General features: G+C 44.0%; 6 protein-coding genes, 4 long non-coding RNA genes and 3 pseudogenes across 24 annotated transcripts; 3 read left to right on the top strand and 10 right to left on the bottom strand.

Moving 5' to 3' along the window:
- Positions 1-42,617: 42,617 nt before the first annotated feature.
- LOC738138 (putative spermatogenesis-associated protein 31C2) lies at positions 42,618-48,368 on the bottom strand. Of its 2 annotated transcripts, XM_024345722.3 has the most exons (4): positions 48,082-48,368; positions 46,906-46,981; positions 46,281-46,341; positions 42,618-46,025 (listed from the first exon to the last, which is right to left on the bottom strand). In XM_024345722.3, exons 1-4 carry the CDS (start codon positions 48,316-48,318, stop codon positions 42,839-42,841), a joined length of 3,561 nt encoding a protein of 1,186 aa, XP_024201490.2. In that variant the 5' UTR covers positions 48,319-48,368; the 3' UTR covers positions 42,618-42,838. The 2 variants fall into 2 exon arrangements, with proteins under 2 accessions (XP_024201490.2, XP_063643786.1); XM_063787716.1 differs by lacking the exons at positions 46,906-46,981; positions 48,082-48,368 and adding an exon at positions 46,663-46,762.
- A 4,232-nt stretch (positions 48,369-52,600) lies between these two features.
- Positions 52,601-87,352, top strand: LOC107976704 (uncharacterized). The gene is made up of 3 exons (XR_001720839.2): positions 52,601-53,107; positions 78,987-79,137; positions 81,550-87,352. It is a non-coding gene; the product is annotated as an uncharacterized LOC107976704 (long non-coding RNA).
- SPATA31E1 (SPATA31 subfamily E member 1) lies at positions 73,913-80,143 on the bottom strand. Its single transcript, XM_001138737.6, is given in 5 exon segments — positions 73,913-75,033; positions 75,035-77,887; positions 78,149-78,209; positions 78,754-78,808; positions 79,600-80,143. Coding segments are annotated over 5 exon segments (4,335 nt in total). The 5' UTR covers positions 79,909-80,143; the 3' UTR covers positions 73,913-73,976.
- An 8,484-nt stretch (positions 87,353-95,836) lies between the features above and the next one.
- On the bottom strand, positions 95,837-104,897 carry LOC107976703 (uncharacterized). The gene is made up of 3 exons (XR_010148666.1): positions 103,818-104,897; positions 98,797-98,938; positions 95,837-96,424 (listed from the first exon to the last, which is right to left on the bottom strand). It is a non-coding gene; the product is annotated as an uncharacterized LOC107976703 (long non-coding RNA).
- On the top strand, positions 104,411-108,679 carry LOC104007915 (uncharacterized). The gene is made up of 3 exons (XR_682288.4): positions 104,411-104,572; positions 107,426-107,577; positions 108,410-108,679. It is a non-coding gene; the product is annotated as an uncharacterized LOC104007915 (long non-coding RNA).
- A 2,544-nt stretch (positions 108,680-111,223) lies between these two features.
- Positions 111,224-112,706, bottom strand: LOC472976 (ETS-related transcription factor Elf-2-like; annotated as a pseudogene).
- A 5,712-nt stretch (positions 112,707-118,418) lies between these two features.
- Positions 118,419-131,668, top strand: LOC107976866 (uncharacterized). The gene is made up of 3 exons (XR_001721151.2): positions 118,419-118,564; positions 129,512-129,700; positions 131,093-131,668. It is a non-coding gene; the product is annotated as an uncharacterized LOC107976866 (long non-coding RNA).
- A 10,607-nt stretch (positions 131,669-142,275) lies between these two features.
- On the bottom strand, positions 142,276-160,497 carry LOC100614162 (putative inactive cathepsin L-like protein CTSL3P). The gene is made up of 5 exons (XM_016962306.3): positions 160,390-160,497; positions 160,143-160,289; positions 159,744-159,937; positions 147,970-148,063; positions 142,276-142,466 (listed from the first exon to the last, which is right to left on the bottom strand). Exons 1-5 carry the CDS (start codon positions 160,471-160,473, stop codon positions 142,308-142,310), a joined length of 678 nt encoding a protein of 225 aa, XP_016817795.1. The 5' UTR covers positions 160,474-160,497; the 3' UTR covers positions 142,276-142,307.
- Positions 160,498-188,822: 28,325 nt separating this feature from the next.
- On the bottom strand, positions 188,823-191,647 carry LOC100614644 (eukaryotic translation initiation factor 3 subunit J-like; annotated as a pseudogene).
- An 8,099-nt stretch (positions 191,648-199,746) lies between these two features.
- Positions 199,747-205,547, bottom strand: CTSL (cathepsin L). Of its 4 annotated transcripts, none has more exons than XM_003312149.6 (8): positions 204,734-205,547; positions 203,415-203,550; positions 202,995-203,117; positions 202,748-202,894; positions 202,334-202,558; positions 201,410-201,572; positions 200,646-200,763; positions 199,747-200,132 (listed from the first exon to the last, which is right to left on the bottom strand). In XM_003312149.6, exons 2-8 carry the CDS (start codon positions 203,538-203,540, stop codon positions 200,033-200,035), a joined length of 1,002 nt encoding a protein of 333 aa, XP_003312197.1. In that variant the 5' UTR covers positions 203,541-203,550; positions 204,734-205,547; the 3' UTR covers positions 199,747-200,032. The 4 variants fall into 4 exon arrangements, with proteins under 4 accessions (XP_003312197.1, XP_009455110.1, XP_003951515.1 ...); XM_009456835.3 differs by having other exon boundaries at positions 204,879-205,520; XM_003951466.4 differs by having other exon boundaries at positions 204,883-205,013.
- Positions 205,548-222,454: 16,907 nt separating this feature from the next.
- On the bottom strand, positions 222,455-429,988 carry DAPK1 (death associated protein kinase 1). Of its 11 annotated transcripts, none has more exons than XM_063787720.1 (28): positions 429,779-429,808; positions 428,440-428,609; positions 389,739-389,867; positions 322,394-322,615; positions 289,453-289,591; positions 288,212-288,341; positions 287,997-288,045; positions 287,880-287,906; positions 287,244-287,396; positions 286,847-286,892; positions 285,635-285,724; positions 284,229-284,321; positions 281,663-281,782; positions 281,118-281,216; positions 280,274-280,372; positions 278,798-278,896; positions 277,560-277,757; positions 275,960-276,157; positions 270,683-270,781; positions 260,123-260,200; positions 249,504-249,726; positions 244,395-244,583; positions 233,855-234,052; positions 232,282-232,420; positions 230,839-230,959; positions 227,861-228,049; positions 223,724-224,952; positions 222,455-223,248 (listed from the first exon to the last, which is right to left on the bottom strand). In XM_063787720.1, exons 6-28 carry the CDS (start codon positions 288,327-288,329, stop codon positions 223,215-223,217), a joined length of 3,888 nt encoding a protein of 1,295 aa, XP_063643790.1. In that variant the 5' UTR covers positions 288,330-288,341; positions 289,453-289,591; positions 322,394-322,615; positions 389,739-389,867; positions 428,440-428,609; positions 429,779-429,808; the 3' UTR covers positions 222,455-223,214. The 11 variants fall into 11 exon arrangements, 10 of the variants coding, with proteins under 10 accessions (XP_063643790.1, XP_063643789.1, XP_016816575.1 ...); XM_063787719.1 differs by lacking the exon at positions 429,779-429,808 and adding an exon at positions 429,444-429,672; XM_016961086.3 differs by lacking the exon at positions 389,739-389,867 and having other exon boundaries at positions 429,779-429,988.
- Positions 401,971-402,358, bottom strand: LOC129135959 (small ribosomal subunit protein uS14-like). Its single transcript, XM_054658212.2, has one exon. The coding sequence runs from the start codon at positions 402,253-402,255 to the stop codon at positions 402,082-402,084; it is 174 nt and encodes a 57-aa protein (XP_054514187.1). The 5' UTR covers positions 402,256-402,358; the 3' UTR covers positions 401,971-402,081.
- Positions 429,989-501,811: 71,823 nt separating the features above from the next.
- On the bottom strand, positions 501,812-521,179 carry LOC112204358 (cytochrome c oxidase subunit NDUFA4-like; annotated as a pseudogene).
- Between the last annotated feature and the right edge of the window lie 55,537 nt (positions 521,180-576,716).

The raw sequence follows: 576,716 nt of genomic DNA on the forward strand, positions 1-576,716 counted from the left end.
CAACATTAAGGCCACACAGACAATCATCACACTGGGGTCACTGTCCAAACCAAACATAACTGTCTCAATCCCAATCTGCAAAATAGAAATGTATTAAAAACCTAAATCATGAGCCGCTGGCTCACGCCTGTAATCCCAGCACTTTGGGAGGCGGAGGCGGGCGGATCACAAGGTCAGGAGATCGAGACCACGGCGAAACTCCATCTCTATTAAAAATACAAAAAATAATTAGCCGGGCATGGTGGCGGGCGCCTGTAGTCCCAGCTGCTCAGGAGGCTGAGTCAGAAGAATGGCGTGAACCCGGGAGGCGGAGCTTGCAGTGAGCTGAGATCGCGCCACTGCACTCCAGCCTGGGTGACAGAGCGAGACTCCGTCTCAAAAAAACAAAACAAAACAAAACAAAAACCAAAAACAAAAAAAACAACTAAATCATGATGTGCTACATTTTCTTCTCCTTAAGCATAAAATGCACTGTTTCCTGTTATATTGAATATTTGATCAGATTCTGCTTAAAGAAAGAAAATTTAAAAAGCTTTCTCAAGTCCAACAGAGCTTATAAAAATAAAAAGTAAAAATAAAAAGCTTTCATCAGACTCTACGTTCTCTCTTCTTAAAACCAAAGGTCTCAAAACACAGGCATGGCCCCTGGAGTTCCCAGTACATCAACATCAGCCTGGGGATCATGTCCTCATCAAAAGCTGGAAAGAGGAGAAACTCGAACCAGCCTGGGAAGGACCTTACCTGGTGCTCCTAACACTGAAACCGCAGTCCGGATAGCAGAAAAAGGATGGACCCATCACACCGGAGTCAAGAAAGCATCACCACCTCCGGAGTCATGGGCCGTTATCCCAGGGGAAAACCCTACCAAACTAACGCTAAGAAAAGTTTAACTCTCCTTCATCTATTCTATTACTCCTTCTTCTTTCCTCATTCTATGGCTGACCACCTCATTATTAATGTAACCAGGTCAAGCTCACCCCAAACTATTACCTTCGATGCATGTCTTGTCATACCCTGTGGAGATCTCCAAAGTTAAAAGCAACTCTCAGACTCAGAGAAGTATCTCTGCCCCTTTAGGATAAAAGGCTCCCCCTATCAAGACCCTTGTTCCTTAACGAATGCAGGAAAACAGGTCTGCCATAGCTGGAATGATGTTGTGTGGACAACTGAATATCAAGGCTGGACCTCGTCAACCGGTGGTTGTATGTCCTTAAAACCATACATTCACTTCACTAAAGAAAGTACCCCCCATAATTGCCAGTATAACCAATGTAATCCAGTGCAAATTTCTATATTATCTGTCTTTAGCTCTACAGCTGGGTGTGATGGCTCATGCCTGTAATCTCAACACTTTGGGAGGCCGAGGTGGGAGGACTGCTTAAGTCCAGGAGTTTGAGACCAGCTTCGGCAATATGGTAAGACCCCATCTCTACAAAAAAAATTAGCCAGGTGTGGTGGCATGCGCCTGTAGTGCCAGCTACCTGAGAGGCTGAGGTAGGAGGATCGCTTAAGACAGTAGTGAGCTGTGATCACACCACTGCACTCAGCTTGGGTGACGAAGAGTGAGACCATGCCTCCCCATAAGGGGTAGCCCCCACAAAACAGGAGTGTGGTCCTCCCTGACCCTTGCCTGGCCAGGCTCTTCCCAAGGCTGAGGCCCCTAGTGGTATGAGGGTCTCCAAAGAGCCTGGGGCCACAGGCCTTGCTCTGGGAGCCCCAGGAGCTCAGGGTCTGGCCAGCCTGTCCCCAGCCCAGGACAGACCACCAGTTGTTTGGTGGTTACTGCAATGGAATTCAGTCCCAAACCTCCCCGTAGACCCTGACGTCAGGGCCCCTGGTTCCCACAGTACTGCTTCGGGCAGGTATGCTGGGCCCCCATCCCTTCAGCATCTGCCCTGGCTACCTCCTGGACCATGGAGAGACTGGCCTGGCAACCCCACTGGGGCCCATCATCAACCCCTGCCTAGCTTTCTGAAGATCCACAGGAAGAGCCCAAGACACCTCCCCTTCACAGTGGCCCGTGTCCTATCCCTGTCAGTTTCACTGACCTGCATGGTCTGGAAGGAGCCAGGACAGCAGCCTACCCCGCAAGCTGCCCCCAAGCCCCGGATGGCCCCTCAGCCAGCTGAAACCACCATCCACTGGGAAGATGGCTACTTGGAGGCCTCTGGAGGGGAGGGGGTGTGGCATCCTCATAGCTCTGGCCAGCCAGCAGGATGCCTTGTGTCCTCATGCTGACCTCCTGTGGGACAGAACTCCCTAACACGGCACAAGGTCCAGATCCAGAGGGGTCTGATCTGGCCTCAACCCAAGCCTGGGGCCCCCAGAAGCCAAGGTGATCACCAAAGGGACTGAGCCACCTGTGGCTCTGACCAAGTACTAGAATCTAGCCCAAGGTAGGGCGAGCCCTCTCAGAGCAGTGCATGGCTACTTGGGACCTGTGCAAACCCCAAAAGGCCAAGTCAGTGACCTTAGGGGGCCTGAATAGCAACCAGTCACCTTGGCAATGAGGCTGCAGGAGTAGGCAGGCCGGCCACCACCCTCATTCATACAAGGAGGCAGGGATGGCAAGGCTCCAGGACCTGAGTGGTCACCTGGTCACCCATGAGAAAGAGCCCTGAGGCCAAGCGTGGTGCTGGGCCCTCCTGCTCCAGGTGGTAGGACTGGAGGAAACTGGGCAGGCCTGGGCCCAGGAAACTGTGTCCCTCTATCTGCCATCCTTGGCAGGTCACGGTCCCCAAAACTCATGAAATGTGGCCTTACTCAAAGCAAGGAGGTTTCAAGGTGGGGACCAGAGTCCCCAGTCTGGGTTCACCATTCAAAGCTTCCCTCCTGGGGACAAGGGATGCTCCCTTGGCCTCATGCCCACCCCTCCCCACCCCCCACATATTGGTTAAAAGACGATAAATTGTTTATCATTATGACTCATCTGTTCTTGGGGCACCCAGAGTTGTCTGCAAGAAGCATCAGACACCCTGGAACAGGTGGGAGAAGAGGGTGGCACAGCCCATGCTGCCTGACCTGCCTCCCCCTTGCAAAGGCTATAGTAGGGCCTAGGGCCATACAGAGCCAAGGTTCCCATATACTTCATGTAAGACCATCAGGAGGCCTCAGGAAATCTGAAGCAGGGAGGTCAAAATTCTCTGATTGCCCACTCAAATGTCCTAATCCCACATCTCAGGGTCTTACTCTTTCCCTATCTGGGCCTGACTTTTCAAAATTGCCATCGACCATGAGGCTGCTTCCCTTCCGCAAGCCAAACAAACCACCTACAACCATGCTCCTGCCAAGATGTACAAGAGAGGTTATACTAGAACCTAAGGGACAAGGGGGTCCCAAATTGGATGATCTCTGGGAAACCCGTGGGGCAGTTACAGTTCTTACTAGGGTCAGATTATGGTATCTCCTTCAAGCCATCCCCGCCTTCTGTGCCTGCCCCTGATCTCCACCAGTGGCAGGTACCCACCCTACACAGGGATTTGGTGATTGTGGAATCAGGTTCCCCTGAAAGACAATCACCCTTTTCCATTAACTGTGGTTTGGGCTCCAAAAGATAAACACCACAGCCTGGCTCTGTTGGATGTAGATGCTCAAATCTCCCTAACCCAGGAAGCACTCATGCTTTAAAGGGACACTTCAAGGGGGTGACAGGCTTGGAAGGAAGATTAATAAGCCACTTAACTATTAAAGTTAGTCCCTAGGGCCGGGCATGGTGTCTCACACCTGTAATCCCAACACTTTGGGAGGCCGAGGTGGGTCAATCACCTGAGGTCAGGAGTTTGAGACCAGCCTGGCCAACGTGGCAAAACCTTGTCTCTACTAAAAATACAAAAATTAGCTAGGTGTGGTGGCGTGTGCCTGTAATCCCAGCTACTCAGATGAGGCAGGAGAATTGCTTGAACTGGGAGGCAGAGGTTGCAGTGAGCTGAGATTGTGCCACTGCATTCCAGCCTGGGCGACAGAGCAAGACTCCGTCTCTAAATAAATAAATAAAGTTAGTTCCATTTTGCTAAGAAATACTTCTCTCTTGTTCCCACTACTGAATGGACCTCCTCAGTCAGCAGCAACAAGCCTAAGACTTTTACACTGTTGGTGGGTGGGTTCCCTGTGGGAATCGGTCAGCCTTCCTCTATCCAGTTAAGGTGGTAGATGCACCACTATGCTGGCTAAGACAAGACACTGAAGGGTGCCGGCCTGTCGGGACTGACTTGGGTAAGAAGGGGTGCTGATTCCTACCATCTCACCTTTCAGTTCCTTTAAGCCTGTGCTTAAAGCTGTTACTGATGACTGGACTTATTACAGATGATACAAAGCTAAACAATGCTGTTCTCTTCATTACAGCATCTCTACCAGATATTGTCACCTTAATGGATGACATTCAAAACAACATGGACAAATGGTTTAGAGTTACTGCACAGACTTGGCTAACAGGTTTTATTCACTAAAATTTTTTCATGACAGCCAACCACAATTTGACTTAACCTTTGAGAGTCAACAGCACAGCTTTACCTGACTGCCTGCACTGTGGTGAAAGGCCTTTACTTACATCTGGACTTTGCTAAGAGGACCCCGATACTTGCCCCACACTTCCCCCAAGAAACTTAGCTTTGGCATCATATCAGTGACATCCTCCTCACTGGTCCTGACCAAGACTTTGTTTCACAGGTCATCACAGCTGTGAGCAAGCACCCCACTGAGGGGATGGACAGTTGCCCCACATAAGGTGCAAGACCCCTCCTGACCTGTTAAAGTGTTGGGCTACACCTAGAACTCAGAGAGGTAAACTGTTCCCAATTTGGCAAAAGAGAATCTCCTAGCTCCCCAACCTCCCACATCAATAAAGGGATTCAATCAACACTGGGATTCTGGCACCAATACATCCCTTCCTCCCATATTTCTTCCTATCCAGTCACCCACAAATTTTCTGCTTTTCAGTTATCAAAATTGAAGCCCTTACTAGGGCAGAGCCCATTTACCCTATGAACCAAGATTCCTATTATGCCCTGGGTAATGGAAAAAGCTTACTGTAAAACTGGATCAGCAACAGAAACCTTCTTACTACAATGGAAATGGTATTTACAGAATCAACTCACATTTAGTCCTACTGGAGTGTAACATTCCATGAGAAAATAGCCACATACCCTGCCATTGAGGTCAACTTGCCAAAATCCTGAAAATGCCTCTGCCTCTTGCTTAGTGGGGACTGGAGGGAGGATGGTCAGCAATCTCAAAACAAGAGAACCAATGGCCTCTCATTACTGATGAGTGAGCACAGGGCATAAGGAATTCAGACCAAGGAGAGCTACAGCCTTTAACCCCATTCAGACACTCATTCCATATGTGCATTACTCTCAGCAATAGAGACGCCATTTTCCCAAGGTTTATATCTTCACGAACTCCTGGTTAATGGCTAATGAGCTAACTACTTGGTTGGGACTTTGGCAATATCAGAGCTGGAAAATACAAGGCCAAGATATTCAGGGTAAAAAGATGTAGAGAAAATAATCATTATGAGACAGTATAGGAAAGAGACTTGGTCTTTGTAGACCGAGGCTCATGGGGCTCACATGTCCGGGCATATTCCCTCCGCTACCTTCTTGCCTCCCTTAACAAGCTGACCTAAGTCACATAGCAGAAGGGAAGCCTCTCCTAACTTAGCTAATCAGGCTGAATTCTTAACCACAAATAGAAGAAACTGTTTATTGCCTTAAGTGATGTCTCCCAAGGTTGCTAAAAGCCGGACTCTTAGCATTCCTGATAAGAACCTGATCATATTCCAAGTTTACTAAAACAAAACTCTGGCATTCCCTATGAGAATTGGACCAGATCCAGTTGGCTGAAGACAAGATGGACTTCAGCACTGACCTTTCACTGGGTTTTCCTCATAATCTCACTGTAATATGAAAATCTCTGCCCAAATTGGGGCTTATCTGCCATTTTCTAATTATGCAATGTATGTTAGGGCATGACACCCCACTGTACAGGCACCAAGAAAACTGCCTAAACAGGCTTCTGACAGAGCAGGAACATCACCATCTTGGACAAGCACCACCATTTTAAAATTCCCCTTGATCAGAAACCACCTAAATCCAAAGGGCATCAGCTAAGGTCAGCATGACCATAAATCACAAATGACATCTCCAACCAGAAACATTCCGACCCCTAAGATAAACCCCTCCCCAACCAGAGACATGCCAGCCCCGAGATAACCTCCCCTCCAACTGGAGACATTCCAAACCCCGCAATAAACTTCTCCTCCACACAGAAACATTCCAAGCCTGTGATAAGCTATCTTGCCCTAAAACACTTAAATACTCTTAGTCTGTAAGAGAGAGTGCTCCTGACTGAAATCGGCCAGAAGCCCCTCTCAGGTTCATTCTCCAAAATAAACCTGTCTTTGACTGTTGAGCCACTTTTTGTGTTTCTTTCCTCTTTCTTTAACTCTCACAGCTTCTATGTCATTCCTCTCTCTGCCTCAGCTTCCTTAAAATGACAAGAGCTGAGCCCTTTTTGGCTGTAGCACTGGGGTCCTTTTCCTGGGCACTGCTCCCTTGCTTTGATTGAGCTCAAGCCCATTAAAACTTGCCTGAGAAAAATTACTGTTTGGCCTGTTATTAATTCATATTTACTTGAGAGCCAAGATGCTGCACTAACAGTTACAGTGGCTCCCATTCTGCCTACCTTGGTGCACCGTACCTTGGCTCATACCAGACAAGACATGGAAGAGGCATGACACAACACCAAAGCTGATGAACTAACCATAGCATACCAGCAGATAAGCCTCTTGAAGGAGGCAGAGTCCTAGAGCTTTGGGATGAGCTACCCTACCCCATGCAAGGGCATGCAAGAGGAGAGGTCAGGGCATTTGGGCATCATGGGGTTACAAAAATGAATTATTATTTTTTAATTTTTCTTTGAGATGGAGTCTTGAAGTGTCACCTAGGCTGAAGTGCAGTGGTGCAATATCGGCTCACTGCAACCTCTGCCTCCTGGGTTGAAGCAATTCTTGTGCCTCAGCCTGCCAAGTAGCTGGGACTACAGGCACGTGCCACCACACCTGGCTAATTTTAGTATTTTTAGTAGAGACGAGGGTTTCACCATGTTGGCCAGGCTGGTCTAGAACTCCTGACCTCAAGTGATCCACCCACCTCTGCCTCCCAAAGTGCTGGGATTACAGGCGTAAGTCACCATGTCCGGTCAAAAAGGAATTATTAACAGAGGAGTCAACCCAGCAGAGAGACATTTACGCAAGGTTATTAGGGATTGTACCATGCTAGAAATTTAGATACTGGGTTCACTGCCTGGGAGAAGAAATTCACAGGAAGGCCATTATCAGAACTGGCAAATCAACTTCAAAGGGCCTCCCCCTACAGTGACAGGAGCCAATGAATATGCTAATGAATATCTACACAGGCCATCCATTTGCTTACCCATGTGAGGCAGGAACCTCTACTAATGTCACAATGGGTTACCAAAACAGCTTTTACAGCCTTTGGGTGTGCCACAAGTTACACAGTCAGATCAAGGCTCTTCTTGTACCACAAAGCAAATGCAACGATGGGTATTACAAAGTAACATTACAAAATAACAGCAGTGGGTATCATAGAAAGATATAATGAGCTTTTAAAACAGGGGCTACTGAAACAATGTAGATGACAATGGTGACCTGAGTCATCAAAATGCTGCCTCTAGCCAGGGATGGTGGCTCATGCCTGTAATACTGGTGCTTTGGGAGGCCAAGGTGGGTGGATTGCTTGAGCTCATGAGTTCAAGACCTGCCTGGGCAACATGATGAAACCTCGTCTCTAGTAAACATACAAAAACTAGGCATGGTGGCATGAGTTCTAGTTACTCAGGAGGCTTAGGTGGGAGGATGGCTTGAGCCCAGGAGGCAGAGGTTGCATTGAGCTGAGATTGCACCACTGTACTCCAGCCTGGGTGACAGAGCATGACCCTGTCTCAAAAAACAAAAACAAAAAAACCCAAGATGGTGTCCCAAGTCCTAATTACATAATATGAACTCTGCATTCCCTAGGGCATAACTACACAATATTTAAATTCACAACCAATGAGGGACTATCAACAAGAGAGGCTGCGACCTCTGCCCGTGACCACACTGGCCACAACGTAATTACAGTTTTCAGGTACACAGAAGCACTGATATGGCTGCACATGGCCAAGAAACCACTCGACACTTTTACCTTCCCCTTCTCCCTCACAGAAAACCCACAGCCTAACCACATCCCCCTTGAACCTGCCGCCCACATACATATAATACATGTGTGTATACACATGTATATATGTATCTATTCATGGTGTGTGTGTGTGTGTGTGTGTGTGTGTGTAAAGGAGAGGCTGGGCTGGGCACAGTGGCTCACGCCTGTAATCCCAGCATTTTGGGAGGCCGAGGTGGGCAGATCATGAGGTCAGGAGATCGAGACCACCCTGGCTAATGCGGTGAAACCCTGTCTCTACTAAAAATACAAAAAATTAGGCAGGCATGGTGGCACGTGCCTGTAATCTCAGCTACTCGGGATGCTGAGGCAGGAGAATCACTTGAACCCAGGAGGCAGAGGTGCAGTGAGCTGAGATCGCACCACTGCACTCCAGCCTGGGTGACAGAGCAAGACTCCGTCTCAAAAAAAAAAAAAAAAAAAAAAATGAGGCCACTAAGATATTTTGTACTTGAATTACAAGTATATTTAAACATGAGGGTGGTAGATACGTCATGGTTAAGTAGGAATATACAAGCCTCTAGTCGCCTTGGTGTGTGCATTCTGATTGTTAGATTTTTTTTCTCTAGGATGCTGCAAACACATTTCAAAGTATAACCATGGAGTTATAGTATCAAAGAACTTAAGATTGAAAGGGCCTGTGGACATTATCTAGTCTGACTCTCATATTATAGCCTCAGAAAAAAATGAATGCCTACGAATGGAAACGGATTTGCCTAGCAATCCTGGAAAGAGCTGGGAACAGAACTTGAGCTCTATTACACAGTAATAAAAATATTAATGGAAGCAACAGTCATCACAAGAGCTAGTACCATTTTAGGGGTGGCTGCAATATGCCCTATATATATGTTATCTTATTTAATCCTTAAAAACAATATTTTAATATAGGTATTATTATCCTCATCTTGAATTTAAAAAATGAGTTTTTAAGTCTAGGAACATACAACTAGTACATGGGAAAACCTACATTTAAATTGAGTTTTCTTATAGATACAAAATTCCATGTATTTCCCACTATTATTTTCACCTTAATTTTAATATTTATTATTATTTACTCATGCTATTAAAACTGTAGAAAATAATTGAAAATGATATCAATGAGAAGAGAACAGGATTAAGGCAAATATAATATGTATTTCATGATCAGTATCTGAAAGATCTCTAAAATAGCTAACTAAGCTTTATTCTTGCCTCCCGGAGAATCTGTAAGAAAATAACACGTGCACTGCATATTACCACCTCAAGTTGTAAAGAAATAGAATCAGCTGGGAAAAAAATCAGCGCATTATTCTCTCTTTTGTAGGAGGTTTTGTTTATTATTTTAGAGGCAGTCCATTTGTGTCCTCAATTATCTAGTCCTTTTTTTTTCTTTTTTGGCTTGTCTCAGTAGCCACTTCTACTGCTTTCTTGGGTCACAGAGAGATACAGAAGGAGACCCAGGTGTGTTCTGTCTGTATTGGACGTTTCAGATGAACTCCTCCCCTATGGTGGCACAGCATCAGTCACCAGAATGGTTTTTGAGGAAAATAGCCAGTTGTCTTGTGAAGCTTTACCAAAAATCTCTTCAGGGCTGCTTTTTCTCTATCAATCTCCCTGATCTGGATGTCTAAAGCCTTCTGGATGCTTTGGATCTGAATCCTGGTTCTCCTTTCCTCTCCAAGGTTGTTCACGAAGGCCCTTCGCAGGTACAGGGAATCTCCTGCTTTGAAGGCGCTCTTATTTGTTACAAAGCCCATCCCACCTGTGTTCACAGTTTAGTGGAGCATGTTCAAGACAGGACAGTGAAGCTGCCTGTAAATGTCTCTGGAAAATGATTCTCCTGTGGTTTGGAATATTAGAACCACAGCACCATGGGAACAGAATCTTGGAGCTGAGTGGCATCAGAGATCCACTTAGCCCAAAACCCTTACATTTACTAGTGAGAAGATTTTAAGCTTGCAGCTTTTCTTAGTGTAAAAATATAGATGAGTGCATTGATAGACCAGAATGGCCATAAGGATGCTTACTGCCATCCTGGGCTTCTACTTAGGCTGAAAGGTAAATGCCTTTGGGTCCTCATAAATCAGGACCAGAATGTTTATGGAGAGAAAAAATTAGACAGTTGATTCAATAAATTTGTTTAGTTTTCAGAAGCAATTCTTTATTCCTTTATGTGTATGCATCCTTGAAGTTGTTAAATAATTAAGATTGTGCCATTTGTCTAGGTTTAGGGTTACACTTAAATTAGATAACTTTTTCATGAGGTATTTAGTTTTCATATAAGAAAGAACAGGAAACAGAAAAATATACATGTTATCTATTCTTTTGCTCAAAAAGGAAACAAGAAATCTAAATGAAAAACCAGTGAGATTAGAGAGACAGGAAGAGGCAGGGTAGATAGGATGGGGGAATGGGAGTAGAAAAGGAGGAATAGGAAGAGGGATACCTTTTTGAGTGTACCCTTTACCTGTTCTTATATTTAGAAACAAGCTAATTTTTCATGTGCTCAAAAATAATTAAACAAGGAGTGGGAGGGATGCTACCCTAAACTACTTTATGTGTATTCTAAGATTGTGCAAAGAAGTAAATACAATATGGATAATGAGGGCCAGGTTCTCTGTGTTGGAGAAGGAGCTATAAATAAGAAAGGAAGAAGGTTAAACTACACCTGTGGTGCTGAATTGGAATTGGAGATACCAGTATAAATTTATGATTCTACGAATCAGTATGAATCTGTAGCTATGTGAATCCATTATTACATGAACCAGTATGAATGAATGGTTCTATGAATCAGTATGAATTCTTGTGAAGAACGGCCCACTAGACCTTCTGGCCTTCAAAGGTACCTTAGAGTTGGGACTTTGTGACTCTTCCTCGCATGAATTGAGCCCCATTTATTCCCAGCTTCAGAATTATTTCTGAAAAATTCAGAAGACAGGTTTTATGTCTCCTCTTTGGGTTTTATCTCTGACTTTCACCTAAGTCTTGATTATGTTATTTTATTCCTTTAAAATTCATCATGAGCAGATACATGTCAAATTCTTCCTGCTGTCTTTAATCAGGAGCAGAAAATCGGAGCAATGTGTCCTTCATGTTTAGGAAGGGGCATTTTTCTTCTGACAGGATAATTTTATTAGTTTTCAACTTTCAACTATAGCCTTTGGAAAGCATCAAAAGACTTAGTATTCATATTCATGTCACTAACTAGAAATGAATGTACTTACTGAGAGCCCAATTAGGCCCACATACTTGGAAGTGACATCTCAAGAGACCTTTCCAGACAGGACACTCTGGCAGAGATGACCAAGCTGGCACGAGGTGTGGAAATGAATGTTTGGACAGAAAAGACTTGGGCAAGAAAACCCCTTCAAATCACTGAAAGGCTGGCCTGTGGAAAAGGAAGTAGACACTGTGCCCTGACCGCAAAACCAGGATCAGCAGATGGAAACAGCACATTACTGCTCAGGGCCAGGAGGAATTTCCCCAACTTCTAGAGGTGTCTACTGATAAAATAAAATCATTGTCACTGGCGATGTTCAAACTGAAACAGAAAGAGCATCACAGGGGTGTATACACAGCAAGAAGCTAGATGGGTGTCACCTCCTTTGGAAATATCCTTCACCGACCTGACATAGATGTGAACTATGCCCTGAGGTGGACTCCTCTGAGACACCCTGAGCACTGCCCAGCTTTGGAGGATGTTTGAACAGTGGCCATGGACTGGTAGGATCTGGGCTGCTCTCCCACAGGCTGTCAAGTCTAAAGTTTGCTAGTTTTCATGCAGGTGAATGTCAGTACATATATGCAGAAGACATAAACTTGAACATATAGCAATACAAACTGTCCAAAGTAAAATAAAAACAAAAGACTGAAAATAAAGAACAGATCATAAGTGACCTGTGGGAAAACTTCAAGCAGCCTAAATACAAATACTTGTAGTCCCTGAAGAAGAGGAGAATGGAAAAGAAAAATTATTTGATGCAATAATGGCCATAATTTTAAAAAATTGGATGAAAACTATAAACTCACAGATCCAAAGAATTCAATGAAACAGAAGAACAAGAACAAGAAGAAAATAAAACCAAAGCATATCATAATAAATTTTTCACTACTAGTGATAAAACAGCCAGAGAAATAATATTACATATAAAGGAGCAATAAGAATAACAGAAGAGGCCGGGCATGGTGGCTCATGCCTGTAATCCCAGCACTTTGGGAGGCTGAGGTGGGCCCATCACGAGGTCAGGAGTTTGAGACCAGCCTGGCCAACATGGTGAAACCCCATCTCTACTAAAAATACAAAAATTAGCCAGGCATGATGGTGCATGCCTGTAATCCTAGCTACTCAGGAGGCTGAGGCAGGAGAACTACTTGAACTCGGTAGGCGGAGGTTGCAGTGAGGCGAGATCGTGCCACTGCACTCCAGCCTGAGCAACAGAGCGAGACTCCACCTCGGAAAAAAAAAAAAAAAAAAAAGAATAACAGATTTCTCCTAAGAAACAAATTAAACTAGGAAAAAACAAAAGCACCATCTTTATAGTATTAAAATTAAAAACAAAACAAACTGTCAACCTAGAATTATATCCTCAACAAAAACTAATTTTAGAAATGAAAGACAGGGATAATCACTTTTTTTCAGAAAGGGAAAATCTGAATGAATTAATCACCAGCACATGTGCCCTATAAGAAATGTTACAAGAAGTCCTTCAGGCAGAAGGAAAAGGATACCATATGGATATATGCATCTTTACAAAGGAATAAAGAACACTAGAGGCCGGGCGCGATGGCTCATCCCTGTAATTCCAGCACTTTGGGAGGCCTAGGCGGGCGGATCAGGAGGTCAGGAGATCGAGACCATCCTGGATAACGTGGTGAAACCCCGTCTCTACTAAAAATACAAAAAATTAGCCGGGTGCGGTGGCGGGTGCCTGTAGTTCCAGCTACTCGGGAGGCTGAGGCAGGATAATGGCGTGAACCCAGAGGTGGAGCTTGCAGTGAGCCGAGATAGCGCCACTGCACTCCGGCCTGGGCGAAAGAGCGAGACTCCGTCTCAAAAAAAAAAAAAAAAAAAAATACTAGAGCCGGGCACAGTGGCTCACGCCTGTAATCCCAGCACTTTGGGAGGCTGAGGCAGGCAGATCACGAGGTCAAAAGATGAAGACCATCCTGGCCAACATGGTGAAACCCTGTCTCTACTAAAAAAATACAAAAATTAGCTGGGTGTGGTGGCATGCACCTGTAGTCCCAGCTACTATGGAGGCTGAGGCAGGAGAATCCCTTGAACCCAGGAGGTGGAGGTTGCAGTGAGCCGAGATTGTGCTACTTTACTCCAACCTGGTGACAGAGTGAGACTCCATTTCAAAAAAAAAAGAACACTAGAAATAGTAAGTATGTGGGTAAATATAAATGATATATGTTTTCTTATTTTACAATTCTCTTTGGAAGACATTCTAAAGCACAGTAATAATACATTGTGGGGTTTATGATATCTGTAGAAGTAACATGTATTGTAATAATAGCACAAAAGCCAATAGAGTAGAAATGGAACTATACTATTGTAAGGTCCTTATACTATCACACGAAGTAGTATAATATTACAGAAAGTTAGTGACGAAGAAGTATAAACAAACATAGGGCAACCACTACAAAAAATAAAAAAGACAGTTACAGCTAATAAGCCAACAAAAGAGATAAAAATAAAGCTATAACAATTACTCATTCCAGAAAGAAGGAGGAAGCTGAGAACCCTGCATAGAGTTGCCCAGCTCCTGGCCCTGAACAGGTCCTAAGGGAGGGTGAGTGAAGGAACTATGGGCAACACACTCCTGCCATGGGCTTCTGGGATCCTATAGCCACAAGAGATGCCATGGCCCCACAGTGGGGTCATGCCCGGGAAACTGCCAGAGAGTAACCAGAGGCAGAGCTCATGCCTGCGTGGAGCCAGAAGGTTTTGTGTTCAGGGCAGCTGCAGCAAAACACAATCATAGGTGCCCATCCTCCAAGGCACTCCATCTTGCGCCGAGTGGCTCTAGCCCCTGCTCAGTGCTGAGCAGGAGAGAGCAGGGCTGTCTTTCCTGTGGGACCAGGGTGCATCTGACCTCCCCCGACTCCCCCTGCCCCCTGCTCAGCATCTACTGGCCCCTCCTAAAGCCTTTGCCTGGCTGCTCCTGCAAGAGCATGCACAAAGCACAGCCTCCACTGCCTTGCCTGGGAACACTTTGGCTCCCCCAGCACGGCCAATGCTCAACTCAACAGGACAAAGCTGCAGGCCCAGTCCCAAACCCCCAGGGTGTGAGAATATAGCTCAGGAGTATTGAGCTGAGATCTGTGACTGGAGCTTGAGCAAGAGAGGAGCCTCCACTTTCAGAACACTGAGAAGAGTGAGGCACAGGTTCATGGGCCAGTGTGGGAGCTAGGCCTGCCTCCCCCTGTAACACTGGTCTAAAAAGGATGCAGCTTATTTGCCAGCTGCAGCCTCTGCCCAAGGGTGTCCCAAAGCCCAGAGCACCTAACAACCCAAAGATCTAGTGCAGAAGGCTTGGGACAAAACTAGCTGGCTAGACCAGCTCCAGGGCAGACACTAGGAGACCCAGTCTGGGTAGCACAAGCTGGGTGGTTCCCACAACCATCTGCTGGGCAAAAAACCCTGGGCCACAGGTGCCACACCAGCTGCACACCCACAGCAACACCACCCTCCCCAGGGATCCTCTACCCTTGATCCAGTGCATCCACAGACACCTGCAGACATAACCCACAGCCTGCTTGGACTCTGCCAAGCACAGAGGATCAGTGGGCCCTTGGGGAGCTGCAGGTCTCCTGGAGTCCTAACCTTCAGTTCAGGCTGCCCCTAAGGGAGGCAGGAGCGCAGCCTGCCAGAGCCCCCCTTGGGGCTAAGGAAACATGGGGGCAGTGCCAGTGATTGGAGGGGCTTCCCTAAGGCCTGGGAATGCACTTAGTGAGGGGGTCATCTCTCACTGCCCCCTCCTTAGTCTCCCCCACCCAAGAGTACTGCTGCAAACATGCTAAAATACAGAGGAGGCAGGTGGCTGAGAGCCCATCTGCTGACCCTTACACTTTAGCACCATCTACTGGATTATGGTTTTAATTACACCACCAAACGAAAATGCCTTCAGCGCACATCACCTGTGAAAGCCAATGCAGGTATCTAGCCACAAATAAAGATCCTGTAGGAAGCCTTGGCCCTCTGAAAGCACCTAGAAACTAAACCTATCAACTATACTCAACATACCCCACAGTCAAACCTTCAATGGAAATAAACATATAAAAACAAAAAGCCACATCCAATGACAGCAATTTCAAAAAGACAAAGGAACATAAGCCCTCTCAGATGAGGATCAGTACAAAACGCTGGCAATTCAAAAAGTCAGAGTGTCTATTTACCTCCAAAAGATCACACTAGCTCCCCAGATTGAAATGGCTGAAATGACAGAGAATTCAGAATCTAGGTGGCAAGGAAGCTCAACAAGCAGCCAACAAACCTATGAAAGAATGTGCATCATCACTAATCAGAGAATTCCAAATCAAAACCACCATGAGATACTATCTCACAACAGTCAGAATAGCTATTATTAAAAAGTCAAAAAACAACTGATGCTGGCAAGGCTGTGGGGAAAAGGGAATGCTTATATGCTACTGGTGGCAATGTAAATTAGTTCAGTCACTGTGGAGAGCAGTTTAGAGATTTTTCAAAGAAGTAAGAATTGAATACCATTTGACCTAGCAATCCCATTACTGGATATATACCCAAAGGAAAACAAACCATTCTACCAAAAAGACACATGCATGCGTATCTTCATTGCAGCATTATTCACAATAGTAAAGACATGGAATCAACCCAGGTGGCCATCAACAGTGGACTGGATGAAGAAAATGTGATACATATACACCATGAAATACTATGCAGCCATAAAAAAGAATGAAACTGTGTCCTTTGCAGCAACATGGAAGCAGCTGGAGGCCATTATCTTAAGTGAACTAATGCAGAAACAGAAAACCAAATACCACGTTTTCATTTACAAGTGGGAGTGAAACATTAGGTACACACGGACATAAAGGTAGGAACAATAGACACTGGGGAACACGAGATGAGGTATAGAGAGGAGAACAAGGGCTGAAAAACTAACTGTTGGATACTATGCTCACTTCCTGGGTAATAGTCAATCATACTCTGAACCTCAGCATCACGCTATATACTTTTGGAACAAATCTGCATATGTACACCCTGAATCTAAAATAAAAGTTGGAAAAAAAACCCCTACTCATTCCAAGAGCAGGCAGAAAAAGACAGAAATGGGAATGAACAGAAGATGGGACAAACAGGAAGCAAACTATTACAATGGTAGAATCAAGCTCAGTTATGTCAATAATATTAAATGTAAATGGCCCATCTAAACAGCCCCATTAAAAGGTAGATATTGTTAAATTAGATAAAGAATTAAGATTCATCTCTATGCTTCCTATAAGAAAAACACTTTAAATATAAAGATGCAAAGAGGTAAAAGTAAAAACACAGAAAATGATATACCATGGTAACACTGAGCAAAAGGAGCTATAGTGGCTAAATCAGTAACAAAGTAGACAACAGAGAAAAGACAATTACCAGGGTTACAGAGAGTCATTTCATAATGATAAGGGGTCAACTAATCAAAAGTTTATAACAACTGTATATATTTATGTACCTAATAATTTCAAAATACATGAAGCAAAAACATATAGGATTAGAAGAAAAAAATTAAAAAATCCAAAGTTATACTGGGGAGATTTCAATATCTTTTTCTCAATAACTGATAAAATAAAAATAGACAGAAAACCAGTGACAACATAGAAGACTGAAACATTATCGGCTGGGCGTGGTGACTCACACCTATAATCCCAGCACTTTGGGAGGCCGAGGCAGGTGGATCACCTGAGCTCAGAAGTTTCAGACCACCCAGGGCAACATGGTGAAACCCCATCTCTACTAAAAATACAAAAAAATTAGCCGGGTGTGGTGGCGCATGCCTGTAGTCCCAGATACTGGAGAGGCTGAGGCAGGAGAATTGTTTGAGCCCCTGAGGCAGAGGTTACAGTGAGCCAAGATGACACCACTGCAATCCAGCTTGGGCTACAGAGTGAGACTCCATCTCTCTCTCTCTCTCTCTCTCTCTCTCTCTCTCTATATATATATATGTATATGGGCCATTTACATTTGATATTATTGACGTAACTGAGCTTAATTCTACCATTCTAATAATTTGCTTCCTGTTACCATATACCATTGAAACACAATGTATCAATATGTGTATATATATAGTATCAATGTATATATGTGTGTATATATGTATCAATGTGTATATATATAGTTTATGTATATATAAACTATATATATCGTTTATGTATATATAAACTATATATATAAACTTGCTGTAATATTAATACTCCACCCAATAACATAATATATGTTCCTTTAAAATGCACTAATAAGATTTCCAAGATAGACTATATTCTTGGCCATAAAACAAGTCTTGATTAATTTTAAAAAGATTTAAATCATATATAGTAGACCACTGTGAAATCAAAGTAAAAATCAATAACATTAGTATCTCTAGAATATCTCCAAATACTTGGATATCAAACAGCACACTTCTAATTAAACCATGAATCAAAGATATCAAAGGGGAAATTAGAAAGGTTTTTTTTTTTTTTTTTCCTGAGACAGAGTCTCACTCTGTCACCCAGGCTGGAGTACAGTGGCATGATCTCAGCTCACTGCAACTGCCACTCCCAGGTTCAAGCGATTCTCCTGCCTCAGCCTCCTGAGTAGCTGGGACTACAGGCACCCGCCACCATGCCTGGTTAATTTTTGTATTTTTAGTCGAGACAAGGTTTCACCAGCTTGGCTAGGATGGTCTCAATCTCCTGACCTCGTGATCCACCTGCGTTGGCCTCCCAAAGTGCTGGGATTACAGTGACAATCAAAACACAATGTATCAAAATTTGTGGAGTGCAGACAAAAGGTCTGTATTAGAAAAGAAAGCTCTCAAATCAGTGATTTCAGCTTCCTACCTTAAAATACTTGAAAAAGATAAAAATGGATTAAGGACTTACATGTAAGACCTGAAACTGTAAAACTCCTGGGAAAATAGTAAAGAAAAAGCTTCATGAAATTAAATCTTGGCAATGATTTAATGGATTTGACACAAAAAGCAGAGGCAACAAAAGCAAAAACAAACAAGTGAGACTATATAAAACCAAAAATCTTCTGCACAGCAAAGGAAATAATCAACAGAGTGAAAAGGCAACCTACAGAACAGGAGAAAATACTTACGAACCGTACAACCAATAAGGGGTTAATTTCTAAAATATATAAGGAACTGCTATAACTCAATAGTGAAAACTCAAATAACTCAATTAAGAATGAGCAAAGAACTTGAACAGATATTTTGCCAATGAAGACATAAATGGCCAAGTGTCTGAAAAGGTGTTCAAAGTCATTAATCATTAGGGAAATGCAAATGAAAACCACAATGAGATATCATCTCTGTATTAGTCCATTTTCACACTGCTATGCAGAAATACTTAAGACTAGGTAATTTATAAAGAAAAAGAGGTTTAATGGACTCACAGTTCCACATGACTGGGGAGGCCTCACAATCATGGTGGAAGGCGAAGGAGGAGAAAGTCATGTCTTACATGGCAGCAGGCAAGAGAGCATGTGCAGGGAACTGCCCTTTATAAAACCATCAGATCTCATGAGAATTATTCACTATCACGAGAACAGCACGGGAAAAACCACCCCCAATGATTCCATTACCTCCCACCAGGTCCCTCCCACAACATGTGGAGTTTATGGGAACTACAATTCAAGATGAGATTTGGGTGAGGACACAGCCAAACCATATCAATCTCATACCTGTTAGGATGATTATTATTAAAAAAAAACAAAAGATAAAAGTGAGGTTGTGAAGAAATTGGAACTCTTGTACACTATTGGTGGGAATGTAAAATGGTACAGCCATGATGGAAAACTGCGGAGATTCTTCAGAAACTTAAAAATGGAATTACTATGTGATGCAGCAATTGCACTCCTGGTTATATATTCAAAGGAGTTAAAATCATGATCTCTAAGAGATATCTACACACCCATGTTCACTGCAACACTATTCACAATAACTAAGATACAAAAACAACCCAAATATCCACTGATATATGAATGGAAAAAGAAAATGTAGTATATATATATACAATGGGATACTATTCAGCCTTAAAAAAAACAAAATTCTACCATTTGTGACAATATGGATGGACATAGAAAACATTATGCTAAATGCATTAAGTCAGTCACAGAGAGACAAATACTCCATGATTCCACTTAAATGAGGTATCTAAAATAGTCAAACTTATAGAAGTAGAAAATAGAATAGTGGTTGCTAGGGGATAGGGGAGGGGGAAATGGGGAGTTGCTGAATGGGTGTATAAGGTTACAGTTAGACAAGATGAGTAAATTCTAGAGATCTGTTGTACAACATAGTGCCTACAGTCAACAATATGGTATTATGCACTTAAAATTTTAAGATCTCATGTTAAGTGTTCTTACCACATACACACAAAACAATAAACAAACAAATAAACAAAAAGCAACAAAAGGACACAAGAAAACATTTGTAGGGATAGTATCACGAGAATATGCATATGTTCAAACTCATTAAACTGTACACATTAAATATATATAGTTTTTAATATATCAATGGTATCTCAGCAAAGCTGTTAAAAAATTAAGCTGACATACACAATAAGCACAACAAATTGGAAGAGAATATGAAAGTTAAATAAGCCAAAGGGAAAGATAAAGAAAATAAGCCAAAGGGACAGATGAAGATTAGTAACCATGAAATAGAAAAGAGAAAAAATATAAAGAAAATAAATGAATTAAAAATGGTTCTTTGAGATTAATAAAGTCATAGATTCTACAGACATTCAAAGGATATAAGAGAATATTAACAACTTTATGTTAATATATTCAACAACTTAGATGAAATTCCTTGAAATAGATAAATTACCAAAGGGCACTCAAGAATAAATATATCTATTAAAAATTAAACATAGTTAAAAACATACCCACAAAGAAAACCCTAAACATATATGGCTTCACTGTCAAATAGCACTATATATTTAAGGAGTAAATAATGTTGATTATACACAAACTCTTCTAGAAAATTGAAGAGGAGGAGACATTTTCCAACTTACTCTATAAAGCCAGTGTCTCAATCCATTCAGGCTGCTATCACGAAATAACTTATACTGAGTAATCTATAAACACAAGAAAGTTATTGCTCACACTTTTGGAGTAAGGATAGACCAAGATCAATGTGCCAGCAGATTCAGCATCTGTCAATTCCTCATCGATGGCACCTGCTATGTGTCCTCACAAGGTGGAAGAGGTGAATGAACTCCCTTGTGCCTCTTTTATGAGAGCGCTAATCCCATTTATGAGGTCTCCACCCTAATGAAATAATCATCTCCTAAAGTTCCCACCTCTTAATACTATTGCATTGGTGGTTAGGTTTCAATGCAGTGAATTTTGGGGGAAACACAAACATTCAGACCACAGCAGCCAGCATTACTCTGAAACCTTTTTTGGTTTCAGAGCAGATATTACAGGAAAATAGATATTACAGGAAAATAAAACTGCAGATGATAATCCCCACCATGCACACAGACACAAGAATTATCCAGTTAATAAAAATGTAGCTAAATGAATCACACAATATATAAAACAGTTCATACATGATGACTAAATGGGGTTTATCCCAGAAATACAAGGTTGCTTTAATTTTGAAAATCAATTAATATAATGTGCCATATTAACAGAATAAAGATGAAAAATTCTATGACCATGTCCGCAGATGCAGAAAAAGCATTTTACAAAATCCAATATTAATTCCTGATTAAAAACTCTCTGGAAACTATGAATTGAAACAAACTTCCTCAACCTGATAAAGTATACTGACCAAAAACCTGCAACTAACATCATATTTAGTGATAAAATGCTCTTCTTCCCACGCCACAGGAGGACTTCCCAGCGCTCGGCGGCCCCCGCCCACCCCGGATGCCGCCGCCCCCAGGCTTCAGCGCTGTGGTGCTCCTGAAGGGCACGCCTCCCCCTCCCCCACCGGGCCTGGTGCCCCCAATCAGCAAGGCGCCCCCCGGCTTCGCCGGCCTTCTGCCTAGCCCCCAGCCCCGCCACCACCACCACCACCACAAAAGCACCCAGGCCGCCGCCTACCCCACGGGCCTACCTAGTCGCCGAGAACTTCCGGGAGAGGAAACTTCAGCTCATCCAGTCCATCAGGGACTTCCTGCAGAGCGACGAGGCCCGCTTCAGCGAGTTCAAGAGCCACTCAGGGGACTTCAGACAGGGCCTGATCTCCGCAGCCCAGTATTACAAGAGTTGCCGGGACCTGCTGGGAGAGAATTTCCAGAAGGTCTTTAATGAGCTGCTGGTCCTGCTGCCCGACACGGCCAAGCAGCAGGAGCTCCTGTCTGCACACACGGACTTCTGCAACCGCGAGAAGACTCTCAGCACCAAGTCCAAGAACAACAAGAAGAGCGCGTGGCAGGCCACCACCCAGCAGCGGGCCTGGACTGCCGTGTGTGCCCCACCTGCCAGCAGGTGCTCACGCATGGCGACGCCAGCAGCCACCAGGCGCTGCATGCTGCCCGGGACGACGACTTCCCCTCCCTGCAAGCCATCGCCAGGATCATCACGTAGCTCCCGCCAGCGTGGCCAGAGCTATTGCACCATGAGCGTCCTTCCTCCTTCCTCTGCGGGCTGCCAGGCAGCCAGGTCAGGCCCGGTGAGGCCACCTGGCCTCTTGGTTGGCCAGGCCCACCAGAAAGTCACCAGGACGGTCCACCCGCCCTGTTGGCACACTCAGGCGGGAGTCCACCCCTGCCTCAGTGGTGGGCCAGTCTCGGTTTGCATTCTTGTGCTTTTGGGAGGCGCCAGGGGAGGGAAGGGCTGGGATGCTGGGACTTGTTGTTGCTGGCAAAGCCAAAGGTCACAGTGGCCTGATCTGGGCCCTCCCGAAGCTGAGGGCTGCAGCCCCTGCGGCCTCACAGCTGAAAGCTGCGGCGCCACTGGTGCCAGAGTCAAGATGTCACAGATGTGTGTTGTGTAAACAGTTGGCTGTTTCGTGCTTCAAGAATATTCAGGATTAAAAGCAGACAAGAAATTGTGCTACTTGAAGTTGAATCTTTTTATGAGACAAGCTGAATCTGGGATCTCGAATTGCCTCTGACCTTTTATAAGACAGTATATCTTCAAATAAATTTATTTTGCAATCACACACACACACACACACACACACACACACACACACACACACACACACAAATGCTCTTCTTCTAATATCAGGACACAGCAAAAATGACCACCCTTCATTTCTATTCAACAATGTATTAGAGATCCTAGCCATTCTAGCCAATAAAAATAAGATATAGAAAGTGATCTTATTTAAATGGAAGAAGTAAAATTCTTTAATTTGAAGATTACATGATGTTTTATTTTTATGCAGAAAATTCTATAGATTCAACAACAAACTACCACAACTAATAACTGAGTTTAGGAAGATCACAAGACATAAGGTCACAAAAATCAATTGCATTTGTATTCATTAGCCAAAAAACTGAATTTAAAAATGTTTAAGTACAATTTATAAGGTACCAATAACATATAAAATATTAAGATGTAAAGCCAATTAAGTATATGCAGGAGATATATGTTGAAACTACAAAATAGTGATAAAAGGAACTAAAGAAGACCTAAATAAATGGAGAGACACATTATGTTCATGGTCAAAGACTCAATATTTTTAAGATATCAATTCTCCCCAAATTGATCTACAGATTCAAAACAATCTCAGTAAATCTTTTAGAAGGATTTTTTGTATGTATTGACAAGATTGACAAGATGATTCTAAAATTTATATAGGAAAGCAGGTAACCTAGAATCATCAAAACAACTTGAAAAAGCCAGTGTTTAGCAGCCCTGCCATATCCATTCTTTTGCCAAATTCTTTTCTTTTTTTTCTTTTTTTGAGACAGAGTCTCGCTTTGTCACCCAAGCTGGATGTGCAGTGGCGCAATCTTGGCTCACTGCAACCTCCGCCTCCCAGGTTCAAGCCATTCTCCTGCCTCAGCCTCCCAAGTAGCTGGGACTACAGGCACGTGCCACCACACCCAGCTAATTTTTGTATATTTTTAGTAGAGACAGGGTTTCACCATATTGGCCAGGCTTGTCTTGAACTCTTGACCTCAAGTGATCCACCTGCCTCAGCCTCCCAAAGAGCTGAGATTACAGGTGTGAGCCACTGCACCCAGCCCCAAATTATTTTCAATGCCACTTTGGTCATATATAAAATTTCCTTATGATTGTGATTCTGTTCCTTAGCCTGTATTCTCTTCTCTTATACAACCACTATCTTTGCTCTATTATCACCTATCAAATTTATTATAAACTTAAAACATGCCCTCTCTGTGCTAATTTTTGCCTTGTTCTCCTTCAAAATTGTCTTGGCTATGTTTGGCCCTCTTATCTTTCATATAAAATTTAAGATATTTTTGGAATTTCCATAAAAATCTGTCATTATTTTGACAGAAATTGTATTGCATATATGATCATATTTGAAAACCAAAATCTTTATGTTACTGTCTTCCCATCCATGATCATCTATCATAACGTTATTCAGTTTTTCTTTTAATACCTCTGACTAAAGTGTTATATATTTTGAACAGTCTAAATTTATCATGCCATGTATATAATAGATTGATCATGTGTTTGTTATTGTAAGTATCTTTTAAAAAATCTACTTAATGTAACTTTTTGCTGGTATATAAAAATGCAACTGATTATTCCTGGTATGTTTTCCTCTGACTACTTTTAAGATCCTCGTTGTCTTTAGTCCTCCCCATCTTATTATGTTTTTTTTTTGAGACTGAGTCTTGCTTTGTCACCCAGGCTGGGGTGCGGTGGCGTGATTTTGGGTCACTGCAACCTCTGCCTCCCAGGTTCAAGTGATTCTTGTGCCTCAGCCTCCTGAGTAGCTGGGATTACAGGTGTGTACCACCACGCCTGGCTAATTTTTGTATTTTTAGTAGAGATGGGGTTTCACCATGTTGGCCAGGCTGGTCTCGAGCTCCTCATCTCAAGTAATCAGCCTGCCTTGGCCTCCCAAAGTGTGAGATTATGGGCATGAGCCACCATGCCCGGCCTAAGATGTGTGCTTTTTATTTCACGTTTTTAATATGTTTTTGTGCCCTATGTTCTTAATACACTCTGAAACACTGTCAGTCTTCATCTCACACCTAGAGTTGCTCTGTTTTCCCAGGCTCCTCGTTTTTTCCCTCAAAGCTACTCCTTTTCCTTTGCTATCTATCATTTATATAATGTCCAGAGTGAGATTTTTAAAATGCAATTCAGATAACATCATGCCCCTGCTTAAAAGCCTGGGAATGATTTCCTTTGCATTTAGGATTCTTAAAAAAATCTTTCGAGTAGCTGACGAGGCCCAGCCAATGTCTCCACCCTTTCTTTGGCATCCTCCTTTGTTTTGTGATTTAGTCCCACTGACCTCCTTCAAATTCTTTCCAAAAAATTCCTGTCAGGCCATTCACTCTCTGGTCTGTTTGGGCCACTGCTCCTCACTCACCGTACCTGCCTCATTTGTCTTTATTCTTCATGTTGGAGCTAAAGTATAACTTTCTTAGATGACTTTCTCCATGGAACCTACTATCATAATTCACTGTCCTTGTTGAACTCCACATAGCACCCTGTTTTTCCTTTATAGAACCTACTGCATATTGTGATTATATGTATATTTGTGATTACTAATTTGTTTCTTTCTCCTTCCTTACCACAAATCTTAAGACAAAATTTAGCCTTTTAAGGCCAGGCATAATGGTTCATGCCCGTAATCCCAGCACTTTGGGAGGCTGAGGCGTGCCGATTATGAGGCCAGGAGATCGAGACCATCCTGGCTAACACGGTGAAACCCCGTCTCTACTAAAAATACAAAAACAGTGGCCGGGTGTGGTGGCAGGCGCCTGTAGTCCCAGCTACTCAGGAGGCCGAGGCAGGAAAATGGCGTGAACCCAGGAGGCAGAGCTTCCAGTGAGTCGAGACCGTGCCACTGCACTCCAACCTGGGCGACAGAGCGAGACTCCGTCTAAAAAAAATTAAATGAAATGAAAATTTTTTAAAAATGAAGAAACAATCCAGAGAATGGAAGCAAGTATTTGCAAACAACGGGTTCATCCGCAAAATATATAAAGAATTCAAACTACTCAAAAGAAAAAATACAAACGATCTTATTAAAAAAATCTACCCAAAACCTTTGTCCCCCACCATTATTTCCCTACACCTTCTTTTCCCGACCACCTTTGACCCCCTCCCTCTGGCCACCCTTTTTCTTCCTCCATCTGCCCCCAAACTTCTTCACCATTTTTCTCCACCATCATTTCACAAAGCCTTCTCTACTCTCCTGCTCAGCACCCTTTTCCCCATCCACCTACCCAAACCCTTTCCCCACTGTTTCTTCCCACCGTCTTTTCCTCTTATCCCTGGCCACCCTCTTTTTACCCCTCCCGCATCACACTCTTTTGCTCCTTCATCTAAGCAAAAACATTTTCCCCCGCCTTTTCCCAAAACCTTCTCCCCACTCCTGCTGCTCACCACCGTCTTTTCCCCCTTCATCCACCCAAAAACTGTGTTCTTCATCGTCTTTCCCCCCGTTCCTCCTTGCCATTTCTCTTTCCCTTCTCCATCTACCCAAAAACATTTCCCCCATCTTTTCACAAAGCCTTCTCCCCACTGCTGCTCATCTCCCTCTTTTCCCCCCTCCATCCACCCCCCAAAACTTTCCCCACCATCTTTTCAAAGTCTCCCCCCTTTACCACTCGTGCTCTTCTTTCCCCAATCCTGCTTGCCATCCTCTTTTTTGTCCTGTATCTACCCCAAACTATTTTCCCGTCGTTTTCCCAACCCTCTAATCCCTGCTCCCTCTCCCCACCCTCTTTCCTCCTCCTCGTCACTCTCTCCCCCCTCCATCTATCGAAACACTTTTTACCCACCGGCTTTCTGCAAAACCTTCCCTCCCTCCCGCTCCCCACCCTGTTTTTCCGCCTCCATGTACCCAAAAACTTTTTTCCCCACCATCTTTTTGCCGCCATCTTTTTGCAACGCCTTCTCCTGCTAAGCTATCCTTTTTTTCCCTTTGGCATTAACTACCCTCTTTACCCACCTCCAACTATCCCAAAACTGTTTTCCTTCTTCTACCTCTCCAGCCGCGCCATCTCCATCGCTGCCAACAACCGCAGCGAGGCAAGCCACGCTCCCGCGTCTCCAGCCTCCAGCATACGGCCAGTGACTCCCGATTCCTAGTCCTCTACGCCGGGATGCGACTACCTCGACAGGTCAGTACAGGAACCTGAAAACACCAGATTTCTTTTCAGCATCATTTATATACTGCGGTTATGTCCACAGAGGATCCTGGACTGCATGTTTTGATTGGATGAGAAAAAAAACCTCCAGGCTTACTCTGATTGGACTTCATGATCATGTTCTGACTGGATGAGAGCAAGTCTTAACAACCAATCACAGCATGAAAATAAAGTCCAATCAAAGTAGGCCTAGAGGTTTTTCTCTCGTCCAATCAGAACATGTAGTCCAGGAACGGGTTTTGCATAACCTCAGTAGATAAAGCATGCTGAGGTCATGTCAGGTCATTTCAAGCTCTTCTGTGTCAAGCTGAGGAACTGCTCTGTGCCCGGCTTACAGAACTGGAAGGGGTCGCCACCTTCCGCCTGATGGAGGCTGGAGAATGGATAGAACCTGGATCCCTGGAGCCTGGGACACTACCTCGCTGCGGTTGGTGGTGGCCACAGACCAGTAGGAGGGCGGCTGGCAGCGGGAGCTTCTTCTGCCAGGCTGGAGGACTAGGAGAAGGAAGAGGGACCGCCACATGCTGGAGGCTGGAGCCTGTGCCACCGTGGCTCACCTCGCTGTGGTTGGTGGCAGCTCGCCTTGCTGTGGTTGGTGGTGATGTCGGAGACTGCAGCTCAGCCACAGTGGTAGAAATGTGTTGGGGTAGGTGAGTGTTCCGGGGCTGCCCTGTACGTCTCTGGGGGCAAGGGTTGGGTGTCCTATTGGGGCTCACTGCTAGAGGCTACACTGCCTGTGGTAGTGGTCTGATTGGGGGCACTCTCCAGGGTTGCATTGCTGGTGGTGGGGCAGGTTGGCTGGCTATCTGGGGCTATGCTGCCCGCGGTGGCAGGAGTGGTGGGGGGAGGCAGGTTGTGTACACTAACGTGTACTGCTGGTGGCTGGGGAAGGGTTAGGCGCGCTATCTTCTGCTGCACTTCCTGCAGCAGGGGGTGGGTTGGGTGGAGTTACCCAGGGCTACAATGCTGGCAGTGGGGGGTGGTTTAGGGGCATTGTTGGGTGCTGCACTGCCTGTGACTGGGGGGTGCGCCATCAGGAGCTGAACTGCTGTGGTGGAGTGGGGGGAGGCGGGTTTGGGATGCTATCCAGTGCAGCAACACCTGTGGCTGGGTCAGATTGTGGGCACTATCAGATGGTACACTCCCTGCGGTGTGGGGGGAGTGCTTTGGGGGGGAGTATTGGGGTTACATTGCCTTAAACTGTAGGGTGTGTTGGATGTGCTATCTGGGGGCTACACTACTAGTGGCAGGGGGCAGATTAGGGGTGCTACGGGGGCTACACTGCCAGCGGTGTTGGCGAGCTGAGGAGGTGGCAAAGGCAGCGACAGCAATGGCCTCCTTCTTCCTTCTGGTGGCTTCCAAGTAAGGGATCGTTCTCCTCTTGCCGGACTCCAGACTCTAGAAGGAGATCTTCTCCTGCTTGAGCTAGATTGCACGGCAGGGCCCCCACACCCACTGTGGTTTCCCGTCCCGCCCTCATGCTGTGTGTTGCAGAGACCACCTGGGACTACTGGGCAGGGAGTAGTAGGCACCACGGGGGAAGTGGGGGACAGGGCACTGTGGGTGGAGGCATCAGGAATGGGAACCAGCCCTTGGGTGGGGAGGGCTGGCTGGGTCTGAGTTTCTCCTACTCAGGCTCCCCAAGAAGGCAGCCCTGGTGGGCCCAGTAATTCCTGGCCGGCTGGACCTGGCCAGGGGCTGGTTTCAGTGAAGGCACTCACTCCCACCCTAGGCCCCAGTTCCTGGCCAGCTCTTGCCAGAAGGAGAGGCTGGACTTTGGAAGGTGGGTGTGAGTGCCTTCAATGAAACTGATCCCTGCCACCCAGTCACCAGTGTGACAAGGTGAGGCTCTAACGGTTCCACTCCCTGAATCCTGTTTTGGGCTTTTCGGGCTTTGCCTGCCCAGCTGCTCCAAGCCAGGCTGAAGGAGGAGAAGGAGGAGTTGCCTGTGGTACGGTTTAGCCTGCAGATGACGTGGTTCTGCAGCTTGCCTCATGTGGTTGGTGGTGGTGATGGAGACTGCAGCTCGATCAGAGCGGTAGGAGGACACCCACGGGGGCCAGGTGGTAGGAGCCTGGTCGGGTGGGCTGGTACATTGAGGGCGATGGTGGTTGTATTGGCATCGGCGCTAGTGGTGGTAGCAGTAGGAAGTCTGGGGGCTGGGAAGGGGGAATAGGAGCACTGCAGGGCCCATCCCATTCTGGGGTGGGGAGGAACCTGTGGGTGCTGTAACGAAGGCCTCGGTGGCAGTGGTGGTGGTACACCTAGGGTCTTACTCTACTTGATTGTAGTTTGTCTGTGGTTCACATCACTTTTTTTTTTTTTTTTTTGAGACAGTCTCGCTCTGTTGCCTAGGCTAGAGTACAGTGGCACGATCTCGGCTCACTGCAACCTCCGCCTCCTGGGTTCAAGTGATTCTGCCTCAGCCTCTTGAGTAGCTGGGACTACAGGTGCCCACCACCACACCTGGCTAATTTTTGTATTTTTATTAGAGATGGGATTTCACCATATTTGCCAGGCTGGTCTCAATCTCCTGACCTTGTTATCCACCCGCCTCAGCCTCCCAAAGTGCTGGGATTACAGGGGTGAGCCTCCATGCCCAGCCTATACCACTTTTAAAGTTTCTTTGCATCATCTTAACTCTTTCCACCCATAATCACAAGTGAATGACAACCAAACACTTAATGACATATAGATATTTATTATTTAATAGAATCCAAAATAAGTGCATTTTATGAATTAAATAAACAAAACACTGAAAGGTTCATTTCCATTTTTCTGTTAAAAGCTTTGTGCTTGGCCAGGTGTGGTGGCTCATGCTTGTAATCCCAGCATTTTGGGAGGCCAAGGCAGGCAGATCACCTGAGGTCAGGAGTTTGAGACCAGCCTGGCCCACATGATGAAACCCTGTCTCTACTAAAACTACAGAAATTAGCCAGGAGTGGTGGCAGGCACATGTAATCCCACACACAGCAACCCCATTACTATACTAGGGGTATACCTCAAGGAAAATAACTCATTGTAACAAAAAGATGCATGCACATGTATGTTCATTGCAGCACTATTCATAATAGCAAAGACATGGAGTCAATCCCGGTGCACCAAAGATAGATTGAAAATCCAAAGTAGATTGGAAAATTCCATATATATACCATGGAATACTGTGCAGCCATGAAAAGAACAAAATCATTTCCTTCGCAGCAACATGGATACAACTGGAATCCACTATCCTAAGCAAACTAACGCAGAAAGAGAAACCAAGTATCTCGTTTTCACTCATATGTGGGAGCTACACATTAGGTGCACATTGGCATAAACATAGGAACAATAGACACCGGGAAATAAGAACGGGGAGGGACAGAGTGGGCCAGGTTGAAAAACTACTTCTTGGGTCCTATGCTCACTACCTGTGTGATGGGTTCAATTGTACTCCAAACCTCAGCATCCCTCGATATACCTTTGGAAGAAACTTACACAGGTACCACTTTAATTTAGAATACAAACTAGAAAAAAAAAAAGAAAAATTTACTATAAAAAATTTTCTGTAAGTAAATATAAATTTCTTTTTAAGAAAAAAATTACTGAAGTAAAAAAATGGATTAAACTTTTACAAAGGACAGAGTTTTGCTAAGAATTTCAAAGCAATGCATTCATTGCAAAATATGACTTTAATTGTTTAACTTTTCTTCTTTTTTTTGAGATGGAGTCTCGCTCTGTCACTAGGCTGGAGTGCAGTGGCACGAGCTCAGCTCACTGCAACCTCTGCCTCCTGGGTTCAAGCAATTTTCCTGCCTCAGCCTCCCGAGTGGCTGGGACTACAGACATGCACCACCACACCCAGCTAATTTTTGTATTTTTAGTAGAGTCGAGGTTTCACCATGTTAGCCAGGATGGTCTTGATCTCTTGACCTCATGATCTGCCCGCTTTGGCCTCCCAAAGTGCTAGGATTACAGGCATGAGCCACCGTGCCCGGCCATTATTTAACCTTTGTACTAATAAAACACCACCTTTCTATAATTATGTATATCCAATAGACCAATATTATCTATTTTTGTCAGATTACTCTAAACAGCATTGCACAGATACATCCTCTATTATCTAAACTTAAAATAAGTAGGAATTTTACTTTATTTATGTGATTACTTTTCTTTTTAAGCAAACTTCATGTTACGTCTAGTCCCTAAAAATACTAAAGGCCACATTTTGTAAGTGATATATTATTCTCATGATAATGTCTCTTGTTTAACTTAAACATTATTATTTTTTTACGTATTTTAGATGGAGCCGGACTGTGTGGAACAAATAATTACAGAAACAAAGAAAAGTATGTTTCCAAAATTTATTAATTAAATTTAGGTTTATTTTAGTAATAAAGTGTAAATAGCAAATGGCATTCCTTTTCATTATTGGGTTAGTAGATACTATGTTCAGTATCTTTTCCTTACACACATCTAGTGAAAGATGTGAAAACAAAAACTTTCACAGTGAAGAGTATACTCATGTACCGTTAATTCCTCATGTCCGATAGCTTAAAAAATTCCCAAGAAGTGTATCCATCTCTTTTTTACTGGCTCTACAATTTCTTCACTTTTGCCATCCTCATGGAACTGTCAGCCAGCATGTTGAAAGGATTCTCTGAAAACAAAGTCATCATCAAGTTATCTGGGTTTTGGTAGAGATTGAAGGCCAACAGACCTCAGACTCATTTAGAAATACTTAGTTGAGGAAAAACCCTTCATAAGCAGTCGCTTGACAGGTGACATTTTAAATCTCCTGTCATTTACTGTGCCATTGGCTTACATCTGTTCTCAGGAAAAGTTCCAAAATTTTCACCATGAAATAAAAACACCTGTGTCAATGTAATTCTTGTCAGGTTACTCAGCCTTATGTCTCGCCGCTTACCGCACTCTGCCCTTTGCTCTAGCACCAAAGTGGGCGGAGTAGAACTCTGTAGGGCTCTTCCTCACCTCAGGCTCTTTGCCTTCGCCTCGTCTATCTGGCAAGCTTTTCCTTGTCCTTCAAGTATCTACCCATTTATCTCCTCCACAAAGCCCATGATATTGACACAAAAGTGGGATAGATGTCTCTTCTGTGTTTTCCAGTAGTGCCCTGCTTTATACCTGTCATAGTGTCTATGACTCTATACGGACATTGCCTGCCTGTCTGTTGTTTTAGGTTATAGCATAGGACTGTTGAGAGGTGGACCATGCCATCTTCATATTGTAATTCCAGTACTGATTCTAGTGCCTTAGCACGTGGGTGTTGAGTACATGTATAAAGAATGGAAAAGCTGTGATATTTAACCACAATTAGAATTAATGCCATGCGTTAATTATTTAATAGTGATTTTGTATTGTAATTGTACGTACATATTTCTCATTCTTTTTAACTCTGATAACGTTCTCAACTCTTTAGATTTTAAACTCACACTTAGTTAACTGAAATGTTTTGGGTAAAGAACATAATCCTTTCTTTTTCTTTCCAGCTTTTGCTGTGTTGGGCGCTTGCTCCCATCTGCTTTCTTCTCTAGAATCCACTGGTAAGCCACATCTAATAAAGAGAATATTTAACCATAAAATCTTAAGGAAAAGTTGTGTGATTTAAAAGATCATAAAACTATTACTGGGCTATTTACATGAAATTTTAATTGCTTCTCATTACTAAAGTAGAATATTTTCATATCATATGTATGATGAAAATTTATTATGGTATTTTAAATGGTTTATTTTAGTACTAAAGTGTAAATAGCAAATGGCATTCCTTTTCATTACTGGGTTAGTAGATACTATGTTCAGTATCTACTAACATAAATTTTTAGCCCCCTTAAGTTTTAAGTGGATCTTGCAAATGAACACCAGTATTATGGAGTTTGACATACTCAAATTGCCCAAATGTCAGCTGTTTAAACAGCCAAACAATCAAATCATCCTTGATACTTTAGTAAAGGTCATCGAAGGCTTCTTTGCATTTTACAGGTTTTATTACTATATATAGTAGGAGACTTAAGGAGTACCTGCCAGGTTTGTCCATACTAATGTTATGAATTTCTTTTTGTAGTTCAACCGTATTTTGTGTGGAGATACTTTGAGGCTCTGTAAATATCTGGTTACTCCTAAAAACCCACTAGATTTAGTATTTCATTGATGTCTTGTCTTTGAACAAGTATTACTGTGATGGTTGCCAGATGATTATTTTCGTATTCTCTTGTTTGTTCTACATGGAGAAATAAAACCAATAAATAAAGGAGAAGGGAAAGCTCATGATTCTGGTGCTCCAATTCTCCAAGATTAGGCCAGTGGTAGACATTTCTTTATGTCTGACTTTATGTCTTTTTGATTTGTCTCTGTTACTCTTGTCAGCACTTTTTTACTTTCTGGCACAAGATGTTCCAAAATAATCTTGTATTTTCTCTGTTCCAGCCCTAGAATGAGTAATTTTTCTTAGAAGCAGAGTTGGAACCACTGAAGAAGCACAGGTGAGCCCTCCCCAGGACACACCCGCTAGTCCCCAACAGAAGAACTGTTGCTGCATCCACTGAGGTACCAAGAAATTAGCAAAGGGCCTTCTGGCTGTCTGGGGACAGTCCTCATGTGGTCCCTGGCTCAGACTCAAGGGTTCTGGATTAATTTGTCTGCAGCCTCTGTGCTGTGTCTCTAGATCGGGGCTCTGTGGGAAGGGCCCTGGGAGACCCAGCAGCACAGGGTGTCTCGTCTGCCAAATGTCCCTCCCTTCTCCCACTCTGACACTCAGGAATAGGGTAGATGGCATGTCCAGGCAGTGCCAGGCCACCTCATTGTCTCCTTTGAGATGGGCCCAGAGGGCCTTGGGGGGCGAGTGTGAAGCTGGGTACCTGGAGCCTGAGGCGGACTGTCCCTTCCTGTGTCTTGGAGGAGAGGCCTTGGGGCCCAAGAAACCCCCCAGGGCCTGATCTCTGGGCACACATGCAGGGAGGGAGGGTCTGTGGGCTGATTGGGGCATTATAATGAGACGTTGAGCACCGCTGCACAGGGGCCTCGTCAGTGGATCATGGTCAGAGATGACCTAGCCATCAGGACCTGGTCAGTTGGGACCAGATCAGCAGGGACCTGGCTAGGGGGTGGCCTCCTCAGTGAAGGCCTCACCAGTGGGGATCTGGTGACCTAGTCATTGGAAGCCCAGTCAGTGGGGACCTGGTCAGTGGTGGCCTTATTAGTGGGGTCTGATCGGTTGGAACACAAATAATAAAAAACTGGTCGGTGGGGTCTATTCAGTATATTAGGGGTCTGGTCAGTGTGGGGCCTTAGTGGCTTGGAGCCTGGTCAGTGAGGGCCTGGTCAGAGGGGGCTCAGTCAGCTGGGGACTGATCCATGGAGAATTGTTCAGTAGGGGTGAGGTGAGCGGCAACCTGGTAAATTGTGGTCTTGTCAGTGGGAACCCGGTCAGTGGGGTCTGGTCCGTGAGGCCTTATTAATAGGGGCCTCTTCCAGGTTATGGAGACATGGCCAGTGGGGACTTGGTCAGTGGGACCTGGTCAATGGAGGAGTGGTCATTAGGGGCCTTGTCAGTGGGGACCTGGTTTGGGGGGCGCCTGGTCAGTAGGAACCTGGCCAGTTGGCCGCTGTGTGACCTTAGGCAGGGGGTTTGTGGAGCCTCCTTGCTTCCATGTGTAGGAAGGTGAGTCAGGGCACCCTGGAGCGTTGCTGGAAAGAGAATGTGAGAAGATGTGTTGAATCCAGCACTGCTTGGCAGACCTCCAACTTTACACACAACCTGGGTTCCACCTAGAGAGGGTGCCAGCCCGCTCTACTCTGCTCGGCGCCCCTCCTCTGTCTGCATCCCCAGGACCACACTCGGTGGGGAGGGCAGAGATTGGGGATCACCTGTGGATTCTCTAATCCTGGCCCTGGGCCCTGGTGGTGATAGTGATGAGGACCTGGGTGCACCTGTGAGTGGAGCAGCTAGGCCAGGCCAGAGAAGCAAGACAAATACACCCATATGCACACAGACACATGCATGCACAAACACATTGCATGCACACATGTGAGTTCAGGGGATAGAGGACACTGATTCTGGGCCCTCTTGACCCAAGCAGGCTCCCGTTGTGGTGTGTTGTGTCACCCCACGATGTCACTGTTGCTGAGCCCCCATTGCCTATGTGTTGTGGAGCAGTTAGAGACACACAGCAGTGTCTGTGAGTGGCTGTGCATGAAGGGCCATTTTCTAGGTGAGAGGCACATCTCAGCACAGCTCACTGATCAGACTTAGGTGAGTGGAACCTGCTCTCTTCTCTTCCTCCTGGCTTAGGGACAGTTGCTATCAGGTGGATGGTTTTGGCCTCTGGGCAGCTACTGAGGGTAAACCCTGAGCACTCAGCAGGTGCCTGTTCTGTGTTGACAGTCATCTGATTCATCCTGGTAGCAATTCCATTCTGCATCTCCTCTGGACACCCACAGGACCACCAGAACAACCCCATCATGGCCCTGTCACCAGGCCCAGTTTGGCTCCATGATAACCAAGACGCAGGTCCAGAGACAACCACCCTGCTTGATGCCTGCATCTGACCTCCCTTGGTGGGTAGTGATGAGCACAACATGGAAGAAGCCAGGGCAGCTTGAGGCCAGCTGCCCTACAGCCCCAGATGGCTGGGGACAAGGATTCCAAAAGGATGATTTTGGAGCTGTAGGATTGAATGACTGACCTGCTGGGTTTTGGATGTTCATGTATCCTATGAGTCCCATCGGTGTTTGTTTTTCTTTCAGGCAATTTTTCTTCTATTGGCTGGGAATGCTTACCCATTGCCTGTACAATCCTTGTACCTTGGAAGTAGTTAACTTGCTTTATAATTCAGAGGCTCATGGGCAGAAGGGACTGTATCCTTGTCCCAGATAAAACTTTGGGCTTTGGACATTTGCTGGAATGAGTTAAGATTTGGGGGACTGTAGGGAAGTCATCATTGTATTTTGCAACGTGAGAAAGACATATGAGATTTGCATGGGCAGGGACAGAATAATATGACTTGGCTCTATGTCCCACTGATGTGAAATTGTAATGGGAAATGTTAAAGGTGGTGGGGGCTGGTGGAAGGTGATTTAATCATGGTGGAGAGTGGAGGTTGGAAGGTGGGGGTGGTGAGGAGAATTGGGGGGAATTATGGTGGGGTTGGGGGTGAAAGGCAGGGGGGGTGGGGGTAGATCCTTCAGAAGTAATTAAACACCATCTCCTTAATGCTGTCCTTCTGATAGTTCTCTTCATAATTTTGTAGCTGTGAGATTGAATACTGGTCTGCTGGGTTTTGGATGTGCATTGGGCCTGTGGTCCCATTTGTGTTATTTTTCTGGGAAATTTCTTCCCTTTGGATTAAGAAAGCTTACCCAATGCCTGTACCATCATTGTACCTTGAAAGAAAAGAACTCCATTTTAACTTCAGGGACTCATAGGTAGAAGATACTGTAGCCTTGTCTCAGATGAGACTTTGAACTTTTTATAGTTGAGTTAATGCTGGAATGAGTTAAGGCTTTTGGAAACTTTTGAAAAGGCATGATTGTGTTTTACCCTGTGAGAAGGACATGAGATTCGGAAGGGTCAAGGTCGGAATAATATGGTTTGGCTGTGTTTTGCTAGAAAAACTCATGTGGAATTGTAATCCTGAATTTTGGTTGTGAAGCCTGGTGGGAGGTGATTTAATCATGGATGGGAGGTGGGTGGGGGTGTAAGGAGAAGGGGGTGGGGAGGAGTAGGCTGGCTGTAGGGTGGTGGGAGGGTGGTGGGTAGTAGGAAGGGGGAGTAGCCTGCTGCACAGGTAGAGGCTCATGGAAAACCTCTACTAGGGCAGTGCACCTGTGGCTTTGCTGCTCTCATGGCTGGGCTGGTGTTGAGTGCCTGTAGCTTTTCCATGCAGAGGGTGGGAGCTGTTGGTGGGTCTATGACTGGGGTCTGGAGGATGATGGTATCCTGTGTGGGAGCTCCAAGCCCATATTTTCCTTCCGCACTTCCCTAGGAGAGGTTTTCCAAGAGGCTCTGCCTCTGCATCAGGCTTCTGCCTGGAAACAGTGGGAGTTGGGGGTGGGGGGCGAATCCTTCACCAATGGTTAAGCACCATCTTTCTGATGCTGAGCTTGTGATAGTGAGTTCCCATGAGATCTGGTTGTATAATAGGGTGTGGCACCTCTTTCCTCTCTCTGTCTTGCTCCTACTCCTGCCACATGAATCATCTCATTGCCCCTTGACATTCTGATATGATTGGGTGGCTTCCTGAGTCCTCCCAGATTCAGAAGCCACTCTGTTTCCTTACAGCCTGCAGAATCATGAGATTCTTTATGATCATAGAGAAAATTAGTACTGGAAAGTGGATGTATGAAATGTCTTCAAGGCCTTTTCCCTGTTGTCTTGGCAATCAGCACTCAGCTTCTTTTCATTCAAGTATCTGAAGCCTTGAATTTTCCCCCTGAAAATGGACTTGCCTTCCTTTACGACATTGCCAGGCTGCGACAAGATAGCTGATAAAGTAGAAGCAGGTTCAGAAGGGGGTAGCAGACAGAGGTTGGGAGAGTTTGAAGGGCTTTGAAGACAGGAAAATGAGGAAAAGTTTGGATCTTTGTAAAGAATTGTTAAATACTTGTGATCAGAAGGCTGACAGGAAAATGGTCAGTGAAAGCCAGACTTAGAAGGTCTCAGATAAAAATGAGGAACTTATTGGGAACAGAAGCCAAGGTTACCTTTGTTTTGCTGTAGCAAGGAATGTGGTGGCACGGTGACCCTGCCCTGGAGATCTGTGAAACTTTAAACTTGAGGGTGATGACTTAGTACATATTTGGTGGAATGAACTTCTAGGAAGCAAAGCTCAAGAGGTGTCCTGTCTGCATTGAACAGCCTGTGCTCTGATGTGTGACTGAGGAAATGACCTCTGGATGGGACTTACATTAAACAAGTCCCAACTCTTACATTAAATAAGAAACAGAACTCAGAAGTTTGGAAAATTTGCAGCCTGGCCAAGTGGTCAAAAAGAAAATCTGATTTTCAGGGAGAAAATTCAGGAAGGCTTCAGAAATTTGCATAAAAAGGAGCCCAGTGCTAATAGCCAAGACAATAGGGAAAAGGCCTTGAAGGCATTTCACAGAACTTTGCAGCAGCCCTTCCTGTCACAGGCCCTGGGGCCTAGGAGAGTAGAATGGTTTCCTGGGCCAGTCCCATGACCCCCCTCTATGTGTAGCCTCAGGGCACTGCTGCCTGCATCCCTGCAGCGCCAGCTCCAGCCATGGCTGAAAATGCACAGATGCAGCTTGGGTCACTGCTTCAGAGAGTGCAGGCTAGAAGCCTTGGTAACTTCCTCATAGTGTTAAGCCACTGGGTGGACGGATCTTGAGACTAGAGGTTTGGAAGCCTCTCTGTAGACTTTGGAAGCTGTATGGAAATGCCTGGGTGACCAGAAAAAAGCATCCCAAAAAGGCAGAGCCTCATAAGAAACCTCTACTAGGGCAGTGCAGAAGGAAAATATGGGGTTGGAGCCCCCACACTGGAGGCCACCATCATGCAGACCCCAGATTCGTAGACCGACCAATAGCTTGTACCATCAGTCGGGAAAAACTACAGGCACTCAAAACCCACCCAGCCCATGAGTGCAGCCGTGGGGCATAAACCCTGCAAAACCAAAGGTGCAGAGCAGCCCAGGGCCTTCAGAGCCCAGCCCTCATGTCCCTGTGCCCTGGATGTGGGACAAGGTTTCAGAAAGGATAATTTCGGAACTGTAGGATTGAATGACTAGCCTTCTGGGTTTGGAGTTTCATGGGGCCTGTAAGTCCTGTGTTTTGTTCTTTCTGGCAAAATTCTTCCTTTCGGCTGAGAATGCTTACGTAACATTGCCTGCACAAGCATTGTACCTTGGAAGTAGTTAACTTGCTGTATTGTTCAGAGGCTCATGCACCTAAGGGACTGTAGCCTTGTGTCAGATGAGACTTTAAGCTTTGGACATTTGTATAAATGCTGGAATGATATAAGATTTGGAGGGGCTGTAGAGAAGGCATCATTGTATTTTGCAATGTGAGAAGGACATGAGATTTGGGAGCCAGGGACAGAATAATAAAAGGTGGGGCCTGGTGGGGGGTGATTTAATCATGGTGGAGAGTGGGGGTTGGAAGGTGGGGGTAGGGAGAATGAGGGGATTATGGTGGGGGTGAGGGGTGAAAAGTGGTGGTCGGGGGTGGATCCTTCACAAATGATTAAACACCACCTCCTTATTGCTGTGCTTATGATAGTTTTCTTCATGATTTTGGAGCTGTGAGATTGAATGGATACTGGCCTCCTGGGTTTTGGACTTGCATTGGGCCTGTGGTCCTATTTGTGTTTTTTTCCTGGGAAATTTCTTCCTTTTCGGTTGGGAAAGCTTATCCAATGCCTTTACCATCATTGTACCCTGAAAGAAAAGAACATCCTTTTAAATTCAGGGACTCATAGGCAAAAGGGACTGTAGACTTGTCTCAGATGAGATGTTGAACTTTTTACTTTTGAGTTAATGCTGGAATGCGTTAAGACATTTGGAAAGAAACTTTTGAAAAGGCATGAATGTATTTTGCTCTGTGAGAAGGACATGAGATTCTGGGGTATCAGGGTCAGAATAATATGGTTTGGCTGTGTTTATTTACAAAACTCATGTGAATTGTACTTCTTAATGTTGGAGGTGGGACCTGGTGGGAGGTGATTTAATCATGGCAAGAGGGGGTTGGGGTTGGAAGGAAAAGGGGTGGGTAGGGTGGAGAGTAGGTTGGCAGTAGGGTGGTGGGAGGGTGGGGGGTAGTAGGAAGAGGGAGTAGTCTGCTGTAGAGGCAGAGGTTTGTGGAAAACCTCTACTAGGACAGTGAACCTGTGGCTTTGCAGGCTTCAGCCCCCATGGCTGCTCCCATGGGCTGGGCTGGTGTGGAGTGCCTGTAGCCTTTCCATACTGAGGGTGTGAGCTGTTGGTGGGCTTATGAATCTGGGGTCTGGAGGATGGTGGCCTCCTGTGTGTGGGCTCCAAGCCCATATTTTCCTTCTGCACTGCCATAGTGGAAGTTTCCCAAGAGGCTCTGCCTCTGCAGGAGGCTTCTGCCTGGAAACAGTGGGTGGTGGTATGGGCGGTGGTTCCTTCACCAATGGTTAATCTTCTTGAGATCTGGTTGTATAACAGGATGTAGCACCTCCTTCCTCTCTCTGTCTTGCTCCTACTCCTGCCATATGAAATATCTCATTGTCGCTTGGTCTTCTGGTATAGTTAGGAGGGCCCTGATGAGTGTGGGCCTCGTCAGTGGACCTAGTCAGTTGGGACTTGGTCAGTGAGGCCTATTTATTGGGGGCATGGTCAGCAGGGGTCTGCTTAGAGAGGGTCTCATTAGGGGGATCTAGTAGTGGGCGTCTTGGTGAGTGGGGACCTAGTGGCAGCCACTTGTTTGGTGTCTGGTCAGTGTAAAACTAGGCTGCAGGACTTTGTCAGTGGAGACCTGGTCAGCTGGGGCTTAGTGGTGGCCTTGTCAGCATGAGCTGGGTCACTGGTGACCAGGTCAATGGGTGTTATTCAGTGGAGGCCTGGTCACATGGGACCTAGTCAGCAGGGCCTGGTGGCCATGTCCTCATCAGTGAGGCCCTTGTCAGTGGGGCCCTGATCAGGGCAGCCTGGTCAGTGGAACCTAATCAGTGGGGGCCTGTTCAGAGAGAGCGTGGTCAGTGGTGGCTTTTGTAGCACTGGTCTGTGGGTGACCTGGTCAGCAGGGATCTGAGCAGTGGGTGCCCATTCAGTGGGGCCTACTCACTAGGGTCATAGTCAGAAGTATCTGGTCACCTTGGGCCTGCTTAATAGGGGCCTGGTCAGTGGCAGCCTGTTCCCCGGAGGCTTAGTCAGTAGGACCTCATCTGTGGGGCCAGGCAATGGGGTCATGATCGGTGGAACCTGATCAATGAGGCCTTGTCAGTAAGGACCTGGTCAGTGAGGCCCTGGTGTGTAAGGTCCTGGTCAGTCAGTAGGGTCCTGGTCACTGTGGGCCTGGCAGCAGGGCCTGGTTAGTGGGGCATGGTCATGGGGTTCTAATCAGTGAGGGTGTGGTCAGGGAGGACCTGATGTGCGGGATCTGGTCAGCAGGGACCTGGTGCGGGGGCTGCTGAGCACTGCTGGGAGATGCCAGGTGTAATGCACGTTATCAAAGGCCCTACGGACAGCTCGGATGGGCCAGTGGTGCCCAAAAGCCCAGTCAAAAGTGGACAAAGCAGGTGTTTGGATGGACCTGGGAGATCTTGCTCAGAGATTTTGACAGGACAAAGGCAAAGGAAGGACCAGAGTGGCCGGTGAGATGGTCACAGACTATGGGCTGCACGGGATGGAGGAAGCCAGGGAACAGGCAGGGTGGGCAGCTGGGGTGCAGGGAGAGGCAGGTACATGCTGGGAGGTCAGATCCTGTCAGTGCTGTGGGGGTGTCAGGTGGGGTGGGCTCCCGTTGCACCCTCAGTGCACTGGGCAGGTCTCAGCCCAGGCTCCCTGCACCCTGGCCGAGTGATGCGGTCACTCCCTGGGGGACTTCCGTCGGGCCCCAGCCACCCACCCTGGGCAGTGCTGTCCCATCTCAGGACTGGACTTTCTCAGATCCTGCAGAGGGCACAGCCTCCAGCCCAGGAGGGGCAGCCCCATGGTGCAGCCCGAGCTCTCCATGGGCCTGGAGCATCCCCTGCCAGCCCTGCGCTCCCTCTTCTTCCAGGTCCCGCGTTTCCAGTGTCAGCCAGCAGGGAGGCCCCGTCCTCCCTTCCCTATGTGTCTCCTGGGCAGAAACTTGCGGCGGATTGGGACAGGGATGGTGCTTCCCTCAGGCCCATTTAGGGAGGGGACTGACTCCCAGCCTGGCACAGGTCCTCAGCTCTGCCTTGGTTGCCTTAGAGTGAGAAGGATCATTCCTGAAGGTAAAGGTAAGAGACTGTCCGTGCTGTGTGGGAGGCTGGTCTAGAGATGGAGGACTTAACAGTTCCTCCCAGTCTGTCAGGCCTGAGCAGCACCGTCCTGTCTCAGGACTCAGAAAATCCAGTCCTGCGATGGGACGGTGCTGCCCAGGGTGGGTGGCCGGGGCCTGACAGCAGTCCCCCAGGGAGTGACCACATCACCCAGGTGGGGTCCAGAGAGCCTGGCCTGAGACCTGCCCAGTGCACTGAGGGTGTACCTGGAGCCCACTCCACCTGATACCCCCACAGCCCTTGCAGGCTCTGACTTCCTAGCAGGGTCATTCACTCATCTGGGGCAGGGGAGTTCGCCGCCCTCAGCAGCCTCCATGAAGGCCATCCCCCCAGCCCCCCGTCCCCCAGCTACACATGCACAGAGCTGGAAGGTCTATCCCCACCACCACTCCAGAGTGCGAGAAAGGGAGAGGCAGTGGGATGGGGACTCTGTGCTTCGCATGTTGGCTGAGCAAAGAGGGCCCATCTCCATCCCAGCCTTTGTCAGGGAGAGAAGGGGCTTCCCAGGGCAGACATTATCTATTCTTCACCAGGATACCCAGGGTCAAGACTTCTCCCACTTCTGAACTCAGGGTCCAGCACTCTCCCACCCAAACTTCCACTATTTTGTGAGACATGAAGTTATTCGGCTGTGGCACTTCCTGGAGCCTGCATGGAGATGTTCAGCCCTGTGACATCTCTGCAAACCTTCTCCCTATAGTTGCATAAAGTTTGAGGTGGACAGTAAGTAGTGGAAAGATGGGTTGAACCTTATTTCAGAGTGGGATCTTCATAGGTTTTTCTCATCTTGTTTTTAGAATTTTTTGTTGTTTGTGTAAAGATGGTATTACGGAAACATAAGGTTCAGTGAAGGAACTCAGGATGAAGGTGGGCTTACAGCACCGCTGTCAGCCTCCCTCCACGTCCTGTCGCTTCTAGAAACCAAGCCCACACCAAGCACAGCACAAATAAAAGCCATCACCCTCTTATGAATAAAAAACGATATATATTGTGGAATATTAAATGTTCTGCGTGTACTAACATGAGAGAAAATACTTTTTCTCTACATAGAGTGAATTTTTTCTTGGGGACTTGTTTTTCTCTAGGGAAGGCTAAAAAGGAATTTGTGACTGACCAAATTAGACACCTCCCTGAAAAAGACAGTGCCTTGGGCAGTGGTGATGGTGGCTGGAGGCACCGGGTGTCTTCAGCCGGTGCTGAGGGGGACTGACTGGGATACAGCTTTCTTGGGGAGCAAGAGTTGGGGATGTCGCAGGCCCCATTGCTCATTGTTGCACCGGACACTTTTCAAGGGCTGCTGATCTCTGATTTGTCTGTCTCTGTTGGGACGACTCTGGTTCTTGAGAGTGGCTTGTTGACTGCTGGCTGCATAGCTCAGCATTCTGCTGTGTTCTGAGTAGAACGGGTGTCTGTGGTTGCAGGGAAACCCACAGACTGGGGCTTGAAACTGCTGTCTTTGCTGATTTACCTTCGAGGCATGGCGCGCATGGCAAAGTGACATTTTCTCCTCCAGTATCTGTCCAACTGCTGTCGTGAGCCTCTCAGCTTCAGCACTGCTGCCGTACACGCATGATCTGTTTTTTACTGTTTTTTGGCTCTCAGCAGTGACTGGTGCTGGCTTCCTTTCTTTCTTTGAAAAAATCCTCTGAAAAAATTGCTTGATGTTTTCTCCAAAGTGGCTTATTGAAGGAGGCTGTTTCTTTGATGGCAGTAGCTGGACGCCTTCATTCTGACGGGTGTCTTCTGTTTTCCTGCCTGGGGTAAGTTGAGGACTCCTCAATCCTTGAAACATTTCTTCATGTTTTTCTAAGTTGGGCTTCCTAGAGTTCTCCCTCTTGTGAGTAGGGGGAAACATTGGGCTTTGGCTCTTGCATGAGCCTTGACAGTTTGGGTTCCTGGGCTCCTTGTGCCCCACGTTACTCCTTCTGGCTGACATGAGGTCACATAGCTCCTGGGAAGCCTGCATGTTCCCAGTAGGCATGCTCTGGAGATGGCCCTGGGGCACTTGAGAAGCCAAATTCTCTGAAGCATGGGGCACAACAGATGCTTGCCCATCTGGAAGGAGCACAACAGCGGCAGAAACTTGAGGCTGGGTCTCTGACTTCGTGGCCATTCCAGGCTCAAATTCACTAACAGGCTCCTCCATGAGACACAGCTTTCTTGGGTCTTGGGAGACAGACATTCTAGGGAGTAGAGAGCTTTTGCTGGTGCCTGGAGCTTTGAAACCACGCACATCCTCACTTGTGGCTTGGAGGTTTGCTCTCATACAGGTTCCCAAGGGGACTGTGGGTTGTGGCACTGCCTCCCTGGTCTCTCCAGCCCTTGAAGATTGGGCTCCTAAGCTCCTGCTCTGCTGGGTGCTGCCTGTGAGGCTGTATGTGAGGGGCTTAGATGGCCACCTGCCCTCCTGTCCAGCTGTAGGAGCCTTCAAGGACCCATGATCATTCCAAGATGGGATCCCTCGCGGGGCCCTCTGGAACTGCTTACATGCAGGTGAGGAGGCCTGAAGCCTCTCTGGCATGTGAACAGATGGTTTGGTCAGCACCTGCTTTCTCAGACTTGCCATTGGTGGCTCTCCAAGGAACGTGGCCACCTCAACTTTTGAGCCAGCCCCAGATTCGCAGGTGTCTGAGGAGGGACCAGCAAGCTGTATAAGGGACAAGGATGAAACCTTTTCCAGTTGAAAGCACTGAATGGGCTTGAGGACCCTGAGGGGTAGACCCCACCTGTGTTTGGCCCAAAACCTCACAATATGGGCTCCCAGCACCTGCTGAGTACACGGCTCAAGGAAGGAAAGCACCTGGGCTGTGTTCACACAGGCTTTCCTACTTTTCGGGACTGCTAGATTGCTGGTTTTCACGTGGGTGTTGGATACGGGAAAAGCCTGGTTGACAGCAAGCCAGGATCGACGCACACTCACGGGAATCAAGCCCTCGTTGGTCTGGCCCAACTTTCTGCCCAGGTGGGCTTTCAGGATGTTTTCTATATGATTCCTCTCTGTGCGTCTTAATAAATCACTTCCTGAGTCACTCCTCAAGGGCTTCCTCAGGTTCCTTTCTGACTCCTCAGAGGTCGCCCCCAGAACCTTCCCTGGGAAGCTTTCCATGCCCCTGGATAGATTTTGTGGGGTCTCACCCAGAATTTGCCCCAGATGTGGGCATGGGTCCCTCTCTAGCTGGAACTTCACCGTCTCTGCCTCCTTGCTGCTTTCACCTGTGGACGTGGAGGACTGCCAGGGCCTGGGTTTGCCCTTGGCCTGACTTGTCCCTGGCAATTCATCCTGAAGCTGCATCAGATCCAGAGACTCTTGGATCCTTCCACGTTGCCCCATGTGTTGCTCCAGTTGTCTCCAGAGTTCAGGACTGACTGGAAAGTTCTCAGGCAGAATGGATGTCAGTCTTTCCTGGGGAAGGTTAGGAGTGGAGACACTAAAGACATCCTGAGATTTTTGGACCCTAGAGGGTAAAGCCAACCCACCTTCTAGTTGTTTCCTCAACAAAGGCCTTTCAGGGTGCTGAGTTTCAGGTAGGGAGAGAGCTTGCCCTTTATTCTGCGACGCAGGGCAAGCTACTCCAGTGTTCTTCATCGGGGATGGAAAAGCAGGAGATAGGACTGGGAAAGAGGATTGAAGATGGGCCTGAGCCTCGGCCTGAGCCATAGGTGTGGGCCGGAATTGGGGTGTGGATGAAATAAAGGGTTGGGACTCAGGCCCCAGATGGGACAGGGGCTGGGCTTGGAAAAGCAGTGGGGACATTGTAGTGTCCCTTTGGCGGGAAAGATGATCTTGCTGGACTGACGAGTTGAAGACGCACCAGGTTTTGGTAGTCTCCTGCGACCCGGAGAAGGCAGAAACTTGACTGTTTGAGCCGCCAAGGCCTGAGATGGCTGGGACAGAAGCCGTCAAATCCTCACGTGGAGACAAGCTTTGAGGGACGGTGTCCAGTGGAAGTGCCACTGAGTCACAGTGAGATGGTGTTAACAGAGTGGAGTCCCACAGGGGAGGAGCAGTGAAGCCTTTCGGAGGAGGTGGAGAGCAGGCCAGAGGATCAGGGGTGTGTGGTGGGTGAGGGAAAAGTACAGGTGGCTCGGGTGAGGGGCGTTCTAGGAGAAGGGAAGGTTCTGGTGGCTGGGAGGCACTTAGGGAGGAGACTGAGGTGGTCATTGGGCCTGGTGGTGGGGTGGGGGCCAGATCCTGAGGATGCTTGGTTCGAGGATCTGGTGAAGCTAACGGGGAGACAATGGGAGCAGCATCTTCCATAGGCTCATGAGAGGACCGGGAGGCTCCATCAGGTGTTCTTTTGCCCACCTCACCTGGGGGGTCTGGACCAGAGAGCTGACCAAAGTCACCTTTTGCAAGGTGTGGCCCCAGGAGGCTGCAGGAGACAGGAGGCACAAGCTGCAGCCAGGAGCAGATGGGTTTGGAGGGCAGAGTGGGCGCTTGGGCCACAGCCCCTCCACCACGCCACACCCTGACCACCCAATTCTCCTGCTACCCCTCGCCCCAGGGCTTTACTCCCATCCTCTGTCCCCCTGGTCTCCCCTTCCCAGGTCAGCTCCAGGCTGCCTGTGGCCCTGGGGTCACGTCCCAGCCCTGGCAGGAAGGATGCAGGGAAGGGGAAGTGCCTCACCTCTGCAGTTGTGAAAGCAGGTCCCAAGTCTCCTCCAGGCCTCTCGGGCACTCTCTACAAGCTGGAAATCAGACCGGGTTAGGGCAGTGAGGGAGGGGCTTGGGATCTCACAGGAGGCTGAGTGTATGTTTCTTTAGGGAAGACCATGGGGAATTAGACCCTGGAACCCACCCATCTGTGTCCAAAGCCACATGGCCCCGACGGTAATAGCAAGGCATAGAGGACAGGGCTTTGTCATTCACAAAGGGCTTCCACACACGGACCCCCCACCCCCATAGTCCTCACAACTGCCTTGTGGGGGGAAAGGACTGGGGTGGTCTCAAAGAGGAATCAGCCTTAGCAGAGTTGAACAGCTGTTCCCAGGGAGCGGGAGGCCCCTCACCCCCCTCTGCATCCAGGCAGGCATTGGTCTCCCCAGGACACACACACTGCCCCCTGCTGGGTAACGCTCAGTCCGTGGCCCACCATGGCTTCATTCCGGCACGGAATCTGAGAAGGACCCAGGGTTCTGATTTCCTTCCTAGGAGCCCCTACCTCAGGTTTCTTCAACTGACTTCTTCAGAGTCAGTTCCCTCCCGGACAGATGAGATCAAATTAACTCTAGTGTGCCCTGGCAGAGCCTTACCTCTCAGACTGTGGTTTTTCATCCTGCCTCTGGGCCTCCCCCTCCGCCCTACTGGACACTGGGAGACAAGATGACGCTGGGAGACAAGAAATGGCGAGGAGCTAGGACCGGCTCTCCCTCTCTGCCCCCAGCCCAGCCGCAGCACGCTGCACTCATGAACTGCATGGCTCTGTCTGTCTTGCTCAGGGAGCTCTATGTGCTTCCTCCCACGCTTGTTTAAATGGATGATAAACTGCTTTTCTTAGAAAAACAGGAAGAGGGGGTCGGGTGCGGTGGCTCATGCCTATAATCCAAGCACTTTGGGAGGCCGAGGCAGGTGGATCACCTGAGGTCAAGAGTTTGAGACCAGCCTGGCCATGGTGAAACCCCATCTCTACTAAAAATACAAAAATTAGCCAGGCGTGGTGGCGGGCACCTGTAATCCCCAGCTACTCAGGATGCTAAGACAGGAGAATAGCTTGAACTCTGGAAGCAAAGGTGGCACTGAGCCAGTATCGCTCCATTTCACTGCAGCCTGCACAGAGAATAAAATAAATAAAAATAACACACAAACACACACGCACACACACAGGGATTTTCAATATGAGGTCCACCATGGACGCCATCAGTCCCTGTTCCTCTGCTCCAGGAACACCCAGGCTCAGGCCCGCAGGCACCACTGAGCTGTCAGGTAGCATTCTGCTTGCCAGGAGACCAGAGGAGATGCCAGGCCCCGGTGGGAGGCCCTCGGGGGCCCAGCACAGGCCCCATATCACCCCACACAGAAGAGGCTGGGTCCCGAGCCACCTGCCCCAGGAAGGGACTGATGAGCCAGGGCTCAGGGCCTGGCCTCAGACAGAGACCTCCCGTCTCATGACCAGAGACCTCCCCCATCTCATGACCAGAGACCTCCCCCGTCTCATGACCGGTCCTGGCCGCTGAGCCCACGGGTTTGATTTTGCCTTCATGCCTCCTGCGCTCCCCCACAGATGGACTGAGAGCTTAGGATGGAAATCCCAGTACACGATCTACCCCTACCAACCCCTGGCTCCCCTGCCTCTCCCTGGAAGCATGCTGTTCTGGTCTCTCCTGAGACTTCCCATCGCAGAAGTCTCCACTGGATTTGGAAAGGTGGAACTAATAATAAAAAGAAAGAAGAGAATCAAGCTCTGTGGGTCTGGACTGAGAGCTCCTTACCTTTCTCTTCCTAGGCGATGGTGAGGGTGGGTTGTCACAACGGAGGTAAGAGAAGTAGGGGAGTAATAGGAAGAAGAACCCCAGGGCAAACACCAAGGTGAGGAAGATATCCAACACCCATGGTGTGAAGCTGGGGGTGTTTAGTGATGAGGCACTAAGTAATTTTAGAGGAAAGAGAAGATTCTCCATGTGAATAGGCGCATTGCTTTCTAGCAACTGAGCTCTGGGCATCCTCATGGAGGCTAGGGACTGGGGCCCAGGCCTGCATCACAGAGCTGGGGCTTCACATCACAAAGGGCTCCTTTGTTGGGGAGGGGCAGTAGGAGGGGGAGGCCGAAGCACAGCCCCTCCCTACCCTCCAAGCCGGGGATCCCTTCACCCTCCCGCCTTCCAGATCCCTCCTTCGCACTAAGTTTTGTCAGTGATAGAACTCAGCCAGTTTTCTATTCTTTCTCCCTGGAACACAGATATTACCTGGTTCCTTTTATCTGTTGGAGTCGGTGGCTTGAGGTTACCTATTTCATAGCCTTTGAAAATCTGTAGTTGAGTCTGAAATTTTGACTATGTACCAGGGATTTTTATTTTCAGAATCTCGTTCGTCCTCAACTCCAGCTTTCCCACACAATGTTTTTGTCTTCTGTGAATCCAGGGACAAAATGTAAATTTCTTTTACTCTTATTTAGTTTTGCAAATTTTGAATAGTAAGTTTTAAAAAATTATTTCTATCTCACTTTCCTTTTTTTTTTTTATTTTATTTTTTTGAGACGGAGTCTCTCTCTGTCGCCCAGGCTGGAGTGCAGTGGCGTGATCTTGGCTCACTGCAAGCTCCGCCTCCCGGGTTCCAGCCATTCTCCTGTCTCAGCCTCCTGAGTAGCTGGGACTACAGGTGCCCACCACCACCACGCCCTGCTAATTTCTTTTTGTATTTTTAGTAGAGACGGGGTTTCACCGTGTTAGCCAGGATGGCCTCGATCTCCTGACCTTGTGATCTGCCCGCCTCTGCCTCCCAAAGTGCTGGGATTACAGGCATGAGCCACTGTGCCCATCCTTCTATCTCACTTTGAATCAAAGGGACCTACCCACATACAATTAAGATTTTTTAAAAATTCTATTTATGTACTTATGTATTTATTTTAAGTTCTGGAGTACATGTGCAGGACATGCAGTGTTCCTTTTTTTTTGAGATGGAGTCTCACTCTGTTGCCCAGGCTGGAGTGCAGTGGCACGCTCTTGGCTCACTGCAACCTGTGCCTCCTGGGTTCATGCCATTCTCCTGCCTCAGCCTCCCAAGTAGCTGGGACTACAGGCATGTGCTACCACGCCCGGCTAATTTTTTGTATTTTTGGTAGAGACTGGGTTTCACCATGTTAGCCAGGATGGTCTTGTTCTCCTGACCTTGTGATCCGCCCGCCTTGGCCTCCCAAAGTGCTGGGATTACAGGCGTGAGCCACCGTGCCGGGCCTGCTGTCTTATTTTAATGTCTCTCTGGACTTGATAATTTAAAAGGACTGGCATTCCTCTGATAAAAGTTATTTTATTTTGTCATTTTCCATCAATATATCCTGTTCAGTGAAATATCTGTTCATGCCTTTAGCCCATTTTCTAATTGGATTGTTTTTTCTTGTTGTCGTTGTTGACTTTTGAAAACTTTAAACAATATTCTAGATATGAGCTCCTTGTCAGATATGGTTTATCAGGTGTGGTTTGCACTTTTCTTCCAGTTTTTACCCTGTCTTTTTATTAACAGGCTCTTATGCAGGGCAAAAGTTTAAAATTTGATAACATCCAATTAATAAATTCTTATAATTGATTGTGCTTTTCTGGTGTCATGTCTAATAATTATTCATCAAGTCCTAGGACCTGAAGAATTTCTCATTAAATTTCATATTTTCACATTGAGATATGTGATTTTTTTTTTTTTTTTTTTTTTTTTTGAGATGGAGTCTCGCTCTGTCGCCCAGGCTGGAGTGCAGTGGTGCCATCTCGGCTCACTGCAAGCTCCGCCTCCCGGGTTCCCGCCATTCTCCTGCCTCAGCCTCCTGAGTAGCTGGGACTACAGGCACCTGCCACCATGCCCGGTTAATTTTTTTGTATTTTTAGTAGAGACGGGGTTTCACCTTCTTAGCCAGGGTGGTCTCGATCTCCTGACCTCGTGATCCTCCCGCCGCAGCCTCCCAAAGTGCTGGGATTACAGGCATGAGCCACCGCGCCCGGCTGATCCTTTTTTTTTTTAATAAAGACATGAGGTTAGATTGAGGTTATTGTTTTGTCTGTGGTATCTAACTGCTCCAGAACCACTGTACTATTGAATTGATATTGCACTTTTTTCAAAAGTCAGTTGGTTGTACTTGTATGGAACTATTTCTGAGTCCTCAATTCTGTTTTATTGAACTGTCTGTCCCCCTGCCAATACCACACTGTCTTGATTTCTGTAGCTGTGTAAAAAGTTAAAAAATTGGGTAGAATAATTCCTCCCACTTTATTCTTCTATTTCAGACTTGTTTTGTTGAGCTGTATTATAGAAAAAACTATTCGTGACACCTGTTAAAAAATAGTAAGACAAACTTTATTCAGAGGGATTATTGCAATAGATATAGAGATTACTGCAATAGGGTCTTGCAGTAATCTCCAGTTTCCGTATATTCAGGTTTCCCTCTGAATAGAAATTTTATAGCCACAGAGCAGGGTGGAGGGTTGGTAGTGTATGGAAAATTACTAACAGGAGGGAATCTGGCTAAACTGACCTCACAGAATTCTTGCTGAAGCCATGCCAGAGTGATCAGATATCACCTGGGGATGGTAGACAATAAGAAAACCAATTAGATACCAATGGTGGTCAGATATGAAGATGGAGGATTCTGACTAAATTGCCTTGCTAGGATTCTTACTAATATTGGGCAATTTATAGACAACACAAAAGCCCAAAAGCCAGGGTTTAGTTGACAAGAGAGTTCAAAGGAGTATGGCTAGAGTCTGGTTACGGAGAGAATTTTTGTCAGCTGGCTGGGTCTTCCAGAGCTATGTAGAATAAAAATGATGAGCACAGACATATTTTCCTTCTTCCCAAACTGAATGGGAAAGCATTCAGTCTCTTTCATCTTTTAGTTTGATGTTAGCTGTAGATTTTTTTCTAACTTAAAAGTTAGAAAGTTTACCTCTGTTCCTAATTCCTGAAAGTTTTTTTTCATTATAAATGGGTGTTGAATTTTTTCAAATGCTTTTCCTGCATTGATATAATCATGTAATATGCTTGTCTTTAGCTTGCTAATGTGGCGGGTTACACGAATTGATTTTTGAATACCAAAACAGCTTTTTATTCCTGGAATAAATATCACTTGTTCATAGTTTGTAATTATTTTTATATGTTGTTGAATTATTTTTGCTATTATTTGGTTGAGAATTTTTTCCATCTTTATTCATGAAGAATACTGATTTATTTTCTTCTTCTGTTTTTAGCTCTGATATCAGAGTAACTAACACTGGCCTCATGAGTTGGAATATCTTTCTATTGTCTTCTTTCTATCCTTTATTCTGGAAGAGACTGGATATAATTCGTGTTAACCTTTAAATGTTTGTTAGAATTCTCTGATCTAGCTATCCAGGCCTGAAGATTTCCTTTTCAGATGTTTCAAATTATGACTTCAGTTCTAGGTCCATTCAACATAACTATTTCATGTTGTAAGAGAGAATTTGTGGTTTTTCAAGAATTAATGCATTTCATCCATGTGGTGAAATTTCTGTTTGTAGAGTTGTTTGTAGTATTCTCTTTATTCTTTTGATTTCATCATGGTCAACAGTGGTATCTCCTGTTTCGTTCTTGATATTGATATTTTGTGTCTCCTCTACAGGCTTGTCAATTTTATTAACATTTATAGAACCAGCTTTTGTTTAATCGGTTTGTCTCTATTTTTCTTTTTACATTTTATTGAGTTATTTTCTTATCCTTATTATTTCCTTTCTTTCATTTGCTTTCGGTTTATTTTGCTCTTCTTTTTCTAGTATGTGAGGGACCTTGGTTATTGCTTTGAAATTTTTTTCTTTTCTAATGTAAGCCCTTAGTGGGCTACATTTTTTCTTTTTACATTTTATTGAGTTATCTTCTTATCCTTATTATTTCCTTTCTTTCACTTGCTTTTGGTTTATTTTGCTCTTCTTTTTCTCGTATGTGAGGGACCTTGGTTATTGCTTTGAAATTTTTTTCTTTTCTAATGTAAGCCCTTAGTGGTATACATTTTTTTCTCACCACTCATTTAGCCACATTCCACAAATTTTGATATGTTATGTTTCACTTTCATTCATTTCAATGTATTTTAAAAATTTGAGACTTTCTCTTTGAACAATGGATTATTTAGCATGTGTTTTCATGTGTTTGGATATTTTCCTTTTATCTTCCTGTTACTGATTTCTAGTTTAATTCTATTGTGTTCAGAGAACAAACTGTATGATTTCAATTGTTTTAAATTTGTTGAGATTTGTTTTATGGCCCAGGTTAGTTCATATCTTGCTAAGTGTCCCATTGACACGAATAAAATGTGTATTCGGCTGCATTTGCGGTGTTATGTAAATGCTGATTAATTCCTGTTGGTTAACAGTGTTGTTGTGTCCACAGAAGCATTGGAGAAAGACTGTAACCTGAGGTGATAGGCTTTGATTGTGTCCTGGCTTAGTATGATGGGACACACCTCTGCTTGCTTACTTTCCTTTGGACAACCCTCAGCCCCTCAGTCTCTACATCACCTCAACATTGCCGCCCACAGGCCAGAGTGTCTACATGAGTGCCGCCATACTGGCGGTCAGCCTAAGCCGCAGAAACAGGAGTGTGTTTGGCAAAGCGCCATGTTGACTACTGGCAACCTTTGGCCACGAAGACTGCTGAGCATGCACACACCCAGGCAGCACTGTAAGAAGTACCTCTAGGCCTGGGAGGCATTGAGAAAAAGGAAGTGGGTCCTGTTCTGGTTCTTGCTACTGTAGTCACCGCCCGAGGCAAATGACCACTGTCCTGAGAGGACGTGGATGAGGGCAGGTGAGTAGAGGGATGGCAACATCTGTGGACTGAGCAGGAAGAATCTCTGATGTCTGTCCTGAGCCCTCCGGTCAGTGATGGGGACGGTCAGTGGATGGAATAGTGGAAGTTGGAGCGATCTCTGATGGTGGATCTGAGGGAGGAGTGAGGGGGCACTGAGGGGTCTCTGGTGGTGGATCTGCAGGCGGAGTGAGGACGGACTGGGGGTCTCTGGTGGTGGATCTGAGGGCGGAGTGAGGGCGGACTGTGGGGTTGTGGGGGAGGATGACTGTGGGGACTTAGGAGGGATCTGAGGAGTGAATGATGCACATCTTAGTTTCCTCTCTTGTATATGTATCGATCTGTTTATATTTTCATTTCTGTTTCATTATCATGATATATTTTGCTAAAGATTTAAATAATATATTACATAGAATTGCATGTTTCCATTTCCATTTTGTTCTGTTTCATATCCAGACTAGTAGCTCCTTTATCATTACGGTTAGTATATTTATATACCATTCATTTTTCTCTCTGTGTTTAAAAAGAATCAAGTGTTTGAAAGGTTTATCTATTTTATTGGACATTTTGAAATGTCCAATAAAATACTCCCTACTCTTTTAATATTAATTTTTTTCTCTTTTTCTTTTTAGGTACTTTCTCTTTTTTCCACTTTTCAATGTAATTTGTTGTTCTTTTCCTTATTTTCTTAAGTTTTATGCTGGATACATTTAGGGTTGTAAAGTTTCTTTAAGTACATCTTTATCTATGAAATGCATAAGTTCATCTTGATGTTTCCCTTTGATTCTAAGTTATTTGGGAGAGTTTCTTCATTCCCAAATTATTAAAGTATGTTTTAGCTGTTTTTTATTTTATTGTATTGTCAGAAAATGCAGACTATCAAGTCTCAACTTTCAACAATTTATCAAGATTTTCCTTGAAGCCAAGTTACTCAATGAACTTTGTTCAACAGATATAAGAGAAAAATTATATTTTGTTGTATGGGCCAAAATTCTCTTTAATTAAATCTTGCTTGTTGCTATTTTTCAAATCTTTATCTTTACTAATTTTGATCTACTTGTTTCATATTCTGGAAGAGATACAATAAAAATCACTTTTAATAGTTCACTTTGCAGTTATATGTGCTTTTTTGCTAATTTTATTTGTGCGTCTGATGGACGGGCATACATACACTTAATGGTTAGTGCATTTTTTGTCCTTTTTCATGTATTAAGTGGTATTATTATAGGATCCCTTTTTTCAACCAGAAAGAAAAAAGAAAAACACTTTTTAACATTGAATTCCACTTTGATACTCACATTGCCATCCTTGTTTTTACTTTTATTGCATTTGGATGATGTGTCTTTGCCCAGAGCTTTATTTTATATCCATATTTGTCTGTGTCAGATTACCTATTTGTTTACAATAGATACTTTTGTTTTTTTCTTTTTTAAAAAATTTTATTATTATTATACTTTAAGTTTTAGGGTACATGTGCACAACGTGCAGGTTTGTTACATATGTATACATGTGCCATGTTGGTGTGCTGCACCCATTAACTCGTCATTTAGCATTAGGTATATCTCCTAATGCTATCTCTCCCCACTCCCCCCACCCCACAGCAGTCCCTGGTGTGTGATGTTCCCCTTCCTGTGTCCATGTGTTCTCATTGTTCAATTCCCACCTATGAGTGAGAACATGCAGTGTTTGGTTTTTTGTCCTTGAGATAGTTTGCTGAGAATGATGGTTTCCAGCTTCATCCATGTCCCTACAAAGGACATGAACTCATCCTTTTTTATGACTGCATAGTATTCCATGGTGTATATGTGCCACATTTTCTTAATCCAGTCTATTGTTGTTGGACATTTGGGTTGGTTCCAAGTCTTTGCTATTGTGAATAGTGCCGCAATAAACATATGTGTGCATGTGTCTTTATAGCAGCATGATTTTTAATCCTTTGGATATATACCCAGTAATGGGATGGCCAGGTCAAATGGTATTTCTAGTTCTAGATCCCTGAGGAATTGCCACACTGAATTCCACAATAGTTGAACTAGTTTACAGTCCCACCAACAGTGTAAAAGTTTTCCTATTTCTCCACATCCTCCCCAGCACCTGTTGTTTCCTGACTTTTTAATGATCACCATTCTAACTGGTGTGAGATGGTATCTCATTGTGGTTTTGATTTGCATTTCTCTGATGGCCAGTGATGGTGGCATTTTTTCATGTGTGTTTTGGCTGCATAAATGTCTTCTTTTGAGAAGTGTCTGCTCATATCTTTTGCCCACTTTTTGATGGGGTTGTTTGTTTTTTTCTTGTAAATTTGTTTGAGTTCATTGTAGATTCTGGATATTAGCCCTTTGTCAGATAAGTAGGTTGCAAAAATTTTCTCCCATTCTGTAGGTTGCTTGTTCACTCTGATGGTGGTTTCTTTTGCTGTGCAGAAGCTTTTTAGCTTAATTAGATCCCATTTGTCAATTTTGACTTTTGTTGCCATTGCTTTTGGTGTTTTAGACATGAAGTCCTTGCACATGCCTATGTCCTGAATGGTATTGCCTAGGTTTTCTTCTAGGGTTTTTATGGTTTTAGGTCTAACATGTAAGTCTTTGATCCATCTTGAATTAATTTTTGTATAAGGTGTAAGGAAGGGATCCAGTTTCAGCTTTCTACATATGGCTAGCTAGTTTTCCCAGCACCATTTATTAAATAGGGAATCCTTTCCCCATTGCTTGTTTTTCTCAGGTTTGCCAAAGATCAGATAGTTGTAGATATGCGGCATTATTTCTGAGGGCTCTGTTCTGTTCCATTTGTCTGTATCTCTGTTTTGATACCGGTACCATGCTGTTTTGGTTACTGTAGCCTTGTAGTATAGTTTGAAGTCTGGTAGCGTGATGCCTCCAGCTTTGTTCTTTTGGCTTAGGATTGACTTGGTGATGCAGGCTGTTTTTTGGTTCCATATGAACTTGAAAGTAGTTTTTTCCAATTCTGTGAAGAAAGTCATTGGTAGCTTGATGGGGATGGCATTGAATCTATAAATTACCTTGGTCAGTATGGCCATTTTCACGATATTGATTCTTCCTACCCATGAGCATGGAATGTTCTTCCATTTCTTTGCATCCTCTTTTATTTCATTGAGCAGTGGTTTGTAGTTCTCCTCGAAGAGGTCCTTCACGTTCCTTGTAAGTTGGATTCCTAAGTATTTTATTCTCTTTGAAGCAATTGTGAATGGGAGTTCACTCATGATTTGGCTCTCTGTCTGTTATTGGTATATAAGAATGCATGTGATTTTTGCACATTGATTTTGTATCCTGAGACTTTGCTGAAGTTGCTTATCAGCTTAAGGAGATTTTGGACTGAGACAATGGGGTTTTCTAGATATACAATCATGTCATCTGCAAAGAGGGACAATTTGACTTCCTCTTTTCCTAATTGAATGCCCTTTATTTCCTTCTCCTACCTGATTGCCCTGGCCAGAACTTCCAACACTATGTTGAATAGGAGTGGTGAGAGAGGACATCCCTGTCTTGTGCCCATTTTCAAAGGGTATGCTTCTAGTTTTTGTCCATTCAGTATGATATTGGCTGTGGGTTTGTCATAGATAGCTCTTATTATTTTGAAATACGTCCCATCAATACCTAATTTATTGAGAGTTTTTAGCATGAAGGGTTATTGAATTTTATCAAAGGTCTTTTCTGCATCTATCGAGATAATCATGTGGTTTTTGTCTTTGGTTCTGTTTATATGCTGGATTACATTTATTGATTTTCATATGTTGAACCAGCCTTGCATCCCAGGGATGAAGCCCACTTGATCATGGTGGATAAGCTTTTTGATGTGCTGCTGGATTTGGTTTGCCAGTATTTTATTGAGGATTTTTGCATCAATGTTCATCAAGGATATTGGTCTAAAATTCTCTTTTTTTGTTGTGTCTCTGCCAGGTTTTGGTATCAGGATGATGCTGGCCTCATAAAATGTGTTAGGGAGGATTCCCTCTTTTTCTATTGATTGGAATAGTTTCAGAAGGAATGGTACCAGTTCCTCTTTGTACTTCTGGTAGAATTCGGCTGTGAATCCATCTGGTCCTGGACTTTTTTTGGTTGGTAAGCTATTAATTATTGCCTCAATTTCAGAGCCTGTTATTGGTCTATTCAGAGATTCAACTTCTTCCTGGTTTAGTCTTGGGAGGGTTTATGTGTCGAGGAATTCATCCATTTCTTCTAGATTTTCTAGTTTATTTGCATAGAGATGTTTATAGTATTCTCTGATGGTAGTTTGTATTTCTGTGGGATAGGTGGTGATATCCCCTTTGTCATTTTTTATTGCGTCTATTTGATTCTTCTCTCTTTTCTTGTTAGTCTTGCTAGTGGTCTGTCAATTTTATTGATCGTTTCAAAAAACCAGCTCCTGTATTCATTGATTTTTTGAAGGGTTTTTTGTGTCTCTATTTCCTTCAGTTCTGCTCTGATCTTAGTTATTTCTTGCCTTCTGCTAGCTTTTGAATGTGTTTGCTCTTGCTTCTCTAGTTCTTTTAATCGTAATGTTAGAGTGTCAATTTTAGATCTTTCCTGCTTTCTCTTGTGGGCATTTAGTGCTATAAATTTCCCTCTACACACTGCTTTGAATGTGTCCCAGAGATTCTGGTATGTTGTGTCTTTGTTCTCACTGGTTTCAAAGAACATCTTTATTTCTGCCTTCATTTCATTATGTACCCAGTAGTCATTCAGGAGCAGGTTGTTCAGTTTCCATGTAGTTGAGTGGTTTTGAGTGAGTTTCTTAATCCTGAGTTCTAATTTGATTGCACTGTGGTCTGAGAGACAGTTTGGTATCATTTCTGTTCTTTTACATTTGCTGAGGAGTGCTTTACTTCTAACTATGTGGTCAATTTTGGAATAGGTGTGGTGTGGTGCTGAAAAGAATGTATATTCTGTTGATTTGGGGTGGAGAGTTCTGTAGATGTCTATTAGGTCCACTTGGTGCAGAGCTGAGTTCAGTTCCTGGATATCTTTGTTACCTTTCTGTCTCGTTGATCTGTCTAATGTTGACAGTGGGGTGTTAAAGTCTCCCATTATTATTGTGTGGGAGTCTAAGTCTCTTTGTAGATCTCTAAGGACTTGCTTTATGAATCTTGGTGCTCCTGTATTGGGTGCATATGTATTTAGGATGGTTAGTTCTTCTTGTTGAATTGATCCCTTTACCGTTACATAATGGCCTTCTTTGTCTCTTTTGATCTTTGTTGGTTTAAAGTCTGTTTTATCAGAGACTAGGATTGCAACCCATTTTTTTTTTTTGTCTTCCATTTGCTTGGTAGATCTTCCTCCATCCCTTTATTTTGAGCCTATGTGTGTCTCTGCACGTGAGATAGGTTTCCTGAATACAGCACACTGATGGGTCTTGACTCTTTATCCAATTTGCCAGTCTGTGTCTTTTAATTGGAGCATTTAGTCCATTTACATTTAAGGTTAATATTGTTATGTGTGAATGTGATCCTGTCATTATGATGTTAGCTGGTTATTTTGCTCGTTAGTTGATAGAGTTTCTTCCTAGTCTCAATGGTCTTTACAATTGGGCATGTTTTTGTTGTGGCTGGTATTGGTTGTTCCTTTCCATGTTTAGTGCTTCCTTAAGGAGCTCTTTCAGGGCAGGCCTGGTGGTGACAAAATCTCTCAGCATTTGCTTGTCTGTAAAGGAGTTTATGTCTCCTTCACTTATGAAGCTTAGTTTTGCTGGATATGAAATTCTGGGTTGAAAATTCTTTAAGAATGTTGAATATTGGGCCCCACTCTCTTCTGGCTTGTAGAGTTTCTGCCGAGAGATCTGCTGTTAGTCTGATGGGCTTCCCTTTGTGGGTAACCCTACCTTTCTCTCTGGCTGCCCTTAACATTTTTTCCTTCATTTCAACTTTGGCGAATCTGACAATTATGTGTCTTGGAGTTGCTCTTCTCGAGGAGTATCTTTGTGGCATTGTCTGTATTTCCTGAATTTGAATGTTGGCTTGCCTTGTTAGATTGGGGAAGGTCTGGATAATATCCTGCAGAGTGTTTTCCAACTTGGTTCCTTTCTCCCCATCACTTTCAGGTACACCAATCAGACGTAGATTTGGTCTTTTCACATAGTCCCATATTTGTTCGTTTCTTTTTATTCTTTTTTCTCTAAATTTCTCTTCTTGTTTCATTTCGTTCATTTGATCTTCCATCACTGATACCCTTTCTTCCAGTTGATCAAATTGGCTACTGAGGCTTGTGCATTTGTCACGTAGTTCTCGTGCTGTGGTTTTCAGCTCCATCAGGTCCTTTAAGGACTTCTCTGCATTGGTTATTCTAGTTAGCCATTTGTCTAATCTTTTTTCAAGGTTTTTAACTTCTTTGCAATGGGTTCAAACTTCCTTCTTTAGCTTGGAGTAGTTTGATTGTCTGAAGCCTTCTTCTCTCAACTCGTCAAAGTCATTCTCCGTCCAGCTTTGTTCCATTGCTGGTCAGGAGCTGCGTTCCTTTGGAGGAGGAGAGGCACTCTGATTTTTAGAATTTTCAGTTTTTCTGCTTTGTTTTTTCCCCATCTTTGTGGTTTTATCTACCTTTGGACTTTGATGATGATGATGTAAAGATGGGGTTTTGGTGTGGATGTTCTTTCTGTTAGTTTTCCTTCTAACAGTCAGGACCCTCAGCTGCACGTCTGTTGGAGTTTGCTGGAGGTCCACTCCAGACCCTGTTTGCCTGGGTATCAGCAGCAGAGGCTGCAGAACAGCAGATACTGGTGAACAGCAAATGTTGCTGCCTGATCGTTCCTCTGGAAGTTTTGTCTCAGAGGAGTACCTGGCCCTGTGAGGTGTCAGTCTGCCCCTACTGGGGGGTGCCTCCCAGTTAGGCTACTCGGGGGTCAGGGACCCACTTGAGGAGGCAGTCTGTCCATTCTCAGATCTCAAGCTGCGTGCTGGGAGAACCACTGCTGTCGTCAAAGCTGTCAGACAGGGACATTTAAGTCTGCAGAGGTTTCTGCTGCCTTTATTTGGCTATGCCCTGCCCCCAGAGGTGAAGTCTACTGAGGCAGACAGGCCTCCTTGAGCTGCGGTGGGTTCCACCCAGTTCGAGCTTCCTAGCCACTTTGCTTACCTACTCAAGCCTCGGCAATGGCGGGCGCCCCTCCCCCAGCCTCGCTGCCGCCTTGCAGTTTGATATCAGACTGCTAATGCTAGCAATGAGCAAGGCTCTGTGAACGTAGGACCCTCCGAGCCAGGCGTGGGATATAATCTCCTGGTGTGCCGTTTGCTAAGACTGTTGGAAAAGCACAGTATTAGGGTGGGAGTGACCCAATTTCCCAGGTGCTGTCTGTCACCCCTTTCCTTGGGTAGGAAAGGGAATTCCCTGACCCCTTGCACTTCCCGGATGAGGCAATGCCTCACCCAGCTTCGGCTCATGCTTGGTGCACTGCACCCACTGTCCTGCACCCACTGTCTGACAATCCCCAGTGAAATGAACCCAGTACCTCAGTTGGAAATGCAGAAATCATTCGTCTTCCACATCGCTCATGCTGGTAGCCGTAGACTGGAGCTGTTCCTTTTCGGCCATCTTGGCTCCCAACAAGGTATGTCCTTTCTATGCCAATTTTGCTGAGGGTTTTAAATATAAAGCAATGTGGGATCTCCCCAATGCTGGATTTTTTTTGGAATAGTGTCAATAGAATTGGTATCAATTTTTTTTGAATGCCTTACAAAATTCAGCTGTAAATTCATCTGGTCCTGGACTTTATTTTTCATTGGCATTTTAAAAATTACTGTTTCAATCTCTCTGTTATTGTTCTGTTCAGAGTTTCTATTTCTTCCTGGCTTAATCTAGGAGGGTTGTATATTTACAGGAATTTATTCATCTCCTCTAAGTTTTCTAGTTTGTGTGAATAAGGATGTTCACAGTAACCTTAAATTATCTTTGGTATTTCTGTGGTATGAGTTGTAATATCTCCTGTTTCGTTTCTAATTGAGCTTACTTGTATCCTCTGTCTTCTTTTCTTGGTTAATTTCACTAATGGTGTGTCCCTGTTGTTTATCTTTTCAAAGAACCAGTTTTTTGTTTCATTTATCTTTTGTATTTTTTTAATTAATTTATTTATTTTTGTTTTAATTTCATTTAGTTCTACTCTCATCTTCATTTTTTTTTCTGCTGCTGGGCTTGGGTTTGGTTTGTTTTTGTTTCTCTAGTTCCTTGAGGTATGATCTTAGATTATCTATTTGTACTCTTTCAGACTTCGTGATGTAGGCATTCAATGCTATGAACTTTCTCTTAGCTCCACTTTTGCTGTATCCCAGAGGTTTTGATAGGTTCTGTCACTATTATTCAGTTCAAAGAATTTTTAAATTCCCACCTTGACTTCATTGTTGACCAGAGATCATTCAGGAGCAGGTTATTTAATTCCCATATATTTGCATGGTTTTGAGGGTTCCTTTTGGAGTTGATTTCCAATTTTATTCCACTGTGGTCTGAGAGAGTACTTGATATAATTTTGATTTTCTTAAATTTATTGAGACTTGTTTTGTGGCCTATCATATGGTCTATCTTGGAGAATATTCTATGTGCTGATGAGTAGAATGTATATTCTGCAGTTGTTGGGTAGAATGTTCTATAAATATCTGTTAAATACATTTATTCTAGGGTATAGATTAAATCCATTGTTTCTTTGTTGACTTTCTGTTTTGATGACCTGTCTAATGCTATCAGTGGGGTACTGAAGTCCCCCAGTATTATTGTGTTGGCATCTATCCTTTAGTAGACTGTTGGAGTCAACTTACTAATATTTGTTTGGGAGTTTTGCATCTAAAGTCATAAGGATTATGGGTCTGTCTTTTTTTAATGATGTTTTTATTTGGCTTTGGTATCATATTAGTGCTAGACTCGTAGAATGAGTTAAGAAGTATTCTGTACTCTTCAATTGTTTAGAAGAGTTTGAGAAAGATTAGTGTTAATTCTTATTTAAATGGTAGAATGCTATGATGAAGCCATGTGACCCAGAACTTTTCTTTGTTTTCAGATTTTTATTACTGATTTAATCTCTTTACTTGTTATAGGCCTGTTGAGATGTTCTATTTATTTGAGTCAGTTTGGTAATTTGTATGTTTCAAGAAGTTTGTCTCTTTCACTAGGTTATCTAATTTTTTTGGCATGCAATAGTTTATTGTATTTTCATATAATTCTTTTTATCTCTAAGTTAGTAGCAATGTCTCCACTGTCATTTCTGATTTCAGTTGTGTCTACACTGACAATTGCCAAAGGTTTTGTCAATTTTTTGATCTTTTCAAAGATCAATTATTTCTTTATTTTCTTTATTTTTTCAGTGCTCTATTTTGCTTATTTCCAGTCCAGTCTTTATCACTGCCTTTTATTTGCGAGCTTTGGGTTTATTTTGCTCTTCTCGTGTACCTTTCTTACAGCATAAAGTTATTTAATGTAGATATTTACATCTACAAATTGTCTTCTGATCACTGCATATAATAAGTTAAAATATGTTGTGTTTTCATTTTCATTTGTCTTTTAACTGTTCTCTAATTTCCTTGTGATTTGCTTTTGTGTGTGTGTGTGTTGTTTACTTTTCACATATTTGTGAATATTTTTGTTTTTCTTCTGTTACTGATTTTTAACCTGCTGTTGTGTTTGGAGAAGATACATTGCATATATTTATCTTTTTAATGGATTGAGACTCACCTTGTAGCCTGACATGATCTGTCCTGGAGAATGTCTTATGTGCACTTCAATATATATTCTACTGTTTTTGGTTAGAGTGTTCTGTTTAACTTTCCTATATGTATACCACTGGTCCCTGAATTAACAACTTTTTGACTTTACAATGTTTCAAAAGCAATATACATTTAGCAGAAGCCGTACTTTGAGTATCCATACAACCATTCTGTTTCATTCTGTTTTTGACTTGCAGTATAGTGTTCAAAAAATTACATGAGATATTCAATACTTTATTATAAAATAGGTTTTGTAACAGATAATTTTGCCCAATTTTAGGCTAGTATAAGTATTCTGAGAGGGATTAAGGTAGGTTAGGCTAAGCAATTATATTTGGTAGGGTGGGTTTATTAAATGTTTTTCTCAACTCACCATATTTTTAACTTACAATGGGCTTATTGGGAAGTAGCTCTGTGGTAAGTCAAGAAGCATCTTTAGTTGGTTTATTGTGTTGTTGAAGTCCTCTCTTTTCTTACTTTTTTTCTGTGTGATTGATCCATCTATTATTGAAAGTATACATTGAAGTTGACAACTAGTATTGTATAATAACCTATTTCTCCCTTCTATTTTGTCAATTTTTTCTTCAGTATTTTGAGGGTTTATTAAGTGAGTATATATTTGTAATTGTTATGATACTGCTCTACTGAACCTTTTATTAATATTCAATTCCTTCTTGTCTCTTTTAAGCTTCTTAAAGTCTATTTTACATAATACTTCTATAGCTGCTCACTTTTTGCATGTAATATCTTTTCCCATCATTTTACTTTCCACCTATTTGTGTCTTTAGATATACAGTGAGTCTCTTATAGATAGTGTATAGTTGGATTATGATGGTTTTGTTAGTCATTCTGCCCATGAATGTTTCTTAATTGCAGAGTTTAATCCATTCACATTGAAAGTAATTTCTGCTAGGAAAGGGATTACTTCTGGTACTTTGTTATTTGATTTTTATATGCCTTATAATTTTTACTACTCCTTTCCTTTATTACTTACTGAGTTAGTTTTACTTGAATTTTTTTTCCTGGTGAAAGTCTGGATTCTTTCATTTCCTTATATGTATATTCTATAGGTGTTTTCTTGATGGTTACCATAGGGTTCAATTTAGCATCCCAAAGTTATAACAATATAATTTAAATTGATGCCAACTTAACTTGAATCACATACAAAAACTCTGCTTCTATACACCTCTATCCTCATGTTCTATTTTGATGGCATAGATTACATCTTTACATATTGTATGCCCAATAATAAAGATTAAATTTATCAAGTCATGTATTTTGTCTTCTGAATTCTATAGAAAATAGAAAAGGTGAGCTATAAACTAAAATCAGAAAAACAAAATCACCTGTTATAACTGACTGTATATTTAACTTCACCTTAATTTCTTTACATTGATTCAGCATATGGTCTATCTTCCTTTCATTTCAGCCCAAAGGACTCTCATTAGCATTTCTTGCAGGGGATGTCTAGGGGTAATGAGCTCCCTCAACTTTTAAAAAAAATCTGGGAATATATTTTTTTCTGTCTCATTTTTAAAGTAAGACAGTTTTTCTAGATACAACACTGTTGAGTGACTCTCTTTAAGCATGTTGAATATGTCAACCTACTGACTTCTGGTTTCTAAGGATTTAATAGAAATTGGCTGGCAATCTTAATGAGAATTCCTTGTATGGGGTGAGTCACTTCCCTCTTGCTGCTTTCAGGATTCTTTCTTTATCTTTGTCTTTCAATATTTTGAGTATAATGTGTCACAGTTGATGTGTTCCTGAGTTTATCCTACTTGGTGTTTACTGAGATAGTTTGTGTATTTGTTTCTTGCATAAAATTTGGGAATTTTTCAGGCTTTATTTCTTTAAATATTTTTTCTGCTCCTTTCTAACTCTCTTATCCTTTGGGGATTCCCACAACGCATATGTTGGTCTGCTTGCCGGTGTCTCCTAGTCTTCTTAGGCGCTATCCACTTTTCATTACTCTTCTTTGCTTTCTGTTCCTCCAACTCAATAATTTCAGTTGTGGTTTGCTCAGGTTTACTTCTTCTTTCTTCTGCTTGCTCAAATCTGCTTTTGAACCCTTCTAGTATATTATCATTACAGGTAGTAGGTTTTTTAGATATACTTTAGATATACTACTTTAGATATACTTTAGATATACTACAGGTAGTATACTTTTTAGATATAGGAAGAATTTTTTGGTTCCCCCTTATAATTTTATATCTTTATTAATACGCTTATTTTTTTCAGGCATAACTTTTTTTGTCGTTCATGTCTTCCTTAACTCTTTGAGCATCTTTAAGACAACTGTTTTAAAGTATTTGTATAGTGTGTGTGTGACATCTGGGCTTCCTCAGGTTTTGTGCTGATTTATTTGGTACCATTCATGGGTTGTAATTTCCTGTTTTGTTGTATGCATTGCTTTTTGTTGTAGTTGTTGAAAACTGGACATTAAAACTTATAATGTAGGAACTCTGGAAATCAAATTTTCCCCCTTTTTCTGTGGTTTACTGGGCTTAAAATATGTTATATGATGTCTCTGTGTTGGGACTAAATCTGAGTTGAGAGCTTAAGGTCTTCATCAGTTCTTTTCTGGGCCTGTTTCTTTCCTTTAGCATTCATGGTAGCTTCCTCAATTTCCCACATATGCAGTTGTTTCTGTAAGTTCAAAAAAACAGGTGTAGCTGCTTTAAATCTTCTAGGAGACATTTCAGGTGAATGCAGATTGGAACAGTGGTGGCTAACCTCCATGCCCACACCTCAGTGATCAGAGAAACATTCCACAATCTCAACACAGAGCCCTGATATTTGCAGGGACAAGATTTTATTGCCCACCCTGGCTCCAGCAAGCTCCCTTGCTCCAAAATGTCAGTTATGACCCCTACAGCTGCCTGACATGGGACTGTGGTTGGGGATAGACAGCTGCCACTGTGCTGAAGGCTGAAATAGAGCCAGCATTATCATAATTTAGCAGCCAGTCTGTTCCTTGGGAGTTGCAAGTGTTCACATCAACTACAGAGTCCCAAAATATTCACTTCAGAGAGCCCCTTTCAGTATAATTGTTGTCCAGGAGGAGAGTTGGATTCCTGGTGGGTGTGTCCTATTCCACCATTTTTCTTGACTTCACTCCCCTAAGGATCAATTTTAATAGAAAAGCATAATTATTCTTTTTTTTTTTTGAGACTCAGGTGACTCTCCTGCCTCAGCCACTAGAGTAGCTGAGACTACAAGTGTGCACCACCATACATGGCTAGTTTTTAAATTATTCGTAAAAATGGGGTCTCCCTATGTTGCCCAGGCTGGTCTAGAACTCCTGGACTCAAGTTATTCTCCTGTCTCAGCCTCCCAAAGTCCTGGGATTACAGGCACGAGCCAGAGGGCCCAGCCCATAATTAATCTTTGAAACATATTGCTTTCTCTGTATTGGAGGACCTTATTTACTCCTCTTTTATTAAATTTAGGTTTTCTATGTCTTTTTTTAGTGGAATCCAGAAATAAATCTTTGTAACCTAGACAAAAATTTTCATTTTGATTAATCAGAAAATTACATTACACTAACATCCTAGTCAGTCAAGTATTTATGTGGCATTTGGTCCTACTTTGTGGGGTGACCGTAATCACTAGCTTTGCCATTACTGCCTTTAGAGTGTGAAATAACTATATATGTATGAAGGTCTCTGGGGAGAGAACCTATGCTCTTGCCATTCTCATTTACTATTAGAGCAACAACAGTTTTCTGGGGTTAGTGAGCTCAAACGGCTTCAAATTCTTAGGCAGTAACTCCATGGTAAAGAAAATAAGTGGATAAATATAGATTTCAGTGTGGAAAAGTCATAGATTTACCTTTTGTATTTTTTGCTTTTTTTTGAGACAGGGTCTCACCCTGTCACCAGGCTGGAGTGTAGTGATCACAAAGGCATCACACAGAGAATTTTAGGCTGATGCAGGTCTTCTGTGTAGTGTTGGGTGGTGGACACATGTCTCTATGGGTTTCTCAAAACCTACCACATGCTACACACAAACTCATCTTTATCTTTCACAAATTAAAAAAAAATAAACCAGAATGTCAGAATATTTTAGGAGGAAAAAGAAACTGATTAAAGACACTTTATAAAATTTTGATTGGATACTCTAAGACTAAGACAAAACAAACTTTATAGAAACACTCTAGTTGGTAATTTTGTTTATCACAGGGGCAAATGATAATCCTGACACTAGGTGAGAACAAATGAGTAAGTCAGTTGTAGGTCATGTGAGCTGGAGTTGTCACTGTTGTGGAGTGACTTTTTCTTGCAGCATTGAGAAATGTTTCTTTCCCAGTAGTGTGTTAATTCTCCCCAGAATTCTCACCAACCTATTCAAGTATTTTTAAAAATACTTGCTCTTATGATTTTAAGACAAAAACACATCTGTTTTCAGCCCAGTTGGAGAAGCCTCATTACTATCACATCCTTTGTGTTCTAACTGAAACCCTGCACATAAAACAACAAACGAGCATGGGAAATGTTGGAAAAGTATAATAAGGATGACAGACTCCCTGGGGAGTGACACAGTGGTACATTCCTTGGGTTTCTTATTCTTCTCATCTGCCCTGAAGAGAGTGCTGCAGAAGCCTCCAACCAGAAACCACACCCAGCAAAACCAAACCCAACACAAACCCAGCTGTCTCAGCCAAAGAACCTGGAAAATAATGGCCTGGCAAGAAATACCCACCTGACTCCAGCCAAACACCAATGGAAAAAACCCCCAAACACCATAGTTCATTGGAGTCAAGTGCGGAGCTGATGATCCACTTCACTTCCACCTAGTGGAAGGAAGCAGCAGCGCTCGGATTCCCTTGCCTGATGGTGTCCATGGGGCCAAGCAGGGAGGTAAATCTTCTCTCTTCACCTGGCAAAAGAAGGTAGCATTCTGATATTTCTTTCAGGTGATGTCAACAGACCAAGTAGGAAGCTGTTCTTCCATTTTCTGTCTGACAAAAGCAGACTGTTCTACAATTCCTTTGCCAAGATGGTGTCTGGTGGTGCCAGAGGCAAGCTTAGCCTCAAACTCCTCAAACTTATGCAGCAATGATGACATTGACTGAGGCAGGGTGAGGTAGGCTAGTGTCATCCTCCCCACCCTGCTGTCACTGGAGACCAGCAGGAAGCTGAACCTCTGCTGCCACCCAAATCAACCACACTGACAAGGTGTAGCATCTAGGCTAATTAGTACTCCAATTTCCCCCCACTCCCGGTGTCAGTAGGGCCCAGTGGTGAATTAAACCTCCATACTGACCCAGCTGAAATGAGACTGAGTGAGGTGGTACCGGCAGGCAGTTATTAACAGGAATTCCTTTGAACCAAATGCAAATCTTGAAAATCTCAGAAAACAAAAAAATAGCAATGAGAATGAACCAATTGGAAATTATAGAATTAAAAAATACAACTGAAATAAAACTTTACTGGGTAAGCTTAATAGTAAAGGGGAGAAGACAGAAGATAGAATCAGTAAACTTCAGGACATATCAGGAGGATTTACTGATTCTAATCTGAACAAAAGAGAAAAAATAGATACAAAACAAAACAAAACAACAGAGAACAGCCTCAGGGACCTGTCAGACAGCATCACAATACTGAGTATATGTATCATCAGAGACCCAGAAAGAAAGTAGAAAGAAATAGTGGGACTGGAAAAACAGTCAATAAATTGATATCTGAAAACATCTTAATTTCAACAGAGACAGAAATCTACAGAATCAAGTAGCTGAGTAAATCCTAAATAAGATAAACCCAAATAAATTCATACTGAAACATATCATATAAAAACTTCTGAAAACAGAAGACAAAAATTCTTGAAAGCCTGCCCCCAATCTGAAATAGTGTAGGACACAAGGAAGTGTTCCAACATTTTTTATGTCCTGAAAGAAAAGAACTGTTAGCAGCAAATTCTATGTCGAGCAAAAATAGCATTCAAAAAGGAAGGAGAAATAAGTGCATCCTTGTGTGAAGGAAAACTGACACAATTTGTTTTTTACAAAAACTCCTCTTAAAAATGTGAAAAGTAAGTCATCTAAACAGAAACCTGATATCAGAAGAATGATTGGAACTTCAGAAAGAAAAGAATAAGAGAATGGGAAAATGTAAAAAGATATAATAAGTTATGCATCATCTCAGAAGTTTTCAAAATCATATTTGGTGTTTTCACAAAAATTATAACACTGCTTGTTGCAGCATCCTGTGTATTAGATGTGTTACTCAGTGCAATTCTATTTTTAAAAACAAGGTGGGTGTAAAGGGAGTTACATGAAAATAAGGTTTCTACACTAGATTTAAAGTGGTAAAACATCAATATCAGTTGACTGTGGTCGGTTACAAACGAATACTGATCATAAGGTAAAGATAGAAAATAATATAGAGATGTACTAGAAAACTGTATAAAGAAATAATTATGTAATCCTAAAACTATTTCAGTAACTCACAGGAAGGTAAGAAAAAAGAGCAAAGAAAAAGAGAATGAACAAGCAGAAAACAAATTATAAAGTAGAACATCTAGGCCTTAACATATATATTACAGTTATCTTAAATATAAATTGTGAACATGTGTCGATTAAAAGACAAGGAATGTCAACCTGGACAAAGAAACATGATTCAAAAATACGTATGCCACTTATGTCAATTGATGTAGAAAAAGCATTTGCCAAAGTATAGCACAGTTTTATGATAAAAACTTTCAGAAACCTACAAATAGAAGGAAACTTCATCAAGTGTATTTATCAAAAACCAGCAGCTATGTGATACATAATGGCGAAAGACTGAATGGTTTTCCCCTCAGGGTGGAAACAAGGCAGAGACATCTGCTCTCACCTCTGCTATTTAACAGAGCACCGAAAGTTCTAGTCAGCATAATTGGGCAAGAAACAAGTAAGGCATACTGATTGAAAAAAAAAGAAAGAAGGAAAACGGCCTCTATTGCAGATTACATGATTGTCTTTGTAATGTCTCCGGGAATCTAAAAAAGTCTTGTAGAAATAATAAGTCACTTAGCAAGTTCACAGGATAAATGATCCATCCTACAAAATTCATCATATTTCTATAAACTAACAATGAATGTGTGGAAACTGAAAATACCTTTACAATTGCTCTAAAGAAAATACTTAGGCATAAATCTGACAAGATATGCAGGATCAAGATGGCAAAAATTACAAAATTTGCATGAAAGAATTGAGAGAAGAGCTAAATAAATTCAAACATACCTTACTAATGGTTTGGAAGACTCAAGATAGCAAAGATGTCAGTTCTCTTTAAATTGATGCGTAGACTTAATGACATTCATATCAAAACTCCAGCTAGATTTTTTTATGCACATAAACTTATTTTAAGTTTATATGAAAAGGCACATGATATTGGTGGAGAGATGGACACATAGGGCAGCAGAACAGAATACAGAACTCAGAAATGGACCGAAGCAAATATGCCCAACTCATTTTTGAGAAAGGTACAAAAGCAATTGAAGGAGGAAGGATAGTCTTTTAATCAAATGCCACCGGAGAAAATAAACATTTATAGGCTCAAAATCTCAGTGTAAACTTCACACCTTATACACTAATTAACTTGAAATGGTTTGCAAACTTAAATATAAAAGGTTTTACCATAAACCTTTTAGGAAAAGAGATTAAAAAATCATTGGGATCTAGCTAAATAAAAAGTACTTTCTTCTTACATGTACCTTTTAATGATTTTTCTATTTTCAGTAAAAGATCAATGTGTACCTGTACTTATTCTAAAAAAGAAAAATATTCAATATGCTTTTCCAGGTTAATAGACAAATGAAATAGATTCATCTTTCTTTATGAACCCATAGTGTATCAGTGATCGAGCCATTATTGTTTTCCTGAGAGGAAAACTCTCTTTACGCTCATCACATTTTTGGAGCATTAGGAGTGGAACCAGGGGCCTTAGGTGAGGTGGACATGCTGCCAGGGGCCTAAGGTGAGCAGGAAGGAAATTTCCAAACCCAAGAACTGGCAGGCCTGGCAGAAACTGCTGGAGAGAGAACAGTTACTCAGGCTTCAAGATATGTGTGTATATGTGTGCATTTATAACTGAGGTTGAGCCGTTACACAATAAGAATGTAGTCCTATTTTTCTACCCTCTCTTTTCTAACATCTTTCAAACAGATGATGTTTTGTAAGATTTTCAATTATTTTCAATAATTAAAAAAAATTTCCAACAGAACGAATATGCATGCCGAATTATTTATCAATACCCTATTTTACACGTGGTTGTAAATAAGCAACCCGTTTTATAGATTCAGCATTTTGGATGTTAAGGTAAAAATATAGCTGCTCCTCATTTTTAGAAGAGTGGATTTACAATATGTGTGTCTGTTGGAAGTTGTATATTTAAATTACTTAAAAATATATCCTCTTTTGTAATAGTTTTTTAAAATGAATTTGTGGCACATTAGAATGTTTTGAAGCAAAATTTGTTTTTAGTTTGTATTCTCTAAACATCAGAAATTTACGTTGAAGAATTAAAAAACTTACAAGAATATTCATATTTGACCTATAAAATAAGTAACTTGGAATAATTTGAATTTGGAAATTTCTTTATACCACTAAATTTGAAGTATCGATGCCATTTTATTTTTACAGGTTTTCCTTGACACATTATATTGGCTACTGGAAAGAGTTAAGACACTTTATGAAAATATGATTTTAGTGATGCAACTTATGTATGAGGTAGATTAGGAAGCATTGATTCCTGTGCCCATTAACTAAGAAGATTTTATGAAACAATTTACAACAGGGGCCACAGTCAGTACCGGGAGTGTGGTCAGGCACGCCTCCGTCCTCACTGGGCCCACCAGAAGTTTTCAGGGTTCTGGGAGAAACATGCCCAGGTGTGGAGAGGCTGTCACAAGGGAAGAAGGGCCAGGTTGGGGAACCCAGCACAGGGGACCTGGCCTCATAGGGGAGTCGGAGAAGGTTTTCTGAATAAGCTGTGTCCAAGCCGAGATCCTTCCTGTTCCATGTGCTCCAGCACAAGGCCCACAGGAGGAGCCCTGTGAGCAAGACCAATCTAGACCAGCCGGGTTTATTCCCTTGGCAGTGAGGGGGAGCATGGCCTGAGGGGCTAAGGGCAGTGTCAGAAGCACAGCATCAGAGGAACTCTTACCGTTTCCATCATGAATGATTACAGTTTGATATCAGCATGGGGGTTGTAATTGGGTGATCTGGGGAAGGGTCTGCCAGCGGGTCGGGGGGTCGCTCTAAGTTGGATGTCGACTGATAGAGGAGGCTTTTCTATTGTTCGGTTTCTCAAGGAATCTTACCTAGAAGAGGGCAGAGGGCTGCCAGGAGAAAGCGCTGCTGGGAATGAGGTAGATGCCGCTCATTTTCACCAAGTGCAATGCTAGGGATTTTAGGGGGTGGCAAAGTGACCTTGATATATTTTCTCTGTGCAGGTCTCTGTTAGAGTCACCTCTAAAATCTCCGTGGGGACCTCTGTATTGGTTTTGAAGGGTCTCTGTGTGAGTCTGTGTCAGGGGTTTCTGTGGGGAGTCCTTCTGGGGGGTCTTCATGGGGGGATCTCGGTCAGATTCTCTGTTGGGGTCTCTGGGGGTCACTGTGGGGAATCTCTGAAATCTCTATGAATGTGGGGTCTCTGTGGGAATCTTTGAGTTTGGGGGTGTACATGGGGGTCTCTATGGGGCTCCTCTGCTGCGGGTTCCAGGATCCTGGGTCCCATAGATGTTGGGCCCACACTGGAGCTGCCCAGGTCACCACCCCAGACAGGACTTGGCTCCAGCAGTAGCCTGGGCACCCAAAGTGACACCAGGGCCTTTTCCAAACAGGTCCCCAGCATGGGTCCCGCCACGCCTGGGTACAGGCCTATCCCCTTGTCCTCAGCCTCCACAGCCCCTGCAGGTGCAGAGCTCTCCCTGGGCAGAAGGCCCCTGGGCAGAGCCCTCTGGGGAACCAGCTCCTGCATTTGCTCCTGCCTTCCTTGGGGATGGACAGGAGGGACCCAGCACCAGGACGGAGGAGCCCAGGACTGTGCCCTGCGGGGACTGTCCCTGCCAACCATGTGACCAGATCCTCTGAGCCCCAATGTGTCCCCTGCCAGCACCTGGGCTTGGAGCCATAGATGTGCTGTGTAACCAGGCCAGCCCTTGCCTTCTGGGTCCCTCTCCCCTGGGAGTGGCACTGACCACCTTTGCTTGTAATGGTCACCAAACTATGAGGACCCTGGTTACAGCTGTGGGCAGCTTGTGGGTCCTGCACTTGCGAACTTATGTTCGTCTTCCCTGATTCTTCTCACCACCTCTCACCCTGGGCCTAAGGTCTCCTCCTGCGGTTCCTAACCACAGAGTCCCACCAGAGGGGCAGGCAGCAGCCCTGGGTGCCTCCTGAAACAGCCACCCCACACTAGTGGGCTGGGAGACTGCTCTGGAGAGTGAGGCAGGGGACACCAGATGCAAACCCAGGGGTGTTATCAAGGCTGAACCAAGTGCTGGCGGGGCCCAGGTCCATCCCAGAACTCAGCAGGTAGGGAGGGGTCTGGGGAGGGTGTCATTTCTTCCCCACCAGGACATCTGAGAAGGAGCTGTCCCTTGTCTCACCCAGGGCCAGTACAGGACACCCCCACATTCCCAGGCTACCACGGGGCAGGGAGGCTGCTGGGATCCATCACTCCTCCAGCCTGAGGGGAGCCTGCCACCCTCTCAGTCCATAAGGCCCTTGCAGACCCAGCTCCTACAGCAGCACAGAAGTTACCTTAGTGAGAACGAAGATGCAGTGAGCCAGAGCCCGGGTGGGGTCTCCATAGGGTTTGCTGTCCTTACACGTCCTGAAGGCTCTGGGTCATGATACAGTTTGGAAACCAGACACGGTTTCTCCCTGGACAGGGAGAAGAGGGGGTCCTCCACGTCCCTGCCAGCCTCCTCCAGGCCCAGCCATTCTGGAAGCCGCACTCAGAAGGAGCAGATGCTGTGCCCTTTCCTGCCCCCTAGCATGGCACAGACAGAAGCCACGCCCTCTGCAGGGAAAGCAGGTATATTGGGAACTTCTCCGTGAACGTCATGAACACATGGCGGCTGTGATCACCCACGCAGGACAGGTTTATTGTGTAGGCATCAGTTTTATTTAAGTAGAACCCCCTGTCTCCCCCAGGAGACATGCAAGAAGACTGGTCTAGTTCAGGAGGCAAGACACCTCTGTGCAGACCTCAGTTCCTGCAGCTGTGGATGGGGGCCACCCGAGGTGCTTGCCATTCTTGGCCTGTGGTGGTGGGGACCAGCTGGGGACACAGGCTCCCTGGGAGGTGGGGCCCAACTGCTGTCTCTGTCTCTGATGCCCCTGTTTTTGACAGGACAGTGGTGGCCCTTGGGGGTGGCTTTAGGGCTGCAGGCCAGAGCTCTCATCTCTCTGCTACGTTCTTGGTGGCAGTGACCCCTGTGGCAGCAGGAAGGCACATTCTCCTGGGCGTGGAAGTTACCTTTGTGGCGATTGACCTCTGAGGGACCTCGTCCCCACTGAAGCCCCAGTTTATCCACCAGGATTTGTCCCACAACTCTGCTGATGGTCCAGGCTTTGTCAGCCATGCAGTCCATAAACTGCCTTGGTGGGCCAGACCCCCAGCTCTGGAAAGCATCTGCCCCAGGCTTGCCTTTCTGCAGGACATCTTCCCACCGTGTGCCTCCTTTCCTGGGGTGTAGACCCTGTGGATGGTGACTGATCTTTCTCTGGAAGTGGCTTTCTGGTGGTGTCTGTCCCTTCTCCAGCTGAAGCTGGTTGTATTTCCTTTCTTGTTTGTCTCCTATTTCCCTGGCTTGGGCAGGGTGGCTCCTCCCACTGGCTTCAGAGGTCCTGGGTCCCTTGGACCTGTGTCCCTGCTCCCCTGTTCTGGGCCTCCTGTGGGCCTCGCCCTTGTCCGCACAGCCCAGCATCTTCTGACTCTTCTGTGGGGCCTTTGCTTTTGGGCTCCCAGGCTCCTGCTGCCCTGGACTGTCCCCTCCCTTCCATAGGAGGGCACATGGCCCCTGGGAAGCTGTCATGTTCTTACCAGACACACTCTGGGAGGTGGACAGAGGAGCCTGAGTGGGCAGCCTGTCTGCGGCGGTGAGCATGTCCATGTGGCGGCCTGGAAGGCACGGGCCTGTGGCGCCGTCCTGGAGGAGGATGCCCGGGGCACGGCCTGGCAGCTGCTCCTCTGAGTCCACCTGCACTATAAGCGCAATCTCACTGACCACCTGCTTTCAGGTGCAGCTGCTCTGGATCCTGAGCAACACAGACTGAAGACGCTGAGGGGTTACCAGTGGTCCCCAGAGCCCCTGTGCTCCTCAGATCCTCCTGAACGCTTCCCGAACTTGCCCTCACACTGGCTCCCAAGGTGACTTCCCAAGTGGGGGGCTTCTCCCCCACTTTCAGTGCCTGCAGGGCATCTTCAGCCCTTGCCCACTGGGACCCTATGCTGAGCTCTTGCAGGGCTTTGCTACTACAGGGGTCTCCTGGGGACATGCTCTCACTCTCAAGCCATGCCTCGTTCCCAGCCATTTCTGAACCCATACTCCCCTTTAGTCTGGGTTTGGGTTTCCCGGATTCCAGGACAGTCCTGCTCTGCCAGGTTCTGCCCACAAGGCTGCATGTTGGGGGCTGAGAACACCCCCTGCCCTTGTGTCCAGTCGGAAAGGCCTCTGATCGCCCATGGGTATCAACTGACTGGGACCCTCTCGGGGGCCTCTGGACTCCCTCCTGCTCAGGCGGTGGGGCAGCGAGAGAGCCACTCAAGGTCGGGACTGACTTGCTTGTTGTTCTGTTGTCTCCTGGACCATTCTGAGGACGTTTTCCCAGGAAAATGGGAACCTTGGGTACAGATTCAACCCGAGATACCCAGGAGGCCCAGGGGGTAAAGGTGGATTGTGGGAAGGGTGGGGCCTGAGCCTCACCTGACCAGACATTTATGGGCTCCAGGGACTGGAGGTCTGTACCCCAGCTATGCCTCACACAGAACCTTACAAGATGTACTTCCAGTATCTGCTGGGTGCAGGGATGGAGGAAGGAAAGCTCCTGGGAGGTGTTCGCGTGGGCTTTCCCACCCCTCCAGGATGCCAGCTTCCCAGGTTTCCTGTGGGTGTCAGACTTGGGAACAGCACATTTGGCCATGAGCCAGGAGCGACGCACAGGCATGGGGATCCAGCCCTCTTTGATCTCCCCTACCTTCCTGGCCAGACGGATTTGCAGCTTGTTTTCCAGATGCTCCTTGTCTGGGTCCCTAGGTGTGGAACTTACTGATTGGTACTTCCAGGATCTCCGTAAGTCACCTTCTGCCTCCTTGTCTTCGTCCAGAGCCTTCACTGAAGTCCTTCCTGAGCCTTGATCCCGGCTTGGGTCCGGCCCTAGTTTGGACCCTAAGCACCCCTTCTCAGAGAACCTTCCAGAGCTCCTGAACCCGGTCTTCTGCACATCCTTCCTGCCCTTCCCTGCAAATTCAGAAGGCTGGGAGGGCAAGAGGGCTTGCTGCGTGTCTTCTGCCTGACTCTGGGGCCTCCCTGGGAATTCCCCATCAGGCTGTAGCAGGTCCCCAGATGCCTGCAATCTGCTGGGAGGGCCACAGGACTGCTCCTGGTGGATGGCATTCCTTCCTTGCCACCAGTGCTCTGGGAGCTCAGGGCTGGTGACAACCCCGGGAAGGATGGGGGCTGACTTGGGGCTCCAGGAGGCCGGCCTCTCTTGGGGAAGGTGGGCAGTGGGCTGGCTCAGAACAGCCTGAGACTTTTTGAGGAGAGAGGGCAAAACCCTCTTCCACTTTGGTCGCTTCTTCAAGGGCCATTCAAGATACTCCTTTCCAGTGGGGATGACAGACTGTGTCCTCTCCTGGGATGTAGGGTAAGATGCCCCACAGCCCCTAATCTGGGTTGGAGAAGAGCACCCCAGGCTTGGGACAGGGGGTGAGAGGTGGGCCTGGGTCTGGATCTCAGCCAAAGGTGGGGGCTGGGACTGGGGCCAGGCTGGAGTGAAATGTTGGGGCTGGGCCATGTGGTGGGGCTGGGGTGGTGCCTGGGAAAGCTGTGAGGATGCCTCAACCTCAGGTTCACCTGGAAGAGAAGTGGAGGCTTTATCCAGTGGTACAGAGTGTGCATTTTGTGAGGAAGGGTTCCTAGAAACCCAGATTGTGGCCGCCAGGGACTCGCTATTGAGAGAGGGGAGGTCCCAGAAAAGCTGGCTGCGTTTCTGCTGTAAGTGGTTCCCCACGGTTGTGGCATCAGAGACTTGCTGAGGACGGGGCAGCTGCTGTGGCTGGGTTGACACGTTCCAGGAGGGATTTAGGGTCGTGATGTCCCACTCCTTCCCCAGTGATGTCATGTGCGGGTGGTCGGCCCGTTTCCTTTCTTTCTCCTGCCACATCTTCATCAGTGCTCTCTTGGCGATGAGAGTCTCCAGCAGCTTCTGCACGTCAGGGTGGATGAATGTGCAGCCACCTACCTCCATGTGCTTGGGTGTGGGGTCTCCCCAGAAGGAAGCCTCTGAGGGGTGGTCGGGAAGATACCGTGGCTGGGATTTGCCATGTGAGTAGGTGGAGAGGCCCCAGGTGGTGGCAGCCTCCCTCCAGCAATAGAGGTCCCAGATGGGATCGCTGGAGCACCCCAGGCCAGAGATCACCCTGGTTGGAGGAGGCAGCACCTGGTTGTGTAGAGGGGAGCTCTGGGGGACGGGGCATGTTGTGGAGCCACACTGAAGTCCAGCCAGCCTGGAGTCGGGTGGAGGTGGAGAGGAGGCCAGGGGACCATGCGGCTGTGGTGAAGGAGGAAAAACCACATGTGGCTGGGTTGCAGGGCATTTTAGGGGAAGCAAGGGCTCTGGTGGCCCGGAGGCACTCAGGGTTGAGTGTGGTCCAAAAGGCTCTGAGAAGGTCATCGGGCCTGGTGACAGGGTGGAGGCCAGAGGAGCTGGGGGAGCTGGTGGGGACAAGCTGGCAGGAGACAGATCTTGCATGCATTTCCCATGTGGCTGGTGGGCCTTAGCAGGCACTGGTTTACACACGTCCCCCGGGGGGTCTCCACCTAAGGGCAGGTGGGAGCTGCCTTCGCCAGCGAGCTTCCTCAGGTGGCTGCAGGAGACAAGAGGCACAAGCTGCAGCCAGGGGTAGATGGGGCCGGGAAGCTGGGAGGGGTGGGCACCTGGGGCCCCCGGCTCCTCCACCTCCCCCACTGCTGACTTCATAAAGCTCTGCCTAAGCCTGCCCCAGGGCTTCAGTCCCCTCCTGTCCCCTTCCCGGGACCTCCCCCTCCCAGATCACCACCAGGCCGTAGGGTTGCATCAGAGGCCCTGGTAGGAAGGAGGACAGGGACAGAAGGGGGAAGCTCCTCACCTTTCCAGAAGGTAGTTCAGGTCCCGAGTCTCCTCCAGCTCCCTCAGGAGGATTCTGCAAGCTGGAAATCAGGAGACAGGGTTATGGTGGAGAGGGCGGTGCCTGGGAACCTCATGGAGGCTGAGTGGATGTCTTTTTAGGGGACACCATGGGGGACTAGACCCTGAAGCCCTCGCATCTGTGTCCGAGGCCACATGGCCCCAATGGTGACAGGAAGGTTTCCACTGTGCAGCACTTTGTCATTTGCAAAAAGTGCTTCCACGTCCACCCCCTCATCGGTGTCACAACCATCTTGTTGGGAGAGCAAATGGGTGGTCTCAAAGAGGAGTCAGCCATTGCTGAGGTGAACAGCTGTCCACATGGACCTGGAGCCTCCCTGACCTCCCCCCATATCCAGGCAGGCCTTGGTCCCTTCCCCACACCGCCCCCTTATGGGCAATACCGGTCCCAGGCCCGTGGCTTCATTCCCGCAGGGAATCTGAGGAGGCCGCAGGTTCTGATTTCTCTCCCAGGAGCTTCCCTCTCAGGCCTCTGCAAATGACTTCCTCAGGGACAGGCAAAGCTCAGTTACCTCTGGGGAGTCCCGAGGGGCAGCAGAGCCTCACCTTTCAGAGCTGAGATCTTCCTGCTCCTGGACCTCCCGCTTCTCTCCCTTTGAGGCTGAGAGGCAAGAAAGGATGAGGGGCTGGGACCAGTTCTCAGTCTCCTCTCCCCAGACCAGCTGCACACACGCAGTGCTCATGAGGGACACGGCTCTCAGCCTCTAGCTCAGGGAGCTCTGTGTGTGCTTTTTACTCATGTTTACCGTGAATGAAATGTTTTCTGTTTTCCTTCTTAGGGAAATGCAAGGAAGGGTTGTCTGTGTGACTCCAACCTGGCTGTCCCCAGTCCCTGCTCCTCCGCTCAAGGAACACCTAGGCTCAGGCCCACAGGCGCCTCTGAGCTGCCAGTAGGATTCTGCTTTGGATGAGAATGGAGAGGAGGCCAAGGTACCATGGGGCTGTGGTGAAGGAGGAAAAAGCACATGTGGCCGGGGTGCAGCCACAGGCGAATCCAGGCTCTAGTGGGAGGCTCTCAGGAGCTCAGCACAGCTCCCAGATCACACCTAGATCACACAGAGGAGGCTGGGCCCCCAGGCACCTGCCCCAGGAAGGGGGTGATGAGCCAGGGCTGGGGCCTCTCCTCCCATAGAGACCTCACCCTTCTCCTGACCCGGTCCTTGCCACTGAGTCCAGTGTTGGTTTTTGCCCTGACGCCTCCTGTGCACCCCACAGATGAGCTCGGGATGGAATCCTCTGCCCACTCTCACCCCTGCCTGCCTTGCCCTTCCCTAGAGGGATGACGAGATTTCCCATCGCAGAAGGGTCTCACATTGCTTAGGAAAAGTGGAAATGAGGGGAGGAAAAGAAGAGAGAATCTTTCTCTGTGGGGCTGGGCTGAGGACTCCTTACCTCCCTGCTGCTCCTCTTCCTCCCGGGTGGGGGTGAGGGTGGGTCACTGTGGACGTAGAGGAGCAATAGGAAGAGGAGCACTAGGCCACACACACTGGTGAGGATGAAATCCATCATCCAGGGAGTGGAGCTGGGGCTCAGCCATGTGGCACTAGGGCTCTTCAGAGGAAAGAGCATTTTCTCCATCTGAAGTGCAATGTCGTCTCCTGTGCACCCCACAGATGGTCTGGGAGCTGGGGGTGGAATCCTCTGCCCACTCTCACCCCTGCCTGCCCTGCCCTTCCCTAGAGGGATGACGAGATTTCCCATCGCCTTCAAGCAACTGAGCTCTGGGCATCCCCTTTGGGACTAGGGACTGGGGCCCAGGCTTGTATCACACAGCTGGGGCCTCCTCCTCACAAAGGGCTCCTGGGGGTCGGGGAGGGGCAGTGGGAGGAGGAGGCTGAGGTACAGCCCCACCCTCAGCTCCCAGCCCCCAGTCCCTCCACCCTCCTGGGTCCCCCAGATCGCTCCTTCCCACTCCAGCTGCTCACCCTGTCAGAGACAGTCCTTAGTCCATTTTCTATTCTCTTCCCCTGGAACACAGGTGTCACCTGGCTCTCCTTGTACCTTGGAGATCTAGGCCTGAGCCCACCCATTTCATAGCCTTTGAAACTGTGAAATTCTCCTAGGAATTTAGGTGGTTTCTTAAGGATTATTTCAGAATCTCCTCTGTTTTTGTAATTTTCCCACACCTTACATTTTCTACTTTCATCAACCCAGAATAGAACTCTTAAATTTACAAAACTAAAAAGTATAAAAAATACAAATAATTAAACCTCCAAATGACATTTTTATATTAGGAACATAATTTTGAGTTACCGAATTATGGAGCTTGCTGTAAAAAACCTCAAACACTTTGACAAATTATTTTCAAAACAATAATTAAGCCTGTACTTATTTTCTTTAGATCTTTCATATGTTGTCCTGATCCATTTTTTCTTTCTCTGCCCCAAATACAGTCCTCACTCTCCTAAGTTTTGGAACATGTGTGCTCCACCATGAGTCAGGAGTGGTTTGGGGTGATCTGAGGTCCAGCTCCTTTGGGTGGAGAGCGGGACTGGGCATTCCGTGCCAGGCTCAAGTCCAGTGTTCAGCAGACTCTTCTGATATCACTCGTGTCCTCCGTACATATTCTTTTTTTTTTTTTTTGAAACGGAGTCTCACTCTGTTGCCCAGGCTGGAGTGCAGTGGCATGATCTCGGCTCACTGCAACCTCTGCCTCCTGGGTTCAAGCGATTCTCCTGCCTCAGCCTCCCAAGTAGCTGGGACTACAGAAGTGTGCCACCATGCCCAGCTAATTTTTGTATCTTTAGTAGAGACCAGGTTTCACCATAGTGGCCAGGCTGGTCCTGAACTCCTGAGCTTGTGATCCACCCGCCTCGGCCTCCCATTTGTATTCTCTGCTCCACAATGTGTCCTGTTTTTCACCTCCTGCCTGCTCCAGACCACTGGGGCCTCATGTCTGGCCTGTACCTGATAGGGAGCATACTTTGAGCCCTGGAGGAAATGTTCTCATTATACTATTAGACATCTTTTGGGCAGCAGAAACTCAGGATTAGAGATTGCACTTTTTAATCACTATGTGATACATTTATTTAATACTTGAAAAGTGGCCTCAAAAATCATGTATATCTTTGTCATGCGTTCTATATAGCCTCAATGGGAGTGAGACCATCTGAGTCTATTTGGGTCTGTTCTCATGAACATGCATCTTCAAGAGCATATCTGCTTCATCTACTGCTGCTTTTATCTGTCTACAGTCTCTTCCTCCTTTATGAGATTGTCACTGGGGAGGCATGACAGTCCCTAATGTGGTCAACTGGGTTAACTGGCAAGAGTGGAGACCCCAGTGATGCCTGCTAGGATCACTGGGAAGTATGGGGGTCCTAAGTTCTACTTCATTTGCAGGGAACTGAAGCCTGAGAAGTGGGTCTCATCTTGACCTATGCAATTGGGCTTGGGCGTGCAAGGAATCGCCTCCCAACAAGCCACTGCCAGGTCAGTAGGTGCGCTCTGTGTGAGAAACAGGAACTGGAGAGCAGAGACAACTGGTCGCATCAGCTCCACATTTAGGGAAAAGATTTGTTTTAGGTTCCATTCCTCCTCAAACCTGATGTTCGCCTTTCTGAATAAATGAGAGGACCGTGTGGGTGTGGGGGTTCCCAGTCTCTGGTGGGCTGTGTGCATGTCTCCATCCATGCACCTCTGTTCCCTCCACAGACTTCACTGCAGGGTTATGCTGTTCATCCAACCATCCATCCACCTGCCTGCTGCAACGAGGGCAAGGCTTCCCAGTGCCAGCCCCTTGCTCCTGCTGCTGCAGGGGAAATGAGCCTCAAGGCCCTTGCTTGACAAACCCCCCCCCCCGCCCCGCCAACCACACACACTTCCAGACACTGTGGTGCCCACAACAGAACCCTGGGGGCTTTTGAGGGACACCACACCTACCTTGGAAGAACTGGGCCTCTCATCTCACCTGGGCGAACCTGGATGCCTTCTTTTGCCTTCCTGCCTTTGTCAGTCTGTATTTTACTACAGCCAATTGCTGTTCCTCATGGTGCCTGTAGAACCCTCCTTCCCGCATACCACAAGCCCCTGGTCCTCAGGCATCTCCAGGGTCCCGGGAGTCTTCCTGGGCTCTGGTGTGGACTGGAGTTGCAGCTTTGGTCTCACTCCACATTTCCTGCAGGGAAGCAGAGGAAAGGGGAAGAATTCCTTAGAAAATGAGAGTGAATTTCTCTTTGGAAGAACAGCTTTCCCCCCCCATAGTCTCTGATCATCCTTAAGTATTTAAAACAAACAAATACACCCACACAGGCATTTCCCATCGTGAAGCTTAACTTCCTGCAAATATCTCTCATGTTGCATACACATGAAATTCATGCACCTCAGCTGCACAGCCTTATCATAGTCAATGTCTGAATGTCTCAGTAGAGACCTTGAGGTACATTTCAGTGTGTTTTGATTGTCAGCCTTTGTGGACCCCTGTGCGCTCCTGCTTCCCTAATTTCCGCATGAGGAAAACGGATGGGGGAATACGGGCTGGCAGGGGAGTGCTGCGAGTGTGCATCTGGTGGGCAAGAAAAAATGATCATCCTGCTGACAATCTTCCTTTGGACTTCATAGTTAATCTAGAAATCTACTTGAAGAACAGTGGAAACAGTACAGATTATTGATTCTATGAACCCTTTGGTACACATAAATGCTTAGGCATCCAAATTTTATAGTTATTATGCAATTATACATACGGATTATAGGAAGACAATTTTTTATATGATAAAAAAGATAATCTTAGTTATACCAACAGAGTTCTTGGATAAATTGTTCTTGTTGACTGGGCGCAGTGGCTCACGCCTGTAATCCTAGCACTCTGGGAGGTTGAGGTGGGTGGATCACCTGAGGTCAGGAGTTTGAGACCAGCCTGGCCAACATAGTGAAACCCTGTCTCTACTAAAAATACAAAAATTAGCCAGGCGTGGTGGTAGGCGCCTGTAATCCCAGCTACTCTGGAGGCTGAGGCAGGAGAATTGCTTGAGCCTGGGAGGCGGACGGTGCAGTGAGCCAAGATTGTGCCACCTCACTCCAGTCTGGGGGACAGAGTAAATTTATTTCCAATTTGTACATATTTTCTATCACAGAAGAATTTGCTGCATAGTTAACTCAGTAATCACCAAAATCAAACAAATACATCCTTAATTAGTTGAACAAAGATCTTTTATTGGAGCTATAACTCAAACTCAAGGCTACTGTATTGCCAAATAGCAAGTGGCTTAGGTGGAACTAAGAAACAGGAGCATAGCAAGGAAACTGGTGGTTACAGTGGGAAGTTAGTTATTCACTTTATATTTACTTATGCAGCACTTATGAAGGATCAAGTACAGTGCTAAGTACCTTTAAAATGGAAATCTTCGAATACTTAAATAATAAAAGCTGAAGCTTGGCATAAATAATGTATAACTGTAGGGTCTGAAGCACAAAGGGGCATCACTAGCATGTCTGGAAAATAGAATTACTGTTAGGCATGAGTCAAACTGTAGCTCTGCATTTTGATGAATCATTCTTACTGGCAAGTTCCTACTGCATTACTTTTCACCAAAACACATTGTGCACTTACCATTTCTGAAGAGGCCATGCATGTCAACTCTTTGCAGTTTCAATCAAATTTCTCCTTCTGCCTCTTCCCCATAGTTCTACAGAACCTCTCAGCTATGTGTCTTAGTCCATACAGACTGCTATAACAAAGCACCATAAATGGTGTTATAGGACCAACGGATGCATATGCCCGCTGTGCAATAACAGAGCAGTTACACCGAGACAGCAAGATTTGTAGCAGAGAAAGAGTTTAATGATCACAGGGATGGAGCAAGGGATGAGTGGAGACCCCCAAACCCATCTTCCGGAGGAGTTCTGAGCTGGGGTTTTTAAGGAGATTGTGGAGGGTGAGGGATAGAAGATTGAGGTTGTTGATTGGTCAGGATAAGGAGGATGAAACCATCAGGGTGTACAAGCTGTGTTCTTCGGTGAGTCAGCTCCTGTGGGGTCCTTCAGACCAGCTGGCATCAGTGGTTCCATTCGTATGCAGGACCCAACAGAGTCCCTCACCTGGAAAACATAACATTTTATAATGTTCAAGTTGCTGCCTATAGAGCAGTGATGGGGACTGTAATCTTTTGACGAGGTCTCTGTGACTCGGAGGCAATTGGCACGAACAACTATGAGGAAAGGGGTCAGAGAGCAGCTGCCCTCATGGTTTACGCTGAACATGCTGCAAGCTTAGCTTATTTTCATTTCTCCCTCTCCCCTCCTCCCTAATTAATTTTATAACGTTTGTAGGGATGGATTCAACAGGGTGACTTATAAACAACAGAAATGTATTTCTCACATGTGGAGACCGAGAGGTCCAGGATGGAGACACCAGCAGATTTGGTGTCTGGTGGGGGCCTGCTTTCTGGTTCATACATGACTGACTTTTCTCTGTGTCCTTGTGTTGAGGAAGAAACAACTGAGCTCCCTTGGGCTTCTTTCAGAAGGGCACTAATCGCGTTCGTGTGGACTCCACCCTCATGCCCTAATCACTTCCCAAAGGCCGCAACTTCTAATACCATCACCTTGGGGGTTAGGATTTCAATACAACAATTTAGGAGGAACACATACATTCAGCACCTTGATTCAAAGTTTAGTTCCCTAAAAACGTCCTTGTGGAGAATTTCAGAGAACCCTAGAGTAAATTTCCACAAGTGCATCATTCCATTTCCCTTTGTAACTTCTGTTAAATCACTTAGTGGCATGGGCTTGGTGGCAGAGTCATCTACTGTTATGTCTAACTCTTTTATGATATGGCAGATCTCTGGAGAGCAGGAGCTATTTTGGATAAAACGTCTGTTCAGGTTCAAGCAGCATAAAAGAACCTTGAGTTTCTGTGAACCTAGGCATTTTCTTTTCCAGGCAAGGCCCTATTAGGGTTGGAGACCTTTGAGAGAGACCCACAACAGAGACCCCTGCAGCAATCCCTCCAAAGACCTACACAGAGACCCCAAAGAGATACCCAGAGACCCACACAGGGAGCCCCAGAGACCCACAGAGACCTCCACAGAGATCCCCATGGAGACCCACACAAAAACCTCCACAGAGACCCCACAGAAATTCACACAGAGACCTTCGGGAGAGACCCACACAGAGATGCCCAGAAACTCACACAGAGATCCACTAGTGACCCCCACACAGATCTCCACAGAGATCCACATGGAGACCCCCCAGAGACCCATACAGAGATTCCCCCACAGAAATCCACACAGTGACTCCCAGAGACCTGTAGAGACTTTTGAGAGAGGTGCTACAGAGACTTGAGAGAGACCCTTAGGGACTTATAGAGACCCCCACAGAGATCTCCCAGAGACCCATGCAGCCACCTCCACAGAGAATCCCAAAGAGACCCTGAGAAACCTACACAGAGACCTGTGAGAGAGGCCTCCACAGAGACTCACATTGAGAGACCTCTGACTGAGACTCAAACCAAGAGGGAACTCGGAGACTTAGCACTGAGAGCTCCCCAAGGACTTCCTTCCAGGAGACCTGGAGATGAGCACAAGGTCTTTCATGCAGAGACCTCCCATGGAGAGTGCGTCTCTCTGCACCACTCAGGCATCTCCCAGAGCTCTCTTAGGAAGACATCATGCAGCCTCCTGGACCCTCCAGAAACCTCACAGACTCCCTCAGAGACCTCACAGGGAGTCCTCACACGAGAGACCTCCCTCACAGAACTTGCACAGAGACCTCCCCAGACACCTTGCACAGAGACACCAGGCAGTGACCTCCCACAGGGACCACACATGGTCACCAGGTGCTCACACAGTGACCTCCCACACCACCACCTGAGCACAGACCCATAGACCTCCTCACAGAAGCCTGGCCCAGAGCTCTACAGACTTCCAGAGAGTTCCCCACAGAACTCACCTCAGAACACACAGAGACCTCATATGGGATCTCTCCCAGAGACCTGTCACTGAAGCCTCCCCGATTAACACCTGGGGCCTGGATCTCTTCTAACCAGCCACACCCACCGACCTTGGCTTCTGATCCCTACAAGTCCAGCAGTAGAGGGGTGGGGGGATGGAGTAGAAGGGCAAGAAAAACACCTGTGTTGGGCACTGGGCTGCCAGGAGCCCCTGATGGTAGGGGCTCAGCCAGGACTTCGTAAGAGCATTCTGTGCCACTGCCAGGGGACTTGCACCTGCCCTTCCTTGTCAGGGAAAGCACTTCCTCTGGCTGGTCCCCATAGTTACCCTATCAACCCCCTCATCATCAGGCAGTACCCTATCTGTAGCCATCCTCCTCCCCTTAGATCCTGGCTTTGAAGCTGGGCCCGCTTTTGCTCTAACCTGGTGGTGGGGGAGCAGTTACTCCTAATGCAGTCTCTCCCCTGCTGCTGCTGCTGCTGCTGGCACTTCATCCTGCCCTATCCTCCGGGATGGCTGGAGGATGTTTCCCCAAAAGCCAGGGGAACAAGGGCAGGTTCTCAGAGTTGGTCCCTGGATGCCCCTTGTGGAGACAGGCACAGAGATATACAGAACACCAAGAACACTAAAAACCCAGGCTCCCCTCCCTCATCGTTCCCTGTGTTGCTGCAAATGCTCCATGCACTCGCCTCCCTTCCAGGTCCTGCCTGGGTGGTCCAGGGCCTCCTGTTGTGTTAAGCCTTCCAGCTGCTATAAAGCAATCTAAATTCATAAAAGTTTTCTTTCCGTTTTCAATTAACTTTGTTGCCTACTTATACCAGTTTATTTAAAAGAGCATTTGTGGTCTCAGGAAAACAGAACTCAGATATAAGTTTTTCAAATTTTATATAAATTTGGAAATGTAAAGACTTAGGCTTAGCTATTGTTGCTTTTTATGTAATATTGGCACTTACTTATATAGATATTTGCCAATTTCTCTCCCTTTCCTCCTCACAAAAATTAGAAGATATGTTTAGAATTAGCTGTGAACACAGTTCAATGTGCTGTGGTAAAGAGTCCCTGCATGCCCCTCTCTGCCTGGGCTGCCCCTGCCTCCTCTCTAGGACCATCTATACCTCCCTATTCTGCAGACAGCTAAAGCCCTCTGGGCCAACTCCAGCACTGCAGACAGCGTCCATTCTTAGAGGTTATAGACTGTGCCATTCTGGTGGTTAGAAGTTTTGAACAACATTCATGCTGATCTGTACAACATTCATGCTGATCTGTCTTTGTTTAAAATTTTGATATTTTGAAGTTCATCATGGAGTTTTTGCCTAAATTTGTATTCTTGGAAATATTGCATTAAAAAATTATTTATCTTGACTAGCAATTTTTTTACTCCCCTTAAATTATGCACACGACTCTCATTTGATTCACTGTAGTCTTTGCCCATCTGCATGTGCCTTAGTGTTCAATTTTCACATGGATAGAGCTATTCACTGTTTCATGGAAAGCATTAACATAGTGAGAATGGTGTCAGGTGCTGCTGGACACACAGACTGTGATATTGTAAAATATGTATTTGGTCTTTGACCCTGTTTCCTGGCATACAACTCTTAAAATCCTTAGCATCTCCACAGTGATGTCTTTTTGTATGTTAATGAGTTGACTGGTGGCTGAAGGCCCCTAGGTAACTTCAGGATGAGACAGGTCCTGGAAAGACCAGGGCTGGATTAGAGGGTTAAGACTTTCAGCCTCAACCTCCTGTGAGGGGAGAGGAGCTGAAGGTGAGGTGATCATCAATGTCCAGTGGTTTAGTCATTCATGCCCACATCATGAAGCCTCTGTAAAAGCCCAAAAGGTCAGGGTTGGGAGAGCTTCCAAACAGCTAAACCCTTGGAGGTTCCTAAAGGATGGTGCACCCAGTGAGGGCATGGAAGTTCCACGCCCCTTCCCATACTTCACCCTACATGTCTCTTCTCTGTATCCTTTGTAATATTATTTATAATGTTGCAGAAAATCAGGAGGGCAAGAGAGACCTCCAGGTAAAGCAGGAGAATCTTTATTGAGTGCACTCAGACCCAGCAGACTCAACGTCCAAAGACTGGGCCCTGAACAATGACAGGGTTTTGCTTATATACCTACTCATAAGTGGCACGAACACGAATGTACAGAAGAAAGGCAAAGGCAGTTAATCAAACTAAGACAGGTTCATAACTGAGGTCTACGTATACTCCTTGCTATGCAGTCCAGATGGTTGTTATCTAGACTGGTTCAAAGGAGTTTCTCAAAGACTTATCTTGCGACCCCCACCATGGCATCCAGCTGGCTGCAAGCTAGACCTGCTCAGGCATGTCTGGCGACCTTTGCTATACTGCTTAGCTGAAAAAGCAGGAACCTACAATCGTTAAATATAGGAAAAACAGGAACTCATAAAACTTACAGAGCAAGGAGCAAGGTATAGTTACATAGCAGAGGGGATGGGATTTAAGGGGAGGTTTACTTACACTCAAAGGAGAGATAGGAGAATGTAATCTCCTCATCTCCTTATGTTGAGGGAGTGCTGGGAGAGTCTTCAGAGCACATTCCTTTGAGCTCTGGCCCTTAGATAATGTAATCAAAACTTTGCCTGTTATTGCCTTTGAGATGAGCCAGTCTAACACAGGCAGCTTGTTTTTGCCCTTTTAATTTTTATTTCTCTTTTCTTTCTTTAATATCCCACCTCAGTAATAAACCAGTAAACATAAGAGTGCTTTAGAATTTATTGGGGACAGGCTTGTAGTTGCCCTAAAAGGAAGTGGCTCCTACAGAGGCTTGAAAAGGCTGGGCTCAGGGCCAGGGCTTGGCCTCCTTTGCTGTTGAGCTGATCTGGGTGGAGTTTTCCCTGGGGTTGGGTTGGTGGAGTGTGGGTGGAGCCCTCATTTTGGGGCACCTGGGGACACCTTTGCTAGTCTGCCACATTCCCCCATAGGAGCCCGTACATGCCTGGACTCAGGGTGGCACGGGACATGGGGACAGGTTTCGGCAACCACTCTTGCCCACCGATCAGTCTTGCCCACTGATGCCCACAGGCATTGGAAGCAGGCAGCACCATGTCCGTTCCCAGCTGCCAGGAGTGAATTTTCACCAAGGTCTATGTAGATGGAAGCATTCTGCTCCCTACCAAATTCATTCATCCATCCTTCACTCATTCATTCATTGATGACCAACAGACCTTCACAGAGTGCCTGCCATGCTCTGGGCCCTATTCTAGGCACACTGCTGAAGCTGCTATTCTAGAACATTCTGATTCTCAGCTCCTTCTGTCTCACCTCCCCCCACCTCACCCCTGCCACCCATCACCCTCACTCCTTCCACCAGCTCACAGCACCCTCTTCAGCAGAGGCAGCCCCAGGAACATTTCTGAGAGACGGTGGAGAAAGCTACAGGGAGGTTCCGTCTCCTTCTCCTTCTGATCCCTTTCTCTCTCTCACCTCTGTTTCTCCCACTCCCTCTCTGTTTCTCTTCTTTCTGCCTCTCTCCCTAACTGTGTCCACCCCCTCCTCCTCTCCCCATCCCTCTCCTTTCTTCCCTCTCTCCTCCTCCTTCCCCTTCTGATCCCTTCCTCTGGTTCTCCCTCTTTCCAGATCTCTGTCTCCCTCCTCTCTGTCTTTCTCCCTTCTCTGCTTCTTCTCCGGTCTTACAAAGACACACACATACACACAGACACACACTCAGAGAGACATACACACAGAGACACACACACACCCCATAGCTGTCATCGCCTGAGGTAACTGCAGCAGACATGGACGCGATCTGAGGCTCTGCGTGTGAGGGGAATGGAGAGGCCCCTAAGATGCTTCTGAGAGTGTGACCCTCGTGCCCATCCCTTCTCATCTCCATTTGCAGCACCACCCTTTCGGCACCCCCAGCAGCCTGGACCCTGGGGCTGGGAGGAAGGTGGGGCTGTGCTGGTGCATGGGCTGAGCCCTGCTCAGGAGGCAGCATCAGGACGAAGCTGTGTCAGGAGAGTGGTCTATGTGAGCTGGGGCTGTGCCCAGCACAGCCATCACCAGGGACTCTAGAGATGTTTGTGGGTGGATGGGATGACGTGGCCAGCTGCATCTTGGCAGGTGAGCCTCACCATCCCTCCCATGATGGCCCAGCTCAGCCACTGACCACTGGAGCCTGGGAGGAAGGAGGCTCCACTTTGCTCCGACAGACATCATTGCAGGCCTGAGGTTGTTCTGGTGAGGACAGGACCCACATGCAGAAGGCACAGGACTCTTCTCTTCACCTCCTGTGGTGAGCCAAGCCTCAGGCCAGTGCCCAGCCAGGGGCTGCCTGTGTGCCAGGCTGGTCAAGGCAGCGCCTGGAGGGATAGAGCCTGGCTGGCCCCATGGGGGCAGACAGGCAGGAGCCTCCATCTGGGAACGAAGGCCCTGTGGGATCTGAGCCGCTGAGCCAGGCGGGCTCTGTTTCTGTTCCCATGGCCACCCCTGCCCCCAGGCCTAAGTATCAGATGCCAGGATGGAAGGCAGCCAGTAAGCACTCCCGGCTCAGCCTCCCTGACGGATTTGTCCAGGCTCACATGAGACCATAAAAGGCAGTCCCAGCAAGCCTAGCTGGTACATCCTTCTCTACCTTCTTGGGGGATGCAGGCCCCTGCATTTCATTATCTCGGCATCAAAAAATAAGCGAGAACAGCTCTGCCTACTTCTTTTGTGGGGGAGAAAAGTGCTCAGAAAACTGATCCAACAGCATGGCTTTGCATTTGAGCGGCTCTGCCAACTTCCAATGATTATTTGAGGAAGCCAGTGGTGGGGAAGTTGGTGCCCTATGTTGAAGTGGGATGAGGCTGGGGCCTGGGATGGACTTGAGGGATGGCAGGTGGCAGAGCCAGTGAGGGGGGTCGGAAGGGTCCCTCTGGTAGGCCCAGTGTGACCTGTGGAAAGGAAAGAGGCAAAGCAAAGCAGCCTTCGCCAATCTGACTGCCAAACCCAAGTGTTCTATGTTGTGCCCTGCAGGGCTGGCACCATTATCCAATAAAGCCTCCATTTAAGATAAAGCAGTTGACCTGTTTTGAGAAATTTGATACATAGCAAAGCTTTCTGAGACATCATCTGAGATTTAAGATTGGAAATCTCTGCATCAGCCTGTCATTTTGTAACAACGGTCGTCAGGAAATTTCCTGTAGACCCTCCTTCTGTGATATGTTGAGGTTTCAAATGGAATTGGGTGGCAGGTTGTGGTTGTAAAGATATGTAGCCAGATTGGCTGAGGTAGGAGCCACTCTCCCAAGCTCCTACATCCCCCAGTGAGGGCTAAGGGGAGCTTCCGTTTCTCATAACAAAAGAAAAACTTCAGCCAAGTTAAATTTATAGGAGTTTAATTGAGCAATGAATGATTTGCCTTATTTGAACATGGTTCGAATAGTTGGCTGCATTTGCTTGACCAAAACTTGGTGATTGGCGCAAGTGTAGGCTATGATCTGTTTACATCTCCGCTTGTTGTAGTTCACAATGTACAGAGAAACCCTTAGGCCGAACTTAAATATGTAAGGAGGCAGCTTCAGGCTAAACCTGATTTAACACCCATAACAAGCAAACTGAAGGGACTCCGAGGCCCCAGAAGGCAGAACTGGCTGGAAATCCAGCTACCTTCAGCAAAGTGTTAAACAAATGAATGGATGACCGATGCTGATTGGTTACCAAAGACAATCACGATATTTGGGGGACATCTTTGGTGAGGGTTTCTTGGGAGAGAACAGCCTGATGTCAGGCCCCTGGAGGAAGATAGCATCCTGCATGCCCCGAGGAACCAAGCAAAGGTCGGTATCTCAGATTCCATCCCAGCCCCACTCAGCCGAGGGCCTGCGGCTGCTCTGCTCTCCCTGGGAACCTGGACTATGGTTAGGGGCATGGGTGACAGGGAAGAGCCTGACCATACCCTGCTCTGGGGTCACGCTGACCCTCCCCACACCCTCCTCAATACTGAGACAAGGACACATCCCCAGCCTCTGCGCAGACCTGGCGGCCTCACCCTGCCCGCCCCGTCTAGAACAGTGGACCCCTGGGCCTCCCAGTTCTCCCTCGGCCGCCGCCCTAGCCCTGGGTTTCTCTCCCCAGCTCCAGGTGCCTGCGAGGGCTGCAGGCTCAGGGTCCGCTTCTCCCACTGGAGCGGCAGCCAAGAAGAGGCTCTGTCCCCCAGCTTAGTTTTGTGCATCTCAGAGCTGGGAAGAGGCTTGCAGAACCAGTGGTTGTCCAGGAGCAGGAATGTGCTTCCTAGGCCAGGCACGGTGACTCACGCCTGTAATCCCAGCACTTTGGGAGGCCGAGGTGGGTGGATCACTTGAGCCCAAGAGTTGGAGACCAGAATGGGCAACATGGCAAAACTCCGTCTCTACTAAAAATACAAAAATTAGCCGGGTGTGTTACACACCTGTAATCCCAGCTACTTGGGAGGCTGAGGCAGGAGAATCACTTAAGCCCAGGAAGTAGAGGTTGTAGTGAGCGGAGATCGTGCCATTGCCCTGCAGCCTGGGTGACACGGCCAGACGCCTCAAAAAAAGAGAATGTGCTGCCTCCGTGGGAAGGGCTGGGCTCTCTTTAACCTCTCCCAAAAAGTTGTGTGTGTGTGTGGAGTGTGGTGTATGTGGTATGTGATGCGTGGTGTGTGGTGTGGGTGGTGTGTGTGTGGTATGAATGTGTATATGTGGTGTGTGTGTGATGTGTGAGGTGAATGTGTGTTGCATGAGTGACGTGTGTGTGGTGTGTGGTATGGGTGTGGTGTGTATGGGGTATGTAGAGTATGTGTGGTAGAGTGTGGTGTGTGTGTGGTGGGTGGTGTGTGTGGTATGTGATTGTGGTGTATGTATGTGGTGTGTGTGGTGTGTGTGTGGTGTGTGTGTTGTGTGCTTGTGGTATGTGTGGTGTGCGTGTGGTATGTGTGGTGTGCGTGTGGTGTGCCAGTGTGTGTGGGGTGTGTGTTGTGTTGTGCCAGTGTGTGTGGGGTGTGTGTTGTGTGTGTGGGGTGTGGTTTGTGTGTTGCATGTCATGTCGTGTGCTTGTGTGTGTTGTGTGTGTGTGTTGTGTGTGTGGTGCAGTTTGCGTGGTTTGGTGTGGTTGGTATGGTTTGGTGTGGTTGGTGTGGTTTGGTGTGGTGTGGTTTATATTGTGTGTGATGTGTGTGTGTCATGTGCCTGTGTGGTGTGTGTTTGTGGTGTATGTTGTGGTTGTGTATGTGTGGTGTGTGTATGTGTGGTGTGTGTGGTTGTGTGTACCGTTTTGTGTGTACAGTGTGTGCTGCATGTGTGGTGTGTATGCTGTGCGTGTGTTGTGTGTGTGGTTTGTGTGAGGTGTGCGTGGTGTGTGTGTGGTTTGTGTGTTTGTGTGTGGTGTGCCTATGTGGTGTGTGTGGTGTGTATTGTGTGTGTGGTATGTATTGTGTTTGTGGTGTGTGTTGTATGTTGTGTGTCTGTGGTGTGTGTTGTATGTTGTGTGTGTGGTGTGTGTGTGGGGTAGGATGTGTGTGTGGGATGTGTTTTGTGTGTGTGATGTGTGATGTATATGTGGTGTGTTGTGTGTGGTGTGTGTTGTGTGGTGTGTGTGTGCAGTGTGATGTGTGTGTGCAGGTTGTGTGTATGTGTATATGTGTGTGTGTGTGTGTGTGTGAGAGAGAGAAGGGAGGTTAGATTTGAGGCTCAGGGACTCAGGTCATAAGTGGTAGCATGTCGCTGGATGGACATGGCTCTGGCTATGTGGTGATGGTAGGGTTTGCGTCCTCCTGACCCACCGTCCTGTGATCCGGAAGCGCTGCATCAGGGTCCCAGCTCTCTTTGATGTGGGGCAGCCGGGCCTCAGCCCTCCATGGCTCTCCCTGGGGGGCATGCAGGCGCTGGGAGACTGAGCTGGGAAGGAGGGCACCTGGCCCTCTCCCTCTTCCCCTCCTCCCGAGGTGAACTGAGGTTAGGGCCCTGCCTGGCACCGCTCCTCTCCAGCAGCTCTGCCTGTGTGTCTTGCTGCAGAGTCTCGCCCCGTGGAGGCTCATCTGCTCCATCCAGCCTCTGAGTGAGGAAGGCACTCCCTGTCCCTCAGCCATCTTCTCTCTTCTCCTACAGATGCACTGGTCTGTAAGGCACTGTCTTCTTGACCTGCCCCAACATGGGCTAAGTTTTGAAGGGAAAGGAGGCCTGCAAATTTGCAGATGTGAGTCAAGATACACCAAAATCATCTGGTGCCTTGGGCCTTGGTTCCTAAGGAATGATATCTAGAAAAATAACACAGCACTGACTACTGTGGCTTCTGGCACTGGCAAGGCAGGAGGCAGGGGCTTTGTGAGCCTGGCGGGCCAGAACTGGGCATGTGGACTTTTTATCTTATCAGGTCACAGCCACGGAGCTGGCCTGGTCCATAAGTGGACAGCTGCCTGTACCACGCAAGGTTTCACTTCTAGAGAGGCAGGGTCCTGGCAGAGGGGCTTGGGCCTGGCCTTGGGGAGGGAGAGCCCTCACAAGCAGTGCCATCCCTCAGGTGCCCAGTGGGGTCAGAGGAGGGTCCTAGCCATGTGCTGGTGGGCTTCAGAGGCCTTGGTGGGCAGGTGGGGCAAGGATCCAATTGTAGACAAAGAGCGTTTTCAGTATCCTTCCACCCAGGGGGCATAGGGGCCTGCCAAGAATCCAGGTGTGTAATTGGGGCAGTCCTGACGGGCAGGGCCAGGTCAGCTCCTCCAGGCTCCATTTTACACGCAGGGCCCAGGGGGCATAAGGGCCGAGGGGGATAAGGGAACTTTTCTCGTTTCATTGGGAAAGCAGAGGACCTTGGCTAGGAACGGGCAGGGCTAGAGGACCAGGAAGCAGAAAGCATGGCAGTAGTCCTGCAACACGGCCACTCTGTCCTGGACACCAACTCCAGTGCTGTGCCTGTCTCTCAGGTTTCAAATCCCATGGAGGGGTATATAATTTTTAAGCTAAGGCACGTGCCTGGCCTTGGTCTAGAAGAGGCCCAGATACGGATCTTTCTAGACTGACATCCCACTCTTTAAGGGATGTCAGGGCACTTTTCAGAAGTGGAACTCAAGGCTGGTCTGCTCCAAAGCAACAGATGTCCACAGAGAGTTAAAACTCATGAGACAAAAACCGTCACGTGCATGCCTGTAATAAAAAGAAGTTCGATTTACTGGGCAGGGGGAGTGCACTGCAGAGGAACCACGGGGTTTTGCTTGGTGATTCTAAAGAGGGTTTTAGGAACAGAGGGTCAGTCTGGATTGGATATTGCCTGGAAGTGGGTGCAATTAATGATTAGTTATCTTAATAATTTTTAGTTAGGAGCCAGGGAGATTAAAGTGAAGTCATTGGTAAAGAAGCAGTTGTCAGTCTTGTTAGCAGAAGAGAGGAATGTGTAGTTGTTGAGTCTCCTAGTCACCATCTTATTTCAGACATGGACAGCATGGCCTTCCTTCTTTATATTCTGGGAATATCTCTGATGTTCCTTGGGAACCTCTGGGCTAGCTGTTAGCTGTAAGCTGTCATTTTGGAGTTTCTCACTTTCTGAAAATCTTGAACATTAATGAAAATGAATCTGGTTTCAGGCCCTGACTTTACCCCTAGTGACTTAGAGAGACATCAGCATTTAAGGTGGTGTCTGTTGTGAGCTGATCACACTTTTAGTGACTGATGTCACCAGAACTAGATAAAGGGGTGTCTGAGGGATGCCCTGCAGGTATTGACCATGGTGGCTATAAGAGGGACTGGGCACAATTTTATTAATAAGTCTGAGGATTCCTTTAGATTTTGCCAACTTTTTCTTTATGCCAGGTGAACACAGTTTCCAATTGAAAGAACCTCCTCTTTTCCCCAGGTAAGAGTAGTTGGGATACCAGAAACTTTTAATGGTTTCTGAGATTGAATCATTAACATAAATGAAATAACTGGACCACAAATTGTCAAAATGCATCCCTCACACATCAGTGCAACTTCTCCTCTAACTGTTGATGGCCCAAGTCTTTCTGAAAACATTAATCTGGGGGTGAGAACTTGGGAGATAAACACAGTCATGTTCTTTATAAATAAGGAGCCTCCCTGACAGTAGAAATCACAAAGAAAAAGAAAGAAGACCATGGGCCTCTTCCCTTTGAATTGTCTTCCCTCTTGCTATGTTACTGCTTGAGCTTCCTTTGTGGGCTCCATATCGTCACTGTTCTTTCCACCACTCATAAAAACACCACGGGGCAGGCTCCAGAGTGACCACAGCTAGGCCCCAGCTCTGCCAGCAGGCCCCCTTCTTCTCATGATTCTGTGGGCTTCTGTTTCCTGGCATCTCTCTTCTTCCTGGCATCTCTCTTCATCTCTCTAGGCTCTCGGTGAGTTTGTACTGGTGGAAAAAGATGTCAAGATTAGTAAGAAAGGAAAGATTTACAGCCTGAATGAGGGCAATGCTAAGTATTTTGACAGGGCCGTCACCGAATATGTGCAGAAAAAGAAATTCCATGAGGTGAGTGAAGAAAGCCCAGGTGGGTCGGAGGGAGAGTGTTGTCTCTATGGGGTCCTGTTTGGGTGGTGGCTTCAGGGGGCCTTGCTGAAAGAGGTTGGAGCCACTGTTCATAGTTCTGGTCAGTATGAGAATGGCAGACTCTGCTTTTCTTCATAAGCAATCAGTATCTTTTATAGCTAAAATTTACCTTCTAAAGATAATACTTCCCTTTACATTTAAGTTGTTCCAGGAGAAATTGTTTGTAGCAAAAGTTAGGGATCACACTTGCAAAATTCAGAGCTCAGGCCAGAACCTTTCTTAAGTCATTTGTTTAATCTAAGCTCCAACCTGCAGATTCACTCACTCAGTTGCATTTGCTTTTCGAAGGAATAATTACACAAGAGAACTTCAAAAAGTTCATGGAAAAAAATGAAATTAAAAGATAAAAATAAAAAATAAAAAAATTTATTTCTCAACATAAGCTCCATTGAGCTCAAGACACTTTTGTAAGGGTTTATACCAGCCATTTAGTCCAACCCTAAACCCAAGGTCCTGGGAATTTAAACCTGCCAAGGCAGTCTTTTTTATGTTATTTGCTCAAGAAAAATGGATGCCCTTTAAAGGTTTTTTAATACTAGAAAACAAAAAGAAGCCAGAAGGAGCCAAATCAGGGCTGTAATTATATTCCATTAAAACTCTTGCAAAATTCCCTTGTTTATTAAATTAATGAGAGGGATGAGCAGAGCATTGCTGTGGTGGAGAACTCTCTGGTGAAACTTTCCTGGGCTTTGTCTGCTAAAACTGTGGGTTTCTCAGAACACTCTCTTAACAAGCATATGTGGGCCAAGGAGCCAACATCTCCCCAGTGTTGTGAAAATGAATGGCCGTGATTAGTCAAGGCCAAATTGTAACCTGCACCTTCAGAGGCTCTTGCTCTCCTCCCTCAAGTTATGCCCATCTATAGTTATCCATCCATCCATCCATCCACCCATTCTTATATCCCTTCATCCCTCCCTCCCTCCTGTCTATGTATGTATGTATGTATGTATGTATGTATGTATGTATGTATCTATCCATCCATCCTCCTTTCTATCTATCTATCTATCTATCTATCTATCTATCTATCTATCCTTAACTGAGAGATTTCTCACAGCTTTCCTTTCCAGAGCAAAGGTAAGTTGAAGAGTAGCAACACCTCCATCTGTTACGTGGAGTCATTCTGGGCTTAAAAACTAGGAATTTAGGGATATAAGTTCTATCTCTGTTCCTGGTAGTTCACTGTGTGTCTTCTGAAAGATTCTTTCTGTATTTAAGTGTTTTGGTTTCATGACTTAACGTTTTCTCCAAATATAAGAATTGTGTTTGTTCATGTGTAACACATGGAAGGTGCCAAAAAAATAAAATGTAAACAAAAACCATGTGTAAGTTTCTTCACTCTCAGTAACCCCACTGTGAACATCATCATACATCTGTCTAGGTTTTGTTTTCTTGCAAATGTGCTTACATAGTTATCAAATGTAATCCACTTATAAATACAGTTTTAAACCTGCATTTCTACTTACATCTACTTCATGAGTATTTCCTAGTTATTAAAAATTCTTCAAAAGCACATTGCTGTACCATAACGTATTTAATCATTCTCAGGTTGTTCTACACTTAGTCTGTGTCCAGCTTTTCACTCCATAAAAAAATATTGCAGTGAGCCCCTTTGTACCTCGTCTTTGCTGATCTGAAAATTCCCTTAGAAGGTATTCCTAGAAGTAGGATTTCTGGTAAAATAGAATTGTGGATCCTCACCTTAGTCTTCACTGTTAAGTCAGGCCAAGGCGTTTCATCTTGGATCCAATAAAGTGCTAGGTAACTACAATACCCGAAGACTTGGTAATTTCCTGCCTGTAGTGTGGTTTCAAGGGATGCAACTAGAGGACAGTATAATATAATGATCTTCATTGTAACTATGAGTTGGATTTAATAATAATAGTTAACATTTACTGGGTGATTAATATGTGGTAAGCCCTGTTTTAAGTGTTTTACACGTATTAACTCCTTTATTCTCATAACAACTCTTGGAGGCAGGTACAGATGGGGAAGATAAGGCACAGAGGGGTTCAATTACTTATCCAAGGTAAGTGGCTGAGCCAGGATTCAAACCCAAGCATTCTGGCTGCCAACCCATACCATTAACCACAACGTGACCCTGCTTGGAAACAATCAAATGGGGAAGAACCCTCACCTCCCACACACTGGGGTTGCAGGGCTTAGGGCTGCCTAACCTGCAGGGAGATAGCACCTCCTCCTTGCTGGCTGCGGAGTTTCTGCCTCCTTCACCTTGGTTCCTTTTCCTGCTTTATGGGCTGTGTGCCTGCTGGGTATGGGCAGGACAAAAGCCCAGGTGAAGAACACACAATTCTATATCTGGAAGGGAAGAGGAATATGTATCAGGCTGTTTTCAGGAATCTGCTGGAAGGGGAATGGAGGGAGGAAACGAATGAGAAAACACTGCTTCAGGGGTTTGGTATTTTGTGTTCTCATTTTTGTTTTTGACAATTGTTAGAGCATTAGGCTTGCCTAATTAGCAGTAATAGTTCCTTACATTTTTCACAAATTCCACCTGGTGCAATGCCAGATGTGATCTATAAAATCAGAGTTCCTAGAGATGACAGGTCTAGTGGTAATGAATTCCCTTAGTATTTGCTTTTCTGCAAAGGATCTTATTCTCCTTTGCCGATGAAGTTTAGTTTGGCTAGATATGAAAGTCTTGGTTGGAGTTTCTTTTAAGAATGTTGATCATTCCCTGTGACTCATGGGAAATGGACCTCTGCTGAGAGGTCCATTGTTAGTTTGATGGGCTTCCCTTTGTAGGTGACTTGACCCTTCTCTCTAGCTGCTTTTAACATTTTTTCTTTCATTTCAAGCTTGGAGAATCTGATGATTATGTGTCTTGTGGATGATCTTCTTGTGAAGTATCTTACTAGGGTTCCCTGCATTTCCTGAATTTTCTATTGGCCTCTCTAGCTCAGCTGGTGAAGTTCTCATGGGTGATAACCCAAAATGTGTTTTCCACCATTCTCTCCATCTCTTTCAGAGACATTAATGAGTCATAGATTGGGTCTTTTTACATAATCTCTATTTCTCAGAGGTTTTCTTTTCATTCCTTTTTATTCTTTCTTTCTTTATTCTTGTCTGACTCTCTTATTTCAGAAAGCCAGTCTTCAAGCTCTGAGATTCTTTCCTCAGCTTCATCTATTGTGCTATTAATACTTGCGATTGCGATTAGTGTGTTTTTCAGCTCTATCAGGTTGATTACATTCCTTTTCATACTGGCTATTTAGTCTGTCAGCTCCTGTATTGTTTTGTTGTGATTCTTAGCATCCTTGGATTAGGAGAAGGAAGATCATTCTCCTTAATCTCGATGATCTTCCTTCCTGTTTGTATTCTGAATTCTATTTCTGTCATTTCAGTCATCTCAGCCCAGTTCAGAACCCTTGCTGGAGAGGTAATGCAGTCATCTGGCGGAAAGAAGGCACACAGGCTTTCTGAGTTGTCAACTTTCTTGCATTCATTCTCATCTGTGTGGGCTGATGTTCCTTCAGTCTTTGAAGTTCTGTCCTTTGGATGGGTTTTTTTTTTTTTTCCTTTATCCTATTTGATAACCTTGAGGGTTTGATTGTGGTACAAGGTGGGTTCAGTGGACTGGCTTTGTTTCTGGAAGATTTTAGGGGGTCAAAGCTCAGTTCCCAACTTCTGGACTGCATGCTCTAATTCTGGACTTCTACTGGGCTGACTTTGTTCCCTGTCTCCTTGAGGTTAGGAATCCACTGTGCTGGAGGTATGGAGGTTCTCCCAGATAGCTGGTCACAACACTTGTATGGGTGGTGCCAGCCAAAGCGCTTCATAGGGTGGTGGCAGTGGAATCTGTCCTCATTTGCATGTGCCAGCAGCAGTGGCAGTGGCGCTGTGGCAGGGTGCATGCTTGTCCACTGTGGTGGGGTGCTAGTGGGTGCTAGGTTGCCGGCCTCTGTGCAGGTGTTCACAGCAGTGGCAGAGGCAGCATGGTGTCAGGAGGAAGGGCACCCCAGCTGGCGTCTTACATGTGTTTGCACTGGTGATGGTGTTAGCATGTGGGTGGGGTGCTGGTGGGTGCAGGAGTGTGTGTGTCCTCTGTGTGTGTTCCTCTGGGTGGCAGTGACCACTCAGGGTGGATGTGTGTCCATTATTCTCCATGCCTAGTTTCAGGCTGGTGGTAGCTTGGCACAGGGGTGGGGCATTAGTGGGGGCAAGGTCTACCCATACACATATGCTCTGGCAAAGCCATATGGGGCGGTGGCTGTGGGCAAGTGTGTGCAGGCAAAGCAGCACAGGGGAGACTGCAATGGGGGGAGGGCATTAGCAGGTTGGTGTATGTCTGTGGGGCTACTCTGCTGGAGCTCTCTGCTGGTCAGGTATGGTCTGCCAGCACAGGAGCTATGATGTGGGGCCCTAGGAGGTACCCTCTGTGGGCACCCAAGGCTGCATTGCAAGCAGGCATGGCCAGGCTGGGGCCCCAGGAGAGACCAGGAGACTGAGGGGTGCTCAGGTCGGACTGGCCCTGTCTCATGGACCACCCCGTGGTCAAGAAGACAAGAAGAGGATGGGCTTTAGGTAGCAGTCGGACACCACTTCCATCATAACAAGAGGAAAGGCAGGATATTTACTCAGCACCTGTGACTGGCAAATAAGGAACATGGTCCCATCTCCAGGAAGCTGCAGTCTGGTTGGAGTGGCAAGACATTACAACAAAAAAAGAATAATTCAGTGTGCGATAAGCCTACAGGGACCAAGTGCTGTAGTATTGTGTAGGCATTTACAAGAAATACTTCAAGTTAGGTTTCACTTATGTCTGCAAATCACGGAAGGTTGAGGTCCCTTAGGAGGCCTCATTGGCTTTGTTCAGAGATTTCCCAGGCTTGGTTTCCATCTTAACTTATTTTAATGATTTGTTGGTCACACACACACACACACACACACACAGTTTCTAACCAAAACACCTTGAGAGGACATCAGTTCACATTTGATCTTACTGGCATTTACTCTGTTCTTGATCCATTACTCAGTCTAGTTGTGTTCAGGTCTTTAAAGCCTGGAAAGGTTATTTTGCCAAAGTACTAATTTTGAAGCTTGCTTTGTTTGTCATTACTCATGACTGATACCATGCTGAGTTAACCCCAAATATTTTTGGAACACAAAACACTTGATGGCTGCCCTAAGGAATTTGCTGTCTCCCTGTGCACTGTCAGAGAATTATCAGATTAGAGAAAGAAATCATAGATGGATCACTGAATGGGGAAAACCAAACCTGCCTCAGGGAGCAACGTAATCATATTGTCATGACTTACCTCTTATACCTACTCTAAGGAACATCATGACCTTTGACATATTTCTCTCTGGTCAAACATCCTTTTTATTACATGTATGAGTAGTGAAATCGCAGTTTACAAATAAATTGTTTTATTTCTTTAAATAATTGCTAAAGGTGTTTAAGATTTTGCCACGTATAAACACTGCATGCAGTAAGAGAAGAGTAGTCATTATTTAAGGAAGTCTGCTTCTCAGAAAGCTAAAACTATTGTGAACCATAGTGATTCAAGCAGGAGCTTCAAGGAGCTACCAAACAACGGTTGTTCATATAGACTTTCTTTCTATCTTTCTCTTTCTTTCTTTTCTTTCTCTCTTTCTTTTTTCTTTCTTTCTCTTTCTTTCTTCCTTTCCTTTCCCTTTCTTTCGTTTCTTCTTTTCTTTCTTTCTCTTTATTTGTTTAGCTGCTCTCTTAAGATTGCTACAGGATATTGTCTCTTACTTTAAGTAGTCCTACATTTAATAAGTCCAATCACATGTTGACATTTGAGGGGCTCATAATGAATGAAATGCACAATTGTATAATCTTTTCAATTTCTACACTAGTGGGTGGAGGATGGGGGTCAGGAATGTAGAGGTCACCCCAACTGGATGTGTGACCCCAGAGCAGTTACTGACTAATCATGAAGGCCACTGAATTTTATCTCTTCTCTTTCTGCCTTGTAGGACAGCAGTGCTCCCTATGGGGTCAGGTATGTGAGCTCTATGGTGGTGGATATGCACCACATCTTGGTCTACAGAGAAATCTTCATGTACCCAGGCAACAAGAAGAGCCCTCAGGGCAAGGGAATTCTCCTTTGTCCACTGGCTGTGCATCCAGTCAGGGAGCAGGAGGAGCTCTCTCCTCTCACGCCTGCTGTTTGGCTACTGCACTGCTGCTCCTTGGCAAGTCTGTGTGGTGGGCAGGGGAAGAGAAACCAGCTCTGTTTCCTTTGAGTGAGCCTCCAGGCTGTGGTAGGTTTGAAGGAGAAGGCCGAAATTATGTGACTGGTGTTTCTTACTGTCCTTCCCCTCTGGCCTCACACCCATCATTCACCATGAGCCATCTGTGTGTTTTATTTGCCACAGGCTGCGTCTGACTTTTAGCTTCAGCATCTGATTAGGGATCATAGACACCATAAGGAATCTAATGAAATTTATCAACACACTTCCCAGAAAAATGCAGATAAACATACATGTTACATACACATTACATGTTTAGAGGGTTTACAGATGCCCTGAAGTCTACCCAAGAATCCCCCAGAGAATTCCCAAAATCCAGAATAAGAACTTCTGCTCAGAACTCATCAAATATGACTGTAAACGTTGTTCCTGGAAGGTCTAACTGCAACTCAGCTCTATCCCATATCAATTAATTGTAGGGTAGAGGCCAGCGGCAGAAGTTGTAACTGACAATTTATTTGCGGGGCCTGTGGCTGGCAGCTCTGGGTGGAAAAGATTTCCTTGATGCAAGAGCTGAAGGCTCTTCCCCAACATCAGCAAGCCTGGGGAGCTGAGCAGGTGGTCTTTATCCTGCACTTCCTGGGCCACCTTCTCTGGCAGCAGGAAACAGCCCCGGGCGGGATCAAGGAGCACTGTTGGAGATGGGTCAGGCTTCTTAAGGGGAAGGACCCCTCCAGCTGGGCTGTGTGAGCTGGGGACAACATGGCCTTCCCAGCAGGAACCCACTGGAGACGCCTGGGCCTTGTCAGTCAAGTTATTTTCTATCAAGCAATTGGGATAAACATTTCCCTCTAGGGGCCCCGGACTGCACCTGAAGGAACTGAGGTCTCCCTGGGTCTCCAGGGCCCTGGAAGCGGATGTCCTGCCGAGAGAGGGGGCTTTTCTTGTCCTCCTGCTCCTGGGTCTCTACCTGACCCTCCTCCTCTATCACTGCTCTGGGCTTTTCTTGGGTCCTCACCTTGGTCTTATTCGGCGGCCTGGCTGGGATCGGAATCAGCTTCCTAGCCCCAGCCATCTGCTCACGTGGTGAAGGCAGTTGGAGAGTGAACTTGCTGCTGGGAGGAGGGATCCTCACCGAGCTGGGGTGTCCCAACATCATGGAGTTGCCACTAGACAGCACGGGTTTCTTCCTTGAGGGGAGCCCGCAGCCCACAGCAGGCAGGACCCCCAGGGGGGCGCCCGTGTCTGGCGGGAGAGGACACGGTCTCCTAGGCGCGCTGTAGAAGCTGACTGGAGAAGGCCCGCGACTCTGCTGAGGGTTAAAGAGGAATCGGAAAGGGCCCGGGGTAGACGTGGGCGCCACAGGGTGAGCCGGGCCAGGCTGAGAGGACTCACGGGCTATGGGAGCTTGTGGGCGACGGCCCGGCAGGGGCCTGCGGCGGGAACAGGGACAAAATATACTTAATAAATTGCCCATTTAGAGCAAGTTGTGTGGGTACAATGGCGAGAAAACGGTCAGTAATGGAGACGCTGCTCCGTAGTCGCCCACTTCTCTTTCTCCAGGCGCCCACTGGACGGCTGAGCGATTGTGACGTCCCAGTGGGGCTGGTGACAGAACCAGGGCGCGCCGAAGCGCGCGGCAGCACCCCCGCCCTAGGGCGCCTACCAGAGGGGTAAAAGGGCAAAAGAGAGAGCCCCACCCCCACCACGCCTGCCTCCGCCGGGCCCAGCAGGACTCTCTAACACCTGGGGACATCCTGCTGCTGGGGGCAGGTGTGTGGCCTCGGATGGGTCCTTCTGTGGGGCTGTGGGGTATGCGGGCTGACATGTCAGAGCCCTTCCCGCCTGGCGCCTGGCCTGGGCGCTGCCTTGGCACCCAGTGGCCCTGTATTGGCCGGCCCTGTCCCCTGGGTTACAGGGCCAGAACCTGCTGGAAGCCGAGCATGGGGCCACCCGGATGCTACCAGGCTACCCCAGGGCTGCTCCAGTGCCTCTATGCCGCCTGGAGCCAGGCCCACCTTCTACATGGCCACCCTGGCCACTAGGGCCACCAGCCCCGCTACGAAGGTTTCCAAGGAGAGGACGCGGTGCCCTGACCTGACTGGATGCTGCCCCTTACCACATCCCTTCCTGGCAGGCGGGATCTCCACTTCTTTTCACAAATGTACCTAAGACCTTTCTGCAGGTCATTCAGGTGGTCATGGCCCAGCCAGGCTTTGAACCCGGGCTGTGCGATTCCACAGCTGGCGCTCGGGCTTGTGTGCCTCCTGATCGTGGATACAGCATGTATTCTTATTTTTACTGTAGTCCTGGGGTACTTAGCACCTGGCATATCTGTAATAAGCACATGCACACCTAGAAGTAGGTCTTCACTTCAACATGTAAGTTGACCATGGCCCACTCCGGGCTCCAGTCCTCGACAAAGATGTAGGGCAGGGACTACCAGTTGCCAGCATAGCACCATCCCACATTGCTCTTCTAATGGAGCCTTTCAGCCCAGATGTTCTTTCTTGTCTAGTGGGAAGGATCCAAGTATGTAAAGATTATGTTCTAGATCAGCTTTGGTCTATCCTAAAAGAAATTCACCAGGGGACTTATTCCATATCGATAAGAAGCCAGTTTCTTTGGCCTTCCTGGAATATGTCTAGAAAGCAAATGTGTCATTTATTTGCAAGTTAATAGTGGAGCAATGTATTGGATTAAAATATGATCAACACAATTTGGTCATTGTGAGCATGCCAGCTGGATCCACTCTTCACCACACATTAACACCTAAATATAATGTCAGATCTTATGCCCAAGAGAAGGACATACTCTTGGGTGGCTGGACAAGGAAAACATGCGTGAAAAATCAACGATTCTTCTTAGACCCCTCAGGCAAGTGAAGTCATGGAGCAAACCACGACCCCATAATTGGAGAGACAGAGTAATACTAAAAATCACAAGTTACAGCCTCAGAAACCCACAGGTAGAGACCTCCACAGGAACAAGCAACTGGGTGGGGAAAGCAAAGTGCAACTGACAAATTGCTTGAGGCCCAGTGTGAGCAAGGCTGAGAGTTAAAACTCTTAAGAGTTCCCAGTCATAGAGAGGCCCCATGAGCTGTAAAGCTTCAATAGCTGTACTGGGTTCTGAAAGTGAAAAGGTGTGAAAAATTGCATTTCTCTAATGATTAGTAATGTTGCATTACTCTGGTGGTTAGTAATTTTTTCATTTTTGCTGGCCACTTGCATGTCTTCTTTTGAGAAGTGTCTGTTAATGTCTTTTGCCCATTTCTTGATGAGGCTATTTGGTTTTTAATTTTGTCTTGTTCAATTGTTTACATTCCTTATAGATTCTGGATATTAGGGCTTTGTCAGATGCTTAGTTTGCAAATATTTTCTCCCATTCTGTAGGTTGTCTGTTTGCTCTGTTGATAGTTCTTTTACTGTGCATAAGCACTTTTGTTTAGTTAGGTCCCACTTGTCAATTTTTGCATTTGTTGCAATTGCTTTTGAGGATATAGTCATAAATTCTTTGCCAGTGCTGATGTCCAGAACGTTCTTTTATAGGTTTTCTTCTAGGGTTCTTATATTCTGAGGTCTTACATGTGAATCTTTAATCCATAGTGGTTACTTTTTGTATATGGTGAAAGGTAGGGGTCCGGTTTCAGTCTTCAGTATACGGCTAGCCAGATATCTCAAGAACATTTATTGACTAGGGAGTCCTTTCCTCTTTGCTTATTTTTGTCAACTTTGTTGAAGATCATATGACTGTAGGTGTTCAGCTTTATTCTTGGTTTCTCTATTCTGTTCCATTGGTCTGCATGTCTGTTTTTGTGCCAGTACCATGCTGTTTTGGTTACTGTAGCCTTACAGTATAATGTGAAGTCTGGTAGCATGATGCCCCTGGCTTTGTTCTCTTTGCTCAGGATTGCTTTAGCTATTCGGGCCCTTTATTAATTCCATATAAATTTTAGAATAGTTTTTCCTAGTTCTGTGAAAAATGTTGTTGATAGCTTGATAGGAATAGTATTGAATCCATAGATTGCTTTGGGCAGTATGGCCATTTTATCAATATTGATTCTTCAAATTAATGAGCATGGAAAGTTTTTCCATTTGTTTGTGTCATCTCTGATTTCTTTCAGCAGTGTTTTGTAGTTCTTGTAGAGATCTTTTACCTTCATGGTTAGATGTATTCTTCCATATTTATTTATTTGTTTTTGACTATTGTAAATGGGATTGCTTGCTTTATTGGGTTTTCAGCTTGTTTTTGTTAAATAGAAATGCTACTTATTTTGTACATTTGTATTATATCCTTAAACTATATCAAAAGCATTTATTAGTTCAGGATTCTTTTGGTGGAGTCCTTAGGATTTTCTAGGTGTAGAATCATATAGTTTGACTTCTTCTTTTCTTATTTGGATGCCTATTATTTCTTTCTCTTGCCTGATCGTTCTGGCTTGCACTTCTTGTTATATCAATTTTATCTGAAGTTTTAAAACAATTTATTAGAGACAGAAATAAACATATCTACAACATTAGTAATAATTGCAGACCGGGGGTTACGGACCATGAGAATAGTCATTTGAAACTTTTTGTTGTTGTTGTTGTTGTCACTAACTGGCTTTTTCTCATCCATGCTCAGGATATGCATTGAGGACTCTTCATCTAATAGCCCTGACCCACGCAGAACCTGCTCCCAAGAATCAAGCTCAGGCTTTTTGGCCACTCAGGTTCCAAGAAAAGCAGCCTTATGGACTCTCTCAAGTGTGGGCTGCTGAGGAGCTTTCTCAAAAGGTGAGGTCCTGACTCTCCTCTCTCTCCCACCTACAGCAGATTCCCATCTTTGCACCTGGCTCTAAGCTTGCAGGTGGAGCCCAGATGCTGGCCCCTGTCTCTCCAGGATGTCTTGGCTTCTACACTGTCTCCCATCAAGGTCTAGGAGGAGGAAGGGTTTTGCATCAGTCCTTGGCCTATGGCTGACACAGTGGCTTTGGTAGCTTTCAACTGTGGTCTAGGCTGGCTGGTGACCCTGTGTGCACCCCTTGTTTTCCAGCAATGGCAAACTGCCCCAGCAATAGCAAAAGAAGGGCTCCACTGAAATCACAGCCACAGACACAATGGTCCATCATCGTCACTGTGTCTGTTGCAGAATTGCCTCATGTTCTACTCAGGCTCTGCCCTTAAAAACAAAGCTTGGACTCACACAGTTCCAAGCATAGCACAGATCAAATACTGGCATCAGGAGGAATCCTCACCTCTTATACCTTCTTCCTGGAATGCTGCAGGGTGTTGCAGAAAAGGAAAATGCAGTGGAAAGGCTGGAGAGAGAAGGCCAAGGCTGGGAGGTACACGATGCCCTGTGCAAGGGCTCCCTTGAGTTCTTTCTGGCCTGCAGCCTCCATAAGCATAAAAAACCTATACCCAGACTGTGAGAACATAGTGTGAGGAACTGCAGCATCATGTTGGAGCTGGGCCTCCCCAAAGCCGTGCTGGAGGTGTTTGTGGCCCTGTCCTCCAACTGGAGAGATGGCCTGGGCATGAGGCCAGCATGCCCTCCTCACCTGGGTAGTAAAGTCAGCCAGGTAGCAGGATCCGCCTCCTGAAATAATTCATTCTCTGCCCCCAGCCTTTGGAGACAAGCTGAAGAACCCACTCCAAGTTGTCCTGCTGGCTTCCATGCGGACATCATGAATGTTCCTGAACCAGCTGGAGGCGAGTTTGGATATGACAGAGATACATCATTGCTGAAAGAGATCAGGAGTAGGTGAGGGTCAGGTGCTGGGTCTCCAACCCAGGGGCAGGCTCTTATCCCAGGGAACTGAATCAGGGCTGTGGAAACCACAACAGGAACAACTTGAACCAGGAAAAGAATTAAAGGCCTTTCTTGCTTGCTTAACTTTTTTGTTGTACTTTTCATTTTTATCAAATCAATGAATTCACATAACAACGAGTTAAATGAGTGAAGAGCATGTGATGAAAAGCAGCTGTCCTCCCTCTTCTTTCTCACCTCCCAGCACCATGGCTTGGTGGTGACTTCTTTCATTATTTTAGCTTTCACTGCTTTTCATGATTATTGTGATAACACTAATCAGTATTTCTCAAAATATAAGTTGCAACCCACTACTGGATCATTAATTTCATTTAGGAGGGCATGTCCAGCTCTTTTAAAAATTTTAATTGATACATAATATTTATAGATATTTACGCGATACGAAGTGATATATCAAAACATGTATACATAGTGTGTTAATCAGTTCAGGGTAATTAGCATACCATCACCTGAAACATTTATCATTTCTTTGTAGTGATAACATGTAAACGCCTCTCTTTCAGTTATTTTGGAATATACATTATTGAAAACTATAGCCACTCTGCTGTACAATAGGCCACCAGAGCTCATTCCTGCTATCTAATCATACTTTTGTACCTGTTAACCACTCCCTCCCCAGTCTCTGGCAACCACTGTTTTATTTTCTACTTCTATGAGATCAACCTTTTAGATTCCACATATAAGTAAGATCGTGTGATATTTGTCTTTCTGTGTCCGGCTTATTTCATTTAGTATAATGTCTTCCAGGGTCACTTATGTTGTTGGAAATTAAAGGGTTTCATTGTTTTTAGTGGCTGAATAGGATTCCATTCTGTGTATATACCACATTTGTAACAGTCTATGTATGCATTGATAGACACTTAGATTGATTTCATTTCTTGGCTATTGTGAATAGTACTACAATAATCATGGGAGCGCAAATATTTCTTCAGCATACTGATTTAATTTTATCTGAATATACACCCAATAGTGGGATTGCTATATCTAGTATTTCTGTTTGTAAGAAGGAAGGAAGGAAGGAAGGGAGGAAGGAAAGAAGGAGAGAGAGAAAGAAAGAAAGAAAAGAAAGAAAGAAAGAAAAAAGAGAGAAAGGAAAGAAAGAAAGAAAGAAAGAAAGAAAGAAAGAAAGAAAGAAAGAAAAGCTCCAGGTATTAGAGCTACCTGACAAAAATTCATGCTGAGCCTAAACTTCCTAGAGACAGTAGAACTGAAACTGATATATCTGCAAAAATGCCAGGGCTGAATGAGTGACACAGGCATGTTACAGCAAAAGGCCAAAGCCATTTGTTAATTTGTCCACAGTTAAGAAACTGACAGACTTAAACTACCATATAAAATGTTACACGTAAATTCTATAACAATACTGTGCTAGGTACAAGATTTTTACATTTTTTCTTTTAATAAAAAAGCTTTACACGAACAAGCCATTAGCTTATTTTAAGAAAGAAAACAAAAAGTCTGAGGGCTTTGTTTTAAATTAGCTTAAGCTATAAGATATATATATATATATATGTGCGTGTGTACATATAGTGATACATATCTAGTGATATATATAGTGATAAATATATCTATATCACTATATATATCACTATATAGTGATATATATGTATATACGTATATATGTATATATGTGTGTATATATATAGTGATATATAGTGATATATATATCACTATATAGTGATATATATATCACTATATATGATATATATGTATATACGTATATATGTATATATAATATGTATATATATGTGTATATATATATCACTAGATTTTCTTTTGCTATCCTCTTTCTGAAGTTTTTGGATCCATTCTTCAATTCACATTCTAAAATAACTCTATTAGCAGGGTCTTCACTTAGCACCAGTTAGGTGATTATTGTGCAAACACAGTAATAATTGCTGGGATGCATATAAAATGCATCAAAAATTGCTATACGTAACAATGAGATCACTCATCCCAACCCCTCCCCACTGAAAACTACATAACCTCTTACAGAATGTTAGTGTTCCAAGTCTTAGTGTAACTTGATCTCATAGTGAGCTGCTTTCAATTCTTTTGATTGACGGGTTCAGTTGTTTCTGTAAGAGGCAGTTTTCTGTCAGCATCTTAATACGTAGTTCATTTCCCACTGAAACATGAGACAGGTAATTTATTTCCAGTAAGTTCGATTGTTTTCTTTTTCTCTTTTTTTCTTTTTCTTTTTTTTTGAGTTGGAGTTTCACTCTTGTTGCCCAGGCTGGAGTGCAATGGCACGATCTTGGCTCACTGCAACCTCCTCCTCCTGGGTTCAAGTGATTCTCATGTCTCAGCCTCCCAAGTAGCTGGAATTACAGGTGCCCACCACCATGCCTGGCTATTTTTTGTATTTTTAGTAGAGACAGGGTTTCACCATGTTGGCCAAGCTGGTCTCAAACTCCTGACCTCAGGTGACCCACCTGCCTCAGCCTCCCAAAGTGCTGGGATTGTGAGCCACCGTGCCTGGCCAATTGTTTTCTTATAAGCATTAAAAATGTCTTAAAGTCCTCTTTGGCTTTTCTTGATGACTTCCCTTGCAAATGTTTTTGTCACTACTACCACTAACAGCCTGAAGCACATGGTGGAGCTGCTATTTTATTTCTCACATGTCACTAGTCCATCATTTTCATAGTTACAGGAAGGAGCAATAGCTGAAGGTACACTGACAACCACTACGTGGGTAACTGTCTCATTTCCATCTGCCGGCTTTTCTTCTTTCAGCTGCAAAGTTTTCACATCATGTTCTTGCGTTCTTGCCACTGCTTCTGAGTTAACCTCTGGCCCCTTTATGACCAAACTGATAACTAGAGGAGGAGTCTGGCCAGATGCCTGCTGAGTAGGCACTGAGAGTCTCATTACAGGTGTACCATGGGCTATTGAAACAAACAAGGGTAAGTGCTCTCACAGCCAATGGTGTTCCAACAATGTTAATGCTTCCTGATCCAGTTAAATTTGACTTTGTCTGCAGTTGACAAAGTCAAACTGTGTAGCTGGGATGGTAATAATTTTGACAGGCTGCATGATGATTTTTTCTTGGTTTTCAGTAGAAGCTGTCATCATAGTAGGGATTATCTGAATGACTACCTTTGGAGAGGTCGCTGTTGTTGGATTAGTGCTGGTTATTAATGGTGCACCTGCATTAACTGACTGAACTGCCACAGTTGAAATGTTCTGACCCAATGATGTCATTACAACAGGTACTTGCATTGCCACACAAACTGTCCTTGGAGCTGCTGTTGCTGATACAGATGCAGTGGTAGTTGGAAACCTGCATGAAGCATCGTGACCAGGGGAAGTGATATTCACGACTCTAGCTACACTTTTCTCTGTTCTGGAGAAGTTTACGGGGGATGAATTTTTTCTATCACAAACAGAGGATGCTGCTTTCAGGAGACTTTCTGCCGACAGTGACACTTGTTCCAATGATTTTTTATCAGTAGCTCCTGCTAAATTTTCATTACAGATTTCACTTCTGTCATCATCTGTGACCACTATGTTTTTGGGCATATCCTTAAACTGATATACAAGCCTCTGTCCTTCAACCTTTGCAAGACTTCCCTTTTGGTAGCTTTGCAATAATTCCCCTTTGGTAATAGAATCTCAAAGCTCATTCCATAGTTTCATAGTTCATGTTTGGTTTGTTCTTATACTTTCCCCAAAACTTGGAGGCAGCCTTTGAATCCACCAGCCTGAATATGCCTTTTTCTCTCTGAATCCATTTAATATAGAGAGGACAAATATTTTTATCTTTAAGTAGATCTAAAAGAAACTCCCACAAATATATTATGTTTCCTTTTCCTTCTCTCATCTTTTTTTTTATACCTGACTCAGGAGACCCACTGGAAATTGGTGATTGTTGGGTCTTTGGTTTACAGCCAATTTTTTTCCTTTTCATTGGTTCATGGCTATCTGGTGATGTAGGAATAGGAGAGGTATCCATTGGTTCAGACCCCTCAGTTGACACCTCCACTACAGTTTCTGTAATGATATCTGGCCTCATAGCAACATGGATAAATTCAGGACTTCTTGAATCCCTCAAGTAGGTGGGAGATTTCATAGGAAGCAGGGCTTCAGCAGCTTCAATTCTCTTTTGGAGTCATGTTCAAAATAATCTTGCTCAGGCCAATGTCTTAAAGCATTTCTGCTGTTTTCCTCTAGTAGTTTCATATTTTGGGGTCTTATATTTGTGTCTTTAATCCATTTGAGTTTATTTTTCTATCTGGTGAAGGATAGAAATCCAGTTTCATTCTGTGTGTGCACATCCCGTTTTCCAAGCACCATTTGTTGAAGAGTCTGTCCTGTTTGCAATGTGTGCTCTTGGCACTTTGCCAAAAATCAGTTGGCTGTAGATGCATGGAGTTATTTCTGGGCTTTCTGTTCTGTCCCTTTGGTCTATTTGTCTTTCTTTATGCTAATGCCATCCTGTTTAGGTTATTATAACTTTGTAGTGTATTGTGTATTTTGAAGTCAGGCAGTATGATGTTTGGAGCTTACTTTCTTTTTCTTCTTCTCCAGACTGCTTTGTCTATTTGGGGTCTTTTTTGGTTCCATATGAGTTTTAGGATTGTTTTTCCTATCTCTGTGAAGAGTGTCACTGGTATTTTGATAGAGATTTCATTGAATCTATAGATAGCTTTGGTTAGGACTGGCGTCTTAAAAATATTAGTTTTTCTAATGCAAGAACACAGGATATCTTTCCATTTATTTGCATCCGCTTAATTTCTTTCACCAATGTTTTATACTTTTCAGACCAGAGATCTTTCAGCTCCTAGTTAAATTTATTTTTAGGCATCTCGTTTTTTTGTGGCTATTTTCTATGGAATCTTTTTCTACATTTTCTTTTCAGATAGTCCATTATTAGTGTATACAAGTGCTGCCGATTTCTGTATTTTGTCTCTGTATCCTGCAACTTTACTGAATTCATTTATCTTAACAGGTTTTTTTGGTGGAATCTTCAGCATTTTCTGTATACATGAGTATAAATCTAGAGAAAAGTAAACTCTCATACACCATTGGTGGAAATATAAATTAATAAAGCCACTATGGAGAACAGTTAGGAGGTTCCCCATAAAACTACAAATAGAGCTACCGTACAAATCAGTGATCCCACTGCTGGGTATATACACAAAAGAAAGGAAATCAGTATATTGAAGAGAAATCTGCACTCCCCAGTTTACTGCAGCACTGTTCACAATAACTAAGATTTGGAGGAAACCCAAGTGTCCATCAATAGATGAAAGGGTAAAGAAAATGTGGTGCATATACACAATGGAGTACTATTCAGCCATAAAAAGGAATGAGATTCTGTCATTTGCAACAATATGGATGGAACTGGAGGTCATTATGTTAAGTGCAACAAGCCAGGCACAGAAAGACAAACGTGGCATTTTCTCACTTATTCATGGGATCTAAAAATCAAAACAATTGAGCTGATGGGCATAGAGAGCAGAAGAATGGTTGCCAGAGGCTAGGAAAGGTAGTGGGAGGGGATTGGCAGGGGTGGGTGGGGATAGTTAATGGGTATAAAAAAATAGTTACAAAGAATTAATAAGACCTACTATTTGATAGCACAGTAGAGTGACTATAGTCAAAAATAAAGTAATTGTACATTTAAAAATAACTTAAGAAGGATAATTGGATTTTTGTAACAGAAAGGATAAATGCTTGAGGGAATGGATACCACATTCTTCATGATCTGATTATTACGCATTGCATGCCTGTATCAAAACATCTCATGTACCCCATAAATATATACACCTATTATGTACCCACAAAAATTAAAAAACTAAAAATAAAAGAAAAATAAAAAGAGATGCATCCTTTGGTCCCTGAAGCACTGAGGTGCTGCCATGAGGTGCAAGGACTCCTTGTGGCAGCCACAGCTGGAGTGAGGTGGATGGAGATGCTGATGATGGAGAGTGGAGTCCTGGTGAGCTGCAGAGAAGGCCGCTGGCACCAGTGCTGGCGAGATGCCTTATGCTGGGGTCAGGGTGGCCTTAGGCCAGGTTCTGCCTCTGCCCATCCCAGCTGTGTGAGAGGCTGGTGGAGATCAGTCTCCCCACACCCATTTCTCTTCCTGGGCCCATCGGAAGACTACATTTCCCAGCCTCTCTTGCTTTTTGTTGAGGGCCAGGGGTTTTGTCAAATGGAGTGGGGGTAGAATTACACCCAATGCTCAATCCTTCATCCTCTCTCTTCCCTTCTGAGCCACCTCTGAAGCCATGCATTTAGAGACAGGGTCACAACTCAGCAGGAGCCTGGAGGCCTGAGCCACTTACCCTGTTGCTATCAGCCTGGCATGGGAAGGAGAAACAAACCTTTGCTGTACTAAGCCACTGGGGTTTCTGGCTTATTTATTGCTGCAGCATAATCTATGCTATCCTGACTGGGGTAGATTGAGCTTGGCAACATTTTTAACCTCTCTGAGTCTCCCTTTCTTCATTTGCAAAATGTTAATTGTAATATCTGTTGTTGTACTCAAGGCCAACTTTGCTGTAGGTAACAGAAACCCATTCACTTTGACTGAAGCAGAAAGGGAATTTGTTGGAATATTTCAGGGGACTCTCATGAAATCCAGCACCTACTGCCTTCCTAGCCTCGAGGACACATCCTTCACATCCCAGCATTGTCATCCAGTCCACTGTGTCTCTGTGTCTCACAGCAAGTTCCAGAAGAAAAAAAATCTGATTGTCTTAGTTTGTGTCAAGTCAGCTGTAGCCAGAGACCAGGGTCACATAAGACAAATGTGGCCTGGGGTTTTCTTATGAGCAGGGTGCACTTTTCTGTTAGATGGGTATCAGGAGGCAGAGGGATTACTGGTGCCATTTGTAAGGAGTCATCTCTGCCCTGTAAAGAGATCCAAGGGAAAGCCTGCTACTTCTGCCACCATCCAGCCCAGCAGTCGACCCCTTTCAGCCATATTTAAATGTTAGACATTTGAGTTACCCACATGGTCTGAAATTGCAGCTGGAGACCTTTCAGCAAATCTCAAAGTTCTTTCAGGGCACACAACAGCGTGGACACACAGAGCAGCTGAAAGACCCAGAGGGAGGGAGAGTGGTGTCCACTGCACAGTTATTTCAGCGCCACTGATGCATTGGTGAGCACAAAGCTATTTATTTATGGGCTTGCTCTGCTTGGTAGAGATCCTCACAGGCCTGAGATGAAGTAGTAAGGACGAAAGGAGTCTCTGAACAATAGGACAGTCTGATGGCCGTTCATAGGGCGGCACCTCCACCCGAAGGCTAGGATCTGGGCTGTGACTCTAGAGTACTAGTGGAGGGCACATTCTCTACTAGCAAAACTCTGCTAGGATACTTTCCATGCACCCCGTCAAGTGATCCCAACATACGCTTTTGCATGAAACCTCAGCATTCCTGCATACAGCATGGCAGACACCTTTGGGGCATCTGCTCAGCCCATGATCCCCATCTCATACAAAAGAAAAAGGACGTGACCATCATCGCCAGGAAGGTGCGTCCAGGGCCTGCAGTGCCCCTGCTCGCCATTAGATGATGCTACTAAGCCAGAAACAGTCTGTTTTTCTTTAATTTCTGGATTTTTCCTCTATTTCTTAATATTTGTTTTCTAGAAACAATGGATTGCCACTTTTCTAGTTGGAAATCTTGAGCTGTCTAGTGAAGGAAGACTCTACAGTAGGACAGTGATTCATTCAGGAAATAGTTCAGAGTGACGTACGGAACTACCTCAGTGGGCGGTTGTTCACGGCTGTTCACTTTATCTGTCAGTGACAAGTGACCATCTTTTGGGGCTTGAACATGTGGAGTCCAGTAAAAACCAGAGTTCCTGGGAAGAGCTGTAAAATACAGCCTCGTACTCTCACCCCCCTTCTTGTTTCCACCCCCACCCTCACCCCACATTTTGCAAGGGGGTTATGGTTCCAGCAGAGATTTCTTCAAGCCTGATGAGCTGTTAGACTACTCTAGAAAGGAAATCACGAGGATCCTGTGCTCTTGTTCAACACGATGGTAAAGTTGGTTAGTGCAGGGCATGGCTAGGGAGCGACCGTATTCACTATGGGTCCATGAATAGCTTTTTATTTGCTGGCGGTCAAAAGGTTCAACCAATGTTCAGCAGCAATATAGTAACACAGAATAGATGCTATTCTATTTGACCCAAAAAGTTGGCTGAACTCCTTAGGAGTCACAAGCACACTGGCCCTGATATTTCAATGAACTATGAAACAAAGCACTGACCTGCCTCTCTCTCAAATAGAATAGCATCTATTGGGCTATTTGCCCTTCTTTTACACATTGGAAATTGGGGACAAGAGGCTATTTCTTTGTGATCAGCTAGAAGAATGGAAAAGGTAAAGTAAAGCCAAATTTATTTAACCTCTGCTATATGCCAGGTACTGTGCAAGGCACTTTTACACTTGTCTCACACAATTTAAGCCACATCACCCCTATTATTTTAAACTTTCAACTTCAGTTGACATGACCCTTGTTTCTCTCTCCTGTCTAATCTACCATTGTCTTCTACCATTGGTCTGAATTACACAGGTTTTCATGCCAGCTCTTGAATACTCCACACCTGTTAATCTCTCTGCCTAAAACTCTCCTCTCTAAGATGAACATGGTGGCTAACGCCTGCAATCCCAGCGCTTTGGGAGGCTGAAGTAGGAGGATCACTTGAGCTCAGGAATTTGAGAACTGCCTGGGCAACATAAATCAAAATACAAAAAATTGAAAAATTAGCTGGGCATGGTGGTGTGCTCCTATAGTCCCAGCTATTCAGGAGGCTGAGGTGGGAGGATTGCTTGAGCCCAGAAGTTCTAGGCTGCAGTGAGCTGTAACCACACCACTGCACTCCATCCTGGGCAACAGAATGAGACTGTCTGATAAAAAAAAAAAAAATCTGTTCTCTGGGTCTCTCTGTGTGTCTTCATTCCTTAATGCTAGTCAAGCCTGTCATCAAATGTGACCCCCTTCATGGGTCACCAGCCCCTCCAGCCTGCGTAGGTTTTCTTTAGGGCACACACCACAACCTATTTGTGTGTGTGCTGACCTGTGTGCTGCCTGTTCTCATACTAGAATCTCAGTTCCAAGAAATAAGCCTTGCTGCCAGTATTGCCGCCCCCCTGTAATCCCAGTGCCCTGAACAGTTCCCAGCATATGCTGGAAGCTCAACAAGTATCTGATGAATAAAAACATGCATGAGTGGGCTAAATCGGATCACTATGGGATACATTAGATTACTATAGAGATGTTGGGGAATTTCTAAGTTTATAGATTATCAAACTTTTTTTGTCTGCCTCTGACTGAGCATGGAAAAAACAAAACAAAACAAAACAAAACAAAACAAAAAAAACAGAAACAAAGCTCAAATGAGACTAGGCTAATACTCGTTGGAAAGTCAGGGAAAACTAATTTGAATAGAGGGAGAAATGACCCTCATCTCACTTGAAGTTTTGTCACTGGTGTCTTATGAGCCAGGGGCTCCAGTCCCATCACTAAGGGCTCTCTCAGGACCTTGCACACAGGCGGCTGTACAAAGGACCCAGGGACTTCCCTCCATGGCTGGAGCTGCCTGTGACAGCAGAGTGGCTAGGTGTAGGGATGTGGGTCTTTCAAGACCCCACCCACTTTATCTTCTCCTCTTCACATTGGACAGGCGAGTTGTCCAATACAAAACCCAAAGGAGTATTTTTATGTAAGCTGACACACCCTGCCTTCTGTAAGTCATGGTGTTTTTCGATAAGGATATGCCATGGTTCTCTTATCTTTTTTCCATGTGGTGTTCTCTGCTGCACACAGCCCTGACAGCGCAATTGTGCTAATGGGAAGATGTGCTGACTGGGTGGTGCTTCCCTCTCTGATTTAGAGGAAATACATTGTCTGCTTTGACCCACTGGATAAATCTTCCAATATCGACTGCCTGGCCTCCACTGGAACCATCTTTGCCGTCTACAGAAAGGTGAGTAGACAGGCAAAATGTGAGGAGGGCTGACATTTCATGCGTCCCTCCTGGAGTGGTCTCTGGAAGGTTCCTAGGCTGAGAGTCACGAGTTTGGAGTCCTCATCTCTGTCCCCCTACTAACTAGAAAAGCCACTGCAGACAAACCACAAACTTCTCTCTTCCTAAGCTCCTCATTAGAAGAACTGAATTGGTGATTCTCCCTGTGACTACTTTCTGTTGTTCCTGGGGCGGTAATGTAGAAGGACAGCCGGGATCTTGTTTTGAAATCTGGATGCAACACCAATGTCAAACATAGTATTAGGTTCCAGGGGGCATCCAAAGACCCACTCTGTTTCTTCTTTCTGCATCTCACCTCTTAACGGCATTCATTTTCTTTTGCTGCCAGAACAAATCACCACACACTTAGAGGCAGCAAACAACACTTGTTGATTGCCTCCCACTTCTGTAGGTCAGAAGTCCAGTCGGCTTGGCTGGGTTTTCTGCTTAGGGTCTCCTGAGTACAAAATTGAGATGACAGCCAGTCTGGCTCCTTATCAAGAGGCTCCAGGGGAGAATTTGTCTCCAGGCTCATTTAGGTTGTTGGCAGAATTCAGTTCCTTTCTGTGGTGGGATCAAGGTCCTCGTTTCATTGCTAGCTGATGGCCAGGGTCCTTCTTGGCTGCTGAATGCTGCCCGTGTTCTTTGGCTTGGTAGCCCTTCATTTTCAAAAGCAGCAGTAGTTAGTCAAAGTTTTGAATCTCTGACACCACCTCCCCGTCTTGCCTCATCTCCCTTGTCCCTAGCCAAAGGAAGTTCTCTGCTTATAAAAGCCAGTTTTATTAGGTTGGACTAATCTAACCAGGATGACCTAGTGTGATCTTCCTATTTGAAATCCGTACCCTAATTACATCTGAAAACTCCTTGTTGCCATGTAATGCTTGGTATTCACAGACTCTAGGGATTGGGGTATCTTTGGGGCCATTCTTCCTACCCGGAAACCCTAGCAAACAAAGCAATGAAAGAATGAAGCACAAAAGCACGGATTTATTGAAACCAAAGTATGCTCCACGCAGTGGGAGTGGGCTTGAGCAAGCAGCTCAAGAGTGTTGATTGCAGAATTTTCTGGGGTTTAAGTACTCTATAGAGGTTTCCTATTGGTTACTTGGTTTACACCCTATGTAAATGAAAGAGTGGCCTGCAACCAGTCTGATTGGTTGTGGAAAGCAACCAATCAGAGGCTGAAGTGAAGTTACAAAGTTACATCCTATGCAAATATCTGATTGGTTTCACTTCAGCCTCTGCTTAGTCCCCTCCTGAAACCAATCAGCAGGCCTGTGGTCCCAGCTACTCAGGAGGCTGAGGCAGGAGAATCGCTTGAACCTAGGAGGCGGAGGATGCAGTGAGCTGAGATCGTGCCACTGCACCCCAGCCTAGGTGACAGAGGGAGACCCTGTCTCAAAAACAAAAAAAAAGGAAGAAGAATAGCTGGATGCAGTGGCTTGCTCCTGTAATCCCAGCACTTTGGAAGGCCAAGGTGGGCAGATCTCTTGAGTTTGAGACCAGCCCGGGCAATGTGACAATACTACATGTCTACAAAAAATACAAAAACTAGCTGGGCGTGGTGGCATGCAACCGTAGTCCCAGCTACTGGGGAGGCTAAGGTGGGAAGATCGCCTGAATCTGGAGAGGTTGACACTGCAGTGAGCTGTGATCACGCCACTGCACTCCAGCCTGGACAACAGAGCAAGAACTCATAAAAAAAAAAAAAAAATCCTACATGCTAGATCAACCTCCTCAAGTTGTTACAAAGCTCACAAATTTAAATAGAATTCATGAACAAAATGTTTTTCAGAGGGAGCTAACCAATCAAGCCACAAATGAGAAATTTTCCTCAAAATATCAATACTCTAAACACTATGGCAAATACTGTTCCTCCTATCAACAAACCAAAATCACATCTACAGGTGACTTATTTTCATCGACTTCAAATGATTTCGGACCTAGTGGCATTCCTCAGCGTTCAGCTTTCTTTCTTCTCTTTTCCTCTTCGATTCAGTCCTTCAGATGCAGAATTTTGTGCTCCTTAGTTCAGCTAAAACCCAGGTACTTGTCTCATGACCAGGAAAAATTAGGCACATGGACACATTGAAAGGTGAGGAGAGCAGAATTTATTAAAAGAAAGCCTCAGTGAAAAAAAAAAAGGGGGATCCTGCCAACAGGCTCCCACCTCACAGACTGAATACCAGGCCACCACACACGAGATGAAGAGTACAGGCTTCTCCCCCCTGCATAAGGCGTGAATTCCTGGTATCTCCACCCCCCATTCCCCTAGTGCAGAGGCCGGCCCTTAGTCTGAGCCACTCCACATTGTTTTATTTCCCTTACTGCGCATGTGTTAAGAGAAGGAATTTTTCACCGTGGGCATGTTTAGGCAAGCCCCCTGTGCACAATGACCTGGGTGGCATTTGGCTGTCTCCTGTCTCTGTTATTTTCTCCCAAGTTAGCAGGTTTATCTGAGCGGTGTCCTTTCTGTCTGCCTTGATCCTTTCCTCACCACCCACTTGCATTTGCCCCCTCTGTCGTTCAGTGTATTTTCTCCCAGGATGCTCTGGCCACACTGACCAGGTATCTCTATCTCTGCTGCTTCTCTTTTGCTTTGTTTGTTTGTTTTGTTTTGAGATGGAGTCTCATTCTTGTCCCCCAGGCTGGAGTGCAGTGGCACAATCTTGGCTCACTGCAAATTCCGCCTCCTAGGTTCAAAAGATTCTCCTTCCTCAGCCTCCCAAGTAACTGGGATTACAGGCGCCTGCCACCATCTTTTATATTATTAGTGGAGATGGGGTTTCACCATGTTGGCCAGGCTGGTCTCGAACTCCTGACCTCAGGTGATCTGCCTGCCTCAGCTTCCCTAAGTGCTGGGATTACAGGTGTGAGCCATCACACCCAGCCAATCTCTGCTGCTTCTCTTTACCCTGAATATTGTTCTATGTTTTCTTGAACCTGTGAACTTCTTGTGAATGTTAAATACTAAGAGCTTCTCAAAATGAGACCCCACATCCTAAACAGAATCTATAGTCAGGATTCTAGGGAAGGTCAGCTTTCTCCCACCCCCAGAAGCACTTTGCTGTTGAAGGCGTTGTCTATGGAGCATCGAGGTCACTTGGGGCATTGGAAAGACATTCAGGAAGGGATTTACTAAGTCTGAATTTCTGGAGTTTTTTAAATAGAGGAGAATGATGGGTATTTGGCCATCCTTCTTCCTTTTTTTCCCTCCTGTCTTACAAATTTTGTATCTTGTGATCAACATTTCCCTAACCATACCCCAATCTCAGGGTAAGCACCATTCTACTCTCTACTTCTATGAGTTCAACTCTACTAGATTCCATGTAGAAGGGAGACATTTAGTATTAATATTTCTCTTTCTATGTCTGGCCTATTTCACTCAATGCGTTGCCCTCCAGGCTTAACTGTCTTGTGGGAAATCACAGCATTTCCTTCTTTTTTAAGGCTGAACAGTATTCCACTATGAATATATGCCACTTATAAAAACTCATTCATCCACTGATGGACATGTGAAGTGCATATGAATGCTTCCAGCATCTGTGGAGCTGTGAGGACTTGGTATCCCCGTTACCTTCAGCAGAATCTTCTAGACTCCATGTTCAAGGAGCCCCTCGAGGTTGTTTACCTTCGTCATCCCTCAGTGGGCTCTTGACTTTAGCTTCTGGATTAGCCATAATGGGATGAGTTGTTTGCCAAGCATTGCTAATCACAGTCTGTCTTCCTTGTGGGTGAACATAAATCCCCACACAAATAACTGCTTGGCACCTGGGCACACCCGGTACTGGAATTTGGTTTTTGAAAATGACAGCTGTCACAGCGGCTTCTTTGGAGAATGCATCGCTGAGGATTGTGGTGGGAGTTCAGGAGCAGGCAGTGCCTGTGGAGGAAGCCAGGAAGGGGCTGACCTGCAGTTCTGACTCGGGTCACCTTGAGCAGGAGACAATGGGGCATGTGATGTGGGAGAGGGAAGGGGAAGAAGAGGTCATTCACCCTTCAGAGCATCTTAGGACTATTTTCTTCCTTTCCATGTACTTTCTCTTGATATTTCCCAGTGTTTCTCACTGGGTGCCTTTGGGGATTTGGGTGAGTGGGAACTCCTGTCCTTGCAGGATATTTCTTGTCTGTGGCTACCAAGCATCTAACATGCTAGCATCCCCTATAGCCCCATATTGTGAAAACCAAAACAATACCTACACACATTGTCTGATGCCCCCTGGGTTGCTGCCATACTCTGCAAGAGCCACTGTGGAGCTGGATCAGAGTAGATCTCACACAGTGGTGGGGAGAGGTCTGTATCCGGAACAGCTGAGGGAGGTGGCCATGTTATTTGGTTTCCAAATGGGCCAAATGAGCAAAAGAAATACTTTCTGTGTTCCCGGCTCTCATCAGTTGACATTGCCTAGGAATGTGTTTTTAAACTACATTTGCTAGAGAATCAATGGGACTGGGCGTCTGGAAAGAAAACCAAAGTCCTCTTGTTTCCCTGGACCAATGGAGGATGGGCAGGGGAGAGGGACTAGCTGTTTTCATTATTAGACAGTGCAGGGGGCTGCCCCATGGGAAATAGGACCTTGCAGACAGGGCGTTCCAGGGGCCCAAGTGAGCTCCCCAACTGGGTGGGGCAGGACAGCATTGAAGGTGACTGAGGCCAAGGTTGGAGTTCCTGGGGAAAGAAAGAACATGGGCCAGGGGCTGATCTGTGTGGGATCTACTCTGAAAGTTCACAGGAAGTGAACTAGGGCGGTGGTGTGCAGGAGCCTCCAGTGATGTCCCTGAGAGCCGTGCATGTCTTCCCATCTCAGTGACATCACATGGAGTACTTGAAATCAGCCAGGGTGGGAGCATTTACACCACAAGAATCAGCAAATGCTACAGATCGATGCCTGCCTGCCCACCAGAGGTAGCTGACCAGTTCCCCATTGTTTTAGGGGTCTCAGCCCCCACACCTCCACCCTGGCTGTAGGTACCACCTTATTGCAGAAGGAGGTTGCACCTTCTACTCCTCTGTGCTCACTGCTACCAATAAAACAAAACCCAGTGCAGCTGAGGCAGGATAGGTAGTCAAGGAAATGGCCATGTTTTTGGGATGCAGCAACCATGGTTACCAGTGACCGTACAGCCAACACAGTAAGTCTTAGCATTTGCATTGTAATTGAGCTCACACAAGCAAAGCTATCTTCAGTGGGGAGTTTCCCTTCTAGACAGCATGCACATTTTGATTTTACCTCTCTTCAAAATGACCCTTTGCTCATAATTGTAAAAAACATGGCCAGGCGCGGTGGCTTATACCTGAAATCCTAGCACTTTGGGAGGCCAAGGCGAGTGGATTGCCTGAGCTCAGAAGTTCAAGACCAGCTCGGGCAACATGGTGAAACCCTGTCTCTACTAAAACGACAAAAAATTAGCTGGGTGTGGTGGCGTGCACCTGTAATCCCAGCTACTCAGGAGGTTGAGACAGGGGAATTTCTTGAACCCCAGAGGCAGAGGTTGCAGTGAGCCAGAACTGCGCCACTGCACTCCAGCCTGGGCGACAGAGCAAGACTCCATCTCCAAAAAGAAAAAAGAAAAAAGAAAAAAAAACCACCACTGGGTAGAGATTTAAGATGTTAATGAGACATGGGACATATGAACCAGCATGTACAGTTACTACACATGTGCACCCAGAAGACCACCCAGAACATGCTTATTAGCAAAACCTCTTCCCACCTCCTTATTAATAATCATGTAAGACTCCCATAAAGGGGGTTTCTCCAACAACGATCAATGCTGTCTCACCCTCTCACCCTAAGGAGCAGCCGCCCCGAACTCCCTCTCTCTAAGGGTGTACTGTCTCTTCTGCACCTAACTTTCAAAATATTCTTTCTCCTTTGCAATAAAATCACTCTATGCTGCATCTCCTTTGCTGTGTGCCTTTTGTTTAAATTCTTTTAAACCAAGAAGACAAGAACCGAGGTGTCACATCGGCCATCAACACAGCTATCCATATCTGCCTGAGGATGCTGGTGTTGCTTAGCCAAACCCAGTTCTCCTTCTAAAAGAAAGGAGGGACTCCTTCTATGACAGGTAGTGATGGGGGATGCATCTTGATTTTATATCAGCATCCATTTTACTACAGTCGCTGCAAGTCCCATTCTTATCGGATTTTAAAATAAGAGTTTCAGGAGTTGGCATATTTTTATTCTGTTTGATTCTCCTTCTAATCAGATTTTCCATGAGCTGATATTAAAAGTAGTGTGCCTTTACTTCATCAGACAGTGAAGAAAGGTACCCAGGAATATTTTGAAAAGTGAAAAAAAGGGGGGGAGTTTGCCCAGAATGAAAAATTCACCACCTGCAAGCTGCATTTGCATAATTAAGAGTTGCTGCTCCATCCATGGGCTCTCACTACACCCTGCCACGTGGGCGGGGCCACATTGCCTCTCAGTGCTCTTATCTGGCCTTCCCAGACCGTGGGTGGTCTCCTCATTAGCTTGCAGAGGTTTAGTCCTCTTTTCTGATGAGAAAAATGAAAATAAATTGCCAGAGTTGGTGCTGGAATAAAGGAAACTAGAAACTAGGAGATCCACCAGGGCTTCAAAGAGCAATGCTGTTACCAAATAACACTGATTCACTCATGCACTGAAAAGATATTCCCAGTGTCTACTGTATGCCAAGGGCTGTTCTGGGCACTGCAGAGACCACGGTGAACAAAATCGGCAGAACCCAGCCAGGAAACAGATCAGAAAAATGCCAGATAGCATAAGTTGAATCAATGGATGATAAATAACAGCCTACAAGTCACCACCTGCTTCTGTAAATAAAGTTTTATTGAGACACAGCCACATGCTCTTGTCTATGGCTGGTGTTCATACATGGCACAGTTGAGTTGCCACAGAGATCATCTGGCCCTCTACAGAAAGGGTTGCTGCCTCCTGGGGTAGGTGCCATGCAGGGAATTGAAACAGGATGAAGTGAGATGAGAGGATGGTGGAGTCTACTTTCACCTGGCTGATGAGGACCTCTCTGATGTGACACTGAAACCAAGACCTGAAGGGCAAGAAGAAGGAAGCAGCCCAAGGAAGGGCTGGAGGAAGACAGAGGAATAGGGAGTGCAAGGGGCTGGGTAGTGAAGGGTTGGAGGAGCTCAAGCATAAAACAACAAAGAAGGAGGGTAACTGGGCTAGGGCCAGAGGATGGGCCTGGGGGTGCAGGCAGAGAACGACGCGCGAGCGATGTGACCCCGATGACGTGACCCCGACGACGTGACCCGAGAGGTGGCACGGCTTTGTAGACCTTACCCGGGGGGTGAGGAGACTGGGTTTGGGCCAAGTGTGTTAAGCTGGCTGGTGCGAGATCTGCCTTAGGTTTAGGAATTCCCCCAGCTGCTCAGACTGGAGCCTCGGGGTCAGGAGGTGGAGCAGAGGGACCTGATAGGAGATGATCTTGGCAACCAGGGGAGATGTGACGGTGCTTGGACTGGGGCTGTCCAGGCTCTATTACTTAGTGAGCCTTGGGCAAGAATACATGTGGTACCCTCCATAGGAGCCAGGCCCAGTGGGAAGGACCTGGGGAGTCCTGTAGCTGGTGCTCACCCGGGTTCCAGACACTGTCCACAGAGCCTGTCATTTGACTGCCAGGATCTGTGCGGTCCTCTCATGAGCCCATTTCAGAGGAAAGTAACCCAAGGCTCAGAAGTTCGAGGTGGGTCTTCCCAGGCGAGAGGAACACAGCAGATGGGGGCCTCCCCTACAAGCTGCAGTGCTCTGTTGAGTATGAGGAGGGGAGGGGGGACATTGACTGTCATTTAAAAATCAGGAGATCACACCTAAAAATGTGGATATTTGGCTTCTTGTGGGAAGCCTGTTCCACGCTGGATGCACCTTCCTCCGTGGTGCTGGGTAGCGGGGAGGCGGCAGCTGCTCCACTTAGAGGGACACAGGCTCTGATTTCATGATGTTCTCCACCTGCACTCCAACTCCAAGAGTCAAGAGTCCCTTGGAACAGGAGAGAGACCTCAGAAGCAGGTCCTGCCCCTGGTGTGAAATTCTGCTCTGTGATGACATTCCCAACCAGGGGAGAAGGACAGTACCCCGCCCAGAAATGCATTGGAGTGTGTGGGCCCTGGTAAGGTCATGCCTAGTCAATGTCAGAGGCAACATTCAGTCTCAGAGCTCTCTGGCCAAAGTCGTGCAGCCTCTGGGAGGACCTGGCAAGAACAAGAGATGTGTGCAACCCCATGGAGGCCCACATTGCTTAATGCCCAGGTGGTCCATTGGCTCCAGAGGGGTAGGCAGAGTGTTATCCAGTACCTGGAAGTAAGGAGCTTCACCTACAGTTAAACCAGCATCTGCCTGAGGCTGTAAAGAGGCAGGAGGCTGTGCCCACAGGCCCCATAGCACCTTTTCCTCCTGCCCGGTGTGGGGAAAGCTTGACCTGGGGTGTGCACCTGCAGCCTCGAGTCTGAGGGAGCCCTGGATAGAAGGCACAGCTCAGCAGCTGGACCCAGAGGTGGATGGGAAGATGCCACCAGAGAAGATGCCACCAGCCCTGGGCCAGGCAGGTCAACAGTCACTCGATGCTCTTAGAGCCTGTGCATCAGCACCAGACCACACCCCACAGGCAGGGGACTCCTGTTCAAGTGGCATGAGACCAGCTGGGGTCCTGCACAGAGCACGCCATGGTTGCTGGATGAAGTAGTCCTGGGAAGATGTAAAGCTTCACCCTTCAGAAATATTTGAGAGCAAAGAACATACTGAAACATTGAAAGAAAACATTCCCTACATCTGTATCTCAGCATCAACTGTGACTTTCTGTCTCTAATGAATAGACAGAATCAGAGTCCATGTGCATTTTGTTCTCTGGAAAGTTGGTGTCCCCTGAGCTCCCCGGAGCAGAACTGGCTGTGGCAGCACAGAGAGAGGAGAAGCTTGTCCTGGGCCCCCAGATCCTGCCCTCGAATTACAAAAGTAATTCCAAAGTGACATCGTGGAATATTTAGAAAATTCAGAGAAGTAGAAAAACCGTCACTAACAAAATTATTGAAGGACATAAAATAGTAGATGAAAAAATGGAAGGAGATTGCTATCCCTGATAGCAAGATAGGACTGGATGTTTCAATTTCTCTGAGTTATATAAATTTAATAGAGTTCCAGTTAGCATCTGAATGGGACTAAGCAGATTGAGTTTCCTATCTTATAACTTCATCAGAAGAATAAATAAAACAGTATAAAGGCTCTATAATCAATATGATTAAATAAGTTATAGGAACAGCCTAGAGAGTATAGAAGTCAATCATAATATCTACAGAAATGTTATAGAAAGCAAAATATGTTATTTCAATTTAATGGGGAAAATGTTTGTTTAATAAGCGATCTTGACACAGCTGGCTATTTGCCTAAAGGTAAACAACGTTGAACTCCCGCTCACTACAGAGCATAAAGATAAATGGATTAGAGCTTTTCACCGTGAAATGATACAACAATCTCTTGAACGGAAATTTGGGAAAACTTGTTTTTAAAATGACTTGGAAGTTTAGAAACCTTTTAAAACCCTAGATACGTTTAAAGAAAATGTACATATTTGACACACTTTTAAAAAAAGACTTTCTGGCCAATATATTCCACAAAGTTACAAAGTGAAATAGACCTGGAAAAAAATATTCTCAATGCATTTCACAGCTAGAGGGTTACTACTACCCATAATATTCAAAAAGTTCTCCAAAATTAGTAAGAAAAGGGCAGACATCCCAGTGGAAAGTGGTAACGCGTTCTCAGAAGGTTCCTACTGCCCAAGCCTGAGTGTCAGCTCTGGGCCCCTCTGCTGTCCAGCAGGGGCCACCTCCTGTTATGGGCCCCCCTTCCAAAACCCTGCACTCCCGACAGCAGGCGCTGGATCCAGACATGCTTTTGGAATTCTCGGGAAACACAAAGGGAGTAGTCCGGTGAGGCCTGGGAGGAATCTGTCACAGAAACCAGGGGCGGTGATCTAGGAACTAACAGTGGTCTGTCTCTGAGGGCCCCTGCACTTCCCCACCAGGTCTGGATTGGGGCTGCATTCCTGAGGCAGGAGGGAGTGTCCCTGGAGATTTTTGAGCCGGGCTGTGGCATGATCTGCTGCTTCTCAGATACCCCCCACCCAACCCCTAAACTCCTGAGCTCAGGCAGGTGGAGCCCACCACGTCAACTGCACTCACCCCTGAGAATCCTGTTTTGGGAATAGGGAGTGGAATTTAGTTGCTATAAAAGGATTTGAGAGGGGAGTGTGGAATTAACGGCGCAGTGCAGGGCATGGCATGTGTGGTTTCTAATCAGGAGGTGCGTCAATTATATGAATCTGTAACATAGGCTGATTTATTTAACCAACTTAAAAGGTTAGAAAATCATTTCAAGCTAATTACCAAGAATTGGTCTAATTTGAAACAATATTTCAACAACAGTCCCCATGAATGCTAATTTACTGGTCAAAACCCACTCTGACATTGATGATGATACTCATGCTCTTTTCCTCTTTTTGTTCATAAAGTGATCATTACATGAGTGAAACAGTCACAGGAGGGAGAGACAGTGAGGGAAGAAAGGAGGGAGGGAGGAAGAAGTGAGGGAGTGAAACATTAGGAGTTGGTGAACATTAGTTGATTGAGTGACTGAGTCCACAATTCCAAAAACATTCCTAGAAGACTCAAAATCTGTTTAATAGATTTCCAGTAGAACTGAAGAGCCTCTATAAAACCTTATATTTGATCAATTGATTCCACTTGATGGTAACTAAAATAATAACTGTCCCAGTACTCAAGCATAAACGTGCTTATTTGTTCACCAAATCACCTGCAAGGCACCTGAATGAAAGGTGTCCTCTCCACCGCAGCTCCGCTCAGAGCACCCACAGCTGCAGGTGAGTTAACCTGTCCCGCCCTGCTTCTTCTAGGTCTGCCCTCCCATGACTCACCTGTGTGAGAAAATCATCTCCATGCTGCCTTCCTGGTGGAACCTCAATGGACCCAACCAGCTGATGTCACTGCAGCAGTTTGTGTGCGAAGTGCAGGACCAGCTGAACCCTCTGGTCATCCAGGGGTACCCCGGGTGCATTGCTCAGCAGCTCCACCGTGCAGGCGAGGTGAGCCCCTAGTAGTCCAGGCAGGAGGCTGTGAGGAGCACCAGGAACTCACATCTGTCCCAAATTCCAGTTCTTGGCGGTGGTATGAGCCTTGGGAGGCAGTGTGGAAATGGGCCAACTACTGATAATATTTCCAGACATGTGACAATCACGTACAGCCTCAAGTGACGCTCTGAACTGCAGTTCTCGGCTCACCTTAGAAGCTGTCATTTTGTCTTGTGTGTTGCTTTTGTTTCCAGAGCCTGATAGTTTTGGAGTGCAGTGCCCGCTGCCCTGGGTGACTGGGTCCCTCTTCGCTCCCCCTGGGCACCTGGTACTAACCTGCTATTACTGGCAGCCTTCAGGATGGCTGCTTTCCATGCGGTGTGGAGTTACCAGCTCCAAACAGGCCTCCTGGGTGCAAAAACCATTGAGAAAAGGCAGTAAGGTGTTCTCATGGAGACAATGTTTGGGGGACCTAAGGCAGAGAATGTGTGCGCAGACACAGAGGGTAATCATAATTCAAGGAACACATTCAACCCCCCAGCAAGTGATTCCTGGAAGAAATGACCCAAAATAGGGGGCTTTGCTCCAGTTGTGTGACATTCAACACTGGGGTGCGGTTTAAAAACCCAGCCATAGAGCAAAAATGCAAAACCAGTTATCTTGTAGAATGTTCCTACTTGTGGATTTATCTGTCTTTTCCCAGTGACATTTTAAGTTACCCTTCCATAAAACTAACAGAACAGTTGAAAGCAACAACTATCCAATGCTGTCACCAATTACAGTACCCTGAAAGGAGAGAAAGAGGGAAGGGAAGGGGAAAGGAGGGGAGGGGAGGGGAGGGGAGGGGTGGGGAAGGGAACTAAGAAAACTAGGAAAGTTATAGTGGTAGAACAATGGTAATTTCCTTCAATGGAATAATTTAATGTTAGGAAAAATAACCACCCAGTGTTCCTCTGTTTCCTCCATTTCCCTGGACTAGTGATAAGTTCACCATGGGCCACATGACTCTAAAGGTTTATTGCTGTGTTTTGTTTGCTCAAGAGCCTTTGCTCTTTGCTATGCATAGAAGTGCAGGGAAAGCCCTCAGGCCCCGTCTTATGACATATTTCATGACCATGTTTATTCCATCCCCTGAACACTGAAACTTACCCAAGGCCCCTGCGGGAGGGCCACACTTTAGGAAACACAGTCATTCTGGTTGCTCTTAAAATAGGGGCACAGGATCTAAGAGTCAAGAGGAAATGGGAGGTTTCTCAGTTCATCCAGAGCATCACCCACCATGAAACACAGGGGCCAGGGAGTCTGCTCAAACAGTCCCAGGGATGGAGAATTGGAAAAGCAGATTTTAATTCCTACGTGAGCTGACACTTGCTACCTGTATTTCTCGTCCCTTGTTCTGTCTTCCAGGTTATAAAGAAGCCTTGAATCCTCCTCCACGATACCCGCTCCACTATTTGTTAGCACAGCTATGATGCTGCTCACAGATTGTTTTCACTCCTAAAGACAGTGGCGCAAGGCAAGGTGACCTGGAGCCAGGCCATCCTGAGTGTCCACCCAGCTTCCCAGGATCCTGTTGGAATTTGGAAGGACATTTCACCTGTCTGTATAGAGCCTTGTTTTTTGTTGAAAGCCAGGGGCTCAAAACTTGTGTTTTGGAAGTTTAACTCTGAACGTTTGACTCTTTTACTTTCCATTTATCCTTTAATAATCCTAACAGTTCCCAAGATGAAGGCTACTTCTGGCTGAATCAAGGACAGGTTACCAATAAGAAAGTCAACAAGAAATGAACATTATTATTATCCTCATTCCAGTTACAATTAAGGGGCTAGGGAGAGGAGAGTGGGGAGTTAGTGCTGAATGGGTTAGGAGTTTCAGTTTTGGTTGAAGAGAAAGTTCTGGAGATGGAAGGTGGTGATGGTGGCACAGCAATGGGAATGAGCTTCATGCCACTGAATTGTACTCTCAAAAATGGTTAAAATGGTCAACTTTATGTTATGTCTATTTTACCACAATAAAAATATTAAGTTGGTTCCCAATAGGCAGATGAGTAAGAAAAACTTGCCACCCCTTGGAGAGAGTACAAGAGGCTGGTGCGGTGGCTCATGCCTGTAATCCCAGCACTTTGGGAGGCCAGGGAGGGCAGATCACCTGAAGTTGGGAGTTCAAGACCAACCTGACCAACATGGAGAAACCCCATCTCTACTAAAATTTCAAAATTACCTGGGCGTGGTGGCATGTGCCTGTAATCCCAGCTACTCGAGAGGCTGAGGCGGGAGAATCGCTTGAACCCAGGAGGTGGAGGTTGCAGTGACCCAAGACCATGCCATTGCACTCCAGCCTGGGCAACAAGAGCGAAACTCCGTCTCAAAACAACAGCAACAACAACAACAACAACAGCCAACAGAGTACAAGAACCACTTGGGCCCACCAATAGTGTGAGCTTTCCCAAGAACAGTGGTGATAGCCTGGGAGACTGGTGAGCATAACAAGGGTGCATCCAGGTACCTGGTTCTAGCGTGTGAATGTGGCAAGCCAGCCTTGACTTCTGCCTTCCCAGAGTGTTCTAGAAGGTGAGCTCTGAGAAAGCAGGGGTGAGCTCTGGGTCTTGCATGCTGCAGCCAATTATCTGTCAGTCCTTGCAAACTTTGTAGGCTGCAGAGTGGTGCCTGGAGGGAGATCCTGCAGGGCCCAAATTTTAGCCGGCACTCAACTCTTCAAGCTGTGGGCCCTCAGGGCTGTGTCTGTCCACCCTATGCAAAGCTTCTGGATGGGTGATCCTGGGCACTAAGTCTTGATTATTCTAGGAATACTGTCTGTCTCAGCCTTGATGGGATTTGTACCTAGATTATGCAGATCCCTCTGAGTTCATTGAACACTCCACCATGCAAATTGTAAGGCATCAGCCAAGAACAGCTACCTCTGTAACAGCAATGTAGAGAACTCATGGGGGAAGAGGATGGGGTGTGGGAAAGAAGGTCACCAGCCAGGAAGCATTACCCCATGGCTGAGTGCACGTGACCGATGAGTGAAAATGCCCTAACCCATCAAAGAGACTCTGACACTTTCTTTTCTATGTTTGTTAACCTTTATCCTTGCTAGTGCCTGAATAGAACTGGACATTAAAGTATGGCCATGGGAATTACAGCACAAGCCTAAGGAGAAATTGTAAACTTAAATTCTCCAGGTCTCATCAATCATCTGTCATTTCCTTTCATTTCCTGGTATTTCATTGGAAAGGAACTAATTAGCTCCTTTCTGTTTCACCCATGCTGCCCTTGAGCTCAGTTACTCCACCACAACTTCCCAGAACTACCACATTCCTTTATCTTCTTAAAACAAATTTGGATTAAATGCCACCCAAAAAAATCTAGTCTCTTTTATTCTTCAGGGGGCCACTCCTCCTCCCCATGGTTGTGAGGCGTCCTGGGGTCTTCTGAGCAGTCTGTCTTTTGCTGCTTTTGGTCACTTCAAGATGTCTGACCTGCCTCCCCACCCTCCATGCCAAGCCTGGCTGTGGAAATAATCCAGATCCTATGTGCTCTAAGCCCAGCCACCAAGGCATGAGTGCAAGCAGGCTACAGCCCTCGGCCTCCTGCAGAAACTCCTGCCCCTCTCGCAGTCTTGGGGACAACTGTTCTCCTCTCTTCCTCCAACCGCACTAGGCCAGGAACAATTAATTTCTTGACAACATTGACCTCTCAGCTTATAGGGGAGGTTTTCAAATTGGCTCCTGCGTTTGGAGAATGTTTTACCGTCTTCAGAGCTTGACTTTCAGGACCATTGTGGACACAGAAGTCAATTTGGGAAGAATAGACTATTTGACCTATGGCTGAATATTGATTTTTTTATTTGCATGTCTGTTGTTAAAATCCTTGTCTTAAGTCAGCATTTTAAAAATCAGTTGATTTTAAAAATCCTTTGACCTCTTTCAGTGCATCGTACATATTTGGGGGCACAAAAAGCAGAAACGACAGGGGAGAAAGCAATGAGGATGGGAGCTGGTTTGGCTAGGAAATCCCAAGGGCACAGGAACTTCTTAACCCTACATCGAACCACAGAAGAGAGCTCAGCAGAGGCAGCCTGTTGACATGGCTTCAGGTCATGTTTACAGCCTCGTGTCCCTGTCTGTCCGTCTCTGTTCTAAGACCTCCCAGGTCCCAAGAGCTTATCACACGCCCTGTTACTTTCCTGTTTTCTGACAATTCTGCCTAAAATCTTCAGTGGTATGTCTTAAGGCAAGACCCAACAGTGGTGTTTCCATGAGATAGGGGCACTATTAGATTCCAAAACACCTTTAAGAAGAATAATAGTAGCTCTATTCTGGAGGTTTTTTTTGGTAACCACACTTATCTCTTTAATCTTCAAAATACCCACAGAGGTAGGCAGTTTAATTCCCCTTTTACAAGTGAGGAAATGTTGGCTCCATAAGTTTTAGAGACTTGCTCAAAGTTACATGCCTGTGAAGAATCTGAACCATAATTTATTCTCAGAACTATCTAATTCCAAAATCAGCAGTCTTAATTACTCTTTGTTCATTTGATTATTGTCTGTCTCTGCCTGTCAACCATGGTGCTTATAACTTACCTGACATCACATACATCCTAAATAAATATTTGTAGAATAAATGAATACTATCTCCCCTGAAAACCTAAGGACTGGAAGCATAATGGTGGCACTGCAAGCCACTGTTTTGTTTCGTAGTCCATTGAATTATCAGAGCCAGTGTCCTTGTGGCCCCTAAGGAGTCCAGACAAATCTGTGGCTCTCTGGTACAGGAGTGGAAATTCCTAGTTGCCCTGCAGAAACAATTCATGTTGAGACTTCTTAAGGACTTTATTATTTTTCTGTTGTTTTTGTAAATATCTTGCACACTATATCAACCAGCTCAACTTATTACAAAGCTGAAAAATGTAAGTAAAGTATAAATCATAAGCAAACCCTTGTTCAGATAGAAGGAAAACTAAGTCTAGCCTCAAACGATGTTTTCTTTCCCGTAATATCCATGTATTTAATACATATGGCCAGCATTGTTTCTTCTATCAGCAAACCACAGTCACATCTATAGGTGTCTGACTTTCATTGACTTCAAATGATTTCTGACTTTGTGGCACCCTCAGCATCTTGTCTCATCCCTCCTCTTCTCCTCTTAGATTCAGTCCCTTCTCTTGAGTTGGGAGGTTGTCTGGACAGTGTCTTTGCCATCTGCACTGCTCCTCTCCCCAGCCACCCACGTGCATTTGCCCTGCTGTCCTTCAGTGCATTTCCCCCAGGATGCTCTGGCCACACTGACCAGGTGTCTCCATCTCTGCCACTTCTCTTTCCCTGAATGCTGTCCTGTGTTTTCTGGAGCCTGAGAACTTCTTGTGAATGATAAATACCAAGAGCTTCTCAAAATGAGACCCCATGTTCTAAACAGAACCTGCAGTCAGGATTCCAGGGAAGGTCAGCGGGCTCCCACCCCCAGAAGCACTTTGCTGTGTAAAGCATTATGTATGGAACAGAGAGATCACCTGGGGCCTTGGAAAGACATTAAGGAAGGGGGCTACCGGGTTACCAAGTCTGAATTTCTGAAGATAGTTATACTAGGGATGAATTCAATGTAATTCATGAATTATTCATGACTCTCTAGACAGGTTAATGAATGTTTCTTTTAGCCCCTCAGGACTGGATCTCTGAATCGGTGGGGAGCTTCGTGAGAGAGGTCAGGGGGAGTTGGGAGGATACTGATGGAAGTGGGGAGGCCTGCGGTCACCCTGCACTTGCTTGTCTAAAAGTGATGAGAAGGCCTCACCCAAATGCAGGAGCCATGACCCTGACCCATCACTGCCCCACGTTATAGGAGACAGGACTTGACCATCCTCCACAGGTCAGAGCTATTGTCAATCGAGGTGACAGTGCAAGATGCGTTCCCACTCCTGACTCCACCCAATTGCTGTAAATAGAGCCCCTGAGTGCTGTTAGCTTATTTCGAAACGGGGAGACAGTTCAGCAAATGTTTCATCACACTTAACATTTGCTGAAAATACTAACACATTCCCCACTCAAAGATGAGTCACCATAAGTAACTCAAGGGCACTAGTCCTGCTCTCCACATAAGGGAATATTGGTCCTGAGTAAATGGGACCATATTTAAAGGTAACAAAAGGGATAACATGGGAGATGATGGTGGGATTCGTATCCCAATGACTGCTTTGAGTATATTCTGGCTGGCCAGTGGGTTTCAGTTCCCTTATCTAGACAAAGAAATGCTCCTCATGACTGGCAAAAGCAGGAAAAGTTTTTATCATCAGCTCTATACCAAGGCTGCCGAGCCACTAGAGTGGTCTCTAGAAGACAATGTCATCAGCAATCACTGTTAGCAAGGAGCTTGCTTCTGTAGTGCTGTGTTGTTGCTAATAGTTTTTGTCACAGCAACTGCAATGTAGAAGACTTGATTCAGGGAAGGCAGAAACCGAAACTCGTGCCTTTGAGAAGGTTACGAGCAATGAAGACCGTTAACACCCACCCTCTGCAGGAGGAAGCTGGAAATGGCAAGAGGCACCGCCCATGGCTAGAGCCCCAGCACATGGGTCATGACTCATACTGTGCAGGTCAACTATGGGCCCTGCTTCCTCAGGCCTTGGTTGTGGATCACGCCCTTCATTCTTCCCTTTTAGATGCAGCCCAGTTGCTATGGTGCTCCTTGAGTCAATGAGCTCTTTGGCTTGAGCAAGGAAATGGTCTGGCTTCACTTCCAAGAAGCTGACAAGCACCCAAAGGTCTTTTTTCTTTTCTTTGTTTTTTTTTTTGAGACAGAGTCTCACTCTGTTGCCCAGGCTGGAGTGCAATGGTGTGATCTTGGCTCACTGCAACCTCTGCCTCCCGGGTTTAAGCAATTCTCCTGCCTCAGCCTCCCGAGTAGCTGGTATTACAGGTGCCCACCACCGTACCAGCTAATTTTTGTATTTTTAGTAGAGATGGGGTTTCACCAGGTTGGCCAGGCTGGTCTCGAACTCCTGACCTCAGGTGATCCACCTGCCTCAGCCTTCCAAAGTGCTGAGATTACAGGCGTGAGCCACTGCGCCTGGCCCAAAAGGCTTCTTTAGGCAGGTGGCAGGACATGGGCATATCCTGCAAGTGCTCCTAGCAAGCCCTGGGTTTCTGAGCCAGAGGCTTGGGGTTTTCCAGCTCTCAACCTAACATCCCCAAATGTTTGTGGTCCAATTCCTCCATGAAAAACAGGGTAGACACACCACCCCTGCCAGTGGAGAATGGGTTCCTAAGAGCTGGGAGGCCCGAGTCAGATCCTGAGGCTCTTCACCAAGCAGATGCTGTTGAGCAAAGCAGCAACTTTCTCTCTCTCTCTCTCTCTCTCTTTATGTTTGGGAAGGAAGAGCCATCTCAATAGTTTTTCTCACAATTTCCTTTAAGGAAATTGTCTAGGACTCAGTGAAGCCTCAGACCTGTAGAAGATATGAACGTTCCAAAGAACATATCTGGATTCTGCAATCTGAAAAGCTAGGACCAAGGCAAATGTAGGTACCAGTCATCAGGAAGTGAGTACTGAGCATGTTAGGAAGAAATTTTTCAGAGGAGGGAAGCAAATAGTGAAGGAGACTCACCCCACTGTTATTCAGACTCATTTCAACTGCCCTCAACTTGTATCCTGTCAGATGGAGGAGGGTAGCCAACCTTACTCTTGAGCTGAATCAGCCTTCTCTTTGGGCCTTAAAAATAACACTCATAAGAGAATGTTGTTTGTCCTCCCAGCCCTGCAGAGATTTGCATCCATGAGGGAAGCATGGCTCAGTTATAGGCAGACATCAGCACCATGTGGTTCCCTGCTCTTCATCCACCTCAAGGGAGCATCAGGCACCACACATCTTTACATCTTTGTCTATTTGCTGAGACCCTGTGAGTGTAGCATCAGTAGGTTTTATAAGCCAACCAGTTTCTTCTCATTCCTCTTCACAGAATAAGAAAACTGGAGCTTAGAGAGGTCAAGAAGTTGTGCCCTGATTCTCACACTGGAAGGAAGCCCTGAGAACCTGCACCCATCCCCACCTGGCTTCCCTCACCTAATTGGCAATAAGCCCAGGAAACACAGGCTGATTCTGGGATGATGTTGGAGAGGCCCTACATCCTGCAGGCACTCCCTGCTCCACGTTACCCAGTGAGTCAAAGGCTTCTAGAAAGACATTTAGTCACTCAAAGCTGCTGCAGATCCCAGTGTCCAGGGAGGAAATTTCACTCTGGAAAACACGAGCTCATTTCCCTTTGAGAAAATCATTTCTTCAGGACACTGAATGGCACCAACCACCAGCCAGGATCCTGAGAGGGTATTGCAGCTCCCAAAGCACCACTGGCGTGAGAAGGTCAAACCTTACAAATACCATGTTATTGTTCCTGTGGAGGACTGCTTCTGCCAGAGAGAGTCCTATCAATACCTCCAATGAGGTGTGACCTTTTTACAAAATGACCTCAACATTCTTTACTGAATGATGACTGTGCGGCCTCTCTTATCTGTTTTTTAAATTCCTCCTGTCTATCTTAAATTTCACATCTTTTGACCAATACCTTCTTAACGACCCACTCACAAGTCCCATGCAAACACCACCCTACTCTCTACTTCTATGAGTTCAGCTTTTTTAGATTTCACATATAAGGTAGATCATGCACTATTTGTCTCTCTGTGCCTGACATGTTTCACTTAACACAATCTCCTCCAGGTCCATCCATTTCACGCAAATGACAGGATTTTCTTCTTTTTTAAGTCTTAATAGTATTCCATGGTGTATATACGTCACCTTTTCTTCATCCGTTCATCTGTTCATGAACACTAAGGTTGACTCTGTATCCTGGCTATTGTGAAGAGGGCTGCAGTGAACCTGGGAGTGAAGATAGCTCTTCCGTGTACTGGTTTTCATTCCTTTGGAGATAGACCCCGTTCTGGGACCTCTGCATTATTCAGTAGTTCTATGTTTTGAGGAATCTCCACACTATTTTTCCATTATATGTGTAGTAATTTGCATTCCCTATATCCCTATTATTATAGGTCAAACACAAAATACAATGGGTTATATTTTAGGTCCTATTGAAACAGTGTCAAGACATGTATACCTAATTTGATAAGTTTGGGAGCATAATTCAATAATATAAGGAACTGCATCTTCGCTTTTAACATATATGCTTACCCACCACAATAACATTATAATTAATTTCACCAATTTGGTAACCTGGCTCATGGGAAGAAAGAAATAAGTGAGATTACCTGTGCATCAAATCCTTGAATAAATATTTTCTTAAATAACCAACACCTCTGGAAAGATTCTGTCTTTGACCCCATAATAAAGGGGTATAAGATTAGCCCTACTGGCTGGGCACGGTGGCTCACGACTGTAATCCCAGCACTTTGGGAGGCCAAGGCAGGTGGATCACGAGGTCAGGAGATCGAGACCATCCTGGGCAACATGGTGAAACCCATCTCTACTAAAAATACAAAAATTAGCTGGGTGTGGTGGTGGGTGCCTGTAGTCCCAGCTACTTGGGAGGCTGAGGCAGGAGAATCACTTGAACCTGCGAGGCGGAGGTTGCAGTGAGCCGAGATCGCACCACTGCACTCCAGCCTGGGTGACAGAGCGAGACTCCGTCTCAAAAAAAATAGGTTAGCCCTACTACATGCAAATGTTTACATATCTCATTTAATCTTCACAACGATCCTGTGAGGAAAGTAGAATTGTTATGCCCATTTCCTGAGTAATGAAACAGGCTAAGGGGAGGTGTGCAACCTGCCCAAGACCCCAAAGCTGGAAACCATGGAATGGCTGGTCCCTCCCAGTGCTGCCTCTGCCACATCCTCCCCTGCCCTGTCCCTGTGCTCTGGGTGCCTGCAGTGATTAAGGGCAGATGTGAAGAGGGAGCACAGGAGGGCTTTGACAGAGGTGTTTCAGGAAGAGGAGGCAGGAACCGCTGCCTAGAGGTGGGGAATGATGTTTCTAAGTAAAGCAAAATCAATACACAGAGGGCAAATTCATTATCCACTGATATGCCATTCTCAGCTTGAATAACTATTTTTGTTTTGACTTTTGAAACATTGCTTAGCTTCCCAACTGCTTGATGTGGGCCCATCATCTTCGTGAAAGTGGAATAGCCTCTCCCTATATAGTTGCAACTCTTTCCCACCTAAGGTCCAACACTTCTCATTTATTTTAATTTTAAAGAAATACAGAGCATTGTAAAAAATTTTTTTCCAAACAATAAAAAAGTAACATATATGAAGGAAAAAATAAAATGTCAACCAGCAAATAATGTTTTACTTTTTGTGAAAAAGAAAAAGAGAGAATAAGAAGGCATATATGTATTTGTTCTCAGGTGCATAAATAAATTCTAGAAGGACACCAGGAAGCTAACAATAGATCCAGCAATTTGAGAGGCCAAGGCGGGTGGAGCATCTGAGGTCAGGAGTTTGAGACCAACCTGGCCAACATGGTGAAACCCTGTCTGTACTAAAAATACAAAAAATTAGCCAGGCGTGGTGGCAGGCACCTATAATCCCAGCTACTCAAGAGGCCGAGGCAGGAGAATCACTTGAGCCCTGAAGGCGGAGGTTGCAGTGAGCCGAGATCACTCCATTGCACTCCAACCTGGGCAGCAAGAGCGAGACTCCATCTCACACACACACACACAAATAATAAAAAGAAACTAACAATACATGTTGTATGGGTGGGCTGGGGACTGAAGTGGATAAAAAGTTTTTACTGTCCACCTTCTTGTATTTTGGAGATAGGGATTTAAATTATGTAACTTTATTTTCTATTATAAAAAATTTTTGCCAAAATAAAAAAACTGATTCACAAAATAAAACATAAAGTAAAAATCAGTGTTTCCAACACTGTTCCCATTCCTTCCCATTGCAAAGATAATGGTTACTATTTTAATACATATGCCTCTAGGCTTTCTCTGTATATAAACCTATGTTCACCTATTAAAATACATAGACATAGTTATTTTATTCTATTTTGGCTTTTAATGGGATCATACTATGTACATTGTTCTGGAATTTGCTTTTTGCTCTCAGTGGCATATGAAGGATACATTTCCATGTTTATACCGATGGAATCATAATTAAATTTTCCCTATTGATAAACACTTGGATTTATTTAAAAATCTGTGAATATGTGACATTTAATATTTATACTTCTATGACTATTTTTATGAGATGAAAATGGATTTGCTGGGGCTGGGAATGTTTCCCTTAAAAATAATGAACAATTCCAAGTCCAAAGACAAGAATATCACATCCCTTTATAACAGTAAACAAGAGGACCCATTCCTGCACACTCTCACCAACCCTAAATATCAGCAACTTCTACGCTTTTGAAAAAGTCAATGATTTGAGATAGAAAGAGATCTTGATTTGCCTTGCATCTCATGGGCCCTAAGAGGGCTCAGCTTCTACTCCTGGTGTGCCTCTCTTGATGCTCACATCTGAGAACAAAGAGGGGCCATAGCTGGACTCCATGGAGGGGGCGTGCCTTCCCCTCCTCGGTCCTTGACTCAGAAGATTTCATCACATCACAGGAGGAGCCATGAGACATCAGTGTCGTCTAAGACAGAGGTGGAAAATGGAAATGCTGGGGCAGGGGGGGCCTGCAAGAAAGTGCCCATGAATGCTGACAGGAGTCTGGAGAGGCAGTGAGTGTACTCTTGCTAACTGAAAGGTACACTGCTTACCGAAAAAAAAAAAATCACATTCCAAAAAGTGGTCACAATGGTACACCTATCCATGGAGCAGATTTGGCCACCAGCTACATGCTGATCTGAAACAGTAGAGTCTGGTTGTCCAGAGAAATATATGTAAGTGTCAGATTTTGGCTTCTATAGAAAAAAAATCCCTTATGTACAAAATTCTAATTTTTAACTTATTTTTTTCTTGTTTCTTGTTAAGTTAATTTTAAAATTTCAAAATGAATCTTAATTTTTAGAAAGCTCATAAAGTGCTTATTTTCTCCTCACCTAGACTGAAAATGGAAGGTAATAAAAGAGTAATGATGAGTTTTCTGGGAAGCAAATATTAGGAATTTGCTTATCTTTATTTTAGTATTTATCTATGTGCATATAGATACATTTGGAGTAAAATGAAACTTAAACCTAGTATTACATTGACTGACTTGAAATGGCTATTTCGAAGGTCAAAAGTAGTCAAATGTCAGCAATGTCATATTAATCAAGGAAAAGCTAACCTGCATTCTTGTTAACTCCACAGCCAATTTATGTTAAAATGTCCAGACCTTTCCGCAGGAGGTGGGAACAATACCATTGGAGTGCTAAGACTCTTGTGAATGAGTTTGGTTGTTTTATGATCTGATTCAGGCTCTGGCTCCATCTCTCTGTTGCTTTGATTACCAACTGGGTGGGAGTTCTGGTAGCAGTTTTGGTAGCAGCCTCAACCAAGGCAAGCAGCTGTGTCTCTTACATGAAGTGTCTGCCTACAGGGGCAATGTTTTCCAAAAGTTTCTTCCTCTTCAGAGAAGCCTTTTTGGCTCTGATTGTAAATAGTGACTAGGCACTGACAGTCAAAATGTTCTGTGTTGCTCTGAGGTGTGAAACATCACCTGTTTGGTGAAGTAACATCCCATAACTGCTACACCTGGGCCTCTCCAGCCAGATGATTCCTCATGTCATGGGGCCATTTGTCTTCATCGTGATCCTCATCCCCACCACTTAGCATCTGCAGAGCCTCCTCGATAAGATGACACTGCACTTGATGCTTCCCAGAATACCAGGAAGATGAAGAGTACAACTGATCCAGTCATCTGTTGGATCTGTACATTTGAGTATGAAACAGAGCTCAAACATACCTGTAAATCTGAGCCTATCCAGCCCACACGTGGTTGAATAAACTCATTGCACCTCCCAAAAGAGCTTCACAATGGCTATTTCTGTTGCAACAGAGGATGAAGCACATGCTCTTTCCAATCAAAAGATGTTGAGAAAGGGTCCAGGTCTCCTTGGGGATCCCAGAATCAGACTGAAGATTTGGAAGGGCCTCTGTTGACCACTGAGTCAAGCTCCCCAGAACACTTTTACAGAGCCCTTGACCAGTGAATAACCATCAAGTCTCCAAAGATTTGAGGAATTTTCAGACTCCAGGGAAAATTCCATGGATTAAGAGGTGGGATTTTTGAAGACTTTCATAAAGAAATTCTCAAATCAAAACACACTTGAAATTATCATGAGAAGACTAATATACAATTTTGTTCCAGTTGGTCATCCTTAATAAAAGTGATTTCAGGTGGGCATTGGGTTGAACCAAGACCATTATCTTCCATTGTTGCCATTTGATTTCAAATTGCACCTTGCTGCTTTATATCCTCTTCAGTTCTATCTTGTACCAGATAGAGGCAGAATAGAAAGAAAATGGGTTTTAACAAAACCTATTCATGCCAACTTGAATAGTAAACACCTATCTGAGGAAAATGTCAAACTTCCTCTAAGATTTCAATAGGATTCTCCAGTTCATAGGCAGGTTATGTGTCTCCAGTATGTGGCCAATTGTTGTTTAGGAAACAAGATGTCTTTTTCACTGGAAACCCTGTTGGGAAAAGAAAGAGAGATCAGACTGTTACTGTGTCTATGTAGAAAGAAGTAGATATAAGAAACTCCGTTTTGTTCTGTGCTAAGAGAAATTCTTCTGCCTTGAGATGCTGTTAATCTGTAACCCTAGCCCCAACCCTGTGATTGCAGAGACATGTGCTGTGTTGACTCAAGGTTTAATGGATTTAGGGCTCTGCAGGATGTGCTTTGTTAAAAATGTGTTTGAAGGCAGTATGCTTGGGAAAAGTCATTGCCATTCTCTAATTTTGAGTACCCAGGGACACAATACACTGCAGAAGACCACAGGGACCTCTGCCCAGGAAAGCCAGGTGTTGTCCAAGGTTTCTCCCCACGTGATAGCCTGAGATATGGCCTCGTGGGAAGGGAAAGACCTGACCATCCCCCAGCCCGACACCCGTAAAGGGTCTGTGCTGAGGAGGATTAGTGAAAGAGGAAGGCCTCTTTGCAGTTGAGATAAGAGGAAGGCATCTGTGTCCTGCTCGTCCCTGGGAATAGAATGTCTCGGTGTAAAACCCGATCGTACATTCTATTTACTAAGATAGTAGAAAACCGCCTTATGGCTGGAGGTGAGACATGCTGGCGGCAATACTGCTCCTTAATGTACCGAGATGTCTGTGTAAAGTCAAACATAAACCTGGCCTATGTGCACATCAAGGCATAGCACCTTTCCTTAGACTTATTTGTAACACAGAGATCTTTGCTCACATGTTTTCCTGCTGACCCTCTCCCCACCATTACCCAATAGTCCTGCCACATCCCCCTCTCCGAGATGGTAGAGACAGTGATCAATACATACTGAGGGAACTCAGAGACCAGTGCCGGCGTGGGTCCTCCATATGCTGAGCGCCGGTCCCCCAGGCCCACTTTTCTTTCTCTATACTTTGTCTCTGTGTCTTATTTCTTTTCTCAGTCTCTCATCCCACCTGATGAGAAACACCCACAGACAGGTGTGGAGGGGCTGGCCCCCATCAAACCCTGCACCAAATTCTGCATTTTCTCAGTCTTTGTCTTATAATCCATCCTTCCCAGCACGCTGAAACATGAGACACACTATATAATCAACGAACAATGCATAGGTGGCATAAAATGCCTTGCAGATATACAGTTCTTTAATTTCTGACATATCCGCATGTAGTAGATAATGAATATATTATTATTTATATTTTTCTATGGGAAGATCAGAAGCACAGACTGTTCAAATTACTTGACCAAGGGCACACAAGTATCTTTCCTTTTGTGTTTCAATTATACAATTGCTTCGTGATTCTTTCTTCACGTGGTTGTTGTGAGGAGTGAATGGAATCAAATCAAGTCTGTGTGGAAAGTGCATGGGATGTGGCTTCTTAATGCAGGTTGACTATTGCTAGCATCTATTATTTGTGGTAATGATCACAATGATGATTAACATTGTTGAGAAATAATATCTTGAATTAATGATAATAATAAAGTTGAAATTAGAATTCTCCCAGCAAAGGACATGGAAATTACGGCAACAAATTCCATCACATTTTGCCTATAAAATGAGTTAATTAGTAAGTTGTGAAGAAATGCACATCCTAATTCACTACAGGTAGGAGCACACAATGAAATCACATTTTTTCAGCAAGTAGATGTATTTCAAAAAATTAGTTTTATATACTATTTGCACATCTCTATAAAGATACACATGCAAAGATATAAAGTACAGTATTATTTGTAAATGAAACATAAAAAAGTTGAAATACTCATCAAGAAGAGAAAAGGAGATTGTTAAATGAATTATGATAGGGTCAACAATGGAAAACTCTAAATGTATTGACAAAGAAAGATGTCCATGGTATAGTATTAGATCTAAAATAGAAGAGTTTTGCAGTAGCTCACTCCTGTAATCCTAGCACTTTGGGAGGCCAAGGCGGGAAGATCACATGAGGCCAGGAGTTTGAGGCTGTGGTGAGGCATGGTTGCACCACTGCATTCCAGCTTGAATGAAAGAGCAAAACCATAGCTCAAAAAATACAAGTGAATAAATAAAATAGAAGAGTTTATATTCCTTGATACCACTTATGATCCTAGACATTTTGCTATAACTTTGGATGGCAGAGAGAAGATGGATTCTTCACTCATTCTGTTAACATGGATGTTGTGCTTCCTGAGAAAGAACACTAGAGTGGTGATAGTGTTTGAGTTGACACTTCAAAAGCTACAGACTTCTAAGAGCTGCACCATTCTTGTGGTGACATGTTCTCCCTGAGTGGGAACATCAGCCCTTGATTTGGAGATCTGCATCAGGACTCATTGTGCTGGGGCCTGCAGTTCCACAGTGCAGTGATGTGACTCCTTGGAAATGGAGACCAGATACCAGGTTACCACAGGGTGAGCTAGAGCAGAGCCAGGTGACAGATGGTGGGCCCTCCTGATTAGGACAGAAACCCCTGAGTCAGTGGGGCACGTTCCATCGATGATGAAAGGGAACCAGGTAGCCCTGGTCAAATGTCTTTTGAGACAATGTGTGAACTTTTATGTAAAGCCTTTCAAGACTTCTTTTTTCTTATGAAATCTGGAGAAGAGGAAGTAGCCACACTTTCTCAGATTCCCTCTACTAGGGGGATGGAATGGCTACAGAGAAACCTCACTACTCAGGGACCCATAAATGAAAAAATTGCCCAGAGCATTAGTTCAATGAGGAGGAAAGGAGGTGCAAAGTTTATATGTCATTCAAAGGGGAAATTGATTCCCACCTACCGCCCAATTTGAGAAATGCATCATTAGGCCATCTCATTGTTGTGTGACTATCATAGAGTGAACTTACACAAATCTAGATGGTAGAGCCTTCTACACATTCAGCCTTCTCCAGCACAGGGAATGTCTCAGTGTTGGTTCATCATTGATTCCTCAGCACAAGACCTGACTTAAAGAGACTCAATAAAATTTTTCAGAATGAATGAATGAAAAAACACTGTTGCCTGAATCCAGCCATGGTGCTACCACGATCACAAATTCCCTGCCCTTTTCACCCCAACATTTCATCCCCCATTCCTGGGTGGAACAGAGTGGAGACTGCAAAGGAGGAAATGGGGTCAATACCCAGTTCCACAGCTCTGGCTGAGGGCTGGAGGTTAGGGCAAAGCTTAATCATTCAAAGCCTGGTCTCCTAGGCCAGTGTCAAATGAATCAGGCCTAAACTGATCAAGACCCTCTGCCTCACCCCTACCCTCTCTTCTCTAGTGGAATTGGGAGAATATTTGACAATTCTATTACCCTTCTTGCAAGACTTCAAATCCATTCGTGGTTCCATATGGAATTCCCAGATGAGAAAGCTTTTGAGGACAATGAAGTTAAGAAATGGAAGGAACCTGGCAGGGGACCTTCCCAAATGAGAAGAAATCAGCTCTTTTGGTTTATGATGTTTGAGGGTGTTTCCCTGAATCAAGTTAAACACTTCTCTAGTGCATTACAGTAGGATTCTAGATGAGATGAAATGGTCAAACAATAAACATGGTCAATACACAGTATCTCAACATCAACAGCATTTATTGCAGTATTTGTGTGCCTTTGGATTTAATGTCATTTCTCAAGGATATGTCCATTTCTGAGAGAGGATTTATGGAATGGCTGGTATATTAATACTCATATTATCTCAATTAATTCTTAACACAACCTTACGAGGCTACTGGAATTATTTACATTTTATTGTAGGGTATGTCATTCACCAAATTTTATGCTTACCAAAGATGAGGATGAAATTGTCTACATTCCAAAGTCAACATAAGTTGGGTAGTATATTGGATCAAAGTATACTGATGTTGCTCCTATTGGTTTCTCATTTTTCCACTGAATCTTTTAATGCAGACAGGACTGTAATGTAGAAAGGTTTTAAAATAGAAGCTTTCAAATATTCTGTAATTTTGGTTATCAAAGCTTAGTATTTCCAGTAAAATATTATTTTCCACTATCTCATCCATCTCAATCAAAATAACAAATTAGAAACAAAGCATAAATAATGTTCACTTCTTCTACAATCCAAAAGAAAAGCCAAAGAAGTAAAATAGAAATGAATGTTCAGACATACCAATTCCCCTCCTGTGACTATACCCAAGAAATTGATAAGCATATGTTAATGCAAAAATGTGTGCACAGGTGTTCCTAGCACATTATTCATAATAGCCAGAAAAGTGAAAGCAATCAAATGTTCATCAATTGATGAACGGATTAATATTCATGCAATGGAATATATACAGTGTATTCATGCTGTGCAGTATTTTCAGTCATAAAAAGGAATGAAGTACTGATGCGTGCTATAATATGAACAAGCCCTGAAAACGTTATGCTAAATAAAAGCAGCCAGACACAAAAGATCACATATTTTATGATTCCATTCACATGAAAGGCCCAGAATAGAGAAATCTATAGAAGCAGAGTGGATTATGCAAATGAAGGTAGAGGGAATTGGAACTAACTGTGGGCTATAGTTTGAATTTTTTCTCCTAAATTCCTGTTGAAACTTAATCCCCCATATGGCAGCATTGAGAGATGGGCCATATAAGGGATGATAGGATCATGAGGGCTCTGTCCTCAAGAATGGATTAATCCATTCATGGGCTAATAGATTAATGGGTTATCATGGGAATGAAACTGGTATTTTAATAAGAAGAGAAAGACAGACCTGAGCTAGCATCTTAGCACACTCAGCCCCTTCACCATGTGATGACCTGTGCCACCTCAGGACTCTGCAGAGATTCCCCACTAGCAAGAAGGCTCTCACCAGATGCACCTCTGTGACCTTGGACTTTCCAGTCTCCAGAGCTGTAAGAAATAAATTTTGTTTTGTTAGGAATGACCCAGTGTTAGACATTCTGCTGTAAGCAACAGAAAACAGACTAAGACACTGATTAATAAATACAGGACTTATTTTTGGGGTGATGAAAATGTTCTGGTGTTAGATAGTGGTAATAGTTGCATGAGATAATGAATACATTAAAAACCACCAAATATTTTGAGATGATGAGTTCTATGTTACGCAAAGTATATCTCAACAAAAGAATGTTATATACAGGCATGCACTGCATAACGACATGTCAGTCAAGGACAGACCACATATATCATGGCCAATGGTGGTCACATAAGATTATAATGAAGCTAAAAACTGCCTATCACCTACTGGCATCATATCTGTGGAAACGTTTAGTGCTGCTTACATATTTGTGGTGATGCTGGTGTAACAAACCTACTGTGCTGCCAGTCATATAAAAGTCTAGCACATACAATTGCATACACTATATAATACTTGATAATGATAATGCACAACTATGCTGTTGGATTATGTATTTACTATACTAGACTTTTTATTCTTACTTTAGGGTGTACTCCTGCCTGTAAAAAGAAAATTTTAGATATAAAACCACCTGAGGCGGTTCCTTCAGGAGGGATTCCAGAAGAAGGCATTATTATCACAGGAGATGACAGTAAAATATTATTTTCCACTATCTCATCCATCTCAATCAAAATAACAAATTAGAAACAAAGCATAAATAATGTTTTTCCCTGTGTTCCTTGCCCTCATTCCGGTAAACCCACAACCTTCCAGTGTGGGCGTTATGGCCATCATGAACATGTCACAGTGCTGCAGAGATTTTGTTTATGGCAGCTCCCTGTGTGTTACTGCCCTTGAAGCCCTTCCAGTTCAGTAAGATGTGCAGGTAGAAGATGGTAATAGTGATGACCCTAACCCTGTATAGGCCCAGGCTAATGTGCATTTGTGTCTCCGTTTTTAAAAAAAATTTAAAAAGTAGAAATAAAAATTAAAGATTGTAACAATAGAAAAACTATAATAGAATAAGAATATAAAGAGAACAATTTTTGTATGTCTGTGCAGTGTCTTTGCATATTAAGTTAAATGTTATTACAAGAGTCAAAAACTTTTAAAAATTTAGAAGTAGATAATAGAAAAAAGTGACAGAAAGTTAAGATTAATTTATTATTAAAGAAAAAAATGTTTTTTTTTTTGAAATGCAGTCTCACTCTGTCACCCAGGCTGGAGTGCAGTGGTGCAATCTCAGCTCACTGCAACCTCCACCAACCTGGTTCAAGCAATTCCTGTGTCTCAGCCTCCTGAGTAGCTGGGATTACAAAGGCATGCCACCATGCCCAGCTAATTTTTTTTGTATTTTCAGTACAGACAGAGTTTCACCACATTGGCCAGACTGGTCACAAACTTCTGACCTCAGGCAATCCGCCCGACTTGGCCTCCCAAAGTGCTGGGATTACAGGCATGAGCCACCATGTCTGACCAAAAATATTTTTTATAATTTAAGTGTAGCCTAAGTGTTGAGAGCAGGCCCCCCAAAATCTGGCCATAAACAAAATCTCTGTAGCACTATGACATGTTCATGATGGCCATAACGCCCACACTGGAAGGTTGTGGGTTTACCGGAATGAGGGCAAGGAACACCTGGCCTGCCCGGGGTGGAAAACTGCTTAAAGGCATTCTTAAGCCACAAACAATAGCATGAGCGATCTGTGCGTTAAGGACACGCTCCTGTGGCAGTTAACTAGCCCAATCGATTCCTTTAATTTGGCCCATCCCTTCGTTTCCCATAAGGGATACTTTTAGTTAATTTAATGTCTGTAGAAACAATGCTAATGACTGGCTTACTGTTAATAAATACGTGGGTCAATCTCTGTTCGGGGCTTTCAGCTCTGAAGGCTGTGAGACCCCTGATTTCCCACTTCACACCTCTCTATTTCTGTGTGTGTGTCTTTAATTCCTCTAGCACCACTGGGTTAAGGTCCCCCAGCCAAGCTGGTCACGGCACCTAGGTATACAGTATATAGTCTACAGTAATGTACAGTAATGTCCTAGGCCTGCACATTTACTTCAAAGTCACTCACTCACTGACTTACCCAAGGCAACTTCCAGTCCTGCAAGTTCCATTCATGGCAAGTGCCCAATACAGGTACATCGTTGTTTATCTTTTAGACTGTGTTTTATTGTACCTTTTCTATGTCTACGTATGTCTAAAAACATAAATGCACAGTATTGTGTTGCAATTGCCTACAGTTTTCAGTACAGTCACATGCTGTACAGGCTTGTGGCCTACCATCTAGCCTGAATGTGTAGAAGGCTCTACCACCTAGTGTGGATGTGTAGAAGGCTCTACCATCTAGATGTGTGTAAGTTCACTCTATGATAGTCACACAACAGTGAGATGGCCTGATGATGCATTTCTCAGAACATTTCCCTGTTGTTAAGTGACAAATGACTGTATTTTTAAAAAAAATACACATTAGGTGAAAATCGGTCTCTGTGTCAGTTTGGTGAGTGGTGAAGACCGAAGCTTCTGTGCTGTGAGAGGCTCAGCTTGCAGATGCACCTGCCCTCGGGGTTGCTGCAGAGGAAGGGCATCTCCCTTTGTGAGTTCCTGCAACTCCTGGAAATTAAAGCATTACTAGAAAAGTTCTCTGCCATGATGGTGATGATGGTGATGATAGGAATAGCTAAATAACTCCTAGGTACGGCACTGTTTTGAGCATTTCACATGTGCTCTTCATGTCATCTTTACAACAAACCTATGGCAGTGATTCTCAAACTTCAGCATGCATCAGAATCACACAGAGGCTCCTGAAGACTCAGATTGCAGGGCCCATTCTGTGAGTTTTTCACTCAGTAGGTCTGAGACAGGGTTCCATAATTTGCTTTTCTAACAAGTTCCCAAATAGTGCAGGTGCTACTGGTCAGAGAACCACCTTTGAGAACCACTGCCCTAGGAGATGAGGGCTCTTTTATGCCCCATTTTACAGGTGATGGTGGAAGACACTTCTTTCTTCCTCCAACTCCACCAAGTCATTGACAATTAATTCCTTGATGACATTGTCCTCTAGGTCAAACGTCCCCAACCCGTGGGCTGTGGACCTGTACTGTTCCATGGTCTGTTAGGAACTGGGCCATGCAGCAGGAGGTGAGTGGCAGACAAGCAAGCAGGACCGCCTTAGCTCCACCTCCTGTCATAGCAGCTGCAGCATTAGATTCTCATAGGAGCATGAACCCTATTGTGAACTGTGCATTGGAGGGATCTAGGTTTTGTGCTCCTTAGGAGAATCTCAGTAATGCCTGATGATCTGAGGTGGAACAGTTTCATCCTGAAACCATCCCCCCAGTCTGTGGAAAAAATGTCTTCCACAAAACCAGTCCCTGGTGCCAAAAAGGTTGGGGACCACTGCTCTAGGTTCATACAGTAGCTTTTTAGATTGGGTCCTGCAATTTAGAAAACCTTTTCCTCTCTTTTCAATCTTCACTTACTGGACCATTGTTAAGTCAGAAATTCTGTTTGGGAGGTCTAATGCTGAACACCGATTCTTTTTTTTTCTTTGCATTCCCGTTGTTAAAATCCATAGTCTGTGAGACAACAATACCCCTTGCTATAGAGGGGAAAGATCCCTGTAAAGAGAACACAAAAAAGATTTTAAAAAATGCATCACTCCCCTTGCATTATATACATCACAGGTCTGCAGGCATAGGGCAGGGGTCAGAATCTGATACTCTCCTCTCCCTTCCACCCCACCTGCTCCAGCACCTGCTCCACGTGAAATAACTCAGATGTGGGGAAATCTTCTGCTAGAGAAAGGGGCAGGTGGTGGTTCCTACCAATCCGAAATAATCAAAAAGCCAGAATCTAGTTAAAGAAAGGTTGAGGACTCCAGCCAGGGACACACTTCCAAGTTTCTTTGGGGAGTGCTCAAGGGAACAAAAGGGAGGTCTAAGTTTTTAAAGAAAAACAAAAGTTTTAATCAGGAGAGGGAGCAATTACAAAAGTTGTTCGTCAGGAATTCTCATTGGTTTACAGAAGTAATGTTGGTTAGTGACTGGCTACACATTGTGGAACTATAGAGCGTGTGGCATTTTATGGCTACTTGGCATCAGTTAATCTAGAGCCTGCAGAGCAAGTGTCTTCCAGAGATAATTATTTGGCTCAAGGGGAGAGGGACATGACTGCTATTAAGTTTTAAATGCCTTTCTGGGCCTAATCATTTAAAGGGGCTCTCATTCATTGGGTAAAACTCAATGGAGAGTCACAGAAAACAGAAAGCGCTTTTGAGGAAGTTTTGAACGGAAGCAGGAGGTGAGAGTTGGAACTGTGTGTTGGGGAATGACCTCCTGACTGGGGCCTTGGGAGGGGTGTGGTGTCTTGGTTGCTGCTCCTGTGAACTGTGGAGAAGGTCAGGTTTAGCGTAAACTGTTCCCTGTGGTCCTCCTGCAATTCTCCTAATGACTGTCAGCCCTCAGTACCAGGGTCCCATACACCCCTGCAGCACTGCTTCCTCTTTTGTTGGAGTTCCACCTCCTGAGACCAAATCCTGGCTTCCTCACTGACTAGACCTGTGCCCTTGGGCAAGCTCCGTAACCTCTCTAACCTCACTGTACTCATCTGTAAAATGGGGATGAGGGTTATTCTGATGATCAAATGCCATAATACACGACAAGGCAAATGCGATGCTTGACACGTAAGTGAGCAGTGTGTTCCCAGTTGACCACTGGTTTCAGGTGGCCAAAAACAGGTACACTGAGATTTTGGGTGAGTCTTTGGGGGTTTTCTCCCCGTTTTTCTTATTTATCTATATTTTGGTTTTGAATAATGATTACTTGTTGTATTTGTTTTTTTACCTAAAAAATTATTGAGAAGCAACAGATAAAACTGCTGGAAGGATGAAGGGTAAGGTCCTCTAAGAATCCTTGAAAACAGCCACGAGCAAGTTACTCATTGGAAGCACTAATGGAGGAAACCAAGCCACCTCAGTGGCAGGCTTACTGCTCTTGGACAAGGTGGAGGGAATGGGAGACATTATTGGTTATAAACCAGAGAGCTGGTGGGTTAATTGTTCTATCTGGTAAACATTTATGGAGTCTGCATTTGTATAACAAATCAATGGCTTTTTCATCAAATTATGAACAGGTGAGGACATAGAGACTGGAGTTTGAGGGCAAATGTTCACTCATGACTGTTCTATGCACAGTTTACCAGGGCGTCACAACAATGGTCAGTCCAAGAAAGTGATTTTTGATGCGCTTATTATGTTTCTGAGAATATGCAAGAGAAGAAGGGGAAGAACAAAAGTTTCCCAGATGGGCCACCGGTTGGCAAGCTTACATTTTAGCCAGAAATTATGCCCACCATTGACCTATTTCAGTGTGTCCCCACATATATAGAGCTCAACACACAGAAACAAGAGAGTAAGCAATGATCATGGGAACTGGTTTGGCTGAGAAGAGCATAGAAGTATAGAAGTTCCTTAATCCTACATCAAAGCATAGAAGAGTGCTCACCACAGGCAGCGTGTTGACATGGCTCCAGGTCATGTTTATGGCCCTGTGTCCCTAATCTGTCCATCTCTGCTTTAAGACTTCAGGTGACTAGCCCCGCCCTGCTCCCCCCTCCACTTGTCACATGCCCTGTTACTTTCTTGTGTTTCCTGACCATTCTATCTAAAATCTTCAGTGACATATCTTACAATATTATCCCAACAAGGGTGTTTCAGTGATACCGGGGCACACTAATCTTCCAAAACATCTTTAAGATGAATAATACCAGTGTAGGAGTAAAGGGAAGGCTTTTCCTTCACCCTCCAATGCTTCACTAAAAAGTCAACTCACACAAGGCAGATTAATTAGAGAAAAGGCATTCAAATTTGTTAAACATGTATACATGGAGACTTCAGAATGAAGATCCAACTCCCCAGTGGGATGCTGAAGCTTATATACTCTCACCAGGTTACAGACAAAGTCAGGGCTTGGATCCTGGAAAAACAGGTTATGGGAGGGGGCAGAAGAGGAATTTGGCTGAGGGGCAATAAATGATGGCTAGGGAGAGTTCGATGGGATTGAAGAACATACAGTGGTCTGGGACAAAATCTATTGGGCCCGCAGGGCAGACAGTGGTTTGTGACAAAACTCCATCCAGGTTTGTCGACAGACTTCAGTTTCTTTCCTCTTATGTGAGCTCAGTTAATGAAAGCTCAGAGAGGGAAACAGAGGTAATTATTTTCCTCTTTGGTAGGTCCGGAATTTAGGCAGATAAGGCAGCTTCAGAGAACAACTTTACCCTACAATTTGGGAGGCCATTTCTTTTTCATTCTTTCTTAGAATTTTCATCTCTCTTTTACATTCTCCATGTGTTCTCAAGTTGTTATTTTTTCCGTTAACTCTTAGCATAGTAATCATAGCTATTTTAAGTTCCTGGTCTGATCATTCTGACACCCATGACATATCTGATTCTTGTTCTTAGCCTTGTTCTGTCTCTTCAAGTTGTGCTTTTGTTAATGGTGGAGGGTGTCCAGGTTCTTGGTGTGTTCAACAAAGAATTGGACAAAACGCACAGATGAAGCAAGGAAGGAATGAATGAAGGGTTTTATTGAAAATGATAGTACACTCCACAGTGTGAGAGCAGGCCTGGGCATAGGGGCTCAAAGGCCCTGTTACAGATTTTGGGGAGTTTAAATACCCTCTAGAGGATTCTTTGGTTACTTGGCATATGCCCTATGTAAGCGGAGAGGATGAAGTAAAGTTACAAAGTCATTTACTTGGCCTATACCCTATGGAGAGGATATTTCCTGTCATAGCTGAAGTGTGAATCGGCCTTATGTTTTCTGCCTGCAGACCCTATTTTCCTGTCTCACTTTTGGCCTTTTAGAATGCCTTGTTATTTTCTTTTGAAAGAGGAACTTGATGTACAGTGAAAGAAGCTCTGATAAATGACCCTTCAGCAAAGCGGTGATGTGGTTTAGAGGGAGGAGAAGCACTCCTTAGTCCTGTGAGTTGCAGTTTTTTAACAAGTCTGTGTCCTTGTGCTATGGAATTCACAAGTGCCTCTCAGTTTTTCCCTGCTTCGATAGAACAGGGTGGCCCAAGTGGGCTGATGTTGGGTCCTGCCCTTCTCCACCTGGAAGGCTAAAGCAGGCTGGAGTTGGGTATTTCCATCTCTCAGGTCGGTTAAGCTTTGATAAAACCCAAATAGGTTAGAGTTTGGTAAAACAGTGTCTCTTGAGTGTAGGCCTTGTTAAGAAGAACAGAAAGCTCTGGCGGGTTCCAAAATTGTTACTTTTTCCTTCCCCTGCAGGAATCATAAGGGAATTCTCAGATTTTCACTTTGAGAGCCTTGCGGAGCTACTTAAGCTATGCAATCTGAGGGCACCCCAGGATCAAAGCCAGGACCGAAGCCAGGACCGAACCCAGGGCTGAGTTTTAATGCTCAGACTTCTCCACACCCTGCCTCTGGCAATTTGTCAGTTACAGCTTGGTTTTCCTTACTAGGCACTTGTCCCTGCAGAGGCCTCTGGCCGTGGTCTGTGCTCCAGTGAGTTGTGATTCTCGGTATTCCTTTCTCTCCCCAGTTATTAGGGCAATGGTTTGCTTCATGACTTCGCTTGTCTTAGGAATCTAAGAAGAGTTGTTGATTTTAAAATTTATTCAGGTTTTTATTTGTTAGTAGATGGTTACAACTTCCAAACTCCTTTCATGCTGTAATGGAAACAGGAAGTCGCTGCTAGAATTTTTTTCGGAATTGTGGACCCAAAGCCAAGTATTTGCTCTTATTTTTTACCTATATTGGACTCCCCTGAGTGCTGGGTGATTCACAATTTGTGCTGCTCTTGAATGTGACTGAAGAGGAAAGACTATAAAGCGCCAGGGAAAGCGCATTTCTGTTAAGTGCTCAACATACTGCCCGGGGTTGGGATGAGGGGATTGGGCGTGGTTGTGGGGAGTGGGGCAGCTGAAGGGAGTGGAGTTCTGAGCAGAGTCACTTTGCATCCTTACTAAAGCAGTCTCATTAGAACACTGTCCCTGGTTTATCTCCTCATTGTCCATCCCTCCTTTAGCCCTTAGCAAAGCCCTCTCCCTGTTTTTCTTGGCTGGGAACGGTAAGTTGGAGGCAACAGCCACCATCCTCAGCGAGGTTGTTTGTGACTGAGACGAGCGTGGAGCATGCTGGAGTCCAGCTGGGCAGTGCTGCTTCCTCACGCCTGTGCTGTGTGATGGACCTGCTGAGCAGCATCCGCACAGATCTCAGGAACATCAGTCCCCAAATGGGAGAATGGCCTTTATCAAGTTATCTGAGGACCGTGTGTTTCTCCCCCTCTTCTTCCTCCTTCTTCTCCTTTATCAATTCTTTAACTGTTTTCTTGAACTGCCTACTTTCTGAATCTGTTATCTCATGAAAATAGTGAATGCTTATTACTTAAAAATGGAAATAATACAGTACAAAGAGAAACTGCCCCCTCATGCCCTATCCAAGATATGACAGCTATGAACAATTGAAATCGAGGTCAGGTGCTACTTGCTTAGGCCGGCCCTGGCCCCTAGAGGGAAGCACCTTCCTAGTGTGTGCCCTGACTGTCCCTGGCTCCCTTTAGAGCCTCCGCAGTGCTGCACTTGCCCGTGGATTTGTGCCAGGCTTTGATTTGCTTGTTTATGTGGGAATAGGAGCGCCACAGGAAGGAGCCGTGAGTATATGCTTTATTTGTATGTCCTCAAGGCCAGCACAGCACCATCTCATAGGAGATGCCCAATAAAGACTTAAGGATAAACATGAAAAAAGTCTTTAAATATATTAATTATGATTTTTTTTATTTTGAGATGAAGTCTCGCTCTGTCATCCAAGCTGGAGTACAGTGGCACGATCTCGGCTCACTGCAACCTCCGCCTCCCAGGTTCAAGTGATTCTCCTGTCTCAGACTCCTGAGTAGCTGGGATTACAGGTGCATGCTACCACGCCTGGCTAAGTTTTGTATTTTTAGTAGAGACAGGGTTTCGCCATGTTGGCCAGGCTGGTCTCGAACTCCTGACCTCAGGTGATCCCCCTGCCTCGGCCTCCCGAAGTGCTGGGATTACAGGCGTGAGCCACCGCACTGGGCCAACATTGGTTTATTAACAGGATCACTCAACTTAAACACTGTGCTGGAGGCCATAGGCTTAACGGAGAGAATCAAGAAAGGCAGGTGTTTCTGTTCATCCTTTATGAATTATTGAGTCTAAACTGCACATAACTTCCATCCCTTTCAAAGAGCTGCAAAATCAGAAGCAGGAAAGGATAGGATGTCTTTCCAGCTAGATGTGCTTCGGAATTAAGAAAATGCTCAGAATTTAGAAATGTGGTGGTACAAATATTACACTAATGCAACTTGTGACAGCATCTTGATGTTATACTCAAACATTCATATCCTGTGTTCAACCTAAGTAGGGTAAAGACTTCTGGGATTTCAGAAATGTGCTTAAGGGTTTGTGGAACTGTATCCAAATGCTCCCTGCAAACAAGAATTCCCTTTTGTGTTTCAAATGTAGGGTTTTTTTTTTTTTTTTGACAATTTATACCTGTTCTTCACCAGCCAATATCTCTTGCTGTAGTAGTCCTCTTCTTCAAAGCCATAGCCGACCACAAGAGCACCCTGACTCACATATCCTCCTTTGCAGGTTGGATCATAATAAATGCCTGTGAGAGTGAAAGGAATGCTGGGGTGAGAAGCGCCAGGGGACACCCAAGAGTAACCCACCCTGTCACCCACAGGGAGGGAGGCAGCTCTAAATTCAATGAAATGGCACACATTCCAGATCAGGCCTAACAAGAAGACCTATTGTTATCAAGGCTAGGGATTTAGGCTCCCATCTAAAGCTAGCAGAAATACAAATGAGCATAAATCCTTTTGTAAAAACCTGCCCAGAGGCATAAAAGACCACTCTTGGAAAGCTTGTTACTTCACTCTAGTATGTCTAAGGTACAGAACACTGAAATCTTTGAATCAAGGGCTCTTTTCAGATTTAATAACAGAGGTAAAAAAATCTTTGGAACAATTTGAAATATCCAACAATTGGAGAGAACTTAAGTAAATTAAGCTATATAATAAATAACAATTCATAAAGCGTTATGAATTACTTGCATTCATGGAGTTATGTGCCCATGAATATAAATACTTCATAACGCTTTATGAATTGTTATTTATGGCTTGGTGCAGTGGCTCACACCTGTAATCCAAGCACTTTGGGATGCCGAGGCAGGAGGATCACCTGAGGTCAGGAGTTCGAGACCAGCCTGGCCAACATGGCAAAACCCCATGTCTACTAAAAATACAAAAATTAGCCAGGTGTGGTGGTGTGCACCTGTGATTTCAGCTACTTGGGAGGCTGAGACAGGAGAATCACTTGAACCCAGGAGATGGAGGTTGCAGTGAGCTGAGATCATGCCGCTGCACTCCAGCCTGGGCGACAGAGCAAGATTCCATCTCAAAAAATAATAAATAAATAAATAGTTATGTATTGTATGGAAACACCGGGTAGAAATATTGCATGTAGGCCGGGTGTGGTGGCTCATGCCTATAATCCCAGCACTTTGGGAGGCTGAGGCGGGCAGATCACCTGAGGTAGGGAGTTCAAGACCAGCCTGGCTAATATGGTGAAACCCCATCTCTACTAAAAACACAAAAATTAGCCGGGCGTGGTGGGAGGTGCCTGTAATCCCAGCTACTCAGGAGGCTGAGGCAGGAGAATTGCTTGAACCCAGGAGGCGGAGGTTGCAGTGAGCTGAGATTGTGCCATTGCACTCCAGCCTGGGAGAAAAGAGCGAGACTTCATCTCAAAAAAGAAAGAAAGAAAGAAAGAAAGAAAGAAAGAAAGAAAGAAAGAAAGAAAGAAAGATTACATGTATAAAATAAACTATGTGAAATCTATGAACCCAAATATTTACACCGAATTTTTTGTACCAAATAGTCCATCCTGCTTGTGTATCATGGTGGTTTTCAATTTTTCTTCCTCAATGTCTACAAAGAAAAACTCTTACCTTCTTTTTTTATAGGACCAGAAGGAATCAAGAAGTCCATAAACAACAGCAGAGATGCACCCCACAGTTGCCACAGCCTTCATTAGGGCCTTCTCTTCCACAGGGAGTATTTGCATGTACCCAGTGTCATTAGTAGCAGAATACTTGGGATTGTACCTACAGGCTTTTTCCTTTTAAAAGTAAAGGGGGAAGAGACTTGATTACCACCATCCTCCTCCTGGACAACATGAGTTAGAGCCACAACGCTCAGCAGTTTGCAACTTAGGATTTCCCAGGAAATGAAATGCTATTTGTTGACTTGAAACTAAACATTAGCTCAAGTCTCTTGAACGAGACCCTTAGGCTTACTATCCACAAGAAATTTTTCACAGTGGAGAAATGTGTATTATATGTAAAATAGTTTGTATATTCTCAATGTTACTATGTTTGGATATTCTCTATGTTATATGTTCTTGCTAACATATAGCAAGAACAGCTGTATGTTAACCACATAATCATAGAACTGTGCAAAGGCTAATAATTTATAATGACAGCACTGACAGTTTGCAGATATAGATTCTACCATCTAAAATGTGAGTTCTGAAAAAACTGTGTGTTACCTCTGAAAGCGTTCCACTTTCCAAAAGCAGAGCTGGAATGACAGCAAGATAAAGAGCTCCACTTACCTTTTCTTCATATGGAAAGGATTCCTCAGAGTCCAGGCCTCCATTGTCGGCAACATACTGGAAGCAAAATAATGGTTCTCCAAAAATGCAGCCAACATTGCCTTGAAGCCTAGAGCAGTCCACCAGGTCTGCACACTCAGTGAAACTAGTTTCTCAGTTTTCCTAACATCTGTCCTTACAGAGCCCCAGCTGCACTAAAAGCATAAGAAGATGCACACTTACCATGAGAAAAGAATAAAAAAGCTGTCATTCACAAAGCAAATAGCAAAACTTTGACAACAGCTCATCTATCTGAATACTATGAACTGCAAGTTGTTCTACACGCCACTAAAGCAAAGAGGTCGATCACCTCTTGGCTTTCCTGGGGAGATGGGAGGTCTGAATCTGACACTATCTTACCTGATCCTTCACAGCAGTCACGTAGCCTTTCTCTCTCCAATCCACAGATTTGGGGATGTCATGAAGCAGAGGTTCCTGGAGCACTTTCCCCTTCCTGGGCTTATGGTTTTGAAAGCCATTCACCACCTGCCTGAATTCTTCACTGGTCTTCAAGGCAAAGGAAATAAAATGTTGAAAAGCAAGAGATTACTTTAGTAAAGAACCGAGGACAGGAAGCACAGAGCTCGGCAGTCCACAGCACACTCACCATGTCTCCAAAGGCGTTCATGGCTGTTGTGAGGCTGTGTTTCCCTTCCCTGTATTCCTGATTGTGCTGCTGAATCATCTTCATGTTCTCCCACACTGCTCTCCTCCATCCTTCTTCATTCTAGAGGCAAATATGTAATTGATGCTCTTTATTTCTAACTAAAACTCACCGAGTGAATCTGCAGACAAAAGTGAAAAAGAAATCATGGCCAGAGAAGGCTTGACGCCTCTGGGAGATGTTCTCCAAGTCAAGAAACAACAGGAGCGTATGCCCATATCGTACTCATAATTGGTGCCATTAGGTTATTGCATTAGGTTATTGGTAAGAGCTGGCCTCTAGTAGCTACTCTTTGGCTATAATCTCCAAACACCAAGGACCATTCTCCCAGGAATCCCTCTGGATGGTTTCAGGTGCCACCAACCATGCCATATAATCTCTTGTGCTTTGCCTTCCACTGGTTCCACTGTGTGTCTAAACTGTGATCAAGTGTTAGACTAGCTGAGGCTAATCTCAGGCAAAAGACAGCAAGGAGGAGTGAAGGATTCATGTTTCAAAACCTAGGAAGGGAAAAGAAATGAAGATCTGATTAGACCAATCCTAAAAAGCCATCTTACTGCTCCCTGAGAAACTTTGGCCACCATGGTAGAATAAAAATATTTAAATTATTTTCCCATGCATTTACCTAAGGACTGTGAAAGAGGCCAAGGATCTGGTTGGAGGAAAACAGGGCAAGTGGAGGTATTGGATGGACCCACCAAAATGAAAAGCAGCCTGTCCAGAGCTGTAGGAGCTGAAACAGTTTATGCGATGATAATTTAGGTTATGAAAAATATGAAGGTACCTCGTGTGTGAGAAGGTTAAGGCAACAGCTAGGAAACCAAGTGATCTAGGTTTTGTACCAATTGTACTGAGGCCATCCAGGCAAAACCTCACCAATGGAGACTTCTAATCCCAAGTAGGGACAAAGGGATCCCCAGTAATTGGGAGGTCACTTCACACCTTGTTTTTGGCTAATACACAGCAGGAGGTGAGCTATGTTTTCCAATCTCCCCTTCTTGCAGGAAACCTTTCTGGAATGCCTTCCCAGGAGACAGTGGGAAGGAGAGCACACACTGCTCCCGCAGCCCTACATGTCGCCAGTGCTGCCAACACCTCATCTGCCTCTCCAAAACCAGGGCTCCTGGCTGAGCTCCCAGGCCAGGTCCCATGCTGCTTGCCCCCACCCTCTGCTCAGGCTCACTGTGGCCACGGGGCATGTGTGGTGGTGCAAGGAGCAAGGGGCATCTCCACCTGACTTGCAGGGGTCGAGCTTCCCTGTTCTGCCCAACCAGCCCTAGGAATACCATAGCTCAGCACCCCAGAAATGCCCCCACTCACAGAGCGGAGGTACTCGCCGGGCACCGGGGTGGCCCCTGTCCCGTCTGTACAGGCACAGTCGGTAAGTGCAGGGTCCAGGGGTCTTCAGTCCTCTGCGGCCGCCTCAAGTTTGCCAGTTTGACCTCTAAAGTCCCCCACCAGGATGCCACCCAGGCGGCTCTGTCCCCACCGCCTGCCAGCACTGTGATTGGCTGAGCCGCCTCTGGGCGTAGCCTCAGGGCACTGGGACGCAGCACCATGCAGCTCAGTCCCAACCTGTCGCAGGACGCGGCGCGCCTGCCTAGAGGACCCGAGGCAGGAGTTGGGGGCGGGGAGGTGGAGCTGCGCCATCCAGGGGCTGCCGAGTGGAGGGTCGGAAGTCTCCCTCTAGGGTCTGGATCAACAAAGCACCCGACTTAATGCGCTGGGCGAGTGATTCATGAAAAGAAGTTTAAAGCTAGCCCTGTGTGGATTATCAGCCCAACCCTGCTTTTCTTTAGTCCTAGTTCTTGACTAAAATCTCCTGCAGGGCTGAGATTTACTCTAGTCCAGTGGTTCCTCCTGTTTAGTCCACAGAAAGGTGGGGCCGGGTGGAAGAATGCAGGGCCCGCGAGCAGAAGCCTTCTCTCCCATTTAAGGGTGTGTGCAGCTGAGCTTTAGTAGAATCTGGTAGAGAAAGTCACCCCCAAAACACGCCATGCAATGGTCAAGGCCAGACCCTGGGGAGGGAGGGGACTGGCTCGGTCTCCAGAGACCGCAGGCGTTTGTCGTGCGTCGTTTCCAGTCTCCTCCATTCGGGGATTCTTCCTTCCTTCAAGTCTTTCATTAAGTAAGTGAATGAATCAGTCGACAATAATTAATGAAGCTCCTCTAACTTTGTGCTCATTGTCCTTTGCTTGGGACAGTTGGAGCATTGCCTTAGAAACTTAGAAATGTCCAGGTAGCTTTCCTAACTGCTTTTCTGAGGCCCAGCCTTTCCATTTTAAAATCTAAGATTAACTCAGTAATCTTGCTTTTACAGCAAATGGGCACAGAGTTTGACAGATATTTTTAAAAAATTATGGCCAAGCCTCTTGATGCATTAGGTAAGAAGGTAGCTGGCCGGGCGTGGTGGCCACGCCTGTAATCCCAGCACTTTGGGAAGCCAAGGTGGGCAGATCACTTGAGGCCAGCAGCTCGAGACCAGCCTGGCCAACATGGTGAAACTCCATCCCTACTAAAAATACAAAAACTAGCCTGGCTTTGTGGCGGGCGCCTGTAATCCGAGCTGCTGGAGAGGCTGAGGCAAGAGAATCACATGAACCTGGGAGGCAGAGGTTGCTGATCTTGTAGAATGTCTCCCCAGATTCCTAATCTTCACTCCTGAATCTATAATCCACAAACTTTTCTTTGAAGGCCAGAGGATCTCTTCTCGAGATCTGACCTGTTCCTTCTGCCATCTGCCTGATTTCTCCTCCTACAATAGGAAAGCACCACATCCGTAGATACTGTGAAAGTAAAATGAAGTGATTAACAGAAGCAATTGTTGCCTCCTCCAATCAGAAATGAGTTCTATACAGAATTCTTACATGCTATTTTCTTTTTCTATCTTAGCAATGATCCCAAATAAAGATCAGACCCCTTATTCAGAGGGTGAGTTAGTTCTCAACAGTAGAAGTTGGGTCCTCAGTGTATCCTGTGGATTTGAGGGGGAAAATTGGAATTGCTTGGGACCATAGCTGCAGGTCTGATTTGAGGTCAATGAGACAGGACAGAGACCAAGACAGAGAGGCAGCCACTGCTGCAGGGCTGGGTGTGGGACGGGGGGAGAAAAACAAGACACAAGAAAAAGAAGTATAAACCTCCAGAGCGCAGTGAGATATCAGCAGAAGTTCCAAAGTTTATATTGAAAAGATTCCTCTGGTTGGGGGTTTTGAAGGGATCATATAAGGAATTGGGGATTATTCCTGATTATTATTGATTATTCAGTTTTATTTCCTTTTCATGGTCTCAAATATTTTTAAAAAGAATGTTTTACCAATACCACATGGTCTCACTTATAAGTGGGGGCTAAACATTGAATGCACATGGACACAAAGGTGGGAACAATGACACTGAGGGCTACTTGTGGTGGAAGACTGAGGGGGGACCTTGATTGGAATGCCGCCTGTTGGGTACTCCACTTACTACCATGGTGAGGGGATCATTTGTACACCAAGCCTCAGTGACATGAAATTTTCCCATGCAACAAACCTGTACACTAATCCCCTGAGCTTAAAGTGGAAAAAAAAAATGTTTATGTGTGTTTCTAGAATTGGTGAATGACACAAACTATACATCTAACAAAGGTCTAATATTGACTCTGTAAGGAATTTAAACAACTCAACAAGCAAAAACCAAATGACCTCATGGAAAAATGGGTGAAAGATATGAACAGACACTTCTCAAAAGAATACATACAAGTGGCCAACAAACATATGAAAAAATGCTCAACATCACTAATCATCAGAGAAATGCAATTCCAAACCACAATGAGATACCATCTCCCACCAGTCAGAATGGCTTTTATTAAAAAGTAAAAAAATAACAGCTGCTGGGGAGGCCGTGGAGAAAAGGGAACACCTATATACTCTTGGTGGGATTGTAAATTAATTCAGCCACTGTGGAAAGCAGTTTGGAGACTTCTCAAAGAACTTAAAACAGAACTACCACTTGAACCAGCAATCCTATTACTGGATATATATCCAAAAGAAAACAAATCATCTACAAAAAAGACACATGCATTCACACATTAATCGCAGCACTATTCACAATAGCAAAGACATGAAATCAACCTAGTTGCCCATCGATGGATTGGATAAAGAAAATATAGTACATATACATCATGGAATGCTATACAGCCACAAAAAAGGAGATCATGTGCTTTACAGTAACATGGATGCAGTTGGAGGCCATTATCCTAAGTGAATTAATACAGGAACAAAATCAAATACCACACATTTTCACTTATAAATGGGAACTAAACTTTGTGTACTCATGATCATAAACATGGCAACAATAGAAACTGGGGACTACTAGAGGAGTGTGGGGGGTGGGAACAAAGGCTGAACAACTAACTATTGGATACTATGCTCAGTATTTGGGTGACTGGATCCTTCATACTCCAGACTTCAGGATCATGCAATATACCCAGGTAACAAACCTGCACATTTACCTTCTGAATCCAAAATAAAAGTTGGAAAAAAATCACATCTACCCCATAAATATGTACACTGTTATGTATTCACAATAATTAAAAATGTAAAAAAAAGAAAAGCCCATCAATTCTCCCCAATCTAACTTAATGAAAAAAAAGTATCAATCACCACCTGCTGTTAATATGATTGTCTACCTGGAAAGCCTAAGATAATCAATTAAAAACTATTAGAACAGAGAAGAATTTAGAAAGATGTCTGAACATGCATAAATACACAAAACAATCACTTTCCCAATTACGCATCAATAATCAACTTAAGTATATCATAGGGGAAAAAGCTCCTCCTTAAACAATTACAGAAGTGTAAAATGCTAGAAACAATTCAATTACAAATACTGTACATTTCTCACAATGATTATAGAAGAAGATCAGGGTAGAAGACTTCTGGACCACAAGACCTACATTTAAGATGGGCCAGTACATCCTATGTTCATTTATAGGTTTAATTAAATTCTAATACAAATTTTAGTGGGAATTTTGTTTATATCTAAAAACGATTGGTAAAAATAATAAATGAAAATAGTCACAAGTATTTTTAAGCTGTGTTGATGGGAATGTTTTTCTTTCAAAGAGTAAAATATTTTTAAATGAAGTGGATCTCAACTGGGTTTTTGCTGAGAATTAAGTTGGCCATTTATATCAAGTAGTTTTAACTTTATAATCTGGTAATTCTGCCTGAATTAACATAATAAAAATTTTCAGAGGTGCAGATGGTTTTATGTAGAATGATGTTCATCATTAAGATGTTTATAATATTGTTTCTAAAGTTTCCAGCAATTGAAATTCATTAAATCGATGGTGATACATTTTTAATTAGAATACAATTCAGTCATTGCAGTTATGAAGAATCTTTAATAATGTATGCAGCATATTGTATTCTCCAAAGATGGCTGCAGAAATCTCTTCCAGCCTGTATGCTGTTCTGTACTGTGACGCTCCTGCTTGTCTTCAAGAGGTGGAATCCATTTCTCCTTCTTATCAAATGTGGCTGGGCTCCAATCCACAAAATCATGAGCAAAATAAATTGTCTTAAACCACACACACACAAAGAATTGGTGAATGAATGAACTTCGTTATTTTAATTCCTGAGATTGTTCACTGAAGCATTGTCACCTGATTTAGGATTAAAAATCTGACACTGAATTTATCATAAACGATAAGGTGCAAGTCTTTTGTCTCCTAGACATGATCAAGCAAGGAAACACCCAGGAGGCACAGGGCAAAATGCCCTCCCAGAAGCTGGTGGGGTAGGAAGATGCTGAGGCCCAGTCTGTTTCCAGCAGCATACATTCTGTGTGATGACAGAAAATGTTTTGTTTGAGCAGACTTTAGTCAGGCTTCTGAATGTTGTGCTAGACTCATCTATGCACTTCCTTGAGAAATTTCAGTTTTAGCAAAGAAACCTGCTAAGTCAGTTTAGCAAGAATCCCCATTCCTCATATCTGATCAGAGTCCTCAGCCTCCCCCATCCTCCAGGTGATGTCAGATAGCCTTGGCTTGTCCTCAGCGAGAATCCTGTTAGGTGAGTTTAGCCAGAATCCTCCCTTACCCCTGATGTTTGCACATAGTCATTTCCCATCCACTGACCCCGCCCCCCACCCCACCCTTTTCCTTGGCTATAATTTCCTGCTTGCCCATGCTGTACTCAGAGTTGAGCCCAGTTTCTCCTTCTCATTGCAAGACTTTCTTCCAGTGGTCCCCATACCTACCTCAAGGACCTAAATAAATTATTTCTTATCATTCTGTAACAGGTATCATTTAATAATTTTTTTTTTTTGAGATGCAGTCTCAGTCTGTCACCCAGGCTGGAGTGCACTGGCGTGATCTCAGCTCACTGCAACCTCCGCCTCCTGGGTTCAAGCGATTCTCCTGCCTCAGCATCCTGAGTAGCTGGGACTACAGACACGTGCCAACACACCTAGCTAATTTTTGTACTTTTAGTAGAGATGGGGTTTCACCATCTTGGCCAGGATATATATATATATATGTATATAATATAATATATTATATACGTATATAACATATTATATATATGTATATAATATATTATATATGTATATAATATAATATATATAATATATTATATATTATAAATATATATAATATTATATATTATAATATGATATATTATATATTATATATAATATATTATATATTATAAATTATATATTATAATATATAATATATAATACATTGTAATATATTATATATTATAATATATAATATATATAAATATATATAATATATATTATATATAATATATATTATATATAATATATAATATATAATATATATAATATATATTATATATAATATATTATATATAATATATTATATATAATATATATTATATATATTATATATAATATATAATATATATTATATATCATATATATCATATATATCATATATAATATATATTATATATGATATATATTATATATAATATGTAATATATAATATATTAAATTACATATTATATATTATATTATATAAAAATATATTAAATTATATATTATAATTATTTCTGCTCTTGATGGGCATTTCAAATTTTTTTGTGTTTCATTTAGGAACAATACTGCATTGAATATCTTTGCACATGTATCTTTTTCAATGTGTGCAGATATAATTACCATATTAATCCCTAGAAATGGATCAGCTTGCTTACAAGAGTTATTCCATTGTGTGCTCATGCCTGCAGTGAATGAGGATGCCCGTTCCTTCTCAATTTATAAACTAACTCATTTTATATGCAAAATGTGATGTAATTTGTTGCCCTAATTTCCATGTATTTGGGGGAGCGTTCTAACTTCAACGTTATTATTATTATTATTAATTTATGGTATTATTATTTTCCCCATCATGTTTACCAACATTATGGTCATTGCCATAAATAATTGATGCTAACAATAATCACCCTGCATTGAGGACCCACATGCCAGACCCTTCATTAATTTAATTTCCTTTCCAGACTTGATTTAATTTCCTTCACTCCTCACAACTACCATCTGAAGAAAGAATCAATCACTAAGCCATTGTATAATTGAAACACAAAAGGGAAGTGATTCGTGTGCCCTCGGCCAAGTAATTTGAACACTCTGTGCCTCTGATCTTCCAATAGAAAAATGTAAATAATAATATCATCCTTACCTACTACGTGGGGATGTGTACTGTCCATCTGCAAGGTATTTTTGACACTGGTGCATTGCTTGTGTGATGACATGGTGTACTTCCAGTTTTAGTGTGTTGGGGAGGAGAGAAAATAGGAGGAAGACTGAAAAAAGGCAGAGTCTGGTGCAGGGTCTCCAGGGAAAATATGTCTTGTTATCCAAACAGCGAATGGCCACACACTGAAGACACACAACCTGCCTATGAACTGGAGTGACCCTGTTGAAATCTTGTAGAAAGCGTGAGATGCTCCCACGACAGGTGTTCATCCTTCAAGCTGACACAAATGGGTTTTGTTAAACAGTGTTTCTTTCTATTCTGGCTCTATCTGACACAAGATGGAATTGAAGAGGATATGAAGCAGAAGGAGCAATTTGAAATTAGAATGGCCACAGTGGAAGAAAATGGTCTTGGTTCAATACAATGCCTGCCTAAAATCTCTTTTAGTAAGAACTACTAACTGGAACAAAATTGCATTTTATTCTTCTTATGATAATTTCAAGTGTGTTGTGGTTCCAGAATTTCTCATCTCTTCACCCACGAAATCTTCCCTGGGGTATGCAAATTCCTGAAATCTTTGAAGGATTGGTGGTCAGGGATTCTGTAAAAGGATTCTGGGGAGTTCGACTCAGTGGTTAACAAAGGCCCTTCCAAATCTCTAGTCTGATTCTGGGATCCCCCCAGGACACCTGAAGCCTTTCTCAACATCTTTTCATTAGAAAGACCATCTGCTTCATCCTCTGTTGCAACACAAATAGCCATTGTGAAGCTCCATGGTGAGGTGCATTGAGTTTATTCGACCATGTGTGGGCTGGATAGACTCAGATTTAGAGGTATGTTTGAGCTCTGTTTCATACTCAAATGTACAGATCCAGCAGATGACTGGATCAGTTGTACTCTTCATCTTCCTTGTATTCTGGGAAGCATCAGGAGCAGTGTCATCTCACCAAGGATGTTCTGCAGATGCTAGGTGGCGGGGACGAGGATCTTGATGAAAACGAATGGTCCCGTGACATGAGGAATCATCTGGCTGGAGAGGCCCAGATGCAGCGGTTATGGGATGTTGCTTCAGCAAACAGGTGATATTTCACACCTCAGAGCAACACAGACCAGTGTCTAGTCACTATTTCCACTCAGAGCCAAAAAGGCTTCTCTGCAAAGGAAACAACTTTTGGAAAATATTGCCCCTGTAAGCAGATACTTCATGTAGGAGACACAGCTGCTTGCCTTCGTTGAGGCTGCTACCAAAACTGCTACAAAAACTCCCACCCTGTTGATAATCAAAGCAACAAGGAGATGGGGCAAGAGCCTGAATCAGATCATAAAACAACCAGACTAATTCACGGGAGTCTCAGCACTTCGTGGTATTGTTCAAACTGCCCTGCGGAAAGGCCTGGACACTTTAACATACATTGGCTGTGGAGTAGACAAGAGTGCTGGTAAGGTTTTCACTGATTCATATGACATTGCTGAAATTTGACTATTTTTGACCTTCAAAGTGGCAAATTCATGTGGTTCAGCTTAATAAAAGATTTAAGAATCATTTTACTCAAAATGAGCCTAAATAAACATAGACAAATGCTAAAGCAAAGATAAGTGAATTCCCAGTATTTGCTCCCTGACAAATTTATGATTACTCTTACCTGAAATTATCCATTTTAGGTCTAGATGAGGAGGAAAGAAAGCACTTTATGTGTTTTCTAAAAATTAAATTTTATCTTAAAGTCTTAAATCTAAGACAAGAGATTAACTTAAAACAAACATAAGTTAGTCAAATATTAAAATTTTGAACACAGAGGATTTTTTTTTTCTGCGGAAACCAATATCTGACACTTAGATGTATTTCTCTGGGCAATCAGATTCCACTGTTTCAGATGAGGGGTACAGCTGGTGCCACATCTGCTCCCCACAGACAGGTGATATTCAGTCTGCACCACCATGACCAGTTTTTGAAGTGTAAATTCCTTTAGGTAAGGGGTGCACCCCACAGTTAACATAGCCCTCACTGCCTTTCAACAGACCCCATCAGCATTCGTGGGCACTTTCCTGCAGGGCCCCCACAGCATTTCCATTTTCCACCTCTGTCTTAGATGAAACTGATGTCTTATGGCTCCTCCTGTGATACGATGACATCTTCTGAGTCAAGGAGTTGGGAAGGGAAGCCACGCTCCCTGCATGCAAGTCCAGCCTTGTTCTCAGAGTATGAGCAAAAGGAAACACAAATCAGGAGAAAATGCTCAGTCCCTCTCATTACCCAAGAGATGCGAGGCAAAACAAGATCTCTTCTATTTCAAACCACCAAGTTTTACCAAGGTGTAAGCTTTGCTGATTTTTAGGATTGGTGACAGTGAGCAGGAATGAATCCTCTTGATTGTTGTTGTAAAGTGAGGCAATTTTTTTTTGTCTGGTGACCTGGAATTGTTCATCCTTTTTTTAAGGGATGCATTCTTGGCCCCAGCAAATTCACTTAGAAATAGTCACATAAACATGAATATTAGATACTTCATTTATTCAAACATTTACAAAGAAACCTAAATATTTACCAATAGTGGAACATTGAATTATAGTTCCGTGGTGTAAACATGGAACTGTGTCCAGTATATACCACTGCATGCAAAGAGGAAATTCCAGAACAATATGCATAGTATGATCCCATTGAAAGCCAAAATAAAATAAAATAACTATATCTATGTATTTTGATATGTAGACATAGGTTTATGCATAAAGCCTAGAGGAGTATATATTAGACTGTTAACAGTTATCTTTGGCAATAAGAAGTAGTGGGGGCTGGGTGTGGTGGTTCATGCCTGTAATTCCAGCACTTTGGGGGACCAAAGTGGAAGCCTAAGGCCAGGATTTCAAGACTAGCCTGGTGAACATTGCAAGACTCTGTCTCTACAAAAAAAAAAAAGAAAGAAAGAAAGATCAGGCAGGACTAATGACATGTGCCAGCTATCAGGGAGGCTGAGGCTGGAGGATCCCTTGAGCCCAGGAGTTCAAGGCTACATTGAGCCATAATTGCACCACTGCACTCCAGCCTGGGTGACAGAGAGAGACCCTGTCTAAAAAAACAAACAAACAAAACAAAAAGACTATTTTAGAGACACTAATTTTTACTTTATGTTCTTTTTTGTGATTCAATATTTTTTGTCTGAATATAATTTTTTATAGTATGGAATAAAGTCACATTATTCAAACCTCCCTCTCCCAAATACATAAGAGTACAGTAAAAACTTTTCATCCCTCTCAGTCCCCAGCCCACCGATACGTCTATTGTCAGTTTCTTATGCATTAGTCTAAAATTTATTTATGCTTCTAAGAAAAATAGAGACAGATATTCTTATTTTCTTTTTTTTTCCAAAAAAAGGCAGCACATTATATCCTGCTTGGCACTTTGTTTTTCTCTATTCAACAATATACTTCATACTTTATTATTGTTTGAAAAAAATTTTCAATGATATATATTTCTTTGAAATTTAAATGAATGAGAAATGTTGGGCTTTAGGTGGGAGTTGCAAATGTAGGCAGGGATTTCTCATCTTTTACAAAAATGATGAGGCCACGTCCAGCAGCTGGGTAGCTAAGCAATATTTCAAAAGCTGAGACAAAAATAGTTATTCAAGCCAAGAAAGATGTATCCATAAATTATGAATTTGGCCTCTGTGTACTGATTTTGCTTTACTTAGAAACATTATTCCCACCTCCAGGCAGCTGACCCTACCTCCTCCTCCTGAAACACCTGTGGCAAAGCCCTCCCGTGCTCTCTCTTCACATCTGCCCTTAAGCACCGCAGGCACCCAGAGCACAGGGACAGGGCAGGGGAGGATGTGGCAGAGGCAGTGATGGGAGGGACCAGCCATTCCATGGTTTCCAGCTGTGTGGTCTTGGGTAGGTCACACACCTCCTCTGAGCCTCAGTTTCATCACTCAGAAAATGAGGATAACAATCCTACTTTCCTCACAGGATTATTGTGAAAAATAAATGAGCTATGTGAACATTTGCTTATAGTAGGGCTAATCTCATATTGCTTTATTATGAGGTCAAAGACAGAATCCTTCCAGAAGCCTTAGTTAGTTAAGAAAATATGTATTATTAGCTAAAGCATACCTTACATGGCCTCTCTGTGAGAGCAAGTTTGGGCATCCTCGCAGAATGACACTTATGTTCCAAGAGCAAGTTATCCCATGCAGCAGGGTGAAGTGCGTGGCACATTGTTATGCTCCATCCTCAGAAATCATATAACTGACTCTCCCTGGACTCTATCAGGGGCAACCACCAGATTCTACCAGGTTTAAGAGCAGACACTGAATTTTGACAAAAGTGCCAAGAACATACAATAGGGAAAAGATGGTCTCTTCAATAAATGGTGTTGGGACAACTGGATCGCCACATGCAGAAAAATGGAACTAGATCCTCATCTCTCACCATACAAAACTTCCCTCAAAATAGACTAACGACTTCAACATAAGACCTGAAACTATAAAACTACTAGAAGAAAACATAGAGGGAAATCTACATGACACTGGTGTGGGCAATTAGTTTTTGGATATGACTTTAAAAGCATAGGCTACAAAAGCAAAAATAGACACATGGAATTTCAACAAACTAGAAAACCCTTGCCCAGCCAAGGGAGCAATCAACAGAGTGAAGAGACACACTATGGAACGGGAGAAAAATATCTTTAAACCATTCATTTCATAAGGAGTTAATATTCAACTGTATAAAGAACCCAGTTAACTCAATAGTAAGAAAACAACTAAACTGAATATAAAAATGGGCAAAATATCTGAATAGACATTTCTGAAATGAGGATACACAAATGGCCAATAAGTATATACAAAATGCTCCACATCTCTAACCACCATAGAAATGCAAGTAAAACCACAGCGTGATATCACCTCACACCTGTTAGGGGCCATTATCAGAAAGAGAAAGACAACAAGTGTTGGAGGGAAAGTGTGGAAAGGGAACACTTGCACGCTGTTGGTGGGAAAGCAAAGTAGTACAGCCATTGTGGAGAGCAGTATGGAGGTGCCTCAAAAATTTGAAATTTAAACCACCATATAACCAGCATTCCCACAAGTGGGTATTTATGCAAAGGAAATGGAATCTATTATGCTCAAGAGCTATCTGCACTCTCATGCTCATTGCAGCATTATTCACAATAGCCAAGATATGGAACCAACATAAATGTCCATCAGTGGACAAATGGATAAGAAAATGTGGCATACATATGCAATAGAATATTATACAACCTTAAAATGAAGGAAAATCAATCACTTGAAACTACATGAATGAGCCTGGAGGACATTGTGTTAAGTGAAATAAACCAGACACAGAGAAACAAATACTGCATGATTTACCTTATATGTGAAATCTTTAAAAAGCTGAACTCATAGAAGTAGAGAGTAGAATGGTGCTTACCCAGGGCTTGCAGGGAGGTAGACTATAGGGAAATGCTGGTCAAAAGACACAGAATTTCACTTAGACAGGAGGAATTTTTAAAAAATCAAAGAAAAGTGGCCATATAGCCATCATTCGATAAAGGGGTGTTGAGGTCTTTTGGTTAAAAGGCCACATGGAATTGAAGATATCAGTACCATTATCTCTGGGAGAAGCAGTCCTCCACAGGAACAATAACATGGTATTTGTAAGGTTTGAGCTTCTCGGCAGTGGTGCTTTGGGAGCTGCAGCACCTGCTCAGGATCCTGGGTGGTGGCTGGAAATGATATCCTAAAGAAATGATTTCCTCAAAGGGAAATGAGCTCCTGTTTTCCAGAGTGAAAGTTCCTCCCTGGACACTGGGATCTGCACCAGTTTTGAATGACTAAATGTCTTTCTAGAAGACTTTGACCCACTGGGTAACGTGGAGTGGAAAGTGCCCGCAGGATGTAGGACCTCTCTAACATCATCCCAGAATCAGCCTGTGCTCCCCGTGCTCATTCCCAAGTAGGTGAGGGAGGCCAGGTGGGGATGGGTGCAGGTTATTGGGGCCTCCTTCCAGTGTGAGAATCAGGGCACACCTTTATGACCCCTCTAAGCTTTAGTTTTCATATTCTGTGAAGAGAAATGAGAAGAAACTGGTTCTGAGTCATAAAACCTGCTGATGCTACATTCACAGGGTCTCAGCAAATAGACACGGATATAAAGATGAATGGTGCCTGATGCTGCCTTGAGGTGGATGAGGAGCAGGGAACCATGTGGTGCTGATGTCTGCCTATAACTGAGCCATGCTTCCCTCACGGATGCAAATCCCTGCAGGGCTGGCAAGGAAAAAAACATTTCTCTTATGAGTGTTCTTTTCAAGGCCCAAAGAGAGGGCCAATTCTGTCTCAAGAGTAAGAGTGGCTGCTCCCCTCCACCCGACAGGATAGAAGCTGAAGGTAGTTGAAGTGATTCTAAAAAACCAAACTTATTTGGAGTAGGAAGGAAATTTTTTAGAAACCAAAAATACATACTCTGTACAGTGATTCTCAGCTGCTTACCATGTGATTCACTTGTCTGAAAAAGTAAGTTAATCTGTGTGATTTCTTTATTTATATCAGATAAAAATGTATATGCCACTTATTTTTAACTCAACAATATATCACATTCATTTCTCTATGGCAATACATATATAGATCTATGTTATCCTTTTTAAAACATTACTTATGTATTTATTTATTTAATTGATGAGTAAAAATCATATATATGATATAAAATATGCTTGTGCAATGGCTAAATCAAGCTATTTAATATTTACATTAGCTCACACATATTTTTGTGATGAGAGCACTCAAAATCTACTCTCTTGGCAATTTACAAGTATGTAATATATTCTTATTAACTGTAGATAATTAATGATCTGTCTACAGTCACCATCATGGTACAGTCACCATGATGTACAACAGATCTCTGGAACTTGTTCCTCCTGGCTGTGATGGCTACATAGGATTTCTTCATGTGGACATACCTATTGGTAGGCACTCAGCCTATCTCCAGGAGTATAACTTTTTTCCAGTTATAGATTTGGACAGTGATATACAAATATTCTCCCATATTTGTATTGCTATTGCTCTAGATTCTTGGGAGAATTGCTCCACCAATTAGTATACTATTTAAAACTTCTGTAAAGATTTCCAAATTATCCTCCAAGAAATCTGAACTAAATGACACTCACAGTGTGGGTCTTCCCCTCCTCCTCCCATCTTAGCCAACCCTGGATGGATCAGTGGAGAATTTACAGATTCAAATTCTTATAGGGATTTCTCTAAGGTAGAAGTCAATTCATTATGAAAATTGTTACCTTTGTCTTCAATATTTTTAAAAAAATGGTTTAGCACCATCTGTAATGATCTCTAGGGGATAATCGATTTATAAAAATATAATCCTGTGACAGTACACTTTTTCCCAAGGGTGGCCGGATATCAATCAAAGGAAAATATTGCTCCTTTTCTGCCTTATCTCTCCGTATTATACTATATGCAGGTTCAATGAAAACAAATTTTGAATGTTCTCAAGAAAATATCAGCTGGTGTCAATCTTCCCTTACCCTCCAATCACATGATTGTTCTTTCCAAATGCCTAAATGTGATTGGTTATTTATTGTTAAAACCCCAGTGTTTTAGTTCATAAATCAGATTGTTGAGCAATAACCCCACAACTGCAGGCAGTAATTAGGGGCATGAGAAGCCTACATCGTTGCCATATGCACATTACCCAAAACATTGACCCTTTCCCAGTGCTTGAGATGACAACTGCAGGGAACTGAGGGGGCTTGGGGAATGAGGAGGTTGGGGTCAACAGGAAGGGCTGCAATGGCAGCAGCAAAAGGTTCCACAAGCCATCTCTTTTGCAGGTCTCTAGGATCATAACCATCTGCCTATCATAGCTGAGGATGCGGCATGAGAGGTCATGCAACCCTGACCCAAATATGTACACTGAGGTAAGAGGGGGCTAAGCCAAGAGGGTAAAAATGGAAAGTTTGTGAGTGGTGAACAGTTGAATAAGGTAAGAGAAGGCAACGGATCCTTGAAGACTTGACTCTAAATTGGTCTGATATATTCTCTGCCTTGTGAATGAGTCCTAGCACTAAAAAGTCTTCAGGTGGGGATTCATAATTTTGTATTCACAGACCTCTTGGATTCATGGAAAGATTTCATAAAGCCTGTATTCATCAGGGTTCTCCAGAGAAACAGAACCAACAGGAAGTAGATAAAGGAAGAGAGATATAGTTACAGATAAATGTATTATTAAAATTGGTGGGCCAGGCGCAGTGGCTCATGCCTGTAATCCCAGCACTTTGGAAGGCCGAGGCGGGTGGATCATGAGGTCAGGAGATCTTGGCTAATATGGTGAAACCCCATCTTTACTAAAAATACAAAAATTAGCCAGGTGTGGTGGCGGGCGCCTGTAGTCCAAGCTACTTGGGATGCTGAGGCAGGAGAATCGCTTGAACCCTAGAAGCAGAGCTTGCAGTGAGCCCAGATCGCGTGACCGCACTCCAGCCTGGGTGACAGAGCAAGACTCTGTCTCAAAAGAAAAAAACAAAGAATTGGCTCACATGGTTATGGAAGTTGGGAAGTCCTAAGATGTGAAGTTGGCCAGGTAGACACCCTGGCAAGCCAATGGTGTAGTTCTAGTCTAAAAGCTGACAGTCTCAAGACCCAAGAAGAGTAATGTCCCAGCTCACAATCGGGCAAAAGGAATTTCTTCTTACTCATGGAAGGGTCAGCCTTTTTGATTCATTCAGGCCTTTCGCTGATCAGATGAAGGCCACCCATGCTAAGCAGAGCAATCTGCTTTCCTCAGTTTACTGATTCAAATGTCAATGTCATCCAAAAACACCTTCACAGACACACTTAGAATAAAGTTGGAACACATATCTGGATGCCCCAGGGACTAGTCAAGTTGACACATGAAATTAACCAGAACAATTCAATTCTGCCCCTTGTCAACTTGGTGCCCATATGCATCTCCTGAAACCATACTCAATCTTCAAAGAAAGATAATCAGAAGGTCATAATTCTGATTAACCTGATACATACAATTGACAATGCACTAACCGGTTTCCTAGAAGACAAGGTAAGGTCTTTGAATGATGTTTCCTCTTTGATACCATGTAGCTTAAACACTAAGATATGAAATTAATTATATTTAAACACTATTATATAGTTGGAACATCTTATATTACATGATTAAGGAATAAGAGAAAAAGAAAACAAAGATATTTTATATATATATATACACACACCCATATATGTGTGATAAGTAAACACACACAAAGTTTGTGTATTTGCCAATTCTACTAAAGACACACACAAAACGTTCACTTTAAATCTTTGAGTTTAGGCTTGATTTAGTGACTTGCTTACAATGAAAAGCATATAGCAGAAATAATGGAATGTCTCTTTTGAGCTTAGGTTATGAAAGACTTCAGCTTCTTTTTTGGTTGTTCTCTCTCTCTCTTTTGGACTGCTTTCCATAGGGAAAACCAACTGTCATATCATGAGGCAGCCTCATAAAGAGGCCCATGTGTTAAGAGACTGAAGTCTGCCAAAAGCCACGTGTGTGAGCTTGGAAGCACATCCTGCAGCACCAGTTGAGCCTTCAGATGAAACAGCAGCCCCAGTCTGTAGTTTGACTGTAACCTTACAGACTGTGAGGCAGAGGCACCCAGCTAAGTTGGGCCCAGCTGCAATTATAAACTGATACAGCCATTCAGGTTTTTAGGGTTGTTTTTACCACTTCATAACCTGCCTACTCCTGACTTATACAATGCCTCCCTCCATGTATTCCCCAAAATATAGACATTCACCAAAGTCCTTCCTTGACCTTTCTTTCATGTTAACCACTTTTATAATATCAACTTCTAATTCCATGTGGATGGATGACTTTGAAATATGTATCTCTTAACACTGAATTCTTTCCTGACTGGGCTATACTTCAAATTTACATTTTTTTTACTAGACCTACCTAGAAACCCTCTGGTACTTCAAACTTTACTAAAGACAAAATAAATGGTCTTTGTCTTCATAACTGTTTTGCTTTCTGGGTTTCTCTTTTCTTTTCATGATATCACTTTAGCCTTGGCAGTGAAGTCACTGATATCATGAACAGAAGGGAGAGATCCAGGAAGCAAAACAATTATGAAGATAAAAACCATTTGTTTTGTCTTTAGTAAAGTTTGAAGTACCACAGGAATCCCTTTAAAATAAGTTGTAACATCTGACATTTGTCATCTGTAAAATTAATAAGCATACTTTTTATACTATCACCCAAGTCAATGAGAAAAAAAAATTACAGTAATATCAACTCAGGAGTGACTAACATGGATATTAAGTCATTGATCATGGTCAAAACCTATGTTACTAACAGCCAAATAGGCTACTCTAGACTGCACCTTTTTAGGTTGTCTTGTGGTATTCATGAACTGTAACCATTTTAAGATGTTAAAAATTAAATATTCCTTATGTAATTAAAAAAATAATCCTATAAACTCTTAAAAAAATCTTTGAGACCATAAAGAGGAAATAGACCCATATAATTAGGCATTCCCCATTCCCTGTATATGATCCCTTCAACATGCCAAAGCCAGGGCAATCTCAATATGAGATTTGGAAGTTCTGCTGAGTTACTAAGTCCACTCTGATACTTTATGTTTGTTATTTCTTGTGTCTTGTTCCCTCCCCCATTAGTTGCTGCCTCCCTGACTTGGTCTCATGGTCCTCAAATCAGACCTGCAGCTACGGTCCAAAGCATCTGTAAACTTCATCCTCAAATCCACAGGATCCACTGAGGACCCAATTTGTACTGCTGAGAACTAACCTACCTTCTGAACAAGGAGTCTGATGTTTCTTTGGGATCATTGTTAGAATGCCGATAAAATAACATGTAAGAGTTCAGTGTAGATCACAAAGTCTGATCCGAGGAAGCAATAATCCCTTCTTTTAAATGCATTTTCTAGTCACAGTGTCCTCTGTCCAGGTGCTGATCTCCCACTCTAGAAGGAGGAATCAGCAATGGCTGAAGGCACAGGTCTCCCAGGTTCACAGTCCCACTGCCGGGCAATTAAAAAGCCTTGGTACATCACACTCTGGGGACTGTTGTGGGGTAGGGGGAGGGGGGAGGGATAGCATTGGGAGATATACCTAATGCTAGATGACGAGTTAGTGGGTGCAGCGCACCAGCATGGCACATGTATACATATGTAACTAACCTGCACATTGTGCACATGTACCCTAAAACTTAAAGTATAATAATAATAATAAATAAAAAAGAATAAAATAAAACAAAATAAAAAGCCTTGGTGTTGGGTTGTTCTGCCTGAGTGTTTCCTTGGCCAGCATCCCAGATTTGTGGTTCACGGAGCAAGGTCACCATTGCCAGGCTAATTATTGTCTACACTGGGGATATGGCCTGTGAATCCTCTAAATCCACCCACTCTGCACAGTACCCTACTCCTCATGCACACTCCCAACTTCCAAATTTCTATGTGCTTCATGTAGAAAGTTACTGACATGCAACACTCAGGAGTAGTTTCAGGGATGGTTGCAAGACTCTGCGGAAGTGAGTAGAATTTGATTAAGAAATATGTGAAGTGGTAAATGAGTGAGTTTTTCCCCAAGTTCGAAGGGATAAATGAAACTAAATAATAATTTGAATGATATAAGAAACATGTTTTAGTTATATCAGAAGGACAAACAAAACTGTTACATATCCCATCTCCCCAACCAAAGCATCTTGAGGACAGAGACTTTGTTTTACAGTGTAGGGGTCCCCAGTATATGACAGACACCCAGTAAATACCATGGCAGAATGATAATTAGGCTAAGAGAAGAATTGTTGCTAATTTGGCTACAACTCCCCAGGACCCTGGCACTTTGCCCATAGCTCAGTGGGTCTCAGGTGGACTTGGGGAATTTCTCCTGCCCCCAGGACACAGGAATCCTAGACCCTCCTTGCTATCCTAGAGATGCTTAGAAATGCCTCAGGGAACTTAGAACTCCTGTGTTCTTTAGAGAGTCCTCATCATCAGAAGCTAGCCAGTGTCCTCAGCAGCGGTCCCCTAAGGCCTCACCACTCCATTCTCAGGGGCCTGGTGGATTCTGGAACTCTGCCAGAGTCCTGCAGGACAATGCAAGAGGTCCATGTGGGTGGCATCTGGGCTGGCAAGCCAAGGGCCACCAATCCTGTCTGATCCCAGCAGTTTTCAAACACAGGGTGCTGGGACCCTCTTCTGCTGCCCTCTCCCAGGGAACCATGGAGGGACAATGAAGAGAAAGAGAAACAGCTTGAGGTGTGTGAGATTACTGGTACAAACTAGCATGAAGGGTATTTAAGGTAAGACTCAACAAAATATCCAATCTAGTGATATCAAGAATAACAGCATAGTGGCCGGGTGCGGTGGCTCACACCTGTAATCCCAGCACTTTGGGAGGCCAAGGCAGATGGATCATCTGACGTCAGGAGTTCGAGACCAGTCTGACCAACGTGGAGAAACACCATCTTTACTAACAATAGAAAAATTAGCCAGGAGTGGTGGCGCATGCCTGTAATCCCAGCTGCTTGGGAGGCTGAGGCAGGAGAATTGCTTGAACCCAGGAGGCAGAGGTTGTGGTGAGCTGAGATCATGCCATTGCACTCCAGCCTGGGCAACAAGAGCGAAACTCTGTCTCAAAAATAAATAAATAAATAAATAAATAAATAAATAAATAAATAAATAAAAGAAAAGAAAAGAAAAAGAAAAACAGCATAGTACAGTCATCTGGGACAATGCTGTTGCATTTCCCCTAGCATCTAAGGAATTTTTAGGCACTGCCACACCAGGCAACAAAGCCTTTCTGAAGTACCATGGGGAGTTGCCCACTCAGCAAGAATAGTTTGATCATTTTGCCCAATGATGAAAGGGAAGAAAATTGGGAACTTCTCTGAACTTGCATTTCTCGCTTATATTTTTTATTTTTCTTTTGGATTGTAGAAGCAGTGAGAACTATTTATGCTTTTTCTTTTTCCTACTTATTATTTTGATTGAGATAAATGGGGAAGTTGATAAATAAGAATGTTTTGCTGGAAATACTAAACGTTGATAGCCATAATTACGGAATACTCCAAAGCTTCCATTTTAAAACCTGTTTGCATTTCAGACATGTCTGCACTAAAACAGTAAGTGGAAAAAAATGACAAACCAATAGAAGCAACAATTCCAGTGCCCTTTGACTTTATGAGTTTCCTACTCAATGGCAAAGGCTTGGGAAGAAGATAACTCAAGTCTCATTTCTGGTATGCATAAACTTTGGGCAAATCACTTTCACTCTCGAAGGCTTGATTTTAACCAGTACAGATGTGTATAACAGCAATGACCTCATAATTTTGTGTTAAAAGTTAAATAAGATACCGTGAGTGTTGATATAATCACCCATCTCCAGAATTCCTCCTTTGAAAATAGACACACAATAGAACATTCTGTGACCTTAGAAAGGAAGGAAATCATGTCCTGTGCTGCCCCATGGATGAACCCTAAGGCCATTGTCCTAAGAGTAAGAGCATGGTCACAAAAAGGAAAATATTGTGTGAATCTACTTATACAAGTTATCTAAGGCAGCTAAGTTCATAGAAATAGGAAGTAGAGTGGTGATTAGTGGGAACTGGGATGGGGAGGAAAACGGGAGTTGTTGTTGAATAGGTATAGTTTCCATTCTACAAGATGAAAAATTTCTGAACATCTGTTTCTCAATAAGGTATTCAATTTTTTTATTCTTGTTTTAGAGGGATTTAAGGTACCTTTGGGATCAAAAATTTTAGGAGTACTGGAAAATTGGTGGTCATACAATTCATCCACTTATGAAGAGCAGGAATATTCTAATATCCAGCACACTTCTTACTTCTGTCTGGATTATACCTCCTGCCGTGTAGCAGTTAAGTACTTCCTTTCAACAAACATGCACCTTTTGTAGTGCCAGGAAGGAAATACATTTTCTCTTCCCTCTTAGGTTCACTGACTGGGAGGCTCTGCAAGTTTGACTCACAAGAGACAGATTAACAGGAGAAAATAATAGAAAGTTTACTAATATTTTACATACACAGGAGTTCACAGAAAGGAAAGGAAAGTCAAAGAAATGGCTAAACTCAGAGGCTTATGTGCCATTTTAACAAAGGAAAGAAGATTTGGGCTTTGAGGAATGATTAATTGTGGAAAAGTGACTAGGAAAACTATGTGGGAACTAATGGATTATCCTGCTTATTTAGGGAGGCTTGTTTATGCAGACTTATTTTGGTGTTGGCTCTCTGTCCCTGGTGACAAGGGTTCCCTCTCCTCATCCTGGTACAGGAGAGGGGGAAATCCATGCCACCTTAACAAAGGGAAATTTATGCCCGGGTTTTAGGCATCTGAGGGGAGAGCAGAGAAATAATCTTCTATCTATTGATTTTTAGTTTCTTTACACTCAAAATAATCCTTAAAGTGGCATGCTCTGGGGCAAGGGGGGTGGAAGGGGAGGTGTCACGGTCGTTTTCATGAGCTGGATGCTGATTCTTCTTTGAATGCTCACTAGTGTCCTTAAAATGTCACCCCTACCCGCACCCCTGTGCTCAAGCACAATATTCCAGACATGACACCATGAAATGGGCATTAACAGCACTATCTCCTCCTTTACCTTGCTTTTTAATCTCATTATTGCAAACTTTTAAAGTGTCCAAATCACGTTGATAACCATCTCAAAGTGACCAGCAACCAAAAACTAAGACTTTTTTTTTAAGGACACTACTAAACCATTTCTACTTTTTTCTTGTAGTTGCATCACGTGAATATGGCTACATATATTTTTGTTTTACTTTTGTTACTTTTTTATTTTTATTTTTTGTGACTTTTTGGCTACATATATTTTTAGATAAAATTTGACACACATACATATATTTAATCTCAACATAAGGCTTTACATTTACGCACAGTAAATTTTATTCTATTAGTTTTAAACTTTCTAGGGTTTGGAAGTCCTCTTCTTTCTGCCTTTCTGTTTAAAATCCTGATTCTTTTATTCACGGTGTATGCCCTCTGTCATGGGCATTTGTTGTTCTGCCTCCCTGGTGAAGCCATCCTGGTTTCCTGTGGAGATTGCTCTTCACAGAGCAATCCATGTGCTGCAGCTGAGTTGACCATCCCTCTCATCCTGAGGCCGGCATGGGACCCAGGCAGGGCCAAGCAGCACCAGCCCAGACACAACTGGGAAACCCACTTTCCTCCAAGGAGGATAAAAAGTGAGCCTGGCTGGGAGTGTGTGCAAAACAGAGGACAGTAGGTCCTGAAGGTGGGAAGAGATGGAGGGCTGATGACGATCTGTGAGCCCTGCATCCAGCCAGGTCTGTGCCACCCAGGTCCTCCTCTTGCATAAGTAGCTTCAACATTGGTTTCTGTCTCTTTCAGTCAACAGACTTGTCTTATAGAGCATCCCTTCAATGGTCACTGAAGCTTCGACAAATCATTTTCTTACAGGAGGGGCTGGTGGTAACAAGGGGCCCAGGGAATTAGTTCCAGAGCTATGTTTCCCTAACCAAAACAGTTTTTGTCTTTCATGTTTGCTTGGGTGGCTTAGTGGGGTGGGATGGATTTTTGTGTGTGCCCTCAAGCACATCTACAGTGAACTCATGTTTTACAAAGTTGCCAAGAACAAACATTGGGGAAAAGACAGTTTCTTTAATAAACGGTGCTGGGAAAACTGGATATCCATGCAGAAAAATGAAACTAGACCCCTATCTCTCACTATATACAAAAATAAAATCAAAATGGCTAAAATTCGAAACCTGAAACTATGAGACTACTACACAAAAACATTGGGGAAACTCACCAGGACGTTGGTCTGGACAAAGATTTCTTGAGTAACACCCCACAAGCACAGGCAACCAAAGCAAAAATAGACAAATAGGATCATACCAAGTTAAAAAGCTTCTGCACAGCAAGGAATACAGTCAATAAAGTGAAGAGGCAACCCATAGAATAGGAGAAAATATTTGCAAACTACCCATCTGATAAGGGATTAATAACTAGAATATATAAGGAGCTCCAACAATTCTATAGGAAAAAAGTCTAATAATCTGATTAAAAAATTGGCAAAAGATCTGAATAGACATTTCTCAAAAGAAGACATACAAATGGCAGGCTGGGTGTGATGGCTCACGCCCATAATTCCAGCACTTTGGGAGGCCAAGGCTGGCATATCACTTGAGGCCAGGAGTTCAAGACCAGCCTGGCCAACATGGTGAAACCTCATCTGTACTAAAAATACAAAAATTAGCCAGGTGTGGTGGCACACGCCTGTAATCCCAGCTACCTGGGAGGCTGAGACAGGAGAATCGCTTGAACCTGGGAGGTGGAGGTGGCAGTGAGCCGAGATCACGCCACTGCACTCCAGCCTGGGCAACTGGGCAACAGAGTGAAACTCCATCTCAGAAAAAAAAAGAAGAAGAAGAAGACATACAAAAGACAAACAGGCATATGAAAAGGTGCTCAACATCACTAATCATCAGAAAAATGCAAATCAAAACTACAAGGTGGTATCATCTCACCCCAGTTAAAATGGCTTATATCCAAAAGACAAGCAAAAACAAATGCTGGAGAGGATGTGGAGAAAACGCAACCCTTGTACCCTGTTGGTGGGGATGTAAATAAGTACAACCACCGTGGAGAACAGTTTGGAAATGCCTCAAAAAACTAAAAATAGAGCTACCATACGATCCAGCAATCCCATTGCTAGGTATATACCCAAAAGAAAGGAAATCAGCATATCGAAGAGATATCTGCACTCCCATGTTTGTTGCAGGATAGCCAAGATTTGGGAGCAATCTAAGTGTCCATCAACAGATGAACGGATAAAGAAAATATACATATACACAATGGTACATATACACAAAGCACTACTATTTCAGCCATAAAAAAGAATCAAATCTGTCATTTGCAACAACATGGATGGAACTGGAGGTCATTATTTTAAGTGAAATAAGTCAAGCACAGAAGTACAAACTTCACATATTCTCAATTCTTTGTGGAGTTAAACATTAAAACAAGTGACCTCATGAAGATAGAGGGTAGAAGGATGGTTACTAGAGGCTGGGAAGGGTAGTGGGAGTGTGGGGGGAAGTGGGGATGGTTAATGGGTACAAAAAAATAGAAAGAATGAAACAAACCTAGTATTTGATAGCACACACAACAAGATAACAGTAGTCAATAATAATTTACTTGCACGTGTAAAAATAACTAAAAGAGTATAATTGGATTGTTTATAACACAAAGAAAGGATAAATGCTTGAGGAGATGGATACTCCATTTACTCTGATGTGATTATTACACATTGCATGCCTGTATCAAAATATCTCACATAGCCCATAAATATATACACCTATTATGTATCCACAAAAATTACAAAGTAAAAAAGCATTTAAAGTACCTTCAAGCTTCCTATCAGCGTCACCACCATATTCATTCAAATGACTGATAAAACTCATTAAGAGATCCAGTCAAGGACACACCCCAATTACTTGCCACCAGAAACCAAGTGCAAATTGACAGTAATGAACACTATTTTATTTAACTGTGCCTTAGCCTTCTTTTGTTCAGGAAATCTTTTTAGCCTTCATGTTGTAAGATTTTCTCTTAAAAGTTTCAACAAAACTTCAGAAAAATTTATCCCCTTAATTTATTCCCGTTATTAAAACTTTCTTTTCTAAGTATAAGTGGGACCTTAAACCCCATTACCAAATCATTATGGTGGGATTACACTACAGATTCCAATGATCACAAGAATACTGTGGCCAGGCACAGTGGCTCATGCTTGTAATCCTAGAACTTTGGGAGCCTGGCAAGTGGAGGCTGCATTGAGTCACGATCACGCCACTGCACTCCAGCCTGGGTGACAGAACCAGAAACCCTGTTTCAAAAAAAAAGAACACTGCTTTCCCACCTAATAAGTACTTTTAGAAGTTATATTAGGGAAACTGACTGTTCTCACAAGGGTTCTAGAACCCATGAGTTTGAAAATTGTCTTTGATATGTATTAGGTTTGTGCAAACGTAATCGCGGTTTTGCCATTTAAAAGTAACGACAAAAATCGCAATTACATTTGCACCAACCTAATACATTGTCAGAAACATTTGGGATAAACTTAATATATAATAACATGTAGTATGTTTATATTAACATATAATAATGAGCAGTTTTTTTTAACTTTATTTATTTTTGTTTTTTTATTTTTATTTTTTTTAATTATTTTACTTTAAGTCCTGGGGTACATGTGCACAACGAGCAGGTTTGTTACATATGTATACATGTGCCATGTTGGTGTACTGCACCCATTAACTCGTCATTTACATTAGGTATATCTCCTAATGCTACCTCTCCCCCCTCCTCCCACCCCACGACAGGCCCCAGTGTGAGATGTTCTCCACCCTGTGTCCATGTGTTCTCATTGTTCAATTCCCACCTATGAGTGAGAACATGCAGTGTTTGGTTTTCTGTCCTTGCGATAGTTTACTGAGAATGATGGTTTCCAGCCTCATCCATGTCCGTACAAAGGACATGAACTCATCCTTTTTTATGGCTGCATAGTATTCCGTGGTGTATATGTGCCACATTTTCTTAATCCAGTCTACCATTGATGGACATTTGGGTTGGTTCCAAGTCTTTGCTATTGTGAATAGTGCCACAATAAACATACGTGTGCATGTGTCTTTATAGCAGCATGATTTATAATTCTTTGGGTATATGCCCAGTAATGGGATGACTGGGTCAAATGGTATTTCTAGTCCTACATCCTTGAGGAATCGCCACACTGTCTTCCACAATGGTTAAACCAGTTTTCAGTCCCACCAACAGTGTAAAAGCGTCCTATGTCTCCACATCCTCCCCAGCACCTGTTGTTTCCTGACTTTTTAATGATCGCCATTCTAACTGGTGTGAGATGGTATCTCATTGTGGTTTTGATTTGCATTTTCTGATGGCCAGTAATGATGAGCATTTTTTCATGTGTCTGTTGGCTACGTAAATGTCTTCTTTTGAGAAGTGTCTGTTCATATCCTTTGCCCACTTTTTGATGTGGTTGTTTGATTTTTTCTTGTAAATTTGTTTAAGTTCTTTATAGATTCTGAATATTAGCCCTTTGTCAGATGGGTAGATTGTAAAAATTTTCTCCCATTCTGTAGGTTGCCTGTTCACTCAGATGGTAGTTTCTTTTGCTGTGCAGAAGCTCTTTAGTTTAATTATGAGCAGTTTTATAGCCATAGACTCCTATGTGCAAAAATGCATATTCTTGACCCTTCCCCTGTCTCCCGCCCCCTACCTCTGTGGCTCAGGGACTCACACCCAAAGGTGACTTCTCTGCTCTCCTTTCAAGTCCTTCTCATGTTCTGAACCTTCTCTAGGCTGGGGCAGAAACTGCTGTCTTTTGTTGGTAGAATAAACTTCTTTAATGCTCTTTGTTATTTATTTATTTGAAATAGTTGCTTTATAAATCATTGCAAATGTCATAATTGTTAGCAATTTATCAAACTGTAGTTAACTGGTGCAGTTTGTTGAGCATATTTTATAAAGGAAAAGAAAGGAAATGCCAAAACCCTGGTAAAGTTGTTTTATTGCAGCCCAGGAGAACTAAGATTTGTTTCTCAGACACTTAGATCAGGCAAACAAAAACAGGTAAAGAGTCCTGCAGCCCCCATCTGAAGCACTTCATCAGTAGAAATAGTTTGATAAGTAATGTTACCGCCCAAGGGGTTCACCTTGCCCACTGTTTAGACAGAGCCAATTTCTCAAGACAGGGGAATGGCAATAGAGAAAGAGTAATTCACAAAGAACCGGCTGTGTGGGAGACCAGAGCTGTATTATCACTCAAATTAGTCTCCCCCAAGAGCACTTGGGGAGCATAGTTTTTAAGGACAACTTGGTGGGTGGGGAGAGGCCAATGAGCCAAGACTGCTGATTGGTCAGAGAAGAAATCATAGGGAGTCGAAGCTGTCTTCTTGTGCTGAGTCAGTTCCTGGGTTGGGCCACAAGGTCAGATGAGACAGTTTATTAATCGGGTGGTGCCAGCTGATTCATTAGTGCAGGGGCTGCAAAATATCTCACGCACTGATCTTAGGAACAGGTTAGGGAGGGTCAGAATCTTGCAGCCTCCAGCTGCATGACTCCTAAACCATAATTTCTAATCTTGTGGCTAATGTTAGTCCTGCAAAGGCAGTAGTCCCCAGGCAAGGAGGAAGTCTGCTTTGGGATAGGGCTGTTATCGTCTTTGTTTTAAACTATAAACTAAGTTTCTCCCAAAGTTACTTCAGCCTACACCCAAGAATGAACAAGGACAGCTTGGAGGTTAGAAGCAGGATGGAATCAATTAAGTTAGATCTCTTTCACTGTCTCAGTCATAATTTTACAAAGGTGGTTTCAGTAACTAGACAGTCTTTGTACTCAAGAGAATCCACAACATGTGATGTTATAATGGAGAGGCTTACCCTCTTCAGATTCAAAGTTGGAAGGCTTTGGTCATTTAATTTTAATCAAACTAGTGCTTTTCAGCCACAGTATCTTCACTCTGGAATAAGCAGTCTTCTTCACAATGTATTTTTAATAGCCTCACATTCAATTTTAAGACAAAGCAATTTTCATACTAGGTGCATGCCACATGCCCTTGCTGCAGCTGCTTTTCTTGACAAGTTATGAAGTAGTTCAAGGAGGTATGGTTAAGGCTGTATTACTGAATAGTGCTGTTGAGTACTACACTATTTATTTTGTCATGTTGCAGCCTTTTGTTTCCAATTTTCAGTGACTGCCGCTATGAAATCTGAAACCAAAAATGACATTATTAGGTTTGCTTTGTTTTGGACTATGATTTAGTAGCAATTGAGGTTCCTGATTTTAACCCCTTGGCAGCAAGATCCAAGCTCCCTCATTTGCACGTTAACACCTAAGTGTCAAGGGGTTAAATAACCAGCACGAAAGAGACTGCACTTTGGATTGTAGCATTTGGCAGAACTGAAAGGAAAGGAAGTTGTGCTGTGCGTTGAAGGGGTCGTGGGCAACACAAAGATGACACCAGGAAAAGATGCAATGTCACATGACATTTTCATAGTCTTGTGCATACCCTGCATCATCACCACCATAATTTACCAGATCATTTGTCATGGTGGCTTTTAATCTCCCTCCAGGAACCATACCTTTGTTCTTCTTTTTGGCTTGGCTCTGCTTGCTTCTGATTTTCACTTCAAAGCACAATGTATTGAGAACCTTTTTCAAGTCATCAGTTTCCAATGACATACACACATCTCCAACTAAGACTTCCAAAAAACTGGCATAATATAGTGACTTTTTATTTTGTGTAATTTTATCTTTTAGTAACTTTCCAAACTCTGTAAGGTCATCCCTTGAAGATGGGTTTACAGCATCCGATCCACATACAGTAGTCTTAACACCAAAAGTTGCCTTTGCTAATTCCATGTCTGACTCTTCCTGTGATTTCTCCAGCTGCGGTTTATCTGCTAATTGTTCCTCTGGTGTTAGCAGCTGGAGTTCTTCAGGTTCTTCTAACCCCTTTTTAATTTCTTCCTGCCCTTTCTTCTGTTGCCGTTCTTTCTTTTATCTTCTCTGTTAGTTTTTTCTTTTCTAAAATGTTTACTTCTGCTTCCTCTTTTTTCTTTTTCCTGTCATCACCATCATCCCAGTTACCCCAGACGTCCTCATCCTCGTCCTCTTCCTTGCCTTTGCAGCGGTCCCCCACCTCCTTCACGGGGCTCCAACAGACAATTTTTCTGCATCCCAGGAGTCAGAGTTCCTCTGCCGCTGCCAGAATTAAAAAACAAGCCAACGAACAACGAAACAAAAATAATTTTTTCTCTCTCAATGAGTCTGGTCTTCTGAAAGAAATTTTTTTAGCTATTTAGAATATTATCTCTGCTGCAATTTTCCCCTAACATTATATTATGCAAATATTCAAACATACAATAAAGTTGACAGAATTTTTAAAGTGAATACCATATATCTACCTCCAAGATTTTATCATTAACATTTTAATCTTTGTTTTAATTCACATCTATAGATCTATTTTTGCCTCTATCTGTCCATTAGTTGATGTTATTTTTCACGTGTTTTCAAGAAATTTGCAGGTAGTGCTTCCTCCTAAATACTTTAGCGTGCATATCATTAACAAGGGTTTAATACTTGTTTTAAAATCCTAGTTTTACCATAAAATTTACATTGATTGAAATGCACAAATCTGAGGTGTATGTTCTTTGAGTTTTGACAATTGCATATACCAGTATGACCCAAGTCACTATCAAGATATACAACATTACTGTTATTCCAGAAAGTTCTCTCATGCCCCTTTCCTGTCTAAAGCACTGCTATAATTTCTTTTGTGTAGTATCTCATATTTTTAATGTGCAATTCTATGAAATTAGAGCAATTTGTAAAAAATTAGATATTCTTTGTTTTTAAAATTAATAAACATAATTTTTAAGAGCTAAGTTTTGTTCTTATCAAAATTGGGTGGAAAGAACAGGAAGTTCCATGCCCTTCTTCTCCAAACCCCTACAACCTCTCCTCCTCCACCACTATCAACATATGCACCAGAGTAGTCCATTTCCTACAGTCCAAGAACCTACAGTGACTCACCATTATCATCCAAAGTTCATAATAAACACTAGGGTTCACTCTTGGTGTTGCGCATTCGATGGGTTTCGACAAATGTATGAGGACATGTATTCACCATTATAGTATCGCACAGAATAGTTTCACTGACCTAAAAATCTTCTATGCACTCCCTATTCAGCCCTTCCTACTTCCTAATCTCTGGCAACGACTGATGATTTCACTGTTTCCATAGTTTTGCCTTTCCCAGAAAGATATATAGTTGGAATACAGTATGTAGCCTGGATTCTTTCATTAGTAATACACATTTAAGTTTCCTTCATATCTTTTCATGACTTAAGAACTCATTTCTTTTTATGGCTGAATAATATTTCATTGGCTGGATTTACTACATTTATTTATCCATTCACTTACTGAAGGACTTCTTGATTACTTCCAAGTTTGGGCAATTATGAATACAGCTGTTATAAATGTTCTTGTGCAGATCGTGGAGTCCTAATTGGGAAAGGGTAGTCAGGCTGGCAGGATGGAGGGAAAGCAAAAAAAGAAAGCAGATAAGCTATGAGTTTGCCTTTTCTTCATGGTCCAGGACGCACAGTCCTCCTGCACAAATAACTTACAATCTTCCTGCACCCAGCTATCACCAGACCCTTGGCTGATAGAAAAATGCAAATGAGCTCACTGCAATTTTGGCGTTATCAGCACTGCACAAAGCCCACTTCAGCACCCAGCACAAACACCATTCCACAAAATCCGCGGTAAGCTTTTGTCTCCTGGCAATCAGCTCCTCTCTTGCTGCCCTGCCTGTTGCACCCTTGCAACATATGTTCCTACTTTCTCTAGTAAATCTGCCTTTCTTTACCTACAATTGCCTTGGTAAATTCTTTTACCACCTGTGCCATGGCCCAGATAGTCACCACTCACCATTATACAGGTTTTTGTGTGGACACAGTTTTCAATTCATTTGGGTAAATACTAATGAGTGGGATTGCTGGATTGTGTGGTAAGATTATGTTAAGATTTATTTTTTTAAAAAACTTCCAAACTGTCTTCCAAAAAGGTTGTACCATTTTGCATTCCAAACAGCGATAAATGAGACTTTCTTTCCTCCACATCCTCACCAATATTTGGCATTGTTGGTGTTTTGGATTTTGGCCATCATGGTATGTGTGTAGTGTTATCTCATTGTTGTTTTCATTGGCATCTCCATGATGAAATATGACATGGAGCATCTCTTCATATGCTCATTTGCCACCCATATATTTGGTAAAGTGTCTGTTCAAGACAATTGTCCATTATGTAATTGGGTTGTTCTTCTTATGGCTGAATTTCAAGAGCCCTTTTTATATTTTCTTTTCTTTTTTTTTTAAGATGGAGTTTCACTCTTGCTGCCCAGGCTGGAATGCAGTGGCACTGTCTTGGCTCACTGCAACCTCCACCTCCTGAGTTAGTTCAAGCAATTCTCCTGCCTCAGCCCCTGGAGTAGCTGGGATTAAAGGTGCCCACAACCACACCCAGCTAATTTTTTGTATTTTTAGTAGAGATGGGGTTTCATCATGTTGGCTAGGCTGGTCTCAAACCCCTGACCTCATGTGATCCACCTGCCTTGGCCTCCCAAAGTGCTGGGATTATAGGTGTGAGCCACTGTGCCTAGCCTATATTTCCTTTTTTAAAACGTTTTATTTTATTTTAAGTTATGGGATTCATGTGCAGGATGTGCAGGTTTGTTACATAGGTAAATGTGTACCGTGGTGGTTTGCTGCACCTATCAACTGATCACCTAGGTATTAAACCCAGAATCCGTTAGCTATTCTTTCTGATGCTCTCCCTCCTCCCACCCCCCTGACAGGCCCCAGAGTGAGTTGCTCTCCTCCCTGTGACCATGTGTTCTCATTGTTCAGCTCACACTTTAAGTGAGAACATGCAGTGTTTGGTTTTCTGTTCTTGTGCTAGTTTGCTAAGGATAATGGCTTCCAGCTTCATCCATGTCCCTGCAAAGGATGTGATCTCATTCCTTTTTATGGCTGTATAGTATTCCATGATGTATATGTACAACTTTTTTTAATCCAGCCTATCATTGGTGGGCATTTGAGTTGATTCCATGTCTTTGCTGTTGTGAATAGTGCTGCAGTGAACATATGCATGCATGTATCTTTATAATAGAATGATTTATATTTTTGGGGGTATATACCCAGTAATGGGATTGCTGGGTCAAATGGTATTTCTGGTTCTAGATCTTTGAGGAATCGCCACACTGTCTTCTACAATGGTTGAACTAATTTACATTCCCACCAACAGTGTAAAAGTGTTCCTATTTCTCCACAGCCTTGCCAGAGTCTGTTGTTTCTTGACTTTTTGATAATCGCCATTCCAACTGGCATGAGATGATATCTCATTGTGATTTTGATTTGCATTTCTCTAATGATCAGCGATGTTGAGCTTTTTTTCATATGTTTGTTGGCTGCATAAATGTCTTCTTTTGAGAAATATCTGTTCATGTCCTTTGCCCACTTTTTAATGGGGTTGTTAGTTTTTTCTTGTAAATTTGTTTAAGTTCTTCATAGATTCTGGATATTAGACCTTTGTCATATGGATAGATTGCAAAAATTTTCTCCCACTCTGTAGGTTGTCTGTTTACTCTGATGATAGTTTCTTTTACTGTGCAGAAGCTCTTTAGTTTAATTAGATCCCATTTGTCAAGTTTTGCTCTTGTTGCAATTGCTTTTGATGTTTTCATTATGGAATCTCTGCCCGTGCCTATGTCCTGAATGGTATTATCAGATGTTTCTTTATTTTTTAATTTTTATTTTATTTTATTTTATTTGAGATGGAATCTCGCTCTGTCGCCCAGGCTGGAGTGCAGTGGCACGATCTTGGCTCACTGCAAGCTCTGCCTCCCAGGTTCACGCCATTTTCCTGCCTCAGCCTCCCGAGTAGCTGGGACGACAGGCACCTGCCACCATGCCCGGCTAATTTTTTGTATTTTTAGTAGAGACGGGGTTTCACCATGTTACCCAGGGTGGTCTCGATATCCTGACCTCGTGATCCACCCGCCTTGGCCTCCCAAAGTGCTGGGATTACAGGCGTGAGCCACTGTGCCTGGCCCAGATGTTTCTTTTGCAAATATTTTCTCCCAGTCAGTGGCTTGTCTGATTATTCTCTTGTCTGTGTCTTTCATGGAGTAGTTTTTAATTCTACTAAAGTCCAGCTTATCAATTATTTATTTCATGGATTGTACTTTAGTATTGTATCTAAAAAGCCATCGCCATACCCAAGGTAATCTAGATTTCCTCCTATGTTATCCTCTAAGAGTTTTATAGTTTGGTGTTTTACATTTGGATGTATGATCTATATTAATTTTGTGAAGCATGAAATGTCTGTGTCTAGATTCATGTTTTTGAAAGTGGATGCCAAGTTGTTCCAGCAAAAAAAAAAAGACTATCTTTTCTCCATTGTATTGCCTTTGCTCCTTAGTAAAAGATCAGTTGAGTATATTTACGTGGGTCTGTTTCTGAGCTCACTTTTGTCCCATGGATAATTTGTCTATTCATTCTCCAAAATCATTATTTTTTGTTTATTGTAGCTTTATAGGAAGTCTGGAAACCCTGCAGTCTATGTCCTCTGAATTTGTTCTCCTTCAGTGTTGTGTTAGTTATTCTAGATTCTTACCTCTCCGTAACAAATTTAGAATCAGTTTGTTCTGCAAACTGCAGAACTAATTGCCAAACTAATTGCAAGAATTTTGATTGAAATTGCAGAGTCTATAAATGAAATGGGAAAAAAAAATAAAGTCCTGCTAATATTGAGTCTTCTTATTAATTAACATGAGATATCCTTTTAGCTCTTTGATTTGTTTCATTGGGGTTTTGTCATTTTCCTCATATAAATCTTATACATTTGTTGTTAGATTGATACCTAATTATTTCATTTGTGTGGTGCTTGCATAAATGGTATTGTGTTTTCATTTCAAATTCCACTTGTTCATTGCCAATATATAGGAAAGCAAATGACTTTTGGACATTAATCTTGTATCCTAGAACATTGCTGTAACCACTTATTAGTTCCAACAGGTTTTTGTTGATTCTTCTGGATTCTCTAGGTCATCTGCAAACAAAGACAATTTTATTTCTTCCTTGCTAATCTATAAACATATATTTATTTTTCATGTTTTATTGCATTATCTAAGACGTCCAGTACTATGCTGAAAAGGAGTGGTGAAAGGGGACATTTTTGCCTCGCTCCTGATCTTAGTAATGAAGATTTTATTTTGTCAAAATCATGTTATCTACAGGTTTGTTATAGATGTTCTTTATCAAGGAGAGGAAGTTCCCCTCCGTTCCTAGTTTGCTAAAAATTAGCATTACTTTTTTTTTTTTTTTTTTTTTTTTTTTTTTGAGACAGAGTCTCACTCTGTCACCCAGGCTGGAGTGCAGTGGCACGATCTTGGCTCACTGCAAGCTCTGCCTCCCAGGTTCATTCTCCTGCCTCAGCCTCCCGAGTAGCTGGGACCACAGGGGCCCACCACGCCCGGCTAATTTTTTGTATTTTTAGTAGAGACGGGGTTTCACCGTGTTAGCCAGGATGGTCTCGATCTCCTGACCTCGTGATCCACCCACCTCGGCCTCCCAAAGTGCTGGGATTACAGGCGTGAGCCCCCGCGCCCGGCCGAATTAGCATTACTTTTTGATGCTTGGAATTTTCCACTTACTCTCTACCTTCTCTGTCTGTTGTTGCATGGTGTCATTTGATCTATTAGCCCTTATTATAAGTCATAGTTATTTTAAATTCCTGGTCTGATGTTTCTGACATTCATGGCATATCTGATTCTGGTTCTGATGCTTGCTTTGCCTCTTCTAGTTGTGACTTTTGCCTTTTAGTATACCTTTTAATATTCTTTAGAAAGAGGGTTATGGTGTACCAGGTAAAAGGAACACTGGTAAATAAGCCTTTGGGAATGCGCTGGAAATATGTAGAGGGAGGAGAAGTATTCCTTAGTCCTATGAGTGGGTCGCAGTCTTTTAATCAACCTAACCATGTCCCTGGGCTGTGGAATTCACAAGCGCTTCTCGGGTTTTCCATTTTTAGGTGAGACAGGATGGCTAGAGTGAACTGGAGTTGATTATTACCCTTCTCCATATGGAAGGCTGAAGCAGGCTGCAGTTGGGTATTTCCATCCCCCAGCTCAGTTAGGTTTTGATGAAACCCCAATAGGTCAGCTTTGACTTAAAAAAAAAAAAAATGGCTAAGCGTGGTGGCTCATGCCTGTAATCCCAGCACATTGGGAAGCCAAGATGGGAGAATCACTTGAGGTCAGGACTTCAAGACCAGCCCGGCCAACATGTCTCTACTAAAGCCCGGTCAAACTAAGCTCTACTAAGCCCGGTCAAACTCTGTCTCTACTAAAAATACAAAAATTTGCTAAGTGTGGTGGCGCACGCCTCTAATCCTAGCTACTCAGGAGGCTGAGGCATGAGAATCCCTTGAAACCGGGAGGCAGAGGTTGCAGTGAGCCGAGACCGCACCACTGCACTCCAGCCTGGGAGACAGGGCAAGACTCCGTCTCAAAAAAAAAAAAAAAAAAAAAAAAAGTTTTTCTTGAGGAGAGGCCTCGTTAAGAAGAACAGAATGCTCTGGCATATTTTCAAATCATGACGCCCCTTCCCGCCCCACCACACATACCTGAATCATGAGGGAATTTGTCTTAGATTTCTACTTTGAGAACCTGGTAGAGCTATTGGAGCTCTACAACTTGAGGAGCCCCTCTAAGGCACAACTCCTAGAATTTTAACTCTCAGACTTGTCCACATGGACCTGTGGCAATTCCTCAGTTACAGCTTGGTTTTCCTTACTAAGCACTTGTTCCTGTGGAAATCTCTGCTCATAAATTTCTCCTTCTGTAAGCTGTGATTCTTGACATTCATTTCTCTAATTATTAAGGCAGTGGTTTGCTGTGTGTCTTCACTTGTCTGACGATTCTAAGAAGAGTTGTTGATTTTTCAATTTGTTCAGCTTTTTACTTGTGAGTGGATGGTTACAACTTCAAAACTCCTTCCACGTTGTAATGGAAACAGGAAGTCTCTGCTATGGTTTTTCAGAAGAATTAACAACCCAAAGCTCGGGATTTGCTCTTGCTCCTACTTATATTGGACTTCCCTGAGTGTGGGTGATTAGTAATCTGTTGTTCTTCCTGAATATGGAGGGAAAGGAAAGGGATGAAAAAGCCACAGAAATGGCAGTTCTGTTAAGTGCTCAACATGCTGCCCCAGGTTGGGATGAGGGGAGTGTGCATGGTTGTGGGGAGTGGGGCAGCTGAAGGGAGCAAGTGTTCTGGAGTTCTGAGCAGAGTCACTCTGCGTCCTCACTAAAGCAGTCTCATTAGAACACTGTCCCTGGTCTATCCCCTCATTGTCCATCCCTCCTTAAGCGCTTAGCAAAACCCCCTCCCTGTTTCTCTTGCCAGGGAATGGTCAATTGGAGCCAACAGCCACCATCCTCAGAGAGGTTGTGTGTGACTGAGAGGTGCCTGGAGCACCCTGGAGTCCAGCTGGGCGGTGCTGCTTCCTCACGCCTGTGCTGTGTGATGGACCCACTGAGCAGCATCTGCACAGATCTCAGGAACATCAGTCCCCAAATGGGAGACTCGCCTTCATCAAGTTATCTAAGGACCCTCTGTTTCTCCACCTCTTCCTCCTCCTCCTTCTTGTCAATTCTTTAACTTTTTTCTTGAACTGCATACTTTTGGAATCTCTTATCTTGTGAAAATAATGAAGGTCCATTACCTAAAAATTGAAATAATACAGCGCAAAGAGAAACTGCCCTCTCATGCCCTTTCCAAGATATGGCAACTATGAACGCTTGAAATTGGGATCAGATGGCCCCTGCTTACACCTACTCTGACCCTGGAGGGTGGCATGTCCCTGGTGTGTGCCCTGACTGTCCCTGGGCTCCTTTGAGACCTCCCTAGTGCTGCACTTACCCATGGGTCTGTGCCAGGCTTTGATTTGCTTTTCAATGGGAACATGAGCTACAGAGGAAGGGGTCATGAGTATTTGCTTCACTTTTGTGTTGGCAGCACAGCACTGCCTCATAAATGGTGCCCAATGAATACTTGTTGAAAGTGTAAATAAAACAATCTTAAACATGTGAATTATGGAATGTTTAAGCTGTATTACTGGAGAAAAGAGACCAAGTCTCCTGGAAATTATTTTTCTTATTAACTTATTAACAAAGAGATAATCATGAACATTTGTGAAATTCAGGGTTTAAAGCTGTATATATACACCTTCCAAGTTGGCAAACTTAAAACACTGAATTGCAGTATATATGTATTTCCCCCAGTATCAATGCTGTGGGAAGCCCAAGCCATGGGGAGGCCCTGGGCAGGTGCTCTGGTCAATAGCCCAAGTTGAACGTCCAGCAACACCAGCATCTGCAGCCAGCCATGTGAGTGAGCCTTTGCAGATGTCCAGTTCACTCAAACCTGCAGATGTCTCAAGCACAGATATAGACCTCCACGTGAAAACCACACAGCTAAGTCCAGGCGGAATCATGTGAAAGATGTTCCTTCCCAGCCATTGGGTTTCTGGGTGGTTTGTTTTACAGTAACAGAACAAAAACAGTCTGTTCACTGCACTCCCAGTGGCTCCTTTATCCTGAAAATCTACCTCTTGACCAGCTTCATCTCCCAACACCTGGACCCAGTGACTTCTACTGGGTCTGTAACCACAGGGTCTTTTCTCAGGGTTGCTGATGAGCTAGTCTCTGCTAAGATGCTCACCTCTTCTTCTTCCCTTATTGACTAGCTGCTCTAGCCATCTGCTTTAACTTCTTCCTGGAAGCCCTCCCTGATAACCTCACTCTCCCTAACTGTTCAGCTCCTTGAGGTCAGGGTCTGTCTCTTCCACAGTGGTGACGACCAGCATGTAGTGGGTGTTGTATATAAATTCTAGTTTATCAAATCTAAGCCCCAACCTGCACGAGGGATTTGGCCTGGGAACCTCCCCAAATCTTGCTACCCCTGGTGACTTTTATTACAATACCCAAAGAATTTCACAGATGCCACATTTGCCATTTTAGGTCAAAAAGTTTGAAATTTTAGCAACTACTCGGGAAGGGCACATGAGAGTCCAGCATGGCACGTGGTCCAGTCGAGATGTACTTGGACAGAGCCTCCCGGGGGCTTTGTAAGCTGAGACTCCATTGTACACCTGGTTACCCTCCTCTGTGATATGGAGTCTATTCATTGGACATTCTCATCTCTTCTTTATATTTCCTTCAGTTGGAACAAGAGACTTCTGAAAACACACAGGTGATGGAAGTATGGGCTGTTTAGCTAGTGCAATGTGGGAAGTTTTTCTATTTAAAAAAAATAAATCAGGTATTTTCAGGTAGCTTGCTCTAAATGGGGCAACAGATTGTCATTTCTAGCCTCTCACCTGTCTTTTATTTTCTGAGGCCAGAGCACCACTTCTGAACCCCAGCCTCAAACCCTGAAGTTTATTCCTCATCCCTTGAGGACCCAAAAACAAACAGCCTTGGCAATGCACTAGTTCTTAACCCGCCTCGACTGCAAAGTGTCCACAGGGCCTTCACCAGCAGTGGGGGAAGATGCTCCAGAAACGGGCTGAGACCTTTGCCCTGTAACTTGACTGAGATGCAACCACTTTGGGTGAAATAAACACGATCACTAAAGTCCTTTTCTAGTATTAAAATTATATATATGTATGTTCACTTTTCTAAAAAGTGAATATTTTTCTTTATTCAAACAATTTTCCTTTGTCCTCATAGATCATTTTCAAATTTTGCTGCAATCAAGGATTGGTTAAGACATAGCCACTGGGCAGCTGACATGAGATCTGTACATCTGTGACTAGAAGACCCAGAAGGCCACCCACTCTTCCTCCTAGTGAGCCACTGGCACAGCAGGTATGGCTTAGAGCCCAATTATGTTCTTTATTACACAAAAATTCAGTGCATCAAAAATAGAAAGAAGCCCCACCACTACATTTGAAATTAAATTTTATTTAAACAGGTAAAAATTTATACATCCTTTTAAAAATGAAAATGCAAAGTCAGTAAGTGAATCAATAATATAAACCTATTTATAGCAGTAATTAAAATAGAGGTAACATTTACCAGTGTGAAAATATCACAGAATTCAAATCACACTTGGATCTTCAATGATTCGAGTGTGTATCCGACACAGCGGGGGCTGGTAGACTGAAGATGAATTCCTCCCATGCATGCGCCATCCTCAGTCAAGTCCTTCCTCATCACCGTCCACCAGCTCACACAGTGGGGTAGCTGGCTGCTGAGGCAATTCCACAATGGTTTCTCCGGTCTTTGGCCATCTTTACGTAGCCACCCATGCCCCATTCTTCACCCCAGCTGAAAAAAGAGCACGTTTTCCATTTCAGAGAAAGAATAAAGCCCAAAGGGTTATTAACAGGAACACCCAACTTAAACACTGTGCCAGAGGCCATAGACTTAACAGAAAGAATCAGGACAAGCAATGTTCCTGTTTATCCTTAAAAAATTCTTGACATAACCTGGACATAATTTCCATCCCAGCCTCCAAACTGTGACCTTTCACAGAACTATAGATCAGAGTCAGGAAAACAATAGGATGTCTTTGCAGCCAGATATGCCTCAGAATTTAAAAACTGTTCAGATTTAGACACACCTTTCTTTATACAATGGAACAAATACTATATTCATACTCCCAAGATATTTGTGACAGTATCTTACTTTTATAATCAAACATTAATATTATATGTTCAACTTAGACTTCTGGGGATTTCAGAAGTATGCCTAAGGGCATGTGGAACTGTATCCAAACACTGTTTGCAAATAAGTATTCTCTTTTGAATTTCAAATGTAAGTATTTCTGGCAATTTATACCTGTTCTTCACCAGCCAATATTTATTGTTATCCGATTCTGTGCTTTCAAATCCGTAGCCAACCACCAGCACACCATGATCCATGTCTTCACTGCTACAGTCTGGCTCAAAATAAATGCCTGGGATAGTAAAATGAGGGCTGGGGTGAGAAGCTCCAGAGGACACATGACAGTAACCCATCCTGTCACCCACAGGGAATGAGGCATCTCTGAATTCAGTGAAGTGACACATATTCCAGGTAGTACTTAACAACAATAAGAAGGCTAGGGATTTAAGCTCTCATCTACAGCTGGCAGAAATAGAAATCAGCATAAATCCTTCATTAAAAAAAAAGCTTTCCTAGAGGAAAAAAAGACCCCTCTTTGTAAGCTTGTAATTCTACTCTAGGATGTCAATCTAAAAAATTAGCACAGAACACTAAAATCCTTGAATCAAAAGGCTTTTTTCAGATTTAATAATAGAAGTAAAAATCTTTGGAAAAATTATAAAAATCCAACAATTGCAGAATATTTTAAGTATATTAAACTACACAGTAAATACAGCTATTTATAAAAAGTTATGAAGTACTTACATTCATGGCGATATATGCAACATAATGTCAAATGGAAACATCAGGTATAAATATTGCATGTACAGAATGAACAACTATGATGTTGTTCTACTAAATATCTACACTGAACTTTACTTACAAACCAGAGTCTATCATGCTCGTATGTCATGATACTCTTTTTCTGCATCAATTTCTACAAAGAAAAAAATGCTTACCTTCTTTATAGAACAGGAAGGACTCATGACCTGCATCAATAGCAACAGAAATGGGCCCCACAGTTGCAACTGCCTTCATCAGGGCCTTCTCCTGCTTAGGGATGTCCACAAAGCCGGTGTCATTAGCAACAGAATACTTGGGATTGTACTTACAGGATTCTTCCTTTCAAAGGTAAAGGGAAAAAAAAGACTTGATTACTGCTGTCCTCCTCCTGGAGAACATGAGTTAGAACCACAGCACTCAGCAGTGTGCAGCTTAGTATTTCCAAGTCACCACTGTTATAAATCATCCCAGGAAGTGAAATGCTATTAGTTAATCTGAAACTGAAAATTGGCTCCAGTCTCTTCAATGAGACCTCTGGGTTTACTTCCATAAGACATTTTTCACAATAGAGAAATGTGTATATTTAGAATGGCTTGTATATTCTTCACATTACATAGAAGGAAGAACAGCTATATGTTACCCATCTAATCACAGGATTGTGCAAAGGCTAATAATTTATAATGACAGTACTGACAATTTGCAGATATGTATTCTGCCATCTAATATGTGAACTTTTTTTTTTTTGGAGACAGGGTTTCATTCTGTCACTCAGACTGGAGAGTGCATTTGCACAACCACCTCCCACACTCAAGCAATCGCCTTACCTCAGCCTAGCTGGGACCACAGACGCACACCACCACAGCCGGCTAATTTTCTTTGTATTTTTGATAGAGTCAAGGTTTCACCTTGTTGCCCAGGCTGGTCTCAAACTCCTGAGCTCAAGCCATCTGCCTGGCTCAGCCTCCTAAAGGGCTGGGATTACAGGCGTGAGCCACCCCACCCAGCCCTAATATATGAATTCCGAAAAAGGTATCTGTTATCTCTGAAAGTGTCCACCTTCCAAAAGCTGAGCTGGAATGATGACAAGGAGCTCCACTTACTGTTGCCTCATATGGATAGGATTCCTCAGAGTCCAGGCCTCCATTATCCTGAACATACTGGAAAGCATAATCCATTAGGCCACCATTGCAGCCCTCATTGCCTTGAGGCCCAGAGCAGTCTACCAGATTCTGCTCACTCAGTGAGATAAGCCTCCCAGTTTTCCGGAACATCTGTCCTTCAAGAGCACCAGTAGCGCTAAAAGCCCAACAAGAACCACACTGACCCTGAAAAGGGAATTAAAAAAAGCTGTCATCCACAAAAAAAAAAATAGTAAGACTTTGACAACAGCTCACACATCTGAATACTGTTAAAAAGTGAACTGTACATCACTTTAAAGTCTACCAAAACAAAGATGTCAATCACTTCTTGGCTTTCCTGGGAAGATGGGAGGTCTGAACCTGACACTGTCTCACCTGATTCTTCACAGGAGTCACGTAGCCTTTCTCTCTCCAATCCACAGATCTGGGGGCCTCATAAAACAGAGGTTCCTGGAACACTTTCCCCTTCCTGGGCTTACGGTTTTGAAAGCCATTCATCACCTGCCTGAATTCTTCACTGGTCTTCAAGGAAAAGGAAATAAAATGTTGAAAAGCAAGAGATTACCTTAGTAAAGAACCGAGGAGAGGAAGCACAGAGCTCGGCAGTCCACAGCACACTTACCATGTCTCCAAAGGCGTTCATGGCCATTGTGAAGCTGTGTTTCCCTTCCCTGTATTCCTGATTGTGCAGTTCAATCATCTTCATGTTCTTCTCCCACACTGCTCTCCTCCATCCTTCTTCATTCTAGAGGCAAACATGTAACTGATGCTCTTTACTTCTACCTAAAACCCAACTCATCCTCACCAAGTGAATCTGCAGACAGAGATGGAAGAGAAACCATGGCAAGGGAAGGCTTGACACCTCTGGGGATGCTGTTCTCCAAACTGAGACACAACAAGGATGAATGTCCACATTGTGCTCATAATCCATGCCATTAGGTTATTACATTAGGCTATTGGTAAAAGCTGGCCTCTAGAAGCTGCTCTCTGACTAAAACTTCTCAACAGCCAGGACTATTCTTTCTGGGGAAGTTTCACTAACCATGCCGTATAATCTGTTGTGCATCGCCTTCCACTTGGTCCACTGTGCCTCTAAACTGTGATCAAATGTTAGAGTAGCTGAGGCAATTCCCAGGCAAAAGGCAGCAAGGATGAGTGTAGGATTCATGTTTTAAAACCTAGGAAGGGAACAAAAATGAGGATCTGATTAGACCAATCCTAAAAAGCCATCTTACTGCCCCCTGAAAAATTAGGGCCACCATGGTAGAATAAAAATATTTAAATTATTCTCCCAAGCATTTACCCAAGGACTGTGGAAGAGGCCAAGGATGTGCCTGGAGAAAAACAGGGCACGTGGAGGTACTGGATGGACTCACCAAAATGAAAAGCAGCCTGTCCAGAGCTGTAGGAGCTGAAACCGTTTATGCAACGATAATTTAGGTTATGAGAACGGTATGAAACTACCTTGTGGGTGAGAAGCTTAAGGCAACAACTAGGAAACCGGGAAACGGTTGATCCAGGTTTTGTACCAATCGCAAAAAATCCAGGTTTCGTGCCCAGGCAAAACCTCACTAATGATAAAGTGGGATTCCCAAGTAGGGACAAAGAGATCCCCAAGAGTTAGGAGGCCTTCACACATCTTCCTGACTAACAAACACCAAAAGCTGAGATAAGTTTTCCAATCTCTCCTTTTTATTTATTTATTTATTTATTTATTTATTGAGATGGAGTCTTGCTCTGTGGCCCAGGCTGGAGTTCAACGGCGCGATATCGGCTCACAGCAACCTCTGCCTCCCGGGTTCAAGCCATTCTTCCTCAGCCTCTTGAATAGCTGGAACTACAGGCGTGCGCCGCCTCGCCCGTCTAATTTTGTATTTTCAGTAGAGACGGGGTTTCACCATGTTGGCCAGGCTGGTCTCGAACTGCTGACCTCAGGTGATCCTCCCACCTCAGCCTCCCAAAGTGCTGGGATTACAGGAGTGAGCCACCGCGCCGCCCCAACCTCTCCTTAAATGAAACCTTTCTGAAATGCTTTCCCAGGAAAAACTGGGAAGGAGAGCACGCACTGCTCCCTCCTTCATTCACTTGGGCCTGTGCTGCCGACACCCTAAACTGCTCCCCTACATCAGGGACGGGGTCATATGGCCGCACGCGGGAAGCCAGCGCCCTGCGGCCAGCTTCCAGGGCTCCAGGCGTGGCAGGGCCGGGGACATGACGCCTGCGCCACACACAGGCTGTAGCGGTCAGAGGATGTTTGCGGTGACGCCAGCAGGAGTACCGCTGTCTGGCGTGCGGGGGCTGAGCTTCCCTGTCTGGCCGGGCCAGGCCCTGAGTCGGCGCGGCGCGGCCTGGCGGCGGTACCTGTGTCCACCCGGCTCGGAGGCTGGCCTGCCCGCTCAACCAGTCACGCGCCTCCGCGGGGTCCTCAACTGCCCTCCCCGGCTTCCCCACCTCAAGGCCAGCAGAGTTCGGGGTAGACGCTCTCGTTGCCAGGGCTGGTGCACACCTACTCGACCGCGTCCTCTCTTCCAGTCCCTGTCCGGCCACAGCTGGGCCTGGCCGGCGGCGCTTTCCTGCTGCGGTCGTAGCTGCGCAGGCGCACTCCACGGACGCCGCTCAAGGTTGCGGAGATCGCGGTTCTGGCCCAGCTTCGCCTGACTCTGCTTCTAAAACCTCGGGTCTGGGTTCGGCCGGCACCGCCCCGCCGCCTGGCTGCGCTGCGATTGGCTGTGCCGGCAGTTGGGCGGGGCCTCTGGGTGCTCTGATCCCTGGCGCGGTTCGTGGCTTGTTTACTGACTGTCCCAGAGCTGGGCGTGCCTGCCTCAGTGGACCTGGGGGAAGCGGAGCTGGTGCCCCGGGGCGGCGCAGAGTAGGGTCGGGCGTCTCCCTGGAGCGCTCGAGTCAACTAAGTACACGACTTACTGCACTGGGCGAGTGGCTCCTGAAAAGACGTTTACCGCAAGCCCTGTGTGGACTTTTTCAGCCTAACCTTGCTATTCCTTAGTCCTGGAATTTTTGGTCCGCAGAGCCGAGAGTCAAGTGTACTCTAGTCCAGTGGCTCCTGTTTAGTCCACAGCAAAGGTGGGGCCGGGTGGAAGAACGCAGAGCCCGCGGGCAGAAGCCTTATCTCCCACTTAAGGGTGGGTGCAGCTGGGCTTTAGAAGAATCTGGTAAGGAAAGGCATCCCCAAAACACGAGATGCTATCGTCAAGACCAGACCCTAGGAGGGAGGAGACTGGCTGCGTCTCCAGAGAGCGCGGGCGTTTTGTCAAGCATCCTTTCCGGACTCCTCCATTCAGGGATTCTTCCCTCTGCCACGTCTTACCCAAAACCAACAGAAATGAGTTATTTACAGAAACATTTGGTTGACAGGAGAAAAGCAGTTGAGAACATTAGAAGCTGCTTTTATTCGCCCACTCTCTAGGCTATGGATTATATCTTCCTTGGTAACCAAGTCGTTCTCTTGAGATTTAAGAAATTTAATGACATTTAATGTCAGGATTTAAGATACAGAGAATGGAGAAATGTTGTAGATAGAGGAAAAATATGTATCTTAATCTATATAATGTAGATATTAATTTATGTAATTAAGGATTTAAGGAACAAAACCCACAAACGTTCTAAACTTTTCTCATTTCATTTTTTATTACATAAAAACATTCATTGTAGAAAATACCTTTCGGGGAAAAAAATAATTACCTCTGCCTTTACCCCATAACGTTTTCGTATGCATATTTTGACTTTGTTAAAAATGAACAAAGTCCATTGATTTCTATTGAAGATTAAACTGATAACTCTTTTAGAAGCACAATCACCTATAGTTTTTTAAGTGGTAAAATATACCTCACATAGCAAGTACCATTTTAACCAACTTTGAGTTCAGTGGCATTAAGTACCTTCACATTGTGTAACCATTACTACTGTTTATTCCCAGAGCTTGTTTATCTTCCTAAACTGAAACTCTGTATCCATTGAATAATAGTTCCCCATTCCCCCTCTCCTAGCTCAGGTATCTACCATTATATTTCCTGTCTGCAGGAATTTGTTTACTATTTTGGAGATTATTCCTCTTTTTTTTTTTTTTTGAGACGGAGTCTGGCTCTGTTGCTCAGGCTGGAGTGCAGTGGCGCAATCGCAGCTCACTGCAACGTCTGCCTCCTGGGTTCAAGTGATTCCTCTGCCTCAGCCTCCAGAGGAGCTGGGACTACAGGCACGCACCACCACGCCTGGCTAATTTTTGTATTTTTAGTAGAGATGGGGTTTCACCATATTGACCAGACTGGTCTTGAACTCCTGACCTCGTGATTTGCCTGCCTTGGCCTCCCAGAGTGCTGGAATTACAGGTGTGAGCCACCGTGCCCGGCCAATTATTCCTCTTTTTATGCATTGCTTCTCTGGAGAACCAGTCACAACGTGTAGAATACAATCTAACTGTGATATCTGTCCTAGTCTCTTTTCTGTTGCTAATAACAGAATACCTGGAACTGTGTAATTTATGAGAAACAACATTTATTTCTTACAGTTTTCGAGGCTGGGAAGTCTGAGGTCCAGGAAGTGTATCTTGTGAGGGCCTTCTTGCTTGTGGGGATTCTTTGCAGAGGCCCAAGGTGGTGTAGGGCATCACAGGGCGAGAGGGCTGAGTGTCCTAGCTCAGGTCTCTTCCTCTTCTTTTAAAGCCATCAGTCCTGCCTGGGCGCAGTGGCCCACACCTGTAATCCCAGCACTTTGGGAGGCCGAGGCAGTCAGATCACTTGAGGTCAGGAGTTCGAGACCAGCTTGGCCAACAGGGTGAAATCCTGTCTCTACTAAAATACAAAAATTAGCCAGGCGTGGTGGTGCACACCTGTAATCCCAGGTACTTGGGAGGCTGAGGCGGGAGAATCACTTGAACCTGGGAGGTGGAGGTTGCAATGAGCCGAGTCGAGATCATGCCACTGCACTCCAACCTGGGTGACAGAGCGAGACTCCATCTCAAAAAAAAAAAAAAAAAAAAAGCCATCAGTCCCATTCCCAAGATAACCTGTTGGTCTATGAACCCATTATTCCATGAATAGATTAATGTATTCATTAGGGAAGAGCTCATATGTCCTAATCACCTCTTAAAGGCCCCACATTTTAATGCTGCCACATTGGAGATAAGTTCCAACAAGAGTTTTGGAGGGGGCAAACACAGAAACCACAGCAGTATTTAAATTTATTATTTTATGAAATAAAAACAATATTTCTGTGGTGTTAGGTAACTGGAGTACCTACGTCTGCCTTGGTTCTAACTTTGCAGATTTCAGGATCACAAGAAGTTCATTGGAACAGCTGAATGTTTCTACTGGGGGCTTAGAGCTCACTTGGTCCTTCATGAGTTCCTTACTGGGGAGTGTGAGAGAAACTGCTCAGATGGCCTCCCCTTCCCCAAATTTGAAAGAGAAAGAGAGAGAGTTGTGAGTGAGTGGCTTTGCTCTCCAGCACTTGCTTAGTGAAGAGCCTCAGGATCTGGACTGTGGCCTCCCAGTTCTGAGGAACCCCATTCGCCACCAGGAGGGGTGGCATGTTCACCCTGTTATTCAGGAAGGAATTGGAAAACAAACAATCGAGGGTGTGAGGTCAAGAGCTAGAAAACCGCAAGCCTCTGGCACCTGAGCCAGGGCAGATGCTGGGAGCACCTGCAGGATACTCCCATATTCTGCCACCTTGGTACTTATCAGCCTCTGAGAACTGAAGCCGGACCCTTTCTTTGCTTGAGCAGAAGAGCAGACCAAAGAGCTCATTGACTCAAGGAGCATCATGGCAACTGGGCTGTACCCGGAGGGGAAGAATCCAGGGTGTGATCCACAACCAAGGCCTGAAGAAGTGGGGCCTGTACTTGACCTACCCAGGGTGAGTCATGACCCAGGTGCTGGGGCTCTAGCCATGGCTGGTCCTTCCAACCATTTCCAGCTTCCTCCTGCAGAGGGGCTGGTGTTTTTCTTCATTTTCCATAACCTCCTTGGGAGCACAGGCTTTGGTTTCTGCCTTCCCTGGATCAGGCCTCCCACAATGCAGTTGCTCTAACAAAAACTATTAGCAACAACATAGTACCACAGAAGCCAGCTCCTTGCTAACAGTGATTGCTGATGATATTGTCTTCTAGAGACCATTCTAATGACTAGACAGCCTCGGTGCAGGAGGAGCTGTTGTCGGTCATGAGGAGCATTTCCTTGTCTATGTAGAGGAACTGAAACCGATGTGGCCAGCAAAATTTACCCAAAGCAATCACTGGGATACTCATCACACCCTCATGGCCCATTGTATCACTTTTGTTCCCTATATATGTGGTCCCATTTCCTCAGGACCAGTACTCCCTTATGTGGGGAGCAGGACTGATGCCTTGAGTTACTTATAGTGACTCATTAGTTGGGGGATTTGCTAGTATTTTCATCAAACTTGAATCTAGTGAAACATTTGATTGAACTGGCTCCCAAATTGAAAATAAACCAACACCACTCAGGAAACCTATTTACAGCAAGAAGTCAGGAGTGGGAATGCATCTTGCACTGTCACCTTGATTAACAATAGCTCTGACCTGTGGGAGGATGGTCCTCTCTCCTGTAACAAACATAGGGTAGTGATGGGCCAGGTCCTGCTGCTCCTACATTCTCATCACTTAGATAAGCACAGGCAGGTGACTGCAAGCCTTCCAGCCTCCACCAGCATCCTCCAGTTCTCCCCTGACCGCTCTCATTCATATTCCGCACTGATTCAGAGGTCCAGTCCTGAGTGGCAAAAAGAAACATGCGTGAGCCTTTCTAGAAATCAATCAATCATTCATGGATTATAGTGAATTCTTCCCTACTAAACACATCTCCAGAAATTCAGGCGTAGTAACTCCCTTCCTGAATGTCTTTCCAAGGCCCTAAGTGACATTGATGTTCCATAGACAATGTCTTACACGGCAAAGTGCTTCTGGGGGTGGGAACCCGCTGACCTTCCCTGGAATCCTGACTGCAGGTTCTGTTTAGAACATGGGGTCTCATTTTGAGAAGCTCTTCGTATTTATCATTCACGGGAAGTTCACAGGTTCCAGAAAACACTGGACAGCACTCAGGGGAAAGAAAAGGGGCAGAGATGGAGACACCTGGTCAGTTTGGCCAGAGCATCCTGGGGGAAATGCACTGAGGGACAGAGGGGCAAATGCACATGGGTGGTGGGGAGAGGAGCAACGCAGATAGCAAAGACACTGTCCAGACAACCTCCCAACTCAGGAGAAGGGACTGAATCCAAGAGGAGAAGAGGAGGGATGAGGCTGGGTGCTGAGGCATGCCCCAAAGTCTTTGAAGTCTGTGAAAATCAGACACCTGTAGACTTGATTTTGGTGTCCTGATAGAAAAACAAAAACAATGCTAGCCATAATTTTTAAAGGCTTTCGTATTTTGGGAAATAAGCTTCTCATTTGAGGCTAGATTTAGTTCCTTCCCTCTGAAACATGTTCAATTCATGATTTCTACTTAATTCACATTTTCTAGTTTTGTAACAACTTAAGCTGGTTGATCTAGCTTTGCAGGCAGGCAGGCAGGAAGGAAGGAAGAAAGGAGGGAAAAGAAGGAAGGAAGGAAGGAAAGAAACAGTAAAAGAAAAAAAAAGGAAAGAAGGAAGGAAGAAGACTACAAAAGTCTCAACATGAAGTGTTTCTGCAAGTAAACAAGGAATTCCTGCTTTTGTACCAAGGGCTCCATAGTTGTCTGGACTCCTTAGGGGCCACAAGGCCACTGGCCCTGATGTTTCAGTGAACTGTGAAACAAAGCACTGACCCGCTGCTGTTCCACCATGATGCCTCCAATCTCTGGGCCTCGAGGGAAGATAGTATTCGTTCATTCTGAAAATACTTATTTAGGATGTACCACTTGCCTGGTGAGTGGTGAGCATGATGGCTGACAGGCAGACACAGGCAATAATCAAGTACACAAGTAAAGAGTAATTAAGTCCGCTTATTTTGGAATTAAATAATTTGGAGTTCAAGTCATAGTTCAGTTTTTGACAACCATGTCACTTTGGGTGAGACACTTAAATGTATAGAGCCTGCACTTCCTCACTTGTAAAGGGGAATTAAAAATGTGGGTATTGAGAAGATTGAAGCAGATAGGTTAGGTAGTGCTTAGAAAGCAGTTCCAAGCACACAGCTACTATTCTTCTTACAAATGTTTTGGAAGGTTAGAGTGCCCCTGAATCATTGAAACACTCTTATGAGAGCCATACCTTAACACATATTACTGAAGATGTTAGATAGAATTGTCGAAAAACACAGAAAAGTAATGAAGAATGTGACAAGCCCTTGAGACCTGGGGAAGGCCAGTCAACTGAAGTCTTAGGACAGAGCAGAGAGAGATGGATTAGGGATATAGGGCCATAAGCATGACCTGGAGCTATGCCAACCCACTATCTCTGGTGAGCTCTTTTCCATGGTTTGATGTAGGGTGAAGGAGCTCCTGGGCCCTTGGGGTTTCTCAGCCAAAACAGCTCCCATCATCATTGCTTTCTCCCCTGTTGTTTCTTGGTTGTTGAGCCCAAAAGTGTGTGATGCCTCGAAAGAGGTTAAAGGTGGGCATCATCTCTCCCTAAAATGCAAGCTTAACCAGCAGTGGCCCATCTGGAAGGCTTGTGTTCTTCTCCTTCTTCTCTTGCATATTCTCAGAAACATAATAAGCACATCAAAAAATGACTTTTCTTGATTTCTAGCCAGAAAAATCATGACTTCCTTGACTTTTAGTGGACTGACCATTGTGTTGTCCTGGAAAGCCAGATGTGGAGCAGACAGGAATGAACATTTGCCTTCAAACTTCGGTGTCCTGGCCTGTTCATAATTTGATGAAAAAGGCATTGATTTGTTTAAAAAATGTAGAGTATGTGAATGTTTAATTACCAGATAGAGCAAGTAACCCACCATCTCTCTGGCTTATAAACAATAATGGCCCACATCCCCTCCACCTTGTTCCTAGAGCACTAAGCCTGTCATTGAGGTGTCTTGGTTTGGAAATTTCCCTTTGAAATTTCTAATGAATAACTTGCTGGTGGCTGTTTTCAAGGATTCTCAGAGGACCTTAGCCTTTTATCCTTCCAGCAGTTTCATCTGTTATTTTTCAATAATTTTTTAGGTGAAAAACAAAGTAATCATTATGAAAAACATAGATAATACAGATAAGCAAGACAAATGGGGGGAAAATACCCAAAGACTCACCTAAAATCCCACTGTCCTTGTTGGCCTCCTGAAACAAGTGGTCAACTGGGAACACACTGCTGACTTACATGCCAAGCACCACATTCACCTTGTCGTGTATTATGGCATTTGATTATCAGAATAACCCTCACCCCCATTTTACAGATGAGTACAGTGAGGTTAGAGAGGTTACGAAGCTTGCCCAAGGGCACAGGGCTAGTCAGTGAGGAAGCCAGGATTTGGTCTCAGGAGGTGGAACTCCAACAAATGGGGATGCAGTGCTGCAGGGGTGTATGGGAGCCTGTTACTGAGGGCTGACAGTCATTAGGAGAATTGCAGGAGGACCACAGGGGACAGTTTATGCTAAACCTGACCTTCTCCACAATTCACAGGAGCAGCAACCAAGACACCACACCCCTCCCAAGAGTCCCAGCCGAGAGGTCATTTCCCAGCATACAGTTCCCAACTCTCACCTCCTGCTTCCATTCAAAACTTCCTCAAAAGCACTTCCTGTTTTCTGTGACTCTCCATTGAGTTTTGGAGAAATCTTATCTTGTCCCTGGGGTTCTGACGCAGGTCACAGAGCAGGTGGAGGGTGGGATGGAGGGGAGAATACTCACAGTCTGACCTCAGTCTCATGCCTGCAGACCTGTGGTGTATATAACACAAGGGGGGTGATACTTTATTGTGCAAATATGATTATTTTTCCTTTTTTGTGTTCCCTTTTCAAGGACATCACCCCTATACAGACAGGGATATTGTTTTCTCACAGATAATCAGAATTTTAACAATAGGAATGTAAAGAGAAAAAAGAATCAGTGTTCAGAATTAGACTTTCCCGATAGATTTCTGAGTTCACAATGATCCAAAAGCCAAGGCTGAAGAGAGAGGAAAAGATTTTCTAAATTCCTGGAGCCAGTCTGAAAACCTCTCTTATGAACCTAGAGGTCAGTGTCATCAAGGAATTAATTGTCCATAGCTTGGTGGAGTTGGAGAAAGAGGAGAGAAGAGTCACCTCCCAAACTTGGGGAGCAACACGGGTTTTCTGCAAGAGGCTGAGGGCTGTAGCCTCCTTGCACTCATACCTGGGATGGCTGAGCTTAGAGCATGTGGGCTCTGGAATATTCCCACACTCAGGCTTGCATGGAGGGTGAGAAGGCAGGTCAGACAGGTTGGGATGACCAAAGGCAGCAAACACAGACTGCTCAGAAGACCCCGGGACATTTGCACAACCATGGGAGGAGGGGTGGCTCCCTGAACAATGAAAGAGACTAGATTTAGGGGAGTGCGATCCAAGCCAAATTTATTTCAAGAAGATTAAAGGAATATGATAGTTCTGGAAAGCATACTGGAGTAATGAAGCCCAATAGCAGGGTTACTGCATGGGTGAAACAGAAAGGGGCTAATTAGTTCCCAGAAAATGGGAGGAAATGGTCAAGTGTTGATGAGCCTGAAGTTTACAACCTCTCCTTAGGCCTATACTATAATTCCCATGGCCACATTCTCATGTTCAGTTTTATTCAGGCACTAACAAGGACAAAGGTTGACAAACATAGAAAAGGAATGCTAGAATCTCTTTAATGGTGTGGACATTCTCTTCATCAGCCTCATGAACTCAGATTTGGGATGATGCTTCCTGGCTGGTGCTGTTCTTCCCCACACCTTGTCTTCCTCCTAGCTGACTTCTCTGCATCATTTGCATGGCGGAGTGTTCAGGGAACTTGAGGGATCTACACTCTCTATGTACTAACCTCATCCAGGCTGTGCCAAATAGTATTTTAGAATGGTCAAGGTTTAGTGCCCAGGATCACCCATCCAGAGGCTTTGCAAGGGTTGGGCAGACATGGCCCTGAGAGAGCCCATGGCTTGATGAGCTGAGTGCAGGCTGAAGTTCAGGCCCCACAGGCCCTCCCTCTAGCAACTCTGAGCAATCTACATAGTCTGCATGAGCAGACAGATAATCTGCTGCTGCATACAGGACAAACAGAGCTCACCCCTGCTCACTAAGGCTCACCTCCTAGGATGCCTCCTAGGCAGGCAGAAGTTAAGGCTGGCTTGCCACACTCACATTCTAGGACCAGGGACCTGCACCTGCCCTTGCTACGCTGACCAGTCTCCCAGGCTGTCACCACTGCCCTTGGAAGAGCTCACACTGCTGATATTCCAACCTCCTTTCTTGCTCTTGCCAAGAGGTGGCAAGAGGGTTTCCTTATTCACCTGCCCACTGAAAACCAAATTTTTTTTTTATTATAGTAAAATAGACGTAACATAAATTTGGCCATTTTCACTATTTTTGAGAGCGGCATGAAGTTCATCGCATTGTCGTGCCACCATCACCGCCATCCATCTCCAGAACTTTCTCTTCATCCCAAACTGAAACTCCTAACCCATTCAACAGTAAATCTTCATATCCTTTTCTCCTAGCCCCTTAATTTAAAATGGATAAGGATAGTATTTTTGAAATAATAATGTTTATTTCCTGTTGACTTTCTTATTGACAATCTGCCCTTGATACAGGCAGAGGTATCCATTGTCTTGGGAATAGTTAAGATTGTGAAAGGGGAAATGGAATGAAAAAGAGCCAAATGTTTGGGGTTTAGCTTCTATTAATAAAACAAAATTTTTGAGACCCTGGCTTTCAGCAAAAAGCCAGTCTTTATAAACAGAGGCAAATGTCCTTCCAAATTCCAACAGGCTCCTGGGAAGCTGGGTGGGCACTCAGGATGGCCTCGCTCCAGGTCACCTTGCCTTGCGCCACTGTCTTTAGGAGTGAAAACAATCCATAAGCAGCATCATAGCTGTGCTAACAAATAGTGGGGCGGGTATCGTGGAGGAGGAGTCAAGGCGTCTTTATAGCCTGGAAGACAGAACAAGGGATGAGAAGTACAGGTGGTAAGTGTCAGCTCACATAGGAATTAAAACCTGCTTGTCCAATCCTCCATCTCTGGGACCATTTGAGCGGAGACCGACTGACCCTCATATTTCATGGCGGGTGATGCTCTGGCTGAACTTCGAGACATCCCATTTCCTCCTGACTGTTGGATCCTATGCCCCTATGTTAAGAGCAACCAGAAATACTGTGCTTCCTAAAGTGTGGCCCTCCCGCAGGGGCCTTGGGTAAGTTTCAGTGTTCAGGGGATGGAATAAACATGGTCATGAAACATGTCATGAGACGGGGCCTGAGGGCTTTTCCTGAACTTCTATGCATAGCAAAGAGCAAAGGCTCCTGAGCAAACAAAACACAGCAATAAACCTTTAGAGTCATGTGGCCCGTGGTGAACTTTTCACAATTCCAGGGAAATGGAGAAAAATGAAGAGCACTGGGTAATTTTTTCCCCTAAGATTAAGTTATTCCATTGAAAGGAATGTTAATTATTCTAAGACTGTAACCTTCCCACTTTCGCTCTCTCTTTTGTTTCCTTCCTTCCTTGCCTTCCTTGCTGCTTTTTTTTTTTTTTTTTTTTTGCTCTGTCTTGCTCTGTTGCCCAGGCTGGAGTGCAGTGGCACAATCTCGGCTCACTCCAGCCTCTGCCTCCCGGGTTCAAGTGATTCTCGTGCCTCAGCCTCCCCGGTAGCTGGGATTACAGGAGCGTGCCACCATGCCTGGCTAATATTTGTATTTTTAGTAGAGACAAGGTTTCGCCATGTTGGCCAGGCTGGTCTTGAACTCCTGGCCTCAAGTGATCTACCCGCCTCGACCTCCCAAAGTAATGGGATTACAGGCGTGAGCCACCGTGCCCCGCCCTTCCTTGCTTCTTTAATTTTTTTCATTTGGAATTTTTTTCTCTATTTATTAATTTCTTTCTTTCCTTCTCTTTCTTTTGGGGCACTATAATTGGTGACAGCATTGGATAGTTATTGTAGTTTCTGTGTTCTTCGCAAAACAAAGTGTCAGAGTGTCAGTCCTCCATGTTCTTTATAAAAGTTTGCTATTTCATAACATTCCCAAAGTGTGGGAACCACTGGCAATAGCAAGGCTTCTCAAGGTTTAAGAGTCAGTTAAAAAAAAAAAAAAAAAGCGGCCAGGCACGGTGGCTCATGCCTGTAATCCCAGCACTTTGGGAGGCCAAAGCGGGCAGATCATGAGGTCAAGAGATCGAGACCATCCTGGCCAACATGGTAAAACCCCGTCTCTACTAAAAATACAAAAATTAGCCGGGTGTGGTGGTGCGTGCCTGTAGTCCCTGCTACTCAGGAGCCTGAGGCAGGAAAATCACTTGAACCTGGGAGGCAGAGGTTGCAGTAAGCCGAGATCGCACCACTGCACACCAGCCTGGCGACAGAGTGACAGAGCAAGACTCCATTTCAAAAAAAAAAAAAAAAAAGCTACTCTTTATTGAAAATAGCTTTAAGGGGCAGAGAGAAGTTATAAGATTCCTTTTTATTTCTCATTTTCAAATAAAAAATGAAAATAGTAATTCCAAAATGACAAGAGAGAATCTATTCAAGTGTTTAGTGTACTTTTGCCTGGCTTATGGAGGGATAAGATAAAAATGTCACTGGGTGAAAACAATGAGATAAATTCAGAGCTGGGAACATTGCACAATATCACCAGTGTTGCATGTTTGCTCAGTAGCTGGCTGTTCTCCATGTCAGCAGGATGTATGTGGCTTGTTTTGACTCCAGGTCCTCCAGGAGTATGTGTCCAACCACCAAGGTGGGCAGCAGAGTTTGGAGGCTGAATCCTTTGGTACCTGGAGCGGGATGGCAATGGAACCACACAGAGAATGGCCCAGAGCACTGGGAAGGGTGTCTTCTCAGCAAGAGGCACCTGCACAGAAATTCAGCCCATAAAGCCAGGCAGAGAAGGACATGAATGACAATTGGATAATGAGTGTTGGCATTAAAAAGCATTTAAAATAAGACACTAGACAATTAAACTTGCAATGTCAGAAAATCTTACAGCTTATGTATAATCAAATGAAACTAAACTTGATAGAGTGTTCACCAGATTTGACAGTAATCTTTAAAATTTATGACATTGCCTGTAATGGGTTTTAAAGCTCAAAGTTTTCTAAACTGGTAATAAATGTAATTATTGAGTAATTAATCTCTTGTGATGGTGGAAGAATGAATTTTTTCCCTTCTTGCTAAAAGAGTAAGATTATAAAAGCTGTTATATGTAGCAAAAAATTTGGTAAAAATTATTATAAAGTGTGTTAGCCATTGATTAATAAAATAATGTTTTTCTGGAAGAAAAGAAAACCAGATAGAGTGCAACATAAATGCAAAGTTTTGCTCAGCAATTAATGTTTTCTCTTTTTGGATTTTAATTGTTATGTGCCGACAGCCCAAAAAACCACATATATCATGTCCAGTCCGAAATACAGAAAAAAATGTGCATAAAGATGTTTAGCCCAGCTTTGTTTTCAACAGGGAATAACGCCTGAGTGTTTCACAGTAGGGAATTGGGATATGACAATATTATTATAGCATTTTGCAGCCATTAAAAGGAATGTTTCTGAAAAGCTTCTAATAACATTGTAAAAAAGCTGTGTCATAATCTTCCGTTTAAAAAAAGCAGGGTATAAAATTGAACACTTCATATGATTTCAGCTACATTAAAACATGTCTAGAAAATACAACCAAAGGGAATAAAAACTTTCATTGCCTCAAATTACCCCAAAGAGAAGGGGCAGCCCATGGCCAGGAAGGGCCAGCCTCAGAAGGACTGAAGTTGCTGACTTGTGCCTACGGCGGCAGCAGCTGCTGGTTTCTCCTTCCATGTTAATCTGGGTCACAGAATCTCGTGATTTACAGTAGCAGCTCTGGCTCATTCTTGGGTGACTGGCCTGCCTTCTTGGAAGACAGGATGATGCTCATCAACGCTGGCTGTGACGCAACCTGAGGACTCTGCAAACCTCCCGTGGGGTCACACACTGGGGCAGGAGCCCCAGCATCTGAGTGTCCGCTTTGAGGATGGAGCGAGTGGGATGGGTGAGGCAGAGAGGAAGAAACTTCTCCGGATGTCCTGGTTAGTCACCCTGATTGTGGGAAATGCACACTCATGGCTGAATCAGCAAGAATCAAGTCTCTTGGTCAGAAAAAAAAGCCATTATGGCCTAAGAATCTCTCATGACACACACACACACCACACACACACCACACACCAAACACATACACACCACACACACCACACACACACACCACACACCAAACACATACACACCACAAACACCACACACCAAAAACACACACACCGCACATACACACATCACACACACCACACACACCAGATACATGCACACACACCACACACACCAAACACAACACACACCACACATATACACATACATACGCCACACATATGCACACACCCCACACACACCACACGCACACACACACACACCATACCACATGCACACCACACACGCACACACCCTACACACCTCACACACACACCACACACACATCACACACACACCACACACACCCCCACAAACACCACATGCACACACACCACACACACAAAGCACACACACATGCACACACATCACACACATATATGCACATACCAAAGACACAGACTTACCCCCATATATACATGTGTATACACATACACATGCGCAATACACATATACACATGTGCATATGCACACTAACTCTGCTACACATATGCACGACACACGCACATAAATTAATGTACATGTACACAAATGCACACATTTATGCACAAAATACAGATGCATACACCTGCATATCCATGTACTCTCATGACACACACATGCACACACACATATAGACTGCAGTGTAATATACTTAGTAGAATAGGATGAGGGGCCCTCAGTTGGGGTCAGATGGCCTGATGCTTAGTCTGAATTGTTAATAATTGAACTGTGTAATTTTGCCTGAATCTTTTCATCTCTGCTTCCAGCCGCCAGAGTGCGGCTGACTCAAACCATCTGGAAGTTCTCTTTAGTTGTAAACTTCTGTGATTTCAATGGAAAAGATGGTATCATTCATCCAGAGCTCGCCTGAGCTCCTTCTCTCTACCCTGAGGAGAATCCTGGGGGCTGGAGTCACAGCATAGGGTGCTTGTGAGGCCGTCCTCACTCAGCACCAGCCCCAAGAGTGTTGCCACCAGGGATAGCCCAGTGTCCCCGAGGACCTCTGCTGTGGGCATTCCTGTGGCTTCTTCCCCCTCACACCCACACACTTCTTCCCTCCTTTCTGATAAAGAATCAAGAATTTGCCGTGAGAGCAAATAGGCAGGAACCAGCAAGCTTCTGAAGCCCAGCGCTTCCAGGAAGAGATCAGCAGCTGTCTGTCCTGAAGGTATTTCCAGGGTTCCTTTCTGCTCAGCGGAGGTGGAAGGGAGCTCACTGCTCCTTAACTCTCCGTCAGAGGTGCCTCCCTGGTCCACCCTCTTTGGCCATGGCATTCATTTAGGGCAGACAAGCGGTTCCTGTCCTGAGTCAACATCTGGAAGCCACCAGGCCCTGGGCTGGGAGGATTTGGAGCCTGTCATCAGCATGTGACTTTTGGTTGTGATGCTACTGTCTGACCTCACCCTCAGGTTGCCACCCAAAGCCCAGCTATGCTCCAGATCACTGAAGATTGCCCTTGAGAGCAAATTCCTCAGGCAGCTGTGGAGCTGAGCCCTGAGGACTCAGTGAGCCAGGGCTGGGCCCTCACCCTCACACTATTCCTCATAAACAGTTCAGTTTAAGTTCTCAGGAATGCATAGTCCTGCAAAGACTGTGGCTCTGGGTCTCAAATACGAATTCAGACTAAAAACAAAACCCTCTGCCAATCAAAAGAGGAAAGAAGCCAAACAGAACTCTCACTTCTTCCCCCTCTGAGGACCACTTTAAAGTTTTTTTTTTTTTGAAATAACAAATATTAAATTCTTTAAAAAGCAATCAATCCCTTTTCCTGTTCCCCTTTTCTGGGGGGCTCCGCTTGGCTGAGCTGCTCTAAATACAATAGGTAGTCTTGTACATTACTCTGCCAGCTTTATTGTTACCTGGACATTTTTAGGTTTCAGCTTTATCTTTTTAGTTTTTTTTTTTTTTTTTTTAAAGAAAACTGTGGTAATATAGAGAAACACAAAATTTACTACTTTACCCAACTTGAACTGCACAGATCAGTGGCATTCAATACATTCATATTGTTGTGCCATCATCACCACCATGCCCTCCAGAAACTTTCTTCATCTTGCAAAACTGAAATCATCTTTTAATTCATTCATTCATTTATTTTGAGATGGAGTCTCGCTCAGTCGCCCAGGCTGGAGTGCAATGGAGCAATCTCATTTCACTGCAACCTCTGCCTCCCGGGTTCAAGCAATTCTCCTGCCTCAGTCTCCTGAGTAGCTGGGATTACAGGCGCCCCCTCACCACTAATTAGCCCAGCTAATTTTTTTGTATTTTTAGTAGAGACAAGGTTTCACCATGTTGGCCAGGCTGGTCTCGAACTCCTGACCTCAAGTGATCTGCCTATCTTGGCTTCCCAAAGTGCTGGGATTACAGGTGTGACCCGCCACGCCCACCTCCATCTTTTTTTTTCTTTTTTTTTTAGACGTAATTTTTGTGCTTGTTGCCCAGGCTGGAGTGCAGTGGTGCGATCTCAGCTAACTGCAACCTCTGCCTCCTGGGTTCAAGTGATTCTCCTGCCTCAGCCTCCTAAGTAGCTGGAATTTCAGGCACACACCACCATGCCTGGCTAATTTTTTTGTATTTTTAGTACAGACAGGGTTTCACCATTTTGCCCAGGCTGGTCTCGAACTCCTGACCTCAGGTGATCTGCCCACCTCCGCCTCCCAAAGTGCTGGGATTACAGGCATGAACCACTGCGCCTGGCCCATCTTTTTACTCTTAATGAAAGCTTCCACTTCTAAGCTCAGATCTGCACACTTCCCTCTTGGTTTTACAGCCCGGCTATTATCTAGCCATTGTTTATGCAAGAACAGCCACGCTGGGCCCCTCACTTTGGAGTGACTTTTCTGTGGTCACTCTATCAGGGCTTAGTAAGACCAGTGTGGACTCTGAACAGCAACAGGGCCAAATATAGTTTTATGATTTTTGTGAATCCTGTAGTTGTCAACCTAACAGCTTTTCTACAAAAAAGACCAGCAAAATTTCCACCAAGTTCTGATTCCTTTTAGAAGGTGTAGGGGTGGAGATTTTGGAACCCATTGCAACTCCCACAAATGCCTTCAAGCCCACACCGGACTGGCTTTGGGTCCCTGGGATACTTTTGTCCACACTGGAGACCTCAGGCACCCTAAGGTGGCCCAAGTTTGGACGTGGTACCCAGAGGCTGTTACACTATAGTAAAGAGGTGACAAGGAACATGGCACCTGAGTGCATTTCACAGCAACTCTAAGAGACAGGGTCCCATGACTGGCTTTTCTTTCTGACTCCTAGAATTTGCACCTTTTGATTCTCACCATGGACACAGGAGGTAAGCTATGGTCTTGTTTCCTCCCTCCTGCAGGGGAGAGAGCCAGCTGCATATAGTGGGCAGTGGCCAGTTTCAGCCTGACCAGAGCTCCTGGTAGAGAAGCTCCTGGTACAGACTCCAAACTGCCCCCTGAAGAGTCCCCCAGGGCATTTCCCAAGATAGGGCAGTGAGTTGAGTGACCCTTAAGCTCTTGACCTTTGGGTTGCAATGATTCCTGACTGTGGTCCCAACATTTCAGGAGCCCGGGAACCCCACAATCATATGAACAGGTGCCTGTCCTAGGACTTGCATAAAACAAAAGCACTGGCTGGGTATTGTGGCTCATGCCTGTAATCCTCTCACTTTAGGAGGCAGAGGTGGGAGGATGACTTGAGGCCAGAAGTTTGAGACCAGCCTGGGCAACATAGTGAGATCATCTCCTTAAAAAAAAAAAAAAAAAAAAAAAAATTAGCCAGGCACGGTGGTGTGCCCTTGCAGTCCTAGCTACTCGGGAGGTTGAGTTGGAAGGACTGCTGGAGCTCTGGACTTTGAAGCAACAGTGAGCTATGATCATGCCACTGCACCACAGCCTGGGTCACAGAAGCCAAGCCCTCTCAAGAAAAGTATTAAGACTTTTGCAGTAACTCAAATGTGTCTCCCCAGCATCCTCCCTCACCTTTCTTCTACTAACAGAACCCTAGTCTTGGGGAGAACTGCTTCTCCCCCAACAGCTCATTGGGTGATGAGGCCAATCCTAGTAACTCTGTCTTTTCCAAATTTGCACAGGGATAGCTATGTGACACAAGCTAATTGAATCAGAGTCCCACTCTGGGATTTTACATATAGATGCTGCAAGAGACAAACCCCTTCTCTCTGGTTTTTAGCTTACCTGCTGCTATAGGAAGCAGTCTTTTGAAGTGGGAGAGAGTAAAGCCAACACTCAGGAAGGAGCTGAGACAAGAAAAGGAGTTTCCGCTCCTTAAGGCGACCACAATTTCCCTTTCAGTCTCATCCTTTGTAGACACAGCTATGTCTAGTTTTAATTGTATTCATCAGGACTTCTCTTCTCATTATGAAAGTGAATCATGTTTATTGTGGACAACTTGCTTGAAACATAAATGAACTATAAATGTAAGAAAGGCACGAAGGTCTTTTTGCTGTAGGTTTTCTCTTCCTCCTGGTGCCATCCCCATCATTTTTGTGTAGAAGTCGCAAAGCTTCCTCTGTTCCCTGTTGCCAAAACTAAAAGAGTCAGTTTGGTTTTTTGGTTCACCCGAGAAAAATCTAAGGGGCCTGTTCTATTTACAATGGGAAGAAATGTGAAAATTATCTGAACCCTTTTCACTTTCCCACACCATTCCTAATTTGAGTAATAATCGGCATCTCAATAACCCTGAGAGTTGAGGTGTAATGATTTTCTAGGTTTTGGACTGGGTTGTCCTGCTATGTGGGGTGACAACAGTAAAACCACAACAAATAAAAAGAAATCCTTTTGAATTAAAGATCAAAAAAACTAATGCAACGAGCAACAGTTTATTTATAAAAAAAGAAAAAAACAACTTTTTAACGACATTTTATAGATTAAGTAAAAATACCAGTATTAATATATATGTATATACATAGTGCATATATATATATACATATGATATAACATTAACATTACATGCTTCTCAGGACAGAAGAATTAGGACATGTTCCCTCATATCAATTTAAAACTCGATCACAATTTAAAATCATGGAAGAAAACTTGCTTCCTTTATTTTCTGCTTTTAGACTTCAAGTACAGGAAGTTATGAAACCAGGATCTAAATGTGGAAACCATCTGCTATGCACCAATTACAAGGGACTGCCACAAATGATGAGTCAGGGGTCTTCTGAATTCTTACATAGGTCTCTGTAACCCTACAACTGTGTCAACCTTCTACCTGAGATGAGAGGGAATGATGAAGCATGACAGTGTGTAGGTTTCATGTGGACGTTCACATTGACATTGGAACAAAAGCAAACTGAAAAATGTCTTCCTAGAGCAACAACACTGATCATAAAATCACCCTGGAGAAAGATTCCCTTCTCCCCTTTCCTTGCCAAACAAAACAGAGAAACTGTCAGAAAACAATACAAAACAAAACTCAGGGTGAAGCACCTCTGGCGATGATCAGCATACAGCAAGGGACAGAGAGGTAGCGTTTCCTTGGTGACAGCTCCTGGCTGACTCCGATGATTTCAAACACACCCTCTTCTGCAAAAGGCACTCACATATTGTCTGTTTATAAATCATACAGTGGGATTCCATACATGGGAGTTTCTCCTACAAATATAAAAGAGATAAGCTGAGGAAATGGTATAACAAAGAAAAGCGTATAAGAAATACACATTTTGAATAAATATGCACTTTTCTTTTTTAAAGGACAATCAATATAGTAGTTAAAAAAATGTCATTGAAAAGTTAGGAATTCCAGCAAAATTATCAGTAAGAAGCAAGGTACTGGAGGATGAGAGATGGAGTCCAAAACACTGAGAGGAGGTACACTAGCTTTTCAAGTGGCCAAAGTAAAAGATTTGTTCTGCTCTTAAACTGCAATGACCATCCACAGACAACGGAATGAGAGGGGGAGGGAGGTAGCGGCAGAGAAACAGGTCAAGCCGGAGGAAGGAGTGGCATCCCCCTGGCTGTGGGTGCAGGAAGAAACACCCTCAGCATCTCCAAAGGGAAGGATGGGCTACATCACCCCCTTGCTTCTGCAGTCCAAACAGACCCTGCCCAAGCCAGAGGCTGCCCTCACCGGGATACAACAGAGCTAATGGAATTGTAAGAGGTGCCGCTGTTGCAGCTCGAGGCATAGGCCTCCTGGCCATTGCCATCCAGGTTGATTTTGAACACAGAAGATGCCTTCAGCAAAAAGTCTGCGGCATCCCGGCGACCCAGCTCCCTCAGTTTGGACATGAGGGTGCCCACTGTGCTCTCAGGGTAGGTGGTCCATTCCCGCAGCAGGGCGTGGAGGGGGCTGGGGAGGAAATCCTTGGGAGCCCCGTTATTGGTGTTGTACTTTGCCACGAGGTCAGGGAGGCCTAAGTTCATGGCGAGAAGGCACCAGTCCTTCCCCAGGGGGTCGGGCGGGTCCAGCAGGCGACTCAGTTTCCTCCGAGTGAGGAGGTTCAGGTCTGATGCATGGATGTCCATGCCGAGGCTGGCCTGTGAGTAGACGTCGTGACACCCGAAGCACATGATGCTGCTGAAGCTTTCCTTGTACCCCCCCATGGTGTTGGTCAGTGAGGTTTCCTTCAGAGTCTGTGCCCGGAAGAAGTCCCGTGGCTGGTAGATCATGACGGGCTCATGGTGCTCCCGCAGCTGCTGGGGGCTCAGGTAATGCTTCACGGTCAGGAGCCCTGGCAGCGTGGTGGCCATGACGTTCTCAATGGTGCTGCACACCGAGTCCAGCAGCAGGCAGCACTTGATCTTCTCCGTCTCCAGGCCGCGGACCTGGACCTCAATGCCCTGGCCGTGGTTGACCAGCAGCACCAGCAGCTCGGCCCCACGGTTGGCCAGCTTGCAGCCATTCACCCACAGGCGGATGTCCGCGTCACCCTCCGTGCTTTGCTGGTGGATCCACCGGCACAGGTTCACCTGGACCTTGTGAAAGATGCCACACGGGAAGGGGGTGAGGTGTTCCACGGGCACGATGCGCACGCCACCATACACCATCACCTCGTCCTCCTCATCAGCCCAGGAGCGGTGCAGGTTGTCTGTCTTGATCAGGGCTGGGACGTCCACCATGGTCCCGCTGCTCAGGTCCCGGGCGCAGATGTCCATGGCATCGAGGATCTGCAGCAGCTCCTCCACGTCACTGTCGGGCACCAGGCGCTGGATGTCCTCCACGGTGTAGCGGCCCCGGTAGTGGTGCAGCGCCCGTGGGGTCTCCACGGACAGCAACTTCCCCAGGACGTTTGTGCAGAGCCAGCGGGGGTCCAGGAGCAGCACGTCCTGAACTGTTTCACTTTGCATGATGTTGATCTGCGGGGGGATAACAGAAAGTCACGCTTAGGGGCAGAGCCCTGGCCAGGTGCACCAGCCACTTAGAGCACTAAAGGGCCTGATGCCGGCAATAGAGGCTGAGCAGATGCTCTAAGGAGTGACCCAAGGCCATTCCACATGGATGCGTCTCAAAAACCAAACACCGAGTGGAGAAAAGCAGCTTGAAAATGTCAGAATAGAGATTCTGAAAAACAACTCCCTTGAAGTCTTCAAAAAGGCCAGCGAAATGAAAGAAGAAAAAAAAAAGGGAGATGGCAACCAAATGCAGTGAGTGATTTTAGACTGGATTCTGAATCCCAAAATAAGTACATAAATAAAAATAGCTTTAAAAGAAATTATTGGGACCAGTGGCAAACCCTTGTATGAGGATGATATAGTCAATCATAGTACTATAGTCATGTTATGTTTCTGGAATCATCAATTATATTGGGTTATGTGGGAAAATATCCTTCTCCTTAGGAGATATAGGCTAAATTATTTAGGGAAGAAATGTCATCATGTCTGCAAAATAAATAAGTAAATAAATAGAAAGGAAAGGAATCGAGCAAATGTAGCAAAATGTCAACAACTGATCAGCTTAAATGTAGTAGGCTGGGCACCGTGACTCATGCCTGTAATCCCAGCACTTTGGGACGCCGAGGCGGGTGGATCACTTGAGGTCAGGAGTTTGAGACCAGCCTGGCCAACATGGTAAAACCCTGTCTCTTCTAAAAATACAAAATTTAGTCGGGCGTGGTGGCTCGTGTCTGTAGGCTGAGGCAGGAGAATCACTTGAACCCAGGAGGCGGAGGCTGCAGTGAGCCGAGATTGTGCCACTGCACTCCAGCCTCGGCAACAGAGTGAGACTCTATCTCAAAAAAAAAAAAAAAGTAATTAATTAAAAAAATAAATAAATGTAGCGTACATGAGAGTTCATGGTACTATCCTTGCAACTTCTCTAAAGGCTTGAGAACATTTTCAAAAAAGAGTCAGAACATTCTATTATTATACCATTATGTGAATGTTTAACACACACACATAGAAAAGGCCTGAAAGGATATGCTGCCATGATAATAGTTGGCCTCAGAGAAGGGGAGAGAGGAATGAGACCAGAGATGATGGCCCAAGGGGACTTTAGCTTTTTGGTTGTGTTTATTTCTTAAAAAAATAAAAAGAAAGGAAAAAAAAGTGACAAAAAACAGAAGGAACTTTCCCCTTATGGAAGAGTTCTGCTTCCTTTCTTGGAGAGTGGCCATCGCCCTGGACTCCCTCACTTGGAGGCTCTGACCCCACCGGCGACCACACAGTAATTTCCTGCCCACAGTCTGGCTTAAACCTGAAAGATGCCCCCTGTCTAAGAGTCTATTCAGAATTGAATCTAGGTTGAAAATTCCTGGAGGGCAGAGCCAATATTGATCTAGTTCCTGATACAGCATTTGCTGGAATACCATTTGCAGTTTGGTCCTAAACACTGCTCATCGCCTCAGGCTCAGGAAAGACGAAACTGTCCCATAGTGGAGGAGAAGAGGGAGCTAAGACAGTCAGTTAAACGTAGTGTGGGACCCTGGGCCAGAAAACAGAGTCAGAAGGGCCACTGGGGAGTTCTGAAGATCTGCAAATTAGATACGGAAGGCAGGTCTGGAGGAGGCCTGGGGCCAATCAAAGTCGGGCCACACAATGTAGTTCCTGCTGCTTAATTACCCTCCTTCTTTACATCCTCATTTACTTACTAAACTCTCAAGGGCAAGCAGGGATGTAATGACAAATAAAGGAAACTATATGATATGATCTAGAAAGTTACTGGTCTACTACTAGAAAGCAAGGGACTCCTGTGCCAAAGGAGTTTAGAATTAGAATTGACACATTTTTTACATCCAGCAGTATCTTGTCATCTAAGATGTGGTCCTTCACCTGTGTTCTTCCTTGGATTCAATCACTTTAAAGTATTCCTGGATGAGTTGGCAGATTCTCTGGCCATTTAACTGGGAGTTTAAAGGCTGATGAAATTACTGCCCAGCGACTCCAGTTTTCAAGGTCACTGGCTTGTGGATTCAGGTTTAGTTTCAAGAAATTTGTATGACTCATACAAACTGGCTATAGGGCCAGACCTGGCACCTGAGATTGGGGAGGTAAGCATCTGGCTTTTAATAATCTCAGAGCTGCTTTTAGTTGCAATATTCAGAACCGCTCTTCTTGGCCCACACTAGTTCATGCAGGCTCCCAATTTCACATGGTGGAGAAACACGAAGGCACTGCCCCCGTTCCGGGGACAGGCATATGATGCCATTAGAACAGGGTTTCCAAACCGCGCCCCGGTGCTCAATGTCACAGAACCAGAGCAAAGCCTCCCATTCTCAATCATTTCTGCTGGGCATTGCTTGCTAGAGTTTTTTAATGTGCATCTTTAATTATGATTACTCTGTGTATCTGTGCACCAGAGTTCTCTGTCTTTGTATCTCCAGACATTGCCTCCACAAGGACACCTCACTGCCTTTTCTCAACTGTTTTCCCACCCAGGAGATCTGTGTGGAGCTGATGACTCCACGCTGATACAAAGAAGCCACCCTGAAGGCTGCCAGGAGTAGCAGATTAAGTTCCTGGTGCCCAGGGGGAGTGAAGAGAGACCCAGTCACCCAGGGCAGTGGGCACTGCACTCCCAAACTAACAGACTCTGGAAATAAAAGCAAAACACGACAAGACAAAATGACAGCTCCTAAGGTGAGCCGAGAACTGCAGTTCAGAGTGTCACTTGAGGCTGTGTTTGTCACACGTGTGGAAATGTTGTAGGTAGCTGGACCATTTCCACACTGCTTCCTCAGGCTCACACCACTTCCAAGAGCTGGAATTTGGGACAGGCTGAGTCCCTGGCACCTCTCACGGCCCCCTGCCTGGGCTCCCAGGGGCTCACCTCGCCTGTGCTGTGGAGCTGCTGAGCAATGCGCCTGAGGTCCTCCTCACTGGCCAGGGGGTTCAGCTGGTCCTGCACGTCGTACACAAACTGCTGCAGCGACATCAGCTGGTTGGGTCCATTGAGCTTCCTCCAGGAAGGCAGCGTGGAGATGATTTTCTCACACAGGTGAGTCATGGGAGGGCAGACCTAGAGGGGGCAGGGCCAGACAGGTTAACTCACCTGCAGCTGTGGGTGCTCTGAGCCGAGCCACAGTGGAAAGGACAACTTTCATTCAGGCGCCTTGCAGGTGATTTGATGAACGAGTGGGTTTTTTTGTTGTTGTTGACGTTTTTTTTTTCTTTTTTTAGACTGGGTCTCGCTATTGCCCAGGCTGGTCTCAAACCCTTGGGCTCAAGTAATCCTCTTGTCTCAGTCTCCTGAGTAGCTCCGACTACAAGTACACACCACTGTGTCTGGCTAGTTAGTGTTTTTTGGGTTGAGTACTGGGGCAGTTGTCTTTTAGACTTGCTTTTAAGCCTAATCTATTGCTCAAATATAAAGTTTTATAAAGGCTCTTTAGTTCATGTTAAATAGATTTTGAGTCTTCTAGGAATGTTTTTGGAATTGTGGACTCAGTCACTCAATCAACTAATGTTCACCAACTCCTAATGTTTCACTCCCTCACTTTTTCCTCCCTCCCTCCTTTCTTCCCTCGCTCTCTCTCTCGTGACTGTTTCACTCAGGCAATGATCACTTTATGAACAAAGGAAAAGAGAATGAGTATCATCATCAATATTAGAGTGAGTGTTTACCAGTAAATTAGGCATTCGTGGGGACTGCTGTTGAAATATTGTTTCCAATTAGACCCATTCTTGGTATGTAGGCTGAAGTGGATTTTTAACCTTTTAACTTGGTTAATTAGATCAGCATATGTTACAGACTCACGTAATCCACATACCTCTGAATTAGAAACCACACAAGCCACAGGCTACACCGTGCCATTAATTCCGCACTCCCCTCTCAAATTCTTTTATGTCAGCTAAATTCCACTCTGCATTCAAAAACAAAATTCTCAGGGGTGAGTGCAGTTGATGTGGTGGGCTCCACCTGCCTGAGCTCAGGAGTTTAGGGGTTGGGCGGGGGGTGTCTGAGAAGCAGCAGATCATGCCACAGCCCAGCTCAAAAATCTCCAGGGACACTCCCTCCTGCCTCAGGAATGCAGCCTCAATCCAGACCTGGTGGGGAAGCACAGGGGCCCTCAGAGACCACTGTTAATTCCCAGATCACCGCCCCTGGTTTCTGTGAGATTCCTCCCAGGCCTCACCGGACTACCCCCTATCTTCTGATGATGCCACAGTGGGACCCCAACGAGGATATCTGGTGTGAAGGGCAGGGTTTTCTGGAGACAGGAAAGGGTTTCCCGAGAATTCTGGAAGCACGTCTAGAAACAGAATCTGGTGCGGGAAGCACAGCATTTTCTTATTAGCAAAGCAGTAAAAAAAAAAAAAAAAAAAAAACAACAAAAAACACCCAGAGGCAGCTTCAAAGGTAAGAGAGGGAGACAGGCATCTGCCCGCATTTGTCCTCAGGCCTTGGCAGCAGGAAGACTCCAGAGTGAATGCCACCACTTCTCCACTGGGACGCTCGCCCTTTCCTTACCAATTCCGGAGAGCTTTTTGAACATTACAGTGTGACCATTTATCTGTCCAAAGCATTGAGAATGCTTTTTCCCAGCCTATTTCACCTTTCAACTTTGTTTACTTAATTTGTTTGCTAGAAAAAAATTTGAAAAATTTTTACATTTTCAAACAGGTATATTTTCTTTTAAAATTTCTAGGGTTTTAGATCTTGGTTTAACAGGTTTCCTCAGTCCCTAGTTATTTTGAAAATACACTCTCCACAATTTCTATTCAAGATATTTATTGTTTCATGTTTTTACTTAAAAGCTTTAATCCATTTATTTTTGGACTTTGTAGGGTGTAGGAATCCAACTTTATTTCCTTGCAGACAAATAGCCAGTTGTGCCAGGTTCATTTATTAAATAATCTTTACCCCATTAAATTCAAATGACATATTTATTTTCCATTATATTTCTAAAGATATTATGATTTACTTCTATACTCTCTAAGCTTTTCCTATTTAACTGTATTGATTATCAGGGGCTTTATAATAGGTTTAATTAATTTTTCCATGGAAATTTTAAGATAAAAATCCCAATCCCCTCAACCCATTCAGATGCTAACTGAAATTGTATTACATTTATATAACTAGGGAAAAATAAAATAGTCATATCTTGCAACCCAAGAATACAGTCTCATTCCCTTTGTTCATTTATTCTTTTCTGTCTTTCAAAAAAGTTTGTGATTGTTTTTCTACTTTTCTGAATTTTCTAAATATTCCACAATAAGTCACTTTTGAATTTGTTGTTTTTTTCCCAAAATTGGCCAGGCATGGTGGCTCACACCTGTAATCTCAGCACTTTGGGAGGCTGAGGTGGGAGGAGCACCTGAGCCTAGGAGTTCGAGACCAGCCTGGGCAACATAGTGAGACCCCGTCTCTACCAAAAATCAAAAAAATTAGCCAGACATGGTGGTGCGTGCCTACAGTCCTAGCTACTTGGGAGCCTGAGATGGACAGATTGCTTGAGCCCTGGAGTTCAAGGTTACGGTGAGCTATGATCACACCACTGTACTCCAGCCTGGATGACAGTGTGAGATCCTGTCTCTGAAAAAATAAAATAAATAAATAAAATATTGTTAAAGAAACCAATAAATCGGTAAGAATTTCATAAAATTGAAGTGGTCCACCTTGCCCATAATAACCCTTCAGCTCCCATCATCTCCTTGTTTCTCTATTCTTCCTTTCTTTTCCCAGGGCACTAGGATAAAAACATGTCCAGGCAGACACCTCTTACTGGGTCCTACTATGAAGCAGTTCCCTGAAACCAGAGGCAAACCAGGAAGGAAGTGTCCAGGCTCTTTCCATGGTGTACTTACCGAAACAATCTGGCTTCGTATTTCTTGCAGATGATTTCGAAGTACCTTCATGTCCTTTGACCCAGAAGCCCCAGCATCCAGAACAAACAGCTTATTTGAAATATGAAGATCATTTCCAAACCTAAGGGAAGAGCGGCAGCCTCCTCAGCAGTGAGTCAATGTCCCCAAGCCTTTTAATGGAGAGGCCAGGCTCCTACTGGCTCAAGAGGCTGGTAGGAGGGAAGGAAAGTTCTGGTGTCCTTGCAAAGGCCCCTCCCCATCCCTGCTGTTGGTGGGCTCTGCCTCATCACAGTGGGTGCAGAGACTTGGGGAAATTGGCATATAGTCTGAGTCATAGGAGCGGGACCTTCAGGTTTGCATGAAGCAGCAGGAGCACAGCATGGAAAGATGTCAGCTTCTCCCGAGGCAGGAAAGGTGAGGCCTAATGCTCGCACCTTACAAGTGAGGACAAGAGATACTGTGGAAAGTGGAGGGACTAAGAATAGAGGTGTGAATGCAAAAGCTACATCACTGACCTAAAAATATTACTAGAAGCCCCATTTTTATATCTGACAACAGATATAGTATCTCAAGACAATAGGTAAGTGTCTCAAGTTGATAATGCAAGATCAGAGATACTAGCATATTATAGAAAGCTGCAGGTTCAAACTTTTTTGATAGACTCTGAGTAAAAACATATATTTTACATGATAATCCTGTACATACCCATACTCATCAGTGAAACAAACGTTTTACAAAATAATACTTGACATCTGATCTATCCTATCCTGTCCTGTCCTTTCCTGTCCTATCCTATCCCATCCCATTCCATCCCATTTTAAAAAGAATTGGCCACGACTTCTTAAATGAATTTTAAGACTCACTAGTAGGTTGCAACTTACATTGTAAGACATACTGATTAGTGTTTCTGAACACTGAATACTGCGTACTGAAATCTAAACAGCTAAAAGAAGTCACCTCCGGGCAGTGTTGCTGGGAGGTAGAAAGAAGGGGGTTACTTTCATCACGGGCTCTTCATTTGTATTTGATTTACTATGTGGATTCATTGTTTTAATAAAAATGAAAAATAAAGGTTGTGCATCCCTAATCCAGAAATCTGAAATGTTCCAAAATCCAAAAACCTTTTGGGCAAAGACAAGACATGCAAAGGAAATGGTTATTAGAGCATTTCAGATTTAGAATTTTTGAATTAGGATGTTCAACTGCTATGTATACGTAAATATATTAAAATCCAAACAAATAAGAAATCAGAAACACTTCTAAAGCCGATCATTTCCAATAAGGGATACACGACCTGTACAAGAAAAGAGTTGACCAAGAAAGAAAGACCTTTAAAACCTTTCTCTGGTTCATGAGACTTCCTTTGTACTTTTCACACCTCTGCTTCAGTTCTCAGGGAGAGGAGGCTACCCGTGAGCTGGAGACTAAATGGCTGCCCCTCACCTGTTCCTAATCTCTTTCAGCAACGATGTATCTTTGTCATATCCAAACTCGCCTCCAGCCGGTCGAGGAACATTCATGATGTCAGCGTGGGTGGCCACCAGGACAACTTGGAGTGGGTTCTTCAGCTTGCCACCGAAGGCTGGGGGCAGAGAGGGAACTGCTTCAGGGGGTGGGTCCTCCTACCTGGCTGCCTCTCCTGCCCAGGTGAAGGGGGTGTGTTGGCCTCATGCCCAGGCCGACTCTCCAGGTACAAGTGCAACCTGCCACAGAGATGAAGGCCCCATGCCCGCTGTGCACTGTGACCCTAGAAGGCCCCAGCATGGCCAACGACAGGATAAGCCCATCTCCTAGGCCACAAGGAAAATTGCTCAAAGTGGACCAGAATGACGAAAGGCAGTTTCTCAAGTCTCCAAATAGCCCCTACTTACAAGGAGAGGGAAAATTTAACCTCTGACAAAAGGGATGCCACTTACAAGACCAAAGAGAGACACCTGAGTGCAGCAACACCACAGAGATGGGTCAGAGATAAATGACCTGCAAGTCACACAAAGAGCCTCCCACTTTGGGGAGTGTTTAACACAAAGGAAAAAAAGGAGAAAGAAAGAGGCAAAACTGGCAGTACCCAGAGGGGCCTTAAGCCCAATTCCTTGTATTATATGCTTTTCCGGAAAGAAAAAAAATTGACTGCTGAGTATTTCACCAGGGAAGGCTGCTTCTCTTGTTGTGGGCAAAGACCAAAAGAAGTTTATTGCATGTTATCCTCTCCTCTAGGAATAAAGTTAAGATAACACATTCAGTCAACATGCTCCCTTTCTTCATTTCTCTCTTTTTTTTTTTTAGACAGGGTCTCACTGTGTCACCCAGGCTAAGTGCAGTGGCACGATCTTGGCTCACTGCAGCCACAACCTCCCAGGTTCAAGCAATCCTCCTGCCTCAGCCCCTCAAGTAGCTGGGACTACAGTTACATGCCACCACACCTGGCTAAGTTTTTGTATGTTTTGTAGAGACGAGGTTTTGCCATGTTGGCCAGGCTGGTCTTGAACTCCTGAGCTCAAGGCATCTGCCCACCTTGGCTTCCCACAGTGCTAGGATTACAGGCGTGAACCACCGCACCCGGCCTCTTTCTTCGTTTCTTAGTGGAATTACAGGATGAAGAACAGCTCATTCTGCTGACTAACTCTGTACCCTTTAGGTAAAGGTGCAGGAGCTATCCAAGCAGGGATTCCATTTTGCACCCAACATACAATGACCATGGCTCTCAAGTGTAGAAAAAAAGTGAGAAATGCCTCTCAAAGGATTGTTCAAAGTGGGCCTTTGAGGCAGGAATATGCAATCATGAAACAAAAACAGCCTGCAGAATACCATGAACACCTGAGCCTCAGGAAGCTTCTCAGAGTGGAAGTCTCCCAGCAGAAGTTGGCTCAGCTGTTAGCCACAAACGGTGGGATCTGCTCATGGCCTGGTGCGAGGCCAGCAGCAGCAGTGGCAGGAGCAGAGCAGAAGCCTGGAAGGAGGAGGCGATTCCTGGCCAACCACAGGTAGGACATCACTGGCCTGCAGGGACTTAGCTCACCTATGGGTTCTTCAACTGGGACAAGGGACTTCAGGAAACTGAGCCAGAAAATCACTTGGTTCAGCTGGATCTCATAGGGCTCTTCTAGACTAAAGACAACAACATGGATTGACGTGGGATCATTTGCAGCAAAATAGTCATAACAGCAGAAATACACAGGATTTCCAGAGAACTCCCACACGCTGAAATCGCCAACTCCTACAGAAAAAGAAAAATGATAACAATCGTGAAACACCACTAACCAAATTTCAATCATAAATTCTCTTAGCGTTCCATGGATTCGAAGTAGGCATAGTGATACTTATGGCATTCTTCTGTATGTGTATACATCTTGTTATGACTTCGGTATGGTTTGTTCCCCACTAAAACTCATATTGAAATCACTCAGTGAGGTGATGTGGGAGGTGAGGCCTGGTGGGAGGTGTTTGGGTCCTAAGTGCAAATCCCTCCCAAATGGCTTGGTGCTGGTGGGAGTGAGTGAGTGAGTGAGTGTGTTCTTGCTCTTGTGAGAGTGGATTAGTTCTCATGGGAATGGATTAGGTCCTGAGAACGTGGATTGATGTAAAGCAGGTTTTTGTCCCTTCCCGTGTGTCTACTTACCCTTTGACCTTCTGTCACATTTAGACCCAGCTCAAAAGCTCTCACCAGAATCAAAGCAGATGCTGGTGCCATGCCCCTTGAACTTCCCAGTCTGCAGAGCCATGAGCTAAATGAACCGCTCTTCTTATCAATTACCCTGTCTCAAGTATTCTGTTATAGCAACACAAAATGAACTAAGACACACATCTACTGACGTGCAGATCGACTTGTGTCACGCGAACATATCTACAGCATGTATATCCATGTCTGTTTTTCTACTTATGTCTGCACCTGCTTAACTCTTTCCCTAAGTACCTTCATTATTATGTGTGTGTATATATATATCATGACTACTTCTAATACCCTGGAGTGCTACACACACACAACATGCATGTACACATATATGTGCATGCCTGGGTGCTTACATGGAAATGTGTGTGTGTGTGTCTGTATACATATATATTTTGTATTACTCCCTCTCAAATATTGGTATATTAAAAAAAAGAGAGAACCACCTGGGGAAAAAACAAAGATCCATCAGGTCATATTACACAGAAGTGTGAACACCACATCCATAATAATAATGACACGGTTGTAGGCTCACATATCCTTAATACAGACACTCTACCTTTACTTGCAGAATTTACTCCTGACAAGGAAGGAGCCGGGGACAAACTGCCCACATTAGGTTTGTGATTCCCAAACTCACAAAGTCCCATAGAGGATTAATTGAGAGAAGGTGGGTGAAAAGATTTTGTGTCCTGAATAAACATACATGAATTTTGGAACATGCCAGGGTATAGGATATTGAATGTAACAGTGACTATGAAAAGTCACCTGAATTTGGCTCAACAGGGACTGACTTGGCCAGGTGACTGAGGGCCCTGTCCAGGCTGCTCAGAAAAAGCAAGAAGCATGCAGGGGTGTGAGATGCAGAGCTCAGCAGTTCTGCCTGCGCAGGAGGTGCTTGGACCTGGGAGGAGGTGGGGTCCTTCAGGCAGGAAAGTGTCAAGTAGGGGTCAAAGGTTGTATGTGGGGGCAATTGCTTTCCCATACTGGAGCTGTGCAGGCTGCCCATTTCCCCAGAAATATCTGCAGATTAGATTCCACCTGGAGCTCCCAGGACTCCCGGAACCTCCAGTGGACCTGAGATGCCCCCTCTCTACACTGCCACATCTTGCCAGGACTGTGGCCACCCACCACTGGCCTCTGGGGCGGCCTGGCAGGGCCACTTCCATCACAGGATTTGAAACTACACTGCCACATCTTGCCAGGACTGTGGCCACCCACCACTGGCCTCTGGGGCGGCCTGGCAGGGCCACTTCCATCACAGGATTTGAAGGCTCCCTTCACCTCGTTTACCCCTCAGTGCTTACTCTGTACCCAAAATCCTGCAGTCAAGATGCACTCTGAGATCTAAAGGGTTTTTCTCAGACTTGTAGTGAAGCAGGAGGGACCACCCTCCAAAGCTGGCTGCTTAGGCCAAGCATGGAAAGTTCTGGTACCCAGAAATTGGCTCTTGGAGTGTGGGGTCCTGAGGTGGGTTGGGGCTGGGGCTGTGAGAGATCAGAGGGGAGCAGGGCCTGGGGTCCCAAGACAAGTTTCTCTTCTCTCTGTGCTGCCACAGCCAGCTCTGCTCTGGGGAGCTCAGAGGAAGCCCAACTTTTAAGAGAGCAAAATGCACACAGACCATGAACTCCTGCAATTTTTGCCCCTGGTGCAGGGGGACCCTTCACCCATGTGGGCCCTGAGATTAGCTGAGGGAGCTGCCTGGAGACTGCATGATAGTATTGCTACAGAGAGGGAGCTCAGGCTGGCTCCCACGCACTCTCTGAGTCCTAAGCAGCTACAGTGCAGCACCATTTGTATGTTCCAAACACCCGTAGACTGCATCCTGCTCTGTAGCCCAAAGGCCTTGGCATCTCTATATCCCTAGAGCCCCACTGACATCTCTGCCTGCAGCCACCACCTTGGCTGGCAGCTGCCACCAAGGTCTAGGCATAACCCGTTGACAGAGACCCCACTGTCCCTAGCAGAGTAGTGGCTGTGCATTTCCATCTGCCCCAAGGACAGAATCCCCTGTCTGCAGCCACTGCTGCTGTGTCCACTGAGTCTAAAGTACGTGCAAATCACACACTCCCCAGCTGGCCATATATGGCTGCTGACACTGAAAGCAGGACCACTCTTCCCAGTAGCAGAGCCACAGTGCAGCCACTGCCTCCCTGACTCAAGCATTTTGCCAGAGGCTGGGGATCACATGCACCACCAGGGGACCTGATGACAGGCCTGCTGAGCTTGACTTCACAATCCCCTAAGAGCCTGAGTATGCTGTCTGGGGACCCGGGGATCACCTAGCCCAGTCTACCACCACTGGCACCTGAGCACTCCTCTTAGTGGCCTGAGGTCACGCCCGTCCAACCTACCACTATCATCACAGCTGGCACCCACCTGTATATGCCACCTGCAGGGCTAGGTACTGGCCTGCCTAGCCCATTGCAGCCACTGCCAACATCAGCACAGATTGCTTGGGAGCCAGAGGGCTGTCTCATTATGACTACTGCCATCACTCACACCACACCTGCTGCCCAGGGAACTGAGAACCTGACTACCCACCTGGCCCACTGCTACTACTACCAGCACTTGAGCAAGCTGCCTGGAGGCCCAAGAATCAACCTACCTGGACCCACTAGTATCAGTACCAGCATATACCACCTTGGGGCCCAATGACAGGCATGCTCAGCCCACCACTGTCACCACTAGGTTCTGAGGACTGGCCCATGTGGTATCCCCATCTCCAGAAAAACTTTACCACAGCCTCCACTAACAACCATACCCTAAGGCACTGAGAAAATTACAGACACCACTGGAGCTGTTTACAGCTGAAAAAAAATCGTATGGCCACTATGCTACTGCATGCACCCAGAATCAAAGCCAAAGTGCCCTACTCAACCAACACCATAGACACATCTTCAGGAAAATGCCCTCCCCTAGGAAAGCAAGTTCAAAAAGTTCAAAGAAGTGACTATTATACCAGATGCACAGTTATCAATGTAAGGACACAAGAAACATGAAAAAGCAAGGAAATATTGCAACTCCGAAAGAGCACAATAACTCTCCAGCAACAGATTCTAATGAAAAATAAACCTATGCAATCTAAAAAAAGTACTCAAAATCATGACATTAAACAAGTTCAGTGAGGTACAAGAGAATCCAGAAAAACAATACAAAGAAATCAGAAAAACAACTCAGAATATTATGAGAAGTTTACCAAAGAATCAAAATAGAAATTCTAGAATTGAGTAACTTCTTGAATAAAACAGAAAATTTATTCAAAATCTGCAACAATAGACTAGATCAAGCAGAAGAAAGAATTTCAGAAATTGAAGACAGGTCTTTTGTAATAACCCAATCAGACAACATTAAAAAAATAAAAAATAAATAAACAAAACTTTTGTGACATATGGGACACCATAAAGCAATCAAATATTCAAGTTTTTGGTGTCCCAAAGGTAAAGAGAAACTGAAGGAGATAAAAAAACCTATTTATTAAAATAATTGTTAAAAACTTTCCAGGTTTGGCAAGAGATTTGGAAATCCAGATGCAGGAAGCTGGAGAGATCTCCAAATAGATACAATCGAAAAAAGGTCCTCTCCATGGCACATTATAGTCCAATTGTCAAAAGTCAAAGACAAAGGGAAGTCTGAAAACAGAAAAAAAAAAAAAAAAAAAAAAAGTCTAGTCACTTACAAGGGAACGCCCATCAGACTCACAGCAGATTTCTCAGCAGAAATTCTACTGGCCAGGAGAGAATGAAATGCTATATTCAAAGAACTGAAAGAAGGAAATTGTCAGCCAAGGATATTACAGACAGCAAGGTTATGCTTCATAAGTGAAGGAGAAATAAAGTCTTCCCCAAAAACAAGACAAGCTGGGGGAAGTGATCATCATTAGATCAAATCTATAAACAATGCTTAAAGGAGTTCTACACCTGGAAGTGAAAGGACAATTCTTTCATCATGAAAACACACGAAAGCATAAATCCACTGGTAGAGGAAACACATTAAGGAAGAGAAAGGACTCAAATATTACAACTACAGAAAGCCACCAAACCACAATGATAATGAAGGAGAAAGGAATAACGAATATATGAAATAACAAAAAATCAGTTAATAAAATGACAGGAATAAACCCTCACATATTAATAATAACCTTGAATGTATATGAATTAACTTTTCCACCTAAAAGATACAGACTGGCTGTTTGACTAATAAAACATGGCCCAACTATATGCTGCTGACAAGAAATCCATTTTATCTATAAAGATACATATAGATTGAAAGTAAAGGGTTACAAAAAGATATTCCATGAAAATGGAAACCAAAAGTGAGCGAAAGTTGCTGTACTTATATCAGATAAAACAGACTTTAAGTCAAAAAAAAAAAAAAGAAGGTCATTATATAATGCAAAAGGGATCAATTCAGCAAGAAGATATAACAGTTCTAAACATATATGTATCCATCACCAGAGCACGCAGATATTTACAGTAAATATTATTAGATCTATAGGAACAGATAGACTTCAATAGAACAATATTTGGGGAATTCAACACCCCACTTTCAGCATTAGGCAGATTATACAGACAGAAAATTAACAAAGAAACACTGAATTTAAACCGCCTGTTAGACCAAGTGGACCTAACGGACATTTACAGAACATTTTATCCAACAGCTACAGAATACGCATTTTCTCATCAGCACACAGAACATTCTCCAGGATAGAACATATATCAGGACACACGAAAAGTCTCAACAAATGTAAAAAAAATTGAAATCATATCAAGTATCTCCTCAAACCACAGTGCAGTAAAACTAGAAATTGATAACAAGAGGAACTTTGGAAACTGTACAAATACATGGAAAGTAAACAACATGCTCCTGAATGACCACAGGGTCAAGAAAGAAATTAGGGGAGAAATTTAAAAAAATTCTTGAAACAAATGAAAATCAAAGCACAAGACCAAAACCTACAGCCAAAGCAATGCTAAGAAGGAAGTTTATAACAATAAACACCTACATCAAAAAATCAGAAACGTTTCAAATAAACAATCGAATGATGCACCTCAAAGAACTAGAGAAGCAAAAACAAGCCAAACCACAATTTAGCAGGAGAAAAGAAATAATAAAGGTCAGAGAAGAATTAAACAAAACAGATACTAAAAAAATACAAAGAACTGATGAAATGAAGAATTGTTCTTTTATAATATAAACAAAATTGCTAAACCATTTGCTAGACTGACCTAGAAAAAAAGAGAGAAGACCCAAAAGAACAAAATGAGAAATGAAAAGTAAGGTATTACAACTGATGCCACAAAAATACCAAAGATCATCAGAGGTTATTATGAACAACTATACGCTAACTGGAAAATCTAGAGGAAATGGATAAATTCCTAGACAGATAATTTACAAAGATTGAATCAGAAAGAAATAGAAAACTAGAGCAGACCAATAATGAGTAATGAGATTGAATTGGTATTAAAAAGCCTCCCCAAAAAGAGAAGTCCAGGTTTGGATGTCAGAAGAACTAATGATTCTCCTCAATCTATTCCAAAAAAACTGAAGGGGCAGGAGTTCTCCTTAATTGATTCCATGAAACCAACCATGATAACAAAACCAGAAAAGAATGTAAAAACAACAACAACAACAACAACAACAACATCATTATCATTATAGGCCAAGATCCCTGATAAACACAGATGCAAAAATCCTCACAATATACTAGTAAACCAAATCCAACAGCACACAAAAAAGATGATACACCACAATCAGGGATGCAAGGATGAGTCGACATAATACACCACACCAACAGAAAGAACAAAAGCCATATCATAATCTCAACAGATGCCGAAAAAGCATTTGACAAAATTCAACATCCCTTCATGATAAAAGCTGTCAACAGACTAGGTATATAGAAGGAACATATCTCAACATAATAAAGGCCATACATGACGAACCCATACCTCAACATAATAAAGGCCATACATGATGAACCCATAGCTGACATCATACTGAACAGAGAAAAGCTGAATGCTTTTCCTTTAAGATCTGAAATAAGACAAGAATGCCCCCTACATCACTCCTATCCAACACAGTACTGGAATTCTTAGCCAGAACAATCAGGCAAAGGGAAAGAAATAAAAAGCATATAAACTAGAAAAGAGAAACTCAAATTGTCCCTCTTTGCAAGTGATATGGTCTTATAACTACAGAAACCTAAAGACTCCACCAAAAAACTCTTAGATCTGAGAAATAAATTCATATTAAATAGGTAAAGTTGCAGGATACAAAATCAACCTACAAAAATCAGTAGCCTTTCGATACATCGAAAATGAACTAGCTGAGAAAGAAATCAAGAGGGCATTTCCATTTACAACAGCTGCAATAAAAATAAAATACCCAGGAATAAATTTAATCAAAGAGGTGAAAGACCCCTACAAGGAAAAGCACAAAACACAGACGAAAGACACTGAGAGGACACAAACAAATGCAAATACATGCTGTGGTCATATATTGGAAGAATCAACACTGTGAAAATGCTCATACTACTCAAGGCAATCTACAGATTCAATGCAATCCCTATCAAAATACCAATGTCATTTTTCACAGAAATAGAAAAGACAATCGGAAAATTTGTATGGAAACAAAATAGTGGCCAAATAGCCAAAGCAATCCTGAGTGTAAAGAACAAAGCTAGAGGCATCTCACTACTTGACTTCAAAATACACTGCAAGGCTATAGTAACCAAAACAGCATGGTATTGATATAAAAACAGACACATAGACCAATGGAACAGAATAGAAAACTCAGAAATAAATCCAGGTATTCATAGCCAAATAACTTTTGACAGAGGCAATAAGAACACATACTGGGGACAAGAACACCCTTGTAAACAAATGCTGCTGGGAAAACGGAATATCCATATGCAGAAGAATGAAATTGGACCCCTGTCTCTCACCATATTCAAAAATCAACTCAAGATGGATTAAAGACTTAAATGTGTACCCTAAATTATAAAACCAGTAGAAGACAGGCTTCAGGACATTGGTCCTACAAAGATATTGTGGATAAAATCTCAAAAAGCACAGGTAATAAAAACAAAAATAGACAACTTAGAGTGTATTAAACTAAACAGTTTTTGCACAGCAAAGGAAACAATTAACAGAGTGAAGAGACAATTTGTAGAATGGGAGATATTTTGCAAACTATTTATGTGACAAGGGATTAATATCCAGAATATACAAGGAACTCAAACAGCTGAACAGTAAAATAACAAACAATCCCATCAAAAAGTGGGCAAAGGTCTACAGTAACCAAAACAGCATGGTACTGGTACAAAAACAGACACATAGACCAGTGGAACAGAATAGATAACCCAGAAATAAAGCTGCACACCTACAGCCACCCAATCTGCGACAAAGTTGACAAAAATAAGTAATGGAGAAAGGACTCCCTATTCAATCAGTGGCGCTGGGATAGCTGGTAAGCCACATGCAGAAGAATGAAACTGGATTCCCACCTTTCACCATGTAAAAAAATAATTCAAGATGAATTAAAGCTGTAAATGTAAAACCTCAAACTACAAGAATCCTAGAAGAAAATCTAGGAAACACCATTTTGGATCCTGACCTTGGGGAAGAATTTATAACTAAGTCCTCAAAAACAATTGCCAACAAAAACAAAAATTGACAGGTAGGACCTAATTAAAGAGCTTCTGAACAGTAAAAGAAATTGTCAACTGAGTAAACAGATAACCTACAGAATGGGAGGAAATATTCACAAACTATGCATCCAAAAAGGCATAATCTAAGATCCACAATCTATAAGGAACTTAAAGAGTTCAACAAGCAAAAACCAAATAACCCCACTAAAAAGTGGGCAAAGGACACGAACAGACACTTCTCAAAGGAAGACATACAAGTAGCCAACAGACATATGAAAAAAAGCTCAACATCACTAATCATCAGAGAAATGCAAATCAAAACCACAATGAGATACCATTTCACACCAATCAGAATGGCTATTACTAAAAAGACGAAAAAACAAGAGATGCTGGTGAGGGCGTGAAGAAAAGAGAACACCTATACATTGTGGGAATGTAAATAAGTTCAGCCACTGTGGAAAGAAGTTTGGAGATTTCTCAAAGAACTTAAAACTGCTGTTTGACCCAGCAATCCCATTTCTGGGTATATTTCCGAAAGGAAACAAATTGTTCCACCAAAAAGACACATGCACTAGTATGTTCATTGCAGCACTATTCACAACAGCAACGACATGGAGTCAACCTAGGCGCCCATCAATGGCAGACTGGATAAAGACAATATGATACATATACATCATGAAATACTATGAAGCCATAAAAAAGAAGAAAATCATGTCCTTTGCAGCAATATGAATGGAGCTGGAGGCTATTATCCTAAGTGAATTAACACAGGAACAGAAAACCAAATATGGCATGTTCTCACTTACAAGGGGGTACTAAACATTTGGTACTCATGGATGTAAAGATGGCAACAATAGTAACTGGGGACTACTAGAGGGGGTGGGAGGGAGGGATCATTTGTACCCTAAACCTCAGCATCATGCAATATGACCAGGTAACAAATCTGCACAGGGACCCCTGAATCTAAAATACAAGTTGAAAAAGAAAGGAAAACAAAAATGAGCAAGAACCTGCATGGAAATTTCTCAAAAGAAGACATACAAATGGCCAACAGGTAAATGAGAAAAATGTTCAGTATCACTAATCATCCAAGAAATGCAAATCAAAACCACAGTGAGACACCCTCTTACACCAATCAGAATGGCTATTATTAAAAAGACAAAAAAAAAAAAAAAATAGCAGAAGCTGGCAATGATGCAGAGAAAAGAGAATTCTTATATACTGTTGGTAGAAATATAAATTAGTACAGTTATTATGGAAAATAGCATGGAGATTTCTCAAAAAGACTAAAAATTGAGCTAACACATGATCTAGTAATTCCACTACTGTGCATTTTTCCAAAGGAAAGGAAATCAGTATATCAAAGGGATACGTGCACGCCCATGTTTACTTCAGCACTATTCACAATAGCAAAGATACGGAATTGACCTAAGTGTCCATCAAGGAACAAATGAATAAAGAAAACGTGGTATACACATAACAGAACACTATTTATGCACAGACATAAAACAGAATGAAATCACGTCATTTGCAGCAACATGGATAGAACTGGAGGTCATTATGTTAAGTCAAATAACCCAGGCACAGAAAGATAAATACTGCATGTTCTCATTCACATGTGGGAGCAAAAAAAGTTGATTTTATGGAGGTAGAGAGTAGAATGATAGATACCAGAGACTGGGAAGGCTGTGTGTGTGTGTGGAGGGGGGAATGAAGATAGGTTGGTTAATGGGTACAAACATGCAGTTAGATAGAAGAAATACATTCCAATGTTCAATAGCAGAATAGGGTGACTATAGTTAACAATGCGTTGTATTTTTCAAAATAGCTAGAAGAGAGGACTTGAAATGTTCCCAACACATAGAAATGATAAAAACTCAAAGTGATGGACACCTCACATAATGTGACTTGATCCTTACATACACATTCTATACATGCAACGAAATATCACACGTACCCCATAAATATGTACAAATATTATTAATTTACTCAACAGTCATTTATCAAGCACCTACTGTATGCCAAGTGCTTTACTAGGCGCTGACAATACCCCAGTGTTTAATTTCACTGTTTAGGGATGGTAGCCAGCCATGCTTCAGTCCTGGCTCACTCTGAATATCAGTCTGTGTTGGATTTCCTTCTGGAAGTGACAGATACAGCTCAGGACAAGCTCCCTTTAGGGATGACTTACAGCCCTGTTGAAGGCAAACCTGAGGTCCTTCCCTTGGGGCAGGCAGGGCATACCATTCAAATAAGCGTTCTGGATGTCGATGGCCTTGGTGGACTGGTCATCGGCCGAGCAGTGCGGGTGGTGGGTCGGGGCCACAAACACCTCCAGCATCCCTTTGGTAAGACCCGGCTCGAACATCATGCTGCGGCTCCTCACACTCACGTTCTCGCAGCCTGGGTACAGGTTGTTGATGCTCACTGAGACTGCAGGATGGAAAGGATCACATGAGTACTCGATGGGGGCAGCGTGTGCCTGTCTCCCTCCCAGGCTGGCCCTGAGGTTTCCTTTTCTGGAGCACGCCTCTGTCCCCACCCCAACTCTGGCTTCAGGCTGAGTGTGTCTGCCCTCACACGTGCAGGGCAGCAGTGTTCCCAGCAAGGCTGTGGGCTTTTCCGCTTGCTCTACCTCCCCACAACCTTTTCTGCCCCGCCCTGTTGCCCGGGTGGCTGGTCCTAGGGATTGTGTCTCTAGGCTGGCTTGCCATGTGATTTCTGCTTAGGGTCAGCCAACGGGAGGCTGTGGAGAGGGTGGGAGGACAGAGGTCAGGTTTCTTCCCTTCTCACTTCCTGCTACTTCGCTGATACTCGCAGTCTCTGTCTTCCTCCAGCTCCCACTGAGCGACTTCTCTCTCTTGCACATGAGATTATTATTGCAGGTTAAATGGAAAATGATTTCAGACAGTAGCAGGCCATAGCATTAAATAATGCTGAATCACACACTGTGAAATTCCCTTGAAGGCCTTTCAGTTGTTCTTGCAGCAAGTCTCCACTTGAGGCCTTCCGATTTTAGCATTTCCTCAACACCTGCTCATCTTCCCTTTTAATGAAGAGGGTGTGGGCATTGGCGTTTAGCTGGATTTTATTCACATTGGTTGCTGTTCACTGCATTTATTTTTACAGTGACACTGGGTTCCCATTTACGATAGGGATATTAACTGTTTCATTTTCAAATCAATGTATTTTAGTACATTTTAAAAAGTGAGTCAGTTTAAAGGAAACATTATGTAAACAATGGTGAACTTGTGGGTGTTGTACGGGAGCTGAATAACAGTCTGGGTCCCCTGCGTTTGGGCATAGAGCCTGTGCTTCCTCACTGTCTCAGTTACTCACTGGCCTGCCCTGCTCCCCGTCTCTCCCACCAGGCTTGTGCAGGCAGAAGCTGCCTTTCTGGTCAGGGCTGTGACCCAGGGCCCACAGAGGGTGCTCTGTAAGAACCTGGTGAACGAATTGCATCGGAGAAGGGATTCATTGATCTTAACTGCAGTACCATTGGTTTACCATTAATACAATAGACATTGCGAGGCACTAAAGAAGTGACCATTTCACCTGGGTATCTGACTTTAAAACAGGCGATCCAAACACCAACGTAATCCCTTACTTAAAGACCAAAGAGTTAAGACTTTGGACATGGATAATGGGGGTATCCAACGGAGGGGATGAGGAGAAGAGAAGTGGATCCTAAGGGCAGGATTAGGTACAGGGAAAGGAGAAAGGGCACTAGGAGGGCAAGATTTATTCTGAAAAACACCAACACATATTCTATTTCTGTAGGAAAGTTGGCAGATAGGAATGTAAATAGAAAACAAAAGCAAAATGATGTTAAGTCTTGATGTCAACATAGCTGCCATTTTAGTGTATTTCTCTGCATATTGTTAATCCCAGTCTGACAAAAGCTGCTGGGTTGCCCAAGAATGGGTCTGTCCATTTCCCTGTGACCTGGAATCTGTGTCTGGGTGCCTGCCTGTCAGGAACAAGCCTTCTTTTAGTGGCATGTGGCCGTGTGCTTAATGAGAGCAGACGTTGGTAAATGGCAGTCATTCCTGCTCCTCGGTGACAGTTTTCGTTGGGAGGATAAAAGGTTAGGACAGGCTTTGTACAAGGTGTTATGAAAACAATAATTTCATGGGGAAGCACTGAAATCCCAGGAAATCATTTTTGTTAACTACTGCCCCCTGGTGGTGTAACGTGACGGCTCCCAGGAGACCCACTTTACCTGGTCACCGGGAATTCCTCCCGCAGGCTCCTCTCCGCGGGAACAGGAATGGCTTCTTCAAATACTCTTCCTGGACATTCATGCCTCCTATGACCTTGGATGTTTTCCTTCCCACAGCTCAACAGCCACAACCCTCAGTGTCCCCACAGCTGAGTGATGTGTGCAACAGAAAACTTCGAGGGCACCCCGTCCTGTCTCCTGGCTGGGAGCTCAGCCTTGGCCTCCAGCGTTCTCAAGAGAACGGCAGTGGAAAAGGGCCAAAATTCTAAAAGCAAACTTCTTGCTGTCTGATGATATAAATGTCGCCATGTAGGCATCTCTCCCATTGAAGGGAAAAGGGCCTGACAATTCTAGGAGAGGTCACTGGTGTCCAGAGCCCTGGCCTGAAAGAGACCCCAGCACGGCCTGCCAGGCACGAGCAGTGCCCCCTGGCAGGTGACAGTGTTGCTGCTTCAGGAACCAGGCCCAGTCCCTGGAGGCATGCTCAGGGGCGGCAGTTCCTTGGGTGTCTAACAAAGCCACGCTGCTCCGTTGGCCCCCAGCACACATACCCTCTGCCAGAGTCCAATCTCCCCAGGCCGCCCTCGCGGTGCCCTGTGCTTGTGCCCTGCTCTGCATTTCCCGGGCACTGTCTGATGCTGATGTACAAGCTGTGAGGGCAGCAAGTGCCTGGTGACCCGCCCAGTCCAGAGATGGGGGCATCTTGTCTGTCTTATCCACCTCCAAGTCCAGCTGCTGAGCTATGCCTCCTGCCCAGGGATTCCTCAGCCACCAGGCTTCAGGGGCAACCACCAGCGCACACTTCCTCCACCAGGGGCAGGCGGCACTGACTGTGGGGGCCCAGGGATATCAGGACAGCCGCCTCCTCCCCAGACCCCACGGCTGGGCTGAAAGCAGCTGGCGTGCCTGCACCTTAGGGCTCTCATGCAGAGGGGCTTCTGTCCCCGCGCCGGGACCCCCTCCCTGATCCCTGGCTAAAGATGCTGTCCCCATGGTGGGGCATGCAGAAGAAGGGTCACCCTGAGCCACCCTTCACCAGGAACCTGCTGCAAAGACCAGACACAGATAATGAGGAGAAGCAAGGCCATGGATACCTCACCTCTTGAGGCCAAGGGCAGAGCCACAGGTGACTCCCAGGACTCCACAATGGGGGCTCCTGGGCATCATCTGCACACCCACTTAGGCCTTGCAAACTTTCCAGATCATGACCTCATGACCTCTCTCTCTCTCTGTCTCTCTCTCTCTCATATCCCACCCTCCCAACCACAGAGGTTCAGGCTGCAGTGCCCTTAACCACAGCAGGAGCGCGCTGCCTCCCTCTAAGGGAGCAACTGAACCCCACTTAAATCCTCAACTAGAGCAGAAATCACACTGGAGGCCAGGTGCAGTGGCTCACGCCTGTAATCCCAGCACTTTGGGAGGCCGAGGCAGGTGGATCACAAGGTCAGGAGTCTGAGACAAGCCTGGCCAATATGGTGAAACCCCGTCTCTATTAAAAATACAAAAGTTAGCCTGGTGTGGTGGCATGCACCTGTAGTCCCAGCCACCTGGGAGGCTGAGGCAGGAGAATCACTTGAACCCAGGAGGCAGAGGGTGCAGTGAGCCAAGATCACACCACTGCACTCCAGCCTGGGCGACAGAGCGAGACTCCATCTCAAAAAAAAAAAAAAAAAAAAAGAAAAAGAAAAAGAAAAAAAAATAATAAATTAATCTTAACTTTCTGTCACATTTTTTCCATTATCTACTTTTAAATTTTTTGAAGTTTTTGACTCTTTTGTAATAACATTTAACTTAATATGCAAAGACAAAAAACAAAAAATCACACTGGAAAATGGAAAGGTATGCCTGTGAATTCTTTATGCAGGGTGTCATTGACAAGCACTGGCTCAGGCACCAGATGTTCTGGGATTTGCCACCTGTGCGCCTCAGAGAAGCCAACTGACCCCTCAAGGCTGCAGGGAAATAGTGGTAAAAACACCCCGGAAGCTGTCACGTGGATTAAATGAGGCGTCCTTCAGACCATATTTCTTCCAGTTCCTGGCACACAGTGCTCTATAAATATTGACATATGTATCAGCAATATAATAATACAAATTATAACTCTAATTGGTTTTTCTTTCTTCTCCTCATTTCAATTCTATAGCTGTGTTCAGAGAACAGAAGTTGAAAAGGGAATATAAATCTCAGCCAACTCTCCGCAGCTACCCATGCTCCCCAGCGTCCTCCCTCACTGAGGGGACGTAAGAGAAACACAAACTTTAGCATCAACCTGGGGAACAGACCTGGCTCTTCTGTGACATCATATACAGAGAATGAATCAAGGCACAAAGCACAAAATTGTCCTGGTTTAGGAAACTCTTGGAAGGTCTCTTATCTTTCCACAAACTCACTCGCTCTGTCTAAAGGAGGATTCAGTTGGAATCACACCCAAGATTGCATCATTTTCTCTTGCTCACCGCCAGGTGTTTCCTGACAGCCCCCTAATGTGAATCAATAACCCTGTCTGTGGAAGGCCCGGAAGGCAGCAAAGCTTCCCAAGGAGGGTGGATGTGACCAGAGAGACCATCCCTGAAAACCACTAAGGAACCTCTGGAAACCTCTATCCAACCTTGAACTGAGCAGGATGGTGCTTCCTGGAAATCCCTTTTTGTTGCTCTATGTATCTACAATACTGGGTCTGCCTGTAGCACTCCAGAAAGAAGGATAAGGGGTGAGGACCCTTCTTGGGCTGGTATTGGATCTGTGCTATGCTTGGACTGTTTGAGTTTGAGCTCTTTTTGTCTCTAAGGCCAGAGCCCTGAGTAGAATGCAATGCAATTTGCAACTGTGTGCCCAAAGCTGACTGTGCAAATTCTGCAGTTTGCACATTTATGAGGATGGACCTTTGTGTCTGTGGCTGTGATTTCAGTGAGGCCCTTGTTTTGCTACTGCCGAGTCAGTTTGCTACTGCTGGACAACAGGCAGCACACACAAGGCCACCAGCCAACCTGGACCTGAAAACCACTAAGGCCACAGGGTCCAGTATAGGCCAAGTGACCCAAACACAACTCCCTTCCCCCCTAGACCTTGAAAGGAGAGAGTGCAGAAGCCAACACCTGCTGGAGAGACGGGGCCAGCATGGAGGTTCCTACCTGTGGGCTTAGAAGCCAGGGGTGAAGGTGGGAACCTGCTGGAGTTGGTGGAAGACAGTCTGGGCCGACGCCTTCTGAAAAAGCTCCTCAGCAGCCCACACTTGAGAGATTCTACAAGCGTGGTTTTCCCGGATCCCGAGTGGCCAAACAGCTTGAGCTTAATTCTTGGCTGCAGGTTCTGTGTGGGTCGGAGCTGCTGGATGAAGAGTCCTCGGTGCGTATCCTGAGCATGGATGAGAAAGAGCCAGTGAGTGACAGAAAAAGAGGCAAATAATGATTCTCAAGATTCCTAATCCCCGGTGTGCAGTTTTTACCCATGCTGAAGATATGTTTCTTTTTTTCTTTTTTGAGACGGAGTTTCACTCTTGTTGCCCAGACTGGAGTGCAATGGCACGATCTCAGCTCACCGCAACCTCTGCCTCCTGGGTTCAAGCGATTCTCCTGCCTCAGCCTCCCGAGTAGCTGGGATTACAGGCATGGGCCACCATGCCCAGCTAATTTTGTATTTTTAGTAGAGACGGGGTTTCTCCATGTTGGTTAGGCTGGTCTCGAACTCCCGACCTCAGGTGATCCGCCCACCTTGGCCTCCCAAAGTGCTGGGATTACAGGTGTGAGCCACCGTGCCTGGCAGTATGTTTATTTCTATCTCCAATGAAAACTTTGAAAATTCAGGTAAAATTCACATAACATCAAAGTCACCATTTTCAAGTGTGAAATTCAGAGGCTTTTAGTGTATTTTCAGTGCTGCACGACCATCACTGCTGTCTCCTTCCAGAACATTTGTGTCACCCCCAAAAGGAAGCTCTGTACCCGTGAGCAGTCACTTGCCATTCATTCCCCTCTTTGCTCAGCCCCTGGCAACCATAGAGATGTTTTCTGCCTCTAAGAATTTGCCTATTTCCATTGCATTTTGATGCATGACAAGTTGGATGGAGCAACTGTGAAGCCTTCCATTTGTGTGTGTGTGTGTGTGTGTGCGTGTGTGTGTGTGTAACCCCCACACTTTATTTAGAAATTTATCAGAAAAACATAATTGGATGGCCCAAATGTCCACTTCATAACTGTAGGTCTGGAATAGGAACCTTATCTTACTGTTAAATAGCTACTAGCACTTTTGATTTAACTTCATGGCAATGTCACCTGCATGTGAATATTAAAAATATCTACCATCACTTTTGGTTTCAACCACATGACAACCTAAGAAGCCTAGGAACAGACCTACAACAAATCGGGTGCGTTGGCTCACACCTGTAATCCCAGCACTTTGGGAGGCTGAGGCACGTGGATCACGAGGGTCAGGAGACGGCTAACATGGTGAAACCCCATCTCTACTGAAAATAGAAAAAATTAGCCGGGCATGGTGGTGGGAGCCTGTAGTCCCAGCTACTCGGGAGCCTGAGGCAGGAGAATGGTGTGAACCTGGGAGGTGGAGCTTGCAGTGAGCGGAGATCACGCCACTATACTCCAGCCTGGGTGACAAAGTGAGACTCCATCTCAAAAAATAAATAAATAAATAAATAAATTTTAAAATATTAATATATTACTAAACACATAAAATAAAAAGGATAATCAAAAATTTACCCTAATCGATTAAGAGGCTGAAAGAAAATGGAAAGCCAGGAGATCAAGAAAGTTAGAAGCCTTCGATTTAATCATGAAATAGGATCAGCCCTGTCTGACCAGCAAGAGCATCTGTCCCTCTCTGTGTGGAGGTGTCTGGATCCTTTAGGGCAGTAATGGGACAAGAGGATGAGAGAAGGGGCACTCCAAGGTACAAGCTCCATGCTGCAGAGGGGGCTGGGAACACAATATCCTCATTACTTTCTTCTTTTTCCATCCGATATGGAGAAGCAGGAGCCTCCACAGAATGAAATAGTTCACTACTCACTCACTCCTTCATTCATCAACCAGCATTTAGGGAGGCCCTCCAACCCCATGCTAAGCGCAGTGCTGACAACAGGAAAATCTAGATTCAGCCCAGATCCATGGTCTTGGGGAGATACAGACATGTGAACAATTTCACATCTAATACCAAGTAAGAGCTTTTAACAGGATAGTGTAGGCAAGGTGTTCAGTGCACCCAAGGGAACCTGCTCAAGGTTTACATGATGTGGCACTGACCATGCCACCCTGGTGTCACACCCCCTCACAGGCCACCATCCCTTCCCACCATTCCTGCCCTGCTCCCTAACAAGGATCTGTTTGGAGCCGTGAGGTGCAGCCTGAAGCCTCTTCCTCACCCTTACCCAGGAGGACCCCCTCTGCTTTAACCTGTTTTGTGGGTTCTCACAAACCCACAAAACCTGTCTTGCCTGCCATCTCCTCCTGGATGCTTCTTCCCACCATGTGTGGCTCTCCATGGTGACCCCCGACCTGTAATTATGGGGTGCTCTGCCCTTCTAGACCAGGAGACCATCTGCGGGGACAGACAGAATTCCCAGCCCTGGCAGGTGTAGAATCTCCATAAACCAGTGTCATATAAATGACAGAACTCAGAGGGACCCACGCAAGGGCATCTCCATGTGATCTACACCTGGCGGGACCATTCCTTCAGTTCTAAATCCTGGGAGGCGCTCACTTACTTCTGATCTCCTGATCTCTTCCAGCAGCAAAAGCCAGTGTTACTTTTGCTGTTATAACTGCATTGCTACAATCTCATACATAACTCTCCTGAAGGCTTTGATTTTCCTATTTCCATTTCCAATTCCCAAGCCAGGACCAGACTTCCTCAACAGGAACTATACTGACCCCTGGTGGGCACTGTGGAAATCTGAGGTGGCATTTTAGTTCCCACAATGTTGAGGGGATATTCCTGCAGCCAGACGCTGGGTGTCCAGACACCCTGTAACAAAATGCCCCTCACAGCGAAGAATTCTCCTGGGTCCCCTGACTTCTGAGCATCTGATGAGCATTTATATATGAGAAAATGCTCCTATATAATCATCTGAGCTGAGAACTTAACTACATTTTACACATCATCCACAGGGTTTTGGGGGCAGTATTTAATATATACTGAGTTATCCACGAATGCTGCTATTTTATAGATTGGCAAATAACTACACTTTGCTTTTTTCCTTTTATCTTTGCTGAGTGCTGTCTCCGATTTCTGGACATCAGCTCAGCATGCTGCTGTGGTGCTGAAGCTGCCATCCCAGCCCTCCAGTGTTCGTGGGCGTCTGTGGGGGTTGCACTCAGTGATCCTGTGCGTGAGCGCAGGGACCTGCCGGGTTTCCCAGCCTCCTCCTGCCTGTGTCCTAGCACATGCATGCTGACATCCAGCATATTTCACTATGCGCATGCTCCCACAAGGTCTGTGTTATATTACAGTTAGGGCATGCTACTGATCTTTTGAAACTATCTGTGTAGTAGGTGCGTCCCTGTCTATAAATTCTACAAGGGAGCATGACACAAGGCGTGTTGTAAAATGCTGGGGCAGCTGGGGTGGAGGCCACGGCACCAAACCATGATCTGTAGAACACGAGGTGGTCTGTACTCTGGTGTTTTCTTCTGACCTCAAATCCCAACAGGTTCAGAGACAGAGCACAAAAGGGAAAGGAAAGGGAAGGGCTGGGAGTCTTGATAGCAATGTCCCTGACTGATTACCTGAATCAGCAAAAAAGCTGGACAGATTCTATTATAAGGAGTTACACATTGGGGGTGGCAGCTGTCAGGCTGGAAGGAATGGGGCTCTGAATTCTCCCCAGCGCCACGTGCACCAGGTGCGCCCATGCTGCCGGGCTGCCACTGACCCTGGAGCAATTCCACCTCCCAGCCTACTCCAGCCTTCCGCAGCAGCCCTGGGTCTTCCTTGTGAGTCCAAGGCTATACCCACACCACGCCATGCATGAGCACCTGAGCTGCGTCCACTGTGCTGAGCAGTGGTCACCTTCCATGGTGAGCATCCCACGGGGTAGATGCAAACTTCCCCATCTATTCCCTGAACGCAGCTCCCGCCACACAGAGATTCTTGGTACCGGCCCGAGTCTGCTTCATCTGAGACCAGGGGAAGGCAGAAAACTGCTCCTGGTTAAATCCAGTCACTGGATCCCGGGTGCCCCCATTTTGGTAAAGAAACTGTGCCATGAATCTGCCTGCAGCTCTTTCTTCCTGTTTTGTGCCTGTGGATCTTGACATTTTGAGCTTCAGCACACACATCTGTCCTGTCTGCAGGGATGGGGCAAGCTCATTCCTTCTGCAGGAGTCCCACAGGCCCTTCCACTCTCAGGAGACTCGAACCATGGTCAACTACAGACACCGCTGCCCCTGTGAGAGGCTTCTAGAAGCGACTGAACCTGCAGGCTGATTTGCTCCTGCATATGAGGGCAAGCTATGCCTGTGACTTCCCTGTACTGACAGTCCAGCTCATTCCTTCAAATTCCACGCAGGGCAATGCTGGTTCAGAAGCTCCTGGCAATCTGCCTGTTTCATGGGCCAGCACAATAAATGCAGAAGGAGGGAGGAGGCAGCAGGAGGAGTTGAGACAGATGTGTTTCCTGTCTGCAGCAGTAACTTCCACGTGCATGGCGCCTTCCAGCTCATGCTATGCCTTCACTCACATTCGCTTTTAATTACACAAATGCAGTTTACAGGTGGTGAATTTTTCAATCTGGGAAACTCCCAAATTGTTTTCATTTTTCAAAATATTCCTGGCCACCTTTCTTCACTGTTGGGTCTTAGGTTTAGTAAAAGCAAACTACTTTTTTTTTTTTTTGAGACAGAGTCTTACTCTGTCACCCAGGCTGGAATGCAGTGGCATGACCTCAGTGCACTGCAACCTCCACCTCCTGGGTTCAAGCGATTCTACTGCCTCAGCCTCCCGAGTAGCTGAGACTACAGGCAACACCACCATCTCTGGCTAATTTTTTTTTATTTTAATTTTAATTTCTTTTGTAGAGACAGGGTTTCACTATGTTGGCCAGGCTGGTTTTCAACTACTGACCTCAGGTGATCTGCCCGCCTCAGCCTCCCAAAGTGCTGGGATTACAGGTGTGAGCCACCACACCCAGCCTACTTTTAATTTCAGGCTTACGGAAAATCTGATTTGAAGGATGGCCAAACAAAATAAAAATAAGCCAACTCCTCAACCCCCTTGAAATTCTTATTTTAAAATCAGATAAGAATGGGACTTGCAGTGATTATAGTAAAAATGGGTGCTGATATAAAAATCTAGATCAACCCCTTTCTCATAGAAGGGGTCCCTCCTTTCTTCTAGAAGGAGAACTGGGTTTGGCTGACCAACAACACAGTCCTCAGGCAGGTTTGGACAGCTGCACAGGGCTCTGTTACTGACTGAGCACAAGGAAGTAGAAGGTACAACTTCCTTCTGTGATAAGGTGGTACCTACAGCCAAGTGCGGGCTCTCAGGGACCCCCAAAGCAATGAAGAACCTATCAACAACCTTTGGTAGGGAGAAGCAGACTTCATCTCTAGCATTTGCTGATTCCTGTGGTGCAAATGCTCCCTCCCTGGCTGATTTCAAGACTCCCATGTGATGTCACCAGGTTGGGAAGACAAGCTCGGCTCTCAGGGACAGCACCAGAGGCTCCTGCACACCACTGCCCCAGTTCACTTAATGTGGAGGTGCGTCAGAGTCGATCCCATGCAGCTCAGCCCTGCCCCAGGTTCCTTCTTCCCCAAGAGCTGTAGCCTTGGCCTCAGCAGTCTTCAGTGCTCCTGCCCCTTGAACTCTCCAGTGATCAAAACAGCCAGTCCCTCTCCCCTGCACATCTTCCACTGCCGTGGGCAAACAGGATGATTTTGGTTCTATTTCCAGATGCCAAATCTCATTGCTTCCCTAGCAAATATAGTTTAAAGACACATTCCTAGGCAATGTCAACTGATGAGAGCTGAGAGCGTAGATAGAAAGTATTTCTTTTGCTCAGTTGGCCCATTTGGAAACCAAATAAAATGGCACGCAATGTAGGGCCACCATCCTCAGCTGTCCCAGATACAGACCTCTCCCCAGGACTGCGCTTTGGATCAACCTGCAGTGGTTCTTGCAGAGTGTGGTAGCACCCTAGGGGTTGAGAGAAAATGTGTGGAGGGATTCTTTTGGTTTTCACAATATGGCTGTAGGGAATGCTAGCATGTTAGATGCTTGGAGGCCAGGGACAAGAAATATCCTGCAAGGACAGGGCCTCCCAGTCACCCAAACTGCCAACAGCACCCAGTGAGAAACACTGGGGAATATCAAGGAGAAATGACATGGAAAGGAAAATGGTCCTAAGATGCTCTGCAGGGTGAATGACTTCTTCTTTCCCTTCCCCTCCCCGATCATGTACCCGATTGTCTCCTCCTCCAGGTGACCCGAGTTAGAACTGCAGGTCAGTCCCCTTCCTGGTGCCCTCCACAGGCACTGCCTGCTCCTGGGCTCCCCACAATCCTCAGCGATCCATTCTCCAAGGAAGCTGCCGCGACAGCTCAGTCATTTCCAATAACCAAATTCCAGTACCGGGTGTGCCCAGGTGCCAAGCAGTTACTTGCATGGAGATTTATATTCATACACAAGGAAGAAAGACCGCAATTAGCAATGCTTGGCAGACAACTCCTCCCATTATGGCTAATCAGGAGCTAACGTCGAGAGCCCACTGAGGGATGGTGAAGACAAACAAATTCCAGGGACTCCTTGAACACAGCATCTAGAAGATTCTGAGGGAATTAGAACCCTGGGCCTCCCCATAGGAAGGCGATCCCTGTGCACTACAAAGCAGGTGGCTCAGCACAGGTACAGCAGCCAGTGTGGAAAGGACATATCCCACCTGGCCAGGAATCTGCCCTGGAGCCCCCCGAGCCCATTGATTAAAAGCAGATCACAGGTATTTCCAGGTCAGGTCAGGACCTCAGGTCTGCACTGATTAGCATGTTGCTCACCTCTTTGAATCCAGGTTTCCTGCAGCAACATTCCCCTCTGTAAACCTTGGGGATGTTGTAAAATCACAGTGCCCACCACACACACTGAGCACTCGATGGTGGCTGTCATCACAAATGACACTCAGGGTGCCCAGCCACAGGGGCCACTGCTGCACCTCACAGCTGTTCCAGAGTGGTCTGCGGGGTTCCAACAATAACAGGAAACACGTGGTGCTTACTGTGTGCAGGCAGTGTGCAAGGGACATCATCTACATCGAACCATCCAACCCTTATCACGGTCGTGGGAGGTAGCAGCTGACTCAACCATTTGACAAGCGGGAACACTGAGGCACAGAGCTGTTGAACAGCTTGCTAGCTCACCCAGCTAGAGTGTGGCGGAGCTGGAGTTGGATCCCAGGCCATCTGACCTCCAGTCTCTGCTCTCAGGCACTACTCTGTACTTTGCTTCTACATAAAGATGAGGGGGCACTTTTCACTGGACTCTGGGTGCTAAGGGGGATGTTGTCCTTTAATTAGGGCATTAAGATGACTATTCTGACCAGGTGCAGTGGCTCACGCCTGTAATCCCACTGCTTTGGGAGGCCAGAGTAGGAAGATCACTAAAAGCCAGGAGTTAGAGACAGCCTGGGCAATGTATTGAGACATAGTTGCTAATACAAATGTTAAAAATTAGCCAGGTGGGTGTGGAGACACGTGTCTGACGTGCCTGTAGTCCTAGCTACTTGGGAGGCTGAGGCAAGAGGATCACTGGAGCCCAGGAGTTTGACGCTGCAGTGAGCCCTGACTATGCCACTGCACTCCAGCCTCAGCCGCAGAGCAAGACCTCATCTCAAAAAAAAAAAAAAAAAAAAAAAAAAACAAAGAAGAAAAAGGTGACTATTCTTTTCCTTGACCTCTCCTTTAGAGAAAAAGACCACAGGATAATGGTAAAACACAAAATAATATTTTGTATTTTATAGTTTTTTCTATTTTATAAACTATAAAATATATTTTATATTTTTGTATTTTGTATTTTATAGCTGTAATAGTCTACTTCCCAACTCTTTTAAAAATCTAGGCACCAAAAACAAAGGTACCAATGGATAGAAGAAAAGAAAATCCCAAACTGAGACAGGGTGAGAGCCCGCCCCCAGAAACTCAGAATTCTAAATGGGAACAAGCCCCTTTCACTGAGGATTTGGAGGAAGTGCCGCAGCAAGGTGCTTTGCATCTCTACTCCTCACTATGCCAGTCATCTAAGCAGGCTGCAGATAACGGGGACAGAGGACGGGAGAAGGACCTTCCACCCACCACCGATCCGACCATCCCCGGCTAGTGCAACACTGCTCTCCCTCGGTCCTTTTTCTGAGCATTCCTTCACTGTTTCCAGACTCGTCCAAACAGTGGGTTTGCATCTCACACAGTAAGCTACTTTTAAGTCAAAGAAGGGACCATTGCTAAGGGGGCATGGGCAGCAGAACACAGCACAGCCCACGAGACGCCTCCTCCCTCTGCATGAGGTGGGTTTCCCGAGTGACCTGACGCGGTGTTGCAGGTTGCCTTGCTGCAGCTGAGTGTCTGCCTCACAATGAGCTGACTGCAGGTCCCCCTGGCCCCTGCTCTGTGATACAGTTTCTTAGATGGTAAACAGCACTCGAAGTTGAGAGTGAATGTGGTAAGCGGATTTCCAGAGGGCGGTAGTGGTAGAAGTGCTGGCGCTGTGTGAGCTGAGCCAGGGCATCACATACCTGGGAGGGCACAGCATGGGGATTCAGGGATGCAAGCCAGGTGCCAGGTGCTGCAGGTGGGTTTGCAGCCTCTCTGTGTGGAAACCTGAGCACACCTGACCAAGCAGGCTTATGCACTCGGTAAAGCTATGAGGCCTGTCGAAGAAGCCTTTCACCCTTCCTTAATAGTGTTTCTTCCTACTAGTGGACCATAATAGAGACCTAATAACTAACAGGAAAAAAAAAATTGTGCTCTTTTAGCCTGTGCAAAAACCAGACTTCTCTTCTCCTTTCACTATCAATGGATGCTGCCTGGGTAATGGATGTACACCAGCCTAGAGGCGTGAGATTCTGTGCCCAATGCAGGGCCCCCTGCTATGCAATCCAGCAAAAGCCAGAGGTTGCAAACCAGGGCCTGTGTTGTGTCTGGTTTGGCTGGTCCTCTGCTTCAAAGATAGTGAATTTTAAACTTAGGAAACTCTATGAAAAGGCTCATTCTTGAATGGTAACCACGACTCACGGGATCTCCCTTGCCCCTGCTTGTTTTGCCTGTAAACGAAAAGGTTTCCCTTGAGTTTCTAGTCCAAATTCGCTGGCATAATGACACAGTCCATAATGGTACAGAGTGAGAAATCACTGAGCCCATAATTGTAATTTATGAATTTCTGGTAAGAACAGGTGAGTAAGGCTAGGGAAATTTTACCTCACTTATCTCTTTCTGGACTTTCCAGGACAAAGGGGAGACTGAATCGCAGCTCTCAGAGTTTATTAACATCTGCTCAGTGCCTCTGAGGCCAGTTCTCAGAATCCAAAGCAGAAGGGTGTGAAAATCAATCACCCATGATTTTACCCCTGCCAGGTCAACTCCAAGGGGTTTTAATATGCATATGTGAAGTGTGTCTCTCCAAGTCTATATTCTGCATGAGGAAAGAAATTATCCCAATCTGTGGCCCCCCCTGCCCCTGGCAAGACCACAGGACACGTATGAAAATTCAAACTTCAGGGACTGTGAAGGTTATGACCTCACCACTTCTCCCCAGGCACTTCTCGGTCTATATGGCAAGAACTTTGTGGGATATCTGGAGCATATTTTGGACATTATCTTCTCAGCAAGCACTTAAACCAAATGAATTATCATTTTATTTCTAGATAGTTTGTGGTTTTAAAAAAATGATTACCACTGTTATAACATTTTTTAAAAAATACAGTAATTAAATTTTTTAAAATACACTAATGTTTAAAGAAGAAAATGTTGAGTATAATAGCAAAATCGAAAAACATCACTTCTATCATTTTCTTTCTATGCATTTTAACATAGTAGAGATTATTACATATATACAATCTGTCTTCTGCTTTGAAGCCCAGTGACCCCCCCACCCAAGCAATAAACTCCTATTAGTAAAACTTCTTAAAATATTTAAAAGGCCAAAGCCATTCTATTCTATGGCTGTAGGACCCTTTACTAGACATTATCGTGGGTTATCTGTGTTTCCAATTTTTATTACTGTATTATAAATAATACTGCGGTGAACATCTTTAAGCATAAAACAGAGTTCCTAGATTAAAGGGTATGGCTATTGTGAAGTCTCCTGACACAACTGTCATGTTGTAGGCTGGAAAGGGTGCACCTGCCTTTACTTATTTTTGTCATGTTTCTTTAAGCCTCAGAGCAACAATGTTTGATAAACAGGAGCTTAACAGCCATCTTGGAGCTCAAACATAAGAAGGAAAGAGGCAGAGTCAGCGTCCTCATCCCCCGCTACTTTGTGGGAGTGGTTTATTATAGAGAGAGTGGGAGAAGGAAAACCAGGCACAGCAACTGCAAACATGCTAAATGATTTCCAAGTCCAAGTAGAGAAGAAAACAGATAGGGAGCTGATGCATTTATACCGACTGACATGCAAACCACAGGACAGGGACCACTGTTCCTAAAACCTGGCTGTCTAGAGCCTCATTTTGCTCATTCTCAAATAAGGAAAAAGTCTGAGACTTTTTCACATAAACACGGGTAGAGAACTTCAGACCTATAACAGAACTTCTCACCTTTCGAAGTCTTGCAAGGAGACCTGCTACGTGCTCGTGCTGTTCCGATCTAGCAAGATCTTCTGCCGTCTTTCCATCCTGTTGGAGAAAAATGCATTAGTTTCTTTTCTCTGAAAAGGAGAGCTGTGTGTGTTCCATACGCCAATTCCATGGGTCTGAGGCAGAAACAAGCATAGCAGGTGTGAGAAGCAAGCCAGGTGGACAAAGAGCACGTCTTGGTGTGTTTCTCTGGCTGTGCAATCCTTATTTCACTTGATTGTCCAGGACAAGAAGGTAAGAAGAAGGAACAAAGCACATGTTGGTGTCTTCCTTTCCAATAGCGACACCTTTCAGGTCCACAGGTTTAATCACAACTCAACAGCCTCCTCAGCTGGCTGGTTCCTCCCTGTCCTGAACCCCTCTCTCCAATCTCCAATCAGGCAGACAGTAAAGATTCTCATTAGGTGCCAAATTCTAGTTAGTGCAAGCTACTGTGTCATAATCCTTACAGGGACAAACCCAGCCCTTGCATGATACCAGCTCCTGGTAATTACTGTGCATTTCAAAGGAAATACTTAGTTTGACAGGCAATTTTGATTGAAAGATCTTTTGGTGAACAGAAAACAAGGAAATAAGAGTCCACAGCACTTTTATGCTTGCTTTTTATTTAGAGATTTTTCATAGGCTGCAGTTTCACACTGAATAAATTTGTTTCTGTATCTACACCATGAACATACACGATGACAGCAAGTATTTATTGAACACCACCTCATAATATGTGCCCGACCCAGCTCTCAGTGCTCTGCAAGCCTCGGTCCTTGAAGTCACCCCTGAGAGGCAGAAGCTGTCACTGTTCCCCTGCCACTGGGGAGAAAAGGGACATGTAGGGGCTGTTCTGTTGCAGTTTTAGAGATCACTAAAAATTCAAAAGTAGAAAAGATGAAAAGCAATTTAAAAAAATGAAAATGAATGTTTTTTTTTAAATAAAAAAGTAAGGATTTGTTTTATCTATCAATGTGTATCAATAACAAAGTTGCATCCCTGTAGAAGCTTAGGGATATCCGAAATCTACTTAACAGCAACCTCTCAATTCCTCAACCCAAGTCACTCCCGGAGTCATGCCTGGGGTCCCATTCAGACACTATTGCTCAATCTTGCCAACACTGACATTTTGCACCAGGCAATTCTCTGTTGCTGGGCCTGTCTTGTGCCTCTTAGGAATTTTAGTAGCATCTCTGGTTTCTACACACTAGGTGGCAGTAGCACCCCCTAACTCCCAGTTGTGACAACCAAATAGGCATTGGCAGTTGTTGGGGGTGGGGGCAAAATTGCCTTGCTGAGAACCACTGCCTTAGGCTGCTGGTTGAAGCCCAGGTGGCTGCTCCGGTGGAGGCTTGCTGTGCAGTCAGAACTGCCCGTCTCTCTGTTCCTTTAAATTCCTGAAATATCCCCCAGTGGGCAGGCCAGGGCTTCAAGCTTGCTTTGGGGGTGAATTAGGTGCCTTATCAGACACTGCATCTCCAACCAGGGATCCATGCCAAATGCTCTAGTTTTTTTGTGGACACAAGAAAAGTCCATAAAGAGAAGGGGTTCTCCATTACACTCTGGAATCACCTGTAAAACTTGAAAATATCCTGTCGCCCAGCTCCCACACAGACACTGCTGTCAGCAGTATGGGGTACATCCTGGGCTCCCAGGTTAATTCTATTATGCAGCAAGGTTTGGGAACCACTGCCCTAGTTAGAAGAAATCTGAGCCTTGACTGAAGTTTCCTGCCCCCGACACATCTGAACAGGATGTTCCTCTTGCAGAGCTCAGACGCGCACAAAACACAGGCAGAGGCCTTTCACCGACAGGATGAACTCTCCACTGTTCAACCTCTTCAAAGTCAAGAGAACCACCATCAACAATACTTCCTCACAGCCAGGCATGGTGGCTCATGCCTGTAATCCTAGCATTATGGGAGGCTGAGGTGAGTGGATCATCTGAGGTCAGGAGTTTGAGACCAGCCTGCCCAACATGGTGAAACCCCGTCTCTACTAAAAATACAAAAATCAGCCAGGTGTGGTGGTGCATGCCTGTAATTCCAGATACTCAGGAGGCTGAGACATAAGAATCGCTTGAACCTGGGAGGCAGAGATTGCAGTGAGCCAAGATCGTGCCACTGCACTCCAGCCTGGGTTACAGAATGAGACTCCATCTCAAAAAAAAAAAAAAAAAAACACACACACATATATATATATATAAAATAAAAATGTTTCCTCACATTTGCACTGCACTTTACAGCTTGCAAAACATGTCGCTCTAAAGGACACTATTCAGACTTTCAACAGAAATGCCTGGCAGTGCAGGAGACAGTTTGAAGTTGGGAGAAGACCCAGTTTGAAGCCCTGAACCCACCCTTCACCGGCTATGTGGTGGGTCACTCAGCCTTCCCAAGCCTGGGTTTCCTCATCTGCAAGATGGAAAATGGCACCCCCCCTGCACAGGTTCTTGAGCAGGTGAGAGAAAACCAAATGGAAAGAACCAGCACAGTGCCAGGCACAGAAGAAGCAAGCAGTGTTGGAAATTATTCATAGAAGAGCTGAGAATTGCCCTAACTACCTGGCCTTCTGTCTGAGAGGGAAAGGGGCAGAAGTCAGATCTCTGCATTTTGGTCTTGGCTCTACTGGACACCCCGACGGAGGCTGCAAAAGCAACACTTACACTTGCTGCCCTCCTCCTTACCAACAGGGCTCATGGACTCAATGAAGTGCATGCATTCAAAAGATATAGAAAGATGGCCAAGTGTCTCGGCACTCAGCCGTCCATCATCTCAACGTGAGCCTTGGGGACCAAGTGGCTGCAGAAGGGTGAGTTGGGTCCAGAAATCACGGTGTCTCTTGTGCACCAGCAGCCCACAACACTACATTCTAGACTGTGGGCAGTGATTCCCAAGTTGGCCCCATGACATAGAAAGAAATCCATGGAAAGGTGAAAGGCCACTTCACTTATTGTGTTCAAGAAGCCAGAGCCCCACAGGCCAGCCAGTTTTAGGAGCCTGCCCTTCACAGACATGCTGCTTATTGACGTCTGGGGAAATGCTCACAGTCATGACTTCTAGTGACACGTGTAATATGCTTTGCAAAGGAACAGATGGGGTTTCAACTGGGGCAAGCACTGACAGGGAAACCTATTTGTGTATCCCCAGTGAAAAGATTATCTGAAAGAATGTGCACAGTCATTTAAACATCTTTAGATAGTGTTGGGGAAAATATGGATTTTTTTGTTAACCTACAGAATTATAAGGGCTCATCTACTTAGCACTCGGTCAACAAACACTCCATGTCCTGCCTGGACTATGGTGCCATTCATTTTTTCCTTCCTTCCTTCATACTTTCATCTAGCAGGTATTTACTGAGTGCGTATTATGCACAGGGCTATGGATACAGCAGTGAATAAAACCAACAAAAGTCCCTATTTTCATGGGATCCAGAATCTAGTGGGGAGAGCCAACAAGAAACAAATAGGTGAGTAAAATACAGTAGGTCAGGTGGTGATAGGTGCTATGAAGAAAAATGGGGCAGGGGAGATGAGGGGCAGTCCTGGGGGTGGGGGAGGGATAGGATTTAAAATAGGGTGGTCCAGAAAGGCCTCCCTGAGAAGGTGAAGCTCGAGTCAAAACCTGCAGAAGGTGAGAGAGCAAATCACATGGATACCTGGGGAAGAGCCGCTCAGGCCCAAGAATAGCAAGTGCAAAGGCCCCGGGGCAGTGGATGGCCAGCACTTTTGAAGAATGTCAAGGAAGCTCATGGGGCTGATGCGGAGGGAGAGGGGAGGAGGCGGAACAGGAGATGGGGGTCAGGGAGGCAATGTCAGGGGCAGATCCTTGGGGAAGCCCCCATTTGAAGGGCTCTGATACCCATGAGAAGTTGCTAGAGCATCTGAGCAAGGAGGACGAGATCTCACTTACGTCTGACCAGGCGGCTGCGTGGGGACCAGGCTGTGGACAGGTAAGGGTGGAAGCAGGGAGCCCACTTAGAAGGCAGCAATGAATTCCCAGTGATTCCTGCCCAAGGGCTCACTCTTGCTGGGAGAAATCAGGATACGATTCCAATAGAGCAAGGAAGGCCAAGGGACTACCAGCCCACAGGGGCAAATCACACACACCGGAGAGGCTGGAACAGAGGAGGTTTCCTGGGCTGGAGGTGAATGTTGATGGATGAGGAGGAGTGGGTGCCACGGAGTCTTCCCCGAATGTTATGGGCTTTGTGCCCACATGCCCTTAGCGGGCATTCCAAGTCTCTCTCTGAAGGCAGAACGCCATCAGGTACCCTCAGGGCAGAAGTGGGCAGAGAGATGTGTGCCTGTGTGTGCTGATGCTGTGGGCACACTATGCACAGGGGGTGAAGGGGGAAAGGGGAGCTCCAGGGTGAAAGAACAGCAGGTGACAGCTCCATGATGGGGGAGCCGGCAGGGGCTTCCCAGGACCCAGCCACAACTGAAGGGGTGAAGAGGGGAAGGGGAGGCTGGGCAGAGGCTGCGGAGTTCACATCCTGAAGGCAGAGGAGCCCCAGATGGAGGTGAAAAGTGGAGCCCACCGAGTGGCTGGCATTTCTAGAAAGATAAACGTGGGGCTGGGATGGACTGGTCCCAAGGGGCAGGAGGCTACAGTGCAGGGGTAGGTTAAGAGTCCGACTGGTCTGGAGGAGACTAAGGTTAAGGGTGACGTCCTTAACCAGGTAGGGGCTGGAGGGGCGGGTGCTTCGTGGTCATGGAGAAGTGGGAGGAGACTTAGTAGGCTGCCGGCTAGATGCAAACAGGTGAGGAGAGAGTAAGGAGGGTTTCCGTGATCCTGGGCAGAGTGACAGACAGGTGCTGAAGCCCTTTGCAGAGGCTGAACACTGGGGAGGAGGAAGCACAGAACTGGAGGGAGGGACCCTGGTGTGGGGGGGCCGAGGGCCTCTGAAGGTGCTGTGTGAGGCTGGCACTCAGGGGCAAGCAGGGACCAGAGACCTGAGCATGGGCCTCAGTGTTGGACAGCTGCAAGTCTGGGGGCCAGAGAGGGCCAGGGGGATGGAGAGGGAGAAGATGGACCAGCAGGAAGCAGAGGCCTAGGGAGAAGCAGGACACAGGGACTTTCTCAGCCCAGGCAGGATTGTCGGGGCGTGCCAAGGGTGCCCAGTCCTGGGGATATCCAGTGAAAGAGGCTTGGGGGCAGCAGCTAGGGCTTGGGTGGAAAGATAACAAGGAAGCAAAAGGAAGAGCTGGCTTCAAATCAGGGAGGGGCTCACAGTGGGCGGGAGCGGAGGCAACAGCTGGGCCTCCAGGTTCATGGTGGCTTTGGGGTGGCTGGGAAAGTTCTATTCTTGACCTGCGTGGAATTCAAAGGTGTTTGTCTTATGGAAACCCACTAAGCTTTATATTGGTTTATGTGCTTTTTTCTATCTATGTTTTATTTTATAGTAAGACAGTTTAGAAGGAAAGCTGTCAGGAGGTGAGTGGGGACTCTGCTGAGGGTTACGTGGAATGGAAGGCAAGACAGTGGAGGGTGCAGGAGTAGGGGAGGCAAGGACAAAGTGGGGACAGGACGTGCAGACTTGTTCAGGTCACCCTGGCTGAGGACTCAGCGGAGAGGGAAGGTGGCAGCAGGGGGCGCTGGTGGTCAAGGGTGGTTCTGAAGGAGAGGAGGATGGAATTGCTTCTGGAGGGTAGGAGGAAGGCGTAGGTACTGGGCCTTCCAGGAAGACCAGAGGCCCCTCCCTAGGCCTTGAATCAGCCTGAAACCTGGGGAGTAAGGATGCACTGTGAGGGCACAGAAGGAAAGCTTTGTATAAACCAAAGAATGTGAAAAATCTCAATAATTTAAGAATACTGGAAGTCCTCGCCAGATCAACTAGGCAAGAGAAATAGAGGCATCCAAATTGGAAAAGAGGAAGTCAAATTATCCCTGTTCACTGATGATATGATTTTATATCTAGAAAACCCTGAGGATGTCACCAAAAAATTCTTACAGTTAATAAATTAATTCAGTAAAATTTCAGAATACAAAATTAACATACAGAAATCATTAGAGTTCCTATATACCAATGACGATCCAGCCCCAAATCAGGAAGGCAATCCCATTTACAATAGCTACCAAAACAAAAAACAAACAAAAAAAAAACTAGGAATATATTTAACCAAGGAGGTGAAAGATCTCTACAAGGCAAACTAAAAAACACGAATGAAACAAATTATAGATGACACAAACAAATGGAAAACATCCTGTGCTCACGGATGGGAAGAATTAATATTGTTAAAATGACCATACTGCCTGAAACAATCTACAGATTCAATGCAATCCCCATCAAAATACCCACCTCATTTTTCACAGAATTAGAAAAAACAACTCTAAAGTTCATATGAAACCACAAAAGGGCCTAAACAGCCAAAGCAATCCTAAGCAAAAAGAGCAAAGCTGGAGACATCATATTGCCTAATTTCAAATTACACTAGATGGCCATAGCAACCAAAACAGCATGGTACCCACATAAAAACAGACAATGGAATAGAACAGAATAGGGAACCCAGAAACATAGCCACATGCTTACAGCCAACTGTTCTCTGACAAAATGGATAAGAACATACACTGGAAAAGGGGCACCCTTTTCAATAAAGGGTGTTGGGAAAGTTGGATATCTACTTGCAGAAAAATGAAACTGTATCCTTCTCTCTCACCATTTGCAGAAGTCAACTCAAGATAGATTAAAGACTTAAATGGAAGATCTTAAATTATAAAAATACTGAAGGAAAACTCAGGGAAAACTTTCTAAACATGGGTCTAGGCAAATAATTCATGACTAAGACCTCAAAAGCATACGGAACATAACTAAAAATAGACGAACAGGACTTAAACTAAAAGCTTCTGCACAGCAACAGAAATAATCAACAGAGTGAACAGACAACTTGCAGAATGAGAGAAAATATTCGCAAACTCTACATTCGACAGGGAACTAACATCCAGAATGTACCAGGAACTCAAACAACTTAACAACAACAACAAAACCCCCCAAATAATCCCACTTAAAAGTGGGCTAAGGACATGAAGAGATATTTTTCAAAAGAAGACAAAAAGCCAACAAACATGAAAAGCATGTTCAACATCACCAATCATCAGAGACATGCAAGTTAAAACCACAGTATCACCTTAACACCAATCAGAATGGCCATTATTAAAAAGTCAAAAAATAACAGATGTTGGAGAGGATGCAGAGAAAGGGGAACTTTTATACATTGTTGGTGGGAATGTAAATTAGTACAATCTCTATGGAAAACAGAGAAATTACGCACAGCAACTTCTCAAATGACTAAAAATAGAACTCCCATTCATTCCAGCAACCCTACTACTGGGTATCTACCTGAAGGAAAGTAAATCATTATGTCAAAAAGATACCTGCACTTGTATGTTCACTGCAGGACTATTCACAGTAGCAAAGGTAGGGAATCAAACTAAGTGTCCATCGACAGAGGACTGGACTTAAAAATTGTGGTATATATACACAATGGAATACTACTTGGCCATTAAGAAAAGGAAATCAGCCTGGGCGTGGTGGCTCACGCCTGTAATCCCAGCACTTTGGGAGGCCGAGGTGGGCAGATCACAAGGTCAGGAGATCCAGACCATCCTGGCCAACATGGTGAAACCCTGTCTCTACTAAAAATACAAAAATTAGCTGGGCATGGTGGCTTGCACCTGTAGTCCCAGCTACTTGGGAGGCTGAGGCAGGAGAATCACTTGAACCTGGGAGGCAGAGGTTGCAGTGAGCCGAGACTGCCTCACTGCATTCCAGCCTGGCGACAGAGTGAGACTCTGTCTCAAAAAACAAAAACAAAAACAAAAAAATAAAAAATAAAGAAAAAAGAAAAGGAAATCATGTCCTTTGTAGCAACATGGATGGAAATGGAGGCCGTTATGCTAAGTGAAACAACTGAGACACAGAAAACCAAATATCACATGCTGTCACTTAAAGTGGGCACTAAATGATGTGTACACAGGGAAGAAGAGCGTGGAATGATGGACAACGGGGACTTGGAGGGGTGAAGGGGAGGGAAGCGCGTGGAGGATGGGAGTTTGTTTGGTGGGTACAATGTGCTTTGCTCCAGTGATGGACACACTGAAGACCCTGACTTCACCCCAGTGTAATATGCCAGTGGAGAAAATTGCACTTGTACCCCATGAATATATACAAATAATAAATCAATCAATAAATTTATTGACAGGTATGATAATATTTGCATATCTTGTGCTAATATATTATTGAAATTCACTTCCTGTTTCTTTTTCCTTCTTCCATGTGGCTGCTAGGAAACTTAAACCAAGGGATGTGGTGTGGTCACGTTTCTGAGGGCGACGCCCCAAGTAAGGCCCTCCAGTCTGGAGGGTCTCCCCGGCCCTGCGGAACCCTCCCCTGGCTGCCCGCGGGAGAGGAAGCCCCGGTTCCCTGTGGCGAAGGCCGGGCCCACCAAGCTCTGCTCACCCTCCCATCTCCTGGGCCTCCACGCCAGCTCCAGACATTGCGCTCCCACCGCAGGAGGGCACTGGAGGCTGCTGAGCCCCGGTCCTGACCTGGGCGATCCTCCCGGGACTCTGTCCGGCTAAGGACGGGGTCTGGCCTGCAGGTTCCAGCGATGCCTCCCGCAGGGGCACCCCCAGCCCCTGTCCACGCCCTCAGGACCCACTCCTTCCTGTCACCACGCAGTCCCATTCAGTGACTGTAAATTGATGGCTATGACTCTCAGGTCAGCATCCCTCTCCCATTTCCAGAAGTCTCCTGAGGGGCGCGTGCCTGTCTTGTCCCTCTGGACTCCCTGCTCTCACCGCGCCCCCGGTGTGTGCGGAGTGACTGCGGGTGCAGTGTGTGCAGAGTGACTGACGGGGCTGCAGAATGAGCGCTGCGGGTGCGGCTCTGAGGTTAGCTCTGGGCACCGTGGGAGGGGCCTGGGGACAGAAGACGCTTTTCCTGCGGTGGCAAGCGGGAGAGCGAGGAGGTGCACGGAGGGACCTGAGGAGAAGCCAGGCGGGGACCACCGATACAGATGTTGTGGGCAAGGGCAGAGGGGCCCACGGCTCACGGAGGGACCCCACAGAGGGGGCCGCACATTTCAGCAGCCCCAACCCGCACTGCGGGAATCAGCAGAGTTAGCTGCTGGCATCTTCAATAATGGCCTGGCTGGGTCTTTCATGAGGCCACACATAGGACAAAAATATTTCTTTGTCTTGAAAATGCATATAAATGCTCTATTAGGGAGTAACTGGAACCTGTGCCCAAGCATGGCTGGGCAGGGCTTGACAATGGCCAACGAGATCTAGCAAGTCAGGCACAGCAGGGTGATGTGGGTATGGTGTGTGCGTTTGTGGTGGGTGACCAGGTGCCCTAGAAAGGGGCCTCACCCCATGCGGAGTACTGGTAATAACTGGGCCCGCAGAGAAAGCACAGAGCTGGGCCCCCCACTGCACAGATCAGACCTATTACTTCTGGGGAGGGAATGACATCCCGGTAACATGAGTGCATTCGGGGAGGCGACATCCTAGCCCCAGCAGTCAGCTAACATTTTCCGTCAAGGGCCAGGCAAGTAGGTGTTTCGGCTCTGTGGCCCATATGGTCTCTGTCACAGCTGCTCAGCTCTGACACCTGGTGTGGAAGCCGCCAGGGCCAATACAAACCTTGGGCATGGCTGTGTCCCAATAAGACTTCATTTACAAAGACCAGCAGTGGGATATGGCCCGTGGGCCATGGCTTGCTAACCTCTGGATGATCTCCAGGAAATGAGGCCCTCTTGGTCTCCTCAGAGAATCACCCTCTGTCAGTAAAGCTCTCATCTGTGAGTCCAGGACTGTCCCACAAAGACTGGACAGTCAGCCTACTCTCAGGCCAGCAAGCACTCGAATGATATTATTTCACTGCAGCCATAAAATTGCAACCATACCTCATTAGCTGATGCATTTTCCTTCTTGGGTATTTCATGAAATGTGAATCAAAGGGTTTCCTCAGCAGGGAGGTGCTAGGTCTGGCATCGGGAGCAGGGAGTGAGAGAACTGAAGAAATCTCACTTAAAATACTCCACAGGCCTAAAGCAATGCCTGACTCTTTAAGCAACTCCTGCTTATGGCATCTGGCAGCCTGGTCTTATGGGGTAAATGTGGAGACTGCACCCAACACCCACTGAGGATTCTTCCTCCCCCAGCTCCTTCTAAAGGGCAGGGGCTCCAGCGCCCTGGGGCAGAGGAGCATTTAGGAAGGGGAAGTACACACACCCCACCATGCAGGGGCCCTGGTGTGTGACACGAAAAACAAAAAGGCCAGCGGGAAGCAGCGGAATCCCTGGCAGAGCAGGGTGTGGTGAGATGAGAAGAGGACGAACATTAAGGAGACATTAGGCTGGGTATGTGTGGGCGAATGTCTATGTTACTGCAGTGGAGGAGCTGTGGCTGAACAGCAGCCTGGCTGCTTCAGAATGCAGAGTTGCCATACAAGCCCTGTCCCTCCTGCCCTGGAGGCGCCAGAGGCTCCCAGCAGCTCCCAGCAGCTCCCTCCTTCATGAAGCCCTGTGGGCACTCACCGTGGTCAGCGCCTCAACGCTGGCTCCCATCAGACAGAGATACCGGACCACGTCTAGGATTCCATTGTTGGCCGCAAGGTGCAGAGGCGTTCGTCCATACTGGGAAGAGAGAAAAAAGGCCAAAGGTCGTTCTTCTCACGCAGTTGCTGAGGATGACATTCCGGAGACACAAGGTTAAGGAAGGGGTCAGGGCCCACCAGAAAGGAGGAAGGAGCCATCTCCCTTCTCCTGAAACTTGCTCTCCACTGGGGCAGGCCAGCCAGGCAGAACCTTTCCAAGTACTTTGCAGTTAAAAGAGGAGCTTCAAAATAAAACTTCAAAGATAACTTAAGTAAGTTTCCTGCTGTGCTGGCCTGAAAGAGACAGGAGCCAAGGGCTCAAGGTCCAGAGTTCCAGCAAGATCTGCACCATAGTTCAAATTTAGACAAAGCCAGGGAAGAAGACATGGAAGACAGATATTGAAGACATCCTAATTAGTGAAAATACCAGGACAAGCCCATAAGCCTCGTTTGTGCCTATGGTTCCCAAATTGTGTGCCAAGGTACCCCAGGGAACTGTACCGAATTCATAGGGGTGCCCAGGAATATCTAAAGTTTTTGATAAGAAACATGGTTCTGAGACCAGGTGAACTACTCGCTTGAAGAGGTGCAGAGTGTCATCATTAGACTGCACCACCCTGCCTTCCATGACATCATGTCCCTCACAGCGGGGGGTTGGTAGCTGCCCTGAGAGGAACCAAGAGTCTTGAGGAAATCACTGTGGACAGGAAATGAGGCCGTGTCCACTCTGAGTCCAAGGTTTCAGAAGTGCAGTGCCCAACAGGAGCACTCATCAGATTGTACGTAATGTGGTCATGGAAGAAGGAAAAGAAAATATTAGTTTTCTTTCCGTTTATGTGTATTATCTTTCTTAGCTGCTGCTAAGCTGTTAGGACATAAGCAGTTACTAAGTTGTTTGGACTGAACCACTCAATGAACAGAACTGTTAGGGATTTCTTTTGATCTAGGGGAACCATGAAAAAAATAATTACTGAAACCCTGAGGATGTTGTGAACTGAGAAAGTTTGGGAATTTTTTTTAATGCTATGTATTTTTAAATATCAGTTTTTGTTATAAAGTTAACACATGCTCTTTTTAAAAATCCAAGCAACCTAGAAAAACATATAATACAAAATAAAAATCTTCCTTCTCCCCCCGCCCCTTACTCTCAAGCTCCCTAGCTCAGAGCTGTCCCTGTTTAACATTGTGGTCCATTTCCTCCCAAGCTTTTATCTATGAATCCTCAACAGGAGAGAAATAATTTAAACAGCCGAGATGTGGTCATAGCCCACCTCCCACTCTGTCCCTTGCTTTGTCCACCTAACAGTAGATTGGGAACACTTTTCCATGCCTGTAACGGGAAGGATCACATTCTCGTGAATGCCTGAATCGCATCCACTGTGTGGCTCTCATGATTCATTCAGCCACTGAGGGGGGAGGCTAGGCAGCTCCAATTCCCGGCTAGTGTAAACACCGCTGCAGTGTGGGATACATTCATATTTCTTCATTATTATCTTCTGCAGTAATGCAGAAAACAGATATTAAGCTTTCAAGCATCCTAGAGTTCACGTGAGAAGGAAAAGGGAAAGTTTTGAAGACTGAGTGAAATGTTTAGAAGATGCAATGTAAGGGAGATGTAATTTTGGTTGTAGAATGCACAGTTTTCTAGAAGGGAAGAAAGCTGAGGAAGACAGTGTGATGAAGAAAAGGGCAGAGGAAACGGCCACTGTTGAAGGGCCCAGGTTGGGACAGAATGACACCAAACCCCTTAGCCTTAAATTCCAGGTCTGCCACACCTGGACCCAACGTCTCCAGCTTCATTTTCTCCCTTCCCCATAACCCCCTCCCTAAATACCCACCCCACACCCGCCGTGTGTCAGCGACAGCCCACGGCAGACACACTGGCTTCCCTTGGTGGAAAACAGGCTTCCCTCTTCTCCATCTGTCAAAGGCTTGATCATCTTAAGTGATCAACTCTGAAAAGCCTTCCCTGATTTCTTTAATATCTGAATTGTTGCTTCTGTGTTTCTGGAGCACCTTATGCCCATCACAGCAGCAATGACAATATGAGATGCCGCTACATCTGAATTTGAGTGTGTCTAAAAGCAGCCTGAGGGCAAAGCCATTCACCTTGGCATCTACGAGTTCCTCCCTCCGCGCTGGGCACAGTGCTGCCCTGGAAGGGCCTCGATAAACACCTGACAGGCAGGGAGTCCTCTCTCATCCTCCCAGATGTGTGCGTGTGCACAGCGTGCCTTCTGTCTGTCCTTAAGGGAAGCACCGACTTAAAGAGGGACAAATGGGTAAGGGCCATGCATTCTGCACCATCTATTCCCTTTCCTTTCCATGCTTTCTAACACGGCAAGTTAAACGGCCACTCTCCTGATTTCCATATGAGAAGGAGGAAGAATGCAGAAATGTCTGTTTCACTGCATGAGCGTCAAACATAGCCATGAGGTCCTGTCACATACTGGTGACAGGGTAGGATTGGAATGGCCATTTTTATTTCTGGAGGAACTTAATTCAGATAAGGAAAAGGCAAGACCACGCAATGGAGAAAGAGCAACAGCCTCCTTGCAGAATGTGGATGCCACCCCACGCTCACAATCAGTTACTTGAGTGAGTCTCTAGAAAGCTGGATGTGCTTTGGTAGGAAGCGATGCCTTCTGTTATGTACCTGTGCTTCTTTTAAGCCCTTCTAAAGCCCCCATCACCTTTCCATTAAAAAAAAAAAATAGCAAAACAAGCCTGACAGCAACCCTTCTGAAGAAGCTGTGAGATCCCCAAAATCAGGGTGTGCTGATGATGGGAGCGTCAAAGCCAACCTGGGGAGCCTGTCTGTGGGGGCAGAGATGCAGAGCTTGTTCTGGAGCCAGCACACTTCTGTCCAGATGGGCTCTGAATTACGGGTCTGAATTTTGCTGCTAATTCCAAGGGGTTGAAACTGGAACTGATGATTTTCACATCAGCTGAGCTTCATTCAATGACAAAATCATCTACAGAAGGCCCTCTATGTACAGCTGCTCTGCCACAGACAGTGATTACACAAGTTTATGTCAGCATTTATCGACTTTACTTACAGATATTTGCAGCCTGAAAAATGTGAGACTTTTCCAGTAAATAAGTCAGTGGTTTCAAAACATGAAAGTCTGGGACTGTCTTGTGGATTTTTTAAAGAGTGTATTTAACAAGTGAAGTTGTGCATTTAGGTATGGAGTGAAACTGGGAAGAACACATTCCCTGTTGAGGTTAGGGCAAAGCACCATGAGATGCTCAGCTCCTCCTCTCTCCTCTCACAAGGGGAGAGCTGATTCTAGATGCTGCACACATAGTAGACCCCTGGGCGCAGAGTGGGAATGTCTGCAGAGAGTCAAATAAGTGCAGATGTCCCTTGAAGCTGCTTTTGATTCATTTAAAGAATCCTAGATGGAAACCCAAGGTCTTGATGCTACTTCATGTTACACTTGGCTTTCCCCTTAAGCCACTTACACAACTGACTTGGCAAGATTAAAACGGGACAAACTAAGAAAGCAACCAGCAGCTAATGGCTAAAACCTGGGATACTGCCCTTCCACACAGTCTCAGAATGTGAAATTACCAATTTCAATTTCTGCTTGAGTTAATCACATAACATGCAAAAGGAATCAGTGTACATAAAAGTATAACTTTCCAGCTGTTTCAGATATCCTTTTACCTCCAACAAACCATACTAGAATCCTACTGGCATTGTATATGCCATTGATAAACATTTCCTGAAATTAAAAAATTAATTGCGCTTGGACTTCATTTTTAGCATAATTGTAACAGCATAATGCTTGTCTTTAATACAGCTACAGGGCCAAAATCACAGGAATCTGCAATATTCTGTGTTGTTTGGTAATGAACATCTATATGGAATTCAGAGAAAAGGGAAGGTGGTGGCTAAAATCTAGAAGTCAACATTTTTTATGAACCTAAAAGCACAGTTATTTTCATTTCTCCATTTTTCACCAAATGATAGCATCTCTTCAGTCTTACCACATTTATTTAGCACAAAAAACAGTAGTAGGAACTTTTGCCCATAAAACTCTCAATGTGGAAAGCTAAGCAGAAAAATATAGGGCCAGGTGTGATGGCTCATGCCTGTAAACCCAGCACATTGGGAGGCTGAAGTGGGCAGATCACTTGAGGTCAGGAGTTCGAGACCAGCCTGGCCAACATGGTGAAACCCTGTCTCTACTAAAAATACAAAAATTAGCAGGGCATGGTGGCATGGGCCTGTAATCCCAGCTACTCAGGAGGCTGAGGCATGAGAATCGCTTGAGCCCAGGAGGCAGACGTTGCAGCGAGCCAAGATTGGGCCACTGCACTCCAGCCTGGGCGACAAGAGTGAGACTCTGTCTCAAAAAAAATAATAATAATGATAATAAATAAAATAAATAAATAAAATAAAAAAGAGAAATACAGTCCTGGGATCAAATCTTAATGTCACTAGACATTTTCCTGAAGACTTAGTGCTCTAGAAAGATGTTACAATTTTACCATGCTTCTCTGATTCCTCTACAGAGCCTCATGCTCACATGCATGTACACACACACACACATACACACACACGGGATTTCCATCAGTGTACACTGAGTTATGCAAAAAGTACTTATTATAATAATTTTCTGTTTATGAAATTATTCAAAAGTCACATGTAAAATGCAACTTAAGATGGCAAAACCCTATAAAAAAGTACATGTCCATATAAGTAATATTCACTTTCAACAACAAACACATGCAAATAGAAACTTGGCCAAAATCCAGGATCAGGTGGGAGTACACAGAATCAGGACCCAGGATCGGGGGGATGGACACAGAATCAGGACCTGGGATCACGTGGGAGGACACAGAATCAGGACCTGGGATCAGGTGAGAGGACACAGAATCAGGACCCAGGATCGGGGGCATGGACACAGAATCAGGACCCGGGTTCAGGTGAGAGAACACAGAATCAGGACCCGGGATCAGGTGGGAGGACACAGAATCAGGACCCGGGATCAGGTGGGAGGACACAGAATCAGGACCTGGGATCAGGTGAGAGGACACAGAATCAGGACCCGGGATCAGGGGGATGGACACAGAATCAGGACCCGGGATCAGGGGGATGGACACAGAATCAGGACCTGGAATCAGGCAGGAGGACACAGAATCAAGACCCAGAATCGGGTGGATGGACACAGTTGGAAGCTGTAGGGATCCTGTTCTCTGTGCATACCTTGTTGGAGATGTCCAAATTGCAGTTTGCTTCACAGAGGGCCACCACGATAGGCATGTTGCCATCTTTACACGCCACATGGAGGGGAGTATTGCCGTGCCTGTCTTGATAATCGACGAAACACCCTTGGCTGAGGAGAGTCTTGATTACCTCCATCTGACACCGTCTTACAGCCAGATGAAGGGCAATGTGTCCATCCTGGAAACAAACCCCAGAGATCATGAGAGCTTTTCACTTGGGCATGTGGCCTCCGTCTCTTCACCTTTCCTGCTGCCATCGAGTGAGGTTTAATTGGCAACAAGATCACTACTAAAAGGCCTAGTGGAGGATTTAAATGAAGAAACTTTACTCCTATAGCAGGGGTAAGGACTGGGAGGATGCGGAGCTTTACATGTTCCTCTCTAGATAATCACAGCCTAAGCTGAACACTAGCTTGATTCATTTAGGCTTCGGCAGTACAATCAGATAGAACATAAGTAATTGTTGATACTCCAATGGCCTCTTTAATCAAAGCATTTGTAAAACACTTTTAAAAACATTTGCCCAGCAATCTCTGCCAATTTCCTAAATAGAGAGCCTATTATTTTACCTTGCACCAGGAAAAATGTGAAAGTATTGTGAAATAACTAGCTCAAGGGCTGTCATATAAATGAGAAGCAGATTTAACATGTGTAACCTCTGCATCCCATGAAAAACCAGCCCGGGCATTCATTCTACCTATTACAGAATCCCTGATGAATAGATGTGTTGAGTTTTAGGAGCTGGGTGGAGAGTTCTGAAACATTTCTAAAACCTACTGTGCTAGGGTTTCTCAGCCTCAGCGCTATTGGCATTTGGAGCTGGGTGATTCTCTGTCGAGGGGGCTGCTCTGTGAGCTGCAGGATGTTTAGTAGCACCACTGGCTGGGATCGATGAGATGCCAGTAGCAACCCCCATCTCTAGTTGTGACAACCAGAAAGTATCTCCAGACATTATCAAACACCCCTGGGGGCAAAGTCGCCCCCGACCCAGAACCATTGCTCTATACAAAGAAAATAACTTCACAAAGGGCAGATATTAAATTAACTACAGAATCCCAAATCTAACCGTATATAGCAACATCACAGGCTTGTTTTAAGTACAGATCACAATAAAAACAGATGAGGCTGAATTTGTTTAATTAAACCTGGTCTAGCATCGAGATTGCCAGACAAGAGTGGTTTATTGTCTTTTTACAACACAGCGGATGATAGAAATAAGTAAAACATCTATTTCTTTGTTTATCTAAAAATTAATAGTGTGTTGCCAATGTCAGTCCTCAATGAGAATTGTCTCGGATTCAGTGAACATCACTGTACCTGCTCTAAAGCTAAAAAAGCTAAAAATTATTTAGAGACCAAAGTCAATTGATCAACTCATGAATTTTGTTATATGCCATAAATTAATATTAACTATTAAATACAATATAGAAAAGTTCACAGAATCTTTGGAACAGAGAAGAGATGGGGTAATTACAGTTTGCTGCATGTTTGTTATTAGGGAAACAAACTGAGGAGTCTTGTGGTCCCTCTAGACCCCTAGATCACTTCCCAGTGCATATGAGTCTTCCCCCATAAGGCACCTTGTCGCAAGCATTAAGGTCGGCTCCATGTTCGGCCAGACACTCCACGATGTCATGGTAGCCCCTGGCAGAGGCTGTCAGGAGGGGCGTCTCTCCTTCTCGGTTCTTGATGTTCACGTTACAGCCGGCTTCACAAAGGGCTTTGGCCACAGAGTAATAGCCGTGCCAAGCAGCACAGTGCAGGGGAGTTTCTTCTTCCTGGCCAAGGAGATGAGTACAGAGAGGAGGAGAACACAATAATGAGAAACAAAGTATAAAGCAAGGTGAGAGTCCCTGTCAAATTTGGCAGAAACGCAACCAAGGCAGCAGAGGGAAAGAGCTCATAGGTATTGGAATGAAATATTAATCTGGAATAAAATAACAACATGAGTGTGAGCCACCAGCATTAAGAGGTAGATCTGATGTCTCTCTTTCATTAGTTTTCCTTCCTCAACACTTGTGTGTTTGATGAATTTGGCTTTCTCAGCATATGACTGACAATTGACTTTCGGGAGCCCGTTGAAACCATCAGCCCTGCTTGTCTGAACAATAGAGCCTTCGTGCAGGTGCATTACAGCATCTTTCTAATAAGTGCCTCGCTGACTTTATCTGAAACTACTAACAGTAGGTGAGCACTTCCCTGAGCATGAATTCTTCCAGCAACCTTAATGCCTCTAGCTTTCTGTCATGTTTACAACACAAGGTGAGTGGTAACAGTATTGTTGCTTTGGCAAGAAAGTAATTAGGAGAGCCACACTTGAACAAGTCAAGGGAAGTCCTTATAGACTGTGAGGCCTGTATCTTCAGGATCAACATCGCTAGATACATATATGCACCGATGAGAGGCCATCCTAGTGCGGCGGTGGTTACAAAGGTGGACTCTGAAACCAGACTGTGTGTGTTCAAGCCCCAGCTCTACCACTTCTGAGCTTTGTGAGCCTGGGAAAGTTACAGAAACTTTCCCTGTCTCAATTTCCTCATCTCTAAAATGAGAATGATAACAGTAATCCACCTCATAGGGCTGTTCAGCGGATTGAATGCATGAATGAATAAAGTGGTTAGACCTGATCCTGGCATTAGCACCTTGCACACCTTAGCTAGTACTTCTGTTTGGGTCCCTGCCCCTTGAGCCTTGCCCTCTGTAGTGGAAGACAGAAAGCCTAGCTTGGATAAAACTCTAAAGGCCCCAACTGTACCATCTGGCTGCCTGTACATTCATGTATAGAGCAGAGGAAGGGAGGATGTCAGTCATGACCCACCTTGTCCTGGATATTGGGATTGGAGCCAAAGCTGCACAGTAACTGAGCCACGTCAGCATGGCCGTAGCGAGCTGCCACGTGGAGGGCCGTCTCTCCAGACTGCAGAAGAAAAGGAGTCGGTGATTCAGAGCCACATCTGTGAGCAGGCTATGGAGATCAGAACCCAAGGCCTACACCCAGGCCTGCCTGGTTCCACTCTGTCCCCTTTGGTTCCACCCACCCACCTTGGGCAGATGCCCCTATAGTGGCTAGGATTGGGACCTGAGGTTGGGGTGTCCACCACACAGTGAGTATTAAGCCCACATACTTGGCTCATCCTGTGAAGTGCAAACAACTCAGGAGAAGGCTCTCCCTTTTCCATGATAGTTGTTCTCAGTCTTCTTTATGTGCTGATACTTCTAGCTGTGTGATTTTCTCTTTAAACACAACACTCTCTTTTTACTATTGGGTTCATCATTCAGCAGTTACTTAAATGAACAATTTTATTTATTAATAAGCTTCTCATTTCATTGCCTATGATTAGAAACTTATTTTCTTATATTCTCAGAGATTTTCTCAGAAATTTTAAAGAATGTCACTATTTGCCCATGCAATAACTTTCTGTGAATTAGTAACAAGTGCAAATCCTTTAAGATACTTTACTTCTATCCACCCCACAGAAAATCATCAGAATAAACAAATTTTAAGAAGACAAAACAAGATATAGTGTTGCCACCTTCCAGAAAACTGCCATAATAAATGTGTGTCTCTGATATGAATGTTACCCCTCAGATATGGTGCAGTGCACAACCCATGCAACTGTGTGTGGCAGCTTGACTAAACGTCAAATTAGTCTGCCAGTACTGGAAGCAGAGAAGTGTTGTACAGTAGAATAAATAATGGATGAGTAGGTAGGAATTCCAGGTTCAGGTTCCAGCACAGCCAATTAATTCACAGGATTGTTGTGTGAACTGAATGAAACACACACATATGAAAACAAGGTATCTTGATAAATCAGTAACTTTTATAACACCGTTGTGCCAAAAAAAAACCTTACTTTATTACTTTATGTGCATTGTCTCATTAATATCTTCTAGTGTCTGTGATTGTCAGGTCAGCACTGTCAGCCACTTCAAAGAAGAAGAGAATAGGAGAGATCCGCTTAAAAGCACAAGGTTGAGTCAGGAAGAAAATCGAATCGAGACCGAGGTCTCTCTCTGGTTGTCTGTACTAGAACTTTGAGGTTTTTATGTTATGGGGATTATAATTCAATGCGTGCGTATTATGGCAACTACCTGAAAGATTTTGACTTAAGGCTGATTTCAGTATTAGACCAAACCACGGGCAACAAGACATTTCCAACTTAAATGTTCTGCAGGTGAATTCTGGTCCTGATTCCTTTCCTTTGGGTCCCGATGCACATGGTAGGCCAGCACTCACACTCACATGCATCCATTTACTACCTCCTCATGTTCCTCCTAAGAGAAGTGGCCTTACCTTGTCTTTCACATCCAAAGGGCATTTGTTCTCACTGAGAAATTTCAAGGTATCGACGTGGCCATGCCGAGCAGCCCAGTAGACGGCATTGGACCCACCCTGCAGGAAAATCAACCTGGGGTCACATTTCTAGGGAGCTGACAGCACCAGACGCATGCATTCCTCAGACTCACTGTTATTTCCCTTCCTGTGTGATGACAAACCCCAGAGGAGCAACTTCCCAGAGGAATAAAACCCTCATTCTATTTTACACCTTTGACAAATGTACCGTGGTTATACTAGATGCTAGCATTAGGGGCACCTGGGTGAAGCAAATAATGGAACTCTCTGTACCACTTTTCCAACTTTTTTTTGTAAATAAAAAATGATTTCAAAATAAACAATTGCTTATAAACAATTATTTTATGTTTGTAAACCCTCATCTCCCCGCTCTGGTTAGGATTCCCTTACTGCAGAGGGCCAGATCTACTCCACTTACAGCTCTGCTGACGTCTGCAGAAGCAGGCAAACACATTTCTGATGAGAATAATTAGATAATAAAACTTTTTCATGTGTGACATCTAACATTGTTGAGTAAATGTGATCGGTAAGAAGTAAAATCTGGGTAGTGTACAAAGAAATGCTGATGTCAAGCAGCAGCGCCAAGGGGAGGATAAATGATAAATGTTTGCCTCTTTAACCCATGTGTCAGGCTGTACCAAGCTGTTTAAAAGCAGCTCATCTTCCTTTACAGGAAACTGAGAAACAAGTTAGGACATAAATTTTTTTCCTCTGTTACCCCTATGATTAAGATACACTTGAAAATACTTTAAAATTCAATTCATTTCAATAAAACAATTATGACCTTATCCTGGACATCGATTCTTGAGCCTCTTTTAATGAGCAACTGTAGTATTTGAATATTCCCACAGCCAGCAGCAATGAGTAATGGAGGTGTCCCGTGCTAGAAAAGGCAAGAAAAAAATTACTAATTTTCAGGTTTGGTAGGAAAGGAAAAGCCCAAACAATGATTGCTGTTCCCACACACCTTCCCCTGTCTCCACAGACATAGAGCTACCACTGCGTGGCAGGAAGAGAAGACAGGTGGAAGGGTATAAAACCTTTCCTTCCCCTTTCAGATTCTCATCATCGGGGACATTTTCATTAGCAGGATGAGAAGATCTAAAATTTCATGGGTAGAGATACAATACGTGAATGAAGGAAGGTCCTCAATGCACAAAGACCTTATTTGTAACTCAAATCACTTTCTAAACAGAAGTGATTTTCCCCACAGTATGGAGCTTCCAGTTGGAAGGGAGAATGGAGAAGCAGATGGGGTCTTTCCTTGGATATGGAAGGGCAAGGTCACTGTGACCCACCCCTCCAGTATGCGGCAGAACAGAACCAGACCTTGTTGGGTTGGTTAACATCATAGTTGGATAATGAGCCCAGAAGGTGCTGCAGGCCTGGGACGTTGTCATCGTTGATGGCATGGATGATGGCTTTCATCACAAAGGAGTCTTCCTCATCCTTGAGAGAGACAGCCAAGATGGAAACAGAGTTACATTGCTAGCCATGCTTTTCTTACCAACATAAAAGAAACCTGTGCTCACTTGTTAACAGGGGCATTCAGAGGAAAGTAAGCCATTTACTCCCCAAATCCATACAGTCACGGAGGGACCTAGGAAGGAATTTTTGCTCCTTCCATGTTGCAAACAAACACTATCTACTCTTTATCTGGGCTTTAATGTCACCTGCAGTATAGCCCAGAGACACAATGTCCAAGATCCAGATTTCAAATAATGATGATAAGTAACCCTTTGTGTTTATCTTAAGAATCTGTCAAAACATAGTTCCTAAAACCACTGTGAAAATTTTTAGGTATAACACAGACTCTCTTCCTGGATAAGGAAAAAGAAAAGCCTATTGCAGCAAAGAAATGATGCCTTTGAATAAGATATTCTCAATTTGCAATTTTTCCAATTACAGAATTGTTTTCTGATCACTTGAATTTCTTCCATTGCTAGGTATAGAATAACATGGCAAAAATCTCTGAAAGCTGGTCCCAATTATAAAAAATAGAAAAATAAAAATTAAAACAATAGGCTCTAAATAAAGAAAATAAAGGCTAGAAATCAGAAAACTGATGCATTTCTAATTACAAAGGAAAAATAACTGAAGAGTAGTGAACAAAAACTGGAAAAATCTTTGCCACTCTTTCAAAATTCACATTAAAACTAAGGAATTAGCTAGAAAAATCCTAAACAAAATTTCTGAACTTATGAACATAGAATTATGACCACTGGAATTTCAAATCTGGAAAAGTTAATCTACAGAGGCTGAATCTCTGCTTGTGGGGGAGAATGGAGAAAGCATTTCTCTCCATCTGCTTTCTCTTCCCTATAGATCTGAATCCAAACACTTTTCATGCGGGTTTTAGTAGTATTTGTATAAAATGCATGTTTAAGAATGCCACTGGTTTTGCTTTTCTATCACAATTGAAGTCAGTGACTAAGAGGCGTTTACATGAAAGTGCAAGTCAAGAGAAATGGGGAAAACAGAAGGAATAAAGCAGATTGTTATGACTCATCCCCATGATTAGAATATGGAAATAAGGGAATCTGACTTCTGGGAGGGGATCTTTCCACTTGGAGCTCCTACAAGACCCTTGGTCCCTCTCCTACCCTAAACCTTTCACTGTGACACATGTATTGTCTCCCAGTTGAATATTCAGTGATTTCAATTTGCAATCTTTAATCATTCTCATTATCTTACCTAGAGTCACAGTTTTTATCTTTTCACTGGTTGTGCAGCCACCCTCTAACAATTCCCAAACAAAGCCTCCTCTTCTCTCTCTTCTCACCCTGAACTGCTTCTCTTTTGTTTTTTCAAACATCTCCAATCCCATTTCACTCCACAAGGCTAGATGTGAAGCCTCAGTGAAGCTACTAACTTAAGGAGAAAAAAGGGGAGCTGGTGTTTGCAGTTCCCACCCTGAAGTACTTGGCTCCACCGGGAAAATGCTGACTATTCAGTTAAAGGGGCAGGGTAGTTCCCGCAGGACGACCGTGGCTGCCTTGTCTGGAGTCCCCTTCACCTCCTGACTTAACAAAGCCCCGTTGTTTGATTGTCAGGGGAAAGTCTTGTTGAATTCGGATGCTTCCACTCATATCTGAAGAGCTTATCTGTGATTAGGTTTCAGTTTGGATTAGAGGAGAAAATAAAGAAAATAAAGGCTAGAAATTTGAAAATAAATGCATTTCTAATTACAAAGGAAAAATAACTAGAGAGTACTGAACAACAAATTTGATAAATCTTTGCCACTTTGTCAAAGTTCACATTAAAACTAAGAAAGTTGGAGTTACATTCAAGGGCCTTGGGCAGTCAACACCAGGGCAGTCAGGCAAGCAGGTTTGGCCTTCTGGTCTGCTAGGAGACACAATCAGTAAGCAGCACTGCATTCTCCCTGATTCTCTGGTGCGGGTGTGTGGGAAAGGAGTGGCAGCTGTCTGTCCCTTCTGTGCTACTGTTAACCAAGATTCTTCTATGTCAGTGGCTACAGTTCACGCAGATTAGGACAAGCTCTTTTCTCTTCTGCTGGCTAGCCTCTCTTTTACCAAAATATCAGTGCGTGTGTCTCTATGTGTGTGCATTTGCTGTGCGTGTGTGTGTGTGTGTGTGTGTGTGTGTGTGTTGGGGGGGGTAGTCCGTGCTTATGTTTGCATCAAGGTGGAGGGTAGTGTTAGAGGTATGAGGCTATGACGGGGGACAGCACCATCCAAATCAAAGAGAAAAAAAGAGGAAAGAAGCAAGAGGGTGCATCAATCAGCACCCCCAAACCCCTCCGAGGGGATCAAGAATAAGCTTGCCATTTCCACAACTTCAGGTTCCTGGGAGGTTGAACGAATAGAACAGCTTGGTCATTCTGAGTACCCAGTGCTGAGAAAGGAGCACCAGGGCACACGGGTTTGCTTACCAGAGTATCATCACTTCTGGCCACACTCATGTTACTTCTGGACAGGAATGACCTGGATAATCTTTGGCACAGTGATATCAAGCGAACGGATTGCTTTTTTAAAAAAAAAAAAAAAAGGGAGGGCGGGGAGAAAAAAGGTAGGGTGAGAGGAGGAGAGACAGCTTATGTAACAATTGTCAAATGAGTACAAACGACAAAGCCTGCGAGATCGTGTTCATTGCTATCAGCACACACTCTCCCAGGGTGGGCAATCCTACAGCAGACTGGGTTGTATTTGCTTAAAGAATAATTTTAAAGGTCTTGTAAATCAAGACAACAGGATATAGAGATTCTCCTTCCATGTTTCATTATTGAACTACAGAGCTGGACACCCCACATCCTTTCTCTCTCTATATTTTCTTCTCTGCTGTTTGGAGAAGGTGATCTGACCCTTGCAGGTCGCCCCTCAGAGAAGCACAGACTGCAGGGGCCTTGCTCTGTGTCCTTTGTGCCACATAAGCAGTGATGGTAGACAATATGATAACCAAAACGCAACAGCTGTTGGAAGTGAACAGCTGGGGGACCTCTTAGTCTATAGAACAAACATCTCTGCATTTACTCTTTCAGGCAAAAGTACAGTTAAAGAATGAGAGCGAGAAAGAGAAATGGTTGCTCTCTCTCTATTTTAAGCCTAATTCTAAGGACTTTTGAGAATCTAGTGCTGTGGTCTTCCTCATCCCTACCATGGCACCCCAAAACTGGTAGGTGTGAAAACGACGTACATTTCTGGCCCTGAGCTGGGAAGACACGGTAGGTACCCACTTCCTCTAGGTTTGACATGACCCTGGGCACAGGAAACCATCCCATCACCTTCTTAGCCCTGAAGTGTGACTTGTTCCAGGAGGTCTGCAATGCCTTCAGAGCTATGTCCCACCCAGCCCCTGTGGAGGCCATCCACACTGAGGAAGGAGAACAGGCCACCCTGCAAATGCTCACGGCCCCACCCCACCCCCACTCCAACCACTCACAGACAAAGGCTGGGCTGAGAGACCCACTTACCCAAGGTACAGCACAAATGTAATCTCATGCTGCTTACCACAAAGAATGAATTTATTTAAAATGTGGCTTGTAGTATTAGAAAAAAATTTCACTATAATTTTACAGTGCTGCTATAAAAATTTGCACTGAGAATAGTTTTGATGAAAACAACACAAAATTACATTTAATGGTATCAGTTAAAGTGACTAAAATATTGTTTTTGCTTGTTTTTGAAAATAGAGTAATGGTGCAGAAGACTACAGGGTGGATTGAAAAGAGGAAAGGATGTATCTTCCATATTACCAGTATCAGAGGAGAGGGACCCTGACCACACACTACTCTACACAGGAAACAGAATTTGTTAATCCCTCCACAACAAACAATCTTACTTTCCATTTTTTCCGGGCTGCAAACTTCTTGAATTTCTCCATGTTTACTGCGGATGCTTTTCTACTAAGTGCCTGTTGTGTATCTTTAGGCTAAAATAAAAATCCAAGAAAAAAAAATTAAAGCTCTCAAATTATGAAAATGTGTTATATGACAATTTTTTGAAACATCTCCTTATTCAGGATGCTTACACATTCACCTTATTAAATTAGCATAAGAAGTTGGGATAACATGGAATACCTAGGCACCTAGTCTTAGCGGGCTCACTCTTCTATCTAAGGGTTTTGTATCATCCATGAACACTGGGGAGAAGTAGAGCTTGGGGTCAAACTAAATCACGACTTTCCACACTGATAGTTTGGGAATGGCAATATTCATGGTGAGGCTATGTTATGAGGCATTCGAACTTGGGTATCATCAAGTAATGTAGAGCTGAGAGGGATCTCAGAGGTCAGCAAAGTTAGTTTGGCCTATAGCAGGAGAATTCCTTGTATTGTATCTTTTTCAGTAGATGTATTTAGCTTTTGTCCTCCACCTCTGGGAGGAGGAGACACCATAGCTGGCTAGGAGAACCCAGGTAACCGCTGGGAACTTGCACAGCAAAGCTATTTGCCCCCAGAGCCTGATTCTGTGATGTTCACTTCTTTATTTCATGATTTTATTCTGTAACTATCATACTTTCCCACCCTTAGCCCTTTCTGCCCTGGATTGAAGATACTTTAATCCAAACGTCAACCAGGCCAGGCAGGTAATGTAAAGGTGTAATGTTCCAGGGGGCCCTGTTCCCTAGCACCAAGGCGCCTGTGCCACTTCCCGAGGCCACGTGGAATGAGGGCTCAGTGTCAGCAGATCTTCAGATTTCCCAAGAGAAGCTGGAAATCCAGATTTGATTGATATTTACATGCTGGAATCAACATAAAATTTTAAATATACTGTTTGGGCCAACACCCCACAGATCACTCCAAACATAGTTGTCGAGTGGGCTTGACCTTCTTCATTTCCTGCTCTGTGCTCGCTTATTCCTCTCTCCCCGCCTCTGGGATCATTAGTATACAGTCTAACCTGTCAGCTTTTCTTAAGATACGATGCAAATAGCAAACTTAACACTCCAGGTGTGACCTGTGGTTAGCAGTACTCTATGATACATGAATACCAGGGTGCCCAAACCAATCACATAGAAAGTGATCTAAACAGTTTCATAATATGCAACTCACCTTGATCCAGGGATGCTGCAAACTATCTTGAATTGTCATTCTCTTCCTTGAGGGGAGGGGAAGAAGGAAAAAAATGCTGTGACCATAGCAGCAAATACTAAGGTTGTTTTCATGCTGGCTGGGCCTGCCAAGCAGATACTGTGGAAAATGCAGTTCAGGGAAGAAAGCCAAAAACAACATCGGTCTTTTTGTGATTATTTCACTGCGCCTGCAGGGACTGACTGAGTGGGGGCAGAGGGCCCTGCTTGCATTTTCTGAAGCGTTTCACATGGCATGCTGCCCTTTGGCAGATGAAGCAAGCAGGGTCTGAGAAACGTGGCCCTGTGCATGGAACAGACACAAGCTCTGGGCTGGCTGAGGCCGTGGCCAAGCACCTTTCAGGAACGTGGACACTCACTTTGGATCCTTGACCAGAAGTCTTCTTATGAAATCTTTGGCTAGGGCACTGGTATTACTGAAGTATTCATCCTCAAATTCGTAGTTGACAGCAGATACATTTGCTAACGTTTCTTGCTTAGTGTCTCCAAGAAATGGGGAGGCCCCACTTAGGCTGTTAAAAATAAAGTTGGGCACAGAACATTAATGATGACCCCTTGGTGTTGTCATTTTGCTCCTATAACATCTGGAGTGTGGAATAAGATTATAATCTGGTGCTCAAATAGTCACTTTAGAGTTTGATTATATTTCATAGGGCTTGAACTGTCAGGAGCAAATGCTTCAGCTTCAGGCAAAAGGATTCACTTAACAAGTTAATTTGGAACCGCGTCTGGTAGTTTAAAGGAAACCTGTTTTCTCAGCAGTGATGGACAGCTATGCTTTCTTTCAGTGATTATGCTACAGTTTCTGATGACTCATTTCGAATTAGGAGAACATGTTTAGTATAAACTAAACATGTTTTGGGGGTGTAAAATGAATATGTTTGCATCAAAAGCATGCATAAGCTGAAGAGATCAACACAGCACATTTAATGGTTAATTAAACCTATGGTCTCATAGAAGAGAAGAGAATATGAGTTGTGAATTCTGGTACTTACAGAATATAGGTTATTACCCCGATACTCCTAAAAACAACACAAAACAAACAAAAAAACATGTCAGAAGAATAGTCAAATAAATCAGAAAGCAAACAACACCAAGGACATACTCCTTACCACATATCTGCCTCAAGACCAAGAGGTTCATAGTTGACTATCTCAGGAGCTAAGAGGAAACAAACACTCATTTAGCTTGGGAGGAAGCAAACTAACCGATTCTATCTTCATGCAACAACCAGGAACATGTAGCAGGGAAAGAATCTTCTAGCAGGGGAGGTTTGCCAGAATAATGTTTATGAGATGTAAATGACCACAGGAGCAAAGAAACTTACCGACAAACTCTGGAGTCCCAAATATGTTTTTAAATTCATTTCCAAAGTCAATTTTATGGGCCAACCCAAAGTCAATGATCTTGATCCGAGGTTTGGGGACATTTCTATCCAAAAGCATTATGTTCTCAGGCTTGAAAAAAAGAGAGAGATAAATAAAAAGCTATGATATGTTATGCTGAGGACAAGATGGCAGAATAGTTCTTCTCTCCAAAAAATAAAAGGCCAAAAAGTAGGGAAGAAAGGGTGGGGGTAACTGGGGGAATGGGAGAGGAAAAGGAGAACTCAGTGTTATTCCAGTTGTAGCATGAGGGAGCTGGGGTCTTTATCCACCATCTCTCCATCCTCCATGGCTGACAGTTGCTTCTGTGGAAATTTTTCTTTTGCATTTCCAGCTCCCAGGGCCAGAAACAAGATGCCAGGAAGAGTCACAGGTATTTGCAGCAAGCCCTCTGTTAGGATGTATATGAGTGTGTGCCTTTGCACGTTGTTTGTGGGGCCAGCAGGGACATGAATGGGACATTGACAGCTCTGCTACAAAAGAATGGGGAAAATCCTCCCTCCTCTGAAATCCTATCCCAGCTCTACTGGTCTGAATCAACTACTCGGATGGAGCACACGCTGCTTTACCAGACCACCTCTTCCTGCCTTGAACTGGAACTTCCCACCATTGCCACTTCCTATTGCTCCTGTCGTGTCTTCCCTTCCCAAAGAGACTACACCTCTGTCATGGCTGGGAGGATGGCTTACATGCCCTTTCATCTCCAACAGCGTCCTGCATCCAGCCAGGCAAATGCCCCAATTAGCCAATCTGAGTTTGGTTTGCTTAATTATTGGTGACAGAGTCAGGCCATACGCCTTTGCATCACTCAACACATTTTCTATCTTAACATGCCCAGAGCCACAGAAGGAACCGGTGCCAGTCACTAGCTGCTGGCTAATGTCCCAGTAGCCAAGAGCAGCCCCCTTACTAAAAAACCTGGCTCCTAAGACCCCTTGTATTCTTTACCAAGAATTCCAGAATGTAATCAATTATCGTTAAGCCTCTATCCCACAAAAAGGTTAGCCATCCCAGTGGGAGGCATGTATCCTATGCTTGCCGATTTATAGTGATATTTCTGTTTGTTAAACTGGTACAGGAAAAATCATGTAACTCTTTCAGATGCCTCAATTTTTCTTAGCAGAGAAACAACCAAGGCTGTGATCTGCACAAGCTTCTATCTGGCTTACACTTTGAAACGTACCTTAAGATCAAAGTGGGCGATTTGAAGGGAGTGCAGGTAGTAAACACCATTAAGAATTTGTTTGAGAAATTCAGTTGCTTCCTCTTCAGTTAAAGATTCCTTTTCAGCTAAGAAGTCAAACAGCTCTCCACCTGCAACACTGAGAACCCGGAAGCAGAGGTTATTGGTAACAACTCTGTTTCATATTGATTCCTTCTCTCATAGACTATTGGTGCGCTCAAACTTCAGGCAAGAAAACAGCATAAAGACTATGCTGAAACCGCCAAGCATGGAGTCAGAATTATCTGTGCAGGTTGTTGACAATTCTGCATTCAGACACATTTGTGCTTGTAAGCACTTGGGAACCATTTTCCTAAGGTTCCGTGTTCACAAATGAGAGGAGGGGCAGAGATGAAATGTTGTGAAGAAAATATCAGTGTATCTTTAAAACATTTTATATTAAACATACTTAGAGGTGATGTCTTAACTCTAATGACGAGAAAAAATCTGCAAGCCAGCTTTGTACAGAATTTATAGTGTATATCTTCTTATTTCAATTAGAGAGTACCTGAAAAGTTCATAACTTGCATGTTTAATTAATTCTTTAAAACTCAAATTCACAATATATGGTCTGATAAGGGTTTTTTCCTTTCTTGTCTAGTATTGGTTTGTATGTAAATACTAACACATTTATAAAAATCACATTTAGTAGCCTGGGCGCAATGGCTCACACCTGTAATCCCAGCACTTTGGGAGGCTGAGGCAGGCGGATCACAAGGTCAAGAGATCAAGACCATCCTGGCCAACATGGAGAAACCCCGTCTCTACTAAAAATACAAAAAACAACTGGGCATGGTGACGTGTGCCTGTAGTCTCAGCTACTCGGGAGACCGAGGCAGGAGAATCGCTTGAACCTGGGAGACGGAGGTGGCAGTGGGCCAAGATTGTGCCACTGCCCTTCAGCCTGGTGACAGAGCGAGACTGTCTCAAAAAAAAAAAAAAAAAAAAAAGAATACATTTACAAAAAAAGCAAAATGTATGTGGTTGGTTGCGGATTTTTTTAGTTTATTTCTCTGTCCAGACTGTAAGTGGGTGGAGGGGAGTGGTCAGAACCTCCCACCCCAGCTATTGGTTACTGCTGTATGCCCCACTCCCCGCACAGAGCCAGGCACACAGCATGCATTCAAAACTTTATCAGGTGGATGGACGAACAAGCTCCCCTAAAAACTCCACGGTAGCGATGAATGGCAAATAACAGGGAAGTTTTAATAAGAGTTTTTATAAGTTAATCTTTATCAAGTTTAACCATATCTTCACAACATAATAATTAAGTGCAATTATGCACAAACTGCTGTATTCATTATCTCTCTTAGGGCAAGAGCGCTCCCTAAACATTATACCTTCCACATCTACATCCATTCAGAGTAAGAAAATTGGTGCTCATAAGATCAGATAAGAATGACAAAAAAGCTGTTTTCTTAAAAGTTTCAGATCCCACATGCCTTCACCCTCCAGGTCAGTGTTTTCCTTAGCATGGTCTAGAGTCCATGGGCATCAGAATTATTTGAGGATGCTTTAAAAATGAAGATTCTGAGCCTCACTTTCAATCTGCTGAGTGAGGGCTTCCAAGAATGGTGACCAGAAAACTCAGCATTTTTAACAAGCACCTGAAAAACTGAGACCATTTTCCCATGTCTTAATTCCACGCTCCTGCTGCAGGGCCTCCCACTGGTTTACGGGGATGGTGGAGTGACTCTCCTATCCCCAGGGGCCTGGCAGAGGTAGCCACACCCTCCTGTGAAGAGTCCACAGGCCTCCCCTATCCTCCAGGGGACACAGCAGGGCCTGGACCCAGCCAGGACACCCAGGAGTCCAAGCGAAAGGTGTCCTACATGGACCCTGCCTCAGCAGTGGCCTTGCTCTCCTCCTGACCCCTCCCTGCACTCCCCACCCTGCTCTTGGGAGATGCAGTCTGCCCCCACCCTCTCCCCTCCCAGGTGCCCTTGGCCTCACAGCCCCCACACTGTCAGCCCACGGAACAAGGCAAGGTCTCCCGCTTCTCACTTTTGCATCTTATTCTTAAAACAAACAACGGGGGGAGAGAAAATCCTTCAACTGTAGGGGGGAAAAAGTGGGAGATTGTGAACCAACCCCATCCAAAGAAAGCTCTCCCATCACACCTGGGTCTCCAGCCCTGGCTTCTGTGCTCTCTGGGGCGCCCCGCACCACTGGGGCTGACTCAGGCACCGCGGCCACGTGATGTGGAGAAGTCAAGTGCCCGCATCCAGTCCAAGTCTTAACTTCTGCCATGCGCTCACCCTGAAACCCGGAAGGTTACCCCTTCTCTTGAGCCTCATTTCCCCAAAGAGGAGTCATAAGACCTCTTCCCTTGAAGGTTATGAGGATGAAAGGTAATAGACATGTGTAACTGGCAAGGCTGGCACGTGGGTAAGGTCCAGCTTGCGGGAACGAGTGTTGTTATAAAGAAGGCCACTGTCACCCCTGTAGCATACCACTGCTTCCTACAGGATCCAATATGAAAGCCCCTTCCTGCCCGCTCCTCCTGCTAAAACTGGTCCATTGGTTGAGCCTAACCACTGCGCTTCCCAGGAAGAAGGTGAGGGGAAGGAAGTGAAACTTCTGCTGTGAATGTGGTGCCCAGCCGCTGGCTTTCTCTCCGTGGCCCCCTTCAGGGCCTCCCGAGCCCACCTCACTCGCACTCTGCTTGTGTTGTCATAGAGTACGGAGATGCATTTTTCAGACAATGAGAAACGTCTGGAGTTTGGCTGCCTGGTTGGGGTGAATCTTCCAGCACCCACACAGCTGGCACAGTCTGCTGGCCCTGAGTCCTTTCCAGGGGCTCCACTGTCCAGCCTTCTGGCAACCCCATGCTGCCCTGGCCTCAGGCTTTGCCCGCTCTTCTCTGGCCAGCTTTCTCTCCATCCCTGCCAACCTAAGCTTTCTTCAGATCCAAGATCTCCTTCTCCTGCCAGCTCCATCTTCTGTGAGGCAGGATGGCAAAAACGAGGGGACCATGGTTCAAATCCTGCCAGGGCCTCCAACCTTGCTGAGCCTCTGACTCCCGTTCTATAAAATAAAGGGTAACATCATAGCTTACGGAGTCATCCTGAGGTTCCAGGACATGTAGCGACCCTTAGTGCTCAATAAATGCTGCTGTCTTTCTTCCCATGTGGCTTCAAACCAGAAGTTCTCCCATGGCAGCAGGGGTGTGCAGCAGGCTCTTTGGGGTTGGGGTGGGTAGAGCCCATTCCCGAGGTGTCACATTCCCACCATGGCCATCTCAAACTCCCTCCCCACGTGATGTCAGGGACCGTGGGTGGAGCTGGGGAGGGACGGGCACTGCAGCGGTGACCTGGGTGAGCTGGGATTGACACGGCACTGCCGAGCAGCCACCTGGCCTGCCATGGTGTTCCACATTTTTCTGAAGATGGTCTGACAGCATCTCATCCTCATGCTCTTCTGCACCGTGACTGTGCCATCCTCCTTCAGGCAGTGGGCGGCATCTGTGGCTCCATCTCTTGAATCTGGGCAGGCCCCATGATCACTTTGACCAATGGCACAAGTGATTTTGCCAGCCCTGCTGCGGCTTTTCATGGACTGGGGGCCTCCAGGTCCCACCTCCTGAAGCCCTCAGGTAAGACGCAAGAAGTACGATGATGCCAAACCACTGTGCCACGTGGAGAAACCCAGGAAGAAGAGATGTCCTTGAAGAACAAGGCCAAGGAGCCTTGAGCAAGGAAGGCACCTTAGAAGGGGACCCTCCAGCGCAGCCGAGGCCACAGAGGTCAGAGACTGTCCATTCAGCAACTGATCAATGAGGGAACATAACAGGGCCTGCCAAACTTCTATCAAGGGCAGATCCTAAATATTTTAGGCTTTGCCAGCCTTGCAGTCTGTCCCAACTACTCAGCTCTGCTAATGTATCATGAAAGCAGCCACAGATGACATGTACATGACGGGTGTGGCTGTGTTCCAATAAAACTTTAGTTAAAAAATAGGTGGCAACCTGGGTTTGGCCTATAGGCCATAACTTGCTGATCCCTGATATAAAGACTAGGTCATCTCAGCCCAACCTGGGGCAACTCTCAAGGGTCATTCTGGCCCCAGAACTCCCTGTTGGCCAACTGGAGCTGCCACTAAACCCATTCCTGCTCCCTTCTCCTCTTCTCCAAATCTTGATCCTAAGTATAGTTCTTCATAAACACCATGCACACTCTTCTCCATCTCAGAGTCTGCTTCCCAGGGAACCCAAGCTACACCCCACTGGGTCTGGGGTAGTTTTTTACATAGCCATAGAAGGCTGGAACATGCACCATCTCGAACTGGGCTTGTTTACTAGGCTCAGCCAATGGAAATTAGGCTTGCCCTTCTCTGGCCTGGTCATCTCGTGCCTTATTCAGTATTTGCATCCTCAGAAACTCAACTCCACAGGAGTAAGGACAATGAATAACCCTGGAACCCCAAGAGTTAGGGACCAGGACTGCAAAGTGTAGTGACTGATCAAGACTGGGAGAAGGAGAGCACTAGTTGATCCTCTTAGTTTTCATCATTGACCCTTCTCACAAGTCCCTGTTCAAATCTCAACTTGTTATGAAGCAGTCCATGTCATGGTTGTCCAGGCAACCAAGTCCTTCAGTTAGACATTAGAAAGGTTAGGAGAGCCCCTATCCCACTAGGTCAGGACTTATCAACTGATGCCCAGAAGGCCCTATGTATTCACTCCATCCGCCCTCACCCATACACGCATATACTCATCTTCCTTCATATCTACATATGTACACATCCCCTTTCATCCCTACATACCCATCCCCCTTCATCCCTACATTTTCTTCATTTCTACATATGGACTCATATTCCTTCATCCCTACATATGTACTCAATCTCCTTCATCCCTACATATATACTGATCACCCTTCATCCCTACATATATACTCATCCTCCTTCATCCCTACATGTACACTCATCTTTCTTTATTTCTACATATGTACTCATCCTCCTTCATTCCTACATATATATTCATCTTCCTTCATCTTACATATATACTCAGCCTCCTTCATCCCTACATATATACTCATCCTTCTCATCCCTAATGTATACTCATCTCCCTTCATTTCTACATATGTACTCATCCTCCTTCATCCCTACGTATATACTGATCGCCCTTCATTTATATATACATATATACTCATCGTCCTTCATCCCTACATGTATACTCATCTTCCTTCATTTCTACATATGTACTCATCATCCTTCATACCTACATATGTACTCAACCTCCTTCATCCCTACATATACACTGATTCTCCTTCATATCTACATATATACTCATCCTCCTTCTTCCCTACATATATACTCACCCTCCTTCATCTCTACATGTATACTCATCTTCCTTCATTTGTATATAGGTACTCATCTTCCTTCATTTCTACATAGGTACTCATTCTCCTCCATCCCTACATATACACTGATCACCCTTCATTCCTATATACATACTCATCCTCCTTCCTCCCTACATATATACTCATCCTCCTTCATCCCTACATGTATACTCATCTTCCTTCATTTCTACATATATTGTCATCTTCCTTCATCCCTACATATATACTGATCACCCTTCATTCCTATATATATACTCATCCTCCTTCATCCTTACATACACACTCATCCTCCTTCATCCCTACATGTATACCCATCTTCCTTCATTTCTACATATGCACTCATCCTCCTTCATCCCTACATATGTACTCATCCTCCTTGTCCCTACATGTATACTCATCTTCCTTCATTTCTACATGTGTACTCATCCTCCTTCATTCCTACATATATACTGATCACCTTTCACTCCTATATATACCAGTCCTCCTTTATCCCTACATATATACTCATCCTCCTTCATTCTACATATATACTCATCCTCCTTCATTCTACATATATACTCATACTCCTTCATCTCTACATACATACATACCCATCTGGTATTTTATATATATATATACACACACACATACATATATATATATTTCTACATATATACTAATTAACTTTCATCCTTACATATATACTCATCCTCCTTCATCCCCTTCATCCGTACATATATACTCATCCTCCTTCATCTCTACATATATACTCATCCTCCTTCATCTCTACATATATACTCATCTTCCTTTATTTCTACATATATACTCATCCTCCTTCATGCCAATTCATGAAGGCAGATGTTTTTGCCATGAACTCTGCTTATAAAATCTTCAGTAATTAAAATAATTGAAACTAAATGATTTCAGCAAATGTTTGGGAGCATGATAAGCATTGTTTGGTAATTTATTCCCTGTTTGGCCCCCAAATCTCTGAAGGTAGAAAATGACTTGAGGATTTTTCACATGCATGCTGAGAACCAGAACTCAAATGCTCACAATGTTGCTGAACAGCAGAATCTGGTTAACAAGGGAATCAGTCAAAAAACCTTGCACTTTTTCTCTTTGTTCCAAATTCTACAATTGGCTTAGGAGAAGGGAGGCTGATGGAAGGAGAGATGAGCAGTCTGTGCAGCACATTTAGAAAGCAAGTTAACCTCCTTTATTAGGGCTTTGAGTCAGTGTTTTAAATTATGGCTTTATCAGGGAAATCGTGTGAAATGAATACTAATGAACATTTGCTGTTTTCACCAAAAGAGCTGGAAAATACCATGGTTCTTTCTCCTCCCAACATGTCTTTTACTACCACCAAAGCCTCCCTAAAAGGTGGCCACGACAGAAGGTATTTAGGACATGTCACTACATTAAAAACAAAGTGAGCCTTTTAATAATGCAGGAGAAGGTATTGCAAGATTCCATTTTCTAAATTAAAACATTCTGGAGGGTTCCTGACTTTTGCTAGGAATTGCCCAAAATATAACAAGACTTGATTTGGGATCCGCTCTGGTTATCATCTAAGCTGCAGAGGACCCCTGTCTACATACTAATTACCCCATGAGGCCAATTTCAAGGCAAACATTAGGATTCTTCAGAGTGGAAGAAATCAGGCACCAAGTATGCTCCCCCAGGGCACACCTTCAAGGCCTGGCTCCTAGGTCACAAAGCCCTGGGAGGCAGAGGCGCCAGCTCCAATTCTGGCCTCAAGGGATGGGTGACTGGAAGAGATGTAAGGAGGTCATATCACCTCTCTGGACCTCACCTTTGCTCTATGTACAATGAGAGGGTTGAGTAACCAAGTTAAGTGGTTCTCTAACCTTAGTGCACACAACAATAATTTGGGAAATCTTTTTAATGTAATTTCCTGGTACCTACTTCCTGAGTGAGGCCCCAGAATCTGCATTTTAACAAGACTCTGTTCATCCTGATGCAGAGATGACACGCAGATAAGCTCATTTCTCAAGGCCCTTCCAGCTCTGGTATTTTAAGATCCTCTGATCTGTATGCAGATGTGGCAGAGCCTCGGTTGTGTTCCCACCATACTACCCTGTTTCTTGCAGGCCCACAATTAAGGGGCATTTCCCAGCTCCTTGAATCCAGGACTACTTCTAGCCAGTAAAATATGGACCAAAATGATGTGTGCCATTTCAGATGCGGTCCCCAAAACATCCGATGTAATCCCCCACCCACACTCTCATCTCTCTCTTTGGCCACCAGAACACAGGTGACCCAGCACAGGACTCCAAGAAGGACCAGGGGGGAGCAAAGACTAGGTAGAAGGAATGTGGATCCCTGAGTCACTGCCTGGAGGAGGTCATCAACCTATCCTATCTGCATGAGACTTTGAGTGAGTGAGAGATAAATCCTATTATGTTAAGCTACCAGATTTTGTGGTTGTCTTCTGTCTGCTTTAAATAATAAAACTATTTAATCACAAGTAACAATGTAATACATTTTATAAATTAAAAGAAAGTGACCAATGCAAAGCACAGAGCATGCTAACTGTTGCGGTTATCTATTGCCGTGTAACAAATCTCCCCAGAACCTTAGGCTTTAATCATGACAATTATCTTATGGGTTGGGAATTCAGGAAGGGTTGGCTGGGCAGCTGTGGCTTAGGGTGTGTCATGGGGTTGTAATCAGACAATGGCTGATGCTGAAATGGCAGGGGCACTGGAGCAGCTCGGGGGCTGTCTGGGCACCTCTCTCCTTGTAGTCTCATGTCTCTGGGTGGTCTCTCCATCTGGGCTAGTTTGGGCTCCCTCATAGCACACTGGCCTCAAGATAAGTGGACTGTTCACAGGCAGGTCAGGGCTCCAGAGCAAGTGTCCCAGCAAGCAGGTGGATGCTGCCTCAGAAGTCACACAGCATCAAAAGGGCCTATCCAGATCCAAGGGAAGGGGGATTTAGAATCCAGCTCCTGATTTCAGGTGTTTGGCCCTATAGGTAGGACAACAGATAACACTGAAGCCATCTTTGGAAAATATAATGTCACACTGACTATGATAGAGGAACTGAAATTTCCAATTTTATTTGATCCTAAATGTATACTTTAAAAGAGTTAGGCCCAGGCATGGTGGTTCACACCTGCAAACCCAACACTTCGGGAGGCCAAGGCGGGGTTGCTTGAGGCCCCAAGTTTGAGACCACCCAGGGCAACACAGTGAGACCCCCATCTCTACATAAAATTTTTAAAAACATATTCAAAAAACAGTAAAAAATAAAAGGGTTAGGTAGGTATAGGTAGTGAATTAGTTTGCCGGAGCCACACTAACAAAGTAGCACAAATTGGGTGGCTTAAAATGACAGAAATTTCAGGTTACAAGTCCAAAATCAAGGTGTCTACAGAGCCATGCTCCCTCTAAAGCTTGGAGGGGAATCCCTTCTGGCCACTTCCCAGCTTCCGGGGCTTTGCCAGCAATCTTTGTGCTCCTGGGCTTGTAGATGAGCGTTCCCATCCCTGCCTGCAACTGGCACTTTCCCTGCGTCTCTCCCTGTAGACTGCCCTCCACACACGTCTGTGTCTGCATCCACACTCCCCCTTTATGAGAACACCAGTCATATGGATTAGGGCCCACCCAAGTGCCCTCATTTTAACTTGGTTACATCTGCAAAGAATGTAACCAATGAGAAGAATGATCTCTTTCCAAAGAAGATCACACATTCTGAGGTCCTGGAGGTTAGGACTTCAACATTATTTTTTTGTGGGGGAGTATCCAATCCAACCCATAATAAGTAATAACTCCTCGCAAGCTGCAAGCAAAATATTACAGGTTGGCTAAAGCAATTCAGGAAATAAAGAGAAGCAAGGAAAGGGGAAGATAATTAGAATCCACTGAAGTGTTTTCTTAGCCTTGCATTTGGATTCCCCTGTGAAGGAAGGGCTCATTCATGTACTGCTATAAAAATGTTTTAATTCAGGTCAGAAAAATGTGGGTGAGAAATATATATCTGGTGCTCTCCTTGGGGTTTAAGTAACTCCCCAAGCATTTTGAGATGATTCCTCCTTTACCGTAACTATACTGGTGTATACGGCGTGAAGGAGTGAGGTGGTCCCCAACTACCTCTTGGCTTTGCCTCTAAATAAACCAAGAACTACAACTCAATGCTCCGTCATCACCACTGCGTTGAATGTTCTTTCCTGTTAATTTAGGGGAAGCCTTGAAGGGTGTTCACACGCTCACCTCTCACATTATAATTTCAGTTCCTTGGGTCACTGGAGGACTTTGCTGAGTGAAAACTGAAGCTGGGACACAGGAAGGGAAAGAAGGAACACAGGGCATTCCTTTTTGCATTTGTCGAACAGGAGCGAATTTAAGGTTGGAAATAGATTCAGGGGGTCAGAGACATTTTTTGCTTCTATGCTCTGTTTCCCTCAAATTAAATGAATCATATCAACGAAGTTCCTAACCTTAAGGCCTCCTCTGAATTAGCCCTAGCTTCTTTAAATCCAAAATGCAAGCCGTATCTGAAAATACATGTTCTGTCTGTTTTCACCTCAAATTCAAGTTCAACAACTTAAAAGGAGCTGCATGGATTCTCATAGAACAGCATGCATGCGTGGCACTCAAAGCTCATGGGGGAGGGGATCTTTCCTTTTACCCAGGGAGGTTGTGTGAAAGCAGGAAGGAGCCTCCTGAAGGTACCTAGAACAAACCCCTATGGGAAGAACATGGCTCAAGGGCTCAGAGGCACTGCAGGCAGTAGCCTGGTTTGCATCGGGCTCTGTGTCCTCAGAGAGGTTAAGTTACTTTCAGAGGCACAGCTTCCGTGTCCAGAAAATGGGATATTAGTTCCAATGCTTCTAATGGGATTGATGAAGAGAACATGGCTAGGATATGAGCATCTGGCACATGGCAACGGTGCAATATTCCCCGCAGCAATCCTTGGCCTGAACTCCTCACAGCCATAGGTGAGAGAAACCCCTGAAGCTCCTGTGAGTGCCTCTTGCCCAGGTCCTAGGTTTACAGCACGGGATTCTGATGTGGACCTCATGCTGATGACAGAATAAGGCCCACACTCCTGTGGTTGAAGAGTAGGGTTTTGCTGAAACAGATGGACATTCCTGGGGCCAAAAATCTGGGGAAGAGGTTGGCTCTTAGACAGGAAACAGGTAAGCTGGGAAGGTGGGCCACGGCTACATGGGAGAGGGAACACTCTGTCTGCATCTTTCCTTTGGGTCTAGACACAGTGGAGTTTAGACATTCCTGAGAGCTGCCGGGGGCAAGGGGAGAGGGAGCAAGCAAAGGGGGTGGGTGGCTGGGCTGAGCAGGGAGGAGGTGTTGGCCATTCCAAGCTTGTCACAAGAACCCTGCGATTTATAAGCAACGTACTGTGACTCTATTTTCCTCCTGTCATTCTCAGCTCTCAGTAAAGTCTGATTTAAAATTCTTCACTTGTTCCAGCTGTGCAATAATAAATTAAGCAAAAAGCATTTTCCTGCTTAGGCGAGGGTCAAGGGGACCTGAGGCCAGGATGGAGATCATAGACGTGACAAGAGAGGAGCCTCAGGAGCAAGGTCAACCTCATGGGCCGAGGCAACCACACCCAGACACCCCTCTCCATGTGGGCGCCTCCCCATGGCCAACCTGCTGGGTCTGAACTTGCTGAGGAAGACAGTAGGTTCCTTTACAGCCACTGTTCTGTTTGGAAATAACTGAACTTTGGCTTGGTCTCTTAAAAATACACTGACCTTTAGAAAAATTTAAACATCCAGCTATAAAACTGAAGCTGCTTCTGAACATCTCCCCTCCTCACCAATACTGGCCCTCCCCATCCCTACACCTCCCCAAAAGCATGCACTATCACGAGTATGGTGTACAGCCCTCCAGAACTTTTTATATGAAGTCTATGCACCATATGGCATTGTTTTATGTACATTTTAAGAACATAAATGACATCAGAGTCTATGCATCAATCTGCAATTTGCTATTCTACCTCAGCAATACCCATTGCTATCGATCTCTTGCATCCTCATCATTGTAGCTTAATGTTCACCTGAAGGTCTAGATAAGAGTTTATTTAGTCATTCCCTAACCGATGGTCTTTACATCCATTCCAAATTTTCACTATCACAAACTAGAAGGCAATGATTCCCTGTGCACCTGACTACTCCGAGGATGTGACAGGTTTTCCAGGCTCTAGGATATCTAGCCCAGTTTGGAATTTCTGGGTCAAGGTGATGCTCGGTTGCAGGCTGGGCTGCATAACCTTATATTCCTCCAGCAGCAGTTCATGAAGTTGCTTTGGCTTCACGTCCTCACTTGCTTGTTGTTGTTTTTTGTTTGTTTGTTTGTTTTTTAAAGAGACAGAGTTTTGCTCTTGTTGCCCATGCTGGAGTGCAGTGGTATGATCTCAGCTCACTGCAACCTCCACCTTCCGGGTTCAAGTGATTCTCCTGCCTCAGCCTCCTGAGTAGCTGGGATTACAGGCGTGCACCACCACGCCCAGCTAATTTTTTGTGTTTAGTTGAGACAGGGTTTCACCATGTTGGTCAGGCTAATCTCAAACTCCTGACCTCAGGTGATCCACCCACCTTGGCCTCCCAAAGTGCTGGGATTACAGGTGCGAGTCACTGCAAATGGCCCTTGCTTGGTATTATTACTTTTACCAATCGAATAAGTGGAAAACATGAACCAATGTTTTATCATACACTCCCCTGCTTAGTGGCAAGATTGGTCATCTGTCATGTTTAGTGGCTGTTTGTACTTGAGTGGGTATAAACTGCGTGTCCACATCCTTTGCCCATTTTCTTACTGAACCATCATAGTCATTAACTTTAATTGATTGATGGGTGCTCCTTACATATTCTGGATACCCACGCCTTGATCTCACATATTCTAAATGTTTTCTCTCAATCTGTTATTTGCCTTCTAACTTTGCTTAAAGTGATGTTTTGTTAAATGGATGTTTTAAATTTGAATGCGGTCAAACTTATCAATCTTTCTGCAGAAATCAGGATTTTCTAAACCAAATGTGAGAACAATAAAATAGCATGTGGAATTTAGCAGCTGTGTGGCCCTGGGCAAAGTACTTAATCTTTCTGGGCTTGTGGATGTTAACAATGGCTGCCTGTGGGCCCAGAGCAGCAGATGGCATCTCACAGAAGTCTCCAGCACTACTGTGCCTACCCAAGACCCTGCAAGTGTCTACACTGGGAGCTACTCGAGGGCAGCGTTATATACTGATGATTGCCTGAGCCCATCACAGTGGAACCTGGGGCTCCTGAGACAGCTGACCGTGTGCATCTCCTCCCCACTCTGCATTTAGTGATGCTATGCTGGCAGCTGGAGACTGGCCATGTGGGAGCATTTATACCACAGAAATAGGCAAACATTACCAACCAAGGCTCTCTCCCCTGGGGAGCCTGTTGTTAGAGCTTTACCAGCACACCACGGACTTACAGTGTCCAAGGCACAGCATCTGCCTACATGGCCTTCAGCTGAAAGCTGCTGTTCCTGCTGATGGACAACTCTTAGTTAGAAAATTCATTCCTAGAGCGACCCGAGATCTACCTCTGGTCACATAGGTGCTGATTCTGCCTTCTGGGACAGCGATTAACAAACTGTTTCTGTGAGAGGCTTGCTGGGCCATACACTCTCTTGCATCTGTTCAACTCTGCTATGTATTCTATTTTGCTTTCATTCTTCCACCATTTGAAAATGTAAAAACATTTTCATTTCCTTCTTAAGGACTACACATATGCAGGTGATGGTCTCGGGACCACCGGCTGTAGTTTGTCAACTACTCAAGAACAATGGAGGTCACAGAATGCCAACCACGCTGTGGCCTGCACAGTCACCCTCCCACATCCGAAGATGGTTATCATACGCTCCCTGGGTGTTTTCTTCTCAAGCCTAGGGTCCTGCCATTGTTGCTCTTTAAGTCAATTCCAAATAAAGGTGATTTAGGAATGCTTATAGAATCCGCTTCGCTAGGCCTCTGGCGCTGTGGTGGGCATTGATGCTACAGGTACAGTTGATGGCAAAAAATGGACACAGAAAGCTGACTCGAGGTCAGTCGGGTGCTCTGGCCAACTCAGGAGTGTCACAGTATCTGGAAGAAATCAGGGGATAAGGGTCCTGTCCACTTGCTGGCTGAGTAATCCAGGGGAAGACACTTAACCTTTCTGCACCTCTGGTAGAATAAAGATGGCCGCAAACCCTTTGGCACTACCCATTGAGAGCTGTGGTCTCTTTTGCTGCATCGCCTTGAATCTGAGCAAGTTCTGTGCCTGCTCGACCAATAGAATCTGAAAGAAGTGATGCTGTGCCAGTTTCCAGATCCAGGTTTTAAGAGACTGTCAACTTCCATGTCCTGTTTTGGAGGACCTGACCTTAGGTCTCAGCTGCCATGCTGTGGGAGAGCCCAACTAGCACCGTGGAGGAGCACAGGTGGAGTGGAACCAACAGCCCTGACTGAACTCGCAGCTGACAGCCGGCACTACCTTGTCAGTCATGTGAGAGGACATCTTGGAAGGGGGTCCCCTCTGAGTGATCTGCAGCATGTCAGGGGCCATCTAAGTAGGGAATCCTCTAGCCCCAGGCATCTGCTCCAGCTGTGGCTGCAAGGAGTAGGGAAAAGGTGTCCCTGCTGAGCCTTGTCCTAATTTCAGATTTGTGATCAAAACAAATGACTGTTGCCACTTCACATCAAGAAGCTTTGGAGTGCTTTCTTTTGTAGCAATAGAATCTCAGAACCCTGCCTCCTTGAGCTTTTGTGAGGATTAAATGACACGATGTATATAATACACCCAGCATATAAAGTGCTCAGTGAATGGCAATTATCAGTATTCAGAAAAAATAAAGCTGCTTGAGTTCCCCTCCCAGTCCAGGAACAAAGTGTTACCTCCTATCTGAGGGGTTTTGCTCCTCAGGCCCAGCTTTCTACAGAGGTGGATGTTTTTTCACCGTCTCTACATTAAATGAGCTCAAATGAAAGGCACTTACGAGCAAGGGCATGGCACACAGTCCTTGCACAGGAAATGTTAGCTCGATCCCCGGCACAATCCCTTCCTCTCAGGAACCCAGAACCTTTCATAAAAACCATCTTGTCTTACACCTCCACTCCCAACCCACCCTCTAGCCCATAGCGTCACCACTGCACCCGGTCCCCAATGTCTCCTAAAATTAACAGGCAATTTTATTCCAGTTCCTTTGTGTCCTGCTTGATGATGGGGACGGACTGTCGCTACCAGCACAAAAACCTTATGTTTCAGGGATGTATGCCTCGTGCATGAGGGACCAAACCTGTTAGCTCTGCCAACTGTGCCAAGAAAAGAAAGATCCACATTTGGAAATACTTCGGGATCCCCAAAAGGTCTCTAGCCTCAAAAATGTGGTCTTCCATAGGCATGAAAGACTAATCTGTGAAGCTGCATTAAGGTCCAGCCTGTGTGGAAAAGGAAGATTTTTAATGTAATCACTTTCATTCATAAGTGAAAAAAGCAAAACCATGACTTTCTTTTAGCATCCAAGAAGGAAACAGAATGCTGGATTGGTGAAAAGAAAATGCACCATGATTTATTAATACCAGCAGGCCCAGGAGGATGTGGGGCCAGACCACTTTACTCGGCTGTTAAGAAGGTGGAAGTCATTACCAGCATAGCATAATAAACAATTGTGCTTTCAAGTCCTAGTGGGCCCCTTATGTGATTACCCAACCCACTGACTCAAATGATGGCATGCTCAAATTCAGGGCCAAATGATTGAGTGGCAGTTTGCTGAGGCGCGGATTTTCAAACAGGAGGCTGCAGTTCTCAGCTTGACATGGAATTTTTAAAAAGTCCTTATTATTTTTTTTTTTTTTAGAGATGGAGTCTCACTCTGCCGCCCAGGCTGGGGTGCAGTGGTGCAATCTCAGGTCACTGCAACCTCCACCTCCCGGGTTCTAGCAATTCTCTTGCCTCAACCTCCCAAGTAGCTGGGACTACAGGTGCGCCCCACCACGCCTGGCTAATTTTTTGTATTTTACTGGAGACAGGGTTTCACCGTGTTGCCCAGGCTGGTCTTGAACTCCTGAGCTCAGGCAATCCACCTGCCTCGGCCTCCCAAAGTGCTAGGATTACAGGCGTGAGCTACAGCACCCAGCCTATTTTTTTCTTAAATTGAAGAAGCATTATGTGGAATATAAGGAGGCATTTATAAAACAAGCCAACAAACCAAAAGCAATCTTTTTTTTTCCTCTCTTCCCCTTTCAGGGAAGAGAATCTACCTTTCCTCTACCCACTGAATACATCAAAATGACTGGAGTTCTTGAAAATGTGCTCTTGGTTCAGAGACTTGGTTTGTAAGAGACAACCTTCAGGAGAAGACAACGCTGTTTTGTGAGGTACCAGAGCCTGCTGCTCAGGCAGCAGGGTGACACTCACACCCTGCAGGCTGTCTGGTGTAGGAGGTTGTCACACCTACGAAGGATTCACAGAAACCACAGCCTCCTACCCCAACACTGGGCATTGGCTCAGTTTCTGATTCTCTGCTTGCATTTTTGTTTCCACAGGGGATAGGGAGCGAGGGGGCATGGGAAAGAGAAATGGATGGGGGAGGTACCATAAAAATACTCCAAAGAGATGAAATCAGAATTTGTTAAAGTTCCCAGAGACCTTTTAGAAATGAAAATGGTAGAGGCCATCAACTCAGAGAAATAAAAAAAAAAAAGTGCAAGGCAGCCAGCATGAAAGCCATTCCAGAATGATGGCTCAATGTGCATCCCAAGTCATTCCATGGGCCCAAAGGATGCCCTTGGAGAGAGGTGGTAATGTGTAAAAAAGGGCTCTGATGTTGCCGAGGCTCTACCGAGCCCAGTGTGGATGTGGGGGAACTGCAGATTGCTGGATTGGTGATGAGAGGCTGAGGGTCTAGAGTCACCCAGGCCACAGTTCTAACAGGCAGGAGAGGGTAGAGAGGGGTGCTCAACAGTGTCCACTTCAGGTGAAGTTAAAAACGAATTCAGATGAGAAACTGTTAGCATGAGAGAAAAAAGCCCAGAGTCAGAGCGGATCCTTAGCTGCCTGCATCAGGAATGCAATTGATTTCAAACCCAAAGCAAGAGGCAGACTCCCTAATGTTCAACAACCAAAGAACTGCAGACCACAGACCACCCTGAGCTCAAGATTTCAAGAGAAATACAGAGTCTGGAAAATACTCAGAAAATGGCACACCAACAATGGCAGTGATACACACAAGGAAGACGATGAAGACTGTTTCCTCCCTGGGAAGGCCAGGCAGGCTGGAAGATGCAGAAATGCTTACTGCAGATGGCTACAGGAATGGAGGAAATCTGGACTAGGTGGTGCAGGTGGGAAGCCCAGCAGCCTCTGGGCACGGCATCCCCCAGTGCAACGGCCGAGCCTGACAACTGGGTCGCTGTAAACGGGATGTGGGTGTGTAGAGGCACAGGCCTCTCCCCACACCTTTGGGTGTTGCATGGGGCCCTGGAGTATCCTGCTGGACCTTCCAGGTGATCATCTCCAGCCACAAACAACCTCGGCCATTTACCCCAGCGCTCAGAGTAAGTGGTCATGACCAATGCATGCTGTCCCAGGGCAGGAAAGGGAGGGAATCCTTGCTCCAGGCAATACTTGGAGGAGGAAGGGTAGAAAGGAAAGTGCCTGACAGACAAACTATAGCTCCATCCTCCAGTGGGCACATGGAGATTCCCGGGCTGGAACTAAAGAAAGTGCTCAGGCACAGAGAAACAAGACACTTAACAGCCAGAGTGGCCGCAGCACATGCCAAGTCTCTGGTTGCTTTAATGGCTTCAGCCCAGGCTTTGGAGACCTACAGAAATAATTAGGCCAATCAAAAGTGGGGCAAACGGAAAAGCAGGGGCCGCCAGGCATCTCTTCAGCCTGGGTAATTATAACTGGCACTGGAACAAAAGGCGGCCAGAGTAAACCAAGCAGGGAGAGCCATAGATGGGTTTTTTTTCCAAAATCAATCTGCCTGGGCTAGTTGAAAACAAGGGAAGGCTATTATCCAGGGAAACACAGACCACCACCAGCTCCTCCTCCTCCTCCTCCTCCCTGTCCTCCTCCTGGTCTTCCTCCTGCCTGTCCTACTCCCAGTCCTCCTCCTCCTCCTCCCTGTCCTATTCCCGGTCCTCCTCCTCCCCTTTCTCTTCCCCTCTCCCTCCCCCTCCCCCTCCCCCTACTCCTTCTCTTCCTCCTTCTTGACTGGGCTTAATTCTCCCTGCCCTTCCATGACCTGGAAATCCCAGGACAGAGGACCACCAGCCCATCAGAGGCACACAGCTGATCTGAAGGATGTGCTGCCTGTTCTTCAGCCACCTTGAGACATGGAGAGCCGCAATTTTAACAGGCATAGAGCAGAGCGATTCTTCCCTTAGTCTGAGGAGGGGGAAGAAGGGTTTGAGGAGGAGGAAGCGATGGAAAAGGGGAAAGAGCTGGAATTCACTCAGCAGGTGCTAAGGCTGTCACACGTTTTCTATCCCAGTTTCCCTCTTTGAGCTCTAAAACACCTGGCCCTGAGAGGAGAGGGAATCAGAGACCAAGGAGGGGCACGAGTGGAGGGGCATGAGCAGAGGGTCTCCACCGCCCACCTGGGGAGAGGGCCAGGGAGCGGGTGGCCTGAAACCCTGCTCTGCTGGAAGCAGGGGCTGAGAGCAGAGATCTGCCCCCACCAGAGGCCTCTAAGGAGAGCAGATGAGGTTCGGATCTCCTTTTCAACAGCATCGTCTGTCTGGGCCCATGCATGCCAGAGTAAGAGTAGGGTGAGTGCCATGGAGGATGCTGTAATGGGTAAAGGAGACTTAGGATTGTCTGAAGAGCTCATCTTCTGAAGAGCTCATCGGCTTTCCTTCCTTCTTTGCAGAAATATGTATTGGCAGCTGTTACGTGATGGGCATGACTCTACCAGATGACAACGACAATCAGCAGCATTACTTTCAACCGACCATCTCTGACTGTCATTGGCCTGTAGCATAACAATGCCGGCCATATAATAGGTTCTCAATGCCTGTCCCGTGGAGTCCCATCGACTGTCCTTCTATTGGGCTCGTTCCCATCCCATGCATCCAGCTCGAACACATGGTCCTGCGTCTCAATCCTCTCAGGCCCAGGGTGGAAATCAGCCCTGCTGGCAAACTGCCCCGTTCTCATGAGAGAGGACTACTTAGAGTATGGCAGGTCACATGCAAGGCAGAGCCTTCGGGAAGCAGTGCCTGTGGCTCTGTTTCCTCTCTTCACCCCACTGTCCTTGCCATGAAAAAGCTCCTCATTGTGTTTCCTCAGAGTCCTTACTGTTGTTTCCCAGCCAGTCTCCCTGACAGAATTCAACTTCAACCACTTTCACCGGGCCCTTACAGTGTGCTAGCATGTACGTCCTCTCCCACAAGGTTGGCATAGAAAAATAAATCAGTAAAATACTGGCACATCCTCAGGAAGCTCACAGTCCACTGCAGGAGAGACACATAAATGTTTAAAATACAGTACAGTATGTGCTATAATCGACACATGCCTAAAAAGTGAGGAAAACACAAGTACAAAAACAATTAAACCTAACTAGAGTGGGAGGAAATCCAGAGAGGGTGACATGTGAGCTGGGTTTTGATGGATGAGTAGGAGTTCTACAGGGGAACAGTTGTGATCTGGCAATGGCAAGACATTCTCTGTGGGTGGAGCATCAGGGCGGAGGCAAAGTGGGGTGGAAGAGACATGGATGGATATGGGGAGGGGCCTGGACACAGGTTCAAAGGCTCTGCACCACTCTACCAATCATGGACCTCATTCAGCGGGCAGGAGGGAGTCATCCAAGATTAAATCTTTCTTGATATATAATTCACACGCCATACAATTCACTCTTTTAAAGTGTACCACTCACTGGGTTTTAGTATTTTCAGGGTTATGCAACCATCCCCACAATCTAATTTTAGAACATTATCACCCCCACGAGAAGCCCTGTGTCCATGAGTAGCCACCCCACTTTCCCACCACACTCCCACCTGCCCTCGGCAGCCACGCAGCTACTTTGTGTCTCCACAGATGTGCCTACTCTGGACAGTTCATGTCAATAAAATCATAGGGTGGGTGGTCTATTGGGTCTGGCCTCTTTCACTTAGCATGTTTTCAAGGTTCATCCATGTTGTCACACACAGTTATTTTCCTTGCCAAGTAACAGCCCATTGAATGGACATACCATATTTTGTTCACTAGCTGAGGGACATTTGGTTAGTTTCCACTTTTTGGCTAGTATGAATAATACTTCTCTACCACTTTCATGTGTAAGTTTTCATGTGGAAATATATTTTCATGTCTCTTGGGTACAGTCTGAGGAGTGGAAATGCTGAGTCCTGTGAAAACTATGTTTAACATTTTGAGGAACAGACAAACTGTTTCCCAAAGTGGCTGGAACAATTTACATTCTCACCAGCACTGTTTGACCATTACAATTTCTCCATATTCCCACCAACACTTGAGAGTGGCTGTCTTTTTGATTAGAGCCATCCTAGTGGGTGTGAAGCGCCATCTCACAGTGCTTCTCAGTTATAGATCCTACTGACTAATAATATTGAGCATCTATTCATGTGCCATTCACCAAAGATTCTTCAGCAAGAGAAGCAGCTGTTTTGTAATGAATCCAGGGGTGAGCTCAACAGGAGAGAAACTAGAGGATGCTGTAATAATTCAGGAAGAATTCTTGAGATTCTGGGCCAGGGCCAAAGTAAGAGAATGGTAATAAGGGGAGACTCAGAAGCTCTTCCAGTGGCAGAGCCTGCAGGACGTCACGGAAGACTAGATGTGTGGCACAGTGGAGAATGGGGGAGAAGAATGAGGCAAGGAGAGCTCCAAGCTTCCCAGTCTGACCAACCAGGAAGATGCAGATGCCACGGACTGAGCTAGAGAAGCAGAGGGGAGCAGGGACTATGAAGGGAATGCTATGAGTCCAGTTTAAGACACGTGAAGTTGAGGTACCTGGGGAGACCCGTCTTGGAGGAAATGTCGAGTAGGCCACTGGAAAAGCAATTGTAGGGCTCCAGAGAGACCTAGAGATACATTTGTAGGGATTACCAATTTATTAGGAGGTGACAATTGAGTACCATGGGCTGCATACAAATTAATACATTTTGCAATAAATATCAGAAAGTTTTGGCAGCACCCTTTCAGTGGCAGTAGTGGAAATGGAAGGTAGATGAAAGTGATCTGAAGAGGGAATGAGAGTCAAGGAAGAGAAGGAAGCGAGTATGGATTGCGTCCTGTCTCCAGGAAAACCCTTCCCATTGCATCCATTATAAACATGGATGTCAAGGAGCACCAAGACCACTCGCATCCCTTCTGAGATGGATGTGGCACCCAAGGGGTAGAAGAGGCAGGTGGTGTTGAGCTTTCCTGCTAGGCAAGTGGCCCTGGCAATGGAAAGCTATCACCTGCCAAAGAGCCAAGACTTCTGGCCCTCACCCTCCATGTCTCTACCTCCCCATTCCAATAAGGAAGTGGAAAATAGGAAAAACAAAAGGGGATCATGCTTCCAAAAAAATGTACGCCCTTTTAAATAATTTCTGATGGGCAGAAAGTCTTTGAGAAAAGAGGGCATGAGATCAAATGGACCCTAACTATGCAGTGACAAATTGTGCATTTTTCAGTGGAAGGATGCCATTGGGGGAGGGGGACGCCGGGAAGTTTGGGTTGTAACTACTTAGCTACAGCATCAGGACTGAAGTGTCATCTGGACTAGAGAACCGAGACAAATCTCTTTGAACTCAGAGTGAAGTTACTTTCTCCCTGCCTCTCCAGATCTATGCTCCAATCTCCTACATCCACTTCTGGGTTTAGGGAAGCTGCTCATAGAGACTGAATCAAAAGCTTCCCTTGAAAACAGGACACTAGTTTGGTTTGGCCAACAGGTAGCCCCACAGAAAAGGAGAACAGTTTCCAGCCATGTGGCCGTGGATTTGGCTGAGGCCCTCTACTGAGGCTCAGCTTGTGTTATGCAGTGCTCTCCAGGAAGTTATCCATTCCAGGGTCCTCACACCACTCCCGTTTTACTTTTCAGGCCCAAGGGTGATGACAGCTCCATTCTCAGAGGGTGCTTCCCCATCACTTATCATGTTCTCTAAACCTTGCACACATGTTTGTTAAGTCTCAAATTTCCCTGTTTGTGTGGGTCATCTGTTTCCTGGTAGGACCGAAACTGACCCAAACCCTGATACTCAAGAGGATGGGGTACTTTGCTCTTTAGGAAACTCGGTCAAGAGTTTTCTGAAGCTCATGCAAGTAAATCAACATTTCCCCCCAAAACTGTCCTTCTCCCTGGTCAACTAACTGGTTCTTGAGCCACACGTGACTCTTTTTCAGATCCTGCTGTTCCTCCTGCTCTATCTGGACTTGACATCCATGTATTGGGCCAAGCACAGTCTTAAGTGTTGTGGGTGCCAGAGTAGGACATAGTCTTGCCCTCAAAGAAACATATCCAAGGGGCATATAGGCACATGCCACTATCACACCAGAGCCCCCACGAAGCCATCCCACTCCTAGGCTTCAGCAATCCCACTGGAAAACTAGAACATCTTCTGCCCACCCCCAACTTCATGGAAATGCTAAGAAATGAGGGGCAAGAACAATGCAGCCACGCTAGAGAAGGAAGCAGAAAGGTGAGGGGCCCTGGGAGGCCAGGTTGGCTTTCAAAAGCTAAATCACTGCTTTCAAATGGAGGAGGAGCAAATGTGTCTCCAGAACCACTGGAATGTGAGAGTCACTCTCAAGAAGGAAGAGCAAAGCTGGCCAACCAGCCCACAGACAATGGGGCCTTGCAGGCAAAATCCTACAGTGGCTTAGCAGAATCCTAGGGCTTAGAAAACTCAAACAAAAGAATTCTGTCTCCAAGAGGCTACTGTCTGAGAATGAGCATCTCTCTACCGGCTCCTGTGACCTATATGTGGACAGAGGGGGCACAGCGTTCCTTATCTGCACGGTGGTAACACCACTCTCCTAGAGTTGCATGCAAGGATTAAATGAGATCATTTCAGGGAGGCGCCCACTGTGGCTGACTCAGAAAGGTAAAGTGAAGTGCAGTTTCCCTTTTCCTCCAAGGAAAGCCACTCAGTTGTTTAACCATATCCTCTCTTCAGACAGTTTGGGAAGACCCATGCCTAAGTGCAAGTGCCTTAAAAGTAGTGAACGTTCTACCCTACATTTTTGAAATAATCAACTCTACTTGAATTTTCCTCTCAAAATATTAGGGGAAACGTCAATGACACTTCTGTCATCCAGGGAAGACCAGGTCCTTGAGCCCATTTCTATGTAACTCTGTTAATTGAATAGTGTTTGCATCTCACGGAAGCCATGCTCGGTCACTGCCTTCATTCAGAGGCTGGAAATGAAACTGACATTTCAACACGGAACAAGCACATATTCCCAGCGGTCGCGCTGGAGCCCTGATGTTCCTCATTTGCATCGCAGTAATTTTGACAATATTAAAAACAAGTTACACACAGGGAAAAAAAGAGTTGTTAAATAGAAGAAGGTGAGGTAATACTTGGTTATCTGGAAATACAAATTAGGAGAAAAAAGCAGTATGAGGTTGTTCTTGGAAGTATTTGCTTGTTAAACCACATTTTGCAACGACATGAGGCAGAAGGGGATGCTCTGAGGGGCTCAAGGATGTCTGGGAAGACTGTCACTGACCTGCTTGCAGATACTGATCTAATAAAGCAATGCTCCCATGACCTGTGGCCTAGGCACTCTCCATCTTGGAGTACCAGCTGGAGACGAACCATCCCCGGCTGCCTGTCTCCAACCCTCACTCCAGTCACCATCCCAGAATTCTGGGCACAGCAAGACCTGGATGTGGACTCCGTATGACCAGAGTGGGGGAAAGCCAAATGGAAGGTTTGAGTGGAGCCTGACCACCAAACAGGCAGTCCCAGGGCCTGGAAGGGACTTGGCTCCGGGTGGAGAGAGGCAGCTGCCTGGCCAGGATGGCGGCAGCCACAGTGCCGGGGAGCCCACGACAAGGATGGAGAACATACTGGAGCAGCAAAGAGAGGGAACTGGGCAAGAGGCAAAACCAGTACCTGTGAGGGGACAGCTAAAGCCACAATTCCACAAAGTTCTCTTCCATTACACCCGCTTGATGTGCAGGTTGGGGAAGCGGTTGGCCAAAACAGGAAGAAGAAGATATGAGATCAGGGAGAGTTTCTAAGAGGAAGTATGAACAATTTGCAGGACCTGCACCACCCCAGAGAGTGATGCAGAAGAGTCTAGTCCCTGGGAAGGAGTCTAAGAATAGTCACCTGCCTGGAGCTGTGACTAAGCAGCATTGCCTCAGTTTCCCAAACTTTAACCACGATCATGGGTCTTTCTTGGAGATAAGCAGAGATTCCAAATATTACTTATAGCTCATGTATTCAGCATGGAGAACATCATGGCAGATACTAAAGTTATGACTATATCCTAAAAACTACAGATCTATGAGCTCACAGATACCACATAGGGTTTGTCTGTAAGACTCCTATTGTCTCACTTTTTCTTAAGACCATGCAGAAATCAAATAATCCACTTCAGTGAGTGAAAATACCTATTTAATAACATTAAGGGAACACTTTTCAACTGAACTGGCAAGAAGTGAGAGTATGGGGGAAGACACACACAGGGTTTTCTTTCTCAAGAGAATGCCTGGATGGAAAATAACTTATTTTACATGATTTAGCTCTGCTTTGAAAGGCAGAGACTGCTGCCAAATGCACTTTACTTCTCTGCTCTTGCCTAATAGTAGATATCTGAGGAGCGGGATGCCAGAAGTGGAACCCACAAGAGCTCTTGAAATTACCTTTGTGAATAAAGACAAAAGTTCAAAAAGTCAAAAGAGCCGGCTCGAGCTCAGAAAAGAGAGAACAAATGTGGCAGCAAAAGAAGGCATTGAGGAAGTCTGAGTGTGTGCTATTGTGGTTCGTGAGCGCCCAGAGAGAAGCAGAGACAGGGAAACTGAAGGGCTCTGTGCCACACACCCCATTTATCAGCTTCCCTAAGTCCCGACCACCACATTCAGCTCTGTACAATTTTTGCCACTTTTAAGATCCTTTGAAACTATCACTTTAATCACTGCATGTGTTTCTTCAAAGGCTCTTGCGATTCTGATCTTGCTGACCAAGGCACCATGTGTTCGTCTACATACATGCACCACGCTGACATACAATGAAAAACAAAGTTGTATTTGTATTCTGGTTATTTTGCAACTCAGTTTGGTTATGAGAGAGTGAGCCAACTGAACCGTGATCCTACATAAAGTGACCTAATATTGCACAAATGTTTGAATACAACTTAGCAGTTGTTTGTGATGGGCAAACTGAATTCCAGAAATTATTAACTTAGCCAAAGTAAAACACAGAGCTAAAAAGAAGAGTTGTTCAATAGGCACAGCATTTCAGTTTTGCAAGACGAAAAGGTTTTAGGAATCTGTTGCACAACAATATGCATAGAATTAACACTGCTGTACTGTGCACTTAAAAATGGTTAAGATGGTCAACTGTATGTTGTTTTATCATGATTAAAAAAATCAGCAAAATTTACCTTTTTAAATATAAAAAATGCATTATTCACTCCACGCCCTGCACTTGGCTACAACCATAGCAGACTGCACTAATTAAATGGAATTTCCTGTCACAAAGAAAGAGAGACAAAGCTAAATGGGGTTACTCTGTTTTAAAGATGTGCTTCGAAATGGAAGCAGAACAAATAAGGGGAGACATTTAGGATTGGAGAACCAAACTGGCTTGATTTCTCTGGAACAATCCACTATGCCAATACTTACTTGGCCATCTTAGCACTTTTACTTTATAATTCTTAACATGGTAACCTTTCAGACATGTGATCCAGAGCTACTCAGGTGACCATCCTGAAGCAAGCCAGAACCTGGTGATGTCCATTTCTTCCTTATCTTATGTTAGACTCCAAACCCCCACCCCCTCTCCAATCCTTCTCTGCTCAGGCTATCCGCAGGGAGTGAGATGTACGTATTGCATCATTTTGCAGTTACCTGATGGCATTACCATAATTAGGCATTATGTTTTGTTTTGTTTCTAACTTGCTTATAGAATTTTAGATCAACATGCGAGTAGGCTCCCAGTCCAGGAAATCTAGTTTCTGTTAACTGGTGCCTCTGTGTTAGTTTCCTAGGCCTGCCCTAACAAAGGACCACAAATGGGGTGGTTTAAAACAACAACTTGTTATCACATAGTTTTGGGGGCTGGCAGTCCTAACTCAGTACGTTGGCAGGGCTGGTCCTTCTAAGGGATCTGAGGATGAATCTGCTCCATGCCTCTGTCCTAGTTTCTGGCAGGTTCCTTGGCGTATAGATGCTTCACTCCATTCCTCTGTCTCCACAGGGCCTTCTTATAAGGACACCAGTCCTATCAGATTAGGTTCTCTGTGCTACTCCAGTATGACCTCATCTTAACTAATTACATCTAAAACAATCTCATATCCAAAAAGGTCAAGTTCTGAGATACTATGGTGCTACGGTTTGAATGTTTGTCCTCTCCAAAACTCAAGTTGAGATTTAATTGCCATTGTAAGAGTGTTGAGAGGTAGGGACTTTAAGAAGCAATTTAGGCCATAAGGGCTCCTCCACCTTCATGGGTCGGTTTAGTACCTTTAAAAAAGGGCTCCTGCGAGTGGGCTCTTGCCCTCTCTTGCCACGCGATGCCTTTTGCCATGTTATGACAGTAAGAAGACTCACATCACATGCAGCAAAATGGACTTCCTGCCTCCAGCACTGTAAGACATAAACTTATTTTCTCTATAAATTACCCAGTCTGTGGTCTTGTTATTGCAAAACCCAAAATGAACTAAGACAGGGACATAGCACTTCAACATACCCTTTTTGGGGAGCACAGCCTCTCAAAAGATGAACCCAGACCAGCAGCATCCGCATCACCCGGGAATCTGTTAAAAATGGAAATTCTGGCTTTCAAGGTTAGGAAAAAAGAAAAGATTGAAATTCTGGCTGGGCGCTGTGGCTCACAACTGTAATTCCAGCAACTTGGGAGGACAGGGTGAGAGGGCTGCATAAGCCCAGGAGGTCGAGACCAGCCTGGGCAACAAAATGACACTGAAGCTACAAAAAATAAAAAATAGCTCAGTGTGGTGCCACACACCTGTAATCCCAGCTACTCAGGAGGCAGAAGTGGGAGAATCACTTGAGCCCGGGAGTTCAAGGCTGCAGTGAGCTATGATTGCACCACTGCATTCCAGCCTGGGTGACAGAATGAGACCCTATCTCAAGAAAAAAACCAAAAAGTCAATTCTGAGCTGGGCCCAGTGGCTTACACCCCAGTCCCACCTACTCAGGAGGCTGAGGCAGGAGAAGCGCTTGAGTGCAGGAGCTTGAGGCCAGCCTGGGTAACATAGGGACACCCTGTCTCTAGGAAAAATAAAATTAAATAAAAATGCAAATGCCTAGGTCCCACCCCAAACCCACTGAATACAAAACTCTGGAAGCCTGTCAAATAGTCAAACAAGCCCTTCAGGCAATTCTGATGCATGCTAAAGTTTAAGAGCCATTGTTTTAAACTGCACATTTTTTTAAAAAATCATTTTATAATGCTAAGTGTGCATCTTGCCCTTCCCATAGAATCACTAACCCTTTGAGGCAGTCTTTCTCATGTTACTTCTCCTATAGTAGTGATCAACTTATTGCTTACATCAAACAGGCTAGAATTTGGAAGTCTGTGCTAGATAAAGTATGTGCTCACATACTTACAAAGTATGTGCTAGATAAAGTATGTGCTTACATAAAACAGGCTAGAATTTGGATTGTGTACAAGACACACAATCTTCAGATGTTTTATTTTGTCTGTTCGTGAATACTATGAACTGACTGCCAATATTAAAAATCTAGATTACAGACTTTTCCTGAAAAAACTGGAAGAGCTGACAACACTGAATCCAAAATTACACACAGGAACAATCAACTGATTGGTGGCTGTCCCTTCGGGGTGGGGCCTCAGGGCTCCAGTGGGCCACAGTCTCCACAGCTGGTGCATCCCTGACACTGAGGCTTCATGGAGGCCAACCATCCTCATTTACATTGTATGCCTAGCCCCTAAGGGCACTTGGGTTTGAACAATGGCTGGGCAGACAACAGCTAGACAGAAAAATGCATAACTATCCACAGACCAAAATACCTAGCTGTTTCTGAGCAGCAAGTTTAGGAATGGAAAGCTAGAAGCCAGGGCTGCTAATGAACAATGCCACACACTTTAGAAATAGCATCGACTTTAAGTTCTGTGAGTTTGGCTTCGCCCTTCACCAGATAACAAGGCGAGTTATGAAACGATTCAAGCACTGAAGGTGAAAGTTTTGTAGTGGCTTGCCCGTGTGATGATGTGTGGGTGAGCTGCAACACAGTAAGAAGAAATTTTGGTATTGGCACGACTTCATTAGAGAACAATGGGACGTGGAGGACATGAAATCTGAAATCGTGATTTTAAGAAATCACATTTACCTCCTTCAGGTATATGCTATGCTGAGCTGCAATGACAGATCCTCTGTGAATGATTCTCCAGTGAAGCAAGTGGGGGAAAAACACATGACTTTAAAGCGACTTTCAGGCTTGCAAAAATGGTAAAGGGCAGATCCTGGACTGGGATTTGACAACTGCACCATTAATGCAGATCCCAAATAGTTTCTGTACAAAGGACAGCAAAGATACCTTTTTGGGTCAGTGGCAGTGGTTCACAAAATACCAAGAGAAGGGGTAGTTTGGGATGTTTATTTCAGTGGGAAGGATGGGCATGGAGTCTGGAGGACAGAACTCACATATATAAGGTAGAGACAGGCACAAGTCTTCAACAAGGGGACCCGCTTCATCACTAACCCTCAGAGGAAGTTCGACTTGCCGTGGACTTCATGTCAAAGCAGTAAATCCAAAAACTATATCCACACAAAAATTACTGAGCCAGAAGATTCAGACAAACAGCCACTATTACCTCATGGGGTTATATTCTGACAAGTTCTTCATTTTGATTCTCTCCTTAACCACCACTGTACTTCAGCATTCTTAAGAAAGAAAAGTGGAAATGGAATCTGTCACTGATGACTAAAGCTTCTGTTAAAGACATTAGAATTTAGGATGATAATTTTCTCAAAGGCAAAGATGACTGTTTCTCCTGGACAGATTTAATATTTTCAATAGTCTATTAAAAATTATAAAACATAACCTCCAAAACAAGTATAGCAAAAAGAAAAAAAATTATAACACACCTCTTCAAGGAAACGTAAATCTATAAAAAAGGAGACAGACTTCCAAGATAATAGTAAGGGTGCACTTTCTGTTCTTAGGTACTTAGTGCCACTGTATTATCAGGGTTCTCCAGAGAAACACGCATCGTACCGTGCATATGCATCCTACGCATCATATGCATAGGAATTTGCTCACATTATTATGGAAGCTGGCAGGTCCCCAAATCTGCCAGGTGAGTCGGCAAGCTGGCAACTCAGTAGAGCTGCTGGTGTAGTTCCAGCCCAAGCCATCAGGCTCAAGACGCAGGAAGAGCTGACGCTTCAGTTTAAGTCCAAAGGCAAGGAAAAGCCGGTGTCCCAGTTCAAAGCCACGTTAGGCAGGAAAAATGGTCTCCTACTTAGGGTCAGCCTTTTTGTTCTATTTGGGCCTCCCGCTGATTGATGGAGCCACCCACATTCCCGAATGTGTTCTGCTTTATTCAGTCTACTGATTCAAATGCTAATCTCACCCCAAAAACATCCTCACAGGCATGCCGAGAATAATGTCTGACCAAATATCTGGGATCCTCATGGTCCAGTCAAGTTGACACATGAAGGTAACCATCACAACCCCTCAGATGCCTGGGTGGTGAAGAGGCAAAAACAGTCAGCTCCCAGGGGACACTAGAATTTATGAAGAGCAAATAACCAGGGACCTGTCTAGCCCCGTGAAGGAAGTGGCCAGCTCCTAAGGGCCCTCCCGCTCACTCCATCTAAAAGCTGTTCCTAGTGAGATCGCTCAGCTTTCATTTAGGGTCATCATGCAGTTAACAATGTAAAGCTGTATGCCAAGATGCAACTATTAGAAAGCCTACAATTGAAAAACAGTACAGAGCCCCACTGGTGGAGCAATTGGAATTCTCATCCATTGCTGCAGGGACTGTAAAACGGTATGCTCACTTTAGAAGACAGCTTGGCAGTTTCTCATAAAGTTGAACATACATTTACTACACGACCCAGCAATCCCAAGATCTCTAGGTATTTACTGAAGAGAAATAAAAACCTATGCCCACACACAAGTCTGTATGGGAATGTTTGTAGCAGTTTTACTCCTAATTATCAAATACCAGAAACAACCCAAATGGGTGAATGGTTTATAAAAAATCCATACAATGAAATACTACTCAGTAATAAAAACAGACTCACTCTTCATGCACAAATCTCCAATGCATTATGCTGAGTGAAAGAAGCTACTTTCAAACACTTGTATACTGTATGATTCTATTCATTGGACATTTTCAAAACGACAAAACAGTAGTGATATGGTTTGGCTCTGTGCCTCCATCCAAATCTCATGTCGGATTATAATTCCCAATGTTGGAAGAGGGGCCTGGTGGGAGGTGAATGAATCATGGGGGGTGAACTTCCCCCTTGCTGATCTCCTGATAGAGTTCTCAGGAGATCTGGTTGTCTGAAAGTGTGTAGCACCTCCCCCTTCTCTCTCTCTTCCTCCTGCCGGCCATGTGAGGATGGCTCTTGCTTCCCCTTTACCTTCTGCCATCATTGTAAGTTTCCTGAGGCCTCCCCAGCCATGCTTCCTGTACAGCCTGCAGAACCATGAGTCAATTAAATCTCTTTTCTTCACAAATTACCCAGTCTCGGGTCTGCCTTTATAGCAGTGTGAGAATGGACTAATACAAACAGTAATGAAGACCAGCTCAGGGCTTGCCAGGGGTTAGGCAGTAGAGGGCAGGCGTGAAGGGATAGTATTAATACAAGGGGTACTGAAATATTTAGGGGTATGAGAACTGTTCTGAGTCCCAGTTAGAGTGCTGGTTACATGATTTACATGCGTTAACTTTCATAGAATGACACAACCCTCCTCCAACACTATATTTGCTGTATTATAAATAAAATTTTTACATAATCAAATGGTAAAAAAATAATTGTATGCCACCCAATTTAGGCACAGAGTAAATGCACCTAATGGGAACTATCTATGAACTGGGGTCAGACAACAGATGTTGAATGCACAATATGTACATGCAGAGAGGCACAAGAGGGGCAGTGACTCATAGGCATCGCTCAAATATTTTAGTATGAAATGAGGATAAGTGGCATTCTTGAGTCACTGGGCACAACCTGGGAATTATTTGAAAAGGCAGAATAGTTGTGATTTGTTATGTTTCTTTTTCCAGGCACTTTGTATGCACTGTCTTAAGGCAGGAAATGTAGGCTTAAAGACAAGAAAGGATTTGCCCTGGATTTTGATCCCAGTTCTGTCTGGTTCCCCAGCCCCCATCTTCACTCTAGGCTGCTGTCTCCCAGGAGCCACATAAAGCCACAGTGAGGATTACACCATGATTTGTCCTTTTTCCTCTGTTGTACCCTAAGCAAGTCCTAAATCTCCTGGCCCCTTAAAGCTCTGTTCTTCCTTTAAAGCCAGAGTTCTCAGTTGCGAGGGTGGGAGGGTACGGGGGAAGCAGGAGATTTTGCCCCCAGGGTACATGTGGCAATGTCTGGATATATTTTTAGTTGTCACAACATGGGGGAAGAGTGCTACTGGAATCTAGTAGGTAGAAGCCAGAGATGCTGCTAAACATTCTACAATGTTTAGGACAGCCTGAAGGAAGAATGATTCAGCCCAAAATGTCACTTGTGCCAAGATTGAGAGCTGCTGATTTGGAAGGGGGGAGGAAGGGAGGAAGGAAGGAGAGAGGAAGGGAGGGAAGGAGAAAAAGGAGGGAGGGAGGGAGGGAGGAAGGAAGGAAGGAAAGAAGGAAGGAAGGAGAGAGGGAGGGAGGGAGAGAGAGAGGGAGGAAGGAAGGAAGGAGAGAGGGAGGGAGGGGGAGAGAGAGGGAGGAAGGAAGGAAGGAAGGAGAGATGGAGGGAGGGAGAAAAGGAAGGAGAGAGAGAGGGAGGGAGGGAGGAAGGAAGGAAGGAAGGAAGGGGAAACGGAGGGAGGGAGAGAGGGAGAGAGGGAGGGAGGGAGGAAGGAGGGAAGGAAGGAAGGAAGGAGAGAGGGAGGGAGGGAGAGACAGAGGGAGGAAGGAAGGGAGAGAGAGAGAGAGGAAGGAAGGGAGGGAGGGAGCATATTAATCTCATCTACCAACCAGCACAGTGTTAGGTATTTAAAAATTCTTATCTCATTTATCTCCCCATAAACCATCTGAGATATTATTAACCCCATTTTATGGTTAAGAAATTTGTAGCTGAGACCCATAAAGAAATGTGCCCAAATCCCAGTGATGAGACAAGATGCTGTGGGGACCGCAGGCACCTGGGATTGCAAAGTGGAGGTACCTGCAGGGTGGCGCCTGGGAGCCGGCCTGGCAGCTCTGCCAACCTTCTCCTCTGGTCTTGAAAATCTCTTCTTACCCCTAAGGTATCTGCAAAGAAGGAGGCCGTTGGATCGCAAAGAAGGGGACTGTTGGATGGGCAAAAGGGCAAATCTGAATTCAAGAGGCTGAATTCAATGGATGGAGCCTGTCATCACTACGAGCCACTGAGGATTGGTTTGTCCTCAAATCTTCTTTGGTTCCATCCGCCCCTCCTCCCTCAAGGCACTCACATCTCGCCTCCATCCCAAAAGCCCGGAGACAGAGCAGATGTGCGCCCCAAGCTGGCTTCCTGTCCTCTCTCGCCAGCATGTGCTGCTGGACTCAGCCACAGGGAGTGGGGCCCCACTCAGCACAGCAGGCAGGAAGCTGGGGACCGGAGGGGTGGGAGAGGGAGATGAGAAATGCCACAGAATAACCTGCCACAATCAGTTTCCCATAATAACATCCGACGGGCATGGCTTGCCTGAGAAAATCAGCAACTTGCTTTAAAAACAAGTCCTTTTTGAGTGATTCTGGCTCAATTTTACCCATTCATATAATTAGTGTTGATGGAATTAACAGTTAAAAATGGGGTTCGTGCATTTAAGATGGAGGGGGAAGAGATGGGGGGAAGAGATAAAGAGAACAGAGGAAGAAAGGCAGAAAAACAAACAGAGAGAGGAAAGGAATAGAGTGAGAGGGGAGAAGGACATATGTTTGAAGCTTAACAGGAAACTCAGAAAACAGATGTGCTCACGGTAAAGATGAACCCCAGAAACTGGTGAACCACAAGACTGGGAGACCCTCTCGCAAACTGGGTGAAACCACAGTGATGGGAGCTGCTCTTTAGAGTTTGTTCTAGATCCCTGCAGCTGGGTTTCAGGTCAGGCAGCACGGCATTGTTCTCACACACCTCATACAGCAGAACCAATTCCTGATCCCTCTCTTGGGCTCGCTGTGGCATGGTCCAGCTGGAACAAAGATGCCAGCTGACGCCCACCACACCCTCTCCCCAGCCTGGCCCAGGCGGCACTCACAGTTCCAAGATCAGGATGACGTCCGTCTTGTTCTCATAGACCTCGTGCAGGGTGATGACATTGGGGTGCTGGATCTCCTTCAGGATGCTGACCTCCCGCTCGATGTCCTCGCGGCTCACACCCCGCCGGCTGGACTTAGTCCTCCTTTTCTTGATGAATTTGGCGGCATACTGGAGGCCGGTGCTTTTCTCACGGCATTTCTTCACAACCGCAAACTGTCCACTGAAAAGAGAAGATGGAGGATTCTTTATCGTTCATAAAAAAAACCGGATTTGAGTGAGGATGTGGCATGGTGCAGAGGGGGACAAGAGAACTGTGAATAGGAAAGTTCCAATTGTGGAAAGTAACAAATTAGGTAGGGATGTTTCTTATCATCATTCATTTACACTAAGCCTGTTTCTTTATAAATAATGCTGCAAGGAATACAAACTTTTAAAGTATATTTTATTGAAAGAGTGATCATGTCTCCATTTCTGTCCTCTCCTCCTTCCCTCCCACTTCAGGTCCTGGGACAGCAGCAAGGAGCTCTGTGATCTGACCTCACTTCCAGCAAACTCTTTTCCTGCACGTCTAGTCTCTGAGCCTGAAAAACGAGGGATTGAGACCAGGGAATCGGTAAAAAAAATATATATGAAGTCCTGCCTTCAACAACATATTTCTAGCACCAATATTAACCAATTTAAATACACAGAACAGAAAAAGGTCTATTATTTTGTTTACAATTAAGCGACTGATAAATCATATGTACCAAATATTTGTTGGTCACTTCTCCAGCATTATCTCCCCTCTCCTCTCGTCTCAAGGTATTTCTACCCAGGGATCTTTGTGGTTCTGGGGAAGCCGATTCCACCCCCAACTGTAAATACGGATCATGTGACCTAGGCTGAGCCAATCAGTCCACTCCATTCTCCTGACCACATGCCAAGTAAGACCCTTCAGAGGATGCAGAGACACAGGCTTTCTGAGACTCTTTTCTCTTTTGAGTGTGACAGAACCCCCCCACAAAGCCGCTGCCAACTATCTTGGGACCATGAGGAGAGCCACTCTTAGTTTGAAGACAACCACTGCAGAAGCAGAGCCAGTAAAAGGAAAGAAACCAGGTCTGCAGTGACACCATGGAGTCACTGGATCAGCCCTGGCCTGAAACCATCTGCCTGTGATGTTTCAGCGACATAAGCCAATAAATTCCTTTTATGGCTCAAGTCAGTTTGATGGGTTTTCTACTTCTTGCAGAGGAAAGCACCTTAAACGTCACAGCAAATAACCAGATTCCCTTTCCCATATATTAAAGACTGTAATAATAGAACTTGACTCAAAATAATAAGCGGTAGGCAGTAAGTACGTGAGACGGTGAGAGGTACACAGGCCCCACTGATAGTCAGCGGAACACAACGGAAAGACCCTCCTGGACCCATGCTGGTGCCCTTCGTTCTTCCCTAGTGCCCAAGGAAGGGTCGATTCACCCATCGCAGGATCTGTATGTTTCTTGGTACCTGCTGGATAACTGCTATGTAAAGGATTATCACAGGTATTTTTAGCTGGCTTTATCCTCACACGAAGACAAAAACCAGAGAGAAAAGCAAATTAAGGATAATATTTTGATGTTAAAGAATGGATACTTTAAAACATTACTCATTTACTTTAGCAGTAGGAGGCCAGTGAAGAAGAAACACAGAGAGAAGGATTATCTTTATAGCTGTATCAAATTTTTTGCATGACAGGTTGTTAATACCCGCTTTGCCCCTGCAGCAGGATAGCTGAGAAGCTGAAGAATAAATCACACTGGAATGCCAGCACCGACTGCCTGTAAACTCGCTACCTTAAACAGTTACGGGGTCTATGTAATGACTTCATTACAACCAAAATCCAATTTCTCTGAGGAGTAAAAACCTTCCCTCTATTGTGGGGCGGAGGGTGGCAGAGATGGGGCATACGGAGAGAAGAGGGAAAAGAGCTTGAATTTAAAACACAGTCAGCTGCTTCCTTTAGAGTCCAGGCCCCTCCTTACAAAGATGTTATTGTGTCCCCACCAGGCAGATTCAAAAGGACCCAGGATAGGGAGGCCCAGCCCAGCCCAGCCAACCAACAACCAAGCTGATAGTTCCAGAGGCTGGGCCCATTCATACCTCACACATGGCCAAAGCAACTTGTCTCAGAGACTTACAACTCAAGGCAGACTCAGTAGTTTCAATCATGGTGCTTTAAAATTCAAAACTAAAAAGCCGAGAGAGAGAGAGAGAGAAAAACAGAGAGACAGAGAAAGAAAAACCACTTTGGGAGGCCGAGGTGGGTGGATCATGAGGTCAGGAGTTCGAGACCAGCCTGGCCAACATGGTGAAACCCCGTCTCTACTAAAAATACAAAAATTAGCCAGGTGTGGTGGCGCGTGCCTGTAATCTCAGCTACTCAGGAGGCTGAGGCAGGAGAATTGCTTGAACCTGGGAGGTGGAGCTTGCAGTGAGCCGAGATCGTGCCACTGCACTCCAGCCTGGGTGACAGAGCAAAACTCCGTCTCAGGGGGAAAAAGAAAAAAAAAAGAAAAAAGAAAATCCTTCTGGCAGGAGAGTCACAGAGAATTTCAATGCAAGCCTAGATACAAAGACTCTTCCACGTGCGTTTTCACCTCCAAATGTTCTATATTGGAAGTTTCTCCATTTTATTTATGGGAAGATGGTAAGTAAAGGCAGGTTAGCCCTGATGGCAGGATGAAGGCAGGTGCTGAATGTCATGTGTGCTCATGCCCGTGTGAACTGTGGTGCCTTCGTTTACAGCGAAACCTGGGGAATGGACTCTGTCACCTGACAATGGATCCCTCACTCACACTGCAGGGTCCCCATATGAAAAGTGCTGGCTGGAGGGGATAAGAGCTGGTGGGTAGGAAGGCTCTGTGTGGATGCTGGGGTACTGGCTAACCCTGACTGCAGAGAGTAAAATGAGGGTCTAGAATGAGCTTGAGAACCTTGTTCTAGACCTACTGCAATGTCACCTCTTTTAAGATACCGTTCCCTATTCTTCCCTGACACCCCTAACAATCTATTCCCTTTCCTCCAATCTGCCATATCCCTGAGTCGAAAGAGCACCCCATACCCCTCAGGGGCACCTGCTGTTTTCTGCCCATTCTTGCCTTTCCCACCCTCCCAGACTGCCAATGCCTGGGGGACAAACGGCTGCCAGGCTCATCTTCACATCTCCTGAGGCCCTGGGTGCAGACCTACTTCATGTAGTCCACGCACAACGCACATATGCTGCAGCTGACGCCTGAATCTATAACCCTGAGAACCCGAGGAGTTAGACAAAGGGTTCTGCATTATAGTTCAACAGAATTGTGTAACGGCTAGGAGCCAGCTGTGTAACCCAAGGTTTATTTAGGACTTAGCCACTCTAGGCCTCAGTTTTCTTATCTGTAGAGTGGGCATAATAACTGCCTGTCTTGGAGGGAGTAGGATGAAATGAGCGCATGAAGTGTTTAGGACAGCACCTGACCATAGGGAGTCTTCAGTAACTGTTAGCTATTATTAATCTGCGACAACTGGAGTTATTTTCATCAGCACACTGTTGCCTCAGTCTCACAGTGATGCAGTATTACCCCCCAAGTACCTACCTCTCATGACTGCCAGAGAGAAAAGAGCCCTCATAGGACAAAAAAAAAAAAAAAAAAAAAAAAAAAAAAAGCCCATGACAGGGCTGTCCTGTGCTAACGATGTGTACAACTATTGCTAAATCCTCACTCCCTTCCTCCTTTTGCTGCCTGTCCCCACCCAGAGGGTGTGTTGCCACTTATAACTGCTCAGGCAGGCTGGCCCTGGCCTTGGGAGCTCAGAGTCACAAGCTGAGCCAAAGTGCCAGCAGCCAGGCCCACCTGGGGGCCTTTGGGAGCCTTTGTGTGTGATGGGTAAGCCTGTAGGGCATTTCCATAGCACAGTCTCCTCAGGCAGCCAGCAAACTGTGAGGACAGACTCCTGGAGGAGCAGCTCTTCCCTAATCAGAGTAGTTTGCTTTGTGAGGTCTAATTTGAATTGGACTGTTGGTGAATTGCTGCTCCGATCCCTTCCTTCCTGAGCAGCTGGGCCTGGACCCGCTTTCCACCCTGGATCGGGACTCCTTTGGGGGGACAGTTCCTCTTCACCCAACCTCTGCCTCCCCAAAGACAACAATAACTTAAAAAAACAGCTTGTGTGTTTACTCTTCTGGTGAGGATTCCTAAATCGTGTGCCCTCAGAGGAATACCATGATCCAGCTTCAAGGGCGAGCTCAGACAGACCAGGGAGCAAAGCGAATGCACACAAAGCAGCAAGGCCACTGCCGCCAACCACGCTGGGGGCGCTTGTCCCTTCTGCCCCCTCCTCACACCCATGCACTGAGGCCAGTCAGTAATTAACAACGGTACGGATGGCTGCATTATTAATTAATTACCATTAATACAGCTGGGGCTGTTCAATGGATGGGGGAAGGTAGCTCTTTACTGGAAAAGAGAAATTCTTTGCATGCTATGACATTTAATTTTGATAAAGCAGTACAAGTGATCCTTATTATTAATGGATTTTGTACTGGTGAATTCACCTACTTAGTAATTTTTTTTTCTTTTCTTGAGACAGGGTCTCGCTCTGCCGCGCAGGCTGTAGTGTGGTGATGCAATCACAGCTCACTGCAGCCTTGACCTCCCGAGCTCGAGCAATCCTCCCACCTTGGCCTCCCGAGCAGCTGGAACTACAGGAGCATATCACCACACCCAGCTAATTTTCTTTTTTTTCTTTCTTGCAGAGATAGAGTCTCGCTCTGTTGCCTAGGCTGGTCTCGAACTCCTGGGCTCAAAGCAGTCCTCCCACCTCGGCCACCCAAAGTGGGGGAATTACAGGCATGAGTCACTGCAGGAGGCATAAAATTTATTTGTAACCTCCAAGTCAATATTTCTGGCACTTTCACAGTCACTTGTGGACATGCACGGATCGTGGAAAATTGGAGAGGATCGTGGAAAATTGGAGAGGCTGCTGCACACGTTCCTAGCTGAAGTCAAACAGCTGCCTTCTTGCTTTGGCTCTCACACCATAATCGAGTGTGCTCTCCGCAGCCCATTTAGTGTCACGTTTTTTATTGGTAATTTCACTGTATACAATGACCCCCAAGTATAGTACTGTGGTGCTGTCTAGTGTTTCTAAGCACAACAAAGCTGTGATATGACTCAGGGAGAGACTATGTGTGTTAGATAAGCTTCATTCAGGCATGCGTAATGTGCTGTTTGCCTTGAGTTCAATGTTAATGAATCACATATATATATATACGATGTCTTTAAACAGAAACACACATAAAACAAGGTTGTGCAAAAATGACAAAAATGATTTGACCAGAGACTCACAAGAAGGTAACCCTGGATTTCTCCTAAGAGCAATGGTTTAGTGTTTGCAGTGAATTTCTAGAGAATAACTCTCACACATAATGAAAGTCAACTGTACACCAACTTTTTTTCCCCAAAAAATGCACTAAAATTTTCCATCGTTTAATAACTGACAGAACAGTCTGTTGCATTAGATATAGACATCACATTAATTTTAATATTAAAAACTTTCCACTAAATGTAATAAACATTTATTAACTACTCATGGTCAGATACATACAAAGATAATGAGACACATTCTTCCTTTAATGAGTTTTATATTAAAAAACTTGATTCAAATGTAATCACCGATTTTATTAAAAAGAGGAAACGCATGGCGAAAAGGAGCAAGCTTCATAAAGAACAGGCTGACATCTAATTTCTCTGTCTGACTCACTGATATATTTAATCTGACTACTACCTCTGCAGTCACTGAAGAAACTGTAACCAGGATCATATGCAAGGCTCTTTACACGTATTTCTTTATTAATAATCACAACTCCATGAGATACACATCGTCGTCTCTTCTGACCAATAAGAAAATCAGGTCTCAGGGAGATTTTTAAAGATTGTCCCAAATCACTGAGCGAGTAAGTTGCATAACTAAGAAATGAACTCAAACTCAAGTGTATTCGCCTCCAAAGCTCCAGGTACTGAGCCCCATTGCTGTGGGCTCAGTACATATTATGTTTGTCATACAAGACATCTCACTGTGAAGTTACAGACAGACTCCAGCATCACTCTAGGAAAGTGTTTTGTGAGGGGAAAGCAAAGGGCAGGGGTTTGTGGTTAAATCTGTTTGGGTCATGTTGCCTTCTCCTCCCAGTTGAAGACTCACAAGGTGTTCTAATTAATTAAAACCTTTGCTTTAAGATGCTCTGAGGTGCCATGCAATAAAAGTACAACGTGTTTGTGAATTCAGGCAGCATTCTAGTAACAATCAGAAAGAAACCCAAGTTGATTCTCAAGGTCAAGGCACAAGGATGGCAGCATTCCTGTTTCTGTAGGTCTTCTATAGTTCCTGGTGCCTTAAAAAGAAACCTGTTTAACTTTTGTTTAATCCAGTCAGTTCTTACTGTCAACTTTATTTATTTGTGGGAGGCTCTGTTCACATGGGAGAATGAAGGTGTGGACATACAATGTCAGAGAAGACGCAACATTCAGAATGGAAGGAAAAAGCATAATCTGACTGGACATGACAATTAATGTCTCTGCTGCATAAGCTGGTGCCAAGCCCAGGGTCTAACCTTTTCATTGCTGGCCCTGATCCAGACATGCCATTAGAACAAGTTCTCACTTGGAGCAGGTGGGTGCAGATCCAAAAAAAAAGTGACGAAAACAGCATCTCCTTTTTCATGTTTTTACTTTAAATATGCATCTACCCAATACAAATGCAGTTAAAAATTATTTATGGTAACTAGTATTACGACGAATTCTCTACATTAATGCTGGAAACAGATCTGGTTTAAATCTAACAGCTGACACGTTCCATCTTTACACTCCTCCCAAGTCTTTGCAATATGGTTTCTCATTAACACAAAATAATTTCTACTTTTGAACTCGTTATCAAATCCCTGGCTCGGTTTTAGTGGTGGTTTATGGGTGATCTATTTTTGCAGAAGACTTTTGCTGCCAGAGTAGCAGGCAGCTTGAATTCTGCCAGAATATTAGAATTACAGGTTGTAGGTAAGGGGTGAGGAACAGAAACGGTTTCTCAAGGATGAGTTAACATCTGATAATAATTCACATTTACAGCAGGAGATAAGACCCTGAGGGTTTACAGACTAGAGGAGAGACAAGCATGAAATACTTCACTGTGGGAAGAGGAAAAAAGGGGACGCAGTTGCTGTTGCAGAGAGGGTGCAGTTAGGAGACCCCTGCCCAAGCTGGCCTCCTAGGCTGTGCCCTGAAGGCTGAGCGTGAGTCAGGAGTGGAAGAAGGTGTGTGTTTAGGGACAGGGTTTCCGAGAGGAGGAACAGTGTGAGCAGAGGCAGGAAGGCATCAAAGAGCCTACTTCGTATTTCTAGAGGAAGAGAGGAGCGGCAGGGAGGCATCAGGTCAGACACACAAACAGGGCCCTGTGCAGATGGAGCAATGTCAGCCCCAGCTCTGCCAATAACTTGAGAAAGCAGGCGGCCTCTGTGAGCCTCAGTTTCCCCATCTGTGCAAGTATGATGACAACATGAAATGAGGCCATGCATGTGAGTGCACACTGTTTTCTCCAAACACATCAAGCACATGGAAAGGATGAAAATTACCAAGCTGTCTAAGCTTCGTGAACTTCTCAGAGAAGCCAAGGAGACAGGATTTCAGGAGCTGAAAAGCAGCACCAAGCTTCTCCTTGACATTTTTCTATGCAACAACTTTGAAATCTAAATGTTAAGTCTCTACATTTTTCCCCCCATTGGAACTCAACAAAGCTATTTTCATTTCGGATGGAGACGTATTTGGTTTGCCTCCTTTGGTCCTCAAAGGCCCCTACAGCTTTGCTTAGATGCTGAAGCTTTCAGCTGGAAGTAGGTGATGGGAAGCAGACAGCACCTTCCAAAGATGGATTCAGCTGTCTTTCTATCCCACATGCTCTCTTGAGTGTGACCCTCCAGTCTCTAACCCTTGAATCTGAGCAGGCACCAGTAACTTGCCTAACCCACAGAATGTGGCAGAAGTGGTCCTGGAACTTCCGCCTGAGTTCTTAGAAGCTCCCTCTTGGAAGCCAACCAACATGCTGGGAGAAGCCCAGGCTGTGTGGAGAGGTCGCATGCAGTTGCTCCTGCCCGCAGCTCCAGCTGAGCTGAGCTGACAGCAGCTGTGAGAGGCCAGGCATGTGCATGAGCCGTCATGGACATCTGGGCCATCAAGTCTTCAGATGGCTATAGGTCCAGCCAACCTCTCAATGCGACCACCTGAGAGACCCAGGCAAAACACCCTAAGCTGGGTCCAGGCAGCCCACAGAAGCATGAGAGTTAAGAGATCATGATAAACTGTTATTTTCAGCTACCACGTTTTGGAGTGGTTTGTTACGCAGCAATGGGTCAGCAGAACAGCACTGAAGAATCTGGGATGGTGGGTTTAACAGATCACCCCAGAAGCTGTGCAGAGGAAGGACTCAACACAGAAGGTGACTAGGTCACAAGCAGCCTCACAGGAGAGCATGGGAAAGGAGTGAGGGTGTCCAAACCACCCTGAATGCAGGCCCTGTCCCAGGCTCAGAAAAACGGGCCCTCTCATCCCATCAGCACGCATGGACTCACTTTTCAAGTTCTCTGCTTCTCATCATGGCAACAATTTCCCACCTTTCAAGGAAAGTGCTGCATCATTTAGGAGGGACCTCAACACAAACAACAAAACCCAAAGACCCTCACTGAGCTGTCTTCAGTGTTCTGGCTGGGCAGGGCTTATTGCTGGCCTCCAACTTTACCTTCCCCAGTCTCTGCGGTGAAGCAGATCTCCACCCTGGGAAACACACAAATCCCAAATGCTATACACGATCCAGTAAATGCAGCTACCTAATCTTCCTCCTGCCTGGTGTGAATGCCCAGTGCGTACCTATACTGACTTCACCTTTAGCAGAACGCATGTGAAGAGGAAACACTCTCCCTGCACCTTCAGCGGGAACCCCTTCTTGGATCCTAACCCCAACATGTTCACAGATTTCAGCACAGGATGACGGCAAACCCTGTATGGGAACTCAGTACTTCAGCACCAAGTGGTACATAATTCCCTTGGAATGTAGCCCACACCTGGAGTTGTTCTCTTTCTGCCCTTCGAGAAGCTACGAGGCAGAGGAAAGCAATACTTTTTACCCAAAAAAAAAAAGCAAAGCAGGTGATTTTTTAAAAATTATTATTATCATGAAAAAAAAGTACAACCCTCCAAAAACTATTTTAAACTAATACAAGGGCTCGGTTAAATGGGCTGTGATTTGTAGAGCAAGCGGCTCAGGTTGCCACGGCACCAACAGGGAGAAGCAGAGTTTACTGAGGGGATAAACAGCAGTCCGTCACCCTGGGAACCAGAACAACACACAGAGGTAGGAAAGAGATGCAGAAAGAGAAGGGCGAACAGCGCAATGGGCCAAGGAGAGCAGAGGAGAGGTCGGTCCCTTGGCGAAAGCATCCTCCCAAGGACAAGGTCTCCTGGAAGACTGCAGAGGAGAAGAAGGTGGCATAACCGAGGACCCAAGGCCAGCGTGGGTCGGGCTCCACGCACTGGTTTGGTATTGCAAGTGGGGACAAGGAAACCAAATATGCTGAGAGTCAGGTAGCTCAAGATACCTCTTTATCATTAAGAAATTTACAAACCAGAGCGGCTGAGGATTAAACTGAGGGGAGATTAGAAAGATAGCAGTGGGTGCCTTCATTCACTCCCCCTTGTTCCTATGATATCTCTTTGCAGGAGGAAGGTCCAAGATCCATCTGGAAGAATATTTCCCAAAGTGGGTCTCTGGAGCTCATATAAAGAGATGCTGCTTGGAGAAAGGGAGTCATGGCCAAGCAAGTTTAAGCAAAAGTAGGTAAAGAGAGTCACAACAGGGTGCTCTATGCAGGACTCAGCTAACTGGCCCTTTCCACGAGGGGCAATAGCATTCGGCATTTCACATGGTTTGGGGTTGCTGTTAACCACAAAACCTTTTTCCTTCCTTACATATTTTTGGTTTTGAAGCATTTTGAAGTCCAGTTTTCTTGGGAAGGTGTGCTTTGGTCCTCTCTCCAAGTTAAACAGGCAGCTTCCTGGAAGTGGACTCTATATTCACTGTTTCCTTTGCATTTTCAACACTTTCAGATTATTCCCTAAGGCAGGATGCCAATCACAGTGCCTGCTCCTTCATGGTCTGGAAGAACCAAGCACAGAGTTGGAGGTGGGAGGTGCCCAGGTGGATTCAGACCTTCCTGGGACTGACCCATTAGAAGGGTGTGGACCAACTGACTCAGGCCTGGGAGAGGAGGCCACCCACCTCCTCAGGCCTGGTGCTCCTTCTGCCTCCTTCTGGCTACTGGTGAAAGGGTTGCTTAGAGGTCACAGGCAAATCTATGATGGATTCAGCCCTCTTCACCACTTGAGACTGGCAAAGGATTTGGAGTTTTTCTTTTATTTCAGGCAGGCAGTGGGGCTGGGTATTTTGGGTGGCAACTGAGAGCAGATGGACTGGGTATAGAGAGCACAGTAAATACTGGCCATGACAGCTACCTCCAAGGAAGAGCATGGTGGTGACAGGAAGGAGCCTGGAGCCTGGCGGACTCCTTAGAGCAGAGTCCTGAGCCTAGAGATGCACCACTGCCTTCCTCTAGGCCCAGTTCCTTCACTTTCTGGGACTCACTGCCATAGTGAATCCTACATGCTTCAGATATGGTCTATGACTTCAGGAATTTACTAACAAGACACGTCAGTGCAACAGACTTGCAAGTGCCCAGTGGGCGGTGTGCAGAGTCAGCAGGGGCCCTGGCTCCAGCTAAAGGATATGTGAACGGCACCCACTGTACTCAGCACCATCCCTAGGACCTAACACAGAACACCTGCCTGCTGCTTGCTGTTCGTTTGTGTCTGTAAAGCCACAAGGGAAAGGAAGGAAGAAAGTAAGTGTTGGGAAAGCATAACTTGATACAATCTAAACAGGGCCTTTGGTGGATCAGACAAAACAAACAACAACACTCCATATGTTTTCTCCAAATACAGTAAACCCTACATCAGAATCATAGCTGAACTCTGAGTCCAGTTTTATGGAGACTAAAATGCCCTTATACAGAAAGGGTAGCTACAGATTACTGTTATGCCAGGATCGGCTGCTCCATTTCAATGAATGCTGACCACACTGGGTGACTGGAGGTCAGAGCTTCCTGCCCCAAGACCCCAGTTGAGCCCCCTGGCTCTCGAGTGGTTCTGGTCAGCTCCATGTTTGATCACTTTGACTTCACCATTCTATTGCCCTGAGCCAATCCCATCATTTGATCATCCTGACTTTGTCATGTAATCCCCTTTCAGCCAGTGAGTCAAAGTTAACTGGACCATAAGGAATGATTTGTTCTCAACTTGGCAAGCTGCTCTCGGCTGAAAAAAAATTGACAAAGAAGGCAGGAGGTTCATATAACTTCATGGGGAAAGAGAAGACAAACAAAAAGCTAAGCTGAAGTTCCTTATTCCATGGCCAAAAGAAGAAGAAAGTCAGATATGTTCAGGGTGCTAAGATTCAAGACGGGGAAGAACCAGCTAAAGGGAAAGAGAAAGGACAGAGCTTGGTAGTCTGATGGCATAGGTCATTACCGTGCAAATACTCTACTAAATTGCCCAGATTAAAATACGAATTGTGAGATACTCTCCTCCAATATTCACCCTGCTCAGTTCTGGAGCATGAGAGGAATAACAAAGAAAGATGAACAAAGAAAGATGTCTAAATATTTACATGGTTTCTCCTCTTGATTTAAGTCAAGATACTATTTGCCTGCATGTTTTTAAAGGGTAGGTTTGGGACCCTCTGTCATGCTTTGTCATTGGAAGAATTAGCTCCACCTTACACCGGGAAGTCTGCTCTGAACTGACGAAGAGTTTGCACTCAGTGTCTTGGGAGAAATTCAAATATTCCTGGCACTGGCACTATGTGGCATTTAGTGCAGTTGGGTGGCCAACATGCTTGGGAGACACCCTGCTCTGGAGACTGAATACAACTGAGGGTAGCCAAGCTTCTTTGGGGTCTTCCGTGTCTGGGGTTGCAAGAGTCACAGGCCCAGGTCTCAGGGAGGCAGTGAGTGGCTGTCTGGCTGTCAGCCCAGCAAAGAAGAATCCTTTTTACAGTGCTCTAGGCCAAGCCATTTCCCATGATGTCTACAGATCTGTCACCTTGGCTCTGAACCAAGTGGGGACTCACCTCGTGGAGGAAGTCTAGGGGGAGGAGAAAATGGGGAGGGGACCGCAGGGTCACTTCAGGGCAGGCAAGAAGAGGCTGGCAGGGAAAGGCACTGCTGGAGTTACCTGAAGTGACAGCCACTCAGATAAAACTGAAAGATGATAAGTTAAAGAGAAACCGGAGCTCCCGGGAAGCCTGAGTATTCTCTCAGTGGAAGCAGAACTCCCTGGAAGTCAGCCACGAGGCTGACCTCACCCCCGCGGCCCGATCCGAGCAAGCATGCAGCTTATCGTGAGAGCCAGGGCAAGACTGTATCCACCACGGCCAGGACAGTAAAGAGACTGATGGCGTTAACTCTCGGAAGTGCCACTTTTGAAGAGAATGTGTTACTAATTAAGTCTCAGGTCAAACACTAAACAAAATAAAATACAATTTGTGCGAATGCGGTTTGGAGTTGGTATCTCCTGAAGCAGGGATTGTAAACCCGATGACCTTTCCATGGAGCACTGCTTCCAAAAAAGTGTGGAATATGACTTCTATGGGACATGAGGTGATCATCACTGGGGGGCTTTAGAAGCTTTGTGGATGGAAACATAATCCCCTGGCAGAGAAGGGGGTGAAATGGGAAGTCCACTAGTGGGCGAGAAGGAGGAATGACCTCTCCTACAGCCCATGCTGTGGTTGGGTGGGAAGCCCTTCCTCTTGCTGGGTTTCCTCCTCATCATCTGCAGTGGGCTGGGGGCTAAGGAGCTGTATATCCCTCCCAGCATGGGTGGCCTTGGACCCTGCAGAGCTGGGGTCAACATGGTCTTGTCACTTGGATCAAGAGGCTGTGCTTGTCTGCAGTGATAGGGAAACACTAAGGTCAGACAGCCTGGCCTGTTTAAAGAATCCACCATGCTCAGCATAATGGGGCCTAAAGGAAATGGTGGCAATGGCCCTGGAGCAGAGGACGGTCTACCAGGGAAGCAGGGATGCCTCTAGTTACACGTGTATCACCACAGGCCCCCTGTTTAGACTTTCTACTCCAGGGTACTGACTTCCACAGGGCTCTGCAATGCCTCCAGAAATGAAGGCAACTGGACTTCCAGGTGAAGAGATTGCTTCACGGTGGAGGTAAGCTCTGAGCACAAGAGGCTGGCTACAAAGCTGTACAATCTTAATAAATCAGAATCTGCAGCTTACTTTCCACTTAATGGGTGCATGAATGCAAAATAACAGAACTCATTTTTCCAGCTACTTCATCATTTGTTAGACATGAGATAGAACTGGTTTGTTGAGTTTACATGTTAATTTCCTTCATAGTGACCCACCAATGCATTAGCTTTTAAAAAAATTTTTAATCACCCTGGTATATAGGATTCTTTCTGAAAAATTGATACCACTTTTGAATCCCCAGAGCCTAACATAGTATATTGGAGAAATTTTTAGTATTAATACATGTGGACTCAATGCTTTATGGGTTCCTAAATTTATATGCTGACTACCTATCTGTTTAAATTGTTTCCACTGACTTTCTGAACATGGAAAAACAATTGCTCCACCACTGAAAAACATCATGCAAGATGTCCATCATTTGCTTTAAGAACATCCTGGCCCAGGGCAGTCCACATGCGTTTACTTTTCTCATTTACTGGGCTCTAATTATTTTACTAAGCCCCAACTGGCCCTGTGGGAGCTGCCTACATGCTTTTAGAAGCCTAAGGGACAACTGGTGTATTTCAGATCCTGTACATTCATCTGAAAAGCAAAAGTACAGGACGGACCTCACATGGGCCATTAACTTCAGGGCAATTCTCCTGGTCTCCTAGAGGCTAATTGCTTTGACTAAGCAGTTGCCTTCAGCCATAACTTCAGGTAACTGGGTAGATTCCCTAATTGGAGCATAACCTAAATATTTTGTAAATAAGAATTTTTCATAGTCATCGAGTAATTTGTAATTGGCCCTTGAAAGGATAATGCAGTTTGTTAACTCCATGAGGTCAGATTTCTAAAAATTGGGAAACTGAAAAGTAGGACTCAAGGTCTTGTATGAATACAACAGAATGGCACAAATAGATGGGGTGCAGTGGCTCACGCCTGTAATCCCAGCACTTCGGGAGGCTGAGGTGGGAGAATTCCTTGAGCCTGGGAGTTCAAGACAAGCCCTGGCAACATAGTGAGACCCCATCTCTATAAAAAATTTTTAAAAATTAGCTGGGCTTGTGGTACACGCCTGTATTCCTAGCTACTTAGGAGGCTGAGGTGAGAGGATGGCTTGAGCCCGGGTGCTACAGGCCACAGTGAACCACAATCATGCCACTGCATTCCAGCCTGGGTGACAGAGTGAGACCTGTCTCAAAAAATAAAAAAAAATTTTTTTTAAGTAGCACAAATTATTCAGGAAGCCTCAAAGAACTGAGAATTGGAAAAGAAAAAAAATTCCAAAACTTAAGTTCAGTTCTGAGAAAGATGGACGGAAAAGGGTTAAAATGGCTGATCAGAGTTGAAGGTGGAATAGGAATATAGGACACAAAATTAGGCAACCCTTTTAGCTTCCTTTTTCTTTTCTTTTTTTTTTTTTTTTTTTTTTTTGAGGCCAATGATCTGCACTTGGGAAAGCATCAGGAAAACACTGTTAAGGTGGAAGCAAAGCTTGAAGTAAGAAAAGAGATAATAAAAGATTGCCTGTTAGGTATTTTTTTAAAAAATTCGAGTCTCCACGTCTGAGTAAGTTAAGTCACAGTGTGGCAGAAGCAATCTCCTATCATTGCTGGCAATCATAGGCAAATACTAATGCGTGAAGCCATATTGATGTTCAAAGGGAACCAAATTGGAGCCCTCTCCAAGATTAATTGGCTTATTAATTCCTAGAAAACGTCAAGAATCAACTTTTGATCTGATGAATTAGAAATACTTAGCAAATGGTCAATGAGTAGCAAGAACTTTCCCCTTGCCCCAATTGGGTCGTAAGAAAAGTAGAATGGCAACGGATATAGATTTTAAAAGTGTTTTGATGTCACCGAGGCCTGTGACCTCATTTTTCATGATATTTTGGTGGATGAAATGTGAATCACCATATGGTAGATTTTGGTGAGTGGAGCGCAGGCTCCTGTATTTATGCTGTGTCCTCAATAAGGTATTTTTCAGGACATCCTGGCCCTGATACTTCATTCAGTATGTCATATGGAAGCATATTTATCACACTTTTGAATGGCTAAGACAGCCAAAGAGGAATGGCTAATATACTCACTGACAGAACTTGGAATCTAAATTCTCCCAAGAGGCTGAATAATCAAATTTGCAAAAGGAATAAATAGGAATTTCTGTATTTGGGTTCAAAGAAATGAACCTCACAAGTACAGGATTGGGGAGGCCTAGCACAATAGCAGTTCATATAAAAAAAAAGTACTTGATGGTGCTAGCTGACCTGTCTAGTGTCACAAATGACACAAGTGTAATCTCCCTGCTGATGGTGTGAATGCAGCCCCTGGTGAGTTTAAGGGGTGCTGTGCTCCTATGCTCGAGTCTGGGCCCTTCACTTAGTGGGAAAGATGCTGATTATATACATGGCAGTCAAGGGAGGACAAGCACAATAAAGAAGCTTTTGCTTCTGGGCATGAGAACTGTCCATATCGGAAAGGTGGTGGAGGAAATTAGACCATCTGCCATGAATTCAAAAACGTGTTTCAGCATCAAGTGGGAGGCTGGACTATGGTCTCTAAGAGTCCTTCCAACCTTAAGATGCTCTGTACTGGCTGGGTGCGGTGGCTCACGCCTGTAATCCCAGCACTTTGGGAAGCCAAGGTGGGAGGATCACCTGAGGTTAGGAGTTCGAGACTAGCCTGACCAACATGGAGAAACCCCGTCTCTACTAAAAATACAAAAAAAAAAAAAAAAAAAAAAAAATTAGCCAGGCGTGGTGGTACATGCCTGTAATCCCAGCTACTTGGAAGGCTGAGGCAGGAGAATCACTTGAACCCGGGGAGTGGAGGTCACGGTGAGCTGAGATCGCACCATTGCACTCCAGCCTGGGCAACAAGAGCAAAATTCTGTCTCCCCCCCAGCAAAAAAAAAAAGATGCTCTGCACGAATCTGGATGGTTCTCATGGAGATTTTCATTTAGTGCACTCCTCATTTAATTAAAAGCATACATAGCATGGAGTAAAGTAAAAATCCTGTAACAGACTTCTTCTTCATGCATTTTCTGAATCTCTGTGATCATGATGTTTCCAGACTGAAACTTAAAATAAATCCATATTTCCATCAACTTCTCTAGTCTCTATTTGGAAATATATATTTTATGCATCTGTGCCTTCTGAGTGACAGAGAGTATCTACAATCTGAGAGGAAATGCACAGTTGGGAGAAAGAATGCTGGATGCTGCCCTCCTCTGCCATTTGCCATCTGTGAACGCTGATCCTCACAACCTTTGCTGAGTCTCAGCATGGTCATTTGGGAAATAAAACAAAACAAAACAAAACAAAACTGAATTGAATAATGCTTAGCCTATAGGGCAGCTGTAGCACTCAAAAGAGATAAAAAGGTATGATTATGTTTTAGATACTGCCTGCTACCACACAAATATACTGTTAATATTTGGAAAGGCTTAACAGACATCACAGCTCAGAATAGAACCGCTGTGTCTATATCCAAGGATCCCTAATAGGTTTAGGTCAGTGTCTAATAGGGGATGGAAAGGAAGGAAAGGATCCTTTTTCAACAGGATTCAGAAACCACCAATTCAAGTCTTCCAAAACTAAAACTTAGCATAAATATCCAGACAGACAAAATTATTTTAATCTCCTGCATGGCATTATGACTTATGCACTTTGGAGGCAGAGGGCTTGCTTTTATATCCTGGCTTTGCCATTTACTAGCTGTGTGATCTTGGGCAAGTTCCTCAACCTCTCTGTGACTCAGGTACCTCACTGATTGACAAACAACGTATTAACCATATCTTCCTTAAAGGGCTGTTGTAAAGATTAAATGAGTTATACATGTAAAGCTCTTTCAACAGTGCTTGATATGTAATAATATGATTACTATTATTGTATATAGTTGCTTAAAACCACCTGCATCTTTTAGGCATGTGCCAAAGCTCATACATTGTTCTATTGGGGAAAATAAGAGAAGGCAAAAACTAAGCAAGCTCTCCTCTACTGTTTTCTGAAGAAGCCATCTTGAGCGAGGGCTGCTGAATGGCTCTCCATGAAGGCTGCTGGCTTAGGGACACCTCAGCATGTGGCCGTGGTTGTTGCCCTTTCATTTAAAACTGATTACGCTTATGAAATACTGAAGTATTGACAGCGAAGGAAAGCACAGGAACAAAAATGACCAATTCCCACGTCTTGGGCCCTTGAGTAACATTATTCGGATGTCTTTCTGGCCTTAGAAGTGGATGGTCAAATTTTGTGGGTAACCTCACCCTGGGATAATTATAAGTTATTCCTCCATCTCTTGGAGAGCCACAGAAAAAAGACTCTAACTGAAGCTGTTTGAGGCTGTTTCTAATTCGAGCTTGCATGAATTCAGAGAAGCCTCAAATTTCTCATGCTGACTTTGAGGCTCTGATCATGCAAGACCAGTACTTATTCTGTATAAGAAACACATGGTGAGCATGCTCCTGAGAAATGTTCAATGTTAGAAAACAAAGGTTAAAAGTAAAATTTAACCTAAGGGAACAGAGAATGATCTACTTTTTCTTCCGTTATTATTAACGTCGATGTAAAATGCTGCTGGCTGCCTTATATGAAGGCAGAGAACATGGCGGAGAGCTTCCTGCCAGGGAAGCTGCCTGCCAGCTTCCAGACTGGCCCCATCTGCCCAACTTTGATGAACTAGGCAACCTGTACAGCGATTAGAACACATCTCCTGCTTCCGAATCTCACCTTTAGGTGAGGGAGAAGAAGGAGTTTGATCTTGCTAAGGATATAAAAATTTAAAACACAGAACAGTGTTCTACATCTTCTCCTCTCAGCAAACGCTCACTGGACAGGTGGGTGAAATTGATTTACTCAGCCTTGGTCCTTGGAATTCCAAGTTTCTCTTGTTAATGTTTAATTTATTGGCTCAATCACTAAACAATGTTACTTAGAGGTTTTTTACTATTAGCTACGTTTAGACTATGATAATAAGATAGGTAAACAAACTGAAGAAAGTGACTTTTAGGACACTCGAATTAACTTTCCAAATGCTGGCTGTCACAGATTCAGAAGAGTTAATGTTAGTGATTCAGAATAAAACATATGAAAATGAACTTCGCACTGGTTCCAAAATTCTAACTTCCCTCAGACATAGGCAAAAAGAATAAAACTTTACACAATAAAATCTATGAAAACTTAGTCTGATTATCTTAAAGTTGACTTGATATACATTAATGTATTTAAGCACTAGTGTCAATTATTTGTTTAGATGACGTGTCCAATAGTGTTTTATCACAGGAAGTAGGTTATAGTTATGTAATCTTCAAATTACATAATTACATAAGTATATACATATATATAACTATATGCAGAGTATAACTGTATGCATATACATACATTTAAATTTTAAGCAATAATCATTTATAAATTAAAACAATGACTTACTTTGAGACAGAGTAGTCCATCAGAAATATAATACAAGCCACAAATGCAAACCACATGTGTAATCTGAAATTTTCTTCTCTTTCTTGGAGACAGGGCCTCACTCTGTTGCCCAGGCTGGAGTGCAGTGGGACGCTATCTCAGCTCACTATAGCCTGGATCCCCTGGGCTCAAGTAATCCTCCCACCTCAGCCTCCCAAGTAGCTGGGATTACAGGTACACACCACCATATCTGGCTAATTTTTGTATTTTTTGTAGAGGTGGGGTTTCACCATATTGCACAAGCTGGTCTCACACTTCTGGGCTCAAGTGATCTGCTCGCCTCGGCCTCCCAATGTGCTGGGATTACAGGTGTGAGCCACCATACCCAGGTATAATTTGAAATTCTCTAGCAGTCACACTAATAAAAGTAAAAAGAAACAGGCAAAATTAACTCTAATATTTTGTTTATCCCAATATATTGAATGTTATGATTTAAGCATATAGTCAATAATGAAAATGATTATGATAGATTTTGCCCTTTTCTGAGTGTTTGAACCCCAGTGTGTGCTTTACACACACACAGCACATCTTGTTCAAACCATCCCTACTTCAAGTGCTCGATGGCCACAAGTGGCCTGTGGCTGTCATGTCAAACAGCACAGCTTTAGGCTAATTTTATAGCTATAATATAAAACTAGGACATAGCTTAATTATTTATAGAAGGGAACCAGAAGAGATAGTTGTGAAGTCACTCAGATGAACCATAGCTAAGTCAGCACATTAATCATTGGAAGATAAAAGGTATGACTGTTCACCTTATTAGAAGAATAACAGAGACCAAAATTAGCTTAGAGACCCAGACTGTGTATTCTGGATAATTTTCTTAAAATGATGTGAATACATTTCCAGCTCGTAATTTATGTGCACTAAGATAGTTTTCTTTTTAACTATATTCTGCTGTTTGGAGTACCAAAGCCAAATAGACAACCTACATGCTACAATAAGCATTTGTGTACTTGAAGGCATCTACAAGTCTCCATTCAGCCCTGTTTAGCGAATTCCTGTTAGTATAACCACTGGTTCAGGCAGATGAGCTTATGGCTCCAAAAGGGCAAGCATCAAGATTTCTGTGGTCTGGGAAATGACTTTTTGGATATGACCCCAGAAGCACAGGCAACAAGAGCAAAAATAGACAAATGGAATTACATCAAACGAAAAAGTTTCTGCATAGAAAAGGAAACAATACACACAGTGAATAGATTACCTACCGAATGGGAAAAAGTGTTTTGAAATTATACATCTGATAATGAGTGAACAGTCAAAATATATACATGGTACTCAACTCCAAAGCAAGAAAACAAATAACCTGATTTTAAAATGGGCAATGGACTTAACAGACAACTCTCAAAAGAGGATATACGGCTGGACGCAGTGGCTCACGCTTGTAATCCCAGAACTTTGAGAGGCCGAGGTAGGTGGATCACCTGAGGTCAGGAGTTCGAGGCCAGCCTAGCTAACATGGTAAAACCCCGTCTCTACAAAAAATACAAAAATTAGCCAGGCGTGGTGGCGGGCGACTGTAGTCCTAGCCACTCGGGAGGCTGAGGCAGGAGAATCACTTGAACCCAGGAGGTGGAGACTGCAGTGAACTGAGATCACGCCACTGCACTCCAGCCTGGTCAACAAGAGTGAAACTCCATCTCAAACACACACATACACACACACACACACACACACACACACACAGTGAGCTATCATTTCTCACTTGTTAGAATGGCTGCTATGAAACAGACAAAAGACAAGTGTTGGTGAGGATGTGGAGAAAAGAGAACCCTTGTACACTGTTGGAGAGAGTGCAAATTAGCACAGCCATAATGGAAAACAATCTGGAGGTTCCACAAAGAATTAAAAATAGAACTACCATATGGTCCAACAATCCCACTAGTAAGTATATATCCAAAGCAAATGAAATCAGTATGTCAAAGAGATGTCTGCACTCCCATGTTTATTGCAGTACTATTCACAACAGCCAAGATATGGAATCAATCATCAGTGGATGAATGAATAAAGAAAATATGGTAAATATACACAGTGAAATACTATTCGGCCAGAAAAAATGGTAAGAGAAATGAGTTCAAGAGAGCTATTTTACAACATGGTGACTATAGTTAATAATGTAATGTATTCTTGAAAAATGCTAAGAGAATGAATGTAAAGTGTTCTCACCACAAAAAATGATAACCATGTGAGGTAATGCATACGTTAATTAGTTAAATTTCATCATCCCATAATGTATACATACTTCAAAACATCATGTTGTACACAGTAAATGTATGCAGTTTTATCTGTCAATTTAAAAAAATAATTTAAAAAAGATTTGTATGTAGCATACTAATAATATAGCTACAAAAATGTATCCAGCCCCAATAAATAAAAATAGAGATTATGATTCAGCTGATTTTAAAAGTGTGGTCCTCCTTGGTAAGTGGATTTTCTGTATGATCTTAATTATTTCATAGTTACTCTCACCTCCACCTCCAACCCCATGAACTGAAGAAAGAAGTGCAATGATAGAGAAAGCATGGCAGGCTGAAAGGTTCCAATGAGGCTGAAGAGTTATCATGGTGGAAAGGGTGGACTAGTCAGTGGGAAGGAGGTGCTGTGAGTATGGCTGCCTGGAAATGAAGGTTTGGGTGGAGTTTCTAGTGACAGCAGTGCAGTAGAGGACAAGGTGGCTGGAAATGAGGAGGTCAAGGAACTCCACGGTGGGGTGCAGGTTATGACAGTGGGGAGATGAAGGGGAAGGCCGCAAGCTTAGATTTTCACTGCTCACAGAAGTCTGCTCTTTCTCTATGCATGACATTTCTTAAACTTGGGGCCAATTCATTTCTTCTCCACTTTTAAGTGATCACAGTACTGATATTCATTATTTCCCCTTGCTTGTCAAAGTTGTAAGAATTAGCAAGCCTATTGCTTGGGGCTCGTTACATTTGCTGTACGCATTTGAGGGTAGAGTGCTGAGTGCTCCTGCCTAGTGGCAAGTTTAAATATGCTGAGGAACAACTGGAGTCTCTACCTGCATTCCCAGTGACTGCTACTTACATTCATTGATTTACTAACCCACTCAACGAGCGTTCCTTGAACACTCACGTGTCAGGCATAGTATCATGGGAGGGGGTTTTTCTCAAACACCACAATAAAGGAGGAATCTGTAATAATGAAATATTATTCTTCCCTATCCTGGCTGTGAATTACAACCTCTTAAGAGTCTTTCTCCTTATTTACCATTTCTTTGCTTATTTCCTTCATCCTATTAATAACAGAAAGAAAAACGGCATGCCATTTTTAAAGTGGCCAACTGTATATACCCTTGACCTGGAGAAGACAAATCCCGAGATCGCAGAGGTCAACCGCTTCTTGACAAAAGATGAAGGAATCTGGGGTCTCAACTTACCATGCAGCAGCTACTGCTGCTGCTGCTGCTGCTCCTGTGGTTCTGATCACCCAGTATCTCAAGGTCTTTTATGGTACAGTGACCCCATTAGAACTAGGGAGAACTGCCTGGGCGCGGTAGCTCATGTCTGTAATCCCAGCACTTTGGGAGGCCGAGGTGGGTGGATCACGAGGTCAGGAGTTCAATACCAGCCTGGCCAAGATGGTGAAACCCCGTCTCTACTAAAAATACAAAAATTAACCAGGAGTGGTGGCACACGCCTGTAATCCCAGCTACTCGGGAGGCTGAGGCAGGAGAATCGATTGAACCTGGGAGGTGGAGGTTGCAGTGAGCCGAGATAGTACCAGTGCACTACAGCCTGGGAAATAGAGCAAAATTCCATCTCAAAAAAAAAAAGCAGGAAAATTGGCAAAGTGTGACCATAGTAAGGAGAAACACTTCATGGCCATCAGTAAACACAGCACAAACAACTGAGGAGGTGCGTCAGTCTCAACAAACTTGCCAACTGCTCCTGACCACGTTTTAAGTCTTGAGCACCGTATTGAAGAGCAGTGAAGACTGTCATTCAATGTCAACCATTACTAAGCTCCAACAGGCTAGACGCTTCAGTCCCAGAGACGCTAATGATCGCTGTTTCTCTGCTGGCTTTTTCATGACATACCTAGCCTTTTACAATAATTCATTTCACCTCCAACTCCACTTTGCTTTCACCACTTGGTACAATCAGAAAAGAAGCCAAAATTCTAGCAACTCTTTCACAATTGTTTTACGTAGACCCATTTCAGATCTCACTAGCTACTCCAGCTCATTAAAAAAAAAGACCAGAGGAGAAGGCTCCACCTGGTACGGGGCCACATTCCAGCAGAGTACAAAATCAATCTTTGTTAAAAAACATAAATTTGATCATTTTAAGTGGTATATTTGAAGGCCTCCTGGATTTGTTTTCTTTTTAAACCTTGGTTATTTTTTGTAGAGCACCAAACTCTATATGTGAGGCCCTATTCAAATTAAATTTCAGTTAAAATGTCTTACTACATTAAGCCCAAGAGTCTCAAATTAAAGAAAATGAGTGGGAATAAATGTTTAAAAATACATATGACCTCAGGGCACATGATCTACTCCAGATGAAAGGCATGAGATGAATTGCTGGTTTGTTCCCCGGTGGCAGACATCTTCCTGTGTAGCAAAGTTTCTCCAAGTTTCCAAATCAGTCCAGTCCTGGAAGTTTTAAGGCTGACTCTGTTTTGTAGGCTGGTCATGTGACCACATTGCTTTTGACCCAGAACAGCTTATCTTCCACTGGCCAGAAGGGAACTTAGGGTAGTTAGGGGGGAAGAATCAGATTCCAATTTACAACCCAAACGAGCTACAACTACACACAAACAGCTGAAATGGGCTGCAAAGCCTCCAAAACCACAGGCTGTGGAGCCATATTCTCTAATTATTGGTCATGATAAGTATGCAATTTTAAATCCATTTTGATTTCAGGATATTGTTGTAAGTAAAATTAACTAAGTTTTTTTTTTTTTTTTTAAGTTACAGCTTGATTCCATCATCATGGCTTGTACTCAGGCAAACCAGAGTTTATTTGCCTACAAAGAGACTTTATTTGCCTATTTACTTAATATCAGGATGTTCAAGGGTAACGCCTAGCCAGGTGCCATTCATTGCTAGTCCTTGTTCCTCCCCTCAGAAGGGAAAATGAAAACAAAGGCACAACTATGCAGTTTGAGGAAAGCAGTGTGTGTCCAAGGAACAGAGGTGTCCATGCGTCTTCCGAAGCTATGGACTTTTGGAGCTTAGTCTGAACAGCTAGGGAAAGAGTGTGCAACAGACTTTTACATGATGATTTTGAAAGCAGTTAAGGAGACTGAAAACAAGTGGAGAGAACTCAGATAAGTTATGCGATAGCTATCTAACTGGGTCACGCGTTCATTCTGCTAACTCTGTAGCTGAGTGGGAGAGGGTTTAGTGGTCCCATGGAGTTCCGTGTAATTTACATTTCACGGTAGTGTCAATGTCAAGTTGTACAAAGGGCACACTCTAAAATAATGATCAAATATTCACATTAAGTGTCCCCACATGCTGACAGACCCATACTCAGAGCACTGCTTCTCCTTAAAACTTCAGAAAACCTCTTTAGAAGCTTAACCGCTGGGTCCTATGTGGGAGACCCGTATATGTCTTCTTTACAGAGGCAATCTAATCACTATTGGGATATCACATAAGGCCAAAGCGATGGGAGCTTTAGAGCAGGTAGTAAAGTCATACAGAGTAGGAGCTGGTATTAATCTTTGTATTTGGTCTTATGCTAGCTGTAGATATAATCTTGTATACAATAGGTGCTCAATATCCAAAGAACTCAACTATGAAGCAAGAAATTCCTCCAAAGCTAAAGAGATAAAGGATAGAATTCATTACTGTGTTGTCTGCTATGGAGATATTTTCCAAACAGAAAACTAGGGCAAGTTGTCTAAAAAGTAAAAATATATTTATGAGAACAAAATATTTGAGATTGCTTTGCACTGGGAACCACCCCCATGTAGGTTTCCATTTGCCATCTCTGGAAAATCCCTTTTACCATAGAAGGTAACTATTCACAGGTCCCAGGGATTAGGAGGAGGATATGGTTGGGGGTCACTATCCAGCCACATCCCCAAAATGAGCTAATCATAATGACATCCCTTTTTATTTATTTATTTTTAAAAATAGGAACTGAAAGGAAATATCAGGAAGAGCACACAGGGCAGTTTCATCAATGACCGTGAAGTTCTCTGACCCACAGTTAAAGATTTTCCCTGCCTGCCTCCTCAACTGCTTTATCTGCTGTAACCACTGCCATTAAATAATGAGGCCTTATATAATGACATGATTCTCTATGTTTTTCATACAGCCCAGCTTCAATGAAAACAGCATTCTCTATATACCAGTGAGTCCCCACCAAGCCACCACTTGGGCTTCCAGACACTTAACACACATTCCTGTGTTACACATCACTGCTAGGCTTTAGAAAACCTTGATCCACGAGTGGTTACTTCCTAGTAGTAGGTTGGATAACACTACTTAATACATTTTTATTGGAGGAATGGATGGATGGATGAATGAATGGATGGCTGGATGGAAGGATGGATGAATGGGACAAAACGTATTCAGGAACCTTTGGAATAAAAGTAAGGCGATCATTCATTCCTGCAGCTGATTTCCCTGAATTGAAAAAAACAGAAATAGACGACTCACTTTGAAATAATAGAAAAGAATGTGTAAATGTGTGGCCAGAGTAGAAGATTTCAATTCTTTTTTCTGCTCTTGTCCTTCCCAGCTTTTCTACCTCCCAAGTGATGCTCAGTTCTGGGTGCCTCTGCTATTATTCCCAACGTAGAGCAACTAGGATGTAAAGGTGCCAGAAGCAGCTTTAAAACTATGATGGATCTAACCATTTCCTCACCACTTTTCCGGCACAGAGCTTCTTCTGGGAGGGTCCCAAAGCTAAAACTATTAACCTGCATGGCTTTGCCACTGTGTCAAGCTAGGATGACTGCAAGATGTTAAATGAAAGGGTGGAAATGTGCTCTTCCTCTTCTCTATCTGGGTAATGCACACTCAGTTTGAAAGGAAAGTATGCAACAAGTCATTCACTGCTTCAATCAAACATCATTTATCAAGGAGGTCCAAGAAGATGGATTCTCTGATTATTTTAGTGAAAGGCCCTCAAAGACTTCCCTTTGTGATGCACTGAAGAAGTGCACTTGAGCGAGTGTGTGTGGAGCAGGTGGGGAAATGTGTGCATCGGTGGGGAGGGGGTGCTGTCTCACCTTGGAATAGATTATATATACTTTGGTAAGCCTGAATAATTTAACTTTGCAATGCTATGTGTGCCTTTTGCTGCAATATCCCAGAGCATTTATTAAGGGCCTTTATGAGGGTGTCATCCTAAATGCCACACTGGTCTAGGCTGGTGTGCATGGCACAAAGAGGCTAAATGGTACAAAACATTAGAGATGAAGCCCAGATACAATAAAGATGGAGCAGCAAGAGCAGAGCTGAGAAGCCCAGATGGCCTCAAATCCCAAGATAAGACGAAAATCCCCAAACTAAAGCTGTCAGACATTGAAAGATAAACATGACTCTGAAAGATGAGTAAAAGGAAGATGAAGACACATGGGTGTAGGAATCTGTGACCACATTCACAGAGAGCTGCTAGAGGTCAAGGGCACGAACACTTGGCTCTGCAAAGTGGCAAATGGGATTGTTTTCTGGTTTTGTTTGAGTTTTGTATTTTAAGATAATAGCCAACTTTAGCAAAAGTACAAGGAAACAGGCACTGTCTTATTCAGAGTGGGAGTAAAGACAACACAACCCTTCCGGAAACAAATTTAGCTCCATGTAATGAGAACCTTTAAAATGTTTATAACTTTTGGCTCAGTGCATCTACTTCTAGGAATCTATCCTAAGGAAATAATCAGAAAAGCAATCAAAGATTGCTTTACAAGGCTATTTGTACCCATCATGGAAGAAAAGAATGACATTCACCAGAGGAAAACGGTGGAGCTAATTATGACAAATCTACATAGTGCAATCTGATGCCAGCTTTGAAGATGAAATTAAAAATATATCATGCATTATCATAATGTAATATTCGGTTAAAAATGCAAGCTATGCAACTACATACATCCGTATGATCCTAATTTTCTATTAAAAAGGACATATAGATGCAAGGCTGCAAGCTAATACAGCAAAATGTTAACATTTAATGGGATCTTTCGGGGGACGGGATTACGAGAGAGTCCTATTTTCTCTTTCAAAGTTTTCTATGTTGTTTTCAAACTTTCTACATGAGCATGAGTTACATTTAAAAACGGAAGAAGGCTGCCACTGAAAAATATCAGAGCACCAGGAAATGAGGTAAAAGAAATGGAAATGTTCTATGGCCTGTGGGTAGCTTCTCGCCTCATCCCTGTCATCGCCTCTGAGCACCTGTTCCAAAATAATTCTTCCTCCAGTTCCAATCCCCACCCCTAGGAAGAGGGGAGGGGAAAGGGAGAGACTGAGACAGAAATTCTTTAGAGCAGAATTTTTCCATCCTGGTTACACACAGGAATCACTGGTGGAGTCTTTTTTTATTTTTTTATTTTTTATTTTTCCTGAGACAGAGTCTCGCTCTGTCACCACACTGGGGTGCAGTGGCACAATCTCAGCTCACTGCAACCTCCGCCTCCCGGGTTCAAGCAATTCTCCTGCCTCAGCCTCCTGAGAAGCTGGGACTACAGGCCTGCATCACCACGCCCAGTTAACTTTTGTATTTTTAGTAGGGACGGGGTTTCACCATGTTGGCCAGGACGGTCTCGAACTCCTGACCTCAAGTGATCCACCATCCTTGGCCTCCCAAAGTGCTGGGATTACAAGCATGAGCCACTGTGCCTGGCTCACTGATGGAATCTTTTAAAACATCCTCGTGCCTGGGCTCTGCCCCAGACTCATTAAATCAGTATCTCTTGGGGGGGACCCTGGCTTTCGTATTTTAAAATGTTCCTCAGGGAAGTCTAAGATTCAAGGAGGTCTGATAACTTAGATGTAGAGACTAGTAGCTCTCAGATGTTAGCACTCATTCAAATCACCTGAAGTCTGGTTAAAACACAGACCGCTGGGCCCCACCCCGAGTTTCCAATTCCGTTATGTCTGGGGTGGAACCTGAGAATCTGCATTTCTAACCAGTTTCCAGGCGATGATGAAAATGATGCAGGTCCAGAAACCACACTTTGAGAACCACAGCTGTACACACACAGCTTCTTAGGTTTGCCTCGTTGATCTTGAGTTCCATACCAGATTCCCATACATATTTGAGGGACAAACCAGAATATTATCTCTTCCCCTAAACACTGAGCAGCAAAGTTTTGATCCAAAGAAGGCAAAAGGACAATCAAGGCAGAGAAAGGAAATGCCCATTTATGGGGCAGCTGCAGGTTGCTGGGCACTGGGCTGGATCCTGTGTGTCCATACCCTGGAGCTCACCTCGTGCTCACAGCAGTGCTATAAGGAGGGCACTGCCATTTCTATTGTAGGACAATTAAAACCGAGATCCAGGGCCAGGCGCGGTGGCTCATGCCTGTAATCTCAGCACTTTGGGAGGCTGAGGTGGGCAGAGAGCACTTGAGGTCAGGAATTTGGTACCAGCCTGGCCAACATGGTGAAACCCCGCCTCTACTAAAAATACAAAAATTGGCCGGGTGCAGTGGCAGGTGCCTGTAATACCAGCTACTTGGGAGGCTGAGGCAGGAGAATCACTTGAACCTGGGAAGCGGAGGGTGCAGTGAGCCGAGATAGCGCCACTGCACTCCAGCCTGGGAAACAGAGAGACTCCGTCTCAAACAAAACAAAACAAAACAAACAAGATCCAGAGAAACACAGTAATTTATCAGTAACAGGCAGCTCATGAGGGGCAGAGGCCAAAATGCAACTAAGGCTCACCAGTCACCCAAGCCTGCTTTCCTTCCTCCAAGAACAAAACACACTTGACAAGATAAAACTATCCCCAGAAGCAAACACGCGCCTGAAGAGACATGATTTAGATGACAGTAGAAAACATAAGAGCAAATATAGGAGTCCACTGCGCTTTGCTTTTTATTCTTATAATTATTAGCACAGATAATGAAGTAACACACTCACTACAGGAAAACATCTGCTCAGCTTGCCTTTAGCACAAACTCAAACACATTTTCATTAACTCTGACCCGTGTGTGTGTACGTGTGTACGCATGTGTGTGCATGCGTGTGTGCACGTGTGTGTACGTGTATGAAGAATGAACTCATCAAAGTCCACCCAAGTTTGGGATGCTGAATGCTAACATTAAAGAGACGCTCACACTGAGACATCTGACTACCGCTAACCTGATCTTGTTAGAGAAAAGGCAAAACATTGAACCACGGAAGGCATTTTCTTGGGTTTTAGGACTTCGCTGCATTCACAGCCTTCCTCCCAGGCATGGCTGGGTCTGTCGTGGGCCCCATGAGGTATAAATTCTATCTGTACCTTCTGTTCCACCCTTGACTTCCCTTGCCAGGGAGCACCTTAGTGCCTGAGAATGATTAGGTTGAAGGAAATTATTCCTATTTTTCCACCACTCTTCGTACACTCTTTTCTAAAGGGAATACTTTGTGTTTGCTGTTAGGTCAAAAAAAAGTCGGGAGGGAGAGATAACGTTCAGCCCACTTATGAGTCTTCATCTGTACAGAAATTTGGAAAATTTCCACTCAGCCCTGCACTAGCTCTCAAAATCTATTTGATTCTCAACATTTAAATAATATTGATGCCACTCCTCAAATTACTCCTTTGTAACCCCCATGGAGGTACAGTGACATGCCTGGGACTTCCAGCTCAGGGCTTTGTTTTTTCGAAATCGGGATCTCAGAAACCACACACTCCTTAAGGTTTCTTGCCCTCACAACACCCCATAAAGCACCCAATGCTGACACAGACCCATGCACTCCTTCTGGTGCTGAGGCGAGGCCCATTTTTCTACTCCTGCTGTGATTGTTATTGTGAAGCTCTTTGCTGGGTTCCAAACACACGTGCACATCCCCAGCAAGCTGAGGCCAGCACGAGATAACGGCTATGAATGTATGCATCTTGCCTTTTACCTTTATTTTATTATTTTATTTTATTTTATTTTATTTTATTTTATTTTATTTTATTGAGATGGAGTCTGTTGCCCAGACTGGAGTGCAGTGGTGCAATCTTGGCTCACTGCAACCTCCACCTCTCAGGGTCAAGTGATTCTCCTGCCTCAGCCTCCCGAGTAGCTGGGACTACAGATGCACACCACTACGCCTGGCTAATTTTTTTGTATTTTTAGTAGAGATGGGGTTTCACCATATTGGTCAGGCTGGTCTTGAACTCCTGACCTCAGGTGATCCACCTGCCTCAGCCTCCCAAAGTGCTGGGATTACAGGTATTAGCCACCACGCACGGCCTTGTTTTATTTTTTTGAGACAGAGTCTCACTCTGTTGCCCAGGCTGGAGTGCCGTGGCATGATCTCAGCTCACTGCAACCTCCACCTCCCAGGTTCAAGCGATTCTCCTGCCTCAGCCTCCCAGTAGCTGGGACTACAGGTGCACAGCACCAAGCCTGGCTAATTTTTTGTGTATTTTTAGTAGAGACGGGCTTTCACCATGTTGGCCAGGCTGTTCTCAAACTCCTGACTTCAGGTATTTGCCCACCTTGGCCTCCCAAAATGCTGGGATTACAGGCGGGAGCCACCGTGCCTGGTCACCTTCTACCTTCAAATTTAGATGACTGCCAGCAGTTTTCTCCTTGTATTTGCACTCCATGCCAGCTGTAATTAATTAAATTATTAAGCCACGGTTAATTAATATCACCTCTAAGGGCCAGCTCTGCCTCCTCTTGGAGGAACGATTAAGAGATCCAGCATGACTGCAAACTTCCTGTGATATATATAAAATGGCTGGGAAGCATCTGTTGGAAATTTTTGGGCCAAATCCAAACATTACCTAGGTTTGAATGACCTTAAGACCCCAATGAGGCGGAGACGGTAGTTGTTTATCCCAATATTTGATCTTCACTGTGTCTTGGGTCCTAGAATTACCCATTTTTAGCTGAGAATCTGGCATTTGGTATAAAGACTACTTTTGCTAGTCTTCCTTATGGCCACATAACTAGCTAGCTGTGGCCATGTTGTTATGTTCTGACCAATAGAATGTAAGCAGAATTATGGTGTGCAATATCCAATGAATGTCTTTCATGGGAAAGGACGTGCCTTTCTTTCTCTCTTCTTTCTTCTTGCTGGGTGGAATGAAGATGTGATGGCTAATGCATGAGGAATCATGTTGGCCATGAAGTCAAAGTCTCATGCTTAGGATAGCACAGTGGCATAATAAAAGAAGCCAAAGTCTTTGATATCACAGAGCTGCCATATCAGCCTAGACTCCTTCTATATGATACAGAAATAAACTCCTATTTCTTTAAGTCATTATTATTTGAGGTTTTCTGTCAGAAGCAGCCCAAACTAATCCTAAGCATTCAGTAATGAAAACATCTCTAAAGAAACCTTCAAAACTCAAAATAATCAAAGATGAGCTCCCATTAGAATTATAGAGATAAGGGGCATGAAGTCAACCCTGCAAGAGCATTTCTCACAGCTTGGTCAATTCCTGGACACTTGGATTATTAGAGCTTTAAAGAAGTAACCAGACAAGATCAGAGTCCTGAGGTGACAGGACACTGACATAAAGTGCTGACTGGAGTTGAAGCCACTTTCTTCTTCCAGAAGTCTGATCCTTGGTGGTCAGGAAGAGATGGCACAGCACAGCCATGTTGGGAAAGCCCTCAGCTGTGCTGTCCTTCTCTGCAAACACACCAAGCCTCCTTCAGAGCTACATATCCCCACTCTTCCAAACTCACCCCTCCCTCCCTCTCTGCTCCTTCTCCCATCATCTCTGGATGTTGTATTACTGTATCACTGTGTGCAATGAACAGAAAGCCAGTATCACCATCTCTCCAGGGAGCAGGGTTTCCATCCAGGAGAGACAGAGCTTTAACGCCTCCTATGAGGAATGTGCAGTGCACGATGGGCTTGCCTGGAGGAAGACCTGGCTCAGGTTACAAGGTAGGAAATGAAGCTCATTCCCCTTGGCATCTGAGGTGGGTTGTCAGCTGTGGCAGATGTCAGCAAGAAGGAAAGACATGAACTTGTACACACCCTTCAGCACATGATACCATTTGACATGCAGTCAGAGCCATTTAACATGCAGTCAGAGGTATTATGAGGAGGGAAGGTGTTCTGAACCCCAGGAGGCTGGGTGCTGTCCGTGTGGCCTTGCAGAGATCACAGATACACTTAGAACCCCAGTTTGCTCAGTGTTTTGTATAAGCGAAACTCCTGTCTTCAGAATCAGCATCTGGAAAGTGGGAGGAGAGCTGTGTGTTTCAGAATCTCAGCCAGGCTTGGCAATATCTAGCTTAGAACCTCACCACCCAATGCATTCTGTGGGCCGCAGCATGGGCTTCATCTGGATGTGTGTTTTAAATGCAGAATCTCAGTCCCCACCTAGACCTACAGTGTTAGGCTGTTCTTGCAATGCAAGAAAGAAATACCTGAGAATGGGTAAATTACAAATAAAAGAAGTTTAATTGGCTCACGATTCTGCAGGCCGTATAAGCATGGCACTGGCATCTGCTCAGCTTCTGGGGAGGCCTCAGGGAGCCTTCACTCTTGGTGGATGGTGAAGTAGGAGCAGGCACTTCACATGGGGAGAGCACAAGCAAGGTGAGGGGGAGGAACCACACACTTTTCAGCAACCAGGTCTCACCAAAACTCACTCACTATCACCAGGACAGCATCAAGCCATGAGTAACCTACCCTCATGACCCAAACACCTCCCACCAGGCCCCACCTCCAACATGGAGGATTGCAATTCAACATGAGATCTGGGTAAGGACAAATATCCAAACAATATCGCCTACTGAATTGGAATCTGCCTGATCCTCAGGTGACTCATAAGCACATTGAAATTTGAGAAAAGCTGGCTCCCATCTATAACAGCATGACTTCAAGGAGAATATAATATATTTAGTAGCCATTGTCATAGAACCCGGTCTAAATACTTGCTCTTCATTTGCTTCATTAAAAGAAATAAAGACCTCTTACTATGAGGATTAAAAGTGTTAATGTATAAAAGGCATGGGGCAGTGTGATATGTTAATGAATGCCAGCTTTGTTTTTGCTGCTACTACTATGATTATTAGCTGCTATATTCATCAGTCTAGATTCACCAAAACTCAAGAGAACCACTGAGGGATGGGAGTTGCCAATGCTGAGCAAGTCTTTCTACTTGTGACTTTTTTATTCCCAGCCCTTGGCATGACAGAATCCTCCCCAGTGAACAAAGAACTCTTAAAAGGTGGCCTTGGCTGATCCACAAAGGCAAAAGAAAACACAAAGCCCTGGAAGGAAGATCCCTGGGACTCCAGGGTCTGCAAACAAAGAGCTGGCTCGAGCCAACAGCAAGGCCAACCACTTAGCCCCTCAGAAGGAGAGAGGCCTCCAACCCCCATGTCCCCATCCCAGGGGACACAGAGGCACCACCTTTGTGTGAGAGAATAATCAAGGGTATCTCCCAAAACTCCAAAGGCCCCCAAGCTCTCTCACTGGCACGCAGGCACTGCCCGCAGATCACTGTTTAAGGAAAGTGTGCAAACGCTGTTTACATGGCATCAGCTGAAGGTGGACTGCTGGCAGACAGATGGGCAGCCGCAGGATGCAACCATCCATTTATGTCACTGGAACGTTTGCAAGGAGACAGATCAAATGGGAGAACCAAACCCTCTCTGTTCCCTTTTCCCTCTCCGCCTGCTTCGCTTCTGGTGTGTGTGTGTGTGTGTGTGTGTGTGTGTGTGTGTGTGTGTGTGTGTGTGTGTGTGTGTGTGTGTTGGGGGGTGGGGGATGGGGCCTAGGCTCTGGGTCTCTTCACAAGAAGTCAGGTTCCCCACAGAGCCAAGTTCCCCTCATGTTTAAGCTCCAGGAGAAACCAGCCCATGATTACAATTTCACAGGAAAACACCAGCAACAGTTCAGACACTTGCTCCAGGGTTCCCAGCAATGCTGACTCTGCAGAGAGAAACAGAGAGCAGAAGCCCGGGGTCTCCCATCTTGTCCTCAGGTAATGGCTTTTATTCCCAGGGTACAATTAAGTCACTGTTCCCTTAGTGTGTGTGTACCGAATACACAATGCCTTCTATTCTCGAGGCCTAAAGAAAACAGGCGTTGGCATGAGGCATCCACATTTTCTTTAATGAACTAAACAGCCCAACCTGAAATTCAAGTGCTAAACTTTCAAGAGCAAACAAAAAGCTCGTGTTCCAGTCCAGTTCACTGAAACCAAGTGACTTTTCTATCAGCCTCAAATCCTGGGGGTGTTTACTTACTTATTCTTCTCTTATCAGCACAGTTAGGGGTCAGTTCCACATGTAAGCAAGGGAAGCAAACTGAGCATATGACACTTCAGATGGGAAGAAAAAAATCTCTGAGACTCTTACTCGACATCCTATGTGTTTGCAAATGGTTTCTCTCCCCTCTCTGCTGTTCCCGAAATCTGGGGAATCAGGCATTTTGAACAGCTGAACAGGCAATTCAATCTTTGGAATGAAATCTTCTAAATCACTGCTGTGAATGATGACTCCTTCCTATAAAGAATTCCCTAAGAAGTGCACGCCTGGGTTAAGCCAGGTTTTCACTCCTCAAGCAGTCCCTTGTTTGTAGGTGTCACATAGACTACAGTTTTGCAGAGGAAAACATGTATTATTTATGAGAGGTGCAACTGGCTTTTTGGGTTTTTTTAACATAACAAAATAATGAAAAGAATGGGAAAGCTCCTGTCCCAACCTGGGGGTAATATTCTTCAAGGTAAAGCAAAGTATTTGATGATATAAAAAGAGGCGTCTGGCAGATTTACATCAAAGCCATTTTAAGCTGTTATAAAATTAGTTCCCTAAACATAATTTTTCTCTTCTTTGCTAATGGACAACTTCTAGTACCTCTCCGTGTTAATAATTAGACAAAGCTGGAGTCAGAAGTGAAGTTTCTATTAGACAGAGAGGCATAAACAGAGTAAGAATGAAGTGTGTCTTGTGTACCTATGGGAGGGAAAATGAGGTTCGAGAGTCCATAAAAGCTTTAGTAATATTTGATCAGCAGTGTTTGTGCCTTCTTTTTCCTGGACTGCAACTAACATAAATTTTTCTCTTATCAAAGTGATTAAAAAAAAATAGAAAGTGACTCAGTTATGCAAACTTCAAGATAAGGTGTAAAAGAATCTGATGCAGGAAAAAACACACATTGCTTTTGTCTTTATAAGCATTTCTAGCTCATTAAGACTCAGAAACACAAATATAATAAGACCAGAAATAAAATCATGACATTTGGAAGTCTAGAAGTAGTAGTTTACGGTGATTTCATTAATCAGAAAATAATACCTAAAACTTTATTTACCAATTTAGTGAAAGTTGTTTTCTGAAGTCTTAAAAATAAAGGAAGAGGACAAATAGTTCTCAGCCTTGCATTTACAGCTGTTTGGCACCACTTCTATAAACCACCCTTCCAGCCAAGAAACTTAACACAAGATTAATGGACTGGAAGACCTCTCGTAGGGAAAGCCTGGGTTTAACCAAAAGGCACTGCTACACACCCGGATGCATCCGCATTGACACTGACAGGATCCAGTTCTGCACCCACTTCCTTTGAAAAACATGGCCTATCAGCCTGAATTCTCCAGCAGTGAGAACTTAGGTAATCACATGTTTTGAGCCTAAACTGACATCCATTTCAAAAAATCGATTTTCCATCCAACTGCTTGTCAAAAGTAGGACACTGAAGTATTTATATGTATTAATTGCAAATTGAAATAACCTATCTGCGTATTTCTATATGGGCACCTGCGATGAAGCACATAAGTCAATGATCACCTGAGTCTCGCTGGAGGTAGAGCTTTGAAAAATACAGGTTCCTGGGCTCCCCCTTGAACTCTGGATTCAGTCCATGGGGCAAAGCCCAGCAACCTGCATTTTAAAGAGCTCCTGGGTGCTTCTGATGCACAGTGAACTCTAAAACTCACAGACTGGAGTAGTAATTCTCAACCATCGTCAGTGGGGGAGGGGAGCTGTTGAAAGTCCAGATGCCCTCACCAGACTCCACACCAATTAAGTCCTAATCTCTGAGGCTGAGCCCAAGTACAGGCAGTGTTTAAAGTTCAGAGGGATTCCCCAACCAGCCAAGGCTGAGAACCACTGAGGTTAATGCAAAGGGATGCTACTTATTAAAAAAACACAGGTGACCTGGAGAATTTCCTCTATCAAGAGAATCTGCCTCGCCCCACACCTCCAGTATTTTTTAATCACTCCTACTAAGTTAGCTGGATTCTGTATTCCTCTAAAATTCCTTTCTCAGTATAAAGTCTGCTCATCACATCAGACCACCACACATCTGAGGACAAGAAATGAGTTCTTTACTGTGGAGAGCTCCCCTTTCCCACCCAGGGAGTAAATGATCAAGGCCTGCAATTTGGAAGTGGACCAGTTTTGCAACAGCCCCAACACTATATGGCTCAGAGACCCATTACCCACTCTGCAAGGATTTTTAGAAAATGATTTGTAATAACTTGGGTGTATCACACAAGGTACATGTGACAGCCTTCCCCTTCCATATCCTAGTGGGTTGTCACCTTGTGCAGAGAGGACGGAGGAGGCACGGTCAGGCTGCAAGGTGACGCCACCCACACTGCATCCCACCTTCCCACTCTCTTTAGCCAACATTCCTTGAAGCTGGGGGACCCAGAGCAGGCACAAGAAGATGCCTCCATGAAAAAACATCTCCCCCACAGACTGCATTAATTAGAAGCTAAATTGCTTCAACAAAACTCTTTTCAAATGCAAGTACCATCAAAAGAAGCCTATTCACCAAGGAGTGTTGCTTTAATCCACTGATCACAACTGGAGTGTTGTGTGGGATGGTGTCTGTTTGATCCAGAGCAATGGGCACAGTGTTTTGAAAAGAACTGAATCCACTGTCAATATTTTAAAACTCTGATTCCCAGCAATGCATGAAGACTTGGAAGAGCTGGCAGTGTTGGCCCACGGCCTGCAGGCAGTCAGCGCCCAATGCATAGCGACTGCCCCTTCAGATGGCCCCGTGCGATCCAGCTGGACACAGGCCCGCAGCTCCCCGGTGCCTTATGCCTGGGCGGCTTCACTCCTCCTCACTGCTGTCTGCAGAGCCAACTCTTCTTTCATCAGTAACTCACCCTAAAGGGGCAGAGCTGCTGACAGCTTTGTAATCACAGTTTTGGTCTTCTACTCATTTAGCCATGAGACCTTGGACCGTCTTCTTGGAGCCTTAGTTTCCTTAGCATTACCATTTCAACTGAATAGTGGCAGCCTTTTTGGGGTGTCTATAAATATTAAAAGAAACTGAAAGTGAACACGAAAGCATTTGGAAATGATGGAGCAGTATGCCCATGGAAACGATCGCTAGCCAATCCATTCAACACAGCAACTCAGAACCCTTGAGTCATGCTTGGGAGGGACGCCATGGAGGGAGGTCCGGTGGGGTGGGGCTCACAGACTCATTCGGAGGCAATCTGAGGAATCCAGGTGGTAGCCCTATGAGTGCAACAACTCCATCTCCAGCACTGAGAAAAGCTTAATCCTAACGAGGGCTCCTACCATGGCAAGCGTGCCAGTGGAAACCAAGAGGCTACAAGTTCTTGAATTCAAATGAAGAGGCTACAAAAAGCATCCTCACAACCGAGCCTAACTCCCTGGCTACTTCCAGTCTGACCCCGCAACTCCAACTGTGAGCGGGGTCTACTGATCCACACCTGGTCTTTCTCTAACAGGAAGAAACACAGGAGGATGGAAAGACATCGAGGAGGGGCGAAGACAGTCACTTATTTCTTCCCCACGCCCCATTCCCTTCCCTACCCCCATTCCCCCACAGCCTTTATCTCCTCTCCCTATATTATCAGTTTAGTAGGATATTTGCATTTTGGCAGGATTTCCCTTTTCCAGGGCCTATCAGCTGAGTCGAGGAGACAGCAGATGGCCTACTACACAGCTCATTTGAGTACATATTCGAGACAATAATCAGCTACAGATTGACTTGGCACCAGCCACCACGGGAGGAGAGGCCAAGCATTTCTAAAGTCCACCACGTTCCCATGACTTTGCCTTCACTTGCTGTGCCAATAGAAAGAGAATATTTTAATCTCACAATAATTTGTTTTGGAAGGAACTCTAGATTTCATGAGCAGTCCATCTATATCTTCAGATGAACTGCCAACGTGAATTCTGGGGAGCTTCTCTCTGCATTAGCAACCCTTCATTAATGAGCTTTCTTGCTATTTTTCTCTGCAACCAGGCACCCGAATGTATAGGTATCAGTTCATGCTCTTTCCATAGTGACTGCAAGGAGGGACCTGCCAAAACCCCCTGTATGCTGTGATAAAATTTCTGTTTCATCAGTGCAATGATGTGCCCAGACAAAGAAACACGGTTGGCCTGAGATGACCAGCTTGTTAGTGTTTGCTGCTTTCCTTTCATCCTTCCAAGAGTCCAACCAACGTGTCCAACCCATCCTTGTTCTTCTCATTCCGAACATCAGTCAGTCTACAATTTTGCTTCATTTTGTTTTTATATTTAGTATTTGTCACAATCAGCCAGGTTTGGTCTAGGCTAGTTCTGTAGCCATCACTACTTACATAATTGATTCTCCTCACCTTATTTTTGGTAGATCCTTTAAATAACCTGAGCTTACTTATTTAGAAAATTTCCTTACCAATAACTATTTACCTCCCTCCACTTTTCCTCTTTCATTGGAGCATTTGGGGCATTGCTTACAGCCTCAATTTTTGGAGGCCCTACTTTGTTGAGTCATATCATCTTGGAGATATATAGATTCTACTTTCCTAAAGAACAAGAATGGCTTAATAGTTGACTACCAACTCTATAATGACATAGCTGAGATGCAGTTCCAAGAACTCTTAATAGAATGCTGAGGGCCGGGTACAGTGGCTCACACCTGTAATCCCAGCACTTTGGGAGGCCGAGGCGGGTGGATTACAAGCTCAGGAGATTGAGATTATCCTGGCTAACATGGTGAAACCCCATCTCTACTAAAAATACAAAAAAATTAGCCGGGCATGGTGGTGGGCGACTGTAGTCCCAGCTACTCGGGAGGCTGAGGCAGGAGAATGGTGTGAACCCGGGAGGCAGAGCTTGCAGTGAGCCAAGATCGTGCCACTGCACTCCAGCCTGGGCCACAGAGCAAGACTCCAACTCAAAAAAAAAAAAAAAAAAGAATGCTGAGACAGAGAGACAAAAGGTTCAAATCTCAGCACTGCCACTAAATGCTGTGTGACCTCAGGCAAGATGCTTAACTTCTCTGGGTATCAGTTTCATCATTGGCAAAATAAAGGGAATAATGCCTACCTCTCAGGGTTCTTGGAAGAATGAAATGAGTTAATACATGTAAAGAGCTTAGCACAGTGCCTGCCATATGGTAAAGATAAGTGTTCGTGTACAACTAGGAGTAGCGAGTAGCAATAATAAAAATGATAGTAGCAGTGGAAACAGGATGATAAAAAGAAAGAGTGAAAAACGGGGAAAAGAACAGTAAATTGAAAACGGTAGGTCTGGGTTCAAGCCCAAACCTCAGATTTCAAGAAGTCGGATTTGAGTTCCTCATCATTTTACTTCTCTTCTAGGCAGAAAGAACATCACACATTCAGCCTTCTTTGGAGGTCCAGAAGCTCAGAAGGTAAATTCCCTTCCATCTGTAACCTGAGTTAGTGCCATACTAGCCATTCTCCTATTAGCCTGCTGCAATGACCTGCTGTAGTGAGGCACTTCACCTCTCCTGGCTTTACTTTCCCCAACTATAAAATAGGGGGCATTGGAAGACATCATCCCTCGAGCTCCTCTGCTTTTGATCCTGAGAGCTGCATCCTCAAGTCAGATTCTGCTCTGGACAGAGGATGGGGTTGTGATTCTTCAGCATTTTGCTTCAACCCCTCAGAGAAGCTCCCAGAGGCAAACTTGTCTCCCTGAGTTCTGTCTCCCGTTTTTTCTTTCTCTACAGCCTCGACACTCGTTTTTCATGCTCTCAACTGTTCACCCTCCAGGCTGCCAGGACCTCTGCAACATATCCTGGGAGTCACCAAGGAGCTGTGGTGGTGCTTTCTGGAGCATTCGTGACCTCGGGCCCTTTGAGCTTCTGTGTGAAAAGTCTTTCTGGGAATTTCCACAGCACGCTGCCTGCCAGCACTCAGCAAATGTGGATAGGGTCTTCCTGGTTTTCACTGTGTTTTCCCAGACACAGTGAAACCCACTTGCCTTCAGCCAAAACCAATGAAGAAATGAAACCACAGGGCTATCAGCTCTTCCTCTTCAGAAATCCAAGTCTTTATTGCTTCTACCACATAAGAAAGTTGGAATCAGAATAGCCAGTGGCACTGGCTATGGTTTGAATGTGTCCCCCAAGTTGATGTGTTAGAAATTTAATCCCCAATGCAACAGTGTTAAGAGGTGAGACCTTTAAGAGGTGATTAGATCATGACGGCTCTGCCTCATGAATGAATTAATGCAGTTATTGTGGGAGCTGGTTCCAGATTAAGAGAATGAGTTTACCTTGCTTCATCTCTCTCTCTTTCTTTTTCTCAATCTCTCTCTCTCCCTTCCTCCCTCCCTCCCTCTTGCTCCTTCCTCCTCTCTCTCTCTCTCTCCCCCTCCCTCCCTCCCCATCCCTCTTGCCTTCTGCCATGAAATAACACAGTAGGAAGGCCATAACCAGATGCTGGTGACATGGTCTTGGACCTCCCAGCCTCCAGCACCATATGCAAAATAAACTTCTATTGTTCATAAATTACCCATTCTCAGGTATTCTGTTAGAGCAGGAAAAAGTGGACTAAGACAGAAACCCTCATTTCCCAGACAACAAAAATAGGCCTTAAGTGGTGATTCATTTGTCACACATGTCTCAGTGAATGGGACAGCCAGGACTGGTCAGCCATACCCCCTGACATCACATAGTAGTTATTCTTTATGCCTTGTCACCCAATAACCCACCAAGCCTACTGTGTGCCAGGATCTGAGTCAGGGCCCAAGAGCCAGTAGAGAGAAAATAGACTCTTTTCCTACAGAGGTCAGCATCAGACTAAACTGTAAACAAATCAGCAGAGTGCAATGTAGAAAGTAAAGTGCCAGTAACAGATATGTGTATGGAGGGCACCAGAGGGAATCCGGAGAAGCACCTGGGTTTTGAAGACAGGAAAAAGAAGCTCCAAGGAGGAAAAGGGGAGACGGGCATCCTAAACTAAATAAAGAACATATCCAAAATGGTGCCAAAAACTATGCCACTGTGGCAAGAAGGTCTATGTGGCTGTCACAGAGGGCATGAGCAGGGAGTGGACACTGATCAACCATTGGGCACGAACACACCACTCCAATCTTAGGGGCCCAAATGGCAATCATTCACATGCTCACAACTCTGTGGGTTGCAACATGGGCTGGGCTCAGCTGGGCAGGTCATCTCCTCCTCCTGGTGCTGGCTAGGCTCAGCCACATGTCTGCAGTCTGAGAGGCGGTGGGGTGGGAGGTGCTGGCTGGTGGACTGACAGCCTCACCTGAACATCTGGTGGTGTGTGCTGACTGATGGCTGGGCCTCTCACTTCACATGGCCTCTTATCCTCCAGGAGGCTTGACAGAGCATCTTTACATAACAGCAAAGTGTCCCACAAGAGCAAGGTCTAACGTTGGACATCACACGTGTCTCTCTGCAAGACTCTGCTGGGCAGAGCAAGCCACAAGGCCAGCCCCAATTCAGGGAATACGGGGAGTCAAGCCAAGATGCAACAGGGAGGCACAGTTCTCTGAGACCATGAACACTACAACCCATCCCAGAGTGGAAAGAAATAGTGTTAGTGCAGGTGTTCACACTGTATCTTTCAAATGGGAGTGTGAACCCCTTAAATTCAAAAGCATTCAAGGAGCTTAAAAATCATATTCATCTTTGTGCCCTCAACTGCTACTCCCATAATTCTTCCTCATACAGTATGTGTTTAATAAATTTGTGTGGATTGGTTGACTAAATTCTGACAAATGCATGTACTTATAAACTTAGAAATTGGAGTTTACCAGGAAAGAATGCCGGAAGGTACAGTTAATAAAGAACAAAAAGTCTCTTTTGCTTACAAAATGCTTCCAGACAACAGAATAGAAACATGAGCATTTCACAAAGAGGGGCCCAAGATCTGCCCCTGAAATTCACCAGTACCAAATCTCTAGGCAGATCATCACCCTCCTTCCATTGTCCAACCTTCACTCCAAATCACATCATTTGTCATGAAGAAAGTAAAAAAGTTTAAGAGGTCAGCACTTGTTTTAGGTTCTATAAAAAAGCTGAGCAAGTCATCATGCCTGGGAAGAATCCTCTTTAAATCATTCCTTAAGTTTAATATACAGCAAATTGTCTTTGCTCTGCAATAGCAGCAGACTTTTGCTTCAATCTGTCTTCCAAATTTGGGCATCTGACATGCTATTATTTGATGAGTTACACTTGGCAAGGTTTATTTATTTCCTTCTGGACAGTGTGCTTTAAATTAAGCAAAACAGTATGTCAGGTGGTTACATGGACAATCTCAACTTCTTTCAGGTGTAAATAATGTAGAGACTTTGAGTTAGCAAATGACTCAATTCCTAATACTCTTTTCTATAAAAATATTATAGAATTCTCTATTTAAATAACTACTGTGGCAGTGACAGTCATCAAATATTTCAGGGTCCTCTCCCTTCAGCATGAGGTAGGAGGACACACCCATGCTTTCACATTGAGTGTGGCCATGTGACTTCTGGCCAATGAAAGTGGGCTCAACTCCTCCTGTTGGTTCCCGACGAAAGCCTCAAGACCCAGTCCTTAATTTGTGATAGCCTCTTCCTCACCAATGTGATTGCAACTTTCCACACAGTGGAGGCTTCATTACCTTCGGTCCTGGAGTTATGACACAGGAGGACAAGGCTCCAACTAACTCACGTTCGCTATTGGGGTTGTTTGTTACAGTGGCATGACTCTGCCCATCCTAACTCAGTATAACTATGATGAACATATAGCTCAACTGCTGTGTCTTCGTTCCATCACCTGAACCCCAAGAAGGTAAACACTGAAGACCACCAGGTGGATACAGAACTGCAGGAGGCCTGCCCTGCACACCCCCCTTCCCTCTCCCCTCGAGAATCCCCACATTACTCAGGGCAGCGATGCATCTCTTCTCCATGCTCTAGGGTGGAGTGAGGGTCCCTGTGGCCCAGTCTGGATGATGAGAAGTGTGCAGAGCCCCTTGCAGGTAGCTCACAGGGATGCCCATTCAGGGGGCCAGTAAAGCTGGAGTGCACCCCCTTTTGCTTCCCTTCCCTTCTCCTTGCTTGAACCCTGGGCGTGGTGGATGCAGCTCTGGTTGACACCCTAAGGAGGGGGGCAGAACCCAGGGGAGCCTGGGTCTCCAATGGCACTGAGGAGCTGCCAGATAAGCACTGTCCACACACAGCCCCACTTCTGGATGAGAAGAAAATGAACCTTTAACTTAAGTAAACTGCTGTCTAAGGGGCTTCCATTTCTAGCACCCAAATGCAATGCCTACCAAACTTCCATGGAGCAGGGGAATCCCCCAGGGGAGGTCTGGGGAATTTCTTTATTCAATGGGAAGTTAATGACCCAGAGAAATAAAAAATCAATGAAAGGTTTCATTAGAATGGAAATTCACTCTGGCTAACATATTTGGTGTTTTTTTTTTTCTTTTGAGACAGAGTCTCGCTCTGTCGCCCAGGCTGGAGTGCAGTGGCGCCATCTCAGCTCACTGCAAGCTCCGCCTCCCGGGTTCACGCCATTCTCCTGCCTCAGCCTCCCGAGTAGCTGGGACCACAGGCGCCCGCCACAACGCCCGGCTAATTTTTTGTATTTTTAGGAGAGACGAGGTTTCACCGTGTTAGCCAGGCTGGTCTCGCTCTCCCGACCTCGTGATCCGCCCACCTTGGCCTCCCAAAGTGCTGGGATTACAAGCGTGAGCCACTACGCCCGGCCACATATTTGGTGTATTTTGTAGCAATGATTGGGGAGGGCATAAAGGCTCAACTCTTGCTGCCCAAAAGATAGGAAATAAGCACAAACGGCTCCTCATCTAATATATTATTGGTTCCGATATTTTAATTTCATATTTTATTTTGGGGAAAATGAAGGGAAAGGACGAAAAAGTAAAAGACAAGGGCACTCAAATGTCCACTGATGGATGAATGACTACATGACATGTGATTTATACACATAATGGAATAGAATGCAGCCTTTAAAAAGGAAGCACATCCTAGCCAGGCGCGGTGGCTCACACTGGTAATCCCAACACTTTGTGAGGCCGAGGTGGGTGGATCACCTGAGGTCAGGAGTTCAAGACCAGCCTGGCCAACACGGTGAAACTCCGTCTCTACTAAAAATACAAAAGTTAGCCAGGCGTGGTGGTGGGTGCCTATAATCTTAGCTACTCGGGAGGCTGAGGTAGGAGAATTGCTTGATCCTGTAAGGTGGAGGTTACAGTGAGTGGAGATCATGCCACTGCACTCCAGCCTGGGTGACAGAGCAAGACTGTCTCAAAAAAAAAAAAAAAAGTACATTCTGACACATGCTTCAACATGGATGAACCTCCATCCATCATGCTAAGTGAAATAAGCAGGTCACAAAAGCACAAATATTGCGTGATTCTATTCATGTGAGGTATCTAAAGTAGTCCAAATCACAGAAACAGAAAGTAGACTCATATCTGCCAAGGGGTAGGGGAAGGGGGAGTTTGTGTTTAATAGGCACGAAATTTCAGTTTTGCAAGATGAGAAAGTTCTGGGGAAGTGTCACGCAACAATGTGATATAGCTGACACAACTGAATCGCACGCTTTAAAATGTTTAAATGGTAAATGTAATGTTATGTGATTGTAACCACGTATTAAAATAAAGTTTCAAATAAATTTTAAAGTTCCAAGGGCAGGCAGGGCATGGTGACTCACACCTGTAATCTCAGTACTTTGGGAGGCCAAGGCAGGCGGATCACTTGAGGTCAGGAGTTCTAGACCACCCTGGTCAACATGGCGAAACCCCGTCTCTACTAAAAAAAAAATACAAAAATTAGCCAGGTGTGGTGGCATGCGCCTGTAATCTCAGCTACTAGGGAGGTTGAGGCAGGAGAATAGCTTGAACCCGGGAGGAGGAGGTTGCAGTGAGCCAAGATCGAGCCTGGGTGAGAGAGCAAGACTCCGTCTCAAAAAAAAAAAAAACAAGAAAAGAAAAAAGGAAAGAAAAAGATTTGAGGGAAGAGGAGAGAGGAGACTTCATAAACCAAGGTGGGGAGACAGAAGAAGCGGACGGAGGCAGAGGAAGGGCAAGATAGGGGGCATGAAGAATGGGGGCCTTTCTGAGGAGTGGGCACACGAGTCTGGTAACACTGGGTCACTCACTGGGGCAGCAGGCATCAAAGGTCCACACCAGAGTCCTTTCCAACACCCGGGACTATTGTAGACATTCGCCTGCTCACTGATCTCAGTTCAAAAAGAACCATGCAGCAATTCTTGGAGTTCAGACATTCTCACAGCCTGAGCTGCTTAGTACCTAGGAGGGGCTCAGCAAAGATCTTTCAAATCAATCAATGATCAAACAGTGCTAATCAAGTCCAAGGCGTCCTACATCCTGCTTTTGAGAGCGTCCTGGGAGGGCCCTCAGCTGCAGGGAAAGTCCACCACAGTAGCTACTAGTCACGGTGCTAGTGAAATTTAACTAAAATTAAAGAATATTAAAAATTTACCTTTTTGGAAATACTAGTCCCATTTCACGTGCTCAACAGTCACATGTGGCTAGCTGTTACCACACTGGGCGGCACAGAACATTCCCATAATTGCAGAAAGGTCTATGCACAGCATTGGTGTAGATGCTACCCTACCCTACACTACCCTGCCCTGCCCTACCCTAGCCTAGCCTACCCTACCCTACCCTACCCTACCCTACCCTACCCTAGCCTATCCTGTAATAAAAAGAAGCCTACCTGGGGCATTAGAAACTCTAGAGTACTAGAGATGACACATTACCTCTACCTTAATTTCTTCATTTGTAAAACAAGGATAATATTTCATCTAACTTATAGGGTTAAGTGGATTAAATTAGATAATACACGTCAAGCACAAAATCCCTGCCTCAGAGTACAGGCTCTACGAATGCCAACTGTCATTTTGTTGGGGAGAAGGAGGAGATAGCTGGTGCATGCATGTGCACACACATGCACCTGTGATTTCTTACAGAGAGAGACCATGACTTACCCTCCCCTCCCCCAGAGTGGGAACAGTTTTCAACAAGTGACTGGAATGGGTGGTACCTCCCTGATGCCCCACTGGGTAGAGGCCCTGTGGGCAGGTTCCAGGCAGTCTGGTTTCTCCTTTCCCACCTGCCTAACAGGAGTCCGCCCACATGGAGCATGGGAATCATGCTTTCTGCGCGTGGGAGCCCAAATGGGTAGATGCAGCTCACAGAGCAGGCTCTAACTGAGCCCCCATGTGGCTATAGCAGGCTGTCCAAGGAATCCAATGAAGCAATGAAGGGGTCTGCAGACAGGAACCACCAAGTCAACAAAAACTCCCTCCATCACAGCCCTTCCCTGCAATGACAAGTCACAAACAGCAGAAACCAAGAGACCAGCTAGTATCGAGGAATTGTTCGTTTTCGTCAAAAGGGACGTTGGTGTGCAATGACCACCTTACAGCTTGTATATCTGTACTCACACGGCTATGTGTGTGTGTGCATATGTGTACTTATGTATGTGGAGCATATTATCAAGTGATTCTGAGATCCTGTATTCATGGAAGATTTTTAGTTGCAAAGCTTATTCGACTAGATCCCTTCATTCTTTTTCATCTTGCTTTATTTATTCTGTCCCGTTGATCTGTGGGTATATCCTCAGGGGTGCAATGCAGTCCAGTGGGCTGCTCTTGACAAAAGAGCATGATCCATTTTGGTAAATAGCTCCTGGGATGCTTCAGGGAGAGGTGCTGACAGGCCAAGATGCATACCCACTGTGCAGTAACATGTGAGTCCCTAAGAGAGTCCATGACCACCATGTGAAACCAGACAGACCACAAGCTTCTGGCAGCTCTCAAGGGGCTGGCAAGACGACAGGACTGTGACAAACTAACTGCCCATTACCACACTGGGCAGGACCTCACAATGCTGATGATCAAAATTAAAATGAAAGATTTATTATGGCTGAGCAAGTAAAAGAAGGAAAACATCCAAAAGATTCCAAACTGACTTATCCAACAAGAGACACGCCTGGCTAAAGGATTCGGTTTTTGTTTTTTGTTTGTTTGTCTTCAGACGGAGTCTCACTCTGTCACCCAGGCTGGAGTGCAATGTCATCATCTCAGCTCACTGCACCCTCCGCCTCCCAGGTTCAGGTGATTCTCAAGCCTCAGCCTCTCAAGTAGCTGGGACTACAGGTGCATGCCACCACACCAAGCTAATTTATGTAATTTTAGTAAAGACGAGGTTTCACCATGTTGGCCAGGCTGGTCTCGAACTCCTGACCTCAAGTGATCCACCCACCTTGGCCTCCCAAAGTGCTGTGATTATAAGCATAAGCTACCGCACCCTGCCAAGGATTAGGTATTTTTTAAAATCCAATACATTTTTCTTTTAATGGATCACTTCTCAATGAGTAATGTTTTAACAGGAGGGGGGTTCTGTAAGAGATAGAAAAAAAATCTAATGGCTTTGTCCCAAGATCATTTGTCAATAAAAGCTACTGACAATTTAATATTATTTTAAATTCATAATTTCTTAATCGGCATGGTTTTAGAGCTCACAAAAGATGTTTTGAATCACAGAAAGAAAGCTGTATTTTCTTCATGAGATTAATAATCTAATTTGGAAGGACGAGGAAGGCAGTGGATGAAACGTAGAAAGAACAGGACAGGAAGGTACAGGACAAAGTGTCTCCCCTGACAGGGCCATGGTGGGAAATGAAGATGTGGGTTTCCAGACTCTTCTCAGATGGATCTGAGCATTCCTCACGGGGCTGCCTGGATGGATATGTGGCTGCCAGGTAACACTTGCTTTGAACAAAGGTTCTGAGCCCAGAGGTTTGAAAACCACTGGCCTTACAATGCCAGACACTGAGCTTCGAGGATGTTGAGGAAGAGTTGCTCCTCCCTTCCCGCAAGACCGCCAAGAGGGAAGGGTGAGGGGAAGGGCCAGGCCGCCTTCCTCTTTTCTGTTCTTTATGAGATATGAATCCCTAGAGGCCAAGGGGAAAGCCGAAGGTCAACTGCCCACCTCCGCCAAGGTTCCTGATAACACATCTCAGAGAAGCTCCTCTTCCACCCACAACTGCAGGACTGGCTCTTCAAGGAACACGCCCAAGGCAGCCCAGGAGGCCTGGCCTGCAAAGGCTCTGCCCAGCAGGCGCAACTCATGTCTATTCTCACTCCCTACTAGAAACAAGGACCAAGAAAAGCAATTCCAAACCTGAGGAGCGCATTCCTTCTCCTGAGGGTATGGGCTGAGGAGCCACACAGGCCTCGGCGGGAATGTTCTCCAGCGAGCTCCTGGAGCGAGAAGTACCACGGCCTTGTACCATGATCACGAGTGAAAGACCTCACCTTTCAGAGACCAAACCCCGCTCTGTGAAAGAGTAGCTGAGGCTACTCCACAGGGTTTCAGCAGGAGACCGCCACCCTCCCCATGCTCTGCCAATCCCCCGCACTCCTCCTGACATTAGCATGATGGGGCCAGGCTGTAGCATTCACTGATGTGGCCAGAATACTGACCCATGCGTGGCTTCCCACGACACTGAATAAATCCATGATTCAAAGACAGCAAAAGGAAGCCCCTTTGCCCGTGACGGGCAGCATGCACAGTGGGTACAGGCACACACACGTGGGCACCCTCCCCAGCTCTGTGAGCTTTGACAAAGGAAGCTTGGGCAAAGTACCTTGCCTCTCTGCACCTGTTTCCTCCTCCATAAAATCAACATAATACTTGTACCAACCTCACAGCGCTGTTGTGAAGATTAAATGAGGTAACACAGGAAAAAGCACTTAGAACAATGCCAGCCCGCACAGGTGCTGGGCTGCATAAGTCATTATTAACTACATGTCCACCCAGAATGTCCTTCTATTTTTGGGTCCTGCATCACTGATGAGTTTCGGTGACGGAGATTAGAATACAAAAAAACAGTTCTTCATCTGCCCCGGGCAGTAATTACCATGGTGGCATTTACTCTTGCTTCTCCCTTCATAATACCTCATTTTCTCATTCGTCTTTTTAGGAATAAAACAGTATCTACTGGCAACACGTACTAGTGACTACTTCCATTCCTCTAAATAATAATTTTCCCGTGCAATTGTTTAATCATATTGATATCGAACTCGCCTACCTTTTAGTTAGCCGGTAATTTGTTAACAGTGTGCTCTTGCATGACTGCATATTTGTTCTTAACGATAAGCTTTAAAGTGCTTCTGGCTGCAGTGGCTCACGCCTGTAATCCCAGCACTTTGGGAGGCCAAGGCAGGCAGATCACCTGAGGTCGGGAGTTCGAGACCAGCCTGAACAACATGGAGAAACCCTGTCTCTACTAAAAATACAAAATTAGCTGGGCGTGGTGGCGCATGCCTGTAATCCCAGCAACTCGGGAGGCTGAGGCAGGAAAATTGCTTGAACCCGGGAGGCAGAGGTTGCAGTGAGCCGAGATCACACCATTGCACTCCAGCCTGGGTAACAAGAGCGAAACTCCATCTCAAAAAATAAATAAATAAATAAATAAATAAATAAATAAATAAAATAAAGTGCTTCATGATAAATTGCACTTTGTTTTATCTGTTGTTGTTTGTGTTACTAATACTTCTTGAGGAAGTATATCAGATAGCCCCAGGGTGTCATTCTCATCTAGTCCTTGTGTCTGTCACAGAGAAGGAAAAGAGAGAAGGCAAAAGGGAGGGCAGATATGTTGCTTAAAAGGTCAAGACAAGGCTTAGCTGGGACCTAATTGTCTGACTTAATGTCTGCTTAAGAACGTGCTGTATTATGGAAATGCCCTAACGGGACAGCTAGATCAGGAACTGGGTTTTCTGGGACCATGAGGTTTAGAAATAAGGAACTTCCTTTGCTGAGAAAAAGGGATGTTATGTAAACCCCCAAGTCCTTAAGTCATAATACTGAGGCTGCCCTTGAGGGCAGGGTGATGAGACCCTGGTGCACACCCACACAGCTTTCCACACTTCTTTGCTCAGGACTCTTCAGAGGTCCCTGCAGGGTTCCTCCACGGTTCTAGAAAGTTCCTTGGCACTAAGAACCCTCTCCAGAGATCAAGGGGCCTCTACAACTGATACCATCATTAAATTCTCACTGTAGATTGTGGCAGAGAACTTGCCACCAGAAGGGCTTCCCTTTAATGACCTCCAGGAGAACTGGCTGAAGCCAAGGGCAGAAGCCCTGCCACTCTCAGACCTCCGGTGGGGGTGGGGGAAATGGATACACGGCCTGGGTGGGAGACAGCATCAGCTTCCTCCCTCCCTCCAGAGCAGTCAGGCCGAGGCCAGCTGATGGCACTTTGCTCATTTGGGTCCAGGTTGCCATGGAGATCAGCGGTCTCCCTAGATGCCTCCTGACTATAGGAGCAACTAGCGCATTACTGCCGAGGGATCTACATGAGCACCCTAAGTCCTACTGCGGAGAGGGCCTTCCTGTGGAAGGCTTCTAAGGGTGGTCCCATCCATCTTCTGGCTTGAGTCAAAGACAGAGTTCCAGCATAGTCACTGTTATGTCCGGAGGTAAAAATTCTTTAAACTGTATTTCCTAGATGAAGTAAAGACTTTTTTTTTTTAGTATTACATTTTATTTTTACTGCTTCTTCCAGTATTGCACAATCCCATAATTATTGCTATTCAGCTAAAAACATGCCTCGAGGCATTGCCGAAGATGAGAATAATAATTTTAAAAACTGGAGTCAGCAACACGAACTCTTGAAAGCACTAGTATAAAAGCATTCAAGAAATAACTTCCTCTGGCTTCATTAGACTTGTTTAACAGATTACTAATGGCAAAATCAAGTGGAAATTTTAATGGATCAGTAGGTCTTTATGAACTATAAGTTCCCCAGATGAAAATCAAAATGCTGCTCGTGATGTATGCCTTAGAACAGGATTGCTGACCTAAGGTCTGGGAACCTGCTAAGACTGTGGGCTTATGCACTGAGTATTTGAGAGCATTTTTCTGAAAAGGGGAGCACATAGCTCTCAACTACTCTCCAAGGGGGTCCCCCAAATGTTAAATTTAGAGTTTGCTTAGTTGACAGCAGAGTTTCCTGATCAGGTTCCCTTTTGTTATTCTAGTGAACAGGTAAAAACTCAGTGAAAGGCAGACTGGGAATGTTCTCCTGCCTCCCTTTCTGCCCACAAGCCACATGTCTCATCCTTTTTCTTCCGCTTCCTCTCCTTATTGCCCTCATCTGTGGAATATTGAAAATAAATATTGAGGCCGGGCATGGTGGCTCACGCCTGTAATCCCAGCACTTTGGGAGGCCCAGGCGGGCGGATCACTTGATGTCAGGGGGTCGAGACCAGCCTGGCTAACAGGGCAAAACCCCATCTCTATTAAAAATACAAAAATTAGCGGGGCATGGTGGCACACACCTGTGATCCCAGCTACTCGGGAGGCTGAGGCAGGAGAATCACTTAAACCTGGGAGGTGGAGGTTGCAGTGAGCCGAGATCGCACCACTGCACACCCGCCTGGGCAACAGACCGAGACTCCATCTCAAAAAAAAAAAAAAAAAAAAAAAGATAGAAACAAAAGAAAAAGAAAATAAATATTGAGCACCCTAAGCACCAGACATAGTGCTCAGGGCTGGGGATACAGGGACAAACAAGACACAGCCCACGTCCTTAAGGGGTGGAGAATCGGATAAAAGAAAAGATCCCATGAATGGTTAACTGAATGCACATATTAATTATCAAGAAGCATATGCACAGGATGATGGCAAAGGCAGAAAGACTGCTGTGTAGATACCAAATATTTCCAATCACCCAACCCCCCCCACATGACAGACACAAGTCAAGGAAAAAAATACTGAGGTCTGATGAGTGAGATTTTGCTTGGTTTACTGCCTAGCTGGCCAGCTGGAACTTGAATATCAACAATCTCAGGACCAGAACAACGTGTCTTCTCAAAAGTAGATTTAAATTCAGAGACAGAAAGTAGAAAGGTAATTGCCAGGGGCTAGGAGGAGAAGGAAATGTAGTTAGTATTTAATGGATACACAGTTTCAGCTTGGGATGACGAAAAAGTTCTGGAGATAAATGTTAGTGATGGCTGCAACACAACGTGAATGTTCTTACTGCCACTGAACTGTGCACTTAAAAATGGTTCAAATGGTAAATATAGCCAGGCTCAATGGCTCACACCTGTAATCCTGACACTTCGGGAAGCTGTGTGGGAGGATCGCTTGAGGCCTGGAGTTCTAGAACAGCCTGAGCAACACAGAGACCCCATCTCTACTAGAAATCTTAAAAAAAAAAAAAAAAATTAACGGGGTACAGTGGGGCATGTCTATAGTCCTAGCTACTTGGGAGGCTGAGGCAGGAGGATCACCTAAGCCCAGAAGCTGGAGGTTGCAGTGAGCTATGATCGCACCACTGCACACCAGCCTGGGTGACAGAGCAAGACCTTGTCTCCAAAAAAAAAAAGGTACATTTTAAAGCACGTGCATTATACAACAATAAAATTATTTTAATTGATTTTTTTTCTGTCTGTACTTGATAAAAAGAGATGCCACAACTGCCTATGTCTGCCCAGGTGCTAGAGAAAATTAGTGTGTGGGCCACAAGTTTCACAGCTCTAATGTACATTAGGTTCTTCCATATTTTCCAGAAAGTGGTGCCCCGTCACTGTTCAAGCTGGCACACTCCTTCCAGCTGCAGATATCCCTCCTTCCAGCTGCAGATATCCCTCCCTTGTCCTCTTTAAGATGGGGTCAGCGGGGTTGGGACTGAAGTCCTAGGTACAGAAAGCCCTGGGCTGTAATGATCTGGGCAGACCAAGCCTCACACTCCCTCCCGAGGACTTCCTGCCAAGCAGTATCCCCTCCCTACTTGCTGGCCTTGCCAGGCTCTGGGCTCCCTACTGGCTCCTGGAAGCTGTGGGACCCCAGGCAGGGCCCTGCCTGGGCTGAGAGGCACAGTCTCATGTTTCCAACACCAGCAGCCTGAAAGGTGAGCCAGCCTCGCGAGGCCTGCTGGCTGGTTTAAACTTGATCTTGGTTATCACAGGGACTCCTCACCCTCCAAGCCCCTCTGGCTTACTGGCAGCTGAGATTATTCTAGAGTGTAGTTGTTGATCTAGATTCCGGCTGCCCATGGAGGCATCTGAGACTCGCATCTGCTGCAGGCTAGACTTTCACGTGTCTATCAGCAGCGCCCGCCCCTCAGAGATGACAGCACAGGGTGATGCTTATCTTCGGGTCTCTCCTCCTGGGCTCTGCGGTGACTCTCTCCGGCTTGGTTACAGCTTCTCCATGTTGCTGTATCAGGACCTGCACTTCCCTGAGAGAGTTCATGGGCCCCTCACCTTCCCTTGAGGATGAAGGAGGATGTGGCCCTGGGCCAGCCCCCAACTCCCACCATGGGCCCATAATGGGTCCCTGGATCCCTTCTCTCGCCCTTATCCTCAAAAGCTGCTGTCCTGTCCTTCATCCACTGTCACTACTGTCCTGGGAACAGGACCTTCTCTCCAACTCCCCACTTCCTTACTGGTCCAGGTGACCGGATCTCAGCCTTTAAGGACTTCATCACCAACCTCAAAGGGAAACCAACAGACTGGCTTAAAATCTAAATTAACAGGCTGCGCACGGTGACTCACACCTGTAATCCCAGCCCTTTGGGAGGCCAAGGTGGGTGGATCATAAGGTCAGGAGTTCAAGACCAGCCTGGCCAACATGGTGAAACCCCGTCTCTAGTAAAAATACAAAAATTAGCCAGGCGTGGTGGTGGGCGCCTGTAATCCCAGCTACTCAGGAGGCTGAGGCAGGAGAATCACTTGAACCCAGGAGGCAGAGGTTGCAGTGAGCCGAGATCGCACCACTGCACTCCAGCCTGGGCGACAGAGCGAGACTCTGCCTCAAAAAAAAAAAAAAATTCAAATTAATAGATGTGATGATGTTGCCCAGTTTTAAGAAGCAGGATCTGTGGTTTGTAGCTACTGTCTCCACCAGACTGAAGCAGCACTGGGGAAGAGCCATCCCGGCTGCTGGCCAAGGTGGGGGGACCCAACAGCTGGGCCTTCTGCCTTCAGAGGACCATCCTTCCACATGTGTCCCCAGGTTAGCCCCCTCCCCGGGGTCAGGGTATGTATCCAAGAAAAATAAAAGCACACGTCCACAGAAACACTTGTGCAAAAATGTTCCTAGCAGCTTTATTCACGACAGCCAAAAATGGCACCCATCAACAAGCATGGCTTGGTACAGCTTGGCTTAGCTGTAGTCCATTTCTAGAATGGAGCACTACTCGGCAGTAACAGCAAACCACTGGTACATAAAACAACCCAGGTGCTGCTGTCATGGGTTGAATTATGACCCCCTCAAATTTGTATACTGACGTCCTAACCCCCAGTACCTTATTTGTAAGGTAGCTTTATTTGGAAATATGGTCATTGTAGATGTCATTAGTTAAGAAGGGTTCATCCTGCAGTAGGTTGCACTCCCAATTCAATATGATGGGTGTCCTTAGGAGGACCATAGGTCCTTAGGAGGAAATTTGGACATAGAAAAGCAGAATGCCATGTGCAGACTGGAATTATGCTGCCACAAGGCAAAGAACTTCCAGGAGCTAGCAGAGAAGCCTGGAACACATTCTAAATGACACCTTGATCTTGGACTTCCAGCTTCCCAAACTGTGAGGCAATAAATTTCTCTGTTTGAACTACACAGTCTGTGGTATTTTGTTATAACAGCCCTAGCACACTAATGTGGCTGGCAACAGAAGTCTTGCACAAAATAATAAACACATTCTAGGATCTCATCCACATGAAGTTCTTGAACAGGTTAAACGAACCTATGGTGAAAAAATCAGAACGCTGGTTTCCTTTGGAGGGATGGGGGTGGGAATGATTGAGAAGGGGCAAGAGAGAACTCTCTAGGGTGACGGTTAATGTTTTGTGATTATCCTGACAGGGGTTCATGTTACCCAGGGAATGCAATTGTCAAACCTCATCAAAGGACGTGCTTAGGACTTCTGCATTTCACTACATATAAACTTTACCCGACATAGAAAAAACCAGCAACAAGCACCGAGCTCTAGGAAATGACACGCATGACGAAGCCTTAAAAGGATGAGGTATACAGACACCTGCAACTTACTTTGAAATGAATAAAGTAATGAAGATGGCGTGACAGAGGGAAAGATAAAAAAAATGTTCATTGTGGATCTGGGTAACAGACAGATGGGTATTCATGATACCTTTTTCCCCCACTTTTCCATATATTTGAAATTTTTCATAACAAAATGTGGAAAAACATTAACACTGATCATGGTTTCTTTTGGTGCTCTGCTACGAGATGTACAAGTGCATTGCTGAGGCTCTAGAAGGCACGTCATAAAAGCAATGTAAAAGGAGGGGCGAGGGGACATTATTTTGTGCTGAGATGTGTACTCTTTGTGATGAGAAGTGTTCTTCATTCTACATTCTTTGTAAAACTAATTTAAATTGTGTGAAATGCCTAATTAAAACAGAATAAGGTTTGGGTGATACTAAGAATTTTTTCGTCATTTCAGAGATAGTGAGGATAACCCATACCAACAAACTACATTAGAATGAAATCCCCAGCAATCTCATTACTATATAACCCCCCCATACAAATCGTTCTATTATAAAGATACACGTATGGGTATGTTCACTGTAGCACTATTCACAATAGCAAAGACATGGAATCAACCCAAATGCCCATCAATGATAGATTGGATAAAGAAAATGTGGTACATATACAACATGGAATACTATGCAGCCATAAAAAGGAATGTGATCATGTCCTCTGCAGGGACATGGATGGAGCTAGAGGCCATTATCATCAGCAAACTAACACAGGAACAGAAAACCAAACACTGCATGTTCTCACTTGTAAGTGGGAGCTGAGTGATGAGAACACACGGACACAGGGAGGGAAACAACACACACTGAAGCCTGGAGGGGGATGCAGGGAGGGAGAGCATCAGGAAGAATAGCTAATGGGTACTGGGTTAATATCTAGGTGATTGGATGATCTGTGCAGCAAACCACCATGGCGCACATTTACCTATGTAACAAACCTGTACATCCTGCAAATGTACCCCTGAACTTAAAAGTTAAAGGCCAAAAAAAAAAAAAAAAAAAAAAGGAATGAAATCCACTCAGTGGGTGGTGAATTACCAAAAGATGCATTCTTTACAACCTACTGTGGAGGGTGGATTTTGTCCATAGCCCCACAAAACAGAACCAGATCTTGAAACATACACAGGATGACTCGGCTGAGAACCTCAGGTACAGTGCAGCACAAATCTTCAGTGCGTGCTCACTAGGAGCAACATCAGTACTGTGTTCCCAAGACAGCAGCCAAATCCATGGAACACTGGTTCAGAAATGGTTATCCCAAAGAAAAGATTTACAAAATAATAACAGTGCCATGCTTTCCTCTTTGAGTGAGGGAAGAAACTCTGAACACAAAATTTAGTTGTTGTTGGGGAATCCAGTGTTTCAGCATTAGCTCAAAGAAAAGAGTATCAATCAATTCCACTTTTCAGTAACCAAATGTTTTCTATTGACTACGTTACCAAACTTATATGTTGCAAGGGAACAGACCCAGGAACAGGAGAAATGTAGTCCACAAAGTGGTGAAAAAGAGAGAGATAAAATATAGGAGAGAATCATCATTCCCATTTTACAGATGGTGATACTGAGGTTCAGTGTTCCACGTCACATAGCTATTTAGGGAGAAAACCAGGGGTCTAACGCAGGCCTTCTGACTTTGGTCCTGGTGAGAAAAAAAGATTGATGTTTAGGAAACAGCTTTGCCCCTCCAAGCCAAGGGGGCCTTGCGAAAGGTAATGGTGAAGCACACAGCCTCTGCCACCAAGCTGGAGAGTGAATCCTGATTTGCTGGCTGTGTGACCTCAGGCAAGCCTTACTCTTTGTGCTGCATTATTGCTGCCTAGAGAAGTTAGCATAACAGTGCTCATCTGACAGAAGCCCCAGTGAAGTGCTTAGAATAATGCCCAGCCCCGTACATGCCGAATGAATCCAGACCTGTGCTTCTCAGCACTTCCGCCACCAGCAGGGTGAGGTAGGTGACTCACTTTATGTGTCAACCTGACTGGGCCCTGGACACAGATATGTGGCCAAACATTATTCTAGATGTTTCCGTGAAGGTGCATTTACCAGGAGATTAACATCTAAATCAGCAGACTCTGAGTAAAGCCAACCACTCTCCCTAATGGGGGTGGGTGGGATCATCCTATCAGTGGAAGGCCTGCAGAGGGAATTCTGCCAGCAGATGGCCTTCAGAGTCCAGATGAGGCATCAACTCCTCCCCGATCTCCACCCTGCACCCCCACCCCTGCCCCGACTACCCCAGCAAACTCTGGACTTGCCACCCTCCACAATCACAGAAGCCAATTCCTTAAAATCAATCTCCTCCTCTACACACACGCACACACACACACACACACTCTCTCTCTCTCTCCACACACACTTATGGTTCTGTTTCTCTGGAGAATCCTAATACATGTAGCTATTTAAATTAGTCTTAAATTAACTAAAGTCCACAAAAATTAAAAATGCAGTTCCTCAGTCTTACTATCTGAGTGCTCAGTAGCTACATGTAGGTAGGGGTTACTGTACTGTTCAGCACAGATACAGAACATGTCCACCACTGTGCAAAAGGTCTTTTGAACCGTGTTGATCTAGAGAACGAAATGCATCTTTTCTCTGGAAGCCAGTAACAGGTTTGTGAAGACAACAGTGGAGTTCTTGGCATCATCATCATCATCATCATTAATACAACATCAGGATTTTATTGATTATTTTTATATCAAATTATTATTATTACTACTATGTTGGGTTTTCAAAGCCTTCTATAATTTTTTTGTTTTTTGGGACAGGGTCTGGCTCTGTCACCCAGGCTGGGGTGCAGTGGTGTGGTCTTGGTTCACTGCAACCTCCGCCTCCCAGGCTTAAAGCATCCTCCCACCTCAGCCTCCTGAGCAGCTGGGACTATAGGCGCATGCCAACACACCCGGCTAATTTTTGTGTATTTTGTAGAGACGGGGTTTTGCCATATGGCCTAGGCAGATTTTGAACCCCTGAACTCAAGAGATCCACCCACCTCAGCCTCCCAAAGTGCTGGGACTACAGGCATGAGTCACTGTACCAGGCTGATTTTTTTTTTCTTTATAAAGCTAATATGGAATGCAGATTGCTCTAGGCAGTGCAGCCTCTTCTAACCTCATCGGAGTCCTCTGTTAAAAGAACAGGTAGGGAAAACAAAGAGATGAGATGGAAAGGAGGGAGAACGGAATACAAGAGAGAAAAGAGAGCTGGGTAGAGAGAGGATGGGGAAAGACAGAGAAAGGCTCATTCGTCTTGTCACCCAAAGCCAACATGCTGTCTCTGGATTGATCCCACATCTCTGTTTTCCGCATGTTTGATGCTTTAGCATTGAGGCCTTGATGACCCTGGAGGCGCTGCCCCTCCCAGAACTAGCGGATTCCTAGAAACTGTAAACTCACCTGCCCATCTTTCCTATGCAAACCCAACCAATTCAGAGCTCAGACCACCCACCCCTACCTCCTATGGGCCACAGTTCTGCCTTAACCAACCAAGGGTCAGATGCCAGGCAACCAGGGACAGTATCTACCTCCCAGAGCCTGCTGAAATTCCCCAAACTAGCCAGCCCTAAATCCTGTCCATTCCTTTCTGCAGAAACCACAGTAGAGGCTCTTGCTCTCGTTTTCCCCTCACTCCCACTGCCTCCTGACGGACCCTGCTGCTTCTTGGGGCCTTGCATCACATGGGATGCTCCTCCTCTTGGGAACTGTGAGATCTTTTCATTAGCGGTCATCTCCCAGATCTGTAAGCTTCACCATATCTGAATAAAACCTACATTTTAAAATGGTTTTGCTCCACCACCACCCAATCTCACCACAGGAAAGCTCAAGTTTATTTAACTGAAAATCAACTTCCCAGCCAAGGAGCTGGCTGGACTCTATGACTCAACCCTCTATGCTATGGGAAGTACTGAGAATCTGTACTGCAAAAACAAAAACAAAAAACAAACCCTCTTCTTTTACACTTTCTGAGGATGCAACAAAATGGTCTTACAGAATCATGAGCAATCACTGAAATATAGCATCTTATGGAACTGATGAGACAATCAGATGAACCCCTTTATTTTAAGGCTGAAATGTGGCCAGGTGTGGTGGCTCACACCTGTAATCCCAGCACTTTGGGAGGCTGAGGCGGGTGGATCACCTGAGGTCAGGAGTTCGAGACCAGCCTGACCAACATGGTGAAACCCCTTCTCTACTAAAAATACAAAATTAGCCAGGTGTGGTGGTGCATGCCTGTAATCCCAGCTACTTGGGAGGCTGAGACAGGAGAATCGCTGGAACCCGGGAGGCAGAGGTTGCAGTGAGCCAAGATCCCGCTATTGCACTCCAGCCTGGGTGACAAGAGCAAAACTCCATCTCAAAAAAAAAATTTTTTTTAAGCTGAAATGCCTCACCGAGGCTCACCAATGTTAGCCGAGGCAAGCCTAAACATTCTGACTGATGTCTGTCTAGTTTGCCTATTTTCTTCTAGTACCTTCCATGTTCGCCTAAAATTGAAACTAATGAATTACTTAGAGTTCTTGCTTGTGGTCTACTGATCCTCTAGTATTATGTGTATTTTAATTAAAGCAGCCATTATGATCTCTTCATCCCAAGTAACTGCCAGAGCTGAGATTAACAACAGTTTAGCTGTTGGTTCAGGAACCCTTTCTAAAGCTCATTACGCACTTCCTAACCCTGCACCCGGGAGCCTGGTTTGCAAGGAGAATTGGGGAGATCAGTCAAGTGGAGGCCTCAGATTTTCTGAATAAAAGGTGTTAAGCACTTTGGCAGCTGGTCTGACAGCCTCTGCTCTTCAGGAGTTTTGTACTTGCTGCAAAGTGCAGGGATAGCTGATGATAATCTTCCAGATAGGAAGGCAAATTTGAAAAGCCATCCATCAAATTCCGAAAGTAACCTAGATTGTGTGGGGACAACCACCAACAGTACTGAAGATGGGCTTGTCCTCAGGTCCACAGTGGCCTTGTCTGTGAGAGGGTGGGGACTGGACTGCAAAGGTGCATGGAAGCAGAGCTGTGTCACTACCTCACCTTGCTGGGGTAGGGAATGGGACCAAATTAAAATCTTCATTGTTCAATTTCATCCTCTAGCAAAATGTCTTTCTTCCTGCATTTTGGGTACTCGTAGGAAAATTAGCTTTATGTCCGTCTTAAACACGCCTTTTAAAATGATCGTTTTCCAGCTGTCCCTTGTTCCCAGTTTGAAGTCTTACATGCATAATCCATCTCACCAGTAAGAGCCGAGAAAAAGGACTGTAGGGACCACCCAAAGCCAGCTACCAAAAATAAATGTTACAGCCACTAAAAATATCACGAAAATAATAATTTTCAGAAGGCTGCATATTGTGTTTGCAAGGAACATTAGAAAAATTTTCTGGTGTATGTGTATACTTATATGCATATTTACATGTACATACATTAATGTACACAAGTGTGTATGTATGCATGCATACACATATACACACTCACATATATTCTCATGTACTATATATTCTTCACCATATCTATAAAATTTTTCCCTGTTCATCCATGCAATATCTAAAAATGAAAATTTGTCATTGTCAAAAAGCATTTATTAACTGAAACTCATGACAGAGATTTGAGTGAGTGGAGTTATGGGTGATTTTTCTCATGTTTCCAAAATTTAGATAATGAATTATGTTGCTTGTATAATTTGTAAAAGTTAAGCTAACATATTTATATACTTATTCATGTATGAAAATTTGTCATTGTCAGAAAACACTTATTAACTAAAACTCATGACAGAGATTTGAGTTAGTGCAGTGATGGGTGATTTCTCATTTTTCTAAAATTTAGATAATGAATTATGTTGCTTGTATAATTTGTTAAAGTTAAGCTAACATATTTATATACTTATTCATGTGAGTTCCTCTTCTGAAACGTTAACTGAAATAATTTCATAGATTGAATCCCTGCCTTCCAGAGGATTATATATTTACAACTTCTACCTTTATTATTTCAACATGTTTGTTTTTAAATATGACAGACTGCTAATTAAGGCCACATGAAATCTTCTGAGTCCTCAATCCTTAAAACTATAGCATAATACTATAATAAACAAAATCCAAACACACAAGACTACAAAAACAAAAAAGAAAAAACAAAACCCTCTTCTCTTACACTTTTTGAGGATGCAACAAAATGGTCCATCTTACAGAACCATAAGAGATCACTCAAACATAGCAAAGATAATGCATTTAATGTAGATATTTAAAAAGTGAGTCTTTTACATTTTTCCCAAGTTTTTATTACCTTATCCAGCTCACAAACTGTATTGCCAAACAATGCAATGCTTAACAAAGCAACTATTTAGAAAAACCTCAGATAAGGACAAATGATTAATTTGCAGAAGGTTCCATGAAATGAAAAAATAATCCTGAGTCATTTTGGCTGATTGTGTTGTTTTTACTAACTACATAAGAATCCACCTATCTACCTCTTCAGAGAACATTTATTAACAATGTATTTTAAAGAAACTGCACTCAAAATGATTCATAGTCATATTCAACTATTATTAGGCAATGGAAATTATGTGTATGAAAAGTGTTCATTTGTAAGTGATAAGCACTGAAACTCAGACATAGGCCCATTAAGGAGGCTATTATAATTTTGTTTTTGTGTGAAGGTCTCCTTCTTGCCTTTTCTCCTCTACTGTGGTAAGAGCAATTTTCTTATCAGATCATGTTTTAGACATTCTTAAGCAGAACTATCACAGCCCCAACCAAGAATTACATGTTGTTTTGCACATAAATGTGAAACTTTAAGTAGCATTTTTATATGTTCTTTTATTTTAGCATTCTCTAACTTGCTCTATACAACAATGTCCCGTATTTTAAATCCCTACTTATTAAAATAATTCTTATAAAATTTCCACAAACTTCATTGCAAAAGCAATAAAAATTTGTTTTCTAATGTCACCCATGCAGTCTATAGTACGCTAATTAACGGTAAAAAGACATGTTACCTATGAGCCAAGTTACCAGAACATCTATTTATGATCGTGATGCCATTTCATGCATGTCCATGAACTCTGTCCTGGGGAGTGTGAGGCATGCATGTGGGCATCCCATTGCTGAAGGCCCAGTGAGGGGTTCCATATTGACTCCAAAGCCACACAGATCTGGGCAATGGCAAAGGCATTAATCTCGGACTCAGACAGACTTGAGTTTCCCCTTCTCACTGGCCGTTTGTCTTTAGGTAACTGAGCCACTCAGCCACAGCTTCTTCATCCTTAAAATGGGAATGATCTTTCCTACCTCAGAGGGTTTGGTGAGCCTTCCGTAAGTCACTGAGTGTAAGCCAACCAGTACCATAGGTACTTGGTAAATACTGATTTCTCTTACAAAGCAGAGACCATACATAGGAAAAGCGAGCCAGAATCCCTATGGCACAGGACAGCTCTGGTAAGGTAAGGAATGATGTGCATGCTGGTTACAGTGTCACACTGAAATGCTGACCACAGGGTCAGGGATGCCTGGCTCACAGCATGACTTTATTCCTTACTCTGTGTCACTGTCAGCAAATCCCTCAATTTCCTCATCTGTAAAATGGGCATGATGGCATCAGCCTCTTAGGGATGTTGTGATGATTCAGAGATGATCTATAAGAAGCAATGCTAAACACTGACACTGTCTGACCTGTCTTCAGTACTCAGGAAATGTTACCTATTATTGTTCATACGGAATTTCCCACCTTAGAAAACTCAGTATTAATCTTTCACTGCTAATCTGGGATTAAATTGAGCTAAATCATTATGAAGTCCTAAAGGTACAGATTAGTAGGAAACTTTGCTGACCCTTAGGAAAAACCCTGTAAGCTATTTTTATCTAAATAAGTCCCTGACTTTTTCTCATCAGAACCGAGGGTTTATAATGCCTGCTGCTGTCATTAAATTCAGGGTATAAAACAATCTGAGGATTTCTATTTCTTGAAAAATGTATTTTGATTCTGTGTTGCTATCAATACCATTTTCAAGATGAACAAAGGCACTCACTGATCTGAGACCCAAACAAACAGGAAAAACATAAATAGGCATGGCCTATACAGACATGTGATAGACACAGAACAGGAAAACATGCATCACATTGGGTAATGGTAATGGCTGTACAAGTCACCATAATATCTGTTGCTATATAATACATAAATAGTAGTTCATGAAAACGTATCTTTGAGAAGTTCTACCTCTTCTTAATTGTCGTCTTCAGTTTGAAAATAAGTCTCACATTTCCTCCTCTGCATTTCTCCATTGGTTGATTAGAGTGTTTTTTTCTGAAAGCCACATGATGCTTCTAGTTGGACAGAGTCTAAACTACAACAGCCTATAAAGTCTTTCTCCATCTTTTTTTTTTTTTTTTTGAGACAGAGTCTTGCTCTGTTGCCCAAGCTGGAGTGGAACGGCACCATCTCCACTCAGCGCAACCTTTGCCTCCCTGGTTCAAGCAATTCTCATGCCTCAGCCTACCGAACAACTGGGATTACAGGCACACACCACCACATCCAGCTAATTTTTTGTATTTTCAGTAGAGACAGGGTTTCGTCATGTTGGCGAGGCTGGTCTCAAACTCCTGGTCTCAAGGGATCTGCCCGCCTTGGCCTCCCAAAGTGCTGGTGTTACAGGTGTGAGCCACCATGCCAGGCCCTCCATCATTCTTTAAAGTGCTGACAGAAGAACCACTTACACTCGGTTTGGACATAAACTACATAGGAACACATAAGCCTTTCCCACCAGTGGAATAAAAGTAGGAACCAATATCCAATTTTTATTAAAAAGATGTTCTATTGAATGTTGCAATTTTGTATTTTCTAAGAATGGTTTTGATAATGTGTACAGAATCAATAATATTACTGTTTGAGGAATCTGAAGTATTTTCATAAAAATGTGATAAAGTACAAGAATGTTCCTGATAATTATTTCAAATTACTTTCATTCCTGTGTGAGGCTTAGATTGGTAAGAAAAACTCAGAACATATTTCTGTGGTGTGTATGTCACAGTCCAAATGAACTCGGGGAAAGAGAAAACAGTTTGGTGTGAGTTTGCTAATTCAAAAATTATAGGTCAAGTATATGTCAGCCCTAAAAGTTAAAAGATAATTAGATGCAGGTTCCCTTAAGAGACAGGTAAGTGAGCAACTACGTTGTAGTATGATGTATATAATAATGGAATTATTTACTGTAGTCACACTGATAAGCCTATTATCAGTTATAATTATTTATCTTGGCAGACTGATTTCACAGCTTTCAGGAAAAGGTTACCTAGTAGTTCCCCTTTACTCACAGGGGATCCATTCCAAAACCCCCAGTGGATGCTTCAAACCATGGAAAGTACTGAACACTGTATCTACTATGGTTGTTCCTATATATACATACCTGTGATGAAGTTTAATTTATAAATTAGACATGGTAAGAGATTAACAACAGGCCAGGCACGGCGGCTCATGCTGGTAACCTCAGCACTTTGGGAGGCTGAGGCGAGAGGATTACCTGAGGTTGGGAGTTCGAGACCAGCCTGGCCAACATGGCAAAACGCCATCTCTACTAAAAATAACAAAAATTAGCCAGGCATGGTGGCACATGCCTGTAATCCCAGCTACTCAAGGGGCTGAGGCAGGAGAATCACTTGGGCGCGGGAGGCGGAGGCTGCAGTGAACTGAGATGGTGCCACTGTATTCCAGCCTGGATGACAGAACGAGACTCTGTCTCAAAAAAAAAAAAAAAAAAGAGATTAACAACAATAATTAGCAATAAATACAACAATTATAACAATATACTGTAATAAAAGTCATGAGAATGTGGTCTCTCTCTCTCTCTCTCAAAATATCTTCTACCACATATCTTCGCAACCTCAGTAAATAATTTTTTTTCTTTCCTTAAGTCGAGAACTTCCACCTTCTCACTTAAAGGAAGCACTTGACAGCTTCTTTTTGGCACATCCGAATTGCCGGCATCACTACTCTCGGGCTTTGGGGCCATTAAGAAGTAAAATAAGGGCTCCTTGAACACAAGCACTACTAGACTATGACAATTATTGACACGCAGAGGGCTCCTGAGTGGCTAACAGGCAGGGAGTGCAGACGGTCAGCGAATGTAGACAGACATCGTGAATAGCTGGACAAAGGATGCTTCTACTCTCGGATGGCACGAGACAACAGGAGATTTCATTGCTCTCCTCAGAAAGGTACAAAATTTGGCCGGGCCCGGTGGCTTATGCCTGTAATCTCAGCACTTTGGGAGACCGAGGTGGGCAGATCACCTGAGGTCAGGAGTTCAAGACCAGCCTGGCCAACATGGTTAAACCCCATCTCTACTAAAAACACAAAAATTAGCCAGATGTGGTGGCAGGCACCCGTAATCCCAGCTACTTGGGAGGCTGAGGCAGGAGAATCGCTTGAACTTGGAAGGCAGAGGTTGCAGTGAGCCGAGATCGTACCACTGTACTCTAGCCTGGGTGACAGAGCGAGACTCTGTCTCCAAAAAAAAAAAAAAAAAAAAAAAGTGAGAAATTTAAAACTTATAAATTGTGTATTTCTGGAATTTTCCATTTAACATTTTCATATCGAGGTTAAATGTGGGTAACTTTAAGCTCAGAAAGCGACACCAAGGATAAGAGAGGACTACTGTACTTAGCTTTCACAATCACATAAAACCCATGTCTTAAACTACACATCCGTACATCTTAAACTTCAGTAATTGCTTTAATATAATACAATTCTTATCACTTTCAGAAGACTTAATTTAAGCTAACATACAAAGAGTTTTCATAAAGTCTACGTATATAAGATATATGTAGCATCCATATGTTTATACATAATATATGTAGTACATATATTTTTATATATATAGGCTTTTATGAAAACTCTTTGTATGTTAGCGATAAAATTAATCTTAAATTAGTTTTAATTTAATTTTATATTTTAAACTATATATGTTTAAATATAAATAAAATATTTTAAGATATATTTTAAATATATAAAATCCAGTGGGGCTGTTTAGCAGATCTCTTAGCATCCAAATAAACTTACTGTCTAACAAACACAAAGATTCATCACAGCCAATGACACAAAAACACTTAATTTTTAAAACTCAATAAATTTTTTAAAAGCCAATAGTTTATAAAGCTTAATAATTCATTATGGTTTTGTAATTCCATTTTTTAAGTTACAAGTAACATTTAATGTCAAGCAGATGAGGTTTTGTTTTTTAATCTGTTACAATTTTCTTTTTCATATGCGGGCAATTCCTATGGAATCAGCCAACAAGAAAACAGCTGGGCAGAAAGTCATTCCCATAAATACTGGGTCTCACTTATTTCAGTATTTTAAAAGAACTGTTCAAATTTTTGTTCTAACAACCTGTCTCAAAGACAAATGAACCGTGTTATTGAAGATTTCAGTGGACTTCAGTTAAAGGCCTTTCAAAGTGAAAAAATAATAGAATCTTAAGGCGAATGGAAGGATATAGCTTTTATGTATATAACATGAGCACAGATCTGCAAAATAAACCAAAATAGACATCTACACACACTCGGACATCTACAGATATGCTTGGGAAATGACTGAATATTTACAATGATTTTCTCTGGGAGTGGAATTTTTGGTGATTTTTTTTCTTCCCAGTTCCCCACCTCCAATGGCCATTATTACTTTGATAATTAAGGGGAAAAAACTTTCTTTAAGAATAAATGGACTCCAAGAGGGCAAACCCCCAAGTCATTCTTTAGTGCCATTATTTGGCTCAATTATTAGACTATACTTCAGTGGGAAATTAACATCTTAAATTTCCTCTGAAAAGATTCCAACTATTGTCCTGGTGAATTCATTTAAACAATGGCATTGAGATTGTAGCTTTAACTTTAATTAGAATCCTTTTGACCTTAAAGTAAAAATGGGAAGATACTGAAGTCTTCAAGCCATCTGCTGAGTTACAAAGCATTTTGGGCCAGTAAAACAACTGTAATCCCTAAGGGATTTTGGATAAAAAGCTGGCAGCCACTACTTTTGTAAATGAGAGCACACTGTGACTCCTCTCAAACCCCCGCTTGCCTCGGGCCCTGCTATCTGATGTTTATAGCTTTAGGGGCTTGATTTTATGAGGATATTCCTTCCTGGGCCTCAGAACCAATCTGGTCCTTACCAAGATTTTCTTCTAACTTCACAGCTGCACACTTCACACCATCTGCTGCTTCCAGAAATCCTTCTCCATTAAGAACAGATGATAAGAAATGCATCCTCGCTGGCATTCTCCAATGCTCCTGCAGACACACTAACGCGCATACACAGATCATATCATATATGCCACATACATATATCTACACTTACCATGTATGCCGCACACACTACACATCTACACACATGCCAGATACTCCAGACATGCACACCATATTCCACATACACCATGTATGTCACATACCACACACATGCACATCCCATCCAAACTACACATACAAAATACACAAGTATACATACACATACCACATTCACAACACACCACACACAAAACCCCACACCATACCCAGAAACATCTCCCCATACACCCAGCCCATCAAGCAGAGCTGGCTGACTGCATACACACTATGTGATGGGGGATACTGATGCACTACAGAGGACCTCCAAAACACATGAAAACCTCATAGGGGCTGGATGCGGTGGCTCACGCCTGTAATCCCAGCACTTTGGGAGGCCAAGGCAGGAGGATAACGAGGGCAGGAGTTCGAGACAAGCCTGGCCAACAAAGTGAAACCCTGGCTCTACTAAAAATACAAAAAATTAGCCAGGCGTGGTGGCAGGCGCCTGTAATCCCAGCTACTTGGGAGGCTGAGGAAGGAGAATCGCTTGAACCTAGGAGGCAGAGCTGCAGTGAGCCAAGGTCAGGCCATTGCACTCCAGACTGGGCGACTGTGTGAGACTCCATCTCAAGAAAAAAAAAAAAAAAGAAAACCTCATGTCTCCAATATCGACTTTTTCAAGGTAAAATTTAATCTAAAACAACTATTACTGCTCTGATGGTACAACTAACACCACTACTCCACTAGAAAAATATAAAATAATCAGGTTAATTAAAGTTCTTCCCCATTGTTGAATTTTGAATAAATTTATTGTTACTGTGCCTATTCAAGACAACAAAGAATTTAAATAAGAATAAAATATTCTCAAAGAGAATATAATTTGCCCTAAAGGCAAATAACATAGGAAAAGTAGCTATAAATACGCAAAAGAAACAAGATAATCCTAGTAAAATTTGAGTCTGACATGGGTAGGGGTGGTGGGGTAAATCAACTCCCTGATTTATTTATTTATGCAATAACAAATAAAGCACTTAAATCAGTATTTTAAGTGCTTTAATTTTTATTGTGTTATTTATTGGTTAAGTTAAAATTATTATTCCCCAAAAGATTTTTACAATTCCCACATGACTTGCAGATTTTTTAACTAATTGTCAAAATCTTAGGCTCTTGGCTTTCAAAATCAGTATAGACAGATAAGAGCTTTAAGTATTTTGCATTTCCCCAGAGGAAAAAGTCAGCATCATAAACCACACGGGTCACATGCTCACGCACATGGTGTCTTAAAAACACCTTCACTTGCAGATAGGCACCAAGACTTACACCTTCTACCCTCGCCCATCCTGAGAACATGTTTGGGAGCTCTCTGCGCTTTGTGGGTCCAAGAACAAACCAGAAAACCCAGACATCTCACACTAGTACCTCTGCTACATGTCCTTAACCCAGAGGCTGTAGCTTTAGGGAAGGGGCTGCTTTGGGGACACCAAACTGCTCCTGAGCTCCTAGAGCATGCAAGGGCTGTTTTGAGCAATATACTAACCTAGAAAACAAGAAAGAACATAAATGAATCAGCTGGCAAGCCCCACTTCACTTGGGAGGCGGAAGAAGCATGGGGACAGGTATAAATGACCCTCTTTGAAAAATCAAGTATCATTCTGTTTCTCACTACCAAGGTAACAGTCTGCTGTGGAAATTTCAGAAAACCGGTGAGCAAATGAAAAATAAAAAGCACCCAGATGTAATCCTCTGCCCAAAGATAAGCACCATGGGCCTTCCGGTTTACATCTGTGTCACCTTTTCTTCCCCTCTTACATACAAACATATTAAGTTGCCTTAACTCTGTGTCTTGGGGGAAGGATATTACTATACCATTGCCTACTTTATTTAAAATAATATATATTTATTTAATGATTTTGCAAAGAATTTATTTAGAAAGTTTATGAATCGCCATAATCTAAGATATCTTGAATTATGTTCCTATGATAAAGAGAAATAAAATACTGGTGGGCTATATATTTAGGTTAAGTAGGGCAGAGACTAAACTTTCTTGGAGAAAAAAAAATCACATTTATAGACAGTATTACATTAAAGGAACATTATATATTTGATATCAAAGGAGACCTTCACACATGAGAACCCCAAATTAGGATCCCATACAGACCAAGTTTCAAATGTTCAGCTGTTTTTTAATCACACTCAAAGCTTAGCAGGGCTTATAATTTTTATGTAATTCAATATCAAAAGACAGATTAGTTTCCCATAAAATACTAGAATTAAACACTAAAATAAATCTAAAAAACACTAGTGTGATAGAGCATGCTCATAAGCATCTCTGTGCTGATTTTCTGCTTGATGATGCCTGGAGAACAGTAATCCCCCCATCCTTAAAGAGAACGAAAGGGGGGCTAATGGAAATGCAGTTCTCAAGCCAGAGGTGACACCAGAAACAGGGGCCATTAAAATAGACAGAGCTTGGCAGGATTTGCCTGGGGCTAGAAACACACAGAAAACAGAAAAATGGATGGTCTCTGTGTTATCTGTGTATCCATTTCCACCACGGGCTTCAAGAAACTAAGAACTGATGGTGAGGATTTCTCCTTTAATCTTCTGAATAACGCTTTCCAGAAAGTGCTCTTCCTATTGATAAACACATTTGCACACATCAAATCAATTACAGAAAATAAATCAAGAATCGGACACGGTGGCTCATCCCTGTAATCCCAGCACTTTAGGAGGCCCAGGCAGGCAGATCACCTGAGGTCAGGAGTTCGAGACCAGCCTGGCCAACATGGCAAAACCCCGTCTCTACTAAAAATACAAAAATTAGCCAGGCGTGGTGGCACGTGCCTATAATCACAGCTACTTGGGAGGCTGAGGCAGGAGAATTGCTTGAACCTGGGAGGCGGAGGTTGCAGTGAGCCCAGATCGCGCCACTACACTCCAGTCTGGGTGACAGAGCGAGACTCCATATCAAAAAAAAAAAAAAAAGAAAAGAAATCAAGAAAGGACAGCTCACACTTTAAAAATAAGGGTATCTAACAGGAAAGCATTTAAACCATTCACTCTACCTGTCCCGACAGCGCTTACCTAACAAGAACACTGCAGATGCATAAAATGATTTTTGCTGATCCTCAGGTTGGAAATGGAATCCCAACTAAGGCATCCTACTAATAACTCAAAATAAACTCAATGGAAAGTAAACATCTATGAAGTATCTGCCTAGGAATCAGCATTGTATGTAGGGCCTTCGAAGATCCAATGAAATGTCCAGTGTGGTACCCCTGCCCTTGAGAGCAATGATTGGGAGAGGCAGAAATTGTCAATTTCAAAATTGTCAAGTCAAACCAATTGGAACAGCATGGCAGCGTTTAAAAAAAAAAAAAAACTGTCAAAATGAGCCAACTGCATTTTGGCCATATGTGTGGCATATCGCACATTGCACATATACTGAAAAGTATGCCTAATGTTTACCATGCATTTTTTCCTAAGAATTCATGGCAGCTTGCAAAATTAAAAAGAAAAAATCCCAAGAAGTTGGAATAATAATTCCCACAGGATCACAGTCTAAGAAAAGTGTTTTTAAAATTGCAAAGCATTATGCAAATGTATAATTAAATGGGCCTAAAGGACAGGAACCTGAGAACTGCTGTTAGAAAATGAGTGGACACAGCCAGGTGCAGTGGCTCACGCCTGTAATCCTAGCACTCTGGGAGGCCATGGTGGGCGGATCACCTGAGGTCAGGGGTTTGAGACCAGCCTGGCCAACATGGCGAAACCCCGTCTCAACTCAAAATACAAAAATTAGCCAGGCGTGGAGGCATATGCCTGTAATCCCAGATATTCGGAAGGCTGAGGCAGGAGAATCGCTTAAGCCAGAGAGGCGGAGGTTGCAGTGAGCCCAGATCACGCCACTGCACTCCAGCCTGGGTGACAGAGTGAGACTCCATCTCAAAAAGGGCAGGGCAGGGCAGAGCAGGAAAAGAAAAGGAGTGGACACATGGACCAATTAGAAATTGTTCCTATCATAAAAAATTTCTTTGACTGTCAAAAGGTTCCTCACTGGTCCTTCAGGTAGCAGGTTGCCTACGTCTTTCAAAGCTCCAGGAGCCTTCTCTGCTCATCTCTGCTCCCCAGTGGTGGCTAGCACCCCACAGGAGCAGGTGCCTTCCAGCCTGAGTTGGCCTGAGGTCTTGGACCTGTGCACCTGGCTGGTGCTGCCTGTGAACACATGAACACTCCTTCTCCTGCCCCTGGATGCGGTCTGAGAGAACACAAATGTGTTGCAAAAGTTAAAGGTGTCAAAGACTTCAGCATCTTTACTTTCACAATACTGGTCTGGTGCCTAAGCACTGGTAAATGTAGTTCTCCCAACAGTTTCTCAAAGACTGCATTACTTTATGGACAATTTCATTCTTTTATTTTTACATATAGATATGCATACATATCCACACACACGCATGTGTATATATATTTTATGTGCATGTACACAAAATTTACAATGTGTGTGTGTGCATATACAGGCACACATATTTTTTTAAGCCAGGCCTTAATTACATTATATCATTCTGCTTGTTCCCATCTGCTTTTAACTCCCACCTTTTATTCCATTCAGGAAATGAAAATATTCCACACCCTTCAGACTATGCCTAATTAACAGTGGAAATAAAAGCAACCTATTGTTGAAATGTACTAACATCTGCAACTTATTCTGAAATACATCAAAACTGAGATGGACAGATGATTGTACAGAGAGGCGATAAAGGAAATGTGGCAAAATGTTAGTAATTACAGACTCTGGGTGGAGGGCAAATTGGTGTTCCCTGTACAGTTCTACCAACTTCTCTGTATATTTAAAAATTTTCATAATAAAATGTTGGAAGAAAAGAGGGAGAGGTTAGAAGAGGAGACATGAGGCTTTTTCTTCTCTCAAAGCATCAGCTGGCTCTATTATGAATGCCTGGCTCCATGTATTCAACAGTTTACACATTTCTTCCATTGTCTAGCATTTTCAGTTTTGCATAGGGGGTATAAAAATGCTATCAAAATAAGAATTGTTACATTATAATATACATGAAATGAATACATTTTAGGTTTTAGAATTTTCTTAAAAAACATAGGATAAAGGCACAACATGCCTACCCTAATGATATAAACCAGGGGTCAGCAAACTTTCTGCAAAAGGTTAGAGGATAAATATTCTCAGGTTTGAGTGCCACATGGTCTCTGTCACCATGACTCAACTCTGCCATTGCTGTGCAAAAGCAACCAGAGACCAAACAAATGGGCATGGGTGTGTTCCAGTAAAACTTTATTTATGAATACTAAAATCTGAATCTCATATCATTTTCACGTGGCACAAAATATTGTTCTTTTTAAAAATCTTTTCCAATCATTTAAAAATGTAAAAACAATTCTTAGCAGAAGGACTCTATAAAAACACAGTGGGCCAGATTTGGCCTTAGAGTTACAGTTTACTAACCCTTGAAGTAAACCATAGGGCCTTGGCAATGTGTGGCACCAGTTAATCATGGCACTGTGTGATTGCCAACATGAGGAAATCAAAGAGTGGCATTAATGCCAATTTGGCCAGAAAGAAGAGATCGAGCCTAGCTTAGCACTAAGGCCTGTTCAGGAACGTGTTTGTTAGTAATGATGATGCCTCTTAAAAGGCAAAACCAAGAGTCAGGCCCATAAGCATTAAGCATTTCCTAGAATACATTAATATCAGCCCAGGGGGCACATGGAGGGAAAACTACTGCACAATAAGGAGGCCCTTGGGGATTTCTCTGAACTCATCCCCACCTCTCAGACTTGCCTCTCTTCCTGCATTCCAATATTCTCTAATATTCTGTGGACATTCCTTTATGTTCACAGGAAACAATAAGACACAATAGTTGAACTTTCAGGCAACCAGCTTTTTAAGCTATGTACAATAGACAGCACCTGTATGAAATCCTGGGCATAATTCTGGTTGTGACAGTTCAATGCCCTACACTGGGGAGAGGACTGTTTTTTCTCAGCATTACACTGAAGTGACAGCTCCTCTGCCTTTTTCTACTCATCCTCAGGTCAATATTGCAGCACAGGTTTGCACCAGTCTGAGACACGCCAGTCTTTGCTGTGCAGTGAATGCCCTCTTACCCCCAACTTCTCCCTTCACCACCTACAAAGGCTTCAGATGGACTCACTGTCCTAACTATTCTTCTTTCTATTTATTCTGGTTCCCCAAATTACAAAGTATACTCTACGAAGAAAACACAGGAAAGCCCCAAGGGAAAAATCACGTCCATTTTCAAATATTGTTTCTTCTTTGAATGACCAGGCCGGAGGCTGGTGGCACCAGTAATGAACTCCAGCCAGCTACTGGCAGTGAACATCGGGTATGGATAGACCAGCCCTCTAGTCAGAGGGGACTCACGCACAAGCTATGACCCACACTGCAGTGGAAACGAAAAGCTCGCTGAGCCCACTGCGTGCAACAATGCAATGATCAGAGCATTTTATCCTTAAATAATATTTTTGACCTAGATCTCTCCCCCTAGCCCCTTCTCACTCCAGAGAAGGAATTAGATAGATACTTTAAAATATATCCATGCTTCCACTTGACTATCCAAAGGGTAAGCATTTCCTAAATTCACTGGTCTCTGTTTTTAAAAGGCCTGATGCTAATGCTCGACTCACAGCTGCTCCATCCCCCTGGGAAAGGAAGTTACTTAAAATCTCCTTTGAAGAAGAGACCTGCATGAATATGGAGAGGTCACTGGTCTGGCCCCAATGACTACCTTTGTTCCAGTGAGGATGACCTTCAAAGGGCCCTTGGGGGTTTCTTTGGATGTTTGTTCCCACCTGCGACAAGGAGGCTCCCCTCTGTGCATCCCTCATGTGGCTCCAGCACATGAAACCCCTATGTCACAAAGGGAAATCGGCTCAGTCTGTCCCATAATGTCAGAATTCCCTAGATGGTGGGGTTTAAAAATTAAATAGCAGGTCTCTCTTTTTAAAGAACCAACTTCATATTCCTCAAACAGAAAGAAATTATTCTGAAATTTCTGAAGAAGTACAGTGGATAAAAGAACTTTTCATCCATTATTAAATCTAAAAGGGAGTGCATGGGACTGCATATTAACTTCCTCTTCCAATTTCAAAACGGGTTAAGGAAAGTAGACTTAAGATTTGACCCTTGGAGACACTGAGGTTGTTAATGTGCTTAATATAAATTCCCCTTACAAAACAGACTTGAAATTAACTTGCACATTTAAAATCAAGCTACCCTACAGAGGGCTAGATGTAGGAACTGGTAATACAGCCTGTGTTGGTTAGGCAGTGTCTTCGAGATTAATACTAAAAGTTACAAGATCTCTCAACTGCTTCCCCAGGACTTCTGACGACCAAATCAAAGTGGCAGGCTCAGGGTCAGCTTATTCCTCACATTCTGGAAAATATTCTAAGTTACCGTGAGCGGAATAATAACAATAGAACATAATGGGAACCATATAAGTTCTCACTGGGGAAAAGAGAGGGGCAAGATTAGGCTGTGCTTTTTCCATTCCAAATCCCAGAAGGGGAAAGCCTAAATAATAAAAACAGGACTGCGTTGAGGACTTAGGCACATTCTCTCATTTCGTCTGCACAGATATCTAAGGAAGTTCTCATTATCTTAATGAGGAAGCAGGGGTTCTGAGACGCTTGGGCGGGCGGCATTAGGGAAGTTAGGGAGGCATCAGCTCCTCCTCTGCACCAAGCATTCTTATGAATCCCAAATTTAAAGGCCCAGAGGTGAGTAGGAGGAAATTTAGAGCAGATGACCACAGAACAACAGAACAGGTCTGACCTGCTCTAGGGGCAGGTGACAGGGACTCGCCTCCTGGCATTCTCCCAGCCTAGCCTGAGCCCCTTGGGTCTGGTGGCTTCTTTGCTCCAGGCAGCCTCAATGCAGTCAAGGGTCCTTGCAGATAAAGGCATGTCCACTGCATTCCACGTACTGTTAAAGCTCTGTCCCCTCCTGTGCAACCTGGGCCTTCCCTCCACCTTTGCAGCCAAGAAATAAACACAAACTGATAATCCAAAGACTGTGCCATGCATCCCCCAGAGCATGTGGTATACACTCCATAACTTTTCACTGAGCATCTACTATGTGTCAGGCACTGTTGTAGACGCTCAGGATAAAACAGACACCAAATCTCCTCAAAGAGTCACAGAATAAATGATACCCTTAATTTTTAATTTAAAAGATAAATTAGTAAGATTACGTTAGAAATACCTTAGAAACTACTAGGTACTAGTGTTACTGGCAGCGAATCTGTATGGGTCTGCAGCAACCTCAATTCTTTTCTCCTCAAAAGAAAGAATTCGACCAAGGGGTCCTGAGGCAGAAGAGACTGAGGCAAGTTTTAGAGCAGGAGTGAAAGCTTATTAAAAAGCGCTAGAGCAGAAATGAAAGGAAGTAAAGTACACTTGGAAGAGGGCCCAGGAGGCGACTTGAGAGATCAAGTACGCAGTTTAACATTTTGACTTGGGGTTTTACATGTTGTCATACTTCTGGGGTCTTGTGCCCCTTCTCCCCTGATTCTTCCCTTGGGGTGGCTGTCTGCATGCTCAGTGGCCTGCCAGCACCTGGGAGGTGAGCACACACAGTGTGTTTACTGGAGTCATATACATGGCTCCCTTGAAGCATTCTTCCCTTACCAGTCGAATGTCCCTGGAAGGTCATATACCAGGGTATATAGTGCGGCAGAAAATGGGGTATGGTGTGAGGTTGGAGGTGATTTTTTTTTTTTTTTTTTTTGTTGAGACGGAGTCTTGCTCTGTCACCCAGGCTGGAGTGCAGTGGCGCGATCTTGGTTCACTGCAACCTCCGCCTCCTGGGTTCAAGAAATTCTCCTGCCTCAGCCTCCCGAGTAGCTGGGAGTACAGGTGCACACCGCCACACCCGGCTAGTTTTTTTGTATTTTTAGTAGACATGGGGTTTCACCATGTTGCCCAGGCCTGAGCTCAGGAGTTGGAGGTGATTTTTATAGGGAGGTCAGTTTGGCTTCACTGAGAAAGTGACATCTGAACAAATGCTGCAGAAGATGAAAGTTAGCTTTGTGGCTCTCTGGAGCAAGAGCATTCCAGGAAGAGGGATTAGAAAAGGCACGGTAGGCCGGGCGTGGTGGCTCACGCCTGTAATCCTAGCACTTTGGGAGGCCGAGGCGGGTGGATCACCTGAGGTCAGGAGCTCGAGACCAGCCTGGCCAACATGGCGAAACCCCATCTCTGCTAAAAATACAACAATTAGCTGGGAGTGGTGATGTGCACCTTTAATCCCAGCTACTCGGGAGGCTGAGGCAGGAGAATCACTTGAACCCAGGAGGTGGAGGTTGCAGTGAGCTGAGACGTCACCATTGCACTCCAGCCTGGGCAACAAGAGAGAAATTTTGTCTCAAAAAAAAAAAAAAAAGAAAGAAAGAAAGAAAAGAAAACGCACTGTAACAATAAGCTTCCAAATGGGTAAGACATCAAGGTGCTTACGCACACTCAAGTTCTCTCAAGTCTGATTCACATCAGCAAGTGTTTAAAGTATGCTGCTCTCTCACAGTACATTAGTATCAGTGTCAATGCAAGTGGCTTGGTGCACAGAATTCAAACTACCTATATGTGTATTGGTGTATGAAATATCATGGGATGCATGTGTGCAATCAAAAGGTTTCTGAAATTTAATTTTCCATTTCAAAGTCAGTAGAAAGGAGGATTAATGACTTCGGCATTTTGGTCAGCAAACAATTGTTCGCAGACAAGGTCTCAGCCATAAGATTGCTTCCCATCCTAGGATTTTCTCCTGGCTTAACGTGTGTGCTTCGAAGAAGTATTTTAAATGTCACTTGCAAAAAGAGGAGGATGTGAAATAAACACCTGGGAATAGTCCCAATAATCTGGCCAGTAACAGTTCAGAAAGAAGCTCAGTGTTTGGAAACTGTCCAAAGAAAACATTAGGCTTGTGTTTTGACATATTTGTTAATGGAAGACAATTTTGCACACACACCTATTTAAGTGATGTTTAAAGGCTTTAGGGATCTTTTGCCAGCTCACCTTCCCGATAGACCTAGATGCAGAGAGCATCTAATTCCAGGAACGGACCTCACCTCAGCAGGAGCAAGCTCTATTTTGTGCTCTGCTGGAGCCAGCGTGGCCAGCCCTGGCATTCCCTGTACAGCGCATGGTCATCCGTGTAAGGCCGGTGAGTAACAATGGAAGCAGAAACGTTACCGTGGCATGGAGTTGCTGTTTCTAGACTTGCAGACCCAGCAGGCCGCAAAGACTATTGGGCCTGAGAGGAAGGAATCAGTGTCAGAGAGCCAAGAGGCCCATCTCCTCCAAGCCCCTCAACCTAGAGCAGAGGATCTGAAGGCAAGCGATTAGCCCAAGGACGTACAATGCTCAAGGGCACATAAGTCAAGGGCAAAAGCAGAGTGTCTTCAATGCCACCCTTGGGTGGTTTTACAGTCACTAGGAGACCAACACCTAAAGAGGCAGAATGAATCTCTACACCAGGCTTTGCTCTTACAGAATGTTTATGGAATTTTGTTTCCATCAGCTAAATAATCACAATTAACAATGTCATGGGTCCTTCACCTTCAGGTGTCCTCTTTCACAGTCAAAGGCCCTGGGCAACTGGTTCTTTCTTCCCCTTCCTTCTTGGCCCCCACTGCTAATGGGAAGAAATTCTGTCTTACAATCCTCCAACTGTTTTTGAAGTAGAAACAGCATATGGGGATGGTTATGTTTGGGTTCTGAGTTTTCAGAGAAGTCCTTATAACATATCTAATTGGCATCAACATCAAAGAAGGTATGTTGTTCACCAGAGAGAGGAGAGAATAACCAAGGATGGCTGAATGGTTAGCTGTCAATCAGACTTGGGCAGGGCGACACCACCACTACCATCTCATTACCATAAAGGACCACTCAGTACACAATTATACAGGATGACTTGGGGGATGCTGCCCAAACACCTTTGCCCTCAAAAAAAAACACCAAATATACCTGGTTAGAATCACAATGATTCTCTAGAAAGCTTTCCATAGACTAGTGGAGGGAAATAGAATACCAGGAAGACATTGGAAAAATCCAAATGTCATTCAGTTGGTGAGTGAATAGACTGTAGCATATTCATACAACAGAAAACTCAGAAATAAAAAAGAGATGAACTATTAACATAGACAGCAATGTGGATGAATTACAAATGTGTGATGCTAGCCAAACTTAAAAGGTATATATGCCATGATTCTATTTCTGTGTCTGTCTTGAAAAGGAGACACTGCAAGTACAGAAAACTGACGGTGGTTGCCAGATGAAGGGAGGTGGGGAGCATTAACTCTAATACACACATGGAAATTTAGGGGATTATGAACTATTATACGTACTGATTGCAGTAGTAGTTCCATGACTATGCATTTGTTAAAACTCAGAATTGCATATTAAAAGGTGTGAATGTTACTGAACACAAACTATACCTTTTTTCCTTCTGGTTTTTTTTTTTTTAATTGTAGAGACAGGGTCTTGCTACATTGCCCAGGCTGGGGCTGAATTCCTGGCTGTAAGCGATCCTCTTGCCTCAGTCTCCCAAAGTGCTAGGATTACAGGCATGAGAAACCACTCCTGGCATATAAATTATACCCTTAAAAGGAGCCAAAAAATCTAGTAGAAATCAGTAAAAGAGCAAAACCCAACAAAAATTTTAAATATTTACTGTTTCTTGGTAAATTTAATATTTTAAAAACAAACTTAAAGGGATACTCGATCTGCAGGCCTATAGCTCAACTGACTATTAAGCCTGGTCATGAGCTTCAGAGCAACTGAGCCCTCACCCCAGGCAGAAGGCAAGAGGGAGGGGAAATTAAGCTCCTCAGACATTCAGCACCTGCCCCATGCTGGGTGCGAGGAGCTGGGAGCGGCCACAGTGCCAGGTCTGAGAGAGCTCACAAGTGGGAAGAGAGAGGAAAACATGGTGGAGGTGGAACCGAGGCCCTCAGCCCTAACAGGGCTGCTCTGACCAAAAGAACCGCCTCAGGTTCTTTTTGGAAACTGACATTTTGGCCTTCATTTATTCAACGCATTTTTTGTTGTTGTTGTTGTTTCAAATGTTTATTTTATACACAAAGAACTATCACGGTTTTTCATTGAGTAGATGCCTTGGATAATCCTTTGAAGGAAGATCATTTAGTCCAACTTAATGAAACCGATATCCTTCACGTACTGACGGAAACACTGGCGGCACATATTGAGGCCATATTTCCGGATCAGACCATGCCGGTTGTTTGAACAGATGCAACAAGAGCGAGAACCCTGGCCGAATTTTCGCGGGTGGCTCCAGTACAGCTGCTGGTGACCCATCCTGCTCTCAGGAGTGCAACGACGTAAAAGGAAGAAGCTCTATTCAACGCATTTTTTAGGTGAAAAACAGACGCAGAAAGTTCTGGTACTCATCCAAACACACAGGAAGACACAGTCTTCCACCCAACTGTTTGCACAGGGTCATCCACAGGCTCCTGAGGGGTACAAGGGACCCCAGGGAGACCTCAGGGTGCACTGTTCACACTGTTCGGTTTTTGTTTCTGTTTTTAATCTTTTTATTTCCATAGGTTATTGGGGAACAGGTGGTGTTCAGTTACATGAGCAAGTTCTTTAGTGGGGATCTGTGAAATTTTGGTGCATCCATCACCCGAGCAGTAAACAATGCACCCCATTTGTAGTCTTTTATTTCTCACCCCCTTCCCACCCTTTCCCTCTAAGTCCCCAAAGTCTATTGTGTCATTCTTATGCCTTTGCATCCTCATAGCTTAGCTCCCACTTATGAGTGAGAACATACAATATTTAGTTTTCCATTCTTGAGTTACTTCACTTAGAATCATTGTCTCCAATCTCATCAGTTTACTGCAATTGCCATTAATTCATTCCTTTTTAGGGCCGAGTAGTATTCTATCATGTATATATACCATAGTTTCTTTATCCACTTTTTGATTGATGGGCATTTGGATTGGTTCCACATTTTTGCAATTGCGAATTGTGCTGCTGTAAACATGCGCATTCACACTGTTTGGGGTGTGAAAAGACCTGGCTGGTGTCTCCTGGGATTCTGCGAGGAGGTGGTTCTGGCAAGAAACCCACCCCGGCTCTACTGTTAGGCTCTGAGAAAGAGGAAGTTCAAGGGCTCAAGCGTGTGCTTCCCAACTTTCCACGTCAGCTTAGGGAACACACAGAACTGATCTCTATGTCCCCTGCAGCCTGAGGGAACCACCTGAGGGCCCTGAGGGTGAGGGGGGTCCCAGACCCAGCATGGCTGGCATACAAGGGGTGCTCCCTGACTCTCAGGTCCAGCTGTGGGAGGAGAGATGCAGTGGGCCCAGAGACCTGAGGAACAGTTCCAAGGTCAGGGCATGCTGGAATGTGCAGGGCCTTTGGGCCAAGAGAAACAGGCACCCCTTCCCCCAGGGAGAGGCCCAGAGCATCAGTGGACTCCAGCCCCTCCTCTTTAAGAACCTCTATCGGGGCACAAATGGCTCATCCACCAGGAACGCCTTATCCAAGACACTAACTTGCCTCTCATGGGCTGTACCTGTTTCATCCACCTCGCTGAGTAGAGATACTGCAGACCATCTTTCAACGTGTTTAGACAGTGCACTCACTAGCATGCCTGTGATTCTGAATATAGCAAACATAAACACCGTAAGGCTTGTATTTTCCTAGAGTGGGATTTCATCAGTCTAGCTCAAGCTTCATTTCTGAAGCTCTTCACTCCCCAGCTCACAAGAGCTCCTGGAAACAGCAGCTTTGCTGATTCCCTACAGCTACCAACAGTGCAGGAAATCTCCCTGGTTGAATCCAGCCCGCCCTCAAACCATGTTTTGATGAGCAAATGGTAACTGAGGGACTCCAGAAAAACTACGCCTGGAGCCATACTTCACACTTCACACGAAAATAAATTCCAGGCAAATCACAGACTTAAACATACATAATAAGCCATCAAAGTACTAGAAGAAATTATGAGAGAATATTTTTAAAATGAATTTAAAGTGGGCTGGACACGGTGGCTCACACCTGTAATCCCAACACTTTGGGAGGTCAAGGTAGGCAGATCGCTTGAGCCCAAGAGTTTGAGACCAGCCTCAGCAACATGGCAAAACCTCTTCTCTACAATAAATTTTTAAAAAATCAGTTGGGTGTTGTGGCTCGTTTCTATGGTCCCAGCTACTCAGGAGGCTGAGGTGGAAAGATCTTTTGAGCCCAGGAGGTCGAGGCTGCAGTGAGCCATGATTGTGCCACTGCACTCCAGCCTGGGCAACAGAATGAGACCCTGTCTCAAAACAAATAAACTCAGAGCGGTAAGGGCCTTTCTAACTGTGATACAAAACCCATAAAAGATTAAACGAATTTGATAAATCCGACTATTTTAAAAAATATAGCTGTCTGGGACGGTGAAAGACTTCTGGAGATGGATAGTGGTGATGGCTGCACAACCAATGTGAATGGACTTAACGCCACTGAATGTGCACTTAAAAATAGTTAAAATGACAAGTTTCACATTTTATCACAACACAAAAGAATATAATCATGGGGAGAAAAGTACCAGAAACAATGCCAAAAGACAAATGACAACCTAGAGAAAAGATGTGCAAATCATAACATGAACATAAAGCTATTTAATATATAAAGAGCTCCTACAAATTAATAAAAGTCTACAAACCTAGAGAAAAATGGGCAAAGAGTATGAATAGAAAGTTCAAAGCAGAGACAAATAGTTCTTAAACATACTTGAAAACATGCTTACACTTATTCATACTTAAAAACTGATGAAACTACACTTATCAAAGTGGCAAGAATCAAGCAGCTGTGAGACAGGGAAAGAAGCCAGCCAGCTTTCTCTTGTAGTTGGGCTGAAAACTGACTTACGGTCTATGAAGAGTAACTTGGTAACACCTACAAGAATGACAGATGCATGTTCTCTTTCATCCAGCAATTCCACTTCTAGGAATTTACCTACAGATAGCTTCAACATTTTATACAACAGCAATCATTGCAGAATTGCTTATAATAGAAAAATTAGAAAAGAATCCTAAAAGTTCACAGATAGAAAGGGTTAAATAAATGACAGTAAATCATAGAGAAGAAAAAGGCATTTCTTCCTATGTAGTAATGGAATGATTTTCAAGATATGCTATGAGGTGAAAAAACAAAAAAGCCAAAGGCAGAACAATGTGTATAACATGCTACGATTTCAGTAAAAACATGAAAAAATTTATGTTTATTGTCTTAAATACACATAGAATATATATGGAATGATCTCAAGACTCACTAGAAGGAACTAGTCACTGGAGGGCAAGATACTGTCTTTGACTTTCGAACTGTGTGAATGTATTACATATTTCATTTTAAAAGATGTAAAGGGACCTGTCTGAGAACAAAAATATAACTCTTGTTCTCCATAACTGGCCATTCTAGTTAAGTATTGTTGGTGACTACTGTCTTAGTCCATTTTCTGTTGCAGAATGGGCAATTTATAAATAAAAGCAATTTATTCAGCTCGTGGTCCTGGAGGCTGGGAAGTCCAAGAGCATGGCACTGGCACCTGGTGAGCATCTTCTTGCTACATCAAAACGTGGCAGAGGGCATCGCATGGTAAGAGGGCAAGAAAATGCTCACTAACTATGCTTGGGCCTCTCTTCCTCTTATAAAGCCACCAGTGGCGCTCCCACAATAACGCATTAATCCATTAGCCCTTTCATCCATTAACCCACGTATGAATTAATCCATTCACGAAGGCTCTGCCTTCCCAATCACCTCTTAAAAGCCTCACCTCTCAACACTGCCACACTGGAGATTAAGTTTGAACATGAGTTTTGAGGGGATAAATATTCAAACCAAAGCAACTACCATAAGTCATCAAACTGCTAGATAAGAAGGTCTTCTCTTTCCTAAGTGATGGGTAATAAAATTGCCAAAAGATTGGATAAAGCTGGAAAAAAAGTACACCGAATGAGATGTCATCCTTCTCCTCTTCTTTGTACCACAGTGCCCCAGTGCTGACATCCTAGCGGAAGGCAGGACATGGCAGCTGAGTTCTGACAGTGGAGACGGTCTCTGGTGCCCCTCCTTTCCTGTGATTCTTCAATGCCCACCCTGGACCTTGTCCTCATGGGATAAGAACTTGGGTCCCATGGACTGGCTCCTGGTCCCAGCTTTGAAACCTCATTCATCCATCTCACCAATATTCACTGAATCTCTAATCATACATTCAGCACCTCCCTGGGTCTGGGGCTAAAGACTGAATAAGACAGACAAGCACCTGCCTTTCCAGACCTTAACAATGGAGCTAGTGATGTGCTCCAGCCTGCCTGTGCTGGCTCACAAGAGACAACTGTTCATTTTTCAGGAATTTCATGACCTGGTTGCTAAACACAGACACCCTTAGGTGATACAGAATCCAACAATGCTTCAACCCCTGCAACAACACCAAAAGCTTAAAACATAGCTAGCACTATTGCAATCAGCAGTGCTGAAGCCAAAATGAAGCTCAGCTTAAGGAATATAATTTGTACAAGGTGAGAAATAGTCTAACAGTAGATCACATATTAGATTTAATGGTAATAAATTTACTAGGTAAAAAACTAGTGAATTGGAATGCAACTCTGTCAAACCATTGTCAGTCATAGGTTGGCCACAGTAAAAATCAATAAAAGCATTCTGTGAGCCTACATTGGCTGAATGGAATTTATAATAAAGAGTGCACATAGTTTGTTATTAGTTGTAAATTGTGTTATATACCCTTTGTATCAGTACATGTATAGATATATGTGCATGTATATTTATACTGAGTATATATATATACCTATGTATGTACGCACACAGGTATGTATGTATACACACACAAACATTTCAATTCACCAGTGCATTGAACTCTGCTGCCTCAAGCTTAACTTCTTTGAGCTCTGGTTTCCCAGTTTTTAAAAGAAGTATAGAAAACCACTTCCCACCTATCTTCGAGGGTCAACAAGAAACCATATAGGCTATAAAATTGTTACCGATATCCTAATTCATCCCCCCAAAGTGGCTGATTTTTAAACACCTGCTTCAAACAACTTTCCCCTTGTCTTCCGGCTTTCAAGCACCTGTCTTCTTGTCTTCAACCTCTTTATTATCACAGGAAGAAGTGCAACCCAGAAAACAAGAGTTCCACAGAGCTGAAAACTGCTGTCTCCAGCTGTGCCTGTCCCTGTCTGAGCAGGGAGGACTTGGCTCTCCAAGGTCCTTTCACAGCCTCACACCCCAGCAGTTCCTCCACTTCCTCCCAGAGTGCAAGGAGGCTAATTCACACCTTGTTGTGATGCTGGCAAGGCTCCCGAACCCTCAGCACCAGAAGCCTATTTTTCCATCAATCCGTTTACACAATTCTGGAACCCTCTGCTTCTTCTCCCTAGGTGCAACTCCAAGCTCTTCCTATAGAACTAATTTTAAGCCATAATTAAATCCTAACCTATTAGAACACATGATACACCTTTCTACAAGCATGAGAAGCAATTAAAACTTACCTGGGAAGAAGTCAATTCTATATTAAGACTTCCTTCTTCCTTCTGGAAGCTCCAATTTCCTTTTTTCTGTTTGTTTCCTTATCTTTATTAACAAAAAAAAAAGTCACAGCATTTCACACTACTCAAACACACAAACACTAACAAAGGCACCCACAGTGACAGCCTTGTCCCTAGTGTCTGGATCAAAGGCCAAGCTGGAGAGCAGGTATGTCCTCTCGGCCCTATTCTCTCAGCATCCCATGGCTTCCCTCCCACCCCTACTTCACTGACGCCCCCGAGAGCAGTTACAACTGTGCAGAAACGATGCCACTTTCGAGAAGGTTGGGCCCCACCTCATTGTCATGGAAAAAGACCAGGTCCTGAGGAAAAGTCAGAAGCAGTGCTACCTCATTGCTTGGAGGATGCTGGGTGCTCCTGGGCCTGGCTGCCATCCCTGTGTCCCAGACATAGGGCAGAGAAAAAGGCAGAAGGACACTCCCCAATTGGCAGTACTGGGCAGCAGACAGAGCGGGCCACTGGTCACGTGACAGCCCCAATCCACCAGGCAGATGTCTCTGACATGATCAGCCAGGCACTCCCAGGGAGTATGGCTTTGGTTCATAAAAGGTTTGGGTAAACTACTCTCCCAGAAATCATAGGAAATCAATCATCCTCAGATTCCTGGAGCACCGGGACAATACAATTGCCATTGGGTTGCAGCGAGGGGGGACACTGGTAAACACCAACCCTCCAAGAGGGCGGAAATACCACTCCTGTCTATTCCAGAGTACTTGGCATGGGCCAACAGCAGTCTTTTTATAGGAGGAACTGTGGAAACCTGAGAAGAGGAATGAAGGTAATGGTGCATGCGGGAGGTGCCTGCCATTGCTGCCTGCTCTCCAGGGCCCCTTGCTGAACCCAGTGATAAAGCTGGGGTTGGGACCAGGGGCATCGGCCGGGCCCAGAACCCCAGCCCCAGGAAAGCAGACAGGGACAAAGGCCTAAACAAGCAGGACTGGGCACAGGGCCCCAAGCTAAGCTGCTCTTCCTCCTATCAGTCCGATGTTACTTACTCGACTTGGCCAAGGAGCACCTCTTGCGAAATCCTCTGTTCTAATCTGCTCAGAGCAGTGCTTCCTGCGATCTCTACTTTTTCTTGACTACACGTAAATCTTTTTTTTTTTTCCTGGAAAGATATTACTGGATGGATGCCTGTGACCCTTTTGAAGGGGTGGCTGCTTTTACTGAGGGTGGAAGTTCATCTAACATTTTACAGCTGCCAAATACTGGGCGCAGGCCAGACTCTTCAGGCACCAACATGGATACCCATATAGCTGTGTAGACATTGATATGTCAGCAGAAACCTTTGTACATACGGTTCTACGCTACTCCACAGATACAGAGAAATAAGGAAAAAGTGACACTGCTAGAGAAAAGTTAAGCCATCCGGGCATGGTCAGGTAACAGGCTAAAAAGACATTTGGCATAGTCTACAGTCATTTCCAGAAATTACCATCCTAGACCCACCGAGTAAACAGTTGTGAGGCTCCAATTTTCAAGCATCATTAAAAAAAGAGCAAGATTTGACAGGATTGACTGGCCAACATCAATGAGATTGGCGATGGCAAAGGGTTAACATCAGTTTCCTTAGGTTTTCCCTTTCAAAGGGCAAATATGGCTGGGTGCAGTGGCTCACGCCTATAATCCCAGCACTTTGGGAGGCTGAGGTGGGTGGATCACCAGAGGTCAGGAGTTCAAGACTACCCTGGCCAACATGGCGAAACTCCATCTCTACTAAAAATACAAAAAAAAAAAAAAAAAAAAATGAGCTGGGTGTGGTGGGGCACGCCTGTAATCCCAGCTACATGGGAGACTGAGGCAGGAAAATCGCTTGAACCCGGGAGTTGGAGGTTGCAGTGAGCCAAGATTGTGCCACTGCACTTCAGCCTGGGCGACAGAGCCAGACTCCATCTCAGAAACAAAACAAAACAAAACAAAACAAAAAAACAACAACAACATAAACGGCAAATATTCCAGGGCAAACAACTGTGCTGTAAAAACGCAGGTTCAGTGACAGATGCGTGCTGCTTTCTTTCAGAACCCCACTAGCCGTGCTATGGGGTAGATGGGGACCCAGGCACCCATGATCACTGGTGCCCATTTCCTCTTGTGTAGTAGAAATGCGGTCAACCACATTTTATTCCCACTAGACTCACCTCCCCATTCTGCTTTCAAATCTAAAAATATGACACTGGGACAAGCTAACATGGTAATAAGTACCAACAGATTTGGGGAAAATCATCAATGGGATGGAAAGGAAACAGCCATTTTATCTGAAGCTTACTCTACCCCAGCTAGCGGAGAGTGATCTGGGACCCACTTTGCACTTTTATGGGGCTGTCACCTCACAGGGTTATGCCAAGGATGAAAACATGTGCACAACACACTATGCATCTTAAGGAACTTTTCAGCAATTCCTCAGTTTACCTTTAAAACTCATAGGAACCATGGCTACAATCCTTCAGTTCAGGATTTTGTAATTCTGACCAGTTAATGAAATGATCATCAGACAATAGGTATTTCTGAAGGGTCTTGCAAGATGTGGGGAACAAAAGAATGATTACACTTTACGGGCTCACAATCTAGGAAAGATGGGCACACAGAGAGAGGGGTGGGGGAGAGAACAGTGGGGAGTCTCAGTGCTGGATGCATGTGTCAATGGGCAATTACCCCAGGAGTTTGCAAAAGGACACTGCTTGAGGTAGGAGTCTCAGGAATGCCTTCAGAGGGAAAATGGATTATAAACCCAGTCCACCGAGAAGAAGAGAGGCCCAGCAGATGGGTTCTGCAGATACTGACCACCTGCACCCCCGGAGGAAAGCAGTAACGTAGCAAGCCTGCTATCGGCGCCCACTAAGTGGATGCCCCTTCCTGGTTATTCTCCATCTGTCCCATCTGTCTGTCCTCCCCTGCCCCCAATCGCATTCTTCACTCTTTCCTACACACTGCACCACCCTGGGTGGCTCCCTGCAGGTGGTTCCTGTTAGGTTTGGCTAATGAGAGGCACTGGTGGGACTATGGGGGCAGGAAGAGAGAGGTTGTGATGTTTCTTCCCTGAAGTGGCATGTACTGGTGACCCCCCTCTATGACTCCAGTGCAGCCCTAGGCATGGTACAGGCTCCCCTTCTGCTGCCAGACAGTACGTACCTGACCATCCCATAACCTACATCCGGACCATCAGAAGGGCCCAGCTCCCTGCCAGCACCCTGACTGCCACACCTTCCTTTTGCACAATATCCTCCAAATCCACCCCTTCAAGCTTCTCCAATCCACCAAACCTAGCACATGGGAAAATGCCCCAATCGCAGGGTGCCTACATACTGTAGGAAGCATTCTTCACACCTCCTGCCAGGGGGCTGAAGAGCTAATGAAGCCATGTGGGCTGCCCCTGGCCACACACGCAGCATGCTAAACCATCCAGCCTGCTGGAAAGGCAGAAACCAGAGGCCTAAGAGAATAAGAAACAAGGAGTTACCTGACATTGAAGAAAAATTAGAAATCAGCCTGAAAAAAAAAATTACAGCTATTAGGCAGTTTAGAAACAATCACCAAGACAGCAAGCAGGATATCACCCTTGGGACAGAGCAGGGGGAAGCAAGGTCAGATAGCAATGGGAAATTGCGGGGCCATGACTCATGACTCATGAGGCCTGCTCAGCAGGAAAGGCAAGGCAGAAACTCCGTGTTTGCCACGGCTGGACTTAACCCCAGGGAGAATGGGCCCGCTGGGAGAACCCAATATGGCCTAGACCACAGCTATGACCTGGCTGGCTCTTGAGCCCCAACAGTATGGATGCTGCAACGCTGGCAGTGTGCGAGAGGATCTGGAATCCACTAGAGACACAAGGGAAAAATTGGAGTAATGCTGGAGACAGAATCCCAGCTTCCACACCAAGGAGAAGGGCAGAAGCTGGGAGGCGGCAAGTACAGCCAGAGAGTGAACTCCAAGTTGGCATAGAACAGCAAGAGGCCACATTCATCTGTATCCCTTCAGAGGCAGGGATGCGCTGACTGGGATACTTGAGCAAGCCCATAACTGTACAACTCTCTGCTTTGTGTTCTCCCTGGGGATTCAGCTGAGTATGCGGTGAGAGCTGGGAGCTAGGGAAAGGGGGGCAAGGGCACCCGCTGACCACTGCAGGGAAATGGGGGGAGGCTGGTAAGACCGACCTGCAGGAAAGGGCCATTAGGAGTGGGCAGGAGAGGTCAACAGGATGGACTCTGAGAATGGGAAGAAAACGGCAGCTACTTGCCCCGCAGCTCCTGCTCAAGAGCACCCTGGTGGAAGCTGTTTGTTACCCACATGGTCCCCTTTGTTGATGACCACAGATCCACAGAGTTGGAAGGGATCCTCAGAGGCTATCAGCTCAATTTCCTCCCCAAATCGGCAATCCTTTCCTCAATATCCCCACCAGGTGGGTATTAGTGCAAACACTGCAGTGTCCACCATTTGTGACCTCACTTGCAGTCTGCTCTGCTATTGGACAGCTGAGTTCTTCCTACTAAGCCAATCTCTGCCTCCCCATGGCTCCCACTACTGACCCCCAGTGCCCCCAAAACAAGCCTATCCCCATCCAAAAGACCATCTATGTGTGTTTTCATGGGCTTCAGAGCCAGAGAGGCCCAGAGCTCAATTTCAGTTCTGCCACTTACTCATTTCAGCATATTAAATTATTTAATCTCTTTAAGCCTTTGTTTATTCATCAATAAAACAGAGCAGGGCTTAGCAAATCATGGCCCACAGGGTAAAACCAGACCATTGCCTGTTTTTATTAGAACACAGCCACACCCTTTTGGACACATAATGTCGTGGCTGCTTTTGAGTTACAACAGAGTTGAGTTGTTGCAACAGAAACCATGTGGCCCACGAAGCTTACCATATTTACTATCTTTACATAAAATGTCTGCCAAGCTCTGAAATAGAGGATCCCCATAAGAGGCTAGTTTGAGGAATTACATGCAGTAATATTTACAAAAAGATGCACATGGTGCTTGACTCCATAGCTAAGTAAAATACATTATTCATGAGATACTCGGGTTCTCCAGCTTTTGCCTTCTTTGGACTCCCCCAAGTTTGTCAGTGTCTCTCCCAGAACAGAACACTCTCATGTCCCAGATGCAGAATGACCTCAGCAAAAACAGAGAAAACAGAGAAACCAGCAACTCCCATTGCAGACATTCAATTTCTATGGTATAGACAAAAGCTGTATTTTCTTCTTAATGCAGTCACGAGGATATGGGTTCCACAGACATTTGTAATTATCAAAGCTCTCAGACTCTTCTCCAAAAGGACACTGTCATGACAAGTCTCCCTGCTGCTGAATTTGAGCAATTGCTTTTTCTCTCCAACTTAATTGTCTGGCTTCATCTTTGTATCTGTTACATTTAATCGTGTCGGGCTTTGTTCAATCCAACAATTAATGCGAACCCTCCTTCCATCATTCATTCATGTCACTCACTTAAATGTTCAATTTGGGGCTGGTTCTTGTGCTCAATTCAATAACCAGAAAACAAGTCACAGACCTAGATCATGGGAGCTTCCAGTCTTAAGGAAGAGAATGACATTTGAAAGTAATTATACAAATAGGTATGGAATTGCAGTGGCTATTTGAATGGACAGGGAAAAGTGATTCAACAGGGCTCTGACACCCACAAGCCTCACCAGCAGGTTCTCCAGGTCATACCCATTGTCTGTCTCAGCCCAGACCTCTGGGACACAGGAAACTATGCACTCCTGGGACAGTCCATACAAATCAAAGTACAACAGCAACTGCCCTAGACCTCACGCTCAGACCATCTGGCAGCCTTTTCTCTTCCCTCGCCAGCTCTGGACACCCAAGGTCAATATCTTCTCTCAGCTCATTCCACAGGGGTGTTTTCTTTGCCCACTAGGTGCAGGCTCCTCCTTCCCTACACCAGCTCTAGCCTCCTAAGCACATCAGTCAAGACTGATCTCTCTTGATCTTGTAGTCCTGTGGTTCTCTACAGAGGGTGGGGAAATTTTGCACCCCCTCACACATTTAGCAATGTCTGGAGACATTTTTGGCTGTCATAAAGAGTGTGAGGAGGTGGCTGTTACTGGCATCCAGTGGGTAGAGTCCATGGATGCTGCTAAACATCCTATTATAAATATCCTATCCTAAAATACAATGCACAAGACAGCCCCCACAACAGAAAACTATCCAGAACAGGCTGTCACTAATGCCGAGGTTGAGAACACCTGGTTTAGAGGAAGCAAGGCGAAAAACAGGCATTGAACACATCGTATGAGCCAGCACTGTGCTAGACATTTAAAACTTCTTTAAACTTCCCTTCCAAGACAGTGACAGTAGAACAGGACACAAAATGAGCTGCACCACCCACCACCCAATTTCCAGACATGGCTTAGCAGCTTGGGAGTCCAACTACTGCTTCCAGCATTTTAAACACACTATTTAAGGCTAATCATCTTTCTGAACCTCGGTTTTCAAATGTGAATTACAATACCTACCTCCAGCTGCTGGTCTAGAGTTCCTAGCAAATCTTAGTTTCCTTGTCCCCATTTCTTTCATGTTTTATTTCCAGTTTTCTCCAAGGAAGGCAAGGGTAGAGACATACATACATACCCACACTTGCACCCACCTGCTTACATTTTTACGTCGTCCACATGAATCTGAATGAAGGAATGAAACCTCCAAGTCAAAACGATCTCTCCTTGGCTGAACTCCAAAAAACATTTTTCCATGCTTCATCTCACTTCCTATTTAGGTTTTCCAATACTGTTGGTTGTGCAAAAGTCTGTCTATCCTACATGACTAGAAGCTTGCTGAGATAGAGGGCCCTGCCCAACACTGCAGCAAGATCATTCAGATATTCAATTAGCCCTTGAGGAATGAATAAATGATGGGCAAATATTACGGTTCAAATGACAGTTTCGTTTAACAGCCTATTTATGGTACCTGTTTATAGCTTATTTGTTGTCTATTTGTTAGTTCTCTTGACGTTTTACCTAAATTCACCTTACAGACCCAATTTCCAAGTATTTTCCTTTTCAGATTTTGTCAGTTTTATGTTACTTTTACAAACTAAAGATACCCACCCAACAAGCCCAAAGAACAAGAAATAATTCTTTAAAAGAAAGCAGCCTCTCGGCCAGGCATGGTGGCTCATGTCTGTAATCCCAGCACTTTGGGAGGCTGAGGTGGGTGGATCACCAGCCTCTGAGGTCAGGAGTTCGAGACCAGCCTGGTCAACATGGTGAAACCCTGTGTCTACTAAAAATACAAAAATTAGCTGGGCATGGTGGCACACACCTGTAATCCCAGCTACTTACTCTGAGGCAGGAGAATCTCTTGAACCTGGAAGGCGGAGGTTGCAGTGAGCCGAGATTACACCACTGTACTCCAGCCTGGGCGACAGGGCAAGACTCCGTCTCAAAAAAAAAGAAAGCAGCCTCTCGCACAGCAGCCATGTTTCTTGAACAAACTGGACTCCAGGGGAACAGAATGAGTACTTAGACATGTAAGTGGGCATTTACCCGCAGCAGCTGGCAGGGCCTCACCATTCAGTACATCCTAACAATCCAGCCTTTCAGCCACCAACCTAATAGGCTTTTCTTGGCACGGACCGTTCTGGCTTGGCAAAACACTCATTTTCACATCTTAAATTGGTACATGTCACAACTGAATGGAGCTTCAGGATCTGCTGTCTGACATGCTGCACAAGGCTTCTCTTGGTCAGGGACTCAGGTGTCCACACTCATCTCAGACTCCTTTCTCCATAAAGATCCATGAAAAAAAAAATCAATTATTTGTATCCCTAATCAAATTCCCAGTGTCTTATTTGGCCACTTAAGATGGCTTTTAAGCCAGGTGTGTTGGCACACGCCTATAGTCCCAGCTACGCAGGAGGCTGAGGTGAGAGGATCACTTGAGCCCAGGAATTTGGGGCTGCAGTGAGCTATGATCACACCACTGTGCCTGGGTAACATAGCAAGACCTTGTCTCTAAAAAAATAAACAAACAAATAAATAAAAGATGGTTTCTCATTGAAAAAGCAAGCTAGAAAAATAAAATCAGGCCGGGCGTGGTGGCTCACGCCTGCAATCCCAGCACTTCGGGAGGCTGAGGTGGGTGGATCACCTAAGGTCAGGAGTTTGAGACCAGCCTGGCCAACATGGTGAAACCCCATCTCTACTAAAAATACAAAAAATTAGCTGGGCGTAGTGGCAGGCTCCTGTAATCCCAGCTACTTGGGAGGTTGAGGCAGGAGAATCGCTTGAAACCAGGAGGCGGAGGTTGCAGTGAGCCGAGATCGCGCCACTGCACTCCAGGCCGGGTGACAGAGTGAGACTCCATCTGGGAGAAAAAAAACAAAACACAGACAGACACACACACACACACACACACACAAACAAAAAAGAAAAAGAAAATCTACCTTTCAGGAACTGAAGCACACTGCATTAAAAACACGAATTTATGTGCTCACATAGTCTCAGGTTCCCTGTAACACCAGGATGATATCCCTCAAAGCATTTCCAAGCAGCCTTCTTGCCGAGCAGCTAACTCCTCCTGGCTACAAAGCGGCTTTTAGTTGTCTCTGCTTCCTTAAATGCATCTCTTCCCATCTTAACAGATCCTCCTTAACATGAAGCTTTTCCCTCCCTTTCCCATGGTGTCTTGTGGACTTTGAAAAGGGTATCCCTTGAAGCTCTGCCTTCAGCAGCCAACTTTCAGATGCACAGCTAAATTCCTAGTCAGTATGTTTCTTAGGAACCCTAAGCATCATCTAATGAGCACATAATAAGGTGGACTCACCAAGGGAGCTCAGCACATAAACTGAGTCCAGTCGGAAGGAGGCAAGGATACCTAGAAAAATGGAACAGACAAGCAAAGGCAAACTTGGCAGAATGAGCCCACCAGGCAGGCTGAGCCAAAGGAGAGACAGGCAGAGGAGAAGAGAGGGAGGAAGGATGAAACTGAGGAGAAGTGAGCCCTCACCCGCACTCTGCCTGTGGGAGGCCAGGGCAGGAATGAATGAAGAGGTAGGACCCGGGAACACAGATTCAGAAGCATGTTATACTGTCTCTCTCCCTCTCTCTCCCGTTCCTGCTCTGTCTTGTTAAATAGCGTCCACCTCTCAAGCACTTACTGTGTGCCTAGTACTGTGCCAAGCACTTTATACATATCACAGACATCCTCACAACCACCTTATGAATTAGCCGTGATGACTATCCCCATTTTACAGATGAGAAAAACTAAATCTCACAGAAGTCAAGTGACTTTCCCAAAGTAACAGCTAATGTGTTTTGTGGAGACAGGGATTTGGGTCCAAAGCCCTGAAACACTGTTCTAATTTCTGCATATGTACCTTTATAAGGCAACGAAATAAACATGGCTTACCATGCACTTAGCTGAATTCCAACCAACACCAGAGACAAAAGGCCATGTTCTCTACCCTCAGAAAACTCACAGTCCACAGGGGAAGCCAAGAATCCCACGCATAAGTCCCCTGTAATAAGAATGCCAAGTGGCCAGTTATCTATTCCAAATCGTGAAGGAATACAGGAAATCAGAGCAGGAGCCTTCCTGGAGTAGCAGCCTAGGACATGCTCTGGAGAGGTTGCCAGGAGAAACCGGCTGGGCCATTTCGCATGTGTATTTCCTTCTCATTCTCCAGGTTATTATAACTTCTCTCAATGCAGATAAGCATTATCTGCACTAAAGAGAATGTTGCTTCTAAAGACAAGACCTACAAAATGATGGTTCATATTAATGAGTAATATTCTTAAAACAGGATCTACTCATTCAATGCCGAAATCACACTGAACAAAACCAAGGGACTTCCTGCTTCTCCATGGTCACGAGGCTGACATTCCCCTGTCTGCTCCATACGTGTCAACGTTATCTCTTCCAGCCAAAGAAGGGGCGGGGAGGAACGCACAGACTGACAACGTTTCATCCTGTAGATATTCCACTTGTGCTAATTCACTTCCTCTCCCAAACAATTGAAACGGATGCCTGAGGCTGTATGTAATGGAATATACAATGGAGCCTGGGGCACACCCTTATCGATTCTAAATGGGCGAACTGTAAATATATTCTGTTTAGTCCATCTATAGTGACTTAGTCAGAAAAAGGGCAAAAGCGGCCTGGCCGTGAGCTCACTGGTGCCACTGCCTCCATGAATGGCAAAGGAACGGAGCAAGTGAGAAAGAGGCCTCCTCCATGTGCTGTGGTGCAGAAGGAAAAGAAACCGCGATCATCTGACGCCAGAAGAGCTCCCAGGAATGAAATCTGTGAAAGATTCTGGCATCACTCCCAGCAGTTCACACACTGACTGTAGAGACTTTGAATGGCAAAGCCAATATCTAGGAAGACAATTTTCTATATTCCCATCCCAAGTGCACAGAAGAAAACGCTGGCAGGATGGCCGGGCGCGGTGGCTCACGCCTGTAATCCCAGCATTGTGGGGGGCCGAGGCGGGCGGATCACCTAAGGTCAGGAGTTCAAGACCAGCCTGACCAACATGGAGAAACCCCATCTCTACTAAAAATATAAAATTAGCTGGGCGTGGTGGTGCATGCCTGTAATCCCAGCTACTAGGGGGGCTGAGGCAGGAGAATCGCTTGAACCCGGAGGCAGAGGTTGTGGTGAGCTGAGATTGCGCCATTGCACTCCAGCCTGAGCAACAAGAGGAGAACTCCATTTCAAAAAAAAAGAAAAGAAAACGCTGGCAGGCTGTGCTTCAATTATACTGATTTATAGGCCAATGAAATATTATTTTAAGGTAATAAATAACTTTTTAGCGCTTTTTGCCTTACCAAATTCCTAAGGACAGCTCTTCTGTGTATTACATACCATTCAGCATCTCCAACATCAGCAGCACCCATTAAAAGTCTGTTCTCTACAGGATACGTATACCTGCAGCGCCTGTAGCTTTGTTTTTATAAAGCCAAACAGCTTGTAATTCCTAGTCTATTAAATATTACACTCCAAAGGTTGCAGCCTTTCATCACTTTCCCAGAGACACACATTTCTGCTGCTTACCCATAAACCACAGATGGCCCCAAAAATTGAGCTTTACACAGAGGAGGCAAAACAATTTAGAAAAACTTCTCAAAGGAGGGTGGAAAGATCGGAACTGAATCAACACTAAATTCTGACCTCTTCTCTCTGCCTGTCCCATGGTATCCTTCCGCCACTTTTTTTCTTGCATTGCTTTAGGTGTACCTATCCTCTCTGAGGCAGCCCAGTCCTGGATAGACATATGAGGTGCTAGGCAGACAGACAGGCAGCTCAAAGGAAAATCTAATCATTTTCATGAACGGGGAAAAAAAAAAGAAAGGCATTGATGGCTTTCTCTACATGTCTTTTTCACCTGGAAAATTCTATACTGTGGGTCAGGTGTCAGGGGTTGTAGTAAGGTCTCAAAAATCCTGACAATCGTGGCCGGGCACGGCCGGGCACGGTGGCTCACGCCTGTAATCCCAGCACTTTGGGAGGCCGAGGTGGGCGGATCACGAGGTCAGGAGATAGAGACCATCCTGGCTAACACGGTGAAACCCTGACTCTACTAAAAATACCAAAAATTAGCCAGGTGTGGTGGCGGGCACCTGTAGTCCCAGCTACTCGGGAGGCTGAGGCAGGAGAATGGCGTGAACCCGGGAGGTGGAGGTTGCAGTGAGCCGAAATCGCGCCACTGCACTCCAGCCTGGGCGACAGAGCAAGACTCCGTCTCAAAAAAAAAAAAAAAAAAAAAATCCTGACAATCTTTCTAAGGTGAAAAGGAAAAGTTGGACCAGTGCGGCGACTCACACCTGTAATCCCAGTACTTTGGGAGACCGAGGAGGGCAGATCACCTGAGGTCAGGAGTTCCAGATCAGCCTGGCCATCATGGTGAAACCCCGTCTCTACTAAAAACACAAAAATTAGCCGGGCGTCGTGGCGGGTGCCTGTAGTCCCAGCTACTCAGGAGGCTGAGGCAGGAGAATCACTTGACTCAGGAGGCAGAGGTTGCAGCAAGCCAAGAGCATGCCACTGCACTCTAGTCTGGGTGACAGAGCGACACTCCGTCTCCAAAAAAAGGGAAAAGTTTATATAGTTTCAAAAGTAAAAAGCAATGAACTAAGACATAACTATTCAACAATGAAAAGTAGTTCATTTTTGTAGGTGAAAATTTATAATATCAACTGCACTTAAAATATTTACCAGCCAGCCTCATTCATCACATATTTCCTAAATAAGAATAATCAGGCAGTTTTGACAGAAAAATAAAATGTGTCCCAAAAGAAGTCCGTACCTCGAGCCAAATTTCCCAGCCAAAACCCATCAGGCTTATGAATATAAGTGCCATCAATATAAACTTTTCACACTTCAGAGATCGGCAGTTTACAAGCATTCATTTGCTCAAACATTATGTTCTTCGTCCAAAGTTGTATGTGTTTATAAAGGGAAAAAAAAAATCAACAACATTCTCCCAACCTCCTTCCCTCCCCTCCCCACCACTCTGGCATCTCTAATTATACGTTAGGTTACTGAATAAAATTTTTCAAGCTCACAACTGAAACATCGAAAGGTAGTACATAAGGTAAAAGCCCCGTGAACACTAGATGCGGTGGCTCATGCCTGTAATCCCAACACTTTGGGAGGCTGAGGCGAGCAGATCACCTGAGGTCAGGAGTTCAAGACCAGCCAGACTAACATGGAGAAATCCTCTAAAAATACAAAATTAGCCAGGCGTGGTGGCGCATGCCTGTAATCCCAGCTACTTGGGAGGCTGAGGCAGGAGAATCGCTTGAACCCAGGAGGCGGAGGTTGCAGTGAGCCGAGATAGCGCCATTGCACTCCAGCCAGGGCAACAAGAGCGAAATTCCGTCTCAAAAAAAAAAAAAAAAAAAAAAAAGAAGGCCCCATGATCACTTCTCAGAGGTAAGCAACATTATACTTCAATGACCACAGTGTGATCCATAAGCCACACTAGCTGTCAATGTCACCTAAAGACCAAAGTGACAAACCCGCGTCACTATTGGACCACGCTTGTCAGGTATCTCCAGAGATTAGTTACTATCACATGATTGTTTTGTTTTGTTTTGGATTGGGACAGAAGATAAAACACAACTATTTTAGGTTTTAGATTTTTTATTTGTAAAAACCCACCCAGCACATTAACTCTAGAGCTGGGATCCAACTGTACTTACCTAAGAAAGATTTAATAGTTAGAGAAAGTTAGTTTAAATCCATTTTAGTTAGATGATGTGGAAAATCGGAGTGTCAACTTCTTTTTTCTTCCACCCTCTTCTAACTGCACCTTTAAAAAAATTCGTTTATAATAGAATGTACCCAAAGTCATACACTGAATTTATTATAATTGTACTGTCATATAACCTCTTTCAAGGCCGAGAAAGGATGCATTCCATTTGTATAATTTACCCCAACAAACCAGAACAAAACAATTAAATATTATCTTCCACATAAAGTCTCAAACAATCACACACCAACTCTAAGCTAGCCAGACTAGTTGTTGCATAAGGAAATGAGAAACTGTTGGTCAGTGGCAGGTAGGTGCACGGGTCAGAGACAAGACTCTTAGACATTACATAACTCAAAAGTTAAATAACAATGAAAGTGTTTTTGGAGTTTTCTAAAAAGGTAAACCATTAACTTGGGACTTGAATAAAACTACGCCACATGTTGACATCATTCCAAACTGCAAGGTTGAAGCCATTTGGAAAAGGAAAGAAGGTCCCAGTGTGTCGTTAAGGCCTGCGAAAGTTCTGAGCTCAAAGGGCAGACCCTGTTGCCTTTGGCTGGGCTTCAAATGAAAACCTTCCATGAAGCATCTACTATTTATCCCTAACCATTTTCTCCATGCAGATGCTGAAATAAATTGGTGTCAAATGGCTGCCTACTTCACCTCTCTTAAATATCAACTTCATCTGGCTTTCAAAGATGGAAAACTGCCAAATCCTAAATAGCACAGATAATGAAATAGGCCTGGCCCTGGGTTCTGGGTCCATGTCTTGCCACCTTTTAATCAGCTGCCTGGAGAAAGCCACTTGACCTGTCTAAACACAGGTGGATAAAATGTGAAGGGAGGCAATGCTGGTCACTCAGCCTTCTTCCAGGTCAAAGTCCCGGCCAGGCGCAGCGAGAGGCTGACGCCTATAATCCCAGCACTTTGGGAGGCCGAGACGGGCGGATCACTTGAGGTCAGGAGTTCAAGACCAGCCTAGCCAACATGGCGAAACCTCACCTCTACTAAAAATAAAAAAATTAGCCAGGTATGGTGGTGCATGCCTATAATTCCAGCTATTTGGGAGGCTGAGACAGAGAATCACTTGAACTGGGGAGGCAGAGGTTGCAGTGAGCCAAGATCGCCCCACTGCACTCTAGCCTGGGCAACAGAGCAAGACTTCGTCTCCAAAAATGCAAAAGGCCAGGCGCAGTGACTCATGCCTGTAATCCCAGCACTCTGGGAGGCCGAGGAGGGTGACTCACGAGGTCAGGAGTTCAAGACCAGCCCGGCCAAGATGGTGAAACCCCGTCTCTACTAAAAATACAAAAAATAAGCCAGGCACGGTGGCAGGCGCCTGTAATCTCAGCTACTTGGGAGGCTAAGGCAGGAGAATCACTTGAACTCAGAGGGCGGAGGTTGCAGTGAGCCGAGATCACGCCACTACACTCTAGCCTGGGCAACAGAGTGAGACTCCGTCTCAAAAAAACAAAACAAAATCAAACAAACAAACAAAAAACACAAACAAACAAAGTCCCTGAGCTCTCTGGGGTACTCTTCCCCAATGGAAACCACTCCCCTCTTGTCAGAAGAGTGGCTTCCTTTGTCTCATAATCAGAAATAAATTTCTACTAAAATAATATTCACTTAATTTATACAAAATGTTAGGTACTCATGGCAGTTGGCTAGAATGAAGGATGAAAGTTCCTAACACATTTCCCTGCTGAGTCAGGCAATGTGACCTTGACCATGCCACTCCCAGATATCAGATATCCAGCAGCTCAGCCCCTCACCCCCAATCACCTGGAAAGAAGTGGTCTGGATTACAACTTTGCTAGGAGGGAAGAGAACAAGGTGGAAGAGCCAATGTTGCCTCTCCTGATATAACACCTGTATACAACTACAGTCAGCCCTCTGGATCTTTGGGTTCTGCATCCATGGATTCAACCAACCTTGCACCAAAAATATTCAGGAAAAAACTGCATCTGTACTGAACATATACAGACTTTTTTTTCTGGTTATTATTCCCTAAACATTATAATGCTACTATTTAGGTAGCATTTACATTGTACTAAGTATTGTAAGTAATCTAGAGATGATTTAAGATATATGGGAAGATTACATCAGTTATATGCAAATACTATGCCATTTTATATAAGGGACTTCAGCATTTGTGGATTCTGGTGTCCCCAGAGGTCCTGGAACTAATCCGCCATGGATACTGAGGGATGAGTGCACTGAAATTTATCTGGACATCCATCTCTGTAGGTTTCTTATGAGTTTTTCATGGCTTTGCAGAGGCATATACCAATGATATGGGGCCTTCAGTTTCCTCATTGGCCGGGTGAGACACAAGCTGAGGGTAAAAGAGCATGGGGGACCAAGAAGTGAGCTTCCATGTTCCCTGGCTTCCCGACCAATAAGCACCTCCACCTACTCTGTTCCTGGCCCCCTTGAACCTAAATTTGATGCCTGCCCTAGTAATCCGGCAACACACTCCCAGTGCCAGCAAGCAAGCATTCAACCAAACTGCCACTTACTAACACCATCATGCTTTCCCTTCACATCCTGGAAAATTATTATTAGACCTTCCTAAAATGTACACACTTTTAAAATCACTAACCGTTGCCTTTAATCTATGTAGCTGAACTTTATCTCTCTTAAAACTTTGGACCCTTTCCTATCAGAGGAAACATCTGAGAGCATTCTGAGTCAAAAATGCTAAGAGGAAAAATGTCACATTCAGCACAGTCCTATAAGTATGCAGAAACCCACCGGTGGCCTGTGGTTCCCATTTCTGAAGAAAAAACATGCCAGAAAGTCTCTCCCCTTCTATGAGCCACACAGGGTTGCCATTATTCATAGGACTGACTCCTGCAATCCGCAGTAAACCGGTCTAGAGAAGCACTTGGACTGCCAGGGCTTATGACAATTTCTTACTTCAATTAAAATGCCTATGGACTTTATGCCGAAAGGGGAATGTTTTAAACTTGAATTATTAGCTTCCAATGACCATCCAAACCAATGTAAAATATTTAATGCTCCACTTCATTTGTTTTGTTTAAAACTGATCTTGTGCTTGAAAATTTTGGCTGCTGTGCTCATTACTGTTCAGCCACAAAGAATGCAAAAACAAGAGCAGTTTTTATTTTGATGAGCGGCAGCCATTATATCCTAAGTGTTCATCTTCACCACAAGCCATCATTTGTTGAGGCCCTAATACATACATATTCTTTCAAGTTGCTTTACATATATTGATCCACTCAGTCTAGTCTAACAGCATGCATTTACTGAGCGCCTTCTAAGTGCCATGCATCAACCTGGGCATGAGAAATAAAAAGTGAGGAGCAAGTCCAAGGTAATGGCCCCATAGAGAAAGCAGATCATCAAATAAGCAGTTACTATGCAATGTGGTAAATGCTGTGATGGAGAAAACAGGTTATTAAAAATAATAAAAATGATATATTATAGGCCAGGCACAGTGTCTCTGCCCTATAATCTCAGAGCTTTGGAAGGCCGAGGTGGGAGGACTGCTTGAGCCCAGGAGTTCAAGGTTACAGTGAGCTATGACTGTGCCACTGCACTCCAGCCTGGGAAACAGAGTAAGACCCTGTCTCTAAAATATATATATATACATATACACACACATATATGTATAAAAAACATATACATATATATATATTTTAGACACATCACACTTAGTAGGTGTTCAGTAAATGCATATCTACCTGTAGACTAGAAAGACGGACTGCATGTCAGATGTTTAAAGCCACGTCTGTAATTCTAACAACACTCTACCAGGGTAGGTGTCTCCCCACTTTCCAAATGAGCATTCTCAGGTTTTTCCACACTGCACACTGCCTCTCTAACAGTATCAGCATCAGCATCATCGTTTGCATCTTACATCCCCATTCTGGTCTCAAAATTACACTTGCCAAACTGCATTAGCTCATTGAGGCATGCATTAATCCCAATATTGATCATAGATACCAATTTGCAGGAAGTCTATGGCACCCTGCACACCGTGGGAAGAAAGGACCACAACAACTCCAAACCACAGGGCACACCCCAAAGAAACTCACAAGCTGGCTGCAAAGAGCAATACAAGACTAATAAACATAAAACAGGATAAACATGTCACTGGGCAGTCTATGGTCATGGACAAAGAGAGTCTCAGAGAAGTCACTTGACTTTAAAAGGGGAAACTCATTGTGGAAGGATTCCTTAAGGAAGTAGGACTTAGGTCTTAAGATCATATAAGGTCAGATGGTGCAATAGGAAAGAAGGCCAGTCCCTCAGGAAAGCAGTGCACACAGAGAGGTGCCCAGGAGGCTCACAGGTTAGGCTGAACGACGGCCAAGGGTGTAACTAGAGCCCGACAATGGGGCAAGTCAGCCTGCAGCTGCCCGAGGTGCCAACTGATAAGAGATGCTAGGGCATCCTGGGGCATTAAAACACCTCGGTATAATAGCAGATTTATAAGAACTCCTCCCAGAGACTATTACACATCATGGAGGCAGTTCTTTGTTCCGCCTCCTGGGACAGAGGGTGAGACCCTAAAGGGCCTCCAGGAGCCAAAACTGAAGGCCACCAAGCACTCTTCTAAAGATAACAAGTGCATCTGCTGCAGGGACTTGCTTCTGCTTGGAGGGTGTGCCAGCTCAAGGCCAGGGCTGCATTATTCAGAATCACAGTGGAGGCTGAATGCTGTCAGCAACCCTTCTCCCCATGACCCTTTTCCTATAAGGCATCCCCTCCCAAAGCTGGTAAACAGAAACTTAAAGAATATTGACTTGCCAGCCAAGTTATTAGCTTGCCTGGGGCACCCAGATGTCTCAGCCAGTCTACAGATAATATCTATATTTGTTTAACTCTCTACTGCTGATAAACTACTTTTACAAGTTAGATTATTTTTACAACAGCCATGAAAAAAGCACTAGACCTCTCATATTATAGAGGAAAATCCTGAGTGTCAGAGTGGGTAAATGGCCTGTTCAAGAAAACTGGCAAGTTGCAGAGCCAGGTTTTGGACCAGGGTATCTGTCCAGTGGCCCATCTGCTCTATTACTGCTGCAGATGGACTGCTGCAATAGTTGCAATACTTTATAAAGTTCCTGACCGTTGACAGAGAGCTTTTACAGAAGTCTTAGGCAGTACACACAAATACGAACATTTTCAATTTTCCTAAAAGTAAAATAACATTAACAATAATACTTGTACTCTACTTCTTTAAAAACCCATCTTTCCTCCTGGCTATGTACTTTGTCTCACTACATTTATAAGGTAAGTGAATCGTTATTATTTAGATGACTGCTAAAGATATGTAAGTAAAGTCTTTTTTTTTTCTTTCTTTTTTTTTTGAGACAGAGTCTCACTGTGTCACCCAGGCTGGAGGGCAGTGGCGCGATCTCCATTCACTGCAACCTCCGCCTCCCAGGTTCAGGCGATTCTCGTGCCTCAGCCTCCCAAATAGCTGGGGCTACAGGCGCGCGCCACTGCGCCTGGCCAATTAAAGTCTTAAATCTTAGATAATTTTTTTTGTATTTTTAGTAGAGACAGGGTTTCACTATGTTAGCCAGGCTGGTCTTGAACTCCTGACCTCGTGATTTGCCCACCTCAGCCTCCCAAAAGTGCCGGGATTACAGGTGTGAGCCACCGCGCCTGGCCAAGTAAAGTCTTAAATCTTAGATACTGGTCTACTAGTAATTCACTGACCTTGCGTTTGTGCCACATATCGGCCCATTTCCATTTTCCTGCCACCAAACTCCTGCCTCCACTCCCAATCTTCCCTCAGTGACACGTGATGTCATATAAGCAGCATCTTCCTACATGTCCATTTTACATTAGGACTTGTTTTCAGGAAGTGGCTACATCCAAGGCAGACATAAAATCACAGGACTTGAAAAATTTTCCAAAAAACAATCATTCACTCATTTTTTGGCAAAAACAATAGCAGTTATACAAGATAGATGAGTCTGTACATTTCATTTTTAAAAACTTCAGACTTCTAGTTTTTCAGAGCATTTCTTTAAAATTCCTAGGTCACACAAATTATTTAATAAACAATTTGTCAATCTGCCTTGCACAGTGGGGAGAACGTTATACACAGAAATGTACACTGAGCAAATCAAAGTGCTAGTGACAAATAAGCAAGCCACCTCCCTCCCCTCATCATCACGCCCACGAAATAAAGATCAAAAACTCCCTTCACCAACCACAGGGAGGCCTCTTTTTCTATTTCTTTCTCATAACACATAATTGTACCAAAAAATCATAATGAAAATAAGGTCAATATACTTAATCCATAATATAATAATCTCAACTAATTTTAGTCATCTCTCTTTCTAACAACACTTAAATGATCAGGCCACACTATGCAAATCAAATTAAAATTTATTTTTTTGCTTTTTTTTTCCAGTCCCAAAGGAAAACTCCAAATACCACTCATCTTGCTGAAAACCACAGGAAAGTTATTTAATTCCAGTTAAACCAAGTATTAAACTTTAATCTTAAACATATCCATGAAATGTGATTTTTGAAGAGCTTTCCTTATTTACTCACCAGATCACCAATAAACAGAGAGCTCTTCCTAAGCACAGGCCCCCATCTATGTTTTCAGTTGATACTAAATATTTAGAGAAATACTCTGGTACAGTAACTTTTTAAAAAATTCTACACTATCGTTTGAATTTTAAAAAAAATTTAGTTAAGCTTAGTTTCCATAATTCTCATTAGGCAATCCAGGATGTGGGTGTTTTTTAATTTCCTTTTCATGGAGAAAAAGGAAGCTTTGTATCAGGACATCAGATGTATATGGGAAAATACATATTTCAATGCACATATAAGTAAATACATATTTTGTTTGTTTAAAGATCCTTTTGCCTACTCCACTCACAATGTAAATACACCACAGTCAAATTCCATAAATTCAGTTTTAAATGTATGTATGAAAACTAGGTTTTCTACTAAAGTTGACCAGAGCCCAAAACACTCTGTCTAATACACAGTCAAAGGAAACAGCAATCAGCCCTTAGATGCCCCGAAAGAAACCACTCTTTGTTTACCTAGAAACTGAAAGATTTTACACTGAGAATCACAGCTGCTACAGCAATGGAGGTATGCTCTGAATCCAGATAGCCATATTAGACTCTCATTGATTTGTTAAAAATTTAACATTGTAAATGAAACCAAAGCAACCACCAACACCAACCAGCTAATTAAATTCCTTGTTGCAAGAAGTTTCAAAATCCAAGCCCAATGTCAACATCTGGCAAGTCTCCATTTACCACCTACCAATACTTGCTCAAATTACACTGAAAATTTAGATAGAGGGTAAAGTACTAAGATTTTTAAAACCTATTAATTAGTTTGTACCCTCCGTTTAAATCACACATAAAAGCTAACTCCAATTGCAATTATAATCTTAGTGTTTGTCCTGTTGTCACAGAAGGGCAAGGGCTGACAAGAGTTAGCACGGACAATTAAATCTGATTTTGTCCAGGGGACTTGATCAATATACTGTGCATCATAATCTAGCCCTGAACTGCTGCCTCTCCTCCACCCCCAGGCCCTTGGACCAGGCGGTTTACCGCTGGGTTAGTAACTCTTTTCTCTATGATTTGCGCATCTCCAGAAAGGGCGAGGGAGACGCCTGATTCAAACTGCATTTGTTTACCACCCAATGGCCCCATCGTTATGCATTTCCACAATCCAGGAGGGTACGCTTCTGGCACCCCCTTTACCTGCCAAGTTCCTCGCCGGTGTCGTAGTAATCATCCACGTTTTCCTGCCTGAACACGGTCATGATAAACTGTCACGCCTCACCAAAGCCCAGGGCACTTCAGCTCCGCTTCCCAGACCATCACCACCGCTCCTGCGCCTCCGTAGCCCCCTCATGCATCAGTCTCCAGTCCTTTTGAAAAAAAAAAAAAGGCAATAATAATAGTAAAATGGCAACCCCAAAAGGAAGTAGACCTCCCCGGCGCTAAGACCCCGCTCGCTGAAGACCGGGTCTCCGGAGCTGCCCCTCCTCGCGGGGTGGAGAGGAGCACCCTTTGTTAAAGCTGGGCGGCCAGGGACGCCCCCGACCCCTCAGCCCCACGCGCGCGCGTGGGGCCGGGCACCACGGCACCCCGAGGTCGGCGTCCCCAAACGCTGGGCGGTCTGTTGGGATCAGAACCGGCTCCGGAAGTGACTGGCCTCCCCGCCTCCCCTTTCTCTGCACACATACCCACCCAGCTTTCCCACCTCCAGGGACGCCGCGGAAGAATGAAGCCCTCGCCCAGACGGTACGCGCCTCACTGGGAGCAATCTCTCTCCAGCCTGCGGCAACGGTGGCACCCCTAACACCGTGGCCACCGTCTCCCCTTCCCCGAGCGAGGCAGTCCCCAGAGCCACATTCCTGGCGACTCCCTCTCCGTTACCCGGCCGACCCGGCGTGCGGCCGCCCGGGGGAGCAAGGGAGGGAAGGGAGCGGCCCACCGAGGCGCGGCAGTCCGCTCCAGATCCCCGCGCCCCGACACAAAGCGCCTGGTCGGGCCGGCGCCACCTGTTCTCACCCGGCCCGCGGGGCTGGGGAAGCCTCCCGGCTGCGATCGCACTTCTCCCCGAAGCCAAGTTTCCCTCCGCCTTGGCCTTCCCAGTTGCTCGAGGCACTGCCCGGACAAACCTCACCGCGCCCTGGCTGGGAAAGCAAAAGCTGGCGCCGGGGGTCGGGGGGACCGGGGAGCCGCGCCTCGCTACTCACCCGGGCGCCTGGGAGCTCCCCCGGTCCCTCCGGAGCGCTGTCGGAGGCCGACCATAGGCGCCAGCGCCGGAGACCAGCCGGGGCGGCGGCGGGAACACAGCTAGGGAGAGAGTAGGGGGCGCAAATCCCTCCCAGGCGCCGGCTCCAGACCCTGCCGCTGCGAGTTGCGGAGTCCCCTCCGCGGAGGGAACAAAGTCCCCGGCGTTGGCTCGGCCCGGCTGTCCTGCTCAGACTCCGAAGCAGCCTCTCGGCTCCTTGCCGCCTTTTGGGCGGAGGGCGGCCGGCAGGCGGCCAATGGGGACCCTGCAAGCGGGCTGGCGGCGCGGCCCACCCACCTCCGAGCTGCCCTGCCAGGACGGCGCTGCGGGTTCTGCGCGGCGCTCGCTGCTCCTCCCAGCTCCGCGCTGCGGGCTCGCTGGCGCGCTCTACCGCGCACACCCCGCACACACCCACTCGCCCCACACCCACGCCGGCCGGGGAGCCAGTGCGTCCGCCCGGAACGCGGGCGCCCCACCTGTGACACATTGCTAAGCTACCCTCTGACTGGGTTCTAGGGAAACACGGTTCTTTCGTCCCGAGATGTGTACTGGGATCCCAGCTTGTGCCGGGCACGGTGCTTGGTATGGGAAAATCACATAGAACAAAACAGATTTTTTTAAATCCCTGCCTTCCGGAAACCTGCATTCTGGTGGGACAGATAGATAATAAATATGTAAGCTAATTAATAAGGTAATTTAGGAGGATCAGTCCTACGTTTACCACGAAACAGGTTAATAGAATAGAGAATGGCAGGAAGGGAGCATACCTCATTAGACTGGGTTCCTCTGCCGGACTGGTGTTGGAGCCGAGGTTTGAAGGCAAGAAGGTTTGCAATCCGAAGAAAGGGTTGAGGTCTCCGAGACCCAAAGAAGCAACAGAGACGCAGAGTTTATTTGCACTATCCCATATGCTATTGGCTATTGTTGAGCTGAAATGTAGCTAGTCCCAAATTAATTGTGCTGTAAGTGTAAAATACACATTAGAGTCCAAGACAGTATGGATATGAGAATGAAAAATATCTCACGAATATTTTTATATTCATTACACTTTCAAATGATAGTATTTTGGATACGTTGGGTTAAACAAAATATATTATTAAAATTAATTTCACCTGTTTACTTTCTTTTTTTTGAGACGGAGTCTCACTCTGTCGCCAGGCTGGAGTGTAGTGGCGCGTGGCAACCTCCACCTCCAGGGTTCAAGCGATTCTACTGCCTCAGCCTCCCCAGTAGCTAGGACTACAGTCGCACGTCACCATGCCCAGCTAATTTTTGTATTTTTAGTAGAGACGGGGTTTCACCGTGTCGACCAGGATGGTCTCCATCTCTTGACCTCGTGATCCGCCCGCCTCGGCCTCCCAAAGTGCTGGGATTACAGGCGTGAGCCACCGCGCCCGGCCTCACCTGTTTACTTTTTAAAAGGTGGCCACTAGAAAATATAACAGTACCTATGTTGCTTGCATGAGATTTCTGAGGACTGTGCTGGTCTACACAAAGATCCCATATCCACTGGAGACCTCTATCCAGTTTCTCTACTTCCCACCCCTTGCTCCCACCTAATGTTTGGGTGGGGACGAAGAAGGGTTGATTCCCCACATCCCACTGCTGGAGAACCCCAAACGGTGAAAAGCTCCGAAAGGGAAATCTATTTTACTGCCTAGAATGATGAAAACTGACAGATGAAGAGATTTCCTATCCATACCGTTGTTCAAATCCCCAGGCTTTCTAAACTGAGTTGGTTCAAATCTCTGTGGTTCAACAGAAATTTTCAACTGTGAAGATTTTGGCCTCTTGAAAACAAGGCAAAACAAAACAAAAGAATACCCCTCAGGCCTTATGTCAAATCCTAGTCTTTTTTTTTTTTTTTTTTTTTTTTTTTTTTTTGAGACGGGTTTTCGCTCTTGTGGCCCAGACTGGAGTGCAGTTGTGAAATCTTGGCTCACTGCAAACTCCGCCTCCCGGGTTCAAGCGATTCTCCTGCCTCAGGCTACCCAGTAGCTGGGATTACAGGCATGTGACTATGCCCGGCTAATTTTGTATTTTTAGTAGAGACGTGGTTTCACCATGTTGGTCAGGCTGGTCTTGAACTCCTGACCTCAGGTGACCCTCCCTGCTCGGCCTCCCAAAATGCTGGGATTACAGGCGTGAGCCACTGCGCCCAGCCAAATCCTAGTCTTAAATAACATTGCATTAATGACCCACAGGAAGGGCACACAGGAATCAAGGGGAAGTCCCCAAATTGGGAGACGGTATTAGCTTAAGCAGTGGGCTTGATAATACAAAAGGGTCTTGAGAGGTGAGAAATACAGTCAAAAATAACAACAACAAAAAAAGAGTGATTCGTCTGGGAAAATGCAAATGAATACATCTGTTGGGAGAAAAAATTTAAAACACAGATGTTTGGGATAAACTTGGAAGGTGTTTATGGATGACTGCCATATGGGTAATATTTATTTTCTGCAAAATAAAAAATATATTTTCCGAGGCAATTAAAAGGATTGAATCTATTTGGCAGCTAGAATGTCTTAACTACCCTAATGGACAATGATGTTCACCGGAGATTATCTGGAGTAGTGAAAAAGAGCATGAAATTTGGAGTCACAAAATTAGATCTAGTATTGGTGGAACCATTTAACAGCTTAATAACCTTGGATGAGTCACTAACCCCTGAGCTTTATGTGTACACCAATTTAGACAAGCATTTTAGAAAGGGGAAATGTGGTCATTTAAAAACATATTCACAAATTCTTTGACACTCCCCCAATCAAGAGGTGGAGTCTAATTCCCCTCTCAATAAATATGCACCAACCCTATCTGCTTGCTTCTAAGAAAAGGTAGTGGCAGTGGCACAGTGTAATTTATTTCCAAGGTTAGGTCATAAGGCATTAGAGCTTCTGCCTGCTTGCTTCTCTTTCTCTCTCTCTCTCTCTCTCTCACTTTCCCTGCCTCCCTCTCCCCCTCCACCCACTCTAAAGCCTTCAGCTGTCATGATTACCCTAGGGCTGCCATGTAGAGACATGTGACAAGACCACAGAAAGAACGAGAGATGCCCAGAGAAGCCAGCTGTCCAGCCCCACTCTCACTCCCAGTTGTTTATATCTTCCAATTCAAGTTCTGTGAGCAAAATCAATGACTTTTAACGTTTTAAGTCATTATTTCAGAGTGGTTTGTTATGTAGCAATAGATTATCTTCTTAAAAAGAAAAATTAAGAAAACTTATCTCTTAACACATACCAGGTTCCAGAGAGATGAAATAATTCTCTCAATTAATCTTTAAATAAATTAGCGGGGTTTTTATTTAATAAATAAATAAATAAGTGGTTATTTCCACTTTATATGTAAACGTCTCAGTTTCATCACCTGTGAAATGAAGATGATTATAGACTCTTACATATTCCTTGGGTTTATTGGGAGAATCTAAAGAGATAATGCATGAAACAGGACTTTGTACGTTATAAAATACACCAGAATGTTGGATATTTTATTTTCTATCATGTCCCTAGCAAAAAGGACTCAGAGAGGCATCTCACACATAGAAGGCAACAATATAAGAAGCCAGAAATTATGAGATGCCAGTTGAGAAGGACTGCTATAAAAATAATTATGATATGGACTATGGATTATAATAATCATGGTGATAATATTTTAAACAAACCCGACTGTAGATTTTAGAACATTATTTTACAGTCGTATTAGGGTAAAATAACCATTGCTATAAGACCCAACAAATCCCAGAGGTTTAACACATTAAAAATGTGTTACTTGCTCTCAGCACAAAGGTTTGCAGGGCATAAGCAGAGATCAGCTCCACAGTAGTCATTCAGAAACCCAGGTTTCTGCCATCTAATGAATCCATGCTCCTCCAGCGTAAGTTCCTCAGTTGATCCTTTCCATCTTTTGGCTGATGAGAGAAGAGATAATACAGGGAGGATTGCACTGAAGGTTTATGTAGGAGGTCAGATTTGAAGTCTGAGACAATCATTTTCTGGCAAGATGTTCTCAGCTCAAAGTGGACCATATTATCTCATTTCCACCTTTTGGTTGCTCTTTTGTGACATGGCTTTGGTTTTATCAAGGGCTAATATTTTTAAGAATGTTTCGCACTTTGGGAGGCCGAGGCGGGCAGATCACGAGGTCAGGAGATCGAGACCATCCTAGCTAACACGGTGAAACCCCGTTTCTACTAAAAATACAAAAAATTAGCCAGGTGTGGTGGCAGGTGCCTGTAGTCCCAGCTACTTGGGAGGCTGAGGCAGGAGAATGGCGTGAACCCGGGAGGCGGAGCTTGCAGTGAGCCGAGATTGTGCCACTGCACTCCAGCCTGGGTGACAGAGCAAGACTCCGTCTCAAAAAAAAAAAAAAAAAAAGAATGTTTCTGCATTGTGGTTTCACCATTAAAGATTCTGTCCGTTATGCAGTTGAGAGCCTCTGATAGAGGCAGTCACATGACTGATTCCAGTTCCTCCTAGCACTGAGTGCTAAAAGTATTCATTTCTTCTCACCAAATCATATTTTCTTTTACCAGACAAAAGTACAGAGCTCATTCTGTTTCTCATTTTGCCTTGGATTTGCCAGAAAGCATGTGGCAAGCTCAGAAAGCACAAACCTCCATCTAATGCCCAATTTACCATCTTCTCTGATCCCGTCCGTAAGCATTTCTTGAGTATCTAGTGTCCACCAAATGTTAGGGATACAGATATAAGAGAAACATTCTCTGTCCTCAGGTAACTCAGTCTGATGAGGGAGATGGATCAACAAATAGACCTGCGATTGTGCTAAATATAATCCATTTGTCACTCTACATCTAATCTACTCTCTGAGCCGTAAGATTATTTTAATGCATTCCTTGTCCTCTGGTTGCTGGTAGGTTTAGACAATGGGGCACCTGACATGAGATGAAGGAGAAGGAAGGAGAGTGAAGCCAAGATAGTCATTCCTCTGCTCTCCTCCCTGCAAGATTGCCACAGTCCACAGCCAAACACAGGTTGCTGCTCCTCACCAGGTCCCGTCTTTTACCGGGTTTTCTCTTTCTGGGTTTTGGTAACCACTCTCTCTCCTTTGTCTTTTTGAGCCTAGGGTTGGTGCCAGCTCTGCTATTACTAACTTGGGTTCCTGCTCCATCCCTTATGGTCCCCCTGCACCTCTCCCACACCTCCCTGAATTGTACTAATTTGAGCATTCCATCTCTGCCCTCTGGACCCCTGAGTGACAGCATAATGAGAAAGGAGCCTCAGAAGATGATGAAAACAAGCAGGGAGAGTGCTTAATTCAGATAAGGGCTGGTGGAGGGTGAGGGTGGAGGGAAGGCTGGGATTTCAGGGAAGTTTCCTAGAGAAGCTGCCATCTCATGAAAAATTTGAAAAGAGAATAAGAGTAAGCAGGATAAAATGGTGGACAATTGCGGTGGTGGGTTGTTGGACAGTGGGGGTTGGAAAGGAGGGCATCTAGGCAGAGGAAAACAGCAAGGGTACAATCCTGGATATGACAAAGACTATGACTCATTCAGGCATCTGTAGGTAATCACGACCAAGGCAAGGAAATGGCAAGAGGCAAGAGTGGAGAGGAGAAGAGTCTCTTCCATCATGCCCAGAACTCAGATGAGATGGAGGGGTGAACCAAGGTAGAGCTTGAAGGTCCTTGTCCATCATGCTCAGCATGTGGCTGTATCACTCTGAAGATAGTTAATTAATACTAATTTAGCACAGATGGTGGGTCTAGAAAACTAATGAGATACTTTAAGGAGGTAGAAATCACAGGACCTGAGACCTTGGTACCTGAGGAAAAGGACACAGTCAGGGTGACACCCCAAGTTTTGGTTGAGTGATTAGGTACATCTTTCTGCCATGTAGGCTGAAATACAGGTAGTTTGGGGAGAGAAGATGAGGTCAGTCTTAGGATTACGAAGATTGAGTTACCCATGGGGCATCTAGATGTTGTCCAGGAGATGTCTGGGAGATGGGTGATGGGTACCTGAGGGATGGGGAGAAAGTGAACCTGGTGTATATTCCAGGGGGGCTGCAGGCATAGAAGGGGATGAGGCCACCTAAGGACAGGGTGTGCAGGATTGAAAAAGAAGAGTACTAGTGGCAGAACCTTGGAACAGTAGCATATGAGCCCAGGCAAATACAGAGGGGCAAGAATGCCTTGCCAGTAGCTGGAGCTTGCCAGTTGATCTGATGAGCAGCTAAGGGGTTTTGTTTTGTTTGTTTGTTTCTTGGGCAGAGAACAGGTGGAGCCAGAATGGGCATCATCAACGGGTGGTGAATTAAGACTTCCTGCATATGGAGTGCCTCATTATGCTTCCAGCATACAGTATGTATCGCATCAGGAAGATTTGCTGTCTTCTTGGTCTGGTAGGTCCCTAACTTCCTTATCTATGCTTAACACATCCTATGATTTTCCTTCATCCCATTTTTCTTCTTTTTCAGAGCAGAAATGAATATTCACAAACAAAATAGCAAATGCACATTACTCACTTCCTGCTGAGCTGTGAGTGATTTGCAGTATCTCTCAGATACCTTCTCCTAAGATTTCTCCAGTCTCTCAGCCCTTTTGTAGTGCAAGGTTTTAAAGATGAGGGGCTTCACATTACCTGCCTGGCCATCTGAACTAGGAGTTTTTGATCCCAGGTTTAAGCCGCCATCGCCTGTGTTTTTTGCCTGTCCTCCCTAGTCCCACTTTCTCTCTGGCTCAGGTTTTTTTCCCCCAATTTTCATGTATTGAGCCCTGTGGTATTGAATGCATTAAATTCTTTGTAAAAACAGGCAATGTGCAAATAGGCACTTACAAGTCACTGACCAGTGATCTGGCATTACAGGTTTACTTTTGCCTTTAGCCTAATTTCTTTTATGCCTGGACCAATTTCATTTAGGTTCTGTCACTACCTGAAGCAAAAGATTGGTAACACTAAACAGCATTTGCAAAACTCAAGGCTCAGAATGTCAATCAGGTTCCTAACTGAATTGTCATGGAGGTGCCTCGTAGTAGTGTATGTGTCACTCATTTTGCTAGCATGTGCAAATTTAGCTTTTGTATAACATGTACACTTTTCTTCCCACAGGACTCATTGACTATTGAGATTTTATGCAGCTGGCTACCAGATTCTACATTTCCTTGTAAGAATATTTGAATATATTAGTTGGCCGCAAAATAATGGCAAAAACCACAATCACTTTCACACCAACCTAATAATTAAAAAGGAGAATAAGACATTCAAAAGAGTTTCTTTCTGTTTTGTCAAATAAACGTCAAGCAAGACGGAAAAATGTCACCCAGAAAGAAGTGGTCAGCATTATTCATCCATTAGAAATGGATGTACCAATCATAATTACAGATAAAATCTGAACTTATATCTGCATTGATTTATTTTCTATTGCTTCTAATTTTTTTCTCTTCTGATGACTAATGAACCTCTTTCAGACCATCCAACTTAACACCATTGATTTCTACTTATTTTCCTTTCAGCAAAAATTATGGTGAAAATATTTTTAGTCAGTATCAAAATTCATCTTTTTGGGTTGGATAGGTATTAAATATTACAGAAGATTCAATATCAGTGAAAGCCTCTAGGTTTCCTGGCATGGTTTCATGAAATAAAAGTCCCATTACTCAAGCCAGTAAAGTGATTTACAGCCTTATTCATAGCACTTTGGTAGGATTTATAGAAACATTGCTTTTAAAAAAAGACAAACTTGCCATAAATTTTTCCAAAAGGTTCTGTCAGTTTGAAGATTTGCAAAGACAACAATAATCTTTGATCCATTCAATGCTGTATTCACATACCAAGAGCTCTAAATGTACACACCTATAAAATTGGTGCCTTCTGTTTATATAGACTTAATATGTCCAAATATACTCTTTTTTGACAACCATATCAAAATATGGGTGCAATTTAATGTGTTGATTAAGCATTTTCTACTATTTTCTCTCTCTCTCTTTTTTTTTTTTAAATGTTTTTGACAATGTCTCTCACTCTGTCACCCAAGCTGGAGTGCAGTGACATGATCACCGCCCACTGTAGCCTCAACCTCCCAGGCTCAAGCAATCCTTTCTCCTCAGCCTCTCAAGTAGCTGGGACTATAGCTATGTACCACCATGCCTGGCTAATTTTTTATTTTTTGTAGAAATGAGGTCTCTCTGTGTTACCCAGGATGGTCTTAAACCAAGCGATCCTCCTGCTTTGGTCTCCCGAAGTGTTGGGATTACAGGCATGAGCCACCACACCAGGCCTCACTTAATTATTTATTGAGTAACAAGGATGGCAGTGAAAAAGACACAGGGAAAAGACCGGGTGTGGTGGCTCACACCTGTAATCCCAGCACTTTGAGAGAACAAGGCCTGTGGATCATGAGGTCAGGAGATCGAGACCATCCTGGCTAACAGGGTGAGACCCCGACTCTACTAAAAATACAAAAAAAAAATTAGCAGAGCGTGGTGGTGGGCCCCTGTAGTCCCAGCTACTCAGGAGGCTGAGGCAGGAGAATGGCGTGAACCCGGGAGGCAGAGCTTGCAGTGAGCCGAGATCACGCCACTGCACTCCAGCCTGGGCAACAGAGTGAGACTCCATCTCAAAAAAAAAAAAACAAGAAAAAGACCCAGGGATTTATGATGTAGAAGCACTGTGATCACATGTTGTATTTCTTTAGACTCCTCTTAAAAAAGGATCTACTTGGGTTTTTTTTTTAATTTCCTGCTTACATTTCTTAGAATAAAGTCAGGAAGTGGAACTCCCTAACTACAACCAATCCCCTAATCCAGGTTATAAGAAAGGCAAAACAGTTGAAAATGCATTGCCCATCTCTTCTGCCCACCTTCACTCCACTCCCCTCCTTTTAGTCTACCTCACCCTCTTAAGCTTTAAAAAACACCCCTACAATCCTATCCAAGCTTTTGCACGTGTGATTAATTTTTCAAGTATTAACAGATTATTTCATCTATTACAAAGTTATAACTTAAATACATCTTTTAAAAAAGTTATATCTTAAATACATCGTTTAAAAATGTTTCTTGACTTTGGAGTAATTTGATTAGGCATTTGATTGTAGGCCACATCATAAGCTTTTAAGAAACTTGTAGGCTCCTTGAGCATTGGAAGTCTATGTCTTTTAGAAATTTGTGTCTTAGAGGGCTGGGCGCAGTGGCTCATGCCTGTAATCCCGGCACTTTGGGAGGCCAAGGTGGGCGGATCACCTGAGGTCGGGAGTTCGAGACCAGCCTGACCAACATGGAGAAACCCTGTCTCTACTAAAAATACAAAATTAGCCGGGCATGGTGGTGCATGTCTGTAATCCCAACTACTCGGGAAGGCTGAGGCAGGAGAATCGCTTGAACCCAGGAGGCGGAGGTTGTGGTGAGCCAAGATGGTGCCATTGCACTCCAGCGTGGGCAACAAAAGCGAAACTCTGTCTCAAAAAAAAAAAAAAAAAGAAAAGAAATTTGTGTCTTAGAATAACTCAAAAAGTTCAGGAGTGTGGGACTAGGCACACAGAGAATATTTAATTCTGGATTAATTGCTTTTTTTTTTTTTTTTTTTTGAGACGGAGTTTCCCTCCTGTTGCCCAGGCTGGAGGGCAATGGCGCGATCTCAGCTCACGGCAACCTCCACCTCCCAGGTTCAAGCGATTCTCCTGCCTCAGCTTCCCGAGTAGCTGGGATTACAGGCACGCGCCTACCAGCCTGGCTAATTTTGTATTTTTAGTAGAGACGGGGTTTCTCCATGTGAGTCAGGCTGGTCTCGAACTCCCAACCTCAGGTAATCCACCTGCCTTGGCCTCCCAAAGTGCTGGGATTACAGGCGTGAGCCAACGCGCATGGCCTTAACTGCTTTTTAGTGTAATGAATTAACTACAATAACGTCCTGATATACAGGTGGTCTTTACTTGTAACCAAAATGCATTTCAGGAACCTTGAGCATTATGCAGTTCCTGGTATAACAGAAAGCTCTTTTCCATTAAAGAATACAATAATTGGAAGCCGTACTACTGACCAAGAATTTGGCATCAAATAAATCGTGGCAGTAAACAAGGATATGTCATGAAAGCCAAGGCTCAGCAACTATAACCTCCTCGGAAATACAAAGCAGTAAGATTATGCTCCAAGAATAATAAAAAGGGGCATAGAGACACTATACATATCCACCATAGCACTTCATTCATCGTTATAGTTGAGTGTGTGTGTGTACAAAATCACATAAAATGCAACTTTATGGTATTATAAATTCTGGTTAAAATAGGATGCCGAGTAAAACAAACATGAATTAAACAGTTGACCAATAATTGTGCTGGCCTTCCTAGAGTTTGGAAGGACTTTCGGGTGGTAATTGGAATGGGCCAGGTCCCTAATATCTGTCCAAGAAATGTTGAGCTGATTCTTTTTCTCTCTTAGAAAAGTTCCTTAAAGCAACAAGAGGCTTTCAAGTTCATTGTCACTGCTGGCGGATCCAAAGGATGGGATGAGGTACTCAGTGTGTTAGTTCCTGACATCAATGGTTGCTGCACAGAAAAGTGGTTTTTTAAGGATCTCGTATTTGACCAAAAAAACCCCCCTTCACTTTTGCATCTTCAATTTGTTTACAAACACTATTTATTATTAAAAATAAAAAAGGTCCCAGAAAAGAATAAACAAGAACCTTTTCCAGGTCATTGGAAAACCTTGAACCTATAATAGTTTTATGTATTTTTCATACATTTGCTGAGTGAGGCATACAAGAAAATCCAACCAACCTGATCTGTTCCCTTAAGACTCTGACAGAAACCACACAATGGAGGGTAAAGGGTGTTCTGAATCTGGCAGGATGGTGAACAAGAAACTCAAAAACCCTCTAGCTACAGGGTACTAGAAACATATTAATAACATAGAGCAAGCATCATTTAAATGTACATCTGCCTCTGAAAGAAAGTAAGGAAGAGGCGGGCCATGGTGGCTCATACCTGTAATCCCAGCACTTTGGGAGGCCGAGGCAGGTGGATCACTTGAGGTCAGGAGTTCGAGACCAGCCTGGCAACATGGTGAAACCCCATCTTTACAAAAATACAAAAGAATTAGCTGAGCATGGTGGCACATGCCTGTAATCCCAGCTACTTAGGAGGCTGAGACAGGAGAATTGCTTGAACTCAGGGGACAGAGGTTGCAGTGAGCCAAGATCGTGTCATTGCACTCCAGCCTGGGCGACAGAGTGAGACGTCATCTCAAAAATAAATAAATAAGTACGGAAGATACAACCAGCTCTGACAGCATGGGGGATAGGGTTGGGTTGGGTTTTTAATACCCAAGTGAGACAGGAGATGACACTTTTAGCACTTTTGTCTCCAAAAGACAAAACTTTCAGTAAGAGGTAGCCTTGATGAAAATTCACCCACTTACGAAAACTGATAACAAAAAGCTGATCTGCCATAAAATCCATGAGAGTTTATATAACCTCAGACCTCATCCTCACATGGAATTGCGTTTAAAATTCACATTTCATGATTGGTCCAAAATCATCTTAGTCAAATAAGTGTTTCTCCACTGGTGAACTCTTCTGGAGAGACCTGTCCTCATCTCACGCCAGGGAGAATAACCAAGCCCCATTGAAGATGAGCTCACAATGGAAGACTGCAAAACCTTTGAGGAACCAATGTAGCATAATTAGATACAGCAGATTTAATAAATAACCAAGGTAGTTTCACTCCCACTAACTTCAGATAACAGGACAATTGGATAGAGACTGTAAAATAAGAATGCTTAAAATGATTAAAGACATAAAAGAAGGAATCACACTTAAAAATGTCAAAAAGACAAAACTTAAAATAGTTGACAGCTTGTTAATGGTTAATTGACAGTTGTTAGGCAACTGTCAAGCAGCATGGATCGCAGGAACTTCAATCCAAAAAGAGATGACACGGCCGGGTGCAGTGGCTCATGCCTGTAATCCCAGCACTTTGGGAGGCCGAGGCGGGCGGATCACGAGGTCAGGAGATCAAGACCATCCCGGCGAACACGGTGAAACCCCGTCTCTACTAAAAATACAAAAAATTAGCAGGGCGTGGTGGTGGGCGCCTGTAGTCCCAGCTACTCAGGCGGCTGAGGCAGGAGAATGGCGTGAACCCAGGAGGCAGAGCTTGCAGTGAGCTGAGATTGCGCCACTGCAGTCCAGCCTGGGCGACAGAGCGAGACTCCGTCAAAAAAAAGAAAGAAAGAAACAAACAAACAAACAAAAAGAGATGACAAGTGGGAGCTGTGGCTCTCACATGTTTTGACTGCACTGGATTTTTCTCCATACACTGCATTCAACCGTAATTCATTTTAATGTCTGTCATTTCAAAGCAAGAATAAGGTGGAAGTGCACCCGTTCCCAAGGAGAAATAATAGATTTGTTTGGTTTAAAAAAGTGGACCAGGCTGGGCGGAGTGGCTCATGCCTGTAATCCTAGCACTTTGGGAGGCCAAAGTGGGCTGTTCGCTTGAGTTTAGGAGTTTGAGACCAGCCTGGGCATCATAGTGAGACCCTGTCTGTACAATAAATACAGAAATTAGCCAGGCGTGGTGGCATGTGTCTGTCGTCCCAGCTACTCAGGAGGCTGAGGTAGGAGGGTTGCTGAGCCCAGGAGGCAGAGGTTGCAGTGTGCCATAATTGCACCTCTCCACTCCAGCCTGGGCAACAAAGCAAGACTCTGTCTCAAAATAAATAAATAAATAATAAAAGGAAAAAAGTGGACCAGATATTCCTATGGAATTGGTTAGTGATTGCAAATTCTTATTGGGACCATCTCTATGCGTTTGAACAATTTTACACTTTAAAAATCGCATAGTGCTTTTCTTTAATCAAGTTTTTAGAATTTTGCTTGTATTTGGCCATATTTGAGTAGGTTAGACTTTAGGCTCCTATTTTTTTCCTCTCCAGACCAGTTTTGATACTGTTCCAGTCTGTTCATCTGTCTTTCTGAGAGTATCAGTACATAGATAAGCTTGTAGAACAAGCTGGAAACTGGAGTTGAGGAGACTTGGCTTCTATGGCTCACTGTACCATTAACTCTGCCATGGGGTCTTGAGCAAATGGCATAATAGCTCTCAATACCGATTTCTCCTTTTTAAATTTTTTTAGACAGAACTTTGTACCAGACAGATAATATAAGTAGGTGAGGTGGCAAACAAAACACATATGTGAACCAGATTTCACTGGTGTATAATGCCTACTTGACTGGATTTTTTTTTTTTGAGACAGGGTCTTGCTATGTTGTCCAGGCTGGAGCTCAGTGGCTATTCATAAGTACAATCATGGTGCAGTATAGCTTTGAACTCCTGGGCCCAAGTTATCCTTCTGCTTCAGCCTCCTGAATAGCTGGGACTACAGATATGTGTCACTGCACATAGCGAATAGATTGTTTTTTAGAGCAGTTTTAGGTTCACAGTATTATTGAGCAGAAGATACAGAGATTTCTTATATAACCTCTGCCCCCACACGCAGAGTCTCCCCCATGATTAATATCTCCCACCATAGTGGGAGTACATTTGCTCCAATTGATGAATCTACATTGACACATCATCACCCAGAGTTCATAGTTTACATTAGAGTTCACTCCTACTAGGCACATTCTGAGAATGTGGACAAATTTATAATTGTAGCCACCATCATAATGTTATATATAACAGTTTCACTGCCCTAAAAATTCTCCATGCTCTACCCGTTCATGCCTCCCTCTTCTCTAACACCCAGCAACCACTGATTCTTTCACTGTTTCCATAGTTTTGCCTTTTCCACAATGTCATAGTGGAAATCAGAGTTTGTAGCCTTTTCAGATACACTTCTTTGACTTAGTCATAAGCATTTAGGGTTCCTCCATGGTTTTTCATGGCTTGATAGCTCATATCATTTTCGCAGTGAATAGTATTCCATTGTCTGGATGTACCACAATTTATCCATTCATCTACTAAAGGACATCTTGGTTACTTCCAAGTTTTGGTAATTATGAATAAAATTCCTTTAAACATCGTGTGCAGGTTTTTTGTATGGACATACATTTTCAAATCCTTTGGGTAAATACCATAAACCTTGATTACTGGATCCTAGGGTAAGACTATGTTTGGTGCACAAGAAACTGCCAAGCTGTCTTCCACAGTGGCTGCACCATTTTGCATCCTCACCAGCAATGAATGAGAGTCCCTGTTGCTCCACATCCTCATCACAATTTGGTATCGTCAGCGTTCTGGATTTTGACCACTGTAACAGGCAATATAGAGGTATCTCATTATTGTTTTAGTTTGCATGTCCCTGATGACATATGCTGTGGAGCATCTTTTGATAAGCTTATCTCTCCATCTTTGTCTGTTAAGGTCTCTGGTCCATTTTTTAGTGGATTGTTTATTTTCTTATTACTGTGGATCACTATTTCCTAAACTGTGTTCCATGGCGTTCCATTCTTTGACATGCTAACAGAAGTGATCTGTGAGCAAAAAAAAAGCATTCCATGGTCAGATAAGCTTTGGAGAATTCTAAAGTAAAAAGAACCAAACAGTTTCTTTTCAACACAACTTCTCAGACCTTTAATAGGATATTAGGCAAGGGGGTGCTCCAAGGCAGGAATTTGGAGTGCCAGGGTTCCCTAACTTATTGAACCTTATTTTGTCCAGGGACATGAGAACAACAAGAAACACTAAATATTGGCAGACTACTTTGTATATCTTTCAGCTCCATGGTTCTGAATATAGCCACAGGGATACATTCTTGTTTATGTGCTATTTCTAAGGCAATTTAGGCAGATATAAATATAGGTAATACCACTTCTATGGAAATTATGACTGTATATACCAGAGTACTCCCAAATTTGGAAACTTTCTCTTAGAATATTAAGCATCTGTGGCCGGGTGCGGTGGCTCACATCTGTAATCCCAGCACTTTGGGAGGCCAAGGTGGGCAGATCACGAGGTCAGGAGTTCGAGAACATCCTGGCCAACATGGTGAAACCCCGTCTCTACTAAAAATACAAAAATTAGCTGGGCGTGGTGGCACGCGCCTGTAGTCCCAGCTTCTTGGGAGGCTGAGGCAGGAGAATCTCTCGAACCGAGGAGGCGGAGGTTGCAGTGAACTGAGATCACACGACTGCACTCCAGCCTGGTGACAGACGAGACTGCATCTTAAGAAAAAAAGAAAAAAGAAAGAAAAAAAGAATATTAAGCATCCCTTAGGTCCAGCTCCTGTCTTGTTTTCTTCTTGAAACTTTTTCTCATATTTATAGTCTACATTGATCTCTCTTCTCTAAACTTCTATGACCCTTTAATTATTTCTATGCAATTAACCTCCTAAATATGTGTTCCTTTAAATAACCTTTATTATTCCATGTTTGATTATCTCATCTCTCAAAACACACTGTTCTTCAGGAATGTGCCTTGTATTATTACTGCTCAGTGTCCCACAGCTGAGCAGAATGTTCTACATATGGGACACTTTTAAGTAAAACTGTCAAATAATTGTTTTTTTTCCTAGATATTCCTTCCTTCCTTCCTTCCTTCCTTCCTTCCTTCCTCCCTCCCTCCGTCCCTCCTTCCCCCTTCCCTCCCCCTCCCTCCCTTCCTTTCTCCCTCCCTCCCTTCCTTCTCTAGCTTTTGATTAAAGATATGCTAATTGAAAACATAACAGTTCTATTTTCAGAGAGGATCACAGTAGTGCTAAATTAGATCAATTGGCTTCTAAAACTCACTGCAAGCTGTTTAAGAGCACCAATGCATAGGTGTTCCTGAAGGTGCAAACTTTATGGCACCTTTAAGTTATGCACCGTGACAAATTTTCCCCATGACCAATAAGCTGTGCACCTGCCGAGAAGCAGAGAAAAATGTATTTAATGATGACTAAATGCATTGTATTTTGACAGTGAAATAAACCATTTAAAAATATGATCGCAGCAAGGCAGACTTCTAAGCAGCATTGCAAATGTTTAACATATCATGTCCTGCCTTTGGAGTGTTCTGTAATATTAAATAGGATTAGCCAGGTGGATTTCTCAATATTCTGATTACAAGGCAGAGGCAACCAAATATTGTTAAAATCTGTCATCAGGTAAACCCAGGCCTTTCAATCTTCTAGCTATAGAGAACTGCGAGTTCTGTACAAATGGTAACCTAGAAACAGAAGCAACCAAAATACTTGAATTAAAATGATTCACATGATTGGGGAAAACTCAATACATGCTTTTGACCGAGGATAATCACTTTTAAAAGGAATTGCAAAATGTGCTAAATATAATTTAGTTGTACTCTGAAAACAAATAAATTACAAGAAAGCTTTTTTAAAATTTTTATTTTTAGACAGGGTCTCACTGTGCTGCCCAGGCTAGAGTGCAGTGGCTTAATCACAGCTCACTGTAGCCTGTGGGAGATCAACCTTGGTCTCCCACCTCAGCTGCTCGAGTACTTGGGATCACAGGTGCATACCACTATGCCTGGCTAATTAAAAAAAAATTTTTTTGTAGAGACAGGGTCTTGCTATGTTGCTCAAGCTGATCTTGAACTCGTGGCTTCAAGCAATCCTCTCACCTTGGCCTCCCAAAGTGCTGGGACTACAGGCATGAGCCACCACACTGGGCCAAGCTTTCTTTTAAAGAAAAGATTTGTAGAATTTTCTTCAAAGTGATATAGAGAGTACTCTTGGAATTCTTGAAAGAGAGTACATATTGATGTGTGTGATAGAACATAACATCTTGTATTTAATTTATGGTATGTGTATCCTCTTAAAATCTTCCAAGTGTGGCTGAATGAGTTGTAGGAGAAATGGCAGAATTAACATCCTCTCAATGGCTGCTATGATAGTTTTGTTTAAAATAATTGTTTACAATTTTGTGTTGAAGGGCAATGTCTAATGCAATGACATGCAAGAAACAGTTTTTTAAAAACCACTTTATTGAGGTCTGGTTGACATAAAAAGCTGTACATGGGTAATATGTACATCTCAATAAGTTTGGGGATAAGCATACATCTCTGAAACCATTACCACACATGAGGGCCAAAAATAGAGGATGAGGCTGGGTGTGGTGGTTCACGCCTGTAATCCTAGCACTTTGGGAGGCTGATGTGGGCGGATCACGAGGTCAGGAGATCAAGACCATCCTGGCTAAGACGGTGAAACCCCGTCTCCACTAAAAATACAAAAAAATTAGCTGGGCGTGGTGTCGGGTGCCTGTAGTCCCAGCTACTTGGGAGGCTGAGGCAGGAGAATGGCCTGAACCCGGGAGGCGGAGCTTGCAGTGAGCCGAGATCGCGCCACTGCACTCCAACCTGGGTGACAAAGCAAGACTCCATCTCAAAAAAAAAAAAAAAAAAAAGAGCATGATGCATTTTTTTTAATAAGCTTTCATCGTCTTATTTAACACAGGATGTGTTTATCCTGGAGCAAGGCCATTAATTAAGTACCTGAAAATAGACAGCAAGATGCCGCTTTGCAAGGACATTATTCAATGGTTATAAACACGCAAATACCCTAATAAAGCATTTTTTTTTTCTTCTTTTTTATTGATCATTCTTGGGTGTTTCTCGCAGAGGGGGATTTGGCAGGGTCACAGGACAATAGTGGAGGGAAGGTCAGCAGATAAACAAGTGAACAAAGTTCTCTGGTTTTCCTAGGCAGAGGACCCTGCGGCCTTCCGCAGTGTTTGTGTCCCTGGGTACTTGAGATTAGGGAGTGGTGATGACTCTTAACGAACATGCTGCCTTCAAGCATCTGTTTAACAAAGCACATCTTGCACCGCCCTTAATCCATTCAACCCTGAGTGGATGCAGCACATGTTTCAGAGAGCACAGGGTTGGGGGTAAGGTCACAGATCAACAGGATCCCAAGGCAGAAGAATTTTTCTTAGTACAGAACAAAATGAAAAGTCTCCCATGTCTACCTCTTTCTACACAGACACGGCAACCATCCGATTTCTCAATCTTTTCCCCACCTTTCCCCCCTTTCTATTCCACAAAACCGCCATTGTCTTCATGGCCCGTTCTCAATGAGCTGTTGAGTACACCTCCCAAATGGGGTGGTGGCCGGGCAGAGGAGCTCCTCACTTCCCAGTAGGGGCGGCCGGGCAGAAGCGCCCCTCACCTCCCGGACAGGGCGGCTGGCCGGGGGGGGGGGTGGGGGGCTGACCCCCCCACCTCCCTCCCAGACAGAGCGGCTGGCAGGGCAGAGGGGCTCCTCACTTCCCAGTAGGCGCGGCCGGGCAGAGGCACCCCTCACCTCCCGGATGGGGCGGCTGGCCAGGCGGGGGGCTAACCCCCCCACCTCCCTCCCGGACGGGGCGGCTGGCCGGGCGGGGGGCTGACCCCCCCACCTCCCTCCCAGACAGAGCGGCTGGCCAGGCAGAGGGGCTCCTCACTTCCCAGTAGGGGCGGCCGGGCAGAGGCGCCCCCCACCTCCTGGACAGGGCGGCTGGCCGGGCGGGGGGCTGATCCCCCCACCTCCCTCCCGGACGGGGCGGCTGGCCAGGCGGGGGGCTGATCCCCCCACCTCCCTCCCGGACGGGGCGGCTGGCCAGGCGGGGGGCTGACCCCCCCACCTCCCTCCCGGATGGGGCGGCTGGCCGGGCGGGGGGCTGACCCCCCCACCTCCCTCCCGGACGAGGCGGCTGGCCGGGCAGAGGGGCTCCTCACTTCCCGGTAGGGGCGGCCGGGCAGAGGCGCCCCTCACCTCCCGGACGGGGCGGCTGGCCGGGCGGGCGGCTGATCCCCCCACCTCCCTCCCGGACGAGGAGGGAGGACGCTCCTCACTTCTCAGATGGGGTGGCTGCCGGGCGGAGGGGCTCCTCACTTCTCAGACGGGGCGGTTGCCAGGCAGAGGGTCTCCTCACTTCTCAGACAGGGCGGCCGGGCAGAGACGCTCCTCACATCCCGGACGGGGCGGCAGGGCAGAGGTGCTCCCCACATCTCAGACGATGGGCAGCCGGGCAGAGACGCTCCTCACTTCCCAGATGTGATGGCGGCCGGGAAGAGGCGCTCCTCACTTCCTAGATGGGATGGCGGCCGGGCAGAGACGCTCCTCACTTTCCAGACTGGGCAGCCAGGCAGAGGGGCTCCTCACATCCCAGACGATGGGCGGTCAGGCGGAGACGCTCCTCACTTTCCAGACTGGGCAGCCAGGCAGAGGGGCTCCTCACATCCCAGACGATGGGCGGTCAGGCGGAGACGCTCCTCACTTCCCAGACGGGGTGGCTGCCAGGCAGAGGCTGCAATCTCGGCACTTAGGGAGGCCAAGGCAGGCGGCTGGGAGGTGGTTGTAGCGAGCCGAGATCACGCCACTGCACTCCAGCCTGGGCGCCATTGAGCACTGAGTTAACGAGACTCCGTCTGCAATCCCGGCACCTCGGGAGGCCGAGGCTGGCGGATCACTCGCGGTTAGGAGCTGGAGACCAGCCCGGCCGACACATCGAAACCCCGTCTCCACCAAAAAAATACGAAAACCAGTCAGGCGTGGCGGCGCGCGCCTGCAATCGCAGGCACTCGGCAGGCTGAGGCAGGAGAATCGGGCAGGGAGGTTGCAGTGAGCTGAGATGGCAGCAGTACCGTCCAGCTTCGGCTCGGCATCAGAGGGAGACCGTGGAAAGAGGGGAGAGGGGAGAGGGGAGAGGGGGGAGGGGAGAGGGGGGAGGGGAGAGGGGAGAGGGGAGAGGGAGCTCTATCTACCACACAGTCTTCGAAAATCATAAAGCATTTGTTAATTGGCACTGAAGGGTTATGCTTTGCCTATTATAAATAGGATGTGACCTCAAAGAGGTCATGTGAGGATCTAGCAATGGAAGTTTTCAATTGGTCCCTCTGCCTTTATGTATATAATTTCCCATTGTCCTGCCTTCCCCTGGAGGTGTCCAAACCAGTATTTACAGGGATGGGGATGTGATCCACCATTTAATTTTAATGGACAAACATATATGAGTTACATTTATGCTTTGGTCCCACGATAAGAAGATATGATTACCTAGGCGGACATTAAGTTTCTTTTCTAACATCACCTCTTGCAGTCTCATGTTTTATTAACAGTTATGACTGCTGAGGTCTTAACTTTCCCTGTTTCATGTTTTCTTCAACAAGACTCCCGTTTAATCCGGCAGGCAGAACATGAGGGGAGACTTCCTTGGAGCTGTCCCCAAAGGTTGTCCCGAGTGACAGAATGCTGTATTTGGTTTGGTTAAACATTAAATGCCATGTCATTGTCAAAGTGGCAACATGACCTCACCACCTTCACAATGTGGGTGAATCTCTAAAAACTGGTGGTCCCTTAACATTGTGAACAAGAGAAGTGAAAGGGGAAGTGAAGAAAGTACTACTGGAGTCGTCTTCCTGGGCTAAGAATGGTCACGTGGCCAAGGAAACTTGCAGTGGCCCAGCCACCACAGAAACCACACACTCCTCGGTGCTCTCCTGCCTGGTGTTACTCATGGCTCCAGAGTCCTGGGGGAGAGGGGAGAGAGAGAGAAGCACTCTGATATCAGCTATGCTGTAAGAATCTCAGCCCGGAGCGGTGGCTCATGCGTATAATCCCAGGACTTTAGGAGGCCGAGGTGGGTGGATTACTTGAGGTCAGGAGTTTGAGACCAGCCTGGCCAATATGGTGAAACCCCCAAAACCGGCCGGGCGCAGTGGCTCACGCCTGTAATCCCAGCACTTTGGGAGGCCGAAGCGGGTGGATCATGAGGTCAGGAGATCGAGACCATCCTGGCTAAGATGGTGAAACCCCGTCTCTACTAAAAATACAAAAAATTAGCCAGGCGTGGTGGCGGGCACCTGTAGTCCCAGCTACTCGGGAGGCTGAGGCAGGAGAGTGGCGTGAACCCAGGAGGCAGAGCTTGCAGTGAGCCAAGATCCTGCCACTGCATGCCAGCCTGGGCGACAGAGCGAGACTCTATCTCAAAAAAAAAAAAAAAAAAAATACAAAACCTAGCTGGGCATGGTGGTACACCCCTGTAATCCCAGCTACTCGGGAGGCTGAGGCAGGAGAATCACTTGAACCCAGGAGGCGGAGGTTGCAGTGAGCCAAGATCATGCCACTGCACTCCAGCCTGGGCAAAAAGCGAGACTCCATCTCAAAAAAATTAAAAAAGAAAAAAGAATCTATCATATTCATCTACAGATAACATTTTTATATATAAACATTCTAGGGGCAGAACTAACAAAATAGAATCATATCTATGCAAAGGCTTTTGTAAAATGTAAGGTATCCTGCATTTGCAAACTGCAGCTAATTACTTACCTTTACTCCTGCCGTCTTTCTCCTGTCTTCTCCATCTCCTTAAAGCTGGTAAAACTAGGATACTCCCCCTCCACCTCCTCTCTCACACCCCCACTCCAGCACCAGGCTGGGCTGCACTCCCTGAACTGTGAGTCTGTGACCCGGGCGGTCCTGCTGGGCTTCCAGGGGCTTCCCTGAGCTTCCTGGTTATCAAACTGACCTAGGAGAGGGTGCAGCAGAGCACGGGCCACACGCGACCCCTGTAGCACCCACAGCCCCCAGGTTGGCTCCTGCTCTGTGTGGGCTGGCCCTTTGACAGCCTCGCCTTCAGTCTTATTTGCATTCTGTTGTGAAGCAATGATTCATCTTCCAGGCCCTGTTCTCCCCATTGTCCCTGAAATGGGGGTCTTGCCCTGAGCCCTATCTTGGGATGGCAGCCCTGATACTCTTGCCTAGTTTTTCAAAGCCCTGCTCCCAGGAGAGGGAGATGTTTATTTTCCTGGGATGGTGCTGTGGTGTGGCCCCTAACCCAGGTCCCCTTCAGGGACTGCAGGCTTCACTTCCTCAGCTGGCTGTGGGAAGTGCTCTTGGGACAACACCCTTAGCTGTCAGCCCACTGTGGGACTTGCCCCAGCTAAAGAGAGCCTTCTGGCCCAAGGCCACGTCCCCTAGCTGGAGCAGGCTGCAACCACTGGAGGTGGTCTCCTGAATTTGACACAACTCTGAATGGGTTATCGCAGCTCTAAAGCTCCTGGAGGGGTTGTCTGTAGCCTTCATCATGGCTGCTCCACTTTGCCCTCTGCCAATCCTATCTCCTGTCCTTCCTTCCTCAAGTATTAATCCCAAGGGCACTCGCTAATTAACCTCTTGCACACCAGTCTCCCCCAGACCTTGACCTCCAGATCTTCTGAAATGACAAACTCTGCTTACCTGTGTTCACATCTTCAGAGTCACCTGGATTCCCACCTGGATTGCCCACCTGGTTGGCCAACCACTTTTCAAGTAATTCTTGAAATTAGACCGAGTTCTATTACTTTAAATATGTAGAAGAAGATAAGCATACTGAGGTTTTATGTACAAGCTGAAGGAAGCTTTCCCCCTGCGTGAAAAGCAGAAATGACAATATTTTCTAGGCCTAACAGATCTTGATGCTGTATTATAGCTATTTTTTCTCTTTTGTTGCTTTGCAACAATTTTTTTCCAAATATACTTAGAACCCACTGACTTTTCTGGACAGATAAGGAGACCCATCTCTGTCAACTTTAAACTGTTTCTGCTTAGCCTGGCTGCTCTGGTTAATAAACATACTCTGAGTTCAGGACAGGCAAGGTAAAATGCCAGGTGCAAAGGCAGAACAAAACAGAGCAAAACAGCAGAACTGCACTGACCAACATATATAATTATTTGTCAGTTAAAAGTATAATTTTTTTTTTGAGTCGGAGTCTTGCTCTGTTGCCCAGGCTGGAGTGCAGTGGCACAGTCTTGGCTCACTGCAACCTCTGCCTCCTGGGTTCAAGCAATTCTCGTGCCTCAGCCTTCCGAGTAAGTAGGATTACGGGCGCTTGCCACATGCCCAGCTAATTTCTCTATTTTTAGTAGAGATGGGGTTTCACAACGTTGGCCAGGCTGGTCTCAAACTCCTGACCTCAGGTGATCTGCCTGCCTTGGCCTCCCAAAGTGCTGGAATTATAGGCGTGAGCCACCATGCCCAGCTAAAATAATTTTTTTAAAAAACTGCACCAACTGTCATTTTATCTTTTCTGTAATGATCCAGAAGGCACCATGAAATCTTGAAGAATTATGAGCATCTTTTATGGAAATTCCAGTTAACGGAGATTTGGGGCTGCTGGGATACTGCTGAAACCTGCTTTTAATGCTACACAGAGAGTGAACATCTATCACATTGATATTCTTGTCTCTGTGTTTAACTTGAGCTGTTGAATTGACTTTTAAAGCCATGCACTTTTGTCTACACTCACTTGTTTGAGAGGCCAGTAGGTTAACTAGATAGTGAGTTCTAGTTCTACCAAAATCTTTATGAATCTGGGTCACTTTGGCACAGTGGGAGGTTGGGTTGGATGTCAAGCCCTATGTCTATGATTTCTCATAGTTTGCTACATCAGAGGAATATCATTTTTTGTTTTTAGAGATAGGGTCGTGTTATGTTGCCCAGGTTGCTCTTGAACTCCTAGCCTCAAGCAATCCTCCTGCCTCAGCCTCCCAAATTGCTGGGATAACAGGGGTGAGCCACTACACCCAACAACATTTTTTTTTTTTTGAGACTGAGTCTCGCTCTGTCGCCCAGGCCGGGGTGCAGTGGAGCGATCTCGGCTCACAGCAAGATCCACCTCCTGGGTTCACGCCATTCTCCTGCCTCAGCCTCCCGAGTAGCCGGGACTACAGGTGCCCGCCGCCACGCCTGGCTAAGTTTTTGCATTTTTAGTAGAGACGGGGTTTCACCGTGTTAGCCAGGATGGTCTCGATCTCCCGACCTCATGATCCACCTGCCTCGGCCTCCTAAAGTGCTGGGATTACAGGCGTGAGCCACTGCACCCGGCATGGGAAATCTTATTAGGGTTTTAAAGTCAGGTAGTTTTGGCGAAGAGCCTCCTGAACTTTCACCTTCCACTCTGTAGCTTATTCTAGGGAGTAGATTCATAGCTCACCTTTTGACTGGCACCTATCCTGAATGACAGACAAGGCCTATTTATCCACAGTGTTTCCCTATGGAATATTTGTGTTTATTTGTTCTGCCTCCATAAAATGTAGTTTTGAACTTCCAAGAAGAAAGAGAAAAACAAGAAAATGAAACCTCACAGTTATTTAGTGGGAGTTGTACACACTGTTATGGCCACAAACTGTCTTTGCGGGCGGGATGCTTCATTTTACATTTCGGCTCCCTTCCTGTATAAACATGAGCAAATTACTGAAATTACCTATACCTCAGTTTCCTCCTTAGAAAAATGAGGATAATAGTATCTACCTCATAGGGTTTTTGTGAGTTTTAAATGTCTGTATAGCCTGGAGCCTGGCATACAATGAATATAGATTTTATTTTTATGATCTGATTTGCAATATCATGCCCATCACATAAAATTATGAGGAACTGGATGATTACTGTTATATATTGTGGAGATATAATTAAGATAAAAATAATGACAATGAAAGGGCATCATTTAATTTTAAACAATTGCTAAATGATTATGCTATATTTCCTGTTATCATCATGATCATAGAAGGGAGATAGACCTGGCATTGACTCTAGCAGGAAGGTCTAGAGAAGAGATAACAAGTGAATAGATGACAATTTTATGAGCTCAAAGTGAGCTCAGAATTCATTCCTCAGCAAAAATAGAACAGTACAGATTTCTCACATACTCTACGTTCTGAGAGGAAAAAAATAACTCACTGAGAGAAAAGGATAAAATAGTGTAGGAGTATTTCAAAGTGGTCGGGGAAAGAAAAGTCTTCTGGTTGCTCCTTTGAAGTTAGATTGAAATGAGTCTATTCCCTACCCAAGAAAAGAAGACATGATTTGCAGTGTATATTTAATTTTTGCTAAAAATATGTAGCTAAGAGAAAGCCAAGGAAATATTTTCATTTAAGAGAAGCCAACTTTGGTGTTGTTTTCTGTGTGGGTGGAAAGTGCTGTGTTTTTATTCTTGCCAATCAATAACCAAAATTCACAGTCTCAATACACATTCCCATTCAATGATTATAACCTTATCTCGGTCTTTGGGGAGGCTAATGTTCAAAGCAGTCAAGTTCTCCAAGGATAAATGTTTCTTTCTCCAGTTGATGTGTGCATTTCCCTGATGGACAACCAAGAAGTTACTTCTACTATTCTACCAACATTTTTTACTGCTTGAAATTAAGCTGCATTCCACTCGGAGGTTGCATCTGAACATAAACTAGACCCGTTGACACATTCTCCTTGGTATGTTTGGAGCAAGGTGGGAGGCGTGCCACATGCTGGGGTGGACAGAGCATAAGTTTAGAGTCAGATAAACCAGGTTCAAATCCCAGTGCTGTCACCTTACAAATGAGTAAGAGGGGATAATGATACCTATCTCATGGGGCCTTTATTAGAATTAATGAGGTCATGTATGCGTTCATTAGGGAGGTATGAGTAGGACCATCTGGAGATTTCACACTGCCTGAATTTGAGTTCCATTTCTATCACAGTTGTGTGACATTGGAAACACTGGGGTCAGTTGTCTTTATCTATAAAGTGGGGAGAATGATAGTTCCTGCCCCATTAGGGTAGTTGAGATGATTAAAAATAAATAATAGGCCGGGCACGGTGGCTCACACCTGTAATCCCAGCATTTTGGGAGGCCAAGGCAGGTGGATCACCTGAAGTCAGGAGTTTGAGACCAGCCTGGCCAACATGGTGAAACCCCATCTCTACTGAAAATACAAAAATTAGCCAGGTGTGGTGGCAGGCACCTGTAATCCCAGGTACTCAGGAGGCAAGGCAGGAGAATCGCTTGAATCCAGGAGGCAGAGGTTACAATGAGCTGAGACTGTGCCACTGTACTCCAGCCTGGGCAACACAGCAAGACTCTGTCTCAAAAAAAAAAAAGAAAAGAAAGAAAGACTATATGACAGCGTACATGTGCTTGGCTACTGTTAATCAGTATTATTTCTTTTTGGTCTTCTCTATTGAGAAGGCTTTATTTCTTTGCTCTTTTATCATGGGGATTGTTTTCAACCATCTAAGTTTCCTTGACTTTTCATTCTTCTGAACTCCCGCAGGGGTTTTTTGCACCTCTCTGACAGCACTGTTCCCGTGGAGTAGTTATTTTTATGTGTCGGCTTTGCTGGGCTATAGTACCCAGTTACTCAAACACTTATCTAGGTGTTGCCATGAAGGTAGCTTGTAGATGAGGTGAACACCTACAATAAGTTGATTTTTTTTTTTTTTTGAGTCGGAGTCTCACTCTGTCACCCAGGCTGGAGTGCAGTGGCACAATCTCGGCTTTCTGCATTGCTCTGCCTCCCAGGCTCACGCCATTCTCCCGCCTCAGCCTCCCGAGTAGCTGGGACTACAGGCGCCCGCCACCACACCCAGAGAATTTTTTGTATTTTTAGTGGAGACGGGGTTTCACCGTGTTAGCCAGGATGGTCTCAATCTCTTGACCTCGTGATCCACCCTCCTCGGCCTCCCAAAGTGCTGGGATTACAGGCGTGAGCCACCGTGCCTGGCCTAATAAGTTGACTTTAAGTAAAGGAGATTTTCCTGGATGACATGAGTGAGCCTCATCTAGTCAGTTGAAAGTCCTAAGAGCAAAAACTGGAGTTTCTAGGAAAAGAAGAAATTCTGCCTCAGGACTGCAGCATCAACCCCTCCCTGAGTTTCCAGCCTGCCGGCCTGCCCTGTAAATTACAAACACAGCAGACTCCACAATTGCATGAGCCAATTCCTTAAAATAAATAAAAATTTTCTTATCTGCTGCTGCTTCTGTTTTTCTACAGTGCCCTGATAATTACATGCCACCTGCTTATTTATTATTGTGATGATTATATGTTTATTTATTATTGTTTTTTACTTTGTGTGAAAACATTAGTTGTATGCATCATTTGCCCTCCAGGATAGGAAGATACTGGAGGGCAGGACACATTTTATAGATTTTCGTGTCTGTCCCAGTTCGTGCCTGGGGTTGTATCTGCTCCATGGTGGGTTGAGGCCATAACTTTGTGTGCCCCAAGGTCACAGCTCTATATGCTCCCTGCATCTGAGTTCTGCTTGGCCGTTTCCACATGGGTCGGTACAGTGTTTTTATTTTTTATTTATTTATTTTTATGTATTTATGTATTTATGTATTTATTTATTTTTGAGACGCAGTCTCGCTCTGTCTCCCAGGCTAGAGTGCAGTGGCGCGATCTTGGCTCACTGCAACCTCCGCCTCCCAGGTTAAGCGATTCTCCTGCCGCAGCCTCCGTAGTAGCTGGGACTACAGGCGCGCGCCACCACGCTCAGCTAATTTTTTGTATTTTTAGTAGAGGTGGGGTTTCACCGTGTTAGCCAGGATAGTCTTCATCTCCTGACCTCGTGATCCACCTGCCTCAGCCTCCCAAAGTGCTGGGATTACAGGCGTGAGCCACCGCACCCCGCTTGGGACAGTGTTTTTAAAAATTTTAAATTAGTTACCAATGTTTAAAAAAAGGAATATTTCACATAAAAATTTGGGGATTAAGCATGTAAAGTCAGTAGATTTGGAAACATCGAGCCCACATTCCTTCATGGCAACAGTTGGGTGGAGTTTCACGGGGGTTGTTTGTCCAGACAGTTTTTTTTTTTTTTTTAAGTATATGTATATTTTTAGAGACAGCATCTTGCTGTGTCTCCCAGGCTGGAGTCCAGTGGTACAATAGCTCACTGCAGCCTTGAACTCCTGGGCTCAAGGGATCCTCCCGCCTCAGCCTCCCAAAGGGCTGGGATTACAGGCATGAGCTACCAAACACGGCCTCTGGGTTCTCTTTTAAACGTTGTGGGAAGACTGGGCATGGTGGCTGATGCCTGTAACCCCAGCACTCTTGGAAGCAGGTGGATCACTTAAGGTTAGGAGGACTTAGAGACCAACCTTCTGGTCAACATGGTGCAACCACGTCTCTACTAAAAATACAAAAATACAAAATTAGCCAGGTGTCACGGCGCATGCCTCAGCTCTTCTGGAGGCTGAAGTGGAAGAATCGCTTGAACCAGGGAGGAAGAGGTTGCAGTGAGCGGAGATGGCACCACTGTACCCCCAGCCTGGGTGAGAGAGTGAGACTCTTGTCTCAAAACAAAACAAAACAAAACAAAAACTCCTGAAAGTTGTGGGGGCCTAACAATCTGCAGGGCCCCTAAGATTATGTGTGTGTGTATATGTATGTACTTTTTAATCTAAATTATTTATAACCTAAACATTTCATTAAATAACCTAGGTTTCTATACCACTTACATTCCAGAGGGGGAAAATAAATACTAGAGGAAAGGGCCTTGAAGGTAAAATTCCAGCAATGACAAGTTGTGACAGTGTTTTGGCTCAAATCCTCCAAATGAGACCAAAGCCTTGACACAATTGAATTGTTCATGGAAACCACAGATGCATTTTTATGGTACCAAGTAGATTTAAAGTTACTGTGAAAACTCAGGGCTGCTTTGAGTTCAATCCGGCGCCAAAGCAGCCATTTCTCATTTTCTGTTTGTTTACTGTTTCTTTGGTCCTATTTGCTTTGCTTCACTGTGCTTAATGAAAGGATTCTAAAGCTTCCCCTGATTCATTTCAAATTAGAACTAGACTGAATTAACCTCCAGAAATGGACCTTTATGGTCGGTCTCTGTGAAATGATTTAAGACCCAGAAAAGTTATATTTTCTGAAACTAAAAACTTGAGACTCTTTTTTTTTTTTTTTTTTTTTTTTAGACAGAGTCTCACTCTTTCGCCCAGGCTGGAGTGCAGTGGCACAATCTTGGCTCACTGCAAGCTCTGCCTCCTGGGTTCACGCCATTCTCCTGCCTCAGCCTCCCGAGTAGCTGGGACTACAGGCGCCTGCTGCCACGCCTGGCTAATTTTTTGTATTTTTTTTAGTGGAGACGGGGTTTCATCATGTTAGCCAAGATGGTCTCGATCTCCTGAACTCGTGATCCTCCCCCCTCGGCCTCCCAAAGTGCTAGGATTACAGGCGTGAGCCACCGCGCCCAGCCGAAACTTGAGACTCTTTATTAAAACATTAAGGGGGCACAATTTCAGGCCTGTGTGCATGTATTATGGGCAATCTAAAGACAAGTGCCAGCCACATTCCTGGGTGGGTTTGCATCATAATGGAGAAACCAGAAGAAAGAAAATTGCCTACCATCTTAGCCTAGGAGTAACTACCAGGAGATAAAGGGCCCAACAGTGATGGACCCTCCTGGTTGGACAATTCTTAATCAAGGAACACCGGGCTCATGGCTGGGAGCCTGTCCCCACATCTGTTTGGGGCCTCTAGGGTCATCAAAGAGGAGCTGACGAGGGGTTTTACTGACCATCTTGTGAGATGTGCATGACAGTGGTACCAATTTAAATTATTAGGTGATGGAATTACTGGGCTTGTTTAAAAAGAAACTATAGGCCAGGCGAGGTGGCTCATGCCTGTAATCCTAGCACTTTGGGATGCTGAGGCGGGTGGATTGCCTGAGCTCAGGAGTTCAAGACCAGCCTGGGCAACACAGTGAAATTCTGTCTCTACTAAAATACAAAAAAATTCGCTGGATGTGGCGAAGTGCACCTGTAGTCCCAGGTACTTGGGAGGCTGAGACAGGTGAATCACTTGAACCTGGGAAGCAGAGGTTGCAGTGAGCCGAGATCCAGCCACTGCACTCCAACCTGGGTGACAGAGCGAGACTCCACACCACCCTCCACCAAGAAAAGGAACTATAGTTAGCTGTTCCTGGCTATGTCCCTGTAGGGAAGGGAAGACTTTTCCTCTACCCACTGAGGTTCATGTCAGTTTATCCATGAAATCAACTGACAACAGGCAGATTAACAGGAGAAAAGGCATATAAATTTAGTATATGCACAGAGGCATCACAGGAAAAACAAAAAAGTAGCTATCTGAAAAGCCAGTGAGATTTAGGAGCTTGTATACCCTCTTCATATGGGAGAGGGGAGGGGGGATATTGGCAATTTAGGGGAGAGTAAACGGTTTTGGGGGAAAGATGGATAGGCCCTTGGAAGAACAGATGAGAGCTGGTAGCAAAGTTTATCTGGATGTGGAACTCCCTTCTAGCCTCCTCTCCTGTGATAAGACTTAATCTTCTCTGGTTGATGAAACTCCCCAGATGGGGATTGATGACAACTGAGTTTCTTCTGGAGGATCTGTCTTTAGGCAGATAAGAGGAGTTTAGAGAAAGACTGCATTTTTGTTTTTCAAGTGCCTTCAGCTGAAGGCAATCAATATACCAAAGCAGTATATTTGGGGGTGGCATTTTCTGAACTCCTTTGCTCCTGTCCCCTCAGCTGTACCATTTTAGCACGTGCACCTGCTAGCACTGCTGTCTCTTTGCCTGAAGGCTTTCTCTGTCTGCTGGAGCTCACAGCACATGGTAGGACAGAAGTGCCTGGGAATGAATGCATGTGCCCCTCCCAGCAGCTTTCAACGAAGGACTAATGGGAAATGGTGTATAAACAACGTAGCTCCCAGCAGTGTGCCCCTCCCAGCAGCTTTCAATGAAGGACTAATGGGAAATGGTGTATAAACAACCTAGCTCCTTCACCATGGGTGGGGGACAGAGCTTCCAGGCACATATTTCATATTATTTCCTAAAGTTCCCAGCAGGACTAAGCCCCAACTGCCCACAATGGCAACTGTTTCCTAACATACCCTTTACTGCCCTCCTTGCCTTCCCAGCTTCACTTCTTTACTCCTCTACCAATATTCTTGGGGATCTCCTTCCAAATAGACCACTTGCACTTGAACCCCAGTCTCAGGAAAGGCCTCTAGGGGAACCCAAACCAAAATAGTGTCTATTTTCCAAGTTTCTGCTTTGTCTGTAGAATAATACTTTGCGTGACTGGGTTGTCATATGTCTGTGTTCATTCATTTATTCATTGACTCATTTTCTTTCCCCAAAAGAAACAAATATATATTGATTGAGTGCCTACTTGATGCAAAATCACTGAGCCAGCTGCTGGAAAGACAGCGGAGAACAGACATAGGCCCCGCCTCCAGAGCAGCCTGTCCTGTAGGAATACAATGTGAGCTACATATGTGATTTAAAGAAAAAGAAGAAACTCAGTATGTCCAACAGACTGCCATTTCAATGTGTGCAAGGCCTTTGAAATCCTGGGCTCATTCTCCATTTGCAGCTGTGCTCTGTTTGAACTAGCCATGGTTGAAGTGCTTAATCGTCACATGTGATGAGAGGCTACTGGATAGAACAGCCTAGTTCTTAAAGTTTACTCTAGTGAGGATAGGGGCATCAGGTTCTTTAAGAGGTGATCAAACAGTCGGCGATCGGTCACCTAAACTGTTGGTTCTCCAACTTGGTGAGCATGCAAATGGCCTGCAGAGCCAATAAGAAACATGGAGTCCAAGAGTCATGGAAATACATGGAAATACATAGGCCTTCATATTTCACCAAGTTCTCCAGGTGATCAGGATACACACCAACGTCTGACAACTGCTGCTCTACTTCACTCCCTAATCTAATCTCCCCTCTGTTGGTTGTTTATGTAAGGCACTCTTTGCCATCTTGTTTGCATCTTGGATATACCTAAAAAATACGAGTGCTTGGGTCTCATTCTCAAAATTACTATTTAAGTGGTAAGAAGTGAGGCCCATCTATCAAGATATTTAAGATCTCCCCAGGTGGTTATAAGACACAGCCCAATTTGAGAACAACTGTCTTAAATTATGGCAGGTAATAAAACAACACATCCTGTTTAGTTTTGTAAAATATCATTATATATAGGGGGTGCCAGAAGGAAGACTCTTGAAGGAATGGACACATTTTCCATCCCACAAGAAGTGATGATGAATATTCTTTTTTTTTTTTTTGAGATGGAGTCTTGCTCTGTCGCCCAGGCTGGAGTGCAGTGGTGCAATCTTGGCTCACTGCAAGCTCCGCCTCCCGGGTTCAGGCCATTCTCCTGCCTCAGCCTCCTGAGTAGCTGGGACTACAGGTGCCCGCCACCGCACCCGGCTAATTTTTTGTATTTTTAGTAGAGACGGGGTTTCACCATGTTAGCCAGGATGGTCTCAATCTCCTGACCTTGTGATCCACCCGCCTCGACCTCCCAAAGTGCTGGGATTACAGGCGTGAGCCACCGCGCCTGGCCTATTATGAATATTCTTTACATTCATTCTGTTACTGGAAAGGGGTCCCAATCCAGACCCCAAGAGAGGGTTCTCGGACTTCGCACAAGAAAGAATTTGGGGTGACTCCAGAGAGCAAAGCCAAAGTAAGTTTATTAAGAAAGTAAAGGAAAAGAATGGCTACTTCATAAGCAGAGCAGAAGCATGGGGTGCACGAATGAGTATACTCAGAGTTGCTTCGTGATCATATGCTAAACAAGGAATGGATTACTCATGAGTTTTCCAGGGAAGGATTGGGCAGTTCTGGAACTGAGGGTTCCTCCCCTTTTTAGACCACATAGACCATTTGTAAACTGCCATGGTGCTGGTGGGAGTATCTTTTAGCATCCTAATGCATTATAATTAACATCTAATGAGCAGTGAGAATGACCAGAAGTCACTTTTGTGGCCATGTTGGTTTTGGTGGGTTTTGGCCTGCTTCCAAGTCTCGCTCTGTCCCCCAGGCTGGAGTACAGTGGGACAATCTTGGCTCACTGCAACCTCCACCTTCCAGGTTCAGGCGATTCTTGTGCCTCAGCCTCCCAAGTAGCTGGGATTACAGATGTGTGCCACCATGCCAGGTTAATTTTTGTATTTTTAGTAGAGACTGGGTTTCACCATATTGGCCAGGCTGGTCTCGAACTCCCAACCTCAGTGATCCTCTTGCCTCAGCCTCCCAAAGCGCTGGGATTCCAGGCATGAGCCACCACATCGGCCTTTTGGCCTGCTTCTTTACTGCAACCTGTTTTATCAGCAAGGTGTTTGTGACCTGTATCTTATGCTGATCTTCTATCTCATCCTATGACTAAGAAGGCCTAACCTCCTGGAAATGCAGCCCAGTAGGTTTCAGCCTCCTTTTACCCAGTCCCTAGTCAAGATGGAGTTGCTGTGGTTCGAATGCCTCTGACATTTCTGCTCATCTCTGTTTTCTGACTTTTCTTTCCTAAGAGTGCATAACATTTGAAATAAAGATCGTAAAACAAAAGCCAATTAAAGAAACAATATAAAAGTTGGATCTAGGTTTATCTGAAATTTTTGTTTAGAAAAACCCTTAGGAAATTGGTGTGGCCAGTGAGCAGGCTTTTGAAGACTAGGCCAGATGTACGGCAGGGGGGCCTGACTACTCTCATTCCTGGACGAGGTCAGGTGGGCCTGTTGAGGTCCTGAAACCTACTCAGCACCTGAGTGCAAATGCATGATGCTTTTTGCTGGGTTTGGGCTGTTAGGAATAGAAAAGAAAAAAAAATCCCGGCTGGGCACGGTGGCTAATGCCTGTAATCCCAGCACTTTGGGAGGCCAAGGTAGGCGGATCACTGGAGGTCAGGAATTTGAGACTATCTTCGCCAACATGGTAAAAACCCATCTCTACTAAAAATACAAAAATTAGCCGGGTGTGGTGGCACACGCCTGTAATCCCAGCTACTAGGGAGGCTGAGGCAGGAGAACTGCTTGAACTCAGAAGGCAGAGGTTTCAGTGAGCCGAGATCATGCCACTGCATGACAGAGCCAGACTCCGTCTCAAAAAAAAAAAAAAAAAAAATCTAAAATATCAGGCATTGGCTTCAGGCATAAACCAGCTTGCATTTAAATTAAATATTGAGTGACTTTAAGGCTATAAACATTGATCTTCTCTTAGACCAGTCACATTTATGTCTGAGTAGTCAAATTTAGAGGTGCTAAAGTTTGTGTGTTTATGTAGATAATCCCCCATGCTTGACATTGATCTGAGCGCATTAGTGAGCCCAACCATTTATTATCGAAATGGAGCCAGTTCTTCTATTTTAGCTGCTCTGTAACACGGTGTTTCACTGTATTCATGGAAGTCACATAAGGTGTTTTTTAAAGTTCACTTTGAAAAATTAAAATGAAATTAAGCTTAAACTGTTGCTATCTTTTAAAAAGTTGTCCAACAGCGACTTGATCTGGTCTTATGGAAACGACATATTTAAACCAGAGGAAGGGACAATATTTTCATTGTTTGGTTTTTGTGTCTTCGTTGGTTTTCAGAGCTATGTTTATGTGTTGCATTTTGCATTCCCTTCACGGTGAACTTGACCTGAAAATTTTTAGCGCAGTCAGGTGTTAAACTTCTTTTAGCACCATGCAAACTGGTTTCATTCTTCCAAAACAGGTTTTTGCTTTGGAGTATAAAATGACAAGGGAAATGCATGTAGCCAAGATCCTTATTTGAGCTCATTCGCACTGGTCTAGACCCGTCCAGTGAGCTGGGGGCAGGTCTTGAAGGTGTGATTTGCATGAGCTGATTTGCATCAGGCCTGTGTCTTGTTAAATAAAAGATAAGGATGGTTATCTTGGCCTGGAGGAAAGAGAGAATTGGGAGGGGGTTTTGGTGCTGGGTCTCCACCTTCCTGGCTCTGGCGGAGACATTGGTGCAGACTGCCAATTTAAAATAGTCAAAAAGGTCAGAATCTAGTTTAAAGAGAGTTGATTCAAGTGCAAAAGTTAAGGACTGCAGCTGAGAAGACACTTCCAAGTTGCCTTGGGGAGTGCTTCGAAGAACAAAAGAGAGGCTCACATTTTGTTTTGTTTTGTTTTGTTTTTGTTTTTGTTTTGAGATGGAGTCTCGCTCTGTTGCCTAGGCTGGAGTTCAGTGGTGCGATCTCGGCTCACTGCAAGCTCCGCCTCCCGGGTTCACGCCATCCTCCTGCCTCAGCCTCCCTAGTAGCTGGGACTACAGGCACCCGCCACCACACCGGCTGATTTTTTTTTTTTTTTGTATTTTTAGTAGAGACGGGGTTTCACCGTGTTAGCCATGATGGTCTCGATCTCCTGACCTCGTGATCCGCCCGCCTCCGCCTTCCAAAGTGCTGGGATTACAGGCGGAAGCTCACATTTTTTAATGAAAAAAAAAAAAAAATCAGGAGAAGGGCCTGATTACTAAAGTTGTTTGTCAGGAATTCTCATTGGTTTACAGAAATAACATTGGTTAGTGATTGGCTATACACTTTTGAACTATAGAGTGTATGGCATTTTATGACTACTTGGCCTCAGGCTCTAAGAGGTAATTATTTAGCTCAAAGGGGAGTGAGATGACTGCTGTTAAATTTAAATGTGTTTCTGGGCCTGATAATTTGAGAGACTTGCATTCCTCAGATAAAAGATTTTTCTTTCTCAAGACTCAGCTCCCTTCAGCTTCAGGTGACAAATTGTGGCCCAGTATCAGCCAAGCTTTCTCCCCAGTCTCCAGAGAATGCATCACCAGCTATCATTGAGGCTTGACACCATTGGGAGCATCCAAGAGAGTCTTGGGAATGGACTTTGACCTTCCTCTGATGGGCACCGGCAGCAAGGACAAGGTCCCCAAGTATCATCAGAAAGCAAAGAAAACACCGAATGGAAAGGAAGAGTGTGGGGTGCACCCCCTTGGAGAATGTGGCTGAGGCCAGATGTGAGAGTTCACAGGAGACACCAACAGAAACACAGACATAACTTGTGACATTTTTCAGTGTTCTAAGACATGTCAGTTCAAGACTCTGGGCTTTCCCCATTCAACCACTCCACTCACACTCATGTGTGTTATAGACAAATTTAAACTGGAATCTCTTTGATTCCAGAAAGTCGATTTACATTGCAACAGAAATGCTTGTTTAGCTGAATAGGTCCCTAGGTAGTAAAGGGACTCCACACAGCATTATTTCTAGTGAAGTCTTTGATTCACAGAAAGATTCTTAGAAATCTTGCATCAGAGTGTAACAATAAAAAAGAAACTGTTTGGATTTTCATGCAGGAAATGCTCTTGGCCAGCAATCACCCTCAGGAAATTTTCAGAAATGCACGTGATGCCCAAAGAAGTGTTGTTTTGGGAATACCTAGTAATTAGTTCCAAAATCTTACCAAACAGCAGCACAGGCCTATAATTTCTATGTAAACTCAGCTCACTGTTTGAGTCATACTATGTTTCTTTTTTAGCTCAAGATTTGTCATCCACTACAAAAACCTCCTTTCGCTATACAAAATAGCCACTCGAAATTGCTGGAGGGAAAAGCCAGTTTGCACAATGGGGGTGGTATGTTTGGGTGAGAAAACCAGAGACTCGGAGTCAGGAAATGCCAGTTCCTCCCTTCACTCCTGTGACCTAGAGCAAGCACCTTCACCCTTGAGAGTCTGGCCTTTCTTTCTTTCTTTTTTTCTTTTTTTTGAGATGGAGTCTCACTCTGTCACCTAGGCTGGACTACAGTGGCGTGATCTCAGCTCGCTGCAACCTCCGTCCTCTGGGTTCAAGCAATTCTCCTGCCTCAGCCTCCTGAGTAGCTGGGATTACAGGCACCTGCCACCATGCCAGGCTAATTTTAATATTTTTAGTAGAGACGGGGTGTCACCATCTTGGCCAGGCTGGTCTTGAATTCCTGACCTCATGATGCACCCACCTTGGCCTCCCAAAGTGCTGGGAATGTGTGAGCCACCACGCCTGGCCTGGCCTTCCTTTCTTGTAAAATGAGAGGGTTAAGTCCAGGTTCGTAGTCAATAACTACGTGTTCAGTAACAGATTCGTACCAGGGATTTCCACAAACTTTCCCCAACCCAATCACCACCACTTCCTTTTAGGACTAAGATTTTCAAGGTCTGCTTCAGTCTTCATAGCTTTACATGTCTGGGAACTTATGTCTTAAATTTTTTTGTAAGAAAATTATCCTGTGTGTAATGGAAATGGAAATATTTCTCTTGCTCACCTGATTTCAACCTGCTGAATATAAATATTCACATAACACAGCATTTATAAAATAAAAATCACTCATAAGTATATCTTTCAGCAGTAACCACAGTTCATATTTTGGTGTGGCAGCATCTAAACGTGTTTCTGTGGAGATCCACACACATTCATTTATCCTAGGGTATTTTCAGAAGTCTTCCTAGTCTCCATCTGCTTTTTTTTCTTGTTTGCCACATGTTATATGGATATCTTTCCATGTCAGTATGAGATCGTTTAATGTCAAGAAATACAGATGAAGTCATCATTTTCATGTTCAATGGTTTGAGAACATTCCATCATGTAGTTAAATTATAATTTCTATAACTCTTCCCTATTGGTGGACATTGAGGTTGGTTCCATTTTTTTTTTTTTTTTTTTTTTTTTTTGAGACGGAGTCTCGCTCTGTTGCCAAGCTGGAGTGCAGTAGTGTGATCTGGGCTCACTGTAACCTCCGCCTCCGGGTTCAAGCAATACTCCTGCCTCAGCCTCCTGAGTAGCTGGGACTACAGGTGTGTGCCACCGTGCCTGGCTCATTTTTTGTATTTTTAGTAGAGATGGGGTTTCACCATGTTGGCCAGGTTGGTCTCGAACTCCAGACCTCATGATCCGCCTGCCTCGGCCTCCCAAAGTGCTGGGATTACAAGCATGAGCCACCAAGCATGGCCTTTTTTTTTTTTTTTTTTTAAATGAAAACAAAGCTAAGAGGCCAGGCTTGGTAGCTCATGCCTGTAATTCCAGCACTTTGGGAGGCCGAGGCGGGCAGATCACTTGAGGTCAGGAGTTTGAGACCAGGCTGGCCAACATGGTGAAACCCTGTCTCTACTAAATAAAAAAAAATTAGCTGGGCATGGTGGCGGGCACCTGTAATCCCAGCTACTCATGAGGGTTAGGCATGAGAATGGCTTGAACCCAGGAGGCGGAGGTTGCAGTGATCCGAGATCGAGCCACTGCACTCCAGCCTGGGTGAAACAAAGACTCTGTCTCAAAAAAAAAAAAAAAAAAAAAAGCTAGTATAAATATCATTGTTTATTCAATGCTTATTTTTCTAAACTCTAGCTATATTGGCATTATCATCCTTTGAGATTTTTATAAATCATCAAGCAAAAGATGGCATCTTGTTTTATTTTTATTTCTTGGACTACTAGCAAAATTGAACATTATTTTATGTGTCTATTGAGTATTTTACTTTTTTCATTTGTAAACTGGCTATCTATACCTATTTCCTGTTGTTTTATTGAAGTGTGAATATTTTTTTCCTCATTGCTTTGTAAAGATTACTTCTATATTAAGGGTTTTCTTATGAGTTTTAATACAGACCATATACCTTCATTCTCAAATTACTCTCATTTTCAGTTAAAGTTCAATTCACCCATTAGCATATCATTTATATATTTTTTATTACTTTTATTTTTATTTTATTATTTTTTTAGATAGAATCTTGCTCTGTCGCCCAAGCTGGAGTGCAGTGGTGCGATCTCGGTTCACTGCAACTTCTGCCTCCTGGGTTCAAGCGATTCTCCTGCCTCAGCTTCCCAAATAGCTGGGATTACAGGCATGTGCCACCACGCCCAGCTAATTTTTTTGTATTTTTAATAGAAATGGGGATTCACCATATTGGCCAGGCTGGTCTCGAATTCCTGACCTCAAGTTATCTACCCACCTTGGCATCCCAAAATGTTGGGATTACAGGCGTGAGCCACCACGACTGGCCCTAGCATATCATTTATAAAATTAACATTTGAAGTATGTTGGAAAGAGGAAATTGCTATATGTGGAAGGTCGAATCTTATTTTCTATGGTAAATTAATTTATTTTCAAAGTTCATATTTTTCTATTTCTTTCATTTCACTCCCACTTTCCATACAATACCTTTTCCTTGGCTCCCAGCTCCTACTTCAGTTCCCCAAAAGTGAGGCTATTAAGATGCTCACTGATTAGAGGATTTAAACATTTTAAAAGAGAAGTGGGTGGTGACGGCACATTATTGAAACTTGAAAGAGAGCCAGTGTGATATAATTTCACATCGGGAGCTGATCACTATGGCAACAAGGAACAGATTTTGAAAAATAAGTTTCAATATAATAGAATTAGGAGAGAAAAATTGATTAGAAAAAAACCTGACTGTCTATCTTTTGTTTTACTTTCAGCTTGTTTATCATATGCATCAAAAATCTGCATTAGCACCCAAGAAACGTGTTTCTGTTTCAAAAGCAAATACATTTTAATTATGTTTACATGGTATAAAGCCACAAAGCGGAAATGCTTTGTTTGTAATAATAGTGACAATATCTCTTTGGAGTCTTTTATTTGAGAAGAAATAGTTTAATTTAAAATATGTGCATAACTTTGAATTCTTTTTTTTAACTAATTTTTTCTTTTTCTTTTTTTTTTTTTTTGAGACGGAGTCTCGCTCTGTCACCCAGGCTGGAGTGCAGTGGCACGATCTCAGCTCACTGCAACCTCCGCCTCCCAGATTCAAGCGATTCTTCTGCCTCAGCCTCCTGAGTAGCTGGGACTACAGACACGCACCACCACGCCTCGCTAATTTTTATATTTTTTTAAGTAGAGATGGGCTTTCACCATATTGTCCAGGCTGGTCTCGAACTCCCGACCTGGTGATCCGCCCCCTCAGCCTTCCAAAGTGCTGAGATTACAGGTGTGAGCCACCACACCCAGCCTTGCCTTAGCTCATTGAACCACTGTGCTAGAAATTGAGTATACAATTAACCCTTAAACAACACAAGGGCTAGGGACACCACCCCTCCTCACAGTCAGAAATCTGTATGTAACTTTTGACTTCCCTAAAACTTAATTACTAATAGCCTGCTGTTGACCTTACTGATAACATAAATAGCCTATTGATACATATTCTGTATGTAATGTGTATTAGATATTGTATTCTCAAAGTAAACTAGAGAAAAGAAAATGTTTTTATTTTTTATTTTTTACTTTTTTGAGACGGAGTCTCGCTCTTTCGCCCAGGCTGGACTTCAGTGGCGCTATCTCGGCTCACTGCAAGCTCTGCCTCCTGGGCTCACGACATTCTCCTGCCTCAGCCTCCCGAGTAGCTGGGACTACAGGCGCCCGCCATCGCACCTGGCTAATTTTTTGTATTTTTAGTAGAGACGGGGTTTCACCGTGTTAGCCAGGATGGTCTCGATCTCCTGACCTCGTGATCTGCCCGCCTCGGCCTCCCAAAGTGCTGGGATTACAGGCCTGAGCCACCGCGCTCGGCCTAAGAAAATGTGATTAAGAAAATAAAATTTAAAAAAGAAAATCATAAGGAAGAGAAAATGTATTTATTAAGTGGAAATGGCTCATCCTAAAGGTCTTCATCTTCATCACTTTCATGTTTAGCAGGCTGAGGAGGAAGAGAAAGAAGAGGTGTTGGTCTTGCTGTCTCAGGGGTGGCAGAGGCCAAAGAGGTGGAGGAGGTAGAAGTGGAGGCAGGAGAGACAGGCACACTAGGTGTAATTTTTATGGAAAAAAAATTCATATATGCCTGGACCCACGCAGTTCAAACCTGTGTTGTTCAAGAGTCAGCTGTACAACATCGGGCAAACCCAGACATGGTCTCTATTCTCATGGAGGCTTTCATTCCATAGAAGATATTTTCCCATATCCTTAAATACTACTCAAACAATGAATTCGATAGTACAACATTGCAGTGTTTGTATATGTATTAATTTATTCAATGAATCTACTATTGTTTAACATTTAGACCAATTTTAATTTTTCATTATGATAGATGATTAAGAGCTTATTTGTATATTAATCTGAGTTTCTGGTTATTTCTTTAGGATTGTTTCCTAGAAAGAGAATTACTAGATTAAAATACTTAAACCTGTTTCTCACCAAAAAAAACGTAAATGATAAAATCACAGTCTTCCAGTGAAAAGATCATCTTGTCAACAATACTATTTCTAGAAGTGAAGCATGGGTAACTAGGGCAATAAATTTCTTCCTCCCCCTCCCTGCCAGATGGAGTCTCACTCTGTCACCCCACCTGGAGTGCAGTGCCGCAATCTCCACTCACTGCAACCTCCGCCTCCTGGGTTCAAGCAATTCTCCTGCCTCAGCCTCCCGAGTAGCTGGGATTACAGGCATGCACCACCACGCCCGGCTGATTTTTGTATTTTTAGTAGAGATGGGGTTTCACAACATTGGCCAGGCTGGTCTCAAACTCCTGACATCAGGTGATCCGCCCACCTCAGCCTCCCAAAGTGCTGGGATTACAGGTATGAGCCGCTGCACCCAGCCATAAATTCCTTTATTATATTAGTGTCTCCTAAAGTTGATGTTGAGAGTAGACTTTAGCTTCAGAAAACAAACCAAAGTTGGCCGGGCGTGGTGGCTCATGCCTGTAATCCCAGCACTTTGGGAGGCTGAGGTGGGAGGATCACGAGGTCAGGAGATCAAGACCATCCTGGCTAACACGGTGAAACCCCGTCTCTACTAAAAATACAAAAAAAAATTAGCCGGGCATGGTGGTGGGCACCTGCAGTCCCAGCTACTCAGGAGGCTGAGGCAGGAGAATGGCATGAACCCGAGAGCCGGAGCTTGTGGTGAGACGAGATCGGGCCACTGCACTCCAGCCTGGGCGATAGAGCGAGACTCTGTCTCAAAAAAAAAAAAAAAAAAAAAAAAAGAAAACAAACCAAAGTTTAATAAAATGTCAAAATTCAATACTACTCAATTAACATTAATTAACATACTACTCAATTCTCTTTGTAGAGAATGTCATCTTTGATAAGAAAGAAAGAGATGTCAAATCTATCCATTAAGGTTGTGTTTGAGGGAAGAACATAATCCAGTTTCGAAGTTAATTTGCTTCTTCAGGGGATTAGTCCCGGAGGTTAACAACGAAATTAGGAATGTCAGAGTCCAATGATCTAAGAAGCCAGTTATAAGTTGACAGCCTTACTGGTCCAACATCACTCATGACCATCGTTCCCTGTGACCAGTGGTGTCTGCCCCCACAAAAATGGAACACCCCATTTTTATTTCATGGAGACTCTCATTTCTTCTGTGTTGTCATTTTCCAGAATGTAGACTATTCATAACAGAATGAATTGTATTTGTTGAAAAGACATTTTAATTACATTTTACAAATCATTAGACCCACCAACGTAGTATTCTACAGAATTTGCATTTGCAAGAACCCAAATTATAAATGCCACTTCCTTTTGCTTGGCTCAAAACGTATCTACTCAGGGAGTATTTTTCAATTAACCCCACTTCTTCCTGAGGATGAAATTAGAAGAAAACTGTAAAAATGTTAGAAGTCTGGGGAGCTAGTCTTGGATCTGCATTTGTGTGACCACAGGCAAGTCACTTATTCTTTCTGAGTCTGAGTTTCCTCACTTATGAAATAAGGAGGTGTTAGTAGATGATCTCCAGTGATGTCTGGTGGTCCTTCTTTACTTCTCATCTCCGTACTACACATGCATGGTTTATTCTATTTTACTTATTATCATATGTTAATTTGTTAAAGATCATGAGAATCAGATCTGTGTATGTGCTATTTATAAATGTTGTCCATTTGCAACTTAAAGGTAAACTTTCTATGGAAAAGGATATCATACTGTCTCATCCTCCTTGCCATGTTCTTCCTCTTCCTCCTCCCTTTCATCTCCCTCTTTTTTTTTTTTTTTTTTTTTGAGACGGAGTCTTGCTCTGTCTCCCAGGCTAGAGTGCAGTGGTGTGATCTCGGCTCACCACAAGCTCCGCCTCCTGGGTTCACGCCATTCTCCTGCCCCAGCCTCCCGAGTAGCTGGGACTACAGGTGCCCGCCACCACGACCGGCTAATTTTTTGTATTTTTAGTAGAGATTGGGTTTCACCATGTTAGCCAGGATGGTCTCCATCTCCTGACCTCGTGATCTGCCCGCCTTGGCCTCCCAAAGTGCTGGGATTACAGGTGTGAGCCACTGCGCCTGGCTCATCTTCCTCTTTATATGCTTTTTGTTCTACTCCTTGCCCTTCACCTCTTCTGCTTCTCCTCCTTCCTCTTTGTATGGCTGTCAGTGCCCTAATATGGCTTTGCCATGGTTTTGCCCAAAGTGAGGTGCCTAGAGGGGAACAGAGCTAAATGACCTTGGGTGAGACATTTAATCTCATTGGGCTTTGATTTTTGCTGGCCTCCCTTTTTAGCCCAAACTCTCATGACTCCCCTATACACACACACACACACACACAGAGTGTGCCAACTAAAATCAATCCCTTTGCTCTCACTGATATCTGCTTATACATTTCTTCCTCCAAACTGAAGCTCAGCCTGTCCTGTGTGTTGCCCTCCAGCCCTCCTGAATCTCTTGAGTCCGGGCTCCAAGGCCTGGTTCACAAGCCCCCTGAGCAAGCCTTCCTTGATACTTCTTGCAGGCCAAGATTGCACTGTGATTTCAAACACTCACAAGCCTGCTCCCTTTCTAGCTCTAGCTGGAAACGTGTATTAGTAATTGACAAAAAAAATAACAAAATATTAAATACGTAAATGAATGATAAAGGCATGTCTTCTAAACAAGACAAAGATCTCTCTTTAGGCCAGGAAGTAGGGCAGAAACACAAAGCATGGAGCAGGCTTCAAACTACAAGCCAGCTGATCTCTGGGACTGAAAGAACAGTTAAGTTTCTGCGGAATAATTAAGGTCAAAATACCCCATGAAAGGTGGGAGATGGCATCAGACACACTGCCTAATGCTGGAGAATACCACAAAATCCTTGGCCTGCAAACAGAGGCTGCAGGAAGTGCTGGTCCTGCTTGGAAGGTAACATGGTTTGGATCTGTGTCCCTGCCCAAATCTCATGTTGAATTGTAATCCCCACATGTTGGAGGTGGGGCTGGTGGGAGGTGATTGGATCATGGGGTCAGTTTTTAATGGTTTAGCACCATCCCCCAGTGCTGTCTTGTGATGGAGTTCTCATGAGATCTGGTTTTCTAAAAGCATGTGGCACCTCCCCACTCTCTCATCTTTCTTCTGCTCCAGCTATGTGAAGTGGTGCTCCCATTTTTCCTTCTGCCATTATTGTAAGTTTTCCTGAAGTCTCCCCAGAAGCCAAGCAGATGACAGCATCATGTTTCCTGCATAGACTGCAGAACAGTGAGCCAATTAAACCTCTTCTCTTTATAAATTACCCTGTCTCAGATATTTCTTTGTGGCAGTGCAAGAATGAACTAATACAGAAAACTGGTTACCAGGAGTAGGGTATTGCTATAAAGATACCTGAAAATGTGGAAGCTATGGAGCTGGGTAAAAGGCAGAGGTTGGAACTGTTTGGAGTGCTCAGAAGAAGACAGGAAGATGAGGGAAAATTTGGAACTTTCTAGAGACTTGTTAAATTGTTGTGACCAAAATGCTTATAGTGATATGGACAGCAAAGTCCAGGCTGATGAGGTCTCAGACGGAGACAGGAACTTACTGGGAACTGGAGCAAAGGCTGCTTTTGTTATGCATTAGCAAAGAGGTTGGCAGCATTGCACCCCTGCTCTAATGATCTGTGGAACTTTGAACTTGAGAGTGATGATTTAGAGTATCTGGTAGAAGAAATTTCTAAGCAGCAAAGTGTTCAAGATGTGGACTTGCTGCTTCCAACAACATATGCTTATATGCATGAGCAAAGAAATGGCCTGAAATTGGCCCTTATATCTGAAACTGGTCCTTATATTTAAAAGGGAAGCAGAGCATAAAAGTTTGGAAAATTTGCAGCCTGGCCATGTGGTAGAAAAGAAAAGCCTATTTTCAGGGGATCAAGTCAAGCCTGCTGCAGAAACATGCATAAGTAAAGAGAAGCCAAATGTTTATAGTCAAGACAATGGAGAAGAAAGCTTCCAAGGCATTCCAGAGACCTTTGAAGCAACCCCTCCCATCACAGGCCTGGAGGCCTAGGAGGACAGAATGGTTTTATGGGACAGGACCAGCATCTCCCCACTATCCTGCACAGCCTTAAGACACTGCTCCTGTATCCCAGCTACTCCAGCTCCAGCTGTGGCTCAAAGGGGCCCAGGTACAGCTCAGCCTGCTGCTTCACAGCGTGCAAGCCCCAAGCCTTGGTGGTTTCCATGTAGTGTTAAGCCTTTAGGTACACAGAGTGCAAGAGATGAAGCTTGGGAGCCTCTGCCTGGATTTCAAGTTGTTTTTTTTTTTTTTTTTTTTTTTTTTGAGATAAGGTCTCACTCTGTCACCCAGGCTTGAGTGCAGTGGAGTGATCTCAGCTCACTGCAACTTCTGCCTCCTGGGTTCAAGCAATTCTTCTGCCTCGGCCTCCCAAGCAACTGGGATTATAGACACCCACCACCATGTCTGGCTAATATTTTTGCACTTTTAATAGAGATGGGGTTTTACCATGTGGCCATGATGGTTTCAAACTCCTGACCTCAAGTAATCTGCCCACATCAGCCTCACAAAGTGCTGCGATTACAGGCGTGAGCTGCTGCACCTGGCCCTCTACCTAGATTTCAGAGGATGTATGGAAAAGCCTGGATGTCTAGGCAGAAGCCTGCTGCAGGGGCACAGCCCTCATGGAGAACCTCTACTAGGGCAGTGCAGAGGGGAAATGTGGGGTTGGAGCCCACACACAGAGTCCCCACTGAGACACTGCCTAGTGAAGCTGTGAGAAGAGGGCCACCATTCTTCAGACCCCAGAATAGTAGATCCACTGACAGCTTGCACCTGAAAGAGCCATAGGAACTCAATGCCAGCACATGAGAGCAGCTATGGGGGCTGAACCCTGAAAAGTCACAGGGATGGAGCTGCCCAAAGCTTTGGGATCCCACCCCTTGCCTCAGTGTGCCCTGGATGTGGGACATGGAGCCAAAGGAGACTATTTTGGCGCTTTAAGATTTAGTGACTGCCCTGCTGGGTTTTAGACTTGCATGGGGCTTGTAGCCCCCTCTTTTGGCTGATTTCTCCCTTTTAGAATGAGAGTATTTACCCAGTGCCTGTACTGCCATTGTATCTTGGAGGTAACTAACTTGTTTTTTATTTTACAGGCTCATAGGCAGAAGGGACTTGCCTTGTCTCAGACGAGACTTTGGACTTTTGGGTTAATGCTGGAATGAGTTAAGACTTTAGGGGACTGTTGGGAAGGCATGCTTGTATTTTGCAATTTGAGAAGGACATGAGATTTGAAAGGGCCTAGGGGTAGAATAATATGGTTTGGCTCTATGTCCCCACCCAAATCTCATGTGGAATTGTAATCCCCAAATGTTGGAGGTGGGGCCTGGTGAGAGGTGATTGGATTATGGGGGCAATTTCTAATGGTTTAGCACCATCCTCCTAGTGCCATCTTGTAATAAGAGTTCTCACGAGATCTTGTTGTTTAAAAGCGTGTAGCACCTCCCCTCTCCCTCTTTTTCCTGCTCTGGCTATGTAAACTTGTGCTCCCTCTTTTCCTTCTGCAGTGATTGTAAGTTTTCCTGAGGTCTCCCCAGAAGCTGAGCAGATGCCAGCATCATGCTTTCTGTATAGCTTGCAGAAGAGTGAGCCAATTAGACCTCTTTTGTTATAAATTACCCAGTCTCAGATATTTCTTTATAGTAGTGAGAAAATGTACTAATACAGAGGGGCAGGGTTTATAACATTATGTACCTTAGGGCAAAATGCAGCAAATAGCTTCCCTCTAGAAAGGCATCCAGTAACTTGTGGGTGGCTCAATCTATGCATCCACGATATCCTCAATGCTATCTTAATGCAAGAGCCCAGAGATTCTCCTGTAAGATCTGATTCTTATTGCAGGCACAGGGGTGCCCTGTGGAGGAAACAGCAGAACTACTGGTGAGAAAGAGAGCATACTATATTGTATTTACAGTAGAAACTCCTGAGGATGATGAGCCCACAAACTCCAAGCCCAAAGCAGATGAAAAAAGCTAATACTAAAAAAGACAGGTTTTAGCACTGGGTGAGGAATTAACTCCCAAGGAAATGAAAATAATGGAGCAATCTGAAAATTACTTTAAAATAGGTATGTTTAAAATTATCTAAGAGATAAATGAAGAAATAACATTTATTTAAGTCTACAATAACTAAGAAAGTAAATATCACTTTTTTTGTTGTTGTTAGTTAAGGGATCCAAGGGTTAGAAAGATTAAGAAACAAGCTCAGTGTCCCACTGGTAATAAGTAGTAGAGCCAAATTTCACACTCAGGGCTGTCTCAAACGCTAAATGTTAAACAAAAATCTGTGTTGCTATTCCCAGCAGTGTCTATAGGGCAATATGTGTTTGCATGTTTCAGACCATCTTGAAAGGAAGAAATACAACAGAGCGCTTCGTTAAAATGACTTGGGTGTGCATAGGCTTGGCTCCTATTATAGGATGGGCTAGAAAACAATAATTAATTTCATAAACTCCAATTCAATAAATATTTATTAAGAACCTACAATTTTGTTTAGCTCTCTGTTAGATGGCTTGAGGGTTGCCAGTGGCGGGGAAAGAACACAATGTAATTTGCAGTCTAACTGGGGAGCAAGGCTTGGGACTATGCACCAGGTTGGGGAAATGTTCAATAAGGTGTGCTTATGTGGGAAAACAATAAGATAAGTAGCCAATAAGATAATCAAGATTCCAGAGAAAAACAGTGGCCATTTGTGGCTTTCAGGTAGGGTAGTAAAGCATGTGCATGATTTAGACAGGGTAGATTTGAAAAGAGAGAGAATTCCAGGGAGCAAAAATAGTCTACTGAAAGGAAAGAGACCTGAAAAACAGAGGCATTTTTAGGGCCCAGTGAAGGTATCAGATTCATTTGAGAGAAAAGATTCCACTGACAAGGTACAAGAATACATTTGTATAGATCAGATTCAAACCATATAACACCTATCCCTTGCTTAGCAACTATCAGTTATTCCTATAAATGCAGCTATAAGTAAAAATCCGTTAAAGAAGAAAAAATTTTCTATTAAAAACTTTAATAGAATTATATATATATATGTATGTATTTTTTAGCCAAATTTTCAACCTTTTTGTGGGGGCCACAATTATCTTCTCCTTGTATCCTCATGTGGCAGAGAGGAGAGAAAGAAAGAGCAGGCTATCATGTTTCCTCTTAAATGGGCACTGATCCTATTCATGAGACTCCACCTCATGACCTAATCACCTTCCAAAGGCCCCACCTCCTAATACCATCACCGTGAGGGTTAGGATTTCAACATATGAATTTGGGGACACACAAACATTTAGTTTGTAACAGCATATCTAGGCAAAGCAAGACAACTTGGGGTCATCCAAACATGGAGCACAATCCTAAACCATCCCGCTTGTGTGTCTCTGAGTAAACTCATGAGTATATCTTTGCCTGAACTGTAAGGTTCAGCAGTCTATTTGCTAAGTAGCAAATGTGGGAGTAAAACATTTATGTTAGGAAAAAAGAAACAGTTTTTGATAGGTGAGCCTTTTCAAGAGTTTTCACTGTCAAAAGCTGTTACCTGAACAGTCATTGTATGACATAGTCTGTCCTTGGGATTGTGAAATGGAGGGGGAGGTTTCTGGTGGGTGAACTCAGGTTCTCCTTTCTGTGACATAGATGCCGCTATCAAGAAATGCCTAATTCCACCCTGTGGAGGCTGAAGCAACTCCATCTTGGACGCTAATCTTCCATGTTGACTTCTAATTAACATTAACTCCAGTTCTAGGAAGACCTCTAAGATTTCCATTTTACCTACTGTTCCTTGTATAAGGGCAGGTACTTACTGGATATACTACTCTTAGGTCAAACAACCTTGATGTTATTGTACTTCAGTTGTCCTACACATCCCTTCTGAATCGCCCTTTCCTTGTGTTACACAACGCTAGGTTTGGGGATTAACAGTGCAGGGATCTACCATCTTGTCTCACCACCACCTGATGCACAGACATGGCTTCTGTTCGTAAGGCCCTATTACATATTTCTTTCTGAGAAACTGGATCTGTCAGCCTCTTTCTTCAGCCTCTCAGCTTCCGGGGACTTCTGGGGGTAGGTTTGCATAGACCTGTCTGCTGTGGAGCACATCTTGTTTGCAGCATGCATCTCTCCAGGTAATCTACCATTATACATGAAGGCAAACAGGCAGCAGCCTCAGTCCGTAGAGACGGTGCGGTTGTTTTTTTCTGTCAACATCTAAACTGTGGGATATTTGGATTGCTTCACATAGTCATAATATTTGTGGTCTTATGGAAACTGTGTTACTTTTTCTGTGTATGACTTCCTTGGTAAATATTTTCTGGGTCTCTACTGATCTTGTTATCAGAAATAACGTAAAAAAATTTGCCAAGAACAATTCGTTTGTTATACTAAGAGTTGTTTTGGTTTGCTATGTAAACTAAGACAAATATTGACTTTACTTTTCAAATTGATACCTCCAGTATACATATACCATTCCCCTAAAGGGAGAACACCTGCTTTGAGTAGTTATTATTAATCTATTTGGTTAAATAAAGGGAGAGCTCTATTAATAATAGTTGAAATTTCTTCCTTACTTTTTAAAAATTTAAACAGAGTGTGCTCATCAGTTATGTCTTTAAAATTAGCTAAGGGAAATCTCCAAATAAAATGCTGTTTGTTGGAAGCTCTCCAAATCAACATGGTTTTATTCGGTTTAAAAAAATTAAAAACAAAAATTATCAAAACTAACAAAAAACAGTACAAGACATGAAGTCCTCAGAGAGGGGAATAACATACACCAAGGGCTGTTGGGGAGTGGGGGGTGAGAGAAGGGAACTTAGAGGGCTAGTCGATAAGTGCAGCAAACCACCATGGCACATGTATGCTTATGTAACAAATCTGCACATTCTACACATGTATCCCGTTTGTTGTTGTTGTTATTTTTGTTTTTTTTGGGGGGGGAGGTTTTGAGACGGAGTCTCACTCTGTTGCCCAGGCTGGAGTGCAGTGGTGCGATCTTGGCTCACTGCAACCTCTGCCTCCCGGGTTCAAGCGATTCTTCTGCCTCAGCCTCCCTAGTAGCTGGGATTACAGGCACCCACCACCATGCCCAGCCAATTTTTGTATTTTTACTAGAGACGGGGTTTCACCATATTGGCCAGGCTGGTCTCAAACTCCTGACCTCATGATCCACCCATCTCAGCCTCCCAAAGTGCGGGATTACAGGCATGAGCCACAGGGTCTGGTCTGTTTTGTTTTGTTTTAGAAGAAATAAAGAAAAAAAAAGAAATAGTCTGACATACTCTGTTCTCAGCTGTTCTTCAGAGATAATCCTATGGAATCTTTTGAGGTGAACAGTCTAATTGAGAATCTTTTTGCAAAGGTGCTTATAAACACCTTTCATCTCCATCAAAATAAAAGCAGATGTATTGTGGGGTTGAATTTCATGTTCACTGCTTAATTAAATAATAAGAAAAATGAGGGGGCTTTCCTATGTTTACTGATGCTCAAATACTCTATTAAGCAATTAGCTTTCATCATTCTATCATTGATAATAAGGATGCTGATAATAATTAGTTATACAAGAGTGATACATGAAACTTAAGGAATTGTAGGCCATCCTCCCTACTGAGATGCTAAAAAGGTTTCTGGATCTGCCTAAATTAATTTAGTCTGAAATAACTATGGGCAGCAGAATAATTATATCCAAAGTGTTTGTGTCTTCATATAAATTATGTAGCTCTCAGACCTGGGATCCCTTGAGATTTGCATATTTTTGAATCTTAATATAGAACACAAATTTCACTTTAGTTTATACTCAGGAAGATTGCTTGAAAATTTTTTAATAATTAATGCATGAAAGCCAGGACCACACATGTGTATTAATGAGTAGACAATTATGTTAATGGACAATAACTTTCTATTATAATTATATTAATTATAAAATTTAAAAATGTATTAATTATACATTTTACTAGGAGGTAGCTTTTAGAAGTTCCTTTTTCGAAATAAGGCTCAACTTATTCCCATTTAACAGAACGAGGAGTAAAGTTACACGGAGCAAGTGACTTGCTCAAGGTCACAGAAGCAAAGTGGGATGTGGAATTCACAGCCCTTGAGGTTTGGTTTCTTGCCAAGTTCATCTCTGTTGCTTCTGGTCTGTTGCTTAGGAACAGTGGTGCTTCTTTACCCAATAGCATAATATCTGTAGAATGTGCTATTACCACTGTAGAGTTTTTAAGTGGAACTAAAATTCCCACTAAATCAGTTCTTTGAATTCTGTATGTAGAAAAAAAAAAAAATCCTCAGAAGCAATCACAATGTGAGGAGATTGCGTTTTGTCAAGTTTTTTTAAAAAAAGAATTATTCTCCTAAGAACAAAATGTAGTGTCATTTTTCTCTTGGAATTCCCTCTTCTGCAGTATTTTTAATAAATTTATTTGTTTACGAGGTGATCTCAGTGTATTACAGTCAAAAGGAATCTGTTGCTCCTAGGAGAAAACAGTAACGAAAGAACTTTGGAAACAACAAGATAATACTGATAATAATTGATTACTTACTAAATACTGATACTGATTTGAACCTAGAACTGATTTGAACACCTACATGTGTCTATTAGGTTCATGACACTATCTTGGAATAGTGCAGTGGTTATCATCCTAAGCCGTGGAATGAGATTCAACTTCCAGTCCTGGCTGTACTCTGCATTATCTTGGGAATATCGCTCCAATGCTGTGTTCTTTTTTTCCTTTTTTCTTTTTTGAGATAGGGTCTTACTCTGTCTCCTAGGCTGGAGTGCATTGGTCGATCACACCTCACTGCAGCCTTGACCTGAACTCAAGCAATCTTCCACCTCAGTGTCCTGAGTATCTGAGACTACAGGCATGCACTACCACACTTGGCTAATTTTTAAACTTTTCTAGAAAAGAGGTCTCCCTATGCTACCCAGGCTGGTTTTGAACTCCTAGCTTCAAGTGATCCTCCTGCCTCAGCCTTCCAAAGTGCTGAGATTATAGGTGCAAGTCACCACACCCGGCCCACTCTGTTTTTTTCTTGACGCAAAGCAGGGAAAGTAATCACATTTACTTTAGATTAGTTAGGAGTCAAATGACATAATGCATGTAAAGTGCCTAGCACTATGCCTGGCACACAGAAGGTACTCTATAAGTGTCAGCTATCATTGTTTTTGTCAATATTATTAATCGGAAATGATATAGGCATGGATTGGAGAAACAGCATCTGCATGCATGAGGAAGTTTCTATGCAAACAATTTTGCAGCCCTTCAGAATTGGAAGGGATCTTTAAATTCACTGTTCAACCTCATTATTTTCTGATAAAGAAACTGATGTGGAGAAGGTCAAAGCAATTCATTCAAGGTCCCCAGGATAGACAAAGCCAAAGTCAATATAGTCAGTGTGGTTAGGTTGTGTCAGCCTTCAAGTGAGAGTTGGGAGAGGGGTTGTGAACAAAGGCAGAGACCTGGGGTGAGATATATAATAAAACTGGGAATATAAAGCTGTATTCTGACAGGCCTTGAGAGCCAAAGCAGGAGAGTGTGTGTTTGTACTGGCATGGTGGTAAGAGCACGTTTTTCTCAGAAGCCAATTAGTTGCTATGGCTGCCAAGGGGTAAGTGGACACCATGGAACAGTGTAGCATGCAGAGTCCTGCTTATGAATATGTCTGTCGGACAATGAAGAATGTAGATAGGGCTCAGCCATGGTAACAGGACTATGGAGCGTTCCAGAGACAGGCTCTCCCAGGGTGGAGTGCCAGAGAGGGCACTGCAGGGAGGTTGGAGGAATGCAGGTACCCGGGGACCACGTGGTCATGCTTGTCCATCCTGCTGCCACCACAGCCCATTTATTAGGGCATTAGCCTAGAGAGGACTATCTCCAGACCCTGCTGGCTGCTTATCAGGGGAGGATCAGGGCAGGCCTCGCTAGGAATAGTTGCAAAGAGACCAGGACTTAGAGCTATTAGCAACTCTATCAGGCACCAGAAACTTTTAACATTATAGAACCCAATGTCAGATGGTCTAAAACATTTTCCTAGTTGCCTCTTATAGGATGTGGTCTTGGAAAAGATACTTAAACACATATAAAACAACTAAACACAGACAATCTCTAAAATACTAAGTTTTTACTTCCAGATCTTCATTTTTAGAATTTAATTCCTGCACTAAGCATTTTTTTTTTTTCTTTCTTTCTTTTTTTTTTGAGATGGAGTCTTGCTCTGTCACCCAGGCTGGAGGGCAGTGGCATTATTTCATTTCACTGCAACCTCCACCTCCCAGGTTCAAGCAGTTCTCCTGCCTCAGCCTCCCAAGTAACTAGAATAACGGGTGCATGCCACCAAGCCTGGCTAATTGTTTTGTATTTTTAGTAGAGATGGGGTTTCACCATGTTGGTCAGGTGGGGTTTGAACTCCTGACCTCAAGTGATCCTCCCTCCCCGGCCTCCCAAAATTCTGGGATTACAGGTGTGAGCCACTGCACCCAGCCGCACTAAGCATTTTAAGATGTTATGTCCACTCTAATCCATGGCTTTTCATCTATTACCATGCTGACTTTTCCTTGGTGAATGCTGTCCAGTGGGCAGGTAGGAGGCACCTCTCTTGGTGAGGATGCTGGGCTGGATAGTCCTGGGACGCTAAAGCAAAGCAGCATGAGGTAGTGGAGCTGGGGTGGAGAAGAGCGCAGAGGAGCCATGGCCACATGTGAGATGGCCATCAGCAACTGAGGGGCAGGGTGGGGACGGAGAGAGAATGACCAGTGAGATGGGGGCCAGGTAGCTGAGAGAAGAGCTGGTAAAGTGCATGAGCCATGCTGAGATGACACTTTTGGGACTGACTCTGCAAACGGAGGCATTGTATGGGTGCTTGTTCTATGCTGTGGTCAGATATGCCACAAAAGAGAAGCCAAGTGCTTCTTTCATTTGCCCTTGACTGCAGTTTTAATTTTTTTGTTTTTTAACACATTGTATTAGTCCGTTTTCACACTGCTTGTAAAGACATACCCGAGACCAGGCAATTTACAAAGAAAGAGGTTTAATGGACTTACAGTTCCACATGGCTGGGGAGGCCTTACAATCATGGAGGAAGGCAAGGAGGAGCAAGTCACATCTTAAGTGAATGGCAGCAGGCGAAGAGAGAGACTTGGGAAGGGGAACTCCTCTTTTTAAAACCATCATTATCTCCTGAGACTCATTCACTATCACGAGAACAGCGCAGGAAAGACCTCCCCCCATAATTCAATCATCTCCCACCGGGTTCCTTTCATGACAGGTGGGAATTGTGGGAGTTATATTTCAAGATGAGATTTGGGTGCCGACACAGCCAAACCATATCACAGATAAAGACATTTTAGAGCCTTCCTCTTGAGAGTCTCTCCTGAAAATGACCTCTTTGGGCATAGGGCTATACTCCAGATTCTTCCTCCAGAATTAATCTTGGTTGCACATAGCTGGAAACCCCATTATGCAATTTAAACAAAATAGAGGTTGTTTTTCCTTTGGTGTAGGAAAGATCTGGAGGCAGAGAGCCTAGGGCTGAGATCAGGCAGCTGAAGTTCTGATCAGCAAGCTGGGCTTCGTTATTCCTTCTCTTCCACAACCTTCCTACAGCCTTCTCATGGTTGCAGATGGCATCTGGTGCTTGACCCACTAACTCCGAATTTCCCTGTGGAATCTAGAAGGGAAAGTGGAAGAGCAGAGGAGTACCCTTCTCAACTGTCAGTCCCCTTTAAGAAAGTAGCGTGGAAACAACACTTCTATTGACATCTCATTGGCCACCCTGAGGAGCATGGCCTTCTGGGAAATGTAGTCTTAACGAGACTGTGCCTGCCTGAGGTGTCATTCAGTTCTGTTAGGGAGGAAGAAGGGAAAATTAATATTGCAGAGGCAGCTGGTGGTCTCTGCCACAGACCATCCCACCCCCCTGCAGTCTTTCATGTCTCTCCCTGCTCTATTATCAGAAGTTTCCTGGCCTGTCCATCATTCCCAGCTCTTAAATTTTTTTTGGTGGAGGAGTGGGAAGAAGCTAACATGTTAGAGTCTATGAGAGTTTAATATTTGTTATGAAAGGGTTACTGTATGGATGAACTTTTAATAGCATAATTTCAGGTATTTGCGGTAATCTGAAAGAGAAGAGACATTGTGAGGCAACTACGCTTTGCACATGGAAGGCCACATTGGATGTCACCTCCTCCCCAGGGTCCCACAGACTTGCTGGCCTCCCCTCGGCTCTCCGTTGATTTTTCAGAGCTGGATCTAACAGAGCCTCCTCACCTCCAGTCTTCAAGCTGCTCCAGTTTCCAAGTCAGTGAGTTTTAACCCTGGCTTTACTTGAGAATCAAAACATACCTCTTTCCAAAATACTGTCACATGTGGCTTAATGACAAACATGGGTTCTGAGAAATGCGTCGTTAGGCAATTTCGTCATTGTGTGAACATCATGGAATGTACTTACACAAACCTAGATGGTATAGCCTGCTACACACCTGCATTACAAACCTGTGTAACATGGGACTATATTGAACATTGTAGGCAATTGTGACACACTAGTAAGTATTTGTGTGGCTAAACATACATAAACAGAGAAAAGGAACAGTAAAAATATGGCATAAAAGACCAAAAAAATTATAGGGCAGCCCCATTATAATTTTATAGGACTACCATCATATATGCAGTCTATCACTGCTCAAAACGTCATTATATGACACATGGCTATTCATATATCTGGACTCCATTATAATCTCCAAGGTTGTATTATAATCATTTGCATTTTGAAAAAGCACCCCAGTTCATCCTGATGGGCATTCAGTGTTGAGACTACAGTTTTTGGACATTTCTGATTAATGTGGAATAGTTTTTGTTTTAATGCTTCAGACTAGTCCCAGAAATAAAAAATGGGGAGTTAGTTTGAGAATGCCTCCCCTCAACAACCACCATTTGCCTGACCAGGGAAGCAGTGCCTGCTAGAAGATGGAATTCTGGAATTCTGCATCAGTAACTGAATCACAGAGCTGTGTAACTGAGGAGCTCCTCCTCTGATAATGGGGGTGTTTGTTGGAGCTGCCTGAGGGCATTCTGTACTTTGCTGAATCAGATTTTTTCTTGAACCCTAATTCTAACTTGGGTGGCTATCTTGTGCAGGAAAGAAAAAAACTTTCCCTCTACCCTCAAGTTTGTTGCTGGGTCCTGTATATTAAACTGACAAAGACCAATAAATGAGAGGAAAGGTTTATTTTTCATGCACATGGAGGAGGGCAGGCTTTACAGAAAAGAAATAAAAATCCCCCAAAGAAGTGGTTATGACATTTTAACAAAGGGTAATAAATTGTGATAACACAAAGGAAAAGGAATTTGGGCTGTGTGATGGTTAATTTTTTTTTTTTTTTTTGAGACCAAGTTTTGCTCTTGTTGTCCAGGCTGAAGTACAATGGTGTGATCTTGGCTCTCTGCAACCTCCACCTCCTGGGTTCAAGCAATTCTCCTGCCTCAGCCTCCCGAGTAGTTGGGATTACAGGCATGGGCCACCACACCCGGCTAATTTTGTATTTTTAGTAGAGACAGGGTTTCTCCATGTTGGTCAGGCTGGTCTTGAACTTCCAACCTCAGGTGATCCGCCCGCCTTGGCCTCCCAAAGTGCTGGGATTACTGGCGTGAGCCACCGCGCCTGGCCTGTGATGGTTAATTTTAGGCCATATAATTCAGCAGTACTATTGGTACTTGAGTTCCCTAGGCTCAGTTGACAGAGGAAAAGAAGACTAGGGCCTTATGGAGGAGTCTGCACAATAAACAGGCACCTAAATTGTGCAAAAGTAAAGAGCTGTAGCACTTTGGCTTTCTTCTAGGACATCCTTAAAGACAATAATGAAAGAAAATCTTCACAATGGGCAGAACTTCAGGTGGTTCACTTTGCTTGAAAGGAGAAATGACCAGATATATGATTACACACTGATTCATGGGCTGTAGCCAATGGTTTGGCCAGATGGTGAGGGAATTGGAGAGAACATTATTAGAAAATTTGTAACAAAAGAAAATGGGAGAAGAGGTATGTGGATAGAGCTTTCTGAGTGGGCGAAGGATGCAAAGATATTTGTGTCCCATCTGAATGCTCACCAAATGGTGACCTCAGCAGAGGAAGGCTTTAATAATCAAGTGACTAGGATGACCCATTCTGTAAATACCAGTAAGCATCCTTCACCAGACACCCCTGCAATAGCTTAATTGGCTCGTGAACACAATGGCCATAGTGGCAGAGATGGAGGTTATGTTTGGGCTGAGAGACATGGACTTCCACTCCTCAAAGCTGACCTGGCAGCAGAGACCAATACTGAGCCCCAATATGGCACCATTCCCTGGGGTGATCAGCCAGCTACCTGGTGGCAGGTTGATTACATTGGAGCATTTCCATCATGGAAAGGGCAATGTTTTGTCATTACTGGAATAAACACTTACTCTGGATTTGGATTTACCTTTCTTGCTAACAAGGTTTATGCCAAAACCACCATCTGTGGACTTACAGAACATCTTATCCACCACCATGGTATTCAACACAACATTGTTCTGACCAAGAAACTCACTTCAAAATCAAAGAAGTGTGACAATGGGCTCAGACTCATGAAATTCACTGGTCCTATCATGTTCCCCACCATCCTGAAGCATTTGGCCAGTAGAACTATGGAATGGCCTTGTGAAGCTACAGTTACAGTGCCAGATGGGTAACAATACTTTGCAGGGCTGGGGCAAGGTTCTCTAGAATGCTGTATATGCTCTGAATCAGCATCTAATATATGGTTCTGTTTCTCCCATAGCAAGCATTCACGGGTCTAGGAATCAAGGGGCAGAAGTGGAAGTGGCACCACTTACCATCACCCCTAGTGACCCACTAGCAAAATATTTGCTTCCTGTTCCCATGACTTTGTGCCTTGCTGGCCTAGAGGCCTTAGTTCCAGAGAAAAGAATGCTTCCTTCAGGAGAAACAACAATGAGTCCATTGAACTGGAAGTTAAGACTGCCACCCGACTGCTTTGGGTTCTTCATGCCTCTGGGTCATCAGGCCAGGAAGGGAATTATGGTGTTGGCTGGCATGTTGATCTTGACTACCAAGGGAAAATTCTACTACTACACCACAATAGAGGTAAGGAAGAGTATGTCTAGAATACAGAAGATCCCTTAGGGCATTTCTTAGTATTACCACATCCATGATTAAGGTCAACTGGAAATTACAAGAACCCAATCTAAGCAGGACTATAAAATGGCCCAGACTCTGTAGGAATGATGGTTTGGGTCACCTCACCAGGTAAAGAACCATGACCAAGAGGTGCTTGCTGAAGGCAAAGGGACTGCAGAATTGGTAGCAGAAAAATGTGGTTATATATACCAGCTAAAAACGTAGTCAGTTACAAAAATGAGGACTACAATTGTCATGAGTATTTCCTCCCTATTTTGTAAAGAATATATATACATATATTAAGCAAATATTTTTGTTTTCATTTCTCTCTTATTCCTTTATCATATAACACATTTAGGCCTTATATTAGTAGTATTGCCATTGTTACATTAAAGTTTTTATATTATGAAATACCAAGAGAAAAATAGACATTACCTCCTCCTCTTCTGGAGAAAGATTTTTTTTTTTTTTTAAAAACAAGGTCTTGCTCAGGCTGTATTGCAGTGGTGTGATCATAGCTCACTCAAACTCCTGGGCTCAAGCAATCCTCCTCAGTAGCTAGGACTGTAGGTGTGATATTGTTTGGGTCTGTGTCCCCACCCAAATCTCATGTTGTAATGTAATCCCTAATGCTGGAATTGGGCCTTGGTGGGAGGTGATTGGATCATGCGAATGGATCCTTCCTTCATGAATGGTTTAGCACCACCCTCTTGGTGCTGTCTTGTTATAGAGTTCTCACGAGAATTGGTTGTTCAAAAGTGTGTAGTGCCTCCCACTCTCACTCTCTTTCTCCTGCTCCTGCCATGCAAGACGCCTGCTCCCACTTTGCCTTCCACAATGAGTAAGAGCTCCCTGAGGCCTCCCCAGAAGCAGATGCTGCCATGATTCCTGTATAGCTTGTGAAACCATCAGCCAATTAAACCTCTTTTCTTTACAAATTACCCAAACTCAGGTATTTCTTTATAGCAGTATGAGAACTGACTAATACAAGATACGTGCCACCATATCTGACTAATTTGTTATAGTTTTTTAGAGATGAAGTCTTGCTGTGTTTCCCAGGCTGGTCTTTAACCCCTGTCCTCAAGCCATCCTCCTGCTTCAGCCTCCCAAAGCACTGGGATTACAGGCATGAGCCACTGTACCCAACTTGGGGAAGGAATTTGTGAATTTTCAGTTGTTTGCAGGATAGCTGCATCATGTTATGGAGAATTACTACCTTGTTCTCGTCCTTACTTGAAGATTAAGTATGGTTTGAGGAGATGGCTGTGAGTGTCAGGTTGACAAGGAATGGACTTGTGATGATAAATTCTAGGTGTCAACTTGACTGGATTAAGGAATACCTAGAGAATGGGCAAAGCATTATTTCTGAGTGTGTCTGTGAAGGTGTTTCTAGAGGAGATTGGCACATGAGTCAGTGAACTGAGGAGGGAAGATCCGTCCTTAATGTGGGTGGGCATTATTCGATCAGGTAGGGGCCCAGATAGAATAAAAAAGGCAAAAGAAAGGCAATTTTCTATTTCTGTTTCCTGGAGCTTCGACACGCTTCTCCTGTACTTGGCTGTCAGAACTCCAGGCTCATTGAGCTTTAGATGCTAAGACTTACACCAGCAGCCACACCGTTCTCCAGCCTTTGGCCTAGACTGAGAATTACACCATTGGCTTCCATGATTCTGAGGCTTTCAGACTTGGACTGAGCCACGCTACCAGCATCCCAGGGTCTGCATCTTGCAGATGGCCCATTGTAGGACTTCTTTTTTTTTTTTTGAGATGGAGTCTTGCTCTGTCGCCCAGGCTGGAGTGCAATGACACAGTCTTGGCTCACTGAAACCTCTGCCTCCCATGTTCAAGCAATTCTCCTGCCTCAGCCTCCTGAGTAGCTGGGACTGCTGACATGTGCCACCACACCCAGCTAATTTTTGTATTTTTAGTGGAGTTGGGGTTTCACCATGTTGGCCAGGCTGGTCCCGAACTCCTGACCTCAGGTGATCCCCCTGCTTTGGCCTCACTAAGTACTGGGATTACAGGCGAGAGCCACTGCACCCAGCCCCATTGCCCTGTTGTAGGACTTCCTTTTTTTTTAATTATTATTATTTCTGAGATGGAGTTTTGCTCTTGTTGCCCAGACTAGAGTTCAATGGCACGATCTTGGCTCACTGCAATTCTGCCTCCCGGGTTCAAGCAATTCTCCTGTCTCAGCCTCCCGAGTAGCTGGGATTACAGGCACATGTTACCATGCCTGGCTAATTTTTGTATTTTTAGTAGAGATGGGGTTTCATCATATTGTTTAGGCTGATCTCGAACTCCTGACCTCAGGTGATCCACCACCTTGGCCTCCCAAAGTGCTGGGATTACAGACATGAGCCACCGTGCCTGGCCAGGACTTCTTAACCCCCATAATTATGTGAGCTGATTTCCCTAGTGAACCCCCTCTCACATGTCTATATACATAGTCTACTGGTTCTGTCTCTCTGGAGTTCCCTGCCTAATAAAGGCTTCTAGGAGTGGTACACTGTGGGAAGGTAAATATGAGAGCAAAACAATTGGAAGGTAAAGGTTATTTAATAAGGTTTGTTTATACAACACATCTCGATGTGACTTTTTGTCTCCTGTTACAGAGTTGTTGTCTGTATTCTGGTACAGAGACAGGAAGTGGACTCCTTTACCAAAGGAAATTTATGCCCCACTTTTAGGCTTCTGGAAAGAGTGAGGGCAGAGAATTCTTCCTGTGTCTGCTATTTCTCAATTGCCTTCGGCTCAAATTAATCCTTATGCATGGCATATTATGACTCCCCTTACAACCAAACTTTGAGAAAAAGTAACTAAAGTTTCGAGAACCTGAACTTCAGGAATATTTAGGCTCTTTATAAAGTTTTTCTCTGACCTCATCCGCTAAAGATTCAAACTTGTGGAAAAAAGAGCCTGATTGATCCAGCTTGATGCGGTGTGCCAGCCTTTGGGGGTCAGTGTGGCAGGGCCTTCTGCTTGGCAGCTCCATCAAAGCCACATAAAACAGGATGGAAGATATGTCCCAAAGAAAGAGGCATTCCCAGACACAAATAATAGATGTTCACTACAGTGAAATTGTGGAATCAAGATAACAGGAAATGTGGTTTATTAGAATCAATTTTTGAAATTAAGTAGTGAAATTCCTATGTATGTACCAAAATATATAGAGGCTGGTTATAAACTGGCAAACTGCTAACATAATTTTCTTCTGTAATAAGGTAGGACACAATGTACCACTGAGGTGGAAGCTCTTGAGAAGTAGGTAGCTGTGGCTGTGAACTATTTAAAGAGAACAAGAAATGCTGGGAGCAATGGAGCAGGATGGTTTCTTCTAACATCACTGGATATTTTATTTTATTTTATTTATTTTTTTGAGGCAGAGTCTCGCTCTGTTGCCCAGGCTGGAGTGCAGTGGTGTGATCTTGGCTCACTACAACCTCCGCCTCCCAGGTTCAAGCAATTCTCCTGTCTCAGCCTCCCAAGTAGCTAAGACTACAGGTGCATGCCACCATGCCCAGCTAATTTTTGTTTTGTTGTTGTTGTTTTTTGAGACTGAATTTTGCTCTTGTTGCCCAGGCTGGAGTGCAATGGCATGATCTCGGCTCACTATAACCTCCACCTCCCGGGTTCAAGTGATTCTCCTGCCTCAGCCTCCCAAATTGCTGGGATTACAGGCACGTGCCACCATGCCCGGCTAATTTTATATTTTTAGGAGAGACGGGGTTTCTCCACGTTGGTCAGGCTGGTCTCAAACTCCCGACCTCAGGTGATCCGCCTGCCTTGGCCTCCTAAAGTGCTGGGATTACAGGCATGAGCCTCTGTGCCCTGCCCAATTCTTGTATTTTTAGTGGAGACAGGGTTTTACCATATTGGTCAGGCTGGTCTTGAACTCCTGACCTCAAGTGATTCGCCCTCCCCCGCCTCCCAAAGTGCTGGGATTACAGGCATGAGCTACTGCGCTCGGCCATCAGTGGATATTTTAACAGCTGTCTCAAACTTTGAAATTCTTGCTGCAAGACATGAAATAAAACTCAAAAACTTTAGGAGATTTTTGTTGAAATCCAGTATTGTGTATTCATGACTAATGGTTTTAAAATAACATAGAAGAGAAAATATCGAAGTATATTATATATAGTAGGGGTAAGAAATGTTTCATGTAATTTGCAATTCAATTATATGTGTATATAAACTTATTTATGATATAAAATTTATTTTATAATGTAGGTAATGGCCAAAAATGCTTAGAAATCACTGAATGCCTTTGACTTGTAGATATGGGGCTAAAATAACTAAAATCCAAACGCACAGATTAACTCTGCAGATTGCTATTTTAACTTACAATCTGACCAGGTCTCTTACTGAAAATTAAGGCTTTTACCAGAAATCCCAGTAATTAGAATGAGAGATATGGCAAGATCTGAAAGATGTTTTTTAAGATCCTCCAAACTTTCTAAAAGGCCAGCTATAGCATTTCTCTTGACTGGGGAAGCCACATCTCCTATGTAGAAGAAAGAGGATAATTTTTCACAAGCCCCATCTCTTCCTGATGCTCTAAAAATAACTGGGATTCAAACACAATATGATCAGGGGGTGAAGTGCAAAATTCAAATGTCATATGCGAAGAACCTGAAAAGATTCATAAATTTATGGCATTAAAAGTCTAGATATATTTTTTGAAACAGATTTTGGGAATGTTTCACCACAGGTAGGACTCAAAGTATTTATATGAGTGTATTTTACCAGAGATTCAGCATAAAGTGGGCTAGGATTAGCTCACCAGCCGTGGTTCTGCCAGTTCTCTGGGTTAACTCGTATAATCTTGGATTAAATGTTGGCCCATACTAAATGACACAGAAAAACCATGAAGGGTCATAATCAGGAATAGTGATTACAAAAATTTGTGTAACTTATGCTGTCCTGGATCTTTTTACCTTTTCTTTCCCTGACCCTTGATATATCCCTAGGTAGAACCCAGAAAACTTTCCCTTTACTCCTGCCATGAAGATGATGTTAACAAGAGACGCAACACAATGTTTAAAAAGAGCTTTACAATCTGTTCTTGAAAGATCAAAAATCTGATGAAATTGACTGCAATTGAGATGGGCTCCTTGATGTCAGTGTGGTTGAGAGAAGCCAGGGTGTCTGAGTCCAAATGACAGCAAAAGCACAGTGGATGTGGTCACTGAATTATGCAGCAGAGCAAGCACAGTGTGAAGACTTTAAGTGATTATCCGGCATTCATACATTTCTGGCTGTCATTTTTTAAATTGTGAGAATCTCAAGAATGAAACCAACAGGCAGCCCATGGCTGGATGGAAAAAACAAATTGGCTTAAACTATCACATTAGAAAATAGATTTCTTATTTTATTTATTTTATTTTTATTTTTTGAGACTGAGTTTCGCCCTTGTTTCCCAGGCTGGAGTGATTGGTGCAATCTCAGCTCACTGCAACCTCTGCCTCCTGAGTTCAAGCTATTCTCTCGCCTCAGCCTCCCAGGTAGCTGGGATTACTGGCATGTACCACCATACCCAGCTAATTTTTGTATTTGGTGGCCATGCTAGCCTCGAACGCCTGACCTCAGGTGATCCACCCGTCTCGGCCTCCCAAAGTGCCGGGTTTACAGTTGTCAACCACCACGCCCTGCCTAGACAACAAGATTTCTTAATCAATTCTACAATATGAGTCTGTTAAAAAATTCAGAACCATTTGAATGGAGGTGCAGCTGAGCACCATTGATGAAAGGCTGTGCTGTTACTACCTATGTCTAGTAAGTTCCTTCTGGCATCCCATTAAAATAACCGTGGCTATTTTATTGGGAGAAACTACTGGATATCAAGAAAGATTAAGTGAATTCTCAGGAATATAGAATGTTATTGTTGTTTGCTGAGCAGGGTGATTGGCCATATTCACTGAGTAGTAAATGGAACGCAAACTTCAATTTCTAGAGAAACTTTAGAGATTATGTTACAATCGAACACTTGAATCAAATGTCTAATGGTTCTTTATTAGAATATATTATTGCATTCTGATGTGTTTCTCAGTTTGGCCAGTGCAAAAAAAATCTGATTTTGTATAATAATGGTAAATAATACATTTAATTAGGTGGTAATTTCCATTGTGGATGATTGTCTGTATAGAATTTTATTATCAGAACACATTTATAAAGGTCTTGTACTTGGTGGGCAGTTGTTCAGCTGGTGTATTTGTTTTACATATTTTTTGTGTATGATGTTCAGTCAGATGCAGCCACAAGAGGAGACAGAAGAAAGGCTTAGTAAAGCAAAGTTTATTATACTCACAGGCCTTAGAGACAGAGGTATGGCATACTATGCAGGCCACATGGAAAAACACCAGGGCGGTCAGGAGGCAGAAGACTGGAGCAATTGGGAAGCATTAGGCCAGAACCACTTTTTTTAAGAGATGGAGTCTTGCTCTGTTGCCCAGGCTTGACTCAAACTCCTAGGCTCAAAAGATCCTCCAGCATCACCCTTCCAAGTAGCTCGGGCTACTGGCCTGTGCCACCATGCAGAGCCTTTATTGGGGTTTCTTGCAGGAATGATAGGGTGAACAATTTAGAGTTGGTTAGTTTGAATGACTTTGGCAGACCCTAAGCTACAGCAGTGGTCCTTAGTTGCCTGGTACCTGACCCTGGCATGATTAAAGCACAGGAATATTTTCTCCTGGGGTGTACTGGCCAGATAAAGGAAGTGCGACTCTGGATTGGTTAGTTTGCATATCAAAGGCATGCTCTGGGCTGGATGTTTTGCTGTCAGTAAGAATTGGCTACCCCAGGGAGAGACAGTCTCTCCCTAGCCAAAAATGTTGTTTTAAAGATGTCTGCTATGGTTTAATAGTTTCTCACAGTTCATGTGTCAGAAACTGAATCCCCAATGCAACAATGTCGAGAGGGGATCTTTAAGAGGTGATTAGGTCATAAAGGCTCTGTTCTCATAAATGGATTAATGCTGTTATCGCAGGAGTGGGTTAGCTATCACTGATAAAAGGATGAGTTCAGCCCCTTTCCTTCCTTTCTCTCTTAGGCTCACTTGCCCTTCCTCCTGCTACCATGAATGATGCAGCAAAAAGGCCCTCATCAGATGCTGGCCCCTTAATCCTGGACTTCCCAGCCTCCAGGACCATGAGAAATAAATTGCTGTTCATTACAAACTACCCAGTCTCAGGTTTTGTGTTACAGCAACACAAAATGGAATAAGACAATGTCAAAGCATCATAATATACAAAAAGAAAAAAATATGGTATATATATTCATGTATACACAATGCAGCATTTTTATCCATTTCAATAAATTGAAAATACCAGAAATATTTCTTTTCACCTGACAGGGTCAACAGTACACATTTGCCATCTTCCCTCTAACTCTGTGTCACAGTCTAGTCCATAAAGAATGTAACCAAATCATCAATCTACAGTATTACACTACTAATGCCTGCACTGACATTATGCTGATAAGCCCTGGAGAATAAGCAGTAGTAGGTTCTCCAGTTGTTCTATTAAGACACACAAATAAAGGATGTTGCAAAATAACTTATGTAAAGATTCTGGAGCTCCAGTGGTTTGATGATTATTAAGTTATTATCTTTTTCAATAGGAAACACATGTTGCTGAACACTGTGTTTCTTACTACTAAAAAAAGAGGTGTGGTGCTATGTTGCCCAGTCTGGTCTCAAACTTTTGGGCTCAAGTGATTCTCCCACCTCAGCCTCCCAAGTAGTTGGGACTACAGGCCATGCCACCACCACTGGTTCCTAATTTATAGAATTTGCCAATATCTGTGGTGTAAATACTCTCATGATGGCCAGTTTCAAGCTACCAATGTACTGTCCCTGAATGCAGAGTTGGGAAAAGATGTACACTGTCTGCCTTCATGAATTGGTATCTATCACAACCCTGAAATAATTCTAAAGCTTTCTGTTTAAAGCAGGAGAATTTCATATGTCTGTCAGTAATCCTGCAAACTCCATATCCCAAGAGGATTTAATTCAAAGGGTGAAGTGTTTAGAAAATAAAACAAGGCCGGGCGCAGTGGCTCATGCCTGTAATCCCAGCACTTTGGGAAGCCAAGGTGGGCGGATCACCTGAGGTCGAGAGTTAGAGACCAGCCTGACCAACATGGAGAAACTCTGTCTCTACTAAAAAAAAAATGTATATATATATATATTTTTTTGTGTGTGTATATACATATATACACACACACACAAAATTAGCCGGGCATGTGGCACATGCCTATAATCCCAGTACTTTGGGAGGCCGAAGTGGTTGGATCACCTGAGGTCAGGAGTTCGAGACCAGCCTGGTCAACATGGCAAAACCCTGTCTCTACTAAAAATACACAAATTAGCTGAGCATGGTGGCATATGCCTGTAATCCCAGCTACTTGGGAGGCTGAGGCAGGAGAATATCTTGAACCTGGAAAGTGGAGGTTGCAGTGAGCTGAGATTGCGCTACTGCACTCCAGCCTGGGCAACAAGAGTGAAACTCCATCTCAAAACAAACACCAAAAAAAAAACAAAAAAACAAAACCCGAGTAAGTTCCATTTCACCAACTCACAGATATGATTAGCCTGAGTTTCCAGAAAAACAAGGAATGAAGGAGAGACTGCAATCCTGTACAAAGTGCCTAGAACAAAACAAGCACCAAATTATTCCTTGCAAAATGTCAGCCATATTTAAAACTGGCTCTTCTTTAGTTAAAATTTAAAACTGAGTTTACTTAAATCATTTCTTAAAACTTAGTTTCATCCTAAGCAACTCTGTTTATTCTTTTTGTATTTTTTAAATTTTCTTTAAGAGACAGGGTCTTGCTCTGTCACCCAGGCCAGATTGCAGTGCTGCAATCGTACAATCATAGCTCACTGTAGCCTTGAACTCCTGAGCTCAAGTGATCCTCCTGCCTCAGCCCACACACCCAGTCTATCTTCATTCAATCTGATGAATGGTGAAATGGTTACGTTTTCAAACACATTTTAAAACAATTACATAACCTATAAAATAACAAATATTCATCAGATAGTACCTAAAATCACTTTGCATACCATCTGTGGCATCTGTACAGGGATGTGTACCATGCTTTGTGAAACAATGCACCAAGTACGTGTTGGACATTATTATTAATATTTATCTTTGGAGGCTGAGTATTCAAAGGCTCCCTCCAATAATGCAGGTGGTAAATTCTCAGTACTATATTTAGATAAATCATCAGGAAACTTGACTCCCAATATCCTAAAAATCCTTTAGGAAAAGTCTGTCTGGCCTTTCTTTAAAGGTCACTGCTGCTAGGCAACACCTTTCTTCTGGGATGTGGACCACATTTCTTAGATTTTATTAAAGCACTTGTCTTGCCATGGGTGGAGGTGGGGGAACACATTCTGCTTCTATCTAGCATTTCAGTAGAGTCCTAAGCTCAGAGAGGACAACAAGATTCAGTTCAGAAGAGGTCACGCATTTCCTCCTTCGTTTTGCACATCTGTGGGTGTCGTGTGCTATAGGCAGTGTGCAGTGGATTGGAAAATGAGGAGCTCTGTGTTTCCACCTTTGAGCTGCTACCTACTCCCTGGGTAATCACTGGCCAGCTTCCCAACCGTAGGTCAGTCTCCTGTTGTCAAACCAGTTAGAGCAGGAGGCTGTCTCAACTGTGGGGAAGATCTGATTTCGGAAATGGAAGCTATTCTGCCCCATTCTCCCTCCTGAGCTGATCAATGGCAATTATTCACAACAATGACACATGGTGGGTCATTTTCTTTTAATTTATTGATTTTTAACCGTAATGGAGAGAACTTCCCTGTTGCAAATCTGGAAGAGATGTTCTACGCTTCAGAATTGTCCGTCTTTCTCCTTGTTTTAAAGGGGACTACAGCATTCCAACCCAAATCTAAATCAAAACCTAATTTCTTCAGGTGGTTAATTGAATCAAAAGAAGAGTTGTTTCTAATTACCAGCTGTGTCCTGATTGCAAGGTAATTTGTATTCATCCATGACTAGCAAATTCATAATGCATGAGGCCCTACACAGCCACTTGCCTTAATAGCCCTCATTTTAGGAAGCTGATGTCTTCAAGCCAAAGGATGCTTAACGCAATGTTTAGTCACGTTGAAGAGCCTTGATTGACTATTCCTGAAGTAAACTTGTAGAAAAGGAAGTAGTTTCCTAATCCATCTCAGCTTCTCCAATCCACTCCAGCTCCTTTCTGTCAACCACAGGAAAAGCATAAAGCTGGAAGGTACAGGAACACACTCATCTGCTGAGTCTGCTTTCACTGAGGAGGCCGAGACAGTGCATTTTCAGCCTTTCGAATATCAGCGGTGAGGGTCCTCTATGGTCTCACATTTTAGTGCTCAATGATTAGGATTTCTCTCTTGACCACAGAAACTGGACCTTCCAGTTCCTCAACAGAGTCATGGGAAAGATCCCATCAGGAAGAGGACTGTTGCCTCCGGCAAGATTTGACCACAGGTTTAGAGCAGGTTAAAGTCACGGTTTCTACAAAGTAGGTTGTTCCTGGATGTAAGAGGTGGCCAGCCATCAGAAAAATCGAGCATAAAGGGGCCACATGAATACCAGTCATGCCAAATGCACCTTGGAGAAGACTCTCAAGCGCAGTGCATTTAACTTTTGGGGAAGTATGCCCTTTCTAGGAAAGGCATACAGTCTCAAGAATTCTGACTTAAAATCCTTTGAAGTGGGAAGAAAAAACTACAGTCTATGTGATGGAACGGGCTGGTGGTCCTTACATTACCTGGGTTAGACTTTACATTACGACCTAGCTTTGTGAATTTACACAAGTCACTTAACTTTTTTGAGTATCAGTTTTCTAAGCAGAAAATGAATGAATGAAATATTTACTAAGATCCCTTCCAGCTCTATGATTCTGTGACTCAACTGCTTACTTTCACTTCTAGAACCTCATTTATCCCTCTGAGCAGTTAACTCACATTTCTACTATAGTGTCTAAAAATTAATGATATCCACAAGATTAAACATTTCTAGGGTCTGATTCCACCCCTGGCCTGCCCCTGCCCCTGCCCCAAGCATTTCAGCAGGATTTTTATTTTATATATATATATATATATAATATATACATTTATATTATATTATATATATATTTTTTGCTGAGATTTATTTTCTCTTCTGAGCTCAGAATTCACTATTGGAGCATGTCATGAATCATGCCTTAACTCTCTTCTGCTTGGTCTTACCAATGAAAAATGGAAGATGTATACTGGCAGAGAAAGAATTTAAAGCTGGGCGCGGTGGCTCACGCCTGTAATCCCAGCACTTTGGGAGGCTGAGGCGGGCGGATCACAAAGTCAGGAGATTGAGACCATCCTGGCTAAGATGGTGAAACCCCGTCTCTACTAAAAATACAAAAAATTAGCCGGGCGTGGTGGTGGGTGCCTGTGTTCCCAGCTACTGGAGAGGCTGAGGCAGAAGAATGGCATGAACCCGGGAGGTGGAGCTTGCAGTGAGCCGAGATCGCGCCACTGCACTCCAGCCTGGGCGACAGAGCAAGACTCTGTCTCAAAAAAAAAAAAAAAAAAAAAAAAGTAAAAAGAATTGAATAAGCTTTGGAGTCAGAGAAACTTAGGTTCGAACTCCAGCTGAAGCACTTACCTTGCATGACTTCAGGCAATTATTCAAAACACCTTCTTCTTTAAGTAGAGATAAAATTTCTGAATTTCTTTTTTTTTTTTTTTTTTGAGTCAGGGCCTCTCTCACTGCCCAGGTTGGAGGGCAGTGGCTCAATCGTGGCTCACTGCAGCCTCAACATCCCCCCAGCTCAGGTGATCCTCCCACCTCGGCCCCCTGAGTAGCAGGGACCATATGTATGTGTCACCACACCCAGTTAATTTTTGTATTTTCTTATACAGACGGGGTTTCATCATATTGCCCAGGCTGGTCTCAAGCTCCTGGGCTCAAGTGATATGCCGATCTCAGCCTCCCAAATGTGCTAGGATTACAGACGTGTCTGGCCAAATTCTTGAATTTTATGTAGAATTCTTAAGAAGATTAAATGGTCTTCACACCTTCAAAGCATTTAATGGCTCACTTATTCAAAACTCATCTCTCCACTCAATTTTTTGAGATTTCCCCAACCTCGTGATGATCCATCTTGCATATCAGAGTTTCAGTTTCTCCACCTCTTTAAATATTTTTTTATCCTACCTAAACTATTGATCACCATGGCCATAACATGAACAATTCATCATCTTAAATGCATAATTACTAAAAATTAACTTCAGTATCCCAATATCTGACCACCACCTCCCATCCTCTACATCTCTAATGCCAGTGTCTTCACTCCAAAAATTCTTCAGTCTCAACAAGGCCTCTAATCCTTTGATCCTGGTGTATTTTCACAATCAGGCACTTTATTGCATTTTCATTTCCCTTACTAAGGTTAGAGTAGATGGTCCATCATACTAATCACCTCTTGCACATTCCATGAATTTTGTAGGCCCTTTCTTCAATGGCTTACTCCTCTAGCAAACATGCAATCTTGATTAAATCCCATTCTCTGCCTCTTCTGTTCCTTCACTTGGGCAGATAATTATTGCTGGACAATAGCACACAATTGTGTTGACTGATTCTTTTAAATTATTATTATTATTTTTTTGAGATGGAGTCTTACTCTTTTGCCCAGGCTGGAGTGCAGTGGTGCAATCTTGGCTCACTGCAACCTCTGCCTCCCGGGTTCAAGTGATTCTCCTGCCTCGGCCTCCCGAGTAGCTGGGATTACAGGTGCATGCCACCATACCCAGCTGATTTTTGTATTTTTAGTAGAGATGGGGTTTCACCATATTGGCCAGGCTGTTCTTGAACTCCTGACCTCATGATCCACCCACCTCAGCCTCCCAAAGTGCTGGGATTACAGGCATGAGCCACTGCACCCGGCCAACCAGTTCTTGCTTTAGTTTCATGATCACAAATCTCAACTGTACATTCAGTGCCACCCAGTAACCTTATTGTTGGAACAAATAAGTTCCTCTTCAAAACTCAACTCTATGGTCATAAGTGATGTGGTCATAAATCCACCCTTCCTTTCTCCCTCCTTCCCCCTTTCATCACCCTGGCCTTCAAAGTTCTCATTTCACTACCTTATTTGGAAACAGTTTCAAACTTCCTTCTTTCTTGTTTTGTAAGTCAACCCTACCCCTTCCTCTCCCTCCCCTCCTTCCTTTGCAAATCTCATGTTTACCCCATTTGGAAAAGTTTAAGACTTAGCAAATTGGGTTAGCTTAGATTGTGCAGTCTGACTCCAGCCAGTGGGGAAAAGACAGAAGCAGGAGCTGCCTTAGGAATAAAAACCTCTTCTCTCCTTTGTGTGATGTGCTCTTGCAATCACTTTGGACACAGGCAGCACCATTCTGCAGAAGTAAATTGCCTTGATGAGAAATTTATGATCTAAGTGCAGGTTCTTCTTTGCGGCACCCAGCACCAATTTTCAACACTTATTTTATATATTTATGTATTTATTTTGAGTCAGAGTCTTGCTCTGTCACCAGGCTGGAGTGCGATGGCACGATCTCAGCTCACTGCAACCTCTGCCTCCCAGGTTCAAGCAATTCTTCTGCCTCAGCCTCCTGAGTAGCTGGGACTACAGGCTTGTGCCACCACGCCTGGCTAATTTTTGTATTTTTAGTACAGACAGAGTTTCACCATGTTGGCCAGGATGGTCTTGATCTCTTGACTTCGTGATCTGCCCACCTTGGGCTCCCAAAGTGCTGGGATTACAGGTGTGCACCACCATGCCCAGCCACCCAGTAATCTTATTAAGCATCCCTAGTATATTAGTTTTTCCACTGTCTTGTATGACCACTTCACACCTTCACTCCCGTCAGATCTTTCACATTTCTCTCCATGTGCCTGATATTCAACAAGAGGACATAGAAAGCCTTAAGCATGTACACACTCCCTTGTCTGGCACTGCCTCTGCCTCCATACACTCCTGTTGATTATAAAGAAGGAAGGCCGACACCTCCACTTTGCACTTGGGCTTCATTTCCTCTTACCAGCTCAGGAGATTTTCTCCTGCAGTTACTGCTCTTGCCCCCCTAAAACCTAATTTTTTTTCAAGTTTCAGTTATTTATTTATTTATTTATTTTGAGATGGAGTCTTGCTCTGTTGCCCAGCCTGGAGTGCAGTGGTGTGCCCAGCCTGGAGTGTAGTGGCATCATCTCGGTTCACTGCAACCTCTGCCTCCTGGGTTCAAGTGACTCTCCTGTCTCAGACTCCTGAGTAGCTGAGATTACAGGTGCATGCCCCCACACCCAGCTAATTTTTGTATTTTTAGTAGAGACAGGGTTTCACCATGTGGGTCAGGCTGGTCTCAAACTCCTGACCTCAGGTGATTCACCTGCCTCGGCCTCCCAAAGTGCTAGGATTATTGGCGTGAGCCACCACACCTTGCCAAGTTTCAGTTATTTATTAATCAGTGTAATCTCCAACAGATTACATCAACATGATTTCACGAATTCAGAGGATAAATATTTCCTGGTTAAGTGGAAAATTGTGAGGATGGCTTCTGGAAGACCTTCATTCTAAAGCAGCTTCATAGTGAAACATTTCATTTAGAAATATGGACCTTCTTTCTTCAGTTTGCTGTAATCCACATTCACTGAGTAGAACTTGTATTAATCATTGGGACCCAGCTTGTTCCAGGGCTCTGGGTTATTCTTTCTGTCCCAACTAACATTTGGATTGAACAATGCCAGACGCAAGACATACAGTGCTGCTCCAGTATCTCCAATAAATACAAAGCTCCAATAAATACAAAGAGGGTGATCAAGCTCGGATGCTTCTTGGCCTGACTGATGATCTGGCGGAGCGTGTTTGCGGCAGAGGACTCCGATTGGAAAGGAGAGAATCAGCCTAGCCACCAGGCCCCTGGGCTAAGTAGTATCTGCACTGAGACTGTGCAGATGTCCCAAGTGTTAGGACTTATTTTGTGACAAGCATCACACTGACCCTGGGATATGAAGACCAATAAGTCAACATTCCTTCCCCAAAGCCTTAAATTTCCAGTGGTTAAGATCATATTCTCTTAGGGGAATATGCAAATTTCTATGTGAGCAGAGGTAGCTTAGGGTGTTAAAAGAAAAACTTTAAACAAATTATTTTGAACAGAGTTTAGCTGAGCAAAGAACGATTCTTGAATTGGGCAGCCTCCTGAGCCAGAATACGTTCAGAAAGACTATGGCACTGCCCAGTGGTCAGAGGATTTATGGACAGAAAAAGGAAGTGAGGCACAGGAACAACAGGACTGGTTACAGCTTGGCCTTATTTAAACACAGTTTGTACAGTTGGCTGCCTGTGATTGGCTGAAACTCCACAATTAATACAATAGTAGGTTACAGTCTGTTTACACATTCAGATAGGTTACAGTTCACTATGTACAGAGGAACTTTTTGAGGTAAGGAGGCAGCTTTAGGCTAAACTTAATTTAACAAGGGATACATTGGGTTGAAAAGTTGGGGTGGGTGTAGTGAGGAGAGGCAAGGAAATAATTCCAGTGTTTGATGGAGATTTGGTAGGAACACTAAAAATCATCATTGTTTATTTGGAGCTAATTAAACCATAATCATTAATAGTAATCTTACTCTCTTTTTATTGGAATTCTGGGCCTGTTTTTACTTTTAATAAAGTGAAATCCTCTTATTTGTATGAGATCAGTCGCTTAACTTGGTAGGGGTTCTTGAACAAACCTATGGTCTGTTTTATGTGTTTTAATTTTTTTTTTCACTTTTTTGTTTTGTTTTGTTTTGTTTTGTTTTGTTTTGAGATGGAGTCTCACTCTGTCACCAGGCTGGAGTGCAGTGGCGTGATCTCAGCTCACTGCAACCTCTGCCTCCCAGGTTCAAGTGATTCTCCTGCCTCAGACTCCCGAGTAGCTGGGACTACAGGTGCCCGCCACCACACCTAGCTAATTTTTTTGTATTTTTAGTAGAGGTGGGGTTTCACCATGTTGGCCGGGATGGTCTCTATCTCCTGACCTCATGATCCACCCACCTCGGCCTCTCAAGGTGCTGGGATTACAGGCTTTTTTTCACTTTTCAATAGGTTTACTCATCTTTTAAAATACAGAAGTTTTAAACTTTTATGAGGTTAAATTATCTATTGATTTATAATGTTGTGTTTTGTTGTCCTGTTTAACAACATCTTCCTTCTCCAAAGCATACTCTTCCATTCATTCCTTTAACACTTATTTTTGGAATGCCTACCAAGATTTCAATTTTCTTTGGGGAAGGGAGACAATAATATTTGAACAAATCCATTAATAATTCTGGATTATCATAAAGGCTTTGAGGGACATATACAGAGTGATATGATGCTACCACCTGAGGAAGGAGTGAAAAGGCCACTGAGATAGGATGCCAAGGGAGCTGAGGCCTGAAAGATGATGAAGACCATGTCCCACGCCAGGGGAAAGGTCTTCAGGTGGAGGGAAGAGCAATGACAGTAGCTCTCAAGCAAGAAAGGGCGTGGTGTGTAGCAGCAGCAGGGAGCAGATTGCTGTGGAGGGAGCTTTGTGAGCAAGGGGAATGTGTGGTGAGATGAAGTTGGGGAGACAGGGCACAATCATGTAGGGCCTTATGTAGGACCCTGCTGTCCTATGTCCCCCACCTCCTAACCTGACTCCTCTGGAGAAACTTCCTTAATAAATCAAAGGCATGGGTGGGCACAGTGGCTCATACCTGTAATCCCAGGACTTTTGGAGGCCGAGGCAGGTCGATCACCTGAGGCCAGGGGTTCAAGACCAGCCTGGCCAACATGGCAAAACCCTGTCTCTACTAAAAATACAAAAATTAGCTGGGCATGGTGGTGCATGCCTGTAATCCCAGCTACTCGGGAGGCTGAGGCAGGAGACTCGCTTAAACCCAGGAGGCAGAGGTTGCAATGAGCTGAGTTCACACCACTGCACTCCAGCCTGGGTGATACAGTGAGACTCCATCTCAAAAAAAAAAAAAAAAAAAAAAAAAAAAAAAATCAAAGGCATGAATTCACTCAGTGTCCACTTCTGGGGAACTTGACCTAAGATGCTGGCCAAGTTAATTTCCCCACTAGGTGCAGGAATGATCCAAGGGTGGGAAGGCCCATGTAACATCACTGGAGACCACTGGGAAGTGGCTTTAGTGGAATTTAGACAGAAGCCAAATTGCAAGGATTAAGAAGGAAGAGGATATTGCAGACAGTTTGTCATTCTTTTTGGGTTGCCTACACTTTCTGAAAACTCTTATTATGTTTGGGATATTTCTAGCCTTTTGCATCTTGCCTCACTAAAACAGAACTCAGAAAATTGAGATTCTCAGCCTCTCTAGCAGCTGAGATGCAGGAATGTGATGTATGCAGCTTCTCATCAGATACACCCATATTAACCACCTGTTCAGAAACCAACAGCTTGAGAAAGAGACTTTCTTGTGGGATCTTTTACTACAGTTGACGCTTGAACAACATGGGGCTGGGGCAATGACCCCTGTGCTGTCAAAAATCCATGTATTACTTTTTATTCCCCAAAACTTAAGTAGTAATAGCCTACTATTGACTGGAAGCCTATATAAACAGTTAACACATATTTTATATATGTATTATATACTGTATTTTTACAATAAAATATGCTAGAGAAAAGAAAATGTCATTAAGAAAATAATAATAATAAGAAAATATATTTACTATTTGATATGGCTAGGCTTTGTATTCCCACCCAAATCTCATCTTGAGTTGTAATCCCCAGTTGTTGAGGGAGGGACCAGGTGGGAGGTGATCGGATCATGCGGGTGGTTTCCCTCATGCTGTTCTCATGATAGTGAGTGAGTTCTCAAGAGATCTGATGGTTTTATAACTGTTTGGAAGTTCCTCCTTTGTTCCCTCTTCTCTCTCTCACCTGCCACCATGTAAGATGTGCCTCTTCCCCTTCCTCCATGATTGTAAGTTTCCTGAGGCCTCCCAAGCCATGCATAACTATAAGTCAATTAAACCTCTTTTCTTTATAAATTAATCAGTCTCGGGTATGTCTTTATAGCAGTGTGAGAATGAACTAATACACTATTCATTTAGTGGAAGTGGATCATCATAAAGGTCTTCATCCTTGTCATCCTCATGCTGATCAGGCTGAGAAGGAGGAGGAAGAGGAGGGGCTGGTCTTTCTGTCTCAGGGGTGGCAGAAGCAGAAGACGTGGAACAGGAAGCAGGAGACGCAAGCACACTAAGTGTAACTTTTGTTGAAAAAAATCCATGTAAAAAAAAATCCATGTATAAGTGCAGTTCAAACCTGTGTTGTTCAAGGATTAGCTGTATTTTTGTTGGGCGAGTGGCAGCAGAAACTTTGGCTTTTTTAACAACAGCAGTAGCAGTGGCCACAGCAAGGGAAATTATGGTTCTTCTGCCCAGTCTTGTGGCCTGGTTTTGGGCATTCTTTTTGGAGACTCAACTTCAGCAACTCCGGTTCTCCAGCACTTCCAACAATATCTTTTTAATAAACTTCTCTTTGGAATACCTACAGTCAACTTTAATTGCTTGCAAACAGGAACTCTGCCTGAGAGAGTAGAGGATGAGAAATTGGAGCCATGGTGGGCAACCTTTTCAAAGTCACAGGAGAACAAAGAGAGTGCTAGTAGGTGGGGTAGTCAGCCTCTGAGTTGGCCCCCAATCATTATTGCCTTTTAGTGTTCATGTACTTTTGTTGTGCCATGTTGTACCAGGACTGCTCTGTGTGACCAACAGAATACAGAGGAAATAACAGCATGTGACTTCCAAAGCTAGTTCGTAAAGAAATTATAGCTTCTGCATTGGCTTCTTGAATCACACACCGTGGGATAATGCTAGCCACAATGTTGTGAGAACACTCAGGCAGCCCTGTGGAGATGCTTACACAGAGAGGACTCCACTTGTCAACACAAATTTGCCAGCTTCCGCAGTGAGCTATCTCAGAAGTGGATCCTCCATTTCCATTAACCCTTCAGATACTGCAGCCTCAGCTGACCTGAATGCAACCTTTTGACAGACCCCAAGCCAGAACTGCCCAACCAAGCTGCCACTCAATGCCAGACTCATAGAAACCATGGGAGATGAGAAATACTTATGGTTGTTTCAAGTCACTAAGTCTTGAAGCAATATATTATGCAGCAATAGATAACTAAAATATAATGCTTAAAGATGGTTTGTTTTGGCCGGGTGCGGTGGCTCAAGCCTGTATTCCCAGCACTTTGGGAGGCTGAGGCGGGCGGATCACGAGGTCAGGAGATCAAGACCATCCTAGCTAACACAGTGAAACCCCGTCTCTACTAAAAATACAAAAAATTAGCCAGACGTGGTGGTGGGCGCCTGTGGTCCCAGCTACTCGGGAGGCTGAGGCAGGAGAATGGCGTGAACCCGGGAGGCGGAGCTTACAGTGAGCGGAGACCGCGCCACTCCACTCCAGCCTGGGTGACAGAGCGAGACTCCATCTCAAAAAAAAAAAAAAAAAAAAAAAAGATGGTTTGTTTCTATAGGGCAGGAGAGAACTGAATCTATTTATAATAAAAAGAAGAGACAGGGCACATGTAGAGAACTGCTGATCTAAGGGAGAAGAGAACTGAGCAAGGTTCAGAGAGAGAAGGGAGGGAGAGAAGGAGGAAGGAAAAGAAGGAAGGGAAGAGGGAAGGAAAGAAGGAAGAAAAGAGAGAATGAAGGAGGGAGGGAAGGAAGGAGGAAGGGAAGTAGGGAGGGAGGGAAGGAAGGAAGGAGGGAGGAAAGAAAGGAGATCAAAGATGTAGGGATAGCCTTGGCAGGAAAGACAACCTGTTTTTTCTTGAGATAGGAATACAGGGGCAATGAGATAGATTGGTTAAGGATGAGCATAAAGAAGAGGGTAGATTGAGAGCTTCATCATCTCAGTAAAGTAGGAGTCAAGCAAGATCATTTGCAAGGACTGAGGTAGCCTGGGGTGAGGAGGTCTATTTTGTAAGCTTACATTTATTTAGTGTTTTTTCAACATTAACAATTCTTCTGGGGGCCAAAGCAGGAAGATTGCTTGAGCCCAGGAGTTCAAGACCAGCCTGGGAAACGTGGAGAAACCCCATCTGTACACAAAATACAAAAATTAGCTGCATGTGCTGGTAAGTGCCTGTAGTCCCAGCTGCTTGGGAGGCTGAGATGGTAGGATATCTTGAGCTGGGGTTGCAGAAGTTGCAGTGAGCTGAGATCGCACCATTGCACTCCTGCCTAGGTGACACAGTGAGACTGTGTCTCAGAAAAAAAAACACTTTTTTTTTTTTTTTTAGAGACAGGTTCTTGCTATATTGCTCAGGCTGGAGTGTAGTGGCTACTTACAGGCGCCATCAGTGTGCACTGCAGTCTTGAACTCCTGGGCTCAATGAACCCTTCTGTCTCAGCCTCAGGTAGATAGGACGACTACAGGCATGAGCCACTACACCTACCTTACATTTATTTAGTTTTTATTTTGTGCAGGCATTGTGCTAAGGTCCTTCCATACATGATCCCATTTAACTACTGTACCAGCTCTACGAGACAAATGTCATTTTGTTAAATGATTCTTTATAGATGAAGAAGCCAATGCTAATGGGAAGTAGGGAAGCAAGAGGTAAACCAGTTCTGTCAGAAACCAGACGGCAGCTCTTTTCACTCCCAACACCCTTTGAGTGGTTTACTTAAGAATGACTGTTGTGAGAAATTTAAAAAGTGATCAACAAGAGAATAGTCAAAGGAAAAGAAAAAAATGTCCTTCAAGAAAATATAGGACACTTGGCCTTCACAATTTCAACCACAAATATAGCCACAAGGATAAACCGACTTTTATAGCTTTGTGCTATCCTCAGACAGCCAGATATGTCAAGAAACACTTAGATTGGGCCTTGCGCAGTGGCTCACACCTGTAATCCCAGCACTTTGGGAGGCTATGGTGGGCAGATCACTTGAGGTTGGGAGTTGGAGACCAGCCTGTTCAACATGGAGAAACTCTGTCTCTACTAAAAATACAAAATTAGTTGGGCATGGTGGTACATGCCTGTAATCCCAGCTACTCCGGAGGCTGAGGCAGGAGAATTGCTTGAATCCGGAAGGCAGAGGTTGCAATGAGCTGAGATCGCACCATTGCACTCCAGCCTGGGTAACAAGAGCGAATCTCAAAAAAAGAAAAAGAAAAAGAAACACTTAGATTGTTTTGCATGGTACATTTTAATGAAACTTTAGACATAACACCAAAATGTTATGCACATCCTAGTTTATTTTTTGGAAAGGTAAAGCTATCATGTCATTTTGTGGAATGGTTTGAGAAACTGCCTCTATTAATATCTAAGGCTCTATGTTAACATAACAAAAGACGATTTCTTCTTTGCTGAAAATGTCAGCTCTTGGGTTAGAAAGTTGATTTACCCCATAAGGAGCCAAAGAGTAAGAAAGCAAAATAATAAAAAGGCATGTTGTTTCTAAAAATGGAGTTGGCCAGGTGTAAGGCTATGATAATTAAAATCAGATGATACTGCAGCAAGAATTGGGAGCTCGGTGGGACAGGTCAGCTGTCAAACAGACTCCTTAGTGTGTTTTAGGAAATAATACATGATTAAGAAAACATCAAAATGATTAATCAATTAATTAAAATAGTTCAAGCTTAAAAGGGGGTAAGCATCACAGAAATAAAAAATGAAAAAGAAATGAATTATTCTGAAATTGATACACGTGAAGGCCAATAGCATGCTCAATCAGGAAGTTTCATGCACGTCCGTGTGAAGAGACCACCAAACAGGCTTTGTGTGAGCAACATGGCTGTTTATTTCACCTGGGTGCAGGCGGGCTGAGTCCGAAAAGAGAGTCAGTGAAGGCAGATGGGGTGGGGCCATTTTATAGGATTTGGGTAGGTAAAGGAAAATTACAGTCAAAGGGGGTTTGTTCTCTGGCAGGCAGGAGTGGGGGTTGCAAGGTGCTCAGTGTGGGTGCTTTTTGAGCCAGGATGAGCTAGGAAAAGGACTTTCACAAGGTAATGTCATCACTTAAGGCAAGGACCAGCCATTTACACTTCTTTTGTGGTGGAATGTCATCAGTTAAGGTGGGGCAGGGCATATTCACTTCTTTTGTGATTCTTCAGTTACTTCAGGCCATCTGGGCGTATATGTGCAAGTCACAGGGGATGTGATGGCTTGGCTTGGGCTCAGAGGCCTGACAGGAAGGAGATAAGGCTGCTCGCTATCAGCATGGTTATTCTGCCTTGTGGAAAGATATATAGTTTAATTATACCTTCCTTAATGCATCCTTCTAATCGTAAACACTACAGAAGAAATCACAAAGAAGGAGTCATAATTTTGACTCTATTCAGTTCAAACATATAAAACCTCATGACTTTAAAAACCATTAAATGGCTAATGGCAATCAAGCAGAAAGAGCAAATGACAGAGTTAATAAAGTGAATATATGAACATCTTTGATAGCAGTAGCACTCCGATAACAACAGACTATAGGATAAAAATGTCAGCAAACAAATGGAAATGTCTTCAACCACACTTGTTATCAAAGAAATGCAAATGAAAACAATGAAGTGGTGATTATCACCTAAGAAACCAGTGGGTGGCTCATGCCTGGAATTCCAGCACTTTGGGAGGCCTGAGTCGGGTGGATAACCTGAGGTCGGAAGTTCAAGACCAGCCTGGCCAACATGGCGAAACCCCATCTCTACTAAAAATATAAAAATTAGCCGGGCGTGCTGGTGGCCGCCTGTAATCCCAGCTACTCAGGAGGCTAAGGCAAGAGAATCACTTGAACCTAGGAGGCGGAGGTTGCAGTGAGCTGAGATCACGCCATTGCACTCCAGCCTGGGCGACAACAGTGAAACTCCATCTCAAAAAAAAAAAAAAAAAAAACCGGGAATGCTGAAAAGGTTGGTAGAGAGGCTGGCAAGAGCATGGTGCCTGCTGGGAGGTGACTTACTGTAGATTCTCTGGAAAGCCATTTGGCGTTATGTATCAATAATCTGTAAAGTTCATACCACAGATGCACTTCTGAAAATCTATATGGAAGAAATAATCAGAAAGTCAGAAAAAGATTCATATGCAAGAATATTAATCACAACGTTTTCTATATGGGTTAAGTATTCAAGAATATAAGAATATTTAAGTAAAATGTGGCTTACTCATATAAGAATATAAGGTGATTAAAATCATATTCCTGAAGAATTTTCAGGGGCATGAAAATAATAACAATACATGAAAAATAAAACGTCATGCAAACTATTTATTTTATGCTCCCAATTATGTAAAATAAAGAATTCCATTGGAAACAGAGCATGTAATGCTTGCAATTATATGTATATTTAAAAGTACCAAAATATTAAGTGTTTAACATATCGGGTGGACATTCAGGTGATTTTAATTTTCTTCTCCATGGTTCTTCATATTTCCTGCAATAAGCATGAATGATTTTTTTTTTTTTTTTTTTGAGACAGGTTCTGGGCTCTGTCACCCAGCCTGGAGTGCAGTGACATGATCTTGGCTCACTGCAATCTCCATCTCTCAGGCTCAAGTGATCCTCCCACCTTAGCCCCCCAAGTAGTTGGGACTACAGGTGTGTACCACCGCACCCAGCTAATTTTTGTATTTTTAGTAGAGACAGGGCTTCACCACATTGCCTAGGCTGGTGAACTCCTGGCTTCAAGCGATCCAGCTGCCTTGGCCTCCCAAAATGTTGGAATTACAGGCATGAGCCACACCTGGCCATGAATCACTTTTATAAAAGAAAAGCATTACTGGAAGTAAAACTTTTCATGATCTCTGAAGATGGTCCCCTGGCTTTCCTGCAGTCAATAGGATTCCAACCTGGGTAGAGAATTAGCCTCTTGATTTAGCATCAAAATTGCTTGAAATAAAGTGAGGATTCCCAACACATCTCAACTGTTTGGGGATCTTTTGAATGACTTTCAAGTAAGTCTCAGTGAATTCTTTTGCCATACAAACTCAAGTAAATAAGGTGAGAACAGATGCCAATTACAGGGCCCTGGTGGCACAACCATAGCTCACTGAAACCTCCAACTCCTGGGGTTGAGCTATGCTTCTGGCTCAGCCTCCCAAGAAACTAGGACTACAAGTGTGTGCCCCTATGCCTGGCTAATTTTTATTTATTTATTTTATTTATTTATTTTTTTTGAGATGGAGTCTTGCTCTTGTTGCCCAGGCTGGAGTGCAATGGTGCAATCTTGGCTCACCACAACCTCCACCTCCCGGGTTCAAGCGATTCTCCTGCCTCAGCTTCCTGAGTAGCTGGGATTACAGTCATGCGCCACCATGCCTGGCTAATTTTATATTTTTAGTAGAGATGGGGTTTCTCCATTTTGGCCAGGCTGGTTTGGAACTCCTGACTGTCGGGCCTCTGGGACCAAGCCTGCACCTATACATCCAGATGGACTGAAGGAAGCAAAGAAACACAAAAGAAGTGAAAATGGCTGGTTCCTGCCTTAACTGATGACATTCCACCATTGTGATTTGTTACCGCCCCACCTTAACTGAGTGATTAACCTTGTGAAATTCCTTCTCCTGGCTCAGAAGCTCCCCCACTGAGCACCTTGTGACCCCCACCCCTGCCCGCAAGAGAAAAACCCCCTTTGACTGTAATTTTCCACTACCCACCCAAATCCTATAAAACTGCCCCACCCCTATCTGCCTTCCCTGACTCTCTTTTCGGACTCAGGCTGCCTGCACCCAGGTGAGATAAACAGCCTTGTTGCTCACACAAAGCCTGTTTGGTGGTCTCTTCACACAGATGTGTGTGACACTGACTTCAGGGGATCCTCCCGCCTCAGTCTCCCAGAGTGCTGGGATTACAAGTGTGAGCCACGGCGCCAAGCCTAATTTTTATTTTTTGTAGATACAGATCTCACTATGTTGCCCAGGCTGGTCTTGAACTTCTGTCCTCAAGCAGTCTTCCCACCTTAGCCTCTTAAAGCATTGGGACTACAGGTATGAGCCACAGCAACTGGCCTCAGGCTCTGTGTTTCTGACAAGCTCTCAGGTAATGCTGATGGTGCTGGACAGCAAACTACAATTTGAGTAAGAAGATAGAGTCCCTACAGGCCAGGCCCGGTGGCTCACGCCTGTAATCCCAGCACTGTGGGAGACCGAGGCGGGTGGATCACGAGATCAGGAGATCGAGACCATCCTGGCTAACATGGTGAAACCCCGGCTCTACTAAAAATACAAAAAAAGTAGCCAGGCGTGGTAGTGAGCACCTGTAGTCCCAGCTACTCCGGAGGCTGAGGCAGGAGAATGAGGTGAACCCAGGAGGCAGAGCTTGCAGGGAGCCGAAATCACACCACTGCACTCCAGCCTGGGCAACAGAGCAAGACTGTGTCTCAAAAAAAAAAAAAAAAAAAAAAGATGGAGTCCCTACCTAAACCAAAAAGTATCTCAGTCTTGATCAATTTAAAAGTTTATTTTGCCAAGGTTAAGGACATGCCTATGACAGCCTCAGGAGGTCCTGATGACACATGTGCCCAAGGTGGTCAGGCTGCATCTTGCATTTATATGTTTTTTATATGTTTTAGAGAGACATAAGACATCAATCAATACATGTAAGATGTACATTGGCTTGGTCAGGAAAGGTGGGACAACTGGAAGTCAGGGGCTTCCAGGTCATAGATGCATTCAAAGATTTTCTGATTGGCGATTGGTTATTATCTACAGACCCGGAATCAATAGAAAAGAATGTCTAGGTTAAGGTAAGGGATTATGAAGACCAAGGTTTTACCATGCAGATGAAGCTTCCCGGGTAGCAGGCTTCAGAGAGGATAGCTTGTAAATATTTACCAGACTTAAAGAGTCTGTTCTATCAGTCTCAAGGTCTGTGTTGACGTTAATGGTAATAAGGCATGTCCCACCCCCTCTTCCCATCATGAACAGAACTAGTTTTTCAGGTTGACTTTGGAATGCTCTTGGCCAAAAGGAAGGGTCCATTCAGACGGTTACAGGGCTCAGAATTTTATTTTTGGTTTATGCTATCTTAGAGGACAGCCCAACCTTTTCTGCTTACAAATATAAAAGATTTTGAAACAAGTTCATCAGCAGCATTAATTAGATGAGTAATGTGCATCTGGTGTCTGGGAGCCCACATCTAGGGAACTGTTCTAGGGTCATTGGGTCATTAGGAGATTAACAAATGACTTCATGGTGCAAGTGCCTTCATGTGAATATGGGGATGTATGTACATCTTTTGAAACAAGTGTATTTTTGTGCATTTCTAGTGAATTTCTTTTAGGAAATTCTTGGGCATTATATTTCATCTTTCCTGATGGAGTTGCACTAGTGATCAAAAGAGCAAACCACCAATCCTTTCCCCTTGTCTTTTTTCTTTTTCTCTTTCACAAAATCTCTGGTCTCTGCATGTGTGTTCAGTAATAGGAGAAGCCAAGGCCTCCTGTGGGTCCTAGGAAATGCATTATCTACTCTAAAAATAGACAAGAGCCCATTGTCTCACGCAAAAGTAAATCCCACATACTAATCCAGCAGAAAGTGATCTAGCCTTTTAAAAGATTTATTAGTTTCTGATCTTCCTCTCTATGCATAACAATTTTTCATCTCATCTGTGACAGATAAATTGAAGTAAGTGAGAGTTGAAATAACTTCTTTTAAAGATAAATCATCTTTGTGTTACAAACCTTTGAGGTTTAGGAGGCCTCAAGATTCTTGAAGAATCAAAACATTAAGTGAGGAAGAGAAAAGTAACTGTTATTATAGAAATAGCTGCATTCTCAGCAGTGGTGTGCTGTAAATGTTTAACAACCAGCTCTCAAAAAACAAGAAACACTGCCAGGGGCTGGGGTGGGGAATTATGAGGAGTGACTGCTAATGACTGTGTTTCTTTTTGGTGTGATGAAAATGTTCTGAAATTTGATGGTGGTGGTTGCATAACCTAATGAATATATTAGGAAACCACTGAATTGTACAATTTTAAATGGAAACAACAAATCTCCCTTCCCCCGAATATTATTTGCACGATTTGCTAATTTCCATAATGTAAATTCTCCCACTATTGCTGATTTCAACACCACTGGTTCCCAGTGTGGCAATTGTTTCCTAGCCACAGGGGTTTAGGAAGAAGGTGGGGTGTATACAGGATTCCCTCTCTGATTGCTTTTGCTAGCTTTTTTCTTGCTTTTTTTTTTTTTTTTTGCTTGTTTGCTTTTGTTGTTTTTTTCTGTCTTGAAGTGATCAAGATGTAGTGAAAGCACCCTGAGTGGGATATAAGTCTGAGATTCGTTCCTTTACTAATTCAAATATTCAGCCACACATTTAGCACCTCCTCATGCTGGGCTCTGTGCTGCGTATGTGCCGCAAATTCTAAGGTACCTAGAGTGACCCCTGCCACTGAAGAGACTACAGTCTAGTGAGGGATAGAAATATAAAAACCCTATTGTAGAATGTGAGTATGCATATGCTAGAATAGAAGTATGCGCACTCTGATTGACAGAGTTACTTTCCCCTGTGGAGGAGGAATAGTGGCGGTGATATCAGTGAATGTGTCAGATAAGAGATATCTATCTGACCTGGGAGCTGGGGAAGAGCACCACAATTTAAAAGAACAGCATGAACCAAGGCATAGAGGCACAAGAGTGACAGGGTGCTAAGAACACAGGCACTAATAAGTTGTGGGTAGCTCACAGGTTCGTAAGTGGCCAGGATGTAAAGTGACCAGAAAGATGGGCTTGTATGCTTTTCAAGTTTTTATGGGCCATGCTAAGGAGACTGCACCTTATGATGCAGGAAATGGGGGGAGCCACTGAGGTTTTTTAAGCAAGGGAGAGACATGTGGAGATCTGCAGTATTACTTTTTGATGTTAAGAAGGATACATGGGTAGGAAAGAGAAGTGGGAATAAGCTGGAATTGAGTAGGCCAGAGAACAAGACTGTGTTATTCCAGGTGAGAGATGAATAAGCCAACAGTGTAGGGTACAAAGTGGAGGGGATGAAGTGGAGAAACACATCAAGATAAAATGTATAGAACTGATCATTCAATTGAATGTGCATGATGGAGCAGATGGTGGAGTTAGGCTAATACCAAAGTTTCTATCTTAGGTGACCAGATGAATGGTGATGCCCATAAAATGCCTATGGATGGTAGGCACTGAGTGAATATTTGCAGAAGGTGGAACAAATATCTGGATCATAGAGGAGCAGCATGGTGTGATGGAAGGCACTCAGAGTGAGGAGTCAGATTAACTTTGCTTGCATCAGAGCATGGTTTGGTTACTTATTATAATCGTTGTGGGACTTTGAGCATGTTTCTTTTCTTTCTTTTTTTTTTTTTTTTTGAGATGGAATCTCACTCTGTTACCCAGGCTGGAGTGCAGTAGTACCATCTTGGCTCACTGCAACCTCTGCCTCCTGGGTTCAAGCGATTCTCCTGCCTCAGCCTCCCAAGTAGCTGGGATTACAGGCATGTGCCGCCACACTCAGCTAATTTTTGTATTTTTTTTTTAGTAGAGACGGGGTTTTGCCATGTTGGCCGGGTTGGTCTTGAACTCCTGAGCTCAAGTGATCCACCCGCCTCAGCCTCCCAAAGTGCTGGGATTACAGGCATGAGCCACTGCGACTGGCCAAGTTTCTTAATCTCTCTGAATTTAGTTTGAATCCATGTGTAGGGGAGAAGAGATTTTGTTAGTTAGTACTGGAATTATTTTACTTGGAGGGATTTTAAAAGCCTGCAGTTATTCCTAGTGCTGCCAAAGGGGAATACATTTATTAGATGAAATGGAATCAAAAACGTGGTGGAGGCAGAAATGTGTGCCCTGATCTATACACAGCCATTACAAATAGTGAGACAGTCTTATTTCTTGATATTTGGAGGATTTCTGGATACCCAGTGACTTCTGTTTGTGTTTAAAAGGCAGAAGAAGAAAGACTGATGCAGTTTAAATCTAATCAGAGGAAAAACTCTGGTGGCTCCTCAGTTGGTGTCCATGGAAACTTGATACAGCAGAGGGCCCTGATACCTGGGCTGTCAGGAGTCCAGAATATGTCTTGTTTGAGAATTCTGAGTAGTCACAAACTATCAGAACATGGGAAGAGGGGACCCGTGCCAGTTTCAAAGTAAAGCTGGAACTGAAGCTGTTAAATATGTATGTGGGAAAATTGAAAATGCTTTTGAAATAGGCAAAGCAGATTACTGGATGTCTTGTCCAGCATACTTTTCCAGATTATCTCTATACCTTTATTGTTTTTGAGCTATTTTACAACTCTGTAATTGTAGACAACTGATAGCAATGCAAATGATTCTTGTCCATAGGCATGCAAATACATTTTGTCTTGCGGAGAGGCAATTGATTCTCTCACACCCTCATGGAAAAACAAATTTTGCATCTAGTAAGCAATTTCATTTGATCGTTTCTTGGGACTTACACTTGTGTCTGCTCTTTGGTTTCTCCTTTGGACTGCTTGCAACATCTTACTGGTTTCCTCATTAGTTAATGAGCTGAATAAAATTGGTGAATTCATTTTATGTGAGAATCATGTTTTTACTCTTTAAAAAGGATGATCTGGCTGAGTGTGGAGACTCATGCCTGTAATCCTACCACTTTGGGAGGCTGAGGCAGGTGAATCACTTGAGGTCAGGAATTTGAGACCAGCCTGCCCAACATGATGAAACCCCATCTCTATTGAAAATACAAAAATTAGCCGGATGTGGTGGCACACACCTGTAGTCCCAGCTACTCAGGAGGCTGAGGCAGAAGGATCACTTGAACCTGGGAGGCAGAGGTTGCTGTGAGCCAATATCCCGCCACGTATTCCAGCCTAGGCAACAGAGTGAGACTCCATCTCAAAAGAAAGAAAGAAAGAAAGAAAAAAGAATGATCAATTAATGAGCATCACAGTTACATTTTACACATTGAAAAACTAGGGTAAAAAGAAAGAATCCATCCAGCCCCAGGGTATCCTCAAGGTGCTGGTGGAGGACAAATAGTGATCCAGGGCAGAGGGAGGCTAGTAAGACTCCAATCTGGGATGCATCGTAGGTCCAGCTTCTACTTCCCCAAGGCCGGGAAAATTCCTCCTCATGTAGACCTTAATATATATATGTCATCAGATTTTCAGCCTTAACATGGATCATCAGATTTTAGTTCAGGATAGAACTGTGTTTCACTGTATTGAGGAGAAAGGCGTAAATGAATACTCTCTCTCTCCCTCTCTTTCTCCTTGCTTCCTTCCTTCCTTCCTTCCTTCCTCTCTCTCTCTCTTTCTTTTTTGACAAGGTCTTGCTTCATCACCCAGGCTGGAGCGCAGTGGCACATCATGGTTCACTGCAGCCTCAGTTTCCAGGACCCCAGCGATCCTCCCACCTCAGCCTCCCAAGTAGCTGGCTGGGACTACAAGTATGTGCTACCACATCCAGCTAATTTTTAAATTTTTTTATAGAGACAAGGTCTAACTATGTTGCCTATGTTGGTCTTGAACTCCCGGGCTCCAGTGATCCTCCTGCCTTGGCCTCCCTGGTTATTATAGTACTGGGATTACAGGCATGATTTGCTGCTCCTGGCCTGGTAAATAATACTGTTAAGGAGAGGGGAAACTCAACCAGGATTCAGAAAATTCTCTCTAAAGCACATTAGGAAATTCATCTAATTTTTGATTGCCTTAAAAGCATGGATATGTGTCTCCTCACAGCATAATGATGCACTAACAATATGTAGAAGAGATGGTCAATATTAGTGAGAGGAGGGCTTGTTTCTTATGGATGACCTGTTTAAAAAAATATACAATGATCCAGCTTTTCTCAGGATGGAGTTAGAAGGAATCTCAATAATTCCTATCACAAGACACTAACAGCATGAGGCAATCCTGCAGGAAACACAGAGAGCTTGCAAAGTCCTTCCTTGTGGCCTAAGGAAAATGACTTCTGGGTACTCAGGACAGCCCAATGTGATCAGTCTTCAGAATATCAGCGTTTTCTTGGTAGTGAACTAACTGCACAATCCAGGTGGGGCAGGATGTCTGGGTGCTGAAGAATGGGAGCGGATGTAAGGAGCGCCTTGTTGGGGATGTAAGGAGCGCCTTGTTGGGGAAAGGAGAGGCAAAGGCATGGAGGCATCAAGCATTGGGGTCTCTAGGGTATAAGCCATGTGCGATGTGGCCAAAGGAGTTCTTTTTTTTTTTTTTTTTTGAGACCTTGTTTCACTCTTGTTGCCCAGGCTGGAGTGCAATGGCGTGATCTCGGCTCAGCGCAACCTCTGCCTCCGGGTTCAAGCGATTCTCCTGCCTCAGCCTCCTGAGTAGCTGGGATTACAGGCATGCGCCACCACGCCTGGCTAATTTTGTATTTTTAGTAGAGACGAGGTTTCTCCACGTTGGTCAGTCTGGTCTTGAACTCCTGATCTCAGGTGATCCCCCCTTCCTCAGCCTCCCAAAGTGCTGGGATTACAGGCATGAGCCACTGCGTCTGGCCCAAAGGAGTTCTTGAAGGAAAATTTATCTATTACAAAATAAGAAAGAAGCCAAAAAGGAAATAACAACAAAACAAATCCAAAAAAGGAAGAAAACACAAAAGATAAGTAGAATTAATGGAATAGTAAACAAAAAAACTTGATATTTTAAAAAGACAAATAAAAGAGATAAAGTTATAGCAAATCCAATTACCGAAAAAGTGAATATTAGAAAGGAGACATTTATACCACTGCAGGAAACAAAAATCTGTAAGAGAATAGTATGTACAATCAACATATTTGAGAAAATGACTTTCTCGGAAAATGAAGATTGTCTTATTCCAAACCTATGCCCAGTTAAAAATCCAGAAACAACTCCCCAAACTGTGCAAGGTCAACATGAAAAAATTTTGTAGTTTTTTCCCGAAAAACACAAAATAGTAAATAAATATTGGAGCAATAGAGTGTGCTCTTAATGGGCTAAGTATTATAAGGATTTTACTATCTGCCAAATTAATCTATAAATTCACAACATTCCCAACCAAATATCAAGAGAATATATAGGCAAAATAATTATACATTTCCTTTGAAAGGGATAACACAGAATAGTTATGAATACTGGAACAACAAGAAAACAATAGGGGGTAAGGGCTCCCCCCACTGCCCCACCAGTCTACAATGGAATATAGCTGGGGTAATTCAAAGTATGGTGTTAGACTCAAAATACAAATTTAAACAAGTTGATAAAAAAATGTTGAGACACAAAGCTGTTTGGAAAGAGATAAAATTAGGCTCTTACCTCATACTAGAAACAGAAATAAAGAGCCAGGCCTCAAGAGCGGAACCATGAAAGTATGAGAAGAAAATATTTTTATTTTTAAAATAATCTTTGGGATGGGAAGGCATCTGAAGAAAGATACAAAATCCAGAAGCCTCAAAGGAAAAGAGAATTAGAGAACTACACACAGAGTTAGTATGTAGATTTGACTACATACAGAATTTTAAAAGTTTTGATGACGAATGACACTGTAAAAAGTTAAAAGAAAACTGGCAATTGAGGAGAAAATTATTAGTATCCAGGAACTATAAAAAGTTCCTAAAAAACAATTAGAAAATACAAAAAAAAAGATATGAGCAAGAAATATATGAAAGAATTAAAACAAATGGCTGGCCAGGCATGGTGGCTCATGCCTGTAATCCCAGCACTTTGGGAGGCCAAGGCAGGCGATTCACTTGAGGTCAGGAGTTCGAAACCAGCCTGGTCAACATGGTGAAACCCGGCCTCTACTAAAAATACAAAAAAATTAGCTGGGTGTGGTGGCAGGCATCTGTAATCCCAATGACTTGGGAGGCTGAGGCAGGAGAATTGTTTGAACCCCGAAGGCCCAGGTTGCCCTGAGCTGAGATCATGCCATTGAATTGAAGCCTGGGCGACAGAGTGAGACTCCATCTCAAAAAAAATAAATAAAATAAATTTTAAAAATGACCAATAAACAGATGCAAAAATGCTTAACTTTGCTAGTAATTAGAGGAGTACAAATTATAATTATAGTTGATAATTTGTGGGCAAGAACATAGGGGAGCAAGTATTCCTACTATTGATCAGAATTTAAACTGCAAGTTTTTGAAGGGCAAATTATTACAATTAAATTACTTTGATCTAGGACTTATACATCTAGCAGTTCGTCTAAAGAAATACTGGCATATGTACATGAATGTATATACAAAGACGTTCATTGCAGCATTGTTAAATAAAGTAAAAAAAAAAATTAGAACCACCATAAATGTCCACCAAGATGGGGCAGGAGTAGCAGACATTGATGGGGAAGGAAAGTGTCCACTTCACATATTATTACTTATATTTCCTTGTTAAAATAATTTTTTTTTTAATGAGATGGGGTCTTGCTCTGTTGCTGGGGCTGGAGTGCAGTGACGTGATTGTGACCACATCTCAGTGCAACCTTGACTTCCTGGGCTTAAGTGATGCTCCTGCCTCAGCCTCCTGAGTAGCTGGGATTACAGGCATGTGCCACCACGACTGGCTAATTTTTTAATCTTTTGTAGAAATGGGGTCTCTCTATGTTGCCCAGGCTGGCCTTGAACTCCTGGCCTCAAGTGGTCTTCCCACTTTGGCTTCCCAAAGTGTTGGGGTTACAAGCATGAGCCCTCATGCCTGGCCTAAACATTCTTTTAAGCAACAATGCAGGTGATACAGGAGTTAAGAAGAAATTACTTAGGCAGATAGTGAGGATAGAGGAGTTCTTGGTAAGGTATTTCTTTTAATGAAAAGCAGCCCCAAATCATTTTCCTTTCTAAGTAAGAGCAGCCAGTAAAATTGGGCTGCAGACATAGATGCCGGCAGTTGTACCAATCATGTTCAAGATGGCAGCTCCATCTTCCCTTCTCTTTGTCACCCACACGTATCATAAGGAGATGGTGCCGCCAAGGGGAGAGTTCATTTGCATAATAAGATTAGGGTGGGGAACCAGCCTTCCCCGGGCTATGTAAACGTCATACCTGATGGAACTACAAAATCCGGGGCATCTGACATCGTCTGGTCCTTTCCTCTTGGAAGTCCCCTCTCTCTCACTACAGAGAGAGCTGTTTTCCTTTCTCTTTCTTCTGCCTATCAAACCTCCTCTCCTAAACTTCTCCTGTATGTCCATGTCCTAAATTTTCCTGGCTCAAGAAAATGAACCCTGGGTGTTTACCCCAGACAATGTAGCTGCTTCACAAACATATTTACTTATTTAGGTAAAAAAAAAAAAAAAAAAAAAGTGAAAATTATACTAACATATTTAAAAAGTTGTCTGTGGATAGTGGTATCTTAAATGTATACTTTTCTATATTATTCAAATGATCCACAATAAACTAGGATGATTTTTTTCAATCAGGAAAAGACAGATTCAACATAGAAAATTTTGAGTACTCCATGTATTTACATTGATATGTAAAAAACATGATCGGCAAACATACTGGAAGAAGATAAACCTGTAGGTTGGCAGTGGCTGTATCTGGATGAGAGATATATTGGTGATTTTCTTTTGCTTCTGTTTTTCTTTCTTTTCCAAGTATTCAGTGATGTGCACACTTTTCTTTTAAACTTTAAAAATATTTATTTTTTTAAAGATGGTGGCCTATCATGGTGGCTCATGCCTGTAGTCCCAGCACTTTGGGAGGCTGAGGCAGGAGGATCACTGGAACCCAGGAGGTGGAGGCTGCAGTGAGACATGATTTCACCACTGTACTCCAGTTTGGGTGACAGAGCAAGGCCTTATCACCCAAATAATAAACAAATGAAAATAAAATGAAGCCAATGTAGGTGACCCTGACCATGTATGTGTATGGCTATAATTTTTTTAAAGCTATTCTTTTACAAATTACAAGAACCAGCAGGTATTCAACACCTCTTCTAAAGAGAACAACAATCCATCAGGGCTGTTGTCATGTTATTTAATATGTGCTTGCTTCTGAGGGCCTAAAGAGAGAACACTTTGGTTTTTTAATAGCCACAATTCGGGTATAGGATTCAGAACAGAATTCTGACCTCCTACTTTATAGGGGAAAATGCCCTTAAAGACATAGCCTCCGGGATGACCAGATCATTAATTTTAGTTTAGTAAGGTCATGGCAGAGAAAACAAGCAGTGAACACCATTTTAATTTTAGTGTATTACCATTTCTTGAAGTTTTCTTTTGGGGAATAATGGTTTTTAAGGAGTTAATGAAAAAGGAATTCTGATCTTTGTTTCTAATTCATTTTCTCCATTCTCATTTGCATTTTATTTGTTGAAGTCCTTGCTAAGCTACATCTGAATGAAACAAGAATTCCCTGGGGATAGGGATATTTACTCCTTATTTACACACCTACTTGCTGATAGAAAGCTGCACAGAAGGAGGAAACTGAGAATTAATACGGTTGCACATTTGCATTCTGTATCTCAATAAACTTTTCTAGCTAAAGGCTATTTTGAGGCTGGGCGCCGTGGCTCATGCCTGTAATCCCAGCACTTTGGGAGGCTAAGGCGGGCAGATCACGAGGTCAGGAAATCGAGACCATCCTGGCTAACACGGTGAAACCCCGTCTCTACTGAAAACACAAAAAAATTAGCCGGGCGTGGTGGGGGCGCCTGTAGTCCCGGCTGCTAGGGAGGCTGAGGCAGGAGAATGGCGTGAACCCGGGAGGCGGAGCTTGCAGTGAGCCGAGATGGCACCACTGTGCTCCCGCCTGGGCGACAGAGCAAGACTGTCTCAAAAAAAAACAAAAAACAAAAAAAACAACTATTTTGAGGCCTGGTGCGGTGGCTCATGCCTGTAATCCCAGCACTGTGGGAGTCCGAGGTGGGTGGTTCACTTGAGGTTAAGAGTTCAAGACCATCCTGGCCAACAGGGTGAAACCCCGTCTCTACTAAAAGTACAAAAATTAGCTGGGTGTGGTGGCGCACGCCTGTAATCCCAGCTACTCAGGACGCTGAGGCAAGAGAATCGCTTGAACCCAGAAGGCAGAGATTGCAGTGAGCCGAGATTGTGCCAGTGCACTGCAGCCTGGGTGATAAAGCAAGACTGTGTCTCAAAAATGAAAAAAGGAAAGAAATTAAAAGCTATTTTGAGTAATTTTTTGGTGGCTGAGGACTAGAAGCACAGAGTCACTTGAAACTTCCACATGACTGCCTTGCATGTCACTGGCTCCTTGCACCATTTTACTACCTTCATTTTCTTTGTTAATATCCCAGAAACATATTTTTCATAAACCAAACTCTCCTTTTCAGAAGCCCTAGGCATTTTCAAAGCTGTAGCAAAATCAACCTCAAGATCTAAAGCCATTCTCTGTATCATTCATTTACTGCAGCCACAATCCAGGCCGAGGGAAATCTCTTTCTTTAGCTAAAGAGGCAGCGTTACCTAAGCTTCCCTAAGGCTCTTGTGACATAAAATGACAGGACTTTTATGAAAATGTGTTCAGTTTTGCTGAAGCATTGCCTTTGGCTGTTTTAGTCGCTGCAGTTCTGTGTTTGTTCAGCTGGAGAGGTCAAATAATTTGTTCTTCCAGAAGTTAATCATTGATGACAAATTTGCTTGGCTAACACACGCACTCTTTGTCGCAGACTAGCGCGGGAGAGCGCAATTTGCCTTTGTAAAAATGCTCATATTCTTCAATGTACTTTTTCTCCTATTTCATACACTAGCTTCAGGCCACTAGCTTTTCTCATCACCTTCTCTGCATCATCTCCTTCTGTCGCCTCTGGTCACCCCCTTTCCTCCCTTGTCAGTTAGAGACACAGAACCTGCCTTCACCTGCCAGGGCACATCAGAACTCAAACATGGTTCTCATGCTTGACCAGAGGTGGATTTTCTAAGGAAGCTTAGCTTCAGGGCCCCTTGCTTGCACGGGGTCATAGCAGTGTGTTCACACGATCATGCATTGTAAAATGTACAAATGCCAGATATCCTAGCCTCTCTACACACAATTATTCTCTGTTACATTGTTGTAGGACTTTCTCCTTAGTTCAGCTAAAAACAGAGTCCTTGTCACACAACCATGAAAGATTAGGCTCACAGACCCTTTGAAGGGTGAGAAGAGCAGGGTTTATTGGGTGAAAAGGAAAAAAAGGGAAACAGTGACTTTCAGCAAAGCGAGAGTCCTGCTAGTAGACTTCCTGCCTCACAGATTGACTCCCAGGTACCACCTGGAATAGGAGAGGCCAGGCTTCTCTCTCCTGCAAATGGCACCAACTTCCTGAGGCTCCACCCCGGTGTACATTCTTCCCAGTGCCCAGGCTGGTTGGATGTTCTCCGGTGATCCCTTTATACTCAGCTGTCTCAACGTCTCCCCTAATATGGTTGGACTTCGAGAGGCTGTGGACATTTTGGGGAACCATCTAAAGGAAAGTTGAGTTGGGGACACATCTAATTTGGATTTAGTGGAACATGCTTACTTGGTTTGCACTCTGTTTGTGCCTGGCTACTGTTCAGTTATGGCTGGCTGTCTTCTTGGAGAAATGGCTCCCAGGAACACTTCCCCCACCTACTCCCCTGGCATAGAGACTTAAGAGACATGAAAGGGCAGACCCAAGCATCTCACTGAGGGATGAACATGCATATGATAGCTGGTACCCTAACTATGTGAGAGGCAGGGGAGAGGCATTGTCTGAAAGCTATGGAGCCTGAAGCCAGTCTCTGGAAAACTCCTCCAAATGGTAAAACTTACGTGTGAGGGAAATTTGATAGAAGTTTTGCCAAATCTGAACACAATCCCAAGAAACTTACATGACATCATCAAAAGCGGTTGTGATACTGAAGGAATCGTCTACACTACTGACTTATTATTATTTTTTTTTGATATGGAGTCTTGCTCTGTTGCCCAGGCTGGAGTGCAGTGGCACGATCTTGGCTCACTGCAATCTCCGCCTCCCAGGCTCAAGCGATTCTCCTGCCTCAGCCTCCCGAGTAGCTGGGATTACAGGCATGCCATCACGCCCAGCTAATTTTTGTATTTTTATTAGAGATGGGGTTTCACCATGTTGGCCAGTCTGGTCTCGAACTCCTATCTCAGATGATCCAGCTGCCTCAGCCTCTCAAAGTGTTGGGATTACAGGCGTGAGCCACTGCTCCCAGCCTGACTTAAAAATTTAATCAACCAGGCTAGATTAAAGATATTTACTCTTATGTTGTATATTATGAAATCTTTATCATACGAAGAGATGGTCAAAAAGTATGCAGCCAACAATGTAGGCAGGAAAATCTTATTAAGATGTGTCAGGATTTTAATTTTTATTTATTTTTACATGATATTCCCCTGTATTTTATGATGTTCATGATTTTTTTTGCCAGTGTTTAAAAATTTGTATTTCGTTATGACTTCTGATTTCCCTCACATCTTTACCCAATTTTGTATTCTTTTTTACAAAATGAAGCTTGAAGGTGAAATCATCTTCTTCATCTTTTTAGGCTACCGTATTACAGGGCAAAGACTTTTATACAATAATTCTCAACCCAGATACTGGTAACTAATACATTTGAGGCTGGAGAAAAGTCCATAAATATTGGAAACTGCTATTATGAATCTGCACTCAGCTTTTTCTAGTTTCTATAAAATAAGATTTCAGCTTAGAGGACATCCATTCCCACATGCTAGAACAACACTCAAAAATCTCTAAAAATATAAAGCGATGTTCAGTAGGGAGGAAGCCATGTCATAAGAATAATTTGGCTGGTTCTTAGGAACAGTTAGTAACTAGGCACAGCCAAAATCGGTGTGTTTGTCTTCTAACAGATCATAATACCAGGTGGCAAAGAAAAAGACGGAAAGGAAATGCATGCAGTATGTTTCAGAGGGGGTTGTTGTGTTATGCAAAAGGCATAGATCCCAGAGGAAGCCATGTGCCCTCCCTACTGTTCAGATGGGGTTTGTCTGGCGCTAGGTAGCAGTAACCAGGGGAATAACAGATTGGTAGGATGTTCTCAAGGGGAAGGAATCTTCTGATGCCCCAGAGGGTAATGCCTTTGGAACATAAGGTAATTCAGATCTGATTATATTGCCGTGGTTCCCAAACTTTAGCACTGGCATCACAGGGAGGAGGGCTTGTTGAAACAGATTCCTGGGACCTACCTTCAGAGTTTCTGATTCAGTAAGTCAGGGGCAGGGCCTGAGATTTGCATCTCTGACAAGTCTTCAGGTAATGCTGATGTGTTGCTCAAGTTCCTCATGAACCTTTAGAGGTTGTATCTGACTCGTTGTTGATCTGCTTTGTTCAGATCTTGGTGTAACAAGGGAATCAGCCACCATCACCTGCATTTTGGCCCAGACTCAAAGGTGGGTAGAGGAGTGGAAAAGCATCAGTGGAAACAAGGGAAGGCTTCAGGTGTGCCCTGATTGCAGGCTGTTGGCATGGGAACTTGGAGGCCGGCTAACTAGAAGTGGAGCATCCTATGGGATTGCTTATGGGATTTGTAATAGATGATATATATTTGGCTTTCTCCATGTGGTCCTAAGTTGGAAGTAGCGACAAAAATAAAAGAAGCTGTCAATTATTAATTAAGTCCTGATCACTTGGATCCAATTGTTATAGGGGTTATTATGTGGCTTCCTGGGCTGGTTGCAAGAGATAGTGATCTGAATTCCTACAAATTCTACTTATAGATGTACCTACTGGCTGGCTTCTTGGGCTGGTTACTGTAAATAATCAGTTGGCTTCTTGAACTGGTTGCTGGGATTGTGGATAAGAGTTCTATTTTTATATGTAGTCTGACCATCATCTGTTTGTGTGTTCAGTCTCTCAGATGTCCAGTAATAGTTTCTTGCCTCAATGGGCAAAATCATATTGACGTTTACGATAGATGAAAACCAAGATCCTCTTTGTGCGTCCACTCTCAAATATAGATTAAGCACCTAGTTTATGTCACATATGATGTCAGCACTGAACATAGTATTAAGCAATTTCAAAATTATCTGCTTCATTTAAGATTTCTTTTGATTGCTACTTTCATCATGGTTCTAATACGTCTTCAAAACACAAAACTAAACTATACTTTGCAGGAAAAATACATGAGTGTGATAATTTTTTCATAGAGAAGCAGAATGCATTGCAGTTCTAATATGGTCGGGATCCATTTTATTTTGCATGGAAGGGATGAGTCCTGTGAAACGGGGATCCATAAACTGGCAAGTCCTTGGTTTGGTGCAGAAAATCCTCACGATGGGAGAAATTAACCTAAAAATTAGGAACTCAAGCGGTAATAGGAACTGAAAAGGGATTCTAGCTAAACCCTGTTCCTGATAATTGAGTGAATCCCTTGGCCTCAGCACTCACTTAGCCTCTACATTGGAAACACAGCAAGACCCAACCTCAGATTTACTCTGAAGGCAGAGAAGGAAAGTAAGACCATTGAGGTGTCTTCTAAAAGGGCACCATAGAAGTAAATGCATTCTTTAAGGCATGTTTGCTACATGATCCAGGAAAACACAGATCACTTGATAAGAGTTTAGGGAAATACAGTAGTCTTTTTATCTGCCTTCCCTGCCACCCCCATGCCTCAGCCCCGGGCTGCTTTCATCATTCCACACAGGATAATGATTTATCTTTCTGATTTAACCACTGAGCATCTTATTGCATGGAAGAGTCTGGTATTTTGTTACTTTTAAGAGTAATACAATACAATTGGTTCTGAGGGCTTCGCTTATTACCTTGCATTGTTTTCTCATGAAGGACTATGATTCCTCTTGTTACTTGTTTCAAAAATAGTTGGAATTACATATGAAGATAGCAAATTGCAAACCCTTTAGGTTCTTTTGCAGAGGCTTGCTACTAATAGTCTCTTTAGTGCTTTTCAGGGTGTAAAGAAAGGAACTGGTGAATGCCTGTGTTCTGTTTTTTAAGTCAGGGGAGCCAGGGGAAATATAATCTGTGGAAAAAAATCCAGGCCTCAGCTCGGTTGCTCTCTGCTGAGTCCTAGATCACGACCATATTATTGCCAGATCTTGATTGGAAGGATTAGACTTTTCAAAAATCAAATTTTCACATTCTCTTAAGACTTTTAGAAAGCCTAAACTTACAAATTGACAGATAAGGACTATTATTTTGCAAATTCAGAAGTCATTTCTCTTACTTGATGATGCTCTATGAGGCGAGGATGGAAGCCTGAGAGAAAAGTCACATAAGAATAGGACCCTTTTGTTAAAAAAAGATTTTTTGGCTGGGTGCAGTGGCTCTTGCCTGTAATCTCAGCACTTTGGGAGGCTGAGGTGGGTGGATCACTTGAGGTCAGGAGTTCCAGACCAGCCTGGCCAACATAGCAAAACTCCATCTCTAATACAATAATTAGCTGGGTGTGGTCATGTGCACCTGTAATCCCAGCTACTCAGGAGGCTGAAGCTTGAGAATCACTTGAACCTAGGAGGTGGAGGTTGCAGTGAGCCAAGATCACACCACACTGTCTCAAAAATAAATAAATAAATAAAAAAGATTTTTTAACCTGGTTATGAAAGTAGTATGGGCTCATGCTCATTGAAAAGAAAAAAATACAAACAGGTAGAGTTAGATTTTAGAAACAGTTTTATCTAACATAGACCCTACCTGTATAATGTTTTGTTTTTCTTATTTTAGCATAACCATCTCCCCTATTTCATTAATATTTCTTCGCAAGTATACTTCTAGTGACTAAATAATATTCTCTTATGAAATTTTTATAATTTACTTAACCATTTGTCTATTCGTTGAGGCTTAGGTTGTTTCTAGTTTTGACAGTTACACATAATATTGCAGAGAAAACCTTGGTGTGTACATTTTTTTGTTTACAATTTTCATAAATTCCATAGATTTCCACAGATTTCATAAATTCCTAGAAGTAGATAGAGTCACAAAACATAAATACTTTTAGAAGTTTTGCTGTTTTTTCAGCAACCATTGAAACGATGATGTGATATTTCTTATCTTATTGATGAAATATATTGAACTCATTCTAAAAATAATGGAGGAAAAAATTGAAAGAGGTGCTATCCATTTTAACTGTGTAGCATTATATTACAGTTAGATTGGGTAGAGTATTGGTAACTCCATGTAGAGGACGTCCACATGAACATTTAGTGAGCATTAAAAGTTTCTGCCATGGGCCAATATATGTGGGGCACCAAGAGCAGGAGAGAATGGTGGAAAGCCACAGCAATTAAGAGTTGAAGAGCGTCATTCCACATTTCCTTTATTTTCTGCCCATGTTTCAGCTGCATTGAGCCCTAGACCTGTTGGGATGACTCAAACTTTCATTTGCATGAGACCTGACACCTTGGTTGTTTTATTCTTATTGCATTACAAGTTGAGTATCCCTTATTCAAAAGGCTTGGGACCAGAAGTGTTCTGAATTTTGTATTTTTTCAAATTTGGAATATTTGCATATACATAATGAGGTATCTTGGGGATGGAACATGAATCTAAACATGAAATTCATTTACATTTCATATACACCTTATACACATAGCTTGAAGGTAATTTTATACAATATTCTTAATAATGCTGTGCAGGAGACAGTTTGCTTACATTGAACCTTCAGAAAGCCAAGGTGTCACTGTCTTCCCCACTCATGTGGACACACTGTGGTTCCTTGGCAGTTACCATCATTCCTAACTAATGACTGCTACCAATAAGCAGACATTTTCTTACAGTTATTCACACATAAGTATTAAAGAGTAAGAAATATAACATACCATCAACACAGCAAAAAAAAAATAACGTGTTCTGGATTACTAAGCAGCACAGTAGCATCACCAGAATACATGGGGATGCTGAATAAACTGTGTTGTGTGCCTGCGTTTTGACTTCGACCTATCACGTGAGGTCATGTGTGGAATTTTCCACTTGTGTCATGTCAGAACTCAAAAATTTTGGAATTTGGAGCATTTCTGGTTTTCAGATTAGGGATGCTCGGCTTGTATCTCAATTTTTCATTGACCGGAAATATTGGATCAGAAAGTCTTAAGAGTTAGCCCAGCCAACCTCCTGGGGTCCAGACTTAGTGGTCCTCACATCGATTGAGCTGGAGCATCCCAGTGTCTCGCCTGTCTCCTTGTCAGTACAGAGACCTCCCCCACTGCCTTTTGGGTCACTTGTGTGAAAAGCCTGGAATGGCCATGTGATAGTCTCAGCTTGTAATGTAATAGAACCCAAACTTTGTTCCCTGGCAGAATAATTTTTTCCTTTGAGTGTTAGGACTTCCAAACATTTTGGTCCCAAGATTTGGGTGGAAAAATAAATCTCCCCTATCAAGTAATCTGGTATAAAATTGAAAGGAGCTGTTTGTACCTCTCCCCTTCTTTCCCAAGACTATGCATTCTGGCTATAGGGAAAGCCGAGTGAGGAAGGTGCACAGTTTCTTTCAAACATTTCATCCAGAAGTAAGAAATCCCCCAACATATTCAATGGGTCAAAATTCATTAGCATACCAGAGCTAACTATAAGGGAGATTGGGAAATGTAGTATGACTTTGTGCAAAGCAGGCAGAGGGGTAAGTCTAGTGCATACACAGCATATCCCCCCACGCCCCTCCCTTGCCTCGACCAATTCATTTTTGCTGCCCTATGCAGTTCTTCTTGAATATGTTTCAAAATTATGACAAGGTTCTAGTTTCATTAAGCATCTATTAAATTCATTTTTAAAAAAATGTTTGATTTGTTTCAGAGAGAAGACAAACCACTCTTCCATTTTTTTTCTTTTTTCTCTTTTTAAATAGAGATTGGGGGCCAGGCACAGTGGCTCACACTTGTAATCCCAGCACTTTGGGAGGCCAAAGTGGGCGGATCACTTGAGGTCAGGAGTTCAAGACCAGCCTGGCCAACATGGTGAAACCTCATCTCCACTAAAAATACAAAAAAATTAGCTGGGCACGGTAGCACATTCCTGTGGTCCCCGCTACTTGGGAGGCTGCGGCAGGAGAATCGCTTGAACCTGGGAGGCGGAGGTTGCAGTGAGCTGAGATCATGCCATGGCACTCCAGCCTAGGCAACAGAGTGAGACTCTATCTCAAAAAACAAACAAAAAACAACAATAAAAAGACAAAAACAAAAAACAAAACAACAACAAAAAAACACAACTAAATGGGGGGGGAGTGTCTCACTCTATTGCCCAGGGTGGTCTCGAACTCCTGGTCTCAAATGGTCCTCCCTTCTCAGCCTCTCAAGGTGCTGGAATTACAAATATGAGCCACCGTGCCCAGCCTGCTGTTCCATTTTTGTCTAGAAACCTGGACACCATTGATTGCACTACCTATTTATTTTTAGTGGCCACATTGTAGGCTGTTGCAGATCCTCACATTTGAAATAATTAAAATTTTTGCTCTCAGGACCTAGGATTACTTCTCTAGATAATTAAATATTACTTAGTGCTGCCAGTTATGTTATGAAAATACCTTAGAAATGGGCTGGGTGCGATGGCTCACATCTGTAATCCCAGTACTTTACTTTGAGAGGCTGTGGTGGAAGGATTGCTTGAGCCCAGAAGAGTTTGAGACAGGCCTGGACAACGTAAGAAAACTCTGTCTCAAAAACAACAACAACAACAACAACAACAACAACAACAACAACAACAAAGGTTAGCTGGGCATGGTGGCATGTGCCTGTAGTCCAAGCCACTTGGGAGGCTAAGGTGGAGGGCTCACTTGAGCCCAGGAGTTTGAGGCTACTGTCAGCCATGTTTGTGCCACTTCACTCCAGCCTGGGTGATGAAGCAAGATCCTGTCTCAAAAAAAAAAAAAACAGAAAAACAGAAAAGAAGATTTTATCTTCTTTGTGCAGTATCCAGAAAAATTCAAAGTCAAACACTAAATTCAATGTTGTAAGTTGAGAGAAAACCTTTTGTGTTAATAGCATGAGAAAAATGAGCAATTGTTCTTTGAATGTATTCTTGGTATGATCTTCTGTAAGAACTTCCAGGTAATACCCCCTGGGTGGTAAGAATTCCTTAGCCAAGTCATGACTGAGTCAGGAAACCCAGTACAACCACTTTGCCACATGCTTCAGCCAGAGAGAGGGTGGGGAGGTATCAGTTAGCATCTGTTTATCAAGTGCTTCATGGGGGCTCAACACTATCGGGGAGACCAGAACCCCTGCACCCTAGGATGACAGCTGGTATTAAGAGTGAGATAGGCGGGGCACAGTGGCTCATGCCTGTAATCCCAGCACTTTGGAGGGCTGAGGTAGGAGGATCGCTTGAGCCCAGGATTTCCATACCACCTTGGGCAGCATGATCAAACCCCATCTTTACAAAAAATGCAGAAATTAGCTAAGTGTAGTGGCGCTGGCGCCTGTAGTCTCAGCTACTTGGGAGTCTGAGGTGGGAGAATCACTTGAGCCCAGAAGGTTGAGGCTACAGTGAGCCGAGATCAAACCACTGCAATCTGGTCTGGGTGACAGAGCCAGACCCTGTGTCTCTGCCTCCCCGACAAAAAAAAAAAAAAAAGAAAAAAAGAAAAGAAACAACTTTGAGATATGCAAAGGTTAGACACAGCTTACAAAGTACAGATGATATATTCTTGTGCATATTGCTGGATTGTGACTGAGAGAATTCATGTGAAATGTAGTAACTTTTAGAGAGCCACACATGTATTAGCTGATTTTTTTTTTTCAGAGGCAAGGTCTGGCTGTGTTGCCCAAGCTGACGTGCAGTGGCTATTCACAGGTGTGATCATAGTACACTACAGCCTGGACCTCTTGAGCTCAAGTGATCCTCCTGCCTTAGCCTCCCAAGTAGCTAGGACTACAGATGTGTGCCACTGCTCTTGGCTTTTAGCTGCTACTTTATTGTAAGACCCTAGTTGGCCAGACTCAAAATAGGCAAGTCCAGACTACTCTGGCTGTGTGCTGGGCACCTTAAGCTTAACCCTCCACATCTCCTTGGCCTTTTCAGGAGGTCCTCACCAGGTGCAGTTTGAGACCTCACCATTGGTTGTAAGTTTATTTTGCTGCACAGATGGAATTTAGGATAAGCCCTCAGCTATGTGATCTCTGAGAAAGTGTCTAGTGTGTGTTGGTGTAAGACACCTGGTATCTTTAGGCAGCATGAGTCCTTTGTGATTACTACAGGTTCTGCAAAGAACTATTACTCTTGGCAAGGACTTTATTGACATTCCCTTTAGCAAACAGAGACTCGGTGATGTTCACAGCCACCAGCTCTCAGGAAAGGCTGTTGTGGGCAGCAACACAGCTGGACGTTCCTTTGCTTACTGATGGGAGATTCATAAGGTAAATGAAACTTGAGCACAACTTTCAAAAGATGGAGAATCTCATCATTGTCATAATGTATATTTTACTCTTTCAAATGATTTTATTAAATAACTTATTATGAGGTTTATAATGCCAGAACTTGGGCCTCTTATTTCTAAGTCCTATGATCTTTTTGCTCAACCACACTGAGGTGATTTGGCAGGTGAAAAAATGTAGTTAAATGGAAGAGCTTCTATCAGTGGGAGTATGAGTGTGGAGACAGGATAATGAAAAGTTGTTTTTGAACATGCAGTAGAAACTGGAAACAGGAGAAAGTTGGTGGAGAATCACAATTACTTTGGAACGGGGTGCATTTATGTCTATGTGTGATGATGAAGTCTTTGAGATCCATGACCAGAAATTTGGGTAAAATGCATGCAGAAACTATAGATGTCTTGTCAGAATTGGGAAGGTAGGCAACATATGAGAAAGATATTTTGGCCATTCAATCTGAAGGGGCAGTGGTGAGATGGACAGTCCTGTACAAAGTGGCAGTCCAAAAAGACAGGGAAAGTCTCTGGACTGAGTTTTCAGTGATGGGAAGAAGACCACTGGTATATGGGAGACTAGCTGGGGGAGGTGATTGACAGGGTGTGAGGAATCTCAATGATGACACCAGCCAATGGCTACTAGGGACATCATTGTGGTTGAATGGGAAGGATGTTTGGAAAAAAATAAAATCAATCTCTGCCAAATATTCCCATTATAAACACTGGCCTACGGTTTCCTCGTGGTGAGTGATCTCAACCCAAGAGAGCTCACAAGAAGATGTTTCTAGGAGTGAGCATGAATGCAGGAGGAGAAACAGGTGTCAGAGATGCTTTGTCTCATCTGAGTGTGCTGAGAAAAAGGGACTGATGGCCAGAGTAAAAAGAAGCAGAGAAACCTATTTTTTTTTTTTTTTTTTTTTTTGAGGCAGAGTCTCACTGTGTCACCCAGGCTGGAGTGCAGTGACGCGATCTCCGCTCACTGCAAGCTCCGCCTCCTGGGTTCACGGCATTCTCTTGCTTCAGCCTCCCGAATAGCTCGGACTACAGGCGCCCGCCACCGCTCCCAGCCAATTTTTTTGTGTTTTTAGCAGAAACGGGGTTTCACCGTGTTAGCCAGGATGGTCTCGATCTCCTGACCTCGTGATCCGCCCGCCTCGGCCTCCCAAAGTGCTGGAATTACAGGCGTGAGCCACTGCGCCCGACCGAGAAACCTATTTTTGATGTTTATATTTGGTGAGTGTTTCTTTTTACTGTTTAATCATGGTTTTGAAAGCCATAAGGAAGGAAAAGCATGGCAATGCTAATTGCAGTGGATTTAAGACAACGTCTATGTGTTCTTTGACACTTCTCCCATCAAGGACCTAATTCCCTTTCCTTTGGTCCTAATTAGTAGAATGTGTTAGAAATGCATGACCACAGAGGCTGGTCATAAATGGTGACACAGCATTCCCCTGGCTTTGTTTCCCAGGATACTTGCTCTTGGAGCCCACCTGCCCTGCTGGGAGGTGCTGGGAACACCTGGAGAGCCATGTGCAGCTGTGTGGCCAGCAATCCCAGCTTTGTTCCCAGCCAGCTCCCAGACCTGGGAGTGAGGAAGCCTTCCAGAAGACCCCAGCCTAGTCCCCATCTGACAGCGACCTCATGAGATATCCTGAGTGAGATCTACCCAGCCGAGCCCAATAAACCCATGAAAACATCAGAGGTTTTTCTCCTCTTCCTTTCTCTCCTCCTCCTCCTCATGAAAATTGCTGCAGTTTTATGCTACTAAGTTTGGGCTGATTTATTACACAGCAATAGAAAACTGAAACATCAATCAATGGCACGTTGTTAGAAATTATCAAAGGCAGTGGGCATGGTTTGTCATGCCTGTAATCCTAGCACTTTGGGAGGTAGAGGTCGGCTGATTGCTTGAGGCCAGGAGTTCAAGACCAGCCTGGGCAACATGGTAAAACCTTGTCTCTATAAAAATTAGCTGGGCTTGGTGGCATGCATGGGTAGGCCCAGCTACTTGGGAGTCTGAGATGAGGGATCGATTGAGTCCAAGAGGTCAAGGCTGCAGTGAGCCGTGATCGCACCACTGCACTCCAGCCTGGGCTACAGAGCAAGAGCCTGTCTGAAAGAAAGAAAGGATGAATGAAAGAAAGAAAGAGAAAGAAAGAAAAGAAAGGAAAGAAAGAGAAAGAAAGAAGGAAAGAGTGAAAGAAAGAAAGAAAAGAAAGAAGGAAAGAAAGAAAGAAGGAAGAAGTTACCAAAGGCCCTATACTATTTCCTATTAATATTCTTTCTCATTCTCCTTTATTCTTCCTATCTCTGTAAGAAAGCACACTGATGATAACTCATATAGAGCTCGTGCAGAAGTGAGTTTTGACCAAGTGTTGCCCCAGGTGGTCCTTGATCATGGAACCTGGTAGGATGTGCTAGCAACTGTGACCAAGGCCAGGCCGTGAAGCTGCACATCCAAGCAGGTGATGCTTCAGACTCTTTCCATGTTCTCAGAAGGGAAAGAGTGAGACAGTTAATATGTAGGTGGGTGTTTTGTTTTGTTTCTTAAACTAATTGTGATTCATGTGCTCTTGGCACAGTTTGTCTCCATGGCTTTCATTGGACTTGGGGTCGGGTTTTGGGGTATCACTTACCAGTGTGCAAACACTATGTTTCTGGGGGAGGAAAGCTCTAGATTGCAAGGGCAAGAAGCAAAGTGAAAAATCCTGCCCAAGTGAGTAATAATAATTGCTAACCCCCATGGACTTACTGTCACATTATTCTTTTTACATAATGTATATTTTACTGTGTGAGTAAGCTTCAAAGACTTTCAAAACCCTTTTTCTTACTTTAAATAGTGAATTTTACAGATCATTAAGTTGGTAATTATATAAAAGCCATAGCTATTCTGCATCTGGTATGGAACTCTTGGCAGTGCTCCCCTTGGGGATCTGCTCCACCTTTTGAGAATAGAACTCTTTGGGCTTCCTGAGAGTCTTGAGGAGCAGAGGAAGAAAGAGCCTTAGTGCAGTCCTCCGGGAGAACAGATGGGGCAGGAGATGCCTGCGGGGCTATGCGCCTCCAGAAAAATTATGGAAAACTCAGGGACGGGCCTGAAAGGCAGCAGGACCTGGAGGGGCAGTGGATGGCACCCTACCAGCCTGCTTGGTGACAGGCATGGAATGGCTTTGAGATGTACGATTTTGAAGCTCTTGTCAGTACTTGTCACAGTCTAAAGTGAAGCAGCCCCTACTCTCCTCCCCTCAACCATTCTCCATTTTTTTTCCGCAAGTTTAGACAAGGACTAAGTCACTACAAGTGGAAAACAAAATGATTCCAGTAGTCTCTCCTTATCCAAGCCTTCACATTTTGCCCTTTGGGTTACTTTCAGTCAATAGCGGTCCAAAAATATTCAATGGAATATTCCAGAAATAACACAATTCATAAGCTTTAAATTGCATGTTGCTCTGAGTAGCGTGATGAAATCTCATGCTGTCCTGCCCAGGATGTGAATCATCATCCATTTGTCCAGCGTCTCCATGTTGTCTTGTGCTTCTCGCCCACAAGTCACTTAGCCGTCTGGGTTATCAGAGCACCTGTCGTGGTATCACAGTGCTGGTGCTCAAGTCATCCTGATTTTTCCTAACGAAAGCACAAGAATAGTGATGCTGATGATTCAGATATGTCAAAGAGAAGCTGTAAAGTCCTTCCTTTAAGTGAAAAGGTGAAAGCTCTCAAATTTATCACGTAACTTTTATTACAGTATACTGTAATAGCTGTTCTATTTTTATTTATTGTTGTTCATCTTTGAGCCTAGTGTTACAGATTAAACTTTATCATAGGTATGTATGTATAGGAAAAAACATAAAACATGTAGGGTCCAGTACTACCCATGGTTTCAGCCATCCAGTGGGGGTCTTGGAACATATCCTCTGTGGATAAGGGGTGACTACTGCAGTTCAGTTCCACATCTATGTATTGAGCACATATGAGGAGGCAGCCTATAGAGGAACAAAGATGAGCAACACGCACTCCCTGCCCTTAGATGGACTGCAACGGTGATCTCCATATAATGTGCCAAGGAGCAAGTGGAGGGCTACCCAATGCTGGGGTTACAGAGGGCCACTCTTACTGCTGGATCAATTGTAATGCTAGCTTGGAAACATTACGTGGTCCCCTCTTTGTCTTTTTCACTCTGTTGGTTTTATAGTCCTGTCTCATTACTTATTGCTTTTTAGGGCAATCTATACCATTTCTTAGGCATGTTGTAGACGGAAATCATACATGTAACTAAGTAAAAGATCGTATTAACTAGCATTTACTGAGGGCTTTCCATATGAGGGGTCTTATCAATATTTTCTCGTTCAATTCTCATGAAAACTCTAGTGACAAGGTTCCATTATTATCCTTGTTTTATACATGTGGCCAATGAGGCACAGAGAGGGTCATTAATATGCTCAAGGTTACACAGCTGGCGCATGGTAGAGCCAGGGTTTGGAGCTCATTTTCTGTACATTTGGCTCTAACTGAACACTGGTATCTTGTCTAATCACGAGATTTAATTGTTCAAGAAATAAACCCTTTGCTGAACTGATTCACTCTGAGCAAGAATGCTGTGCTCTTGAATCCTCTACTGAAAGGTCAAGACGTTGGCATCTCCTGAGAGTTCAAGGTCTCAGGGGCCTCTCCAGAGAAGGAAGCTGGGTGTGGCCTTATGCGCATGGGTCAGGGCCCTCACCTTTCTCAGAGCATGGGACAAGGGGCCACGTTGTGCCCACCCTGAGGCTCTTTGGATTTTGGATCCGTAAATTTTCCTTTTTAGTGGACATCAGTATTTTATTTGTTCTTGCATGCCTGTTCTTGCAGTGTAAAGCAAGCCAGAACTGTCTTCTTTCCATGAGAATCTGAGCTAGCTTAGTCCTAACCGGCCACTGGACTTTAGAAAAAAATGTAAGACAGCTGAAATATGTAAGTTGGAAAACAAGGATTTCCAAATACCACGCCAGGATTTGCTAAGCATTCAGATATCCTGAGCCTTCAAAAAGAAAAAAGTTATTAGATGCCTGTGGTATGTAAGGTTTCCACAGTTATCTAATTTATTCACACTGACATTCAAATTCATTTTCAAGGACTTTTCCATCTTCTGGTATTTATGTATGATTGCATAATGTTGATACATTTATGATTGCACAATATTATAAAATATTAACCAAAGTTTTCTTTTCCCAGTATTTCTTTTTTCTTTTCTTTGCATTTTCCCTTAATTAAGTGCTCACTACTTCTCAAACTGACTATGAATTGGAATCACCTGGAAAGTTTTTACAAATGAATCCTATCTGGGCCTCACCCTCAGATTGAGTAAATCAGTATTTGTTTAGGCCTGGCCCAAATATGGGTATTTTTGAAAAGCACTCTAGAGGATTTTAACGTGCAGCAAAATTTGAGAACCCTTGGAGTGACTAAACTTCTCATTTTCAGGGGGATTCTCCTGCAAAGGATAAAAATTCAAGGACGACAAAGAAATACATTCTTGGCATTTGAGCTTTTTGTTTTTGTTTTTGAGATGGAGATTTGCTCTGCCGCCCAGGCTGGAGTGCAGTGGCGGGATTCTCGGCTCACTGCAGCCTCTGCCTTCCGGGTTCCAGTGATTCTCCTTCCTCAGCCTTGTGGGTAGCTAGGATTACAGGCGCCCGCCACCACGCCTGGCTAATTTTTTTGTATTTTTAGTAGAGACGGGGTTTCACCATGTTGGCCAGGCTGGTCTTGAACTCCTGATGTCAGATGATCCACCCACCTTGGCTTCCCAAAGTGCTGGGATTACAGGCGTGAGCCACCGCGCCCGGCTGGCATTTGAGTTTTAACAGACTAGCAGGGGAGTAGAAAGGACACAAGACAAACAGAAGATATGGCAGAAATGAGAATGAATAACGGCGAGGCTTCCTTCTCCCACAAGAGGAAAAGGTGCCTTGGACTGCTAAGGCAGCCCAGAGGGGTGAAAGGAAGAACCAGAGGGAGAATGCCAGAGCTTAAGTATTTTGGGGTCTTGGAGACTCTCTTAGACACAAGGCATAGACCATACACCCGAATGGGGGGACCAGGAGGGGCACCGGCCATCTGAACAGGTGCCTTCATGGACAGACATAGAGAACACCAGATGCCACCTCCCTCCTATGCCTCATCCCTGGGCACAATGCGGGTTTCCTAGAACTTAGATGACATTCTTGGAAAGAAAGAGAGAATATCGAATTTTGGCGGAGGAAAGGGAGGGCTCCGAATAGAAATTAGGTTGAATTATAGAAAATAAGAATGCATCTTACATACCTGATTCTGACATTTGTGCACACTGCATTTGGCATAAAAAATAAAAAGAAAAACTGTCTTCCTTTGGCCCTAGTGATTCTGTTCAGCAGCACCAGATTTGCTCTTGACCACCTTGTTTTTGAGTGTAGTATGTTCTTAATAGAGGCCTAAACAAACTGTTGCTTAACAGATGTTGTTGAAGGTTGATACCAATCACCACTTTAATATTTGTGTACTCTACCAAACTGACCAAATTCCATTTGATGGCACTACCAAGTAATTCTGGGTTTAATATTCCATAATGTCATCCATTACTATTATTATTATTTTTTCTGAGATAGAGTCTCACTCTGTCACCCAGGCTGGAGTGCAGTGGCACGATCTTGGCTCACTGCAGCCTCTGCCTCCTGGGTTCAAGCGATTCTCCTGTCTCAGCCTCCCGAGTAGCTGGGATTACAGATGTGCGCCACCATGCCTGGCTAATTTTTGTATTTTTAGTAGAGACAGGGTTTCACCATGTTGGCCGGGCTGGTCTCAAACTCCTGGCCTCAAGGGCTCCAACTTCCTCAGCCTCCCAAAGTGTTGGGATTACAGGTGTGAGCCACTGCGCCCGGCCACTGTCATCCATTATTAGAAGCAATTTAATAAATTAAGAAGTCTAAAAATGAATTTTGTTTATGTATTAAATAAGTAGTATATTCACATTGTCTTAATCCCAGAGAGAGAGAGAGAGAGAGAGAAAAAAAAAAAGGTATGTAGTAAAAATCCTCTTCATTCAGTCTGGTTCCCTAGCTACCCAACTCCCTTCAGAGGCAACCGATGTTATCAGTTATGTGTCCTTCAGAGACAATCAATGCTCATCAACGTAGACGTGTAAACATTCTCTGATTTATTTTTCTTTTCCCTCATATGGCAACTAATGTAAATTGATCTAGACCTTGATTTCTATGTCAAGGCATGATGGAGTCCTCCATTCTTTTTTATGGCTGCATGGTATATCACTGAATGCATACCTCATGAGTTATTTCACCAGTCCTTATTGACAGTTTTAGATTGCTGCCATTCATTAAGCATTTTTAAAAATAATTGCAGATCTGGGATCCTCTGAAGAGCTTCAACTCCTCCTCCTTCTCTAGAATTACCAATTTGATAATGATATAAATGTACGAATCTCAATTGCTATTATTTTGTCAGCATTTCAGCTCATTTAGAAAGGATTTTAATTTTGTACATTAAAAGATAGTTTATCATGAAATAATTACATTTATACTCTTAAGCAGTTTTACGGGCTTTTTATTTTCCTTTTTTCATAACCCCATAAAATTTTTATGTTCCCAATCCATTTTTGCTGGTCTTGGATAATGTCTGTTTTAGTGCAATTGATAATACTTCAATATGCTATCATGCCGTTCTATGACTTCAAAGTATAAATAAAGAACTTAGAAATATCATTAACAATGAAGTCATTTTCTATTTGAAAATTCTTGTTTTGGTTAGAATCACTTGCTTCAACTGCTGGAGAAGACTGGCTGTAATGGCTAATACTGAGTGTCAACTTGATTGGATTGAAAGATACAAAGTATTGATCCTGGGTATGTCTTTGAGGGTGTTGCCAAAGGAGTTTAACATTTGAGTCAGTGGGCTGGGGAAGGCAGACCCACCCTTAATCTGGGTGGGCACAATCTAATCAGCTGCCAGCGCAGCTAGAATATAAGCAGGCAGAAAAATGTGAAAAGAGAGACTGGCCTAGTCTCCCAGCCTACATCTTTCTTCTGTGCTGGATGCTTCCTGCCCTTGAACATCAGACTCCAGGTTCTTCAGTTTTGGAACTCAGGCTGGCTTTCCTTGCTCCTCAGCCTGCAGACAGCCTATTGTGGGACCCTGAGATCATGTGAGTTAATACTTAATATACTCCCCTTTATATATATTTGGGTTCCATTAGTTTTGTCCCTCTAGAGAACCCTAATACGCTGGCTAAAAACAACACCCTATCTTGCAGAACAAACACATCATACTTTCTATTATTTATGATTTTTCATAAATAAATCCAACTTATCAGCCTCATCAGGTTGATTTTTAAAATGATTTAAGCTATTTTCAGGCAAAATTGATGATATCCTCTGAAATGTAAGTCCTTTTCTTTGACTGTCAGGCTGTGTTTTGAGATTCCACGTTGGCATTAATCAGATTTAGAACTACAGAACCTTATTATTGAAATGGACATGAAGGTTACATGATCTGGCCACTCATGACACAACACACGACTGCTGTCCTCTTACCAGTAGTTGTCTTTAGTTGGCAACTTTCTGGAGAAAGGGAATCGCCACTCTGCTAGGGAGATCATTCTGTCTTTAAAAGATTTTCCAAAATTTTATACTTAAATATAATGATCTCCTTTTTAATCAAAAGAACAACATATCATACTAGCGCTCCTGGTGACAGCAGATTAAGCTAAAGACAACTGATGGGTGACATGAGTCTAAAATCAACAGAAATCTGAAAAGTCATGAAGAGAAGTTTTCAAGAGATGCTAATTTCCCTCAAACTTCATGTCAAAAATACCAGAAAAAGCATATTGTTAATATTTTTCTTTTCCTTGCCTGCTCCTTGAAATTCACCCAAATGATCTTTTGAATGCTAGGGACGTTCACTAATGTTTAAAAGCATCATCTTATTCTGAAGATAGTGACTCCATGTTGTGTTACTGTCCTTATAGCCTACAATACTATAAGTTAGCTCAGGGTAATGGTCACAGAGCTGGATGATGTCTAGGCAGCATTTAAACACAGCATTACTACAATTGATAAAACACTAAAAAATCTTACCATCTTCCAAAGGTAATATGGGCATCGTAATTCCAGTGATGCTGCAATTACACATGGTGCTCCATTGTTTTTGAGTGTCAATGATCCATCCTCTCTCCCTCCAAAATTGCACCTCAATTTCCCTTTGGAAAACAAAACTTCTATTGGGGATAATGCTGATGGGACTGGTGTCCAAGGCATTTCCCATTTACCTACCATGAGGTAAACACGTGACCCAAGTTCAGTCACACTCTCCCTGTGGAAGTCGAGTGTTAGGCCGAGATTAAAAGCAATTAGTGCTCATTCATTCAAGGGTATTACCCCAGAGAGACTAACATTTAGCTCTTACTCCCTCATAAGATCTGTTTCTGGAGACTTGCTTCCCATTCTATGAGCCAATAGAATCTATTTTTACTTAGTTTGATCTGGTTTTGGTTGCTTGTAATCCAAGAACCCTCACAATTACAATGATGAAGGCAGGATGTTGCATGCGAATCATTTAGAGGCCCTCAGATGGTAGCTATACCAGGAATTCTATTTATTTTGTGAAGATTTTTAACTCCAACCAAAATGAAGTGTTGTTGGAAGGTTAATTATGGAACTTTGCACTGAAAATTGAGTTGGAAAAAAACCTATTAATAAGCAGCTCAAAATTGCCAAGCTTACACAAATATTTTGACAGATCTATACTTTCTGGATAGTTTAGACTCTCCTTGGGATGAGTTATCCAAGCTGTTGGTACTGCTGTTGTAGCTGGGAGATCAGGAGTGGTGTCTGGGCTCTCTGGCAGATTTCACAGTGATAGGGAAGAGCTGTCTACACAGCTTTGTCTGTTTTCTTTAATCTGGATCATCTGTGCTCCTAGAACCCACCTCTAGATTTCATTCCAGACTTCAGAAACCTTTTTCATTAACTCTTTTTGTCATCTTTATCAAGCTCCATAGATAAGCTCAGTTGGTCTGTGGAGGCAGCGTGAATGTCCATTTGTAATTTTAATGTCTGAAATAATAGTTTTTGCAATAAATGAGAAGACTGACCTTACACTACTCTCTCTCTAAAATCCAACTTATTTTTTCAAGCACAGTAAAAATCCCAATTTTGGGGGTGGGGGTGGCAGGGGCTTACTCTGTTGCTGAGGCTGCAGTACAATGGCATGATTAGAACTCACTGCAGCCTTGAACTCCTAGGCTTAAGTGATCCTCCTTCCTCAGCCTCCCAAGTAGCTGGGACTACAGGTGTGTACCACCATGCTCGGATAGTTTCTTTTATCAGATGGGGTCTCTCTGTGTTGCCTGGGCTAGTCATGAATTCTTGGGCTCAAGCAATCCTCCTGCCTCAGCATTCCACAGTGTTGGGATTATAAGTGTGAGCCACTGTGCCCGGCCCCATATATTTTCGTAATGTTTTTCTAGTTGACCACATCTGGAAAGAATCCAACATACTCTCACACCCCATGATGGGTATTTTTCCATGCCAGGCTTGTTTACACTGATCCTGCACTGCTTTGTAATCCGGCCCTTATTTACAAACCCTACGTCCCCACATTGTTCCCTAGCTGGTTGAGGGCATGGATTTATTTTATGAAGGTTGCATCTCCTATGATGGTGGGCATGAATGAGTGACATCTTTCTGTACCTCCCCCCTCACTTAATTCAAAAGTGTTGATGAATCCTATTACTAATTGGATGGCAGTCTGGGCAGTAAGGTTTAGTGCCAACAACAGCAGTAGAGGAAGCAATGTTCTGGCAGCATGACAGAATCAGGATGTCTCAGGCTGTGATCTTCAAGCCTCTGCTGCCTGCAGATATGTCTCAAAGTATGAATTAAAAATCATTGAAATTTGAAGACTTTGGGCACTCTCTTCTTCCTTGCAGCTCTTATCTTTCCCTATTGTCCTCTTTTCCGTACCCCCCCACCCCCAACCACATTTACACATTAATGTTCCTTGGAAGGCTGTGAGGCCATTTGAGTTTGGACCCCAGTGATGTTTCTGACCTTGATGCTGTATCTCCACATACTCTGCATACCTGCGTATCTACCTTCTACTCTCTGTATTTCTCTAGTGTGTGTGTGTGTCTGTGTGTGTGTGTAAAACTCTTCAACAGGAGTGATGCTTAACTACACACCAAAACAAAGCAAGGCCTTCCCTAAATATCACCAACTGTTGATCTTGAACCTGAAGTTGTCATGAGAGCAAGCTCGTACTTTGGAGCAATGTCAGGCTTTCATGCTTCAGCCTCGGGATTGAGACATTTGCTCCCTAAATGTTTTACAGACATTTGCTCCCTCAATGATGCTCTAGTTTCCGAGGAAAGTAAATAACTTAAATAAAAATTACATTTGCAGAAGTACTTGTGGGATGAGCCAGGTGTCCAACAAAAGTGGAGAAAGGTGCTAAGCTCTAGAAATTTTGTAGCCACTGAAGTAGACATGCAGATATGAGGCCAACTGACAAGCACAGCTTTTGAAACTGCTTTTGCAAATTTATGACTGAGACAGTGAAAGAGATCTAACTTAACTGACTCCATCTTGCTTCTAACCTCCAAGCTGTCCTTGTTCATTCCTGGGCATAGGCTGAACTAACTTTGGGGGAAACTTACTTTATAGTTTGAACAAAGACAGTAACAGCCCTTTCCCAAAGCAGACCTCCTCCTTGTCTGGGTACTAGACTGTCTTTGTAGGACTAACATTAGCCACGTGATTAGAAATTATGGTTTAGGAGTCATGCAGCTGGAGGCTACAAGATTCTGGCCCTCCCTAAGTTGCTCCTAAGATCAGTGCTTGAGATATTTTGCAGACCCTGCACTTGATGTGTCAGCTGGCTCCACCCAGATCAATAAACTGGCTCATCTGATCTTGTGGCCCCCAACCAGGAACTGACTCAATGCAAGAAGACAGCTCTCACTCCCTTTGATTTCATCCCTGACCAATCAGCACTCCTGGCTCACTGGCTTCCCCCTACCCACCAAGTTATCCTTAAAGATTCTGCTCCCCGAAAGCTCGGGGAGACTGATTTGAGTAATAATAAAACTCTGGTCTCCCGCACAGTCGGCTCTGCATGGATTACTCTTTCTCTATTGCAGTTCCTCTGTCTTGATGAATCAGCTCTGTCTAAGCAGCAGGCAAGGTGAACCCCTTGGGTGGTTACACTTTCAGGAGAGCTCTGAATCATAGCCAGAGCTGTGTTCACCCAGGGATGAGCAGGCTGGGACATTCAGAGCCTCCTTGTGGCCTGAATTCCTTCCTTGGGTAGAGCTTGTCCTAAGACACCTCGTTTCTATCTCAAGTAGACCCTGAGGCTCAGATGAGTTCTAAGACAAGGTAAAAAGAGTCCAGGGAAAACATGAAGAGCCAGCAAAGATGGCAGATGGCTGTGAAAAACAGTAGCAGACATCCTCAGAGAATCGCTCTGTGCCTCGGAATGATTTTCAGAGATGTAAAAATAGACTCAGAGACAAAGTAGAGAAGGAAGTGAGAAGAACCCAGAAAATAAGATGCCATGTTATTTGTTTATATATTTGTTTTTGAGATGGAGTCTCGCTTTGTTGCCCAGGCTATAATGCAGAGATGCGATCTCAGCTCACTGTAGCCTCCACCTCCTAGGTTCAAGAGATTCTCCTGCCTCAGCCTCCTGAGTAGCCTCCTGAGTAGTACAGGTATGCGTCACCATGCCTGGCTTATTTTTGTATTTTTATTTTTATTTATTTATTTATTTAGTTAGTTAGTTATTCTGAGATGGAGTCTAGCTCTGTCACCCAGGCTAGAGTACAGTGGGACAATCTCAGCTCACTGCAACCTCCATCTCCCGGGTTCAAGCGATTTTCCTGCCTCAGCCTCCCAAGTAGCTGGGACTACAGGGCTGTGCCACCGCACTCGACTAATTTTTGCATTTTTAGTAGAGACAGGGTCTCACCACGTTGGCCACGCTGGTCTCGAACTCCTGGCCTCAGGTAATCTGCCCACCTCAGCCTCCCAAAGTGCTGGGATTACAGGCGTGAACCACCGCACCCTGCCTAATTTTTGTATTTTTAATAGAGATGGGCTTCACCATGATGGCCAGGCTGATCTCGAACTCCTGGCCTCAAGTGATCTACCTACTTCAGCCTCCCAGAGTGTTGGGGTTATAGGTGTGAGACACTGTGCCTGGCCAATGCCGTGTTATCATAACACGTATCATATATGTATGTGTTGGCTGTTGGTAAAGAAAAGCCTTTCCTAATTGTTAAAGTCAAATACTGTGTTAGGTGTATTTGTTAATATTTTACATTTACATATCATCTCACCCATTGTATTTTTTCATTTGCTGCCCTCTTGAAAAACCACCTGCAAAACACAGGTGTGGGAGTAATTGTAATCTTTCATGGAAGGGGACCCCCGCTCTAGATTCCCTCGCAGTTGTTCAAGGCAGAGGAGGCACTCAGCTCAGGCTTTCAGTTCTTACCTTGGAAGTAGTTTCAGTGAATTTTCAAAGTGGAGGCTAACGCCTGAATGACAGGCTCATTATTCATGCTTGGTTTTATCTCTTTGTATTTCCAGCTATGGGGACCCAGCAGAGGAGGCTCTGTCTCTCGGGAATGCACTCAGTGGGTTGGGTCCCTTCCCCGCCTGGAGGTTACGGCCCTTGTGTCACTCCCTGATTTCATTAACAGCGCTTGAGGGGACTGAGCCATTTGCACGTACAGGGAGCAAGAGCAGGTCACGTAGTTATATTTTATCCAGTGTTGCCTTTCTCTAAGGGCGACGTTATCTATTAACCACTTTCGCTCTGCCCGCATCCCTGCTAGGTGTTGTGAAAAGTAAAGATGTAAAATTTCTGAACAATTTAAAGCTACAGTAAACAAAACATTTTCTCTGTGGGAGGTGGGGTTGGAAGGAATGAGAGGGAATCCATGTAGATAATCTAATTCTGTTAGTGTATGAACATCAGTATGTGAGTTCTAATTTCATGTGCTCATAAAATTCTCATGCCAGAAATATTCTGGAATGTGAAAAGCCATCAATGTCTTTTGCCTGGGCTACTACAGTAACTTTATTTTATTTTATTTTTTTATTTTGATACACGGTCTGGGTTTGTTGCCCAAGCTGGAGTGCAGTGGCGTGATCTCAGCTCACTTCAACCTCTGCCTTCCGGGCTCAAGCAAGTCTCCCACCTCAGTCTCCCTGGGATTGCAGGCACACGCCACCAAGCCCTGCCAATTTTTGTATTTTTAGTAGAGATGGGTTTTTGCCATGTTGCCAGGCTTGTCTCAAAACTCCTGGGTTTAAGTGATCTGCCTGCCTTGGCATCCCAAAGGGCTGGGATTACAGGCATGGGCCACCACACCCTGCCCTGCAGTAAATTTTAATTGATTTTCTTACTTTCTGTCACTCCCTATGTGACACACTGTTCTCCATGTAACCGGCTTTCAAAAGCTCAGGAGGGCACTTTCCAGCACCTCATCCCTCCTGGGATGAAGAAGCCCCAGGCCTCATAAGCCTGTGAGACCTGAGGCCACCCAGAGCCCACCCCACCTCCCAGCTCTTTGCCAGCCATTCCCTGCCACCTGAAGGCTTCCGTCCTGCAGGATGCTCTAGGCCTTTCCACACCATGGAGCCTTTGACCACATAGCTTTCTCTCCGTTCCTTGCTCTCCCAACTCTCCTCCTCCAAATTACTTAGTAAATTTCATTCTTTTAAAAAGTGTACTTGCTGGTGCTGTGGCTCATGCCTGTAATCCCAGCACTTTGGGAGGCCGAGATGGGTGGATCACCTGAGGTCAGGAGTTCGAGACCAGCCTGGCCAATGCAGTGAAACCCTGTCTCTACTAAAAATACAAAATTACCCAGGCGTGGTGGTGGGTGCCTATAATTCCAGCTATTCGGGAGGCTGAGGCAGGAGAATCCCTTGAATCTGGGAGGCGGAGGTTGCAGTGAGCTGAGATTGTGCCTTTGCACTCCAGCCTGGGCAACAGGAGCAAAACTCCATCTGAAAAAGAAAAAAGTGTATTCAATTGTCCCCATTCCAGAAAATTCTCTGTTCCTTCTCTCCTCCAATAACTGATTCTTCCCTTGTCTGTTCCCCCACAAACCTTCCCGTGCTACTTTTGGAGATCTCCTCTTTTATCAGAGCTAGTTGTTTATGACTCTTTTGGATGGTGGGGTATGCTTGTGTGTGTGTGTGCATGTAAGTGTGAAAGAGAAAGAGAGAGACAGGGTCAAAGAAGAAAGCATATGGCTTGGGGAATGGAGTAGCGACTTTTCAGAACAGGAGAAATGCCAGGGAGACATGCCCTCAAAACCCACGCCGGATTTTTCTGTTGATGCCTGCAGCTTCACACTGCATTTCCTTACACCAACAATAGGTGACTGGATCTCGGAGGGTACAATTGTCTCCCAGAAATTCCCTCCCTTAGTGGTGTCCTCCCTGAGGCAGGGACTGACTCCTGCTCATCTGTGCCACCAGTCAAGGGCACAGTGCCTGGTCCCCAGGAGAGATGCGGCAAATGCTGCTAAAGGGAATGACCCAGCAGTGTGGAGCCTTTTCCTCCGCCAGCCTAGATCCTTGTCCCCAACTTTGCTACTGAGACCATCTCTCTCCTCTGTGCCTGGCTTGCCCATGGCTTGTTTCAATGCCATTTGCCTGCATGACCTAGGCCATGTCTAACTTCTCCTGTGCCTCCACATCTGTCTATATGGTTGCTGGATGAGTTTCAAACAGCCCAGAGCCTGATAACATTGAGCCGAGTCTGGATCTGTCCCCGTGGTGGTCCTGCCAACATGGAGGCAAGTGTGGAGGGTCAGCTTTTCTGCCACCCACGCTCTCCTTCTGTCCCACAGCTCTGAGTTGCCTGTTTATGCATTCCTTTTCCCTTCAAGAATGTTCTTGACATTGTTTAATCTAATACCTTTCTTCCCAAAATAAACCAACAAAAGATGAACAAATCCGAAATATAGCCAAGGCTGCATTCTCATTGATGTAATGCTGTGTTTTAAAAAACAAGTCAATTGCTTTGAGGTCCTGGGTGAATTTAATCTCTTTGGCCCCATGCCTGATGCCCTGACATTAAAACCTTAGGCAACACTGATTAAAATCATAAGCTTGCTCAGATTGCGCTCTTATTGATTTTTTTTTTTAAGATGGGCAACAAAAGGGAAGTTTGCTTTTTTTTTTTGGCAGCATTCGTTGAGCACCAGAAATTGTGCAGGGTATAGAGCTGTAGAGTCATTTGAGGCAAGAATACATCATCCCTAAATGCTGAAAATCCAAGAGATAAAGACTGAATTTCCACGCCCTCCTTAAGCTGTCTCCATACTTGTTCTTGAAAGTGTGTAGGGCATTTCTTCATCAAAATTATAAACCTCACAAATTTTTAAGCATCAAGACCAGAGAGAATTGAATGTATTTCTAACTCAGGGAGGTATTATTACTGATTTCTTTGTGTTTGAATTTAAGTTAAATTTAATTTTTAAAGTTGTTGCATTAGTTAACCAAAAAAAAAAATAATAATAATAAAAAAATAAAAAAAAAGAAAAGACTCTTCTTTCAGTTCAATGTAGTTTACTCCTTATATGAGGAAAATAATCAGACTGGTACTATGAACAAAAAAATGCCTCAGAATTTGAAACACATACTTCATATGATTAAAGGGAAAAAATTTTAGAGCATATTTGTGAATTCAGAAGTGTATCAGTGTGTCTTAAACTTTATACTTGTTGCTAATACATTATAGTCATTCAGAATTTCAAAAATTAAAAACATGTGGCTGGGCGCAGTGGCTCACACCTGTAATCCCAGCACTTTGGGAGGCCGAGTTGGGCAGATCACGAGGTCAGGAGATCGAGACCATCCTGGCTAACACGGTGAAACCCAGTCTCTACTAAAAATACAAAAAATTAGCCGGGCGAGGTGGCGGGCGCCTATAGTCCCAGCTACTCTGGAGGCTGAGGCAGGAGAATGGCGTGAACCCAGGAGGTGCAGCTTGCAGTGAGCCAAGATCGAGCCACTGCATTCCAGCCTGGGTGACAGAGCGAGACTCTGTCTCAAAATAAAATAAAATAAAATAAAAAAACAAAAATTAAAAACATATTTGGCTGGGCATGGTGGCTCACACCTGTAATCCTAACACTTTGGGAGGCTGAGGTGGGCGGATCACGAGGTCAAGAGATCGAGACCATCATGGCCAACTTCGTGAAACCCCATCTCTACTAAAAATACAAAAATTAGCCAGAGATGGTGGCGGGTGCATGTAATCCCATCTACTCAGGAAGCTGAGGCAGGAGAATCACTGGAACCTGGGAGGCGGAGGTTGCAGTGAGCTGAGAGTGTGCCACTGCACTCCAGCCTGGTGACAGAGCAAGACTCTGTCTAAAAAAAAAAAAAAAAAAAAAAAAAAGTTTGATTTACTTGGCAACTGAGACTCTATGTTCTAGAAAATATTAAAAAGAAGATTGAGAGATTTTACTTCTGTTCAAGATGAAATAACAGGAACTAGACTTATCCTACTGCTTGAAATAACAAAAGCATCAGACGAAAATATGTTTTTTAAAAAGGGCACTCAGTACATAGGGTATCAGATAATGAAAGATAATGATCCTGGAAATGGGAGACAAATGAAGGGTGCCCTACAATTGCCCCAACTTATTGTGTGGAAAAAGTTTCTAGTCTGCAGTGTAGGAAGAGGGAACCCAGGCAGAATCTAGTGGTCTTGTGTTGAGAAGACTTAGCTTCAAGCCTGGGGAAGCCAAGGTTGTTAGATTTCACAAGGCAGAGTACCAGAGAGGAAAGAGCTATGTAGGGAAAATTCTGCAAATTTGTAGTATTCCGTTTAGTATTAATCAGTGCATACCTTTGAGGAAACTGGCTGGGGAAAGAGCTACCTAGAAGGATTAGAGGAAATAATGCCCAGAATTCACACAGAATTAAAACTGCCTGTTCCCAACAGCTACTGTAGACAACCATCTAATGCATTTGAAAGTAAAAATACAAATAAGTTAAAAGTCAAAATGAAAAAAGAAATGCAATGCTAATGCTGGTTAAAAAACAAACAAGCAAACAAACCCGGTAGTGACTAAATCAATATCAAAGTATACTATAAAGTAAAGAATATTCCCATTGATACTAAGATAAACATAGTCATTGCATAACGGTAAAGGTGTCAATTCATCAAGAGGACAACCAGCTCTAAACATTTAGGCACCAAAGACTAAAGCTTTAAATACTTAAAGCAAAATCTGATGTAACTGTAAAGATAAAGAAAAATCCACAATCTCTCTCTTAATAATTGGTAGCACAAACAGACGGAAAATTAGTAAGGTTACAGAACACTTGAATAACACTATTACCCAACTTTTTCTAATTGACACCTTATGTCAGTAGCTGCTGCCGTCACTCAATGACAGAACACATTTCTTTTTTTCAAGTGTAGACAGAACACTCACCAAGTTAGACCATATTCTGAGCCATAAAACAAGTCTCAAAAAATTTGAAGGATTCATGTCATACAAAGTATGTTCTTTTACTAAAATGAAATTAAATTAGAAAGCAAACTCAGAAAGAAGATATTAGAATACTAATTGTCCCAACTAGTTCCAAGTATTTGGAAACTAAACAATACATTTCTAAACAATTCATTAGTTAAAGAAGATATCAAAAGGGGAATTGAAAAGTATTTTGACCTGAATGAAGATAAAAACAAAACATTAAAATTTATGGAACACAGCTAAAGCAGTACTTAGAGGGAAAATTATAGCACACTGTAATTACATTAGCAAAAAAGGTCTCAAATCAATGACGTCAGATTCCATCTTTAGAATCTAGAAAAAAAGAAGAGCAAGTTAAACTCAATTATGCAGAAAAAAGAAATAAGACCGGACTATAAATCATTGAAATAGAAAGCCAAAAAATTAGAGAAAATCAATAAACCCCAAAGCTGGCTCTTTGAGAAGATATTGATAAATCTCTAAACAGAATAATTAGAAAACAAACAAATAAAGGAGTGAGAGAGGACAGAAATTACCAACATTAGAATTTTAAAGAATTTATTGGTATTAAAAGCCTAATAAGGTAATATCATTAACAGCTTTTTGTCAAGAATATTTGACAACTTAGATGAAAGGGACAGATTTATTCAAAGACACATTCTCACATAGCTTAATTAAAAAGAAATAGATTATCTTGAATAGACCTCTGTTTGTTAAAGTAATTAAATATTTAGTTAAAAAATCTTCCCATGAAGGGAACTCCAAGCCTGAAGTCTTCACTTGTAAATTCTGCCAATCATTTAAGAAATAAATATCAGTTCTAAACAAACTCTTATAGAAAATTAAAAAGAAGAGTCTACTTCCCAACTAATTCTATAAGGCTAGCATTAATCTGATACCAAAAACTAAACACAGAAATTTCAAGAAAGGAAAACTACAAACCAAAAACAGTTTTCCACAAAATTTTAGCAGATCAATTCCAACAGTACATAAAAAGGATAATATATGTTAATCAAAACATTTTTTAAAATTTATTTTTAATTTTTGTTGGTTCATACTAGGTATATATACTTACGAGGTACAAGAAATATTTTGATACAGGCATACAATACATAATAATCACATCAGGGTAAATGAAGTATCTTTCATCTCAAGCAGTTATTCTTTGTGTTACAAACAGTCCAATTATACTCTTGGTTCTTTAAATATGTATGACAAATTATCATTGACTGTAGTCACCCTGTTGTGCTATCAAATACTAGACTTTATTCATTCTAACTATATTTTTGTACTCATTAACCATTCCCCCATCTCCCCTGCTACTACTTTTCCCAGCTTCTGGTAACCATCATTCTACTCGTTATCTGCATGAGTTTGTTTTAAGTTTTAGCTCCCACAAATAAGTGAGAGCTTGTAAAGTTTGTTTTTCTGTGTTTGGTTTATTTCACTTAACATAATGACCTCCAGTTCCATCCACATTGTTGCAAATCACATGACAGTATCTTATTCTTTTTTGTGGCTGCAGAGTACTCCGTTGTGTCTATGCACCACCTTTTCTTTGTCCATTCGTCTGTTGATGGACACTTGGGTTGCTTCCAAATGCTGGCTATTGTGAATAGTGCTGCAATAACATGGAAGTTCAGATCTCTCTTTGATATATTAATGTCCTTTCTTTTGGGTATATACCTAGCAATGAGATTGCTGGATCATATGGTAGCTCTATTTCCAGTTTTTTGAGCAAACTCCAAACTATTCTTCATAGTGGCTGTATTAATTTACACTCCTACCAACAGTGTTCCAGGGTTGCCTTTTCTCCATATCCTCGCCAGCCTTTGTTATTGCCTGTCTTTTGTATAAAAGCCACTTTACCTGGAATGAACTATCTCATTGTAGACTTGATTTGCATTTCTCTGATAATGATGATGAGAATCTTTTTTTTTTTTGAGACAGATTCTTGCTCTGTTGCCAGGCTGGAGGGCAGTGGTGTGATCTCGGCTCACTGCAACTTCCACCTCCTGGGTTCAAGCGAGTCTCCTGCCTCAGCCTCCCAAGTAGCCAGGACTACAAGCATGAACCACCATGCCCAGCTAATTTTTGTATTTTTAGTAAAGACAGGGTTTCACCATGTTGGCCAGGATGGTCTCGATCTCCTGACCTTGTGATCTGCCTGCCTCCACCTCCCAAAGTGCTGGGATTATAGGCATGAGCCGCTGTGCCTGGCCAATGAGTGCCTTTTTTTTTTTTTTTTTTCTGAGACAGAGTCTCACTCTGTTGCCCAGGCTGGAGTGCAGTGGCACAATCTCGGCTCATTGCAAGCTCCACCTCCCGGGTTCACGCCATTCTCCTGCCTCAGCCTCCCAAGTAGCTGGGACTACAGGTGCCCGCCACCATGCCTGGCTAATTTTTTTGCATTTTTAGTAGAGACGGGGTTTCACTGAGTTCGCCAGGATGGTCTCGATCTCCTGACCTCATGATCTGCCCGCCTCGGCCTCCCAAAGTGCTGGGATTACAGGCGTGAGCCACCACGCCCGGCTGAGCACCTTTTAATATACCTGTTTGACATTCGCATGTCTTCTTTTGAAAAATGTCTATTCAGATCTTTTGCCCCTTTTAAAAATTGGATTATTAGATTTTATTCCTAAGAATTGTTTGAGCTCCTCATATATTCTAGTTATTAGTCCCTTGTCAGATACATAGTTTGCAAATATTTTTTCCCATTTTGTGGGTTGTCTCTTCACCTTGTTGATTATTTCCTTTGTTGTGTGGAAGTTTTTTAACTTGATGTGATCCCATATGTCCATTTTTGCTTTGGTTGCCTGTGCTTGTGAAGTATTATCCAAGAAGTCTCCAATGTCCTGGAGAGTTTCCCAAATGTTTTCTTTCAGTTGTGTCTTTTAGTTTGAAGGAACTAATGGATTGAAGACTTAAATCTAAGACTTGATTTGATTTTTTGTATATGGTGAGGGATAGGGGTCTAGTTTCACTCTTCTGCATATGGATATCCAGTTTTCCCAGCACTATTTATTGAAGATACTGTCTTTTCCCCAGCGTGTGTTCTTGGCACCTTTGTTGAAAATGAGTCCACTGTAGGTGTGTGGATTTGTTTCTGGGTTCTTCCCTATTCCACCCCATTGGTCTATGTGTCTGTTTTTATGCCAGTACCATGCTGTTTTGGTTGCTATAGCTCTGTAGTATAATTTGAAGTCAGGTAATGTGATTGTTTCAGCTTTGGTCTTTTTGCTTAGGATAGTGTTGGCTATTCTGGGTCTTTCTTCGTTCCATATACATTTTAGGATTGTATTTTCTATTTCTGTGATGAATGTCGTTGATATTTTGCTAGGGATTGCATTGAATGTGTAGATTGCTTGGGATAGTACAGACATTTTAACAATGTTGATTCTTTCAATACACTAACATGAAATCTTTTTCCATTTTTTGGTGTCCTCTTCAATTTCTTTCATCAGTGTTTTATAGTTTTCATTATAGAGATCTTTCACTTCTTTGATTAATTCCTAGGTATTTAATTTTATGTGTGGCTATTGTAAATGGCATTACTTTTAAAATTTCTTTTTCACATTGTTCACTGTTGGCATATAAAAATGCTACTATTTTTTGTGTGTTGACTTTGTATCCTGCAACTTTACTGAATTTGTTTATCAGTTCTAATAGTTTTCCTGTGAAGTCTTTAGGTTTTTCCAAATATAAGATCAAGTCATCTGCAAACAAGAATAATTTAACTTTTTCCTTACTTGTTGGGATGCCCTTTATTTATTTCTCTTGTCTGATTGCTCTGGCAAGGACTTCCAGCACTGTGTTAAATAACAGTGGTGAAAGTGGTCATTCTTGTCATGTTCCAGATCTTAGAGGAAAGGCTTTCAGTTTTTCCTCATTCAGTATGATACTAGCTGTGGGTCTGTTGTATATGGCTTTTATTATGTTGAAGTATGTTCCTTCTATACCCAGTTTTTTGAGGGTTTTTATCATGAAGGGATGTTGAATTTTATCAAATAGTTTTTCAGCATCAATTGAAATGATCGTATTGTTTTTGTCCTTCATTCTGTTGATATGATGTATTACACTGATTGATTTGCATATGTTGAACCATCCTTGTGTCCCTGGGATAAATCCCATTTGGTCATGATGGATGACATTTTTAATGCATTGTTGAATTTGGCTTACTAGTATTTTGCTGAGAATTTTTGTATCAAATTTCATCAGGGATACTGGCCTGTAGTTGTTTATTATTATTATTATTATTGTGTTTGTCTGGTTTTGCTATCAAGATAATGACAATACTGGCCTCATATAATGAGTCTGGAGGTATTACTTCCTCCTCCATTTTTCAAAATAGTTTGAGTAGGATTGGTATTAGTTCTTTAAATGGTAAAAATCAGCAGTGAAGCCATTGGGTCCTGGCTTTTTCTTTGCTGGTAGACTTTTTATTACAGCTTTGATCTTGTTTCTCATTATTGACCTGTTCAGATTTTGGATTTCTTCATGGTTCAATCTTGGTAGGTTGCATGTGTCTAGGAATTTATCCATTTCTTTTAGTTTTTCTAATTTATTGGCATATAGTTGCCAACTTTAAAGATCTAATGATGTGGATCTAATGATCTTTAATGTCCTGAGGGCTTGGTGGTAATGTTTACTTATCATCTCTGATTTTATTTATTTGGCTCTTCTACCTTTTTTTCTTAGTCTAGCTAAAAGTTTGTTAATTTTGTCTATAAAAAACAGCTTTTGTTTCCTTGATCTTTTGTATTGTTTGTTTCAATTATATTTATTTCTCTGATCTTCATTATTTCTATCCTACAAATTTTTTGGTTTGGTTTGCTCTTTCTTTTCTAGTTCTTTAAGATGAATTGTGAGGTCATTTATTTGAGGTCTTTCTACCTTTTTGATGTACCTTTCACAGTTATAGCTGTGAACTTTTTCCTTTAGTACTGCTTTTGCTATCTTCCACTGGTTTTGAAAGGTTGTGTTTCCATTATAATTTGTTTCAATCAATTTTTCAATTTTCTTCTTAATTTCTTCATTGACCACTGGTCATTCAGGAGCATATTGGTTAGTTTCCATGTGTTTGTGTAGTTTAAAAAATTCCTCTTGTTATTGATTTCTAGTTTTATTTAATTGTGATCAGAGAAAATATTTGATATAATTTCAATTTTTTTGAATTTTTCAAAACTGGTTTTGTGACCTAACTTATGGTCTATCCTTGAGTATGATCCATGTGCTGAGAAGAATGTATATTCTGCAATCATTAAAGTGTTTTTTAAATATGTATAAGGTCCACAGTGTAGATGCATAAGGTCCATATAAGATTCATAAGGTCCATAGTGTAGATTAAGTCTGATGTTTCTTTATTGATTTTCTGTCTAAATGATCTGTCTAATACTGAAAGTGGGGTGTTGAAATGTCTGGCTATAATCATACTGGGGCTCTCACTCTCTCTTTAGCTCTAATAACGTTTACTTTGTATATCAGGGTGCTCCACTGTTGGGTGCATATATTTACAATTGTGATATTTTCTTGCTGAATTGACTGCTTTATCATTATATGATGACCTTCTTTTTCTTTTTTTATAGTTTTTGTCTTGAAATCTATTTTGTCTGATATAAATATAGTTAACTCTTTATCTTTTTTTGGTTTCCTTTTGCATGGAATGTCTTTTCATCCCTTTCTTTTCAGTCTGTGTGTCTTTATAGGTGAAGTATGTTTCTAGTAGGCAACAGATCACTGGGTCTTTTTTTTTTTTTAAATCCATTCTGTCACTATGTCTTTTGATTGGAGAATTTAATTCATTTATATTCAATATTATTATTGATAAGCAAGAACTTACTCTTGCCATTTTATTTGTTTTATGGTTGTTTTATGTTCTTCCTTCTTTCCTTCCTTCCTGTCTTTCTTTCAGTGAAGGTGATTTTCCTCTAGTGGTATATTTTAATTTCTTGGTTTTATTTTCTGTGTATCTGTTGTATGTTTTCTTTCCTTTTTTTTTTCCCTTAAAGAGCCAGCTAGAATTTCTGTGGCATGTTTTTTTATTTGAGGTTACCATGAGGCCTGCAAATAATATCTTATAACCAATTATTTTAAACTGATGACAACTTAACACTGATTGCATGAACAAACTAACCAGCCAAGAGAAAACTGATAAAAACTGTACACTATAACTTTGTCTCTCTGCTTTTTAACTTTTTGTTGTTTCTATTTCTATCTTATTGTACTATGTCTTGAAAAGCTGTTGTAGTTATTATTTTTGATCAGTTCATCTTTTACTCTTTTTACTCATGATGTGAGTAGTAGACACACCACATTATAGTGTCATCATATTCCATGCTTTTCTGTGTACTTACTATTACCAGTGAGTTTTGCACCTTCAGATGATTTCTTATTGCTCATTAATGTCCTTTTTTTTCAGATCGAAGACCTCTTTTTAGCATTTCTTGTAAGACAGGTCTGATGTTGATAAAATTCATCACCTTTTGTTTGTCTGGGAAAGTCTTTTTTTTCCTTCATGTCTAAAGGAAATTTTCACTGCATATATTCTTCTAGGACAAAAGTTATTTTCCTTTAGCACTTTAAATATGTCATGCCACTCTCTCCTGGCCTCTAAGGTTTCTACTAAAAAAGTCTGCTGCCAGATGTTTTGGAGCTCTGTTGTATGTTAATTGCTTCTTTTCTTTTGCTGCTTTTATGATTCTTTCTTTACCCTTGACTTTTGGGAGTATGATTATTAAATGTCTTGAGGTAGTCTTATTTGGGTTTAATCTGCTTGGTTGTATAACTTTATTTTACTTGAGTATTGATTTCTTTCTCTAGGTTTGGGAAATTCTCTGTTATTATCCTTTTGAATAAACTTCCTACTCTGATCTCTCTCTTTACCTTCTCTTTAAGGCCAATAACTCTTAGATTTAAACTTTAGAGATATTTTCTAGATCCCGTAGGTGTGCAACATTTCTTTTTATTTTTTTCTTTTGTCTCTTCTGACTGTGTATCTTCAAATAGGCTGTCTTCAAGCTCACTAATTCTTTCTTCTGCTTAATCAACTCTGCTGTTAAGAGACGCTGATGCATTCTTCAGTATGTCAATTGCATTTTTCAACACCAGAATTTCTGCTTAATTATTTCAATCTCTTTGTTAAATTTATCTGATAGGATTCTGAATTCCTTTTCTGTGTTATCTTAAATTTCACTAAGTTATCTTATAACAGCTATTTTGAATTCTGTCTGAAAGGTTGCATACCTCTGTCTTTCTGGAATTGGTTACTGGTGCCTTATTGAGTTTGTTTGATGAGGTCATGTTTTCTTGGATGGTCATGCTTGTGGATGTTTGTCAGTATCTGGGCATTGAATAGTTAAGTATTTATTGTAGTCTTTGTAGTCTGGGCTTGTTTGTACCAGTCCTTGGGAAGGCGTTCTAGGTATTCAAAGGGACTTGTGTTATGTAATCTATGTTTTTGGTCACTATACCCATATCTGGGCACCCCAAACCCAGTAATGCTGCGGTTCTTGGAGACTTGTAGAGGTACTGCCTTGGTGGTCTTGGATAATATCCAGAAGAATTCTCTGGATTACCAGGCAGAGTCTCTTGTTCTCTTCTTTTACTTTGTCCCAAACAAACAAAGTCTCTCTCTCTGTGCTGAGCTCCCTGGAGCTGGGGGAGGAGAGACACAAACACCCCTGTTGCCACCACTGGGACTATGCTGGGTCAGATCTGAAGCCAGCATAACATTGGATCTCACCCAATGCCTGTGATAATCCCTGCCTGGCTACTGCCTATGTTCACTCAAGGCTCTAGAGCTCTACATCAGTAGATGGCAAAGCAATCCAGGCTTGTTTCCTTCCCTTCAGGATGGCAAGTTCCCTCTAGCCTTGGGAAAGTCTAGAGATGTTATCTTGGAGCCAGGGTCTGTAGTCAGAAACCTTAGGAATGAATCTACTTGGTACTCTATTCTACTGCAGCTGAGCTGGCATCCAAGCCACAAGACAAAGTCCTTCCCACTCTTCTCTCCTCTTTTCATAAGCAGAAGAATCTCCCCCTGTGGCCACCACTACCCCAGACCTGCAATGAGTACTGCCTGGCCACCACGAATGTTCACTCTCAAGGCTCAAGTGCTTTTTAATCAGCTTGAGGTGAATGCTGCCAGTTCTAGGACTCTCCCTTGAAGGCTGTGGGCTCCCAGGCCAGGTCTAGAAATTCCATCCAAGAGCCAAGGCCTGAAATCAGAGACCCCAGGAGCTCACTCAGTCTTCTACTCCACTGTGGCTGAGCTTCTACCTAAGCTGCAAGACAAAGTCCTTTCTACCCTTCCCTCTCTTTTTCTCAAGCAGCAGGAATCTCTCCCCATAGTCACAACAGCTGGGAATGTGGTGGTCATGCCTAAAGTCAACACATTTCTGAGTCTCATCCAAAGCCCATGATGAGTACTGCCTAGGTATCACTGCCAATTATCCAGGGCCAAAGGGCTCTTTAGTGCACAGGTGATGAATCCTGTTGGGACCGGGCCCTTCCCTTCAAGACAGTGGGCTCTCTTCTGGCCCAACATGTGTCTAGAAATGTTCAGGAGCTAGAGCCTGGAATGGAGGCCTCAGGACTCTGCCTGGTGCCCTATCCTATTATGGTTGAGCTGGCATCCAAGCTGCAAGACAAAGTTCTCTTTACTCTTCCCTCTTCTCTCCTCAAGCAGAGTAAAGGAATATCTCCCAGAGCTGCGAGCTGCACTGCCTGGAGCATTCTCTTTGCCTCTCCAGCTGGTGTCTCACTACATCATGTGCCCCCAAGTCCACTGGCTCTAAACCCAGCACAGTATCAGGACTTGTCCAGGAATTATAGTCCTTATGGCCTAGATTGCCTTGCAAGTTTATTTAGGACCCAGAGAACTTTAGTCCACAGAGGTGAGGCTTGCCAGAACTCACGTTCCAACTGTTGGGATGGGCAATTCCCCTCTGGTTAAGGCAGTCCAAATTCTCCTTCTATAGGTGCTGGCTGAGTGCTGCCCAGTGTGCTTTCTGCTGTCACAGAGCTGAACTGTGTTTTAATAGAAAGTCCCACAGTCACTGCACTTTCTCTCTCCCAAGCACACAGATTCTCTCTGTGCCACATGGCTGCTGCTGTAGGATGGGGGAGGGGGGCATTGGTAATTCAAGACTATCTTTTCTACTCTTTTCAGCATCTCTGTCAAGGATATAAAATTAAAAACAGGTACTGTGATCACTCACCTAATTTTTGGTTCTTACAAAGCTGCTTTTTGCGTAGATAGTTGTTTGATTTGGTGTTCCTTTAGGGAGGATGATCAGTGAAGCCCTCTATTTGGCTATCTTGCTGTGCCTCCTGAAAAGACGTGATCAAATATTTCTTAATCCATGAGTACAACAAGGCTGGTTTAATATTCAAAAAACAGTAGATGTAATCTTCCATGTTGATAGATTAAGAAAGGAAAACTGTATGATCATTTAAATAAATGTCAAAAAGGCATTTGACAAAAATCAAAAATCAAAATAGAAACAAATTGTTTCAACCTTGTAAAGGCATTAATAAAAAACCTATGTCTAACATCATACTTAATACTTAGAGACTGATATTTCTCCCCAATATCAGAAGCAAGTAAAAAATGTCTGTCTTACTACTTTTATTCAAAATTTTTTCAAAATGTCAAGCCTTCGCAAAAGGCAAAAAAAAAAAAAAAAAAAAAAAAGGAAAAAGGAATGAAACGCATGGTAGCAAAATTGGAAATGAAGAAGTAAAACTGTTAGTATTAGCTAACAATATGATTTTCTATATAGAAAATTCTACCAAATCTCCAAAATGCTGCTAGAACTACTACTCTTACCTTAATAATAATGTGCTATTCAAAATCAATATAGAAATCAATATAAAAAGTCAATTTTATTTCTATGTATTAATACTAGCAACAAAAAACCCCATTCATTGTAAGTAAAGAAACAGCACCATTTACATAGTATAAAAAGGTACTTAAGAGTAAATCTTACAAAAGATACACCAGACCTGAAAACTACAAAACATTACTGAAAAAAAAATTAAAGAATGCTCAAATAAATAGATATACCATGTTCATGGATTATAAGACTCATCTTATTGTTAAGATGTCAGCTCTCCTTGAATTGATCTGTAGTTTCAATGCATTTCTTTTTTTGTTTGTTTTTTGTTTGTTGTTTGTTTTTGTTTGTTTGTTTGTTTTTTGAGATGGAGTCTTACTCTCTTGCCCAGGCTGGAGTGCAGTGGCATGATCTTCGGCTCACTGCAAGCTCCACCTCCCGGGTTCATACCATTCTCCTGCCTCAGCCTCCCAAGTAGCTGGGACTATAGGCGGCTGCCACCACGCCCAGCTAATTTTTTGTATTTTTTAGTAGAGATGGGGTTTCACCGTGGTCTCAATCTCCTGACCTCATGATCCGCCTGCCTCGGCCTCCCAAAGTGCTGGGATTACAGGCATGAGCCACTGTGCCTGGCCAGTTTCAATGCATTTCTACACAAAATTCCATCAGACTGTTTTCTAGAAGTTGACAAGCTGATTCTAAAATGCATATAGAAATGCAAATGATCTAGAATGTCTAAAACAAACTTGTAAGGGAAAAACAAAATTAGAAAACTTTCACTATTTGACTTCTGGCTTCTTCCCTAGATACAGTAATCAAGACAGTGTGTTCTTGTTGTTAACATGGACAAGTAAATTAATAAAACAGAATAAAAAGCTCAGAAAGAGCCCATCACTCATCTGGTTAATTCACATATTCAAAAATTAACTAAAAGTGAATCATAAAGCTAAATGTAAAACCCCAAACTATAAAACTTCCAGAAGAAAACATAAGAGAATATCTGTGTTATCTTAATTAAGGCAAAGCTTTCTTACAAAAAGTATCAATAGCATGATTTGTAAAAGAAAAAACTTATGGATTAGACTTCATCAAACTTAAGACTTCTGTTCTTAGGGGAACAGATTTCAGAGAATGAAAATCTCTTTTTTTTTTTTTTTTGAGACAGTCTCGCTATATCACCCAGGCTGGAGTGCAGTGGCATGATCTCAGCTCACTGCAACCTCCGCCTTCTGGGATCAAGCGATTCTCCTGCCTCAGCCTCCCAATTAGCTGGGATTACAGGCACCTGCCACCATGCCTGGCTAATTTTTTGTATTTTTAATGGAGATGGGGTTTTCAGGATGGTCTCGATCTCCTGACTTTGTGATCCACCCGCCTTGGCCTCCCAAAGTGCTGGGATTACAGGCATGAGCCACCACACCTGGCTGAAAATCTCTTAAATGAAAGATAGGTCATAGACAGAGAGAAAAATGTGTGCATATTATGTATTTGACTAAGTAATCATATCCATTATATATAAAAACTTGAGACTCAATAAGAAGAAAACAAAAAATTAATACAAATGATCAAAATATTTAAACGTACTTAAGGAAGATTTATGGATTTATTTAAACACACAAAATGATGCTCAGCATCATTAGTCATTAGAGAATTGTAAATCAGCACAATGGATTATCACATGCACCTATTGAAATGGTTTAAAATTGACCACACTAATTATTGATGAGGATGTGAAATAGCTGGAACTCTCATTCACTTCTGTTGGAAGTGTACAATGATACAGCCATTTTGGAAAACATTTTGGCAATTTTTTCAAAAGTTAAAAATATACATATTATATGATTCAACTGTTGAGTTCTTAGTTATTTAGTCAAGATAAATAAAATCATATGTCTATACAAACACTTGCACACAAATGTTCATAGTAGTTTTATTTGTAATAGCTCCAAACTGGAAACAACTAAAGTATCCATCAATATATGAGTGGATAAACAAACTGATGGAGCCACACAGTAGAATCTAATTATACTAGTGAAAAAGGAGTAAGCTATTGATATACACAACTGTTACATGAAATAAGCTAGCCGAATATAGAGTACCTACTCTGTGATTTCATTTATATAGAATTCTAGAAAATGCTATCTAATTCATAATTACAGAAAGCAGATCAGTGGTTGCCTGGAAATGGGGATGGGAGAAGGGAAAATTGGAGAGGTGCAGGAGGGAGGGGTTATCAAGGGATACAAAGATTTTTTTAGATGAATGAGCTTATTATTTGACTGTGGTAAGGGTTTCACTGATGTACACATAGGTCAAACTTAGGTTTTACACTATAAACATGCTCAGGTTTATTTTTTTTTGTTTTTGCCAATTATATCTCAAACTGTTTTAAGCAAAAGGCTATGATATAGGCTCTGGATTAAAGGAAAGAATTGACTTTTCTATGAACCAGAGACTTTGATCTGTGAAACCTTAAATATTAAAAATTTCTTATAGCCATTACAAGTAGCTAAAACAACCAAATATTAGAATCTGTTGAAAAATACTCATCAAAAATAATTACACTTTCAAAACATATGGGTGAAGGTACTGTGTGTACAAGATTTGTCCATTCTAAAATGTTGCCATCTGCTAGATAATTTGTTTTAATAGGAAGAAAGAATAATACAAATCTTGACATGATTTGATAGTGTAATAAATGTCATCAAAATTGGTTAAATCTTTTGAAAATTATCAAGAAACCAAAAATGTGAACTGCCATTGGCCAAGTAGTCATGGTTATGTGGTCACTAATACAATCAATGATAAAAATGAAATTGTTCTTTTCCTAAGAAAATACATGGAAAAGGTTACAGTAACTTTTAAAAACACTTACTTTAGAAGCATCTGGATTTTTAAAAATGAGTTTTTTGGCTGGCTGTAGTGGCTCATGCCTATAATCCCAGCACTTTGGGAGGTGGATCATGAGGTCAGGAGTTTGAGACCAGCCTGGCCAAGATGGTGAAACCCCATCTCTACTAAAAATACAAAAATTAGCTGGGCATGGTGTCAGGTACCTGTAATTCCAGCTACTCAGGAGGCTGAGGCAGGAGAATCACTTGAACCCGGGAGGCAGAGGTTACAGTGAGCCAAGATTGTGCAACTGCACTCTAACCTGGGCAACTGAGCGAGACTCTGTCTCACAAAAAAATAAAAAAATAAAAAAATAAAATGAGTTTTTTGTTTAAAAAATACCCCAAAGTCATAATAAAGTTGACAGAATATTTTTTGAAGTGATGAATATAAATATAATCATTGCAGATTGAGTGTTGGATCTGGATATTTTTCTTAATTTTTATAATTCACATAGAAACTAAAATAACATGGTTTATGTGAACGGAAATTACCACTATTTATCATGTCTTACTCCCATCTACTATAGTATTTCCAGGGCCCTTAACAGTGCCTGGTGTTGATAGGCTTCAATTATAATTTTTGGATAAATTAATAGATTTTAGTGATTGTGAGACTGACCTAGGTACTTCCATCATTGTCTCCTACACTTTGATAACTTGCTTCTGAGAGACAGGTGGCTTTGCTTTCCTTGCTCCTTCTTCAACAAATTCCTCTGCTCTCTGCAATGAAGTCTTTCCTGCCAAGCCTGAGTTGTTCATCATTCTGATGGTTTGTCAGGAAAGCTGACAGCCTTCAGGCATTGTTAAACAAGGATTCTGAAACTTGAAACACAATGTGATAGATGTCTTGCTTACTTAGCACTGGTGGCCTTTCCTGTGAAGACTCAGAGATGATTAAAATGCTTATGATCACAGAAGCTGAAAGCAGGAGAAACGACGCTTGTTACAGTTATTTTGGACTTCCTTTTTGTAAACTTCTTGAGAGACAGATTTTTGTCTCTTTTCCTTGTCATGTACTTTAGGGAAAACAGTGTGATCTATCACACTGAGATTTTTGCCCTGAAGAAATCACAAAAATGCACTTACTATCCCAAAAGCTTTGTGATAACAGCAAGGATCGGCGTGTACTTTGAAACAGCATTTGGTTGACCTATTTCATTTCCAACATTAAAAAAAAAAACCACAGAGCCAAAAACATATTTTCCTTTTAGTATTTCTTAATTTATAAATAATTAAGCCAATACTGTAAATTTATTAAAATAGATTTTCAATAGTAACAGATGCCCTGGGGCTCCCGTTAGGCTTTATATTGCATTGGGCTTTCTTATAAAGACAGATTTTTTTTTTTAATTCCATAAAACAAAAAGTACCCTTAAGGCTTAACCAAATTGGAAAAAATAAACACTATTCTGAGAATGTAAATGACTTCACCTCTTAAACTTAAGCTAATTTGAATCTCACGATCAATGCATGAGTTATAGTGCAATATAGTGCTGGCCTTGGAGCCAGCAATCACACAGTCCCTCAAGGAAATACAAGCAAATTGTTAAATAAAGAAAACAATAAGATGGGAAGAAAATTGCTTAAATGGTTTATGAATATGCTGATTGTTGGCAAAGACTGTCTGATCTCACTGTTTATACATTGCATTATTCAGCTCAGGCTGCCTTTATATAATATCATAGACCGGGTGGCTTAACAACAGGAATTATTTCTCATGGTTCTGGAGGCTAGGAATTACTGATCAAGGTGCTGGGTGATTTGGTTCCCCGGGGAGGGCTCTCTTTCTGCCTTGAGGGTGACTGCCTTCTTACTGTGTCCTCACATGGTAGGGAGGGTTCTGGTCTCTCTTCTTCTTCTTATAGGGACAGTAATCCCATCACAGGGTCCCCACCCTCATGACTTAATCTAAACCTAATTATGTCCTGAAGTTCCTACCTCCCAATACTATCACACAGTGGGTTGTCTTCAAAATATGAATTTTGGGGGAACATAAACATTTAGTCCATACATTCCATCCCTAGCCTCCACCCCCAAATTTAGGCCCTTGTATGCAAAATAGATTTATTCCATCCCAACAGCTTCAAACGTCATCTTAACTCAATACAACATTAAATCTAAACATCCAGAGTCTCTTCTAAATCAGATGTGGGTCAGGCTCGAGGTACAATTCATTCTAAGAAAAATTCTCTAGCCATAAACCTGTGAAATCAGGTAAGTATGTGCGCCCAAAATACAATGATGTGGTAGGCATAGGATAGAAATTCCCATGCCCAAAGGGAGAAATAGACAAGAAAGAAGGAGTGATGAGGTCCAAACAATTCAAATTCCATTTCTTCCTAAGGTTTAAAGATAATCTTTTTTGGTTTTATGTTCTGCACTTCAGGTCCACTGGGGTGGTTGTTCTACCTCTTCTACTCTGCTGGCCAAGGATCGTGGTGCCATCTCCAAAGCTCTGGAAGACTGCTGTCTGTCTTGTTGAAAGTGAGGTGATGCCCCACCTGCCCTCCTTCTCCCCCTGAATCTGAGGAGGCCACCCTAATGACTTCTGAATCACTTTCAAGGTCATTCTTCTTTGTCTTGAAGAATAGTGCATGTTCACAACCAAATAGGTCTACGGTGCAGTCCTATAAGATCTAAGAAGGCTGATAGCCTTTCTTCATTTCATCTTGTCCCTGTCCCCTTCAATCCAAACTGGCAGTGTTTCTGCTTGTTTAATCCAATAATCTCCTTATCAAGTCTAGCCATGCCATTGATGTTCTCTTCTGAACATGCTTTCTCATATTTTGCAACATGGACTCTTCCCAATCTTTCTGGTATTCTGTATCTTAACAGTTCCTTTTAAAATACATTTAAATATTCAATTTCATTGCTCACAAATTCTACCTTCCATGAAACACTAGAACACAAACACAATTCATCCAAGTTCTTTGCCACTTTATAACAAGGATCATGCTTCCTCTAGTGTCCAATAACATGTGTCTGCTCATTTATGTCTGAGACCTTACCAGAATGGTTTCTAGCATCTGTCTAAATCCATTTCTGCTGCTACAACAAAATGCCTTACCCTGGATAATTTATAAACTACAGCAATTCGTTTCTCACCGTTTTGGAGAGTGGGAAGTCCAAGATCAAGGTACTGGCAGATTTGGTGTCTGGTGAGGCTGCTATCTCTCCTCCCAAGACGGTGCCCTGTTCCGATGCCTTCACATGGTAGAAGACATGCTGTGTCTTCCCACGGTGGAAGGCAGAAGAGCAAAGGGCAGTAGGGCACTTCCTTCAATCTCCTTTATCAGAGCACTATTCTATTTATGACTTTTTGTTTTGTTTTTAAAATAAATTTTACTGTGCATATTTAAGGTATACAATATGATGTTATGGGATACATACAGATTGTAAAATGGTTTTATAGTGGAGCCAATTAACATATTCATATTCTTGCATAGTTATCCATTTTTTTTCCTTTTCTGTGGCAAGAGCAGCTAGAATCTACTAATTTGGCAGGAATCCCAAATACAGTACAATTTAATTACCTCTAGAAATCATGTTGTACATTAGTCTTCTAGTTTTGTTCATCCTACACATCTGCTACTTTGTGTCCTCTGACCTACATCTCCCCATTTGCTCTTCCCTCAACTCCAGTAATCACAGTTTAATGCTCTATCTCTGTATTCACATATGACTTTTTTTTTTGGAGACAGGATCTCACTCTGTTGCCTAGGCTAGAGTGCAATGGTGTGATCATGGCTCACTGCAGCCTTGACCTCCTGGGCTCAATCAACTCTCCCACCCCAGTCTCTTGAGCACCTTGGATTACAGGCCCACCACCTGCATGCCCAACTAATTTTTGTATTTTTTTTTTTGTAGAGATGAGGTTTTGCCATGTTGCCAAGGCTGGTCTCAAACTCCCGGGCTCAAGTGATCTGCCTGCCTCTGCCTTCCAAAGTACTGAGATTACAGGAGTGAGTCACCACATCCAGTCCTCTTTTTCCTTTTTCTTTTAGATTCCACATGTAAGTGAGGAGATAATGCATATTTTTCTTTCTGTGTCTGGCTTATTTCACTTAGCATACTGACCTTCAGTTTCATCCATGTTGTGGTAAATGACACAATCTCCTGCTTTTACATTTTTTTGTTTTGAGAGAGAGTCTCGTTTTGTTGCTCAGGCTGGAGTGCAGTAGTGTGACCACGGCTCACTGCAGCTTCAACCTCCTGCACCCAAGCAATTTTTCCACTTCAGCCTCCTGAGTAGCTTGGACCACAGACATGCCACCACACCTGACTAATTTTTAATTTTTTAGTAGAGATGATGTCTTGCTATATTGCCATGGCTGGTCTTGAACTCCTGGGCTCAAGAGATCCTTCTGCCTCAGCTGCCCAAAGTGCTGGTATTACAGGCATAAGCCACTTTGCCTGGATCTTTCTTTCTTTCTTTTTGTTTGTTTGTTTGTTTGTTCTTGAGACAGGGTCTCACTCTTTTGCCCAGGCTGTAGTGCAGTAGTGTAATCACAGCTCACTGCAGCCTCAGTCTTCCTGGCTTAGGTGATCCTCCCACCTTAGCCTTCTGAGTAGCTGGGATTGCAGTCACAGGTCACCATGCCCCACTAATTTTTTAAACTTTTTGTAGAGATGGAATTTTGCCATGCTGCCCAGGCTGATCTTGAACTACTGAGCTCAAGCAATCCACCTGCCTTGGTCTCCCAAAGTGCTGGGATTATAGGCTTGAGCCACCACGCCCAGCCTATCTCTTTCTTTTTTAAGGCTGAATAATACTCTACTATATAGAATATTATTATACCTGTTGGCAATTTTTATGTCTCCTTTGGAGAAGTGTCTATTCAGGTCTTTTGCCCATATTAAAATTAGGTTATTTGTTTTTCTACTGTTGAGTTGTGTGAGTTCCTTGTACATTTTGAATATTAACTCCGTACCACATACATGGTTTGCAAATACATTTTCCCCAGTCAACAGGCTGCCATTTTATTTTGTTGATTGTTTACTGTGCATAAACTTTTTAGTTTGATGTAGTCCTATTTATTTATTTTTGCTTTTGTAGCCTGAGCTTTTGGTGTGATATTTGAAAATTAATCACCAAGGCCAATATTCAGATTTTTCTCTATATTTTCTTCTAGGCATTTAGTAGCTTCAGAGCTTACATTTAGGTCTTTTATCCTTTTTTTTTTGAGACCAAGTCTCGCTCTGTTGCCCAGGCTGGAGTGCAGTGGCGCAGTCTTGGTTCACTGCAAGCTCTGCCTCCCGGGTGCACGCCATTCTCCTGCCTCAGCCTCCCGAGTAGCTGGGACTGCAGGTGCACCACCACGCCCGGCTAATTTTTTGTATTTTTAGTAGAGACAGGGTTTCACCGTGTTAGCCAGGATGGTCTCAATCTCCTGACCTCGTGATCCACCCTCCCAAAGTGTTGGTATTACAGGCATGAGTCACCGCAGCTGGCCACTTTTATCCATTTTGAATTGATTTTTGTGTACGGTGTAAGATGACAGTCCAATTTTACTCCTTTGCATTTGGAAATCCAGTTTTCCCAGCATTGTTTATTGAAGCGATTGTCCTTTCCCCATTGTGTTCTTTTGGTACCCTTGTCAAAAATTAGTTGACTATATGTTTGGATTCATTTCTTGAGGCTCTCTATACACTTTCTCTGTTCTATGGGACTGCTTTTATGTCAGTAACATACTGTTTTGATCACAATAGTTTTGTAATATGATCTTAAATCAGGAAGTATAATGTCCACAATTTTGTTTTTTCTTTTTCAGAATTGTTTTGACTATTCAGGGTATTTTGTGTTTCCATATGAATTATAGGATTGTTTTTCTGTTTCTGTGAAGAATGCCATTGGGATTTTGATAGGGATTGTGTTGAATATGTATGTTGCTCTGGGTAGTATGAACATGTTAACAATATTAATTCTTTCAATCCATGAGCATGAAATATCTTCCAATTTACTTGTGCCATCTTCTGTTTCTTTCATCAATGTTTTATAGTTTTCAGCATATAAACATCTCACTTCCTTGGTTAAACTTATTCCTAAGCATTTTTTAATGCTATCATAAATGAAATTATTTTCTTGATTTCTTTTTCAGCTAGGTTGTAAGAAATGTTGCTAATCTTTGTATGTTGATATTGTATCTTGTGACTTTGCTAAATTCATTTATTCATTTAATTTTGGATGTTAACTTCTTATCAGATATATGATTTGCCAATACATTTCCCCCAGTCCACAGGGACTGTGCCTTCTGTTCTAACAGGTTTTTTGTTTTGTTTTGTTTTGTTTTTGGTGAATTCTTCTGGGTGTTTTACGTATAGGTTCATGTTATCTGCAAAGACCCCCACCTATTAATATCATCAACTTGCAGCTTAAGTTTCAACATATGAATTTTGGAAAGACATATACATTTAAGCCATAGTAACATCCAAATTTTACCAACATTCTGTTAATGCATGTTAACATGCATAATTCAGCCAATTTCAGGATGAGATTCTGCACTGGGTTTTCAGCAATCTCAGCTCTGCAGCTGCAGAGGTTAAGGGTATTTTTCAGGACACAAAAGAAGCTTTCAGGTCATTTATGTGGCTCTTGAGCTAGCAATTTGAATTTCTAAGATGCATCATTCTCTTTAGCCACTTTGTCCAGCAACATTAGGAGCAAACAGCCAACTTATTATATTAATAAGATATTCAAAAATGTTCAAAAGTATTACATACACAGTCACCCAGCTCCTTGTTTTTTATAAGTGGTCAATTAGGAGTATTCAATAGAGGTATTTAGTGTATCTCTATTGCCAGATCACATCATAGACTATCAGTGTTCTCCTTAGTACTGCAAATAGAGTCATTAGTGTCTATACATCTAATCAGTATATTCATTTTCTAGGTGGTAGAAATTTGATCTCCACTGTCAGTACATCTGAGTAATATTCTGTTATTAAATGAATGGATTATTATTTATATCATTGCAATGTCTTCACCAAGTTGTCACTTTATTAAAATTAGGATTCTTGGTGGTAGCCAAAGGCTTGCTTTTGACACAGGTTGGTTGCTAGGATTTTGTAGGCATACACACAGTAGTAGTTCAGTAATTAGTTATGGAGCACTAACTGGCTGAATTGTATCCCTCCAAGTTTTATATATTTACATCCTTACCCCAGTACCTCAGAATATGACTGTATTTGGAGATAGAATCTTTAAATAGATAATTACAGGTCATATTGGGTGGGCCCTAATCCAATATGACTGCTGTTCCTATAAGAAAAAGAAACGTGAACATAAACACACACAAAGAGATCATGGGAAGATACATGAAGAAGATGGCAATCTACAAGCCAAGGAGAGAAACCCCAGATGAAACTAACCTGCCAACACCTTGATCTCAGAGAGCTAGCCTCCAGATTGTGAAGAAATAAATTTCTGTTGTTTAAGTCGCCTAGTTTGTGGTACTTTGTTATGGCAGCCTCAGCAAACTAATACACTAACACTGAACACTAGGAAATCATCCTGGGGAATCAAAATCATTGAACCTTGGAGTTGGACTGCCTGGTTCAGCATATCTTTTCTTTTTGTAGAGATGAGATCTTGCTATGTTGTTCAGGCTGGACTGCAGTGACTATTTACAAGCATGATCATAGTGCACCACGGCCTTGATCTCCTGGACTCAAGTGACCCTCCCACCTCAACCTCCTGGGTAGCTGGGACTACAGATGCACACCAGCCTGGTACAATATCTTTGACATATAAAATATTCAGGCTCCTTTCTTCCAGGGATGGAACAATTTTGGTATTTCACAGAAGTCTCAGGCAAGGATATTCGATTTGTCCCTCAAACTCTGTAGACAATGTCCCCTCTGTGGGTATGTGGCTCTCCTGTATTTATTATCATCTGCTATTTCTCTTTTCTTTTTTCTCCTTCTTGGAGACATTCCCTCTACTTTCAAAAGTGAAGGCACAAAATCACTTCTCAAGTTGGGCCACTTAAAGCTGCTCCCACCTGGAGAGCAATAACAGTATTTCTACCAACTGTGCTTAGCCACTCAATCCATATGTGAACATTCTAAGTACAGTGCACTATGGCAAGTTATATTATGGCTCATTCAATTCAACCATAGTGTTTTGTGTGCTTACTGTGTGCCAGGCACCGTGCAATGAAAGTGGGATGCAAAGAGGAATGAGATGCTATACCTGCCCTTACAGAGGTCAATTACTCAAATACCTCAAGGTACTCTGGTGATAGTAAGTGGGAAATGATACAACTGTTCCTGTGATTATTTATCAGGAGACTTAGTGAAATCACCTGGTGATGGATATTGAGAGATGGCTTTCCTCTGCCAACAGATGTACAAGTGTATACCTATATACACTTGCTTGTGTGTCCCTTGGAGCCCCAATGTGTCTTCCTTTTAAAAGTACACCAGAATAAGAGACAAGCTCAAAGAAAGGTAAATGCATAAATCTGCTCATGGAACCAGAATTTCTTACACATTTTTCTGGACCACTCCGGGTTTTATAATTTAAGAAGTTCTTTACAATGTTCTAGGTACTTAGCATGGCACAAAAGGGCACATTCTTTGCTCCCAATGCACTGCATGCTACAATGTAGAGAAAACGGGAAACCTCTGAAACAAAGAGCCAGGAAGAGGCAGGAGCTGTGCTGGAGGAGCAGAGAAGTGGGAGGCAAGGCAACTGAGAGCCGGTACATTGTGCACCGTCTGGGGACATGCAGGAGGGGGAAGCAAGCCTGCAATTTTTTTTTTTTGACTTTGGAAAAGGAATCAGGAGCTATTTCTTGGTTTGTGAGCTTTGCTATGGTTTCAGTTTGCCCTCAGAAGGTTGACAGTGTGGGTGGATGGCATTGTTTGGTTGTAAAGTGGGGCAGCAGTTGGTGAGTGGTTAATTTAAGAGTCATGCTCTGACAGAACAACCCATGTGTCCTTTCCCATATGCGTGGGGGAAAAGAGCCAGCACTGCATTCACTGTTGGAATTGACTCTGTGTAGCTGGGATTAGCAGCTCTGTTTTGCAGAACACAAAGATTTAGAGAGTTAAAGTAAATGCACCAAGGTAAAGCTGGGGACAGAGGTGCAATTTTAATTTAGTTTAGGCTGTGCATCTTCCACTGAAGAATGGTTTTGCTTTTATTTATTATTATTCTTTAATGCTAAAGAGAAGAGATTCAATGGTGTTCAGCTGAGGGGAGAAAGAGAGCATATTTGTGGCCCCCCCTGCACGGTCTGTGACTGGGTCCAAATTTCCCTGGGTCAGCTCCTTCCTGGAGCCACTCCTTTCTGCTGTGGCAACAAGGTCAGCAGGGTGACCCTTGTCCACTCACACCTGGGGCACAAGACTCCATGTTGGAGAACCTTCAAGATGGCGGCGGGTCACCTTGGTGACTGATAGGATGTAGGGCCCTTCTTGGAGGCTCTCCTCAGGCTAGGATAGGCTGTGCAAAGAAAATCCTGATTGGTCTAAAATGACTGTTATTTTGGGAACTATGCAGAGAGGTATATGACAATTACTGACTCAGACATTTTCAAAGTGGTGGGATTCTCTCTTCATGGTTTTGTTTGTTTGTTTGTTTTTAGACATAGGGTCTGGTTCTATTGTCTAGGCTGGAAGTACAGTGGTGTGATCATAGCTCACTTCCCCTCGAACTTCGGAGCTCAAGCGATACTACTGCCTTAGCCTCCCAAGTAGCTAGGACTACAGGAGCACACCACCATGCCCTACTAATTAAAAAAAAAAGTGTAGAGGTGGGGTCTTGCTATGCTCCACAGGCTGGTCTCAAACTCTTGGGCTCAAGCAATCCTCCTACCTTGGACTCCCAAAGTTCTGGAATTACAGGCATGAGCCACTGGATGCAGCCAGGATCCTCTTTTCAAGTTAATGGATGTGCTTTTCCCCCAGAGTCCGCATTACTATGTGCCCCCTTCCCACTGCTGCCTAATTTGAGAAACAGCTGGGGCATCCAATACCACCACTGCACAGAAAGGTGAGGCCAGAGCCAGAGGGAAATGATGTTTTTCCCCTTAACTTTCATGTTTTCAAAGAAGAGGCTCTTAGAATGATATACAAAATAAAGAGGGCAACAGTCTTGTGCATCTTGGGCAACACAGTAGATTTGGGAGAACACAAATAATATGGGAACCAAGCTTTCCTCTTCTTCTTTCCACTAGGGGGCAAAAACCCCACAAAAAACAAACAAGCAAACTTCCTGGACAGAGAAGTGGAAAAGGAGAGAACTTCGTAAGGTCTGTAGGGAAAGCATGAGGCCCTAGTGAACCCTACGTACAGGAGTGCCATCAAAACTCAAAATCACCAGCCTCCCCCTCGAGCCAACATCGTCAATCGCCAGCATCCATGTAGGAGCTAAGAAGCATCTGATAGCCACCTGTGTAGTGGAACAATGTGATCACACTTCCCATTGGCTTCTGGTGAGGACCGCATTTTGATAACGGTCACAACTTCACAGCTTATTTTGATATCTGTTCAGCAGGAATGTCACATGTTTGGACTCTGAGCCTTTTTAGTCCTCATTTGACTTAACCCAAGTGTAGAGTCTCTGCTTCCATTTTCCCCAGCTGGAGAGTGGAGTCTGGGTCTAGACACCTAGAGAGGGCCATGGGGAAGGAAATAAGAGTCTCTGTCTTAGATTTGGATGGGCTGAGAGGGACCAACTGCAAAGGACATTAGGCTTTTCTCTCATCCCCTGTATCATCTTCCTCACATGAAGAAATTTCCACAGGTGCTTTCTAAGGAGCCACATTCCTCCAGGCACAAGAGTAGACAGACATCACGTTGCTGAGACATTGGCTCACCTGTTCCCGTTGCCCTCAGAGGGCCAGCAGAAATCTGTTGCTAAAGCTGGCTTTTGGCACTAGTGCTTCAACATTTTATGTGCTTAAAATTCCATCTGTGCACGTTCAGACATGACCAGAGTGCTTGTCATTTCTAGTTCAGCTCAGCCCTCCCAGGGCTTGGGCTTGGAAGAAGAAAGGTTTCCTCCCTCTCCCTCGTATACCTACTCTGCTGAGCAAGTAGCTCCATCTGCCCCAGACTTGCAGCCTGGGACTTGTTGACAAACTTGGGCAGTTTCATTATTCCCACCCAGTACTTACTTGGAATAAGCCAGGAGCTGCTGGAGGAGCCCTGCTGGCTGCTGGATGAAGATGGAAGCCCTTTAGGGAATGGTGAGCTGGACCAGGTTATTGGTCACACAACCGAGGAAAGGAGTCACCGCTGGAGACTCCCTGGGAAGCCAGGACAAAACATCAGCTTCACTCATGTGAGCTGAGATCCTAAAATTCAAAGCACTGGATAACAAATGGAGGGGATGTATAGTGGGCTGGAGATGCACCACCCACATCCCCATTCACAGAGGACCTGCTGCCCGTGCTACTGGAGGTGATGTCAGCGGACAGTTCTCAGCTCTTGGTTCCTTCTGGGTGGCCTCAGCTACAGACAGCTGCCTTGCCCAAGAGCACACTCTTCCCTGTGTAGGGCAGCAAAATATTCCACACCCAATTATGCCATTTTGGCATAAGGATTATATTGAGCTGAAGACAGTGGAGAGGAAGCAGATACAAGAAAAGCTCTCTTCCCTTCTCCTATTTGGCTAAAAGCAGAATATAAATTTGTAAAGGTGTTTTCCTCTCCCTTTTACCGGGAAAGACAGAAATTAACCACTGAGACAAAACCTGTGTCAGTCCAGAGACGGCACCATGATGGCTATCCAGAATTCAAGGATGGGAGCAGAGCTTGTTCTGGGCTTTGATTTAGGGAGAGAGGAGGCAAGGAGAAGGCATTCTGGGCAGGAGCCTGGCACAGATGGGGCAAGTGGTTAGTGAGGTGCTGATGAGGTTAGCAAGGGATGAAAAGCAGGTAGGGTTAAACCAAAGCTGGGCGAGGGGCCTCTTCGCGACCCTTCCCCACCCTGTGGCTGCTTTCTGTAACCACTGGCACTGTGTGCTCCAAATACTCTCATTCCTGCTCCTTTTCTGGTACCTTCTCAGAGTCTCAGCTGCTGCCATTCCCCTGTGCTCGGGCCTTCACCTCCTGGCCTTTTTCTGTGTGCT

This window comes from Pan troglodytes, chromosome 11, assembly GCF_028858775.2.
Source record: "Pan troglodytes isolate AG18354 chromosome 11, NHGRI_mPanTro3-v2.0_pri, whole genome shotgun sequence".
Taxonomy (NCBI): Eukaryota; Metazoa; Chordata; class Mammalia; order Primates; family Hominidae; genus Pan; species Pan troglodytes.

Coding starts and splice junctions, on each gene's coding strand:
- CTSL (XM_003312149.6), bottom strand. CDS start 203,540: ATGAATCCTACACTCATCCTTGCTGCCTTTTGCCTGGGAATTGCCTCA. Junction 203,118..203,414: donor ACAACAGATTATACGGCATG/GTTAGTGAAACT, acceptor GTTTGCCTCTAG/AATGAAGAAGGATGGAGGAG. Junction 200,764..201,409: donor CTTCCTGTTCTATAAAGAAG/GTAAGCATTTTT, acceptor TTACTATCCCAG/GCATTTATTTTGAGCCAGAC.
- LOC100614162 (XM_016962306.3), bottom strand. CDS start 160,473: ATGAAGATGATTCAGCAGCACAATCAGGAATACAGGGAAGGGAAACAC. Junction 160,290..160,389: donor TGAACGCCTTTGGAGACATG/GTGAGTGTGCTG, acceptor TTTGCCTTGAAG/ACCAGTGAAGAATTCAGGCA. Junction 148,064..159,743: donor CCTTTCCATATGAAGAAAAG/GTAAGTGGAGCT, acceptor TATTTCTTACAG/CTCTGGAGACTGGAAAGTCC.
- LOC738138 (XM_024345722.3), bottom strand. CDS start 48,318: ATGAGGATGCCCAGAGCTCAGTTGCTAGAAAGCAATGCGCCTATTCAC. Junction 46,982..48,081: donor CATCGCCTAGGAAGAGAAAG/GTAAGGAGCTCT, acceptor CTTGTCTCCCAG/CGTCATCTTGTCTCCCAGTG. Junction 46,342..46,905: donor GAAAAACCACAGTCTGAGAG/GTAAGGCTCTGC, acceptor TCTGATTTCCAG/CTTGTAGAGAGTGCCCGAGA.
- LOC129135959 (XM_054658212.2), bottom strand. CDS start 402,255: ATGGGTCACCAGCAGCTGTACTGGAGCCACCCGCGAAAATTCGGCCAG.
- DAPK1 (XM_016961086.3), bottom strand. CDS start 428,501: ATGACCGTGTTCAGGCAGGAAAACGTGGATGATTACTACGACACCGGC. Junction 281,783..284,228: donor CCAGAAGTGATGATACTCTG/GTAAGCAAACCC, acceptor GTCTCTCTCAAG/GATGAGGAAGACTCCTTTGT. Junction 277,758..278,797: donor ATCCCAATATCCAGGACAAG/GTGGGTCATGAC, acceptor CTCCTTGGCCAG/GAAGAAGAAACTCCCCTGCA.